Source organism: Capricornis sumatraensis, chromosome 19, assembly GCF_032405125.1.
Source record: "Capricornis sumatraensis isolate serow.1 chromosome 19, serow.2, whole genome shotgun sequence".
Lineage (NCBI taxonomy): Eukaryota > Metazoa > Chordata > Mammalia > Artiodactyla > Bovidae > Capricornis > Capricornis sumatraensis.
Window position 1 is genome coordinate 20468157 of NC_091087.1, and position 576716 is coordinate 21044872.

At 45.8% G+C, this 576716-nt stretch overlaps 1 protein-coding gene and 2 non-coding genes across 3 annotated transcripts; 1 reads left to right on the forward strand and 2 right to left on the reverse strand.

The window, feature by feature from the left end:
* Positions 1–95847: 95847 nt before the first annotated feature.
* On the reverse strand, positions 95848–95921 carry TRNAK-CUU (transfer RNA lysine (anticodon CUU)). Its single transcript has one exon. It is a non-coding gene; the product is annotated as a tRNA-Lys (tRNA).
* Positions 95922–106765: 10844 nt separating this feature from the next.
* Positions 106766–480942, reverse strand: SLCO3A1 (solute carrier organic anion transporter family member 3A1). Its single transcript, XM_068991286.1, has 11 exons — positions 480763–480942; positions 399379–399844; positions 196026–196124; positions 182116–182379; positions 156632–156796; positions 147772–147970; positions 145509–145647; positions 132383–132558; positions 128490–128554; positions 116301–116543; positions 106766–106848 (listed from the first exon to the last, which is right to left on the reverse strand). Exons 1-11 carry the CDS (start codon positions 480940–480942, stop codon positions 106766–106768), a joined length of 2079 nt encoding a protein of 692 aa, XP_068847387.1.
* Positions 304255–304326, forward strand: TRNAC-ACA (transfer RNA cysteine (anticodon ACA)). The gene has a single exon. It is a non-coding gene; the product is annotated as a tRNA-Cys (tRNA).
* Positions 480943–576716: the final 95774 nt, after the last annotated feature.

Sequence of the window (576716 nt, forward strand, 5' to 3'; positions counted from 1 at the left end):
CAGTACTCTTGCCTGGAAAATCCCATGGGCGGAGGAGCCTGCTAGGCTGCAGTCCATGGGGTCACGAAGAGTTGGACACCACTGAGCGACTTCACTTTCACTTTTCACTTTCATGCATTGGAGAAGGAAATGGCAACCCACTCCAGTGTTCATGCCTGGAGAATCCCAGGGATGGGGGAGCCTGGTGGGCTGCCATCTATGGGGTCACAGAGAGTCGGACATGACTGAAGCAACTTAGCAGCAGTAGCAGCAGCAGCATATAAGGTGTCAGCAATTTGCTTTATATATTGAGGTGCTTCTATGTTGTGTGCAAATATATTTACAATTATTATATCATCTTAGACTGATCCCTAGATCATTGTGTAGTGTTCTTTGTCTCTGATAACAGCCTTTATTTTAGAGTCTACTTTTTTCTAATATAAGTATTGCTCTTCCAGGTTTTTTTTTTTTTTTTTTTGGTTTCCATTTGCATAGCATACCTTTTTCCATCCCCTCACTTTGTCTATATATGTCCCTAGATCTGAAGTGAGTCTCTTGTAGACAGCATATATATGGTCTTGTATTTATATCCATTCAGCTAGTCTATGTCTTTTGGTTGGAGCATTTAATCCATTTATATTTAAAGTATTAATAATTACCAGTATTGACATTTTCTTAATTGTTTTGCGTTTGTTTTTGTAAATCTTTAGTCTTATTTTGTTCTGTCTTGATTTGATGACCATACATAGTGTTGAGTTTGGGTTGTTTTTCCTTCTGTGTGTACTTACTGTACTTTTTTGGTTTGATGTTCCCATGAGGTTTTGATATAGCAGTCTATAAGTGTACAAGGTTCTTGTAAGCTCCTGGTCTCTTTCCCACCTAGAGAAGTTCTTTTAGCATTTGTTGTAAATCTGGTTTGGTTGTGATGAATTCTCTTAGCTTTTGCTTATCTGTAAACTTTTGGTCTCTCCACTGAATCTGAATGAGAGCCTTGCTGGGTAGAGTATTCTTGGTTGTAGGTTGGGAAAATCATTTGAGTTCATCCTCCAACCATGACTCCATGGCTAGTTTGGGCACAAGCCCATTGAGCATGCGCTGGGTGGCTGGGAAAATGTTGACTGACATCCACTGTCAGTCTGACTGATAGCTGAGGGCTTGCTCTATAGTGATACCCTCTGGGGGTGGCATTTTTGTAAGAAGTGATTATCTTCTCTGTGTTCATGCTGAGAGATCCATCTGCACATCTTTAGCCCAGGCTTCTTTATCAGTAATTTTCCAATCTTGATCTTTTCAAGTTCTAACCAGTCACCTAGTTGTTAACCACTGCCAATGACTTAATGTCAAGCCTTACTTCTGGTCTTTTCCTTCTTCAGGAGAGGTAGGCAGGAAGAGGTGCTACTCAGTGTCAGCCCAAATGAAGTCATCTCTTTTCTTTCAAGGCCAGCCTCCACCCTGCCCCCTGTGGAACTATGTATCTTCAGATTTATGCATAAACTGTGCTCATATTTTTTCCTCCTCTAACTGATGATTGAAAATTCCCAATGAGGCCATTAGTGTGAGTAGATGGAAAAGCAGGGAAATATTAGGAGGATGTGCCTATTGATGCCATTTACTTGTGCCCTCTGGACTTACTTGACTCTAGTCTCAATTAGACCATTTCCATTTAACAAGGCATTCTGTGTCCGACTCTGTGATTTGGTGAAATCAGATGCCACCCAATTTGCCACGGGCAGCTTTTGTCACCATGCACCATTCGTACACTATTACTGGCACAATGGCCCTTCATCATGTTCTGTGGCGTATTGAATAGTCAAGGTCCATCTGGATAATATTCTGACAAAAGAGCAAGAGAGTTGACAATGTGAAGGCAAATCCATCCTGCTCATCTTTATCAATAGAAATTGGAGAAATAGCCTTGGTCAAGCTGCATTCCTGTGGCCAGTGTGCTGATTTTCTTAGTACATCACCATCTTTGCAACCAAAGTTAAAATTGGTGTCACTGCCTGATTAAGTTTGCAATAACACACAATTATTCTCCACAGCCATCTGGTTTTGTTTTGTTTTGGGGTCTTATTTCTTTGTTGAAGTGTAGCTGATTTATACTGTTGTGCTGATTTCTGCTCTACTGCAAAGTGACTCAGTGGTACACATAAGTACATTCTTTTTCATATTCTTTTCCATTATGGTTTATAATAGGACACTGAATATGGTTCCCTGTACTATACAGTAGGGATTTGTTGTTTGTTCATCCTATATGTACTAGTTCAGTTCAGTTCAGTTGCTCAGTCGTGTCTGACTCTTCGCGACCCCATGAATCGCAGCACGCCAGGCCTCCCTGTCCATCACCAACTCCTGGAGTTCACTCAGACTCACGTCCATCCAGTCAGTGATGCCATCCAGCCATCTCATCCTCTGTCGTCCCCTTCTCCTCCTGCCCCCAATCCCTCTCAGCATCAGAGTCTTTTCCAATGAGTCAACCTTTCGCATGAGGTGGCCAAAGTACTGACTGGAGTTTCAGCTTTAGCATCATTCCTTCCAAAGAAATCCCAGGGTTGATCTCCTTCAGAATGGACTGGTTGGATCTCCTTGCAGTCCAAGGGACTCTCAAGAGTCTTCTCCAACACCACAGTTCAAAAGCATCAATTCTTTGACGCTCAGCCTTCTTCATAGTCCAACTCTCACATCCATACATGACCACAGGAAAAACCATAGCCTTGACTACACAGACCTTAGTCAGCAAAGTAATGTCTCTGCTTTTCAATATGCTATCTAGGTTGTTCATAACTTTTCTTCCAAGGAGTAAGTGTCTTTTAATTTCATGGCTGCAATCACCATCTGCAGTGATTTTGGAACCCCCAAAAATAAAGTCTGACACTGTTTCCCCTGTTTCCCCATCTATTTCCCATGAAGTGATGGGACCAGATGCCATGTTCTTCATTTTCTGAATGTTGAGCTTTAAGCCAACTTTTTCACTCTCCTCTTTCACTTTCATCAAGAGGCTTTTTAGCTCCTCTTCACTTTCTGCCATCAGAGTGGTGTCATCTGCATATCTGAGGTTCTTGATATTTCTCCTGGCAATCTTGATTCCAGCTTGTGTTTCTTCCAGTCCAGCGTTTCTCATGATGTACTCTGCATAGAAGTTAAATAAGCAGAGTGACAATATACAGCCTTGACGTACTCCTTTTCCTATTTGGAGCCAGTCTGTTGTTCCATGTCCAGTTCTAACTGTTGCTTCCTGACCTGCATACAGATTTCTCAAGAGGCAGGTCAGGTGGTCTGGTATTCCCATCTCTCTCAAAATTTTCCACAGTTTATTGTGATCCACACAGTCAAAGGGTTTGGCAAGTCAGTAAAGCAGAAATAGATGTTTTTCTGGAACTCTCTTGCTTTTTCCATGATCCAGTGGATGTTGGCAATTTGATCTCTTCTGCATTATTCATTCTGCTGTTCATTGCCTTTAGTTCAGCTTTTATCTTGGCTAATGAGTTTTCTAATTTTTCTTGGCTGCTTCTTATCATTTTTCGTTCTTTTTTGAGTAATCTGTCAATAGCCTTTCTTAATTCCTTCAATATTTTCATTACCTCCTTTTCAAATGTGGTGTCTGTTAGACTGGATAGATCTGTTTCATTGTTTCTTCAAGGGAATTCTCTTGGCTCTGTAGCTGAGAGTGGGCCTCTCTTTCTTAATTATATTTCTCTTACTCTGTGAGTTTAGGAGAAACGATTATCTACAGTTGTGTTGGAATGCCATCTGGTTTTTTTTTATGAGCCAAATAATTTGTTAAATGGGGCTGTGTTAAGAGTTACCACTTCTGTATATCTTGTCTTTGGACCTCTACATGTTGGAACTGGACAAATAAACCATAATGAATCCCACTAGTCTAATGGAGAGGTGGAGTCAGTCCAAAACTCTATGCATCATCTAATTTACATAAGTCACCACTCTGAACTGCCAGCATGGGCCACTTGTCAATCTCCAGAGCCTGACATTAGTTCAGAGACAGAATCTAATAACCTTTGGAAGGTCTAGGTATTCCTTTTCCTGAATATTTTCTTCCTTCTGGGGAAGGCCTAGAGAAAAATTCATGGCATATACCTGTGGCCACACTGTAGTGTTCTTCCTCAAAGGATAAAAGCTACTCTGGGTTTGTAAACCAGTTTATGACTAGAAAATGTATGTGAGGTTATAGAAACCTGTGATAGTGATTTATATTAGGATTCTGCCCACCAGAACCAGAATGTTCAGTACACCTGATAGGCTGTCCATTTATTTAATTTCTAGGGGATCCATCATCAAATTAGCCATTGTCACAGGCATTGTAGGTTAAAACATTTGCATTTTCACAAAAGACACCATTGGTAATTTTAGAAATTGTGTCCACATTATTTCTAACGGTTGTGTGTTGCCACACGGCCTCTCAGCTACTCCTGGTACCAGTTACTGTATCAGTCCAAGCCTGTCAAGTAGTAGTGGGAACACTCAGAAGGGTGAGTGGGAGAGTTTAAGGAAGGGTCTCTTTGTAGAGATGTGGGTTGTGTTGCAGGAGTCCACAAAGCAAGGTGAAACACCCCAGGATTAGTAAGAGTGGAGAGATGCTCCCTGCATATTCCCTGCCACCCAAAGCTTGAAGGGCAAGAGGAGGGAACATTTTCCAGAAACTGTGGAGTGGGGGCATCTAAGCAAAGCCGTGGTCCTTTATAGAGAAATGCACCTACTGACAAGACAGTAGTGAGGAGGCCAGGAGAGCGGGTGTGCTGAGCTTCTCCCTTCTCCCCCCTCCCCCACCAACACCTCTTTAGCTTTCTTAAAGGTCCCTGCATTGGCTGAACCCATCCAGTCCCTAGATGGCAAGCACGCCCCCTTCCTCACACAGAGCACGTGGTGAAAGGTGGATCCAGGGGCCCAACAGAGTGAAGGCCTGGAAAAGGAGCAGACAACACACACTGGATAAAGTCCAGCACAAATTCAAGAGCCAAACTATAACTATGAAGAAAGGGAAATTCCTTAACTTGAATTGAGTATAGCTAACAGAAAACACATGCAAAGATTACACCTATTTATGAAACATTAGAATTCCCACTTAGAAGTATCAATTTATATAAAGTCTTAAACACACATATGCACATTTATGGGTCAAACTGCCTTCCAGTAGTTTATTCTAAAGTAATAATTATACCCACAAAATTGATAGTTCATTTTTGCTCATGGTATGATTCTTTATTAATGGAAAAAAATCCCAGTACTCCATGTGTTCAGTAATTAGAGATTGATTAAAGTATGGCCGAGCAATACAATGGAATGCTGTCCTAAGAAAGACATTTCTTCTTTCTGTTGTTTTTCAGGCTTAAATTTTATTAGCCTTTTCTGTGCGCCCAACTGTAGATAAGGCACTATCAGTCATTTTCTCAAAGTTCCATTTATTCTTCATTATTCTGCTTGGTTTAACATCAGACATGTGTTTTTCAATTAAAACACTTTAATGAAAGGACTAGTCTTTGAAAGACATCAAGATAGCTCCTGTAGAGTGGACAAAATGATTAAGATGTCCTGTCTCCCAGTAAGGGACTCCCAGCTGAACAGGGCAAAGAAGACACGTGTATTATAGCCCACAATGTGGTAGGCTATGAAAGCATTCCAGGAGCATAAAGGGATAGAGCTTTCTCTTGTCTGAGTTGTGACGAGGTTCCTGCCTTTCATGTCTGTAATGAGGTAGGACTTGACAGGTGGGCATAGCAAAGGATGGAGACAGAGATGGAGACACAGACTGTACTCAAGACTGGTCTGGCACTAGTGCTCCTCAGTGCAATTATGGGTTAAGAGGATTTTATTGACTATCCTGTGATCTCAATCATCATTGTTTCTGTCAAAAGCAAATGCCCTATTTTATTTATACAATGCACTTTCAAGTGAAAATCTCTTCAGAAATCAGAGGTTTAAAAAATCTGAGTGTTTTTGTGAGCACAATTTAAATCTACCAGTAATAATAATGCTGATTTCCCTCAATATCCTGCTCGCTGTTATATTTTGTTGGCTCCTATTTAAGGGGGGGGGGGTGCCTCCTTATTGCGTATGTCAGAGATTTGGTCACAGAATGTGTGTTTCTCCCTGGGACCATCCCCTTGGGGCCAGTGGTTCCTTATCAGCAGTGCGTCAGTTTATTTGGGGTTGATCGTATGTGTTTAACAAGGCATTCAGTTGGAACTCTGTCTCATCATTTGAGTTGTTGACCACTCCTCCTCGTGGAGGGTGTTCCTTCCACCATATGGGATACGGATGTGGAGAGGACTGACAGGACATTTTGGGGCTGGGAGAGGAGGGAGGGTATTCCAAGCTTGTCTGCATGGATGACTATGACAGCTGCTGGCCACAGGCAAGTTAGGATGGAAGGGCAGTAAACACAGATGTGGAAACATGCTGGAATGAAAGGGCCTTCAGCAAAAGCGGTATCGCGGCTCACAAGCGGCTCACGTGGGATACTCTGCACTCTTCTTAGCAGCAGAGGGCTCGGAGGCCACGTGGAATATGCAGAAGTGAAGCGCGTGCTGCTTTCCCACAGCTGTCGCCCTGAATCTGCCAAGCAGAGGCCAGGAGCGTGGCTGCCTTTTGTCTTCAGTCATCCCAGGCTGCTCTGTGGGTGTTCTGGATCCTGACTGTGTCTTTTGACCATGCTGCCTAGGATGTCCCTGGGCTGACCATGTCCCTAGGTCAGCCCTGGGGAGAGTGGCAGTGGTTTTCTGAAATGTGATGAGCAGAGAGGGGAACAAGTATGCAGCTACCAAGGTTGGAAACAGGGCAATTACTCGAGTGAGGTTGGTGTGAGGCCTGCCGGGGGCTCCAGGGTCATGGAGTGCTCCCGGCTCCACGTGTCATGTCACACGAAAGTGTGAATATGTGCTGCCGGTGGTCACAAGTGTCTCTCGTCAACTGTACTCACTCACCACATCCCGTCCTGACCCAGTGTCCCCAGAGACCCCAGCCAGGCAGGATGGAATTCCTGGAGTCAGCAGAAAGCGGGCGCCCTTTAGACCTGACATCCCCTCATCCCAGTGGAACTTTCCGACCTGCCTTCCTTTGGTTCTAACATCTGATTCATTTCATGGGCAACCCAACTGAACTTTTCTCTTTCCCGTGTTTCCCTCCTCCCTGCCGCGGGTCTTTCTATTACCCTGGAATCCAAACCTTATCACTCTCCCAAATGCCGCCTCCTCCACACAACCGTCCATCGCTTTCCCAGCTGGGAGGGATGGCGCCTGTTTCAGTAGCTACATCTCTTCGCTCTTCCTCTGCATGTAGTTTGAATCATAAATTGTGTCATTTGGGTGAACTCCTCTCACCAGTGGACAGACAACTTCCCAAGAGCAAAGTAGTTTCTTTGCACAATGCCTAAGAGAAAATTGTCCCTGACTCTGTGTTCAGGGTACAATAATCTTTTTTTCCTCCTTAAAACATTTTATGCTTGTTGTTCTCTATAGGGCTCCTTTTGTGGATTTTCACAGCTGACTTTAACTCGCCATGTGTTAAAGGGCTCCAGGGCTCAGAGGAATGAAGGAGATGGAAAGAAGGAGCTTATACTAAACATCTGCTTTGAGCTAGGTTCCAATGTGACCTCAGTGTCTCAATCACTTTCCAAGAGAAGCCTAAGCAATCTTACCATTTTGTATATTCATATTCCATAGAACCTATTTTTTATATTGACAGTCTTTGCAACCTTTTAAGCATCCCATTTTATACATTATCTGATGAACAAACATTTGTAGCTATCATGTTGAGGTCACAGCCATCAGCCAAAGGTCCTTGAGCTGAGAGTAGGCAGCTTTAAGGGTCTGGAAGTTGCCTCCCTTCCCTTGGGTTCTACCTTAGTTACCACATGGCCTCCACAGGGCAGGACCCTTCCAGAATAAGAGATAGCTCCAGACATCCCATAGGAACCAGATGCTCTGACAAGAAAGGAGTCCTGGAGAAAAAGAAGCCAATGAAAGGAAGGCAAACAGTCAAACCCAAGAGAATATGACGGGAGGCTGGACATTTTCAAGCTCACTGGATTTACAAGGAAAGGCCCATAACCAATGACACTGGTCCAGTTGTGACCTGGGCTCTGCCTGTCATCAGCTCGCTCCTTCTTCCCCAAGATTAGCAGGTGGGGGGGGGGGGCAGGTAGCTTTGAAGGGTGCTACCAAGACAACATGGCTTACGAAGGCCTTGAAAATCCCTGTCCCTTCCCCTCCCGCATCCTGTTTATTCCCCTAGAACTCTCTTATCCCTTCGCTCTTGTCTTGGCTTGTTCTTCTTTCTAGAAAATTCTTCCCCTTTCTACTCCCCCACTTGCCGTCACCTTTGCCAGGTTAACTTCCCCCTGTGCGTCCCTGCTCAGCTGAGATCCCATTTCTCCAGACAGCGCATTGTTCTTCTGCTCCCCATGTTGACAGCAGGGAGAGCCTTTGCACGTTCCATGAGCCTGCCTCCTTACTTCTGTCTCTGAATCTGCTCCTCCAGCTCGTTGGGAGTGGCTGCTGTCTCATGGATCACTTACCTGTAACCTGGCACGCTGTTTGTATACAGAAGGCCCTCAAGTAGTCATTGAATGAATGGAGTGAATGAACAAATGAATTTCTGAGTCCTCTTGCATACTCTAGGGGGATGGTTTGCCATTATTTGGAACATTATTTGGAGATCGGCATGAACACACTTTAACATCTTGATGGCGCTCACAACATGAAAAAGAGTTAAATTTCCCCAAGTTTACTGGCAAAATTCCTAGGACCTCAGGACTTCGGGTGAATGGACTTTTTGTTTTCCAGTGAGATTCTGCAAAGCGTCACTAGATGGGACCCTGACTGACAGATACGTGGCCCTCCTTGGGCATGTTGATTACAAATAGGATTATTGCTCTCTGCATGCAAGTGCGTCCTGAGCCCCAAATCTGTGGGCACTCGTGGTCACATGAAGTTGGTATGTATATAGCTGATGGTATATATAGAGTTGGTATGTGTGTAGCCCATATAGCTGATGGGTGCAAAGTTGTACTAGCCAACACCTATGAGAGTGAGGCTGCCAGGGACTGGATTCTAGTTTACAGGTTTGGTGACCCCCCCCCCTCCCCTGCTGGATTTTGGTTTACAGGATTCTGCTTTACAGGCATTGTTACCTCCCTTGAGGTCCTAAGAGGTAGGGCATGAGCCTCCGCTGGGTTCTCACCCAAATGAGGAGAGCAGTAAGCTCCCAGCTACATTGCCCCCTTGTGGGAGGCCAGGCTCAGGCATGGGGTGGCCGAGTGAGGCCGGACTCTGCCAGCCAAGTTCTTCAATGGGAGAAGAGGTGTCAAGAGCAAGCTGCTGTTTCATTTTAAGATGGATCCCCCAAATTTCAGGAGCTACTTTGAGAAGTCTCCTGGGCCTATGAACGGCAAAGGTGCTGATGCTCATTTTCTCATATTTTGCATTTGTTTCATTTGAAAACCCCACTGAATACATTTGGCAATTGGAGAACCCCCCACCCCCCTCCCCCATTGCTCTGAGTCCTCATAAAAGCAACACCGCTCATGCATTGACTTCTATTTTTAACAAGTGGGTATTTTAGCATAACTGCAATTAGAGAGGAATAATTTCTTATCTCCCTTTTTACTCCCAATGTTATCAGCATTAAAATAGCATAATTTTAAAAGCCATAATTTTAAAAATGCTTCGTTGTTTCATGATAAACTTAGTGCACACTTATATTAAACAGTGATTAAGGGGAAAAGAGCAAACTTTTAAGAGTCCTACAAACACAAAATGCCTACATTTTGTGGTGTTTTCTTTCAGGTGCTTCTAGGGCATCGAATTTTAAAAATACAGAGGTAATTAAGCTCTAGATGCAATACTGTGTCATTGTTTTCTCTTTTAACCTCAAAAATGTTTGTTGCCGTAATGCAATAATTATCACTTGGTATTCCAAGACATAATTTTTAATGGCTATGTAATGTTCTATCGACTAAACTCTGGGCAGTTGTGGACAATCTGTCATCGTCTGCATAACTACAATGAATATCTCATATTAGGATGATTCCATTATATTGTATACAATTTAAAAATTATGATGATGACTACTATACTTTACATTTGTTCCCCTAATTCTGAGGCATCAGCTCTTTCTCAGGAGATGGGATAACTGCCCTTTGAAATAAACCTGGGCTGGAGTCAGCGGGTGTTACAGCCTTCTTAAATCTGAGGGCCTTTACTCGGAAGGGCTATGGCTGTGGGATCTAATCTGCCAGGCATATATGATTATGTGCCCAGTGGAGACAGCTGCTTCTCTGTAAAGGACAGAGCCTAGCTTATGATTCCACCGGTGACAAAGGGCGGCAGTGGAGACTCAGTGCTGTACTTCTGCCACTATAGAGACTTAATATTCCCCAGCTCAACACTGTGAGGTTAATAAAGCCACGATCCATTTTCAAAATATTTTCAAAACTTTTAGGAGCACACTGGAACATAAATAAATAGAAAATGGTGAGTATATGGACATATCCACCTTGCTAAATCTGAGGATATCTAGTCTTTAATATGCTCACTCACTTGGTCATTTATGCCTGTATTTTTAGGCATTGCACCCTCCTGTGTTTCTTAAACTCCCCCTTTCCATTCAAATCAACGTGCTTATCTCTAAAAGCCAGTAGTCACTTTGTGTAACTGGAAAAGGTCAGTGGCTTAGAAGAGCTACTGCTTCTGGAACTGCAGCCTAGGAAGAAAGGGGTGGCTTTAAGGGGAGTAATCTTTTATTGTCAATTAAATCTGGCAAATAGAGAAATCCCCAAATTCCTCTTTAGTATCGACTCATGAGGGCTTCCCAGGTGGCACTAGTGGTAAAGAACCCGCCTGCTGTTGCTGGTAGACGCGGGTTTGGTCCTTGGGTCAGGAAGATCCCCTAGAGGAGGGCATGGCAACCCACTGCAGTACTCTTGCTGGAGAATCCCATGGACAGGGGAGCCTGGAGGGCTGCAGTCCATGGGGTTGCAAAGAGTCAGACATGACTGAGGCAACTGAGCATGCACACACGATTCCTTTAAGCAATCTCTGTTCTACATTTTAGATTTTAACATGTACATCCTTCAAGTAATCTCTATTGTATGTTGTATGTTTTAACATGTACATTATAATTAAAAATCATGCTGGACTAACATCCTGTTCCCCTGTTCTTATAATATTTAATCTTTGATTTTCCACTTAAGTCTGGAGACCAATAATACTCAAAGCGTGATCCCTGGACAGCAGCATCAGTACCACCTGGGAACTTGTTAAAAAGGCAAATTATGGCACCACCCACATCTACTGACTCAGAAGCTCTGGAGGCGGGGCCTATTCACTTGTGGTTTAACAGCCCTCCAGGTGACCATGAGGCACCCAGCTTGAGAGTGGGTGCGCTAGGCTGTTTTAATAGGTATTTCCAATGTAGTAGACATTCTTCAGACCAGTGGTCCCCGACCTTTTTGGCAACAGGGACTGGTTTTATGGAAGACAGTTTTTCCACGGACCAGGTTAGGATGATGGTTTTAGAATAAGATAAGGAGATTACATTTATTGTGCATTTTATTTCTATTACATCAGCTCTACTTCAGATCATCAATCATTAGGTTCTGGAAGTTGGGGACCCCTGCTTTTAGACCCTTTAACCAAACTGTGGACCTTAGATCAGTGGTATAGGCATAACCTGGGAGCTTACTAGGAAGGGCAGAGCCTCAGATTCTACCCCAGATATGCTGCATGCAAAGTAGCATTTTAAGAGCAATATGAATCACCTGACTCCTGTTAAAATGTGTATTCCAATGAGGTAGGTATGAAGTGATGGGTGAGAGCCTGTCTTACTAGTGAGCTTTAGGTCTTGAGGGTGCTATTGGTTTGTGGACCAGACTGAAAAGGCCCTACTGGGCATTTTTAAATGCCTTTGAAAAGTACCTAATGAGCTTTTCAAAAAATACATATACCAGGTGCTTTATATAAGGATAAGTTATTCATTAGCAATAGCTTCTTTTTGTAGATGAGAAAAAATGAGATCAAGAGAGGTGACTCTACACATGGACATCACCAGATGGCCAACACCGAAATCACATTGATTATATTCTTTGCAGCCGAAGATGGAGAAGCTCTATAGAGTCAGCACAAACAAGACCAGGAGCTGACTGTGGCTCAGATCATAAACTTCTTATTACCAAATTCAGACTTAAAGTGAAGAAAGTGGGGAAAACCACTAGACCATTCAGGTATGACCTAAATGAAATCCCTTAAGATTATACAGAGGAGGTGAGAAATAGATTCAAGGGATTAGATCTGATAGAGTGCCTGAAGAACTATAGATGGAGGTTCATGACATTGTACAGGAGGCAGGGATCAAGACCATCTCCAAGAAAAAGAAAAAATGCAAAAAGGCAAAATGGTTGTCTGAGGAGGCTTTACAAATAGTTGTGAAAAGAAGAGAAGTGAAAGGCAAAGGAGGAAAGGAAAGATATACCCATCTGAATGCAGAGTTCCAAAGAATAGCAAGGAGAGATAAGAAAGCCTTTCTCAGTAATCAGTGCAAAGAAATAGAAGAAAGCGATAGAATGGGAAAGATTAGAGATCTCTTCAAGAAAATTAGAGATACCAAGGGAACATTTCATGCAAAGATGGGCTCAATAAAGGACAGAAATCACATGGACCTAACAGAATCAGAAGATATTAAGAGGTGGCAAGAATACACAGAACTATACAAGAAAGATCTTAATGACCCAGATAATCACGATGGTATGATCACTCACCTAGAGCCAGACATCCTAGAATGTGAAATCAAGTGGGCCTTAGAAAGCATCACTACAAACAAAGCTAGTGGAGGTGATGGAATTCCAGTTGAGCTATTTCAAATCCTGAAAGACGATGCTGTGAAAGTGCTGCACTGAATATGCCAGCAAATTTGGAAAACTCGGCAGTGGCCACAGGACTGGAGAAGGTCAATTTTCATTCCAATCCCAAAGAAAGGCAATGCCAAAGAATACTCAAACTACTGCACAATTGCCCTCATCTTACATGCTAGCCAAATAATGCTCAAAATTCTCTAAGCCAGGCTTCAACAGTATGTGAACTGTGAAATTCCAGATGTTCAAGCTGGTTTTAGAAAAGGCAGAGGAACCAGAGATCAAATTGCCATCTGTTGGATCATCAAAAAAGCAAGAGAGTTCCAGAAAAAAATCTACTTCTGCTTTATTGATTATGCCAAAGCCTTTGACTCTGTGGATTGCAGCAAACTGGAAAATTCTGAAAGAGATGGGAATACCAGACCACCTGACCTGCCTCCTGAGAAATCTGTATGCAGGTCAGGAGGCAAAAGTTAGAACTGGACATGGAACAACAGACTAGTTCCAAATAGGGAAAGGAGTATGTCAAGGCTGTATATAGTCACTCTGCATATTTAACTTCTATGCAGAGTACATCATGAGAAACGCTGGGCTGGAAGAAGCACAAGCTGGAATCAAGATTGCCGGGAGAAATATCAATAACCTCAGATATGCAGATGACACCACCCTTATGGCAGAAAGTAAAGAAGAACTAAAGAGCCTCTTGATGAAAGTGAAAGAGGAGAGTGAAAAAATTGGCTTAAAACTCAACATCCAGAAAACTAAGATCATGGCATCTGGTCCATCACTTCATGGCAGATAGATGGGGAAAAGGTGGAAACAGTGACAGACTTTGTTTTCGGCTCCAAAATCACTGCAGATAGTGACTGCAGCCAGACATTACTTTGCCAACAAAGGTCTGTCTAGTCAAATCTATGGTTTTTCCAGTGGTCATGTATGGATGTGAGAGTTGGACTGTAAAGAAGGCAGAGCACCATAGAATTGATGCTTTTGAACTGTGGTGTTGGAGAAGACTCTTGAGAATCCCTTGGACTGCGAGGAGATCCAACCAGTCCATTCTGAAGGAGATCAGTCCTGAATATTCATTGGAAGGACTAATGGTGAAGTGGAAACTCCAATACTTTGGCCACCTGATGCGAAGAACTGACTCACTGGGAAAGACCCTGATGCTGGTAAAGATGGCAGGCAGGAGGAGATGGGGACAGCAGAGAATGAGATGTTTGGATGGCATCACCAACTCAATGGATATGAACTTGAGTAAACTCCAGGAGTTGGTGAAGGACAGGGAGGCCTGGTGTGCTGCAGTCCATGGGGTCGCAAAGAGTCGGACACGACTAAGTAACTGAACTCCTAACTACTACTAAGAGAGGTGAAGTGACTTGCTCAAGGTTGCATGGCTTGTTCCTGCAGAAGCCAATTAAAAGATGTGTGACTCTTCACCTGCCTCTACTTCATGGTTTTCAGGGTTGAATAACTCTAAACACACTCAGAAGTAGGAATAATCAGGAAGCAAGCACAAATCCAATTCCCTGGTGCTGTCACCTTCTAGTCTGCTAACATAACTAGCATTTGCACCTCTTCCTCTCTTTTTTGACTGGACCGATTTTTATATTGATCATATACTTAAATTATGGCAACACAGGATGTTGTTATTGATGCCTAGGGGTAACACTGGTAACAAATATCATATCTTGTATCATTCCTCCCCAAGACTGAGATGTTTTAGCTCTGTTTTTTTGAGCTTCGGTAACATTTTATCATACAATTACCACTTTTCTTCTTAAACATGTGAATCTTAAAACTATTAGCTGCCTTACGGGACTTCACCTTGACTGTGAAATTTTTCCAGAAGACTACATTTCCAGCCTCACCCAGTGCTAATAGTTTCCCATGTTACGCCCCTCGAGGGGTAACAAATACACTTGAGACTGCTAATGGGCCTGGCATCTCTTGATCTGAGTCAGCTGCTCTGTTTTTATACCCTGGAAGCACAGAGTGTCATTTTCTAAAGCAGGTGAGTGGAGGAAAAGGGAAGGGAATGTGGTTTGAGCTGTTTCTTGGCGTCTCACTTTGGAGGTAGCTTGATACGCATGTTTTTGAAGTCTTCTCTTCACTGTGAACCAGGCTTTGTGCGGAGCCCAGAGTCAGGAATCGTGAACGAGTTGGCAGATGAGCTGGAGGCACAGGCAAAGTCTTCAAAGACCCACCTCATGGCTGCTTTCTGTCCTGCTCTCTCAGCGGACACTCATTTTCTGAAAGGAATAGGTTTCATTCCGCCCTTGTTACTCATGTGTCAGTCAAGCTGCACAAGAATCTGAAGCTATTACCAAGGGAGGGGAAAAGAAAGAAAGCCCCATTGCACTTTTAAATTACATTTCACATTAAACGATCTCATTACTTCCAAAGTAAGATGAAGTACAATATAATTCTAGCAGATGTCTCGGCAGACTCTTTCTTTCCAATAGGGTGTGTTGGCGCTTAGGGGATGATGGATAGGTGGAGGGGAAGAAGCCCAGCTTGCTCCATGTCATCAAGACCTCAGTCAGTACACAGTGATAAACAGATCACCTTACCAACCTCTGAGGCAGGTTGCTGCATTTATCCAGACTGATAGATTCACAAAACAGCTAATTTAAAGATCAGGCTGAAGGGATGCAAAAGAGGATTCTGTCTGGCACACTTAGCATCAAAAGGCCTGTGGCCTGTCTGTGAGATAAGCCCCTTTCTTGGAGCCTACTGCCCAGGGAAGGCGAGTCCTCCTCCAGTGGGCACTGGATACCATGTGGCTGTTCAGATTCCTGTAGTCTGTGCTTTAAAAAGAGGGTCCGTGCGACTTGTGGACATGGAATTCTGTGGTTATTCCTACAGGAATGTGCCTTTCCTAAGAATGGGTAATGACCTCTGCCCTAGCATTATACCATTTAATTACCACTCAACTCAATTTAAAATGGGCTGAGCAAGGCAGAAAGTAACTATTTGCCTTTGTACATTAATTTAGACACTTTGGATTCATCACACTGATTTCAACCAGATAAGGAAGCCACATACTAAAGACCCATTTCAGGGAAGCTGGAAAACTGTCATGTTTCTTTACCCCTTTGATTTATAGTCTTCAAATTCAGCTGGATTATGAGTCACTAGGGCAGTGGTCTTACGTCTTTTTGTTTCTCTGCAGTACACACGCACACACGCACGCATGCATGCACGCACACACACGCTGCCTTATCCCTAGTAAGTTCTCAAGATTAGTTGCTTATTTATTTTAATTATTTTTAGCCGTGCTGGGTCTTTGTTGCTGAGCGTGCACTTTCTCTAGTTGGGGAATCGGGGGGCTACTGTCTAGTTGCGTGGCTTATTGCAGAGCATGGGGTTTAGGGCATGCAGGCGCCAGGAGGTGTGGTTCATGGGCTTAGATGCCCAGGAGCATTTGGAATCTTCCTGGACCAGGGACTGAACCCATGTTCCCTGTTTTGGCAGGTAGACTCTTAACCACCAGACCAGCAGGGAAGTTCAAAATTAATTATTTAAGTCTTCATAGAGAGGTCTGGTCATGTTAAACATTGATTCAACAATCCTCAGTGGCCTCTCATGGTCTAAAGAACAAAGACCTGTCTCCTTAATACACCATCCTAACTCTTTGCTGTTACCTCCATCCAGTTTTTGTCACCTACTCTCTTCCTGTATGAATGAGTCAAACCAAAGGATCAAAGTCCAAAATCCCTGTAATGTTCTCGCATGATCAGTTCAGTTTAGTTGCTCAGTGGTTTCCAGCTCTTTGCGACCCCATGGACTGCAGGACGTCGGGCCTCCCTATCCATCACCAACTCCTGGAGCTTGCTCAAACTCTTGTCCCACAAGTTGGTGATGCCATCCAACCATCCCATTACATTTCCCTCTAAAGAGGATGTTCATTCATCTATCAAAATCCTACTCGCTTTTCAAGGCCCCTTCTGATTGCTGCCTTCTGCCTGAAGCCTTTCCATAACCCCCAAACCAGAGTTCCTGTCCCCTTTACTTGTTTCCTCTGCCCCATGCAGAAGTCAGACTGTGCTGATTTAGCTGTTCTAAAGGTATCAGAGAACCACTTCAGAGTACCTGCTCTGAACATATCAAGAACAAATTTGTGAAAGGAAAGTAGACAAACTGAGTAGGGACGTCTTTCCTGAGTGGAGATGCGAGAGTGGGAGGCATTGATGAGTTCCCAGCCCACTATGCAAAATAGAGGAGGTCTAGAGAGTAGTACGGAGAAGGCAATGAATGGCACCCCACTCCAGTACTCTTGCCTGGAAAATCCCATGGACGGAGGAGCCTGGAGGGCTGCAGTCCATGGGGTCATGAAGAGAAGGACATGACTGAGCGACTTCCCTTTCACTTTTCACTTTCATGCATTGGAGAAGGAAATGGCAACCCACTCCAGTGTTCTTGCCTGGAGAATCCCAGGGACAGGGGAGCCTGGTGGGCTGCCCTTCATTGGGTCACACAGAGTCAGACATGACTGAAGTGACTTAGCAGCAGCAGCAGCAGCAGCAGAGAGAAGTAATCTGGGCCAGGACGGAAACACAGGTCTTACCTGAGGCAGAGAGGATTTCTTCTGGCCCTCTGTGTGAAGGGCCCCTGGAAGCTGCAGGGTACTCAAGAATATAACAAGAGAGTTTATTTTGCTTGTTTTTCAGGTTTCATGAAGTTTATTATGCAAAAGTATAAGTTATGAAACATAATCAAGTAGGCACTGATTAGTCTACTTCCCAACTTCAGAAATAGAGCACTGCAAAATGTATTCCGACCCTCCAATACTCCTCTCCAGTTCCATGTCCCCACCTGCCCCCCCCGCCTCCTCACCCACCCTGTCCCACCCACGAGCGTAACCACTAGTATTCTCAAGTTTTTATCCTTCCACTGCTTTCATTATAATTTTGTCAAAATGGATGTGTTTAAATAGTATCTTTATTTCGTTTTTCTTGTCTTATACTTTCATAAATGGCATCCTACTATTTGCATTCTTCTCTAAATTTTCACTCAAATTATATTTCAAAGATTCATCCAAGTTTATAGCGTAGTTTTTTCCCCAAAGATGTCTTTCTTTTTTAGAAATTTTATATTAGAGAATATTCGATTTATAACATTGTGTTAGTTTCAGGTGTACAGCAAAGTGACTTAGTTATGTATTTACATATGCATACATATTTTCGTGTTATTTTCCCATATAGGTCATTAGAGTATTGAGTGGAGTTCCTCTCTTTATATAGTAGGTCCTTATTAGTTATCTATTTTATATATAGTAGTATGTACGTATCAATCCCAGTATTCCAGTTTATCCCTCCTGCCCCTACCCTTTTGGTGACCATAAATTTGTTTTTGAAGTCTGTCTTTTTCTTTTTTGTGAATAAGTTCACTTGTAGAAACTTTTTTTTTTTTCAGATTCCACATATAAGTGATATCCTACACTTGTCTTTGTCTGATTTCGTTTAGTATGATAATCTCTAGATTCATCCATGCTGGTGGAAATGGCATTATTTCATTCACTTTTATGGCAATAGCAATAAAAACTATCCAAACACGATTTCTAGCAATAGAAACTATCCAAAATGAAGAGAAAAGAACATGAAACATAATGAAGCATCGGTGAGCTGTGGGACAGTGTCAGGTGGCCTAAATGCATGAAGCTCAAATACCAGAAAAGAAGAGAGAGAAAAATATTTGAAGCCATGTGAAGTTTTTTTTCCAAAATTAACAAAGACTAGAAACAGACCAAATAAAGTCCAAGGAGGCCAAACAGAGAAAATACGGAGAAAACCGCACAGCATATTACAATCAGATGTAAAAATGTCAAATATTAGTCATAATATCGTAAAAGGAACCCAGGTAAAAAGCCATTATACACAAATTAACAAATAAGAATAATGAAAGCAACAAGGAAAGCCACAATATAGTGGAGTGACAGTATTTTAAAATATTAAAGAAAAAATACACAAAGAACTCTATAGTATTTCAGACATGAAAACTGAAAATATTCACTGTCAGTAGACCAGCACTCCAAAAATATTAAATAAAATTCTCTGGGCATAAGGAAAATGTTACCAGATGGATATTGTAACTACACAAGTTAAGTGCAGAGGACTGAAAATGGTAAATACACAGAAAGATGCAAAATACTTTTTTCCTAATCTTAAAATTTCTAAAAATTATAATTGACTCTGAAAGAAAATTAGGCTTTCCAAATGGTGCAGTGGTAAGGAATCTGCGTACCAATGCAGGAGACACGAGATATGTGTTCCATCCCTGAGCTGGGGTGATCCCCTTGGAGAAGGAAACAGCAACCCACTTCACTATCCTTGCCTGGACAACCCCATGGACAGAGGAGCTCAGCAGGCTTTACAGTCCACGGGGTGGTGAAGAGTTGGACATGACTGAGCACATACACGCTGATCAGTACATGAAATTTAGAACATTTCAACATCGATCTTTCACGCCCAGCCGGGATGGTATCATTGTCCAGATATTCGGTTTCATCTTGTTCACGTTTTAAACTCCATCAGTGTTTGTTTAGATATCATGTTAACTATTTTCTTTACAGTTCCAACTTTTCATTATGAAAGTACTTAAAAGGCACAGTGGTTGAAAGTACAGCACAAATAGTCGTATATACACACACTTTGTAATAAATTTTATTTTTCTGCTGAACCATCTGAAAGTAAGCCACACACATCATGACAGACTTTATTCTATATAACCACAGTATCATTAGTACACTTGAACAACAACAACAAAAAAACACCAGTAACTATAATCCCATAATATCTAATATTTGGTACATATTCAAAATTCCTCAATTGCTCCCCTAATATCTTAATAGCTTATATTTCCCCCTGACTTTGTTGTTGTTCAGTTACTCTGACTCTTTGTGACCCCATGAACTGCAACATGCCAGGCTTCCCTGTCCTTCATTATCTCCTGGAGTTTGTTCAAACTCACCCCTGAGTTTAATGTCTTAATATAATCAGGTTCACATTATACTTGGTTGTTAAATCTCATCAGCTTAACTTGAAGCTGTCCTTTTGCTTTTATGAATTGACTTTTTAAAATCTACTTGTCTTATAAAATGTCTCATTTTCTGGATTTGCCTGGTGTCTTTTCCTTGGTGTCAGAGATGTTAAATGTAATTATATGATCAAGGTTCAGCCTCATTCTTGAAAGATTTTCTTTTCTTTAGCAGTTACACAATGGAAGATATAATCCCCCTCGCCCGCCTGCACACTTTGAAAACAGCATCTGAATGCTTGCTTGCTCCTTTTGTAGCTGTTGAGGTCTGGCATGTCTCTCTCTCTTTTTTCCTTCTGCCTTTTAAACACTCTGCTTTTGAGAACCTACGGCTGATTTTAAGATCTTCTCCTTCTCTTTAGTGTTTTGCAGTTTGACTGTATTGTGTCTAGGTGTGGAGTTCTGTTTGTTTATCCTACATTTGGTTTCCTGAATCTTATACTTCTTTTCCCTTTTAGGAAATTTAAACTGTTATCCCTTCAAATATTGCCTCTCCATTCTTTGTCTTAGCTTCCTCTGAATTCTCATTCATTGTTTGCTGGGCCTTTTAACTGAGTCTTTCATGCCTTATAATCTCACATTTCCCCAAATGCGGGAGACCTGGGTTCGATCCCTGGGTCGGGAAGATCCCCTGGAGAAGGAAATGGCAACCCACTCCAGTACTGTTGCCTGGAGAATCCCATGGACAGAGGAGCTTGGTGGGCTACAGTCCATGGGGTCGTAGAGAGTCAGATACGACTGAGCGACTATCACAATCAGATGCTTCCTGAAACATTTGAGGGTGAAACCAGTGCAGTTCACCTTTAGATGCTTCAGCAGAAATAGAGGCAGGTAAACTTACATATGCACATACTCGATTTTGGTTTTGTGCTAGTTCCAACCATTCTATAGTTAAAAGTTTTCATGATAAAAAGTTGGAAATATAAAGAATGAGGATGAAATAGGATGCTTTTAAATTTTAAGAAGCAATTTTGAAATAGAATTCATTAAAGAAATATCCAAAAATACTATGCCTGATGTCTAAAAAGCAGTCCCCAAATGTACAGATCAACCTATCAGTTCACAAATAATTTCATCTTACTTTTTTATGCTCTTAAACTTTTTTTTTATAGCACTTTAAAACCTAAATTAAAGTGAAAGTCACTCAGTCGTGTCTGACTGCGCGACCTGTAGCCCACCGAGCTCCACTGTCCATGGGATTCTCCAGGCATTGGAGTGGGTTGCCACTCCCTTCTCCAGAGGATCTTCCTGATCCAGGGCTTGAACCCAATTTTCCTGCATTGCAGGTGGATTCTTTACTGTCTGAGCCACCACACATTATTCTGAGAAATTCCACTTTTTTCAAAACTGCTTATCAATTTTAATAGGCTTTTACTCATTTCTTAATTCTCTTTTGCTTCTTCAGATACCTTTGACATATTTAATTAGACCACATCTGCTAAGTATATAGTTCAATGATAATTCTTTTCCAAAAAGAATCATCAGACATAAGGGGGCAACAGAGGATGAGATGGTTGGATGACATCACTTTTGAGCAACTCTGGGAGATAGTGAAGAACAGGGAAACGTGGTGTACTGCAGTCCAAGGGGTTACAAAGAGTCAGACATGACTGAACAACCAAACAACTACTGATAATTCTAGTATCTGAAGCTTTTATAAACATGGCTTGTCATTGTAGTTTTTCCTTTCTGCTTTCTCTAATCAGGATAATTGTTCATGTGTTTGGTATGTTTTTGTTTGTTTGTTTGGGAACTTATGCTTTGGGAGGATACTTTCTGTAGTCTCTCTGAAACTTGGGTTGCGTTTCTCCAAGCAGGATTTGTTTGTTTCTCCCAGGGACCTGGATTCACTCAGATGCAGGTCAATGTTAAACAAAGGTTAAATAGAACTTCCTTGAGAGGTCTTAAGCCCCAAATGAGTTGTGTGACTTCTGTCTAGGCTAGTTTATGATTATAGACGTTTTAGAAACGCTGTTTTCAAATTTATATTTTATTTTTTACTTTGTAACTGGAACCTGGATTTAGCAAGGTGAGGATCCACGGACACTTTGATAACAATGACCATGCTCACTTCGGATGCCCAGGTGGTGCCGGTGGTAAAGATCACATTTCCTTCCAATGCAGGAAATGTAAGATACAGGTTCAGTCCCTGGGTTGGGAAGATTCCCAGGAGAAGGGAATGGCTACCCACCCCATTATTCTTGCCTGAAGAATTCCAAGGAGAGAGGAGCCTGGTGGGCTTGCAAAGAGTTGGAAATGACTGAGTGACTATCACTTTCATTTTTTATGCTCACTTCTCTCCTTAGCCTCTGCTTTCTTTTCAACTCCTTTTTCAATCTTTACCTCAAGAGATTTCTCTTTATTTTAATAATGGTCCATTCATTTAAAAGTGTGTATGTGTATGCACGTGTTGTGATCAGAGAGTTTCAGGACCGCTGTCATATCACTGGGGATATTAGTGTTCTACTAAGACTTGTGTTATGCTTTGTCCTTGGACCCAGAGTGTGCTCTTATGTTGTTGTTGTTCAGGCACTAAATCATCTCTTGGTCTTTGCAACTCTATGAACTGCATCACACTAGGCTTCACTGTCCTTCACTATTTCCTGGAGTTTGCTCAAACTCATGTCCATTGAGTCCAGTGATGCTGTCTAGCCATCTCATCCTTTGTTGTCTCCTTCTCCTTTGCCTTCAATCTTTCCCAGTTTCAGCATCAGTCCTTCTAATGAATATTCATGGTTGATTTCCTTTAGGATTGACTGGTTTGATCTTCTTACAGTCCAAGAGACTCTCAAGAATCTTCTCTAATACCACAATCTGAAGGCATCAACTCCTCAGTGCTCAGCCTCCTTTATGGTCCAAGTCTCATATCCATACATGACTTCTGGAAAAACCATACTCTTGACTACATAACAAAGTAAGCATACTTTGTCAGTAAAGTGATGTCTCTGCTTTTGAATACACTGTCTAGCTTTGTCATGGCTTGCCTTCCAAGGAACCATCTTTCAATTCATGGCTGCAGTCACTATCCACAGTGATTTTGTAGCCCCCCAAAATAAAGACTCACTGTTTTCATGTTTTCTCCATCCATTTGCCATGAAGTGATGGGACTGGATGCTCTGATCTTAGTTTATTGAATGTTGAGTTTTAAGCCAGCTTTTTCACTCCCTTCTTTCACCTTCATCAAGAGGCTCTTTAGTTCCTCTTCATTTTCTGCCATTAGAGTGGTATCATCTGCATATTTGAAGTTGTTGATATTTCTCCTGGAAATCTTAATTCCATCTTGGGAGTGTTTTAGCCTGGCATTTCACATGATGTGCTCTGCATATAAGGTAACTAAACAGGGTGACAGTAAACAGCCTCGTCGTACTCTTTCCTCAATTTTGAACCAGCCTATTGTCCCATGTCTACTTTTAACTGTTGCTTCTTGACCTACAAGCAGGTTTCTTGGGAGACAGGTAAGGTGGCCTAGTATTTTCATCTCTTTAATAATTTTCCACAGTTTGTTGTGATCCCCACAGTCAAAAGCTTTCATGTAGTAAAGAAGCAAAAGTAGATTTTTTTTTTAATTCCCTTGCTTTCTCTATGATCCAATAAATGTTGCTAATTTGATCTCTGGCTCCTCTGCTTTTTCTGAACCCAGCTTGTACCTCTGGAAGTTCTCAGTTCACAAACTGCTAAAGCCTAACTTGAAGGATTTTGGACATAACCTTACTAGTATGCGAAATGAATGCAATTGTATAGCAGTTTGAACATTCTTTGGCATTGCCTTTCTTTGGGATTGGAATGAATATTGTCCTTTGCCAGTCCTGTGGCCACTACTGAGTTTTCCAAGTTTGCTGACATATTGAGTGCAGCACTTTAATAGCATCACCTTATAGGATTTGAAATAGCTCAGCTGGAATTCCATCACCTCCACTAGCTTTGTTTGTTGTGATGTTTCCTAAGGCCCGCTTGACTTCGCACTCCAGGATGTCTGGCTCTAGGTGAGTGATCACATCATTGTGGTTATCTGGGTCATTAAGATCTTTTTTGTATAGTTCTTCTGTGTATTCCTGTCACCTCTTCTTAATATCTTCTGCTTCTGTTAGGTCCATACCATTTCTGTCCTTTATTGTGCCCATCTTTGCATGAAATGTTCCCTGGCTATCTCTAATTTTCTTGAAGAGATCTCCAGTCTTTCCCATTCTATTGTTTTCCCTTCAGTTCAGTTCAGTTCAGTTGCTCAGTTGTGTCCAACTCTTTGTGACCCCATGAATCGCAGCACGCCAGGCCTCCCTGTCCATCACCAACTGCCGGAGTTCACTCAGACTCACATCCATTGAGTCAGTGATGCCATCCAGCCATCTCTGTCATCCTCTGTCGTCCCCTTCTCCTCCTGCCCCCAATCCCTCCCAGCATCAGAGTCTTTTCCAATGAGTCAACTCTTTGCATGAGGTGGCCAAAGTACTGGAGTTTCAGCTTTAGCATCATTCCTTCTAAAGAAATCCCAGGGCTGATCTCCTTCAGAATGGACTGGTTGGATCTACTTGCAGTCCAAGGGACTCTTACTTCTTTGCATTTAAGAAGGCCTTCATGTCTCTTCTTGCTATTTGTAAAGCCTCCTTGACAACAACTTTGCCTTCTTGCATTTCTTTTTCGTTGGGATGATTTTGGTCACATCCTTCTTCAGGCACTCTGTCTACCATATCTTACTTCTTGAATCTATTTGTCACTTCCCCTGTTTAATCATAAGGGATTTGATTTAGGTGATAGCTGAATGGCCTAGTGGTTTCCCCTACTTTCTTCAGTTTAAGCCTGAATTCTGCATTAAGGAGCTCATGATCTGAGCCACAGTCAGCTCCCAGTCTTGTTTTTGCTGACTGTATAGAGCTTCTTCACCTTTGGATGCAAAGAATATAATCAGTCTGATTTTGGTGTTGACCTTTTGGTGATGCTCACGTGTAGATTTGGCTCTTGTGTTGTTGCCAGAGGGTCTTTGCTACAACGAGTGAGTTCTCTTGACAAAACTGTATTAGCCTTTGCCCTGCTTCATTTTGCACTCCAAGGCCAAACTTGCCTGTTACTCCAGGTACCTCCTGACTACCTACTTCTACATTTGCCTTCCAATCCCGTATGATGAAAAGGACATCTTATTCTGGTGTTAGTTCTAGACAGCCTTGTTGTGGGGAGGTGGCCTGCATAACTCAATGAAGATATGAGCCATGCCATGCAAGGCCACTCAAGATGGATGAATCATTGTGAGTTCTGACCAAATGTAGTCCATGGGAGGAGGGGATGGCAAACCACTCCAGTATTCTAGCTGAGAGAATTCCGTAAGCATTATGTAAAGGCAAAAAGATATTTCACTGGAAGATGAGCCCTCCCATGTCAGAAGGCATCCAATATACTCCTGGAGAAGAGTGGAGGGCAATTATTAATAGCTCCAGAAAGAATGATACAGGCCAAAGCAGAAATGATGCTGTTGTGGATATGTCTGGTGGCAAAAGTAAGATCTGATGCTGTCAAGAACAGTATTGCATAGGAACCTGGAATGTTAGGTCCATGAATCAAGGTAAATTGCATACGGTCAAGCAGAAGATGGCAAGAGTGAACATCAACATCTTAGGAATCAGTGAACTGAAATGGATGGGAAAAGGCAAATTTAATTCAGATGACCGTTGTATCTAGTACTGTGGGCAAGCACACTTTAGAAGCAATAGAGTATCCCTCACAGTCACCAAAAGAGTTCAAAATGCACTACTTGGGTGCAGTCTCAAAAATGACAGAAGGATTTCAGTTCATTTCCAAGGCAAACCATTCAACATCATAGTAATCCAAGTCTATGCCCCAACCACTGAAGTCAAAGAAACTGAAATTGACTGGTTCTGTGAAGGCCTACAATACTTTCTAGAACTAACACCAAAAAAGATGTCCTTTTGTCACAAAGGATTGTGTTCTTATAGGACACACAATTAGAAGTTTTTCTGTGACTATCTCTTTTAATGCAGTGCTGCTGTGCACTAAGATTTTTGCATTGTAATTTAACATATGAATGTTAGCCTAGATAATGGTGCCTTGCGTTTTCAGCATTGCTGTACTTGTCTAATCCCCCAACAAGGAATCAAGTTCCTGGGGACTTGGAATGCATTTCACTCATGACTGTGTTTCCAGTGGTGTGCTGTTAAAACAGGCTCCCTGAATGTAAAATGCCCTAATTTGTAGGTTGCAGGGTAAATACTCTGACCACAGCCAATTTCAAACTACCAGTGGTCTAACAACATGATCAAAAAATTCCAGAAATTTTAAGTATCAGCTCTTGCCAGTTGACAGGACTGATTCCAGCATACTACTGCCACAGCTTTGCACACGCATGTGACACAGAGGATGTTCAACAGATACTTGTTAAAGTGCAAAATGACTTTTTAGTAACTTGTGCAGTGCTAACAATAGTAATTCCTCTCATTTTTCAGATTTTCAAAGTAGCTCCTCAAGCAAAATTGTCTCTCTAAACCTCCTGTCATATTATTTTTCAAGTTCAGCCAATGAAATGACTAAATGCCTTTGTTCTTTAATGTCGTCTGTTAATTTCCTGAAAGTCTATAAGATAAAATGACTAGAATAGGAATGATAGCGTCAACATGATGTGGAAAACAAAGATTGTCACAAGCAAGTTTCAATGTATTTAGTGCCTCTATAGGTAATAAAAAATGAAGAGTTGGCTGCAATACTAAAAGCAAATTTTCTGTGTTGCAAAAATGGAAGAAAAGAAAAACCCCAGGTCAGAGTGAATTCTTCACAAAGTGAGATAATTGGTTTTATGGCTATAATGTGCATAGCATTCCTAACTGATTTAATTGGCCCAGTTAAATTGACTATTGAGTAAAGGTATCCAGTAAATCCCTAAAAGCATGTAAGCTTAGAGAAGGCAGAACTGCTTCCAGCTTTAGTGATAAAAACAGGCTTCATGAAAGAAATAACATTTGAGTTGAGCCTCAAAAGATGTGCAAAATTTATCTGTGCCAAGTTGGGAACAGTTCCAGAAATAGAGGCAACATATAAAAACCATAGCAACTGTCTGCCTTTCTCCAAATTTACATGCATACCTGAGGACTGTAAATGTGGTAACAATTTATACATTCATGTGCATGAAGGTGTCTTAAGGATAGATAACTTCCTCTTAAAAAAGATGGGAAGAATTAAACTGTGAAAATCTCTATTTCTCTTTTTAATTTAGGTTTTACTTTCAAAGGGACCAAGAATTAACTGAATTGGGCCCCTCCACTAGCTGCCCTACCCACAAGTGGACCAATAATAGTCCCAGGCCATGCCCACCAGCAGGCAACACCAATTACAGACTGCCATAGCCCTGCTCAACAGCAGGCGGGCACCGGGACCAGAATCCTGCAGCCCCGTGACCAGTGAACCTGTGACCTGGCCCCTCCCACCAGCAGGCGGGCACCGGGACTGGGGCATCCTGAGTTGTGCATCCAGCTGCATTGGGATCTGACCCAGCCCACCAGTGACTAGCAGCCTCCTTGCTAGTCAGGGTCTGGAAACTAAATTCACAAGAGGCCAGCCATGCCTTTCAGCATCCCTAAGACATTTGGCCCCATCACAACAGGAGCCACATGGCCCCCATAAAGGGCACCCCTAAAGAATATAGCTCTGGTGACCAGAGGAGAGACTGCCACTGTGTCCTATAGAATATCTTGTATATAAGCTCACTTCTCCAAGACTGGGAAACAAACCCGACCTACCTAGTAAATAGGAAAAAAAAAAGAGAATTAGGCCAAATGAGGCAACAGAAGAACCCCAGAACAACGACTAAGTGAGATGGAGACAGGCCATCTACCTGATGAAGAGTTTAGAGCCATGATCCTAGAGATGCTTAAAGAACTGGGGCTCGGAATGAATGAGCACAGTGACAAGTTTAGCAAAGAGAGAGAATGCATAAAGAAGAAACAAACAGAACTAAAGAGTATAATAACAGCAATGAAAATGCACTGGGAGGAATCAACAGGAGATTAGGTAACAGACGAATAAAAAGATGTGATATGTATACTTATTGTGTATGGATACATTCTGGAGAAGGCAATGGCAACCCACTCCCATGTTCTTGCCTGGAGAATCCCAGGGACAGGGGAGCCTGGTGGGCTGCCGTCTATGTGGTCACACAGAGTTGGACATGACTGAAGCGACTTAGCAAGCATGCGTGGATACATTGCCATAGAAACAAATAAGACCTTGCCATTTGTAGAACATGGATGGACCTAGAGTATGTAATGCTAAGTGTAATAAGTCAGACAAAGACAACTGTATGATTTCATTTATGTGCAGAATCTTAAAAAATGGACACAACAAAACAAAAACAGAACAAAAAACTGGCTGCCAGAGGGGAAGAAGGTTGGACAATGAGAAAAATTGGTGGAGATTCGCAAGTACAAATTTCCAGTTACAAAATAAGTCATGGGTGTGAAACATACCGTGAAGGGAATTTATTAAATAATTTTGTAATATCTTTGTGATGGATGAAAACTAGACTTCCTGTGATCATTTTGGAATGTGTAGAAACATTGAATTACTATATTATTATACACCAGGAACTAAATAGTATTGTAGGTCAGTTATACTTCAGTGATGAACAAACACATTCATAGAAAAAGATGAAATTTGTGGTTATTAAAGGTGGGAAGTGGACAGAGGAGAAACTGGATGAAGGAAGTCAGAAATTATAAACTTTCTGTTAAGGTGGGAAGTGGACAGAGGAGAAACTGGATGAAGGAAGTCAGAAATTATAAACTTTCTGTTATAAGATAAATGAGTACTAGGGATGTAGTGCCCAATATTAATTAGTTAGCACTGCTGTATATTATATAAAAGTAAATCCTTAGAGTTCTTTCACAAGGAAACAGTTCTATTTTATTTTGTATCTATATGACATCTTCACTAAGCATATTGTGGTAATCATTTATGATGTAAATCAAATCATGCTATACACCTTAAATTTATACAGTGCTTTATGTCAATTATGCCTCAATTAAAACTGGAAGAAAATACATCCAAAGGTTTTAAGGATGAGGTTTGATAAGATTGATTCCAAAGCTTGCTTAGAACCTTATGGAAGTTTTGTATGTTTTGTTGGGGGAGGGCATTGTTGAAAGTTCAGCAAAGATCTGACAGATGCTGAGTTTTTTGAATGTCTAAGTTTCAGTGTCAAACATTTTGAAAGTCTGTGGTAAAACGATAATAATCTGTCATCCCCGTTGTCTAAAGTCAGAAAATTGGAACTTAAATTCCTTTTTCTCACCTGTCTCCAATCACCAATCTTATTCATCATACCTCGTTAGTGTTTCCCAAATCCGTCCACTGGCCTCCATCTCCTTTTTTCACTGAGTGTAATCTACCAGCTCTCTTTATGCAGAAACCTGTCAGTGCATCTTTTTACTTCTAGCTTGGTTTTTCCTCCTTACCAGCTGTGATTAGTGTCTGCTGCCTATAACATAAGACGCAAATCACAGCAACGAAAACAAAATAATTGTGTGTTTTTCTCTCAAACAAAGAGTTCTGTAGTTAAGCCAACTTCTAGGGCTGGTATTTGAAAAGACCCTGATGCTGGAAAAAACTGAAGGCAGGAGAAGGGGACGACAGAGGATGAGATGGTTGGATGGCATCACCGACTCGATGGACATGAGTTTGAGTAAGCTCCGGGAGTTGGTGATGGACAGGCTGGCCTGGTGTACTGCAGTCCATGGGGTCGCAAAGAGCTGGACACGACTGAGCGACTGAACTGAGGACTAGTTGGCAGAGAACTGACTCTCTGTTTCTGCTTCGCCATTTTCAGCATATGGTTTCCAACCTCAAAGCTACCTTGTGAGGGATGGACATTATCACTTCTGCTATTACATCCGCATTCTAGATAGCAGCAAGGAGGAAGATAGCAAGGGCAAAAGAATTTGCCTTCTAGTCAATCTCCTTTAAAAAGAACAGTTGGGGACCTAGGCAAAGTAATAAGAATAATCAAGGGGACAGTGAAATGACTCATCAGAATTGACTATTTGTCGCTCCAGTTTCCATTGTTTAAAAATAAATTTGATGGAAAACTACAAAGTAAAGATGTGAAACATGTTTTGCATGGCCACCAGAAAATAAATGCATATCATCGATTATCCAAGTAGAATTCAAGTTTAATGATGAGTTATGAGGGCTGCCTGGCAGTCTTTGACCTGAACAAGGCCTGTGGGCTTATCTCTTTACCTGAACATACTTGTCACACATAAATGATAATTTTGCTAATAATGTTAAATAAACCATTGAGATTTCTTATGGAGCATATTATAGAGGCAATACCATTTTTCCTATTAATTTTGATAAATTATGCTGAGTCCAGTCTTTGTTCAAGACTAAGAAGAGCAGCCCTGGGTGTTCTTTGGAAGAAATGATGCCAAAGCTGAAACTCCAGTACTTTGGCTACCTCATGTGAAGAGTTGACTCATTGGAAAAGACTCTGATGCTGGGAGGGGATTGGGGGCAGGAGGAAGAGGGGATGACAGGATGAGACGGCTGGATGGCATCACTGACTCGATGGCCGTGAGTTTGAGTGAACTCCAGGAGTTGGTGATGGACAGGGAGGCCTGGCGTGCTGCGATTCATGGGGTCGCAAAGAGTTGGACATGACTGAGCAACTGAACTGAACTGAAGGAGTCTGTGGAAGGTAGGTTACTGCCACCCTCTGAAATCACAGGCCTGTGTCAGGACAAAGGATGTGAAAGTGGAAGTGTTAGTTGCTCAGTCCTGTCCTACTCTTTGTAGCAGTCCTACATCCAGGACTGTATGTAGCCTGCTAGGCTCCTGTGTCCATGGAATTCTCCAGGCAAGAATTCTGTAGTAGGGAGCCATTTCCTTCTCTAGGGCATCTTCCCAATCCAGGGATTGAAATTGCATCTCCGGCACTACAGGCAGATTCTTTACAGTCTGATCCAAGACTCTTATACTTTCAAAGCAGGGTGTGTGGGTTAGGTCCCTGGTCGGGGAACTAAGAGGCTGCATGGCATGATAAAAAAGAAAAAAAAAAAAACCGTCACATTGGTACTACAAAACTATTCATTTCTCAGTCAATGAGTATGTTTTTAACTTGCTTTATGCCAGACACAGGGCGTGGCTCCGAAACAAGGAATGCCCAGCGCCATTGCATTTCTGAGATATTCAGTTCAGTTCAGTCACTCAGTCGTGTCTGACTCTTTGCGACCCCATGAATCACAGCACGCCAGGCCTCCCTGTCCATCACCATCTCCCAGGGTTTACCCAAACTCATGTCCATCCAGCCATCCCATCCTCTGTCGTCCCCTTCTCCTCCTACCCTCAATCTCTCCCAGCATCAAGGTCTTTTCCAATGAATCAACTCTTCGCATGAGGTGGCCAGAGTATTGGAGTTTCAGCTTCAGCATCAGTCCTTTCAATGAACGCCCAGGATGTTTTCCTTTAGGATAGATTGGTTGGATCTCCTTGCAGTCCAAGGGACTCTCAAGAGTCTTCACCAACACCACAGTTCAAAAGCATCAATTCTTCAGTGCTCAGCTTTCTTCACAGTCCAACTCTCACATCCATACATGACTTGTGGAAAAACCATAGCCTTGACTAGATGGTCCTTTGTTGGTAAAGTAATATCTCTGCTTTTTAATGTGCTATCTAAGTTGGTCATAACTTTCCTTCCAAGGAGTAAGTGTCCTTTAATTTCATGGCTGTAATCACCATCTGCAGTGATTTTAGAGCCCCCCAAAATAAAGTCTGACACTGTTTCCACTGTTTCCCCATTTCCCATGAAGTGATGGGGCCAGATGCCATGATCTTCATTTTCTGAATGTTGAGCTTTAAGCCATCTTTTTCACTTTCCACTTTCACTTTCATCAAGAGGCTTTTTAGCTCCTCTTCACTTTCTGCCATAAGGGTGGTGTCATCTGCATATCTGAGGTTATTGATATTTCTCCCAGCAATCTTGATTCCAGCTTGTGTTTCTTCCAGTCCAGCGTTTCTCATGATGTACTCTGCATAGAAGTTAAATAAGCAGGGTGACAATATACAGCCTTGACATACTCCTTTTCTTATTTGGAACCAGTCTGTTGTCCTATGTCCAGTTCTAACTGTTGCTTCCTGACCTGCATATAGGTTTCTCAAGAGGCAGGTCAGGTGGTCTGGTATTCCCATCTCTTTCAGAATTTTCCACAGTTTATTGTGATCCACACAGTCAAAGGCTTTGGCACAGTCAATAAAGCAGAAGTAGATATTTTTTGGAACTCTCTTGCTTTTTCCATGATCCAGCAAATGTTGGCAATTTGATCTCTGGTTCCTCTGCCTTTTCTAAAACCAGCTTGAACATCTGGAAGTTCATGTTTCATGTACATCTGAAGCCTGGCTTGGAGAATTTTGAGCATTATTTTACTAGCGTATGAGATAAGTGCAATTGTGCAGTAGTTTGAGCATTCTTTGGCATTGCTTTCTTTGGGATTGGAATGAAAATTGACCTTTTCCAGTCCTGTGGCCACTGCTAAGTTTTCCAGATTTGCTGGCATATTGTGAAAAAGTTGGCTTAAAGCTCAACATTCAGAAAATGAAGATCATGGCATCTGGCCTCATCACTTCATGGGAAATAGATGGGGAAACAGTAGAAACAGTGTCAGACTTTATTTTTTGGGGCTCCAAAATCACTGCAGATGGTGACTGCAGCCATGAAATTAAAAGACATTTACTCCTTGGAAGAAAAGTTATGACCAACCTAGATAGCATATTGAAAAGCAGAGACATTACTTTGCTGACTAAGGTCCGTCTAGTCAAGGCTATGGTTTTTCCTGTGGTCATGTATGGATGTGAGAGTTGGACTGTGAAGAAGGCTGAGTGCTGAAGAATTGATGCGTTTGAACTGTGGTGTTGGAGAAGACTCTTGAAGGTCCCTTGGACTGCAAGGAGATCCAACCAGTCCATTCTGAAGGAGATCAACCCTGGGATTTCTTTGGGAGGAATGATGCTAAAGCTGAAGCTCCAGTCCTTTGGCCACCTCATGCGAAGGGTCAACTCATTGGAAAAGACTCTGATGCTGGGAGGGATTGGGGGCAGGAGGAGAAGGGGACGACAGAGGACGAGATCGCTGGAAGGCATCACGGACTCGATGGATGTGAGTCTGAGTGAACTCCGGGAGATGGTGATGAACAGGGAGGCCTGGCGTGCTGCGATTCATGGGGTTGGAAAGAGTCGGACACGACTGAGCCACTGAACTGAACTGAGTGCAGCACTTTCACAGCATCATCTTTCAGGATTTGAAATAGCTCAACTGGAATTCCATCACCTCCACTAGCTTTGTTCATAGTGATGCTTTCTAAGGCCCACCTGACTTAACATTCCAGGATGTCTGGCTCTAGGTGAGTGATCACACCATTGTGATTATCTGGGTCATTAAGATTTTTTTTTGTACAATTCTTCTGTGTATTCTTGCCACATCTTCTTAATATCTTCTGCTTCTGTTAGGTACATACCATTTCTGTCCTTTATCAAGCCCATCTTTGCATGAAATATTCCCTTGGTATCTCTAATTTTCTTGAAAAGATCTCTAGTCTTTCCCATTCTGTTGTTTTCCTCTATTTCTTTGCATTGATCACTGAGGAAGGCTTTCTTATCTCTTCTTGCTATTCTTTGGAACACTGCATTCAGATGCTTATATCTTTCCTTTTCTCCTTTTCTTTCCCCTTCTCTTCTTTTCACAGCTATTTGTAAGGACTCCTCAGACAGCCATTTTGCTTTTTTGCTTTTCTTTTCCCTCGGGATGGTCTTGATCCCTGTCTCCTGTACAATGTCACAAACCTCTGTCCATAATTCATCAGGCACTCTATCAGATATAGTCCCTTAAATCTATTTCTCACTTCCACTGTATAATCATAAGAGATTTGATTTAGGTCATACCTGAAAGGTCTAGCAGTTTTCCCTACTTTATTCAATTTAAGTCTGAATTTGGCAATAAGGAGTTCATGATCTGAGCCATAGTCAGCTCAAGGACTTGTTTTTGCTGACTGTATAGAGCTTCTCCATCTTTGGCTGCAAAGAATATAATCAATCTGATTTCAGTGTTGACCATCTGGTGATGTCCATGTGTAGAGTCTTCTCTTGTGTTGTTGGAAGAGGGTGTTTGCTATGACCAGTGTGTTCTCTTGGCAAAACTCTATTAGTCTTTGCCCTGCTTCATTCCATACTCCAAGGCAAAATTTGCCTGTTACTCCAGGTGTTTCTTGACTTCCTACTTTTGCACTGCAGTCCCCTATAATGAAAAGGACATCTTTTTTGGGTGTTAATTCTAAAAGGTCTTATAGGTCTTCATAGAACCATTCAACTTCAGCTTCTTCAGTGTTACTGGTTGGGGCATAGGCTTGGATTACCATGATATTGAATGGTTTGCCTTGGAAACGAACAGAGATCATTCTATCGTTTTTGAGATTGCATCCAAGTACTGTATTCGGACTCTTTTGTTGACCATGATGGCTACTCCATTTCTTCTAAGGGATTCCTGCCCACAGTAGTAGATATAATGGTCATCTGAGTTAAATTCACCCATTCCTGTCCATTTTAGTTCGCTGATTCCTAGAATGTTGACATTCACTCTTGCCATCTCCTGTTTGACCACTTCCAATTTGCCTTGATTCATGGACCTGACATTCCAGGTTCCTATGCAGTATTGCTCTAAACAGCATCAGACCTTGCTTCTATCACCAGTCACATCCATGACTGGATATTGTTTTTGCTTTGGCTCCATCCCTTCATTCTTTCTGGAGTTATTTCTCCACTGATCTCCAGTAGCATATTGGGCACCTATGAATGTGAGGAGTTCATCTTTCAGTATCCTATCATTTTGCCTTTTCCTACTGTTCATGGGGTTCTCAAGGCAAGAATACTGAAGTGGTTTGCCATTCCCTTCTCTAGTGGACCACATTTTGTCAGACCTCTGCACCATGACTCATCTCTCTTGGGTGGCCCCATGGGCATGGCTTAGTTTCATTGAGTTAGACAAGGCTGTGTCCGTGTGATCAGACTGGCTAGTTTTCTATGATCATGGTTTCAGTGTGTCTGCCCTCTGATGCCCTCTCGTAACACCTACCATCTTACTTGGGTTTCTCTTACCTTGGACGTGGGGGTATCTCTTCATGGCTGCTCCAGCAAAGCGCAGCTGCTGCTCTTTACCTTGGACAAGGTCGCCCCTCCTGTGATATTAGTGAGTTTTTAAATCCCATGTCATTCAATAGTTATAGCTGTTTCTTTTCCTTTTATCTTCTTCAGTAGAAATAACTAAAACTCAAATATTAAATGACTCCGGGGAAGGAACACATAATGCTTCTCCTATTATTGTTAATAATAATTTATAATAATAATTATTAATAATCTTGTTATAGATAATAAACCTAGTTAATATCAATGACCATATACAGTTACAAATTATTTTTTATGAGGGCTTTCAAGATCTGCTGTCTCAGCCACTTTCAAACATGCAGTATAGTATTAGTAACTATAGTTACCATGTTTTATATCCCCATGACATATTTATTTTATAAGTAGAAGTTTGTACTTTACATTCAACATACAAGTGAGATCATATAGTATTTGTCTCTGTCTGACTACCTTCAATTAACAAAATACTCTTGAGGTCCATCAATTTGGTCACAAATATCAGGATTTTCTTTTTTTATGGCTAAACATATTCTAGTATAGATACACCACAGCTTCCTTGTCTTTTGTCTGTGCGTGCTTTTTACTATGTAAGTTTCAGCTGTATAGCACTATCATTCAACATCTGTATACACTACAAAATGATCTCCACCGTAAGTCTAGTTATCATCCATTACTATACAGTTGATTCTAGTCAGTCATTTTGCCCCCCTTCAACCACCTTCCCCTCTGGTAACAATTACGAATCTCATCTTTGTATCTATGACTTTGTTTTTTTCTTTTTTTAAGCTTTCACATATGAGTGAAATCGTGTGGTATTTCTCTTTTTCCATCTGCCTTATTTCACTTATCATAATCCCTCCAAAGTCCATCCACGTTGTTGCAAATGGCAGACTTTCTCTCTTTTTTATTGGCTGAGTAGTATTTATATATATCTGTATCTATTACATCTTTATCCACTTCAGTTCAGTTCAGTTGCTCAGTCGTGTCCGACTCTTTGCGACCCCATGAATCGCAGCACACCAGGCCTCCCTGTCCATCACCAGCTCCCGGAGTTCACTCAGACTCATGTCCATCGAGTCCGTGATGCCATCCAGCCATCTCATCCTCTGTCGTCCCCTTTTCCTCCTGCCCTCAATCCCTCCCAGCGTCAGAGTCTTTTCCAATGAGTCAACTCTTCCAATGAGGTGGCCAAAAGTACTGGAGTTTCAGCTTTAGCATCATTCCTTCCAAAGAACATCCAGGGCTGATCTCCTTCAGAATGGACTGACTGGATCTCCCTGCAGTCCAAGGGACTCTCAAGAGTCTTCTCCAACACCACAGTTCAAATGCATCAATTCTTCAGCACTCAGCCTTCTTCACAGTCCAGCTCTCATATCCATACATGACCGCTGGTTGTTTCTATATCTTGGCTATTGTAAATAACACTACAATGAACATAGAGGTTCATATATCTTTTTGAATTAGTATTTTAGTGGTTTTCGGATAAACACCCAGAAGTAGAACAACTGGGTCATAGGGTAGTCCTACTGTTAATTTTTTGAGAAATCTCCCTACTTCTTTTCAATGGTTACACCAAGTTACATTCCCCTAACAGTGCACAAGGGTTCCATTTTCTCCACACCCTCTCCAACATTTGTTATATCTTGTCTTTTCAGTAGTAGCCACTCCAACAAGTGTGTCCTGATAGCCTTACAGGGTTCTCTTATAAGTATCAAGTTGTTTTCCTCTTGCTGCTTTTAAAATTCTCTGTTTATCCTTAACTTTAACCATTTTAATTATGATGTGTCTTAGTGTTTTTCACTTTGGGATTGTCTTCTTTGGAAATTTCTGGGCTTCCTGGACGTGCATGTCTGCTTCCTACCCCAGATTAGGGATGTTTTCAGTCACTATTTCTTTAAATATTTTTTCCAGTGCATTCTCCCTGCCTTCTGAAACCTCTATAATGTGAATGTTATTATACTTGATGTTTTCCAAAAGGTCCTTTAAGTTTTCTTCACGTAAAAAAAATTTTTTTTTCATTTTGTTCCTTATCAGGGTTTGGGATCAATATAATATTGACCTTAACGAGTCTGGAAGTAATTTTTCCTTTTCTACTTTTTTGAAGCATTTGAGGAAGATTGATATTAATTCATATTTGAATACTTGGTAGAATACAATAGCAAAGTCATCTGGTTCTGGATTATTTTGTTAGGTTTTATATGTGTGTGTGTGTGTTTCAGATTACTTTCCATTTTAGATTATTATAAAACAACTGTGTATTACTGTTATACAGTAAATCTTTGTTGCTTAAATATTTTATATATAATAGTTTGTATCTGTTAATGCCATACTCCTATTTTATCCCTCCCCTGCTCCCATTCCCCCTTTGGAAACTGGAAATTTTTTTCCTATATCTGTGAATCTGTTTCTGTTTTGTATATATATTCACTGTATTATTTTCTAGATTTTATATTATAAATGATAGCATATAATATTTGTCTTTCTCTGCTTGACTTACTTCATTTAGTATGATATTCTCTAGGTCTATCCACATTGCTACAAATGGCAATATTCCATTATTTTTATGGTTGAATAATATTTCATAAATATATATACCTATGTGTGTATGTGTATATATACCCATACATACACACCACATCTTAAACCAGTCATATGCTGATGGGTACTTGGATTATTTTAAAATATTGGCTAATGTAAATAGTCCTGCAGTAGAATTTAGGGTGCATGTATCTTTTTGAATTAAAGTTTTTATCTTTTCCAGATATATGTCCAGGAATCAGATCACATGGTAGCTATACTTTTAGTTGTACTTTTTTAGAGGAAACTCCATACTGTTTTCCACAGTGGTTGCACCAATTTACACTTCTAACAAAATTGTAGGAAGATTTCCATTTCTTCACACCTTCTCCAGCATTTATATTTGGTAGACATTTTGATGATAGCCATTCTAACCAGTGCAAGGTAATCCTCATTGTGGCTTTGATTTGAATTCCTCTAATAATTAGTGATGGATGTTGAGCATCTTTTCTTGTGCCTGTTGGCCATCTGTATGTCTTTTTTGGGAAGAAATGTCTATTTAAGTCTTCTTCCTAGTTTTTTATTGGAGGGTTTTGTTGATTTGTATGAGCTTTCATATATTTTGGATATTAAAACCTTCTCAGTCACATCACTAGCAAATATTCTGTCCCATTCTGTAGGCTGGCTTTTCATTTTGCTAATGGTTTCCTTTGCTGGGTAAAAGCTTTTAAGTTTGATTAGGTCCCATTGTTTATTTTTGCTTTTATTTCTTTTGCTTTGGGAGACTGACCTAAGAAAATATTGCTGCAACTTATATCTGAGAATGTTTTGCTTGTGTTCTCTTTAGGAGTTTTATGGTGTCATGTCTAATATTTGTCTTTGAATAATTGAGAGTCAATTTTTGTATGTCATGTGAGGCAATATTCTACTTTCATTGATTTATGTGTAGTTATCCAGCTTTCCTAATACCACTTGTTGAGGAAACTGTCTTTTCTCCATTGTATATTCTTGCCTACTTAGTCAAAGGTTAATTGGTCATAGGTGTGTGGGTTTATTTCTGGGCTCTCTGTTTTGTCCCATTGATCTATATGTGTGGGTTCTTATCCTAATACCACACTGATTTGATTACTATAGGTTTGTTGTATTGTCTGAAGTCTGGAAGGATTATGCCTCCAGCTTTGTTCTTTTTCTTTAGGATTGATTTGGCAATTTTGGGTTGTTTGTGGTTCCATATAAATTTTAGGATTATTTGTTCTATTTCTGTGGGAAAACATTGTGGGTATTTTGACAGGGGTTGAACTAAATCTGTAGTTAGCTTTGGGTAATATAGACATTTTAACAATATTAATTCCTCCATTCCAAGAGCATGAAATATCTTTCCATCTCTTTAAATCATCTTCAGTTTCTCTTAAAATGTTTTATGCTTTTCAGCATATAGATCTTTTACCACTTTGTTTAAATGTATTCCTATTTTGTTTTTTGATGAAATTTTAAATGGGATTAAAAATTTTTTTTCTTTCTGATATTTCATTGTTTGTATAAATAAATCAACATTTCTATACATTAACCTTGTATCCTGCTACCTCACTAATTCATTTATTTGAATAGTTTTTGTGTGTAGTCTTTAGGGCTTTCTACATAGAGTATCATGTCATCTGTACAAAATGATAATTTTACCTCTTAATTTCCAATTTGGATACTTTTATTTCTTTCTCTTGTCCAGTTTCTGTGGCTATGATTTCTAATACTATGTTAAATAGAAGTGGTGAGAGTGGGCATTCTTGTCTTGTTTTAGGTTTTAGTGGGAAGGCTTTTAGCTCTTCACCATTGAGTATTATATTGGGTGTGAGTTTGTCATAAATGGCTTTTATTGTGTTGTACACTGACTTTGGTGAGAGCTTTTTTTTTTTTTAATCAAGAGTGGCTGTTTAATTTTGTCAAATACTTTTTCTGCATCTGTTGAGATAATTATGATTATGTGATTTTTATATTTGCTTTTGTGAATATGGTGCACCACTTTAGTTTAGATATGGTGAAACATCCTTGCAACCCTGAAATGAATCTGGTGTGATCATGGTGTATGAGCCTTTTTATGTATTGTTGGATTTGATTGGCTAAGACTTTGTTGAGAATTTTTGCCTCTATACTCTTCAAAGATACTGACCTGTAATTTTCTTTTGTGGTGATATCTTTATCTGGTTTTGATATCAGAGTGGTTTCATAGAATGACATTGGAGGTGTGCTCCTCTCCTCCATTCTTTTGGAAGAGTTTGAGAAGGATCAGTGTAAGTTCTTTCCTATGTTTGGTGGAACTCCCCAGTGAACCCAATGAGTTCTGGACTTTTATTTCCAGGGAGTTTTAAGTTACAGGTTCTATTTCACTTCTACTTGATTGGGCCGTTCAAACTATTTCTTCCTTTTTAAATTAAATTTTTATTTTATCTTAGAGTGTAGTTAATTTACGTGTTGAATTACTTCTAGGTATACAGCAAAGAGATTCATTTATATCTATTATTTTTCAGATTCTTTCCCCATATATCTTAATAGAGAATACTGAGTAGAGTTCCCTGTGCTATACTTTAGGTCCTTGTTGGTTACCTGTCTTGTAAATAGTAGTGTGTGTATGCTAATCCCAAGCTCCTGATTTATCTCTCCACCTACCTTTCCCCTTTGGTAACCATAAGTTTGCTGTCAAAGACTGTGGGTCTGTTTTTGTTTTGTAAACAAGTTCATTTGGATCATTTTTAGGTTCACATATAAGCAATGTCTGTTGTTGTTCAGTTAGTAAGTCGTGTCTGACTCTTTGTTACCCTAAAGGATTGCAGTATTCCAGTCTTCCCTGTCCTTCACTATCTCCCAGAATTTGCTGAGATTCATTCATGTCCTTTGAGTCAGTGATGAAATCTAACCATCTTGTCTTCTGCCATCCTCTTCTCCTTTTGCCTTTAATCTTTCCCAGCATCAGGGTCTTTTCCAATGAGTCAACTCTTCGTATTAGGTGGCCAAAGTATTGGAGCGTCAGCATCAGTCCTTTCGATGAATATTCAAGGTTGATTTCATTTTGGATTGACTGGTTTGATCTCCTTGCAGTTCAAAAGACCCCAGCACCACAATTCAAAAGTATCAATTCTTTGGCATTCAGCCTCCTTTCTGGTCCAACTATTACATGCATACAACACTACTGGAAAAACCATAGCTTTAACTTTACAGAACTTTGTTGGCAAAGTGATGTCTCTGCTTCTGAATACACTGTCTACATTTGTCATAGCTTTCCTTTCAAGGAGCAAGCATCTTATAATTTCATGGCTGAAGTCACTGTCCATAGTGATTTTGGAGGCCAAGAAAATAAAATCTGTCACTGATACAACTTTTCCCCCCTTCTATTTGCCATGAAGTGATGAGACTGGATGCCATGGTCTTAGTTTTTTGAGTGTTGACTTTTAAGACATTTTTTTCACTTTCCTCTTTCACCCTTATCAAGAAGCTCTTTGGTTCCTCTTTTCTTTCTGCCTTTAGCGTGCTATCATCTGCATACCTAAGGTTGTTGATATTTCTCCTGGCAATCTTGATTCCAGCTTGTGATTCATCCAGCCTAGCATTCCACATAATGTACTCTGTATATAAGTTAAATAAGCAGGGTAATAATATATAACCTTGTCATATTCCTTTCCCAATTTTGAATCAGTCCACTGTTCCATGTAAGTTTCTAACTGTTGCTTCTTGACCTGCATACAGATTTCTCAGGAGGCAGGTAAGGTGCTCTGGTACTCCTGTCTCTTTAAGAACTTTCCTCAATTTGTTGTGATCCACACAGTCAAAGGCTTTCATGAAGTCAATGAAGCAGAAGTAGATGTTTTTCTGGAATTTCCTTGCTTTCTCTGTGATACAACAATTGTTGCTAATTTTATCTCTGGTTCCTCTGCCTTTTCTAAATTCAGCTTGTACCTCTGGAAGTTCTCAGTTCATGTACTGCTGAAGCATAGCTTGAAGGATTTTGAACATAACCTTACTGGCATGCAAAATGAGCACAATTATATAGTGGTTCGTACATTCGTTGGCACTGCCTTTTGGGATTGGAATGAAAACTGACCTTTTCCAGTCCTGTGGCCACTGCTGAGTTTTCCAAATTTGCTAACATATAGAGTGTAGCACTTTAACAGCATCATCTTTTACGATTTGAAATAGCTCAGCTGGAATTCCATCACTGTCACTAGCTTTGTCTGCCATAGTGCTTCCTAAGGCCTACTTAACTTCACATTCCAGGATGTCTGGCTCTAGGCAAGTGATCACACCATTATGGTTATCCAGGTCATTAAGACTCTTTTTTCTTTGGTATAATTTTTTGTATATTTTTTGTATTCTTTCCACCTCTTCTTAATCTCCTCTGCCTCTGTTAGTTCCTTTCGGTTTCTATCCTTCATCATGTCCATTCTTGCATGAAATGGTCCCTTGATATCTCCAATTTTCTTGAAGAGATTTCTAGTCTTTCCCATTCTATTGCGTTCCTCTACTTCTTTGCACTGTTCATTTAATAAGGCCTTATCTCTCCTTGCTGTTCTCTGAAACTCTGCATTCAGTTGGGTATATCTTTCCCTTTCTCCCTTGCTTTTTGCTTCTCTTCTTTCCTCATATATTTATAAAGCCGCCTCAGACAATCACTTTAACTGCTTGCATTTCTGTTTCTTGAGATGGTTTTGGTCACTGCCTCCGGTACGAAAGCATGAACCTCTGTCCATAGTTCTTCATGCATTCTGTCTGCCAGATCTAATCCTTTGAATCTATTCACCTCCACTGTATAATCATAAAGGAGTTGGTTTAGGTCATCCCTGAACGCCCTCATGGTTTTCTCTACTTACTTCAATTTAAGCCTGAATTTTGCAATAAGGAGCTCATGATCTGAGCCACAGTCAACTTCAGGTCTTGTTTTTGCTGCCTGTATAGACCTTCATCATTTTCAGCTGCAAGTAATATAATCAATCTGATTTCAGTATTGATCATTTGGTGATGTCCATTTGTAGCATTGTCTCATGTTGTTAAAAATAAAAAAAGGTGTTTGCTATGACCAGTGTGTTCTCTTGACCAAACTCTGTTAGCCTTTTCCCTGCTTAATTTTGTACTCCAAGGCCAAACTTGCTTGCTACTCCAGATATCTCTTGACTACCTATTTTGCATTCCAATCCCCTATGATGAAAAGGACATCTTTTTTTTTTTTTTTTTGGTGTTATTTCTAGAATGTGTTGTAGGTCTTTATAGAACCATTCAATTTCACCTTCTTCAGCATCAGTATTTGGGGCATAAACTTGGATTACCCTGATGTTGAGTGGTTTGCCTTGGAAATGAACCAAGACCATTTTGTCAATTTTGAGATTTGCACCCAAGTACTGCATTTCAGATTTTTTGACTATGAGGGCTACTCCATTTCTTCTAAGGGCTTCTTGCCCACCATAGTAGATATAATGGTCATTTGATTTAAATTCGCCCATTCCCATCCACTTTAGTTCACTGATTCCTGCGATATTGATGTTCACTCTTGTCATCTCCTGCTTGTCTCTCCAGTTTGCCTTGATTCATGGACCTAACACTCCAGGTTTCTATGCAATATTGTTCTTACAGCATCAGATTTTACTTTCACCACCAGCCACGTCCACAACTGAGCATCATTTCTGTTTGGCCCAGCCACATCATTCTTTCTGGAGATATTCGTAATTGCCCTCCACTTTGCCAGTAGCATATTGGACACCTTCCAAGCTGAGGGTTCCCCCTTCCGGTATCATATCTTTTTGCCCTATTATACTGTTCATGGGCTTCTTGCAGCAAGAATACTGGAGCAGTTTGCCACTCCCTCCTCCAGTGGACCACGTTTTGTCAGAACTCTTCACTAGGACCCATCCATCTTGGGTGGCCCTGCATGGCATGGCTCATAGCTTCACTGAGTTATGCAGCCCCTTTGCCACAATAAGGCCACACAGGAGATGTAAACAATATCATGTGATATTTCTCTTTTTCTGACTTGTTCCACTTAATATGATAATCCATTCATGTTACTGTAAAGGTTAATATTTCGGCCTTTTCTATAGATGACTAATATTCCATTGTATGTATGTACCACAACTTGCTTATCCATTCATCTGTTGATGGACATCTAGATTGCTTCCATGTCCTAGTTATTGAAAACAGTGCTGCAGTGAACACTGGGGCATATGTCTTTTTCAGTAATTGTTTCTTCAGGGTCTGGGCCCAGTAACAGGATCATTGGGTCATATGGTAGTTTTAATCCTAGTTTTTTAAAGAATCTCCATGCTGTTCTCCATAGTGGCTATTTCAATTTACGTTCCCACCAACAGTGCAAGAGGATTCCCTTTTTTCCACACCTTCCCCAGTATTTATTTTTTGTAGATATTTTGATGGTCATTCTGACCAATGTGAGGTGATATCGCACTGTAGTTTTGATTTGCATTTCTTTAATAATGAATGATGTTGAGTATCTTTTCATGTGTTTATTAGCCATCTGCAAGTTTTCTTTGGAGAAATGTCTGTGTCATATATATATCAATAATTACCTTAAATGTAAATGGGCTAAATGCTCCAACCAAAAGACACGGATTGGCTGAATGATCAGCCAAAGCAGGACTTCTATATATTCTGTCTACAAGAGAGCCACCTCAGACCTAGGGGCACATACAGACTGAAAGTGAGGGGCTGGAAAATGGCATCCCATGCAAATGGAAATCAAAAGAAAGCAGGTGTAGCAATACTCATATCAGTTAAAATAGACTAACAGACCATTACAAGAGACAAAGAAGGACACTACATGATGATCAAGGGGTCAACTGAAGAAGTTATGATTATAAATATATAGGCACCCTGCATAGGAGCACCTCAATACATAAGGCAAATGCCATGTGTGAAGGTCACTCAGTCATGTCCAACTCTGTGACCCCATGGGCTGTACTCCACTAGGCTCTTCTGTCCATGGAATTCTCTAGGCAAGAATACTGGAGTGGGGGGTAACCATTCCCTTCTCCAGGGATCTTCCCAACCCAGGGATTGAACCCAGGTCCCCTGCAGTGTAGGCACAATCTTTACCATCTGAGCCATCAGGAAAGCCCTACAACTATTAAAGAGGAAATCAACAGTAACACAATAATAGTGGGAGATTTTAATACCCCACTCACACCAATGGACAGATCATCTGTGCAGAAAATTATAAGGAAACACAAGCTTTGAATGATAGGCTGGACCAGTTGGACTTAATTGATACTGACAGGGCATTTCATCCAAAGACAGTAGATTTTTTTTTCTCAGGTGCACCTGGGACATTCTCCAGGTTAGATCACATCTTGGGTCACAAATGAAGCCTTGGCAAATTTTAAAAAAATTGAAATTATTTCGAGCATCTTTTCTGACCACAACGCTATAAGATTATACATCAACTATAGGAAAAAGAACTATAAAAAACAGAAAAATGTGGAGGCTACTGTGTTTGTGTCTTTTACATGTTTCTGAATAACCAGCAGGTCACTGAAGAAATAAAAAAGTCAAAATAAACCTGGAAACAAGTGACAATGAAGCATGACAACTCAAAACCTATGGGACGCACTAAAAGCAGTGCTGAGAAGGAAGCTTACTGCAATACAAGCCTACCTTGAGAAACAAGAAAGGCATCGAATAAACAACCTAACTTTCCACCTAAGAGCAACTAGAAAAAGAAGGAAAAACCCTAAGGTAGTAGAAAGTGCTCCTGTATTGAGTGTGTATATATTAACAAGGGTAATATCCTCTTCTTGTATTGATCCCTTTATCACTTGTGGGGCCCTAAATGGGAAACCTTAAAAAAGATGGGTTAGCTTTGCTGTCGGAAACTAAGATGGCGTCTGGCGGAAGAGATAGGGGCGTGGTCTATGTTACAGTTTTTGATTGGCTCTCTTGATTTCCGTGCGCGGACAGCCGGTGATCACCATAGACTCCTGTTATAATGAAGGCGCATGACGATTTGACCTTTAATGAGATTGGTGCAACTATGGCACATGATGATTTGACCTTTAACGTGATTGGTGCAACTATGGCATATTATGATTTGACCTTTAACGTGATTGGTGCAACTGTGGCATATTATCATTTGACCTTTAACGTGATTGGTGCAACTATAGAAAGTCCCTCGCAAAACCCCCCCTGCTTGCCATATAAACCAAGAGTTTGTGACAATAAAGCGGAACTGCTTAGACGGAACCCTTGTCACCTGTGATTGTCTCTCGCTCGCCAAGGGGCTGGGTTGGCCGACAGCAGGCTCACCTCTCCTCGGGATCCCTCGGCTTTGCTGAAGGAAGTTCCACTGCCTCTCTCTTTCTGCAGAGCGCCCCCTGCAATCACTATTCAGTGCCCTTCTTTATCTTTCTTTACGGACTTCTGTAGAATCTATTTTGTTTCAGGCAAGTGCTGCTACCCCCTGCTTTCTTTGTGTTTCTATTCGCATAAAATAACTTTGCCATCCCCTCACTTTCAATGTATGTGTGTCTTTTGCCCTAAAGTGAGTCTTCTATAGGCCGCATACTGGAGGTTTCTTTTTATCCATAAACTACTCTGTACTTTGATCATAAAATTTAGTCCATTAACATTGAATATAAGCATTGATAAGCATGTATTTATTGCCATTTTAATCCTTGTTTTCTAGTAGATTTTGTAGTTTTTTATTCCTTTCTATTTTTTTTTTTCCTCTTGGAGTTTGATGGTTTTCCTTTGTATTATGCTTGAGTTTCTTTTTGTCAATTTACTGTATATTTTTGACTTTCGGTATCCCTGGTTTTCAAGTATGTTAACCCAAAACTGTCTACTTGCTCTAGATGGACAGTCATGTAAGTTCAAGCTGCTCTAAAATGTCTAATTTTTTTATTCCCCTCCCTCACATTCTCTGATTTTGATGTCCTAGATTACATGCTCATGTTTATCCTTTTGGTATTCATAACAGTTACAGATTCTTTTACAAAAATTTAGTTGTTTCTAATCCATATACCAGCTTATGTAAATGATCTTCAATCCTTTTTATATATTTGCCTTTCCTATTGTGATTTTCCCTTTTTTAAAAAATAGATTCTTGCTACTTTTCTATAGAGATGTTTCACTATTTCTTTTAGGTTAGATATAATATTGCGGTATTTTCACTTTTGCTTGTCTAAAAATTCTTTATCTTCCCTTCTATTCTAAATGATGATCTCGTAGAGTATCCTAGGTTGCAGGCCTTTCCCTTTCAGGACTATGTACGTCATGGCACTCCCTCCGGTCCTGCACAGTTTCTGTGGAGAAATCAACTGATAGTCTTGCTGGGGTTCCCTTATAACAGAGTCTTGCTGTCTTTAGAAACCTCTCTAACTTTTGCCATTTTAATTATGCCATGATGTCTTGGTGTGGGTCTGTTTTGGTTTTGTCCTTGCTTGGGCACCCTCTGGGCTTCCTTTCCCTGTATATCTGTCTCCTCCTTTCAGTTGGGGGAGTTTCCAGCCATAGTTTCTTCAAATATGTTTTTGATCCCCATCTCTCTTCTCTTTCTGGAACCCCTGTTATGCATAGGTTGTCATGCTTTACATTAGCCCATAGATCTTGCATGTTGCTTTCATTTTTTTTCCCATTTGTCTGTCTGCTGTTCTGATCGTGTGATTTCCATTATTCTATCTTCCAGAGCACTTATTCATTCTTCTGCATCATTTAATCTGTTATTCATTGCTTTCAGGCTGGTTTTCATTTTGGCAATTGAGCTGTCTAATTCTGATTTATTCCTCTTTATGATTTATAGTTCCTTGTTACAGTGATCTCCATTTCTATCAATAATCTTTCTTAATTCCTTTAGCATTTTTATTACTTCTTTTTGAACTTGGGGTTTAGTTAGATTGGAGAGGTCCGTTTCATTGTTCTTTCAGGGGATTTCTCTTGTTCTTTTAATTGGGAGTAGTTCCTCTGCTTTTTCATTTTATTTATATTTCTCTGTCTCTGAATTTAGGAGAAATATTTATCTACTATGATCTAAGAGCTGGATGTTGGGAGATTTTTGAACACTGATTGGATCTTTTACTAGTAACTGGTCTGTTCAAATTGGTTACTGTTTCTTTGTTGGACTTTTTATTTTGTTCATGCAATATTTTTCTAATTTAATTGTCTCCATGTTCTTGTAGTTCACTAAACTTCTTTTAGAGACTTACTCTGAATGTCTTGTCTGACAGCTCATTGATATCCATTTCTTTATAGTGGATGTATTAGTTTGAAGTTTTATTAGTTTCCTTTGGTGGTATCATGTTTATCTGATTCTTTGTGATCTTTGATGGCTTGCATTGATATGTCTTGCACATTTGAATAAGTGGTCTCCTCTTTCAGACTTTATAGATTTGTTTCAGCAGGTTAATAGCTTTAGCAGAGAGCTCAACTCGGTATCAGATGGTGGTGTCTGTGGGCAGGTGTGTCTTGATGGGTGAAACCACTGTCCATGCTCTCAGGTCAGGATGTGCTGCTGGCTGAGCTCCCTGGTTGGATGGTAGATGGCTGGGCTCTACACTCAAGTGAGGCCACTGGGTGATCTTCCTGGTTTGGCAGTGCTGCTGAATGTATTCTGTGCTCAGGTGATGCCACTAGCTGGGCCCCACCTCTGTTCAGGCAGGGTCTCAGGCTGTGTCCCTATGTTCCGTGGCAGGGTGGTGCCATTGGTTAGATTCCTCAGTTTGTCAGAATTACAAGGTCATGCTCTGCAATTGTTCCTGTTTGAGTGGGGCCTGCCTGGATGGTGTCACTCCATATTGAGGTGGGACTTTAGGCTGGGCTTTGCAATCAGGTAGGCATTAGCTGCGGAGAAGGTGATGGCACCCCACTCCTTGCCTGGAAAATCCCATGGACGGAGGAGCCTGGCAGGCTGCAGTCCATGGGGTTGTGAAGAGTCGGACATGATCGAGCGACTTCCCTTTCACTTTTCACTTTCATGCATTAGAGAAGGAAATGGCACCCCACTCCAGTGTTCTTGCCTGGAGAATCCCAGGGACGGGGAAGCCTGGTGGGCTGCCATCTATGGGGTCACACAGAGTCAGACATGACTGAAGTGACTTAGCAGCAGCAGCAGCAGGCATTAGCTGTGCCCCATTATTGCTAGAGGTTGCTAATTGGGCTCTCTTATCTGGCCAGGCCTTCAGTTGACCCCACAGTTGGGTGAGGCTGGGTATTGTCCTCTGAGGTCATGTGAAACTGCTGTCTAGAGTTCTGGTCAGGAGGGCCCCAGGCTCTGCTGCACAACTGGGCAGGATCACATGCTGGGATCTCTGACAAGCCATAGCTATGTTCCGTAATCGTATGGGTCATCTGTGCTCCATGGCTAGGCATGGCCGTAGGCTTTTCTCTTTGGCTGCTCAGGGCCACTGTTTGGTCTATCCGACTTTGTGGGGCCAGAGGCTGTGCTCAACAGGTTGGACAGGGTAATAAAAGTGAATTCTTCCTGTTTGAAAAGCCTTCAAATTTGAACATGGTCTTTTACCTGACTTAGGACTGGAGATGAACCTTTGGCTTTTCCTGGGCCTTTAGCATGTCAGACTTCCAATTGTACCTACACCATTGGCTCTCCTGGGCCCCCACTTAACTCACCCTGCAGATCTTGTAATTTTTCAGTCTCCATAATTGAGTCAATTCTTAATAATTTCTTTTTGTCCCCCTTTTTCTTCCCCTCTCCTTTACCCCTCTTTCCTTGCCCCTTCTCTCTTCTCTCTTTCCTTGCTGCTGCTGCTAAGTTGCTTCAGTCGTGTCTGACTCTGTGTGACCCCATAGGTGGCAGCCCACCAGGCTTCTCTGTCCATGGATTCTCTAGGCAAGAATACTGAACTGGGTTGCCATTTCCTTCTCCAAGACACTAGCATACCCGTGGCTTGAGAAATCACCGAGAGAGAAATCTCTCTCTCCTTACTTCCACTCTATCTATCTGTCTCCAATTTGCTGTTTCTCTGAAGAACCCTAGCACATCTCATACTATCCAGAAGTCCCTCCAGGTTTCTTGTTCTGTAATGTTTTTCTTTCTTATTTCTAATACTATCATACAATAGATGCTTTCCTTATTTTTGTATTTCCTTGGTCATTCTAATGAGTTTCTAGAAGGGAGGTGAGATAACCACATGCACTCAAATTTCCATTTTGAAACCCAAAGTCTACCAAAGTTTACAAAGCAGCAAGGAAATTTCCTTGTTCTTTAACCTTGTACATTTCTTTTCCTTTTCCATGCTACTACACCTCACTACAACCCCCTAATCCTTTCCTCCTAAATCATGACCCATTTTCTTTCCATTCTCTTTCCTCACAGTCTGTACTCTGGGTATCTAAAAAATACCTCCATTTCTGTGCTTTTTGGTAGTTAAATGCCATCCATATGTGTCCTCAAAGGCTGTCATTTTCCTTTTTATTCCACTCACTGACCCTGTAAATGACATTTGATGCACAAGAGCTGGAACAGTCATTAACTTAAAGTGTTTTTTTTTTTTTTTAAGGAAAAAATCTCTCACTGCTGTAAATCATATAAAGAAGAATTAAAGAAAAAAGGCACCCAGCAGTAAACCCTTTCAACATCCGTACTTGGCCCTGCTAGGGATTGATTGCACAAAAAACAGAGGAGCATTCATTAATGTGACTATGAGCAGGGTTAGCTGAATTACTGAAGGTTCCTGCAACCCTAAGGGAGGCCCCTAGGAGCAACTTTTTTTCTCTTTTCTATAAAGATCATCTTCATCCTTCCTCTGAAATTTCAAAAATCAAGCTTCTATAGATTTCTGGTTTATTCAGTGTAAGCAGTATCCTTTTGGAATCCAACATTAGGGAATGCCTAGCTGAAGCCACATGTCTGCTGGAGTGAGCTGGGTTGCATCTTGGCATTATCAGGAACTGAACAGAGTAGGGAAGGTTTCCCCCAGCCTGGAGCCAGAATACTTAGGTAAATACTCACACTGTATGATGCAACAGGGTGATGGCAATATGATAACCCTATTTCGTGTTGGGTTTTCCTGGTGGCTCAATGGTAAAGAATTTGCCTGCCAATGCAGGAGACATAAGTTCAACCCCTGGGTCAGGAAGATCCCCTGGAGAAGGAAATGGCCACCCATTCCAGTTCTCTTGCCTGGGAAATCCCATGGGCAGAGGAGCCTGGTGGTCTACAATCCATGGGGACACAAAAAATTTGGACATGACTTAACGACTAAACAACAACAACAATTTCCTGTTCAGGTTATTTCAACTTGCAGGACATAATAACATCGGCAAATTAAAGAATCCTAGATAGATTCTCATATGGAAGAGGGCTATCCAACCCTCTCTGTCCATATTTGGGCTATACTAACAAGCCCCATTCAATTTCTAGATTATCTTCCTTGAACCTGCCTCCTACCCCTTTGGAGACCAAGAGGTTGCATAGAGCTCATGAGGTCCTAGAGAATTTCTCAGAAGAGGGATTATATGACAACAAAACTACCATCAAGTCGCAAGGTGACCCCCGCACTAGTGACCCGAGGCATATATAATGTTCCTTTGAGAAGAACTTAAGAGTAGGAATGTACACAGCACGTGGTATCTGCTCAGTTGCAGTGTTATTCCTCGGATGTGCTTAGGCTGCAGAGCTGGATGTAAAATCCAATCGAAGAAATGTCCCCCTACCACCCCTTTACATATTTACAGCCGACATTAAGGCAGGGAATACCTAGTATTCCGTGATACAAACAGACTTCCTGGCCCAGAAAGCAGCCTTGTTACTCAGGTGTTTAGCGAAGGACTCTGAATACAAATGAAACAATTGGCTGTCTTTTTTATGAGCTGACTCAGAGCAGCTGAGCCAACTCACGCCCTATCCATTAGAAAGGGCCACTGCAGCCTGTGGCCATCAGAGAACAAAGGTTTGTCTTCGCTCAGTGTCTCCTGACCTTTGGGACTCATTAAGTTTCCCCATCAGGAAAACAGTAAGACTTTAAATGGAGCTTTCAAAGCTTGCTGACAGTATCTGAGGAGCCACTGTCTGATGGGGAGAGGTCTCAAAACATACGATAAAGCAGGTATCCCAACCGCCAGGATCTAACGCTTGATAAGCTGAAGTGTGGAGCTGATGTAATAATAATAATAGAAATAAAGTGCACAATAAAAGTAATGCACTTGAATCATTCTGAAACCACCACCCCCAACCACAGTCTGTGGAAAAATTGTCTTCCACAAAATTGGTCCCTGGTGCCAAAAGGTTGGGGACTGCTGCTATAAAACACATCACAGGGATCCGAAGGGCTCCCCATCCAAAGGGCATAGAGACCAGGCTAAGCCAGATGGAGAAACCCCAAAGTACAGACTGAGAAAGATCCAGAACTGTAGTCTGCTCCTGAGACAGTGCTCAAATTACTCACTGGGGTTGAGGGTAAGAGATGTTTCCCGTCATGTGTACTTCTCCCAGGGCTACATGCTTATCCACATGACCTCAAAAAAGGAGTCAAGGCTGCTCTGTTCAGGACTGAGATTCTGGTTGGCTCTGGGAAATGTCATTTAGGGTAGCCAGTTGGTTGCTGAACATATCTTGGTCATAGAGGTGCATATCTAAGTCTGGAATGTTCGAATAAACTGATCAAAGTCTCTTTGCCGTCCACATAGAAAAACAAGTCCTGAGATTGGATACACAAATGGTACCATTTACAGATTCAGGGCACATTCCATATACAGTTAGTAATGACAGTCGTCCACAGGAGAAGATGACTGGGTGCTTTTAGGGCATGGTGATGGGTGGACTGGACCTGACTGTAGTGCTTGGGTAGAGAAGAGCATTGCCAGTCCATTAGAGATTGTTTCCAAGATGACTGGGGAATGAGATGGCAAAATCAGAGCATCACTGCTATCCTGATAGGATGGAGAGCGCTGACCTGATGAGCATGGCTAGCTGGAAGAGACAAGAGGGTTAGCAGGGGCTCTGGATTCTGTCAGCCATGCCTGATTTCCTCGGCATTCTCTGGGAAGAGGAGGCATGTTAACCAAATCTGGATCAGATTGAAAACGACAAATTCAGCACCAAAGTTAAGTTTTCACTGTAACGTACTACCTAGGACAGTTAATGTAAGACTATTTAGGAAACTCTGTCTATATAGGCATACACCATTTCCCTTTTCCCTGCTGCCTCTGTATATACCTTTGACTTTCATATGCTTGCTAGTCTGCTTAAATATCTTCCATTGTTTTGCAATTGTGGCCCCTGCTCAATTTCTGTTTTATTTTAGTCCCTATATTCATGAGTCATATATCTTTGTGGATGGCCTCTAATACCTCCCGATATTTGCTCCTTTTGTGTAGTCCCCTTCTACACTGAACCCTTGGCCTCTTTTAAAACAAAATTCAGTGGGAGTGATAGTATATGACTTCACGCTAGGTCAGAAAGTCCTTGTGGCTTCCACCTGACTCCTCCTCAGACTGCTTACTCTAGGTGAAGTCAAAGAATGGAAGCACTGCCGTGAAAAGACCACATAAAAAGGAATTGCGGTATCTGACCATTGTTCAACTTGCGGCCAGATGAGTAAGCTACCTTAGAAGTGGTTTTTCCAGGTTAGTTAAGCCTAACTAACCTGGCTATATCCATGGCCAATATTTGACTGCAGCTTTACCTTGAGCCAGAACCATCCAGATGCTCCTGAATTCCTGACTGCAAGAAATAGTGAGAGATAAAACTAATTATTGTTTTAAGACACGAAGTTTGGAGATGATTTGTAATGTGACTGCTGCTGCTGCTGCTAAGTCACTTCAGTCGTGTCCGACTCTGTGCGACCCCATAGATGGCAGCCCAACAGGCTTCCCCGTCCCTGGGATTCTCCAGGCAAAAACACTGGAGTGGGTTGCCATTTCCTTCTCTAATGCATGAAAGTGAAAAGGGAAAGTGAAGTCGCTCAGTGTGACAATAGTTAACTAACAAGAAAGATGATAAGGGCATGTAGAAAAGGGCTAAGAGCCGAGGTGAAGCATTCCGGGGCAGCAGGACTGAAATCTAAGGGAGGAGCTGGGAATGTGGGCTTGCCTAGATTTCCAAATTGCTATGGACCCGTGACTCCCATGCACCTCCCATTTCCTCCTGTTGGTGGAAAGGCGGTTATCTTATTGGTGAACGGGGGCCACAAAACTGGCCTCTTTGGCTTACAGATGTTTAATTCAAGGGATGTTGTACTTCAGGAACTACATCTGAAGGTTTCCATTCAGACTTAAACACAATTATGATGAGCCTGGCCCTGCTATCATAAGTGAAACCCGTGAGGGATCTTGGGAGAATTTGCATGTATTTTGCATACGGGAGAAATGTAGATACTTTGAGGCTAATGGACAGATGCTGGTGGCTTTAAAATATATCCACAAATTCTCTGACTTCTCCCGCAGAAACTGGAATCTGACTCCCCAACCTTTGGACCTGTCACTTTGAGGTGGCTCACTCAGTCGTGTCTGGACTCTTCGCTTCTAAAGAATAGAATGCAGTGGAAATAACACTGTATGACTTATTAAGCTAAATTAGAAAAGAGGATAGAATTCCCATCTGGCTCTCTCTATACTTTTCCCCTCGACGTCCTTGAAGCCTAGTCACCATGCTGTGAGGACACCCAGGCCACATGGAGAACCCACATGTGTTTTTCTGGGTGGTAACCGTAGCTGAGGTTCTAGTCAACAGCCAGCAGCAGCTTCCAGACACATGAGTGAGGAGCTTCCAGATGATTCCAGCCTCCAACTCTTAGCTCTCACAGCTGATACGAGGTGGAGCAGAAACTGAGCTGTCCCCACAAAGCCCTGCCCACATTGTGCATTTAGAGAAAAACAGATGTCGCCGTTACTGTAAACACTCAGTTTAGGAGTCCTACGTTACAAGGACTGATGCTGAAGCCCCAACACTGGCCACCTGATGTGAAGAGCTGAATCACTGGAAAAGACCCTGATGCTGGGAAAGACTGAAGGTGGGAGGAGAAGGGGACGACAGAGGATGAGATGGTTGGATGGCATCACCGACTCAATGGACATGAGTTTGAGCAAGCTCTGGGAGATGATGAAGGACAGGGGGGCCTGGCAGGCTGCAGTCCATGGGGTTACGAGGAGTCAGACACGACTGAGTGACTGAACAACAGCAACAACTGGGCCAGGGTCCTCTGTCTTTCCTTTCTTGATTTCCTTGTTTTTTCTTTCCTCAGTAGAAACTCGAGACACATTCGGAGACCCACTTTCATTTATTTTCTCCTTTAAGTAGGGTAATATGAGTTTCCCCCTGTGAAAAGAGCAAATACAAAAACATTGCCCACTTGTGAAGAACATGCCTGTATTACCTTGTATTTTGGCATCAAGGGTATACTGTTAGCTATCCGCCTCTGTTGCCCCTTTCTCATATAACCATGTTAACACAGCATCTATCTCAAAGTGGCAATTGCCTTGGTGAGGTGATCCAGTTTATACTTAATCTCAGGGCTATCACCCAACAAGCGTACGTATTTCCAAATCCACTATTTTCTTGATCAGGAATTGGACAGCAATAGCCTTCCCTAACATTGTTAATAAACCCATGCAATTAATTCTTGAGCCAGAGGTTGTATGCTATTTATCTTGCTGCTTATCATGCAACTTTACTCAATAAAACTAATATCCTGTTTTCATGCCTAAGAGCATCTTAATTGTTGAAAGGACTCTCTGCATGCTGATGATAATACTCCTGAAGTGTGACAGCGCTCATATATAACCTACACCTCCTTGCAATCATGGGCCCCCTCAGTACAATGTGCCATATGCTAATTGGCTTTTCAACTGCCTCCATGGCTGCAATAACAGCAATTCTTGTTTCCCTTCTGGGAAAAACTTCTCTTGTTTCTGAAGCAGCATGTGACTGTCCCATTGGCAACACTGGAGGTGATGAATAGGGTCCTTGCCCATCCCACCTCCAGGGAGTGTGACTGGCTCCAGCAGTTGGCCTGGATGGATGAGAGGGTCCTTCCTGTTTTCTTCCTTTTCCTGAGGGCTCAAAAATACTTCCAAATGCAGAGAAACCAGCAGCACTAATTTGAGTACCATACTGTCTCCCTCCATAGCCCTCTCATAGAAGTAAAACCGAGACCCTACAATGCGCTACAAAGTAAAGCATTATTTTAAAATAGTTATTTTTTCGGATAATGCAAGTAGTATCATTCTTAATGGAAAAATGCCAGAAGATTTAGGAAAATTTTTAAATATTCAAAAATAGAACAACAAAATCTAGTCTGGCAATCTTAATGGTTGTATCTCTTTGTAGTCACACAATACTATATATCCATATACAAATAATCCTAAACTTCTTAAAATTATACATATATATTGATGTATATATTGTCAGTATCTTACTACGTACAGTTTTCTGTCCTCTTTTTTAACTTAGCATTGCAGCAGAAGTATTACCCATATCATTCCAAATGCTTCATAAATATTTTTAATGGCTCAGTTGTGTATTAAGTTTGCTTCCAGTGTCCTGGTATTAAAATAATGTCATGATGAACTTCTTTACATGTAAATCTTTGTCTTCATTTTTGATTACTTCCTTAGGATCCATTCAGAGGAGTAAGATTACTGACTTAAAGAGGATGAAAATTTTTATAGCTTATGACATTTACAAATCATGTTCTGGAGGGCTTTAACAAATTGCATTGCCAGCAATAGTTGATGAGAATATATGTCTTACTGAACCCTCACAGATACTGGGTACTGTTACTTTAAAAATCCTTGCCAGTGCTGAATTGCAGAGTAGTATTTCCCTGATATTTTATTTTTCATTTATTTGCTTCACACTGGGCCTGAACTTTCCCCCACTTGTTTATGTGCTATTTGCATTTTGTTTTTTATGATGTGCTTGGCAATATTTTTTTTCTTGTTTCTACTTGTTATAATTTTTGGTTTTCCAATGTGACTGTACCATTTTGCATTCCCAACCACAAAGTGTGAATGCTCCGATTGTTTTACATCCTTGCTGGTGCTTGATATTTTCAATTAAAAAAATATACATATAGACATTCCAAAAGGCATATAGTGGTATTTCACGGTGGTTTAGTTTGCATTTCCCTAATGACTAACGATGTTCAGTAGTTTTTAAGTGTTTATTTCCCATCTGTTTTTGTTGATGTCTTTTGTCCATTTTTATTGGGTTGGTTATTTGCCTATTATTTCGTTTTGCGGCTTTGCCGTTTATTCTGGATGCAGGTTCCTCTGTATGTGACATGCAAATATTTTCTCCCAGTTTGTGTCTTGCATTGTCATTCTCTCAACAGCATGTGTTGCAGAGTGGAAGTTATTTAATGTTGTAGAAATAATGATTTATTGTGTTTTTATTTAATGAGTTATACCTTTGGGGCTGCACCTAAGAACTCTGATACAACATCATAGTGATTATCTCATTTGGTTTTGTCTAGAGATTTTATAGTTGTAAGTTGTACACTTAAATCCATAATTCGAGTCAAGTTTTTAACATGTTTAGTTTTAGAATTTTTTTTCTGCATATGGCCATCTACTTGTTCTAGTGTGATTTGAAAACATCAACCTTTCTCCACTGAGTTGCTTTCTGCCTTTGATTAAAAAAATCAGTTGACCGTATCTGTGAGGCTCTATTCATGGATTCTTTATTCTGTTTCATTGCTCTATGCGGCTTTTTAACACTGCTGTACTCTTGTGATTATTGTGGCCTTAACAGTCTTAAAAACAGGTGGTATAAGTCTTCTGACTTTGTTTTTCAAAATTATTTTGAATATCCTAGTTCTTTTGCCTTTTCTATGTAGGTAACAGATTATTTTTGAAATATTGATCTAAAAATCCTGTTTGGATTTTGATAGTGATGGCATTAAATCTGGGATCAATTTAGGGAGACTCAATATTTTATTTTATTTTATTTTTTTATTATTATTATTTTTTATTAAATTTAAAATCTTTAATTCTTACATGTGTTCCCAAACATGAACCCCCCTCCCACCTCCCTCCCCATAACGTCTCAGTGGGTCATCCCCTTTTAAATGAGCTTCCCAGGTGACTCAGAGGTAAAGAATCCACCTGCTAATGCAAGAGACACGGGAGATGCGGGTTCAATCCCTGGGTCAGGAGGATCTGCTGGAGAAGGAAATGTCCACCCATTCCAGTATTCACGCCTGGAGAATCCCATGGGCAGAGGAGCCTGATGGCCTACAGTGCAGGGGGTGGCAGAGAGTCAGACACAGCTGAGCACATGTGCACACAATGTCTTAAACACTTTTGTTTCTTTAACCCTTGAACACTAGAATGTGTGCTCGGTCGCTTGAGTCATGTCAGACTCTTGGCAACACTATGGACTGTAGCCCACCAGGCTGCTCTGTCCGTGGGATTCTCCAGGCAAAAATACTGGAGTGGGGTGCCATGCCCTCCTCCAGGGGATCTTCCCAACCCAGGGATTGAGCCCATGTCTCCTTCCTTTCCTGCGTTGCAGGTGGATTCTTTACTGCTGAGCCACTGGGGAGGCCCCTGAACATAGTATATCTATTTATTTATATCTTTGATTTCTTTTATTAGTGATCTTTGCTTTCTTTTATTAGTGTTGTGTAGCTTCCCAAACACAAACCTACACATATTTTGTTATACCTAAGTATTTTGTGTATTTTTGTGTAAGTGGTACTTTAATTTTTAAAAGATTGTTTATTACTGGTATATAGAAATACGATTTTTTATTCATCTTGTATCTTGAGACTTGTTAGTTCTAGAAACTTCTTTGTAGATTCTTGAAATTTTTTTATAATTTTGTTGTCTGTGAATACAAACAATTACATTTCTTCCTTTTGAATCTATAGTCCTTCAGTTTCTTTTTCTTGCTTTATTGCACTGAGTAGAAACTCCAGCACAATGTTGGACAGAAGTAATAATAGTGACCATCCTTTCTTTGTTCCTCATCTTAGAGGGGAAGCATAGAATCTTCCACCAGCAAGTATGATGTTTGCTACAGATATTTTGGAGATGTACTTTATCAGGTTGAAGAAGTTCTCTTCTTCTATTACCAGTTTTCTGAGAGATTATTTTACGGTAATAAAAAGTGGATTTTGAAATTTGTCAGTTTTTAAACTTATCTACTGATGTATCATATGATTTTCCTTTTTAGTAATATTAGAACTTAGACTGGTTTTCAGATGTTAAATCCATCTTGTCGTCACAGAGTAAGCTACAATTAATTACAAGGTCTTCTTTTCATATACTGAGGGATTTGATTTGCTGATATTTTGTTGAGTCTTGTGTTTATATTCTTGGGAGATACTGATTTGAAGTTTTAGTCTTTGTATTTTTTGTTGTTTAGTTTTCATGTCAGGATAATGCTGCCTTCATGCAACGCACTGGGACATGGTCTCTGTTTTCTGTAAGACACTGTGTAGTGTTGGTATTTTTTTCCCTTTAAATTTTGGTAAAGTTACTGGTGAAGTAATTTGGGCCTCAAGTTTGTTTTGCTGCAAAGTTTTAAATTACAAATTTATTTTCTATAATAGGTACTATTTAGATTTTTTTTTTTCTGGAATGTTTCGATAGTTTGTGTCCTTCAATAAATTGGTCATTTTCATCCATGCTATCAAATTTGTGAGTATAGAGTTGATCATAGTATTCCTTTATTATCTTTTTACTGCTTGTAGTGTTTGTGGTAACTTTCTTTCAATACTGATGCTGGAAATTTGTGTTTTCCTTCTTTTTATTGTTCAGCGTGGTTAGAGGCTAATTAATTTTATTGATCTTTTCAAAGAATCAGCTTTTGGTTTTGTTGATTTTTCTCTATATTCTAATAATAATTTTATTGATTTGCTCTTTATTATTTTCATCATTCTCCTTGCTTTGTATTTAGCTTATTTTCTGAATGCTTTAGGTTGGAGCTTATATTATTGTTTTTATACTTTTTTAACAAGCATTTTTTGCTATAAATTTTCTATACACATTTATTTAGCTGCATCCTGAAAAATTTGATATGTTGAAATTTTACTTTCAGCTCAAAATATTTCCATTTTTTTTCCTTGAGATTTTCTCTTTTATCTGTGGGCTATTTGAAAGTATATTGTTTTATTTCTAGATATTTGTGAATTTTCCAGATTAATTTTTGCTATTGCCATTCTAATTTAATTTTATTGTTGTTCAGGGAAGATACTTTATACGGTTTTAGTTCTTTAAAATTTTCTAACATTTGATTATTGGCCCAGAATGTGGTCTGTCTTAATGCAGGTTTCATGGGCACATCAAAAATTTGTATATTTCACTGTCTATATTTGGCTGGGATGGTTTCTCCACATCTTTAGGCCAAGATGGTTGATAGTGTTGTATAGTTTTTCTACATCATTGCTAATTTTCTGTCTACTTGTTTTATCAATTACTGAATTGGTTTGTTGAAATCTTCAAGTTCAATTGTGGATTAAAACATGTTTATACTTTTAGAGCTCTATCAATTTTTGCTTTATGAATCTGAAGCTCCTTTGTCAGGTACACATACATTTAGAGTAGATAATTCTTCTTGATGAAATCACACATGTTAGTTTGTGAGAACTCCAGGAACAAAATACCACAGAATGAAAGGCTGAAACAACATTTATTTTCTCATAGTGCTGAGTGTTAGAAGTCTGCGTTCATGATACCGTTAGAGTTGGTTTCTGTAGGAGCCTTTCTTTCTGTCTTATAGATGGCTGCTTTCTTGATGTGTCCGCATATGCACTTTCTCATGTGAGTACCTTGCATTCAGTGTAATTATTACTATAGTTGGATTAACTTTATTATGATTTATTTTCTGTTGGTCCCTTTTGGACTTTGTTCCTCTCTTTCTCCTTTCCTTATTTTGAATTATTGGGATGTTTCTTACTGTTTCACTGTAATTTATCTACCGGTTTTAGGCTATATCGTTGTGCCTTTTGGCCACTGCTGCTGCTGTCGTTGCTGTTACTGCTCTAAGGATTTAATATGCACCCCAAACTTTCAAAATCTACTTCACCATTGCAGGTAAAACGTAGAAGCCTTATAACTAAATACATTTTTTTTTACCCTCTTTTCTTTGTGATATATTTTGCTTTCATGCAATAAAGGAATTTAGAATGGCCTTTTATATCTTCCCAGATTTCTGTTTTAAGCAAACATGGAAAGTTTTGTTCATTATTTCTTCAAATATTATTTTCTGCACAGATCTTTTTCTCTTTCCTTTTGGGGACTCCAATTACATGGATGTTGGACTTTATCATTATCCTATAGGTCCCTCAGATCATGCTTACTTTTTTCTGTTTTTTTTTTCTTTCAGTTTGATTAAGACATGATTGACACACAGTACTGTGTAAGTTTAAGGTAAGCAATCATAATGATTTGACTAACATACATCGTAAAATGATTATCAAATTAAGTTTCTTGAACATTCATCATCTTATATAGACATGAAATTTAAAGAAAAAATTTTCTTTGTGATGAGAAATCTTAAGATTTACTCTCAACAACTTTCATCAATAACATACATCGGTATTAATTATATTTATCACATTGTACATTACATGCCTAGTATTTTTTATCTTATAACCAGAAGTTTGTAGATTTTGACTGCTTTATCCATTTCCTCCTCCTCTCAAACCTACCTGTAGTAAACACAAATCTAATCTCTTTTTTCTGTTGGTTGTTTTAAAAATTTATTCTTTAATTGGAGGAAAGTTGCTTTATAATGTTGTGATGGTTTCTGCTGGTACAACAACACACTCTTTAAGTTTGTTTGTTTTTGACGTATAATTGACACTATCCTAGTTTCAGCTATACAGCATGGTGATGTGATTTGAATACATTTCAAGATGATCACCATGATAAATCTAATCATGATATATCACCATACAAAGATACAAAGATACATAGTTACCGACGACATTCCCCACACTGTGCATTTTATAACTGGAAGTGTGTGTCTCTTAATTCCCCTCGTCTGTTTCTTTCTCCCCCATGCCCAGCCCACAGGCGATCAGCTGTTTATTCAGCATTTCTACTCTACTGTGTTTGGCCATTTGCTTTTTTAGAGTCCAAATACAGGCAAAATAATGCAGTATTTGTCTCTTTCTAACATTTCTACTAGAGCTATACATTCTACGTCCACATCTATGTGGTTGCAAGTGGGAATATTTGATTGTTTTTTATGGATGAGTTTATATAAATATAACTTCTTTATCACATCTTTATCTATTTGTGCTTTGGTGATTGGTACTTAGGTTGCTGTCAAATCTTGGCTACTGTTCAGTTCAGTTCAGTCGCTCAGTCATGTCCGACTCTTTGCGACCCCATGAATCGCAGCAGGCCAGGCCTCCCTGTCCATCACCAACTCCCAGAGTTCACTCAGACTCACATCCAGCGAGTCAGTGATGCCATCCAGCCATCTCATCCTCTGTCGTCCCCTTCTCCTCCTGCCCCCAATCCCTCCCAGCATCAGAGTCTTTTCCAATGAGTCAACCCTTTGCATGAGGTGCCCAAAGTACTGGAGCTTCAGCTTTAGAATCATTCCTTCCAAAGAAATCCCAGGGTTGATCTCCTTCAGAATGGACTGGTTGGATCTCCTTGCAGTCCAAGAGACTCTCAAGAGTCTTCTCCAACACCACAGTTCCAAAGCATCAATTCTTCGGCGCTCAGCCTTCTTCATAGTCCAACTCTCACATCCATACATGACCACAGGAAAAACCATAGCCTTGATTAGACGGACCTTAGTCGGCAAAGTAATGTCTCTGCTTTTGAATATACTATCTAGGTTGGTCATAGCTTTTCTTCCAAGGAGTAAGCGTCTTTTAATTTCATGGCTGCAGTCACCATCTGCAGTGATTTTGGAGCCCCCAAAAATAAAGTCTGACACTGTTTCTACTGTTTCCCCGTCTATTCCCCATGAAGTGATGGGACCAGATGCCATGATCTTCATTTTCTGAATGTTGAGCTTTAAGCCAACTGTTTTGCTCTCCTCTTTCACTTTCTTCAATAGGCTTTTTAGCTCCTGAATTCACTTTCTGCCATAAGGGTGGTGTCATCTGCATATCTGAGGTTATTGCTATTTCTCCTGGCAATCTTGATTCCAGCTTGTGCTTCTTCCAGTCCAGCGTTTCTCGTGATGTACTCTGCATAGAAGTTAAATAAGCATGGTGACAATATACAGCCTTGACGTACTCCTTTTCCTATTTGGAACCAGTCTGTTGTTCCATGTCCAGTTCTAGCTGTTGCTTCCTGACCTGCATACAGATTTCTCAAGAGGCAGGTCAGATGGTCTGGTATTCCCATCTCTCTCAGAATTTTCCACAGTTTATTGTGATCTACACAGTCAAAGGCTTTGGCATAGTCAATAAAGCAGAGATAGATGTTTTTCTGGAACTCTCTTGCTTTTTCCATGATCCAGTGGATGCTGGCAATTTGATCTCTGGTTCCTCTGCCTTTTCTAAAACCAGCTTGAACATCAGGGAGTTCACCGTTCACGTATTGCTGAAGCCTGGCTTAGAGAATTTTGAGCATGACTTTACTAGCGTGTGAGATGAGTGCAATTGTGCGGTAGTCTGAGCATTCTTTGGCATTGCCTTTCTTTGTAATTGAATGAAAACTGACCTTTTCCAGTCCTGTGGCCACTGCTGAGTTTTCCAAATTTGCTGGCATATTGAGTGCAGCACTTTCACAGCATCATCTTTCAGGATTTGAAACAGCTCACTGTAAATAATGCAATAGTGAACATCAGGCTGCACATATCTTTTTGAATTAGTGGTTTCATTTTTTTTATATATATTTTTTCAGGTTTTCACTTTTAGAAAGAGATTTTACTTTTTGGAACAGTTTTAGATTTACAGAAAAATCGAAAAGATAGTAGAGCAAGTTCTCAAATATCTTGCACCCAGTTTTCCATTTAATATCTCACATTAGTATGGCACATTTATTACAATTAATGAACTAATATTGACACATTACTATTAACTAAAGGCCATATTCTCTTTAGATTTCCTTAGTTTTTACCTAAAGAGGTGACATTCCATTTTCATCGCATCATGTCAAGAGAACAAGCTGTCAGCTACTCACTGTTGATGATGATCACCTAACTAAGGTAGTGTCGGGAGGTTCATCTACTGTGAAGTCACTCTCCCATTCCTCCCCCCTTTCCCTGTAGTCTTTGGGGAAAAGCCACTGTGCTCAGCCCATATTAAGCATGGAGAGTTATGCTCCCCCTTCTTAAGAGAGTAGTTTCTACTTAATTACTTAGAATTGTTCAGGGGGGATGCATTTACTTTCCTCTCTTAAAACATTCATTCATTTGCTCTCTCGCATAGAGGGTTATCATTGCCATCTTTCTAAATTCCATATATATGCATTAGTTTACTGTATTGGTGTTTTTCTTTCTGGCTTACTTCACTCTGTATAATCGGCTCCAGTTTCATCCACCTCATTAGAACGGATTCAAATGTATTCTTTTTAATGGCTGAGTAATACTCCATTGTGTATATGTACCACAGCTTTCTTATCCATTCATCTGCTGATGGACATCTAGGTTGCTTCCATGTCCTGACTATTATAAACAGTGCTGTGATGAACGTTGGGGTACATGTGTCTCTTTCAATTCTGGTTTCCTCGGTGTGTATGCCCAGCAGTGGGATTGCTGGGTCGTATGGCAATGAAACTGGAAAAAACTATTTCCAGTTTTTTAAGGAATCTCCACACTATTCTCCATAGTGGCTGTACTAGTTTGCATTCCCACCAACAGTGTAAGAGTGTTCCCTTTTCTCCACACCCTCTCCAGCATTTACTGTTTGTAGACTTTTGGATCACAGCCATTCTGACTGGTGTGAAATGGTACCTCACTGTGGTTTTGATTTGCATTTCTCTGAAAATGAGTGATGTTGAGCATCTTTTCATGTGTTTGTTAGCCATCTGTATATCTTCTTTGGAGAAATGTCTATTTCGTTCTTTGGCCCATTTTTTGATTGGGTCGTTTATTTTTCTGGAATTGAGCTGCAGGAGTCGCTTGTATATTTTTGAGATTAGTTGTTTGTCAGTTGCTTCATTTGCTATTATTTTCTCCCATTCTGAAGGCTGTCTTTTCACCTTGCTTATAGTTTCCTTTGTTGTGCAGAAGCTTTTAAGTTTAATTAGGTCCTGTTTGTTTATTTTTGCTTTTCTTTCCGATATTCTGGGATGTGGGTCATAGAGGATCCTGCTGTGATGTATGTCGGAGAGTGTTTTGCCTATGTTCTTCTCTAGGAGTTTTATAGTTTCTGGTCTTATGTTTAGATCTTTAATCCATTTTGAGTTTATTTTTGTATAAGGTGTTAGAAAGTGTTCTAGTTTCATTCTTTTACCAGTGGTTGACCAGTTTTCCCAGTACCACTTGTTAAAGAGATTGTCTTTTCTCCATTGTATATTCTTGCCTCCTTTGTCAAAGATAAGGTGTCCATATGTGTGTGGATTTATCTCTGGGCTTTCTATTTTGTTCCATTGATCTATATTTCTGTCTTTGTGCCAGTACCATACTGTCTTGATGACTGTGGCAGATGTATAGCACAGTCTTTTGGACTCTGTGGGAGAGGAGAGGGTGGGATGATTTGGGAGAATGACATTGAAACATGTATAATATCATATAAGAAACAAATCGCCAGTCCAGGTTTGATGCAGGATACAGGATGCTCAGGGCTGGTGCACTGGGATGACCCAGAGGGATGGTACGGGGAGGGAGGTTGGAGGGGGGGTTCAGGATGGGGGACACGTGTACACCCGTGGTGGATTCATGTTGATGTATGACAAAACCAATACAATATTGTAAAGTAATTAGCCTCCAATTAAAATAAATAAATTTAAATTAAAAAAAAAACAAAACCTTCATTCACTTCCTTTTATCAGTACGGAATTCTGTTTCTTTCTTTTCTTTTTTTTATTGTATTTTGGGTTATAATTCACTACTGCTTTGTATATTTTATTGTTCACAAAAGTGTTGTCCACTGGGACTTTGTTCCTGTGTCTTTTTAAAAAAGATATTCATTTATTTATCTGGCTGCGGCAGGTCTCAGCTACAGCACTCGGGCTCTGCATTGCATCATGCAGCATCTTTAGTCGTGGCAGATGGACTCTCTAGCTGTGGCACCTGGGCTGCAGAGTGCACGGGCTTCAGTAGTTGCAGCGTTCAGGTGCTCTAGTTGTGATGTGTCTGTGGGCTTAGTTCCTCTGCGACACGTGCAATCTTAGCTCCCCAACCAGGGATTGAACCAGTGTCCCCAGCACTGCAAGGTAGATTCTTAACCACTAGACCACAAGGAAGTCCTGGTTCCTGTGTCTTTTTGACATAGCCCCATTAATGCATGGTTTGAGTACCTCTCATTTTCCAGCACTACAAAATACTCTAACTTCATTATGTATATTTACAGCTCCAGATCTGCAATCAGCCATTTCTTAAAAGAGTCTTGGCCTCTCTTTACTGTAGAATGATATTAGAAACCAAGATCTGGGAAGTATTTGTGGTTGGTGCTTGAGTGCTGTTATTGCCTTGAGGCCTTCTCAGCCAGTAAGGGGAGAATATATATGTGTCTATATTACCTCATGTGTGCATGGAGCCATGTGCGTCCATATTGATTAAACACGAGTTCATATAGCTATCTCCAACTCTAATCCATTACCACGAGGATGTTTCTAGCCCTCCTCCCCTCGATCAGCTCTACATTCCCACTCCAACAGTGAGAAACATGGCTTCCACAATATGCTCTCCACTGCATTACTCAGTTCCAATATATATAAGAACTATCAAAATTAACTGCTACCCACGTAAGAACTGCAGTGCAGGGCTTGTGTGCGGGCCTTGTGCCTTTAGCTTGACAGACTCAGATCATTTCCAGAGCCACTTCGGCCAGCACATTTTATCCTCATCTCCTGTAGTCAAGTTGTCTCATACATTGATGATACATCTTGCCATAGCTTGCCTTCTGTCCTAGGATTCTCCAATCTCCTAAAGACTTTTTAAAATTTAGATATATTAAGGTTCACCTTTGTGCTTTAATGTTTGATGGGTTTTGACAAATGCATAATTTTATGACCAACATTACAATATTATACAGAATATTATCACTACCAAAAAAATTCTTTGAGTCTCATCTATTAAGTCTTCTTTTCCTCAAAAACCCTAGAAACCACAGATGTTTTTGTTTGTGTAGTTTTGCATTTTCCAGAAGGTTGTATAATTTGAATCATATAGTATATATCTTTTTCAGACTGACTTCTTTCACTGAAAAATATGCATTTAAGGTCCATCCATGTTTTTTCATGGCCTGACAGTGCACTTCTATTTTATTGCTGAATAAGTTCTGTTGTATGGATTAACCATAGTCTGTTTAACTATTCACCTATTGAAAGGATAAATCTAGTTTTTGATGATTATAAATAAAACTGGAGTGAACTCCGGGAGTTGGTGATGGACAGGGAGGCCTGGCATGCTGCGATTCATGGGGTCGCAAAGAGTAGGACATGACTGAGTGACTGAACTGAACTGAACTGTAACATTTGTAAGCATATTTTTATGTAGACAAAAATTTTCAGCTACTTTGGGTAGACACCCAGGAGAGTGATTACTAAATCATATGGTGAGTATTTTGCAAAAAACTGCTGTTTTAATTTTCCTTGAATAAATACTCAGCAGTGGAATTGCTGGATCATATAATAGTTCTATTTTTAATTTTTGTTTTTGGTATTTAATTGTAAGTTTATAGACTTTAACTTTAATAGTGGCTATATTTAGTAACTGTCATGCAAAACTCTTGGATTTTCCAGATGGCTCAGACAGTAAAGAATCTGCCTGCAGTGCAGGAGACCTGGGTTCAATCCTTGGATCAGGAAGATCCCCTGCAGAAGGAAATGGCAACCACATCAGTATTCTTGTATGGAAAATCTTATGAACAGAGGAACCTGGTGGGCTACAGTCCATGAGGTAGCAAACAGTCAGACATGACTGAGTGACTAACACTTACTTTCATGCAAAACTCTTATAAATTTAAAAATTGGGCCCCATGAGTTGAGTACAACGAGTCTCTACTGTATCACTGCCTGTTTGCTTTTTCTCTTCTTTGGAATCTGGAGCTTTTCAGCGTTCAGAAAGAATTATTGAGTACTTATGTGTGATAGATGCTGAGGATTCAGTGCTGGAGTCCCTGTTCTATTGTAGTTCACAGTCTTATCGGAAAACAAATAACTGGAGCAGTGAGTTAGAGCAGGTTCCTAAGTGTGTGTTTGTTTTTTAATTATGAGAGAGAAAAATCCTGTTTGGTGTTCAAGTGCATATTTGTCAGTGCATTCTAGGTAGGCCTGGCTCTTTTTGTTGTTTTTCTACAATATTTTGCCTAAAAATTCTTTCTCTTCTTTTGTTTTCTGAAGTATATTTGTACAACATTATATAAGTTAGAGATGTACAGCAGTGATTCACAGTTTTTAAAGATTATACTCCATTTAGAGTTTTTATAAAATATTAGCTATTTTCCTTATATTGTTCACTATGTCATTGTAGCTTATTTATTTTGTACACAGGAGTCTGTACCTCTTAATCCCCTATCCCTAGGTTTCCCCACCTTCCTCTTTCCACTGGTAACTACTAGTCTGTCCTCTCGATCTGCGTATCTCATTCTTTTTTTGTTATATTCACTGGTTTGTTTTATTTTTAAAATTTCACATATCAGTTGTATCATATAGTGTTTGTCCTTCTCTGACTTATTTCATGTAGCATAATGCCCTCCAAATCCATCCCTGCTGATGCAATTGGTAAAATTCCATTCTTTTTTTATGGCTGAGCAGTATTCCATTGTGGTGTACATACACACCATATCTTCTTATCCATTTAGGGCTTTCCTGGTGGCTCAGAGGTTAAAGTCCGCCTCCAGTGCAGGAGACCTGGGTTTGATCCCTGGATCAGGAAGATCCCCTGGAGAAGGAAATGGCAACCCACTCCAGTATTCTTCCCTGGAAAATCCCATGGACAGAGGAGTCTGGTAGGCTACAGTCCACAGGGTCGTAAAGAGTTGGACACGACTGAGTGACTTCACTTTTCACTTTTCTTATCCATTCATCTGTGGATGGACACTTAGATTGTTTCCATACAGCAATGGCACCCCACTCCAGTACTCTGGCCTGGAAAATCCCATGGGTGGAGGAGCCTGGTAGGTTTGCAGTCCATGGGGTCACTAAGAGTCAGACACAACTGAGTGACGTCACTTTCACTGGCAGTTGTAAATAATGCTGCCGTGAACATTGGGGTATATGTAGCTTTTCAAATAGTGTTTTTCTTTTCTTTTTTTTTTTTTCAGATATATGCCTAGGAATGGAATAGTTGGGTTACATAGTAGTTCTGTCTTTCATTTTTGAGAAATCTCCATATTATTTTCCATAGTGGATGAACTAATTTACATTCCTACCAACAGTTTGTATGAGATTTCCCTTTTCACCACATCATCACCAACATTCTTATCTGTGTTCTTTTTAGTGAGAGTCATTCTTATAGGTGTAAAGTGATAGATATTGTAGGTTTAATTTGCATTTCTCTCATGACTGATGCTAAACACCTTTTCATGATCCAAGAAAAATATCACTACAATTTATGTCAAAGGGTGTTGTAAGTTGTCTTCTCAGAGTTTTATGTGTATAGTCTTACATTTAGGTCTTTAATCTCTTTTTGGTATATATTTATGTATAGTATGATAAAATATTCTAATTTAATTCTTTTACAAGTAGCTGTCCAGTTTTCCCAGTGTCACTTTATTGAAGAGACTGTACTTCTCCATTGTATACCCTTGCCTCCTTTTTCATAGATTAATGGGTTCTTATGGGGGCTCTGTTTTCTGTTTCATTGATCTATGTGTGTGTTGTTTTTTTTTAAATGTCAGTACCATACTGTTTTGATGACTGTAGCTTTGTAGTGTTGTCTGAAGTCAAGAAGCGTGATTCCTCCAGCTGTTTTTCTTTCTCAAGATTGTTTTGACTATTTCAGATCTTTTGTGTTTCCACACAAATTTTAAAATTATTTGAGTTTTGTGCAAGATACCGTTGTTGTTTTTTTTATTAGGGATTGAACTGAATATTGATTATCTTGGGTAGTACGGTCATTTTAATAATATTTGCTTTTTCTAACCTAAGAACACAGTATATCTTTCCATGAAAATGAAAGTGAGAGCTGCTCAGTAGTGTCCAGCTCCCTGCCACCCCATGGACTATACAGTCCATGGAATTCTCTAGGCCAGATTACTGGAGTGGGTAGCCTTTTCCTTCTCCAGGGGGTCTTCCCAACCCAGGGATTGAACCCAGGCCTCCCACATTACGGGCAGATTTTTTACCAGCTGAGCCACAAGGGAAGCCCAAGAATACTGGAGTGGGTAGCCCGTCCCTTCTCCAGAGGATGTTTCTGACCCAGGAATTGAAACAGGGTCTCTGGCATTACAGATGGATTCTTTACCAACTGAGTTATCATTTGTCTAATTCTCTTATCCTAGAAGTTTGGTGACATATATTTGTTCAGAAAAGCCTACTTTGTCCTTTCTTTTCCTGTGGTACCCATTGTAATAGTTCTTTCATTTATTACTTTGTTGATTATTTTTTCCTTTGGTTGGTCTAGTCAAAGGTTTATTGACATTATCTTTTCAAAGAAAAATCTGTTGATCTTTTCTGTAGTTTCCCACAGAATAAATTTCTTTTATTTCTGGCCTAAATAAATGAATACATTTCATTTATTTCTGATCTAACTTCATTATTTACTTTCTTCTGCTAACGTTGGGCTCAGTTTGTTGTTCTTTTCTTAGTTCCTTTAGGTGAAGAGTTAGGTTGTTTGAGATCGTTCTTGTTCTTAATGTAAGCCTTTTTGTTTTTTTTTTTGGCTATGAATGTCCCTCTGAGAACTGCTTTTGCTCTATCTCATAAGTTTAGGAATGTTACGTTTTCATTTTTGTTTTTCTCAAGATATGTTTTTTATTTCTCATTTATTCTTTAATCCATTACTTGTTTAGGAGAGTGTTGCTTAATTCCTATGTATTCATGAGTTATCTGGTTTTCCTCCTGTTATTAATTCCCAGTTTTATACCACTGTAGTCAGAGGAGATATTTGGTATGATTTCAATCTTATTGAACATGATAAAATTTGCTTTGTGGCCTAATATATGGTCGATCCTAGAAGAAGACTCCATGTGATTTTGAGAGGAATGTTTATTTTGTTGCTGTTGGGTGTAGCATTGTGATACGTCAGTGCACTTGATCTATAGGGTTGTTCAAGTATACTGTATCTTTATTGATTCTCCCTCTGCACGGATGTGAGAGTTGGACTGTGAGGAAGGCTGAGCGCTGAAGAATTGATGCTTTTGAACTGTGGTGTTGGAGAAGACTCTTGAGAGTCCCTTGGACTGCAAAGAGATCCAACCAGTCCATTCTGAAGGAGATCAACCCTGGGATTTCTTTGGAGGGAATGATGATAAAGCTGAAACCCCAGTACTTTGGCCACCTCATGCGAAGAGTTGACTCATTGGAAAAGACTCTGATGCTGGGAGGGATTGGGGGCAGGAGGAGAAGGGGACGACAGTGGATGAGATGGCTGGATGGCATCATGGACTCGATGGATGTGAGTCTGAGTGAACTCCGGGAGTTGGTGATGGACAGGGAGGCCTGGGGTGCTGCGATTCATGGGGTCGCAAAGAGTCAGACACGACTGAGCGACTGAACTGAACTGAACCATTACTGCATTGCAGAATCTACCTTTGACTATTTACCATTACTAGTAAGTTTTATACTACCTTCTTATATTTTTATTATGTTAACTGGCCTCCTTTTACGTACACTCAAAGATCTTCCTTTAATATTTCTTCTAAGACAGGATTAGTGGTAATGAAATATCTCAGATGTTGTTTGTTTGGAAAAGTCTTTAATCTCTTCTCCATTTCTGAAGAAGAGTTTTGGCAGGATTAGAATTTTTTTTTTTTTTTTTTGCTTATTTTGGCCGTGCCAGGTCTGAGTTACAGATGTGGGATCTTTAGTTGTGGCACGTGGGTTCTAGTTCTGTGACCAGGGATCAAATCAGGTCCTCTATTTTGAGAGTGTGAAGTCTTGGCCACAGGACCATAAGGGAAGTACCAGGCATATAAGTCTTGATTGACATTTTCTTCTTTTTATATTTTGAATATATTACTCCATTCTCTCCTGGCTTGAAGTTTCTTATGGGAGGCGTCCTTAATATAACTTCCCACTTTTTTCCTATTGCTTTCAAATATGACTTTTTGACAATTTAATTATAACGTGTCTCAGTGTAGCCCTATTTGGGGTCCTTTAGACCTCATGGATCTTTATATCCATTTTTCTCTTCAGGTTTGGGAAGTTTTCAGCTATTATTGCTTTCTATATACTTTATGTCCCTTTCTCTTCTGCTTCTGAAATTCCATGATATGGATATCGATTCTTTTAATTATGTCCAATAAGTCTTGTGGGCTTTCTTTATTCTTTTTCTTTTTGTTCCTCTGACTGGATAATTTTAAATGTCCTCATTTCTAGATAGCTGATTCATCTGTATAGTTTAGTCTGATTTTAAAGTTATCAAATTCTTCAGTTTACTTGTATTTTAAAGCTATAGAATGTCTGTTTTCTTTTTTTTTATGGTTTCTATTTCTTTGTTGAGCTTCTCATTTTGTTCATGCATTTCCTCCCTATTTTGTTTAGTTGTTTGTGTGTTCTTATAGTTCAGTACACTTAAGAGAATTATTCTGAATTCTTTTTCTGACAACTTATAAATCTCCACCTCTTTAGGGTCAGTTTTACTTATTCAGTCGCTCAGTCATGTCTGACTCTTTGCAACCCCATGGGCACCAGGCTTCCCTGTCCTCACTATCTCTTGCAGCTTGCTCAAACTCATGTCCATTGAGTTGGTGATGACATCCAACCACCTCATCCTCTGTCATCCCCTTCTGCCTTCAATCTTTCCCAGCATCAGGGTGTTTTCTAATGAGTCAGCACTTTGCATCAGGTGGCCAAAGTATTAGAACTTTAGCATCAGCCCTTCTAATGATTATTCAGGGTTGATTTCCTTAAGGATGGACTGCTTTGATCTCCTTGCTGTCCAAGGGCTCTCAAGAGTCTTCTCCAACACCACAGTTCAAAAGCATCAATTCTTTGACACTCAGTCTTCCTTATGGCCCAACTCTCACATCCACACATGACTACTGAAAAAAAACAAGCTTTGACTAGATGGACCTTTGTTGGCAAGATAATGTCTCTGCTTTTTACTACACTGTCTAGGTTGGTCATAGCTTTTCTTCCAAGGAGCAAGTGTCTTTTAATTTCACGGCTGCAGTCACCATCTGCAGTGATGTTGGAGCCCCAGAAAATAAAACCTGTCAGTGTTTCCATGGTTTCCCCTTCTATTTGCCATGAAGTGATGGGACCAGATACCATGATCCTTGTTTTTTGAATGTTGAGTTTTAAGCCAACTTTTTCACTTTCCTTGTTTACCTTCATCAAGAGGCTCTTTAGTTCCTCTTCACTTTTCTTCCATAAGAGTGGTGTTTAAAAAAAAAAAAGAGTGGTGTTATCTGCATATCTGAGGTTATTGATATTTCTCCTGGTGATCTTGATTCCAGCTTGCGCTTCATCCAATCTGGCATTTCACATGATGTACTCCACATATAAGTTAAATAAGGGTGACAATATACAACCTTGACATACTCCTTTCCCTATTTGGAACCAGTCCATTGTTCCATGTCCGATTTTAACTGTTGCTTCTTGACCTGCATACAGATTTTGCAGGAAGCAGGTAAGGTGGTCTGGTATTCCCATCTCTTGAAGAATTTTCCACAATTTGCTGTGATCCACACAAAGGCTTTAGCGTAGTCAATTTCGGGTCAGTATTGAAGTTTTATTTGTTTCCTTTGTTGGTATCATGTTTATCTGTTTTTGTTTTTTGTTTTTCAGATCCTTGATTTCTTACCTTGGTGTCTGAGCATTTCAGTAAGTAAGCTCCCCTTTGATGCCTTATAGGTTCACTTTGACAAAGATAGTTCTTCACCTGTCAGTTCTGTTTGGGCTTCCAGACAAGTCTGTTGGTAATACCCTTGGGCAGGTGGGGTTTACTATCAGGGTCTATTTTTGGTAAAGGCCACTGCCTGAGCTCTGAAGTTAGATAATTGTGCCACTGGCTGAGAACAGTTAGATAGGACTGCTGGGTTGGTTCCCCGCCCAAGCAAGGGTATAGGATGAACCCAGTAGTTGTCTGAATTCCCTGGTCAGGGTTTCTAGACAGTTGGGACTGGGTTCTATACTCATCTGGGGCAACGAATTGGCTTCCCTGGCCTCATAGGGCAGCATGATGGACCTGCATGGTTTTGTTTGGGGGCTGAATAAGGCAAGACTGTGCACTGAATTTCCTAGCCAGATGAAGCCACTGATTCTGCCCTGCAGTTGGAAAAAGCTACAAACTCTGCATGCTGTTCAATTGTGATTATAAGCAGGGTTGTTGGATAGCTATGCAGTTTTCTGTGTGTTCTGGGTAGGTTCCCTGGTTGGGCAGGCTGAAGGCTGTTTTCAGAATTGGGTGAGGCTATTAATTTGTTTCCCTGCCTTAGCAAAACAGAAGACCCAGCTCAAGTCTGGCAAGGCTTTTTGCTTGTGGTCTTGACTCAAGTTCACCCTTGCCCCAAGTTTCCTGGCCAAATCGGGCCATTGGCTTTGCTCTGTAGATGGTCAGCTCTGCATGCTGTACTGTCTGCTGAAGAATCTCTGGGCTATGCAGCTCTCCAGGTGCTCTGGTCTGCATGTCAGGTTAAATGGGGTTGGGAGGTGCACTCAGCATAGCATGGGGCTATGAATTAGCTTGCCTGCCTGAGCGGAGTCGAGGGGCCAGCTCCAAGAAGGCTCCCAGGTGTTCCTGATCTCAGGTGTTCCCTGTTCTGGAGGGGCAGGGAACTAAATTCAGCAGTAGGTAGAACTACGAATTCGGAGAATGTAATGGCACCCCACTCCAGTACTCTTGCCTGGAAAATCCTATGAATGAAGAAGGAGCCTGGTGGGCTGCAGTCCATGGGGTCGCTAAGAGTCAGACACGACTGAGCGACTTCCCTTTCACTTTTCACTTTCATGCATTGGAGAAGGAAATGGCAACCCACTCCAGTGTTCTTGCCTGGAGAATCCCAGGGACGGGGGAGCTTGGTGGGCTGCCGTCTATGGGGTCGCACAGAGTCGGACACGACTGAAGTGACTTAGCAGCAGTAGCAGAACTACGAATTAGTTCACCTGCCTGGGAAGTGGTAGCCCAGGCTCCCGGGCCAGCAGGGAGCCTAAGGACCTGAGGACACAGGTCAGGTAGACTCACACTCTGCTGAGTTCTCTGGTCAGATCATGCCACTGGTTTGATGCTGTTGATAAGCAGTTGCTGGTTGAGAATTCTGCTTGGGTGCTGCAGGTAGAAATTGCATCTGCCTGGATCTAAGAACTGGTTGTTGCAAGCCCCTTCTCCCTTATCAGTCACAATCAGATTCACAGTGGGCAAGCTTCACAGATTCCCCCACAGTACCTGTGGGATGAGACTGGAGTGGGGACGCCCAAGAAGCACCCCACACTGCTTATAAGATCTCAGTGTTCACCCTGGCTTTCCTTTCCCACTAGAGGAACCAGAGGCTCAAGAGAGACCCCTTGGTGTGTTGCTGCACCAGCCTGGGGGAGAAACAAGCCAGCCATTGTGTAGCTGCTCTTCTTACATGTCTAATGCAGTCTGTTTGATCTCTGTGGTGCCTTGGGTCCTTTGGCACACTTTTGTATTCTAGGATTTTTCTTGGTGGTATCTTGCCCATGAATAGTTGCTAGTTGTTCTCGTGAGGGAGATTTAAGTTAGAAACAACCCATGGTATCTTGGTGGTGGCATTCCTACCACTTAAAACAAATTCTGTTCATCTGTCAATGGACTTTTGAGTTGCCTTTTTTCACCTTTTGGCTAGTGTGAATAATGCTGCTATGAACATGGGTGTACAAATATCTGTTTGAGTCCTGCTTTTACTTCTTTTAAGTGTATTCCCAGAAATGGAATTGCTGGATCATATGATAATTCTATATTTAATTTTTTAAGGTACTGCCATACTATTTTCCATAGTGGCTAAACAATTTTATATTACCACTGCAGTGCACAAGGGTTTCATTTCTAAATCTTTGTCAGTTTTCCATCCATCCTTTCTTTCTATAGTGGCTATCCTAATGGGTGTGAGGTTGTATCTCATTATTGCTTTGATTTTCACTTCCCTAATGATCAGTGTGATATGAATATCTTTTCATGTGCTTTTTAATCATTCATGTATCTTGTTTGCAGGAATGTCTATTCAAGTACTCTGTCCATTTTAAAATTGAGTTTTTTTGTTGATGAGTTGTAGGGGTTCTTTATATATTCTGGATCTTAGCCATTTTTCAGGTATATGATTTGCAAATATTTTCTCCCATTCCTTAGATTGCCTTCTTTATTATGTTCTTCAATGGACAAAGTTTTAAATTTTGATGTAGTTCAATTTATCTGTATTTTCTTTTGTCTGTAATTGATGTCATATTCAAGAAATCTTTGCAACATCTGGTGCCATGAAGATCCGCTCTGTGTTTTCCTCTAAGTTTCAGAGTTTCAGCTCTTATATTTAGCTCTTTGATCCATTTTGAGTTAATTTTATTATATAGTATAAGATAACAGTCCAACTTTATTCTTATACAGGCATATATCCAGTTTTTCCAACATTATTTTTTGGAAAGACTGTCCTTTCCCCGTGAAATGTCTTGACCTTTGTCAAAAATCATTTGACCATATACACAAGTGTTCTTTCTGGGTTGTATATTCTATTGCTTTAGTTTGTGTGGATAGTATTATCATCTGAACAATATTAAGTCTTCCAGTTCATCAACATGAGATGCCCATTTATTTGTGTTCTAAATTTCTATTAGCAACATGCGTTGAGTTTTTATAGCAGCTTTATTCATAATGGTAGAAAACTAGAAATCACCCAGATGTTCTTCAAGAAGATAGTGGATAAACAATCTGTGTTACATTCACACAAAGGAATATTACACAGCAATGAAAAGAATGAACTATTGATATACTCAACAGCCCAGATGAATATTCAGAGGGCTATGCTGAGAAAAGCCAATCTGAATGTTACATATTATATGATTCCATTATACAACTTTCTTGAAATGATAAAAATGGCTTCCCAGGTGGCGCTAGTGGTAAAGAACCTGCCTGCCAATGCAGGAGTCAAAAGAGGTGGGGTTTTATCCCTGGGCCGGCAAGATCCCATGGAGGAGGAAATGGCACCCCACTTCAGTATTCTTGCCCGGAGAATCTCATGGACAGAGGACCCTGGTGGGCTGCCGTCTATGGAGTCGCGAAGAGTCAGACAGGACTGAAGTGACGGCATGCACATGCCGGGAGGGAATGAGAGTGGGAGGGTGGTGAGTGTGTTTATCAAAGATTAGGACGAGTGGTCCTTGCAGTCATGTTCTGTACAGAACATGTTCCATACAGAAATGTTCTGTATGTTGACTGTATCCACATCAGTATCCTGGCTGTGATACTATACTCGAGTTTTGTGAGATGTTATAATTAAGAGAAAGTGGGTAAAGTTTACATGGTATCTCTCTCACAGCTGTACCTGAACTTATAATTATTTCAAAATAAAAAGTCTAATTTAATGGAAAGAAAACAGCATGGAAATGGGCAATATCTTTTAGAAAGATTTCCATGAAATATTGTTAACAATAAAAGGAAATTTAACACTATTTGGGAAATGATTGGCTATAATGATTCACTTCTTACAGTCTCTTGAGAACCAAGGGTTTTGCTTTGCTTGTTTTAATGATGATGAAAGCATTTTTGCTACAGTCCCAACTCTAGGTGTTTTAGGAAAACTTGCTATTAGAAATCAATTGTCACCAAAGATAAGATGAAGCATCTGTCTAGTAGAGAATGTGACTTTTTATCTAAGACATAACCCTGGCAGCATTACTAAATGGCCCTGATCCCATGGAGGCGAGATCCCATGGAGGAGGAAACGATTGAACAGGTGAACAGATTGGCATCTTGCTTGCAGTCTGTACTTAGATGATCCCAGAATGACTTCTTCCTTAAAAGTCGAGCCCTAGGCACTTCCCTTGCTGATCTTAATCCTGGCCCTTCTTGTGTCCGACTCTGCGCAACCCCAGAGATGGCAGCCCACCAGGCTCCCCCGTCCCTGGGATTCTTCAGGCAAGAACACTGGAGTGGGTTGCCATTTCCTTCTCCAGTGCATGAAAGTGAAGTCACTCAGTCATGTCTGACCCTCAGCAATACTCTGGACTGCAGCCCACCAGGCTCCTCTGTCCATGGGGTTTTCCAGGCAAGAGTACTGGAGTGGGGTGCCATTGCCTTCTCCAAAAAAATGTAGACACCCTGAACAAAACAGTTTCTCAGATGTAAAATGGATGAGCAATTCAAAATTGCTGCTAGAGTTCTAATTCTAAGGTTAATAATAATAATAGCTACTGAGCATGGACTTCTGTTTTAACATTAGGCATCTTATCTATTAACTTATTTAGAAGACTGACTCACTCACTCAGTCAGGCATGTCTGACTTTGCAGCCCTATGGATTGTAGCCACAAGCTCTGTCCATGGGATTTTTTAGGCAAAAATACTGGACCGGGGCTGCCATTTCCTCCTCTAGGGGATCTTCCCAACCCAGGGATTGAACCCACGTCTCCAGTGTCTCCTGTCCTGGCAAGGCAGATTCTTTACTTCTGAGCCATCAGGGAAGCCTAATTCCGCCAAAACCTTTTGGGGAACATCTTATTATCATTCTCATTTTACAAATAAGAAAGCTGAGTGTCAGAAAAGCAACAGAGGAGAGTAAGAGGATGAGGAAGCTGGGAAGAGAGTAACAAATCGTCCAAGTTTGCCCAAGACTGAAGGTTCTCCTTAGATGGGGGACTTTTTGCACTAAAACTGGTCAAGTTCCAGGCAAAGTGAGATAAGGGAATTTAGGACTGGTCTCCTAACTCCAGAGTCTGTGTTCCTTTGGCTGTACCACACCACCTCTCAGTTTCTTAGAGACCCCTTAAGGATTGTAACTATTAAAGCAAGCGGGACAAAATGCGTCTTTTCAAGAGGAAGTGGGATCAAGATGCTGCCTGGAAGAACAGGAGAAAGCAGTAGGCAAGGAAACCTATATTTATATTCAGTTTCAAAAATAATTGGTGAACAGAAATAATGGCAGACAAGCAATTAAACTTGAGATATATTAAAATGAGAAAATAAAGGAAAGGAGCATGGAATTTATATATATTTTAAATATCTTTTAGAACTTTTAATAAATAATGTATGCTCCTTAGAAACAAATGCTAATAAATCCAGGAGGATGATTTTCAGTAGGATTTGGGATCAACAGATGCAGAACATTAATCCAGAGATTGGCAGAGTTAATGGCCCCACATGCAAAAGAGCTTGCTGTCTCAGAATTGCAGCTTGCACAGATTTAACCTCCTTCTTTCCATAACCCTGCCTTTTGAATAAGCATTCCTTTGCTGAAAAAGTGTGATGCCTTCCTCGGGGAAGCAGAGTAGCCCATCAGGCAAAATACAGAACGAACAACAGCTTGGAGGATGCCAAACGCAGTGACCGCTGGAGCAGAGTTGGGTAGCAGATGTTGTGTTACCATGGCAACCGGTGGGCGGCTCCAAATGAAGAAGGGACTCAATTTCCAAGGCCTCAGACCTGAGGGAGACTTTAACCCTGCCTTTCTCCAGAGCGCTGTGTCTTTGGACATTTGGGAAGCAAAGGAAGAAATAAAGGAGGGGCTCCCACAGTTTTCTGTCCTCGCTGCTACTGTACTGTTGGCAAGAGAGAAAGACACTTAAAAACGATATGTATCAACCTTAGCCGGGAAACATCTTACCAGCTGTGAATTAATGAGCTGCCTTGCCTCCAGGAGACTTGATAATCCCGCTTCCGGTTGAACTGGTGGCTCCGCCCACAGTCTTCTTTCAGGTTCCTCTGCTCCCTGGGTAAATACTTCCGCAGAATAACTGCTTGCAGACAAAAAGGGCAGCTCACAGGCCGCTTCCCTCCCTGCTCTCTGGCTCTCATGCTCTGCCCTGAAGCACAGGTGCCCACCGGTCCATCAGTGCACACGCCCAGCGTCCATTCAGTGTGACTCACACGCTCACCAGGCTCTCAGCCACCATCACCAAGCGCGACTGTGCACACACCCGCGAAGACACTGCACTGAATGGGGATGTTAAGACGCCCACCTCGAATTGTTCTCCATAACCATTCCACTGCCTCCCTGTGCTCTCAATTCATTTTCCCCAGAAAAACTCCAATTATCTTGTAAATAACAAAGTGATATTGCATTCTCTTTTTTTCATGTCACAAAGTCTTAATTTTTTTTCAAACGTAAACAAAAATTATTTCTTGACATTTTAACCCTATTTCAGCATTTCTTTCTTTTCAGTACACATTGTAAGCATAAAAAAATGATAGTAGTGCTCGCTGGCCTTCCTCAACGTCTAGGAGGCCCTGGAATCTGTATTCCATGCTAGGAAGAGCAAAGGCTCTGTGAGCGGGCAGGATCTGTAGCCTCTATTAACCTCAGCATCTGCTTCTAGGGCAGGGGTCTCCAAAAGCAAATCTAGTATTTTTCATCTCACCCTAAAAAAATCCAATTTCTGTCTTTGTGTTATAGTGTATATAATATGTTAAAGCAATGGTGTATATGTGTGCCTGTAGGTATAAATTTAAATTTAGTAAATGTTTATGGAAGTTGTATCCAGTCATTTTTAAACAGCTTTAAATCCCATATCATACAATTCATCCATTTCAAGTATACAATTCAGTAACTTCTAGTGTGTGTAGTTGTGTACTATCACTAGGATCAATTTTAGAATATTTTCTTTACCCCCAAAAGAAATTCCACTCCCGATAGCTATCACCTCTCCCAATCCTACCCCTCGACATCTGCCCCACCCCCAGGCCCTGACAACCACCCATGTATTTTTTTGTCTCTATAGATCTTCCCAGTCTTGGTATTTTATGTAAACAGAATCATACAGTCAGTACCCTACACGTGTGTGTTCCATCAGCGTCAGACGTGAGTGACACTGCGGCGTGCCCTCCGTCTCCTGTTGCTGATGATCCTTCAGCTCCACCATCTCCTACCTGCTCTCCCTCCTCCATCAGGAACTCTTCTGGCCTGTTCACTCCGTGCCAGCCTCTATACGCCAGCCGTTGTGTGGTACCAATGTACTTTTCAAGGTACCGTACTCTAAGATAAGATTTAAAATGTTTTCTTTATTTTCAGGGTTTTTTCTGTATTATTTTTGTGAAAAGTATAAACCTATTTTAATATAGTACTATATAGACGATTGTGTTCTTTCGGTACCTGGGCTAACTTTATTGGACTTACGAATGCACTCTTGGAGTGGAACTCATTCGTATGTAGGGGACTTACTGTACTGATGTGGCCTTTTGGGTCTGGATCCTTTCAGCACCATGTTTTCAAGGTCTGTTTTAGGATAAAGCAGCATGGATAAGCATATTCCTTTTGACGGCTGTTGTTATCAGTTTCTTAGTTGTGTCTGATTCTTTGTGACCCCATGGACTGCAGCACGCCAGGCTTCCCTGTCCTTCACTATCTCCCTGAGTTTGCTCAAATTCATGTCCATTGAATCGATGATGCCATCCAACCATCTCATCCTCTGTCATCCACTTCTCCTGCCCTCAATCTTTCCCAGCATCAGGGTCTTTTCCAATGAGTCAGCTTTGAATAAGATTCTAATGTGGGTACACCATATCTTATTAATTCACTTCACATTGCTCTTATGGGTAAACAGCCACACTTTGTTGTAGACACCTGATCTGTATAATTTATATACTATAGGCACTATGCATCAGAGATTATATTTAAAATGTTCAGTAACAGCCAGGCACTAACGAACAACCACAGATGTTATAAGTGCTGGAACTGGTTTCTGGAGCTCCAGTTAGTGCCCAGGTATTCTCTTCATTTGCTAAGACCCAGGGTGTGGGGGGCAAGGAATTCAGGGGGCTCGGAGCAGACTGTTTACCAGCTCTCATGGAAGTATTTCAATAAAGCTGACATCTCCCTAGCAGAGCAGCTGTGAGGGTTAAATGAGCCCAGACACAGGTAGGACCTGGGGGTTCTTGTTTGGAACTTGCAGTACTCCACCACATGTAGCGAGCAAAACTGTCAGCCTGAAGTCACTGCTCCTCATTCCCTTCTATCTAGGACTGCTCCCCGTGGCTGAGCAAGTCCCTCTCCTGGAAGCCTACTTTGTTATGCATCTAAAGGGAGTCATAAGGTTGATGGCATGGGCAAGCACATCGCCCTCAGACATCAAAGGGAAAATCTCCTGCCTGCTTCCCATGATCCCTTCCCTGGAGAAAGAGGAGGGCAAACCTGGCTGGAGTCTGAAGGAACAGGCAGGATGGGAGGCCACCGGGATGCAGGAAAGAAAGAAGTTCAAAGAGAATTCTACCTTTTCAGGTCCGTGCTTGCCTTGCATTGGCCTCTGTCCCCAGAGTAGTCCCTGATTTTGTCTAGAGTCTGTGGATCACTTCTCATTTTTGCCGTTAAAATCACAGAATTTAGGAGGAAACTGATAGCCAAGAACTGTCTCAGCTGGAGAGTCAAGAGCAGAGGTTTCCTGATTACGGGCTAAAGCTGCTTGCAATTCACCAGCCCTGTGAAAAAAGTCCGTTTAAGAGGCATTGTCTGAAATGACTTCGGTTCAGTACAACACATGATGAGCTTCGTTGAGTGCCTTCTTCATCTTTAACCATGCCCTGCACTTGTACTCAGGTTATTCTCGTAAAGTGATTTCACATGCCTGGGCTTTCTCAGGCCTCCTTGGAACCATGTACAATTGAAGGCGTTTTAATCAGGATCTTGGTTGCTGGAGGATCTGATTTGAAATGGAATCATACTTAAAGTTAGAAAATAATACTTATGAGAATGGACTCAAAGGACTTAATCTGAAGAAGAGAAAGATGAAGCGGCCCATAGATGATATTTTAGATATACCATATAGCAAAAATTCACTACAAAGGGAACAGAGGGTCACTGCCCACTGTCTCTAGATGGTGGACAAATCAAACATAGCAGGGACCAGAAGGCATAGGAATGAAAGTGTGAGTTTTCATTGGTGGATGACTTAACTTTCCAGGAAGGTTTGTCAAGAGTCTCCTTTGGCTATCTGAATGCACTGACCTGTTCAGTGTTTTCCTGAAAGGAGAGGCAGGGATTGGATATGAAATAGCAGAATTTCCTGCTGAATGGTCTGAGGGAAGTCACAGGGGCTAGGACACAGGTCACCTGCTCTACCCTTCCCATCTCTGTGTCATTAACTGGAATCCTATAAGGTATTGAGCCTCTGTGTGTCTGTGTGTGCCCATGTGTGCACACACACTCAGCTGTGTCCAACTCTTGGTGACCCCATGAGCTGTAGCCTGCCAGGCTCTTCTGTCCATGGGATTTTTCCAGGTAAGAATACTGAGTTGCCACTTCCTACTCCACAGGATCTTCCCAACTCAGGGATCGAACCCGTGTCTCCTGCGTTTCCTGCCTTGGCAGGCAGGTTCTTTACCACTAGTGCCACCTGGGACTCCTCAAAGTGTTCGGAATCACAGGGGCTTTCAACTGCAGGGAGCAGATAACCTGGCTCCAGCTGGCTTCCCCAGTAAGTAGAGGCATCATCTCCCATCAGCGGACGTGGAGAGCTAGGTCACGGTCCTGGCGTGGATGGAGAACCACTCCTCAGTGCCACCCAGGCGCTGGGCTCTTTATCAGTCTGTGCAAGTGTCCTCAGCTTTGCTTTCATCCTCAAACTTTCCTTGCTGGTTGTAAGGTGGAGCCGCTGGGGGTCACACGGACTCTCGTTCATAGAAGAGGGAGAAAACGACCACCTGCTTCCTACTCGTGGCATCAAATCCTTTCCTTTTTACCTGGCTGGATAAGTTAGGTCGCACCCCCCCCCCCCGCCCCCCCAATCTGAGGCCAAAATCGGTCACCAGGGAAATACCACAAGCCAACTGGCTTTTCTGGATCCAAACAAGGGTGGTTAGAAGTTTGGGAGTTAACTGGGATGCCCACCGTATTTCTGTCCCATCAAGACAAAACTTCACACACGATTGCTGCCTGGGTGAGGACCGAGGCTGGGGCCGCTGGCTCTTGCAGTCATCACCTGAGGATGAGGGCATTTCTGAATCCAAACTCTGTCTTCTTTCTACCACCATTTATGTCACATTCTGAAACTTCTATCATTCAAGTAACTCCTTCACAGTTTTTTTTTTTTTTTTTTTGCTACATCAGCACACCATCTGTGATATTCCTTACTACTTTTGTTAAAACAGGCTTGGTTCTTTTTCATAAGTTTGCTGTAAAATGAAGCCAGATAACCATTGGAAATAGGAAACCCATGTCTCTTGTCAAAATTATCAGTTTGTTGTTAAAATACGATAAACAATGTTTATTAATTTTATCTAGACACAGATGCCTGCAAAGGTACTAAGGCAGCTTCTGAAAAAGGAAGATTAGCAAGTGTTTGAAAGTGTCAAAGACACCCCGGCACCCAACAGAGACTCTCTCTATTCTACGCAGATGAATTGAAAGGAATTTGAAAGTAGACCAGCTTTCCCACTCTATGACTCCTGTTATTTAACAACATATCTGTGTATTACATTTTAATAACCAACATGATTACCCAATAATCAAAGTAAATAACCAACTTTATTTCATCATTCTATTTGGGTAGCCCTAGCCCTGTTCGTTTCCAAGGCAAACCATTCAATATCACAGTAATCCAAGTCTATGTCCCAACCAGTAACTCTGAAGAAGCTGAAGTTGAATGATTCTATGAAGACCTACAAGACCTTTTAGAACCAACACCCAAAAAAGATGTCCTTTTCATTACAGGGGACTGGAATGCAAAAGTAGGAAGTCAAGAAACACCTGGAGTAACAGACAAATTTGGCCTTGGAATGTGGAATGAAGCAGGGCAAAGACTAATAGAGTTTTGCCAAGAAAATGCACTGGTCATAGCAAACACCCTCTTCCAACAACACAAGAGAAGACTCTACACATGGACATCACCAGATGGCCAACACTGAAATCAGATTGATTATATTCTTTGCAGCCAAAGATGGAGAAGCTCTATACAGTCAACAAAAACAAGACCAGGAGCTGACTGTGGCTCAGATCATGAACTCCTTATTACCAAATTCAGACTTAAATTGAAGAAAGTAGGGAAAACCGCTAGACCATTCAGGTATGACCTAAATCAAATCCCTTATGATTAAACAGTGGAAGTGAGAAATAGATTTAAGGGCCTAGATCTGATAGATAGAGTGCGTGATGAACTATGGAATGAGGTTCGTGTCATTGTACAGGAGATAGGGATTAAGACCATCGCCATGGAAAAGAAATGCAAAAAAGCAAAATGACTGTCTGGGGAGGCCTTACAAATAGCTGTGAAAAGAAGAGAGGTGAAAAGCAAAGGAGAAAAGGAAACATATAAACATCTGAATGCAGAGTTCCAAAGAATAGCAAGAAGAGATAAGAAAGCCTTCCTCAGCGATCAATGCAAAGAAATAGAGGAAAACAACAGAATGGGAAAGACTAGAGACCTCTTCAAGAAAATTAGAGATACCAAAGGAACATTTCATGCAAAGATGGGCTCGATAAAGGACAGAAATGGTATGGACCTAACAGAAGCAGAAGATATTAAGAAGAGGTAGCAAGAATACACAGAACTATACAAAAAAGATCTTCACGACCCAGATAATCACGATGGTGTGATCACTCATCTAGAGCCAGACATCCTAGAATGTGAAGTCAAGTGGGCCTTCGAAAGCATCACTACGAACAAAGCTAGTGGAGGTGATGGAATTCCAGTTGAGCTGTTTCAAACCCTGAAAGATGATTCTGTGAAAGTGCTGCACTCAATATGCCAGCAAATTTGGAAAACTCAGCAGTGGCCACAGGACTGGAAAAAGTCAGTTTTCATTCCAATCCCAAAGAAAAGCAATGCCAAAGAATGCTCAAACTACTGTACAATTGCACTCATCTCACACACTAGTGAAGTAATGCTCAAATTTCTCCAAGCCAAGCTTCAGTAGTACGTGAACCGTGATTTTCAAGCTGGTTTTAGATAAGGCAGAGGAACCAGAGATCAAATTGCCAGCATCCACTGGATCATGGAAAAAGCAAGAGAGTTCCAGAAAAACATCTATTTCTGCTTTATTGACTATGCAAAAGCCTTTCACTGTGTGGTTCACAATAAACTGTGGAAAATTCTGAGAGAGATGGGAATACCAGACCACCGGACCTGCCTCTTGAGAAACCTATATGCAGATCAGGAAGCAATAGTTAGAACTGGGCATGGAACAACAGACTGGTTCCAAATAGGAAAAGGAGTATGTCAAGGCTGTATATTGTCACCCTGCTTATTTAACTTCTATGCAGAGTACATCATGAGAATTGCTGGAGTGGAAGAAACACAAGCTGGAATCAAGATTGCCGGGAGAAATATCAATAACCTCAGATATGCAGATGACACCACCCTTATGGCAGAAAGTGAAGAGGAACTAAAAAGCCTCTTGATGCAAGTGAAAGAGGAGAGTGAAAAAGTTGGCTTAAAGCTCAACACTCAGAGTATGAAGATCCTGGCATCTGGTCCCATCACTTCATGAGAAATAGATGGAGAAACAGTGGAAACAGTGTCAGACTTTATTTTGGGGGGGCTCCAAAATTACTGCAGATGATGATTGCAGCCATGAAATTAAAAGATGCTTACTCCTTGGAAGAAAAGTTATGACCAACCTGGATCGCATATTCAAAAGCAGAGACATTGCCAACTAAGGTCTGTCTAGTCAAGGCTCTGTTTTTTCCTGTGGTCATGTATGGATGTGAGAGTTGGACTGTGAAGAAGGCTGAGCACCGAAGAATTGATGTTTTTGAACTGTGGTGTTGGAGAAGACTCTTGAGAGTCCCTCGGACTGCAAGGAGATCCAACCAGTCCATTCTGAAGGAGATCAGCCCTGGGATTTCTTTGGAAGGACTGATGCTTAAGCTGAAACTCCAATAATTTGGCCACATCATGTGAAGACTTGTCTCATTGGAAAAGACTCTGATGCTGGGAGGATTGGGGGCAGGAGGAGAAGGGGACGACAGAGGATGAGATGGCTGGATGGCATCACGGACTCGATGGACGTGAGTTTGAGTGAACTCCAGGAGTTAGTGATGGACAGGGAGGCCTGGCGTGCTGTGATTCATGGGGTTGCAAAGAGTTGGACGTGACTGAACTGAACTGAACCCTAACAATAAAGAACCTTCTTGCAATGCGGAAGACTGGGGTTCAATCCCTGAATCAGGAAGATCCCCTGGATAAAGGGATAGCTATCCACTTCTGGAGAATTCCATGGACAGAGGAGCCTGGTGGGCTACAGTCCATGGGGTCTCAAAGACCTGACTGAGTGCTTAACACTTTCACACCTAACTGTATCTCATGTACCACTAGTGACCTGTTCCCTACTATTTGGGAGACAGTCTATCACAGTCTGGGGGCTTGCTTCACCATCTTCATCCCTCCTCTTTAGCACTCAGGTAGTGAGAGCAACTGAGAAGACACTGACCTTGTTTGCTATTATACATACAGGCCTGTTGTCTGATCAGTGATCAGACTACACATGCATTTCTTGAGCTCTTACTGTGATTGTAGAAGGTATTAGGCAGAGCCCCCCACCTCAGTGTATTTAGGACCTAGGTGAGGAGAGAGGATCCAGCAACTGGAATAAAGAAGGGAAAATGGGAGTGGGATTGAAAGAGCAGCCTCTGCTCTTCCCTCCTGTCGCTCAGAGGCTGTCCGAGGTGTCGGGTGCATTTTGGCCCCTGGCTGATGTCCAGGGGATGAGGGACAGAGACCTGCGTTGCTACTTGGCTCCACTGATGGATGATGGAATTTACACCCCGGTGCAGGCAGAGTCGAGAGCCCCACACTGTCTGCTCGTCCTCCCAGCCTCAGAGATGCTGCCTCATCTTCTAAAGAACCCTTTAATGACGAGCATAGCTAGGGGACTTCATGAAACGAGCAACGTGCTCAAGTCAGGGAGTCTGGCCTTTCAGGGGGGATCAGCCAGACCCTGGAAGTGGGCTGTTGCTTCTTCCCTGGGTGAGCCAAGGTCTGGGGTGCCCTCTGTGCCTGGGAGGATGCAGAGAGGCTGTCTGGAAGAGCAGTTTGATTGCAGGCAGGGGAACCCCTTTCAGTGCCCAAGAGTGGGCTCTTGTCTAACACTCCCTCGGCAATGTGTTGTCCAAGGAGAGACACGTGCTGACAGAGCAAGAGGCTTGATTGGAAACAGGCTCCCAGGTGGAGAGCAGGGGAGGAAGGGAACCCAGGAGGGCTGCTCTGCCACGTGGCCAGCAGTCCCAGGTTTTCCTGGGATGGGGTTAGTTTCCTGCTTGTCTCTGGCCCCTCCTTCTGACTCGGGGTCCTTCTTGCTCGTGCGCTCATGGCTTAGCCGAGATGGATTTCAGCAGGACGCATTCTGGCAGGTTGGTAGGACATACGGACTGACCTTTTGACCTTTTCTGAATTCTTTCTCTCGGTAGTGGCTTGTTAGTCCTGTGTTCCTTACCAGGACCTCCTGTAATAAAATAGTTCATGCAGATGGTTACTGTGGTGCCTGGCCAGGGTGGGCAGTTTTGGTCAGTGTTTTCCCCTATCAGTGTCATTTGCTTAGTTTTAGAAGCTTCCATAGGCTGGTCCTTAGCTGGGACTGACTCCTTTATGCCGGCGTTGGTTGGAAATACTATGTTCATGTCCATGGGAAGCTTGCTTTTCAGAGGAGGATGGTGGGATAGGGAAGTGAGTGCCCAATGAATAATGATGAAAATTTCAGGCTGTATCAGAGAGTTCTTCCTGTCTGCCATCCGCAGGGACACGGGTGCCTTTTTACCCTATTGTCATTCATCTTCTAAGGCTTACTGAGAGCTGACCCAGTCATGCTCAGATGCCATGCACACCACCCACTGTGTGGACCCCCCTGAATGCACCCCTGCCTCCTACATGGGGCCATGGCCGTGTTCCCCTCTCTTGTCCCCAATCTGCTGTGTTTACTGCGTTCCCTCTGTCATCAGTTGGATTAATAATCTCTCCCTCTTGTCCCCTGTCAAACACAGCTTTTAAATTATTTGGCAAAACCTGACCAGCTCAAGAGAGGTCTTCTCAGCTCTCTCTTTAGTGTCGTTTATTACCTTACTAGGTAAGGGGTGTGGGAGCTTCTTGCTGACCTGGATTGGGACTTAGGAAGACGTTCTACATCTTTGTGGCTGGCACCTGCCTTGCACCCTGTCCCCAGATCGACTCCCCACCTCCAGTACTGACACCCCCAATAGTGGCTCCCCCCAGTGTGGCAAAAATAGCACAGATTCAGGAGCTAGAGAAGACAGGGGGAGATTCTGGGGAGAGGCAACCGTTCCAAACTTCACATTTCTTATATGTCACATAGATGTAGATGGACATTTCACAACTCAGCTGTACCGTGTGTGTGATTTAATCTTTCTAGAAGAATTTATGTTTTGAGTCCCTATTCTGCATGGTAGAAGAAATGTACTGTCAAAAAAATTGGGATTTCTTATCCTTTCCTCAGCTTTGCATTTATGTTCTGGGGGACTGAGCTAATATTACCATCATTCCAGGGGCCTAATCACTCTTCGATGTCATTTGGGCATCTGCTGAGCTGTCCTCCCCAAGTGGGTCTCGGTTGTCTATCCAGGCAATTTCCAGAGACAGTCTCTTGTCTGGAGGGTCCCTCCATCTGGGGTGTTCTCCTCTCCTCAGCACTTTTGGGAGCACAGGTATCATTCTGTGTTACTGCCTGAGGTTTCCTCCATCCCTCCACCCCTCCAGTGGTATGCTGGTAAATGTTTAACAACCACCTCTGGATGGAAAGTGGTCCTGATTTGTAGTGCTTGCCAACTTTGAGGGTGTAAATACTCCCACTATGGAAGATTTTAAGCTCCCAGTGATTTAACAGCCAGCTCACGAAATTCCTGGAGATGTAGCGCTCAATCCCAGCCAGCTGCAGCATGCCACTATGACACATCTTGTGACCAGGTCTCTGGAGATGAACGGCCTGCCTTCCACAGCACCTGCAGACAAGACAGAAGTCTTCTTGCCCTCATATCCCTGAAATGAATCTGAGTATTTCTACCTGCTTGGCTGCCCAGGGAGAGGATACAGGGCTGCTTTTGCAGGAGCCCCATTGTCCATGCTATCTCATTGCTGCTTTTCTGACTCCATCTGCTTCCAGGCTAGGGCATATTTTTCTAGTTGGTGGGATGGCTTTGAGTTAGAGGTAGTGACTTCTGTTACTCAGTCCAGCTCTTAAGCTTGGGGGACTTCCGTTGCCAAAGGGCCTTGGCTTTTGAAAGGACTCTTTGTTCTCAGTTACTACATCCTTCCACCAAGCAACTTACAAAATAGCCTACCAGATTGAGAGGAGAAAAAAGGACCAAGAGAGAAAAGTAATGACAAAAAGAAAAATTCATTAGTATCTCAATCCTAAATACTCGTTGGAAAGACTGATGCTGAAGCTCCAATACTTTGGCCACTTGATTCAAAGAGCCAGCTCATTGGGAAAAGATGCTGGGAAAGATTGAAGGCAGGAGGAGAAGGGGACAACAGAGGATGAGATGGTTGGATGGCATCACCGTCTCAATGGACATGAGTTTGAGCAAGCTCCAGGAAATAGTGAAGGAGAGGGAAGCTGGGCGTGCTGCAGTCCATGGGGCCGCAAAGAGTAGGACAGGACTTAGCAACTGAATGACAGCGACATCTCAAAAGCACCATTCTGTTGCATCAATATAGTAACACTTCACTACTGGGAGGAGTAAATAAGAAAATATATGGGAAGAGCGTCAGGCTGAGTATGACAGAGAAGAGATTCCACGACCTGGCTTATCCTGCTCTTTTCCCTCCAGCTGAAGGAATCACAGTTTCCTCTGGCTTGTGCTCTGTTGAATCAAGCACGGCTCCTACGAGCACAGCACACCACTGTCCCCTCCTTCACCCTGAAGGTGTGCCACTGTTTGGTGGTCAGAACGGACATTGTGCTTTTCCACTTAGAAGTCAAGAAAGAAACACCCAACTTCACAAAGTATTCACAGCACATACTTTAGCTCAAGGACTGGGAATTCCCTGGTGGTCCAGTGGTTAAGATTTTGCCTTCCAACACAGGGGGATGCCTGATCAGGGAGCCGAGATCCCACATGCCTCGAGGCCAAAAAACCAGGGCATAAACAAAAGAAGCAATATTGTAACAAATTCAGTAAGGACTTTAGAAATGGTCCACATTAAAAAAAAATTAAAAAAATAAAGAAGTTAAGGAGTAAATGACAATGTCATGGAGGGGTTAATATATGTTTAAATTGCTTGAGACTCGATTTCAGCTCTCATTGAATCCTAGAGCGAGAGGCATGTTAGTGAGGCTCACATCCATTTTAAGGGACTGCCGTCTCTTGCTGTGTGTTCTGGTTAACTGTGTTTTTGACCTCAACCTGCCTGCAAGAGGCACATGCCCGAGGGCAGGACTAGCGTAGACTTGTTACTGCTTAGAAAATGGCTGCTGCATTATATTTTTTGATTCCCTGGTTTGACTATGGTTTACCCCCATAAGAAGTACCCACTCAAGAAAAAGAGGGGAAAATGCATGTCTCCTCAACCATATCTAGGTTTATTATTTCTATGGATTCTTGTCTGAATGACCTATACTCATACACTTGCTTGCTCAGGCACATCCAACTCTTTGTGACCCCGTGGACTGTAGCCCACCAAGCTCCTCTGTCCATGGGATTCTCCAGGCAAGAACACTGGAGTGGGTTGCCATTTCCTTCTCCAGGGCATCTTCCCAACCCAGGGATCAAACCCAGGCCTCCTGCATTGCAGGCGGGTTCTTTCCCGTCTGAGCCACCAGAGAAGCCCTCAGTCATGAAGATGCCTTTCAGATTCTACAGGACATGGCTGTCTTTAGAAACAGAAGTAGCCCTTGGAAGCCCACGGGGGCCTTCTTTATCCTAGCATGGGAAAGGAGCGCGATTTCAGTTTATCTCGTCCCTGAAGCATAGACACTCGGTGAGGCTTCTTTTATTCCCAAGGAGATGGTGAGGAAGAAAGGTGGCCAGAGGGAACTGGAGATCATTGGCTGGCAGTGAACTCCACCACGTCAACATTCCTGTAGGATTTCGTGAGTGCCAGCTGACCACAGCCCTCCACAGGTCCTTGGGGAAAACAGCATGGCCAGGTTCCAGCCTGCAGATCAGATCAAATGCAAGGCCAGGATGAGGAAATAACCAAAGGGCCTCTCAGTGCTAACTTCTTTTACTTTCAAGAAAAACGAAGCCAATGTCTTTTCAGCTGTGAGGCATCTGGAGACTGGAATGGGAGAAGGAGGTTTTGTAAGTTTTGCTGCAGATTCAGAGTTTTGAATCTCAATTTCTGTGCCTGGTGGCATAAAAATATGTTGCAAGATTAACAAGCAACATGTTTCTAGCTATTCTCCCCCTTCCATCCCCGCCTTAAGAAAATGTTTAGTTCTTTCCCATTTAAATCAGCCTGTGAAGCGACTATTGCCTTAATAAAGTGTTGGTAGAGCAGAAAAGAGTGAAGAATTTAAAAGTTGGGACTTTTGAGTATCAAAATTCAACTCCGTGGATGATGATGACTGTCAGAAGCAATTTCTCCTCTCTCCCTCTCCACTAAATTAAAACCCTCTGACACAGAAGAGGGAAAGGAGAGAATCAGGGTGGGTGAGACACCGAGATAAGCTCTGGTGTGGGTTCTAAGAAGGTATCCTGAGTTTCTATCAATCATTCACATCGTTATGGAGCCCCTAGGTAGGTTAGTGGAAACAGTATCAGACTTCATTTTTTTGGGCTCCAAAATCACTGCAGATGGTGACTGCAGCCATGAAATTAAAAGACGCTTACTCCTTGGAAGAAAAGTTATGACCAACCTAGATAGCATATTGAAAAGCAGAGACATTACTTTGCCAACAAAGGTCTGTCTAGTCAAGGCTATGGTTTTTCCAGTGGTCATGTATGGATGTGAGAGGTGGACTGTAAAGAAAGCTGAGTGCTGAAGAATTGATGCTTTTGAACTGTGGTGTTGGAGAAGACTCTTGAAAGCCCCTTGGACTGCAAGGAGATCCAACCAGTCCATTCTAAAGGAGATCAATCCTGGGTGTTCTTTGGAGGGAATGATGCTAAAGCTGAAACTCCAGTACTTTGGCCACCTCATTGGAAGAGTTGACTCATTGGAAAAGACTCTGATGCTGGGATGGATTGGGGGCAGGAGGAGAAGGGGACGACCGAGGATGAGATGGCTGGAAGGCATCACCGACTCGATGGATGTGAGTCTGAGTGAACTCCGGGAGATGGTGATGGACAGGGAGGCCTGGCGTGCTGCGATTCATGGGGTCGCAAAGAGTCAGACAAGACTGAGCAACTGAATTGAGGTAGGTTAGAGGATGCTTCAAGAGCAGTTGTGTCTTTCTGCTTGACTGAAGCCTGGGGGATTGGCAAGTGTGTGGAATCCCCTTGAGGCCAGTGTGGAATGGAAAGAAATAGGTTAGAAATGGCTGCTTGGCTTTTCTTTAGGCAGAAACATCCTGGAACAGTCTTAGAGTTTTATTGAGACCCTAGTCTTCGAATCTAGAGTTTCATAGAGCTTCCAGCAATGGTAGACAGCAGCTAAAATTCCTTAGAGCCCTGGAAAAGAGTCTGGAGGTAGCTGAGATAGAGCCAGCCTTGAAGAATCCAGAGATGGGGATATGGGGGATGAAAGATGACCTGATTTCAGTCTCTATACCTTGCAGCAGATTTTTTTTTTTTTCTTGTAGAAGACTAAGAAATGGTGGCTGCAATTTCTTGAAGACTCCAGACTGTATCTTTGCCCAGGGTCCCTTTCCAGCCCTTTGACTTGGGACCTTCTGCTGTAGAGTCTCCACCTCCTAGCCCCTTCACCTTCAGGAGGGGTGTAGTGTGATGTGGGTTTGCACTGTCCGGTTTAGTAGCCACTAGATGCAAGTGACTATTTAAGTTAATTATCAGATTCAAAGTTCAATTCCTCAGTTGCTCTAGCTGCATTTTGAGTGCTCAAAAGCTACATGTGCCAAGTGGCTACTACAATGAACAGCCCAGTGCAGAGCATATCCATCTTTGCTGGAAGTTCTATTGATCAGTGCTGTGGCCTTGCCAGTAATTCTAAGACAGACCACTAGCCACCTTCTGCTTTCCTGATACCCACATACCCATGCACCCACCATGAGTGAGTTGAGTCCAGAGACTCCTGCCTCCAGTTCCTGAGCTGGCGTTTTCCTGGATGTGGCCATATGCAATTACTGGTGGTTCTTTTGCTGACACTTCCTGGCCTCAACACTGCTCTCACCACCAGAGCCCAGAGAGCTGTGAGTGACATGATGGCTTGTGTGGATGTCAGTGGACCCTCCCAGGGGCTGGTTGTCCTGGTCCAACAGGAAGAGGAGGCTTCCCATTCAGAACACAGAGCTTCATCAATTCCCAGAAGCCACCATGCCCATCAGAAGCATCAACTGATGTCAAGTGTCCTAAGACTGGAAAAGGAGAAGCCCGCACCCTCGAGTGGAGACGAAAGCCACGGGTGGGAGTTGGAACTCCAGCTCCACTCATTCTTGGCAGAGGCTTTGAATACCTCCTTCCTTCTCTGAAAAATGAGATAACTATATCTGCCTTCTAAAATTGAGTGTGGGGATAAATGTGAAATAACCTAAGACAATGGCTACCATATAATTGAGCCTCGGTAAATAACAGCTGCTATTTTTACTTCTCAGCTGCCCTCTGGGATAATCTGCCTATTTTTAGGGTAGGGCAGAAAGAGGGAGGAAAAACAGCAGTGGCTCCCTGCTCCACAAGTCTCTCCATCTTGCCATCTGGCATAATGAGAAATCATCCTGCTTAATTTGTGAAAATTACTTCAAGCCTCCGGCTACACCTGGTTTAGTCTGGTGGGTATTAGGCTTTTTTCAGGTGTGGTGGGGCCTTCAAGTGCCTGGAGGGGTGCATTTAAAAGCAATCTCTGGGGTCTACCTTGAGGGTCTTTTAGAGAGGGAATCCCAAATGTCTTTTCAGTAAGAGTTGAATATAGGGTACTGGATACAATGGAATATTACTCAGCCATAAAAAAGAATGAAATAATACTGTTTTCAGCAACGTTGATGGACCTATCGATGATCAGATTAAGTGAAGTAAGTCAGAGAGTGAAAGATAAATATTATATGATATCACATATATTGAATCTAAAAAATAGTACAAATGAACTTATTTACAAAGCAGAAACAGAATCACAGACATAGAAAACAAATTTATGGTTACCAACAGGAAAGGGGGAGGAGGGATAAATTGGGAGAACAGGATTAACAGAGCACACTACTACGTATAAAGCAGATAAACAGCAAGGATTCACTGTGTAGCACAGAGATCTATATTAAATATCTTGTAGTAAACTATAATGGAAAAGAATAAAGAAGAATATCAGTATATACCTATATTTATGTATAACCGAATCACTTTGCTATACACCTGAAACTAACACAATGTTATAAATCAACTATATTTCAATTAAAAAAGAATTATCAGTCCAGAGTGATATATTTAGATGAGGCTAAAAGGAGATGGGAGAATAAGACAGTTTCAGTTCTGGTCTTCCTCGTGTGATCTTAGGAGTGACTTGGTCAGTCAGACCTTGCACCTGGTAATGTTGTCTACATTTTTAGACTACTAGAGAAGTCATTGACTTAATGCATCAAAAACATTTAATGTATTTTTATATGTATAAGAAATTATCTTAAGCACTATCAGGACTAAAGAATTAAATAAGATAGTGTCTGTAAGGACTATATCTCAATAGAGGAATATAATATTTGGAAAGTTTGAAGTTTAGTCACTCAGTCGTGTCCGACTGTTTGTGACCCCATGGACTGTAGCCTACCAGGCTCCTCTGTCCATGGGATTTTCCAGGCAAGAACACTGGAGTGGGTCGCCATCTCCTTCTCCAGAGTATCTTCCCGACCCAGGGATCGAACCTGGGTCTCCCACGTTGTAGGCAGACGCTTTACTGTCTGAGCCACCAGGGAAGTCAAACAAGAATCTCGGGATTGAGGTCAGATCTTAGGGATGGTAAGAACCGATAGCATGTTGGAAAGATGTCTTAAATCGACTGCCCAACGTGGGGCTCGAACCCACGACCCTGGGTTTAAGAGTCCCATGCTCTACCGACTGAGCTAGCATGGACCATGATTAACATAGTGAGTATAAGTGGTGTGAGAACAAAGGATTGTGGGATCTAGCAAGAAGCCGTCACGCCTGGTGAAGGAGTGGGGAAATCAGTGGGTCAGTGGACTCTCCGCTGACTCGCCACTGGACTGGTACCCGAAGCCTCTCCCAGCCCAGCTTTTGCCGGTGAGACCCCACTGGAGGGGCCAACGTGGATTTGAAAGATCTCATCCTGGAGATAACCGGAGTTGGCAAGACATCACACGGGAACTACTATGTGACCTAGATATTGAGCCATTGGCAAAAAGTCAAGCTTAATGAACCAATCACAGGTAGCACTCTGGTTCTCTATAATGTTTGTGCTTGATGTTGAAGGATGGATGAATTTAAACCGAGGGAGGCAGTTATAACAGGATGTCAGGTCAAAGGAATTGAAGCTGAGGGCCCAACCATGTTCTCTGTGCAGGTCATAATGGGGAAAAGATTAGAGATTGGCCAGAAACTTAATTCCTGATCACCAGGGACCTTAAGACCCAAATTCTGCTAGGTCGTGGTGCCTCCTTCTTTTATCTGCCCCACACACCTTTATTTAGGGTAGGTGTTAAGAAGTGTAATTTCTGGATTATGCTATATGAGCATTTAAAATTGTAGTAGACATTGGCAAAAATGTCTTCTGGAATGACCATACCAATTTATACTCCAGCAGCATGTGACCATACCATTTTATACTCCAGCCCATTGCCCTGTACCCTGACACAAAATGTTATCAAAATAAATCTTTATCATCCTGATAGGTAAAGATGATCTTTAATTTTTAAAATATTTTTATTTTCTTAATTGCTAGTGAGTTTGAACGTTTATAGGACATTTGTGTTTCCTCTTTTATGAACTTCCCATTATGTTATTTGCTCTGTTTTCTATGAGATTTACTGGCAACCCCTGAATTTGCATAATTCAGCAGTTCTTGTTGTTTCTCTTTTTTTGTGTCAATATGGAGAGATTCATTTTATGTTCTGACAGTAGCTCTTTGTCATTTATAGATATTTCAAATATTCTAGTCTGTTTAGATTTCATATATGATGTTTTAGATTATAGATACTTTAATTTTGAAATAGTCAAATCTATCAGTCCTTTTATTTACAGATTTTTGCATTTCAAATCTTTTTAGGAAATTCCGAAACCATGAATATGTCTTCCTGTTTTTCCTAAATCTTCATAGTTTTTAAAGATTCTTAACTATGTAGACCATGTAGGATATGTACTCTTCACTGGTGAGAGGCCATGAGTCAGATTCATTTCCAAATTTTCTCCCCAACCCATTAGTTGAATAGTTCAGCATTTCCCAGCAATTTTAAGTCTCTCATTCTAGTGTCTGTCTATAATTGTTCTTGTGTGTCTCCAATCTATTCACCTAGTCTTGTAAAAATGCCATCCCTTTAAAAACACTAGACTTTTATTAACATTGACTTTTTGAGAAGGCTACTCTTTAGATGCTGCAATTTTTAATTTTTATGTTCATAATTACTGTGCCTATTCTTGAGAATTTCCTTTTGAATTTTGTAATCAGTTTAGGAATTTCCATAAAAACTCCTATTGAGCTTTTCTTGGGCATTGTATTGCAATCATTACAGGAAAAATTAATCACATTTTCCAAGTATTTAGTCATCCAATCTTGGAATACAGTAGGATTCTCTATTTTTCAAGTTGTTATCTGTGTCTTTGAAGATAACTTTACAGTTTTTCTTTAAATGATAGGCATTTCTGTTAGGCATTTGAATGAGTTATGTGTGTTGCTCTCATGAATGAGGTAACATCATTATTACTCAGATTTTTATTAAGCCCAAAATAATAAAATGTTTGTAAACAAACTCAGTTGAGTATAGTCTTCTCTGTAGTTATGACTTAGCATTCTGCTCTTTTAGACATTTGAAAGCAGGTAGGATTTTTCTAAGGATTTTTCTAATTCCCAAGCAAGTAGGAATTTTCTATTCATCAAGACTTGAGCAAAAGAACCATGTCTCTACGCACAGTGTGTCCCAGAGAGAAGGCTGTGTAGATTTCTACCATTAAGGGATAATGTATCAGACGCAAATCTGAGCCTACATAGGCAAGAGAAGTGGTGAGCATCAACTTACCACATTACTAATTTATGCACACAACTGTGGTGTTCTAATTGCCTTGATAAGCCATCTATTCACACTAAAAAAGATGACCTTATATTTAAAAAAGGGAAAAGTATACGAATCTTTCTAAAACCAAAAGTTTCAGGTAAATATTTAGAAAGATCATTAAATGTTCTTCCAAGGAGTTGAGGATATTACCGATTTGGTTGTACTTCAGCTGCAGTCTTATCAGTTTAGATAATTTATGAACTTGGTTCGGTCTAAGGGTACATTTCAATGTATCTTGAAATTCTCAAAGCTAACCATGGTCTTGGGCTTCCCTGGTGGCTCAGACAGTAAATAATCCACCTGCAATGCGGGAGACCTGGGTTCGATCCCTGGATTGGGAAGATCCCCTGGAGGAGGGCATGACAACCCACTCCAGTATTCTTGCCTGGAGAATCCCATGGACAGAGGAGCCTGGCAGGCTACAGTCCATAGGGTAGCAAAGAGTCTGACAGGACTGAGTGACTAAGCACCCAACCATGGTCTAGAACCCGAGAGTCATTTTAAAGTGTGCAGTAGATATGGGACATATCTGTTTTTACTTCTGCAATAGCTTTGTGTGAAATTTTCTTTTCCATGTGTGCAAAGGTGAAAGTGAACTGTTCTTCCAGGCCAGTAAAAGCTTGTGATCCTCTCTGGCAGCCATCTTGGAATTCTTAGCAAGATGGTTTTAATTTTCCTCTACAACAGGGTGAAGTGGGCACTCCTGGGAAGATACCTTTCGTCTTCTGGATTTTTCTGGTAGTAAAGTAAAGCTTTATGCCTTTCTTACCTTTACCTCACAGAAGTATTTCAAGCACCTAAGAAATGTAAAATGTAGACTGCTAACACTCATAAATAAAGAGTTGCATATATACTCATGTAACTAACAGATACGAAATATCTGGAGGTTTGGGGAGTGATAAACAGTAGGCAAAGATTTAGAAATATAAACTTAGACCTGTATTCATAAGAACAAGTAGAGTATTTGTTAATCCCAAAAAGGGAAAGGAAAAAATCCTTTGTCATTCAGAATCCATAAATGTAGACCCTACTCATCACTTCTAGCTTGTTATGAAACTGAGAATTAAAGAGTTTGTAAACTCAATTTTTAAAGCTATTTTGAGCCAAACCTGCATTTGACTATTTGATAACTTGGAGAGTTTAAAGACAAAAAATAATTTAAATTTGCAAAGTGATTATTTGGTGTCACATTCTGCCTACTATATAAAATAAAACTCTCAAACATGGAAATGTATTATTCGCTTGAAATACTTGCAGAATTGACTTTACCATGAAATCCTATGTCTTTTATAGATCTCTTGATCTTTGTTTAAGAGTAGGATTGGTGTCTGTGTGGTTTATAAAACCATCTTAGTTGAAGCTTCTCAGAAGTACACGATGTTTATAAGGGTTGAATGCACGCTGATTTTTGGGAAGGAATTAATACATAATTTGAATTCAGAGTACAGGCTTTAAAAAAATATGATCCAGCTTGGAGAAGCATTTCTGAAATACCTCTGGGGAATAAATTTCTTTTATTAATCCAATCAGCCATTGGATGTCATTCTTCCAATTTAATTATGTTTATCTACCAATGAGTGACTCTGCTTCTTAGGCATGTAATTTCAGTGGGTGCAAATGGTGATGGCAAATAATTGTCCTCAGGGAGATAATTGCTCTTGTAATTATTTGCCCATGCAAGTTAGCTCAGTTAAAAATTTAATCTTCTGTCAGGTGACCTGGCAAAGCGAGAAGGTGAGTTTCCCATATCCTCAACTAGAAGAGCCCTCGCATTTCATAGGCATTTTCTGGGTGCCAAGCACAGTGTTAAGTGCTTTATATACATTATTCCACTGAATCCCACCATCTTCCTATGAAGTGGGCTTGATTATCTTCATTTTATTTGTGAGAAACCTACAGTCCTGTAGATGGCAAGTAGAGGAACCTAGCTTCAAACCCAGGCCAACAGGCTGGTATGAAATAAATCCTACTCTACAGGGTGTTTGCAAATAAATGAGGAGGCAGCATTTGTAAAGAATTTAGCCCAGTGCCTAGTACATTGTTATCCTTATCGTCACAACTGTCTTAAGAGATTTTACTTCTGTGCTCACAGCCTGCCTCCTTCCAGAAACCCATTCCAACCGACAGGGCAAAACATTATTGCTGTTTAGTTGTTAAGCCATGTCCAACTCTTTTGTGACCCCATGGATTACATAGCCCACCATGCTCCGCTGTCCATGGGATTTCCCAGACAAGAACACTGGAGTGGGTTGCCATTTCCTTCTCCAGGGGATCTTCCCGACCCAGGGATCAAACCCGTGTCTCCTGCATTGCAGGTGGATTCTTTACTGCTGAGCCATTTGGGGAAGTCTACAAAAACCTCATGCCTGCATCCTAAATGTGAGAGTGCTTCGGACGGCTTTGCACACCCCAAGTCCTTGGGAATTCCTTATCTGGCTGCCCTGGTCCTTAGGGATTCTCTCCTCTCTGAATCCCCATCACTGCCATGTCTCTGTTTCTTAATAATAGGGCCTGGATGTAGAGTATACTGCAAAGGTCTTTTGATTACATGGAGGCTCGTTTTCTTGAGATTGCAGATTTATTGTGTACAAGGCTTTCTTGGATCTCTCCACAGGGTCTTCTAGGGTACACGGCTCTATACCAGACCCCGGATCAATACTCTTTGATTAAGTGTGAAACATGCAAGTCATTAACTACCTGAAGTCTAGGAGGTGCAGAGGGCTCAGGTGCGAGGCAGCTGTTTGCATGAAAAGGTGGGCGACTTCTCTTGAGGACTGTCATACTCGTCGGTGCCACCTGTTGGTTGGCCTTCCTCTTTTGATGATCTTTGCATAATGTGGTGTGGCATGCCAAGAGAGCTCTGGGGGCGTTTCCCTCTTCAGAAAAGCAGGCACTGATAACTCCCTCCTTCCCCGTGCCCCGTCTCTGCTCCTAGTACACAGGGCTGTGGAAGATGGGGAGTGGTTACCATTTTAGAGGGTGAACTGATGTGTCTTAAGAGTGACATTGACACTCTTTGGGGGTTTTCTGCCCCCAAATTCAGGGAATGGAGTCCCCAAAGCAATTGCTGGTGAAATTTGCAGTTATGTTAACAAGGGGAAGCTGACATCTTGCTCCCTGGGGGCATGGGCTAGCCTCCTTGTTCTGCTGCTCTCAGAGCAGGCTGGACCAGAGCACAGGAGTACCCTGGAGTGATGGAGCCAGGGAGGAGGGGGACAAGGACATCCTTCAGAACCAACCGAGATCTGGGAATAGTGGCTCTGTTCCTATCCCATGCCTGAGCTTCGGCTAGTGGGGAAGGTGAGGTTGGGGGCTGTGGGTTTCCTAGGGAGCTGTAGAGCCTAGGGGAGCTCCTGGGATGGGCTGGGTTTCCTGGGGCCTGCCTGCTTCCACACCAGCACTTTTCAGAAGGCGGTTGGGCAGCAGGGATTCCAGTGATGGCAGCAAGCTTAGCCCCGGGCAGTCTGGTAAGCAAACCTCCCTTCTCTCTTCACTTTCACACCATGGTCTGGAGCTGAATTTGGGCAGAGAAGAGGAAGGTGGTGGGGGAGAGAGAGCAGACCAAGCTTCCGCTCCTTCTAGGCCCCCAGAGCTGCAGGTCTGTCTGGTCTGCCCTTGTTGGGGAGGGCTTGAATGGAAGATGTGCCAGGAATTCTCAGATGGCCAGGACCAGCTCTTAAGAAGTGAAGCGAAGCTATTTTAATGAGTAAGAATGACTAAAAAAAATTAAAGAGTTGACTGATTAAGTCATTTCATGAGCAGTATGCAGCGGGAAAGAGGGTTTTCCAAGAAGCAGGGTGGTAGCAAATACTGGTTAATGGAAGTTGGTTCATATTTAAATGGCTGAAGACAAGATTTTTCAGTGAAACTCATCACTTCTTGAGCTCCACCAGGAATGGATGTGGGGCTGTGCCTACATAGTGAATTCTCATGATGTCTCTGCAAGGAGGCTGAAACCTTTCCATCTCAGAGCCACATGGGGCTGAGGTTCAGAGTGGTGACCTGATTTGCTAACCTGTCAAGGTGAGCAAGCAGCTGAGCTGAGCTGCAGACCTGTTGCTTGCTCTTTCCACCAAGCCATCCTGACTTCCTACTGCCCCCAGCTGTACAGTGCCTACTATGTGCAGGGGAACCTCATGGAGTCCTATCCGTACTAACTGAAAATCATGGCCTTGCTTTAAACCTAACATGCGTCAGTTCGAAATATGGAATGGACGGAGGGACACCAGTCATCTCCCCCAGAGCTCATATTCCCAAGAAGTGCAGGATGCCCTGAAGGACAGGGTGGGGCCAAGTCAGACAGAGGGCCTCCAAGGATTTTTTTTAAGAGCCCTGTCCTCACCACATGTCTGAGTTCTCTGTCTCTGCTCCCTGCCTCAGCCAGTTTTTCAGGACTGATCTGCTGATAGCATCTGAAAAAATGATGGGCAATGATATGTTTCTTCAAGGGTCCCATTTACAGAGAAAGTTGCCATTTAAATAAAAGCTTACCTCCAGTGTCCTGCTGAAGACATGCATCTCCTCAATGTTCATAGAAGCACTGTTTATGGTAGCCAAGACATGGAAGCAACCTAAGTGTCTGCCAACAGATGCATGGATAAAGAAGATGTGGGATGTGGCGTGCTCACTTAGTCATGCCTGACTCTCTGTGGCCCCACGGACTGTAGCCTGCCAAGCTCCTCTGCCCACTGACTTTTCCAGACAAGAATATTGGAGCAGGTTGCCATTTCCTCCTCCAAGGAACCTTCCCAACCCAGGGATTAAACTCATGCTCCTTGCATTGGCAGGCAGGTTCTTTACCAGTAGCACCACCTAAGAAGTCTATATATAACATATATATATATATTTCACTATGTGTAGTGGAATATCACTCAGCCATAAAAAAGAAATAATGCCATTTTCAGCAACATGAATGGACTTAGAGATTATTATACCAAGTGAAATAAGCCAGACAAAGACAAATATCGTATGGTATTGCTTATATGTGGAATCTAAAAAGGAAAAAAAAAGATTCAAAGGAAGTTATTTACAAAACAGAAATAAACCTACAGACATAGAAAACAAACTTATGGTTACCAAAGGGGGAAAGGGAGAGGAGGGTTAAGTTAGGTGTTTGGATTAACAGATACACACTAACTATATATGAAACAGATAAACAAGGACCGTTGTATAGCATGGGGAACTGTACTCAATATTTTGTAATAACCTATACGGGAAAAGAGTCTGAAAAATGAGTTTATATATAAGTGAATCACTTTGCCATACACCTGAAACTAACACAGACTTGTATATCAGCTGTACTTCAATAAAAGACAGCTAAAAAAAGACCAGTGTCTCCCTTCATAGCATTGCAATGTAATGTCTGATCATTTGCATTGGAGTTAAAGAATGAGGCAATGATTATTTTAGAAACAACTGAAAGAACAGCCACTTTCTTTGTGAGCTTTTCTTTCTTTTTCTTTTTTAACCCATATTGAGCACTGATTTTACTATGAACATTTAGTTGCCTCCCTGCACAATAATGCCCCAAAGAAATGGAAGAGTTGGAATGGGAGTGAGCTGAGCTTCTGGGGTAAGAAAGAAGCCTGTTGCTAAGCTAAGGGGTGTAAAGCCTGAAGACAGAGGTTCCCACCTCCATTTCACTGGGAAATGGCTCAGTGGCACCTGGAGATTGTGGGCAAGTTCTCAGTGAGAGGAGATGAGAGGGCTCTCACAGGAGAAACTCTCCTTCTGAAGGAAGCTGCTAGCTTCTTCCATGCCATGTTTGAGTCCCTGAGCCTGTGTTTCAGATTGCTGGTCAGATGAACTCAGGCTTTGCTCATCCTCCCTTTGTGTTCCAGGCTGCTTGCTATCTTTGCTTCACCCCTTAATTGCCTTAGGGGGAAGAGGGAAGTGAGACTGTCCATTGAAACACTCTCAAAGATCTGCAAAGCCCGCCTCCAGGGATCTGGTAACTATGTGTTTATGCATTTCATATGTGGGAACGTGAGAACTCAGAAAGGTTAGGATACTTTTTAAAGTGCTTTCTGGAAAGCAAAAGCTTGTCTCTGTCCTCTGCATTAATTATAGACATTTCTCTGCAGAGTTATGGAAACAGTTGTATAGCAGGAGTTCCTGGAATAACAAAGCCTAAAAAAGAAAATCAGGCAGCTCTTTGTGAAGTGGGTGTGCTCGTGGTGGTTCTGAATCTACGTCCAAGGCCACAGAAACAGCTTGCTTTTATTTCAGTTGAGTCAAACACTTAGGTGCGTGACTAACCCTTCCACAGAGACTCAAAGAAGGGTCAAGTCGGATTTTCAGATCTAGATCAAGATGGAACAAATGTGTTTGTGGTTCAAAGCCCGAGTGGCCTGTGATATGACATCGGCAAGAAAACGGCATTTGGATTATCTAAGCTGTCTATTCTTCCTGAGTTGTTTGAACAACCTGTGTGCACAGCTCTCTCATGGACCTGCTTAAATCCTGAAGGATGAATCTCGTGATTCCCCCAATAAGATGTCTTTATGAAGTTCAGATAAAATAGAGGGGAGTGTTAGTTTTCCATAAATTGACCACTTCGATGACGGAAAAGGTAGCAAGAGGAAAGAAATTGCACTGCAGATGAAAAACAAATGTGAAATTTTGGACTGAGAGCATGGATGTCATAAGCAATACCCTCCCCTGCTTCTTTCTTCTGCCTCCGACTGAATATCCAGTGCAAATGAAGCCCAGCTCCCACGAGGAATCACTAACCATGTTTCCAGCTGTTTCAGCATCTTTTTGCATCATGATGGGAAATGTTGAAATTACATTTTCTTGGGATTTTTATGCCAGAGAGAATAAATCATGCTGTTTTGCAAAAGAAAAAGAAAGGAAAAGAAACAATTACATAAATAAGAGGGTCAGGTTGAAAAGAAGTCCTCGAGGCACCAGTGAACCAGGTAATAGGGCCTCAGAGAAGGTCATTCACCCAAGCACATACTTTTCTGAGTCCACAGATTCCAGAGTGAAAGAGCGATGCAGGGCTGAGGGAGGGTGCAGCCTTCAAGGAATACTAGTTTGACAAGCTTTGATTTCAGGTGAGCTCAAATGCAAACAAGGGGGTTATGAGGGCAAGACCCAGGCTAGAAGGGGCCATGAGACCGTGGGTTAGTTATCAGGGTCAGCGCCACACAAGGGTTGGGGCCATCCTGGATCTTTGCTTCGAATGACGGAGGCTGAGCATCAGCTCCTAGAGCTCCTGTCTGGCCAGAGATGTAATGATTGGAGTGAGGACCCTGCTAGGCACATTGGTGGCAGCCATCAACCTGAACGTCCCTAGGAGCTAAGAGTCCTACCAGTGGACTAAAGATGTAGCAGAGAAGGTAGCCAATTAGGAAGTGGCCTCACAAGGACTGGGACGGCAGCTGGAGCTCCATCCATAGGGTGAGGCGTGCAGGAGGATCTCCGGAACTAGAGAAAGAAGAAAGGCAAATGCTATTGGTTGCCTCAGAGGGGTGGGGCTAAAGTCAGAGCCCCAGAGGTTGATGAGTCTGAGGTTGTTTGTTCATCACCCATTCATTCTTTCAAATGTACAATGAGCATCCATCAAATGTCACACACTACCCTAGGCAGTGTACCCTGAGAGGAAGCCATTCGCCACTCTCCCAGGGGTTTACAGACAATGGGAGAACCAGAAAGGAAAACCAGATGGTCAGTCCAGGATTACTGAGTGGATCAATAGGAACCATAGCTGTGTCTTAGAGCATCTAATTCCAGCTAGAGGCTGGGGAGCAATGAGCAAGTACCATTTCTCTGTGGGACACTATACTGCCTTCACATGGGATTTCACTGAAGCCTTACCACAACTGTGTAAAGCAGGTGACAGCATTCCCATTTTACAGATGATGAAACTGAGGCTCAGAGGGGTCAGGTCACTTCCCAAATGCCACACTGGTATGGAGTGCTGGGGTGAAGAGTTGAACCCAGGTCTGTTTTGGCTCCTAAGACTGTGCTTTTGTGAACAATTCAAAGCCCATAAATACAGAACACACACAGCCAGAAACACTCTCTCTAAGAGCCTTTTAGGATTGTTCTACCCAAAGACACAAGAAGAGAAAGATAATAGAGATTACAGCATGAGACCGAGGAAGAATTAAAATAGTGCTTTTAATATAATTTCCAGCAAACGTACAGTAGGTACTTTACATGACATGTTTCTAAACTGCTCATCTGGAAAATATAAGCTGCAAAAATACAGAATACCACACTCAAAATCTACTGAGTATGTGCTTTTCCCCCCCCCTCTGTTCTATGAAACAGGGTAATTTTTACCCCCTCCTATTGAAATCCAGCCTTGGCTGCTTTCAGAAGAACTGTTGGAGCCCCCGGCCAGAGAAACACTTCCAAGAGGGGGTTTTTCTAAAGCATGTCAGCAGGCCACCCCCACAGGAGCCAAAGGAGGGGTGGGCAGAAGAAATTTGCACACCAGGCCAATAGGACTCTCTAGCGATCCAGGAAAATGCCTACTCCAAGGGTTTGGAGGACTCCGGGCCACAGACACCTGCTCAGTCCTCATCACAGGCCTGTGCTTGGGGCCTCCAAGGACCACACACTGGCCGGATGGTCCCCACGGGGACCCTTGGGTTCTCGGACAGGGCAGAGCACGCTAAGTCAGGCCTGCGAGGTCTGTGGGCGGTGGCGGGCTGTTCTCTGCAGGAAGAGGGCCAGGCCCTCAGCTTCTCACAAAGGAGTCTTCTGAAGGTGACTGTGACTCGGGGCAGGTTTTCTCAGTCTCAATGTCTTGGTACTCTGTGCCTAAAGGGGGAGGGGGGAAGAGAGCCAAGAGGAAAAAGAGATCGGTCTTTTCCAGTTTTCCTACTTATACTTTAGGCTTACATAATAGCATCCTGGCTTTCCAGTGGGATGGATAAGAGCAGGAAGTCAATAAAATGCTAGGTTGTGCTCCACATCACCCTAGGGCACCAGATTCCAAGCCCAAAGACCTTTATGTAGGCTGAATCTTTCTGAGAAGCATTTATCTATACGTATCTATGCCAAAGCCCATGCGGATTTTTACTCTATGGGAATGAATAAGACGCAACTCTGTCATTTAACTTCTCTTCATCTTATCTGAGTCACCGGTGGCAGACCTTGTGTTCCAGGACCCTGTCACTGCGATCTCTATTGAAGAGGTGGCTCTGTGCCAGAGAGAACCTCTTGGCATCATAATGTCATGCTTTCTCCACTAGCGTTTGGGGCCAGGTTACTTTCCATTCAGCCACAGAGGGTCACCACCTGCTGAGTGAAAGAATCTCCTTGTCAGAGCGAGGTTTTTAAGCCTCTGCCATGTTTCTGAAATAGATGCTGTGGCTTCACTTAAAAGGCATGGAAAACCCAGCTTAGGCCCTAGCATGACATACAAGCCGTGGAGGTCTCCGTGACCGTGACGTGCAGCCTTCTGGTTCAATGAGAGCTGCAGTGGAACCATGGAGTCCTCACTCATGTCCAGTCTTCTCTAGACTCTGGTACAAAAGATGGAAATGTCTCTCCTTTCTTTGGCAGCTGAGATCTGGCTTATAGAAGAAGCTGTACAGTTTGGAGCATCCTTTCTCAGCTTTCACAAGGTCTGAGTTCTTACATTCCTGGGGGCTCTGTTAGAAGCTGGGGGGCAGGGAGTTGGGGAAGGTGGGATGGATGTGAGGGAGCTGGGGTTGGTTCCTGTGTGCGGAAAGAATCAGATAGAAGACGAGGAGCCGGTCAGCTTTTGCCGACATGGCTCAGAGGGAAAAAGGAAAGAGTGTTTTTAAAGATCTTCAGCATTTACCAAAGGAAAAAGGTGTTTTTTCTTATTTTAGATTTCTGTGCCTATAGACAAACTCTGAAGTTTTCACCTCCAGCTCTTGGCTCACTTCTCTATGAAACTATAGACTTCTGTGGTGGTTTCCAATAGCAGATGCCTTACAGGCCTCATCAGATCTTTCAAAGAAGGCAGATCTGTGTTCTCAGATTGGTGGCTTTTGTAGTACCATGGAAAGAGCACTGGTTCAGGAGTCAGACAGACCTGGCATTGGCCCCTGGTGACTTTCTAACCAGCTGTGTGACCTTGGGAAGCTTTGGTATACCGAGCCTTGGTTTTCTGATCTGTAAAGTGGGAATAATGATACTTACCTCACAAGGAAGTTGTGAGAAAGCTGCTAAGGCCCCTGGCAGGAGGGGGTGTGTGCTTAGTCAGTTGTGCTCAACTCTTGGCGACCCCGCGGACTGTAGCCCACCAGGCTCCTCTGTCCATGGGGATTCTCCAGGCAAGAATACTGGAGTGGGTTGCCATGCCCTCCTCCAGGGGATCTTCCCAACCCAGGGATCGAACCCAGGTCTCCTGCACTGCAGGCAGATAATTTACCATCTGAGCACCAGGGCATGAGGGTAGCAACCTCTTAATAAACATGAACGCCCAGCCCCTTTCCTCAATTAAGAGGCTGGGCTAGAGCACAATTTTTGTGTTAGCTGAGTTTCTCTTATAATGAAATTTCCTATATTACCTACTTCTACATCATTTTATCACCTTTGATTATAAAATTTAACAGTTTTGACAAACCCAGCACCATGAGAGTTACCTTCTATTAGGTTGGCATGAATTTAAGAAGAACATTATTTTCTGCGATTTAATGGGATGGTAAAATCTCAACCTACAGAATGTTAAACCTCCAGAAAGTTTACTATAGTTGTTCCATCTGCTCTTGGTAAGAGAACATAATCACTTTACCTTACAGAAAAAGACTCAGAATTTGTGCTAATCTTCAATTATTGATTGGCCTGAGACATTAATACAAAAATCGAAATGTCTAGAAACTCGGTTCCTAAAAGCCTCATATCTGATCACAGAGCAAGACATAGCTCCAACCAGTGGCCAGCTTCAGTGTCTGATGCCCTGGGCTAGAGTCGAGCTCCTGAAATTGATGCTGAGGACCTCAGGGGTGCCAGGTGGGAAACAGTGTCTGGGGTTTCCCACTGATGCTGATGACCAGCAGTGAGGACTGTCTCCCAGACACCTCAGCACTTTGAAACTGCGTTTCCGAATGCATCAGAGCGGAGGCGTCGCCTGGCTCCTCTTACCTGCCTGCTAACAGCAGAACCACCCATGTGTGTTGCTCACTCGGCTCTGTGATCAAGTCTGGGAATAACAACAAGGAGAATGGATGTCCCCAGAATACATCTGTGTTCTACAATACAACTGATACAACTTGTCTTAGTTGTTAGGGGGAATATGAGAGTGTAGTCCATTTGAGTAAGTCTTCTGAATAGGAAGTTGCTACAGGAGGAAAGGGGTCCCTCATTTCTTGCCCAGTATGGAGGGAGTATCCAAAAAGGCAAAGAACACAAGCTTTGGGTTTGTTGACCTGGGCTGAGTCTCTGCTTTGTGACTTTGAGCCAATTCTGAAAGCTTCCCCAGCCTCATTTTCTTCTCCTGTAAACTAAAGCTTAATAACAGTTTCTGCCTCACAGGACTATGTATATGTGCGTGCATGCTCAGTAACGTCCAACTCTTTGCAATTACAGTCTGTCAGGCTCCTCTGTCCATGGGATTCGTCAGGCAAGACCACTAGAGTAGGTTGCCTTGCCTTCATCCAGGGGATCTTCCTGACCCAGGGTTTGAACTAGCATCTCCTGCATTGGCAAGTGGATTCTTTAACTACTGTATGCTGGTTCATTGTAAGTGCTTGGTAAGTGTTAGCTACTATTATTAAACAGCTTTCTAGTGCCACTGTTCATATTGGTGGGAAGGAGGGAAGAAATCTGAAATACTATTCAGTATCTGGATTCACTCTTCTTTGTCGAGTTCCTACATTGTCCCCTCCCATGCCCACTTCCATCACTTAACAAAAAAGGATGATTACTCTTGTAGAGCTAGGGAGTGAGTGTCAGGGCTGGAAGAGACTGTAGATTGTATAGTTCCAATTCCCCTCATCACACAGGAGAAAGATAATGTTACTTTCATTGTAAACCCTGACAATAATGGGATACTTACCTCATTCTTGGAAAATGGGGTACCTGAATTAGATTGTTCCAATGCATGACTCAGCCCAGGGCACGGCAGCTTCCACTGCTACAGTCCACTGGACTGTATGCCATGCTGCTTCAGACCTCCGTGTTCTCCAGAACAGATTAGCATGCTATAGCCTTCCCTCAGCCACACCCAGAGACTGACTGTCTTTATAAATAAAGGTTTACTGAAGCACGGCCCGCTCATCTGCTTCCACGTTGTCTGGGGCTGCACCCCTGCTCTGACAAAAAAGTGGAGGCCACAGGGATTCTGTAGCCCTCAAAGCCCAAACGCTTGCCAGCTGGCCCTTTATGGAAGGTTTCTGAACTTGCTCTGCTGGTTCTCTCAGCGGAGGGTCTCTTCCCCTGGATCCCTAAGGATCCCCGGGATCCTTAAGTGCTCTTAAGTTCTTGCTTCCCAGAGCACTAGGTCTTCCTGATTCTTAATGCCACTAGGTAGAACTTTCCAGCACCCTAAAAGAGCCCTCTTTGTTCCCAGACATAGATAAATAGACCCTAGCTCTTACAAAGATGAAAAAAAAGTGAAAGTGCAATACCTTAGTCGTGTCTGACTCTTTGCAACCCCATGGGCTGCAGCCCGCCAGGCTCCTCTGTCCATGGAATTCTCCAGGCAAGAATACTGGAGTGGATTGCCATTTCCTTCTCCAGGAGATCTTCCCAACCCAGGGATCGAACCCGGGTCTCTTGCATTGTAGTCAGATTCTTTACTGTCTGAGCCCCCAGGGAGGCCCTATTCTATTGCTTTTGCATTCAGATCTGTTTCTCTTATTAAACTGTGAGTTCTTAGAGGATGGGGCCATGTCTTTTTTTAACCTTTGTACCTGGTTCTGGGCCTGGCACATAGTCAAAATTTTACTGGAGTGAATAAATGTGGTTGGAAAACATCAAGCTCATTTAGTGCTCCCTCAAATGGCATTAATATTACCTGCAAAGGAAAACTGCTACCACATGGATGGTTGCTGAGAAGCAAGAGCTTTGTCTTTATCTGCACCACGGTCAGAGATTGCTCAGGTGCTGGGGCATCCAGGCTTCTCTGAACTCCCCATTTTAGGCTTTTCAATTAATGTCCTCCCTGCCATGATAACTGAGCATTTTGAGGTGAGAGAGAGGCATGGGTGAGGGCTGTATGCAGAGAGTGTAAATTCTCCATGTGATCCTCGGTTTAAAAAAAAAAAAAAGTGAAAGTGCTAATTGCTCAGTCCTATCTGACTGTTTGCGACGACATGGACTGCAGCCGACCAGGCTCCTTTGTCCATGGGATTTCCCAGGCAAAAATGCTAGAGTGGGTTGCTATTTCCTTCTCCAAGGGATCTTTCCAATCCAGGGATCAAACCCAGGTCTGTGGCATTGCAAGAGGATTCTTTTCTGTCTGAGCCACCAGGGAAGCTGAGATCCTAGGTAACAGGCCCCATAACAAGCATCTGAACAGCATCTTCTCTGCATTCTCTGCCAGTTAGAGATTCCTGTTTCACCAGCTTATTCTTGAGCAGCCATAATAGCCCAAGGGAGCTAGGTTGAAAGGCCATCAGTAGGACCGTTTGTTCTCAGAGAATTGCCTTCTCATAGCTATTCAGAACGCAAGGGCTGGAACTGGGTTGGGAGAGGTGGATGAGGAGGAAACAAGGAGGGACGAGCAGAGAGAGGAGGAAAAGGGCTGTAGTCACGCCTCAAACTAATTTCCAGGCCAAACTGAAATTCACTAACACCCTCTCTTGGGAAATGCGTCACCTCTGAGGGCTCTGATCTGGATTCTAACCTGAGGGAAATGCAGATCACAGTTGCAAGGAGGCTGCTGAGAGGCAGTGACGTGTGCTCAGGGGAGCAAGTAAGCCTCTACTCCATGTCCAGTACCTTCTCCTGGACAGGTACTTTCTCCAAACCTCAAAAGAGGCAAGAACAGCACAGGACAGCAAAGATTCTGTCTGTTGGACTGAAAACCTGCTTGTCTGGTTTTCTCCCCTCATCCAAACCAAACCAACCAAACAGTGAAATAGGGAGAACACTACCAAACAGGACAGAAGCTTACCCCGCCCGACGGTATAACCACTGCGTGGACTTCTACAGGTGGGCCTCCATTGCTTCGAGTCACTCAGGAGTGCCTTCCAGACTCCTAAGCAGGGCTTAGAACACAGGCCTGGTGGACTTGACTGGGTGGAGAAGGGAGTGTGGTTTCTTCCCAGGACCTGACCAGTTGGCAGCAAGAAAACCAGCCTTGTAGGCTCACAGGGAGCCAACCACTACTTTTCCTCAGAGGGTGTCTCAGTGAGTGTATATATGTATATTTCCATTTTACACTCTTCTAATAAGCAACCTGCTTTGGAAGTGTGGAAGATAATCCATTAGCAACTATGGCAGAATCTTTCTCCTGAGAAACTTAAGTGGTGCGGCAGTCATCCCAGGGGTTGGCTGGCCATCATGTATGGAACGTTCGTGCAAGTCACCTCAGGAAATCTTGCCACATCTGAGTGAGAGGATGCTCTGGGTCAGTGGTCCCCAACCTTTCGGGCACCGGGGACTGGTTGCGTGGAAGATAGGTTTTCCACAGCTGGGTGAGGGGGGAAGAAGAGGGGAAGGTTTAGGTGGTGATGTGAGTGATGGGGAAAGGCAGATGAAGCTTTGCTTGCTTGCCCACCTGCTGCTCGACCCCTGCTCTGCACCCCAAGAGCTGGGGACCCCTGCTCTAGGTTATTATTGGAGATGAGAAGATGGAATTGGGGATTTGAATGTATAGACACCACATAGCCAAAGTCTACAAACCATCACTCGGCAAAGCTATTCTGCCACAAGGTGATGAAAAAGAAGCAATTTTTATGAATAAGCACGTTCCCTCCTGCTCTGAAGACATTAGGAAGTCTGTCAAAGGATTCCACAGAAGCTCTTTGTTTCCCCTTGTTATTTTGCCTGTTAAGCGCTGCCAGCAAACTCCTTAGGGGACCTGTGAGCAGAAGCCTCTCTGGCTCCTTCGTTAGCTGTGAGGAAAGCCTGCATGCAGTGGCCTCCCGGAGCGCAAGTGTCCCCGGGGTGTCTGGGAGCTTCACTGCGTCCCCTGTGGAGGCGTGAAGGCGGGCTTTTCTCACAGCCCACAGACTCAGCACGGGGAAGACAGCAAACCCAGTCCCCCCAGAGACAGAGACTCATGAAAAATGTGTTCCCTTCATATGCAGGAATAATATGGGTAGAAAGCTTTTTGATCTATATGTAGGAGTGACAAAAATCTGTCACAAGTTGCAGCAAAGAGAGCCTTCCTCCATTCAGCTCTGGGCGCCTTCCACTGCGGTGGTGGAGGGGTCGGCAGCACAAGAGAGAGGACGTCAGCATTCACACTCGAGGCTTAGTCCTTCCCTCACCATTTTTGTTTTCTGAGTCCACTGGAGATTTTCCTAGGAAATCTTTCCATTCAAAATCCTGCTCAAAACCAAACAAAGAAGCCAGGGGCTGGATTGGGCAAGGTATGTACAATGGATCCTTGTGGCACAAAAGAAAAAAACCTAGGCTAGGTTTTCCCGGTTCTGGAGTCCAGGAGACAAAAGTATTAAAGGTGATAACAACACATGTTAGAAGCATCTTACGAGAAGGGACTTTAAATTTTAATTCAATTGTTGATAAAACAGAACCCTGGAATTGTTTTCCTTTGTCATCTTAACATCTTTTTCTCACTCAGCCTAAAATCTTAGGCAAAATAACCAAAAAGGAAAGAGTTTTTAAAAACCTTTTTTAAAAAAAAGAAAAGAGGCCCATGAAACATGAGGTCTTGCAGCCTCGGTGTCTGTGGACTGAGTTTGGAGAGCTACACAATCATTTCCAAGAGGGCAGTGGCCTACTAGCAATACATTTTCAAGACAAAACCAACTCAGCACCTATACAGGATGGAACCACAGCCTCAGGATCCACAGGGTGTACACAGTGTACGAACTGGTTGGAGAATAACCCCATGTTTAACTAGTTAACACGCTGATGAACGTCCCCATTTTCAGGAACAAGGAGGGACTCGAGCACAAGAAGCATCCTGGCCCCAGGTTGCGGCTGATCACGTGGCTTGCACCGCCACACAAGCTTCTCTCGGGCATCCTCACTCCACGCGGCCTTCTCTAGTTTGGGGCTGTCACTCAAACTGCCCCAATTATGGGTTTGTTAAAAATTTGGCACACCACCCACCCCACTCTTTCCTGATTCTCTTCATCTTCTAGATGACCTACAAATATGTGTCTGAGGTAAAAAAAAAAAAAAAAATAGCAACAACCAACCAACCCTTAGAATCTTTCCAGAGCCAGGAGCGGCCAAGATCAAGGACACCGCAACAGCATGAGAGGTGGGTTACCTGGGCCGTGCGTGCGTGCGTGCGTGTGTGTGTGCGAGCACACCTGTGCTCTCACATAAGCCCTGCCCCATCTGCAAATGACTCACCAGGCTGAGTCTGCTGGCTGCAAGAGATTTTCCCTTGATTCTTACCCCAAACAATGGTAGATTCGCTTCTGGCTGTTTGAGGTTCAGCCACTTTCAAAACACACACATACACTCCACAAGGCTTCTTAGTTCAAGACTGACCCTGAAAACATTACTGACATTTTCAGATGGTGGATGTCCAGTAGCTTCCAGGAGCTTGTGGGTCTGTAATCCCAGACACCACAGGCTGTTCAAAGCATGTGCCAGGGAGCTATTCTTTCTCTCCTCTCCCCAGAAGCCCTGCACCCATACACACAACATGCCGCTGAGCGTGTCTCCACCACAGGCGAAAAAGAACTCCTCTTGGCATGTGAAGCAGGCATGTGAAAGGGGTTCCCATGACAGCGATCACTGAATCGTGGGGCATAAGTCGAGAAGGCAAATTTGCAATTCATCATGTCATCTCCTCTTGTCTCAAAGTGATTCTTTTAAAGGCAAGCTGCATATACACTCTTTTTCAAGCATTTTTTTCTTATAACACACTGTATAGTCTCGTTCTCACAGACTATCCGAATGAGGATAAAATGATAATAAAAAATTACAATAGATTAACTGCATCCCTTGAATCACATTATATTTTTGGTGCATTAAAAAAGAAAATTAAAAGCAACCAGCATAATAAATTCGGCCTAGAGGACTGTGTTAGTGACTGAAGGGTTAACACAGATTTGAGAACTAGTTAAAAATAGTATCAGAGGATTATACATACAACAGTTTGAAATTCATATGCATTGCATTTTTTTTTCCCCTTAAAAATGGCAAAATGTTTGGCAAATGTAAGCAAATGACTTGGACTGGGTTGGGTTTCACCGGCTCTGAGCGAAGTCAGTCATAGCCAGGCGAGGCCCACTGCTTCCTGAGGTCATTCTGTGGGGCTGGTGGGGGAGAGGGGCGCCCCCCAATGGGAGGTGCTGTGGGGGAAGGGGAGGTGCTGGCCCCCCATGTCCGGCTCCCCCCCGGGGCCCTCAGTCTTGAGAAATGGAAATGGAGCTGGTGAGAGGTGCCAATTACAGTCTCCAGCACGGATCACCCTTTAGCATCGCTGAGAGAACTCTGGGGCCTTGAGCCACAGGGGTAGACTGGGTGAGTCGTCTACACCGTGGCCCCTATTGCAAAAGTTAGAGAAGCAGGTCTCCACTTCTCCGACTTGGGTGCCCCTCCGCCCCTGTGTGGACGGGCACGGTGGCACAGGGTGTCACTAGTGCTTATCCTGGCAATGTTGTCAACTCGGGTGTTTTTAGTAGATTTTTAGATATATTTTGTTTGTTTTGTATGTGTATGTATATCCAGAAAGGTCCATCCTCCAAGCTGGCCACCAGTGTTCCCTGAATTTGGCAGTGCCTGTTGCTTGCAGCTGTCGGCATCCTGAACAACCATGAGGTGCCTTCAAAAGCAGACTCTGAGCCCCCAGGAGGTCGCATGTCAACCAAGTGATCCCACGCTCTCCTTATTCTGAATCCTGCCTGGCTCTGATTTTGAGAGAAGGACAGAGGTGCTGTGTATACGTGTGTGTGTGAGTCTCTGTGTGTATTGATTCTCTTTTTTTGGGAAACATTTTTTCATTTTTTTTCTTTAGGAAAAATGACCCTTGAAGGACTAATACAGAGTTCAACCCTCCTTCAGTCACTATAAAACAGACTCCATGTTCTCACACCACTCGTGATCTTCGAGGTTATAGATAAATTTTGTCCTATGTGTCTGGTTGGCGGGCACAGGGTCCCTCCCCAGGTTGTCTAGGGTCAGAGTAGAAGCAAAGAACTCACTGGTGCTCAGCCCGCCCTCGTGGTTTTTGATGTATCGTTTATAGTTTTTCCTCAGGCACTGCCACGTGGTGGTGTAGAGCAGGAAGGCAAAGGACTTGAGCGCGATGGCGATGCTGACGTACAGGTATCTGTAGGCCACGTTGTCGTAGAGGGCGCAGGCGCCCTGCTCCCCGCAGAACGTGCTCCAGAACAGGCAGGTGGAGTCGATGCCGGCCCCGAAGATGAGCGGCGGGGGGATGAAGCCTGTCGGGGAAAGGACAGTTAATGTGCGGGCTCTGATGGCTGGTCCACAGGAAAGGACTCCCCATGTGTGTCTGTGTGTGTCTTCCAAAGGAAGGCAGGGTTCGTGGGCCATACTCAGTGGTTCTACAGCACAGTGGGGGGAAGACCCCGTCCGGAGGTCGAACGGCTTGCGTTTGAACCTCACCTCTACCTCTTACTTCACAAACCTCTGCAAGTTATTTAACATGAAATCTTACTTCACGCATCTGTGCCTCCGTTTCCCCATCTGCAAAATGGAGTCCTTCTCAGATCACTGTGCAGACTGACTCACTGAATGCATGGGAAGCATTTAGAACAGTTCCTGGCACAGAGTATGTATGTGATACATACACATGTATGGATGTGAGAGCTGGACGATAAGGAAAGCTGAGTGATGAAGAACGGAGGCTTCTGAACTGTGGTGTTGGAGAAGACTCTTGAGAGCCCCTTGGACTGCAAGGAGATCCAACCAGTCCATCCTAAAGGTAATCAGTCCTGAATATTCATTGGGAGGACTGATGCTGAAGCTGAAACTCCAATATTTTGGTCACCTGATGAGAAGAACTGACTCATTTGAAAAGACCCTGAAGCTGGGAAAGATTGAGCGCAGGAGGAGAAGGGGACGAGAGGATGAGATGGTTGGATGGCATCACTGCCTCAATGGACATGAGTCTGAGTGAGCTCTGGGAGCTGGCGATGGACAGGGAGGACTTGCATGCTGCAGTCCACGGGGTTGCAAAGAGTCGGACATGACTGAGCGACTGAACTGAACTGGCACAGAGTAAACACAAAATAAATGACACGTGGTGACAGATGATATCGTTATCATCATCCACGGAGAGTCTGAGAAGAAAAACAGTCTTCTCTGAAGGGAGACGTTCTTGGTGTCGCTCAAAGAAGTGCAGCCTTGTAGAGAAAATGGTTAAGAGGCACCATGTTGTGTGTACTGTCCTTTTGCACGGGGCTTCTGGGGCTTTGTGTGCTCTCGAGGAGGGGGGTTGGAATCAGAGGGGAACAGGAGGTGACCGAGTACACCATACTTTGCTGCTGCTGTTTTTAGTTGCTCAGTTGTGTCTGACTCTTCTGCAGTTCCACAGACTATAGGCCACCAGGCTCCTCTGTCCATGGGATTTCCCAGGCAAGAACACTGGAGTGGGTTGCTATTTCCTTCTCCAGCGGATCTTCCTGACCTAGGGATCAAACTCGCCTTTCCTGCATTGGCAGGTGGATTCTTGACCACTGAGCCACCAGGAAAGTTCACACTATACCTTGTGTGTGGGTATATATACGTATGTGCACATACCTATACATAAGAAGGCTGTGTTCTGGTACACGTATATATGCACACAGATATATAAATATACATGTGTGTATGGTTTAAAATGGAAAATGTCCACATACACACTGACAGTTTTCCTTCTCCTAGATGTGACCACTGGAGCAGAACACTTTTCATTCTGAGCTGGGAACTAGTTTTTAAAACCTTCACAATAGATCACATTATATCATGAGGTATCCTATCCCAGACCAGTGAAATCAGAATATTGGGTGTGTGGCCTGGTCATTGGCATTGTTAAAATAAAACATTCCCAGGTGATTCTTGCCTCTTAGGGGGAAAATGTTTCATCTGTATTATGGGGAAGCAATTGGACGGGGCATTAACACAAATTAATTGCTTTGGAAAAAATAGCATCCCCAAGGCTAGAATATGATGCCAGTCAACTTCCTTAAGAAGCAGGAATTGATCCCTGGGAGCAGGCGGTGACAATTCCAAGATCCCTCCGCCAAGGTGTCCTGGTATCCTGAGCGTTCTTTCCAGCTCTGGACTGAGGTTCACTTTTGTATTAAGGAAGGTCTGCTGAGAATTTGGGGGCTTCCTCTGTGGCTCAGGGGTAAAGAATCCACCTGCCAATGCAGGAGATGCAAGTTGATCCCTAGGTCGGGAAGATCCCCTGGAGATCACGCCAGTATTCTTGCCTGGGAAATGCCATGGACAGAGGAGCCTGGTGGGCTGCAGTCCATGGGGTCGCAGAGAGTTGGACATGACTGAATGCCTGAGCACGTGCAGAGAATCTGATGAGCATCACCCGTTCATCCAGAAAAACACACCTACCCACAAAACTGCATCCACATTTCAGGGAGCTCATGGACCCCTGAAGTCCATTCATGAGTGCCAGCACAAGGAAGGCTATGTTATATCCATAGCAGGACCTCCTTTGAGGGGCCCTCTGGGAGGGAGAGGCTTAATGAAGGAAATGACACTTCCTTGGGTTTTTTACTAATTGAAGTCTAGTTTTCAAATTTTAAAAATGATTTTTATTGAAGTATAGCTGATTTACAATGTTGTGTTAATTTCAGATGTATAGCACAGTGATTCAATTATACACATATATCTACTCCTTTTCAGATTCTCTTCTATTATATATTATACTGATTATAGTTCCCTATGCTATACGGTAGGTCCTTGTTGCTTATGTATTTTATATATCGTACTGTATGTCTGTTAATTCCAAACTCCTAATTTAGCCACCCCTTTCCCCCTTTGGTAAGCATAAGTTTGTTTCCTGTGTCTGTGAGTCTGTTTCCTCAGTTTAATGACTGGTCAGCGATGGGGTCGGGGGAGGGTTGTGTGATCCTGCCAGTGTCAACAGGTTGGCAGGGTTCCTCCTGGGCCCAGGTGCCTTGGCACTTATCCTTAGCACTCTCCAACTCTGTCACTTATTACCCCCTAAAAGAAACCCCCCCCAAGAAAGAATTTTCATTGAAACAGCATTTAACCTCTCTGGCAGCTTGAGTTTAAAAATGCCAAGTTCAAAATCCCACACAACCTGCTCCCTCTTTGCAGCTCCCAGGTCAGGCTGGTCTTGCCAAGTGGAAACTCGCTTTCCTGGCATTCTCTGCACAGAAGGCTGCTCAGGTGTTCGAGATCTTTGTCACCAACAGTGCGTCCTGTCTCAGTTCCCCAACAGACGACTTTTCTTCATTTAACCGGAAAAGAGCCAACTGGAGGAACTGCCACGGCAAGCACTGACAGACACTAGACACACTCCACGTTACGAAGGTAAAGAAATAGCGACCTGGAGTCCCTGTGGATGGTGGGTGGACCTGGCGATCCACAGGACAAATCTGACCTGTCCTGTGGCCCAACGGGAGAGGTGGAGCCATTCACCTATCCGTCAGAGTTCTACTGGTTGTCATTTGCTCCCAATTCTCCTCCCTCCTTTTCTTCCTACTCATCCATCACCAGGCAATGGGAAGCCAAGACTATTTATTACACCTCTCGTATAAGTTTTGCTGAGGGAAGGAACTGATGGTACTGGGGCTTCTTGTTCCAAATGCACAGATGCCTAAAGATATGCAATCCAAGTTGGGCAAATCAGGTCAAATTTTAAGCACACTGCAGCAAATTTTCAATATAATGGAGCCATTCACCAATACTTGCTTTTAAAAAAATCCCTCTAAAGTGCCAATAAATAACAACTCATTTTTGTACCTGTATCCAACTGAGGATTTTTATATTATGGAATTGTCTTGAAGTAAGGCATATTTCTGTGTGCTAATGATGTCAATTTTATCCTCGTCAAGCTATACTATTGGATGACAAGACCCCGAGGAGTGTCAGAAATAGTCTTCAAACAGAAATCAGAAAGCTAAGTACATAGCAAGGGTTTTCATCTTATACTCAATATTTTGGAGGGCGTTTGTGGTCAGGATGAAAGACCTTCTAACTTGAGCTGAAATGCTGGGGTAAGTCACTTTTCTCTATGTGCCTGTTTCTTGATCTTTCCAATGGAACTACTTTGACCTTACCGGGTCAAGGTGAATACTGGTACAGTGAGTGGAGTGTTATACAAGGCTCTGGTCCCATATGGCCAGAACTTTCCCTCCTTTATTCATCTTGTACAGGGCATCTGGGGGTGACAGTTCAGAATAAACTTTTGATTGAGTGCCTTATGAGTAGAACCTCAAACTTTGTGAGCTTCCTTTAAGATTCCCAGAAACAAACAAACAAAAACAACTCTTTTCTGCCAAGTTCATCTTTTCCTTTTTATTGACTTAAAATGCTTTCCCAAAGAGAAGCTCTAGCTCACAGGTCGAGTTCCAGGTGTGCAGAGAATTTTGAAACAAGGCCCTTGCTGGATCTCTTATTTACAGGCCTTTGCCGTTGTTGAAATTCATCTGGTTAGTGACAGAGGGAGTCCCACTTGATTAATTTTCACAAATGGCCATTCACTGTTACATGTTTATCATTCAGGAGGGGCACAGAAAAGCCCTGTAGCCCCTGAAAGACGCTCGTTCCCCAGATGGCAGTGGGAGGCTTCTATAGAGTGACGACTGGGACAGTAACTGCGTGTGTGCTCAGGTGCTGAGTCGTGTCCCACTCTTTGCGACCCTATGGACTATTATAGTCCACCAAGCTCCTCCATCCATGGGATTTTCCCAGGAATAAATACTGCAGTGGGTTGCCATTTCTATCTCCAGGAGCTCTTCCCAACCCAGTGACAATAATTACTATCAACTGCCCCCTCACCCCTGCACTGCATGGCGTGTTCTCCATACAGCACAATCCCCCCCAACCCCTTTTATTGTACCTATAGAGAAACAGATATGGAGAGGTTGTTTGTCCCAGGCTTGATATTTCAAAATCTCCAATCCAATCATTTCTTTTCTACAAATTTAAAGTTTGTTGATTTGAGGAGAAGATTTTAGAGCTCTTATCAGGGCTTTCCAGGGCCATAGAAAACATATTATTTACCCTTCCACTAAGTTCCTGGGAATAACTGGTTTGTGGAAGCCTGGTTTTGAAGCTTTCAACAGGGGTTCTGATCTTTGCAAAGTTGATATGGTATTTGGGAAAGCCCTTTATGGAGTGGGCACTCAACAAATCTGGTTCCTTTCCTGTTTTTTGGCTTTTCATTTGGATCAATGAAAATTCATCTCCTTTTAAATTCTCATCTCCAGAGAAAGATTTGCAGAACACTCTCCAAGCCAAGATTCAGTGACTAACCCCAACTGGCAGGAACCCTTCACTTCATAAGAATATGACGTTTTTGGAGGATAATCAGATGTTTCCAGAAGGGAGGTCACATGGGTAAGGTGTATGTTAGTACTTACTTCTGTTACAGCCTCAGTTACCTAAGCAAGGAGAAGGCAGGTGATGATAATGATGAAGTATTTCTTAGAAACCGTGTGTTTTAAAGGAATGCGCTTTTCTTCGGTGCCTGCAGGAGCAGTCCTCTCCGCTTTGTTCTCTTTTCTTCCTGTGTTTCCTTGCGGGGAACTCGCAGATTCAGTAGGCATTAATCAAGGTCCCACCACTGGGACACTAGGAACCCACCATATGTTGGGGAGGGTATCCGGAAGCTTAGAGCTGTTACTCGTTATTACAGAGAATATTAAAAGGATTAAATCTTACTTCTCATTATACCCGAGCTCAAATTGCAGCTATATTTCAATGCAAAAATTGCAGCATCGCTTAAGGAAATTGTCTCTGTTTTCCTGAAATCTATTAACAGAGATTAAACCTCCAGGTCTTGTATTTTGGCTACTTAATTCACTCCGTGGGTTGAAAACACCAGGCTTAGTTACACTCTTTGGTCTAAACTTAAAAAATGAGTGAAAAACCTATGGTTAGAAAAATAAATTCACATTCCTTTATGAAACAAAATGGAAGCTACAAATTACTCCTGCATTTACATTTCAAAAGATATCCATTCCTCTCCCAGCTTACCTGCCAAGACTTGAATTCACCATGGGACCTCTATTCAACCTGGAGGAATTACTGTTATGTCCAGCACTAGCTAGAAACGGATGTTGAAAGAATGTTCTCCTCGTAAGATTAATGAGTTTCTCTGTTTCAGTGATGCCAAGAAAGAGACTCTGTTGATACTGTCCAGCATCATCCGCAGATACCTGACATTCACTTTTCTTAAATCCGAGAAGTTGAGAGGAGCTGCTCTATTCTCATTTCACTCCCGGCTGCCTTGTTAAACTCACTGAGGCTCAAGAAGCTTAAATTACTTGCCAAAGGTCTCATGCTCAGTATGGCAGAGTTGGACTCAAACCTGTTGTGCCTGACTGTAGCAGGGTCCATGGCGAATATGGAGTGTCACCTTAGCACTGGTCAGGACATAGATCCTGGGTGGTACAGGTCCTTAAGGTTAGATACATCATTGGTGCTTAGAGAGAAATCGAGTTCTTTCACATCAGTAAGCAAAGGAGGTCACTGTCATCAACAAATGCAGCCACCAGGGATGGTGAGCCCTGAGGGAACTCAGGAAGGAAAGAATACCTGCCATCTAGCTGCCCTCAGACTGCAGCCACTCCCAGTGGTGAGCCCTGAGGGGACTCGGGATGTGAAAATACAGGATACTGGCCCAGATAGCTGAGGTCATATCAAAGGAATGATTTCCATGAGCCAAGACTCTTGTATCTTCCCATACAGAGAAAAGCACTAAATTCCTTAACTTGGGATATCTGGTTTTCTTTAACCTGGCTCCTTCCCTCACTTCCATGGATGAGCTCTCCCAGAGTTACTTGAGATGCTGTCTCCTGGGCTTGAAGTCCTAAAAATTCCCACTGAATAAAACATAACTCTCAACTTTTAGACTGTGAATATTCTTTTAAGCCTACAGGTCCTTTAGGAAGTTAGATGCATTGTTGGTGCTTAGCAAAAGTTTGCTGAATGAATAAATAAATGCAGAGGTGAGTAGGAGTCTCCCCTCACATTCCAGACATTGTATCCTGTGCCCCACTGTCCCACAGCCCCTCCTCTGGAATTTCTGGCAGGCTGGGCCTACTTCTTCCAAAGCACTCATTCAACATGTTCATTTCTCCCGTGTGCCTGCAGAAAGTCAAGACTTCACAATGGGAGCTCAACAAATGTTGGATGAACCACACAAGGAGCTTCTAAGACATACATCTCCTATATTAGTTCACCAAGAACCCAAGACCCAAGGACAATCTGCTCAGGAATGACCCCTGCATACAGAAGTGCACCCTGAGGCTGACATTCCCAGTAATATTTGCCCAGCTTGTTGGTCTGGAAAACCAAGAGCAGGCATTTGTGGAGGAGAGTTCGTGGTAGTGAATCCAGTCAGATTTGGTGTAACATCTGCGGCATGAAACAGACTCCTCAGGAACAAGATCAGACCCTTGAGTGGATGTTATGCCCACACCCAGAGAGAAAAACAGTGACCAGGACATTTTCATAAGGGTGAAAAAGGATGGATTTGATTACATCAGGCGTTCTGCTTTGAGTAAGTCATTCGTTTACTCCGAATTTCCTGACCCTTTATCCAACTCTGTCCTCTTCCACTCAAATTCCACCACTGTCCTGGGTGACTTAAACTTCTCCATGGACATGAGCTCTCAGTCAGGCCTTTCAACAACTCATTCTCAATGTCAAGGCTGTTCCTTTCCTCCCTGGGTTTTGTCATTTCTCAGAACTGCTCCACCACCTCAATCTCAAAGTCAGACAACAAAGCTCTGGCTGCAGATTCCAACTCTTTTTTCATGAATTACTACATCCAGCTCCTGTGCGCCCTTTCTCTCTCCGTTCTTTCTCCCCTCTCCTAGCTTACCTCTTCCTTGTCCAGCTCAGGCACCAGGGGCAGTCACATTAGCCCTACTGTGACCACTAGTCTTAATTTCTTTGCTCCATACGCCTCCTCACCCACCATTGATATCACCAACCACATTACTGCTGCTACTCCAGGGCTCCCATGGGAAGCTCTTGGTGCCAAGGTGACCTGACCCACCGCAGGTCTCTGCCCTTTCTGACAACTCCTTTCTATCAGCATTAAAAACAAGGGAAGATAACCTGCATTCACTTCTGGGTCTTTCCCTCTTTCTTTACACTCCTCACAGCCAAGTATCTACAAAGAGCAGTCTCCCCATCCTTCCCCCACCGCCTCAAGCCCTGACCCACCAATGGTGGTGCATCAAAGGCCTGCACGGTCCAGGATGACAGTCACTGGACACACGCAGCTACGTAAATGAAAATCAACAAAAATAAGGAGAAACCAGTTTACAGAAACCACATTTCAAGTGCTCCACAGCCCCACGTGGCATAGACATGGAGCATTCCCACCACTGCAGGAAGGTCTATTGGATGGTGTTGGTCTATGCCACTCCCAAAAGCTTGCTCCTCATTCTGGTCCTCCTGCTTTAATAAGATCTCTCATGTACCACATGATCGAAACCTTTTATAAGGCACTGTCACTGTGGATTCCTCCTCCTTAGATGCTTCAGTCTGTACACTTCCATTCAGGGACTAAGCCTTGACACTTCTTTCTCTATCCACATCTACCCATCTTGGCAGCCAGCATCCTCAGCATGGTTCTCCAACAGCTCCTCTGTTATACCAGGGGCTTAATATTCAGTACCCACATTCTCTACGTGGCAGGCAGTAGGCCTTGCTAAAAATGCACAGTAGATCTTATCCCCATGTTAGAGTCCATCAACGATTTCATTTGCCTTGGGGATAAAGGTCAACCTTGTCAACAGCGCAGCAACTCTTTCTGATCGTGTCCTTGACAGGCTATCCCCTCTAGCCACAAGGGCTTCCTGCAGCCCCCAAACATGCTTCAGCCTTTGTTCACTTCCAGGCTTTTGCTCCTTTAAGTCCCTTGGTCTAAAGCACTCCTTTTTGCTAGCAAGGTAACTCTTCTGCATTCTTCATGTTTCAGGTTAATATCACATCCTTTCACCCACACTCCCGTCCCCAACCCCAGGTCACGTGGCTCTCCCACATATCCACCCTACACCTCTACTGACTGCATCTCCAGTTTCATCACACTGAACTGTGCTGTCCTTACCATCACCCATTACCCAAGCGGGGCCAAGCACAAAGCTTGACAATGTCTTGAAATTTGATTTCTCGGTTGGCCCTTCATTAACTGTAATGGTGGTTATCTCATTGGGTACTGCAGGAAACGGAATCGGGCCCAGTGCAAAGACTTCTCTGATAAGCCACTTTTAATTAAAAGATGAAACGGTGGCATATCCTTCTAGAGCCACTTTCTAAACTCTGATGTGTGACCCAGTTGGACAATACAATCAATATAGTTGGTCATGACCCACTATTTTAAAAGAATGAAACAGAATAGACAATATCAGAGCACAGCACACACATTAATGGTGAATATTTTTCATGAAATCTTTGCTTCAGTTGTATTTATGCATATGTATGCACTGGGCCACAATATAAAGTTTATTTCTTGCTGTAGATTATAATCACAGAAGTTGAAAAATACTCGTTTAGATAATGTTTGAGCTTTAGAGCAACATACAGTGATCTTAATGGTGTCACATTACACATGCTCTATAATTTTCCATTTCTGTCTTCAAGTGTCTTATAATTTTCATTAACTTTTCGAAAACAACTTGCAAAATTTTTCTTACATTTAGTGTTATCAAAATTATTCTGAAGGTTATTTTTTACTCACTATGTTGAGTCCTCAGCATGTGTTTAGAGGTACAGAGACCTCTGTAGTAATCCTGTAAATGGAGGGCTTTTTGTTTCTCTGGTCAGCTCGTAAAGGAACTCCCTAAGAGCAATGCTGGGCTCAGTTACCTGGGTATGGTCCATGGAGCTCTGAACACATTAGATGCTCAATAAATGTCAGTTTGTTGAGTGAATGTGCATGTAGAATGAAAGTAGTGAAAGTGAGAAAGTCAAAGTCTCTCAGTTGTGTCCGACTCTTTGCGGACCCATGGACTGTACAGTTCATGGACTTCTGCAGGCCAGAATACTGGAGTGGGTGGCCGTTTCCTTCTCTGGGGACCTTCCCAACTCAGGGATCAAACCCAGGTTTCCCCACTGCAGGTGGATTCTTTACCAGCTGAGCCATCAAGGAAGCCTGCACGTGGTATGGTGTCACCATTTTCAGAAGTAAGGGTCTCCAACCTGTTACCTGATAATATACAGTCATCTGTCCACCCACCAAACCAGGGGGGAATGGGGGCATCACCACACACGCATATTCTATCCTCCCAGTGATGAGAGAAAAAACCCCACCATAATTAGCACCCTGTGTAGTTGGCTCTAAAAGCCACTGTGAGTTCTAGGAGCGCCTAAAATGTTTTAGTTTGAATTACAGTTGAACTTGTTTGCACTGGGTATTACTATACCTAGAGCATTTCTATTTTCCATGAACCGGAAATAAGACAAAGATGCCATTTATGATTCTCCATGTATCCCAAGATGTGGATTGACAGTGATTAAGAAGACTCCCAGGTCTTGTCTTGTCATGGACATGGCAAAAGAGATCACAACCTTGACTGGAAGTTATTTGCTACAGGCAGAGCTAGGGCAGATGTCAAGTATTTTCCATTCCCCAGGGAGGACCTTGTCTTATTAATGGATTTAAGGGTGAATATTTTTCTTTCACATAGCAATTATATAGAATATAATCTCATTATGAAAGTAATAAACATATATTTTTTCATTCAAATTTTAAAAATGAATTTATAAAATATCATTTATAGCCTCACTATTCAATTATAATAGCTGATACCATTTTCTTATCTAGCTTTCCAGTATTTTCCCCTATATATATATATCCCTGATAGCTCAGTTGGTAAAGAATCTGCCTGCAATTCAGGAGACCTGGGTTTGATTCCTGGGTCGGGAAGAGCCCCTTGAGACAGTAAAGACTACCCACTCCAGTATTCCAGCCTAGAGAATTCCATGGACTGTATAGTCCATGGGATTGCAAAGAGTTGGACACAACTGAGGGACTTTCATATATACTTTAAAAACATTTGCATATACAATATAGACCTCCTTTCTCCATGGACTGTATAGTCCATGGGATCGCAAAGAGTTGGACATGACTGAGAGACTTTCATATATACTTTAAAAACATTTGCGTATACAATATAGACCTCCTTTCTCCCTCCACTTATCATGTACCCTTTCCAAGTTTATCAATATTTTTCTTTCCAGTTTAAAGGGGTACATAAATCCTACTGAAATTAGAACCCATAATGGATTTAACTAATTCCCTGCTGATGGATGCTTGAATTGTTGCAAATTTTTCACTTTTATGAATATTTTTATAAACATTTCTATAGTTAGTCTTTGTGCTCATTCAGGTTATATAGTATTTGGAATGAGAACTTTTTACTCTGAAGGTATAGGCCATGGTTATCTTCCTTTCCATTTTTATTTATCACTTAATGTCCACTAAGGAAGACCACAGCCTTATCATTTCAAGAAAAAAACATGTCATCCTATCTTGATCTTGGCCTTGACCAAGGGAATTCATAAAGCAGCAGTGTGGTCCACAGGAAGAAGGGTTATCTGACTGACTGGCTTTTCCAGCTTCTCAGCTGGTCCCAGCACTCCAGGAGAACCATGGGCTCTTCCCATCTTAGACTTAATTCCTTCTGTCCATACCAAACTATGGAATATAGGCTTTATAGCATGAAGGTCATATTTGCCTTATCCTAGAAACCCAAGGTATATAAACTAAGTCAGTTTGGAAAAATTTAAAGGATGCAAAGTTTCTATTTGGGAAACATTATGAGAATACCTCTCTCCCCCAGCTGGCAGTCCCATAAATGAAGCATTTCACAAGCTGCTTATTGGTTGCTTAATGAGGGTACCCAGTGACACCATCAAATTCCTTTCTTTTTGGTTCCTCCTTGTGCCAATGAAAATTCAGGGTGGCACGAAGGCACAGTTAATATCAACAAAAACGCTGTGATATCCAGGGAGTGTGCGAGTATAGGTCTAAAACCTGAACGACATTTAGCAGACCTTTCTCTTGTTTACCAAAATTAAACTTCATAAGAAAAAAGACAACTCAAGGGATGATTCCAGTGATATGTACTCACCTGGTCATGACTGCACTGATATATGCACTCACCTGGTTATAAGCATCCGGTTCACTACTGAAGGAATAAAGAAAGAATACGTACCCAACAAACGGAGGAGGAGAAAAAGAACTCCCAGGGCGTAGGATTTGAGTTCAGGGCTGACTGTCCTACATGCGAAGAGATGAAGAGGAAAAAGAGATTCTTATCGCTTCACTTTAATTAACAGACCCCAGAGTCATTTGCTGCTGTCCATCAGAGCCCTTCCTTAGAAAATTATTAATGGTTTTGTTCTTTTGCTTTTTTCACCTTCCCTGCCAAAAGTCTGAAAAATCACTGCAACTGCAGGGACAAGATAAGTTTAGGAATTTAGCAGTGTTTTTTATTAACTAAAACTAGTCATTTGAAGGATGGAATGCAAATTTGTTCCCAAAGTCTTCATTTAAAGGCATTTTGCATTTGCCAGCACAGGGAAACATCTTAAGTTGGTGGGTACATGTATCAGGGGAAATATCAATGGAGACGACAGTTTCCCTTATGCTACTCAGATAGGCCAGAACCATAAACACCTCTGTCATTCTGCATCATTTTGCGAAATCAACTAGCATGGGTTGGTTCCCTAGATGGACCACTTGTGAAATAGTCCATTCATCTATATCCAGCTTTGGTACCTTTTAAACTGGAAAGGTACCTTTATTTGGCCTTTCCAGGTGGCTCAGTGGGAAAGAATCTGCCTGCAGGAGACGTGGGTTTGGTCTCTGGGTCAGGAGGACCCCCTGGAGGAGGAAATGGCAACCTGTCCCAGTATTTTTGCCTGGAGAATCCCATGGACAGAGGGGGCTGGTGGGCCACAGTCCATGGGGTCACAAAGAGTTGGACACAACTGAGCGACTAACATACACACAGCTTTATATAGTCACATGCCTTTGTTTTGAACTGACTCAGTGTCCCTGGCTTTGGTTTACCCACAGCAGTCCCTGAGCACAGTCTTTTCATACATTTTCTAGAACATTCTCACACTGTATGGGATAAGAGTGACAGGAGGGGGGTTTGGAAATGATGCCTGATTCCAAGTAGAGAGGCCCTCACAGCTAGTCACAGATCTCCTCTATTAGGCCTCTTACTCTCGCAACTAGTATTGACTCAATGCTTGTCTTCCTCCTTGAGGCCAAGGACTATTTGCGTCTCATTCATCATCAGTGTGGTGTGTGACACACAGCACATGCTGAGTAATAAAACACAAACAAACAAATGAAGAAAACAAGAGGCAGGGGACTTCCCTAGGGGCTCGGTGGTAAGACTCTGCCTTCCAGTGCAGAAGTCGCAGGATCGAGCCCTGGTCGGGAAACGAAGATCCCACGTGCCATGGAGAGGCTGAGCCTGTGCACTCTGGAGCCCCAGCACCACAACCAGAGTCTGTATGCCACAACGAAAGGTCCCTGATGACACAACTAAAGGTCTGACGCAGCCAAATAAACACTGAAAACAAAGAGCCCAGCGCTGGCCCCTACGTGACTTATTAAATAGCCAGTATCCGCACACCTGTGGATGTCCTGAGCGCTGCTGTTGGCAAGTACGCTTCTGTCTGGAGTAAGAGTGGAAGTGGGCCCACTGCTCTGGGATGGGACAAGGGCTGGTGCCCATAATCTGGGCTGTGGCTCAGACCGTCTGTGCCCTTGTGTCTGCCTAGAACATCTGTGAGGGCACGTACCTCCAGCTGGCCCCAGCAGCATGGAGCTATGAGGTGTACAAGGCCCCACCTAGGTCATTTAGGCCATCTGTTGCTGGTCCACTGAAAGGGAATCACATATTTCCTGAAAATCTCCAAGAGCTGTTTATCAAGCTGAGATTTGGACATGATTCAGGTCTCAGCTGACTTTCTGTATTTGGTCTGCAGCCACAACTACTGAGCTGGGTTTTTGCAGCAGAGTCAAGGGCAGAGAAAAAAGGGGACCAGTCATTGCTAAAGGCTGTAAAGGTAATTTTTCTTGCTTTTTGGTGCCTTTTGTGTGTCAGCTGGTACGATACAACTTCATGGGAATTCCTAGCAACGAAAATAATGCAGCCACCCCAAACCCATGCCTGAGAGATCTGATGGGTTTTGTCCAGTGCATATTATATAATCATCCTCCATATATAATTTAAATTCAATAGTTCATTTCATAAACACTTCTCACATTCTTAAGAATTTTCATTATTCCACTGAGCTGTGGGACTATAATTTAACTCACTATTCCAATTCAGATTTTTCTGCTATTATAGTTAACACTGTAATAAAAATCTGTCTGCATTGAGCTTTTCTTCTTGTATTTTCTTAAGATAAGTGGCAAGGGGTAGGGTTACCTCATAAAAAAAAAACCCAACGTTTTTATGGCTCTTGAACTCATATTTGCCACCTTGCTTTTATGAAAGGATCACTATGTTTCTAATGCCAGCAGAAAGGTGTGACTTTACCTGTTTTGTTACAGCCCTGCTTACAGAACTGGGTGTGAATTTTTTAAAATTACTTTTTCAAATTTAACAAGTATAAAATGGCAATTTGCTATTGTACTATTATTGCTTCTGCACATAAGTACTTTGTATGAATCCTTTTCCTTGTGAATTCTAACCAAGATCAGGAAATGTAGTAGACACAGAGAGGCTGGATAAAGCAGCTGCAAATGTTACATACCAGGGCTTCCCTGGTGGCTCAGTGGTAAAGAATCTGCCTGCCAGTGTAGGAGATATGGGTTCAGTCCCTTGGTCAGGAAGATCTCCCAGGGAAGGAAATGGCAACCTACTTTGGGATTCCTGCCTGGGAAATCCCATGGACAGAGGAGCCTGATATGCTACAGTCCATGGGGTCACAAACGAATTGAACACTTAGTGACTTAAACAACAACAAAACGTATATTTGTACAGGCTGCATCCAAGCATTTCATTCCTGCTTTTATCTCCAGCCCTTGGGGTTGAATTGGTTTGCTTAGCTAACTACATCCCGGTAAGATGGATCTGTCTCTGCTTGGCGCCCCTTCCTCTGTTAAAGATGGTCGCCAGACATGAAGCCTGCTGCTTCTGGGTTTCTCACACAAATCTAGATAACTTTGCAACTGTGTAAGTTACTCAGAAAATTACTCAATAATTCACCTTTGAGACACCTCACCCACCCCCCAGGATAGTTCCCAAGAAACAGGGAAACCCAGAATTATGGCTGACTCTCTCCAACTATCCATCTGTACAAAAGCAGTCACTGCTTGCTTCCACGAGCCACTCAGCACTGCATCACACCTTGTCAATGACCCGTTATATCTTTATAGAGTTTGCACACACATGGTCTCAGCAGGACCCAGCCCACTGCAGGAGGCAGGCAGGACCATTGACATCGCCTCCAGTTCCAGATTCAGAAACAACACTGAGCCCAAGGTCACCTCGAATCAGTGCCCTGAGACAGGAGCCAGACACGGGGCCTCAGCTATTCCCATGCCATTCTCATTTCACTCCCACAGTGTTGCTCTTTGCAAATATCAATGAAAGACTGCAGCACCTTTCAAATTACCTGCAGAGTCTGTTCCTGGTAGGACATGAAAGTGTAGTGTTTTTTCTTGGGCTGTGCTTTCTACTTTTGGCGTGAAAGTTGAAAATGTTAGTCGCTCAGTCATGTCTAATTCTTTGCAACCCCACAGACTATAGCCCGCCAAGCTCCTCTGTCCATGGGGATTCTCCAGGCAAGAATACTAGAGTGGGTTGCCATTCCCTTCTCCAGGGGCTCTTCCCAACCCAGGGATTGAATCCAGATCTCCTGAATTGCAGGCAGATTATTTACTGTCTGAGTGACCGGGGAAGCTTTACTTTTGCTGTGAGGTTTCCATCAAACATAACTGATTCCTACCAGCCTAGGGAAGCTGGCTTGCAAGACTCATACAGTCCCCAGAGTTCTGATTTCTGGGAGAATTGCAGACACAGCAGGGAGGGAGGCGGGGCGGGGCGGCTGGCTCTCTGGTCCCTGGGGCTATGCTTACCTGATGAGGATGATGACCGAAGGCGTCTGAGCCATGGCCCCGATCATGCTACAGACACACATCACACACAGGAAGGTGAGGAAGGCCTCTTGACACCCGGGACTGGGGCATTTTCCAGGAATCACGGTCGCGTTCTCAGGTGGGATGGTCATGAGGCATGCACAGCCAGTGAGATTCTGAAAGGGAAGCAGTCAGCCCTGTTAACTGGGGCTATCTCCCCTCTCCAGATCTAAAGCCATCCATCAGTTGGGTCTGTCACAGCCTGATTATGCATTCTGGAGCATTTCAATAATTAGGCCTGAATCAACGAATTAGCTTTTTTGAAGGAGGCTGTAAAACACATGCTAAATAAAGGAATATTTATGGGGAGGAGAGCTGATTTCCCCATCTCCTGTGTATTTCATTTCTATGCCCCAGAATTCCTCGATAAGCCCACACCGTAGACAAATGTCTTGCCCACCCCCCATACGATTAGAGAGGAAATCGTGCTCCCACAATGTGATAAAACACTGGCAAATTAACAATGTAATCACTTGCCAATTTGTCCTCTCTTTTGTGCAGTTATAATTACACTGAAGTGTATTAAAAGAAGGAAATCAGGTAACCTGCATATGGTTGCTGGTTCACTGCCCACCATGGCACCTGGAACAAAGGATGTGCACTGTCATGCGTGAAGTGGCTGGGCTTGTGGGGCCGTGAGAGGGGGCTGGCTCATGGGAGACTTCTCGAGTGGCTGAGAGAGCAGAGGGTGCAGAGATGCCAGGGAGCTTAGAGCGGATAGTGGGGAGCGAGCTGGAGACCAGCGAGGTACACTTATTAATATATGATCAGAGAGGAGAAAGCCAAGCGGCTGCATTCTGTTTGATCTTTGGGTGGATTCTTGCCCAGCTGCCCCAGCTCCCCAGCACGGTCCTGGCTAATGCTCCAGAGGAGTTTCTGATGGCGAGGGGAGGAGCAAGGGCGTAGGGAAAGACAGCGCTAGCCAACAGCCAAGCCAATTAAGGTTCAATAATAATAGTGCAGAGGTCTTTAATGAATACAAAATGAAAACAATCATAAATGATTCATTGCTTTTCTTTCCAGGGCTGCTTGGCTCTCAGAGCACACGCTGGGGTAAATCCTCCTGAGGGTCAAACAAATCCTCTTTGGTTTTTACGTGCCCCCTTCTCAGCCCCTCTGCCTTTCTTTCCCCGCCAGACTTAGCAGATTGGGGCTCCATCCTGTATGACTGTGCCCCACAAGAAGCTTTCACCTGTGGGAAGTAGGAGGAGACACAGGGTGGGGCTGGACCCCTCTTCCTAAGCCATCTTCCCACAGCAGGGGCTTTTGTATAAATGGCCCCAGTACAGCACCCAGGGGCATCTCCCGTCGTTCTGTGAAAGGTGCTGAGGCTCAGCCCCTCTGTCTCTTTGCATACATCTCTGCCCAGAGAAATCACAGATCTTCTTCAAAACACAGTGCTGACATTTCATTTGGCTGCAAGGCCTCCACAGACACCCCCATCTGAGCTGGCACTTCCCTCCAGGGGGACACACTCAGCCTATGGCAGAGACCCTTGCTATCCTTCTGGAGGAGACCTTAAGCTCCTGGGATAAGAACGTGTCATTTCTGTGGTCTGTCAAGCACGGTCTTACAGCACAGTGCTGAGACGCAGTAGAGGAGACTCAGCAGGAGTTCAGGATGCAAATGGGAACAGATCTTCCTCTACTTCTATCAGGAAACAGGGCTTCTCCCTGAAAGAGCCGCTTCATTGGAAGAGTCCCTGATGCTGGGAAAGACTGAGGGCAGGAGGAGAAGGGGCAACAGAGGATGAGATGGTTGGATGGCATCACCGACTCGATGGACATGAGTTTGAACAAAGTCCAGGAGATAAAGAAGGACAGGGAAGCTTGGTATGCTACAGTCCATGGGGTTGCAAAGAGTCAGACACGATTTACTGACTGAATAACAAGGGCTTCTCCTCAACTCAAATTGAAAATGCCACTTCCCTCTCTTCTGAGGAGAGGAAACTGATCCTTCCTCTCCCCACACCCTGAACGCTGAAGCTAAACTTTTCCAGCTGTTCATGCTCACTGCCTCCACGCTCTCGACTCACTCCAGCCGGCTTAGATTCCTACATGCAGGGATCAGATCAGCGGAGCTCACCAGTGACCTCCACAGACGACCCCTCCATCCACTCTTCTCTCCCTGGAGCCCCTTGAGTGCGTGCCTGCGACCCACCGCCTTTGCGGCTTCCACGGCTCACTCTCTGGTTTCCTTTTTCCCTTTTGCATTTTCCTTGCTGGCACCTGCCCCGTCTCCTACTTGAAAATGCCGGAGCCCCTTGGGGCTCTGGTCCAGATTCTCTTCCCTTCTCGCCCCTGCACTTTTCCCTAGATTGTGTTACATCCATGTGCTTTCTGATGGAACTCCCAGGTGGTGCTAGTGATAAAGAACCTGTCTGCCAGTGCAGGAGAACTTAAGAGGTATGGGTTCAATCCCTGAGCCAGGAAGATCCCCTGGAAGAGGGTATGACAAGCCACTCCAGGATTCTTGCCTGGAGAATCAGAGGAGCCTGGAGGGCTCCAGTCCACAGGGTCACGCAGAGTTGGACACGACTGAGCAACTGAGCGTGCGTGCACATGCTTTCTGATGACTCTCCTAAGTTTCATCTCTAACTCACACCCGTCCCAGACCCTCCTGGGATGCCCCTTCCTAAGCCTCTGAACATGCTGAGACATCAGAACCAACTCCAGGATGAGCGCCCTGTATGGGATTCTGCACTGGCATCTTGGCACTACTCTACTGTCCAGGGCGGGGAACCATCTCCTTAGAATTCCCTTCCCTGCATGATGAGAGCTGGACCAGAGGAAACACAGAAGAGATTTGTAAGCGAGGCAGGGGCTATTACTCTCAGATGGTCAGACATGGGGACAGACAAATGCGGAGGTGCCCAGAAGGAGCCGGTTGGCCCTACCATCCCTGTGTGCACCCACCTTTTTTTCTGACCACCCTGCTGACAACAGAGGCCCTGTGCCCACTTCTACTGACCTGGATGCAGTCTTGCTGACGTCCCTGAGTACCCCCTTCATCTCACTGAGCAGCCCGCTGGGCACAGCTTCTGGGGAATTTCCCATAAGCCTCAGCCTGCCCACCTGAACTGATACTTCTAGGGGTGTGGTGACTTTTCTCCAGTCCTTTATCTCACTTCTTCCAGATCCCAATTCCCCAACTCCACCACACTACATAAGTTCTATTTCCTATACTAAACCCTGTACTTCCAAGACATGTGGGTGCTGTTTTCCTGACTAAACTCTGACAGATATATACACTTCCAGCCCTCATCTCCTTTCCCTCCACTTCTCTTACCTTAGAAATGACAAACTCTATAGAAACGCGATGGTAAATTCTTGACCTCCCCCGTACTCCTACGTCAAAGCCTCCTCGTGACCATAAGGCTAATAAGGACAGAAACCACTCTGGTTTTGATTCCTGACTTATCCATAGCTTGAGAGGACAGTATTGAATGAATGACTCAGTGAATGAATGAATGAACCCTCAAGGTCCGTTCATTTTACCATATCCTAAACAATGGCAACCCCACTCCAGTACTCTTGCCTGGAGAATCCCATGGAGGGAGGAGCCTGGTAGGCTACAGTCCATGGGGTCGCAAAGAGTCGGACACGACTGAGCAACTTCACTTCAAGCAACTAAACAACAAAGACAAAACATCTCTCAAACCCCGCCCTAGTTCAGACCACCCCCATCCTTCTCTCTTTGGTCCCTCCTATAGCCTATGAGGAAAAAGAGATTTGGGGCTGGGGTCCTTAGAACCACGTGGACTCAGAGAGTGCTCAGGTATAAAGAGGAAACAGGCCCATCCATAAGGGGCTGGCTGAGACCCCAGGAACTGAGTTCTGACTCCCGTAGCCTTTAGGACTGTGATGTGATCAGTACCCTCTGAATGAACTGTGTGACTGGTGAACTCTGTTTAGTTTAACGAGTGCTTTGTAATTGGGACCTACACCCAGTCTTAGATTTCTGTTCTGCACCTAGGCTATGGCTCAACTGTATTCCATTCACCATAAGAGGAAACTGCCTGGACCTCCTCTGCTCTGAGATGTGAAAATCCCCTTCTGAAGAGGGGCTTCCCTTGATCGGGCCGTGATCGTGGCCCTACTGGAATGGTACAGAAATAAGATGCCTTTATCTCAGCGACTACCCAGTCCATATGGTCCAGGTGAGGCGAACGTGTCCAGGAAGGCACAATCCTGTGAATGGTGTGAGTGAACGGCGGGGCCAAGCCATCCTGGGATGTGCAGCCAAGGCAAGGGGAGGGGTGAGAGCACAGAGCCAGGGAGAATGGGACAAGAATGGACCCAGGGCAGGCCGGGGTGGCCGGACAGAAATGAGGCACTTGTTGGGCTATAGGCGCTAGGAGAGGCGAGAATGGGTCCATGACCAGTGACGATACTGGCTTGCCCTGGTGCCAAGAAGAGAAGCTGGAAATGGATGTGTGTGCATGCTCAGTCGCTTCATTCCTGTCCGACTCTTTGCGACTCCATGGACTGTGGCCCACCAGGCTCCTCTGTCCATAGGATTCTCCAGGCAAGAAAACTAGAGTGGCTTGCCATGCCCTCCTCCAGAGGATCTGCCTGACCCAGGGATCAAACCCATGTCTCTTGCATTGCAGGTGGATTCTTTACCCACTGGCCACCTGGGAAGCCCCCTGAAAATGGATGGGTCCCTCCCAAAGGACCTAGGCAACTCTGTACTCATTTATTCAGATTAAACCTATTTGAGAGGAGCTGTGAAAGAGGCTGGGGAGGAGGTAAGCACTAGTGATCTGAGTGGGAACTTGGATGGGTTTCCCTCTTGGTTACAAGAGTCAATTCAACAGGATGAACAGAAAACGCAGGTGGTCCCAAGGCCTAGGATACAGGCTGGAACATTCCTAGGACCCTGCCCACAGAGAATCCAAGGGCAAATGTTAAGCTTAAGTCTGATGGCAAGGGATGGAAAGGGTCCTTTATTTGGGCCCAGGTGATACAAGAGACTGCAGATCGATCTACAAACTTCCCTTCAGATGTCCCAGTGTGGTGGAAATAATTATCCCAGGGTGCATAATTGGAAGAGAGGACTTTCCAGCACTGGGGCTTCACCCTACGATCCCAAGCGAGCAGGGAGGACTAGGACAGGCCTTTGCTGGTGTTGACCAGGCACGCAGGTTAACTGAGACCTGCGAGAGCCCGACCACTGGGAAGCCTGACAATGCAGAGACAACCTGGGCAGCACAGACTCAGCGCACATGAGTCGGCGCAAACTCCGGGAGACAGCGAAGGACTGGGAAGCCTGACAATGCAGACAACCTGGGCAGCACGGACTCAGCGCACATGAGTCGGCGCAAACTCCGGGAGACAGCGAAGGACTGGGAAGCCTGAAAATGCAGAGACAACCTGGGCAGCATGGACTCAGTGCACATGAGTCTGAGCAAACTCCGGGAGACAGCGAAGGACTGGGAAGCCTGGCGCGCTGCAGTCCACGGGGTCGCAAAGAGTCGGACACGACTGAGCGACTGAACAGCCGCAACCTGGGCATGAGGGAAGGAGAGGCTCGATGGTGGGGACCTGATTCTCCCCCTGTGTGTACATCAGTCCAGAATGCAGGTGGACCTTGGCAGCTGCCTGCAGACGGTCACGTCCTGCATAAAGCGGCAGCCCCCTGGTGCTGTCCTTGGTGGCCCCCAATATATTTAACTATGAAGAAAGCATATTAGGCTCCAGGAGACGAGTTTACCATCCCTGACCTGGCAAATGTCTGGTTTTCCATCTGCATGGCAAAGGAACGTCTTCCCAGGCTGCCATTCTCTGGGGGAGAAATATGTGAGAGTTGGAGTCTCTGCCTGGTACCGTGCGTGGGGTGGCAGGACCGGGCTTTCCTGCCCTGAGAGATCTCACTGATGACTAGATGGCCCCACTGCGCACAGAGGAGCTGGCCTGACAAGACTGAAAAGCAGTGGTGGTGGACCTGGCGGACAGGGCGGGATTAGCTCGGAAATTCTATGAGAATTTATCCTACAGGCAGACTTGCCCGGGCATAGAATGACATAAGTCCAATTCCAGTCACAACCGTGCCTGCAGGAACTAAAGTTTTCATTCACCTGAATGCCCATCAATAGGGGTTGGTTAGATACCCTCCAGTAGGCTCACACAATGGAAAATTATGCAGCTGTAAAAAAAGGTGTCAGCGTGTTTCTTACACACTAACATGAAAAAACTCCATGATAAACTATTAACAACAAAAAAACCCCACAAGTAACCAGCTACAGTACAAAACAGATAACCAACAAGGACCTCCTGTTCAGCACAGGGAACTAAATATATGTGCACGTTTTCTGTGTACTTTTTCTGTACACTTTACTGAAAATAAACACAACTAGAAATCAACTATACTTCAATTAAAAATAAGCGAATAAGCTATTGAGAAAGTAGCATTGACATATATACATCACCGTGTGTAAACAGATAGCTAGTGAGAACCTGCTGCATGGCACAGGGAGCTCAGCTGGTGCTCTGTGATGCCTGGAGGGTGGGGCGGGGGTGGAAGAGAGGGGGTATATGTGCATATATAACTCATTCACGCTATTGTGCAGCAGAGACTAATGTAACATTGTAAAGCAATTATGCGCCGATTAAAACAGCAAAAATGATGACAAACAGTAAACAAGCTACAGAATAATACCTGGAATATGCATAAAAACCCAGGAGCATACACAAGAAACTAATAATAGTATTTACCTAATGGGCAGAGTCGTGGACTGAGCAGCGGGTGAACAGGAGAGAGTTATGGAGAGGAGGAGTTCCCGCTCCCTCCTGTTTATACTTCCTGGTTCTTGAGCCACACACATGTACCATCTATTTAAAAAAGTTTAAAAACTCCAGAAGAAGAGGAGCGTAGGCACTGAAAATTCTACTCTTGTTCTACATCCAGCCATTAATTTAAATTGAGAAATGTTTCTATTCACATGCAATGATGGGGATAAATAATTACAATAAAGCTGTAGACCATAAAAATAGAAAAATGACTCTCTCGAAGTTAGGATTCATTTTCCCATTGATGGAGGAAATCATTAGCATGCTATTTTGACAGCTCATATTACACGTACAAAATACTCCTCAGTAGTGTTTCTGAAGTATCTGGCAAATAAAGTTGTTTTTGTTTGGGCTTTTTCCCTCTGTATTCAATACTGAGGGATCAATTCTACTAACTGCACAAGTAAAACTAATCTCTAGGTTGAAAATGACATTTCTAAAATGGCAACCCACTCCAGTACTCTTGCCTGGAAAATTCCATGGATGGAGGAGCCTGGTGGACTACAGTCCGTGGGATTGCAAAGAGTCGGACACGACTGAGCAACTTCACTGACTTCACTAAGGGGACAGACAAGGGGGTGATGATGTTCTTTGTATTTCGAGCCTGTGAAAACTTGAATGTTTCTTTCTCAACATCCTGAAATACTGATTTGGTTTTCTTTCTGAGATGTATTCAGTTATCAGGACAAAAGGACTTCACTGGTGGCGCAGTGGTAACGAATCCACCTGCCAACACAGGACATGTTGGTTCGATCCCTGGGTTGGGAAGATCCGGAGGAGGGCATGACAACCCACTCCAGCATTCTTGCCTGGGAAACCCCATGGACAGAGGAGCCTGGCGGGCTACAGTCCATGGGGTCTCAAAGAGTCGAACAGGACTTAGCGACTAAACAGCAACAAGCAGGGACTAATGGCAATTTCTACGAAAGGTAGGACCTGAGTCCTATAGTTCAGAAGGGGGTCAGGGCGAGTGCTGACACGCGCAGCGTCCTGCCCTGCTTCTTCCTGACGTCCCAGGTGGCAGAGGCCTGAGACAGTACGATAGCTGGCACATCTTCCTTTGAATGGTAACACGCTCCCACGTGTCCTAGACTTTCACGGATCTTTTTACGATTCAGCGAAGTTCCTCAGACCTTCTCCTGTCGTTTATTACTGTCTTTTTGCAGCTTAGAATCTCTTTACCTCACTGGCCGAACCCCAGCCAGTATTTCCAGGTGAAGACCTCAGAGCCTGTCACAAAGAGCATCAGCAGCAACCCACGTGCCTCTAGGCAGAGGGGAAATCGAAACACTGCAAGAAGAAACGCACTAGCTTGTTCCCTGGCAGGGTCACTGGCTGAAGGATAATGGCCATGGAAGAAACTCTGCCATGAAAGCGAGACCTCTGTCCACCCTTCGCCCTGGTAGCCTGCAATGGTCTCCTGCCGAGGGGCGGGGAAAGGGCTGCATTTTGGGGAGCACCAGGCTCACTCCCTGCTCCAGCATCCCGAGGGGGAGGTGTGGGCAGAGCCCAAGGGAGGGATGGAGCTGCAGCTCAGAGGGATATCAGGCCCCTCCCGCTAGATTCTCCTCTTCCCTGACTCCGAACCAAAGCTCTGCCCGAGTCACCAGGTTCAAGCCTCCCCGCCATCCTGTGCTCACACTCACGCCATACTCGGGTATGGCATCCTATCCTCCAGGCAAACACCCACGCATTCCCTGTGGATGAAGGCCAGCCCTGAGACACGCCGGCCGTCCTGAACAAGGAACCCCCTGCACGCATCCAAAATGGGGTAGCCACATCCCCTCCCTGCCATAGCACCTACTCGAGCTCTGTTCAAACCTGTGCTCGATAAATCCCTGTGGCCTGGAGCGGGGCACAGATGAGTCGCCTATCCTTAGCCCCCCACAAGCTGCTGTGCCGGACTTGTACTGACTTTGAACATTCCGCTGGTGGCTGACAGAAGCCTTTTTCTAAGTCAATTATTCAGTACATCAGAAGGATACAACTTCCAGCAGTCAATCAGCAGCTCCCAACATGCTTTCTGTTGGAATAATTACTTCTGGGAGTGAAAGGGGCAGAAACAATCTGGACAATATATTCCTGCCAAAGGAAGCTTAGAAAATTAAGTTGCCATCTTTTCCATCACCGCTCCTGGGCACGTGCAATGAGAATTAGAGATTGTATATTAAATGCAATTCTGGAAACTTCCATCGCCAGCACTCAAGGAGAAATGAGATCAGACAACAAAACACAAAACCTCAAACCAGGGCAGGAAGGAAAGTCTGATATCAGGAAACCACTAACACGAACCAGATCTCCTAACAATCAGTGATTTTGTTGGTGATTTATTCACGTCTAATTGAGTTAGGGGGGATTTTCACAAGTCTGGATGGAAGCTGTCAAGTGGGGAGAGATGAGCACAGATGAGGTGTTCGGTATTGAAATCTACAGTGGCCAGCCTACCTGCCTGCCAGTTGTGGTATTAGCACCTGAGTCTCCCTGAGGCACGCTGAGGTTGGCACAGTTTCCAACCAGGCATGCGCAAGCCCAGGGCCTTCATCAGAGCCGTGGCTAACACTGGGAGTGCAAGGGTCCACAGCAGAACCTCATTTCTGGATGTGGGTGCCTAGTGATGGGCAAGTGAGGGAGATGCAGGGAACACGGGCCATCCGGTCTGGTGGAGCGGGGAGAGAGGTGCTGAGGCTTCTGCGGGGAACGGTGTGTGTGTGGGGGGGTGGTCAGAGCAGCCTCGGAAGCAGTGAGGAGGTGCGAGGAGGCTTCTCAGCTGTGGATAAGGATGTGTTAAGGATTGTCAAGGGCTTGGGGGAAGACCTGCCCTGACAAACAGCATGCACAGAGGTCCAGAGGTAAAAGAGAGCTGGGTACGCAGGGGGCGCCCCAAGAAGCCTGAGTGTGTCAGCGGTTCTTCAAGACGGGTGTGGAGTAGGGAGGCTGAGGTTGGAGAGGCAGCAGGGTCAGATCGTGAAGGTACGGGATCCCAGCCGTGGCGCGCACACATGGAGAGCTCCTTTCAGCTGGCGGAAAAGGCAGGCATACTAAAGAGAGAAGTCAGAGGGCTGGGGAAGACAGTGAGACTGCCGTCCGGCAGACCCTGCCTTCCAAAGCCGGCGCCACCACTGTCTATGTGACCTTGGGCAAGGATTCCTCTGTAATCAGGGGATAACACGTTCTTCCAAGGTTGTTGTGAGGATGAGTGCGATAATACACATGGGGCTGAGGGTCCAGGTGACAGAATGGCTGTGCCCACGCTGGGAGAGGACTCCAGTGGATGCAGGTGGAAAAATACGGAAGGGGGAAAGAGGGATGAAGAAACCTCTAGCTTGAGGAAGAGTTTTCGGAGGGAGCGTGCAGACAAGAAGGGGAGAGGAAGAGGGAGTAAACATCCCAGGGATATAACCCACCCTTTGGGCATTTTCTCAAAATATTTGAAAGTATTTTGAAATTGCTTTTTGCTCCTTTTTGCTTGACGGCCTGAGATTCCTCTGACCTGGGACCACGAGTGACCTGTGAAAGGCCCTGTCACCTGGCCCACACAGGCTCTCAGAGGAGCTTGCCAGTGTTGCAAGTTTCAGGGTTGTGGTTATTTTTAGGACTGAACTTTCACAAAAGCCCCTTTCCAGGGTACACATAGCTCTGTGACCCTAAAGCCCTTGTCCACCCACTGGAAGACAAGGCATCCAGAGGCCTGCCTCTGTGGGGAGAGCGTAACTCCCACCCCAGCCCCGGGACTTTCTCATTCTCCGCCTTGTAATTGCAGGGGGTATCACCTCTCTGCATCACCTGCACCCTAGCAGACAATATGAGGCCTCTGGTACTGTGAAGAAGAGGCAGGTGTCTGGGGAATAAACCATGTATGTCCAGAGGGAATCGGAGATGCTTGCCCTCTGTTGATAATTGCATTCCACAGCTTGCTGCTTCAGCAGCCAGAAGCAAACCTGGGCCTGATTAAGCTCTTATTCAATAAGCCTCTCATCCAGGGAAGAACAGGAGACACACATTTTTTAGACCTTTTTTTGGTCAGAGAATGCTCTGGAATAGACTGCTTTGGTCTCAGGACACTAGCCTATACTGAGTCAATGTCATTCTCATCACAGCACAGTAACCAAACTTGATTTATAGTATAGCTTTTAGATATTAAAGAGTTAATGAAATTGTTGTCATGAAAAAGAACAGCTTATACTTTTATTTTAACCATTTTCAAGGTCCCATCTCTTTTTAAAAATTCATTTCTACCCACTTAAGGAAACTGCTTTATCATCTACTTTAAAAAAAATCAGTCCTTGCCCCCTCCACCCGAGGGTGATTTATTTTCTCTGTAGAAAAATGTTAATAACTGGCCAAGGATCTAAATGTTAAATGTAAGGAAAAATGAGGTCTTTGGAAATGAAAACAAATGATACAGTTTTCTTCCTTCAATGAAATAGCTGCTCCCAAAAGACACACAATAAGCAAAGGGGAGAAACAAATGATATCAACTCTAAGTTCCTTGAAAGCAGCCACTCAAGCCTTCTTGTGTTTCTTTCCATCTCGGCATCTCCAGACATTTACAGAACACTTGTGGGCGCCAGGGCTCACTTAGGAAACTCACAGGTCAGGGCAGATGACAAACCCTTTTAACAGATCACCGCAGTGAAACGAGAAAGGTGCCTCCAGGAGAGACAGGTACCAAGACTGCAGAGGCAAGAAGCTCAAAGATAAAGGAGGGCAGGGATAGCTTCACAGAGGAGGGGGCATTTGAGTAGGGTATTGATGGATGAGTAGGAGTTGTCAGACTGGAGGAAGAAGTAGGAAAAGACCCAAGTTGTATGGGGAAAGTGGAATACCCAACCTGAAAGCAAGCACAGCTGAAGAGCATGGCAGAGGACAGACATGTGCTGAAGACAGAAACCCAATTCAGTGCCTAGACGTTATCTTCTAACTGATCAGAAAGGGTCCGGTGCAGTGTTACTTAGGAACTGAACAACTGGCAGTCCAGTGGTTAGGACTCTGTGCTCGCACTGCTGGGCCTGGGTTCAGCCCCTAGTCTGGGAACTAAGATCCTGCCAGCCATTGGCATGGCTGAAAGCAAAGCAAAACAGTGAAATTCATTCCAGGATGCAAGGGTGGCCCAATATTAGGAGACATATTCATACATCATGCTATGGACAGCAAGGAGCCCAAACCATCAACACTAAACATTCACTGGAAGGACTGATGCTGAAGCTCCAATACTTTGACCACCTGATGCGAAGAGCCAACTCATTGGAAAAGACCCTGATGTTGGGAAAGACTGAAGGCCGGAGGAGAAGGGGACGGCAGAGGATGAGATGGTTGGGTAGCAGCATTGACCCAATGGACATGATACGAACACAATCTGGGAGATAGTGAAGGACAGGGAAGCCTGGTGTGCTGCCGTGCATGGGTCCAAAAAGTCAGGCATGACTGAGCAACTGAATGACATGCAATATTACAGAAATCATTCTGGCTGCAATGGAGAAGACAGACCAGCAGGGGCCCATCCTGAGTTGCGAGGCCAGGGAGGCAACTACCACACTGGTCTAAGTGAGAGAGGAGGAGGGCCTGCAGCAGGGCAGGGGGGTGTGGATGCAGAAGGGCAGGTACCAGGTGGGATCAGCAGGACTAGGGGACCAGTCCCATAGCCTCAGGTTTTCATGCAGAGAATGTGGAAGGTTGCATGCAGGTTGAGAGTCAACTGTATAATTCATGTTGAGAAGGAAAAACCCCCAAACAAACACAAGAACAAAAAAGCAAATGGAAAGAAATGATAGTGGCAAGATGGAAAAAGGTGGGAGGCATCTAGCTGAGAAGATAAAGGCAAAGGGATTCGAGTAGAGAAGACGCTGAATTAGTGTTGCATAGTCTCAGGTATGGAAGAGGTCTTCCCTGATAAATGGTTCCGACCTTTCTTTACATACTTCTGTTGATGGGGAACTCATTACCTGTGGTGTCATCCTGTTCCTAGCTTTGAACCATAATCTTTTCCTCTGGCTCCATACAGCTTCCTTTGAATTTTTACTCTCTGTTAAAATTGCTCAGTGACACTTTATGGAGACCTATTTGATTTAGCACGAAGCAGCTGGATGGCCTGGCAGGCCTCCTATCGGAGAATTCTCCACCAGAGCAGGGCAGAGGCTGAGACAATTCACAAGGCAGGGACACAAGCCACAGGACACATGTGGTTGCCCACTCTTGCCCCTGACCTGGGGTTTTAAGCTACTCCGGCTGGCTGTGCTCCCCTGCCCCATCCCATCCCGTCAGAAAATCAGCAATACCGTGCTGTTGCAGCCAGCAAAGCAGGCAGACAGGTAGGTGATGCCGTCTGCCCCACACACTGGAGTGAAGGAATCGGTTTGGCATTCACAGTTTTTATTGCAGGACGAGTAGGGGTCCAGGGCCGAGCCAGGTGTTGAGCTGGAAAAGAGAGGAGAGGTGGAATCCATCAGAGTAAGGCCATCTTCTTCTGGATCCCCATGGACAGCCCCCTGCCCTCTGGGGTCACAGTGGCCACCGTGGCCATGGTACAGGGAAAGGAAGGGTGCTGGTGTTTGGACTGTGCATGGATACACAGAGGATGCCTTGGCCAGTGTGCTTCCTTCCTGCCTGTCTGACCTCGCAGGGTGGCAGACGAGCCTGGCTCTGTCTGACTTAATGTCAGGAGGAAGCCTGGTGGCCTGCTCGGGGGAGACTGGTGTGGAGAGGAACTGGTATCCTGCGGGCCAGCCATGCTGCGGCCCTGATGCTCCAGACTGGACTCCCAGAGGCTCGTGTAGAAGAGGGAACAGCTGTTGGTACTGGACATATAAGGACTCTCCATAATGCCCTCTAAGGACAAGCCTGATTCAGCTTCAGTTCAAAGTCTTAGGATAATAGACAGGAAATAAGATGTCCTGTAAGAGCCAAATTCCTTCCTTTCTTCCCTCCCTTCTCTCCTCCTCCCCCACCCCACATTTAACATGGGTTGGACCCTGCGATTACTAGGTGAGTCTAATGATAGCTTCTTACTGTTTAGGAACTGTTGAAGTCTCTTCTATTTTACAGACTTCCCTGGTGGCTCAGACTGTAAGAATCCACCCACAATGCTGGAGACCTAGGTTTGACCCCTGGGTTGGGAAGCTCTCCTGGAGAAGGAAATGGCAAGCCATTCCAGCATTCTTGCCTGGAGAATCCCCATGAACAGAGGACCTGGAAGGCTGTAATCCTTGGGGTGGCAACGAGTCGGACACAGCTGAGCTACTAACACACACACACACTTCTCTCCTGTATTATAAGCTGAATTTTAAAATAAAACCTATTTTTAATTTTCTATCTTCACCTCATTCCTAAAATCAAACACCAAAAAGAGGCCCTTGAATCCTCTGGGGAGTGAGCGTCTACCTGTCTCCCCAGTGCTCTCCTGGCCGTGCTGGGAGACAGCCTTTAAGTGGAATTCTGTCCTCCCCACCCAGAAGGTTCACACACATCCTTCAACACTGGAAGGAAGATGCGGAGGCATCACCAACTTCCGGGTCAGGGTCTCTAGGGACGAAGCAGGCTCCATTAACCCTAACCTACCCCGGGGAGAGGGTCTTGCTTCCCTGGCAGGCAGGGGATGGTGGGGCAGGCGTGTGTGTGTGTGTGTGTGTGTGTGTGTGTGTGTGTGTGTGTGTGTGTGGGTGTGGGTGTGTGGGTGTGGGTGTGTGGGTGGGTGGGTGTGGGTGTGTGGGTGGGTGGGTGTGGGTGTGGGTGGGTGGATGAGGGTGTGTGTGTGTGTGGATGTGTGTGTGTGTGTGTGTGGGGGTGTGTGTGGGGGTGTGGGTGTGGGTGTGTGTGTGGGGGTGTGGGTGTGGGTGTGGGTGTGGGTGTGTGGGTGTGTGTGTGGGGATGTGGGTGTGGGTGTGGGTGTGTGGGTGTGGGTATGGGTGTGTGGGTGTATGGGTGTGTGTGTGTGGGTGTGTGGGTGTGGGTGTGGGTGTGTGGGTATGGGTGTGGGTGTGTGGGTGTGTGGGAGTATGGGTGTGTGTGTGTGGGTGTGTGGGTGTGGGTGTGTGTGTGTGGGTGTGTGGGTGTTGGGTATGGGTGTGTGGGTGTGGGTGTGTGTGGGTGTGGGTGTGTGGGTGTGGGTGCGTGTGTGGGTGGGTGTGGGTGCGTGGGTGGGTGGGTGTGGGTGTGGGTGGGTGGGTGTGGGTGTGTGTGTGGGTGGGTGGATGAGGGTGTGTGTGTGTGGATGTGTGTGTGTGTGTGTGTGTGTGTGTGTGGGGGGGGGTGGGGGTGTGTGGGTGTATGGGTGTGTGGGTGTGGGTGTGGGGGTGTGGGTGTGTGTGTGGGGGTGTGGGTGTGTGTGTGGGTGTGTGGGTGTGTGTGTGGGTGTGTGTGTGTGGGTGTATGGGTGTGTGTGTGGGTGTGTGTGGGGGGGTGTGGGTGTGGGTGTGTGGGTGTGGGTATGGGTGTGTGGGTGTGGGGGTGTGGGTGTGTGGGTGTGTGTGTGTGTGTGTGTGTGTGGGGGGGGGTGTGTGTGTGTGGGGGTGTGTGTGTGTGTGTGACCTTTCTGAGACTTACGAGTTTCCATAGGGAACAGTAACCCCAGCCACAGGGCCCGTGTCACAGCCCAGGAAGAGGAAGGAGACGTAGCAAGCGGTGGACACCAGGTTGACGAGCATGGCCATCCGAATGGCCCCGAGGGCAGACAGGCTGAGTTTCTTCACCAGGAGACCGCCCAGGAAGATGCCCAGACAGGCACATGGGATCGCAGTCATCCCTGGAGCAGAGCAGAGGGGCAGGAACCGTTAGCCAGGGGAGCAGGGCCAGTCAACGCAGGTGCCACTTCCTCCCCTGTACCCCGACGTCTCTGCTAACAGCCTCATTTCTACCTTCAAGGAGCCCACAGATAATTGGGGGGGGACACAGACACGTACAAACTCACAGTGATGAGGCATGTAAGTCATACACCCTCATGCTAAGCGGGGAACCCTCATGGGAAACAGCCCCAGTTGGTGTGAGAACAACCGACAGACAGGGCAGATGGGCTAAGAAACACACATGCGTGTTAGCAATGTGCCCTCTGTGTGTTTCCCAGGCGGTGTGGGAAAGGGGGCTCAAGATCATTTGGGGATTTTCTCTTCTTCAGGCAAAGAAGGGTCTGGAGGTTGTTTAAACAGAGGCCTCAGAACTCACCAACCTACAGAGAGACAGTGTATTAACCATCCCTGCAACTTCTCAGGAAGTAGCATTGATCAAATCAATACATTTTGTAGCTCCTGGTGAGTAATTGGCATACATTTTTATGCCCCTCCCCAATACCTTCTTAGAAACAGAGCTATCTGCAAGGCAGCAGGACCATAAACCTGCTATTTCTGATTCTCACAGACTCAGGGCATCTTAGGAGGACCAAAGGATCCTAGGAGTTCCAATCTCTTGTTTGGTTTTGTTCTTATTCATTTCATCTAAACTCAGCTTTAAATTACTGCATGTCATTTATCCACCATGTAGACTGTGTATGGCCAATTTTCCAGTGTAGGCTGCCTCTTGCTTGCCAATCAACAGACCCCTAGGTCAATTGACTACATCAATCAGCTGGTATGTGCTACAGGAATGAAAATTAATTTTAATATTTGGGTGAGAAAAGCATAATCAGGGAGGCTGAGCTCTGCAAAGAAAATAGCACAAGTCAGATTTTAAGAAAAACACAGCATTTTGTATTATTTGACGTTCTTGGGTTGTCTGTGCTCGGTTCTTTCTCATCCTGGTACAGACACGATCTTCATGACCTCACCCCTACTTGCCTGTCTCTCCTCCATGCCATAGTGACTCCCCAACCACACCCAATTCTTTTCTCTCCCCCTGGAACAGACCAAATCCATTCAAGCCCCTAGTTTCTGCACTTGCTGATTCATCTTCTATGACATTCTGTTGCTGTTTTAGTTGCTAAGTCATGTCTGACTCCTTGCGACCCTATGGACTGTAGCCCGCCAGGCTCCTCTGTCCATGGGATTCTCCAGGCAACAATACTGGAGTGGGTTGCCATTCCCTTCTCCAAGGGATCTTCCAACCCAGGGATCAAACTTGCGTCCCCTGCATTGGCAGGTGAATTCTTTACCACTGAGCCAGCAGGGGAGCTCCCAGAACATTCTTCCCCTGTGCCTTTACCTGGCTGGGCCCTATCCTCACAGGGAGCCCGGGCCACCCCACCTAGAGCTGTCCAGCAGCCCATCTGAGGTTCCTTAGTGTTTCCTGCCACGTTTTATTGTTTGCATGGCTCTCCTCATTATGTGAAGCTGCCTCGGACATTTCTGGTTTTCTGGTTTCTTGTTGTCTCTCCCCCTCCTAAGATGCAGCTTCCCCAAGGACCGTTCCATCCTGTTCAGCCCTGGTTCCCTTGCCTGGGCACTTGGGAACTATTTTCTGGATGAACGAAAGAGCGAGCAGATTGGATCTGTGTCAGTGAACACCGATGACCACAGCCCACACCCGGAGAGCAGGCTGCGTTCCGTTCCATTTTCCATCAAAGGCGGCAGGGAGCATCCCCTGGTGATGATGGTAACTATGGCAATAACAGGCTTTGGGCACCTTCTCTCCAAGCTATCATCCACCTCCCCTCTCCCTCCCTGATGTGTATGAAGCCTTAGCATGCGGGCGGTTATCAGAACTTCCCCCCAAACTCCATCCTCATTACCTTAACCTATGCAGATTGAGTCCCTTTTATCTTCATGCATAAATCAAGGCCATCAGCCCTTAATCATCTGTGCTGCTCTTTTCGGAACTCTGCCCCATCTACGGATGACTTTGCGGGTGGCCCAGAGACAGCACTGATGGCCTGGGATGACGGCAGGGGACTCCTCCTCGAGGTCTACGGGAGCTACTGATGAAGGCCTCCGGGGCACACGCCTTGCCTTAGGCTTTCGCGGCCTCTCTCTGTCCCCTCAGGGCCCCCTTGTCAGCCCCTCCTGCAGCCAACACTCCAGATGCCATGGGAAGGGCACAGGGAGAGGGCGCATGTCCTCCCTGCCTGGACTGCCAGACAGACGGACAGACCGACAGACAGCCACCAGGCTGCCTCTCCCCGGGCCACGTGCCCTAACAGACAGACTCACTGAGACAGAGACAGATGCAGGAAAGCGAGGTTGATTTTTTCCTTCTGCCCTGAAGACTATTGCTTTGTTGATAGGAAACTCTAGGAATCTGTTCTGAACTAGAACAGAGCCCCAGCTTCGAAGCAAATGTGATCAAAATGTAAGAAGCTGCAGTCAAGCAATCAGGAAGTGAGAAAGAAAGTCTTTGGGTGCTGGAGGGCTAAACCGAAGAGATCGTAGGTGTAATGGAGAAGTTATAACTGTAACTACAGAGACACTATTTTTTTAAGCATACATTTATTTATTTTAATTGGAGGCTAATTACTTTACAATATTGTATCGGTTTTGCCATACATCAACATGAATCTGCCATGGGTGTACACGTGTTCCCCTTCCTGAACCCCCTCCCACCTCCCTCCTGGTACCATCCCTCTGGGTCTACAGAGACACTTTTTACCCTATCTCTGTCAGATGGGTACTAAGGGCTAACTGCATTTTGCTAATATCTCTTGGAAGAAAATACTTATAAAAGAGTGGATGGTAAAGAGTTATTAGTAAGAAAAAGAAAAACATCAGCCTTGTGTGCTCTGGCAGCCCCCAGGGAGAGGAGCTGGGGTCTGGCCACATCCTTGTTGGCAGGGTTTTAATCTTTTTTTTTTAACTTGATAGGTTATGTTCTGTGACATGCACAAGATTAAGGGAACACTGATGACTAGTTGCATCTGTACACACCCCTGTATTAAAACATTTCCAGCAGCCTCAGGGGTTCCCTGCTGTCCTCATTCACCCAAAGTCCAAGAGTAACTATCATTCTGGCCTCTGTTACTTTCATTAATTTTTCCATTAAGAAAGTGTTTATTTTCCTTCTTGGGGCTGCACTGGGCCTCCGCTGCTGCGTGGCCATTCTCCAGCTGCAGAGAGTGGGAGGTGCTCCCTGGCTGTGGTGTGCAGGCTTCTCACTGCAGCGGCTCCCCTGGCAGCAGATCACAGGCTCTGGGTTCATAAGCTTCCCTAGTTGCGGCCCCAGGGCTCTAGAGTGTGGCCTCAGCAGCTGTGGTGCACGGGCTTAACGCTGCTTCACAGCATGAGCAATCTTCCCGGACCAGGGATCAAACCCGGGTCCTCTGCATCTGCAGGTGGATTCTTATCCATTGTACCAACAGGGAAGTCCAACTTTTCCTCTTTCTAACTCTTATTAATATGATTCTTTTGAGTCTGACATCTTTTGACTGTCCCAGATCCATCCACATTGAGGTATATATACAAGCTCTTGCTTTCTTATGCTGTGTGGCAGGCCACTGTATGAATATTCTATAATTTACTCATCCATTCTACTAAGTGATAGATATTTGGATTGTTTCCAGTTTGGGGGTTTATGCATAAGGCTGTTTTAGATACTGTTACCTATGTGTATATATATATTTAGCTGTGAAGTCCTGTCCAACTATTGTGACCCCATGGACTGTAGCCTGCCAGGCTCCTCTGTCCATGAGATTCTACCAGGCAAGAATACTGGAGTGGGTTGCCATTTCCTTCTCCAGGGGATCTTCTCAACCCAGGAATCAAACCCAGGTCTCCTGCATTGAAGGCAGATTCTTTCCCAACTGAGCTATAAGGGAAGCCCTATTGTTACCTAAGCCTATACAAATAAGTGGATCTAAACACTCATTTCTGTTGGATTATGCCCAGAAGTGGAATGCTGGATCCCAGAGTAAGCATATGCTTTCAGCTTTCGTAGGCACTGCCAAAGAACTTTTCTCACCAGCAGCACACGAGCGTTCCAGTGGCTCCACCTTCTCACCAACACTTGGTGCTGTTGGTCTGGTGGACGTGGACGAGCATTTCATTGTTCACATGTGTTTTCCTGGTGAGTCATCTTGGGTCAGTACCCTCACACGGGTTTACTGGCCAGTTTGTGAAGGACACATTAAACGAGAAGATCAGAAAATATCACCTTGCCCATTCCTCTCAGGACATGATCTACTCCTGCTTCAGTCCAGTTCAGTTCAGTCGCTCAGTCGTGTCCGATTCTTTGTGACCCCATGAATCGCAGCACGCCAGGCCTCCCTGTCCATCACCAACTCCCGGAGTTCACTCAGACTCACGTCCATCGAGTCGATGATGCCATCCAGCCATCTCATCCTCTGTCATCCCCTTCTCCTCCTGCCCCCAATCCATCCCAGCATCAGAGTCTTTTCCAATGAGTCAACTCTTCGCATGAGGTGGCCAAAGTATTGGAGTTTCAACTTTAGCATCATTCCTTTCAAAGAACACTCAGGAGTGATCTCCTTTAGAATGGACTGGTTGGATCTTCTTGCAGTCCATGGGACTCTCAAGAGTCTTCTCCAAAACCACAATTCAAAAGCATCAATTCTTCAGCACTCAGCTTTCTTCACAATCCAACTCTCACATACATACATGACAACTGGAAAAACCATAGCCTTGACTAGATGGACATTTGTTGGCAAAGTAATGTCTCTGCTTTTCAACATGCTATCTAGGTTGGTCATAACTTTCCTTCCAAGGAGTAAGCGCCTTTTAATTTCATGGCTGCAATCACCATCTGCGGTGATTTTGGAGCCCAAAAAATAAAGTCTGACACTGTTTCCACTGTTTCTCCATTTATTTCCCATAAAGTGATGGGACTAGATGCCATGATATTTTTTTTCTGAATGGTGAGCTTTAAGCCAACGTCTTCACTCTCCTCTTTCACTTTCATCAAGAGGCTTTGTAGTTCCTCTTCACTTTCTGCCATAAGGGTGGTGTCATCTGCATGTCTGAGGTTATTGATATTTCTCCCGGCAATCTTGATTCCAGCTTGTGCTTCTTCCAGCCCAGCGTTTCTCATGATGTACTCTGCATCAGTTCAGTTCAGTTCAGTTCAGTCACTCAGTCGTGTCTGACTCTTTGCGACCCCATGAATCGCAGCACGCCAGGCCTCCCTGTCCATCACCATCTCCCGGAGTTCACTTAGACTCACGTCCATCAAGTCTGTGATGCCATCCAGCCATCTCATCCTCGGTCATCCCCTTCTCCTCCTGCCCCCAATCCATCCCAGCATCAGAGTCTTTTCCAATGAGTCAACTCTTCGCATGAGGTGGCCAAAGTACTGGAGCTTCAGCTTTAGCATCATTCCTTCCAAAGAACACCCAGGGCTGATCTCCTTCATAGAAGTTAAATAACTAGGATGGCAATATACAGCCTTGACGTATCCTTTTCCTCTTTGGAACCAGTCTGTTGTTCCATGTCCAGTTCTAACTGTTGCTTCCTGACCTGCATATAGGTTTCTCAAGAGGCAGGTCAGGTGGTCTGGTATTCCCATTTATTTCAGAATTTTCCACAGTTTATTGTGATACACACAGTCAAAGGCTTTGGCATAGTCAATAAAGCAGAAATAGATGTTTTTCTGGAACTCTCTTGCTTTTTCCATGATCCAGCGAATGTTGGCAATTTGATCTCTGGTTCCTCGGCCTTTTCTAAAACCAGCTTGAACATCAGAGAGTTCACAGTTCACTCATTGCTGAAGAGTGGCTTGGAGAATTTTGAGCATCACTTTACTAGTGTGTGAGATGAGTGCAATTGTGCGGTAGTTTGAGCATTCTTTGGCATTGCCTTTCTTTAGGATTTGAATGAAGACTGATCTTTTCCAGTCCTGTGGCCACTGAGTTTTCCAAATTTGCTGGCATATTGAGTCCAGCACTTTCACAGCATCATCTTTCAGGATTTGAAATAGCTCCACTGGAATTCCATCACCTCCACTAGCTTTGTTCGTAGTGATGCTTTCTAAGGCCCACTTGTCTTCACATTCCAGGATGTCTGGCTCTAGGTGAGTGATCACACCTTCATGATTATCTTGGTCATGAAGATCTTTTTGTACAGTTCTTCTATGTATTCTTGCCACCTCTTCTTAATATCTTCCGCTTCTGTTAGGTCCATACCATTTCTGTCCTTTATCGGGCCCATCTTTGCATGAAATGTTCCCTTGGTGTCTCTAATTTTCTTGAAGAGATCTCTAGTCTTTCCCATTCTGTTGTTTTCCTCTATTTCTTTGCATTGATCACCGAGGAAGGCTTTCTTATCTCTCCTTGCTATTCTTTGGATTTTCTGCATTCAGATGCTTATATCTTTCCTTTTCTCCTTTGCTTTTTGCTTCTCTTCTTTTCACAGCTATTTGTAAGGTCTCCCAGACAGCCATTTTGCTTTTTCGCATTTCTTTTCCATGGGGATGGTCTTGATCCCTGTCTCCTGTACAATGTCATGATCCTCTGTCCATAGTTCATCAGGCACTGTATCTATCAGATCTAGTCCCTTAAATCTATTTCTCACTTCCTCTGTATAATCATACGGAATTTGATTTAGGTCATACCTGAATGGTCTAGTGGTTTTCCCTACTTTCCAGAAGATAATTCCATGGGGAGGGCATGTTCTCAACTTTCAGACTGGAATGTCACATTCTCAGGGGTCATCCTCATATCTTTCCTTCTGTGTACTTTCTGAAACAGATGAGCTCTTCCATCAAACGCTGTCTACTGCATTCCCTCTCTTTTCCGCACACTACCTCTGCTGGCATTCCCTCTCTTTTCTGTACACTACCTCTGCTGGCATTCCCTCTCTTTTCTGCACATCACCTCTGCTGGCTCTTTCCCCTCTGCTTAGATACCTGCTCAAGTCCTTCCTGCCACAATAGCAACTGTGTCTTAGCAACAGTACCATTACTCCAATCCCTTGATGGCAACACACAGCACCCACTATGTCTCCACTCCTCCTTCCACTGCTAAGCTTGGGAAAGCATCCTGCAGTCACTAGCTATTCTTTGCCTTCTGTGGGCTGCTCCTCACACCACAGCACGGGCTTACCTGCTGCAGCTTCAGGACACAGCCCTGACATCGGCTGAAAGACATCCTGCTTATTGAAGGGACCCAAGGCATGTGAGAAGGCAATGGCACCCCACTCCAGCACTCTCACCTGGAGAATCCCATGGATGGAGGAGTCTGGTGGGCTGCAGTTCATGGGGTCGCTAGGAGTCGGACATGACTGAGCGACTTCACTTTCACTTTTCCTTTCTTGCATTGGAGAAGGAAATGGCAACCCACTCCAGTGTTCTTGCCTGGAGAATCCCAGGGACGGGGGAGCCTGGTGGGCTGCCGTCTGTGGGGTTGCACAGAGTCGGACACGACTGAAGCGACTTAGCAGCAGCAAGGCTTGTGAGGTTGTATCACACGTGGACACTCTCACTGCTGATGGCTTCTTTCTTGGAGTCATCTCTTCCTTGACGCCCCGTGACCCACGAGATTCTTTCAGGAGATGCTTCTATGTCTCTCTATTTCCTCATGGGTGGTGTTTCACTCTTCTATTTCTACACAATATCCTTCTGTAAATTGCACTCCCGTGTCCTCAGTGACCATGCACACACTGATGTGGTCCACACCTCCTTCTCCAGTCCTCAGCCACGCACAGGACATCACGTGGATACATCACGGCCATCTCACACTCAGCAACTTCACGTCTGAACTCACCACCTTCCCTACAGATCTGATTCTTTTCTGCTACTTTCAGCCTTCACAAATGGTACCACCCCCTGTCTGAGCCAGAAACCTGGAAGTCATTCTTGACCCTTCCCTCTGCTTGTGCTGTGAGATCACATTCCCTATCAGGTAAAGGTAATCCTGCTTCTCATGCGTGGAAACTGGTTCTCTTTAGCAGGCCAACTCCAAAGGACTGGAGGCAGATGTCTGTGGTTTACTGTTGAGAAGACTGGTAAGGCCACACTTGAACTTGGGGAGAAGGAGTGTTATGATCCATTTTATATCTGCCATGCGCACAAAAATGGAGGCGAGCAAATGGCTTCTAACCTCTTTATCTGTTGACCATGGGTTTCACGTTGCCGAGAATATTCTTGCTTTTTTACGCTCCTGAGCAAAGCCTATGGGGTTGGCCAAAAAGTTCATTTGGGTTTTTCCATCACATCTTATGGACAGAATGATCTTTTTGGTCAACCCAGTACTAATCTTTCAAGATCCATCTTGATTCCCCTCTTCATTCATCACATCTTCCCCCTAATTCTCCAGTTTACACCAATTTATGGACTTCCTGGCCTGTTACAATGCTTCCTATGCATATTTTATATTTTAGCTCTTTATTATCATGTACTTTAAGCAACTGCTTCAAGCGGGTGAATCTTACTCCAAGAAAATACTCTGTAATTCTTCTGCACACAGACCACATGTATATTCTGCGACAGGAGCAGCACGGTCTGGGCAGTCTGACTGGTCTCAGTCAATGCTTATGGTATTCCAAGCACGGGCAGCCTCCCTATGCAGGGCGGGGGCCGGTGGGTGACACAGACTCACCTAGCAGCTGGTTGGCAGAAGAGGTGGTGAGGTTAAACTGCTGCTCCAGATACTTTCCCAAGAAGGCAGCGAAGCCAGCCACCACTGCAATCTCCATGCAGGCGGCCAGGATGATACAGGTAAACACGGGGTTTGAGAGCAGGTGCTTGGTGACCTTGGGGATCACTGCAGGGAGAGAAGCAGATGACCAAGGTCATAGATACTGCATTCCCAGGCCTTCTGCCCCCGAGGTCCCACTTTGACCCATCCCAGTAAACAGCACCAGGAGTCGGTAAACAGCACCTGGTTGCTCAGGCCGAGGCCTATAACCTGTAAGTCAGCCATAATTGTGAAAATTCTGGCTTCAAAATACATGCTAATAGTTTGTCAACTAAACTGAAAACTACTGAAGCAGGAAAAACCACACAATGTCTTTTTTTTTTTAACAGCACACTGGAAACACTATTTTATAAGCCTTCCAAAAATTTTTATTTCTATCCAACATATAGAAAGAGGCATTTGGGGTTTGTTTCATAAAAGGTAAAAGATAACTTAATTATATATTATAAATGCATTAATTATATCAGTATATCTAAGTTATATACAGATACATTATATTTTATTTTCTTGGGCTCTGAAATCACTGTGGATGATGACTGCAGCCATGAAATGTAAAGAAGGTTGCTCCTTGGAAGAAAAGCTATAACAAACCTAGACAGTATATTAAAAAGCAGAAACATCACTTTGCTGACAAGGTCCATATAGTCAAAGCTATGGTTTTTCTAGTAGTCATGTATGGATGTGAGAGTTGGACCATAAAGAAGGCTGAGTACTGAAGAATTGATGCTTTCTAATTGTGGTCCCGGAGAAGACTCTCGAGAGTCCCTTGGATTGCCAAGAAGTCGATCCAGTTAATTCTAAAGGAAATCAAACCTGAATATTCATTGGAAGAACTGATGCTAAAGCTGGACCTCCAGTACTTTGGCCACCTGATGCTAAGAGCTGACTCGTTGGAAAAGACCCTGATGCTGAGAAAGACTGAAGGCAGGAGGAGAAGGGGATGACAGAGGATGAGATGGTTGGATAGCATCACTGACTCAGTGGACACGAGTTTGAGTAAATTCCAGGAGACAGTGACAAACAGGGAAGTCGGGCGTGTTACAGTCCATGAGGCTGCAGGGGGTTGGACATGACTTAGTGACTGAATGGCAACAAAGTGGATATATCAATATACCTGTGATAAATATTTATAACTGCATGTGCTGAGAAAATGTAATCTTTCTTTTAACTCATTTTATTTTTTTATTTTACATTGGAGTATAGTTGATTTAAAATACTGTGTTAGTTTCAAGTGTACAGCAGCGATTCAATTACACATATACATGTATCTATCCTTTTAAAGACATATTTAATCTTAACAGTTTCAAGAAAAATGCAGTGTATGCATGTGCTTTTCTTAGTCACTCAGTCGTGTCCAGCTCTTTGTGACCCCGTGGACTGTAGTCCCCCAGGCTCCTCTGTCCATGGGATTTCCCAGGCAAGAATGCTGGAGTGGGTTGCTGTTTCCTACTCCAGTGAATATTCCCGACCCAGGAATCGAACCTGAGTCTCTTGCATCTCCTGTGATGGCAGACAGATCCTTTACTACTATGCCACCCGGGAAGCCCAGTGTATGTATATGCATATATATGTGTGTGTGGGGGGGTGTATTTCACATATATGTGTGTGTATGTATGTGTATATATATAATCCAACCTCTATCCTGCCCTTCCTTCTCACAACCATAGGTACCTGGCCAAGCTTCCATGATCTCTCACGTGGGGAAAACCAGGGTCTTCTTTACTATTTTTACCCTTGATCTAATACAGCCCTTCCCTATACAGTAGCCAGCGGGACCAGCTCTAATCATTTTCCTATTCAGAACTCCAGAATGGCCCAAATCCACACGTGGCATGATGGCCCACCGTCTGCCCCTCAGCTGTCTGATCACACTTCTGATCATGTTCCATCCTCGCTCTGGCCCCACCCCAGCTGGACCTGGTCCTCCCCACCCAGGTCTGTGCACTGGGGGGTCTTCCCTCCATTAGGATGCGCTGGTCCCAGATCTTTGCTCCATCTGTTCCTCCTTCCTCTAGTGGTCTTTCCTCATCACTCAAGGCAACCTAGAAGCTGCCCTGGTGCTCAGGGTTCAAATGAGGATTAATGGTAGGCAAAAATACTTTGCGGCTTGTTTACCACTTTAATTACCAATGGAACTGAAGCATGCTTTTGTTGAGCTGGTTCATTTCAATCTTATTGGATTATACTCTGTTTTTTAAGCATGTGGTTTCATGAACCACTAGGATTTCACGTTAATTCTGTGCTTTCACAAGTGAGAGATTTGGTGTTCTTAAAATCCTTTGAAAGTAATCACGTTATTTGGATACTTTCAGCCATTAGAATCCTTGGTACAGGGTCTTTGACCAGATCTCTTCAGCTGTGGAGTGATGACATGTCCTGGCAGTATGCAAGGGAGTCTGGGGATACCAGGACACACCCATCATTTAAATATTTATGCTATTATTTAGATGTACACTTAGTAAAAAAAAAAGTTAAATAAAACTGATAAATCAAGGGTTTGGTCTCATAGCTACAATAACTTAAGATGATGCTAGGTTAAAACAAGTAGGTTTAGGACTTCCCTAGTGGTCCAGTGGTTAAGAATCTCCCTGCCAATGCAGGGGACATGGGCTCAATCCCTGGTCTGGGAAGATCCCACAGACTGTGGAGCAACTAAGCCTGTGTACCGTAACTACTGAGCCCACGCTCCAGAGCCCCTGCTCTGCAAAAAGAGAAGCCATTGCAATGAGAAGCCATGTATCACAATAAAGAGTCGCCCCTGCTCGCCGCAACTAGAAGAAAAATAGATTTACAGTTACTTAAAGAGAAGTCATGTAAATAACGGTACAGCTGGTAAGGAGGTAAGGCAGAAATGTGTAAAAGTGGTATACCAGTGACAAGTTAGGGGACCACTGTTCTCTAATCATAATGATGTGGAGCACTTGCCACATGGTTTACTTGATCCCAACTGTGTGAACAGAAAAAGACAGAGTCCCAGATGAAGCAGGTACCATCCAAGGCTAGGAAAAACCAATCAGGGCCCATGGTCACACAAAATAAGCCAGTGAGCTGAGTCTAGCACTGCTCACCAAGGTGATGAATTAGCCAGCTGTCCTAAAGAGGAGCGCTAATTACACAGGCTCAATCTCATCTCCTAGGAGACAAAACCTCTAAATGGCCCAACTAATTAGAATAAAATAATAATAGAAGATACAAAAGTTTTTAATAATGTTAACAGACATGCTCAATTAATCAAAATGACAGAACAATGGGTCAGAAACTGGCAGATACATACAACTTAAAACTTATCATTTCTGGGAAAGAGACCAAGTTTCAAAAATGAAAATCTATATATGAGACAGGGACTTAAGGAGCCTTTGACATAATGAAAGGAACTTAGTTATTGGAATGGACTGAGCTAAATGTTTGGAGGCTCAGGATCACCATGCACTGAGCAATCCAATTCTATATTCCAGCCAAGAAGCAATCAGACGATAACCGGAGCTGGTGGCCTCAGCGGTTCTGCAGGGGTTTCAGAAAGTGAAGTCACTCAGTCGTGTCCGACTCTTTGTGATCCCATGGACTCCTCCATCCGTGTGCTTCTCCAGGCAAGAATACTGGAGTGGGTTGCCATTTCCTTCTCCAGAGGATCTTCCCAACCCAGGGATTGAACCTGGGTCTCCCACGTTGCAGGCAGATGCTTTACCCTCTGAGAAACTACTAAAACCTTAGGAAGGCAATGCTTGGACTAAAAACATGCATGCACACGCATGCACAAAATAAAAACTTAAAAAGGGTGTTGTTGGTTCAGTTGTGTCCGACTCTTTGCTGCCCCATGGACTTAAAATCACCAGCCTCCCATGCCTATGGAATTTTCCAGGCAAGAATACTGGAGTGGGTTGCCATTTCCTACTCTAGGGTATCTTCCCAACCCAGGGATCAAACCTGCATCTCTTCCATCTCCTGCACTGGCAGGTGGATTCTTTGCCACTAGCATCACCTGGGAAGCCCTTTAAAAAGAGTATGAATAAGAATGAAGATAAGGGAAAACAACTCTGAATCCATGGTATTCATACAGCTACTTTATTCACATACCTACTTTCTTGCAATTGCACAGGCCTTTACGAGTGTGTTTTGTTCACCTTTTACATGATTTCAAACATTTATAATAATCTTTTTTCAAAATGTCATTTTGAATAATTGTCTAGAAGAGGTTACATTTAAAATCTGTGTTTAAATGTTGGAAAATTTCCCTTTGTTAAATCCACATTGTTAAGTATTGTACAACTATTTAGAGCAATGTTGATTGTGTAATGTTTAAAAATGTGCACTGTTCAACAAATATAAAAGATGAATACGCTGGGCATAAACAGAAGGCAACGAGGTAAGTATATGTCTTCATGAACAAAAACCCCTGGGATGTTAAGACTCCATCATCATAAATCACTGCTAACGCGTGAAGGCTGGTTTAACACATTGTGATGGTACAATGCATCTGTGACAAGGGATGGGTTGATTATGTCACGAAGTACCAAGCCTCACAGAGAGTGGTATGGATTACCCGAACAACCACAGTGCTTCCTTGTAATAAATGAATTTGAAAGCCCCCAGCTGTTCATGTTTTGGCAGGTAATAACACTGTGGCTCCATCACTGTAGTCTTTTGGCATTAAGGTATCTAAACTCTGGAAATACTGTTGACAATCAGTAGGCAGGTTGGTGACATTCTAGGAAAACCATCCTTTGCCATATCTTTATTGGAGGCTTCACTTTCCTTGTCACTGTGAAGATTCTTTAGATCTGGGAACTTCCAAAGAAAAAGCACCACAGCCACACTTGTTCACAAATACTGCCATTGAGCTGACACCATCAATATCCAACTGTGTTCTCTGGCTCAAAAATGACACCAATGAGAATTCAAGTTTGATCACATTATCTATTTGTTGTTATTCACTTGCAAAGTCGTGTGCAACTCTTTGTGACTCCATTGACTGCAGTACACCAGGCTTCCTTGTCCTTCACCATCTCCTGGAGCTTGCTCAAACCCATGTCCTTTGAGTCAGCAATGCCATCCAATCATCTCATCCTCTGTCGTCCCCTTCTCCTCCTGCCTTCAATCTTTCCCAGCATCAGGATCTTTTCCAAAGAGTCAGCCCTCCACATCAGGTGGCCAAGGTATTGGAGCTTCAGCATCAGTCCTTCCAGTGAATATTTAAGGACTTATTTCCTTTAGGATTGACTGGTTTGATCTCCTTGCAGTCCAAGGGACTCTAAACGGCCTTCTTCAGCACCACAGTTCTAAAGCATCAATTCTTTGGTGCTCAACCTTCTTTATGATCCAAGTCTCACATCCATACATGACTACTGGAAAGATCACAGCTTTAACTAGACAGATCTTTGTCAGCAAAGTGATGTCTCTGCTTTTTAATACTCGGTCTAGCTTTACTTCCAAGGAGCAAGTGTCTTTTAATTTAGTGGCTGCAGTCACTGTCCACAGTGATTTTGGAGCCCAAGAAAATAAAGTCTATCACTGTTTCCACTGTTTCCCCATCTATTTGCCATGACATGATGGGACCAGATGCCATGATCTTAGTTTTCTGAATGTTGAGTTTTAAGCCAACTTTTTCACAGCCTTCCTATTTTCTTTTTCTTGACCATGGCCATTATGGTTTACCTGGGGACAAGGAGGGCGCTTCTCAACAAAGACAACTCTAGCTAATAGAACACTTTCATACTTCAGCAAGCATTTTAATTATTCCAGAGATAATTCCATTTCAGTAGGAAGGATTTCTTGTCAAGATAGGAGCCTGCCTGCTTTTGTCTTAATATCAAATGACTAATTTTGCCTTGGATTAGATGTGAAAATCATTAAGTTTGAGAATTATCTAACTGGAGGCCCAGGGAAGACTGAGCGGGACGTATTTGCATAAAGGACAATCTTTTTTCCCCTGTCTACCTGACCGACTTGCCTCCAGAAATGACAGCTTCCTCTCGTGTTCGGCTATTTTCCTCTTGGGTTCTTCCTCCCTTTCTGGGCTTTATTGCCACGACCTGTAGTGTTCTCAAAGAAGATTCCCTTTAAAAGGCTCAGTCTACCCTACAGAGCCCCAACTTAAGGGGTATTAATTAGCTTGATCTTAGGGCTATTCCCAGTCTTCCAAGCTTTTTCATGCAAATGGAGTGTTACGCCCACAAAACTTGTAACTTTCCAAGGTGGCAGCTGCTAATGAGGTGGCCTAGACTGGTGAACCAAGGCCACACCAGGCTGCCAAACACCTACAGACTCCTGCAGCCATTTGCCTCCCACCTTCTGAGTTAGCCTCAGAGGTTTGGAGCTGGCGTGGGAAGCAGGTGGGCCTGTATCACGCAGCTTCACAGCTGGGGAAACCTTTTCACCTCTCACCAGGGGCCGAGTGCTGCTACTGGTGGAATGATTCAAAGCTGGGAAGAGTGGCAGGGGAGCCCTCTGCAGGCAAGACAAGTTTTCCACGGCTAGGCTTTGACCCCCTGATGCGAGGAGCCGACTCACTGGAGAAGACCCTGATGCTGGGAAAGACAGAGGGCAAGAGGAGAAAGAGGCGACAGAGGATGAGGACATGGATGTGAATTTGAGCAAACTCTGGGACGTAGTGAAGGACAGCGAAGCCTGGCGTGCTGCAGTCCATGGGGTCACAAAGTATCGGACCCGACTTAGCAGTGGAACAGCAACAAGAACAGGCTTGGGAAGGCAGTCCTGTGGGACAGTAGTCCCTAACTCTTTCGGCACCAGGGACCCGTTTCATGGAAGACAATTTTTCCTGGGGTGGGGGTGGGGGATGGTTTCAGGATGATTCAGGAACATTACACTTTCGTGTGCTTTATTTCTATTATATCAGCTCTACCTCAGATCATCAGGCATTAGATCCTGGAGGTTGGGGACCCCCTACTCTACGGTGGAGTTCCCTAGAAACCTATGGGTCCTGCAGGAGGGAGAAAGGCAGATTTGGAGAAGGCCTGAGGATTCACCCTGGCAGAACATGTCCTGTGTGCCAAGTACCAGTCTAACTGCTTACACGCCCACTTGCATGAGTCTCACGACAAAATTACGTTCCTGGGATGACTGTGTTTTAGTTGCTCAGTTGTGTCCAACTCTGCAACCCCATGGACTGTAGCCACAGGATTCTCAAGGCAAGAATACTGGATTAGGTAGCCATTCCCTCCTCGAAGGGATCTTCCAAACTCAGGGACTGAACCCAGGTTTCCTGCATTGTAGGCAGATTATTTACCATCTGAGCTACCAGGGAAGCCCTCTTGGTAGGATTAAAATCCTCCATTTACAGATGAGAAGACAGTGGTCCCTTGGCTAGGGGAGCAAAGCAGAAACTCAAACCCTGGCACCTGCTGCCACACAGCCTGCTTAGAACCACTGTGCCATTCTGGTCTGGGTTCTGAGAGGTGCTGACGTTGGCCTGAGGTCTAAGCAGGTACTCTGCCTCTGGTAACCAAAGTGTGGCTTAATTATCAGAGTAAAGAATAATAATTATAAAAAATTCCCACTGTGCTTAGGAAAAATGGCCAGATGTGACATGACTAAGGGCTTAGTGCATGTTGTTTAAAAAGAGCAGAAGGAGAAAAGGGATGGACGTGCGTGCTAAGTCACTTCAGTCATGTCCGATTCTTTGTGACCCTATGGACTGTAGCCCGTGGGATTGTCCAGGCAAGAACACTGGATTGGGCTGCAGCCCTCTCCAGGGGATCTTCCTGACACAGGGATTGAACCCACGTCTCTTATGTCTCCTGCATTGGCAGGTGGGTTCTTTACCACTAGTACCACCTGGGGAGCCACAGAAAAGGGAAGGACAGAGGGGTGAAAGAAAGGGAGGGCTGGAGAGCCTACAGAAGAGCCCTGTACCACAGAAAAGGTTTCACTGAATGAGGCTGCATAAAATAATGGCTAAGAACCTGGTCTAAGGAGCGGGGTCACTGGGATTAGAACTCTGGCTTCAAGGCTGAGTAGGTGTGTGACCTGAGTATATCACTCCATCCCATGGATTGCCGCAACCATGAAATGAGACTGCCTGTAAAGCATGTTGCCCAGGGACTTCCCTGGTGGTCCAGGGGCTAAGACTCCACACTCCCAATGCAGGGGGCCTGGGTTCAATTTCTGGTCATGGAACTGGATTCCACATGCCACAACTAGGAGAATTTGCATGCAGCAATTAGATCAAACAGGACACAAGAAAGAAGGAAGATCCTATGTGCTACAACAAATACCTAGAGCAGCCAAAAAACAAAAAAAAAAAACAAAAAAAAACCGGCATGTTACCCAGTGCTTCTAGAATGTAGCTAAGAGTCTGATAGGCTTAATGGCAAGGATTTACTGTATAGCACAAGGAGCTATTTTCAATATCTTGCAACAACTATAACGGAAATGAATAGAAAAAAGAATATAGATACACACATGTATGTGCATAACTGAATCACTGTGTACATCTGAAACAGAATATTGTAAATCAACTATCTGTTGTTGTCATTTAGTTGCTAGGTCATGTCCAACTCTTTTGTGACCCTATGGACTGTAGCTTCCCAGGCTCCTCTGTCCATGGGATTTCCTACACAAGAATACTGGAGTGGGCTGTCATTTCCTTCTCCAGGGGATCTTCTCCACTCAGGGATTGAACCTAAGTCTCCTGCATTGGCAGGCGGATTCTTAACCTCTGAGCCATCAGGTATACTTCATTAAAAAGAGTTTGATAGGAATTAAAACCCACTTAAGTGTTCTTGCCTGGAAAATTCCATGGACGGAGGAACCTGCCAGGCTACAGTCCATGATGTCGCAAAGAGTTGGACACGACTGAGTGACTTCACTTTCACTTTCAATAATAGTTAATATAGTAGAAGTAATTCTTGGCCATATTAGGGAAAGAGCCCTTGCATTGGGAGGCCCTCAGACTCGCTGTTGGAATGTCTGTGATCAGATGTGGTGCATCAACAGAGCGTGGAAGAGACTGGGGAAGGTGAGCAGAGCTCCTGGAGGCCAAGGGCTTTCCAGAAAGATTCCCCTCTTGCAGAGGGCTGTTCAGCAGGTCAGGGGGTCAGGGGGTCAGGGGGCACAAGTCCTTGTCCACTGCTTGTCCTAGCAATTAGAGGTGCCCTGAGGAGTGTTCACTGTGGGGGCTCAGTTATACTACCGTTGACCCTCAAATCTCTCTGCCTTAAGTCTCTCTACTGAAACTGACCTTGACTTTCTCTTTAATAACATTGTTGTCAATACAGCATGGTTAACATTCCCCAAGAGGGGAGACGGGGACAGTCTATGCAACTGCTCAGGAATTATGACAAAGACAGCTGACATCTGCCTGGCAACCAGTGGTGAATGGGCACCGTGGTGAGGTTTCTTTTTAACTCTCACAACTATTACACTAGGGGGTGGTCTTACCATCCTCCTAGACACAAGGAAACCAAGGCTCCCTTGAGAGGCTGAAACCCAATCATCTACATCTCAGAATGCAAAACCAAGAGGTGAAGGAGAGTGGATTTGAACTCAATTCTGCCTGCACTCTGGGACTCATTTTTAAATCTTCAGGTTTCTGGGTGGGGACTCAAGTCAACAGAACAGTATTTTCCTGAAATGTGAGCCACCATGAAATGCTTCCCAACATAGGAGACCCACAAGCAGAAGAGAACAGAGATGAGGGGATCTGGGTGAGATAAACAACAGTACTCAAGTCACGACCAAAAAAAAAATTAAAGAGGATGGAAGAAATAATGGAGATGTGGAAAAACACCATCATGGAGGTGTAAGAACACAGCAAAGGTTGAGTGAATCCTGAGAAAAATGAAGCTTCATGGGGTAGTGTGAATGATCACCAGATGCTGAGCTGGTTCACACATGCCCCGGACAGCCTGTCATCCCAGCGCCACCAGCCCCACCAGATGCCCTGGTATGGGTCCCCCTGTCTTTCCCCCAGGAGGAGCTAGTGCTCTAGGGCTGAACAGAGATGGAGCAGCTCCAACCCCAGAGGTGGGCATCATGCCCGGTAAGAGAAAGTGAAAGTTGCTCAGTCGTGTCCAATTCTTTGTAACCCCATTGTCTATTCAATCTATGGAATTCTCCAGGCCAGAACACTGAAGTGGGTAGCCTTTCCCTTCTCCAGGGGATCTTCTCAAACCAGGGACCAAGCCCAGGTCTCCTGCGTTGCAGGCGGATTCTTTACCAGCTGAGCCAAAGGGAAGCCCAAGAATACTGGAGTGAGTAGCCTATCCCTTCTCCAGCACATCTTCCCGACCAAGGAATTGAACCGGGGTCTTCTGCGTTGCAGGCCCAGTAAAAGCAGATACTTAATACATACAAGGTAGATGAAAGAATCCAGTAAGGAAACAAATGAATTGCATAGCCTTGGAAGGGAACTGTCATAGTCTCTTAAGGAACATTAGCTATAGATACAGGCTGATTTATGGTCACATCATATTCCACAGGTTCATGGGCTGTGAGGGAAGTGGGGATCTTAGTTAACATGGTCATTTCTATCACAGATTCTGGAGGTGCCCAATCCATCCCTTAGGTAGGTAGGGGTGGAAGAAATCCTGGTGGGAGAGGAGGCCCATGGAGCTGATTAGTCTTCTGGAAATGAGCACCTACCATACACTTGGCCCCAGATCGGCAGCCTTGGGCCCCCTGTGGTCTCACCACTACAGAGGATCCATCCCCTAATCTCTGCCCCGGGGACCTTCTAGCACCCTCTCACGGCCAACTTTGAGAGGAGTAACCATCAGGCTTTATCTTCAGTGAGGTAACAGGTGGAGGGTAACACCTCCTTTGTTAGAGAAGGTCGTAGTTTGAGTGAACAAATGAGAAACCATCAGCGCAAACAGCTAGGACATGGAAGCACCGTAAGTGCCCATGGAAAGATGAATGGCTAAAGAAGCTGTGGCACATATACACAATGGAATATTACTCAGCCATAAAAAGGAACACACCTGAGTCAGTTCCAATGAGGCGGATGAGCCTAGGGCCTGTTATACAGAGTGAGGTGAGTCAGAAAGAGAAAAACAGATATCGTATATTAGCATATATATGGAAACTAGACAGATGGCACTGATGAACCTATTTGCAAGGCAGCAATGGAGACGCAGACATAAGGAACAGACTTGTGGACATGGGGTGGGGGGAAGAAGGAGAGGGTGGGATGAATGGAGAGATTACCATGGAAACATATACACTACCATATGTAAAACAGGTAGCCAATGGAAATTTGCTGTATGACTCAAACTAGGACTCTGTGACAACCTAGAGAGGTGGGAGGTGGGAGGGAGGTTCAGAGCAGGGGGACATGTGTGTACCTAATGCTGTTTCATGCTGATGTATGGCAGAGACAAACACAATATTGTAAAGCAATTATCCTTCAGTTAAAAATAAATAAATTATAAAACAAACAAATAAACATCCACATAGGAGATGAGCATCTAAAGTGAAACCCAAGTGTCAGATGGGTATGGATTGGTTAGGGCAACCCAGAGCCCAACAATTCCACTGATTCTTTAGAGATCACTAGCTCCCTACAGCCCCACCAAGGAGGAGCAGTGTGGTTGCCCATTAGCTGGTTTAAAGCAAGAACAAAGAGTCCACAGAGGAATGCTTAGCATCTGCAAGCCTGCAAGTTCCTAACTGGGGCCACCCTAGTCATTTCACAGCATCAGGAGTGTGAAGTCACAAGCGATCTCCACAGGACTGGGAGGTGGAGAAAGGAGATTGGGACACAGCAGGCTCTCATTCAGCCCCAAATATGGCATCTTTTCATGCTGGCTGCAGACAGAAAATGACTACAGAAATCAAGAGTTCTTGGTAAGCAAACAAGACACTTTTATAACTCCATGTTAGCCTTCTCTAGAACCTTCTCTGGAAGCAGGGTGCCCCATCCCAGTGGTGGCCAGGGTGACTTCATTTGGCAGTCCTAAAAACACAACGAGGAACTTCCCTAGCAATTCAGTGGTGAAGACTCTACGCTCCCAATGCAGGGGGCTCAGGTCCAATCCCTCGTTAAGGAAGATCCCACATTCCATGTGGCACAGCAAAACTAACTAACCAAATAAAAATTATGCAGCTCTGAAAAAGAAAGAAAACAACAACAACAAAAGCAATACTAAAACCAAAAAAAAAAAAAAGCCTCCAAAAAATAGAAAATATAAAAACCACTAACCACAGGAGAATTCATTCCTGAGAAGTCTGAACAGAGAAACAGCAGTGTCTAGAAAAGATGATGAAGCCAAACACTCAACCTGACATGTGTACATACCCATCTCTAAACTTACACTTTCTAATGCTACTTCTGGAAGTGCTGGCATTACAGCAGGCCTTCTCAGCGTTTTTACAATGCTGGTGTAAATCTCAAAGAGTCATGTCACAGACTCCCAACCTTATTTCATCAGTAGGTCACCTCCTCCATTTTATCTTATATGCAACTGCCAGGGAAGTTAGCCCATAGTATAGACCCCCTAAGGGATTTCCCTTAGCTCTGACATTTGTTTTTTAACTGGGAGCTCACTTAGAATCTCCTGGGAAGCTTTCAAGATGTTCAGATGCCTGAATCACCTCTCCCACAGCTCTCTTCCCCCACTGTCGACTCAGAGAATCATTATTTGTAGGGATGGGGACCCTGCATATGTGTGTTTCAAGAAAAGTCTACAGCCTTTTTTTCATTCCTAATTTTTTTTTCATTTATTAACTTCTTTTCTGAATACTAGCATTTCATTTATGAGATTTGCATTTTAAAATAAGTTTTATCTGCTTTATTAAAAAAAAAGAAAGCCCACAAGTGACAATGACACAAATCTCTGGTTGGGAAACAAGCGCTCATAAAATAAAGCCTAGTCTCACTAGGAGGGCAATGAGAAGACCCTCAATAATTCATTCATAATTTTACCAAAGACTTACTGGGCAGGTTTGGTTACCAGGAACTCGGCTGGGTGTGGGAGCTGAGACCAGCCTGTCTTCTAGCACGATCTTCTCTAAATCCTGTTCCCCAAACTACGCACATCTCGGGCATCCCAGCCCAGAAGCCCCTCCTCTCCCCTCCATCCATGCGTATCCTGCTCATCCTTCCAGATCAGGTAGAAAAGCTGCATCCTTCACGCACCTGTCTTCGAATCCTTCCTCTGGGGTCCTCACGGCATCCATTTGAACCTCCCATAATCCTCGCCACCTTCTAGCCTGTACTGTGGCAACATTTCACAACTGCCTAAAGAGCTGACCTGAGTAAGAGTGCCGGGATCACAGAAGTCTGAGAAATGTATAAGAAACAAAGTCAGCCAGCTTTCCATACAGCTGGCCTTCTCAGAGCCTTTAACACAGACATAGTCTATGAATCTCCAAGAGCATCACAGCATACAGACAGTTTCCCAACTTATTTACCCATGGAACCACTCCTCCCTGTTAATGTTGCTGAATTGTACTTCTTTGGGCATCGCAGAGGATTCGTGTTCCAAGGAGCCCCTGCTGGGAAATGCTGTCTTTTAGTTATTCCCTCCCTCCCTCCCTTTTTTCCAAAAGCACAAGGGGCATCGACAGTGAACCAGGCATAGTGCCAGGTGCCCTCACGTATGCTCACTTCAGGCACTTTGTTGAAATAACTTGAGATGGGGAGCTGTGGCTGAATAACAGACATAACCCCCAGTGTGTCCTCCATCGAAGACGATACAAACACAGTGACGCCACTGACGCGTCCCCTGGGGACCTGTAAACACAACTCCTGTGGCACGGCTGCATCAGACCCACAGCCTGGCACAGGATTCCAAGAGGCTGGGATGGCAGACAGTTTCCTGGGCCATGAAATCAAGAAAGACTCTAACGGGAAATTCACACAATGGGGGAGCATAGCTTGGAAGACAAATAGCATGATAAAACACACTCAGCCGTTCAGCCTGCGGAACAAGGACTCGCAGATCACCAGGCTCCTCGTAATAACATTACGCCGAAAGGCACAAGCCTCTAATTAGGAAAAATGTGGCAGAAACCGACCGCTGGCTCGCAAATGGTGGAGGCGGCTTGGCAGAGAAGCCGACGCTGGAGGCATGAACCGGGTCCCAGGGTGGGCTAATGGCCTCCCACGGAAGAGTGGGAAGTGCAGAGGTGGGGGCTGGTGACGATGCACTCTGCCCAAACAGCAAGACACCTGCCAGGAGGATGGGCAAGTCAAGACCTGACCCAAAGGCACAGGGCTGGTCAGCGGAGCCGCTGGGCCAGCAGACTCTGATTCAGTGTCAGGAGAAGACTCTCCTCCACACACAGGAAAGCCACCCGGAGCCAGCCGGACACTCAGCCCAGGTGGAGCTCCTGCTCCTGAAGGAAAGTTACAAGGTTCAAAAGAGCCCGGAGTTAAAACTCCCCTCCGGGTACTCCCCACCATTCTATGCAAAACAAAGAACCCTCTCACCTGAAGAAAAAATGGACATTAAGGTTGATTACACCCAGCTCCCAGGCGGAACTCCTCGCCCCAGCCTTTTAAAAGATAACTACTCCGAACAACCCTGGAGAAGAACAGGCCCCCTTAAGATAGTAGCTTTCCACATACATGCCTATATATCCTTATTCTTTTCTTGGGTTAGTGCAGCAGCTCACTAATCTGACTGCCGCCCCTTCTCGCCTCATTAAAGGTGATCTGTTCCTGGAAAGTGCCCGTCTTGTTCTTTTTCCAAACCTTGCCTTCTCTTAACTCCCTTACCCTACAGCTCCACCAGCCAGTGTCTGTGAGTACGTCAAACACAGGCCAAAACCCTGGGAGGGACTGTGGGTGACGATGGCTTTAGGAGAGGCAGCAAACCGTGCTGAGCTGGGCAGTGCCTGTCCAGCCCTCCACGTGTTGTCATTCAGTCACTCAGTCGTGTCTGGCTCTTTGCCATCCCGTGGACTGCAGCACGCCAGCCCTCCCTGTCCCTCACCATCTCCTGGAGTTTGCCCAAGTTCATGTCCATTGAATCAGAGATGTCATCCAACCATCTCATCTGCTGTCTCCCTCTTCTCCTTCTGCCTTCAGTCTTGCCCAGCTTCAGAGCCTTTCCCATCCATGTAACCCATCGTTTATCAGATGGGTATACTGAGCACCAGCCACACATTGGGTTGGCCAAAAAGTCTGTCAGGGTTTTCTGTAACATCTTACGGAAAAACCTGAATGAACTTTTTGGCCAACTGAATACAAGGGCATGGGCAAAGAGATGTGGTCCCTGCCTCACGGAGCTTCTGGGAGCGGTGATAACTCCTACAAAGGTCACTCACTGATTATGACACAGAGAGCAACATGCTGTGGAGGGGGTGCCCTAGGGATGTCAGGAAAATGTCCTTGGGGAAGTGATGTGTGAGCTGATGTCTGAAGATGGGATCAGAATCCCCGAAATGGGAATAGCAAGTGCAAAGTCCTGGGAAGACAGAGGACCAAAAGGAGGCTGGAGAGGTGAGGCTGGTGTGGCGGGAACAGGGCAGCAGGAGTGGGGAGAGCCTGGAGGGCACAGCCTCACGGGGCTGGTGGCGAGGTCAAGGGCTCAGCCTCTGTCTATCGGGATTAGATGCATTGTGAACACATCCTAGGGTGGGTGACAACTTGGAGGGGTCAGGAGAGACTGGAGCGTGAGAGACCACGTGCAGGATGTCTGAGAGATATTTAGGTGCTAAAGTCAACGGAACCTGGTGATGGATGGCATCAGGGGTATGAGTGGGGAGAGGGTTGGGGAAGGTATCAACCCAGGGAGATTTCATTCCCCTAAAAATGAAGGTCCTCTAGAGTCGGGCTCTGCAGTTTCTCCTTTGGAGAGGGAGCAAGTAGACAAGAGCTTCCCTGGTGGCTCAGACGGTAAAGAATCCACCTGCATTGTGGGAGACCTGGGTTGGGGAGATCCCCTGGAGAAGGGAATGGCTACCCGCTCCAGAACTCTGGCCTGGAGAATTCCATAGACTGTATCGTCCATGGGGTCTCAAAGAGTGAGACATAACTGATCAACTTTCACTTCATGACTGAGCCACAGTTTTATTGGACGCTGTTGAAAAGTCACTTAGGACCTGCTGATGCCACTTTTTCTTTAACAGAGGGCCTGTGTATTGTCCAAAGGTGCAACACAATGTTGTGGTCAAGAAGTCGGGCACCCGGACTTCCCTGGTGGTCCAATGGTTAAGAATCTTCCTCGCAATGCAGGGGATGTAGGTTCGATCCCTGGGTGGGGAACTAAGATCTTGCATCTGTTGGATCAACTAAGCCTGCACACCACAATTAGTGAGTCTACATGCCACAACAGAAGATCCCGCATGCCACAACTAATACCTGAGGCAGCCAAGTAAATAAATAAATGATCAATATAAAAATTTTTCTAAGAGAAGATAGGCACTGAGGCCCTCCCACAGCTCCCACAGCCTTTCCTTTCCAACTGCAAGCTTTAATCTCCTTGTCTGTTAAATGGTATCAGTGCACCACTTGGGGCTGGGAGGGACTCTTGTGGGGCTGGGGAGGATTAAATGATAGTGTATGGAAAGCAAACGCTAACTGCTATTGTGTGTATGTGTGTGTGAGTGTGTATGCACGTGCACACTGGCAAGAAAGTGTTCCTTTATTTACTCATTCATTAATTCAACCCCTATCACCTATTAATACGTGTCAGGCAAACTGCTAAGAAAAGATGAGAAGTGAAAGGCAAAGGAGAAAAAGATACACCCATCTGAATGCAGAGTTTCAAAGAATAGCAAAGAGAGATAAGAAAGCCTTCCTAAGTGAACAAGGCAAAGAAATAGAGGCAAACAATAGCATGGGAAAGACTAGACATCTCGTCAAGAAAATTAGAGACACCAAGGGAACATTTCATGCAAAGATGGGCACAATAAAGGACAGAAATGGTATGAACCTAACAGAAGCAGAAGATATTAAGAAGAGGTGGCAAGAAGAACTGCACATAGAAAAACTGTACAAAAAGGTCCTAATGACCCAGATAATTATGATGGTGTGATCACTCACCTAGAGCCAGACGTCTTGGAGTGTGAAGTCAAGTGGGCCTTAGGAACATTATTAGGAGCAAAGCTAGTGGAGGTGATGGAATTCCAGTTGAGCTATTTCAAATCCTAAAAGATGATGCTGTGAAAGTGCTGCACTCAATATGCCAGCAAATTTGGAAAACTCAGCAATGCCCACAGGACTGGAAAAAGCCAGTTTTCATCCCAATCTCAAAGAAAGGCAATGCCAAAGAATGTTCAAATTACTGCACAATTGCACTCATTTCACATGCTAGCCAAGTGATGCTCAAAATCCTTCAAGCTAGGATTCAACAGTATGTGAACCAAGAAATTCCAGATGTTCAAGCTGGATTTAGAAAAGGCAGAGGGACCAGAGATGAAACTGGCAACATCTGCTGGATCATAGGAAAAGCAAGGCAATTCTAGAAAAACATCTACTTCTGCTTCATTGACTACGATAAAGCCTTTGACTGTGTGGATCACAACAAACTGTGGAAAATTCTTAAGGAGATGGGAATACCAGACCACCTTACCTGTCTCCTGAGAAACCTGTATGCAGGTAAAGAAGCAATAGTTAGAACCAGACATGGAACAAAAGACTGGTTCAAAATTGGGAAAGCAGTGGATCAAGGCTGCATATTGTCACCCTGCTTATTTAACTTCTATGCAGAGTACATCATGAGAAACACTGGACTGAATGAAGCTCAAGCTGGAATCAAGATTGCTGGGAGAAATATCAATAACCTCAGATATGCAGATGACACCACTCTTATGGCAGAAAGTAAAGAGGAACTAAGAAGCCTCTTGATGAAAGTAAAAGAGGAGAGTGATAAAGTTGGCTTAAAACTCAATATTCAAAAAACTAAGGTTATGGCATTAAGTCCCATCACTTCATGGCAAATAGATGGGGAAATAATGAAAATAGTGACAGACTATTTTTTGGGTCTCCAAAATCACTGGACGATGACTGCAGCCACGAAATTAAGCTTGTTCCTTGGAAGAAAAGCTATGACAAACTGAGATAGCATATTAAAAAGCAGAAACATCACTTTGCTGACAAAGGTATGTATAGTCAGATATGTTTTTTTCAGTAGTCATGAATGGATGTGAGAGTTGGACCACAAAGAAGGCTGAGTGGCAAAGAATTGATGCTTTTGAACTGTGGTGTTGGAGGAGACTCTTGAGAGTCCCTTGGACTGCAAGGAGATCCAACCAGTCCATTCTGAAGGACATCAGTCTTGAACATTCATTGGAAGGACTGATGCGGAAGCTGAAGCTCCAGTCCTTTGGCCACTTGATGGGAAGGGCTGACTCACTGGAAAAGACCCTGATGCTGGGAAAAACTGAGGGCGGGAGGAGAAGGGGATAACAGAGGATGAGGTGGTTGGATGGCAACACCGACTCGATGGACATGAGTTTGAGCAAGCTCCGGGAGATGCTGAAGGACGGGGAAGCCTGGACAGGGGGAAGAGTGGACACAGCACAAGGGGAGGCATGTGGGGGCTCCTGAGAGGTGACCCAGCAAAATGTGCTGAAGAACAAGATGAGAGATGAGGGGCCTTAGAGCCAGGAAGGAAACGTTATTTGATAGCACAGCTGAGAGGCAAAAACGTGTCTTGGAGGTATAGGCTCCCACTTGGGGGAGATGCTAGAGTTTTATGAGCCCAAGCATTTGTTCGCCAGCTGCCTGCTTTGTGAACTGGCTATGGGACAGTCACCACCAGACAGGGACTTGTGGGCTGTGGAAGAAGTGACTGCTTTTCTACACAGTTCTGGAAAAGATTCTGAGCTTTCCATCTCTCACCTTCTCATAGCAAAACCCAACCGGTGGCCAGCTTTGTAGAAACAGACCTTCAAACCCTGCTTTGAGGGGAGGGATCACAGGTTTGAAGTCCTCTGTCACCGAACAGGAGCTCTGTGTCCTACCAGGGTCCCCAGCCTCTGGGATCTAACACCTGATGACCTGAGGTGGAGTTGATGTAACAATAATAGAAGTAAAGTGCACAATAAATGCAATGTGCTTGAGTCACTGGAAAACTGGTGTCTTCGATGAAACCTGTACCTAGTTCCAAAAAGGTTGGGGACCACTGCTGTTAACCTATAAACAGAGCTAAGTCCTAATATTGGCCTTATGCAGCTTCTGTAAAGTTACATCAGACACCACACGGTAAAACCAAGGGCAGTTGAATGGCATGGCTAAGGGTGCATGATTAGGAAGTGGCTGAGCTGGGTTTAGACCCAGGTGAGGAGCCATATGGCCCTCCCAGAGCAGAAGAGGCTGTGTTTCAGTCCCAGCGGGGAGGGGGATGGTGTGGCTATTCTTATGCCAGCTCTTCTCAGGGACCTTTGCTATATAGAGAGCTTGGCAGGAAACACAGGTTGATGGCTAGACTAGAAACCCTTTAGTAGTAGTCAAGTACGGATGTGAGAGCTAGACCATAAAGAAGGCTGAGTGCTGAGGAACTGATGCTGTTGAACTGTGGTGCTGGAGAAGACTCTTGAGAGTCCCTTGGAGAGCAAGGAGATCAAACCAGTCAATCCTAAAGAAATCAGTTCTGAATATTCATTGGAAGGACTGATGCTGAAGCGCCGATACTTTGGCCACCTGATGTGAAGTGCTGACTCACTGGAAAAGACCCTGAGGCTGGGAAAGATTGAGGGCAGGAGAAGAAGGGAATGACAGAGGATGAGATGGTTGGATGGCATCATCCACTTAACGGATATATGAGTTTGAATAAACTCTGGAAGATAGTGAAGGACAGGGAAGCCTGGAGTGCTGCAGTCCATGGGGTCACAGAAAGCCAGACACAGCTTAGTGACTGAACAACAGCAAGCTCAAATGAAATGAATGAGAAACCGCAGCCTATAGATCCATGTCAGTTCAGTTCAGTTACTCAGTCGTGTTCGACGCTTTGCGACCCCGTGAATCGCAGCACGCCGGGCCTCCCTGTCCATCACCAACTCCCGGAGTTCACTCAGACTCACGTCCATCGAGTCCATGATGCCATCCAGCCATCTCATCCTCTGTCATCCCCTTCTCCTCCTGCCCCCAGTCCCTCCCAGCATCAGACTCTTTTCCAATGAGTCAACTCTTCGCATGAGGTGGCCAAAGTACTAGAGTTTCAGCTTCAGCATCATTCCTCCAAAGAAATCACAGGGTTGATCTCCTTCAGAATGGACTGGTTGGATATCCTTGCAGTCCAAAGCGACTCTCAAGAGTCTTCTCCAACACCACAGTTCAAAAGCATCAATTCTTTGGCGCTCAGCCTTCTTCACAGTCCAACTCTCACATCCATACATGACCACAGGAAAAACCATAGCCTTGACTAGACGGACCTTAGTCGCCAAAGTAATATCTCCGCTTTGGAATATGCTGTCTAGGTTGGTCATAACTTTTCTTCCAAGGAGTAAGCGTCTTTTAATTTCATGGCTGCAGTCACCATCTGCAGTGATTTTGGAGCCCCAAAAAATAAAGTCTGACACTGTTTCCACTGTTTCCCCAACTATTTCCCATGAAGCGATGGGACCAGAGGCCATGATCTTCGTTTTCTGAATGTTGAGCTTTAAGCCAACTTTTTCACTCTCCTCTTTCACTTTCGTCAAGAGGCTTTTTACTTCCTCTCTGCCATAAGGGTGGTGTCATCTGCATATCTGAGGTTATTGATATTTCTCCCAGCAATCTTGATTCCAGCTTGTGCTTCTTCCAGTCCAGTGTTTCTCATGATGTACTCTGCATAGAAGTTAAATAAGCAGGATGACAATATCCAGCCTTGACATATTCCTTTTCCTATTTGAAACCAGTCTGTTGTTCCATGTCCAGTTCTAACTGCTGCTTCCTGACCTGCATACAGGTTTCTCAAGAGGCAGGTCAGGTGGTCTGGTATTCCCATCTCTTTCAGAATTTTCCGCAGTTTATTGTGATCCACACAGTCAAAGGCTTTGGCATAGTCAATAAAGCAGAAATAGATGTTTTTCTGGAACTCTCTTGCTTTTTCCATGATCCAGCAGATGTTGGCAATTTGATCTCTGGTTCCTCTCCCTTTTCTAAAACCAGCTTGAACATCTGGAAGTTCACAGTTCACGTATTGCTGAAGCCTGGCTTGGAGAATTTTGAGCATTACTTTACTAGCATGTGAGATGAGTGCAATTGTATGGTAGTTTGAGCATTCTTTGGCATTGCATTTGAGACTGGCATGAAAACTGACCTTTTCCAGTCCTGTGGCCACTGCTGAGTTTTCCAAATTTGCTGGCATATTGAGTGCAGCACTTTCACAGCATCATCTTTCAGGGTTTGAAACAGCTCAACTGGAATTCCATCACCTCCACTAGCTTTGTTCGTAGTGATGCTTTCGAAGGCCCACTTGACTTCACATTCCAGGATGTCTGGCTCTAGGTGAGTGATCACACCATCGTGATTATCTTGGTAATGAAGATCTTTTTTGTATAGTTCTTCTGTGTATTCTTGCCACGTCTTCTTAACATCTTCTGCTTCTGTTAGGTCCATACCATTTCTGTCCTTTATCAAGCCCATCTTTGCATGAAATGTTCCCTTGGTGTCTCTAATTTTCTTGAAGAGATCTCTAGTCTTTCCCATTCTGTTCTTTTCCTCTATTTCTTTGCATTGATTGCTGAGGAAGGCTTTCTTATCTCTTCTTGCTATTCTTTGGAACACTGCATTCAGATGCTTATATCTTTCCTTTTCTCCTTTGCTTTTCACTTCTCTTTTCACAGCTATTTGTAAGGCCTCCTCAGACAGCCATTTTGCTTTTTTGCATTTCTTTTCCATGGGGATGGTCTTGATCCCTGTCTCCTGTACAATGTCATGAACCTAATTCCATAGTTCATCAGGCACTCTATCAGATCTAGGCCCTTAAATCTATTTCTCACTTCCACCGTATAATCATTAGGGATTTGATTTAGGTCATACCTGAATGGTCTAGTGGTTTTCCCTTATTTTTTCAATTTAAGTCTGAATTTGGCAATAAGGAGGTCATGATCTGAGCCACAGTCAGCTCCTGGTCTTGTTTTTGTTGACTGTATAGAGCTTCTCCATCTTTGGCTGCAAAGAATATAATCAATCTGATTTTGGTGTTGACCATCTGGTGATGTCCATGTGTAGAGTCTTCTCTTGTGTTGTTGGAAGAGGGTGTTTGCTATGACCAGTGTGTTCTCTTGGCAAAACTCTATTCATGTTTGCCCTGCTTCATTCCGTATTCCAAAGCCAAATTTGTCTGTTACTCCAGGTGTTTCTTGACTTCTTACTTTTGCATTCCAGTCCCCTATAATGAAAAGGACATCTTCACCAACATGTGCGACAATGCTCAGCTTATCTGTACTCGGAAGCATGCTGCATGCTGTATGCAGACCAGTTGGGCTTTCCAGGCTGCAAACCAGATTAAAGAGTTTGGGAGTGCCTGGCAGCATCATGTGGTGCTTTTGGTGGAAATGTCCATGTGGTGGAAACACTTCATCTCAGGTGGAAAAAATGAAGGCTCTAAACCACCATGGCCCCGTCTTCATGAGATGGCAAGTGTAAAATTTGTGGATTCCCATAATAGCTCATTCCACTGGACTCTGGCTCCTGGGGATTCTTCTAGATGCACTGCCTTCCTCTCCTGCTGGGACATCCTTTAGGTCCGTTCCTGGATCTGGTGCCACCGGGAGTCACTAATTCTAAATTAAAAACCATTAATTATCGGAGGGGAGCCCACATATACACGGGCTATAACCGTGGAGGCTCTGGTCTGGGAGCCTCCACCCTGTCTGCCCATCTGTGTACTTGCCAGGCCAGCCACAGTATATCCAGCACTCACCCTGCTACTGCTTCAGCTTTGTCCACTGCAGGCCTCCCCTCCTATCATATAAGCTCCAGCATGTACGCTTCCTCACTCACTGCTGTGTCCCTGCTGCTGGTGACTTAGTTGCTAAGTCGTGTCCGACTCTTATGACCCTGTGGACTGAAGTCCCCCAGGCTCCTCTGTCCATGGGATTCTCCAGGCAAGAAGACTGGAGTGGGTTGCCATTTCCTTCTCCAGGAGATCTTCCTGATCTAGGGATTGACCCTGGGTCTCCGGCATTGCAGGCAGATTCTTCACCCACTCCTGTGTCCCTGGAGCTCGGCAGAGTCTCAGAAAATGGTGACTGAACTAACAAATGAGCTAACCAGAGACTGGATCGGAGCCTGAGTGTTCTGAAGCTGTGATATCCTGCAGACGTGGCTCAGGTCTGTCTGGGACGACCCAAGCCCTGCCTTCCTTGCCTGTCTGTTGTATTTCCATAATGCAGGGCTGCCTGGCGCTGTTGGTGTCACCACCTTAGGCCGCCTTGCTGGCTTGCTGGCCTGTCCCTACACTGGATAGTGAGTTCTTTGATGGCACAATTGTATCTTTTTTTAAAAATCTGTGTATCCCCAGAGATGAAAGGCAAGAGATTACAGGTATCGGTCTTACCATGAGAGCCTCAGGAAAGCAAGCCATCCTGGGGTGAGGAAATATTGGGTTGGCCAAAAGGTTTGTTCAGGTTTTGCCATTAAGATGTTACAGGAAAACCCAAAGGAACTGTACTGCCAACCTAATACCTGGACAGGCTGCCACCACATAGGTCCGAGTGTCTGCAAGGCCCTCTCACGCCAGCCCCAGCTGTTGCCATGAATCTGGTCCCTGGGATGCTGTGGCCAGCTGCGCTATCAGGGGGGCAGCAAGTATCACCCTCCAGCCACCTCGGGGCTCCTGAAGGGGACCTGTTTGGGGAGTCTTATTTTATAAAGCACAGACCCCTAAGACTCTAAGCCAAGGCAACCTCAGAAAATACAAAGCAGGTGGCTTTCTCATCTAATAAAAAAATAAACTTACAGTCGATGGCTCAGACGTAAAGAATTTGCCTGTAATGCGAGAAAGATTCAGGTTCTATCCCTGGGTCAGGAAGATCCCCTGGAGAAGGAAATGGCAGCCCATTCCAGTATTCATGCCTGGAGAATTCCATGGACAGAGGAGCATGGTGGGCTTTAGTCCATGGGATCGCAAAGTGTCAGACACGACTGAGCAACGAACGCTCACTTTCTCATCTAACAGTGTGCTCTGATACTTAGAGAGATGTATCTTAAGATCGTCCACAGACAATTCCACATTATGGCTTTGGTAGAAGCTGTCACAGAACATGGAGTCAAACAGGACATTGGGTTCTTAAATTAGGATCTTCTGGGAATTAGCACAGTTCCTTGAATCCCTCCCTGGCTACCAGGTGGTATTCACAGACAGTCTCCACAGGCAGTGCCTGAATTCTCAAGACCAGGCTGTCACCCAGGAACCGTGTTACAACTCCACGCTCGTGGAGATGAAGCGTGGACCGGGTAATAACCACAGGGCCGGTGAAGGGTGGGATGGGGATCTGAGTTCAAGGTCACCTGAGGTTCTTGCCGCCGTTTTCAAGCATCTCCAGAGACAGTGCCCCTCATTAGAGCTCAGTAGAGTCGCTCATCAGACCTCTAAAGCAAGCACTGCGAGCCCAAGGCGGCAACTGCTGACGGCGGGCCAGGCCACATGCCTGGTTCCTGCAAAGAAGTCACTGTCCACTTCTTTCCCACCCCAGCCTCACCGAGAAGGAACGCCCCAGCCTTGCTCCTGCCCGCTTCCCAAATCTAGCACGTTCTTCAGGATACCCAGCAAGAAGGCGTCCTTGAATTAGGGAGCAGTGCACATCTCTCTCAAGTAGGGAGGGGGCAGCTTTGAGGCTCCCCGTCATCACCCTCACCTCTAAGAGGCTGAGCCAAATATAGAAAGCACCAGGGGGTGCCGGGGGGGTACTCCTCATTTTCATTCTGCATCACTGTTTGTGTCTCCTTTGTGAAAAAAAGATGCGCTTCTTTTCCCTCTAAAAACGACAGTGAACGTTTTGCCACGCTCTGAAGTGGGACTTCGTTATCAAGACTTGAGTTAATATTTCCTTCCAGAGGAACATGGCTCTCATCTCTAATGGAGGGGCTGGAGGGCCAGAGAGAATCTAAGGAAATGCACTCTGGATGTGGCTTTTCAAGAGCGCCTGCATCAGGCAAAGAGAACCAGCTTCAAAGCCTTTTCCTGCTTTCATGTGTTTGCAAGTGGCCTGGAAGAGTTCAAAGCGGGGCGCGGGGGGGGGGGGCGGGGGGGGGGCGTGAAACACCCGGCTCCCTCCTTCTCTCCCCACTTTCTTCCTTCTACGGACACTTATATTTATCCTACACCAGGTGCAATGTTAGCCACTGGGCTCTCAGCTGGGAGGATCTCGTCTGCTGCCCCTTCAATAAATGGTAGTCCCTTTGTTTTTGCTTTATAAAGTGCATTTACTTCTCAGGGGTCAGTTAAGCACAGGACCAGGGAAAGCAGATCATGTAAAACCAACGGGATTCTATTTCAAGTCCCCCAGCATCCGGTCCTGAGCGTCCCTCGAGAAGGAGGCGTCCTTACCTCTCAGCTGCTGGAAGCAGGAGGCGCTGCTGTCTGGCTCCAGGGGGTGTCTCAGGACCCCGTTGCTGGGTTTGGGTCTCTCGTATTCTCTTTCGGGGAGCATGGCCTGCTCGCTCTCCAGGGCGGGGTCTGAGTGCGGGGGCAGAGACTGTGGAAACCCGAACATCAAGACGGAAGAGAAGAAGAGTAAGGCACCGCAGAGCAGAAAGCCACCCCACCAGGCTCCGATCCAGCGGGGGTCGTCTGGGGTGATGTCCAGGTTACCTGCAACAACCAGAAACAGCGTGGTTAACAGGAGAGCACCTGGCAGGGCCGGGCACTTGGCTGAGGCTTGCAATCAGCTCTACAGACAGGCCGGGGGCTCAGGAAATGGCCTGGGGTGGGGAAGAGTGGACAATGGGCAAAGCAGCCTGCGGCCTCCTAGCTGGGCTCTGGTTTTCCCCAAGCTGAAGGCTGATCGCATTCCCTCCTTAATTTTCTTGTCTACTTCGTGCTTGTATCTGTCTAAACAAAAACAGTGAGAAGCCAGACACCCCCTGAATTTAGGCTGGCATTGACTGACTTGGCAGAGCTGCCAAGGTCTGCTAACAAAAGTACAGGAGGACAGAAACATTAATCGTTCAAGGGTGTGTTTTTACTATGGATGTTTACACTCACCCCCCCACAAAGCTGCTACCCTGAGATCCCCTTCCACACCCCACTCTCCCAGCCTTAAATTGGTTCACAGATCATACGGGGCAGTGCAGAATAGAAACCAAGAGCCAGGATACCTGAAAAGAAACCCTGGCCACTTTTTGCAGTGCGACTTCAGGTTAGCGATCTGAACTCTCCACGCCTCAGCCGACCGATCTGTAGAATGCTGATTATTATGACGGTACTCACCCTGATCGAGTTCGGAAGATCAAATGAGCCACACCAGACACAAAGTGCTCAGAACAGTGTCTGGCGTGTGCTTAAGCACTTAATTGACGTGAGCTTAATATTCATGGTGAGGGTTCTTTTCCTAAGCTGCGTGCGTGCGTGAGTGTGTGCGTGCGTGCGTGCGTGCGTGTGTTAGTTGCTCAGCCACACCTGACTCTTAGCGACCCCATGGACTAATTCTTCCAGCAAGAATACTGGAGTGGGTAGCCATGTCTTTCTCCAGGGGATCTTCCCAACCGAGGGATCGAACCCACATCTCCTGCATTGCAGGCGGATTCTTAACCATCTGAGCCACCAGGGAAGCTGATGAGGATGAGTTAATTCAAACTTCCGTGATGGCCTGTGGTCTGGGGGCCAGTCCTCTACTGAAAGCTCGGTAGCCAGTGTCTATGCTACCATGTGAGTCTATGAGGCTCCATGTGAGTGTTGTGGCCGTCTAGTACTATGACCTATTTGACTTTCCAGCTGGAGTCAAGAAGATGTACATTTCTGTTGCCCCCTTGGTAGATGTTTTTCCCTTTTTCCACATCTCCCTTGCAGAGCATGGCACTCCCACGTGAGCTACTTAGAGATATCTCTGATGATGATCCCATGCCCCTGGAGCACAGAAGGAAATTCATCTCAGCGATCTGGGACACAGCAAATGAGCTAAGAACTAACGAGGCTGCAGGCCTGGGCAGATGGATGGACGGGCTTGGGAAGAGAAATGACTGCAGTCACCAGATGAGCACTCCCCCATGTCTAAAGTGCTCTTCCTGAAGACTCTTCAGTTATTGGTGATGGAAACGACAGCCGTCATCTGCCGAGGGCTCACTCTGCACCGGGAACAATGTGGAGTGGACTCTTAACTGTTCCAATCAACCCTCCCCACAACCCTATGAGGTAGAGCCTTTTCTTTCTTACTGTCCCTGTTTCACACAGATGGAGAAATCAAGGCTTAGAAAGGCTGGGTGTGGGCTTCCTTGATGGCTCCAAGGTAAAGAATCTGCCTGCCAGTGCAGGAGACAAACTGGATCCCTGGTCTGGTAAGCTCCCACGTGCCACAAAGCAACGAAGCCTGTGTGCCAGAACCACTGAGCTTGTGCTCTAGAGACTGGGAACCACAACTACGGAAGCCCGCGTGCCCTAGAGCCCATGTTTCGCAACAAGAGAAGCCACTGCAATGAGAAGTCCATGCACCACAAATGGAGAGTCGCCCCCACTAGCGGCAACTAGAGAAAAAGCCTGTGCAGCAACAAAGACCCAGCATAGCCAACACCAAATAAATACAGTTATATATATATATATATATATATATATATATATATATATAGGAACAGGAAAGGCTGAGCGCCTTGCCTACATCCACAGAGTTGAAGACCAGAACATAGGCATCCAGATGCCGAGGGCTCTGCTCTCTCCCTCTTGACTGGCAGGCCTTTGTTTTGGGCTCTCTAGAGGGTTCTTAATGGATAATCCCTCTGCTCTGGGCAGCGGGTAAGATGACCAGCTCTTCTGATGGGTGGCAACTTGGCCTTTGGAAAACACTGGTGGTCTCTAACCTGGAGGCCTTGACATCAACCAAGCAGCAATAGCCAGGGCACTTGAATGGACCAGATGCTTTTGTGCAGGTACATGCTGGAGAGGAGAGAGCATACACTCTAGTGGGCCTGGGGCTGAATCTCACTATTTCTACTTACTAGCATGTGATATTAAATCCCACTCTTGTTACTCACAAGCTTGTGAGGCTGGGAAAGTGACTCACTCTCCCTGACTCTCAGTTTCATCATTTGCAGAATAAAGACAACAGATAGCCAAGGACAGTGGTTACCAGGCTGAGAGGCAATGAACCAGCATCTCCTGACACATAGTAGGCTCTTACCTATTGGACCGCTTAATCTTGAACTTGCAGGGATATATTTATGTCAATGGGAATTTTAAGGTACAGATTTTTTTTCATTTAACAACGCATTGTAAGGAGCTCTCAGAATTACCACACACTATATTAATGGTACGTAATATTCTATTTTAGGGATTAAATTTTTAGCTAGTTTCTTAAGTCTTGTATACTGAGGTATTTTTTAATCTTTTTATTAATATCAATACTTCTGAGGAGAGCTTCCTAGTAGCTCAGTCACTGGATATAAACAGTATTTTTTAAATAAATTCCTATATGGAGAAATTTTGCATGGCATTAATGCACAATTTGGGCTTCCCTGGTGGCTCAGTGGTAAATAATCCATCTGCCAATGGAAGAGACGTGGGTTTGATCCTTGGGTGGGGAAGATCCCCTGGTGAAGGAAATGACAACCCTCTCCAGTATTCTTGCCTGGAAATCTCACAGCCGGAGAAGCCTGGTGGGCTACAGTCCACGGGGTCACAAGGAGTTGGACAGAACCTAGGGGCTATACAACAGCAATGCACAATTACATGTCTTCTGATGGCTATTAACAAGCAGGAGTCTCACATACCAGTGTCCATCTCCATTGCTATCGGGGTGTGAAAATGCTTGGTCTTCAAACCCAACAAAAGGTACAGGTTATTTTTTTTTTTAAAGGAGTACAGTGTAGAAAAACAGGGTGATGTTGAAAGCATGTTTATGCAAACAGGAGAAGAGAAAAGGAAGTCACACCACCTTGGAGCTGAGCAAGACTGTTGGCACCAATCCCTGACTGTTTTCCTTCACCTGCTGCCAAGCACTGAATGGAGGCAAAAGATGGGAAAGGGGAAATACAGTATTTCCCTCCTTTGCCTCTGGGCCCTATAGAGCTGCCAGATGTGAGCCAGCAGGGGGAGAGAAAGCCTGGCAGCTGTCTGGGAGAAGGAAATCCAAAGCAGGTGGACAGTCATATTTTAGATAGGGAGTTAGTGACTGCTATATGGGAGAAAAGACTCCTGGGAGAGGGGCGGCCCTGGGGGAGGCGGGTGTTTGTGTGAAAGTGAGGCAATTCGCTCCCTGCGGGCTTGTGTCTGCAGGCAGAAAGCCAGGGTGTGCTCACAGTTCCTGAGACAGGGCTAGCACCCACCTGTGACAGCATCAGCGCACACCAGCCGCTTTGGAAGGGGCCGGTGGGGTGGGTCTGCAGAAGGCAGGGATCTGAAGAACCAGGAAAATCACGGCTGACTATTCTGGGAAGTATTGATTTTTTTTCCCCTCTGTTTCAATTATCCAGTGGACGGTGGCAGGGAGAGAAATAACAGGCTGAGAAGAAACCACTCAGCCTTGGAGCGGGCTGCCCTCAGGACTGGCCGGCCTCATGAGCAGAGCTTCAGCCCGGTTCTGGGGGGCTCTTGCGGAGACAGTGAATGCTTGACACCAGCCTGAGACACATCTTTTCTTTTTCAAATTTGTAAACATTGAAGCCGAGCTGCTTTATGGGCTTGCCAGATGGCGCTAGTGGTGAAGAGCCTGCCTGCCAGTGCAGCAGACATAAGAGACCCGGGTTCGATCCCTGGGTTGGGAAGATCCCCTGGAGGAGGGCATGGCAACCCACTCCAGTAGTCTTGCCTGGAGAATCCCATGGACAGAGGAGCCTGAAGGGCTACAGTCCGCAGGGTCACAATAAGTCAGACCAGACTGAAGGGACTTAGCACGCACACATAGCTGCTTTACAATGATGTGTTAGTTTCTGCTGCACAATGAAGTGGATCAGCCATATGTACACATGTATCCACTCCCTCCCACCCCTCTACCCCTGCCAACCCCTCTAGGTCATCACAGAGCATCGAGCTGGGCTCCCTGTGCTCTAAAGCAGATTCCCACTATAGATCTGTTTCACACAGAATAGTGTGTACAAATCAACGCTAGTCTCTCAGTCTGTCCCACCCTCCCCTTCCCCCAACCCCACGTCCACATGGATGTTCTCTACAGGTATGTCTCTATTCCTGCCCTGAAAATAGGTTCACCTGTATCTGTTTTCTAGATTTCATGGATATACATTACTTTGTGATATTTTTCTCTTTCTGACTTATTTCGCTCTGTATGACAGACTCTAGGTCCACCCACATCTCTGCCGATCATCCAATTTCATTTTTCTGAGGCAATTCCTTACTCTACCTATCTCAACAATGAGTAGTATTTTTAAGAGGCCTCTTGGCCATTGAAACTATCACTCTCTCTGGCCTGGCAATTGTCACAACTCAGCATTATTGAAAGAAAAGCTATGACAAACCGAGATTGCATACTAAAAAGCAGAGACACCACTTTGTCAACAAAGGTCCATATAGTCAAAACTGTGTTTTTTTCCAGTAGTCATGTACAGATGTGAGAGCTGGACCATAAAGGCTGAGCACTGAAGAACTGATGCTTTTGAACTGGGGTGCTGAATAAGACTCTTGAGAGTTCGACTGCAAGGAGATCCAACTAGTCAATTCTAAAGGAAATCAACCCTGAATATCCACAGGAAAGACTGATGTTGAAGCTCCAATACTTTGGTCACCTGATGCAAAGAGCTGACTCATTGGAAAAGACCCTGATGCTGGGAAGGACTGAGGGCAGGAGGAAAAGGGGGTGGCAGAGGATGAGATGGTTGGATGGCATCACCGACTTGATGGACATGAGTTTGATCAAGCTCTGGGAGATGGTTAAGGATGGGGAAGCCTGGTGTACTGCAGTCCATGGGGTCACACAGAGTCGGACATGACTGAGTGACTGAACAATGACAACAAGCATTACTGACGTTGAAGGGGAGTTCTCTACGTGGACTGGCAAAGCATGTGTGGTAACATTACCCCACATCTGCACGTGCGTCTCCTCCTCTGAGAATGAGGATCTCACCTCCCTTCCTGTGGTGTTAGGTGTGGCCAGGGACCACAGAGTTTTTCCAGTCAAATGTGAGCGAGGAGACACATGTCACTTCCATGTGGCAATATATATAAGCTGGTGCATGACTCCTACACTCTTTTTTCCTGCTTGATTGTGAAGCATGTGGAGTTCTCCCAAAGATGATGCCTAAGAAGCTATAATGAACAAAATATTCTTGCTGACCTGACTTGGGTATATAACACAAGCAGGAAATAAGTCTTTAGTATTCTCAAGTCACTGACATCTTGAGGGTGTTTGTTACTGCAGCATAACTCAGCCTACCCTGACTGGTACAAATGGCTTGTGTGCGCACGTGTATGCTAAGTCACTTCAGTCTTGTCCAACTCTTTGCAGCCCCATGGACTGTAGCCCACCAGGCTCCTCTGTCCATGGGATTCTCCAGACAAGAATACAGGAGTGGGTTGCCATGCCCTCCTCCAGGGGATCTTCCCCACCCAGGGATTGAACCCACATCTTAGGCAATAAAAATTCCTAACTTTTAAGAAAAGCGGCCCCAGGTAGGCTTGTATAACAAAGGTATTCTTTTAGGTCCAGGTAGAGGGCAAGGTGTGCAAACCTATTTCTCTTTCTGTCTGGTTCTAATTAGTGTTTTGATTTTAAACATGGCTGCAGTTTCAGCCTTTTGACAAAGGCTGCTCTTAGGAGAATGCTCAGAATACAAGTGAAGAACATCAGTTTGTCTCATTTACTCAGAATGCATCAAATTGCCAATGAATCCAGCACTGTGGATAAAGAAAGATATTGAAAAGGATGGGGATGGAATCTGGGACCTGGGCTGTGCAAATGCCTGGCATCCCCAGGAGACTGTGCGAATACCCTGGCTAAGCTCCCTCCGGTCACTTGCCCGCCCATTGGTCATTTCAGGCACCAAGAAAAAAATGCTGGGAAGGAGCAGGAGGAGCAGGGCGAGCCACACCCGGGTCACCATGAGGCCAGTGCACGTGGGTCTGCTTTTGCACAGCTGTCTGCAGGCTGGTTATTGTTTCTGTCTAGTCGCTCAGTGTTGTCCGACTCTTTTGTGATTCCACAAACTGTAGCCTGCCAGGCTTCTCTGTCCACAGGACTTCCCAGGCAAGAATACTGCAATGGGTTGCCATTTCCTTCTCCAGGTTATCTTCTGACTCGGTGGTCAAAGCCACGTCTCCTGCATCGGCGGGCAGATTCTTTACCACTGAGCCACAGTGGAGCGGCTTGTTAGGATTCCTGACTTATGCAATTCATTGCTCTGACTCTTCTACTCTCGGAATCCAAGGTTGGGAGGGCTTTGTGGTTTCGCTGGGTGAACTGAACAAGCTTTCAGCAGCTGCTTTCCCCTCTGCTGAAGGTCACATAAACATATGGGCTTTGTTGCGATTTCCCTCCAGTTCCAAGGACTGCTACCATTGTTGGTTCAAAAAAAGAACTTCCCAGCAACAAGTTTAAACCAGTTGAAACCTAACTAACTAACCAAGCCACCCATGGGAATACCAAGACTGTGAGAACAGATCAAAGCGAAATGGGAATATTTACTTAGTCTGGGGCCATACTGATGTGTAAGCAATAGTATGGCTCTCTGAGAAGTTTTTCTTTTTTTTTTTCCTTCAGTCCATTTACCTATTTTTCTAACCTATTTTGCAAAACTGTAGCTATGGGACTCAAGAATTCCAAGAGTATCATTACGTTACAGACCGAATTAGAAGCTGGAGGCAGGGAGGAGCTGAGGGTGGAGGGCAGCATGGACTGTTCGGAACCCCAGCTGCCGGGCTAATTAGTCCAACATGAAGGAATCTGGCGGCAGCAGCCAGAATTGGCGGGGTCTTTGCTCGTCAACATTTTTATGAAGCCAGTAGATGAATCTGCCTTTTGGCAGCTGCAGATGCTGTGCAGCTGTGGCAAGGGGGCTTTGGGGGGCCTGAGGCCGTGTTGTACGGCCGTGTTGGCCAAGCCAGGTCATCTCAGCAAAGCCTCTGTTCACAAAAGGGGGCAGCCTTCTAGTTAAACGCCTGGAGATGTTTCAGGGAAGCGAGCTGCCCAACTGCGGTCAGACTGGCCTGAGCTTTGACTCCTAGTATCTATGGAAGTAAGTTCAGTCTCTTTCCCTCGTGACACCTAATTATACTGTGTGTTCACTAACCCCCAGGCACTGTGTCAACTGCTCTGTGAGATTAACTCACGTCATCCACACACAGACCCATGAGCACAAATGTCCCCAGGATCACACAGCCCGTAAGGGGTCCAACTGGGATCTGAGTGGAGGTCTGGTCCCCATGTTTGAACTCAGAACTCCTAATCACTGCAGGAGGCCACCTCATCTGTTAGTGCAGCGGCCTCCAGCCTTTTTGGTACCAGGCACTGGTTTCAGATAAGATGACTTTTTCATGGATCTGGGGGCTGTGAGTGATGGGGAACAGCTATAAATACAGATGGAGCTTACCTCCTGCTGGGTGGCCTGGTATTAATAGGACCACTATCGATCCATGGCCCAGGGGTCAGGGTGTTAATGGGCTGAGATTAGGACCCACCCTCTCGTGGGAATGCTCCGTAGTTCCAATGAGGCGCTCGATGTATGGCTTCAAGGATTAGTGAGTTCACGGCACATCCTATCCTCTCTCTAGGCGTCAGTTTCCTTGTCTATGAAAAGCAAGACTTGGAAGAGAATTATGCCTGAGGTTCTTCCCAGCTCAGGGATGCTGGTATCCCACTCTACTACCAAGTCCTTTTTTCTATGTCTTGCTCTTCACTCATCTCAGTTCTACAAACACATTCCAGAAAGGAACTTCTGCAGGCACCATCATTCCCTCCCCACTAGCCTGGGCAAGGAGGTGTATCGTTAAGGAGAAGGGTCAGACGAGCCACACACACTCCCATGCCGATGACGGGCAGCAGCAACGGCAGAATCCCTGTGTCTGAGTACCTCCAGGGGAGGTACGCAGGGTGTACCTCAGCTCCACAGCTGGTCCCAACAACCACTTGCCTCCCCTGCATGCCCCAGCTTCATCAACACACAGATTCCAATGGACTCCCTCATGTGTCTCGCCTTTTCTGTAAGGTCAAAATTGTGGCTTTTCTAGTAGTCACGTACAAGATGTGAAGTTGGACCATTAAGAAGGCGAGTGCTGAGGAACTGATGTTTTTGAACTGTGGTGCTGGAGAAGACTCTTGAGAGTCCCTTGGACTCCAAGATCCAACCAGTCCATCCTAAGGGAGATCAGTCCTGGGTGTTCACTGGAAGGACTGATGTTGAAGCTGAAACTCCAGTACTTTGGCCATCTGATGTGAAGAGCTGACTCACTGGAAAAGACTCTGATGCTGGGAAAGATTGAGGGCAGGAGGAAAAGGGGACGACAGAGGATGAGATTGTTGGATGACAGTTTGAGTAAACTCCAGGAGATGGTGAAGGACAGGGAAGCCTGGCATGCTGAACTCCACGGGGTCACAAAGAGTTGGACAAGGTTGAGTGACTGAACAACAACAATTCCTCAATTGCTGCCAGATTGCCTGGCGGAAGCCACTGTCTCTTTCCTAGATGCCCCAGAACAAGGGCCTTCCAGAGACCGGCCTTGCCCACCTTACACAATTCGCAGGCTACTGCTCTTCCCAGTCCCTTGCCCAGCTCTCTGCTGGAATTTCAGAAACACATGGCTGTGTGTGTGGCCTGTGCATTCATGAAGACTGCACAGCCCTAAAGAGGTGCTCTTAGTCGGTGAGGAAGACAGGGAAGGGTCATCCTGAGAGGACTGAAAACCTGGTCCTTGAAATACAGCACCGATCCACTCATAGACAGAGTGACAAGTTTCAGGTACAAGAGGGGAAAAACTAACATCTGGGGGCTTCCCAGGTGGTGCTAGTGGTAAAGAACCTGCTGCCAGTGCAGGAGACATAAGAGATGCGAGTTTGGTCCCTAAATAGAGAGGAGCCCTGGAGGAGGGCATGGCAACCTGCTCCAGTACTGCCTGGAGAATCCCAGGGACAGAGGAGCCTGGCGGGCTACGGTCCATGGGGTCGCAGAGTCGGACATAAATGAAGAGACTTAACACACTGCCAACTGTGGGATTCTGAGTGGCTCCTAACAGAATAAATTGCATTCCTGTGCCCTCTGCTGGTAAAGAGCTGCACCAGCCCTCCTGGAGCCTGCAGAAAGGAGGCAGACAAAGAGGGTGACTTACAGGCATCCATCTGTCCCTAGAGTCTCATCAGATCGGAAGTCCGCTGTTACTCATGAGGGGGTGGCGGCCATCAGCAGGATGCTCAGACGGAATGGACACACGCCCGTCCGTCTCAGGCACCGGGGGCTTCAAACTGCCAGTGAGCAGAGGACCACGGATGCCACTGCCTCACCCGGGCCTGAAGGGTGAGGACAGGTGTGGCGCAGAATGGGCGGGGATGACATCCCAGCCTGAGCAAAGGAATGGCTACCCAGCGGACTGCGAGCGGACAGGCGGTGCCCCCTCCAGCCACCCGTGTGCCTCTCGGCCACTCGAGGCTCTGAGGAAAAGATGTTATTTCATTCCCAATAGGAACCTTAGCGAGGGGGCGGGGTCTTAAAGTGGAAACACCCACCCACTTGCTCAGGGATCTGGGTTTTCTATAGATACACTTCTCAGATTGGGTACATCCCTTCCCAGGTGGCGTAAGTAGTAAAGAATCCACCTCCCACGGCAGGAGCCACAGGACACCTGGGTTCGATCCCTGGGTTGGGAAGATCCCCTGGAGGAGGGCATGGAAACCCACTGCAGTGTTCTTGCCTGGAGAATCCCATGGACAGAGGACCCTGGCAGGCTACAATCCATAGGGGTCACAAAGAGTTGGACACAATTGAAGTGACTTAGTATGCCCATACTTCTTTTCTCTAGGAATCAGTTTTCTTGTCTATAAAATGCAAGAGTTGGAAGAGAGTGAAGTCTGAGGTTCTTTCTGGCTCAGGGATGCTGGTATTCCACAAGCCTGGATCCAAGGGAGCCCTGCCAATACGCTGAGGGCAAAACTGGCTGCCTGGATACTTGCCTTCTCATCCCAGGCAGCCTTCCCCATGCTCTGGGAGGTTCCCTCTTCCTTCCCTTCCTTCAAGACTCCTGTCCTGTCCTGCCTTTGGTGCAGGGCAGAAGTGGGCTTTTTGTCCATAGAGGCAAGATGAGAGCTGACTCTCACCTGTGTGGTTTCTCTGACCAGGTCACCCCCTCATCCCACTCGCTAGGAATAGGATCAAAGGGCCAACCCAAAGCTATAAAACTGCAGCGTTCAATCACTTCCTGAACAGACCCAGTGCTCTAAAAGAATAAATAAGGCTGCATTTGATTTTCTTCCCCCTCCGTTTGGAAATTTGTAACATCATTAGTTACAAGTAAATATATCAGTGGAATTAATGGAGTGAATCACAAAGTGACTTGATTGGATTTAAAACCACATAATGTCTTTGGGGTGAATTAGTAAATTTAGCACTGTCGAGAGATGATGAATGGAGAACCGGAGGACTGAGAGTTCTTATTGATCCTGGGAATAGATCAGGATGAGAAGAAGGGGAATGGCTTCCCACACTGTTTTCAAAGAGGAAGGAAACGTGGCTTCTCAGCTCGCTAAGTTGCACGGGAACACAGCACCCTTCTGCAGGCGTGTGGTTGAGTTGTGACCACATATGGTGAGGTCCCAGGCGGTGCTAGTAGTAAAGAATCTCTCTGCCAGTGCAAGAGCTGCAGGAGACATAGGGGGTTCAATCCCAGGGTCGGGAAGTTCCCCTGGAGGGGAAACGGCAACCTGCTCCAGTATTCTTGCCTAGAGAATCCAAGGACAGAGGAGCCTGGCCGGCTCTAGGCCATGGGATCACAGAGAATCAGACAGGACTGAAGCGACTAAGCAACAGTTTGGTGGGCAGTGCTTAAGACACCCTCCGGTGATCCCCACCTCTGGAATTCATGCTCTTGTGGAAGGATTCCTTCTCCCCAGTGTAGACAGAAACAAGTGGCTTGCTGCTAACACACAAAAACGCAGCAGAAGCGACACGGTGTCACTCCCGAGGTGAGGTTCTCAAAAGACTGTGGCTTTGTCTCCCGTGCTCTCGCCCTGTCCTGGGCTGTCTGCTCCCCGGGGGCCGTGCTGAGGTCAGCCCTGCAGAGAGGCCCATGGGAGCAAGCCTCACAGTCGACCTGCCCAGGGCTGCCAACAGCCACTGGGGCTGCTTGGGAGCAGAGCCCCTCCAGGAGCGCTTTCACATGATTTGAGGCCAGCTCACCTCCTTGACTGCAGCCCCATGAGAGACCATGAGCTAGAACCAGCCAGACTGAGGGCAGGAGGAGAAGGGGGTGACAGAGGACGAGATGGCTGGATGGCATCACTGACTCGATGGACATGAGGAGATGGTGAAGGACAGGGAAGCCTTGCGTGCTGCCGTTCATGGGGTCACAAAGAATCGGACACAACTCTGACTGAGCAAAGCTGCTCCTGGGCTCCAGACCCAGAGAAATAAACTGAGATAATAACTCTTGCTTAAAGTCACTAACTTTGGGGTAATCTGCCAAAAAGCAACAGATTAATACACCAGGCAGCTTGCTGGGGCCACTGAAGTGTGAGTAGAAACAATGGATGGCATTTCTGAGGCGGTGCTGGTTTCTTGGCAACTGGGCAGGCAGCAGTCAGATAGGACTTCTGTGAGCCTGGGTCTTGGAGGGACCACCAGGGGCCAGTCTCACCCGCTACTCACCCCAAATACCACTAACCTGCACTAGAAATTCGGTACAGCTGAGAAATAGATTCTGGTTGCATAAAATCACCTTGATTTGGGAATATCCTGTTACCACTGCATAGCCTGGGGCTTCCCTGGTGGTTCAGAATCTATCTGCAATGCGGGAGACCTGGGTTCGATCCCTGGGTCAGGAAAATTCCCTTGGAGAAAGATGTAGCAACCCAAAAATCCCATGGACAGAGGAGCCTGGTGGGTTACAGTTCATGAGGCTGCAAAACAGTCAGACACAATTGAGCAACTAAGCAACGACAACCACATAGGCTAGTCTGCATAGACTAGCATGCTATTCAATCCAGGGCCACAGACTGGTTCTGGTCAGTGGCCTGGTAGGAACTGGGCCGCATGACAGGATGTGAGTGGCTGGCAAGTGAACGAAGCTCCGTCTGTATACACAGTCACTCCTCATCGCTCACACTGCCATCTGAACTCTACCTCCTGTCAGACCAGTGGCAGCATTAGACTCTCATTGGAGCGAGAACTCTACTGTGAACTGCACATGAAAGGGATGGATGTTGGGCGCTCCTTATCAGAATCGTCCTGAAACCATCCACCCCCACCCACTGTGGTCCATGGAAAAACCGTCTTCTACAAAACCAGTCCCTGGCGCCAAAAAGTTTGGCAATTGCTGTGCTAAGGCATCAGGGCGCCCAGAGGAGGCTGAAAAACACACTTAATCTTCCCATGAAGAACACAAGACCATAGGCTTGAAGTATGGTATGTTTCCTTTAGGGCTTCCCAGGCGGTGCTAGTGGTAAAGAGCCCGCCTGCCAGCGCAGGAGATGCAAGAGACACGGGTTCGATCCCTGGGTCAGGAAGAGCCCCTGGAGGAGGGCATGGCCACCCACTGCAGTGTTCTTGCCTGGAGAATCCCACGGACAGAGGAGCCTGGCAGATGACAGTGCATGGGTTGCACAGTCAGACACAACTGAAGCGACTTAGCACATAGCACAGGCTTTTTTTAATCCCACCACAACAGTGTCTTATAGAAACAATTTTCAAAGCTGGTCTCCTTGACCCCATGTGTACACTTGCACTTAGGTGCTCCAGCTTTTAGTTTAAGAAACAGGGTCCTCTTATGGGTTCACGGAGCAACATTCAGTGACTATGTGTGTTTGCCGGGCATTTCCACATTTGTCCCCTCACTTACCTTACAATAGTCCGGAACGCAGATATACGTCCTATTACCCTGAATTTACAGATGAGGAAAATTCAGATTTGAAGAGTAAAATCAACCCCAGGGGGTTATTAAGCCTCTAGGCAGACATGAGCAGAACACAGGCTTGAGTCCAGGCCCTCTGAACCGACACTCACCATCTTCCCTCTAATCTCAAGGGGGCCCACCAGCTAGAGAGGTGGTTGCATTAAAGTTGCTTCTTAGTAGGAAAGTTTTAGAACTCAGAGGGCTGGGGCTCCTTTGTGAAGGGGAAAGGGCTTATGGGTGGGGCTTAGAAATTGAGATAAATTCCTTACTTGTGTCAATGAAGACTGCATCCACATAGATTTTGGTACAGAAAGAGCCCAGGATAAATCCACAGGCTGGTCCAAACACCAGCATCGTGAACAGGATTCCTGAAAGAAGAAAATGAAACCAAGATTAGATTAAAAGCAGAAGACATTCAATGAGCAAAAATGTCAAAACGCTAGAAAGCTGTTTTACACTGATCAGATGAGAGGTTTGATTAGACAAATGATTTCAGAGGAATTAGTCTAAATATCCTAGGCGGGGGAAAGCTACTATTCTAATTTTTGCAAACCCTACTGAAGCACTATCACGCAGGAATTCTATAGCTTCTGTAGGTTGCTCTGAAATATTTCTAGGCCCCCCAGTATACTTTTAGAGGACTCCAGTCCATGTCACATCAGACCAATAAAATATATCCATGTTTATCATGAAATATTGTTTTTCTGCCATAAACATTTTGGGAAGGATTTTTATCATTTTGCTTTCACATTGATTTGGCTTTATGTAATTCACTTAATTTACAGTTGGCAAAGATTTCTCAGCCTTCACTGTGCACACGCAGGAATTCTTATGAAGTGAGAAAAGTTGAAGCCACCAATTATTCTCCAATGTAATGAAATGTTTATGGGCATTAAATTTAGCACATAACGAAGCTGACATAATGGCATGCTTTGAGCACATTTAATTAGACATTTTATTAATTTCAGTTTTGTGGGCCCCTCCCACTCATATTTTTGGAATTGCTCTCTGTTGTTGCTGTAACAGCTGTTCGGGACTCAAGCTCTTTCGTAGGACTTGAGAAGATGGTACCAGGCATGTGCCTAAGCACTGGGTTCACCAAAAAACTCATTCTGGTTTTTCTATAACAGCGTGTGGGAAAACCCCAACAAACTTTCTGGCCCACCTGATATGTATCTAATAGATACAGTATCTGCAATTTTGCACAAAACTTTTGGTTCATTCTGGAAAAAACAATAAGCCCAAACTAAAAAGCCATCATTTGGTTCTCCACTTAACCAAATTTCAACTTGAGCACTGACAGTTCACAAGGCCCTAGGAATAAAAGTAACAGTAAAGAAATGCCTTTTTCTTAGGAAGCTGGTTACCTGTAGGGACAGTCAGTACATGGTCAATTCAACCCAAGAAGACAGCCTGGAGGGTGGAGGCTAACAGGTCTATCTATGTGGGCAAATGAAGAACAGGTAGGAGATGGATTCAACCAGAGGGAATCTGAGCTCATGGAGGGTAATTCTGGTCTGCTCACAGAGTAGACTAACTCAGCCTGAAATCTCCAGAGATGGATCTGTTCAAATACTTATCCACTCAATCAATACTTATTGAGTTCCTTCTTTGCACCAACCAGCCTTCTTAGGGGTGGGGACTCAGTGTTGAAACAAACAATAAAAATCCAAGCCTTCCTGGAGCTCACTGACTTGGAAGGGAGAAGAAAACAAAACTTTAGAAACCAAGGGAATATTACTCAGCCATAAAAAGGAATGGAATGGTGCCTTTTGCAGAGATGTGGATGGACCTAGAGTCTGTTATACAGAACGAAGCAAGTCAGAAAGAGGAAAACAAATACCATACGTTAATGCCTATATGTGAAATCTAAAGAATGCTATAGGCGATAAAGAAATAGAGACACAGACAGAGAACAAACATGCAGATTCCAAGGGGGAAGGTGGGGCGGAATGAACTCAGAGACTGGGATCGACACATATCCACTGTTGATCGAGAAGGAAACGGCAACCCACTCCAGCATTCTTGCCTGGAGAATCCCATGGACAGAGGAGCCTGGGGGCTATAGTCTATGGGGTCACACAGAGTTGGACACAACTGAAGTGACTTAGCACAGCACGGCACACACCATTGATACTATGTATGAAATCAGCAACTAATGAGAGCCTACTGTGTGGCACAGGGAACTTTGCTCAGTGCTCTGTGGTGATATAAATGGGAAGGAAATCTAAAGAGGTGATGTATGTGTACATATGACTGATTCGCTTTGCTGGATAGCAGAAACCAAGGCAACACTGTAAAGCAACTATACTCAAAGGAAAAAGAAACTATAGACAGGAGCTTGACTGATTTCCACATACTTGGCAAAGGAAACCAGGTCTTTTTCACTTTCAGACCAGAACCCAGAATCCCAAAGCAAGTACTTAAAGATGACTTATGACGAATGCTGTTTGATGAAGGAAGGGATGAAAGAGGATGGTTTCCATCACAGGAATGGAATCCTGTGAATTCCACTGAGGAATGAATCCACCCTCAGTGAAATTCTACTCTTAGATTTGGAGCAATCTAGAAGTTCAAGTGTCTCAAGATGGCCACTCCTGTACCCAGCTGGCGACCCTGGTCTCCCAGTTATTCCTGTTTATAGGAATCTGGAGAGCAGGAAAACCTACTTTATTACAACACTGGCTCTGGTTTGTCACAACTTAGGTTGAAATAACTGAACAGAGAAAATTGAGAGAGGTGGGGGTGTTTTTGGAAGGGTCTAAAACGTAGGGATATGCAGATGACACCACCCTTATGGCAGAAAGTGAAGAGGAACTAAAAAGCCTCTTGACGAAAGTGAAAGAGGAGAGTGAAAAAGTTGGCTTAAAGCTCAACACTCAGAAAACGAAGATCATGGCATCTGGTCCCATCACTTCATGGGAAATAGATGAGGAAACAGTGGAAACAGTGTCAGACTTTATTTTGGGGGGCTCCAAAATCACTGCAGATGGTGATTGCAGTGACCAACCTAGATAGCATATTGAAAAGCAGAGAGATTACTTTGCCAACACAGGTCTATCTAGTCAAGGCTATGGTTTTTCCAGTGGTCATGTATGGATGTGAGAGTTGGACTGTGAAGAGAGCTGAGTGCCGAAGAATTGATGCTTTTGACCTGTGGCATTGGCGAAGACTCTTGAGAGTCCCTTGGACTGCAAGGAGATCCAACCAGTCCATTCTGAAGGAGATCAGCCCTGGGATTTCTTTGGAAGGAATGATGCTGAAGCTGAAACTCCAGTACTTTGGCCACCTCATGCAAAGAGTTGACTCACTGGAAAAGACTTTGATGCTGGGAGGGATTGGGGGCAGGAGGAGAAGGGGATGACAGAGGATGAGATGGCTGGACGGCATCACTGACTCGATGGACGTGAGTCTGAGTGAACTCCGGGAGTTGGTGTTGGACAGGGAGACCTGGCGTGCTGGGATTCATGGGGTCGCAAAGAGTCGGACATGACTGAGCAACTGAACTGAACTGAACTGAGAATGTAGGGAATCTTTCAAAGATGGGCGAGAATTAGGAGGACTGTCCTTAGCTGGGCCAAGTTAGGGAGAAGACCGATCTTGGCTCTACTCGGTGGATGGAAGAAAGGGAAGCAGGAAGAGATGCTGAGAAAGATACAGGGTCGAGAGTGTGGACAGGGGGTGTCCGAGGTAAGAGCAGCTCCCATGGGAGACTGAAGGACTTGCTGCTTCAGGGCAAAATCCTGAAGCCAGTTACATCCTTCTGAGCAGCACACAGATGAAGGCAGAGGGGAGCCACCGGTTAGAAGAAGTAAACTGACTACTTGGGCCGTTCCCAAAGAAAGGGACTTGATGACAGGGACATCATTCTCTTGCCCAGAACCACCCCTCTGACTCCCCTTCCATGCTCCTGGCATTTGCTCTGATCTCTAGCACCGCCCCCCCCCACCCCTCCTCACATGATAACATGCTTCTTTTCATGCAAATTAAATACCCCCACAATCAATGTAACAATCACTGCTCCATCCCCCACAGAGTGAACAATAAAAATTATAATCTTGAATAGGTCAAAGGACCCAGTGTTTAGTGTCAACGGAAAGAAACAGCCAATGAGCTTCAGAGCTGGTGTTGAGAGCATATTACCCCGCCTCCACGTGGGGGTAGCGGAGAGTGTGGACTGGCCAGCGTCACGGGAAGCTGGAGACTCCAGGCCCTGGGTGCCCTGTCCTTCCGCAACTTATGACACAAAAGGGGGGCACCCCTCAAGCTCAGGGGCCCACAGGAGCCCTGTGGGGCCCAGACGGGTCAGCCATCCGTTCTGGTAGCTCCGACAGGCAGAGGCCACTGCAACGGAGCCACGTGCCAAGGTGCCCGGTCCATCCGGTTCCTCTAGGGCAGGGCTCGGGTCTCTGAAATGCTGGACTGTGGCTCTCCATTTTAACAGGACAGAACTCTCCCAAAGAAACCCGATAGCATGGCTTCCCTGGTGGCTCAGGGGTAAAGAATCCGTCTGCCAATGCAGGAGACACCGGTTCGATCCCTGATTCCGGAAGATCCTGCATGTCGCGGGGCAACTAAGCCCGTGCGCCACTATTGTGCTCTAGAGCCTGGGAGCCACAGCTACTGAGCACGTGCTCTAGAGCCTGGGCATAGCAGCTGCTGAGCCCGTGTGCCGCAGCTACGGAAGCCCGCACGCCTCAGCAACCACGCTCTGCGTCCGGAGAAGCCACAGCAATGAGAAGCCCGTCGCCGCAGCTAGAGAGCAGCCAGCCCCCACTTGCCACCGGTAGAGAAAAGTCTGCGTAGCAACAAAGACAAATCACGGTCAAAAAATAAAAATAAATAAACTATGAAAAAAAGAAAAGTCATAGAATCTCATCCCAAAACAAGAAGAAAAAAAAAAAAAAGATGTATGACGTGCATTTTTGTACAACGGGCACCCCCTCCTTGTTTGAAATCTTTGGGGACATCTTTAATTTATCTTTTTTATTTTAAACCTTTTATTTCAATTTGGGGTACAGCCAATGAACAAATGATGCTGGGATAGTTGCAGTGAACAGTGAAGGAACTCAGCCGTACACGTACAGCTATCCATGGTCTCTGGGTACATTTTTTAAAACGCAGCTCTTCCTCAGAGATATGCCAAGTGAACCTGTAGCAGCAACAGGTTCCAGAATGTTCTCCAAGGGATGATCCAGTAGTGGGGGTGGCTTCATGCATCAGGAAGCACCCCTTCTGCTGCAGAAATAGCTCAGGGTAACAGCTCAGATCACGCAGCATCAGAGAGCACAGTCCTGGGTCTGCAGAGGGTGCTGTTCCCCTGAGAGCCAGCTGTGATCTTACAGAAAGGCACTTCGGGATGTGCTTCCTCGCTCTCTTGCCGATTCATTCCACCAGGCTGTGATTTTCCTCTAGTTTAACAACCACCCCCCACCCCCTTCCCCCCCCCCAAAAAAAAACCCCACAGCTGTCCTGTTTAAAAAGACAGATGGTCCAGCACTAAAATCCACCCAACATCCCTGTGTTAAATGGTGAGGACCTCCAGGTCCTGGGGTCGCTGTAGGGCGGGTGGGGGTGTAGGTTACTCAGTGGCGCGTTGCTGCCCCCTACTGTCTGCCAGGCTGTATGCGCAGGAGGGGAGCCTGAGAGGCAGAGATCAGAGAAAGCAGAGTGGCCCCCTCCTGTGCTGCCCCCTGAGCCTGCTGCTTTACAAACTTAATCTCCTGTAATCTGTTCAGTGACCCCGATGGGGGAGTCTCCTGGGCCCATTTCACAGCAGAAGGAAAGGTTCAGCACCTCCCTTCCCAACAAAGGAGCCAGGAGGCAGCGCAGTGGGGCCCCACAGCCGTGTTTCTCTCATGCCCTCAGACAGCTCAGGAGACAGCGGGGACCGCCTGGGTGCAGATCCCAGCCCCACCACTCCCTAGCTCTGGGCACCCTGGGAAAGGTCTGTTTCACTTCCTGGTGCCTCAGCTTTCCCCATCTGTAAAATGGGAATGATACCAGGACTATTCCGCAGGGAGGACTTAATGAGCTTGCTCCTATATGTAAAGCTCTGAGAACAGGGTCTGGCACCTAGGAAGAGTCATGAAAGTGTTAAATAGGGGTCCCCTGTGTCTCTTCCTCTATAACGGAGGCCACCACACCTGGGTTCCCAGTCCTCCGCTCTCCTCCCATGCCTCATTTCCTAAAGCCAGTAGCAGGCAAGAGGGGCTGGAGCTGGGGGCAGGCCAGGTCCCAGAGAGGGAAGTGGGAGGCAGCCGTGATCCCAAGCCTCACAAGGGTCCAGACAGACTGGCCGTCCAGAGTCCACCCCATGCTCTTACTGCCCACCCGCCAAGCACATTCTGATGTTAACCTGGCTTCCCAGGGACATGATGACTGAACGAAGGGAGAGGGGATGGGATGACTCCCATGGTGATCAAATTCCGGCAGGCTGCTCTGAGCACAGGCCTTCTGTAAATTAGGGTAGTATACATCTGCAGTTCCCAAACTGTGGGCCAAGGCGCCCCAGGATACAACTGTGAACTCACAGGGGCGCAGCAAAATGTTTTAAGTTTTCGAGGGAAACCCAGTGATATCTGCCATTTGTCAGATACTACTTGTACAACTACTCACCACTACCCGCTCAAGGTAGCTTATGGTTTCAACACTGGATTGAGCTACATTCAACTACATCCTGTCTTTGTGAACTGAGTAGTTGCTGTGATAAACAGCAAACATGGTGTGGAAATCAATGTAGAACAAAGGATATGAGGGTGGCGGAGTCCCACCTGATTCCAAGGCTTAAGAAGCTGTGTAGTTCCCAGCAGGGACACACAGCCTATTAGTGAGTAATCGTGCTTACTTAAAAACAAAATAGATGGGACCTCCCTGGTGGTTCAGCGGCTAGGACTCCACGCTCCCAATGCAGGGGGCTTGGGTTCACTCCCTGGTCAGGGAATGAGATCCCAGATGCCACAACTGAGATCCAACACAGCCAAGTAAATAAATACTTTTAAAATTAAAAAATATATACATATTTTTTCTTTCAAGTAATGTGTCTTATTTTTCCAGACACGTATTCCATTAAGTCGTTTGAAGCGAACAGCTTGATAAGCCACAAAGACTGGGTCTATCTTGCAGACGCAGGGCTCTGTGCAAAATAAAACACTAAGGGTACAATGTAGAAGGAAATGGCTGCCCACTCCAGTATCCTGGCCTGGAGAACTCCACGGACTGTATAGTCCATGGGGTCGCAAAGAGTCGGGCACAACTGAGTGACTTTCACTTCACTTCAAGGGTACAATGAACCAAGAAAGTTGGGAATCTCTGGTGTAAACCTGCCGCCCATGTTGTACAATTTTCTGACTTAGAACCAGTCAGCTCTGGACACTGGGGAAGAAGAGATGAACTGGACAGGATTTGCCCTGGAGCAGCTTGCTGTCTTATTGGAGAGACTTCCAACCATTCGAAACTCCAACTAAAAATCTCAATTTCTCTATTTAAAAAATAATTGTAATATATAGTGGAACTATACATAACTTTGTTCTCTATTTTCCCAGTCTCCCGTAAAAGTGTTATCACATTTTCATAATTTTAAAACTAAAAAAGAAAGAGAAAAATAATACATAATGGAACCTACAGGTGCCAGGCACTGCTCAAGGAGCTGAGATATGGCTGTGGAAAAAACAGAAAAAGTCCCTGATTTTTTTTTGTGGAGTTTGTATTTGGGAAGAAGAAAGGCCATAAACAAATTGACCTACCATATGATGTCGGTGCCGAAGAGGACAGGGCCTAACAGGGCGGAGCTATAGAAAGACCACCCACTGTGCCATGTGCTGTAAATCACAGAGCTCGACATTATGCGTGCTAGCAAGCTGGGGTGAGAGGACTTGCAGGCTAAGGCTTCCATCGTGCAGAGGGCAAAATAAGACTCACCAAAGATGTCCATGTCTTAATCCCTGGAACCTGTTATCATAACTGACCAAAGAGAACAAAGGCTACAGATGGAATTAAGGTCACTAATCAGCTGACTTTAAAACAAAGAGATTATGTTGATTACCCCTGCAGGCCTCTGTAATCACGTTTGTTATTTAGTCGCTAGGTCATGTCCAACACTTTGTGACGCCATGGACTGTTGCCCACCAGACTCCGCAAATGTAATCACCTTTACACGTGGAAGGAGGAAGAAGACAACTCAGAGTCATAGAAGGAGATGAGATCACAGAACCAGAGCTGTGGCATCATGAGAAAGACTTGACTAGTCACTGCTGGCTTTGCAGATGGAAGACAGGGCCTTGAGCCCAAGAATGTGGGTGCCCTCGGGAGCCGGGAAAGGAAAGAAAAGGGGCTCTCCCCTCCAGAACGGATCCTCTAGAAGGAAGGCAGTCCTGCCAACGCCTTCATTTTTAGCTCAGCGAGACCCATAGTGGACTTCTGACCCACAATGTAAGATCATATATGGCTTACCTTAAGCCACTAACTTTTTACAGCAGTGATAAGAAAACAAATGCAATTGTTAAGCAAATGTGAAGATAACCTCAGAGCTTAACACCTGCTAATACACACGTGAACCTCTAAGAACAAGACGTTGCACAAATCTGCTTGCTAATTATGTGACCATGGGACATTTTTGCAGGTCAGTTTTCAGACCTGGCGTTGACTGGGACTCAGTCCCTCCTGCTTTTCCCGGGACAGTGTTCTCCGCGTGTGTCTCTCCCAGCACTGGGGAGGCACCTCCTTCTAGATGCAGTATGCCAAGGGGCCTGACATGACAGTCTCTAGCAAGAGGTCAGGCCAGGCATGCAGAACCAGAAAAATCTGCCAAACCCAAACGGAGACTTCTGTGTATTTGGAATTTCCTGGTCCAGGAAGAATTAATCAACTTTATTATTATTACTGACATATGATATGAATACTAATACTAAAGAACATCTTTTGTGCGTCTGTAGAAAGTGACATGCTGATTCTAAATTGTTCTTAGGAACAATGAGGGCCAAGACCAGCCCAGATACTCTGCAAGAAGAAGAAGAAGAAGGAGAATTGGCAGGACTTGCCCTACTGGCCATTAGGCCTGCTTTTAAAGCTGTAATGATGAGAAGAGAGTGCTGCATAGCAAATATGCAAGTGAAGCAGAAGAGAAAGCCCAGAAACGGGTCCATCCTTGTGTGGACACCCAAATTATGGGAAAGTGTGCACACGAAGGAGCGGGGGAAAGGATGGGTTCTTCCATAAATGGTGCTAAGTAAGCTTGAAATCCTAGGGGGAAAAAATCAGCTGCCCAACGCATGTAAGAATGAGTTCCAGGCAGATCAGAGACCTGTGAGAAAAGCAAAACAATAAAGTTGCTGGAAGATAAAAGACAGAAGTACCGCCACAATGTTGGGGGCAGGGAGAGAGTTCTTAAACCAAACAAAGCACAAACCACTAAAAGAGAAGCGTGACAAACTGGTCTATACTAAAATTAAGAAGGTCATTCCTTAGATTCAGCAAAAGAGCAAGTTAAGAAATCGAAGATGTGGGAAAACATACATGCAACATACATCCTTAAAAACATGTATACGAGGGTAAGACAGCTCACATCAAGACCATATTTAAAAGCTTTTATAAATCAATGAGAACAGGACTAACCAGTTGTAGGGCCTCCCTGGTGGCTCAGCTGTAAAGAATCCGCCTGTCAATGCAGAAGACACGGGTTTGATCCCTGGTCTGGGAAGACCCCGCATGTCAAGGGGCAACCCCACAACTGCTGAGCTTGTGCTCCAGAGCCTGGGAGCTACAACTGCTGAAGCCTGAACCTTCTAGAGCCTGTACTCTGCAACAAGAGAAGCTCCTGCAGTGAGGGGTCCACGCATCACAACTAGAGTAGCCCTGGCTCACGCAGCTAGAGGAAAGCCCGCAGAGCAGTGAAGACCCAGTGCAGCCAAATAAACACAATCATTTTTAAAACTGGGAAAGAAAAAGACAAAGCAGCGGAAAAGGGGGCATGAACCTTAACAGATGCTTCACAGAAGAGGAAACTCAAATGAACAATGGAACATGGCAAGATGCTCAACTTCATTGGAATTCAGGGATGTGTAAATTATAAGCCCAGTGAAATGTCACTAGATTTTCAGCTGACTGAAGAGCCTGACAACACCCAGTGTTGGCAAGGATGTAGGTGACCTGGACTCTTGCACACTGCTGGTAGGAGTGTAAATTAGACAACCATTCTGGCAAAACTTTGGCAGTGTCTATAAAATTAAAGAGGAACTCACCCAATGACCCACAAACCTAATTCCTAGGCGGACGCCCTACAGAAAAGTCTGATATGCAGTAGGAGACACATCCAGGAATGGGCATCCCAATACTGTAAGGTCCTCGAACTAGAAACAACCAGTGCCACCAACAGCACAACAGGGAAACAAGCTGTGACATCTTCATGTAACGGGATTATTATACAGCAAAGAAAGCACATCATCAGTAACACGGATTCCTTTTAAAAGATGCAATTCCAAAAGAACAAAGGCAAGAATACCCGCTGGTGCGACTCCACTTACACAGAATTGAAAACAGCAAAATTAAACCATGGAGAGAGATACAACTAGGAAGTCAAACCGTAAAGGTAAAACAGGGTAATAAATGACAGAGAGGTCGGGATGGTGGTCACTGCTGCCCTGGAGGGAAGGAGGGGGTTATGATGGAGGAGGCAGAGGTGGGGGTGGTGGGGCGGATTCTTAGGCATTGACTTTGAATTTGGTCTATTTTCAGGCTATGTAGATATTTGTTTCACAACAATTTGTTAGGTTGTAATATTTTCTCTGCACAGAAATATGATCGTTACATTTCATATATACACACACACACGTGTGTGTGTACATAAATACCTATAGCAAAATGGCTATTGACTCTTTATCGAGTGCTTATTGTATTGATATGATGCCAGGGACTGGACTATGCGATTTATATCCATTATCTCATCGTTATCTCATGATTGCTTCTAACAAGGCAACGAGGCAGCTGCCTTCACCACAGCTGTATCCGAAAAGGAACTGAGGCTCACAGAGGTTAGGCAACTTGCTCCAGAACGCCTGGCTTCCAGGGGACGGCTGACCCCATGCCCTCTGCAGCACTGGTATCCAGCTAGCTCCAGCACAGGTAACAAAGTTAAAGAGGGAAAACCATACCCAACCCCACACCCTGCCGCTCACAGGTAGCCAGCTGCTACTCACACCTCACACCACTACGAGGATGCGGACAGAAACCATCTGGTTCCGGAAGTGGGTGTGGATTCTAGAGCCAGGCTGGGTGTGAATCCTGGTACCACCACGCGACTGTGGGCAGCCCTGGGCAACGCCCTCGCTCTCTCTGTGTTTTCAAATCTGAAAACAGCAGATGGTAATAAGATGTATTTTACAGCGCCTGTGGGGAGGGGTGAGTGAAGGCAGATGTAAGGGCTCAGTGTGAGCCCGGTCCGGATGCAGCACATCAGGGAGGCTGGTTTCCACGGATGCTCTGTGGCTGTGCTGGGTGGAGAAGAGCCAGCAGACCCCAGGGAAAGGAAAGACGCTGAGGGCACTCCGTTTCCCTGCTCAGTGGGCCCCGAGTCTTCTGCAGCCAGGCCCACTTGAAGGCCTGCTCTCTCCTAGCCCCTGGTGGAGGAGGCCTGTCACTCAGCGACAGCCGCACACGTGGTACCCCGTGAAAGAGAAAATGCTGACTCTCCCCTTTAAGTTTCATCCTTTTCTTTGCTGGAGTGTGACATGGGGACTGGCTTCTGTGCCAAGAGCCCATCAAGACAGGGACACAGGGGCAAAGGCTGTCCCTGAGGAGCAGAAGGCACAAACTCTGTATATTGCTGGAAGCAAAAGCAAAAAAGGCAGTCCAGAAGTCCAGGGGTTTCTCCCAGCACATCCACTCACTCTGTAGTCAGATGCATCCATTAATATCTCTGAGGGTCACGGGGGGAACAGGACAGGGACCATACTTGCCTGGAGGCTGAGTCAGCACGTGACAGGAAAGACAGCATCAGGCTTCAATGTGCCCTGTGTGTCTGTGAGTGCAACACAAACGCTCCCTGTACCTCAGTTTCCAACTCTGTAAAATGCGCTCACGACAACCCCCAGCTTCTTAGGAGCCTTTAAGAAGCAAATGCATTAGCACCCAACAAAGGCTCCAGATAATATCTTTCCTGGAGCATAGATGGTCCTCAAGAAACAGTAACTGTGATGCTCCTTGCTGGTACTTCTGGCAGCAGGACTTCCTTTTCTGCTTTACAGGTTTTACTTTTTTGGTTACTTAGCTAAGAGATGCTTATTTCAAAGGATGTGGACTACACAGAATAATATATAGAAATGTCAGCATTCCCATCTTTCCTTTGGGCATGACTGCATTTGCATTGCATTTCTCCCATGTGTTCTTTGCATTGATAATTAACTAACTTGGCTATGCTGGGTCTTAGATGCAGGACGTGGGGTCTTTCAGTTGCTCCATATGTTTTTGCATTGGTGGGACCGGACAGGTTCATTTGAAAACAGAAACCCTTTTCCTCATCGTACAAGATGCAGACGTTCACTGAAGAATGATCTGAGAATAAAGCCAGGACGGAGAGGCACTGCAACACAGGGGCCACGGACACAGAGAGGCCCAGCTCACTAGCTGTGTGACCTTGGGAAAGTTAATTACCTTCTCTGAGTGGGGTAACGACGGTTGCTACCTTGCAAGGCCGTTCCAAGGTTGAAGTGATGAATGCGTGTCATGACTCTGTGTCACAGTGCCTGGCATACATTAACTGTTTAATAGATTTGAGCTATTATTATTGCAAGGAAGGTGGCACAACTGCCATCTCTCACCACCCAGAGAGAAACTCCCATTCATTTAGATATTCCCTTCTAGTTTGTCCCTATAGAAAAGGTTAATTTTTTAAAGAGTGCTCTACCTGGTGGCTCAGACAGTAAAGCATCTGCCTGCAATGCGGGAGACTTGGGGATCCCTGGATCGGGAAGATCCCCTGGAGAAGGAAATGGCAACCCACTCCAGTACTCTTGCCTGAAAAATCCTGGTGGGCCAGTCCATGGGGTCACAAAGAGTTGGACACGACTGAGCGAGTTCTCTTTCTTTCTAAAAGAATACGTAGCAACCGAGATCGTGGTTAGGGCATTGAACTTGAGATCCAATGGGCTAGTGGCCGTGTGGGTTTGAACCCCACTCTCAGTAGATTCGGGTTTGGGCTTCCCTGGTGGCTCAGACGGTAAAAAATATGCCCGCAATATGGGAGACCTGGGTTCGGTCTCCGGGTGGGGAAGATTCCCTGGAGGAGGGCATGGCAACCCACTCCAGTATTCTTGCCTGGAGAATTCCGTGGACAGAGGAGCCTGGCAGGTAACAGTTCACGGGGTCGTAAAGTCGGACGCGACAGAGTGACTAAGCGCACAAAAGAATATACAACACAGCCTGGAAACAAATGATAAGATTTTCTAAAGAAAATGCTTTAGAAACTTTTTTAACTAAGCTGGGTCTTTGCTGTGGTGTGCAGGCTGCTTTAGCTGTGGGACTCAGGCTCAGTGGCTGAGGCACGTAAGCTTAGCTGCCCTGCAGCACATGGGATCTTAGTTTCCTGACTAGGGATTGAACCCACGTCCCCTGCACTGGAAGATGGATTTAAAACCAACTGATCACCAGGGAAGTCCCAAGAATATACTTTTAAGGAAGAGAATTCTCTATTGCAATAGAACTTAAGGTGCTGGCAAAAGGGAGTTTCAGGAGCCAGGTATTTCTCGGTTGGCTTCATGGCAAGAGTGGAGGAAGAAGCTAATATGATTCAGAGCCGCGATGCCTGGCACCCAAGGCCTGGCTCCCGATCCCTTCCTGGCTGTGAGGAGGGAGGGCACCCTAGGACACTGGTCCTCTCTTCTTAGCAAAGACTGAGACAGCACTGAGCATGCACGGAGGAGTCTGGTGGGCTGCAGTCCACGGGGTCGCAGAGAGTCGGACATGACTGAGCGACTTCACTTTCACTTTTATGCATTGGAGAAGGAAATGACAAGCCGCTCCAGTGTTCTTGCCTGGAGAGTCCCAGGGACGGGGGAGCCTGGTAGGCTGACGTCTACGGGATCGCACAGAGTTGGACATGACTGAAGTGACTTAGCAGCAGCAGCAGCAGGGTGGGGGTGGGGGTTGAGGGGGGAGCTCAGGCTTCTGTGCTTGACAAGGAGAAAGGCCCCTTCAAGGGAAGTCTACAGTTTTCCCTGGAGGGATCCTGAAATTTGCTTGATATGTGCCTGATTTGAGAAAAGACAACCGTCTCTCCAACGGTGTCTCACCAGGCTGGTACACAGTGGTAAGTGCTTTGACCTCTTTTCAAAGGAGAGTGGCCTAATGAATCCTTTGTTTTTGTCTGATTCTGAAAGTACTGCATTCGGATATTTCACTATTGTGTGTGCTCAGTTGCTTAGTTGTATATTAACTGTCTGCAACCCCATGGACTGTAGCCCACCAGGCCCCTCTGTCCATGGGATTTCCCAGGCAAGAATATTGGAGTGGGATGCCATTTCCTTCTCCAGGGGATCTTCCCAACCCAGGGATGGAACCCACGTCTCCAGCACTGGCAGGCGAATTCTTTACCACTGAGCCACCAGGGAAGCTCCATTTCATTATTAGTGTACATAAAATAGATAAGCAACAGAGATTTACTGTATAGCTCAGGAAATTACACCCAGTATCTTGTAATAACCTATAATGGAATATAATCTGAAAAGAAAATCACTATGCTATATACTTGAAAGTAACACAATATTATAAGCCAACCGTACTTTAGTTAAAAAAAAAAAAAGTAATACATTCAGAAAAGGGAATGATTTACTAATATCCTATCATCCTGAGGAAAAAAGGGAAGGAAATCAGCCCTGAATATTCATTGGAAGGACTGATGCTGAAGCTGAAATGCCAATACTTTGGCCACCTGATGTGAAGAACTGACTCATTGAAAAAGACCCTGATGAAAGATTGAAGGCGGGAGAAGGAGACTGCAGAGGATGAGATGGTTGGATGGCATCACCGCCCTGATGGACATGAGTTTGAGCAAGCTCTGGGAGGTGGTGATGGACAGGGAAGCCTGGTGTGCTGCAGTCCGTGGGGTGGCAAAGAGTAGGACATGACTGAGCGACTGGACTGAGCATCCTGAGACAATTGCTGAGTCTTTTCCCTTCTGTGTACTTGAGGTCAAACAAAAATTCTCATGGCCATTTGGTAAGGGACATATTGTGAAACTCTTTTTGCAGATGAGAAAACAGAAGCTCAGAGAGGTTAATCGATTGCCCCAAGGCCACACAGCTAGTACTTGCTGGAGGTGGATTTGAACACGGGCCTCCAGGACCACTTAGGTTCTTAGAGAAAGGACAGACAGGACATCATGGTACAGCAGTGAAGTCTCTGGAATCAGCCAGCCCTAGGCTGGGACCCTGATCACACTTCTTGATTTCCAAATGACTCATTTGCCAGTGCTGAGTCTAGATCAAGAATATCTGTCTATATCTAAAATGGATAACCAACAATGATGTTCTGTGCACAAGAAACTCTACTCAACGTTATGCGGCAACATGGATGGGAGGGGCACTGGGCAGAGAATGGACACACGTGTATGTGTTGCTGCCTGCCTTCACTATTCACCTGAAACTGTCACAGCCTTGTTCATCACCTGTGTGTGTCTGTGTGTCAGTCGCTTTGACTCTTTGTGACCCCATGGACTGCAGCCTGCCAGGCTCCTTTGTCCGTGGCGATTCTCCAGGCAAGAATACTGGAGTAGGTTTCCATGCCCTTCTTCAGGGGATTTTCCAGACCCAGGGACTGAACCCGGGTCTCCTGCATTGCAGGCAGATTCTTTGTAGGTATGAGCCAGCTATACTCCAATACAAAATAAAAAGTTAGGAAAAAAAAAAAAAAAAAGAGTATCTGCCTCACAGAACGGCTGGGGTGGACTGCGACTCTTGCCCACAAGGGGGCAGCACCAGCCCAGAAGAAAGAGTCCTGACCGCGTACACTGACTAGCTCATCCTTGCCCTCTGTGCCCACCTGCCCACCAAACCCTCATCAGAGCACGGCTCCTCTGTGTCTCACCTGCCTCCGTGCCCCCAGTTTATACTAATGTATTCTTCTGTCTTGAAACCTGCAGGCTGTAATTTCCCCCCTAAGAAGGGAACATTCGGCTTCATACGTGCATGAATAAAACATGAATGCATGAACAGGAAGCCCGCAAAACATTCAATACCTATTTATCCGGGGCTGCTGCCAGCAGCTTGACAGCGTGACGTAACCAAACTTGCTTATTTCTGAGGGGGAGGTTGGGGGGGCAGGGAGGGGGGGTGACCACCCCCTAAACAGATTAGGGGCAAGACGCCAAATGCAATTTGTGTCATAGAATTATCCTCATGGCAAAGTTTATAAACCAGACACCAAGCTGCTAAGGCTTCATGGCACATGCCGGAACTTACATGCCCCTCCCCACCCACAGGATCATACCTGTCGCCTCCAAGGCCGGCTAGGTCCCTGGGTCTCAAAGTCAGGCATGTATTGGAGTCACCTGGGAAACTTAAAAAAAAAAAACAAACTAATGCCTCAGTCCTGCCCACTCCCTGCAAGATCTGATGGAGCTGGTCTGGGGTGCAGCCTAGACAGTGGGCTTTTTTCCAAGCTCTCCAAGTGATTCTTTGTGCAGCCAAGTTGAGAAGCTTTGGGCTCTGCTTCTGATGACCTTGTGCAAGGAACCAGCTGGGACCCCAAAACACATGTGGACACGTGGCAGAAGGGAAGGATGTCAACACTAACTGATGTCAGGCCTGCGAGACGGAGGGGCGGCCGGGAGCCGAGCGTGGCTTAGAGCTTGGAGGCAGAACCCAAGTCCCTCTTGTGCAGCCAGCCTGAGCGGTCCTGCATGTCACCACAGCTGTGCCCCCGACTAGAGCACAGGGGTCCCCCAGTCAGTGCCCCCGGGGGCTGACATATCAGAGATGGACATGCTCAGTCCTGCCTGACCCTGTGACCCTCCAGGCTCCTCTGTCCGTGGGGTCCTCCTGGAGAGAACACTGGAGTGGGTGCCATGCCCTCCTCCAGGGGGATCTCCCCGACCCAGGGATCGAGCCTGCCTCTCTTACATCTCCTGCGTTGTCAGGCAGGTTCTTTACCATGTGAGCCACCTGGGAAGCCTGTATCATCAACGGAGCAACCATCAAACCTTCCCGTAGCCTTCTGTGTACACGGCAGGTACCAAGAGGCGCTGCTGGAGCTGGCCGGCTCTCTTCAGGGGGAGGGAGGGCACCCCCGTCCTCCCCCACGTCCCACGAAAACCCCTGGAAAACCCCTGGGGCTCCGAGGGCTGAGACCACACTGGCTGGTGAGATGAGAAGACGTGATGAGCAGGGTGACAGCTAGGAAGCCACAAGCCACACGGGCAGGAAACCCACTCAAATCAACAGCAGGGAGCGCCTTCCTGAAAGGCCCACATCCTGTTTGCGAGCTGACTAGGGTCTTCCCAGAAGGTCTGTCTAGAGATGGTCTGAGCTCACAGGGTGGCTGGGTTCACAGCTTCCTGTCGTCCCTGCTGCTGGAGGCCAGCAGGGGCAGTGGAGCGTGGAGGACCCTGGAGTCCAGTGTCTGCCCTCCCAGCCTCAGCCTGGGCTTCCTGGCAGCAGCAGGAGGCAGGGCTCGAGGCACTCACCCTCTCCCAGCCTTGGCATCTCCAGCTGTAAAACGGGCAGCAACCTGCCTTGCCTACCTCCTGCTATGGGCTGAATTGTGCTCCTGCCCCCATCCTTCAATTCATTTGTTGATGTCCCAACCCCCAGGTCCTTCAGAATGGCGCTGTATTTGCAGACAGGACCTTTAAGGAGGTGGTCAAGCTAAAAAGGGACCTCCAAGGTGGCTCAGTGGTAAAGAATCTGCCTGCCACTGCAGAACACCGGGTTTAACCCCTGGGTCAGGAAGACCCCCCCTGGAGAAGGACAAGGCAACCCACTCCAGTATTCCTTCCTGGAGAATCCCACGGACAGAGAAGCCTGGCAGGCTGTAGTCCACGTGATTGCAAAGAATTGGACACGACTCAGCGACTAACACTTTCACTCTCTGTAGGATGGATCCTGATTCACCACGACTGGTATCCTTAGAAGAAGAGGAAGAGATAACAGGGGGCACACGTGGAGAAAATGTACATGATACCCCGGGAGAAGGCCCCGTCTGCAAGCCGAGGAGAGAGGCCTCAGGAGAAACCAACCTGGAGGACACCGTGATCTTGGGCTTCCATCCTCCAGAACGGTGGGAGAGCCTGTTCCTCTGTGCAGAGATACTGCACGGTGCCTATCATGTAAGTCAGCCGGTCTGTTAAAGCAGTCCTAGTAAGCAACACACCTCCCGAGACGGGTGTGAGGGTCCCACGTGACAGTTCGTGAGAAGGTCCTAGGAAATGCAGAGTGCCATCCAGACGCAGAAGTGCAGCCCCAAACATGAACAAAACCATCCAAGGACGCCCAGGCTTCAGGAGGGAACTGACAAGCAGCCCTCAGTGGGTGTCACGCCCTGGGAAGGGCTGAAAGTGAAAGTGGCTCAGTGGTGTCTGACTCTCTGCGACCCCATGGACTATACAGTCCATGGAATTCTCTAGGCCAGAATACTGGAGTGGGTAACCGTTCCCTTCTCCAGGGGATCTTCCCAGCCCAGGGTTTGAACTCGGGTCTCCGTTATTGCAGGCGGGTTCTTTACCAGGAATTCTTTACTCAGAGCTCTTCCCTGAGCCATCAGGGAAGCTGGTGGGTAGGGCTGGAAGCACAGGTAAAGCCCGCAGGGGGCTCTCTCCTCCTGCCTGTGTGGGACCCTCGTCTTATTTCTCATGTCTGAAACCCGCCCTGTGTCCATGGAAGTATGGGGTTGGCCAAAAAGTTCGTTTCTGTTTTTCTGTATTATCATTCAGAAAAACCCGAATGAACTTTCTGGCTGACCCAAGGTGTTTGCTGAGTGTTGCACCCAAGACCAGCGGTTCTTATGCAGGGCGTGAGCTTCCGTGTGATAGAACCGCAGAAAATCAGATAAGCGTTGCTGAGCATCAAAATCAAGTTATGACAAGTGACGATGATGGGGTGGAGATGGCACAGACACATGGCCAGCTGAAGGCCGGGGACCTGCCTTCCCAGGCGTTTAATCCTCACCATGGCCTTACCAGCAGGGACACTCCAGGAGACAGAGGTACGGAGAGACGAAGTGACTTGCCGACGATTCACAGACAGCAAGCGGGAAGCAGAAATAACCACAGAGACAGAGCGGGGACTTCCCTGGTGGTCCAGTGGTTAAGAACCCACCTTGCAGTGCAGGAGGTGTGGGTTTGATCCCTGGTAGGGGAACTAAGATCCCATATGCCTTGGAGCAACTGAGTTGTGTCCCACAACTAGAGACCCTGCACCCCACAACCAGGGGCCCTGCACCCCACAACCAGAGACCCCACGTACCACAATGAAACATCCCACCCGCTGCAGCTAAGACCCAAAGCAGCCAAATAAATAAATGATTTTAAGAAAAGAACAAAGACAAAGGCTTTAAGAAAATGGGGGAAGGAGGGGAGAGGATGGCCTGGGAGAGAGAGTGGGCACAGGCGGAGAGGGGGTGAGGCCAGGATGAGAGGTGGACACAGCCTCCCCGAGGTCGGGCGGTGGGAACCTGGGCAGCTCCTGGGCCCAGGTGTGTCCTCTAGAGCTGTGTGTCAGGAGGGTGAGCCTGGAGCCCAGACATCCTGCTGCAGAGGGAGAAGGATCAGGGAGTCCAGTGGTGATTCAGAGAGGGCCGAGGGGGAGGGATGAGGATAGGATGAATTAGACGCCACTGAAGGCAAGGGGTCTCTGGTTGAGCACGCATGTGGGGCTTCCCAGGTGGCGCTAGTGGTAAAGAAACTGCCTGTCAATGCAGGGGACTTAAGAGACGTGGGTGCAGTCCCTGGGTCAGAAAGCTCCCCTGGAGGAGGGCATGGCAATGCTCTCCAGTATTCTTAGAGATTTCCATGGACAGAGGAGCCTGGCGGGCGATGGTCCATGGGGTCGCAAGAGTCAGACACACGAGTTAGCAACTGAGCACACACGCATGAGATGCAGGTCGGCCTCCCTCCCTCGGGGGGCTGCATCTTGGACCCCAGCATGAGAAGTGGGTCACCACCCGGTGGACCCGCTGGACTTGACCCCGAGCAGCCTCCCCTGGCCTCCACCAGCTGCTTTTCGAAGAGAAGAGACTTGATGGAGAGCTCCTATCTTGTAACCCAACGGGCACAGCCTGTATCTTCAAAGGACTCTGGAACCTCAGTGAACCTTCTCAGTGGCCTCGGAGTGGCTCCCGGAGGGAGAGGACACTGCGGTGAGGTCACTGAGGCTTGGAGGATCACAGGAACGGGCCCAGGCCCCAGGGAGGCAGCAGGGCCCACAGTTGGAGGTTGGGCCCAGGCCCTGTGGAGCGGGGAGGATAGGAAGCTCCCGTGGGTCAGCTCTCAGACCTCAGTAAGCATTTCCCATCTCATTCACCAAAGTGCTTCGCTGTCCACAGGAGGGGTCCTCATTGGTCTTCACTGCTCAGGAACGGGAAGCTCACTCCATTTTTATGCAGCCACACAGACATCGCTGCTGGTTACGATAATGAGGTAATTCTTCATTAAGCACCTCTTGGGAGTTGGGTGCTCTAGGCCTGGTAAATGATCGAACCCTCGTGATAACTCTGAGACCTGCTTCTTGTCACCTCCAGTTTACAAAGGAAGAAACCAAGGCCCAGAGAAGCTGGGTCACCAGCCTGAGCCCACACAAGCAGAGAGGAGCTGGGGTTCTGTGGGCCCCCAAATCCTGCACTTCCTCCCACCCACCACTGGGCAGGAGGGAAGGGTGGTAGAAAGGGTCACAGGTCATTAAAATCCTTCTAGTTATTCTAAAGGAACTGGTGTGTGCTTGGGGTCCAGAGGGAGAGCCTGGACCCCAGAGGGCCCCCCGGGCTGAGTGTGCGTGTCACACACTCAATATATATATACTGATTATATGTGTCACACGTATATATGAGATACACATTTACTCAGCTTGGGGGCTCTGTGGGGACCCTCAGTTTACCAGTCCTCAGCAAGCGTGCTTTCCACCATCAGGGGAAATGGGGGGTGCTCAAGTATCTTCCCATCACCAGAGGGAGTCAGACACCTGCTCAAACCCTGGACGGATTGGAGGAGAGGGGAGGTGCCTGTGCCGTGCAAGGCAGGACAGTTCCCCACCTGCTCCTGGGAGGGTACCTTCCCTGTCTGTAGGAAGACATGCTGGGGCAAATGACACGGCCATCAGCCCTGCGGCCATCAGCGAAGGTCCTCATGGTGTGTCATCAAGAACACAACTGGGTCCAAAATACCAGGGCAGGGGGAGAGAGGCCTTGGCATAACTGGTTACACCCCGCAATCACAGTGCCTTGAATTCCCCAACCCACACAGTCCGTGCTTGACTCAATCCATCTTCCTAAAGCTTGTTGAATCACACGTTTCCCTTGCTCGAGACGAAGTCAGAGTGCCCTACTTTACAACACAAAGTCCAAATCTGGGATGGCCAGCGCCATGGGCAGGGTCGGGGTGCCAGGCTGTACAAGTCCTCACAGTGCTGGGTGGACTGGCCTCTGAGAGCAGGCTGGGGTCACTGAGGCAGGCGGGGACCTGGCTAGTCCCCCACTGAGTGTCCACTGACAGGTGGGAGAGGTACACGCATCAGCAGTAAGCTTGGTGCCCAAGAAGGCTGGTGAGTGCAGACCCAGGGTAAGCACAGGGTCAGAGGCGGGCCGGGATGGGCTGGCGGAGGCCTCAGGGTGCTGCCCATCAGGTTATCAGTGGATTCGGGCCCACGGAATATGAGTAGGAGGGCCTCCACTTGAGCAAATGCTCAGAAGCCCAGTGGGTATTCATAGATACAAGGCGGAGACAGAAGCTGGGCAGAAATCCCGCCATCAGAACTGAGTCCTGCCGCCACAGGATTGGATTGCACTGCGGCTCTGAAAGGTGCCCCAGAAGAGAGATCTCTCAGATTTCCCACGAGTTCGATCCCTGGTCTGGGAGGATCCCATATGCTTCAGGGCAACTAAGCTACTGCTGAGTCCACTCCCTAGAGCCTGTATGTGGCAACTGCTGAGCCCAGGAGCTGCAGCTAGAGAAGGCCAGTGTGCTCCAGGGCCCATGAGCCACCACTACTGCAGCCTGCGACCCTAGAGCCCGTGCTGTACAACAGGAGAAGTGCACACACTGCAACGAAGGGTAGCTGCCGCTCAATGTGACTAGAGAAAGCCCGAGCCCAGCAGCAAAGACCCAGCACACCCAAAATAAAAATAAATGCTTAAAAAAAGGTAGAGAAATCTCTCCCTTGAGAGGCACGGCTGGGCATTCCGAGGTCCCATCGTGGGCAAGACAGACAGGAGAAAAGGTGACACTGGGGGGACCCAGCGGCTGCACTGTTCGTCTCCAGCCTCACCGCCAACAGTGTCCCGGGGACAGCGGTTCTGCTTAGAGAACAGTGCAAGATGCTTGAGGTGTGAGTGACAGGCCAATTTCACCCCGATTCATCACTAAGGGGGCCTGGCTGCTTGTTGATTTTGAATTTGAATTCCTGGTGGAATTCAAGGGTGGGGTACTCAGCACTGGGTCCACATGTTCTCAGCGAAGAGAGCTATCACCGTCAGAAGTCTGCAGAGCACCCGAGAACAGGCACGCCCCACCAGCTTCATTTCCTCTGTGGTTTCTCGATAGGGTGGGGAGGCTGATTGGATTGGGGGATGTCATCAATACAGGACACGGTGAGGCAAGCACAGACCGGACATAAGTGCTTGCTCGCCGCGCGAGACAGGGAGGCGGCACCATGCTGGGACCCAGAGCTGGCAAAGGCTCTGCGGCTGTCAGAGCAGGTGCCGGGAGTCTTGTGGGGCAGAGGCCAGGAATGCTGTTGAACAGTCTACGATGCACAGGACAGCCCTCACGGCAAAGAACAACGCAGCCTGAACTTTCCTGGTGTGGTGGTTCAGTAGCCCTGCTCTGCAGCAGCCAGGCTGCAGCCCATCTCCCCTCTGCCCACCTCCAACTTATGGAGCAAGCAGACAGGGGTGGTGCGGGGTGGAGGGAAATCATGACCGTTTAACATGGATTGTCATCTAGCACTTAGAAGAGAATAAGGTTGAGGTGTACCCTCAAGTCAGGGAGGGGGCGAAAACCTGGATCACTACAACTCGAGAAGCTTGATTGCCTCTAAGCCATTAGCCACCTGGTCCGCTGGTTCCTGACCACTGCGCCGTGCAGTCGGGTGTGTGTCCATACCCTCTGCCATCCATTTCCATGGGGCAGGGTGTCAAGGGGCCAGGCAAGAACTGACAGGCTAAGTGGTCTCACCCAAGCCCGCGGCTCATTTCCCAGCCTCGGGTTTGGCTCTGAAACCCCCCACAGCGCTCTCTCTACTACACTTCCGGTTTCTAGCCTTGCTCCTTGGTGCCAGGCACTGCCAGGTGGAGGGCAGGGCACAGACTACGGTTGTGACATCCACTCCTCTTCCAGTGTGCCGCGTGGATCTCTATGCAAGGTTTCACGGTGGGCTGAATGACGCCCCCTCGCCCCTACTGAAAGGTATGTCCACATTCCAGACCTGGTGAACACAATTTGGAAAAGGGGTCTTTGCAGATGTAATTAATTAAGGATCTCAAGAAGTAATTAGGGGCTTCCCCGGTAGTACAGTGGGCATGACTGCGCCTGCCAATGCAGGGGACGTGGGTTCAGACCCCGGTCTGGGAAGATCCCACACGCCACGGAGCACCTTAGCCCGTGCACCACCACTACTGAGCCTGTGTGCCTAGAGCCTGTGGTCCAGAACAAGAGCAGCCACCGCGACGAGCAGCCTGAGCGCTGCGATTTCAGTTCAGCACCCACTCAGCGCAACTCGAGAAAGCCCAGAACCACCACAACGGGAAGCCTGAGCATGGTGACTATAGGGTAGCCCCCGTTCAACGCAACCAGAGAAAGCCTGGGCACAGCAACGAAGACCCAGTGCAGCCAACAAAAATATAAATAAATAAAAATTTAAAAAAAGAAGTGATTATCCTGGGTCCCCCAGTGGGCCCTTAAATCCAAGTGTCCTTGTAACACCACAAGACGGAGAGGAGAAGGCCATGTGAAGCCAGAGACTGGAGAGATACAGTCACAAACCACGGGATGCCCAGGGGGACCAGAGGCTAGAAGAAACTAGGAAAGATGCTCTTTCGGGGCTTCTGGAGGGAGCGCGGCACCATGACACCTTGATTTCAGACTTCTGGTCTCCAGAACCAGGAGAAGAGACATTTCTGCTTTTTCCAAGCCACCAAGTTTATGGTAATCTCTTGTGATGGCTCCAGGAAATGAAGATAATTTTCTTTAAAGAAAGAATATTCTGCATGTGTGTGGGGGGACTTCTCTGGCGGTCCAGTGCCCAAGACTGCACTCCCAATGAATGTTCCAGGCTTCGATCCCTGGTCGGGGAACTATACCGCATGCGCTGCAGCTAAACACACAGCATGCTACAACTAACACCCTGCACAGCCACATAAATAAATATAAGTAAGTATTTTTAAAAAGGTGTGTGTGCATGCATGTGTGCTGAATGGTGGCGAGGGCTGAAGCGGGGGGGCTCTGCTTATTGAACGTCTCAGTTCTTTCCCAAAGCCTCCACTTGGCACATCCAGAATCCTCTGAAACCTATTAACTAACTGAGAAGTTACTGGAATCCCTGAGGGAAAGAGCAAAGTTCAAGCGCTGTCTTTGCTACCCAGGCATCTCACGCAGCAGTGCATCTCATAAGGAGGAGGTGACTGGCGCTGTTAATCACACTCTCAGTGACAGGGGGAAGAAAGACGGGCCCCCACTTTCAGGGACCCACTTAGGTTCTAGTACAAGTTACTCGGCAAAAGGAACAAGCGCACGTCACCCCCAGGCCCCCAAATCATGACAGAAACATGTGCTGTGTGACCTGCCTGCAGGGACCACCCTGATGGCCTGTCTGCATGAACTCTGCCATGGAGCAGACCACCAGTGTTGTCAGAGATGGCCTTGCTCGTTTCACAGGTGGAGAGCCCCAGATGTGAAGTGACCTATCCCCAGGTGTTGAAGAATTGGGACCAGAAGAGAGGCCACAGCCCGCCCAAGGCCCCCTTCCCTGTCTCAGCATCCTTCACGCGTACCTCCACTGGTGGGTTAGCGTCATCCACTGGGAAGAGCACTCTGGGCCACTAATCACTCTGTGGACTGGAATGCTGGAGGAAAATGATTCCCAGACAGGTGACGCTTAGCTTCAAAGGAGTCCGTCTCTGACGTGTATTGTTTAAAAGGCTAGAAAGGAAGTGATGATAGCTCTGACTTCATCCATTCCGGAGTACAATTACTCAGCCGGGCATGCAGAGAGCCCACACTGTCCTCTGAACGCCTTCCATCTGCACGGCATCGTGGCAAACGGGAGGAGTCGGTGTTCTCTGGACCGCTTCCCCTGCAGAGCGTGAGCCTCCCCAAGCAGGGAGCCATGCCGCCTGTCTCCTCTACTCCCAGGGCAGGAGCGCGGGGGCTCCGCGGCGCCTCCCTCTTCCCTCCTACTAGTAAGCCCCCACTCCTCAGGGCCCAGCTCATGCCAGCCACCCACGATGGCACTACCAAAGCTCATCTCCTACCCGCACACCCCCACCTGGGAGAAGCCTTCCTTCCATCTGGTCCTAGGATCCCAGGTTGCAGCACCCTCTTCATCCCGACTAGCTTTCTTCTCTCTGATCCTCAGCATCTCTGTGCGCACCCTCAGCCCCAAACATACCAATCTGAAAAACTAACTTTAAAAGATATCCATCTATACTTACAATGGTGGTAAAATTCACATAAAATTGACCATCCTACCCGCTTTGAAGTCTACAGCTTAGAAGGGTTAAGTATATCTACACTGTTGTGTGATCAACCTCCAAGAGTCTTTCTAAAATATTTTCTAGCATTTCCTTGGTGGTCCAGTGGTTAAGCCTCCATGCTCCCAACACAGGGGGTACGGCTTGATTCCTGGTTGGGGAAGTTCCAAATGCCATGGGGTGTGGCCAAAACTAACATTAAAAAAAGTTTTTTCTAGATAATTTGAAAGAATGGAAAATTTCACATTTTAGAAGTAGAGAGTCCCGACTAGAAAAATGAAGGTCCAGACTACCCATTACTAGCCCCGACCTGCATCAGCTCATGGTCCATTTTCTATGTATATTCCACCTATATCTCCTGCCTCTGTGTTAAGTTAGAGCAAACCCCAGACCTCATTTTGTCCATAATTATTTAAAGATCTATCTTTAAAAGATGAAGACAAGACCACAATGCTATCATCAGACTCCTGGCATTTAACACTCACCATAGAAGGCTGTCTAACTTTCAAAGCCCACTCATATACCCAAACGCCTTGATCCTCCAAACAAGGGTTTGAGCTACCATCACGGCCTGTTGCGCTGACCAGGGCATGGTTGCTCATGGTACTCAGAGCCTGTCATTATTGCTGTTTAGTCGCTCAGTTGTGTCTGACTCTTTTGTAACCCCAAGAGGCTTCCCTGATAGCTCAGCTGGTAAAGAATCTGCCTGCAATGCAGGAGACCTGGGTTCAATCTCTGGGCTGGGAAGATCCCCTGGAGAAGGGAAAGGCTACCCACTCCAGTATTCTGGCCTGGAGAATTCCATGGACTGTATAGTCCATGGGGTCGCAAAGAGTCAGACACGACTGCGTGACTTTCACTTTCATTTCAACGACTATAGCCCACCAGGCTCCTCTGTCCATGGGATTTCCTAGGCAAGAACACTGGAGTGGATTGCCATTTCCTTCTCGAGGGGATCTTCCTGACTCAGGGATTGGACCCGTGTCTCCTGCATTGGCAGGCAGACTCTTTACCACTGAGCCACCTGGGAAGCCAGCTCAGAGGCTGAGTGATTCCCCAAGAGCACTGATGTTGAGGCTGAGACTGAGTCAAGGCTCCTCTTCTCTCCCCTTGCCCCTCGCCTCCTTGGGAGGACGACTTGCTTGGAGAAGCCAGCTCTGAATGAGCCTGATGTCCATCCAATGGACGAAAACCCTCATCGTGCTCTGATCGTCCCGTTTTCTCACTTGGTTAGCCTGCCAGTTTGGCCCCTTTAGATATTTCTGCTTTCTTAAGAATAAAAGTGATTACAGGAAGTCATCTAACCTGTTTTACATTTTATTTTTCATCTTTGTGGGGAGAGGCAAGAAAGAAACCAGGAAAACAGATTTATGTTCCCTGGGTGGGTCCTTAGGCACCACCCACAGGGAAGGTTTCCCCAGGGTGTCACTCGGTGACTCATTTACAGTTCTGCCTGAGAGAGCTTTGTGAAGGGGTAGAGCCTTTAGATGAGAAAGAAAGGAGAAAGCAAAAGAATACTCATCGCTCAAAGCCGCCTCCTGGCTTCATCCTGGGATCCCTCTGTTCCTAGGGCCATGAGGACATGTTGACAGGGCTGGAATTTGGTGGAACTGGAACCAGAGTCAGAAGAGCAGAGGGTCCCACAAGCCAGATTTCTACCAACTGCAAGGATGCTTCCCTTGTGCAGCAAATGCAAAGACTGCATTCTTCTTTTCATAAAGACTGAAAGATGTGGCGCTAGTGGTAGAGAACCTGCCTGCCAATGCAGGAGACGCAGGAGACACAGGTTCGATCTCTGAGTTGGGAAGATCCCCTGGAGGAGGGCATGACAACCTGCTCCAGTATTCTTGCCTGTAGAATCCCATGGACAGAGGAGTCTGGTGGGCTACAGTCCAGGGGTTTGCAAAGAGTTGGATATGACTCAAGCGACGTAGCACAGCACTCAGTACTTGTATTAATACAATTTACGCATGGAAGACTATAGGAGGGTGAACCTGGAATCTGACTGGGAAGATCCTTTTTTTTTTAATAACTGGATTTTTAAAAATTTTATTTTCTAAAATAGTCCTAGTGAAGTTGCTCAGTCGTGTCCGACTCTTTGCGACCCCGTGGACTGCAGCCCACCAGGCTCCTTTGTCCATGGGATTCTCCAGGCGAGAATACCAGAGTGGGTTGCCATTTTCTTCTCCAGGATATCTTCCCGACCCAGGGATCGCACCCAGGTCTTCCACATTGCAGGCACTGAGGTATAATTTACATATAATAAACTGCATATAAAGTGCACAATTTGGTAAGTGTTTAATACAGGTATCAGCCATTTCCTTCTCCAGGGGATCTTGCCGACCCAGAGTTCAAACCCGTGGCCCATGCTGCATTCCCTTCATTGCGGGCAGATCCTTTCACTGCTGAGCCACCGGGGAAGCCCAGTAACGCATGTGTACATCTGTGAAGCAATCTGCTCTGGATGTTTGCTGCCAACACAAACCCTTGAAGAAATACCTATATACTGCATGAAGGATGACAGGGGACAACCTTCCACCGATTACCATCAAATTGCAGGTCCCTGGATGCAGAACATTTGATTTCATTCTCATTACTCCCACCGTGGTGCACTGGTGCATTTTGCTTTTGCACCTGGGCTGGTCTACGTAGACCGCAGTTTCTCAGCCTTGGCACTACTGATGTGACTGGGTGAGTAATTCTTGGTTGTGGAGGGCTGTCCTGTGCATCAGACAATGCTGAGCACTTCCTTTCGTGTCCACCTACTATTTAGAGGCCGCCAGGCCTTCCCTGGTGGCTCAGGAAAGACTCTGCCTGCAATGTGGGAGACTCAGGTTTGATCCCTAGGTCTGGAGAAGGGAATGGCTACCCTCTCCAGTATTCTTTTTTTTTTTCCTCTCCTCCTCCATGAAGCCATTCTTTATTCCTCCTATTGAAAGAAAAATCTTTCTATAGATGACTATCCAACTTTACTCCACCACTCACTTACAATATATCCTGTTTATTAAAAGCACTCCTATACTACTTTCTTTTTTTAAAAATGTATCTTTTTTTTAAATTGAAGGATAATTGCTTTACAACCCGAGTATTGCAACCCACTCTAGTATGCTTGCCTGAAGAATTCCATGGACAGAGGAGCCTGGTGGGCTACAGTCCATGGGATTGCAAAGAGGTGACTAACACTTTCGCATTTTTCACTTTTCAGGCTTGACAACCAAAAGTATCTCAAGGTATTGCCAAATGTCCCTGGAGGATAAGAGTGACCTTGAATGAGAACGACCAGTTTAGGGCATGGACTTCTGCGGGCAAGACCCTCTGTCTTATTCCTCCTTACCTCCTTCGAGCCTAGCAAGGTGCCAGCACACAGTATTTAGGAATCGCTAAATATTTGCGGGTCTCCAAGAATCTCCCTGTGATATAGACATGGGATCCAGCCCAGTATAGAGGTAACTGAGACACAGGAGATGCGAGCTTGATCCCTGGGTCAGGAAGACCCCCAGGAGCCCACTCTAGTAGTCTTGTCTGGAAAATCCCATGGACAGAGGAACCTGGTGGGCTACAGTCCAAGGGGTCGCAAAGAGTTGGAGGTGACTGAGCAACTAAGCACCCACGCAGCGGGAGGCCCACAGAGGGTCTGGATCTCCTGGGTCACGTGATGAGTGAGTGACAGCACCACAGCTGCGCTGCTTGCAAATCCTGCAGAGGGGGCAGGACTTGGCACGGAGCTGGAAAGAGGAGCTCCATTTGAGATTCTTCTGCTTTCCAGCTTTGGCCGCCAAAGGAGCGAGGCTGCTCACACCATTTGGGCAGAACACTCCAAGTGCCTGCAGCTGTTAATAATGAGGACTGTGTTTCCAGAGACTTCCTCTGCTCTGGAGCCTCTCTGCTGACCCGGATCAAAGGCACCGGCACTGCGTGGCCCCATCAAGCATGAGAAGAGCAGCGTTTATTTATTTATTTATTTTAATCTGTCTAGTAGCTTAAACCTGAATAGACGATACTGTCTTGAATCAGGTTTGCAATAGGTGATGGCCAGAGGAAGCCTGGCATCCCAGTGCAGTCAGGCAGGACTGCGAATGAATTTAGTTACAGCCTAGAAGTCCTATCCTAATTAGCTTTGGAGTCTGCTTTACTTTTTGAAGAGGAAAATAGAACAGAGTAAACCATCTGATTCGTATTTAAAAGTGGGAGCCAGGTGGGGGCGGGGGCTGGGCTCAAGGGGTTAGTAAATCTCAGATGTGATTCGCTGAGCAGAGAGAGTCTAATTCGTGGCTGCAAGACGACTGCGAAGTTTGAAGTCTGCCTTTCAAGCATGCCAATCAGGAAGCCCACAAATAGCTTCCTGAATCTCTACCCTGACGCTCGGGCATGCCTGCACCCCTTGATGCCCCCAGGCTGGGCAGGCTTAGGAGGCAGCCCGAGCCTGGAGTCACTAGTTTCAACCGGTCAACTGGCTGCAAAGTAAAAAGAGTCTACATCAATCCCACTTCTAGAAAGCGGGTCCCAAATGCTGCACGTGGCCCTCTTGCAGTAAGGCAAGTCTTAACGAGTTATTTAATGACTCAGCTGCTGACATGGACCCTGGGTTAATGCTTTAACTACACGCTAGGCTTGTAAGTTTCCCTACCACCCATGTGTGAGAAGTCTCCCGTATCTGTATTAAGAAAGAAAAACAGAAACCAGCGAATATCACAGTGACATCCCCTGCCAGCTTACCACCCTGAGTCCTCTCACCCTCAAGGGTGCAGGGCATGTGGCCAGGGGCCTGAGTGGTGGGCACGACGGCACTGGCGGGCTGAGTTGAGAGGACCCCACCTCAATCTGTATGCAAACCATACGGGAAGCAGAGGGAGGGGTGGATGAGTTCTGCCCGGGAGCAGAGAGCTGCGAGGGGCTTCCCCACTGGCTCAGCGGTAAAGGAGTGAAGTGAGAGTTGCTCAGTCGTGTCCGACTCTTTGCAACCCCATGGACTATGCAGTCCATGGAATTCTCCAAGCCAGAAGAGTGGAGTGGGTAGCCTTTCCCTTTTCCAGGGGATCTTCCCAACCCAGAGACTGAGCCCAGGTCTCCTGCATTGCAGATGGACCCCTTCCTATAGCCTGGTGTGATCATGGTGACCTAGTCATGATGGGACACCCCATTACTGCACACAGACACACATGCCCAGGGTGCCATCAGCACAACTGATCCTCAGTCCTTTCCGATTTAAGCGCCAGCTTCCTCGCCCCACCACACACAATATTTACATTCATGGTGTGAACAAGCAAAGCAGAGGCTCCTCAGAAATGCATCTGGAGTCTCATCAGGTCCTTAATAGCATCTTTCAATGGTTTGCCCATTCACTGAGATGTTGATTTTGATGTGAATTGAGGAACTCAAGGTTTCCATCCACAGAGAAGAGTAAGGAGCCCTGCTAGGACTCTGGGCAGGTGCCAGGCTGTGCCTGAGTTCCATAGGCACTGTCTCATCTGATCCTCCCCGCAACCTGAAAAGGTAAGCATATCCTTAGGCCCACTTTACAGATAAGGAAACTGAGGCTCAGAGAAGTCAAGCAGCCTGCCCAAAGCCAGACAAACACAGTTAAATAGAAGAACATGGCCTTGAAGCTGCCGCATCATGCACCCCACCGCTGTCCCCCAAGGAACCAGCTATGCCTCCACGGTGTGTTTAAGGTTTGCATCTCAAAGAAGCTGCTTTGTTATTAATAATAACTAGAAAGCTGCTATTTATTGAGCCCTCATTACATCCTAGACTGTTTGTGTGCACCTCTCATTTCATGTCACAACAATGTCAGAGACAGGAGCAAGTATTTTCACCAATTTTGAGAGGAGGGTACTGAGGCTTAGGGCTGGTCACTGGGAAGCCAGGATGGGGACCTGGTCTCTGCCGGTTCTCTCCACTGGCCCATCTCTCCTCTGAAGACCTAGAGAACATCCCATGGCCCTGGACCTCTGGCACAGAACTGACTCCTCTCTGAAATCTAGACTTGGGCTGGCCTTTTCCTTTCCATAGATTCATGAGGTCAACCTGCTGGGGGCTCTTCGCGTCCTCCTGGAGGTTCTGCCCAGCACTGAGGGTGTGGTCCCACCAGGGGTGCTGAGAGTGCCCAACACCTGGGCCTCCCGCAGGCAGAATCAAGGGTGCCTGGTCCTCTCTCTTCCTCGAGTTCCACCTGTGACTGTGGCCGATGAGAAGCTTCTCAGGTTCTGAGCTGCCTTCTTCCTACCTTCCCTGACCAGCCAGGGAAGCTTCCAAACTCTAATGGAGAGCTTCCTCTTTTTAAAACTTTCCAGTCACAGGCTCAACAGGACCAGTAATATAACTTTTTATTCACTTTTAAATAGAAATAGCAAGGGAGTTGTAAACATTTTCATATTAGATTGTGGTGAAGGTTGGACAACTTTGTAAACTGCATGTAAAATGAGTAAATTTTATGGTATGTAAATTGTCCTTCAATAACATTGTTTTAAAAAAGAAATAAGGTTTTAAAAAAAAGCTATAAAGGGGTTTGAGCACACAGATTCTAAGTTACTGCAGGAAGCAGGGGCTATATGGAAAAGGCTGGCCACATATTTGTGGAAACTCAACCAAATGATCAAGCCCACTCCATTTATCTCCTTGTAGAAAAACTGGAATAGAGATGTGAATTCAACCAAATGATTTTATTATTTTTTTTATTGAAGGATAGTTGCCTTACAAAATGTTGCTGTTTTCTGTCAAACCTCAACATGAATCAGCCATAGATACACATATATCCCCTCCCTTTTGAACCTAGCTCCCATCTCCCTCCCCATCCACCCCTCTAGGTTGATAGAGCCCCAGTTTGAGTTTCCTGAGCCATACAGCCAATTCCTGTTGGCTGTCTATTTTACATATGGTAATGGAACTTTCCAAGTTACTCTCTCCATACATCTCACCCTCTCCTCCCCTCTCCCCACGTCCATAAGCCTGTTCTCTTTGTCTGTTTCTCTGTTGCTGCCCTGTAAATAAATTCTTCAGTCCCATTTTTCTAGATTCCATATATATGCCTTAAATACAATACTTATATTTCTCTTTCTGACATACTTCACTCTGTATCATAGGTTCTAGGTTCATCCACCTCATTGGAACTGATTCAAATGTGTTCCTTTTTATGACTAATATTCCATTGTGTATGTGTACCACAACTTCTTTATCCATTCATCTGTCGATGGACATCTAGGTTGCTTCCATGTTCCACGTATTGTAAACAGTGCTGCAATGAACAGTGGGATACATGTGTCTTTTTCAATTTTGGTTTCCTCAGGGTTTGTGCCTAGGAGTGGGATTGCTGGGTCATATGATGGTTTTATTACTAGTTTTTTTAATGAATCCCCATACTGTTTTCCATGGTGGCTGTATATATTTATATTCCCACCAACAGTGCAAGAGTGTTCCTTTTTCTCCACACCCTCTCCAGCATTTATTGTTTATAGACTTTTCAATGATGGCCATTCTGACCGGTGTGAGGTGATACCTCATTGTAGTTTTGATTTGCATTTCTCTAATATGAGTGATGAAGCATCTCTAATAATGAGCAATGTTGAGCATCTTTTCATGTGTTTGTTAGCCATTTGTATGTCTTCTTTGGAGAAATGTCTGTTTATGTCTTTTCCCCACATTGTGATTGGGTTGTTTTTCTGGTATTGAGTTGTATGTGATGCTTATATACTTTGCAAATTAATCCTGTGTCAGTTGTTCCATTTGCTATTATTTTCTCCCATTCTGAGGGCTGTCTGTTCACCTTGCTTATAGTTTCCTTTGCTGTGCAAAAGCTTTTAAGTTTAATCAGGTCCCACTTGTTTACTTTTGTTTTTATTTCCATTACTCTAAGAGGTGGGTCATAGAGGATGTTGCTTTGCTTTATGTCAAATGTTCTGCCTATGTTTTCCTCCGAGTTTTATAGTTTCTGGTCTTACATTTAGGTCTTTAATCCATTTTGAGTTCATCTTTGTGTATGGTGTTAGGAAGCATTCTAATTTCATTCTTTCACATGTAGCTGTTTACATGTAGCATTCTTTTATATGTAGCTGTCCAGTTTCCCCAGCACCATTTATTGAAGAGGCAGTCTTTGCCCCATTGTATATTCTTGCCTCCTTTGTCAAAAATAAGGTACTCATAGATGCCTGGGTTTATTTCTGGGCTTTCTATCTTGTTCCATTGGTCTATATTTCTGTTTTTGTGCCAGTACCATACTGTCTTGATGACCGTAGCTTTGTTGTATAATCTGAAGTCAGGAAGGTTGATTCCTCCAGCTCCATTCTTCTTTCTCAAGACTGCTTTGGTTATTCAGGGTCTTTTGTGTTTCCATGTGAACTGTGAAATTTTTTGTTCTAGTTCTGTGAAAAATGTCATTGGTAATTTGATAAGGATTGCCTTGAATCTGTAGATTGCCTTTGGTTGTATAGTCACTTTCACAATATTGATTCTTCCTACCCAGGAACATGCAATATCTCTCCATCTGTTTATGTCATCTTTGATTTCTTTCATTAGTGTCTTATAGTTTTCTGTGTACAGTTCTTTTGTCTCCTTAGGTAAGTTTATTCCTAGATATTTAATTCTTTTTGTTGCAATGGTAAATGAGATTGATTCCTTAACTTCTCTTTCTGATTTTTCATTGTTAGTATATAGAAATGCAAGTGATTCCTGTGTATTGATTTTATATTTCTGTGTACTGATTTTGACTTTGTGATTTTTTTTTAAGGCTACATTGAGTCTTAGTTGCAGCATGCAGGATCTTTCGTTGTGCTGCACAGGCTCGGTAGTTGTGATGCCCAGGCTTAGTTGCTCCAAGGCATGTGGGATCTTAGTTCCCTGACCAGGGACTGAACCTGCATCCTTTGCACTGCAGGACAGATCGTTAATCACTGAACCATCAAGGAAGTCCCCACCCAACTGACTTTTAAGCTCTGGTGAACAGGGGCAGGGATGGGTAAGATGTTAGAGATCTGAAAGCAGAGTTTAGAATTAGGTGTGTGCCTGGTAGGGCTCATCCACGGGGCTCAGCTACTGAAGGCCAGTTTGTCAGCAGACTGTCGAAGGCAGGACCTGTGGCTTGAACAGCTGCAAGGTCAGCCCAACTGGAGAAATGAACAGGTCTCCAGTCATTAGTAAACTCTGAGTAAACTGATCCCTAAGATTCATTCATCTCATTGATAAAATTTATAAAATTTGATGAAATTAAATGGATTATGTACTTCATAAGATTACCCTAAGGGTAATAAGATATTCCATGGAAAATGCAAAAACTTATAACAATGCTTGGCTGATTAAAAAAAATTTTTTAAATATACCACTTAAAGGAACAAGTCTAGGGACTTCACTGGCATCCATTGATTAAGACTGTATGCTTTCAATGCAGCGGTCATGAGTCCAACCCTTGGTCAGGGAACTAAGATCCTACATGCCACCAGGTGCCAAAGAAACAAAGGAACAAGCCTAGGCACAGCCCTCACCTGGCACCTGGCAGTGAATTACATGATTCAGTCAGTCTTCACAATAACCAAGTGCAAGGGGTCTTACTGTTCCCATTTTACAGACTGGGAAAGAGAGGCTTCCAGCAACGCAGACACTGGCCCACGTCACCCAGTGAACAGGTAGTGGAGCTGGGATTTGAACCTGGGCCTGCCTATTTTGCAGCAGCTGTCACTCCACTACAGCATTACAACCCTGTTCTGAATGGATTTCACCAATAATCCATACACAACAGATAATCCCAATTAGCATCTGTCACATTAACAAGATGCCCTTCTCCACTTATGTCCACACTCTCAGTTGTCCTGGCCACATCCTCAAAATGGGCCCCACTGAAACATCTCCACACATGAGGCTCCCAAAGGGTTAACCTGCCCGCCAGCTTGGCGCTCAGTCTTAAAAGTAGAACCTGAACAAGCCCAGGGGTGCTATTTTTAGCTCTCCATTTTTGTTGTCCTTTTGGGGGAATCTGGTAGCACAGGCTGAACTAACGTTTCCTGTTCTGGTGTTTTCTTCTCACCACCTCCTACCTTGAGAAATGCTGAGCCACCAAAGGGCTGGCCTGGTTATAGGGCTGCCGCTTCTGACTTCTCAAGACCGACCTGCAGGAGGTTGGTAGGAGAGGCCCTGATCGAGGCACCCTCCCAAGGATGCCTGGGGTGGGAGAGAGGCTGAAAGGGAGCCAATGGTTTCCAGACACTGATTTCCAAGGAAAGCCTTAATGAGCCTCTGGAAGAGGGACCACAGGGACAACTCCAATGGCCAGGCTCCAAGCCGTGGGCTGCCACGTGAGCAGGAGCCCGATGGAGTGGCCTGGCTTCTCAGAGCCTGCCTCTGGGCTGTGGTTCTGAACCTCAACGCCCCCACATAACTCCATTACCAGCTTGCTGGCATCTCAGAGCTCATAATTAGACATTCACTCCTTGAGCCAAGTGGTCACCGTGTCGCCAAGCCCTGCCCTTTCCAAGTTCTCTCCAGCACTACCAACAGATCTGCATTCTCCAGGACACAAGTGTGACCACACTAACCCCTTTCAAAACTCACCAGGGATCCTTTGTTGCCTTCGGGATGAAATTCACACCTCCTCACATGGTTCACAAGACATTCCAGTCCCTTCTCTATACACCATACGCCAAGCCTCTGCATCCCTGTGCTTCTCAGATTAACCTAACTTGGATGGGGTCTGGCTGCTCCCCAAGTCACCCTTGTAAAATCCATACAGAACCCAAATGTCACCTCCTCCATAAAGCTGCCCCTGCCCACCCCATTGAGCTTGCAGAATCTTCCTTTGAGCATACTAAATGCTCAGCCCAAGTTTGCTACACTGAATTAACTCAAGGCATCTGCCTTCAATTAAAATATGCAAATTCATCTGGAAAAGGAAGCATTCCTTAGTCACCGGCACTTCTGGTGCCAATGCGCTTGCTGGGTGCTTCCCGGAGTACAGAATCTGATGGCGGAGAGATGACTGAGGGCCAGTTGCTGAGAGAAAGGAGAAGGGCACAAGAGTAGCCCTGGGAAGGCCTTGCCCTCCGCCTGGGATGGATGGAGGAGAGACCTGGGGGTGGTCTGCAACCCCTCTCTTCACCCTCCCTCCAAATCCTGCTGATGGCATGTTTCCAAATCTTATTTTTCATAATGCACGATGGAATGTTATTAATCAAACCACACAAGACTTGCCAAAAAAAAGTCTGCTAAATGACAGAAGTTTGTCTTCTGTGATTTTATTCCTGCTGCATTTCTGCTGAAATTGGAATCCAGGAGCTCACAGTCTGAAGGAAGAGACTGGGGTGGGAACCGATGCTTCTGGAACAAACTGTGCCCTGCGGGAGGAGGTGAGAATTTCTAGGTAACTGTAACCATCTGCAGCAGGGGAGGGAGTGTCCTTCAGTTACAGAAGGAGAACCTGCATCCTGAGAATGTGTGATTGGCCAAGCTCTCTGTCACCCCACCGTGCTGTGTGACCAGCACTCTGTAATGTGACCACCTGGCATAGAGGCCTGGGTGGCTGAGCACTGGTCATGTGCCAGGTGGCACCAGGTGCAGGAGACTGGGCTCCTTTTCCCATCTTGAGAGAAATTCAACCTCAATCTCAGGGCTGACATAAGCGACATTCATCATAATTTTCTATCAAAAAAGTATTTGCATACAGAAAAGAAGAGGATGGACTCAGGAATCACTCTGATGCAGCCAGAGGCTGATGTAAGTTAGTGTCATTTCCTTGGAGGTGTCCAAGGGAGCTGCCACTTGTAGCACACACAGACAGTGCACATGTGGCCCTCTGACCGTGCAGAGACCTCAGAAGCAGCTGAACAGGGCAGCTCCAGGGGACACAGAAGGATTCACACTCATCAGTCCCCTCCAAACAATCCAGGAGAGCTGGACCATATAGAAGGCTGAGCACCAAAGAATTGATGCTTTCGAACTGTGGTGTTGGAGAAGACTCTTGAGAGTCCCTTGGACTGCAAGGAGATCCAACCAGTCCATCCTAAAGGAGATCAACCTTGAATATTCACTGGAAGGACTGATGTTGAAGCTCCTATACTCTGGCCACCTGATGTAAAGGGCCAATTTATTGGAAAAGACTCTGATGCTAGGCAAGATTGAGGGCAGGAGGAGAAGGGGATGACGGAGGATGAGATGGTTGGATGGCATTGCCAGCTCAATGGACATGAGTTTGAGCAAGCTCTGGGAGATAGTGAAGGTCAGGGAAGCCTGGCGTGCTGCCGTCCATGGGGTCGCGAAGAGTCAGACATGGCTTAGCAACTGAACAACAACAAAGAGACTAACCAGAAGGTCAACCTACAATGTGCTGTTTCCATTCACATGTTACCAGTGAAGAAGCAGGACATCAGAGACATGAAGCTACTTCCTGAGGAACACAGGAACTCCTGGTGGAGGCAGGATTTGAACCTAGAAAAGGCTGACTTCAAAAGCAGCTCATTCCACTGCTGTGCCACACAGGAAGCAAGAGACTGCACTTCATGTCTCCTTCATACCTAGCTCAGAGCCTGGATCCCAGGTAAGTGCTTAGGGCAGGGGTCCCCAACCTTTTCAGCACGTGGGACTGGTTTTGTGGAAGATAAGTTTTCCATGGAACAGGAAGGGTGAGGGATGGTTTCAGGATGATTCAAGTGCATTACATTTATTATGCACTTTATTTCTATTATTATAACATCAGCTCCACCTCAGATCATCAGGCATTAGATCCTGGAGGTTGGGACTGCTGGTTTAGGGGACTCTATGAATGAGTGATCAAACGAACTCATGTTTGTAAACGCGAGGTATGTATTAATACTACCATGCGGTATGACCTGCCCCTTACGTAGAATTCCCAGAGCCCTGGTAACCACGGGTCCCCTGAATGCAGTCACCCCCTCCTCCTTCCTCTGTGTAAATGCCCCTCCGGTGCCCAGACGGAAGGAGGAAGGGCCATCAAGAGCCGGGCGCCAGTGTCCTTGCTTATAGCTCCCCCGGGTAGTCGCTGCTCTTGCCCCCCGCTGCCCTTTTAGCAGAAGAGCGAGACAGGGAAAGGTGAGCTTGCTGCCAGAGGGAAGCAAATTGCAGGAAAAGGTCAGGCAGGCAGGGACCCCTTTTTGTGGAATGCTGTGGGATAGAGGCCAGCCCTGAGCCCTTCACAGGGAGAGAGGGAGAGGGCGGGGCCTCCGAGGGACAGGAAGTGGGGGCTGGGGTGACAGTCCTCACCATCAGGCAGAAGCCCCCCTTGGCCGCAAAGGTCACTGCTGAGTCCTGCCCCAGGGCCACAGGTGGCAGGCCTTGTACCGAGGCCACAGAAGCGGAGCCCAGAACCAAGGTCACCTTCGAAGCTGACTGACCGCTTTTGTGCCCAAAGCCCCTGATCACCACTAACCAGCTTCCTAACTCCCAGTTAAGCAAAGACACCTGCTTTAGTGAACACCCTGTAGTGTGCGCATGTGTGTGCCCACGTCACTTCAGTCGTGTCTGATTCTGTGCGACCCCTCGGACTATAGCCCGCCAGGCTCCTCTGTCCATGGGATTCTCCAGGCAAGAATACTGGAGTGGGTTGCCGTGCCCTCCTCCAGGGGATCTTCCCGACCCAGGGACTGAAGCTGCGTCTCTTACATCTCCTGCATTGGCAGGCAGGTTCCTTATCGCTAGTGCCACCTGGGAAGCCCAACAGTGCCCAACCGATCACCTTCCAGCAGGAATTTTCTTTGTCTTGAAGCTATAAAAATGAGCTATTAATTCACAAAAACGGTTGACTCTCCCTGATCGGTCCGGAGGTTGGCCCGCTGCACGCGCAGTGCCCATGTTATCTCTGCTCTTTGTTCTTAATAAACTCCCTCCCTTCTGAAATGCTCTGCGTCTGGAAATTCCTTTCCAACTAGTGCTCGGACTGCCTCGACAGTCATGTGACAGGTCCTGCCAGACTGGGCTCTGGGAGTCATGGATGCTATCCAACCTGTACCCCAGCTTCAGCACAGACAGGCGCCCCCTCCTCAGAAATGCCAGGGAAAGCCAACCCCTATGGATATCATGGGCCAAGGGTGCACCTCTGGGGCTCCCGGGGTGGAGCAGTGGGCTTGGGGGTCTCACTGCTCTTGACCTTGCTCCCTCCTTTGCCTGCGCTATAGCCACATGACCCCACTCAGCCCAGGATGCTAACTTTTTCTTCCTGGGTGAGGTCAGCCACTGGAGGAGGTGCAGGCAGCCCCCCTGGACCACGTCTGGGGTTAGCACAGCTCAGTCAGGGCTGGAGGTGAAGGTGGGTAGCTGGATGCTGGTCCGTAGACTGCCATCTTTTCCCCCTGACTGGTGTCTGGGCTTTTCTGAATAGTTTTCCAAAATGAAAATACTCCCTCCCTACTCCATCCTACAGATGCTAATGATGAATTAGATGATTAAAAATATGCATCTACCATTATTTTTGACAGTGATTTTTTCACTTGAGCAGCCAAGTATTTCCGGAGCTCCCCCTGCTCGCACCCAAATAAGAGCTGCATTTTCAGGCCCTCAGATTCCAGTGCTCTGCTGGGTGACCTCACTGAGTGCCCCCAACTGCCCTCACTCACACTAGGAGATTCTCATGCCATTTAGGGCCTGCTTTTGAGGCACTTCCCTGGTGGCTCAGACGGTAAAGCGTCTGTCTACAATGTGGGAGACCCGGGTTCGATCCCTGGGTTGGGAAGATCCCCTGGGGAAGGAAATGGCAATCCACTCCAGCGCTATTGCCTGGAAAATCCCATGGACAGAGGAGCTTGGTAGGCTACAGTCCATGGGGTTGCAAAGAGTTGGAGCAACTGAACGACTTCACTTCACTTCACTAGTTTGAGGCACAAGGGGTTCACTCACACTCATTCTGCAAGAATTTTGTCACCTGGAAAACTTTCTGGAGCAGAATGAGATGTAAATTGCATGTGTGTGTATGCAAGCATACATGTGTGTGTGCATGAATTGTGCCTGCATGCATGTATATGTGTGTGCAAGCATGTGAGTATATATATGAGTGTGTGCTCATGAATGCATATGAATGTGTATGCATGCATATACATCTATGTGTGTGTGTGTATGTGTATGTGGTGTGTCTGTCTGCCTTGCACAGGTATTTGAAAGCTTGGAGTTAGTGGCTCAGGTCTTCCTTCTGGTTGGATTTCCTTAATGTTTGGAGTTTTCTCATCACTGTAGGTAGGGCCTGTGGGAAGGGCCTGGGCAGCCAAGGCAGTGGACAGCGGTGGAATCTCCAGGGAGGGCCCTGTGTGTGGGGGTGGGGGGCAGCCCATCAGTGCCTCTCTGGATGGCAGCAGGAAGGAGGCTACAGAAGGCTTGCCCAGAGCCTCAGCATCACTCTGCAGCCAAGTCCTGCTCCCCTAAAGGGGATGCCCTCCGTGTGAGCGTGGGCAGTGCTCTCGGGAACAAGCCCATGGGGGCGTCTGCAGGGGTGACCTGGGTTCCGGGAGCCCTCCCTGCCAGGCCCCCCTCTCCCCAGCACTCTGTCCACCTCTCAGCATTGCCATGGTCCCCCTGTAGCTCTGTCCCCACCAAGACGGTCAGCAAGGTAGGGAGCGCACACCCTCCACTGGTTAGCTTTCTTGGTATCTGCCCAGCAGTTCCACCAGCTCTTGGGGTTCTAGAGATTTCCTAGCTAATCTATCACTGCAGAACAATGGAGTGATTCAATCTGGAATGATTCAATGAACAACTGGGTGAAATCTCAGAGTTTCAGGACTACTGGGGGGAGCAGTTATTCATGAACCAGAAGTGATTCAAACGTGAGTGGGGGAGAGCCTTCTGCTGTGCTTTTTCTTCCTCTTTAATCCCTGAGATGGAGCTCAGCTGCACCCTCCTTCTCATTCTGGTCTGTATTCATTTCTGTCTGCTCTCAGTCTGGTAATTTGCAGCCCTGTAACTCTGAGAGGGCTGACAAATGGGCTCAAGCCAATCCACCTTCAAACACACTCCCAGACCCAAGCAAGGTGCAGGGAGAGTCCCAGAAGAACAAGGCTCACTTACTGGGCACCTACTATAAACCAAACCCCAAAGAGGAAATGTTTATTAATTCACAAATGTAGTTAGAAATGGACATGGAAAAACAGACTGGCTCCAAATCAGGAAAGGAGTACATCAAGGCTGTATATTGTCACCCTGCTTATTTAACTTATATGCAGAGTACATCATGAGAAATGCCAGGCTGGATGAAGCACAAGCTGGAATCAAGATGGCCGGGAGAAATATCAATAACCTCAGATATGCAGATGACATCACCCTTATGGCAGAAAGTGAAGAAGAGCTAAAGAGGCTCTTGATGAAAGTGAAAGAGGAGTTAAAAAGGTGTCTTATATCTCAACATTCAGAAAACTAAGATCATGGCATCTAATCCCAGCACTTTATGGTAAATAGATGGGGAAACAGTGGAAACAGTGAGGGACTTCATTTTGGGGGGCTCCAAAATCACTGCAGATGGTGATTGCAGCCATGAAATTAAAAGACGCTTATCCCTTGGAAGAAAAGCTATGACCAACCTAGACAGCTTATTAAAAAGTAGAGACATTACTTTGCTGACAAAGGTCTGTCTAGTCAAAGCTATGGTTTTTCCAGTAGTCATGTATGGATGTGAGAGTTGGACTATAAAGAAAGCTGAGAACCAAGGAATTGATGCTTTTGAACTGTGGTGTTGGAGAAGACTCTTGAGAATCCCTTGGACAGCAAGGATATCCAACCACTCCATCCTAAAGGAAATCAGTCCTGAATATTCATTGGAAGGACTGATTCTGAAGCTGGAACTCCAATACTTTGGTCACCTGATGCGAAGAACTGACTCATGGGAAAAGACCCTGATGCTGGGAAAGATTGAAGGTGGGAGGAGAAGGGGATGACAGAGGATGAGATGGTTGGATGGCATCATTGACTCAATGGACATGAGTCTGAGCAAACTCTTGGAGTTGGTGATGGACAGGGAGGCCTGGCATGCTGCAGTCCATGGAGTTGCAAAGAGTCAGACATGACTGAGTGACTGAACTGAAATGCATTTAAATGAGTAAAATGCGTCCTTGGGTACTGTGGGTACCAAAATGTGCAGACCAGTGCCTGAGGGAACTTAGATCCAATACCTTTTAGAGGCTCCTCTCGGCACGGACTCTGTGCTGCATTAGGCGAGCAGAGTGCTCAGTGCTGGCTGCAGCCAGTAATGGGCCTGCTGAGCTCATGGAGCCCACTGCGTCTGTGCCCCTCCTCCTCACCTGTCAAGGTTCTGGTTTCTAGATCCAGGGACGCCAGCCACCTGGCTTACTGTGGAAAGTGGAGCCCTGGCTCCCTTGTGTGCCATCTGGTCAGGGGCACGGAACCCACAGCAGGCAAGATGCCAATCGCTGCTCACATGCTGTATAACGAGTAAAGTGACAAGCCTGCCCACAGGCCAGGCATGTGTCCTGCCAAGCCCTGGACATGGGTGATGGAGGCAGGGTGACGAAGGTGACATCTCCAAGGAAGCCTGCACACACTCAGAGACAGTGATGTACACCAAGGCTGGGGGAGGGCTTTGGGAGGTCAGGGAGTCCAGCCCCCTGCCTCAGGGCAGCAGGAAGGTTGCACAGGCCTTGCTGCACAACAGGCATCTGCTTCCTGGAAAGCAGATGGACGGCAAACCAGCTCTTTTTAGAAACCTGTTCCAGGGCCGTGGCTTCAGCCTTTCTCTTCTGCTGAAGCTCAGCCCCTGAGAAGGGAGGTGATGTGCTTCATAAGTGAGGCTGGGGCAGAAAGGCTCACCCCCTTCCTCCTGACCCCAAGACCCTCCACTGCTGCCCAGACTGTTGATATACAATACCTGAACACTGATCGAGTGGACTCAGTGTGCTGTCGTGCTGCTGAGCTCAGTCGCTCAGTTGTGTCTGGCTCTTTGCAACCCCATGGACTGTAGCCCACTCGACCCAGGGATCAGACCTGCATCTCCCGCACTGGCGGGTGGATTCTTCTCCCCTGAGCCGCCTGGGAAGCCCTAGTGGGCTGAATAGTGTCTCCCAAGTAGATCTCTTCAAATCCCAACCAGGAACCAGGGAGGCAAAGGTGGCCTTGTTTGGAAACAAGGTCATTGTTGATTTCATTAAGGACCTCAGGCTGAGATCACCCCAGATTGAGGGAGGGCTCTATATCCAATGGGCTTCCCTGGTAACTCAACTGGTAAAGAATCTGCCTGCAGTGTGGAACAGCCAGGTTCAATCCCTGCGTCGGGAAGATCCCCTGGAGTAGGAAATGGCAACTCCTGCAATATTCTTGCCTAGAGAATTCCATGGATGACAGGTGTCTTTATAAGAGAAAGGAGAGGGGGACACAGACCCAGAGGGGAAGGCCATGTGAAGATGGAGGGATGCCAAGTAATGCCAAGGCCTGCAGAACCGCCGGGCTCAGGGGAGCCATGAACAGATACTCTAGCACAACGCCTAGAAATAACTGACCCTGCTGACACCTCCTTTTCAGACTTCAGGTCTCCAGAGCTGTCAGAGAACACATTCCTGTGCTTTTCCATCTCCAAGTTTGTGCTTCTTCATTACAGCAGCTCTAGAAACTCATACCACTGAGGACCTCCACTGTACCTGTCTCTGATGGGGCTTGTGATAACTGTCTCCCAGATGGCAAGCATCCTAAGTGGGCTGAACAGGGGACCACATCTGCCTGTTCTCCTCATCCGTGGAGCCACCCAGTGCAGGAGAGCCACACTCTGAAGGGCATCCAGCAACGTGCCTTCAACGTCATCTGAAGGCCACCCCCAACCCCCCAGAGGGAAGAGACTGCTAACATGGGTTAAGGCATTTATCTCAGCCTTCTGGTTGCATTGAACTCGTTGAGTCAGAGGAGGAAAACTCCAGGAATGAAACCTGATTCCTCTTTAACCCTAAGGCCACATCAGAGCTTCAGATCTACTGATGCTAAAGAGTGGAGAGGGCTCTTGAATTATACCTGCGGGACTTGATCACAGTTTCCCAGTCTGTGGAATAATACCCCCACCTCCCAGGGACCCAGGGACGCTATATGGATCAGGTGTGGGTGTGGGTGTGTGTGTGTGTGGGTGTGTGTGTATTCCTGCTAGTAGGGGAATCCTGGATGGCTCACAACTAGATAGCTCACTCAAAGATGACTGCATTTAATCATAAGTGATGAAGCTCAAGTCCAGCTTGACCCCTTCCCATCTGTATGACTACATACAAGTCACATCCTTTCTCTGGGCCTGAGTTTCCTCAACTACAAGTCTTGGAATAATACTATGTATCTTTCAGAGTTACAGTAAAAATGAGAGATGATAAGTGACATGAGCCTTCAACACGGCCTGGCACACAGTGTTACCTTTACTGTTACACAGGATTATTAACCATTATTAACAGCTGGGATGGAGCTCCAGTTCTGGAATTCTGCTATCAGCTGGGTCAAGGAACCTCTCCATTCTGCAACCCAGGGGCCCCATCTGTCCACTGAAAGGGGGCTAGGAAAGCTCTGAGGACCCATTACAGCCTCTGACAACTAGTGATTCCTATGTAAGACGGCCAAGGAGGTCCTATAGGAAAACTCACACCAAGACACAGCAAATACTTTCGTCAGTCAGCATCTGGATGCTGCTCATTTGCCTTCGTCCCTGCTCTCTGAAGACCAGAGACAGTAAGGTCAAGAAGGAGATGCAGGCTGGGCTCTGCATGCCCTGAGGAGGGGGAGCCCAAGGGAGACTCGTCTCCCTGGGACTCAGGGTCACGTGGATGGAGTTAGGTATATGTCTGCAGAGGCTTTTACCACCTCCAGAGAGACAGGTATATCAGTCCCTGAGAGTCACCTCAATATTCTTCCCCCCAAACTTATTTTTGATTGAAGGAAAATTGCCTCGCAACATTGTGTTGGCCTCTGCCGTCCATCAGCGTGAGTCAGTCATAGGAATACACGTGCCCTGCCCCTCCCATCCCTCTAGGTTGTTACAGAGCCCCGGGTTGAGATCCCTGAGTCACACAGCAAATTCCCATTGGCTGTCTGTTTTACACGTGGTGGTGTATATGCTTCCATGCTAACCTCCCCATTTGTCCCACCCTCTTCCTCCTGCCCCGCCCCACCCTGTCCCGTCCATAAGTCTGCTTTTCAGGTCTGCATCTCCACTGCTGCTCTGCAAATAGGCTCATCAGTACCATCTCTCTAGGTTCCATATATATGCATTAATCTACGATGCTTGGTTTTCTCTTTCTGACTCACTTCACTCTGCACCTCATTAGAACTGACTCCAGTGCGTTCCTTTTATGGCTGAGTAGTATCCCATTGTATACGAGCACCACAGTTTCTTTATCCATTCATCTGATGATCGACACCTAGGTTGCTTCCATCACCTCAATATTCTGATTGAAAATCCACTGTATAGTTTCTTCTCTGAGCATTGCATGTGATGTTTGGTGCCTGCCCATTTCTTAGCTTTGAACATTATTTTCAAGAAAAAGCAAGTAGCTCAAAAGCAATGAGAAAATGGCTATCGTAACCTGTCACCCAGAGCCAGCGTTTCCTGGGTCCCTTTGCTCAGTGTAATGATGCATTGCTTGGATCGCAGGAGGAAACGGATGTGGGATCCACCCTTCCCTCGGCCCGAGCCCTCTCACCTGCAGTCCAGGTAAAGCTGGGCCCAGCACCCCGCTTCCGGCAACAGGAAGCTGAGGACTGACTCACGAGCCGCAGGGCTTCCTGAGGCTGGCACAGCGGAGGAGCCAGCTGGCCACTCTGGTCTCAGTCCCTGAGACCCACCTCAATATTCTAAATGAAAAGTCACCGTATATGTTCTTTTCCAAGCACTACATGCAAGGCTGGTGCCTGCCAACATTCTTAGCTCTAAACAACAGCTCTGAGAAAAGACAAGGGCAGCTGCCAGGCGAGCACTGCCTGCTGGAAGGAGACAGACCAGGAGACAGTTGGATATTTGAGCATGTATTTTTCTGGCCAGAGGGGCAAAGGTGGCATGATGTTCGTCCATCCACAATGAACGAACCGACTGGGTGACATGGTAAAGGGGACTGGAAGGCAAATGCATCTGGAGACGAAAGTGAGAAGGGGCAAAGCTTGTTCTTTCCCTGAACATCCAGGTGATAGAGCTGACCTGAGGGTCATGATGTCCAGGAACCTACAGACCCAGACAACTCTGCTGCCGGTGAGGCTTTCTTAGGCTGACAAGAGGGACACCTTCTCACCAATGGGGGCAGTGGGGAAGATCTGATGGACCCACCGTGTCCCAGCATCAAAGGGAGGGTCGGCTCTAGGTGTTAGGGCAGTGATGGCAAACAGTCTGAAAGGGGGCCTATGGGGAATATGACTAGAGAGAAGACCTCCAACCCTCCAGATAAAGAGTATCGCCACCACCTCACAGGAGGAAAATGGCAACCTGAGTCTATAGTTGAAATGGGAACTCTGAGATCAGCTTAGGGTTGCTAATGGGTGACTTGTTTTGAAGCACAGATACAAAACTGTGGCAGGAACCTCTAAGCAAAGTGTTGGCACTGCTACAGTGCAAAAGGGGCTGAGGTTTAAAAGGGAAAGACCCCAGAAAGGCGTTTTTGGAGTAGGATGAAGTGGCATCTTCGATTTAGAGCAGATGACTCAGCAAGAAAGTGTACTCAACTATGATTTGTATGTTGTTTTTTTTTCTGTTGGGGTAAATATTCTTCAACCCCAAAAGGCTGAACAAGTGTGGTTCTGAGGGAACTGGAATCCAGAAATAAAGAAAAATGAAGGAAAAGACTTCTAAACATGCTTTCCAATGACTTCAAGGCTCTTTGCTTGCTCTGCAAACTGAATGTGAACAAAAGCTCAGAAGCACACAGAGACCATGGGGAAAGAAGTGTAAAAATACCACCGAGAAAATATCACCAAATTGGCACTAGGCAAGTGTTTGGTTTTTAAAGACTGATAGATTCTGGAAATTTCCACATCAGTGGAATCATAGAGGGGATTTAACCAATGGCCTACGGACCTTTAAGGGGAAAATGGCAATAAATATGGTTGAAAATGGATTCCCTGCAAACAAATTGAATCCAACAAACCTCGTTTCCTATCTTCATGAGGTCACTAGATTGTGTAATCTAGCAGAAAGCCAACAGAGAGTGGATCTTATCTGACAATGTCTTTCCTGATGGTCTTGATTGAAGACGGTGAAATGCTGGGGCTTCCCTACCGGTTCAGTGGTTGAGACTCCTTGCTTCAACTGCAGGGGGCATGGGTTCAATCCTTGGTCAGAGAACTAAGATCCTGCATGCCATAGGGCATGGCCATAAGTAAATAAATAAAATATTTTTTAAGAAGATGGTGAAAGGCTGCTTGGAGAGGACCACATGCAGCTCCTGCTGACTGCTGGGCACAGCAAGCCAGAGGGGCTGCAGGAGGCCTCAGTCCTTGCCTTGTCTGCACCGTAGATCTGGTTTGTCACATGGAGGGGGAGGGCATGGAGTGGAATCCAGAAATCCAGACCACAGGAGACTGGAAGGCTGCCAGGATGAAGTGGAATCGAGATGAGGATGACCAGGAGAAGAAAGCTCTTCACTAAAGGAAAAAATAAATGGCTCAAGTACAGAACAGGGAGCTTGGACTGAGGAGAAGTTCCATGAAAAACAAAACCTTGGGTCTCTTTGGCTTGACTAAAAGGTCAGTGCAGTGATATAGATAGTGATGCAGCTTTTAAAAGCATCTTTTAAAAAAGGTATAGAGAGGTGGGTGCAATGGTTGAATTGGGTCAAAAGGTAGCAACTTCCAGTTATAAAATAAATTGAGTCCTGGGATGCAATGTCCAGCATGGTGACTATAGTTAACTAGGAAAGGGAAGTGCTAATCACTCAGTCATGTGCGACTCTTTTTGATCCCATAGACTATAGACCACCAGGCTCATCTGTCCATGGAATTCTCCAGGCAAGAATACTAGTGTGGGTAGCCATTCCCTTCTCCAGGGGATCTCCCTGACCCAGGGATCGAACCTGGGTCTCCTGTATTGCAGGCAGATTGTTTATTGTCTGAGCCCCAGGGAAGCCCTAGTGTTAACTATGCTATACTGAATATTTGCAAATTGCTATAAGAGTAGATCTTAAAAGTTCTCAAAACAAAAGTCTGCAACTGTGTGTGATGATGAGCGTTAAATGTCATTTGCAGTAACGTGGATGGACCTAGAGATTGTCATGCTGAGTGAAGTTAAGTCAGACAGAGAAGGAGAAATATTGTTATGACATCCCTTAGAAATCTAAAAAGAAATGATACAAATGAACTTATTTACAAAACAGAAAGAGACTCACAGACTTGGAGAAGGAGCTTGCAGCTGCCAGGGGCTAAGGATGGGAGGAAGCAATAGCTCAGGAGTTCGGGATGGACATGCACATGCTGCTATATTTAAAACTGATATCCAACAAGGACATACTGCCTAGCACAGGGAACTCTGCTCAGTGTCATGTGGCAGCCTGGATGGGAGGGGGGTTTGGGGGAGATGCATACACGTATATGTATGTCTTGGGGCTTCCCCCGTGGCTCAGCAGTGAAGAATCCACCGGCAAAGCAGGAGATGCAGGAAGCATGGGTTCAGTCCCTGGGTTGGGAAGATCCTCTGGAGGAAGGCATGGCAACCCATTCCATGGAGAGAGGTGCCTGGTGGGCTCAAACAGTCAGACACAACTGAGTGACTGAACATACACATGTATATGGCTGAGTCCCTCTGCTTAGTACCTGAATCTATTACAATATTGTTAACTGGCTATATTCCAATATAAAATAAAACCGTTTTCAATTTTTAAAAGTTTCTATTTTAATACAAGATTAGTCTTATAGTTAGTAGTGCCAGAAGGTAGAGAACTGCTAAAAAAAAAGAAGCCCCAAACCTCACTGGATTAGGGTATGTCAGAAGGACACAGGGGCTGCTGAAAAGAGTACCCAATGGCTAAAGTTAGAACAATTTAAACAATAAAATAGAGGAGCACTGGATTATAACTGAATGTGTGAAATAAATATTCATGAGTCCTCACTGATATAGATCAATAACGGAATTAACAAGTAGAGGACACAACCTCCCATACATAAGAATTCCAAATCATTCTTAGAGTTGTTCCATCCTCAAGGAGGTGGAGCAGAACTCCTGACCCCTCAGCTGTGGGTGGCGTGTGGTGATGTCTTTCGAAAGAGGACGCAGTACAGAGAAGAGGGGAAAAGATTCAACCTGCAGTGGAGAAATCTGACAAGCCCTGCCCTGGCCAGGCGATCAAGGTTGACATCCACAGTGACCGGTCTTGTTGGTAGTGTGTGCTCTTGATAAGGTGGGATGAGAGTGGCACTTGACCTCTGTCTTCCCCCCCAGAACCCATGTCCCCCATCTAATCACAAGGAAAAATAGTGAACAAATCACAAGTGAGAGATGTCCTACAAAATACTTGACCATCAATCCTGACGCTCTCAAGGTCATCAAAAACAAGGACAGTCTGGAGAGTTGTCAGAACCAAGAGGAGCTCAAGGAGACAGGGTAGTTAATGTGATGTAGGGTCCTGTAGAGGATTCTGGGACCTAAAACACAACCTGAACTAAAAACCAAGGACATGGGAACAAAGGGTAGACGTGAGTCCATCATAATGTTTCAGCATTGGTTCATTAATTATGGCAAACGTAATACAGTAAGTCCCACACAAACGAACCTTCAGGTCATGAACTTTCAAAGACACTTGCAGTCCAGCCATGTAAGTTAGCTCATGTGTCTGGCGTACGTTGTCACGCGGCAGCGTGCCCTCCGTCTCCTGTTGCTGACAGCCCTTCGGCTCTACCCTCTCCCACCTCTTCTCCCTCCTCCATCAGGAACTCTTCTGGCCTGTTCACTCCGTGCCGGCCCCTGAGCGCACAGCTGTTGTGCGGTACTACTGTGCTTTTCAAGGTCCTGTACTGTAAGATTAAAACATGTTTTGTTTTTTGGTTTTTTCTGGAGAATCCCATGGAGGGAGGAGCCTGGTAGGCTACAGTCCATGGGATTGCAAAGAGTTGGACACGACTGAGCGACTTCACTTCACTTTACTTGTGTGAGAAATACTATAAGCCGATTACAGTACAGCGCTATATAGCTGATTATGTCACCTGCGTACCTAGTTGTTGGTTGGGTTACCTAGTTAGTTGGGTACCTTTGTTGGATATAGGGACAAACTGGACTTGCGAACGTGTTCTCAGAATAGAACCTGTTGGTATGTCGGGGACTTACTGTACACTATTATAAGACATAAATAAAAAGGGAAAGTGGGTGTGCGATATGTGGGAACTTTCTGTGCTGTCTTCCTAACTTTCCTGCAAATGTAAATCCACTGTAAAATGCAACGTGTACTGGAAAAGAGCAAAACGGGGCTTCGAGAGCCCACCTGTGGAAGCACAGCCCTGAATTTCTTCCCAGGAGCCATGGTTCTGCTTGTTAGACTCTCGAGTGACATCTCTCTCCCCCATCAAACTGGAAGCCCAGGGGTACAAGGCTTTTGTTCATCATCACATCCCAGCTCAGCACCTGACACAGTGCCTAGCACAGAGCTCGTGCTTCACGGATGCTTGTCGAGAGGATGTGACTGGGGGGGCGTGTTAGATTATCTGGACGGCTGCGTCCAGCTGACTGTGGGCACGACTCGGGAGCAGCACTGACCAGTAGAAGAAGAGGAGCCACAGGGCATGGTTTAACTTCTTCTAGTTGCCCCACGAGAAAAGTAAAAGCAAAAGAGGTGGCGCTTATTTTCATATTATATTTAATACTATTGTTGCAACATGTAAAAGATAAAAATTAAAATAAAATGGATTAACATAAACCCAAATGCATCTGATATCTATATACACTTATTCAGGAGATTTTATGTTCTTTTTGTCCCAGTAAGTTTTATTACTCAGCACGTGTTACATGGACGGCATGCCTCAGTTTGGACTTGTCATGCTTCCAAGTGCCCAAAGGCCACGTGCATTGTGGGTTCTGTACTGAAGACATGGTTCTAGAATGCCCGAAAGCAAAACTTGGGGAGCTCAAGGAGCCGGGCTCCACACGAGGGAATGCACTGAGCACTGAATCCTGAGTGAGGCTGGAATAACGGACCGGGGAAAAGGGCCGTCTCACCCAACATGCACCCCAGTGGTCACTGCAGCACTGTCTACAGCAGCCAGGACGTGGGGCAGCCTAGACGCCCACCAGCAGAGGAGTGGGCAAAGAAGACGCAGCCCATATGCACAGTGGAGCATCACTCAGCCACAGCAGTGGGCGAAGCTGTGCCATTTGCAGAGACGCGGATGAACCCAGAGACTCTCATACAGAGGGAAGTAAGCTCATCAAGAGAAAACCACATACCATATATTAATGCACATATGTGGACTCTAGAAATACGGGGACAGATGAACCTACTTGCAAAGCAGAAACAGAGGTCCAGAAACAGCAAACAAGTGTATGGACATCAAGGGAAGGGGAGATGGGATGAACTCGGAGATCAGGGTTGATGCACACACACACACACACACACACACACACACACACACACACACACGCACACGCACGCACACACACACTCTATGTATAGAACAGGTAACTAATGAGAACCTACTGTATAGCTCAGGGAACCTACCCATTGCTATGTCATGGCCTAAATGGGAAGGAAATGCACACAAGAGGGGATATATGTGTACGTATGGCTGATTCGCTTGGCTGTACAGCAGAAACTAATACCACATTGTAAAGCAACTGTATTGTGCTTAGTCGCTCAGTTGTGTCCAACTCTTTGCAGCCCCATGGACTCAGTCCACTGGGCTCCTCTGTCTGTGGGATTCTCCAGGCAAGAATACTGGAATGGGTTGCCATGCCCTCCTCCAAGGGATTTTCCCAGCCCAGGGATCAAACCTAGACTTCCCGCATTGCAGGAGGATTCTTTACCATCGGAGCCGGCACGCAAGCAACTACATACCGGTAAAAACTTTGTTAAAAAGCCATCCTACCTTGGCAGGAGGAGTCCAAGCAGAGGCCAGTGACCCTGGCTGGTGACCCCCGAGCAGGAGCTCTTTTACTGGTTTAGAGTTTAGACTGGCTAAACCACTGAAGTTCCATCCAATTTTAACACTTCTCTGAGTCTAGGATTGATGTTTCAGGAGGCTGCTGCCATGATACTTATTATAACGTTGTGCAATGTCTTATAGAAGGCAACCTGGCACAGCACACATGATCTTGCCTGATTCTTCTCTAGCTCGTCCACATAGGTATTTCTTTTTAAAGACAAGGAAACAGAGGCTCAGAGAGGTTAAGAGGCTGCCTCACAGTCACACAGGTTTGATTCCCTCCCAAGCTGGAGGAGGGGAACAAGGCACAGCCAGCTGGGTGCTATGTCCAAGAAAACTTCTCTCAAAGACCCTCGGCCAATCACACAAGTTGTGAACTCTCTCAGCAACTTGGGGCAGGAAGTGAGTGAGGATACGCTGGTGGCCCCGGTCAGGGACAGTGTGGGGACACTTTGACATGGGGCCACTGCCTTTGCTCTGACTTCAGGGTCCTGGGATACACGGACCAGGACAGGAGAGACCAGCTTGACTCACAGCAGCCGTGTCATTTGCTCTTTAAAGTCACACCCCCGTGAGGTCATCAGCGACTGGAACATCTGCCCAAAATAGCAGTGACATCTGGACGTTACAACAACGACTCATCACTGTGGAATTACTGAGAGCATGTGACCCTCGTCACGTGGCACTTGGTCTGGCTCGAGCCAGCAGGGGAGGGAGGAAGCCTTTGGTGGAAAATGTGTGTGTCTTCCTGGCACAGTCAGTTGGCTGGTTTCACGGAGGCTCCCCCTGCCTGGCTGGTCTCTCCAAGATCGGCATGGCTCTGCCCGCCCCACAAGAGAATGCCAAAGCGGTTGCTCGGGTCCAGACGTGTTCAGAAAACAAGGTCTCAGCAGCCCAGAGCTTTTCCTAGAGTCTCACTTTAAGCTGAAGCTCCTGATCTCAGTGCACTCTCCCTCCCTTGCCAAGCTTGACTCCCAGGGACTCCTGCCTGTTAAAAAAAAACAAAAAACAGCTTCACTTTCTAACTTTGACTGTTTGATTCCATCAAGCAAATTCAAGAGGTCTATGCAACAGCGTCCACTGTGAATGGCGGACACCCTCCACTGCCCGTAAGATGAGGTTCAAGTGTTCTGGCATGAGTTTTCTGCCCCCATCAACACCCATGCCACCTTCTGGTGCAGCTGGGCTACTGACTGGCACACGGCCCAAAAGCTGTGCCCTGAGGCTGACACACTCACTGGCCTCTGGGCCTTTGCTTCTGCCATTCTCTCTCCTGAAATCCCTTCCACCCACTTCATGCCCTGGCAAGTCACCCCACTGCTTCAAGTTCCAGCTCAAACGCCACCTCCTTGCTGTCCCTGAGAGTGACGTGCTTCTTACCAAGTTCTGACTGCTTGCATCTCTATCAAACAAAATAAATGAATATTTATAATTCACTTATAATATGGATTCTGGATATGAATAATTCCAGAAACTACTAAGAAAAAAAACAGGAGAATGTGACAGAGGGCCACGGGGTGGGAGGCAAGGGGGAGGGGTAGTTGGAGAGGTCTGCTCCGAGGAGAAGGGTTTGAGGTGAGCCCTGGGAGATGAGAAGGAGGCAGCTTCCGGGGCCGAGATCCCACGTGGAGGGAAGAGGGAGTGCGAAAACCTGAGGTGGCCACGAACCTGAAGGATTTTAGGAGGGATCATGATAAGCAGGGGCAGAGTGGAAGGACACAGGTCAGGGAGGAAGTCAGATTCTCTTTCACGGTTCAAGATAAACAGCCTGTGTTTCCGCTAAGGGGGGCAGGAAGCTACTGGACCCATTCTGGCAGGCATGAGGACGGTTCTGGCTGCTGAGTGATGGATTACGGGGCGGATGCAGGAGATGGTGGTGGTGACGGTACACTGGACCAACCCGGCAGACAGGCAATGAGAGAGGTGATGGGCTGAGATGCAATCCAGAGACAGCGCTAAGAGCATTCACTGATGGATGAGTTGCAGGGAGTGGAGGCGAGAGATTTCCAGCACTTCCCCACCATACCTGGGGTGAGCTTCTGGGTGGCAGAAGCCCATTTTACGACTCTGGACAGCGCACCATGCCTCCGAGGGTGCTGGCTCTGCGTAATCACAGTGTCCGCAGCAGCAGGCCTTGGCCTGAGCACCCTCCGTGTTTGTTTCTGTCTCCACTGGTGCTCACAGCACACTGCACTGTCATCTTCGCTTTCAAATCAGGCCAGGGGCCAGGCTGAGGGGGTGGCCCACAGTGGTTACACTATCACATGTTCAGAATGCCTACTGAAGGCTGACAACACTAAGAAGTCAGGAGACTTCCCTGGGGGTCCAGTGGCTAAGACTCTGCTCTCCCAGTGCAGAGGTCCCAGGTTCAATCCCTGGTCAGGGAACTAGCTCCCACGTGCCTCAATGAAGAGCTCGCATGCTGTCACTCAAGACGATGCATGTCCAATTAAAGATTCCACATGACACGACTTAAAAAAAAAAACAAAAAACAACCCACATGCTACAACTAAGACCAGGGACAGCCAAATAAATAAAGATTAAAAAAACAATACCGAGAGGGATGGGGCAACATCTCAGAAGCAGAAAGTGCTTATTTGCATGCGATCGTCACAAAGTGTGCTGGTTAGAGATCAGTCACACCGACTTTAACACAGCCCATCACAGGACAAGGAGAGGAGAGCGCCCCTGGAAACAGTCTCAGTGGCACCAAGGCTTTCTGGGTCTTTGGGGGGCTGCTGGGCTCCTTCTGAGCTCTAGGGAATTCTACCCAGATCTGCTGCTCCTTCTGTTCTTAATCTTCCTGTGACCACAAGGCTTGACGAGCAAACCGTGCTCTCGCCCAGGGATGCAAATGTCACTGTACATCACCACGCTGCCACCCAGGCTCCTCCCCTCCTCACTGTGCCGAAATCGCTCTGTGACTATTTTCCCCTGGATGTCTTCATGAATGGCCCCAAATGTCAGTAATCTCTTGGAAATTGGCTACTGCAGCTGTTAATGTCTGGGATGTCCGACCCCTAACAGCCTTCAGATTTGTCATGGGCTATTAACCAGCTAACTCTTCATTAAATGTTGGTGAAGATCAATTTCTTGGGGGTGGGGGGCGTGGGGAGGTGATTCAGCTTCACTTGTTTGCTAAAGACAGATGTGTCTGCTCTCATCAGCCCCTGCGGCTTCACTTTATAGGAGATGGTAGCTTAGGTCCTGGAGGGTAAAACCTTTGCCTTCCAGGTGCTGGGCAGATTGGCCTCTGTTGCCATGGTGATGGTTGGAGCAAGGGGCAGTGACAAGAGCTCAGAGTGTCACGGAGGCCAATCACTTCCTCCCCTCACCTACCCCACCCCTAACACACTCAGCTGATTGGGCCAGAAACAAACCACTCAGCCTGGCTGAACCAATCACATTGTTTCTCCTGGAAATCTTGATTTCCAAAGGGACTAAGGCATCGTAAGGTTGGGGACTTGGCATCTATGCAGAAACCAGGAGGAGAAGTCACCACGTGGAAAGATGCAGGCATAAACACCATCATGGAGCACCGAGTGTAAATTTAGCTCTCAACCTTTCAATTCTACTTCTGTGAGACCCAGTCAAACTTCACTTCCTGTCTGAGCTTCCTGTGAAATATCCCATTGTATCCTTAAAATAAACCCTGCCAGGGAGTTTTCTTTTCCTTGCAACCATACATTCTAAGATAATGGGCTCTGACATCAGAGCAACTTGGATTCAAGGTGTGGTTCTGATACTATATGTAATCTTATCTATTCACATTTAACTCCTCCAGGCCTCAGTTTCCACATCTGTAAAGTGGGGCTAATGCCCCACACCTCATGAGGTTATTGGGGATTAAATCAATCGATGTAGGTAAAACCACCAGCTTCCCTTTGTTGTTCAGTCACTAAGTTGTGTCCAACTCTGCCACCCCATGGAGTGCACCATGCCAGGCTCCCCTGTCCTCCACTATCTCTCGGAGTTTGCTCAAATTCATGTCCATTGAGTCGATGACACTATCTAAACCATCTCATCCTCTGTTGCCCTCTTCTCCTGCCCTCAATCTTTCCCAGCATCAGGATCTTTTCCAATGAGTTGGCTCTTTGCATCAGGTGGCCAAAATGCTGGAGCTTCAGCTTCAGCATCAATCCTTCCAATGGATATTCAGGGTTGACTTCCTTTAGGATTGACTAGTTCATCTCCTTGCAGTCCAAAGGACTCTCAAGAGTCTTCTCCAGCACCACAGTTCAAAAGCATCAATTCTTTGGCACTCAGCTTCCCAATAGTATCTGTTGACCGGCTCTCAGTTTAGGTAGAAGCAGTTACACATGGTGATGTTTGAAGACACTTGTGATGATCACATCTCCCAGGTGGCTACTTACATCTAGAGGCCAGGGATGCCGCTGACATCCTGCAATGCACAGGACAGCCCCATAGCACAGGATTACCCAGCCCCAAATGTCATTGGTGCCAAAGAGTAGAAGCTCTGTCACTAAGCCTGGGTTGTTGTGAACAAGGGCCAGGGACCCGTGGCCACATTTCACACCAGTCACAGCACAGTGAGGGCTTCCCTGGCGGCTCAGAGGGTAAAGAATCTGTCTGCATTGTGGAAGAATCAGATACGATCCCTGGGTTGGGAAGAACCCCTGGAGAAGGAACTGGCCACCCACTCCAGTATGCTTGCCTGGAGAATCCCATGGACAGAGGAACCTGGGGCTGCAGGGTCGCAGAGAGTCGGACACGACTGAGCAACTAACACACACACACAGCACTCTCAAAGCTCCCGCTTGTGAGACCCTCTGTCTTCCCTACGACTCCCCCTCTGCCCCCACCACTCTCCTCCCTTTCTTGGGGGGAAAGAAAGTGCCCTGAGCCGTGCTCTGGTCGGGACTCTCCTTTCTCTGGGAGAAGCCCATGGGGACCAGATAGCAAGCACCTAGGGGTGAGGGCTTCACGCTTACTTGCTCAGGTCTTTGGCTTGAAAAGGAGGAGAGAAAGCACTGGGAGGTCGCACATGGAACCCACCAAGCGTGCTCGCAGCCAACAGGGGAGCCAGGCCATCCGGGGGAGGGGGGCGGGGGCACGGCATGAGCCTGGCCTCCACTTCTCATCAGTCTCAGCCCATGGGACCTAAACGTCTCACACCGGTTCAGCTATGTCTGGGGCTGTTCTTCCAAAGACCCTTAGATGCTCTAGCTCTATGTGGAAGGTCTCATCATTTTCCTGCTGGGTAGATGCATACTTAGGGCCACAGGGAAGTCAACATCGCTGGGGAAGTGGGTGGTGGCTTTATTTTGGGGCCACGCCATGTGGCATGTGGCATCTTAGTTCCCCAAACAGGGATCCAACCCGTGCCCCTGCACTGAAGTGTGATGTCTTAACCACTGGACCACCGGGGAAGTCCAAGGGGGGTGTTTTTAGATATTGGGGTGAAAGGAGAAAAGATGATAGTACTCCGGGTGGTCCTGGCCAGGAGTACTTGGGGTACTTCACAAGGATGGACAGAAGAAGGGAAATGAGTGGCAGGGGGGCACCAGGACTAGGGGCCTTCTGGAACTTCCCCAGGAGAAGAGGCAGGGTGCAGTCCTGTTTCAGAGTCAAATGGGGCGAGGCAAACTTGACTCCATCACAACTGGCTGCCTGTTCCTGGGGCTGATGGAGGAGCAGGATGGCAGAAGCAGTTCCAGACAACACTGAAACAGTGGGTACCAGGGGGTTAGATACGGGGGTTCTGGGGAGGCTTGCAGCAGTTCAGACAGACCTCCCTCAGATTCCACTTAGGGAGAGATCAGGGAAGCAGTTTCTGTGAGAGGGTCCGAGGCTGGCAAGCTGGTGGTCAAGGGCTGTCCACAGGTGAGTGGCTGGGGTCCCTCAGGGGCACAGGTGGGTGGCCGTGGGCCCTTGTCATTCAGCCAGCACACAGCTGTCTTGTGGAGCCCACCCCAGCTCTCAAGATCCCAGTCACTGGGTGTCAAGGTGAGTTCGCCCTCCACCGGCTGCTCAGATGTGGTATCTGCCACACTGCCAGACTTGGGGAGGATTCGGGCATGGGGTGGGGTTGACACTGAGGCAGGAGGGCCTGAAGCTGAGCAGAAAGCCGAAAGCACTGTGGGTTTCAAGTGGTGCATGGAGTGAATGATTTTAATCACATGGGTTTTGCCAACTTAAATAGAAAGGATAACGATGCCTTAGTTAATTGCATGGCCAGCCCTCCAATATCTTTTTAAAGGCTTAAGAGTGTGGTTTTTAAAGTGTGGTCCCCAGCCAGCTGCAACAACATCCCCCTGGGAGTTTGTCCAAAATGCAAACGATCAGGCCCCACCTCAACCCTACAGAATCAGAAGGGAAAGGGGCCCAGTCAGCATCAGGCCTCCAGGTGACTGACAGTGTCAGAACCACTTGCCTAAAGGAAAGAGACCCCCAGCAAATGGGCAACTGAAAGTTGGATTTTAATACTCTGGGAAATGATGGGACTTCTACTTCCCTGGTGATGTGGTGGCTAAGACTCCACATTCCCCATGCAGGGGGCCGGGGTTTGATCCCTGATCAGGGAACTAGGTCCTGCATGCCTTCACTAAAGACCCTGTATGCCACAACAAAGACTGGGTACAGCAAAACAGACAGACAGACAGACAAACAAAACCTGTTATTTATAATGCTGGAGAGCTGGAAGCCAGGACCTTACCTACAGCAGGAGATGAGCTAAATAAATCAACTGCACATCCATAAGATGGGCTACTCTATGGCTTTAAAAAATGCTGTTTAAAGATGTATTAGTGGGATGGGAAAATTCTTGACAATTAGGGAAATAAAATTCTAGGCCGGGGTCATACTCTTCTCATGACTCTGCTCTACCTGGAATCAACACATACGCAGCTGAGGATCTGCAAGGCTCAGCACCGACTCTCCAATGCTAATATGGTTCAGTGGCCACGGTCTACGCTGCATTGGACAAGACAGCTTCTTTCACACATCACTATAGCTACAGATTCTAAGACATGAGCACAGGAGAGCTAAGTCTACATAATAAAGAGAATAAGTCTTTAAAGATCACTTTTCACGTGTCTATCATAAGGCTATTCAATAGAGCTGACGCCCTGACACTGCAGATGCCTGTTAAGCCTCTCGGTGTCTGAATTTATAAGATGAGAAAGTCCCGGCTGGCTCTAATTAGGTCGAAGATTAAGCCTAGAGGTATGCATCAGACATCTAAGAGCATCTTATAATCCAGCTGGGAAATGATGGTAAAATCCATGAGGCCACCCACTGCCTTCATTAAGTCTTAGCGTCTGCCCTCAGATGCGTACTGCTATGCATTCTGAACATCACTGCGGAGGGCACAGCAATGGGGGCTGTGCGTGGGATCAAAGGCTGAGCCTGAATCTCATGATGGGACCTCATCACCAGCTAAGTGGGTGACTTAAGTCAAGTGACTCAAGACCCTGAGGATATCTGCTTTGCAAGGAGGCTGTGAGGCTTGAGGAAGAAAGGAAAAGCAGTCAGCAGAGAGGCTAGCACCCAGTAGTAGCTCAATAAATGCGACTGGCCTCTGCATTATTAAAAACTGCCAAATCATATGACACAGAAACAAATGGCTTGAGTCAGGGGACAAGGATGTTTTTTATTTATAACCGGAGAGCTGGGAGCCAGGACCTGACCTACAGCAGGAGACGGGCTAAATAAATCAAATGCACATCCATATGCTGGGCTATTATATGGCTTTAAAAATTGCGGTTTAAAGATGAATTAGTAGGATGGGAAAGTTCTTGACAATAAGTGAAGAAAGAAAGAGAAAATGTACAAATAGCACACCAATGATGCAAAAATAACCTATGCTTTTATACATGCCTGTGCATTTCATCTTGGAAATGACACGCAAATTATAATCTTAATTTCTGGGTGGTAAAATTTTAAGTTTTTTTTCTTCTCTCCTATATACTTCCCTGTACTTTAAAACACATTTTACAATGAGTACGTGTTATTCTAAGAACTGATTTAAAAAACATTTTTTATAAATCGGGGTACAGTTGGTTTACAATGTTGTATTCCTTTCTGCTGTGCAGTGAAGTGAATCAGCTATATGTCTGCTCAGCATCACTAATTATGAGAAAAATGCAGGTCAAAACTGCAATGAGGTATCACCTCACACCTATCAGAATGGCCACCATCAAAAAATCTACAGAAAATAAATGCTGGAGAAGGTGTGGAGGGAAGGGACATGGGGTGGGGGTGCGGGATGAACTGGAAGAGCTGGTACATTTTGCTTGTTAAGTTTTAGAAACAAGAGGAAGCAGGGTTGGAGGCAAGGCTAGGTGAGTGGCTAGGAGGCAGATGGGTGCAGAGAAGGGGTTCCAGCCAGGGAGGAAGGCGGAGCAGAGGGAAGACAGAGCCGGTGTGGGGGTGCAGCTAGGTACTTGGGGCCCTACCTTCTGCAGCTGAAGAGCCCGCTGGGAGCCCGGGGAGAAACATCTCACTGGACAGACCGAGAGGCTGTTTGGAAAGAAGCTGGAGCATCCGGCAGGCTGCACTGGATGTGACCGCTGACCGAGGAGCCGTGGCAGATTCTCAAGTAGGGGGACAACATGATGTAGACGTTATCTACAATATAATGTGGATACAGCCCCTGAGTTTGGGATGCCCTGAAGCCCTGGGGGTAGAGATGCAGGGAGAGGAGGAGCCGCTGACGGTCCTGGGATGCAGAGGATGGAGACCTGGGGCTGGGAGGCCTCTGGGACTGAAGATCCAGCAGGACCTCCCGTCTGCTCTGGGAAGAAGGGAAGGGCAGGAAGCAGCTAAGGGGCTTCCCCTTTGCTGGCCTGAGAGGCTGAGGGCACGAGCAGCCACGCCGCCCGAGAAACCCACTGAGGAGGGGAAGGATCTGCAGGCCGGTCCAGAGCATGCCTGGAGCGGGGCTTATCTGGTCAGGGGAAGGGATGCGCTCTGGGAGAGGCGGTGACAGGGATCCAGGACACGTCCTCATCCTTCGGGGGTTGGAGGAGGAAGACAGGTGAGAGGGGAGGATGAGGGCAAGGGAGCAGAGGTCCACCAGGGGGAAGGAAGTAGGCTGCCCCACCCCTGGAGCCCAAGAGAGGAGAGCATGGCCTGGAGGAGGGTAATGGTGGTGATGAGACGGGCCGTCACCTTTGACAGGTGGGGCTGAATCTCATCTGAAGAGGCCAAGAATGTGTACCCTGGGCTGCGGAGCCACTGGGTAAGGTTCTGGGAAGGGAAACAGAGACCCAGGCTGAAGCTGAAGGGAGCAGCTGAGTCAGGAGAAAAGTTCCCTTTAAAAGAGAGAGTGGATAAACAACAAGCTCCTACTGGATAGCACAGGGGACTATATCTTCAATATCCTGCAATAAACCATAAGGAAGAGAATATGAGTCTTCTCCAGCACCACACTTCGAAAGCATCAATTCTTTGGCGCTTGGCCTCCTTTACAGTCCAACTCTCACATCCGTACATGATTACTGGAAAACCACAGCTTTGACTGGATGGACCTCTGTCGGCAAAGTAACATCTCTGCTTTTTCATATGCTGTCTAGGTTTGCCATAGCTTTTCTTCCAAGGAGCAAGCATCTTTTAATTTCAGGGCTGCAATCATTGTCTGCAGTGATTTTGGAATCCAAGTAATAAAGTCTGTTGTTGCTTCTATTTTCCCCCCATCTATTTGCCAAGAAGTGACGGGACTTGGGAAGATCCCGTGGAGAAGGGCATGGCAACCCACTCCAGCATTCTTGTCTGGAGAATCTCATGGACAGAAGGGCCTGGCAGGCGGGGTTGCAAAGAGTCAGACACTACTGAAGTGACTTAGCACATACACACAATGGGACTGGATGCCATGATCTTAGTTTTTTGAATGTTGAGTTTTAAGCCAGCTTAAATAAACCATAATGAAAAGAATATGAAAAAGAATGTATGTATCTGTATAACTGAATCACTTGGCTGTACAGCAGTAATTAACACAACACTGTAGTTCAACCATACTTCAATAAAAAATTTAAATACAAAAAAGAGGGGAGGTAGAAGTGATAGAAGTGTGTCTGAAGGCAGAAAGCCCTCATCGGGGATGGCAAACACTACTGAGAGACAGAGGAGGAGAGATAGGGAGGGAGGCCAAGAGTTGCCTAAGCTGCTCTGAGCTTCCCTAGACTGATCCCCAGAACCAGGGTTATAATTTCGACCTCTGCCAATTCTGGGGAAGGACTGAGCTACTACATGTAAAATGCCTGGCACAAGAGACAATGCATAGAAGTGACTGTCATTACATGAAAATAACCAGAGAAGATGCTCAAGAAGGTGGTAGATCCTAAAGTGAACTGGGAACCTGGTGAGATCCTCACGCTGGAAAAGATTGCAGATGAAACTCAGTTCTTTTGTGTATACAGTCCATTTACCACCTGGCATACAAATTGGGTGAATTTGGCTTCCCTGGTGGCTCAGACAGTAAAGAATCTACCAGCCATGTAGGAGACCCAGGTTTGAAACCTGGGTTGGGAAGATCCTCTGGAGAAGGGAATGGCAGCTCACTCCAGTACACGTGCCTGAGAAAAATCTCATGGACAGAGGAGCCTGACAGGCTCCAGCTCATGTGGCTGCAAAGAGTTGGACATGACTGAGTGACTAACACACACAGGTTCAAATCTGAGCATCACTGAACAAAAGGGTAGCTGAGGATGTGTGTGTGTGACACCGAGCTCTTCACTGGGGTTGGACAGGGTGGTCCAAGGATGGATCTTACTCTACTCCTCGTTCTTCTGATCTTCAAAAACTTGGATCTACTCACCACCAAATGAATCAAAAGCTTCTTTCTGAGTTTGGACTCAAAACCAAGTAGTGCCAACACACAATGAATGCATTAAGGATACTGAATATTTGTCAGGAGATGGCTGTCTGGCATCTGTTTGCCTTCATGGCCTGCACTCTGGAGATAAAGAGTATCTACAATCCCATGGGTCTGCTCTTCTAGTCCAAGCTCTTCCTCCCACCATTGGTCCCTGGGCTAAGGCCTTGCTAGGTGCAGAAGGCTGGCTCTCCCCAACGAAAAGGGTCAGGTTGACTGGAATCTATGAAAAGCCAATGCATGCCTTTGGCCAGTGACTAACGTCTTACCCCAAACAATGGGGCCAGTGACCCTCAGCTGATCTGGCAGCCACAGCTGTGATGACTGCACAGAGGCAGGTCACAAGAAATCATACAGCTCACCCAAGATTGAAGAGTTCTGCTTGGCCATCCTGTTTCTAGAATCTCTCCCCTATCTTCTAATCACTCTGTGGCCACCTGAGTCATCCTCCTAAAACATACATCTTAAAACCTGCTGATGACTTCCTGCGGCCAAGATCACCTGAGCCCCTCGGGTGGATGTGCGTCCTCTAACACGACATTGACTTTGCAATTCTCCCTGACCTTGTCCTCTGCTTGCTGGGTTCTCGACGGGCATTGCTCTTTCATCAGCCTACACTTTGGCATCTTGGCACATGCCACCCCCACTGCATGGGACATCTGTCCTTCTCCCTTGCCTGACTGGTGAACTCCTTTCCACCCTCAGAGGCTCAGCTGAAGTCGCACCCTCTCTGTGAGGCCTCCTGTGACCCTCACCTGCAGACCCCCATGGCTCCAGTCCAAGGTCAGCAATCTGTGCTCTCACTGGGCACAGGCAACGTGGGGTTCCCTTCTGAGCTCTTCTGAAGCAGGAAGTGCCTCCTGCCTCTCACAGTGCCTACCACCAGGCTCATGAGTGTTCACCACCAGGCTCATCAGTGTTCCCAGGCACACGAACAACTCATGACCTTAGAGTCTATCCTTGTGTGAACTGGCCTGACGTCTGCGTGCCCCAGTGTTTTCCAGATACCACAGCAAAATAGTCACATCCCATTCTTTAAGTCATCTTCTACTACTGTCTTCAATATTCAACATCTTGCTTTTGAAATTAAGTTTAGGTTCACCAAGTAAAACGATCCCAGGATGTTTTGCACAGCTTCTGCCTGGCATGTTTTTGATACCATGCATGCATGCATGCTATGGTGCTTCAGTCATGTCTGACCCTTTGCAACCATATAGACTGCAACCCACCAGGCTTCTCTGTCCATGGGATTCTCTAGGCAAGAATAATGGAGTGGGTTACCATTCCCTCCTCCAGGGGATCTTCCTGACCCAGGGATCAAGCCCACAACTCTTATGGGATACAGAGGGTCCTCCTGCAACTGGCAGGACAGGAGGGCTGGAGGCACAGCTCCAGGGAGGGCTAAAGGAACCCCAATGGATTTCCCCCAGGGAATTCCACTGAGCTCCCTGGGGCTCAGTGGAGAGAGACCACTTGCCCACTCCCACTGAACCAGTGGGAACTCTGCTCAGACTGAAGCTGAGCCTCATGGCTAATAAATTAATAAACCTCCCCACTCCTGCCTGCCAACCCTCCAATTAAATGATTAGAATGTGTTCAGCATCACTTAGCTAGGAATCTATGGCCCATCAGTTCAGTTCAGTTGCTCAGTCATGTCTGACTCTTTGCGACCCCAAGAATCACAGCACGCCAGGCCTCCCTGTCCATCACCAACTGCCTGAGTCCACTCAGACTCACGTCCATCGAGTCCGTGATGCCATCCAGCCATCTCATCCTCGGTCGTCCCCTTCTTCTCCTGCCCCCAGTCCCTCCCAGCATCAGAGTCTTTTCCAATGAGTCAACTCCGCATGAGGTGGCCAAAGTACTGGAGTTTCAGCTTTAGCATCAGTCCTTCCAAAGAAATCCCAGGGTTGATCTCCTTCAGAATGGACTGGTTGGATCTCCTTGCAGTCCAAGGGACTCTCAAGAGTCTTCTCCAACACCACAGTTCAAAAGCATCAATTCTTTGGTGCTCAGCCTTCTTCACAGTCCAACTCTCACATCCATACATGACCACTGGAAAAACCATAGCCTTGACTACACGGATCTTAGTTGGCAAAGTAATGCTTCTGCTTCTGAATATACTATCTAGATTGCTCATAACCTTTCTTCCAAGGAGTAAGCGTCTTTTAATTTCATGGCTGCAATCACGATCTGCAGTGATTTTGGAGCCCCCCAAAATAAAGTCTGACACTGCTTCCACTGTTTCCCCGTCTATTTCCCATGAAGTGATGGGACCGGATGCCATGATCTTCGTTTACTGAATGTTGAGCTTTAAGCCAACTTTTTCACTCTCCTCTGTCACTTTCATCAAGAGGCTTTTTAGTTCCTCTTCACTTTCTGCCATAAGGGTGGTGTCATCTGCATATCTGAGGTTATTGATATTTCTCCCAGCAATCTTGATTCCAGCTTGAGCTTCTTCCAGTCCAGTGTTTCTCATGATGTACTCTGCATATAAGTTAAATAAGCAGGGTGACAATATACAGCCTTGACGTACTCCTTTTCCTATTTGGAACCAGTCTGTTGTTCCATGTCCAGTTCTAACTTTGCTTCCTGGCCTGCATACAGATTTCTCAAGAGGCAGGTTACGTGGTCTGGTATTCCCATCTCTTTCAGAATTTTCCACAGTTTATTGTGATCCACACAGTGAAAGGTTTTGGGATAGTCAATAAAGCAGAAATAGATGTTTTTCTGGAACTCTCTTGCTTTTTCCATGATCCAGCGGATGTTGGCAGTTTGATCTCTGGTTCCTCTGCCTTTTCTAAAACCAGCTTGGCCCATAGATTTTCTAAAAGATTAAAATTAAATATCTCAACATCATTCCAGTTACCTTCTGTGTTTATACGCTTCAAATTCTTAGTCTCTTTTAGCACCCAAGACACTGCAGCACCGTGGGCTGTTAGGGTTCTGACTTTCAACATTCGGCGTGTGTAAAAAGGATTGCGGGGGGGTGCCTCTGGGTGAGTGTGAGATCCCTTCAGATCCTGAAACTCTGATTCTAATCCCATGTATACAAATACATTCGGAGAAACCTGTCTCCATCTGCATTTAAAATATACGCATCAACTGCTACATTTAAAATGGATAACCAAAAAGGACCTACTGTCTAGCACAGGGAACTCTGCTCAATGTTATGCGGCAGCCTGGATGGGAGGGGAATTTGGGGGAGAATGGATACACGTATATGTATGGCCGAGTCCCTTCGCTGTTCACTGGAAATTATCACGACATTGCTTGTTAATCGGCTATACCCCATTACAAAATCAAAAGTTTCTTTAAAAATAAAATAAAACATATGTGTCCAAAGGAGGCATAGTTCATCCCAGAAGCAAGGAAACCTACCACTGCTTTCTCCTGTTTCCCGAATCTGCATGATTTAGTCTTCTGCTGCATTTTAGCTGATTTCCTGAGTTCTGTCCATTTAGCAACTGAAGTCTGACCTCCAATCCACGGTGCTGGCAACTATTTCCCCCACATCATTTGTGTCTGGCTCCCGGGCTCTGCAGTGCCTGCTGAGCAAGGTGCCCCCCCGGATGAGCACCTGCTGAGTGATGGCAGCTCAGCTGTGTGACACGTACACTGACAGGGCTCAGAGAACCGAGGGCTGCCTGCCTCCTGTGCGTGCAGCTATCTCAGTCGTGTCTGACTCTGTGACCCCACGGACTGCAGCCCGCCAGACTCCTCTGTCCATGGGATTCTCCAGGTAAGAACACTGGAGTGAGCGCCATGCCCTCCCCTAGGGGATCTTCCCGACCCAGGGATTGAACCCATATCTGTTACAACTCCTACACTGGCAAGCAGGTTCTTTACCACTAGCGCCACCTGGGAAGCCCCATGCCTCTGAGGTTAGCTGAAATAAATCTATTTCTCTCTCTTATTCATGGTTGCTATGAAAAAGAGAGAACATGAACATTTGCTAAGTCCCTCTGTGGGTTGGATGTCCCATTCAATTTGATGCTCCCTGTGGCCCCGTGGGATGGGTGTTGCCAAGAGTAAAGCAGACAGTCCCCAGGCCAGCAGAGCCCAGCACAGCATGTGGGGACAAGTCAGGTCACACACCCAAAGGTCTAGGGTTGCACCTGAATCAAGTCTGCTGTCTGTCAAAATGCAGATTCCCAGGCTGTGCTCCAGACTGAGTTGATTTCACCTTCTCAAAGTGGGATCTGGGGACTTCCCTGGCAGTCCAGTGGCTAAGACTCCACACTCCCAATGCAGGGGACCTGGGCTGGATCTCTGGTTGGGGAATTAGATCCCACATGCCACAACTAAGACTTGGCATGGCCAAATAAATAAAAGTAAATAAAAAATAAATTTAAAAAATGAAAGTGGGATCTGGAAACGGGCATTTTTAAATAGCTTCCCCAGACGCTTCTGACGTACACCTTGAGACTCACAGCCAAAGGTGGCGATTCCAGGTTGAGGCCCATGCTGTTCTCCCCACGCCCACCTACCATCTTCAGTGCAGTCACCCTACTCGTCGGGCTCCTTACGACCACGGCACAGGCAATGGTGGGGGTGGGTGGCATGGTCCAGGCACCTCCACGCCCTCGTCAGACATCACTGCGCAAACGGAACACCGTGCGGGGCCATGGGGGAAGGTGGCACCAGGGTCGCTGCGGCCGCGGCTCTCAGGACATGGCAGGTTTGCCGCTCACGGTCCTACCCTGGCTACCCACTGCATAGCCAGATCCCCGGAAGGAGGCCTCCAGGTTAGGAGACTGACTGACTCCTGGACCCCCTGCCTTTAGCACTACTCGGCTCTTTGGAACTTGATGTAGACATGTGCTCACTTGCCCTCTCACCCTGGAATACCTCCTGGTACTACAGACACCCATCAGAAATCAGATCACCAAAACCCACCGGCCTAGCAGGATAACCAACCTGGATGGAACCTGAACTATTCAAAGAATAGTTGACCTGTTTGCTTTCATGAGAAACTCTTTTTTTTTCTTGAGACTATAATTATTATTTTGGCAAAGATTATGGCATGTGGAGATGTAATACCAGTATCAGTGAAGTTGGGTATCAAAACTGCAAACGTCCTTCGAGCTTCTACATCCCCAGGCCCTCTTCCACAGATCACTTTTTCTGTTCGTGGAAGATGACTAATGATCTCTCATATTTGTATAAAACTTCCCCATTTGCCAAGTACTTTTATTCATAGTGCTCATATATGCTCTCCTGGCTAGCTGAGGAGGCTGTTCAGACTGGTATCTTAATCTGCATATTAGAGAGGACCTCAGACCAGAGAGATAGAATAGGGGAGGTTGTTCAGATTGGGGTCTTTATCTGCATTTTAGAGAGGACACTGGACCAGAGACATAAAGCAGCACATCCATGCACCCAGCTCTACCTGTTTGCAGAGAGAAAGCAGCACCTGAACACAGGTCTTCTAGGTCCAGCGCACTTTGCTGTGTCTGATCCTCATGGGAGGCTTACACTCACCTCCAAATAATTTTTGCAGTTAGTAGAGAATGCCTTCAGGTCCCATTACTGCATGTGTGAGGCTAACTACTTTTCGCATTACATGGGACACTAATGGTCCAGGACAGACACTAGTGGTTAAGGACAGACCACCCTATCAGGTGGCGTTAGTGGTAAAGAAACTGCCTGCCAATGCAGGAGACCAGCATTCCATCCCTGGGTTGGGAAGATCCCCTGGAGAAGAAATGGCAAGCCACTCCAATATTCTTCCCTGGAGAATCCTATGGACAGAGGAACCTGGTGGGCTACAGTCTGTGGGGTCGCAAAGAGTCGGATACGACTGAAGCGACTTCGCAGCAGGCACCCTAAAGTTAAACAGAGACCCAGGTGACGGTGTTGAAGTCAAGACAGCTGAAATACTCACCACAAGGCTGCTATGCTGGAAAGTGATGTGGGTGGGAGGGGAATCAAAAACAAAAGCTGAGAGAAAGGAAACCTTGTGCATAAGTAGGTCCCAGGAGCCTGATAATGCTCTAGCAACCGAATGAACTGATGGAACAAGGCAGGGTGAGCGGCTGAGAAGTTCGGGTCTCAGGCTGCGTCTTCCAGGGGATCCTGCAGTCAGTTTCACACCGAATGAGAATGAAGTGACATGATGGCAGGGATTTTGGCAACTCAAAACAGGTGTCATAGCACTGTCAGGACAGCTTCAAATCTGTTAGGAATTTGACTGATGCTAGGGGTGGAGGGGCAAAGCTGGCAAACAGGACCTGTGCAAGTTCTAGGTCTAGTATTCTAGAAACTGACTCCCTACATGTGAACACATGACTTTATTATTGAGATTTTCATCAAAAGAAGCCTGGACTTAGAATTTTTAAAACTCTGGGTTGGCCAGCTAGCTTGACCATTTCTTAAAATTGTCACCATGCACCAGCCTCTGAGACTCTGGGTTTCTGTCTATTCACTAATGAGTTGTTTGCAGGGTCAAATGAATAATGCATGAATTTTAGTGCAAAAAGTCAGGTTGAAAAAAAAAAAAAAAAAAGACAGTTTGGCCATAAAACACATCATTTGGCATAGACATGATTACCAAAACATCAGGTGGGTGAAAATGTCTGTGGATCTTAAAAAGGATGGCTGTAAGCAGTGGATAGGTCACAGAGGGTCAAGGCCCCAAGGCTTACAGGATGCAATCAAGCATCCAGGGCGTGGTGCTGCAGTACAAGCTCCCTGGGTACTGACTTTTTTGGTTCTGTTTACTGCTGTGTCCTCAGCACTCAGAACAGTGGGTGGCCCCTAGAAGGCATTCAGTCACTATTTATTGGGAAAAAGGAACAAATACCTGGAGTTGGTCCCCCAGGGAACAGGGCTTCAAGAAATGTTAACCATAACAGCCGCAGCCTGCCCCCCCTAGACTTGTCTAAGTTCTAATGCTCTGGTGAATGAAGATTGTCATTTCACCAAGAAATCTGGGGGCTTTCTGGCACAGCACAGGATGCGGAGTTGCGATTCCACATAGCCACAAGAGCTAGGGGAAATTTCACATGCTGCCTGATTTCTCCCTTTCAGAGAGAAGATGAGGTCAGGGAGGTGAATTCCTAGTTATGTAACTGTTTACCAGCAAAGCCAGTACTTAGAACCAGGGAGTGGTAACTGAAGCAATGTTCCTTTTTTAATTAAAAAAAAAAAAAAGCAAAACAAAACTTTGGCTTTGCAAGAGGCATATGGCTCCCTATCAAGGTAAGTAAGAAGGCTGGATTACTTAATGTCCCTGAGACTTCCCTGGTGAGCCAGTGGTTAAGAATTCACCTGCCAATGCAGGGGACAATGGGTTTGATCCCTGGTCCAGAAAGACCCCACATGCTATGGGGCAACTAAGCCTGTGCAACACAACTACGGAAGCCTGCATGCCTCAGAATCCATGGTCCACAACCAGGGAAGCCACCGCAATGAGATGCCCCAGCGCCGCAACAAGAGAAAGCCCACACGCAGCAACAAAGACTCAGCACAGCCAAAAACAAACAAATAAATACAATTTTAAAATGGTAATTAATGCCTTTGCCCAGGTGGGACGGACACAGGCCTGTCATTTTCTCAACCCAAGGACAGTTCTCAGGAGCTGAAGCCTCTTAATTCTTGGTGCAATGGAATTTTCAGGGAAAGGAGAAGAAAAACTTGAACAGAATCATTAAAACGTCCCAGGAGGTTTCTCAGATACTAAACAGCCCTTCTTCAACAAAAGGCTGGCAAAAGAAGTGCACAGATGAGATTTCCCGGAACAAACTCTCAGACCAGCTTTAAAAATGAGAGAAAAATGTGCTTCAGGCAAGACCCTTTTGCGGTTTCGTGAAACCCAGCTGGCTAGGACTGTCAGACACGCAGGAGGAATCCAGAAAACAGATGGGCATCTTCCTCTAATTGCAAAATGGCCCGGGGAAGGTTCTGCAGTTGGAGAGTCTCCTGGTGGTGCTGGTCCCAGCCTGGGTGGTGGCCCTGCCCCGTTACACCCGAGGAGATCTCCATTTCAGTGCAGTCCTTGGCCACCCCTGGTGGAATCCACAGTTGGAACAAAGCCCTGCGTAACCATCCGTCCCTGACAACGAGCTCAGCATGGGGACCAGCCTCCAGGATCCCAAAGTGGGATGTCACTGGAAACTCCCGTCCTCTCCCACCATCAGCCCCCACACCCCAAAGGCACTGCTGACAGCAGCAAGCTGTACCCACCACCCCGGGGGGAGGAAGGAAGCAGACCAGAAGCTTTCGTGGGTCAGGAAGGGCCCTTGGATGAGCAGACACTCAGGTTCTCAGGGACCGCTCGTGGATGGATGCGCCTCTGCAAGTGAGGGGTCGCTGGGAGTGAGAACTCACTCCTGGTAGTAATTCCAGGCTGTCCTGGAGTGAGCTTCCTGGGGGCTGGCAGAACCCAGCCCTCTGCCTCCGCCAGGTGCTGGTAGTAACTGCAATCAGGCAGTGGGCAGGCGGGTTCCTGGTTCTCCTGCACAGCACTGCCCTTGACAGAGTCTTCTTAAAATTCACAGTTCTCTGTGTGCATATTTACTTAAGTTTTTATATTTAAACAGATCTGGGTTTCGAGATCCCTTCGGGCCTTACAACAGGGATTGTTACCTAACACGGTTCTGGCAAGAGAAAGAGCAAAGAGTGACATTTCCCTCTGGCAGTGTTTACCTCTGCATCGCTATGGACACGGAGGGAGTTTTATTGGCATCGTTACCGAGTCGGTCTTACTTCTTTATATAGATTCATCAAAGGGCCTCCAGGGACTTTGAAGGTCTCCTGTGTGGCCAGCTTTGGTGTGGGAGTTTAGTGAGCGGCTCTCTCTGGAGCTGTTCCCTTCCTTCAGGATTAACCAGCCCAGCCTGAAAACCCATATTTTCAGTCCAACCTGGGAGCCTATCCTGGATCCTTTGTTCTGTTCTGCCCCTTTAACTTGGACCGTGGACAGGCCACTGATCCTCAGTTCCCGGGCTGTAAAAGGCGGCGACCTCACTGCACTGTGATGGAGAATCAGGGAGAGACTGGATGTAGGCCACATGACACCCCACAGCACATCCGGAAGTGAGAGTTAGGGCCCTGGGCACGAAAGCGGGCGTGTAACTGACCAAGGGAGGCATTCTTTTTCCTGGGTCTTTAACGACAGCTCTGTGTCACCGCTGGAGGGGCCGTGGGAAGGAGGCCTCCTCCGGTCTGAAAATGGAGGAATCCGACGGCCACTGTCACCCTGCCTTGGACAGAGGTGACCCTCTTCCTCCCGGAAGCGCTTCTCCCCGCTGGCTGCAAGGATCCTGCCCATTCCAGCCTCCCCGCTGCTCTCTCTGGTCTGTGGCCCAGGCTGGCCTCCTGTGCCCACTCAGCAAGGGAGTGCTCCAGGCTCCCTTTCTAAGCCACACCCTCTCCCTGGGCCACCTCATCAGGGTTTTAAGTACCATCTCTACACCAGTGATTCCTAAATTGATGGCGGAAAAAAATGGGGAGAACATAACAGTGCTGGGCAGGGCGAGTTTGGGGGTAGATGGAGATTGGGACTCGTTGGCATGGGGACATCAGAGTAAGGACTTCCAGGGAGAGGGGACAAGTCATGAGGTTGTCCGGTGATGAGCATTCCAGACAGGGCATCCAGGGCTCAGGCCTGGGAGCACTCCCGCTTTGCTGGGGCAGCAAAGTGGCCGGCCTGGCTCAGACACACTGAGGGACGGGGAGAAGTGCAGAGTCAGTGGGGACATGGCAATCACAGAGAGTCCTGCCGACTGTTGGCATGATCTTGGCTTTTACACAGAAGGATGGAGAGCCACAGCAGGCCCTGAGCAGAGAGGTGATGGGATCTGATGGCTCCCAGGTACCCAGTTGACAGTGGGCTGTGAAGGTACAAGGAGGAGGGTGGGGGTACTCCGTGCACGGATGCAGAGACCCCTGGGGGCTGGGAGAGGGGGCAGGCCACATAGTGTAAAGGGAACACTGACCAAGTCTCCTGCTAATGTCTTTCTAAAGAGTGGGGGATGGGAGACATCAAGGTGGGGGCCCCTAGTAACAGGATGGGTGCGCCTGCAGGGAAAGCAAGTTTGGGGGCGGGGGTCAGGCACTTCGGTGTGGACTTGCTAAAGTATGAGATGCCTCCAGGACACTTCCCCTGACATCTCAAAGGCAAAATGCTCAGGCATGACTTGTTTTTCTCTCTTGCCTACCCCTCTTTCCCCACCCTGACTTCCTATCACAGCCCACCAGCTACACAGACTTGAAATTGCACAGTAATTGGCATGAATTCCCTGTCCCCCAGAAACCCAATCCAAGCAGACTCCCAGTCTTTCTCACACTGCTGCTGCGATGTTCCTCAAAGCTGTCTCCTCACCGCCTTGCCTCTCTGAGTGGGTCCCAATCCTCCTGATGGCTTGCCAGGAGAATCACATCTGCAGGCCCCACATCTGCAGCGGTTTCCCACTCCAGCTCACTCGGTCACGACAGCCAGAGCTTTTTGCCAAAAACCTAGAGCATCTCTGCTAGTGAACAGCTTCCGTAGTTCACCCATCGCATCCACAGAAAAATCTGAAAACCCATGGCCTTCTCCCAAATCCCTCCCTTCCAGCTTCAACTCTGTTTATGCCCCTTCAACTCACTGCCCCTTTATTTACTCCACGGTGTTGGGAACACAGCACAGACCCGAGACTCTCAACCTCAGCCTTCCAGCCCTCCCTGTGGTTGTTCCCTCCACCAAGGCCATCTCGTGGAAGCCCCCGCTGGCTTTAGGACTCTGGGGTGCTGCATTCTCCAGGAGGACCCCACATGCTGTTGGTGAGACTCAGCTTTTGTCCTCACACCTGACCCCTGCCGCTCCCCCTTTTCTGACCTGGTCACATGTCTGCATGCACCATGATCCTCTGGCTTTGAGGCAATTTTGGATAAAGTTTAACACCAACCCTTTGTTACGGAACCACACCTCCTGGTCCCTCTCTTGGCCAATGATCACTACTGCAGAGACTTAACACAAAACGAAAATTACATGGGCAAGGGCCCAAGGGTGAGAGCAGTCTATCATCACCATCATGATGCCCATGGATCAGCTTGTTGTTCAGTCACTCAGTCGTGTCTGACTCTTTGTGACCCCACGGTCCCTGTCCTTCACTATCTCCCAGAGTGTGCTCAAACTCATGTCCATTGAGTCGGTGATGCCATCCAACCATCTCATCTTCTGTCATCCCCTTCCCCTCCTGCCCTCAATCTTTCCCAGCATCAGGGTCTTTTTCAGTGAGTTGACTCTTGGCATTAGGTAGCCAAAGTATTGGCGCTTCAGCTTCAGCATCAGTCCTTCCAACGCATATTCAGGATTGATTTCCTTTAGGATTGACTGTTCCCTCCACCGAGGCCACCACACCAAAGCCTCCTCTGGCTCTAGAACTCTGGGGTCCTGCATTCTCCAGGAGTACCCCACATGTTCTTGGTGAGACTCAGCTGAAGGTTTGAACTCCTTCAGCACCAAGATCCACGCCCATCCTTTGAGAGGACACAGCTGACTTTCCAGTTATGGCTGCTCCCCTGGGGCACAGAAGTCTTAACCACTCGGCCAGCATCAGATAGACAGCTGGTAAGGGGCAGAACCCAGGGTGAACCTTCTCAGTCTTGCTCCCAAGACTGTATTCTCCTCACAACATTTGACCCCTCCCCAGGAGTGAAAGTGGCAAAGGCACACGGAGGGACCGACCACAGACACACTAGACCTCTATATTCTGCACGATGAAACTGCAAAGCGGGTGAGGGATGCACCTCCTGCCTTTGGAGGTCTTCGGGAGCATGAGGGTTTCTTAGAGCAACTGAGCAGCCAAGGCAGCCCCCTTATTTTGGGTCATGGAAAATGTTTATCATCAGATGGCCGCTTCCAACCAAACAAAACAGGCTCCCCATCCGATCTATGCTGCACGAGTTCTTAAAGGTTAACATAATTAACACTCTTTACAAGCTTTTCAAATTCTTTTTCTACCGCTATTATTTTTCCACTGACTCATCTCTTTGAAAGCACCCCCCCCCCATCGTGTTTAGTTACTTTAATTTTTGTCTCATTCAAGGCTCCATCGATTTCCTTTGTCTTTTTCTTCTTTGCCCCTGGCACTTGTAAATGAGGCCCCAGCAGACCCTGGGAATCCTCCGAGCAGAACCTTGCTTTGAAAGGCTAAAAGATGACGTTCATGAAACGTACCCTATTCCACACGCACTCACTCCAATTAGTCACAAAGCAGGAATTCCATAGGTTGGAACTTCTATTTCAAGTAATCTGATCCCTGAGCAAAGGGTGTTTCTTGTTTCCATGGTACCCTGGTGATACATCTCTGGTGTCCTTGGAACTTGGGCATTGAGGGGTCCCCTGGAGGCACAGGAGAGGCTTAGCTTGGGTTTCAGGAGATGTGAGTTCTCACCCTCCTCTGGCATGACGGTGGTGGCTTACCACATGGTCCTTAACCCTGGCAGAAGCTGTTTCCTATCTGTAAATCCTAGGTCTTAGAAGAGACAGCCTCACAGACCCTGTTAGATCTAAATTTTCCTAAATTTTTTATCCTTGAGGGCAGAGCTCTTCAAAGTTCACACAGGGTTCCCAGGTTGAATCAGCAGTTGAGGTTGCTAAATCTTTTTTTTTTTTTAATTGAAGTAATGTACAATGCTGTCTTAATTTCTAGTGTACAAAGTTATTCAGATTGTTTTCCATTCTTTTTCAGATTCTTTTCCATTATTGGTTATTAAAAGGTATTGAGTACATTTCCCAGTGCTATACAGTAGGTCCTTGTTAAATCATTTTTAAGGGGGATGGTATTGTTGTTGTTCAGTTGCTAAGTTATCTTCAGCTCTTTGAGACTCCATGGACTGCAGGCTCCTCTGTCCTTCTCCGTATCCTGGAGTCTGCTCAAATTCACATGCAATGAGTTGACGATGCTATCTAGCCATCTTACTCTCTGTCGCTGCCTTCTCCTCTTGCCTTCAATCTTTCCCAACATCAGGGAGCTTCAGCTTCAGCATCAGTCCTTCTTCCAGTGAATATTCAGGACTGATTTCCTTTAGGATGGACTGGTTTGATTCCCTTGCAGTCCAAGGGGCTCTCAGCAGTCTTCTCCGGCACCACAATTCCAAAGCACCAATTCTTTGGTGCTAATACTTCTTTATGGTCCAACTCTCACATCCTTACATGGCTACTGGAAAAACTATACCTTTTATATGGACCTTTGTTGGCAAAATGATGTCTCTGCTTTTTCAAATGCTCTCTAGGTTTGTAGCTCAGCTGGTAAAGAATCCGCCTGCAGTTCGATTCTCGGGTCAAGAAGATCCCCTGGAGGAGGGCATGGCAACCCTCTCGAGTATTCTTGGGCTTCCCTGGTGGCTCAGATGGTAAAGAATCTGCCTGCAATGTGGGTGACCTGGGTTTGATCCCTGGGTTGGGAAGATCCCCTGGAGGAGGGCATGGGAACCCACTCCAGTATTCTTGGGCTTTCCTGGGGGCTCAGTCAGTAAAGAATAGGTACATAGCATTGGGGCGAGGGGGTGGAAAAGCCCCACCCATCACCACAACCCCTCCCCTCCCATGGAGAAGCTCCTGCCAGAGAGGCTTTGCTGCTGCTGGTGCTGCTAAGTCGCTTCAGTAGTGTCCGAATCTGTGCGACCCCATAGACGGCAGCCCACTAGGCTCCCCTGTCCCTGGGATTCTCCAGGCAAGAACACTGGAGTGGGTTGCCATTTCCTTCTCCAATGCATGAAAGTGAAAAGTGAAAGTGAAGTTGCTCAGTCGTGCCCAACTCTTATCGACCCCATGGACTGCTTAGAAGGCGAGAAATCCTCCACTGTGGGTTCCCAGGATGAAACTTTGTATTTCACAAAGGTCTTTCCCTCTGGTATTTTTCTAAGAAGAGCCTCCAGGCATAAATCTCAAGGCCAGAGACAGAAAAAAAAAAAAATCCAACTGTGTCTAACATTCGGCTTTTGAAAACCAACTAACCCTTTGGGGCATTTTACAGCATAAAATATACAAAAACCAATCAACAGGAGGATAGTATTTAAATTATTCAAAGGAACATCATTAAAGCAAACTTTGCTATGCGGGTGGGGGCCTGGGCACAGTCTGTGTTTTAGATAAATGCCCAGTTCCTCTGGGACGCCTATTACCAACTGTTACAAAATTATAGCCAAGAACACTTTATTAGAGCAATAATGCACCTTGAGAAGTATGACCGGGTGGGCGCGCTGCAATTCTGAACCGCTCCAGGGAAACTGACCTGTGGCCTTTCGGCTCACAGACTCTTCACTTGAGCCACAACTGTGCCTAATGGAACCGTAGCTCTTTTTACGTTTCATAAGGGCAGATGGAAGAGCTCTATTAAAATGGCATGAAGGCAAGTGAGCAGACCTCAGCTAGAAGAGGGACCCAGCTCCTTGGGGTGGAGGGCATTCACCTTCCCTTTTAACAAAATCCCAGAGAATAATTCATTTACATAGTGTTGGCTCGATTGCATATATGTGGTTGAAGGGGAAAAAAAGATACTGGAAAGAAACAGACATAAAAGGACTTTATCCCTGGGATGCGGGAAAATGAATGATTCTTATTTTCCTTCTTAGCCTTTATTATGTTTTCAAATTGTCAGTGGGGGGGAGGTATGTGTTCCTTTATGAGAAAATATAAACATTTTTCAATAACAAGTAGTCACACAGGTCTTTGCTCAGGCAAATGACCACATTTAAGTACGTAAAGGACTTTCCTAGTGGCTCCAAGGTAAAGAATATACCTGAAATACAGGAGACTAAGATTCGACCCCCGGGTTGGAAGAGCCCCTGGAGAAGGGAATGACTACCCACTCTAGTATTCTTGCCTGGAGAATTCCATGGACGGAGGAGCCTGGTAGGCTATAGTTCATGGGGTTGCAAAGCGTTGGACACGACTGAAGCACCTGAGCATGCAATACAAGCAGGTAAAAGATGCAAAACGGAACATTTGTATAGAACACTTACAAAGCCAGGTATAATCTGTGCTTTGGTCCAATGCAAATATCTTTAATCCCCAAACATAGGGGCCCTGTGGCTCCTGCTCACTGCAGTGGAAGGGCCTGGCTGGAAGGCTAAACAATCCCCAACAGCTGTTCCCACGTCGCCAGAGACAAATCCTAAATTTGGCGTCCTCTGAAAGTGAACACAGCTTCTTTCTTTCTCCTGGGTCAGAGAACTGAGATGGAAATACTTTAGGCTGTCGAGAGTTTTCAAGTAAACATTTTCCTCTTGAAGAAAGCCATCCAGTGATTACAGCATAGCTTTCCCAGAAGGGATGCCATTTACTGCCTCTTCTTTAAGAAATTACTTGGCAGGAGGATGTAATTTAATTATTTACTTAAATGTATGCCCTCTGAGCCTGAAGGAAATGAAGGTTTTGTTTTTTTTTTTTTTTTAATAAGCAATGGACAGTTTGGGGGGTTGTTTTATAGTGGGTCAGGCTTTGAAGTTTAAACACACACATAGGTGGGCACATGCATGCGTGCACGCGCACACACACACATCCCTGAAGCAAGAAGTCCAGATCTTCTAACTGATATGCCAGTAAAAGGCAAAACTCTCATGTCTAGATCCTACAAAAATCCCTGAGAATGCCGAACTTCTGGCATTTTTGCACTTGGCCTGGGAAGAGATGGACAAAGGCCCAGGTGCCGCATGTTCTCGATGAAAATGAGAAGCAGTGATTTCTTTGTGGAATACAAACCACTTAAGGAAAGAAAAAGAAAAAGCCCAAGTCCTGCATTCTCACCTAAAAAATGTATCATCTACTGGAGCTGTTAGAATATTACATTACGTCCAATACCCCAGCCATCTTCCTTCTGGGTTAGAACACTTCCCAATTTTGAGGGCTGGTACTTGTGTCTTTTTCTTTCCTCTTCCCTATTTTTATTTTATTAGAAATGTCCCCAGGGCCTAGAACATTGTCTGGTGCTGTCGGCCGCCAATAAACATTGAGTTGGTCAAAAACTTCGGTCGGGTTTTCCTGTACCATCTAATGGAAAAACTCAAATGAACATTTTGGCCAACCCAGTATTTACTGAATAAACGCATCTGCTGAATGAAGCATGGTGGGAGCAGTCCTGTGAGTGTCAAACAGATAAACGTCTCCATCCCCAGGGCTAGAATTTCGAGGCCAGGTTGAAGAATCAGATTTCCGAGCTACAGCTTTCCCCAGGGGCCAGGGGCCTGGGATCATCTGACTACACCACTCTCTCCTCAGAGACTGAAAGCAAAATTGCTGAGGCTGCCTGCACGCCCGCACTGTTTTCCTCGCCTTCTGGCTCCATCATCACCCGACGTAAGACTGATCAGCTTCCCACACTCGGTGATTCATTTTCTCTTTCCATTGGGCACTCTGGATCAGCCTTTCCTTGGAGGTATCTAGTATCAAAGGCAATGCATCCACAGAATGGACTAGTCTTCTGCCCACTGTTAATCCTTAGCAGAAATACTGGGCAAGATTCTGTTGACTTAAAAAATAATCAAAATCTAAAAATTGAGTTGTTTTATTCGGGGGAAGTTTTTTAGGACTAAGCCCAGGGGACAGCACCTCAAGTAGCTCTGAGAGAATTGCTCCTGGGAGGCCAGGTTGGGGGCAGGGGTGACGGTGCAGGAGTCAGGTTATATGGAAGTTTGCAATAAGGGGCGGGTAGTCTGAGCATCAAAAGATTATTGTTAAGTAAGGAAACCCAGGTCTCTTGAATTAAGAAATTTAGCGCTTTCTATGTCGATGCTTTTGAACTGTGGTGTTGGAGAAGACTCTTGAGAGTCCCTTGGACTGCAAGGAGATCCAACCAGTCCATTCTGAAGCAGATCAAACCTGGGATTTCTTTGGAGGGAATGATGCTGAAGCTGAAACTCCAGTACTCTGGCCATCTCATGCAAAGAGTTGACTCACTGGAGAAGACTCTGATGCTGGGAGGGATTGGGGGCAGGAGAAGAAGGGAACGACCAAGGATGAGATGGCTGGATGGCATCACTGACCTGATGGACATGAGTTTGAGTGAACTCCGGGAGTTGGTGATGGACAGGGAGGCCTGGCGTGCTGCGATTCATGGCGTCGCAAAGAGTCGGACATGACTGAGCAACTGAACTGAACTGATGGCACGATGCACTTTCCAGACCAATGCCAATCCATTAGTGAATGCTTGGAGGGTAAACTGTGTAGCTTCAGCAGTCCCTGAGAGGCAGTGTAGTGTCAAGAGCAGGGGTGGAGGAAGCAGAGAACCCAGGGTAAGACATCACCTCTGCCCTCACAGGCTGTGCAACCTTGGACAAGTTGCTTCATCTCTCTGAGCCTCAAACTGATCATCCACAATACAGGGAAAACAATGACAGTGCCTTCTTTAGACGTGCGACCTGAGGATTCTGGGGGACAAGTGCCATCAAAGGGTCTTAGCCTGCCTCTGACAACTTCTCTCTCAAGAAATCGAAACACAGTACTATTGTTTAACAACTTCATAAGGTTACTAGGGGAACATTTGTTAGACGTCTCCAGGAGACAACATTCTATTTGACATAACAGCAGCCAGATCAAAAATGTAAAGCATTTATTATTTTTTTAAAGCATTTATTTGGCTTTGCTTGTTTTCAGAGCGCTCATGACAATTCCCAGTAATCTATCAACGCGCCCATCTGTTTGCTGATCCACTCCAGACATCTGAGAGCAGTGCTGCCTGCCATTCTGTGTGTATTGTCTGCTTCTAAGATCCATCCTCTGCTTAATAAAACCATGACAACTTTCCCACCCCCTTCTCCTCATTCCTCCTCTTTTTAAAGAACCAGGCAGTGGATCTCTGTGCTCACATCTCCAAATCCTCTAAAAGGAAAAAGAAAACAGGACTCAGAGGGCCCCAAGGAGCCTGTTGCTTTTTTTGTAATCACCATGGACGCCAGTGGCTCTGTGCACCTGCCTGCCCCACCCTGTTCATGTGAAGCTGTTCTCGTCAGTGGGAAAACAAAAATGAAACAGGATCAGGCTAGCTCCATTTTTCTCTCTGCTGGATGTTAAACCTACTGCCTACTTTGGTCATTTCTGTGCCCTTAGAAATGCCTTAAATACTCAGAGGGAGAAGAACCCAGTCAGAGAACCAACCAACAAAGAAAACGTAGCCGGCCCCTCTTCCTCCTCCTTAACCCCATTTTGCAGATGTAAAAACCAAGGCTCTTGTCCACTGGCAAATCAGTGAAATCAATTGGGTCGAGAGGTACACCCGCCCAGGCTATATAGTTCCCCTGCTGGAATGTCCTACTGACAGTAACTCAAGTAACTCACTGAGCACAGAGCCAGAGCCCCTGTCCCCGCAGATGGTGACCAGTGGCAGACACTGGCTTATGTGTAAGCATGGCAGAGAACTACATCAAAGCCTCCTTTGCAGGACATGAGCAGAGCTTCTCAGCAATGCACTGGCTGGGGCAGAAGGACTGAGACATGCAGATGGACAGTGCCAATAACTGATCACGCTAGCCCAATAAAATGCTTTTATGAAGTAATTAGTGGCTCAGAAAATCTCTTAAGTCACTTAGAAACCTCTGTCCCACTCTTTTAAGTCTTTGCTGCTGCTAAAGGGCCCCTGGGAAACTTTAGCTCCTGTGATCAATCACACGGCGTTGGCAACGTGGCTAGCAACCACTCACGGATGGGATCACCAGGACAACCTCCCTCCTCCGGGACTGAGAAGATGATCTCGTCACCCAGGTTAGGGCAACAGGAACAGAAGCCTGTGCGAGGATGGGCAGGGAAAAAGGAGACTGGACAGAGGCCGGAACTATGGCCTTATGTCCCTTTCAGGTGAAACAGGATGAACCTGCCTTGCAGAATTAGGTCACCAACTAGAAACCAAGGATTTACAGGGCCTGGCCCAGTGCCTAGCACTGCTCCCGAACCACCGGTGGCCATTAGTATGCCTGCCAGCCGCAGTGGCATTGCCGTTTATAATTCTCACACATTCAGTGCCTACAAGGCCCCCCCCACCCCGCCCACCACTCTATTCTTCACAAGAACCCTACGAAGTATCATCCGTGGCCTTAAAAAAAGAGCCTAAAATGTAAGTGGGCTTCCCTAGTGGCTCAGACACTAAAGAATCTGCCTGTCAATGCAGGAGACTCCAGTTTGGTCCCTGGGTAGGGAAGATCCCCTGGAGGAGAAAATGGCAACCCTCTCCAATATTCTTGCCTAGAGAACCCCTTGGACAGAGGAGCCTGGTGGGCTACAGTTCATGGGGTCACAAAGAGTTGTACATGACTAAACCCATGCACAAGTACATGCTAACCAGGCATGGTGGGATGCCCTGGGAACCCACCAAGCAGAAGTACCAGGGAACAGACTGACCAGATGATTCACTAGATTGTTCCAAATACTGCACACCAAGCTGAATAGAAAACACATCCTCCCTGCCACCATGGTGAATATAAAGAAAAAGATTTCAGCCCCAAAAGACAGAGCTCAAAAGCCATTCAGGGTAAAGATCAGGGGATAAGATTCCAGCTTTCAGACGATGACTTCCCAATGGAGAAGGGTAAGAACCAACTCCACTTTCAAAGGTGTTTATTCAACATCAGTCTCGCTCTCCTCTACAGCTCTCCTTTCTGAAAGTTCCAGGTTTCTTCTCACATAGATTAACAAAAGATGAGAAAGAAGAAACATTTTTTTTAATGCAGTGAATTTCAATCCCCTCATCTTGACAACAGGATTGGCTTGGCTGTTTGGCACAAATGTGGCCACTGAAGATATAAATGGCTACTGGACTTTTTTTTCTTGTATATTCTGTAAACAACAGTGGATTCCCTTCAAGTTGAGTCTTATCCTTGGGAGGCTGCAGAGAAGCATCAAGAAACCCTTCAGAGGCCTGAGCACACTTACCACCCAAGCCCTCACATCACACTTGAAGAAACCGAGCCCCAAAGGGTTCATCCCGATTCTGTCTCTGATTCTTCCCTGTAGTTGTGGGAACCTGGGCCAGCCACCCACTGGCTCCGAGTTCTATCTCCTATAAAATGAACGGGTTTGCTGAGACAGGGCTTTCCTGGTGGCTCAAATGGTAAAGAATCTGCCTGTAGTGCGGGAGACTCAGGTTTGATCCCTGGGTTGGGAAGATCCCCTGGAGAAGAGAATGGCAACCCACTCCAGTATCCTTGCCTGGAGAATCCCATGGATGGAAGAGCCTGGTGGGCTACAGTCCATGGGGTGGCAAAGAGATGGACACGACTGAATGCTTCACTTTTACTTTCTTTTTGCCAAGATAACCATCTGCTCAGTGAGCCCATGATTTCTGTTTCCAGGAATCAGATCCTCTCTGGCAGCTCTATTCCAGGGTCCACACCCCCAAGTTTCCCTTGAAGGCACGTCAGTACCGCACGGTTCCCACTGCCCAGCATCCTTTCCTTGGCAACCTCCTGGCAATTCTGGAAGTCCCAGTGCCCATGTCATCAGTCATTTCAAAGATATACTCCCTGGTGGACCACGCAGTTAAATCTCCCCCATCCTGTCTCAACTTTTCACGCACTTATTATGCTGCTCATCAAAGCTGCTTTTAACTGTGTATTTGCAGTTCTGGTGGTGCCCCCAAGAGCAAGAGACCCGGTTCAGAGAGAGATGAGCTGGGCAAACCCTCGATGGATGAATTTAGAAACAAAAGAACATTTCATTTCATGTCTTTTCACACAAGCACTTAATAACAAGGCAAAAATGATGCATTTTGACAAAATCACCACTTCAACACGGCATGAGTTTTTTCTTCCATCCCAGAACTCCCCACGCTTTAGAGCAAGTGGGCTAAGGCCACTGATGCTCTTAAGAGTTTTACTGGTAACTATTTACGGGTGACTGTTCCCCTGGGCAAGGCTTCCCTGGTGGCTCAGTGGTAAAGAATCCACCCGCCAATGCAGGAGATGTGGGTTTGAACCCCGGGTTAGGAAGATCCTCTGGAGGAGGAAATGGCAACCTACTCCAGTATTTTTGCCTGAAAAATCCCATGGACAAAGGAGCCTGGCAGGCTACAGTCCATGGGTTTGTAAAGATTCGGACATGACTTAGCAACTAAAACAAGACTTACCCTGGACTGTTACCTTGCCCCGCCCCGCCTCACTCCAGTGCTGCCCTTTTGCAACAACCGCATGCACACACCTTAAAATATTCCGACCTTTAACAGGAGGATGTGGCTTGTTTTTGTTCCCAAACACAATTGGCCTGATCTGCATGCTGAACCTAAGTGGGCAAGAGAAACTACATTCTAGGGGCTAAAAATGATTTTGGGGAAAGAAAGCACCTCTGAATATCCAACTTCCTTTGCTAAAACTCTCACCTTTTTAAAATCAGGGATTTCTCAGGAAAACTTTATTTCCCTTCCCCTTAAGGGCTCATCAGGATTTTATGCCAATGGATGGGGAAGCTTGGCTTCAGACAGGATTTCCTGCCTCATCTCTACACCTTCAGTCGAGTCCCAAAGCAATAAAATGTATTGACTTTGCCTTCCTGCCACTCCCAGCAAACATGAGACCCTCATTACAAATCAGTTTTGGCTTTTGTTTTCTAAAATCCAGGCGTTGCTCTAGTAAATGGCACGGAGTGGCGGGGAAAGGGGACTCGGACACTCTGCCTGCTCCCTCCGACTTCTTTCCTTTCCCTAGGTTCCCAATGCCCCTACTGCCTGCTTCCCTTGGAGTCATCATTAGAGCGAAAAAATGATGTGTCTGCTTCTGCGAGCATCTCTCTGGAGGGGAAACTGCTTCAGGGCAGGGCTGTGTCTCACTCATTTTTGTGGTCTTAATCCTTGGTGCATGTAGGAGTTCATTAACTCTCTGATGAAAGAATGAATGAATGAAGACCACGTCTTTGATGCTACACCATTCAAGGTAAAATACGCCTTTTCGTTGATGTTTAGTTGCCAAGTCATGTCTGTCTTTTTGTGACCCCCACAGACTGTAGCCCACCGAACTCCTCTGTCCATGGGATTTTCCAGGCAAGGATACTGGAGTGGGGTGCCATTTTCCCCTCCAGGGGATCTTCCTGACCCAACGATCGAACTTGAGTCTCCTGCTTTGGCAGGTGGATTCTTTACCACTGAGCCACCTGGAAGCCCACAGTATACCTGGGCCACCCTAAAATGTGAGGATACGACGAGGACAACAGGCACCCCAATCATGGTGACAAACACGTGGCTGTCATTTAAGTGCTTGCTATGTGTCTAGGAAAACCCACATATTATCTCATGTAATCCTCACAAATTATTCTCTGGGGTAGGTGCCCCATTTTTAACATCCCTTGAACAGATAAGGACTATGCTTAGAAAGAATAGGCAATTGAGGTGACATCACACACCAGTGGAGCCAGGATTTTTTTTTTTTTTAACCTGTCATTAAAATCACTTCTCGGGGGAGCTTCCCTGGTGGCTCAGTGGTAAAGAATCTGCCTGCCAATGCAGGAGACATGGGTTTGGTCCCTGATCTGGGAAGATCCCAGCTGCCTCGAGACAGCTAAGCCTGTGCGCCACAACTACTGAGGCAGTGCTCCAGAGCACAGCTCCTGAGCCGCAGCTGCTGAAGTCTGTGCATCCAGAGCCTGCGCTCTGCAACGAGAGAGGCCACCACAGTGGGAAGCCCGCAACTGGAGAGGGCGCCCCCGGCCACAGACAGAGAAAGCCCACCCAGCAATGAATATCCACCACGGCCCAAAGTGAATCAGTCAGTAGAATTAAAAAAAAAAAAAAAAAAAAAAAGGTCACTTCTGGGGACTTCCCTGGCGGTTCAGCGGTTAAGACTACATGCTTCCAATGCAGGGGATTCGAGGGCAATCCCTGCTCGGAGAACTAAGATCCCACATGCCACACAGCACGGCCAAAATTTTTTTTTTTTTTTATCACTTCTGATTATATACGTCGGAAATAATAAAATCATTAAATATGATTCTAGGTGGCTTGAGAGAGGTTATATTTTTGGAAAATGCTGCCCTGTACACGATACTACCTTCTGCATTTGCTAAATTCTCCCCTGTTGATTACAGTGCTAAGGCGGGTAAACAGGTCTCTTTTGAGCACTGATGTCAAAAAGGAGGCAGCTGGGCTTGCGTCCCCAGCCTGTCGGGTCAGTCTTCTCTTCTGGGCCGGGGACGGGGTAGAGCATGAACTGGGCATCTCTCCTTCATCCTGTTGACCCTGCTCTCTTCCTTCATCAATTCTGGCCCCAAAGAACGCAACAGGAGAGCTAATGTGGTCACGGCACAGAGACAACAAAATGAAAATAAAACAACAGCTTTTCAATGCTAGTTAGCCCCCAAAACCTCCAGTGTATTTTTGTTTTTAAACTCTCCCAGGGCAGAGCTCATGCGGGCCAGCCCACGCGGTTTTTGGAATTTAGTATTTCTGTCAAATCACTCTGCTGAGACGGAGTGTTCACTCATGGAGCTGACAGATTTCAACATTGCTTCCAACTGGAACTTTTAGGACATAACAAAGGTATGTACCGGGGTGGGGGGCTGCAGAAGAAATACTGTCTTTTCTATAAATCTACATGGCTGGTAAAAAACTTGACATAATTAAAGAGGAGCTGCTGTACTGGACACACAACAGTCCTCGCCTTGGAGCTGGAGGCATCCTCTTAGGGAAAGGATAATAACTGGGCAGCTGCTCTTTGGGTGGGCTTCCCAGGTGGCTCAGCAGTAAAGAATCTGCCTGCAGTGCAGGAGACCCAGGTTCGACCCCTGAGTGGGGAAGATCCCCTGGAGGAGGAAATTGCAACCCACTCCAGTCTTCTTGTTTGGAGAATCTCATGGACAGAGGAGCGTGGCAGGCTACAGTGCATGGGGTCGCAAAAGTCAGACATGCCTGAGTGAGCACTTGGGCACACATACAGTCCTCACTGCCCCGCCATGAAGGCCACTATGACACACGGAAACCTTAAGCCTGCCCCACAGGGTGCCCGATCAAAGAGCCAGGCAGGGCAGAGCCAGCCCGCGAGCACCAGGAGTGCGTCTTCCCGGACAAGGAGGGCAGGCTCTCCAAGGGCTGCTGATGGGCTGTGTGTGGAGCTGACTCGGGGACTGGAGGCGACCCTCACAGAAAGGGTCAAAGGCCTCTCTTTCCTGCCTGCCCATGATAAGAGGAAGATGCTCTCTCTGACCCCAACCCCTGAATCTCTGCCAACAAACTCTTGACCACCCCTTAAGGCTCAGCTCAAAAGTCTTCCTGCTGCCCCTGAGCCTGTCAGCCTCCAACAGCACACGTGGCCCTTGGGCGGGCTTGGCCATAGAAGTGATTAACCAAGTTGATAAATGAAAAGAAGCGTCTAAGGAAAAGAAAATGGTGGGGAGAGGGTGGGGCCTCACGTTTATTGACCACTGAAGACCTTGATGCCTCCCCGGATCTGACTCTCCCACGAATCTCAGGAAATCATCCCTGTCAGGATCCCAGCTTTGCTGTTCAGCTTCTCAGTCATGTCCGACTCTTCGCGACCCCGTGGACTGCATGCAGCCCCAGGGACAGGCTTCCCTGTCCTTCACCATCTCCCAGAGTTTGTTCAGACTTGTGTCAATTGAGTCGATGGACCCATCCAACCATCTCATCCTCGGTTGCCCCCTTCTCCTCCTGCCCTCAATCTTCCTCAGCATCAGCGTCTTTCCCAGTGAATTGGCTCTTCGTCCCAACTTACAGATGAGTAGACTGAGGTTTGAGTAAGAGGTCAAGTACAGAGCTTACCCAAGGTCACACAGTTGTTAAGTAGCAGAGCCCAGGTTTGAAGGTTTGACTCTCACATCCAGGGATACAGCTTCCATTTATTGAGTTAGATATAATACGCGAAGCTAGCATGCACTCCTAAAAGAAGCAGCCCATAGACGCCCATCCTGTTAGGAACAGCGTCAGCCCTCCTAGGATGCGCACACCTGCAGCCTTGTTAATGACGCACACACCGCTGCTTAAGACGTACAGTTCACAGCAGCGGTTCAGCTGAAGCACTCTAAATATAGCCTCCCAGGAAAAAATGTCCCCACACGGTGCCTTGTCTCCAGGCCGGGCTCAAGAGCGCTCTGGAAGCGACATCAGATGCTGCAGTCACACTGCTGTCACTGAGGGGCGCGTGGGGGGCACCCGACAGCCGCAGGGTCTGAGCGCGTAGGATCAGAGACTTGCGGGCTCAGAGCTGGAGGATGCCGGGGGCACCCCTGCCCTGGGACTCCTTCCCATCGCCTCACCCCTGCCTCACTTTTCCTGACTCACTCTGGGGTCCTTGGCTTACCTGCCAGGGGAAGGTTGATGAAGGGCACTGATTTAAACCCAGCTGTGAAATTTAGAGCCACTGATTCCTGCAGAAGGTGAGGGGCCATGTTGCAAGGTGCTGCCTGCCTGCTGTTGCTCCTGACACCATGAGCAAGGCTTGTGAGGGCAGGGACGGGATGGGAGCCAGGCTGTAAGGGGTGCCGGCCCTGGCTGTGAAGAGCATCCCTGGCCCCCACTCTGAAGCCCCTCCAGGGTACCTCTGGGCCCGAGAGATGTAAGGAATGATGCTGACAGGAGCCCCTTATCTAGCAAATGCAAGCAGCCTGCCCAAGGCCACACAGCTACTTAGCAGCAGAGCTGGTAAAATGGAAGCAATGACCCCCAGTCAACGCCTTCCTGACTACACCCCCACACACACACCCCCTCCCCAGGCCTGGCCTCGCACCTCTCAGCTCTGCCTGTGGGTCTCAGCCCCCCTCAGCCTTGGTCCCTCCCACCTGGCTCTGTGTCGGCCCCTGCACAGCCCTGACCCACACCACCACCCTCTCTGCTCCATCTCTGTGGTCCTCTCCCCTGCATCCCCTTTCTCCTCCCCTTTGGCTTCTCTTCCCATCATCTGCTTAGCTTCCCTCCTTCAAGAAGCTCCCTTCCAGTTTCTCCAAACCTTGCATCGTCTGGGGTCTCTCCCTGGGCTTCAGCTGGTTCATGTGCATCCCAGGCTCACCTAGCCCTCTGGAAGCCTCCAGCCTGGTCTGGTGGAACAAGAACTCAGTTCACCATCCCTTGTGGACTTTCTCCTGACCATCCATCACGAGGAGCTTCATGCATCCCTGGGGCTTGCTTCCCCCTTCTCTCTCCCCTCACGGATTCCTGAGCCAATCCCCCTCTTGCCTTCTCTCACCCTCCCCCACCACCCACGGCCACCACTCTCTCCTTGCCTGTTTCTAAGAAGGCAGTGGCTATTTGGTGCAAGAACCCCCTTTTCAGCCCTCTGCACCCCCAAATATTCACTTGGATCCCATTTCTTCTACTGCCCAGCCTCTAAGAATGCCAATGTCTTTGCCCTTCAAAGGATAAACTGCCTGCTCACGGCATCTTCAGAACACACTTCCTACAGGACTCCTTTCTCTCCAACCTGTTCAACTCATCTTCCTCTGCATCTGGGAACATAATTTGGTCTCACTTTCAGCTTTGCAAATTTAGTGACCCTTCTGCATCCTTTCCTAGGCTAGTCTCAATACCACCCACTCTTTCCCCCCACTATCCTTAAGGTTACTACCACCTCCTTAACCCCCAGCTCCTCTGACTCCATGGAAACAACATACTCAAACATCCTCTAGACCAAGAGTCTCAACCTCTGGGACCTAATGCCTGATGATCTGAGATGGAGCTGATGTAATGATGATGGAAATAAAGTGCACAATAAATGTAATGTGTTTGAATCACTCCAAACCACTGCCTCTCTCTCCTTGTCCTTGGAAAAGCTGTCTTCACAAAACTGGTTCTTGGTGCCAAAAAGGTTGGAGACTGCTGATCTAGACCTCTGAGGTGTCAGTTCTAATAACTAGAAATGGATTTTCATTTCCTCTAATCCCCCAGCAGCAGCTGAAACTGCTCACGCTTGATGTTTTCTTCTTTGGACACTGTCCCTCTTTGCAAATGGCACCTCATTGCTTTGCATGGCTCCCTCTTAACTCTGGATTTTTCCTTTAGCTGCTTCTTATTCTTGCCTGGAGAATCCCATGGACAGAGGGGCCTGGTGGGCTATAGTTGGAGAGTTGGACATGACTGAGGGACTGACACTTTCACTTTTCACTTTCCTTCTTTGGCCCATCACACCTGGTATCGAGTGGCTGTATTCTCTTTCTATACTCTTCAAAGCAAGCAGTCTCTGCTGCAACTATGTGAGATCTATGCCATAGCAGAGATTTTCAGATATACAACCCGGTCTAACCTTTCCTGCCGCTTAACCTCATTTAACTCACCTTGAGATATCAACATTCAGATGCCTGTGGCCACTGTCAATCCACCTGCTCAGAGCTCCTCACTGCTTTCTCCTAATCTCCTCCTCCTCTCTTATGACTGTGACCACTTGCCGCTCAGTCTGCGTGGGCTCTGCCCCCAGTCTCCTCCTCTCTTGCTTTGATAAATCTCTGGAGTCCCTCCCTTCTCCGTTTCTACTCCACTCTCCTCATCCAGACCCTTGCTGATTCATTCTCTGGCCCACGCAGCAGCTCTTCCCATTGGGCTGCTCTCCACCTAGTGCCCCACAGTGTAGCATGCTTGATGCTATTATCACATCCACCTATAAACGCCAGAGTCCCATGGGGTCAGGACCACGTCCTTCCCTTGACCTTCGGAGCCTCTCCACATCACATTCCACAAACCTGCAACATCCAAACGTGGTTTGCTATCTCCCAGCCTTCCGCACCTGGGCCTCTTCCACACTGCGTTCCTGTCTAGAAGGCCCAGCTGAAACTTCAGCCCTTCCTGGAACTATCCCTGCCAGAAATCCTTTCCTGCTGTCCTTCAACCCTCCAACAAGCAAGGGCTTCTCAATTCACTTGGTCATTACTCATGTGCCAACTCATCAGAGTTCTTCCAGTTGCCCTTTGCTTACGTCTTATTTCTCCCAGTAAACTTTCAGCTCCTGCCTTCACGAGGTCTCCTGGCCACTGTTTCAGAAGCCATTTCCACCCAAGGGGCTTCTCTGGTGTCTCAGACAGTAAAGAATCTTCCCACAATACAAGAGACCTGGGTTTGATCCCTGGGTTGGGAAGATCCCTGGAGAAGGAAATGGCAACCCACTCTAGTATTCTTGCCTGGAGAATCCCATGGACAGAGGAGACTGGAGGGCTACAGTCCATAGGGTCACAAAGGATTGAGCGACTAACAATTTCTTTCACTTTCCCCACAAGCTCAGGCCCTCCCTGGCTCATGAGCAGAAGTGGTCAGGCATGCCAGCCTGACCAGCAAGCAGGGACAAGACTTAGTCTTAAAGCTGGAATACAGGAGCAGTGCCCCAATGTCATGGGGCACCCCATTCACCTGCTATCTCACAGAGGAGTAGAATCAAGCAGTAGCTGGCTTCTGCTTCAACTTTCTGCTAGCTTAGCATTCCAGCTCTCCCTCGGGGATGGAAGCTGCCCTGGACCCCAGCCTACTCATGGGATGCGTGCAAGACACCATCTAGTAGCAGGACGTCCACCCAAGCGCTCACCCCCTGGCCTAGCTTCTGCGTGGCCCGGCCCCCGGAGGACGGACCTAGCTTGTCATATGCCACTCCAGATGGCCCTCCACCTGGATCTAGACATTGCTGCTCCCCTGACTTTAAATATTTCCCACTTTCTGAGGCATCTGTCTGCTGTGTCTTCTTAAACACGGAACCGAATCAGAGCGCATCAGGCCTTTGGGGGGGCCTGCCCCCTGGACTGTGAACCTCTTCCCCCCGGAACCTACCCATCAGCCAGGTCTGATTCCTGCACATCAGCTCCTGGCAGCCTGCTCCTCCTCCTCCCCTCTCCATCCTCCCATTGCTGTCCTCCATCAGGCCATGCTGCTGAGTTCCCAGCATGTTTTGGGCCTGGGCCCCGCCCCCCACCCGGATCCCTCTACAAAGAAGGTCAATGTCTGGTAAGTTTCCATTTCCCCCTCTGCCTCCAGCTCAGAGCCCGGCACACTATGCATTCAGTAAGTTTTGCAGATTTCTGAAGGAAGTGTCTGAGGGTGAATGCACCAAAGCAAGCGGATGCTTCCATTCCCAGGATGGAGGAGAGGGCAGGTTGGCTCTCTCCCACTGCTCTTGAACCATGAAGTCTCTTTTTCTTCGGAGAGCTGTTTGCACACCACTTCTAATAGGCCTGGCTGATTTCCTGTTTCCAGGGCCCAGGGCAAATACAGTTCAGTGCCCATAATAGCAATCAATTACGGCTGTAATTGAAACTTCCGGCCTGGAAAGAAACCCTAACCCGAAGGCCTCCAAAGAGAACCAGGTTTCACTCCAGCACCTTCCCCGCTTCTCTGCACCCACGCTTCACATCCGGGCCCAGGTGTTGGCTCACACCCGGGCAGCACTTAGCAGAATTAGTGGGCAGCCGGCTGCCCATACACACAGCCTGGGAACTGCAGGAGCCTGGGGAGAGCTGCCCAACAGCTTCTATGTCCCCTCCTTTTGCTTTGTTGTTATTCAGTCGCTCAGTCGTCTCTGACTCTTTGTGACCCCATGGACTGCAGCACGCCAGGCTTCCCTGTCCCTCACCATCTCTCGGAGCTTGCTCAAACTCATATCCATCGAGTCGGTGATGCCATCCAGCCGTCTCATCCCCTGTCGTCCCCTTCTCCTCCTGCCTTCAGTCTTTCCCAGCATCAGGGTGTTTTCTAATGAGGAGGTAACAAAGGCGCTGACCTTCCTCCATACATGTCTACCCTGGCAGGCTCAAAGGGCAGCGTGCTGAAACTTCTGCCCGGGTGTGGGGGGAGACGAGGAGGCCTCAGCTGGACTCTTGGGAGCAGATATTGAAAACACAGCAGGGGACCCAATGAGGCCTCTCCATCTGTTTCTATTTGGAGGGTGCACCTCCAGCAGGCCTAATCTTTTAGTACAGTATCCACCTCAATCCCGGCCCAGTCTCTGTCATCCACCAGGAAACATTAAGAGCACTATTTTTTTTTTTTTTTTAAATTTTGGCCACACCACATAGCACATGGGGTCTTACTTCCCTGACCAGGAAGTGAACCCACACCCCCTGCACTGGAAGGCAGAATCTTAAGCAGTGGGCCACCAGGGAAGTCCCAGGAAAGCACTATTCTTATGCCATTTGACAAGGTGAGAAATGAAGCCTCAGAGAGGCTCAGCGTCCTGCCCAAGGTCACAGCGCTGTGTGGGGGCAGGTCCAGGAATTAACCCTTGTGTGTCTGAAAAAGTCCAAACCCTCCCCCAACATCCTCCTGCCAAGGGGGATCTTTGAAGATCTTTTCAGATGCCATAATTGTATGATGGGTCCATGTCTTGGTGGGATTTGAAACCAAGACAGACGCTCCAATACTTTGGCCACCTGATGTGAAAAGCTGACTCATTGGAAAAGACCCCAATACTGGGAAAGGTTGAAGGCAGGAGGAGAAGGGGATGACAGAGGATGAGATGGCTGGATGGCATCACCGACTCGATGGACATGAGTTTTAGCAAACTCCAGGAGGTGGTGAAGGACAGGGAAGCCTGGGGTGCTGCAGTTGGTGGGGTTGCAAGGAGTCAGACAGGACTGAGTGACTGAACAACAGCAATGAAGTTTGATTTTAAGTGGCAATTTCTGTCTCACTGGAAATGACCTTTCGCTTATTCTTAATAGTTTAGGTCCTTAGCTGACAAGTACAGTCCCCCTCAGGTGGTGACCTGGGCTTGCCTCACCAGTTAAGGGCTCACTGGAGCATATCAGATCACAGGAACAAAACTCACACCATCCACCATCTGGCCTTTTGCCCCAGTGAGGTCTCTGCCATAGATGGCATTCAGGCTTGGGATCACATCTCACTCTCCCTTCCATCAAGGCAGCAGCCAACATAGCACCTGGCCAAAGTACAGGCCATGCATCTTGGAAATATCAGAGGAGTGAAATACTCATGCTCGCTAGCAGTAGCGTTTGTGTCAGGCAAGATTCACATCCGGGAGTCTCCACATTCCCATCTGTGAAATGGGGACAAGCATACCAAATACTCTGCACTGCCAAGAGAGCTGATGAGTTAAAAATGGGAAACAATTTCAACTTAACGTAGACCCAGAGAATATAAAATGCAGAACCTCATTCTTGTATCCTCAGGAAAACAAAACTGAAGGACTCAGACTGATTTCAAGTAAATGCCTGGCTTACAGAGAAATGATAGTTGCGGAATTTTCTGGACGATCCGCAATCAACCTTGCAATCAACCTTCTTATCAACCTTGGTAAGTCCTGCTGGAGTCATAAACGAGGGATGACCCAGGGCGGGCCAGTCTCATCAAGCAGGCTGAACTGAGTTTCCTTTGTGTGGCGGGACTGGTCTGAGCAGCTTTGGATATTTTCAAGACTGGTTTCTGTTTTCAACTTTAACTGACTCGAACCTGAACTCCCCTGTCTTTATGGTCCCTGCCCATAAACACAACCTGTGTCCCAAAACCTCAGCGACTGGCCTGTGGCTTGCTTCCATTTGCTTGTCCCGAGCTCCAATTCCTCCACAAATCCTGAAGCAGCTCATCTTTTGCGGCTTGCCTCAGTTTAGTCTGAGGTCAACGGTGGAATCTGACACTGGAGTTCACACTCCGTTTGTTCGGAGCCAGGGCCCTTCTGGCCCTCCTCAGGGAGTCTGGAAGAGCTGCTCTCTCCTCTAGCTTGAAGCTCTGTTGGGCAGGAACCCCCTGCACAGAGGCTCCCTCTTTCTCCCCAGCCTGGCAGTCCTCTAGCTTGAAGCTCTGTTGGGCAGGAACCCCCTGCACAGAGGCTCCCTCGTTCTCCCCAGCCTGGCAGGGACATTAGTCCTTCTAGAGGTGTTGCGGTGAACAGGAAAGAAAAAAAGTTTTTTTCCTTTCCTTTTCCTGAGAACAAAGAAGATAAAGAGAACAGTGGGCAGGCCTGAACATTCTTAGCTTTTTTTTTTTTTTTTTAATTTTAACTGCTCTTAACGCTGCATGTCTATAACGAAGTTTGCTTTTCTACCCCATACCTCTGCAGGAGCCACACTTCACACCCATTTTTCTTTGTGTTAGTCGCTCAGTCGTGTCCGACTCTGTGCGACCCCATGGACTGTAACCCACCAGGCTCCCCTCTCCATGGGATTCTCCAGGCAAGAAATCTGGAGTGGGTTGCCATTCCCTTCTCCAGGGGATCCTCCCAACCCAGGGATGGAACCCTGGTCTCCTGCATTGCAGGAAGATTCTTTACCGCCTGAGTCACCAGGGACTCTATGCTAATACATCCCATATCTGGTGTTGACCCTGACAACAGCCTTCCCCTTGCAGTTACGTATCAGAACGAAGGCCACAGAGCCACGAACTGCCAGCCTTGACTACGGGGTTACTGATACAGCCTATGACTGCCTTTGAAACCGTGCAAGAGGAAGAAATCAAGATGCAGACACCTTTGCTCCTCATCGCTGACTCCTGACTGAGACCCCTCATCTTGTATCAGCCCCTGGAATCCTCATGGAGCGGGGAGGGCGCAGTTCTTGAGGCATAAGCCTACTCTGCTTCCCTCTCTGCCAGCCAAGAATTACAGCCACCTTTCTATTTCCTCTCAACTCTGTCTCCGTAATTTTTATTCGGCAGGCAGAGAAAGACAAAATTTTGGCCAGCCATGGAAGCTGAGTTGTCAGAACTGTGGGGCCACAGGTTGTAGGACCCAGAATGGTCCAGCCTCCGCTTACTGTCTGTGACAGCTTTGGGCAATGAGCTGCTACCAGAGTTGTACCTTTAAGTTCGACAAATGCATCTTCTTTCTCATGACGGCTTTCTCCAAAATTCTTCAGGCTTGTATTCATCTGTGATTCTTCTGTACTTTCTCTGACCACCTGGGGCTTCTCTGAATTTGCTTGCACTTCAATCTGGCGGGGCCAAGAGTAGAAACAACTCCACAGCCTGAACTCAGAAGTGTCTCCATCATAGGAGGTCCCTTCTACCTGGATGAGGTCCTTCACTGCAGCCCTAGTCTCGGAACTGAACCGTTTCTAGAGCCAAACAGGTGGTGGCAAGTCCTCTCCCCAAGACCACCAGCATCTTTGGACATAGCTGCCATTTCTTAGGCATTTACTAGGACATAGTTGCCATTTACTAGGCTGAGCATGGAATGAATGACAGGTGGTCCCAAGCTTTAGAGATAATTGATTCCTAGAATAATGGAATGTCCAGGACATGAGGAGCCCTTTGCAGCCATTATTTAAAAAAAAAAAAAAAAAATTTGGCTGTGCCGAGTCTCAGTTGTGGCAAGCAGGATCTTTGATCTTTGTACAATCTCTGATCTTTGTTGTGGCCTGTGAAATCTTTGTTATGGCATGTGGGATCTAGTTTCCTGACCAGGGATCGAACCCAGGCCTCCTGCATTGGAGGAGCCACTGGACCACCAGGGAAGTCCCTAGCTTTCACTTCAGATTTGCTCATTTCACTGCAAGGTAATTGAGGCCTGGAAAGACTAAGCCCTTTTCTGCTCTGTTTATCAAAGTGGCCCCCTCAGTGGTGAGCTGTTTGCTTAGGTGCCAACCACTGCAATCTCAGGTTTGTAAAAGAGAAGGTTAAGGTGCGATGGTATGTGTTAAGAGGCAACAAGGACAGACTCTGGCCCAAAAGCATGCCTGCAAAAAGCATATTATGAAAGGAAAACCACTGAAAGGGATGGGGAGAGGCCAGCAGTTCTGTCGGCTCTGCTCTGAGCATCCTCTCCCCTGGATGGTCTCTGCTCACCAGCCTCCCCCCAGTCCCTACCCATGTGCGTCTGAGGCTGTGGCTCTCACCAGGCTGCAGCTGGAATAACCTGACTCAGAAGCAGCAGCCTCTGAACCTGGGAAAAGCCACCAGGAGGAGCAGCGCACAGCCTGGAAAGTGCCCTGATGCTCAAAACCCCGTGCATGTAACTCGTCCCAGTAGCGTCACTCATGAAGGATGGGGGGTGGCTCTTATTCATCCATTGAACTGCCAGATCCTAAGGTCTGCCTAGGCGACATGGCGACAAGCACAGTGCTAGAGCTGGGGAACAAGGTCCTGCCCTGAGTCGGTGGAGACCCCCGCGGGGAGAGGGGACAATAAACCATCGATGGATAAAGACAGCACGTGTTGACGGGTGTTGAGGGGGGAAGATGCAGGGAGGAGGGTAGAGTTTAACTATGGGGGAAGGGGGTGGGGTGGGGGAGGGCTGCTGTTTTAACCACAGTGAAGCATGTGGTGAGGGCATTCCTGTTATTACCTGGTTAGGCTGAGGTCAGAGAGCTCCTAGCAAGGAGTTACTAGGAATGTGTTTCTTTCTAAAAACTCACTTGTCCAACAAGAGCCACTGCTGTGGTGAATAAACCAGGGCAGCACAGGCAGGCCCTACCACTAAGATGGCATTGGACAGACACTGGAAGTAGGAGAGGAGGCAAGCCATTTGTCTTCGGGCAGAAGGGAGAGAAAATGCAAAGCTCACACGGTTGGACCCTGCTAGGAGCATTCTAAGAAGCGTGAGGAGTCTGGGGGAAATCATAGCAGGATGCGGGACTGGGAGGGTGGCAGGGTCTCCGCTCATCATTAGGACTCTCGTGTTTCTAGGATACTGTATTGGGGTGACTTGATCTGACTTGCGTGTTTGCAGGACCCCCGGGCTGCTGTGCTGGGAACAGTCTGGTTAGGCAGCTACTGAGATGGTCCAAGTGAGACAGAGTGAGTAGGAGCAAGGGGACAGGTATGGGGGCTGGGAAGAGGTAGGGGCCCATCCTGGATGCATCTTCACTACAAAGTTACAGGAATAGCTATTAAAGTCATCAGGGCCTTCTGGGACTGCCCAGGGGGTCTTGTCCCATCATTTACAACTGATTTGAGGCTCAAGGCAGCTAACAGGTCATCATGCAAAGAGATCAGCCCAGCTTCTGAAGTGGAGAAATGACCCTGGCCAAACACTCAATCACCACTCACATCAGCAACAAAGCCTGCGGCGACAAGTTACGTGAAGTTCATTTTGCAGCCAGGGGAGGACAATAGACCATAATGGAAGCAAATGTCTACGCAGAAGCCTAGCAATTATATGTAACTGTATGAGGACTGAGGATTGTACATGAATTCCAATCAATATGCCATTGATGAGTGGTTCCCAACATGCATGCGAACAAGGGAAAAAAAGTTTCCCAGATCACAGTGAAGCTGCGAAACACTGGGTTAAATGGCACTGAGCTGGTTTTTTGGCATAGAACTTTTCAGGACCTTTACCACGTTCATGCGCATCATTAGTTTCCAAAAGCAACCTTTATCAAGCTTATTTGTTGTTTTTGTTTTAATGAAGTCCCTTCCTAGAGAAGTATTATTTGAAACACGTTAGAGCAACACGGGATAGATAGATCAAATCATTTGAGCATCTGCTCTGTACACTAATACCCCATAACTCACAAACGTTTTCTGGGGTCCTGAGCTGAGTGTTGGGGTAACAAAGAGAAGTAAGGACATCAAGCATCAGGTGGTGGTTTTATAGGCTCAGGGGGAACCTCCTCCCTCATCTACCACCTCTCTGCCCCCTAGGCTGCCAGGAGGGGGGGAGGTGGCAAGGAGAGACCAAAGCCTGGAGGAATCCAGCCTGCAGGGTGCCTCTTTTCCACAAGTCACCTTGGTCCTGTATCCCTCTCCACGAGAACAGGAATGTGGAAAAGGCCTCTGTGGAATGCATGTCTCTTTATTCATTCATTCAATATCTTGCCATGCCTTGTAGCATGCAAGATCATAGTTCCCCAACCAGGGATTGAACCCATATCCTCCTGCATTGGGAACATGGAGTTTTTAATCACTGGACAGTCAGGGAAGTCCTTGCACATGTTTTTAAAGCACATTCCTCTTCTCTCATCACTTGCCTACCTGCACTAAGCACATGTAGAATAAGTTTCTGGGGCCATTTTGGCATAGGTCCCTAGCCCTGAATATCCACTGGAATTACTGATGCTGAAGCTCCAATACTTTGACCACCTGATGCGAAGAGCTGACTCATTGGAAAAGACCCTGATGCTGGGAAAGACTGAAGGCAGAAGGAGAGGAGGGCGGCAGATGAGGTGGTAGGATGGTATCAACGACTCAGTGGACATGAGTTTGAGCAAGCTCCTGGAGATGGTGAAGGGCAGAGCCTGGCGTGCTGCAGTCCACGGAATTGCAAAAAGTTGGATACAACTTAGCAAAAGCCTCCAAGTCTTCATTACAGCGCCCAAGGAGCTAACATTAAGGAAACTTTGAGGAGTCTTTTGGGAAGCCTTTCCCTGTACCATCCGTTTGGAGTTCAGAAGATCCCTTTGAAGGAGGTGGGTACTGTTACTCAAACTGGAGAAAAAGAGAGCCCTGTAGACATTCTGAGACCTGCCCCAGATCACACGGCTCATGGCGGCAGAGCCCAACCCACAGCGGGGTCTGGGTCAAAATACGCTCTCTTCCCGATACTCCAGTGCCTGGTTAACTCACTGCACAGCTGCCCAAGAGGCAGAAAGCCCGGCTGGAAACTATATCAAATGGGCCAGCAAGGCCCAGAGACGGAGTAAACTAGAAGAATTTAACTCAGGGCACTGTTCAGAGACCGAGCTGCCTAACCAGACCCCAAAGTGGTAGAAGGATGGAGACGGGGCAGGGCCCAGGGCATCTTGCACACGTTCTCCAAGATGGAACTGTGGGCCCCAACATACAACCCTGACAGAACAGGCTCTTGTTTCTTTCAATTCCAGAGCTGTCTCTCTTGAAAACACTGATGGCGAGACTTAAAGGTTCACAGACTTCCCAACTGTAACTCAGCAGATGGTTCAGTAGAGCACAAAATTTGGGGCAACGGGCAGCCCTTGACTTGCCCTCGGATGATGGTTGGGGTCACTGAGAAGGAAAATAAGTTGGAGCAGAGAAATGTCATGGTATACAAATGTCACTGCAAAAAAAAAAGAGATATCAGAAGGAATACATTTTTCATTCTCCCTACAAATGACTCCATCTATGACATGGTACAAACTCATTTTACACATCAGAAATCCAGAAATCCATAAAATCTCTCCAAATAGAGTCTCTACAGCTACAGCATTTCTCTTTCAGATAGGCAGGGAATTTACTGGCCTTCCTTGACCACAAGTGGTGCTATCCAAAGCAGATTGGTTTTACAAAAATATTCACTTTTAGTTTCAATTTTACACCTGCACTTAGCATATAATGTTCATATTAGCTGTTTTCTATGCATAATAATCACATTTGTCAATTTTCATTGAAAAGTATCATTGAGAAAACAATTGGTACTTATTACAAATGTTACATATGTGTTTCTGTGTGTGTGTATATTATATATATGTGTTTGTGTGTATATATATATATATATATATACTCTTTATGTTCTACCAACTTGAACATAGAATTTTAAACCTAACTCATTATTTTCCTATCAATATTGACTCTCCAAACCTGTCCATTTTAGATCATTTTAATGAACTAGCTTAGAAAGGAGGTCATGGGTCAAAGTATTTAAAATGAAAAATGTTAACTATAGTTTTTTAGCTTACTGTATGTGGTTGGGAAGATCCCCTGGAGGAGGTCATGGCACCCCACTCCAGTACTCTTGCCTGGAGAATTTCAGGCACAGAGAAACTTAGTGGGCTACAGTTCATGGAATTGCAAAGAGTCAGACATGACTGAAGAGACTCGGCACACATGCCCGTGCCACTCAGCTAGGTACTTCATAAATATTACTTTATCATCACAAGCTCATACAAATGAGTCTAGCATCGTGATTTTAAAGAAGAGCAAACTGGAATTCAGAAAGAAAACTTGACTTGCTCTCAGGGCGCTGCACACTCAGGTGGGGAAGCTGGGATGTGAATCCCACTCTGTTCCTCTGGAAAGATGAGCTCCAAGGAGTTCTCTGTTGTTGGGCCAGGGTTCGGCTGGACCCATTTCTAATTCCAAGGCTCCAAAGTGTGTGTGTGTGTGTGTGTGAGCGCACATGCATTTGCAGTAATGGAAAAATCCCTCAAGATTTTGTAAATGAGCCATTTGTGGACCAAGTATGGGGTTGCCCAGTTCGTTCACGAAATGGTATCAGCAATGGGGTGGTCTGGTTCAGTGAGCTGACTTCTTTATCAAAGGCAACCTCTGTGGTCCCGTTGGAGACTGGATGCATGGCCCAGTAGTTCAGGAATGGCAAACCCCTTAACGGCTGTCAATCTGGCTTCTCTCCTAAAGGCACCAACTTCAGGACTTCCTGCTGGCTGAGTGGTTAAGAATCCACCTTACAACACAGGGTCAGGGGTTTGATCTCTGGCCCAGGAACTAAGATCCCACACACTGTGGAGCAACTAACTAAACTTGTGTGCTGCAACTGCTGAGCTCGCACGACAGCCACAGAGTCAGGGCAGCAAAGACCCTGCAACTAAGGCCTGACAGCAAAACAGGCGAATATTTTAAAAATGCACAGCAGCTCATTTTTTTAAATAAAGCCACCGACCTACTTCTTAGAGAGATTCTTTCAAAGATTTAGAAAATAAATAACCTTGCACTCTTTATGAACTAGTACATTGCACACCAGGAGAGCCTGAATCTCCATCATTTGGATAAAATATTCATATTGACCTCAGAATAGCCTTGTTTTATATTTCAGGGCTTATTTTAGTACATTTAACTTGTGATACCTCAAAAATTACAGAACAGGAAAAACTAATGTAGCACCTTCCTTCCCTCCACCCCCCCATCCCCACTCCAATCAGTTCTGATTTTCAGAAGATTCTGCTGACCCCAAGGCTTCCAAAAAATCTGTGAGAGGTTCTTACCACCAATTAAAATAATCCACTTCTCAGATTTCCCCAGTGGCCCAGTGGATAAGAATCTGCCTGCTAAGGCAGAGGACACGGGTTTGATCACTGGTCTGGGAAGATTCCATATGTCGCAAGGCAACTAAGCCTGCAACCACACCCTAGAGCCCACATTTCACAAGAGAAGACAATGTAATGAGAAGCTTGCACAATGCCAACTAGAGAGCAGCCCCGACTCGATGCAACTGGAGAAGGCGCTCGTGTAGCAACGAAGATCCGGCACAACCAAAAATAAAAATTAAACAGATGAAGGTGAAAACGTTAGTCACTCAGTGGTGTCTGACTCTTTCCAACCCCATGGACTGTAGCCTACCAGGCTTCTCTGTCCATGGAATTCTCCAGGCAAGAATACTGGGGTGAGTAGCCATTCCCTTCTCCAGGGGGGTCTTCCCAACCCAGGGATCAAAGTCAGGTCTCCTGCTTTGCAGGCAGATTCTTTATTGTCTGAGCCACCAGGGAAATAAATAAATAATGAAAAAAATAATAATAATCTGCTTTCCTTGCACCTCCCTGAAGAGGTTCTGTGACTCATTCCCAGGCAACCCCCCCACCACAGTCTCCCTATTCAAAACAACGCCCCTTCCTTTGTGTTGGCCTTAAACTACATCTGACACCCTTTCTTCCTCTCTCACATACCTCCTACTTGGGGGCTTCGGGGGCTCAGTGTAAGAGAGGCTCCCCTGGCCTCATATCCCAGCCATGTGCCCTGCATGCTGTCAACTCAAGCTCTGAGTCTCAGCGCTTGAAAGCTGTTGACTTTCTGCTACAGAACAACGCCTACCTAATTAGGGTTTGCATGTTATCCAACCAGCTTTAACATGAACCAGACAGGTCTGAGGGGAAGCAGCAGTCTCTTCCTAATGTTTTGACAGGAATCAGGCCTTTACTTAGAAAAGGCTTCATGGGTAATGACGCTGGCCTGCACATTTCACCACACACACACTTGAGCTCTCCAGGGTATGGCTGGAAAGCGGCTTATTCCATCTATAAACTCTCGGACAACGTGCATGAGTGCTTAATCAGTATGATCTAACACGGAAAGTTACATAACTCGAGGTGACACGATTCCCCAGCTATCATTTAATTGGCCTCTCTGCTCCTTCCTTTAGAGATTACCTCGTCTAAATAAAGGGCCCCATCCTTCTGAAATGGAGATCAAATAAAGGGAGAGACTGCTGAGAGGATAAACGTGGGGGCTCAAAGAGGCATCTTAATTAGCATTTCCTCTAGAGGGGAACTCCATTTCTGGATGTGGTACTTAATGAACACTTAGTCAGTAAAGAGATGAGTGGCTCACCACAGAATTCATCCATCCTGTTTATTAAGTTTACTGCGTTTCGTCTTTTGGGGCTCTGGGACTCATGTTTTGAGTCTTTAGCAACGACTGCAGTCATTTCAAACAAATGGAAAATTGATTTTAGGGTTTTTTTTTTTTTCCAGCTGGATTAAAAAAAAGTCAGTGTACTTTAAAACACTTGCCAGACAGGAGTGTTGGGAGCATGAAAGGCAGAAATATGTCTGATCTGAACAGTAGACAGTTGACAGCAAGAACTCAGAACTGTTTTTCTTTAACAGAAAAGCATCTTTCCTCTTGACCTAACTCAGCAGCTGTACTAAGTCCAGTAAACCTCATTCATGTGTTCCCAGGTGGCGCAGTGGTAAAATATCCACCTGCTAATGCAGGAGACACAAGAGATGGGGGTTTCATCCCCATCTGTAAGATCCCCTGGAGAAGGAAATGGCAACCCACTCCAGTCTTCTTGCCTGGAGAATTCCAGGGACAGAGGAACCTGGTGGACTGCAGTCCATGGGGTCACAAAGAGTCAGGCATGGCTGAGCACGCACGCATGTACTGTGTCTGAAAAGGAAATTGTGTTATCTGGCTTGCGTGGAAGTCTTAGCTCATATCACAGATCTTTAGCTCCTGTCATCTCTTCACTGATCTTGGTACGGCAAGACCACCAAATCTTATAACTAGGATGGGGAGAAGCCCTGCCTTTCCTCCAGATGCAGAAGAAATAGAGGATGGCAACACTCTTATGCAACTCCGATCTCAGGCAGCCTTGCCCTGTAGCAGCTTGAAGCAGGGTTTCACTCCCGTGCAGAGGCTGAAGTCAGGCTGCGGCAGGGAGAGCACGGAATCCTAGCCACTGAAACCAGCGGTCAGTGACAACGCCTTCGCCTGCGGGCTTTGTAGAAATGCATTTCCACAGAGATGGAAAGTGGTGAAACAAGTAAAGTGTTGATTAGGAGGAAAATGGTACGTGTGAATAGACACATACAGGTGAGCTCAGAGAGAGAATCACACCCTCACAGGAGTGTGAATCACTCATACGGGCCACTTCTTCTGGGTCTCCTTTGGCCAGTCATCTTGCTTTGCCTAGCAAGATGGATATGGATAAATCCATATTTGGTTTCTCTCAAGGCCCTACCCTGTATGGGCGCATACCTCGGGCAAGATGGATTCTAGCAAAGATGTCTACCGGTAGGCAGACTCCAGCTACTACAGAGTAGCGCTCTCTCCCGTTTTGACCGCCAAGGAGCCATTCTGTGCTTGTGTAGTCAGGAAGGTCTCCTTGACTTTGAGAAGGAGAAACATGAGGTCTCCTTAGCCCTTTTCTGGGCAGGGCTAAGCTTCTCCTCCTCTTCATCTTGGAGCATCTGTCTACATGGGAAAAACTCTAGCTGTTCAGCCTGGGGCCCATCTATCTCCTGCCTCGGGTCCAGCACAGACCTAATTAACCTCTGAATTGAACATTTTCTCATTGTTGCTTTCTAGGCTTTATAAAAAATACATTAGCAAATGATCCCATCGCATGCCCAAGCATGTCACAGAGCACTCAGCAGCAAACCAGGATGCACTGGGCATTTCCGTTATCACAGTACCAGCCTTCACATACAACACATCGTCTTCAATCTTCACTAGGGCCAATTAACCAGCTTATTTCTCAGGGGACACTTAGAGGAACTGAGGCTCAGAGAGGCTTTCACTGAGCCCCCAGCTCCGTCTGCAGGACATGCAGGAGTGGAATTCAGATTCACCCAGATCTGTTTTTTCTTTTAGGCTGCACTGCGTGGAATGCGGGATCTCAGTTCCCTGACCATGGCCTTGAACGTCTGGAGTTTTAACCACTGGACCACCATGGTTCGTGTTCTTTCCCGCACATGGACAGGCTACCCTTAAACAGGCAAGGGTAACAGAGACACAAGAGGGTTATCCAGCAAGTGAGGCTGGGAACTCCCTCAGGGTTGCCTGGAAACGGGCTAGCTAGTAACTGGCTCCCCAGTGGGCAAGACTGAACCCCAGCTCCACTCTTCACAGGATGGGAGCTCCCCCAAACTTCCAGGTGCAGGGCAGATGGCGTTTCTGAGTATTACTCTAAATGTGTGTGTGCGCGCACATGCACTAAGTCACTTCAGTCATGTCCGACTCTGTGCAACCCTATGAACTATAGCCTGCCAGGATCCTCAGTCCATGGAATTCTCCAGGCAAGAATATTGGAGTGGACTACCATTTCCTCCTCCAGGGGATCTTCCCTGCCCAGGGACTAAACCTGAATCTCTCCTGTTTCCTGCATTGGCAGGCAGGTTCTTTAATACCAGCATCACCTGGAAAGCCGCTCCTTTAAATAGGTAGCACCAAAGCTCAGACAGGTGCTTGAGCCTAATGCGTGTTCCTCCATGCAGGTCACTCTCAGGCTTGCCTTGAAACATGAGGACAACCGGAGGCCGGGCTCTGGGCTATACCCCAGACCCACCACGAGTCCAAACATACCCACACGGGGCCACGCAGGATGTCGTGATGATGGGCCCATGTGCCTGCTCAGGACAGGGACAGGTGGGCCATCAATTTCTGGCTGCTCCCGAACTGACCACACGTGGTCATTCCTGCACTGCCAAACACAAGTCCTGAGCTCTGGGCTAGTGGCAGTTCCAAGCCAGGAGCATTAACACACAGATGGGTTCATTTCCACGTGGGGGTGGTGCTATAGTCGCTCAGTCATGTCTGACTCTGTGCGAACCCACGGACTGTAGCCTGCCAGGCTCCTCTGTCCATGGGATTCACCATGCAAGGATACTGGAGTGGGTTGCCATTTTCTTCTCCAGGAGATCTTCCTGACCCAGGGGTGGAACCTGGGTCTCCTACACTGCAGGTGGATTCTTTACCAACCTGCAAATGACCAACCTGCAGAGTGACCTTGGTGGCTTTCTATTAATTTTTCAAAGACCAATCACATTTTGGAGGCTCCCTTCTCCAAATGAGCAAATCACTCTTTGGAATTTTGTATACTGCTCTCTCCAAATTGCCAGAAGAAAACTGGGCTAGTTACTGAACTAGGCTGTATTTAAAATAAACAGAATGCAAACCTCATGAACTTGGCCTTTAACATGCTGCTCCTTAGTGAGTTGTAGCAAATTAAGGCATCACTGTTTACTTGGGGTCAATAAAGAAATTTCCAACATTTCTGGGCTCAGAACCATGTATCACGCTTTCCATGTTATTTTACCTATTGCCAAATACCACTGCTTTAGGGAAGCACTCAAATCCAAGCCTTGGATGCATCTAGAATCTGATTTTCCCAGAGCATAAAATAAAAGAAAGATGTTTTAACATAAGAAAAATCATCATGGTTCAGCTGGGACTAATGGATTTAACAGGCAAAGGAGAGGACGCTCCTGCGAATGCTTTTGCAGCTGCAGCTGCTTTATATTCCCAAATCAGGGACTTCCCTGGTGATCCAGTGGTTAAGACTTCGCCTTCCAATGCAGGGGGTGCAGGTTTGATCCCTAGCCGGGGAGCTAGCATCCCACATGCCTCACGGCAGAAAAAAGTCAAAACACAGAACAGAAGCAATAATGTAACAAATTCAATAAAGACTTAAAAAAAAACTGGTCCACATAAAAAAATATCTTTTTTTCCCTCCAAATCAAAAGCATCCATCCTCTGCTACAGTCAAGGCTTCCCTGAAAATCGCTTTGGGGAGTTCGTGGCACACAGACAACAGTGACAGCTAATCCAAGGAGCTATGTCTCTAGTCTTTAGTGTTCAGGTTGTCAGAAAGTGGCCCACAATTCATCCAGAGTTCATCCCCGCTCAGGCATCTGAGCTGGGGATGCGCTGGAGCAGAGTTACGGAAACTCTGCCCCCAGGGTGGTCAGCATCAGCACATCACTACTGCATCACCAACTAACACTCCTAAGTGCCTGTTGCAGGGCAGATACACGGATGGCACCTCACACACACACACACTCACTTAATTCTAGAAGTTCTGTGAGACAGACACCAGCATCACCATCCCTCTCATACGGAGGAAGACACAGAGGTGCCAGCAGAGTTGCATGCCCGGAGCCACCCAGCTGGCGGGTGGCAGAGTTTCGACTCACACTCAGGTCGGGCCAGCTCTGCATGCCAGACTCTACTCTACTCCAGCATAACTGTCAACCTCTCCCATGAGTCAGAATCCACTGGAGCTTGTCAAATCTGGTGCTTCCCAAGCCTCTCTACCCTGCTGCCCTAGAGCTTCTCCCAGAAGGGTCCAGGAATCTGCATTCACATGAAGTGCCTGAGGCGGCCCAGGTACCACACTGCGATGCACTCGCCCGTCCAGAGCATTTCAGTTAATATAGATGATCGTCAGGAATCTGAGATAGAGGCTGACAGCTCCAGCTGTGGAGCAGGTGAGAACATGACTCTCACAGGAACCGTGCAGATGGCTGGTCCCCGGACCAGCAGTGCAATGCTAATGGGTGGCACTGCCAGGGGATGCCAACTGCAGCGCCGCTCTGCCAGAGCCAACTAGCAAGGGCTGTGATCTGACGAGGTGCCACCCTCTGGCCCTGTCTCTGTGAATCCCAGGGGACCTGGGGTGCTCACGCTGCTTGTCAGTACTGGGTTTGGTCTTGCTCTCACTCACCAACCCCAGGCCCTTCCCACAAGCTCTGGGATTCCTCATCAGTAGAGCAGAGAAAATAACAGAGCAACTGCTGAAGGAATGATGAGAGGGAAACCTATGACCAACAGTGCTTAATGCTGGCAGGCAGAAGGGCTAGGTGATGCCAAGATCAGTGTAGCTCCCTGGTGGCTCAGATGGTAAAGCGTCTGCCCACAATGCAGGAGACCCAGGTTCGATCCCTGGGTTGGGAAGATCCTCTGGAGAAGGAAATGGCAACCCACTCCAGTACTCTTGCCTGGAAAATTCCATGGACGGAGGAACCTGGTAGGCTACAGTCCATGGGGTTGCAAAGGGTTGGACACGACTGAGCGACTTCACTTAAGATTAATGTATGATGGGCCAGATGACGGAAACTAAGCAAAAGGACTGTATATTCTCTGGAGCCAAGGACATCTATTGATGCTAAACTCTGCAGATGAGACAGGCTGTGTGGAAATTATGTCAGCAAATTGGTGTTCAAGCCTCAAGCACCATGAGTTGAATCCCTATGGAGCATGCATGCATTCATGCATTCACTGAATAAACACTGACGCCACGCCCACACCACGCCAGGCACTGTTCAGGCACAGAGGTGTATCAGGAAACAAGGCGACACAAGGCCCCTTCCCATCAGGAAGTTATACGACATGCAGTGGGGGTGGAAGGATGCAAAGGTGCACACGAAGCATTTCCCACTCTCCAAGTACACGCGATCTGGAGGAAGGCTACCAATGCAATTTAAATGCGGAAAGAGGGATAAACATATCTCATCCCACCTTTAGGACGCACTGTGAGGATAGGCAAGTGTCCCACCCCCTCTTTACAGATTCAAGAACTTACACTCCAGATGTTTCAGTAGCTGTTTCTGTCACAAAGCTGGTTAGTATAGGAAGAGGGGCACGGGAGCGCAGATGGCAGTGCAGAGTCTCTATTTAGTACATGCAATATTCTCAGCATAGGCACCCCTTGCATTCTTACAACCAAAGAGCTTTTTAATTAACCAAGTTCACTTAATTGAAAAAAGGTACACCTTCGGGAAAATTTAATTCAAATGCAAGCAAGATATTCAATAAAAAACTGAGTCTCCTGCCCAGTCCTGACCCTTCCAGAGAGACAATCGCTATTATCAATTTCTGGGAGTAGCTATTCTATGCAGCTCTTCACTTACCAAGTGTGCGTCAAGCACATAAGATTGTTTGAAAGGCATTAACCAGTAAGAAGGGAAACTCTCAGAATGTCAGATAGGGACCAAGAGACTCAAGTTACATGTTAATAAAAAGAGAAAAGGAATTAAATATGTTCACGCTATGCTGCTCCCAATACTTGACTTGAAAGAATTTTAAGACCTGTTACCAGACGCATAAAATGCATCCCTCTGCCCAGACAGTGAGCAAGTGCTTTGTTCACGTTCCTTTGCAGAGTGGCACTGGGCAGAGTGCGTCGGAAGCCTCTCGACTCTTGGTGTCTTGCACCAGGACTGAGGTCTGCAGTGGTGACAGGGCAGTACCTTCTTGGCCTGGGAATGTGCATCCGGGTTAATACTGATGGGAAAACCACAGGTCTGCCCCACGGGTTAAGAATCTCCATGTCCTCACTGGCTTAAGATCCCAAGTCCTAGCAGCTAACGGCTCAAGACTGACTCATCAATTACCCAAGGGCGCTGTGGGATGGTCTCAGAAGTGTGGCCGGAAAAGGGGACACTCTGATGACCCTTATAAGCAGGATAGAGGGGCTATACTGACTGAGTGCCTCTCGGGGTGGAGTGAAGTGCCAACCTGGCTAACAGAAAAGGATTCATGCACCACCCTGGACTCGGACCTTCCCATTTTTAAAGGCAGATAGAAAGAACTCGGTAACCATTGGTTGGAAGGATGGTCAGGTTAGCCAGAAATCCTTCACATGACCAGCTTTTACAATCTAAGAATTTGAACCCTTCTGTTTTGATAAAAAGTACACATGTAAAAACAAATAGCATGTATTAATGCATATATATATATATATAAAATCTAGAAAAATGATACTGATGAAACTATTTGCTGGGCAGAAATAGAAAGGAAGACATAGAGAACAGATCGTGAACACAGCAGGGGAAGGAGTGAGTGGGTGGGACGAATTGAGAGAGTAGTATTGAAATATATACATCACCACGTGTAAAACAGATAGCCAATAGGAAGTTGCTGTATCACACAGGGAGCCCAGCTCAGTGCTCTGTGACAACCTAGAGGGTGGGATGGGGTGGGACGCGGGAGGAAGGTTCAGGAGGGAGGGGAAATGTGTATACCTATGGCTGATTCATGTTGATGTATGGCGGAAACCAACACGAGATTGTAAAGCAGTTATCCTCCAATTAAAAATAAATATATATATTTTAAAGTACATGTTTATGTAGTGGCACTTTATGCAGCCTTGAACCCACCAAGATGTTTCCCTGGAGGTTTACCTGAGATCAAGAGCCTAACCACCATTCATTCAATCCTTCTCACAACAGTTTCTGTCCTTCAGCTCCTAGCATGGGGCTCAATTACTACAAGGACAGGCAGGAAGAACTGGTGCACACAGCAGGCCAGTGGGCCCAGGAGGCTGGGCGGCAAGTACTGGTATCTCCCCACGGAAGTCCGCGCTGGATAAGGAGCAAGTCAAGCCAGGAGGTTCTCATGGACCACCGCAACCAGAGACAGGAATCTACCCTATAGCAGTAACTAGGCAGCATCCTGTGACATTTGCAGGGGTTGAGTCCCACACCCCTCCTCTCCCTGTGGCGCCCCCAGTGTTGGGAAGAGGGTCTACAATGCAAATACAGCCTCTCACCCCTGCAGTCTCTAAAGCATGTTATTGTTGTTGCTTAGTCAGTTGTGTCCGACACTTTGTGACCCCATGGATTGTAGCCTGCCAAGCTCCTCTGTCCATGGAATTTTCCAGGCAAGAATACTGGAGTGGGTAGCCATTCCCTTCTCCAGGGGATCTTCACGACCAAGGGATTGAACCCGAGCCTCTTGCATTGCAAGTGGATTCTTCACCACCTGAGCCACCAGGGAAACTCTGCCTATTCAGAAGGCTCAGGGACAAAGACAGGCTGATCGCCCTTGCTTTAGACTGAATCCCTCAGAAGGAAATAAACAGCTGATATGCAAAGTCATTCACCTGCCCTCAGTTCAGCAGATGACAGGGCATGCCAAGTTGCCAAGGCAACACCAGCTGATCAACAAATACAAGCCTGTACACGTGTGGGCACAGGCAGCCGTCCCGTGCATAACAGCTCCCTGTGAGCAGGGACACGCCCCGAAGCAAGGGACTCATTTCCACATTGCTCCTTTGGGCAGACCCGAAGGGTGCTGATGGCTCTTGCTTCCACAAGGAGTTTGAACATATAAACACAGCACACAGTTACCAAGACACAAGCGAGGTTAAATCTGACAAATGCTGATAATATTTTCTACTACTGCTCTCAGGCCTCTGCTTTTCATTCTATTTTTCTTAAAGAAAACTTGACAGAGTTGAAGCCTCCTGTTTACTTCAGCTCAGTCCAAACCTCTCACCTTTCCTTCCCAGGGAAGACTGCCTTTATGATCTCCTACATGACTTTCCCACGTATAATTTTATAATTTTGGTACTTAATGTTATTCAGTTCAGTTGCTCAGTCGTGTCCGACTCTTTGTGACCCCATGGACTGCAGCACCAGGCTTCCCTAACCCTAACCCTACTATCTCACACATTCTTTTTTATTTTGCACTTTTTAAAAAACTGGAGTAGAGCCGATTAACAATGTTATGACAGTTTCAGGTGAACAAGAAGGGACTCAGCCATACATATACATGTATCCACTCTCCCGCAACCCCCTCTCCCATCCAGGCTGCCACATGACATTGAGCAGAGTTCCCTGTGCTGCACACTACGGTCCTTGTTGGTTATCCACTTTATTTAAAGCAGTGTGTACATGTCCATCCCAAACTCTCTAACTATCCCTTCCCCTTCCCCTCTGGTAACCATAAGTTCTCTAGGTCTGTGAGTCTGTTTCTGTTGTGTAAATAAATTCATTTGTATCATTTCTTTTTAGATTATGCGTATAAGGCATGTCACACAATATTTCTCCTTCTCTCTTACACAAGTGCTATTTTTAAAAATTTACATAAACATAATACTACTTGACTGCAACTTTTCTGACTCAGCAATAAGATATACAGATTTAGCTAACTCATTGAGTTAACTGCTATAGACTAATTCTATATTATACGTACAAAATACTTTATCCATTTCCTAAATGATGCATATTTGATCAGTTTCAGTTTTTAACTCTCATGAGGAACATTATAGCAAACACCGTTACACAAATATATTTCCTCATGTACACATGCTGGATTTCTTCTGGAATCAGTCTGTAGATAGACTTTCTCTGGAGTGTACCTATAAATGTGGAATTGGTTATTTGTAGTAGAAACTGCTACTTACTCTCCAAAGTGACTTTACCAATTTTCATTCCCAGCAGCACTGTATGAAAAACTACTCTTTTTTTTTGGCAGCTCCTGGTATTTTGAGATTTTAACTTTTGCCAGATTTTAAATTCAAAATTTGAGATGTGTGGGATTATATCTCACTGTGTTATTAATTTACATTTCCCTGACTACTGGTGAGTTTTGGTGGTTTAGTCGTTAAGTCACGTCCAAGGACTATAGCCTGCCAGGCTCCTCTGTCCATGGGATTCTCCAGGCAAGGATACTTGAGTGGATGCTATTTCCTTCTCCAGGGGATCTTCCCGACCTAGGAATCGAACCTGGGTCTCCTGCACTGCAGGCAGGTTCTGTACCGACTGAGCTATGAGGGAAGCCTCGTACTGGTGAGTCGGACCATTTTTACTGCTTACTGTCCATTCAGTTTTCCTGCCTCTGATTTCTCCACGCTCTCATTCTGTACCCATTTTTCTATGGCATAACCTTTTACTTACTGATTTGTAGAAATTCTTTACATATTTTGCATATTAATTCCTGACTAATTATGCAGATGACTGTTATAATCATCTCACATGATGCCTTTTAATTCAGTGTATATTATTAAGAAGGTTTTAATTTTAATGTAATCAACTTCTATTTAAAGGTTTGTTCTTTTCTTCCTCAAAGGTCTAAATTTGGGGTTTTGAGTTTTTAGCTGTGCTGAGTCTCCCTTGCTGCGTGGGCTTTTCTCCAGTTGTAAAGAGTGGGGGGTGCTCTCTGCTTGGGGTGCGCAGGCTTCTCATCGGGGTGGCTTCTCCTGTTGCAGAGCAGAGGCTCCAGGGCACGCAGGCTTCAGCAGTTGTGGCACGCGGGCTGAGTAGTTCCGATTCCTAGGCTCTCGAGCACAGGCTCGGGGGCAGGCGGGCTTCAGCAGTTGCGACATGTAGGCTCCGTAGTTCCGATTCCTGGGCTCTCGAGCACAGGCTCAATAGTTGTGGCGTGTGGGCTTAGTTGCTTCTTGGCAGGTGGGATCTTCTCAGATCAGGGATGGACCCTGTGTGGATTCTGTACCGCTGAGCCACCAGGGAAGCCCTCCAGTGGGTTTTTTTTTAAATAATATTGTCCATTATGGTCTTGCTTATTTTTGTCAATTTTTTTCCTAATGTACTTTTTGGCTTTTGTTGCTGGTGTAAATGTTCTTTTAAAACAACAACAAAAACCTTTTCTACTTGGTTTGGGTTAATCTATAGGAACATTATTGAGTTTTGTACACAGATCTTATATCTATCAAACTTCTTGCTAATAGTTTACAGATTCTCCATTTTGACATTGACAATCATATCATCTGCAAATATGGGCAATTTTCTTTGTTCTTTCCTGATTTTACATTCCCATTTTTTCTTGTCTTATTAAGTAGCTAGAACATCCAATGTGATAATGAACGGAAGAAACAAAAGCATCCTGAAATTTTTTCTGAGGTTCCTCAATGAAGTGTCATGCTCACCATAGCTTTTAAGACTTTTTAAAAATCAGAATAAGAAGCTCCCTAACTTGTCCAGATTTTTCTGATTTGTATTTTCTTATTTTGTGTTTTTAATTGTGAATGCATACTATATTATTTGCAAAACATTTTTTCCCACCTATGTTATGTAAAAGATGTACAAGATTTTTAAAGAAAAGCTGTCAGGGTGCATAACTACTTTTCTTATTCAGGGTCAGAAACAGACAAGAAGAGAGTAAACCTCTACGCCCCCAGCCAGGCTGGTCTAAGTATCCAAGGCTGACCTCCCACTAGGTACCTCCATGGATCGCACAGTTCAGCAGCATTTCTCGAGCTGCCTGTTGGAATGCCTCGGGCAATACTGTTTTGATCTGAAATTATCCTTTATTTCCTTTGTGAGGTAGAGGGGTTTCTTATGTGAGCTTTTAACGCCCAACCATTAGCTGTTTATGACACTAGCTCATATATAGTCATCATAAAGAGAAAGGGAACCTCACAAGGAATGAATGAGGTCAGCGTCATGATTCTACTTGGGGAAGTTACATAACTTGTCCAACGTCTCATAAAGTGATGGAACTGGGATGTCATCTGTGTGGCTTCCACGCCCGGCACTTTCCACTGCTTGTGGCACTGTCCCTGAATCTCCAAATATGATGGGTCCTGGGCTTCCCTGGTGGCTCAGACGGTAAGGAATCTGCCTGCAATGCAGGAGACCCCACTTCCATTCCTGGGTCAGGAAGATCTCCTGGAGAAGGGATAGGTTCCCCACTCCAGTATTCTTGCCTGGAGAATCCCATGGACAGAGGAGCCTGGCAGCCTACAGTCCATGGTGTTGCAAACGGTCAGACGTGACTGAGGGGCTAACACTTTCACTCTTCTATACCTGCCAATCCCATACCTCAACCAGCCTCAGTCAGCCGTGTATCGATCGTGTACTATGTTTACAATCTGCTGATGGCTGAGTCTGCAGACGTGGGACCCTGGATCCAGAGGGTCATCCAAGGGACCTGGGGACCTTCAGAATTTAGTATCCATAGGGGGTTCTGGACCCAATTTCCCACAAATACCAGGGATAACTGTACACCCAACAGAACTACCTGTGGCTTCAGAATGCCCAACTCACAGAGCCACCAAAGCCCTTCTCCTCTGTTTCATTTTTGTCTTCCCAACTACTCTGTAATTAGTGGTTGGGGTTCCAAACCGCCCACTCTGCAGAGCACTATGAATAATGTAATTAAGCACAGGAAATGGTTCGCTGTTATTAGTCTGCATCCTAGCAATGAAGGTCAGGGGATGATCAGCAAGTTGATTTCTTCTATGTGGGAATTCAGGGCAGTGTACCAGATGGGAGAGCTGGGGTCACGTGGGCTCAGAGAGCAGGCAGCATCCAGGCCAAGAGCAAAGCTGCAGGGACCAGGGCAGACAGCAGTCAGATGAGCGAGTCTCACTTTAGCAATGGCAAACAGAAAGTGCTGGGTGAGAGACAGCAACTCAGGTGTGCTGATCCCCGCCACCCCCAGCTAGAGGCCTTCCATGCTTTATCTTATTTAACCCTAAAAAAAAAGTCCCCAATAGGAACTGCTATTAGCTTTGCAGTAGAGTGGACAGAGGCTTAGAGAAGGATTTATCGAAGCCACTCCACCCAAACTCCACGCCTCCCCCCACCCCCAATCCTAGGTGAATTCAGCATCCAGTTCCTCCCCATCCTAGATCTTAATCCTGCCCTTCATCAACCACCTGATCTCAGAACTGATTTCCTAAAACTGTTTTGGAAAAACAGCTGGAAAGAAGGTGGTTCCTTTAAAAGGACAATACAACGTACTTGTTGAGAACACGGACTCTGCTCAGACTGCTTAATTCAAATCCTACTTCAGCCTTTTACAAATTTTGTGACTTTGAGCAAGACATCTCTGGGCCTCAGTTTCCACATGGATAAAATGGGTACAGCAACAGTACCTACTTCAAAGGATTGTTATGGGGGTTAAGAGGTTCATATTTGCAAAGGTCTTAAGATAATGCCTGGCAACTGAGACTGGATACAACCAAATAAATAAATAATTTAAAAATTTTAAAAAAGAGACATTAGCCAGGGCTGCAAGTATATGAAGGCTTGACGGTAGCTGCAAGATCTGCTTCCAAGATAGTTCACTCATTATGGCTGGCAAGGGCCCACTGCAGCTAGAAGGAGGCCTCAGTTCTCCGCATAGAAGGGTCCTCCCAACATGTGGCCAGCTTCGCCCCAGAGCAAGTGATGCCAGAAAGCAAGGCAGAAGCAGCAGCATCTTTTATGACCTGGCCTTGTAAGTCACAGGTCATCACTACCCCATCATCACACTGGTTACAGCACCATTCACCATGGGAGGGCATGAATACCAGGAGGCAGGGCTTACTGGAGGCGAACCTAGCAGGCTGCTTACCATAGCACCAGGTCAGCTAAATGAAGAAAGGCCTTGCCTTTTAAGCGTCTGGCATTTGGTGAGATAATCAATGCGCATTTATCAGGAGACCAGATGCAGTCAAGTTCCACTGTTGCTTTCTGTTGTTTTACTATCCACTTTCTAAGCCATTTCCAAGGAAGCAACTATTAGGTCTCAATTTCCACTCGAAATCATTTTCTCTATAAATTAGTTTTCAAATTTTAATCATTCTATAAAAACGTTCAGAGGGGTAACCTCAAACTCGAAGTGCCCTGCAACTTTCTCCTTCACCAAGTGTATCACTATGAAATACTTCCTCTAGAATTCAGAATTCTGCCTGCAATGCAGGAGACCTGGGTTCGATTCCTGGGTTGGGAAGATCCCCTGGAGAAGGAAATGGCAACCCACTCCAGTATTCTTGCCCGGGAAATCCCATGGACAGAGGAGCCTGGCGGGCTACAGTCCATGGGGTCGCAAGAGTCGGACACAACTTAGCAACTAAATCATCACCACAACTCAGAAGGCTCAAAGCCAGCTGAAATTGTTCACCTTGACTGACATGTCTGCACTAATGCAATTGCGGAGACCAGTGTGTGTCCCAAGACAATTGTGGGAAAGGGCCTCCCCACACAAAAGCAGACTACCTGCTTCCTCCTCTTCCCACCAGCGCCATGCACAGGAGATGAGCCAGGCTGAAACCTAGAGGGGGCCCAGGAGAAGGGACAGATGGCGCAAAGATGGGGAAACAGCACCTCTCTGAGGGTCTGGGGTGACTTCAAGGTCCCTGACTCCCGCTTCTTACCAGCTGAGAGAACGTGGGAAAGTCAGATCCATGCCCTGGGTTTAAGACACGGGGACATGCCACAGCAATGGCAGCTGCCCCCACCAACCCCCAGGACGGCCTTTCCAATAGCGTTGTCAGTTCAACCCAGAATGATATTCTTGACTTTGCCACTGCCCTGACTTACCAGAGATGCAACCAAAGGCTCCTGGAAAGCACTGATGGTAAGTGTCTTCTGATGGTGAGTATCGTTTATGTTACTTATGTGTATAAGGTTATTACACGCAAGATAAACAGGTACGGCAGACAGTACTGAGAAACTCATACTGGGACTTCCCTGGTGGTTTCCAAGCACGGGGACTCCAAGCTCCCAATGCAGGAGGCCTGAGTTCACTCCCTGGGCAGGGAACTAGACCCCACATGCCTTAGTAAGAGTTTTCCTGCTGCAACTACAGACCCTGTGGGCCACTCCTGAGACCTGGTGCAAACAAATTACCAAATAAACATTAAAAATAAAGAGACACTGCCAGACTGTCCCTGGTTTTCTCCAGTAGCAAAGGAGCAAAAATGACCAGACCTTGGGCTTTACTAGGAGGACAGAGGCCCGAGGAAAGCACAGTGTGTCCAGAACGTCTCACTCTGTGCCCTGTCACTGTCTTTACTTTTGGAAGATGCCAATGTCTGACCATCATGACCTCTGTATTTGCAGCCTCAGTATATTCTCGAATGCTCCATGGATGGAGACATAAGAAAACCTAAAAAAACATGGAGCTGGGGCTCAGAAAGGGTTCACTAGTGGTCACCATCTTCTCTAGGCCAAAGCTGACAACAGCTGCTGGGCTCTGCTCCCCAACAGGAAACTACAGCGAAAGTAAATATTGAATGGAAATGTTCCTCTTTAGCAGTGAGTCTATTTGCTAAATCTTGATTGAATGACAAAGTCATCACTGAATTCAGAATATTCATCCCCATTTTACACTGACTTCCGTGACACTCACTTTGTTTTAAATTTGCTTAAGGACAAATGCTCACCCTGACATTTCAGAAGGGCAACAGCATTGTAACAATCCAAAGTGTAACCCCACCCTGAAGTGTGAATTCAAACATCAGCTGTGAACTCTTGTGTGACAAGCAGAGCTCTGAGTAGGAAAGTCCTATAAAAAATTCCCATCAGCCAGGCATAAGGGGCCTTTGAAAGTCTGTAACTGATCACTCTGGTGCCACCCAGAATTTTTCCACACAGTTCTTTATGTCATTTTTAGACTCATCATTCTCAAGAGTTCTTCTTCTACTTTGGTTTATCCTAAGATTCAAATTACCTAGCTCTATGCAAGCAAGCATAGATCTAAGCAGTCAATCCTAAAGGAAATCAGTTCTGAATATTCAATGGGAGGACTGATGCTGAAGCTCCAACACTTTGGCCACCTGATGCAAAGAGCTGACTCATTGGAAAAGACCCTGATGCTGGGAAAGACTGGAGGCAGGAGGAGAAGGGGGAAACAGAGGATGAGATGGTTAGATGGCATCAGCCAGTGACTCAATGGACATGAGTTTGAGCAAACTCTGGAAGATGGTGAAGGACAGGGAAGCCTGGTGTGCTAGAGTCTGTGGGGTTGCAAAGAGGCCGACATGACTCAGCGACTGAACAATAACGCAAGCATAATGAATAAACTCTCACCTTATTTTGTATGTATGTAATTAATTCTTGTCCTTCACCACCAGAGCTCTGATGATCAATAGCCAGTAGTCACATGGGGTTCATGCAGTTGAGATGCATCAAAAGTGTAAAGCACACACCAGACTTCAACGACTCAGTGTGCAAAAACAGAATGCAAAGTATCTCACTAGCATTTTGTTTCCTATTGATTCCATGTTGAAATATTTGAGAAATCCTGGGTTAAATTAAACAAATTAAAATGAACTGCTCCTCTTCCTTTTTATTTTTTATAATGTAGCTATCAGACAATTTTAGACCCTACCTTTGGTTTACCAGATAGCGCTAAGCTAAGCTAAGCTAAGCCACTTCAGTCATGTCCGACTCCGTGCAACCCCATAGATGGCAGCCTACCAGGCTCCCCCATCCCTGGGATTCTCCAGGCAAGAACACTGGAGTGGGTTGCCATTTCCTTCTCCAAAGCATGAAAGTGAAAAGTGAAAGTGAAGTTGCTCAGTCGTGTCTGACTCTTTGCGACCCCATGGACTGCAGCCTACTAGGCTCCTCCATCCATGGGATTTTCCAGGCAAGAGTACTGGAGTGGGGTGCCATTGCCTTCTCCGCCAGATAGCACTGGGTATCTCTAAATCAGAGATTGCAAACTGGCAGCTGAGGTTCACAAAGGACTGACAGATACTGAGATATTCAATGTTAGGCCAAAGGGTGCTTTTTTTGGAATTTAAAAAAAATTTATTTTATATTGGAACATACTTGATTTACCATGTTGTGTTAGTTTCAGGTGTACAGCAAAGGGATTCAGTTACACATACACACGTATCTATTCTTTTTCCAATTCTTTTCCCATGTAGGTTACTACGGAATACTGAGCAGAGTTCCTTGTGCTATACAGTAGGCCTTTGTTGGTTATATATTTTAAATACAGCAGTGTGTTCATACAATCCCAAGGATGCTGATGCTTTTAATTTTGAACAACATTATCACTTATAAAATCAGGTGATTCAAAACACAGAAATAGATTCTACATTATCTTTAAAAACAAAGCAATCTGGTAACCCTGAGTCCGGGATTGCACATTCTTAGATGGTAAGGATGGCCAATGGCCAGGGGACTTCCCTGGTGGCTCAGTGATAAAGAATGCATCTGCAATCCAAGAGTCACAGGTGCAATCTCTGAGTCGGGAAGATCCACTGGAGAAGCTGATGGCTACCCACCCCAGTGTTCTTACCTGGAGAATTCCACGGACAGAGGAGGCTGGCGGGCTAGAGTCCGTGGGATCGCAGAGGGCCTGACATGACTGAGTGACTCAACAACAACCACAAGGGTGGACGGGAGCTGCCCTGCTTCAGCCAGGGCACCTGTCCCCTCCAGGTCCTACCGCTCCCTAACACCGAAGTGAATTGTCAGCTGCCATTGTCACCCCACCCCTGCCAGCATCACACACTCAAATTCTCTCCCTGGTTTCTATAGGCACTCGCATTTGAGAGCCCCATTCCAGAGTGGGGTTGGGAGGCACTGCAAGCAAGAGCAAAAGCAGTGGGAAGGGGCTGATCAAGGCATGTCTGCATAAGAGGAAAGATCCAGAAAGAGAGGTGGGTTAAAGCACACGTGTTTAGTTGAGGGATCTTTGTCTTTTTCTCTTCTTTCAAGGCTGACGTCCAAGTGGAGAGGTCCCATTGGCGTTTGTAAATGTGTGAAAGTGAAAGTGAAAATGAAGTCACTCAGTCGTGTCTGACTCTTTGCGACCCCATGGACTGTAGCCTACCAGGCTCCTCTGTCCATGGGATTTTCCAAGCAATAGTACTGGAGTGGATTGCCATTTCCTTCTCCAGGGGATCTTCCTGACCCAGGGATCGAACCCAGGTCTCCCGCATTGTAGACAGATGCTTTACCGTCTGAGCCACCGGGGAAGTACAACTGAATACATGTAGGAAAGAGCCAGAGGTAAGAACGGTGCCTCAGGGACTCCCAGAGGCAGATGAAGTATAACAGGATCCGGAGTTTGAGAAGAATAGGTGAGTCAAGAAGGGGGCACCAGGAAACCAAGTTTGCCATGGGGCTGCTGGCAGGGGACACTAATGTGCCCAGTCCTAGGACAGACAGTGATGATAACCCTGCCATCCTCTTTAAAAAAAATTTTTTTTTAAACCTTTATGTTTTGTATTAGGGTATAGCCAATTAACAATGTTGTGATAGTTTCTGGTAGATAGCAAAGGGTCTCAGCCATACATATACATGTATCCATTCTCCCCCAAACTTCCCTCCCATCCAGGCTTGCACACAACACTGAGCAGAGTCCCCTGTGCTACACGGTAGGTCCTTGTTGGTTATCCATTTTAAACACAGCAGTGTGTACAGCAGTGAACTCCCTAACTGTCCCTTCCCTTCATTCTTTCCCCCGGACATCCTCCTCTTTTAATAATAGCTATCGTTTTATCTCAGGCAATGAATTAGAGAAAAAGACAAAACATAGCCAAGCATTTCACAAAACTCTAGCACACCACAATTTCTTCAAAACAAACTCTGCTTTCCCCTGTCAACACTGTAAATAGTCCCCTGGCCAACGCTTGTCTCTTAAAAAGAAAAAAACAAACACCCCTCACCACCCCTCAACCCCACTTTCCTTCGGCTTAAATCTCTGTCCTCCCCATCCCGTATGATTTTTTAAATTTCCGTATGTGTAGCATAGAAGTGATAAGCACTGTAATTGAAAATACACATAAGAGATCACAGGCGCTCTGATAATGGATTTTAAAATATTCTAGATGATTACAGTTCTGCAGCTACTTTTTTCTAGGTAAATGGTAGAAATTTTCATTCTCGTAATCTTTTTACTGTCTCATCAAATATTTTCCCAAGTGATTATGTTGGAGCTGAGGCTTCAGACACCAGTCCTCTGACTCTCTTGATAACCTATCAACTGTGGCCAAAATATAAAGGAGATTACGGATGCTTATGGATAACGATTTTATAACATTCACTCATACCCCTGGGCTGGTATCAGCAAATTGCTTTCTATTCGCAGATGAATAACACTTTGATTCCTCCATGAAATAATTAATGTCAGCAGAGTTAGATTTGGGCTTGACTGGGATGCAGAGTAATGTAGTGGAAATCTCAGGAATCCTCATTATTATCTTATTTGCACCATGACTCTGCAACTCTTTCCCAAATATCACTTCTTTGAACACTCTGCATTCCATTTATTGGTTGTGATTTCACGCTACTTACTTTCATAGACTGAGAAATCTGGGATGCTTTCACTAAAGCATCTAATTGTGCAGTCCATCAGCTGGGAGAGGGGGGTTACAACACTGAAGAAGCTGGGTCTGATGCCCAGGAAGAGTCTACCAAGTAAGCCGGCAACGTGTGTTACAAAGTGTAATATAACAAGTGCTGCAGCAGGAGTCCACGCGAAGCACATATAAGAAAGAGTCTGGAGGGAGAAAGACAGGAAAACGAGGAGCTTATTCACCAGGTGGCAGCTGCACGGGGGCCACTGTGGAAGAGCAAACCTCCCAGTGGGTTAAGGCAGGAGAGGAGCAATTTATGCAAGGCCATGGGCTTCCCTGCTGGCTCAGACGGTAAAGAATCTGCCTGCAATTCAAGAGACTCACGTTCGACCCCTCGGTCGGGAAGATCCCCTAGAAAAGGGAATGGCTACCTTCCCCAGTATTCTTGCCTGGAAAATTCCATGGATAGACTAGCCTGGAGGGCTACAGTCCATGGGGTCACAAAGAGCCAGACACAAGTGAGCAACCAACACACACAGCTGGATGAACAGCTACACGGTGGGTCTGGTTTCTAGCAGACTTTGCAGAAGGTCAGTGTGTCAGGATTTTAGCTGAAGGGAAGGGCTAGATTACTGAGAGCCTAATTTTAATATCCGTACAGGGAAACACAGATCATCTGAGTGACTCAGTCAAAGACACCAAGGTCAGCCTAAGGCAGTGATGAAAACACGGACAGAAGCTGCTGTGCTTTCCCCTTAGCATTTGTTGCACCCACCATTAGATGGTATCCTACCCTGTTCTGCATAATAGGGTGTGTGGCCCAAGCTTGCATCATCCACGTGAAACTAAAGCACGAGGTACCGTGTGTGTCTAAGTGTTAGTCGCTCAGTCGTATCCGACTCTTCTGCAACCCCATGGACTCTAGCCCACCAGGCTCCTCTGCCCGTGGGATTCTCCAGGCAAGAATACTGGAGTGGGTTGCCATGTCCTCCTCCAAGGGACATTCCCGACCAGGGGATCGAACCCTGGTCTCCGGCATTGCAGGCAGATTCTTCACCATCTGAGCCACCAGGGAAGCTCCGGTGTCTAACAGCAATGTAAAGAAACAGACTAGACTCAGTGTGATTCTGGGACCTGATCACTAGCACCTGGGGACCTATCAGAAATACAGATTTCCAGGCCTCACCCCAGAACTACAAAGTACAAACTCTGGAGGTGGGGACCAGCGATGTGTGTTGTAGTGAGTCCTCCAGGTGACTCTGAATTCACGCACATCTGAAAGCCATCGACACAGACATAAAGGTTCTAGTTATTTTCCTAACTGAGCTCCAAGTTCTCATCTCCTTTTAACTCCTTGTGTAGAACCACCCCATGGAACAAAATGTTTCTATAGTTCACTTGATTTTTAACTTTTTAAGTACTACATTTTCCATGTAAATTTATAAAGTCAGTTTTTTTTTTACTTGTCATTTGGCAGATGATGGCAGACTTCTCATCTGTGTTGTCTATGAAGTGTATATCTCCTTCCCATTGAGACAGGCTGGGACCCTAGGCTGCAGTGCTTGTACCTGGACACACCCCTCCTCCAGCAACAAAATACAAAGCAACTGTATGGGGCTAAAAATAACTGCGTGCATGCTCAGTTGGGGCAAATTCTGGACCCCAAAGATACAAAGAGACAAAAAATCCAACTGCCACTTTTGAAGAGCCTGGAGCTAAAACAGAGTGTCAGGAGCAAAAGATACTGCGAGAGCCCCCTGCACACCACATCACCCAAGGGGTGGGCAAAACACCCTGGACACACCCCTACCCTCACCGCACATAAGGAACTCGTGTAAGTGGGCGGAAGCTCACCCACACTCCCGGAGGGGGCAACCAAAGGAAGCTGTTACCTGTTCTCACTTCCCCCTGCAGGAGCAGGGGCCCCAAGAAAGCCTAGCCTGAATTTCTTGTCTGGCCTCTAGGCAAGAACCCTGGTCGGTAACACCATCAGGCCCCAGAAACCACCCCCCATCTATAAACAAGAAATGACTATTTGTCAGGTCACAGATAACAGCCCAGAAACTGGCTTATGGGCCAAAGCTGATTCACAGCAGGTGTTCTTAAAGGAGTCCTCTTCATGTCTTCCAGCCAAACCTCACATCCCGCTAGCATAGCCAGTGGAACACCTCTAATAGACGCTTTGAATATCTGGTGTGTCTGCTGACTACTTATATCTTCTAAGGCTCAAGATAATTGCTATTTTTTTTTCCTGAGTGCCTTCACAATAAGTCACATGTCAGAGTGTCATTTGAGCCATGTCGACTACTGGCGGTGGCACTATTATTATTACTAGCAACAACCACCAAGCAGGCTTTTCATCAACGACACAAATTCGAAGAGAGCAGGACCTCTGTCTTTTCACCACCGTATCCTCAGAGTCTAGAACAGCCTCCTAGCACCCAGTACATAATGAGCGCTCAGTTAACACAAGCTGAGTGAATGAGGGATTACATTAGCATTTCTAGGAATACAAAAGAAGAACAAGGCAGCTCTGATCTTCTTTGTAAAACACCTACCTGCATGCATAAGGCAAAGACCTAGATGCTGAGCCGCCCCACAGAGGAGTAAGAATGGTCCCTGCTTGCGCCTGGGCGTGGACACACAGGCCTGGACAGCGCTGGGTCTCTCTAGCTGACCACGGCTGCTCGAGTCACCCCCACCCCTTACACTCACCACCTCAGGCATCTACAGGAAAAGTGCAAATGGAGACACACTCATCACATGTCTTAACATTAAATGTTAAACTCACAGACATAGAAAATAGACTCATGGTTGCCAAGGGGAAGCGAGAGGTGAGGGAAGGGTGGATCGGGAGTTTGAGACTAGCTGATGCAATTATATATGTAGAATGAGAAACAACAAGGTCCTACTGTAGAGCACAGGGAACTTTACTCAATGTCTTGTGACAAACCATAATAGAAAAGAACATGGGAAAGATGCATGTACGTGTAACTGAATCTCTCTGCTGTATAGCAAAATTAACACAAGATTGTAAATCGACTATCCATTTTTAAAGGGTTTAAAACAAGCTAATTATTAAGTAAAACATGTTCATAGCCTCATTTTAAATTATACCTTTATAACAACCAACTGTACAGAAGGAACAGCTTCCATCAAATACCATGGGCAGGACAAAAGCAAACTGATTTCACTTTTCACCACAGGGCTGCACTATTTAGCAGGGGAGACGAAGTCTCTGGCGTGACCTGAGGTGCACTACAGGCATGTCTACCCGCCGGATTTCACAACTTAGCACACAAAGCAGTGTAAATATCGTGCCAATAACAGCGGTATGTTGATCACTTGCTGAAATGAAAGTATCTTGGCTATACTGGGTTAAAATACGTTAATTAATTCCGCCTATTTCTCTTTAACCTTTTTTTTTTTTTGGTCACCAAAGAATTAAAGCTACACCTGGGGCCGACATTCTATTTCTGGGGGACTTAACAGTGCCCAGAAGATGCAGCCGAGGAGGCCACAGCAGGATGGGGGAGGAACACTGCCCCCAGCATCCAGCTGCTGCTTACGCTGATGGCTCAGGAAACCCTCAGGATTAAGGCCCACTTTCTGGTCCTTTTTACTGGCGGACTTGGGGACGTTCTTCATCTCCCAGCCAAGGCTCGGCTGCCTGCACGCCATCACCCACCCCCAAGCCCCTACTACCTGGACACCCAGCAAACATAGGGCACAGTAGCTGAGCAGCCCCTACCCACACAGACCCTGCCCACAGGTGCGCCCCGGGCCCATCTCCACTGGCTTTGCCTTCCATGCTCCTCAAGAGACTCTGAACTTGGAAGACAGGACCAAACATGGAATTCTCAGAGCTGGTGATGGGAGAGAGGTGGTGATAGGGGAGAGGTGGTGATGGGGGAGAGGTGGTGATGGGGGAGAGGTGGTGATGGGGGAGAGGTGGTGATGGGGGAGAGGTGGTGATGGGGGAGAGGTGATGGGGGAGAGGTGGTGATGGGGGAGAGGTGGAGATGGGGGAGAGCTGGTGATAGGGAGAGCTTGTGGTGAGCGGAGAACTGGCCCGTGGTCCTGCTGGTCCTCCTCCCACCCTGGGCTCCATTCTCTCTCCATCTCTGGCATGGAGATCCCAGAACCCACAGGTCCAAGCTCCACATACTCACTCCTGCTCCATCCCACCACTGCAGACAGCACCTTCTGGCCACACCTTGGGGGTCACTCTCTGCAGGACATGCAGGCTCTAGAAGTGGTCTGGCGGTCCTTGGCAGAGGGAACTCCAGGGCCCCTTGCAACTAGTACTCTAGGGGGTAACCCTTTCACCCCTCCACCTTCTGAGGCACACTGGAAGGGAGCCGTGTAAAGCCCAGGGCTTAGGGTACCCCTGGTCTGACCAAAGGACTGTGTATCACCAGAAGGGCTCAAGTTAAAAGACAAAAAATGGGGTGCTCTATATATATTTACAGACACACACACAGGAATATACCCAGTCATAAAATAGAATGAAATTTTGCCTTTTGCAGCAACATGGATAGACTTGGAGAGAACTGTGCTAAGTGAAATAAGTCAGACAGAGAAACACATATACTGTACGCTATCACTCACGTGTGGAACCTAGAAAATACAACCAACTAGTGACTATATGTCAGTCATGTCTGACTCTGCGACCCCATGGACTGTAGCCTGCCAGGTTCCTCTGTCCATGGGATTCTCTGAGCAAGAATACCAGAGTGGGTTGCCATGCCCTCCCCTCCAGGGGATCTTCCCGACCCAGGGATCAAACACACCTCTCTTGTGTCTCCTGCACTGGCAGGCGGGTTGTTTACCACTGACTCACGAGGGAAGCTCTAGTGAATATATTCAAAGGGAAGCAGACACAGATGGAGAGAACAAACAAGTGGTCACCAGTGGGGAGGGGTGATGGCGGTGGAGTGGAAGGTGCAAACTATTGGATATACAACAGGCTCAAGGACGGATTGTACAACACAGGGAAAATAGCCAGTATTTTGCAATAACTGTTCATGGAAAGTAACCTTTAAAAATGATATAAAAATTAAAAAACGAAAAAGACAATAATACCAAGGGTTTGTGAAGACATGAAAATGTCTTCCAAGTCTGCTCACTTGGAAATGCAATTGGTCCAACTATGTTGGACAACCTCTGAGTAGAACTATTAAAGATGAAGATACTGATGACCCAGGACTTTCACCCCCAGGTACACATCCAACAGAAACACATGCAGACCAAAACTTAAGCATTATAACGCCTACAGAGGGCAGTAATCATGACAGCCCCTAACTGGTCAACTGTACACACGTCCACCAGGAGCATGGTGGATGAAGCAGATGACGAAACGGGGGTGCCCATCATGCCACGGGGTGCAGGAGAACAAACTCTCTACCCCTACACCCAACAAGGTGAATCTGACAAACGGTGCAGAGCAAAAGAAGCCATACACAACGGATTATGTACAATATCACTTCAGTGGGCTTCCCTGATAGCCCCCTCGGTAAGGAATCCGCCTGCAACGCAGGAGACCCCGGTTCAGTTCCTGAGTCGGGAAGATCCGCTGGAGAAGGGATAAGCTACCCACTCCAGTATTCTTGAGCTTCCCTTGTGGCTCAGCTGGTAAAGAATCTGCCTGCATTGTAGAAGATCTGAGTTTGATCCCTGGGTTGGGAAGATCCCCTGGAGAAGGGAAAGGCTACTCACACCAGTATTCTGGCCTGGAGAATCCCATGGACTATATAGTCCATGGGGTCACAAAGACACGATTGAGTGACTTTCACCTTGGATGACTTGAACAACATGGGGATTGTTGCATACTTAGAGCTGGCCTTCTGTATCCACAGAATCAACCAACCACAGACCATATACCACTGTCGTATTTACTATTGAAAAGTATTCACATGTAAGGTGACCCATGCGATTCAAACCCATGTTGCTGGGTCACCTGAATATAAAACTCAAAGACAGGTAAAGGTTATCCACATTAATAGATATCAGAGGATTGATTACCTTGGGGGAAAGTGGGTGGGTAGCAGCAAGGGAAGCCATGCTGGAAGCTTCTGTATGCTGCATTACCTGATATGGGTGGTGGGAATGTAGTGTGAACATTTTATGAAAATTCATATTAAGGCCTCATATTTCCCTAAGCAAAACTTTTGTCAGACATATTACAAGGTTAAAAGCAATGGCAAAAAAGATCAGCAACAAATGTGAAATCGTGGAGAAAATAATTTGAAATATCGATTTATACTCAAAATCATTTATAATATAATAAACATCACTATTTTCTTCGTGAACTGATAGTATGAAGCCATCAGGATTAGCTAGATGACATTTAAAAATACTGCTTATTTCAGGTCTCCTCTTTTTATGTGTTGGTCTGTTCCATAACTTAACTTTTATGTTAACAAAGTAATACAAGTGCATAATTTATATATAAATAAAGATTATTATTCTTGGCACTTACAGAAACTTTCTGATCAAAGTTTCACTAACCCAAAGCATTCGGACACCCTTATCTAGATGCGTTCACATAAATATACCATCTTATCTCTCAGGAAAAGTGTATCAAGGTAACCAGACTTTGTGAACATTTTGCACTTTTAAAATTATTCATAAATCTCCAATAAGAAGGACAGTTGAATCCTCCAGGGAATCTTCTTTAAATTTTCATTTTTTCTTTACTTGTGGAAACACAGCTGAAGAGAGAGGTTATCAGACAGACCTTTATCTCCCTTTGAAGCTTCAGAAATAGTCTGGAAAGAAGATTTAGGTCTCAGCACTGGGTTCCCACCACTGGCCCTTGAGAAAAGTCAACAAATTGGATAGGCCTGGCAAGCAAGCAAACCTTGATGAAGGCACAGACCCTTCTTTTCAGAGGGTGACGAAACAAGAGCAAACCTGACCCTGCAGCTCCCCGTCTGGATAAACAGAATCCTTGTTTGGTTGGGAGTGGGGCAGAGGTGCAGTGGCTGAGCTGGAAAACCACGTGAGCGGGAACCGAGTCCGCCTCCACCGAGTGTCTCACCTCTTCCCTAGTAACTGTCTTCATTTCCCTCCTTGATTGATGAGCCTAGTTACTATAGACAGATTCATGCTACAACACACGGCAGCATCTAGACCCAAATTAGAGCACTGCTAGGATTCAGGGATGTACCCCTGGTGGAATACCTTGCATCAGGACTTCTACAATCAGAGATCTATACACGTGTTGGGGAATTCCAACTGCCCTCCACCCTGTTTCTGCTCCTATGGCAAATTTCATGTTGATATCAAGCTTCTGTCCATCAACACTATTTTATTGCTTTTGGTCACAAGTATTAAATCTTGATTTTCACTGAGTGAAAAATCAGGCCCCACGGCCTCCCCATGTTGCAGCCAAACAAATGTGCTTTTACTGCCTCGAGAAGGAAATAAATAATTTACTTTTAAAAGTGTGCTGAGCACTGGGGTGAAATTCAGCCTTGTGTTTCTTCCTGATGGATTTTAGCTCTCAGTCCGTCCAGGGGAGTCAATTAAAGATTAAGCTGGAATTAGAGAGAAACCAGCTGGGTTGCCTCAGCTGGACGGCATGCCCATTAGGATCAGACAAAGGATGAGGATGAAGGGCAGGGGCAACCTGAGGATTGCTCTAGAAATAAGCAGCAACTCTCTCCTCTTGCCCAGTGACTCTCAAGGCCATGCTCTGAGAAAAATGTGGGGGAAAAGGTCCCTAGGTCTCGTTATTAAAATTCTTAACCAGGCAATATTCATGGGAGTGTTGTAAAAATGAAATGAAACGCTCAGCACACAGGACCATGCCTGTTCAGTTACCATCGACTGCTACAGCAAGAAGTCAAGTGCATCTTGTAAGCTGTGACTTGTTAAAACGTGACTGCTGCTTCTGATGAGCCTCACCCCTGGCAGCGTGGAATAATTAAGGGGATACATAGAGAGATGGGATCTCCCTGGTGGCTCAGTGGTAAAGAATCGGTCTGCAATGCAGGAGACGTGGGTTCAGTCCCTGGATTGGGAAGATCTGGAGAAAAAGGAAACGGCAACCCACTCCAGGATTCTTGCCTGGGAAATCCCACGGACAGAAGAGCCTGGCAGGCTACACTCCGTGGGGTCGCAGGAGAGTCAGACACGACTGAACGACTAAAGAGCAGCCACAGAGAGAGGGCACTCTCCTGGGGATGGAGCTGTATCTTGCCGCAGTTCCCGTGGACTCAAGCAGGGATACCATTCTGGGAAGGCATGGAGCCATGCAGTTCCTGGGATGTGCAGGTAAGTCACACTCGGATGGGTTCTCGTGCCCCTGCTGGCTGTGGTGTGGGCAGCCTGGGCCTTGGGACTCACTGGGGTGCCTTCACGAATGAGCTGGCTGGTTCTGGGCAAATCCAGGCCGCCCCAGTATTCACAGCACACCTCCTGCAAGACTGGTGGGCAGCACCTGTTCTTCTGCCACACTTGTCCTGTGCCTCCCCCGTTAGCCACCCAAGTCACCTGTGATTCCAGGGCAGAGGTCTTCCTCCCTAAATGCTGTTTTCTCAGATACTCAGGAGAGGGGGCTGGCTGGGGGATGCATGGACCTTCAAGCCCCATCATCTCCTTCACCCAGAAAAGCTCTATTTCGTCGTTTTCCATTTTGGATGTCTGCCTAAGAATTTGTTTGAATAAAGAATTCCCTAGCTAAAAAAAGGGGGAAAAAAAACCAGGTTGGGAATTATTCCTCTGGGTGCAATTAATCTCATGAATTCTTAAAGGAAACTTCAACAGGGCTCTTAAAGTGTAGAAGTTTACTTCCTACAACTATTTCTCATACGGAGACAAGTGAGTGTGTGCGCTCAGTTGTGTTCAACTCTTTGTGACCCCTAGGACTGCAGCCTCCCAGGCTCCTCTGTCCATGGAATTTTCCAGGCAAGAATGCTGGAGGGGGTTGTCATTTCTTCCTCCAGGGAGGAGGACCTTCCCAACCCAGGGATCGAACCCGAGTCTCCTGCATTTCCTGCACTGGCAGGCAGCTTCTTTACCATGGCACCACCAGAGCCCACCCCTCAAATCTGAGGCCAGACTGTGAAGTTAATTCAACAGGTACTCCTGTGCACGGACTAAGCCACTTTAGAGCTGGGGGCCTTGCTCCGATTGCCTAGTGATCTCCTGATGCAAAACAAGAAGCCACGCCACGTTTCCCACCTCAAGGAATGTGTGGTTGGCATGACCCATAGGCGGTCCTTTCCTGGCAACCATCAGCTAACTCTTCCTGTCACAAATTTGGCAGGATCTCCTGAGGCAGCTGCCTAAAGTCGGGAGAGTCTGGCCTGCCAGCTGAAACAGGGTGCCAGGGTTTCATGGCAGGGGCCTGCCCCCTCTGGGGCTGATGTGGGTAACCTGGTTGAGCAGTGCTGTGGTGCAGAGGAACACGCGTGGAACCTGGCACGTCCCAGGCAAACCCGCTCCCCCACAGGCTGATTCTATGAATCGACCTTCAAGCACGCGGTCGTGCTGGAGGCTGGGGAAGGGAGAGCAGTCCACAGAGCTGAGACGCCGGGACAGGAACTGAACGTTTACGCTGATGTCCATATTCATTACGCTGATGTTCATATTCAGCCTGGCATCTGTACCAAGGGTTTTACCAAGAAAGAAGTGAGCGGACTAGGAAAGGGAGGGACCCGCTCCTTTTCACAACAGCTTCTTGGAGAGATTCACGGCCAGGTCTGCCCAGGCAGTTCTGGTTTGGGAATTTTGTTCCGAAGAGTCCAAGGTGAACGATAACGCCTATGATGCCAGGAGGACCTGGCACCTGAGCCGATCCTTGAAGGGCCTGTAGGATGTCCACAGGCAGGAAGTATTCACAGTGGGAATGGCCAGAGCAAAAAGCCACGAGGTAGGAACATGGGCTTGTCTGGGAAAAGCTGAGGAGTAATTTCAATGGGAGCTAAAGGGAATGGGGGGGTGGGGGCGGGGGGCAGGGGGGAGCGAAATGGGAGATGAGAGAATCTGGCACACTCCAAGCGACCTCGCAGGCTGGGTCACACTTTCCTTTGGCTGGTGATGGCATCTGGCGGGGCTTTCTGAGCAGGAGCAGGGGGTTCTGAGGAGAGCTCTGGCACAAAGGGTGCAGGGAGCTGGGAGAGGAAGGTGGGCCTGGCTGATGCAACAGGAACCCGAGGATCCCAGTCACCCCTCCCCAGCCCAGGATGCTACCCTCCCAGGCTGCCTGGGACGAGGAATGCTGGCTGGCTCTCCGGGGAGGGAGGAAACTCGCTCTCACCACTTCCTGGACGGCTCTGGTCCCAGGGCAGGCTATTTTTGGCTCTCCCAGGCCTGTGCTTGACAAGAAAGGCACAGCTGCAGGGCACTTCCACCCCAGGGGGACTCACTGTTCCGTAAGTAGCTTGACATATGGTCTCCCGGCCCCTAGGGCACAAGGAGGGTGGGTAGGTGCTGTCCTTCCTGGAGTCACCGTGTCCTGGGTCTGGGGAAAGTCAGCCAATGGCCTCTGTCCAGCACGCACCAAACACTGGAAGCAGGTGTTCCTGGGGGCTGGGTCTGCTCACGGACCTCAGGACAGGAAGAGACACTCGCTCACACTGTAGTGACTCCAGCCTGCCCTCTGATCACCCGCAGCTGAAACGTGCAAGGGAGAGTGCTCCCAAGGGAGGCAGGAACGCACGAGCCCTGCAGAATGATCCCTGGGCAAGGGGGATTTATAGTCAAGGAGCTGTGTTTTGAAGGGACCCACTGGAAACAAGATAAGAAACTTTGTAAGGATAAGAGCTTAATCCTAGCCTAGAACCCTCCATCACTCTGTTCATTCACTCACCATCTTTCACTTCGATTACTTAAAACTCCCTACTTCCCCAGTCCTCGAGTTCTTGCCTTTCCAACACATCCTCAAAATCGGGGCCCAAGATGCTGGGCTCTTTAATGCCAGAGCTAAGTATTCATCTCCCTTGATCTCTCTGTGCACAGAAGAGTAAAATGAATGTTGAGTGAAAAAGTGAATGGATGAACAAATGAATGAACGAACGTGACTTGGGGGGGGGGGCGCTCCACCTGAGGGTGGTGTCCTCTTCCCACCCCAGCAGTCCCCTGAGAACTGGGAAGGGACATAGAGCTGCAAGTGCACAGTGAAGATGGAGGGGACCCGCGAAGGATGCAAGAACTCTGAAGGCAAACAGGCAGTGCACCCGAAAGAAATGTGCTGGGTCTTCCTTGGCGGTCCAGTGGTAAAGAATCCACCTTCCAGTGCAGAGGACACGAGTTCGATCCCTGATCAAGGGACTAAGATCCTGCATGCCGCGGGGCAACTAAGCCCACGGACCGCAAGTAGAGAGCCCAAGCTTGACCACTACCGAGCCCAAGCGCCACAACAGGAGAGAAGCCCATGTGTGGGGCTGACCTGCTCCACTGACCACAGTGAAGACCCAGCACAAAAAACAGAAGCAATACTGTAACAAATTTTATACAGACTTTTAAAAAATGGCCCACAGCAAAAACAACAACAAAAACATTTAAATAGAATAAAAAACCAAAATGTGCAAATCCAGCCTCTCCACTGAGCCCCTTTTATTTTCAGTGATGCCCCATTTCAGAAGGTGAAACTGAGTTTCACTTCCCCCCAGGAGGATGCCTGCGTTCTTTGTTGCAGAAGTGGAGCTCAGGAGCAGAGGTGAGGCCGACAAATGGGAGCAGAGCTGGTGAAAGTCACCATCCTCACCAGCAGCCTGCACCTCAGTAATAAGGATGATGAAAATGATACATGGGGCCACGTAGTACATACTGGGTGCAAGACATTTTGCTAAGCGCTTATCATGCATTATTCACTGAGTAGTCACAATATGACTAGGAAATAGACACTATTATTATCACTGTTTGGGAAGCAGGTTTAATGAGATTAAATGTCTGGGTCAAGGTCACATAGCTGGTAAGGAAGGGGCAAAGCAGTGATTTAAACCTAGGCTGTGTGACTGCAAATTCACTTCTGTGCACTCTGGGGCCATTAACTTTTTTCCTAGCATGGATAGACGGTCACATGTGTTGGCAAAGAGGTACCAAGAAGGAAGGGGAATATAGATTGAGGGTCTCCTAACTGCCAAGTACCATGCTAGGTGCTTTATGCATGTAAACGAACGTGGTACGAGGCTTAACACCAAGAAATATATTACACTTCTCTTTGCGCAGATGAAGCATCTGTACGTCAGAGGTGAAATTGCGGGTCTGAACTCATAAGTGGTAATTAGCCCAAGTGAGGAACAGGAGAAGAAGGGGACAACAGAGGATGAGATGGTAGGATGGCATCACCGACTTGATGGACATGAGTTTGAGCAAGGTCTGGGAGTTGGTGGTGATGGACAGGGAGGCCTGGTGTGCTTCAGTCTATGGGGTCACAGAGAGTCAGACACAAACAAGCAACTGTACTGAAGAGTACTGAGGCTGGTCATCGATTTAGGGAACCAACGGGAGAGATGGCGTAGAGACAGAGGAGCAGATGGGGTAGTTGAGGGTGGTAGCTTACTGTAAGAACTGAACTAGATTAGAAGTTGGCAAAAAGTTTTCCTGTAAAAGGCCAGAGTCACTAATTTAGGCTCTACTGATAAAAACAGGATTTGGCCTGTGGGCCATAGTTTGCTGGCCCCTGAACTCCTGTTTTCAACAGCAGCTTTCATATTTGAATTCATTCATGATTTGAATGAATCATGACTTGAATTTGTTCTATGAATCTAAAATCATTAGCATATGCTGTCAAAAGGTAAACACCTGGGTAATTATTAAATCTACTCTGGTGGGAAAATTCTAATACATGTACAAATTTTCTAGTGGGAACAGAAAAAGGAGTACTTTCCACTGAGAAGAGAGAGAGAAAAAAAAAAAGGGCACATTCCCATACTCTGAGCCCTGAATACAGAACAGATGCTAAGACTTAAACTGACATCCAAATCCTTTGCTCCTCTTTGGAATATGGACCAGAGCTTAGATGAGTCAGTGGTTTGGGTAATTAAGAACTAAAGATCACTGGCTTTCATTCTAAAGGCCATATGCTCACAGAAAGCTTTTCCCTTGTGCTGATGCCAGGCACTGATGCACAGCTCCATTTTTACTGAAGAATGAGGGAGCTTAGTTCACTGAGGAAAGAAAGAATTAAAGGATTGGAAATATCGACATCAGAAATAATCCGTCTTCATAAGCCATAATGGGAGGACAGGGCTGTGCAGGACTGAGGCTATAATTTATGGGTGAGAAAAACCCTCTGGTAACTGATTTATGGATTTGACTTTGACCAATGACCTCCAGCAGACATCCTTCCTAGCCCTGGTGCATCTGAGAAATCTAAAAATCTCCCCCGAAGTGCTGATGGGAGGAAACCAACTAGAAGCAAAAGGCATGTTGTTTATGTTTATGTAGGAGATTATCCGGTCCAGCATCTGATTCAATAATCAATATTTCCATTTTCAATATGTGAGTCAATAGTCAACATTTACTGAGTGAGGGTCTTTCCTGTGCCTGGTCCCATGCAAGTTCTGAGGAGACAACAGTGAGCAAAACACAAGACGGCCAATGTCCTTGTCCTTGTTGCGTTTAGAGTCCACTGGCGGGGGGATCATTTGGAAGATGTTATTTGGGGGCTTCCGTGGTGGCTCAGTGGTAAAGAACCCATCTACCAATACAGGAGACACGGGTTCTGTCCCTGACCCAGGAACACCCCACATGCCGTGGAGCAGCTACACCTGTGCGCCACAACTACTGAAGCCCGAGTGCTCTAGCGTCCAGGTTCCGCAGCAAGAGACGCCACTGCAAGGGGAAGCCCACACACCAAAGCTAGAGAGCAGGCCCTGCTCGCTGCAACGAGAAACACCCGCGCTGCAACGAAGACCCAGCAAGGCCAACACGAGAAACTCCCGCGCAGCAACGAAGACCAGCACAGCCAACACAAGTGAATACAGTTTTTTAAAGTATTGGTAATATTAAAAACAAGAAAATATATTTTTAACCTCAACCATTAAAAGCATTTCTAGTAAGGTGTGCTTGCAAAGAAAAGATCTGCCTCTGGCCCTTCTTTCTGCGATGTCTTAGGACTCCATTTCCCTGGGGTACATTCCCAACATTTTTTCTTTCCTCTCTAATTAAACCAGAATGTACCGAGCTATTATTTGGTTTACAACCTAATGAAAACCATTTCTAGAGCTGCCAGGAGACGCTTCCTCTCAGTGTCTCACTGACAACAGGAAATGTATCAGGATATCCTTGGACAGACGGTTCACTTCTCGCCACGCACCATGAGGACATGGCTGGTTGGTTACAGGCTTGAAGGTAAAGCAGCATGTTATCTGCATATAAAGGAACAGAGGTCAGGCTGACCTTAGCTTACTCTTCCACCAAAAGACAACAGCTCCATAGTGATAGGAAAAATGACTGTGACAAGTAAGTTTCCTACCTGGGCAATTCATTACTGAGGTCAAAAGAAATACAAAGCCTTCTCTGATACTCAGGAACTCAGATCGGGTTGGCAAAAAAATTGTTCGGGTTCTTCCATAGGACATTATGGATAACCCGAACCAACTTCTTGGCCAATCCAATACATCATCCACATGCTTTTACTGAGAAAACATTTCAAACACATACTCAAGAACTAAAATCAAGAACTCAAGAATGAGAAAGTCCCAGGATACTAGGAAAGGCAAAGAGCAATATCATCTAAAAGGAAAGAATGAAGTATAAATGGCTGCTAAAATTTTGGTTTAAAAATTGAGTGTGAAAGCCAAAAACTGAGCTTGAAGACGTATTTTATGGTAGAAATAATTATGCAGTGAGAACCTGAGTCTATACAGAATCAGAGACTATAGCCTTAGATTATATTAACAATTGGAAATTGGCTGAGGGCTGGCTGAACAACAAAGGAAGAAAGTCAATGAATTTCTAATTTTTTCAATGGGAAGGAAGATCTTACTCCTAGCTTTTTTTCCCTTATCTCTAATGATTAGACAAATACAGGTCTACAATCTAATGAAAAGCATTACTAGGATTAAAAACAATCTTCCAATTCACACCAGTAATTAATAAAGGGAAAGATAAAATATATAAATAAGCAAACACAAAATCCATATAAAAGGAGAGAAATTCAAAAAAAGCCAGAATGCGTTTTAGAGATAAACCATAATCCAAATATATTCTGTTTGACAAAGCATGTAAAATATAAGCCCTAGAAAGTATAAAAATATAAGAATGGACAGAAAAATATCAGGCAACATAAATAGAAAGAACAATATTACAATGAGATATACCGTGTGAGACTTTATTTTTGGGGGCTCCAAAATCACTGCAGATGGTGATTGCAGCCATGAAATTAAAAGACGCTTACTCCTTGGAACGAGAGTTATGACCAACCTAGACAGCATATTCAAAAGCAGAGACATTACTTTGTCAACAAAGGTCCATCTAGTCAAGGCTATGGTTTTTCCAGTGGTCAAGTATGGATGTGAGAGTTGGACTGTGAAGAAAGCTGAGTGCCAAAGAATTGATGCTTTTGAACTGTGGTGTTGGAGAAGAGTCTTGAGAGTCCCTTGGACTGCAAGGAGATCCAACCAGTCCATTCTGAAGGAGATCAGCCCTGGGATTTCTTTGGAAGGAATGATGCTAAAGCTGAAACTCCAGTACTTTGGCCACCTCATGCAAAGAGTTGACTCATTGGAAAAGACTCTGATGCTGGGAGGGGTTGAGAGGCAGGAGGAGAAGGGGACGACCGAGGATGAGATGGCTGGATGGCATCACCGACTTGATGGATGTGAATCTGAGTGAACTCCGGGAGTTGGTGATGGACAGGGAGGCCTGGCATGCTGCGATTCACAGGGTTGCAAAGAGTTGGACACAACTGAGCAACTGAACTGAACTGACATATATAAAATTCAACAATCCCACATCTATGCATTTACCAGAAAGAAATGAAAACACAGAACTGTGGGCAAGTGTTCATAGGAGCATTATTCATAATATTCAAAAATTGAAACAGCCCAATGTCCCTTGAATGGCATATGGATAAACAAATTGATATGTCTATACAATGAAATATTATTCAGCAATAAAAAGGAATCAACTACAGGTAGTGTTCCAACACTGCTGAATCTCAGAAGCATTGAGCTGAATGAAAAAAGTCAGACACAAAAGGCTACATACACAATGGTTCCATTCACAAGACATTCGAGAAAGACAAGTCAATAAGGGTAGTATTCAGACCAGTAGCTGCCAGGGACCAGGAAGGGCAGGAGGGGGTGGTCTGGGAAGAGGGCAGAGACAACTTTCAGCAGTGATGGAACCTCTATACCTGGATTACAAGGGTGCTCACACAACCATACACAATTGTCAAAACTCAGACTGTACACTTGAAAGAGTACATTTTATCGGAGGTAATATCTCAAAAAATCTGACTTTTAAAAAAGAAAAGAAAAATAACAAACAAGGTCATTTCATATAAGATAGATGGTATGAAGAAAGTACCTTGTACTTCAGCGTCTGAAAATTAGCAACAAGGAGACAATTGAAAAGAACAGCGTCGCATGAATGAGCGTAGTACTCCTTTTTCAGTCTTGGATCAATAATTTTTTTTTTCAAAAGAAAAACAGAGAATCATGACTTATCAAAATTACATGTGAATAACTAAAAAGCAAACAATAGCAAACTCTACCAGATGGAAATTAATAGTCTCTACTTACGTGTTTTCTATTTATCACAGTTCTCTCAGATGGTCATTATGCCCAGCTGGCAGGCAAGGAAATTGAGACAGGTAAAGACTAGGCAATATGGCAAAGGCCTCACAGGGAATGGAAAATGGCTCAAAACCAGATCAGCTGACTTACAGTTGCTGGGGCACAGGATGGCGGGGAAGGGATAGTTAGGCATGGCCATGTGCATATACTATATTTAAAGTGGATAACCAACAAGGACCGACTGTACAGTACAGGGAACTCTGCTCAGCGTTAGGTGGCAGCCTGGATAGGAGGGGGAGTTTTTTTCAGTTAAATGAATTGATTTTTAATTGAAGGGTGATTGCTTTACAGTATTGTGTTGTTTTTTGCCAAACATCAGCATGGATCAGCCACAGGGACACCTATGTTCCCTCCGGAGTCAGAAGAATGGGTACATGTGTAGAGCCCCTTTGCTGGGCACCTGAAACTACATTGTGCCCATTCACAGCATTGTTTGTTCATTGGCTATACCTCAATACAAAATAAAATGTTTAAGGAAAAAACACAGGTTAGTTGTCAAGAATGTGACAGTAGCCAATCGTAATAATAGTGGGCTGGCCAAAAAGTTCATTTGGGTTTTACTGTAAGATGGCGTGGAAAACCTGAACAAACTTTTTGGCCAATCAGATACTGTTTGTAAGTCTGTCAACTATTAAATGTAGAGCATAGCATTTCCTTACGTCTCCTCTCATTTCTGTTCTTCCACTGTACAACAAAGAGCAAAACAAATTTTTGTGGAATTTGTTTGTCCGTCTAAGGTTCTGGAGTCTGACTTCAGCCAAATCACATGATCGCATACACCTAAAACCTACACCTTAAATCACATAAATCCAAGACTGTATTCAGCAATGAGTGTAGAGAAATACCACTGCTTGTAAACCACGTCCAAACACACAAAAAGGTAGAATAGAAAGTAAATATGGATATGCCTGCCAATGTTCCTTTGGGTTGCCATTCATAACTGCGCAGTCACCCCTTCCATTTCACCCCTCCCCACTGCTCCTGTGATCCACCAAAGCCCACGGGATACAGGCAACCATCCGGACCTGTGGGCAGAGAGGCCCTATCTCAGACTAGGGGGTCACAAAAGTCTCCCAGGAGAATCTGATGCCAGACCTCACTCTGAGGGATAAATAGGAATTATCCAATAAAGACAATGGAGCCGATGAGGAAGAGTATGATGAGTGGAAGTCTCGAGGGATGATGGCACGTTCTGGAAGCAGATCATATATATGGTTACAGCAATGCTATCCAATAAGGTACCCACTACCCACACAGGACTATTAAAATGTAGCTGGTCCCAACGAAGAGGCACTGAAAGTGTAACTCACACTGGGTCTCAAAAAGTTAGTATCCAAGGACAATTGTGAAATAACTAATGTATCAATTGTGAAATAGCCTTCTGTATCAATCAAGTGTCAAAATGATATTGTAGATATTTTGGATTAAATATAGCATCAAAATTAGTTTCACCTGTTCCTTTTTTTTTTTTTTTACTGTAGCTACTTTACTTTTTAAGGTAGTAGAAACTTTACACTTACAGCTTGCATTTGTGGCTCCCATCATATTTCTTTTTTCTTTCTGGTTCCACCTTACAGCATGAAACATCTTAAGTTCCCTGACCAGAGATTGAACTCAGGCCCTCGGCACTGGGATCTCAGAGACATAATCACTGGACCACCGGGGAAGTCCTTCCCATTATATTTCTACTCTCTGACAGAATGGGACTCAGAGTGGCTAAAGATGATGATAATAGCAGATATCAGATTATTTTGCATCATGATAGTGAATATTCATGGAGTGCTCTGTGTTCTGAGCATGCACCAGGGTTAGCACATCCAATAGTCCCTACAGTTTTTAGAGGCAGGCTCTGCACTCCAGTATTTCCACTTTAAAGGATAAAGAGCTTGAGGCAAAATACTTTTGCTTCCCCATCACACAATAAGGAGCAGAGAGCAGAGATTCAAACTCCTTTTTGGTCCAGAACCTCCCCTCCTAGATGCATAAGATACAGAAGGAGCTTTTGTTGTCTTCCTCAAGGTAATGGAGGCCAGAGAGGATGCTAAGAAGAGCGCCTTGTACCAGAAGCAGCCCAACTTCCCACCTGTAGGGAAACAAGCTGAGCCTGGATCTGGGAGAGCGGAGTCCCAGGGAGCCTGAGGACCCTTCGCCAAGCTACAAAATCCGCCTGAGAGCAGTCCCAAATCAGGACATTACTCCATTCCTACTCTGAAGACACAGCCCAGCACACTTACGTATCAATTATATCTCAATAAAGCTGGAACAATTAAAAAATAAATTAAAAATAAGCTATGCATGGTTAAAACTTAAAAAAAAAAATTTTCTGCCTATGGAATACCTTTGTTTCCAACCACCTTCTCCCCAGGGCAGCCTGGGTCCCTATCCCAATCAGCACACACATGCATCCTTGTAGTCCTAGGCTGTGGACTGCCTGGCCATGCTTTGAGAAATAATACTAACTGAATGATTTTGAATACCTATTCCTTGCAGAGTAAATACCCACCGTTTTTTCAGTCCCTTCTGTACGCAACGCCTGTCTCTGGCATCCTAACAATCACAGAGAGTTGCTGCAAGCCAAACCAGTACCCCGATGTCACAGGCAGAATGTCACACCCACTGTGAGGCTCGAGGAAGCTGCCCAAGATCACACTTCAGCCTAAGGTCCGCCTTCTCCAGGGCGCGAGGTCCTACCGGGCTCTGTCGCAAGCGCTGCTCTCCAGGCTGCTGTATGCCAGGGGAGGCTCTTGCCTGGAGCGCCCCCTGGGTGCTGGGGTGGGAGTGCAAGGAGAGAGTGGGATGGAAAAAAGGAGTGGGAGGAGGGAGCCACGTTTGCAAGGAAGGGTCAAGCTGGACACAGGCCCACAAACACCATCTGGGTTTGCGGGGCGCCCTCCTGGCCTGGGAACCTGCTGCCATGGAAACTGATCATCAGTGAGCATCTGGGCAGAATCTGGCCTTTGAAAACAGTCCACTTGATCAAAAGGGCTCACACCCATGTCTGTGGGTGTGACAGCTGGCTCAGTTCAGAGCTAATCCTGCCGTTTCCCCCGTATCTTCTCCTCCCTATGGACCACAGCTTCCTTGTTTTCTGCCCCTGTGTCCAGGGAGCCAAGAGCAGGGGTTACTAAGTGTGTGAGGCTGGACAGGTTTGGGGAGGGGGTTGGCGTGCAGGATAGAATGTGGATCCTGCCAGCCCCAGGCAAAGGCGTTCAAATTCAATTAAAAACTGCACTTCTGACAGCCAACTGCAGCACATCAGGCTGCCAGTTCTCAAGCTCAGCCTGGGGCTTGACACTCTCTCTCCAAGTTCTTCTCCACTGCCTCCCTTAAACGGTAAAGAGGGCACATGCTAGCGGATGTTAACTGAGGATTTACTTTATTTGCACTAGGCTTCCCTGGTGGCTCAGATGGTAAAGAATCCACCTGGAAAGCAGGAGACATGGGTTTGATCCCTGATTGGGGAGATCCCCTGAAGAAGGAAATGGCAACCCACTCCAGTGTTCTTGCCTGGAGAATCCCATGGACAGAAGAGCCTGGAGGGCTACAGTCCATGGGGTCCTGAAGAGTCCGACATGACTGAATGACTAACACTTTCACTTATTTGTGCTAAGTCATTTCATCTCATTAAAAAAAAAAAAAACCAACAATGATGTATCTACTCATTTTACAGACAAGAAACTGCGACAGAGAGAAATCAAGTGAATGACCCACAGCGCACAGTGAGCAGCCAGAGATGCTGGGTGGGAACCCAGGCAGCCAGACACCCAGGCTCCCATCCTCTGGGAAGGGTATCTAGTGCCCAGCAAGGTATCCAGCTTTTCGATGAAGAAATAGTCTTCTCTTTTGATGCAAAATGGGACACTAGCTTTATCATGACACTTGGAGAGACCTTACACTTGCCCACTGTAGAGAGGCTGGAAGCGGGTCTGCCTTCTTGGAGGGATCCTGCCTCTTCGAGAGAAAGGAAATGCAGGTGGTCAAGAGGCATCTGAAAATATGACCAACATTGCTAATCATCAGGGAAATGCAAATCAAAACCACAGTGAGATACCACCTCAGACTTCTCAGAGAGGCTGTCATCAAAAGAATACAAATAACAAGTGTCGGTAGGGACGTGGAGAAAAGGGAACCTTGCTACTCTGTTGACGGGAATGAAAACTGGTGCAGCCACTGTGGACAGCAGCATGAAGTCTCTCAAAAAACTAGAGTTACTACAGGACCTGGTATTGATATTAACAATTCCACTCCTGGGTTTATTTAAAAAAGCACTAACTCAATAAATGCATGCACCCCGATGTTCACAGCAGCATTATTCACAATTGGCAAGATATGAAGACAACCTATGTGTTCATCGACAGATGGATAAAGAAGGTGCGGTGTATACATATGTGTGTTTGTGTATACACATTATCTATCTATCTATGAAGTGCAGTGCCGTGCTTGGTTGCTCAATCACGGCTGACTCTTTGCGAACCCATGGACTGCAGCCCGCCAGGATTCTCTGTCCATGGGAGTCTCCAGGCAAGAATACTGGAGGGGGTTGCCATGCCCTCCTCCAGGGGATCTTCCCGACCTAGGGATTGAACCCAGGTCTCCTGCACTGCAGGTGGACTCTTTACCACCAGGGAAGCCCAGGAACACTGGAGTGAGTAGCCTCTCCCTTCTGCAGGGTATCTTCCCGACCCAGGAACTGAACTGGGGTCCCCTGCATTGCAGGCGGATTCTTTACCAGCTGAGCTACAAGGGAAGCCCTACATATATGATACATATACACAAAAGAAGCAAATTTTCCCACTTACAGCAAGATAAATGGACTCGGAGGGCATTATGCTAAGTGAAAGAAGTCAGAGAAAGACAAATACTGTATGGGATCTCTTATAAGGGGAATCTAAAAAATGCAACAAACTCTTGAATGTAACAGAAACGGGGCAAACTCACAGATAAACTAGCCATGACAGCGCAGGGAGCAGGAAGCACAAACTACTGGGTGTGAGAGAGCTTCAAGGATGTATTGAACAACCTGCGGAATACAGCCGACATTTTCTAATGGACAGTAAACAAAAAGTAACCTTTAGAAATTGTATTAAAAAATACAAAGTAAAAAAAAAAATTAAAGGTAAATCCCTTGAAACTTCAGCGATCCCTCTTCCAGGGGCACCTGGTTCTCCATGGCCTTGGGTCTATCCATCTGCCCCAGGCTAAGCTGACTTCCCACAGCCAAGTACCCCCCTCTGCCTGGCTGCTTCCACCTTCCAGCATCTTTCTCCCTCTTCCTGGACTCCTCCTCCACCTTCTGGTCCTGACAGTGACTCAGCTGAGACATCCCTCACTCTCCTCAGTCTCCTCTAGGCTAAGACACATGCCCCCAGCTTAGTGCCCCCCTCCCCAACATCGGCAAATACTCCCAGCACAGGAAGGAATTTGCACAATTCATTTTTATTCATGAGTCTGTCTCTGAAAACTTCACCAGCTCCTCCAGGACACACCGCAAATATATACTGCAAATAGGCCTGCAGACACCCAACAAACAAACCTCGCAAACAGTAAGAAGAGTCCAAGAAATAAAAAGTCAATGGTGTCCCCAAACTTGTGTGTGAAAGTGTGAGTCGCTCAGTTGTATCTGACTCTTTGCGACCATATGGGCTGTAGTCTGCCAGGCTCTTCTGTCTAGGGAATTCTCCAGGCAGGAATTCTGGAGTGGCTAGCCACTGCCTGCATTAGGAATCTCCTTGACCCAGGGATCAAACCTGGGTCTCCTGTATTGCAGGCAGTCTTTACTGTCTGAGCCACCAGGGACGTCCCTAAACTTAGGTCAGTCTAAACCCGTGGGACCTTGTTTTCTGGGACCCACTGCTGCCCCTGGACTTGTCCTTAGTGTCAGATCCCAGTGAAGGCCCCAAGCGGTGCCCACACCTGTGGTCATTACAGACAGCAAAAGGCCCCCAGCCTGGCCTCCCAGGTCCGGGGACACTGTCTTTCTCGTCACTGATCTCGTCTGCCACCATGGGACCGCAGGGCTCACAGACAGAGTACGTCTTACTTAATATAGAGAATGTACAAAGAAAAAGTCAACTTTGAGCCAGGAATGATGACAGGTCTGAAGGAAATACTTTTGCTGAAGTTTCCGGATTACAGTCTCTAATCTGTCAACAGAGGAAACGTAACGGGAAACCCCCAGTATAATAAAAACGCTATCCCTCGCGGTCACAACACTGCAGTCTCCCTTTGGCCTATCTGCAGGCACCTCGGGGGTCTCCACACTCGGACCCCAGATATCTGAGCAACACACCTCCTTTAAGAACCTGCTTTCATCTTAATTCAGGTCTTCCCAGCCTTAGCACTAGTGACATTTAGTGCTGAGTAATTCTTGGTTGTGGGCAGCGCTGTGCATCTCAGGATACTGAGCAGCATGCCTGGCCTCCGTCCACTAGATGCCTGTTGCATCCTCCCATCCTCAACAACCTAACATGAATCCAGACATCGCCAAACATCCTCGAAGGGACAAATCATCCCAGACTGAGAACCATGGTCTTAACTCACCGTCGTCCCCTGCGGTCACTCAGGCAACTCCATCTTCCTCAAAGGAACCATTATTTTAGACGTGCATGCTGCGTGCTAAGTCACTCAGCCATGTCCATCTCTTTGCGACCCTTTGGGCTGCAGCCCACCAAGCTCTTCTGTCTATGGGATTCCCCAGGCAAGAACGGGAGTGGGTTGGCATGTCCTACTCTAGGGGATCTTCCTAACTCACGGACTGAACCTAGGTCTCTTACGTCTCCTGCACTGCAGGCGGAATTTTTACTGCTGAGCCACAAGGTAGGCCCTTATTTTATACACTCAGACAAAAATCCTAGCTTCCTCCTGCTGTTCTTCCAGTCACCCACCAATGCCCATTCATTGCATCATTCGTTAACTGAGGCTTGAATCTAATTTTGATCCCTTATTAGCCGTGTCCTCTGACTATTCAGGTAACCTCTGTGCAACTGCTCCGAGTCACCAGAAGGAGATGATCACTGTCAAGTTCAGATGAGATCGAATGCGCAGCACCTGGCCGCAGTAGGCCCGCAGGAACATTTTTGTTCCTGGATATCCATTACCATTTCTTTTCTGGGGACTGAGGGAGCGGAGAGCTGAAAGTCCTCACCCTTCCATCTCAGTCCCCTACCCCAGGGCCCACCCCCTGTGCTTTCCAGGGTTTGTGTGGATGGGGGCACAGTTCATCTCATAGCCGAGACCCGCAGAGGACCAGAGAATAACAGGAAGCGAACTGGGGGCAATGTTAGGATGCTCCCTGGGGCCTCGGTTCTCACCCAGAGTACAGGTCAGTACACAGCATCTTCCTGGGGTCCTGTTCGTAGCAGCTGCCTCCTCTCCATTCCCACCCCTACCCCAGCACCAGACCCACGTGAGCCCACAATCTGTGTCCGAGAGGTTTCTCCACATGACCACAGCCAAATGTTTCCAAATGTGGCACCGCAGATACAAAAGTCTATGTAAAACTCTTGCACGAAGCACTTCATTCAATTCATTCTCAGTACTCATGAATCACGTGATTCTGCTTCATGTAGGTGCTGCAAAGACTGAATTAGTGAACACTGAACCACTGCTCCCAGGGGAACTACATGGTTAGTTAGCACCTGCCAGCCTCTGGAGCCAGCAGTTCCATCAACAGATCCATGTATAACCTTGTTTAGTATGTTTCTGCTTCAGTTCAGTTCAGTTGCTCAGTCGTGTCCAACTCTTTGTGATCCCATGAGCATGCCAGGCTGAAGACACCTTATTTAATATGATCCTGATTCATTAACATTGAACTTGCAGCCCAACATGAGCTCTGTCACTCATGCCTGGACCAAGCTTATCACACACCTCTTTTCCCCATCAGGCACATCACAGTCTTCCCGCACTTAGGGACATTAGACAGCGCTTCAGCACTATGCCCGGGGGTCCTTTCAAAGAGCAAAGTGAAGGTGAAACGTGTTAGTCGCTCGCCATGTCTGACTCTTGGCGACCTCCTGGACTGTGGCCCGCCAGGCTCCTCTGTCCATGGGATTCTCCAGGCAAGAATATATTCAAACAGCAAAATCACCAACAGAAAGGACAGAAATGCAGCAAGAACTAGACCCCAGAAAGGACACTTGTTTACGGTAGCAGAGCCGAAACAAGCAGGCAGAGTATGGCCTCAGGTGACCTTTGCTGGGGATGTGGGGCGGGGGTGGGGGGGCACTTGAACGTTTCGGTGCTCTGGATACGTGACAGATGATCACAAAAGTGTTACAAGGATTGATCCTGAGGTTTCAAATAAAGTACTGAGTAGGTGAGTGTGCAAATATACAATTCGCCAGTAGTGAGACTCTAACATATAAGCCTATAACTACCTAAGGATCTGTACACACACACACACTCCCTGTGTGCCAAACAGCTATCAGCCTCGTCTGCTCTTCTGGCTGGGGGAGGCTGCTGGTTGTGAGAAGGAAGCTTCATGTCTGTGCAGGCATGTCTTGCAAGGCAAGATGCTGCATGGCAGTGGGATCCACGCTCACTAGCTATTTTTGGTCAGGAGAGACCTGGAGGTATGAGGGTGTTGGGGAAAATGGGTCCATTCATTTATTTTTTAAAAAAAGAACCATCTAGCACAGATGATGACTGTAACCATGAAATTAAAAGACATTTGTTCTTTGGAAGGAAAGCTTTGACCAACCTAGACAGCGTATTAAAAAGCAGAGATCATCACTTTGCCAACAAAGGTCAGTCTAGTCAAGGCTATGGTTTTTCCAGTGGTCATGTATGGATGTGAGAGCTGGACCATAAAGAAGACTGAGCTGAAGAATTGATGCTTTTGAACTGTGGTGCTGGAGAAGACACTGGAGAGTCCCTTGGACTGCAAGGAGATCCAACCAGTCCATCCTAAAGGAAATCAACCCTGAATATTTATTGGAAGGACTGATGCTGAAGCTCAAGTACTTTGGCTACCTGATGTGAACAACGACTCATTGGAAAAGACCCTGATGCTGGGAAAGATTGAAGGCAGGAGGAGAAGGCGAGGACAGAGGACAAGATGGTTGGATGGCATCACCGATTTAATGGACATGAGTTTGAACAAGCTCTGGGAGATGGTGAAGGACAGGGAAGCCGGGCGTGCTCCAGTCCATGGGGTCCCAAAGAGTCAGACACAACCGAGTGACTAAACAACAATAAATAAATAAGCTTCACCAGGGCTCCTTCTGGGTCCCTGCGAACCAGTGACAGCTCAGCCCCTACCTTCTTGCTTTCATGTTGCAGGAGTGTCGCAGGGAAGGGTCACAGACCTAGAATTCCACGTCAACCCTGCTGTGCTGGCTGCAGGCACGGGACTGCACGCAGACCTCTCCCTACCCTACAGGCACCTCACACAAGCGATTCCACAGCCTTGCTGGAGCCCCAGCTGCCCAGGCTTGGGGCTAGCTCACCAGCTGTGGATTTCATCACATCTCTCCTTGTTTTAAAAACAGGGCCCAAGACAAGTATGCAAATACCCGGCACTGTGGCCACATTTTAAATCATACACTGAAGTGCAGCTCGGAACAAACCCTACCTCTCTCCTCCACGTGCAGCCACGACATTCCTTATGAATGTTCTGAACAGCCTGGGCAAAGGTGCTATATTTCAATGCCAATGCCTTTCGTGTTTTTTTTTTTTTTTAATGGCCCCAAGACTTTTTTCTTTCCTGATTGGAGTTAAATGCTTTTCCATGTGAGCAAGGCAAGTCTTTTCACCTTTTAGCACTTAGCTGAGAGGGGAAAACGCTACACTACCTCGGTCGCCATGGCAAACGTAATGCTAGGGAGTTCTGGCCCATAAAGCCAGGAAATCGACCACTGCTTCCAGTTCCAATTTCCTTCTAGCCAGCAATCCAAGCGGCTAACTCTGGCCAACTTCCCACCACTCAGGCTGGAACCGAGCCCAGTTTCCACCATCAGGAGGGCCTGGAGAGGGAGCTTGATCCCTTGCATGGGACAACAGAGATATCTCAGGTGAGAACACAGAGGCCAGCCTTGGCAACAGCAGGGACGTTTCTAACATGTCTACCAGAAAAGAAATCATTGAAGGTGAAGGTGAAGTCGCTCAGTCGTGTGTGACTCTTTGCGACCCCGTGGACTGTAACCTACTAGGCTTCTCCGTCCATTTCATGGAAAAGCCCATACTAATTTTTGACTAACCCAATATATATAGGTTGAGGATTACCAAGTCCAAAGCAGATTTTGGTAGTGTTCCTAATTGAAAAAAGAATAATAACTAGAGAGACAGACAAGTGTCAGAAATGGTACTGCATAAGAACAACGAGTTCTACGTGGCCACATACGATGGCCAGATATTCCAAAGCAATCCTCCTCCTCCTCCACTTGTTCATTGCTCATTCATTCATTTAACAAAGATCTACTAATGGCCTGTATGTGCCAGGCAAGTTGACGCACACAACATCCGTTTTTACAATGAAGAAACATGGTTCACTCTTCGGGGTAGAATGGGGAGACAGGCTCATGGGCAACAGACGCCATATCACAAACTGATGATGAAGGATGGCCGTGCCACGTGCATCATTGGGAGGGAGCCCCTGTGTATGTATGTGGGGATAGGGGGGCTCAGAGAAGGCTTCCAAAGCCGGAGACCCTTGAGCTGACTCTACATGAAGCACCGTGGTTTGCCAGATCCACGGGGTGGAGGAAAAAGAAAGAGGTTTCCATGCAGAGGTGTTGGTACGCATGCCAAGCATAAAGGTACCAATACCCAGGGCCACCCTAAGGTGACTAATAGCAGTGCAGTGCCTGTCGTTAGGGCATAAAGATGACGGGCGTGTATGTGCGTAGTACGTGTGCAAGCGTGTAGGTGCTCTGCACACATGTGCACACAGTAGTGGAGGGGTGTCACATGTCTCCATCCCAGCTCCTTCTCACTCCCTGTTTGAACCGGAACTTCCCTGCGTTAGGACCAGACTTTGGTACAATTTGTCCCCATGGTGGTTTGTGGTGCCTTAATCATCTCCCCTAGCGACCAGATGTGATCAGCGAGTGGCACTGTTCTGTTCTAGTGGGACCGCTTTCATGCTGCATAATAAACAAGAGTCCAGAGAGTTCTAGAAGGCCAGTCTATGACTCACACTCTATCTCCAATGATCCCAGCAGAACTCTGCAGAGTTTACTTGAAAGAGAGCTCTCGGGAGGCTAGAAAGCATCATCTGACAGTATCAGCTGAACTCTTTTCCCACTCCTTCCCCTCCATTTCCCAAGAGAGGGGGAGAGAGCCCGGAGCAGGCTGCGGGGCATCCTGCAGACGACTTTCCCAGTCTCTGATCCTGCACTGAAACAGGGTGCACGTGCTTTCCTCCGCAGCCTTTATGATCATTTGCTCTGTCTGAGAAAGTGGACATGCACTGCGTTTTGATGGATGGGCTGCCTGCCTGGGTACTTTCTGAGGCGATGAGGGAGAGGAATTGAGCAAATAGCCAGAATGGAAGCATCTGAACAAATAAGGGAAGAGAAAAGAGGGTAGAGAAGATACGATACAGGCATTGCAAACCCACCTTGCATCTTTGAGGAAGAGGCAAGACAGAGCAGGGGGCAAAGCCTTCTTCTTGGTCCAGCTGCCTGAAGATCTGCCCTTGAGAACTCTTGGCATTGAATCTTGCAGACAATGTAGACAGGAAGAGAGCTCATGCCCACGGGATTTGGGAGACTGCTAAAGCAGTGACCTTGACCTTTATTCCTGCGGTATGTTCGAGTGCCTCTCAGATGGCTGCATTGTTGAAAGTAACCACAGCCCCAAACTGTGCTTTTGATACTTGATATAACAGCTTCCAGGATCTGGATATTTAATATTTGATAGGTAACAGGATCCATCCGGTCCCATCACTTCATGGCAAATACATGGGAAAACAATGTCAGAGTTTATTTTTCTGGGCTCCAAAATCACTGCAGATGGTGATTGCAGCCAAGAAATTAAAAGATGGTTACTCCTTGGAAGGAAAGTCATGAACAACCTAGACAGCATATTGAAAAGCAGAGGCATTACTTTGCTAACAAAGGTCCATCTAGTCAAGGCTATGATTTTTCCAGTGGTCAAGTATCGATGTGAGAGTTGGACTGTAAAGCAACCTGGGCATGGAAGAATTGATGCTTTTGAACTGTGGTGTTGGAGAAGACTCTTGAGAGTCCCTTGCACTGCAAGGAGATCCAACCAGTCCATCCTAAAGGAAATCAATCCTGGGTGTTCATTAGAAGGGCTGATGTTGAAGCTGAAACTCCAATCCTTTGGCCACCTGATGCAAAGAGCTGACTCATTTGAAAAGACCCTGATGCTGGGAAAGATTGAAGGCAGGAGGAGAAGGGGACGACAGAGGATGAGATGGTTGGATGGCACCACCGACTCGATGGACATGGGTTTGGGTGGACTCCAGGAGTTGGTGATGGACAGGGAGGCCTGGCATGCTGCAGTTCATGGGTTTGCAAAGAGTTGGACATGACTGAGCGACTGAACTGAACTGAACAGGATCCAGGAAAATAGGACAGAAAACAGGAGCTGGAAGTCAACAGGACCAGGATCAAATGGTGAGTCCATCTGTAAAATGGGTTTAATTAATTCATTTCACCTGGGGTTATTGGTATGCCGTGGATTCATCCAAGCCTGGAGTATTATTGTATGTCAAGTACTATCTGTCCCCACCTTGTGGCAATGCTTTGGGGTTATGTTCCCATATCAGCTCCTGTGTACAAGAAGGGGAGCGAAAGAGGCAAATAGCATTATTAACCAAAGAAAAGCATAACTAGGGTAGCTATTCTACCATAGGACACCACAGAAGCTTCAAGATGGGATTTGTGAAAGTGAAAGTCACTCAGTCATGTCCAACTCTTTGCGATCCCATGGATTATACAGTCCATGGAATTCTTCAGGCCAGAATACTGGAGTGGGCAGCTTTTCCCTTCTTCAGGGGATCTTCCCAACCCAGGGATCAAACTGGGGTCACCTGCATTGCAGGTGTATTCTTTACCAGCTGAGCTACCAAGGAGTTATTTGTACTTATAGATTAATCTAGACCCCAGTCCACTTCTGTGTAATCAAACTAGAGAACTGCATTCTGTGCTTCCTTAAACCTCCCCGGTATGCTCTGACAATTAAAAAGCTCTTTCATCATGTAGAATTTTTATTTAAAAGAAATATAAATGCAAGAACCATTGCATTTATTTAGACATAGATTCCTATCATCTAATCATGTCTGTGCCTCTTTATAAAGAAAACCATTAGCAATGCAAATGGATTAAGGCATTTCAAAACTAGTTCAGAGAGAACAGCCCTGGTGGTCCGGTGGTTAAGAATCCTCCTGCCAATGCAGGGGACACAGGTTTGATCCCTGGTCTGCCAGGATCCTATATGCCACACAGCAACTAAGCCTGTGCCCCCAGAGCCCGTGGCTCCACACCAAGAGAAGCCACCACAGTGAGAAGTCCAAGCACCCCAAACAGAGAGTCACCCCGACTCATCGCAACTAGAGAAAGCCCACACACAGCAATGAAGACCCAGCACAGCCAAAAATAAATACATAAACAGATATTTAAAAAAAAAAAAACTTCAGAGGCAGCTCTTCTGGATCATTTATGAAGAGTTTTTGGAAGGGGTTGAATGTGTATGTTGTATACTGAATTTGTATGTTGGAATTCGAATTCTCAGCGTTCTCATATTAGGAGATGGGGTCTTTGAGAGGTGACTGGGCCATGAGGGTTAGAACTGTCATCAGTGGGATTCAGTTCAGTTCTGTCACTCAGTCGTGTCTGACTCTTTGCGACCCCATGGACTGCAGCACGCCAGGTCTCCCTGTCCATCACCAACTCCTGGAGCCTACCCTAATTCATGTCCATTGAGTCGGTGACACCATTCAACCATCTCATCCTCTGTCGTCCCCTTCACCTCCCACCTTCAATCTTTCCCAATATCAGGGTCTTTTCCAATGAGTCAGTTCTTCGCATCAGGTGGCCAAAGTATTGGAGTTTCAGCTTCAGCATCAGTCCTTCCAATGAACATTCAAGACTGATTTCCTTTAGGATGGACTGGTTTGATCTTGCAGTCCAAGGGGTTAGTGCTTTATAAAAGAGATCCCAAAGAGCAACCATGTCCCCTCTGCAATGTGAGGCCACGGTGAGCAGACAGCCATCTATAGGAACCAGAAAGCGAGCGCGCACCAGACACCGAATCTGCCAGGGCCTTGATCTTGGACTTCTCAGCCTCTAAAACCGTGAGAAACAAATGTTTGTTGTTTGAGCCACCCAGTCTGTGGTATTTATGTTGTAACAGCCTGAACACACACTATGACAGTTTTAAAGCCATTTATAAAGTGATTTGAAAGCAGAGTTCAAAAACACAAATTATGTCTCATCTCTCTTGCTGTCCAAAAAAAAACAACTTAGAGCTTTTGTCTTCTCCATGACTAAAGCTGCCCTTTGGAAGTAAAATGCCATACAAATGTGATTTGTGGTAGAGCAGCCAAGCTCTTTGCAGAAGCAAGGGTTCACATTTTTTACATTCTGCAAAGTACCACCTTATCACTCAGCCTCGGGTTGAAACCACGTCTTTACATGAGTCCTGCCAACTGCTGGCTCTGAGAAGAGTCAACAAGGCCCAGGCATGGCTTTCTTCCCCTGCTGAGGCATCCTAAAATGCCCAGGCTAATTGGGACCTGGAGAATGCTAATGCTAAGGGACCTATGGAAATAAATGTTCCTAAAATTTGCATTTGAAAAGCACATCACTGCCTACTGTCTTAACACAAACCTGAGTCCACAAAATTCGGGCACTGGACTCAATACGTCATAGCCTGAACTGCTCAGAACTGCAACTCTGTGCCCAGATCCAAGAGGGGGCTTTCTGCCCATGGCAGCGTGGGGACACAGTGATGCCACGTTGTGTTCAGAGGGAAGACTGTCACTGAGAGGTGCGCACGATACAGCAGAGGAAACTCGGTCTTCAGAGTCCTCCTTGGCTTAAACTCTGTGCCATCCACACTCCCCGACTGTGGCCCACTCCATCTGTACTGGTCTCGGTCAGCACCAAGCCTGGACTCCTCTCTCCTCGGCGGCCCAAATCTGTCACGGAGCAGACTGCCCTGACCTCACCGCCACCACAAGCGCGGGCACTGTGCAGCTGGGGCGGCCCCCGTCACTGTCTGGGTCGTTTCTCCACCTGCCTCCACTCAGCCACGTTGCTCCAGATCAGAGCGGCCCATAATCTGCCGGGCAGCAGCACCCTGCAGCCACCAGAGCGAGAGGCACGGGTGCCCTCTGGGTGATTCACCGAGTGAGCCTGGCTAGGGAGAGCCACACTGACTCTCAGCACAGCTGCCCCAAGTGGATGCTGATGGCGGGCAGCTTCGAGCTTCCTGAGAGCCCATTCTGCGCTCCCCTTTGAGCTCCCGCTCCCTTCCACACAGCTGGGGTCTGGGACCATGTCCTCCTCAGGCTGGACCGACGCAGAAGTCTTTGCCTCTCTCTGGCCAGAGGCCTCCAGCAGCCCATTCTGGGAGTGGAAGCCATTTAGAGCAGAGTGTTCACACTCAGGCCTAAGAACTGCCCTGAGGGCATGTGTGCATGCACACACACAGATACACACTCATACAAAGACACACACATACATACACTCACACAGCCATACAAAGACACTCACACAAACATACAAAGACACACTCACACAAACATATACTCACAGACACACACATACATATACTCAAAAGCACAGACATGCAGAAATACACACATACATATGCTCACACACAGACATACATAGACTCACAGAAACACATTCATACAAAGACATACACATACATACACTCACACAGACATACAAAGAAACATTCACACAAACATATACTCACAGACACACACATACATATACTCAAAAACAGACATGCAGAAACACACACATACATATGCTCACACACAGACATACATAGACTCACAGACACACACACTCAGAGATACGCATACATACACACACACAGTCATACACAGACTCACAGAAACACATTCATACAAAGACATACACATACATACACTCACACAGACATACAAAGAAACATTCACACAAACATATACTCACACACACATATACTCAAAAACAGACATGCAGAAACACACATACATATGCTCACACACAGACATACATAGACTCACAGACACACACTCATAGAAAGAGATACGCATACATACACACACACAGTCATACATAGACTCACACAGACACACACACACACCCTCACACAAACATATGCACAGACTCACACAGAAACACATTCATACAAAGACCCACACATACCTACACTCACACAAAGACATACATAGACAGAGTCATACAAAGATATACACATACATATGCTCACAGACATAAAGAGTCACACAGACACACACACTCACAAAGACATCCACATACATATACTCACACACACACAGACTCACACAGAAATACACACAGACACATACCCACACACAGACTCATACACTCACACACAGGTTCCCACAGAAATACACAGACATCCACAAACAGACTCAGACACAGACTCACTCACACATTCACACAAAGACACACACATATATACACTCATACACACAGACATACATAGACTCACACAGCAATACACACAGACATCTACACGCAGACTCAGACACAGACTCACATACACAATCATGCACACTCTCACACACACAGACACACACTTATACACTCACACACAGACTTACACTCACATACAGACTCACACACACACTCACACATGCTCCCGCTAACTCCCCCAGCCCAAGGGCGCCTTCAGACAAGAACCCTGTTTCCCTTGCTGTGTCTCCACAGGGCGCACCCTAAGGAGAGTCTTGGCCACTCCAGTCACAAGGACAGGCCGGTGAGATGGGAAGGAGGCCGCTGGCAAGAGCGGGGAAGCAGGGTGAGGAGAGCTGCGCAGAGCCAGGCATGGGTCATGAAGCGGACACTGAATGAAGGGTGTTGTTAGAGAGCCTGAAGTTGAGGCAGCCGCAGAGGCCCAAATGGGGCTGCTCCTCACGATGGAGGGTGTTTATTTTGACCTGTCAGCTCTAGTTTTAAAAGTCCTTCTTCAGTCCCACGCAGAGTCCGGGAATTCGAGCGGCATCCCAAGCTTCTAACTCACCCTGGGGCATTCACCCACCCATGGGGCTAAGGGTCTCTTTCTGAGGACCCCGAGGGCAAGCCTGGCTTGGGGCCCCAGGCGCAGAGATGGGGGCGGGGGTCCTCACATGCTTTCTCTTCAATCCCCAGGCCGCTCTCCCCCTCCTGTGCTCTGATGCACTGGGCTTAGCAGTCCCCTCTCTCTCAGCCCCACAGCACGTGTGGTCTGTGTGCTGTCGCCAAGGACAAGTCCCCCGGAGCCTCTCGGAGGAGGTTCTGGCTGTGGGTCTCTGGAGAGCCAGCACGGAACAGGTGGGAAAGTCTACAGGCAGGACTTGAGGCCGCGTTAAAACATGCACGGAAAGCAAGCCCAGGATCAGGAACAGGAGGCGGCCCGGGAGCCTCTGGATTCCAGTCCTGACCTCCTCACATCAGCACCTGATGCTCTGTGACCACCAGCACTAGCCAAGTTGATAATCCTGAGTGAGGTTTCTGGCGCCATCACCGGCTTCCTTTTTCTGCCAACTTGTTTTCACAAATGGAAGACACCCTGATTCCCCATCCATACAAGTACCGCCTCCCACAGAAAAGTCACAGCACACACCCCACAGTCAGATCCAGTGGGACCTGGGGTATCTGTTGTTTCTCCTGAGCACAGCACTCAAGAGATCATGGTCACAGGGTACTGCGTCTCCTCCCCTGGACTGCTAAATCCTCTGCAGAGAGACATCTGGGCATAGTAGGGGTGGGGGGAAATGCACGGAACAGCCTGAGGGGACCAGTGGGCCCTGCATCCATCACAGACTCCTAAAGCATCCTGTGGAGGGATTCCTCCGGGTTTACAACCTCCTGCAGCCACTTCCACTGAGTCACCCTCCCTCCCTCCACTGCCGCCCTCCCTGATCACTGCAAGTCTCTTCCACCGCTGTTTTTCCAGGTTTCATTTATTTCCTGTTTTCCATCTCAGGTCACAGGAAATCCTTGCTCCGTAGCTCTTAAAATTTCCACTCCATTCTGTGCATCTCGTGTGCCACTTCCTGCTGAAGACTGTGGCCTTTTCTGAGAATTTCCAAAGGACCTACAGAGGCTCTCTTGGGCTCTGTAAGCCTGGGAGGTGGCTGCCCAGGGACCCAGAAGAGCCAACTCAATTCAGGGCTCAGTCACATCCCAGCTTGTGACCTTGAGTAATTGTCTCCAGTCATCTGACTCTGGTTCCTTCTCCCACATGACGGCATTAACAGTACCTTTGCCCCAAGGGTTTTCATAAAAAGCAAATGCATTCATGCATTCACTCAACACACACTTACTGAGTCCCTCCTGTGTTCCGAGAACCGTGTTAAGTTTTAAAGATGTAACACTGGTTGATGCACTCTCACGGGGCTTGCGTTCTGTTGAGGAACAGCGAGAGACAAAGAAATAGATAATATACAAAGCGAAGATAAGTGCTGTAAAGAAAAAGAAAGCCTGGGAAGGGGGCCAAGAGTGAAGGTGGGAGGTGAGTGGTGGGGGCAGGCTGTTCAGGGAAGACCTTCCCATTGTGGCGACAGAGGAACAGAGTCCTGAGTGACACGGAAGTGCACGTGCAAAGGCCCTGAGGTTTGACCTACACGCAGGAAAACGCACTCAAAAGTGCTCTGGACAGGGGCTTCTCTAGTGGGTCAGTGGTTAAGAATTCACCTTGCAAGGCAGGGGACACTACTTGTTTGATCCCTGATTGTGGAAGACCCCACTTGCCTGCAGGCAGCTAACTGAGCCTGTGAGCCACAACTCCCGAAGCCAGTGTGCCTAGCGCCCATGCTCCTTAGCAAGAGAAGCCGCTGTAAGCAGCAGCCCGCACACTGCAACTAGCCAGTAGCCCTTGTTTGCCGTAACTGGAGAAAGCTCACATGCAGTAACGTAGACCCAGTGCAGCCAAAAAGAAAAACATCAATTCATTCACTCATCTTTAAAAAGGTGCTCTGATCACATGAGACATGGATGATCTCTGGAATCCCACCCACCTTTGACAGATATTTTCAACAAACCCTCCTTTGTGTCCTCAGAGCAGAATGAAAGAGCTGGCATTTTGCACCTCAATTCTCCTTCCCAAGAAGATTGGCTGCTGCTACAGATGCCCTGCAGAGCAAACCTGCACATGCTTTCCTTAGGGCAAAGGAAAAAGCTACCCTGAGTTCAAACCCTGGCACTTGGCAGAGCAGCCCTGAGGCTGCCTTTGTCATCACACCCTCACCAGCAGTCCAAACTTAATGCATCTTCTATAAATGCTTTATGGAATTCTACTGGGGTCGTGGGTAATGCAATTAGGAGATAAAGAAGTTGACTGGAATGAGACGAACTCAAAGATCACGTTTCAGACAAATCCACTTAGAGTCGAGGGTTCTTGGTGCAGGATGGCAAATTTCATCAGAAAAGAGAAGCTCTAGGGAGAAAGGAACACAATCAGTTCTGAGGATGGAGTCAAATAAAGCCACATAGCTGAGCAGAGTAAAACTAGAAGAGACATCAGGTGGGTAACTAGGGGACTTCTCTGTGGTCCAGTGGTTAAGAATTCACCTGCCAATGCAGGGGACTCAGGTTCAAACCCTGGTCAGGGAAATAAGATCCTACAACTAAGCCCAAGCGCCACAACTAGAGAAGACTGAGCTTTAGGACAAAGACCCAGCACAGTCAAAATAAAAATAAACAAACAAATAAGATGTTAACTAGTCTGTACAAAGAAAGGAATCGCAGGTGGCAGCATTAAAGGGATACCCAGCCAACCACACAGAGAGTGGAAACAGTAATAATAAATCAGTCTTATAGCAAAAGAATGCCTGCTGGGATAAGTAACACAGCCCTCTAAAAATACAATCATAATTTGAAACCAATGAGTTCAGGAGCCACTGGGAGATTTGGAACACGGCTCCAGGCATGAATACCCCTCAAAGACAGCATCTGTGAACTGACTTGAAGATGTCCAACCAAAGCTTTCCTCATTCACATGACACTTGTACACAAAAGTTTGCAGCAGCATTATTTGTAACAGTGAAAAGGTGGAAAACATCCAAATGTCCATCAAAGGATGAATGGATCGACCATATGCGATGTACCCCCTTATAAAGAAGTATCTAAAGTAAAAGTAAATAAAGTCCTTGTCCTTAAGGCATTTACATTCGGATGTATATTTTGATGTAACAGGACAGAAACTGAACAAATAAATAACTATAAAAAGCTGAACATAGAAATAACATATATAATAACTGTACTGCTGCTGCTAAGTCGCTTCAGTCGTGTCTGACTCTGTGCAACCCCATAGACGGCAGCCCACCAGGCTCCTCCATCCGTGGGATTCTCCAGGCAAGAACACTGGAGTGGGTTGCCATTTCCTTCTCCAGCGCATGAAAGTGAAAAGTGAAAGGGAAGTCGCTCAGTCGTGTCCAGCGCTCAGCGAACCCATGGACTGCAGCCTACCAGGCTCCTCCGTCCATGGGGTTTTCCAGGCAAGAGTACTGGAGTGGGGTGCCAATGCCTTCTCCATAACTGTGGAGCAAGCCTAAAGCTGACGGTGGTGGGGCAGGGAGTGCAGGCAAGAGAGAAGGGGGGATACTTTATAGAAGGCCACAGGGAGGGCCCAATTGATAAGATGCTATCTGAGCACAGCCCACGGCCAAATGAGGGAGAACCAGGAGGATGTGGGGAGGCAGGCAGAGGGGATGGCAGATGCAAAGGCCCTGGGGTAGGAAAGGCTTGAAGAACTGAGAACTGCAAAGAGGCCAGTGTGGCTGCAGCAGGAGATGGGGCCAGAAAGACAGAAGGGCCCGATCACATGGGGCTCTGCAGGCCTTGGTAAGACCAGCTTTAATTCTGCGGCTTCTATGCGGGTGCACGGGGCACCAGAGGCCTCGTTCACAGATGGAATGGAGCAGATCCACTCTGGATTTTTAGATCTTTCTGTGGGCCGCAGTATCCGAAGTGACTGGGGCAGAAGTCAGGAGACAAGTAGAGAACTACGGAATCATCTGGGGACAGAAGTCACAGAGGCTTGGATAGGAAGGGCACTCAGGTTGACCGTATGGGGCAGAGAGACACCCCCCTATCAAATTTTCCAAGGGTCCTGGGTTGGGTTTTCCTCTCTTTCTCCCCAGGGTCTGGCCTCAGTAGGGAGACAGAAAAATTTTCTGTAAGATGATACAGAAGCCAAGTTCCCTGCTGCCTGTTCAGACAAGGTTAAAGAGCTCTGGATGCCAGGGGCTGTTTCCCATTGCCAGATGAGCCATTTACCCCAAGTTGTTTTCTTTTCATCATTTGTAAAGTGCTTCCCTTTGAAAAATTCCACTTACTCCACTTACAAATAAATATGCCTGCAGATCAGCAGAGCTGGAGGGGAAAACCCCACAAAGCCAGGGCACCCAGGGTGGCCCAGAAGAGGGGGCGTGGTAATGACCAACAGTGGGTTTTTTATCCCCAACACCTGGGGCTCATTTTGCATCAAGAGCCCTGCAGAGAGGCCACCCAGATTCTGAGCAGCTCAGATGTCAGGAGGGCTGGCAGGAAGTCAGAGATAAGGGAATTATCATGGCCAGACTTTTAACTCATTTTCATTCTCCAAAAGCTGGCTCTGATCTCCAAGTACCCCTGGATGGGCTTCCTAACTACCTGCCTGGGAAAGCACTCTCCTCCTCGCTTTTAAATAAGAGCCCCAGCCCAAGCCTTGGAGGTCCCATGCCCCAAGAGGCTTTGGCTTTTGATAGAAGAGTAAAAACACTACCTCCTGATGGCTAGGGACATTATAGTGACAATGTCATTTCAAAACTGCATTCACCAACGACGGGGATGATTTCAGAACCTGTCCAGTCATTACGAACTTGCACCTCTGCCCTGAAGAATGCTGGTAACTACAGCTTCCACACACACCAACAGGTGGCATCATCTATTCGTCTGTTCGTCAGCCCACGTATTCATTTCTTTATTAATGGCAAATGTACAAGGCGTGACACCGAGGCGGGCAGGATAGGAAGACGAAACTCATCTGTCAAACCTCTAATGGGCACCTACTGTGTGGAAGCCTGGGAATGAACACGTGGTTTGAGAGCTGGAAAGAAAATGACGGGTTAAGAGCGGTCAACCTAGTGCAGTGGTTACTAGGACAGACTGGAACCAGACTGCCCGGGTTCAACCCCAGTCCCATCACCTCCTAGCTCTGTGGCCTTATGGTGGTGGCGGTTTAGTCGTTAAGTCGTGCCCGACTCTTGTGACCCCCACGGACTGTAGCCCACCAGGGTCCTCTGTCCATGGGATTTTCCAGGAAGAATACTGGAGTGGATTGCCATTTCCTTCCCCACTGTGGCCTTATGCTACATACTTAATCTCCTGGCCTTGGTTTCCTCACCTGTGAAATGGGGATAATATTAGACCCACTCCACAGGGTTGTGAAACTGTGGCTTAGCCTGTGAAAGTGAGCTGTGATCATTCTTAGGCATGAGCTATAGGAAGAAGCAGAAGTGCGCAAGGCAACTGCGGCATAGTGGGAAAACGTGGGGAAGAAACAACGGAACTGGGCTGTGAGGGCCAGGAACAGCTGATGAGGGTCCACAGGCCGCAGAAGAACGCGGCTCAAGACAAAGGCGAGGAAGGGCGTGGCTGGGAGTTGGGGGCGTGGCCGGGAGTTGCCCCGCCCCGCCAACGTGTAGTAGCCCCGGGCAGGCAACACAAAGGAGGCTGCACTCAGCACCACCCAGAGGTGGTTCAGGCTGGCAATGGACTCCCGCTGGCATCCTCCAGTGGGGAGGCAAGGGGAGGGTTTTTAGGTTGACCTCTCCCCCTCCAATATGCCCCCTTTCTCCCTGAGTCACTGGGCTTCTGACCAAAGGGCCCCTTCCATCCTGATCAAATTCCGACAGGACCACTTTCTCAGCCTGCAGTACTCTCCATCGGCCAACTTCCTCTTCTGCTAGGAGTCTGGATTCACTTCCCTGGGGCAGCCCGCGGGCTCGGCTCATCACCCTCCCTGACAGGCTCATCACAGTCACAGTAGAAATATCTGCTTCTGCAATTCCACACTGAACTCTGAGGCTTCCTTTGTGGCTCAGACAGTAAAGCATCTGCTTGCAATATAGGAGGATCTGGGTTTGATCCCTGGGTTGGGAAGATTCCTCCGGAGAAAGGAATGTCTACCCACTCCAGTATTCTTGCCTGGAGAATTCCACAGACATTTCCACACTGAACTCTAGCCCCCTAGGAACTGCAGTGGGCAGGAATCTCTTACTTGGCTTGATATTCCTCCCCCATAAACACCCCCCCCCCCCATCCTGGTCCCCCAGTGCTTCCCAGGTGGCACAGTTAGTAAAGAGTCCTGCCTGCTGGTGCAGGAGATTTGCAAGAGAGAGGGGTTCAGTCCCTGGGTCAGGAAGATGCCCTGGAGTAGGAAATGGCAACCCACTCCAATATTCTTGCCTGGAAAATTCCATGGACAGAGGAGCTTGGTGAGCTACAGTCCATGGGGACACAAAGAGTTAGACCTGACTGAGCACACAGGCAGCGAGACCTGGCCCTCAGAGAGCACCCCAGACCTGCCCACTTAGTGGGTGGACATATTATATATATATTATACTATACTATTATATAGTATAGTATACTATATATATATATACTATATATAGTATATATACTATATACTATATTATACTATTATTTTATATATATATAGTATAATTCTGAGCCACACTAGGGGCTCAGGGACCAAGCAGAATATGGACCTACATGTATAGCTTATAATCCAACAGGACCCTGAAGTGTGGTCTGGAACTCCTGGTGCTCCCAACACCCTCTTAGGAGGGTCTATGAAGTCAAAACTTCCCAGAGTAATACCTAGAGCTTATTTGCCTTCTTCACTGTCATCCCCTTTTGAGTGTATAGTGGAGGCTTCCACATGATGTCTGAAGACACTATCATGTGATGGCTGATGGATGTGTGCCTATGTGTTCTCAGTTTTAATTTCTCATACAGTCTACATCCAAAGATATAACCCAGGTAAACACAAGCTCACTGGGATTCTCAGTAATTCTGAAAAGTGTTAAGAGTCCTGAGGACAAAAAGTGTGAGACTTGCTTACTGTTGCAATCAATCCACTCGCCCTTCCAACTCCCTATCCCCAGGAAGATGCTGTTTCATGGACCAGTCAGCCTCAGAGATGAGACTGGGTGTTCCAGGGACAGGGGCAGTGCCCCACACAGACTCACCAAGCTGCGCAGGCAGGATGCCGCCACCCCGCCCTGCAGAGCTGGGCACAGGGCGGGGAGTTTCCACTGCCAACCTCCCTGTCCCCATTCCCGATGACAAGCTGAGGCCACCATCTCAGCATACTCCCTGTGGCTCCCATCCACACCCTGCCCTGTGGTTTCATGGGTGCAGGCCCCAGCAGGAACCTCCCTCTCTGTTGGCAACGCCCCAGTCTATCTGACAGATACCGGCTCCTCCCTGTAGACTCCACCTGCTCCCTGGAGGCCCTCACTGAGCCCCTGGGGGAGGACTGACCCCATACCACCTCTGGGATGGGGACCCCATCCCATTCGCCACCTCTGAGTCTCCTTTGCATTCATCTGCCTCCTTGCCTGGGTTTCACAGAAGGAGACAAGCTCCAGAAGGACAGTTTGTCCCTGACTCTTCTCCACAGCCCTGGCAAGGGCCTTCCTGGAGCTCAACAAGTGTTCACTCAATGCATGAAAGAATTAGTGAATGAGTGAGTGACTTATACTTTTTAAGATGACAGTTTATCTGACATGTAGCAACTTTATAAATAGATATCTTCCTTTACAGGGATGGCCTGGGACCTCTTTCTAGGATTACGGAATGTGATCTCTTTCTAGGATTAGATCTCCCTCCAGGTCTTATCTGCAGAATGAGAAATCCCTCTCCCCAGCTGATTCTAGACACAGCCCCCCGCCGCCCATGGCTGACGTCTACCCATTTCTTTGGATTCTTTGATTCCATTTCTCTGTGTGACACTGACCCCCTTTCCCCCTAAATCTGAGACCCTCCCAGCTGCCTCTTCCCTCACCAAGGTGACGGTAACAAGAGAGCTGGCACCTGCCTAGCTGGATTTCACCCCTTCTTCACTGAACCCAGTAATTTGGGAGGAGATCACAGAGGATTAGATTTTGGAGCTGGGGTGGAGCGGTGTGGAGGCAGGAGGAAATGTGCAAATACTTGCCGAGAGGATGCAATCAATAGGTGACAACTATAATTCTTAGTGCGATAATTATACCACGTTTACAGAGCTGTGCAGAGCTGCCCTACTGATCTCAGATAAGTATATTTACTGCATCAGAAATGCAGGTGCAAGCCCAGAGCTGCAGTCCATCCTTCCCCTTCATTGATCTTGAAAATGATATCCACATACTAGAGGCCTGAGTGTGCAAAAGTGCATCTCTCGCTTCTGTGGTTTTGCTTGGCAATTTATTATCCATTTCAGCCTGCCTTACCCAGATCCATTTTTATCCTCGGAAAGTGGCACAGGAAAACCATGCATTTATTTACTCGAATCACTGGTACTTATTTCATGCCAAGCGCTGGGTAAAATGCTAGCGAAACAAAGACGTAATTGTTTGCTGCTAAAGTGTCTGAGCACTAGCCTTTGTGGCGATCAACAGCTCAAAATTCTGGTGAAAGGCACTAGTACAAATGTATGCTTAAGACAACCAGAGAATGAGAGAAAATACTTGCAAAGTATGTATCTGGTCAGGGCCTAGTAAGCAGAAAATATAAAGAACTCTTAATGACTCAGCGATAAAAAGATCACTAACAATTTAAAAACAGGCACAGGATCTGAACAGACATATCTCCAAAGAATATACACAAATGACCAATAAGCACATGAAAATGAAGCTCTACATCATTAGGCATAAGGGTAATGCGAATCAAAACCACTTCACACCACTTCACTAGCATGGCTACAACCAAAAAGATTATAACAAGTGTTTGTAAAGTTGTCAAGAAACTGGAACCTTGGTAGAATTGTACAATGGTGCAATGGCTTTGGAAGAGTGTTTGGCAATTCCTCACAATGCTATACACAATTATATAATCCAGTAGTTCCACTCCTGAGCATATACCCATGAGAACTGAAAATGTATGTTCAGGGACTTTCCTGGTGGCCCAGTAGTTAAGAATCACCTGCCAATGCAGGGGACACGGGTTCGATCTCTGGTCGGGCAACTAAGATCCCACATGGTGCAGGGCAATTAAGCCCATGAGCCGCAAATACAGAGAAAGCCCATGCTCCACAACAAAGACCCAGCGCAGTCAAAATAATAAATAAAAGAAAATTTATGTTCTCCTGAGAAATCTGAATGCAGGTCAAGAAGCAACAGTTAGAAATGGACATAGAACAACAGGCAGGTTCCAAATAGGGAAAGGAGTACGTCAAGGCTGTATATTGTCACCTTGCTTGTTTAACTTATATGTGGACACGACTGAGCGACTGAACTGAACTGAACTCAGTACATCATACAAAATGCTGGGCTGGATGAAGCACAAGCTGGAATCAAGATTGCTGGGAGAAATATCAATAACCTCAGATATGCAGATGACACCACCCTTATGGCAGAAAGTGAAGAAGAACTAAAGAGCCTCTTGATAAAAGTGAAAGAGGAGAGTGAAAAAGTTGGCTTAAAGCTCAACATTCAGAAAACTAAGATCATGGCATCTGGTCCCATCACTTCATGGCAAACAGATGGGGAAACACTGGAAACAGTGACAGACTATTTTGGGGGGCTCCAAAATCACTGCAGATGGTGATTGCAGCCATGAAATTAAAAATGATGCTTGCTCCTTGGAAGAAAAGTTATGAGCAACCTAGACAGCATATTAAAAAGCAGAGACAGTACTTTGCCAACAAAGGTCTGTCTAGTCAAAGCTATGTTTTTTCCAGTGGTCATGTATGGATGTGAGAGTTGGACTATAAAGAAAGCTGAGTACAGAAGAATTGATGCTTTTGAACTGTGGTGCTGGAGAACATCTTGAGATTCCACTGGACTGCAAGGAGATCCAACCAGCCCATCTTAAAGGAAATAAGTCCTGAATATTCACTGGAAGGACTGATGAAGCTGAAATTCCAATGCTTTGGTCACCTGATGTGAAGAACTGACTTATCGGAAAAGACCCTGATGCTGGGAAAGATTGAAGGCAGGAGGAGGAACGGACGACAGAGGATGAGATGGTTGGATGGCATCACTGACTCAATGGACATGAGTTTGAGTAAGCTCTGAGAGTTGGTGATCAACAGGGAAGCTTGGTGTGCCACAGTCCATGGGGTCACAAAGAGTCAGACATGACTGAGTGACTGAAATGAACCTGGAAATTATACATATGTGTTCAGAGCAGCATTGTAGTAGCCAAAAACTAGCAACAATTCAATTATCTATTGACTGATGTATGAAGAACAACATATGTATATCCTTACAAAGGGCCACCACAGGCAGCAGAGAAGAAAGGGAAGAAGAGATACAGGGGGTCCAGGCAACACGGCTCCCCATGGGTAAGAGGCTGAAGGATGCTAACTCGGCCAGTCTCAGCCACACCAAAGCTACAGAAACGCATTCAGGAGAGGTGAGGCCTGTGAGAATCCTCAAGTTTTCACAGAAAGGCCTGCGTACTAATTGGACTTCCAGGTAAAAGACAAGCTGCTCTTGGTCAGGAGGGGCAAGCATCCCTTTCTGCCACCGGGCCTTCTGAAATGGCCAGGCTTGGCAAAGAGGGGGTCTTATCCTCGTGCACCACAAGGAAGGTCCCGGGAGGGGTAAGCATGGCTATTTCTGAAGAGCCAAGCTTCCTGTGCCCTGTCATGCGGCCCTCCACAGCCCCAGCAGAGGTCCAGAGAGGAAATGCATAAGACCAAAGGTCAACGCGCACAGCGTTGCGCCTGGTGTGACATCCGATGGGTTGTCCCACCCCTCAGAGGCCCACCGGCGAGCTTCCTTAGTGCCGCTATCCTGGAGTATGGCACTAGGGAGCGAGCGCCCCACATGGACGCCCACTGGCAGATCCCACCCTGAAGTCACCTGTCATCCCCCGGCTTTGCCATTTCATGGTGACAAGTTCCCATCAACTGCTGAATGTTTCCCAAAGGATGGGTACCAATCCTCCCCTAGAGGAGAGTTTTGACAACTCAGGTCGTTGTCTTTCTCTCCTTGGCCTTTGAGCATTAAAACTAAACTGGGAAAAATGGGTCCTGGTTGCTTACTCTCTTTTTAATGTAAAAAAAAAACCCCTCCATTAGAGACATTCGGGCACGGGGAGGGGCAGGAAACGGTATAATTCTTTTAAGTCCTTTTCCTTAAGTACACTAGGTAGTCACCCTGTACAACAGTTTTGGAGTCTGTATTTCACTTGATCATCCAACATATGCATTTGAATGTAACACTATAGTTTTCAGACTACAATCTTTAATACCTGCAAAATATTCCATCCTTTTCATATATCATACTTGACTGGGCCATTTGACATGTCAGCTCTTTCAATTTTTTTTACTGAAGTATAGCTGACTTACAATGTGTTATTTTCTGCTGCAGGGCAAAGTGATTCGACATCTCAGTTCTTGGCCCTACCGGTGAATTTGTACCTTTGCTTTGTCATCTCAGGCCCATTGGAAAGGTTCTTCGTCAGCAAGAGCCCTTGGGCCCACATAATTTGTCCTCTTTCTCTGTCCACGTAAATGGAGGCCGCTCACTGTCTTTTCATTTTTTTTTTTAAGTTCCTTATATGACCTTTCTCTTGAATAGGTCTACCAGGTAGAAGACACTTTTATCTCCTAAGTTATTATTTTAATGTAACAGAGGAAGCTTCCTCATTAGAGGAAGACACAAGAGGGGGAATGCACAAATTTTGCTATAAAGGCTTGGTTTGCCTCTGGAGACGGCCAGCCGTGCCCAGAAGTTTCCATACATAAACATACATAAGGCTTCTTCCCCTCAGACCTTGGCAGAGATGAATGTGTCTTAGTGCGTCACCAGCACCAATGACTTTCCAGCCTCTCCCATTAGCCATGAATCCCAAAAGGAGTTTGTCCAGCGTGACCTTGAGTGCTCCTCAATGATGCTACTGCGCTGCCCGGAACCAGGGGTATCTGGGAACTACCGGCAGGGATGTAACTGGTCCCGCAGGCTGCCCGGGACTGATACCTCTGGCGAGAATGTAGACTGACCAGCTGTACGACACCAGACAAGCTGCTTCAGTCTGAACGTTGCTGTTCAGTCGCTAAGTCATGTCTGACTCTTTGCGACCCCGTTGACTGTAGCCCGCCAGGCTCCGCTGTCCATGAGATTCTCCAGGCAGGAACACTGGAGTGGGTTGCCATTTCCTTCTGGAGGGGATCAGCCTAACCCAGGGACTGAGCCCATGTCTCCTGCATTGCAAGTGGATTCTTTACCACTGAACCACCAGGGAAGCACCTCTAACTTTACAAAGAAGAAGTTGAATGAGTGATCTCGAAGTCTTCTCAGTTCTTAAATGACAAAAGGCCTGTCCTCATGGGCCAGGGACCCAGGGTGACCCAGGGACCTGCATCTGGAGAAAGAGGTCCACAGTGGACCCGTGACCATGAGTAGCACACAGCACTGCCTGACCCCTGCCTTTCCATCACTGAGGGACATTTACACATTTAAAGAGTATGTCAGATGATTCTCAACCAGGATTATAGGAGAACTAGATGAGGTGTTTCAGGAAGCCAGAAACTCTAGAGTTACCCTGGAGTTTTCTCTTTCTCTCCACAATCTTTCCCTCCTCCTCACCACAATCCATCAGGAACTCCTAACAACTCATCTTCAAAAATCTCTGTCACAGACCCAAAGAAAACGGTGGAAAATTCTGAGAGAGATGGGAATACCAGACCACCTGATCTGCCTCTTGAGAAACTTGTATGCAGATCAGGAAGCAACAGTTAGAACTGGACATGGAACAACAGACTGGTTCCAAATAGGAAAAGGAGTACGCAAGGCTGTATATTGTCACCCTGCTTATTTAACTTATATGCAGAGTACATCATGAGAAATGCTGGGCTGGAAGAAACACAAGCTGGAATCAAGATTGCCAGGAGAAATATCAATAACCTCAGATATGCAGATGACACCACCCTTATGGCAGAAAGTGAAGAGGAACTCAAAAGCCTCTTGATGAAAGTGAAAGTGGAGAGCGAAAAAGTTGGCCTAAAGCTCAACATTCAGAAAAGGAAGATCATGGCATCCGGTCCCATCACTTCATGGGAAATAGATGGGGAAACAGTGGAAACAGTCTCAGACTTTATTTTTCGGGGGCTCCAAAATCACTGCAGATGGTGACTGCAGCCATGAAATTAAAAGACGCTTACTCCTTGGAACGAAAGTTATGACCAACCTAGATAGCGTATTCAATAGCAGAGACATTACTTTGCCGACTAAGGTCTATCTAGTCAAGGCTATGGTTTTTCCAGTGGTCATGTATGGATGTGAGAGTTGGACTGTGAAGAAGGCTGAGCGCCAAAGAATTGATGCTTTTGAAGTGTGGTGTTGGAGAAGACTCCTGAGAGTCCCTTGGACTGCAAGGAGATCCAACTAGTCCATTCTGAAAGGGATCAGTCCTGGGTGGGTGTTCATTGGAAGGACTGATGCTAAAGCTGAAACTCCAGTACTTTGGCCACCTCATGAGAAGAGTTGACTCATTGGAAAAGACTCTGATGCTGGGAGGGATTGGGGACAGGAGGAGAAGGGGACAACCGAGGACGAGATGGCTGGATGGCATCACGGACTCGATGGACGCGAGTCTGAGTGAACTCCAGGAGATGGTGATGAACAGGGAGGCCTGGCGTGCTGTGATTCATGGGGTCGCAAAGAGTAGGACACGACTGAGCAACTGAACTGAACTGAAGTCAGAGGAAGATAAATATCATATGATATCTCTTCTATGTGGAATCTAAAAAAAAAAAAAAGTGATGCAAATGAATTTATTTACAAAATAGAAACAAGACTCATGGACATAGAAAACAAACTTACCGTTACCCACAGGGGAAAAGGGAGCAAGAGGGATAAATTAGGAGTTTGGGGTTAACAGATACACACTACTATAAATAAAATAGGTAAACAAGGATGTGCTGTTTAGCATAAGGAACAATATTCAATATTTTATAAAGACGTATAATAGGAAACACACACACACATATATCCAAATCACTTTCATACACCGGAAACTAACATGACATTGTAAATCAACTATACTACATTAAAAAAAAACCCTCCCAAGTCCATCTGAGTCTATCACTGCCCCCACAGCACAGCCTGGTCACCCAGGCGATGATGACCTTTTACCCCAGCTGCTGCAACAGTCTCCTAATTACTACTGTCACCCGCTCACTCATCAGCGAAACATCAGCAGATCACATCACTCCGACACAAACCCTGAGGATGAAAGCAGCCCTCGAAGGCCTCGCTGTCTCCTGCAGGGCCCTGCCATCCTCTCCCCACCCGCCTCAGTGTCAGCTCATATGCCTCCCGCTCACCCTGCCACGCCAGCTTTATTCCCCTTTCTCATACGCAGTAACAGGGCCTTTGCACACACTCTTCCTGCAGGGCCACTGAGACCCTCCCACGGCGGTCGCCACAGCTTGTGATCACTGTCCACCTACTTACTGATGCATTCAATCACCGTGAGCTCCTCCTTACGAAAACATCAACGCCACGATTCCAGGGCCGTGTGGTTTTGTTCCCAGCACCCAGTCCAAAGCCAACCACATAGAAAATATCGATGCATGAATAAAGAAAGTGCAAAGCCTATGGCAGAATATAAACTGTCCAGATAATTCAATAAGGGCCTGAGTACTTGCTCTTCCCCTCTCCAGGGGATCTTCCCAATCCAGACTCGGGTTCTATCCCTGGGTTGCGAAGATCTCCTGGAGAAGGGAACGGCTACCCACTCCAGTATTCTTGCCTGGAGAATCCCATGGACAGAGGAGCCCTGGTGGGCTATGGTCCAAGAGGTCTCAAAGAATCCAACAGGCCTGAGTGAGTAACATTTTCACTTTCTCTAATAGAAAATATAGGAAAATGGTTAAAATAGGAATGTAGGAAGGAGATTTTTATCATTCACATATTAAAATGAGAATTTAGAAAGTTTCAGGCAAGTGTGATGTTTCTTTGCACACATGTGTGTGTGTACACCTTGTCTCAGGATGGCCATCATCAGTTCTGCTTGGCCGGACAGCTCCCCACCCCTCACACTGCTTCAGAAGTGACTCGAGTGTCCAGATCTCAAGGAGGGCTTCCCTGCAAAGGACACCTCATGGGTAAAGAAGCCGTCGCCAAATCCCCTGCTTCAGATATTCAGATCCCCCAGGACTTCACTGTGTCCTGTCTGCTTGCACAAGGGCCAGGCAGAGGGATAAGGCTCCAAAGGGATCCGGCAGTGAGACAGGCTGGGATCTAACCTCGGGGACCTGCGACGCTGGGCTGCCATGCTTGCACCTGGAAAAACAAAATGGAGCAACAAAACACAAAGAAACTATAAGGGACTAAAAATAAGCACAACTGCGTGCACATGCACTTGGGGCAACTTATGGACAAGATACGAAAAGATCGGAAATCCAAGTGCCCCTTCTAAGGAGCCAGGAGCAAACAGGGTGTTGGGAGCAAAAACGGAGTACTACACCCAGTGCTTTGGCCACCTCATGCGAAGACGCTGATGCTGGGAGGGATTGGGGGCAGGAGGAGAAGGGGACGACAGTGGATGAGATGGCTGGATGGCATCACTGACTCGATGGATGTGAATCTGAGTGAACTCCGGGAGATGGTGATGGACAGGGAGGCCTGGCATGCTGCGATTCATGGGGTTGCAAAGAGTCGGACACGACTGAGCGACTGAACTGAACTGACACACTCCCTCATCAAAGGGTGGGCAAACCCCATGAGCCAGCCCTCTGGCCAGACCCCTGGGCACACCCCTACCCTCACCCCATGTTAGGAACCAGCTCGCCCCCTGCTTGGGGAGGGAGTCGGCAAGGGAACCTGCTACTTGTTTTCACTTCCCCTAGGTGCAGCAGGCGCCCCAAGAAGGCTTTGCCTAAATTTCTTAACTGGCCTCTTATCAATATCTATTGACTCAGGAAGGTCACGAGTAGGTGAGCACCGAAGCCAAAGCCACCCGGAGCCCAGCCCGGCAGCTGCTGTACCGAGAGGAGGGCTCACCAAAAGCCAGGGCAGCCAGCATGCCCAGCACTTCATCTCTTCAGGGGACATCTCTCAAGCCTCCCGGATAATACAGCTCCCCCTTGTTGGCCTTCTTGCTCCGCAGCTCAGAAACCTGGAGCTGCTGAAACCCCGTGGGGCTCACACGGGAATAGAAGAGCCCCAGAGGCCTAAGCCAGCTTTAGAGTCTGAAGAGGGGCCTTTCAGAAGGATACGGAAATCATAACAATAATAGCAATGCTTACGTAGGGCTTCCTAAGTGCCAGCGGCTCTTCTAAGTCAGGTATATCAGGTATATCAACATGGCTTATCAACAACCCTAAGGTGGCATTTTGCGGATGAGGGAAACTGAGGCACAGTAAGGTTGTGCAACATGCCCGAGGCCACTGTGCAGAGAAGTGGGTGGTCAGAGAGGGTGTGCATGTCGCAGATGGTTACACACCCAGGTTTGCACTGAAGAGAACACAATGAATGATGATTTGCAGTGTGAGGCCACAGCCAAGGGCCCACCAAGGGGTGCCCCCACCCAGGATGAGTGATGGTGGGAGAGTGTCCTCAGCCCTTAGGCCTAAAGAGGCAAGCGGAGAGAACCCTGCCATGGGTGCCCAGCCAGAGCTGGCCTAGGAGGGGGAAGGCAGAACCCCCCTAAGGGGGGGTGGGGGTGGAGATAGGATGACACAATCCGAGTCATCTCTTTCTCACTCAGGGCTCTCTATATGTGCGCGCTCAATCTCTCAGTCACGTCCAACTCTTTGCGACCCCATGGACTGTAGCCCGCCAGGCTCCTCTGTCCATGGGATCTCCCAGGCAAGAATCCTGGAGTGGGCTGCCATCTCCTCCTCCATCAGGGCTCTGATGTCCTGCTAAAGCCTCCCAGTGGGCCTCCATTTCATCATCAATCAAGCAGGGGAATCAAGCAGCCGCTACAGAAAACATAAGCTGATACAGAAGACCCAGGTTCGACTCCTGGCTCGGGAAGATGCCCTGGAGAAGGAAGCGGCAACCTATTTTCCCACAAGTATTCTCGCCTGGGAAATCTCACCGGCAGAGGAGCCTGGCAGGCTGCAGTGCGTGGGGGCCACAGAAGAGCCCAACAGGACTTAGTGACTAAATAACACCCCCCTCACACACACGCACGCACACAGACACACACAACCCACAGCAAGCTCTCAGCGTCTTCCCAAGAGAACACTTCAACCTCCTCACCAGGCCAGTGGAACCCGCCTGCTTTCTCCCTGCCCTGGAGCAACTTTGCCCACAGTCGTGCAAGGGAAGGAGGGGTGGGGGGTGAGCCTGCAGAATTAATTTCGCATTGTAGCTGCCTAACGACCTTTAATTGCCTGGCTGTAGGCTTGCACATTAATGCAGGCAAAACCAGCCCTCAGTTTAAAAGCGTTTTCCTCCCACCCTCCACCTCTGCCTCCCTGTCAATAAATCACTCTGGTAAAATGGCAGGATGGCAAAGCCAGAGGCCAGATGTCCAGGGGGCCCTCCGGAGCCGGATGCCTCATTAACATCTAGCAGGCCTGCCCAGATGTTCAGGAGCTGCCGGAGGCAGGGAGGGAGGGGGCCTGGGCCAGTCAGAAAGCGGCAAAAACAAGCCTCAGAGGTGGCAGTCAGGATATTTACCCAGGTCACCCATAGAAAATGAGGTTTACTCAGTACAAAACACTGGCTGGCATGGGGGTGTCTGGGCACAGGAGGCTCTCTGGGTTGCCAAAGGAGACCCTGAGCTTTGAAGAATACCCGCGGGTGCACCAATGCAAACACAGCCAGAAGGCTGAGGAGGCTCACGAGACCATGTGAGTGTGCGTCCAGGCGTCTGCCGGGACGAGAGGCACCAGAGCGATGCTTCTGAATAACCCTGTTGCAATTCCCTGAACCCCGAAAAGTACTCTACGTTCCTGAGGGCTGGAACATGCGCCCCAGGGCCAGACTACTGAGGCTCAAGGCCTGCTGCTGCTACTCTCCAGCTATGTGACTCTGGGCAAGTGACTTGACCTCTCTGTGCTTAAATCAGTGGCCCACGGGAGGGCTCAGTAACACACCAGCGGGAGGGTGGCAAGGCTCTGGGCAGCACCCTGTGGACTGTGGGAGCTGCCTTTACAGCTGGGGAGAGGTCCTGGGCAGAGGTGGATGGAGGAAACAGGAAGGAGGCCTAGGAGGAGCAGGTCCGGGCTAGGACGCTGGAAGGGGGAGAAGGGGTAGAAGCCTGGCATCTTCTCTGGTTCCACCAGCTCACATGTCCGCGTGCAGGTCCCACGAAAGGCTCCTTTCACCAAGGGGTGTGGAGCGGGTGGGAGGATTGCAGCCAGCGTCCGCTGCCTTCCCCAGGCCAGAGAACAACTGGGAAGCAGGAGGGCTGGCCCTCTGCAGAGCTGCGGGGGAGACCGTGTGGCCGGCAGAGCCGGGCAGTGGGGAGTCCCTCTGCAGGGCCACGTTCCCCTCCGCAATGCTCAAGGCACTTTCCGAAAGAGGGCAGGGACCAGGCCAAGGTTTCGCCTAGAGGTGGGAGAGCACCATGGTCTAAGTTTAGGAAACCTCCAGGCCTGCCCTCTTTGCTCAGCTCCTCCAGAGAAGGCGAAAAGCTACCGGTGACCTACCTCTGCTTTCTTTCTCTGCTCTCTCATCTATCCCTCTGTGCCTAACTGTAAGATTGCTAAATTGAAAACGGCAGTCCCTGACCAAATCTAGAACTGCCAACCACTGAGGCTGTGTAGTTAGATTCTGGGGTCTGTGGATGAGAGTGCAAATGCCCGCAACACCACATACTCGCTGGGTGATTGTGGGCAAGTTAATCACTCTGGCCTCAGTTTCCTTACCTGTAACATGGGAACAATACTCCTACTTCTTATGTTTGTCTTAAGGGTTAAATCAGTAAATATACGTCAAACATCTAAAGCACCTTGGCACCAAGAAAGAACTCCTGGAATCATAGAAGAAGCCATCCTGTAACTATGACACAGATACCTAGATACCAAATGTGTTCATTTTCTATTTAAGCTGCAGTGTTGCACATGAGCTGCTGGACTAATTTTCCTCAAATGCCGTATCCTCCCATCACTTTTCAACTAAATGGGTTACCCCATGATTACCAGGAAAGTTGGTAGGAAGAGGACAGGAGGAAAGGAAGGTGACTGAGGCCCTGCTGTTTTTCCTGGCCATCTCCTTGCAATTTATAGACAGTATTTCATTTAAACTTCAGTATTTCATTTAACCTTTGCAAGTCTCATAACACAGATGGTATTCTTCACATTTTAAAGATGAATAAATTTAAGCTCAGAAAGTGGCAGTGGTTTGCACAGGATCAGTGGTGAAACTGACATCTGAATCCAACACCAAAGCCTATTTCTCTTTTAATAATGATAAAAATACTAGGAAGAGGAAGAAGGATAATTATGGTGACAGCTGATTTTCACCAAGTGCTTCCAGGTGACACTCTGAATGCTTCACATGCATTATCCTATTCATCTTTAAAACAGTGGGTTCTATTACTAATTGCACTCCCATTTTACAGAGGTGAAAACTGAGGTCAAGTAACTTACCCAGGACTGCTTATCTTGGAAGTGGAATTGTTCTGATAAGTTACTCACCATCTCAAATTAAAACTTTGCACAATCTATTCTTCCCAAATGCCCCCTTCCCTTCTTCCCTTTCCCCCAGTTTACCAGCTTCCCTCTTCTTAACAATGCAGCTCGGAAATCCCCTTCACTAGGCTCCCTTCACAGAGACCACCTTCCTCCAAGAGCAGGGTACAGTCATAGTTTCTAGCTCCAGCCCTTGTTCCCACAGGGCCAGCACCTAGAGAGTGCTTTCCTTGTGCTCCATGCTCCTAGGAAAGGCAGAGAGATGTCAGTAGAGCAGAGTCCTTATTAATGCCACCTCTAATGAGCCCTCAAGAGCTCATAAGCAGAAAACATACTGTAATGTAAGTGGGGGGTTTCCATTTACATCATCAGCTGGGATGGCAGCAGGTTATTTAGCTACAAAATGCAGCCATACTCTTCTCATGGAGATGAAACCCAGGGGAAACAGACATAAAGGTGTCCCGACTCTCCAGCCCCTTTCCAGGACTGACTTTCCTTCTATGTGGACTCTGAGAGCAAAGTTGGGTCAATATTAATTATCCATACTCAGCAAATGAATGAAAGGCCTTTGGTGTCCCACAATCACAGTGACCTTATTTTAGGGCCACAAATTGGGACACAAAGTGCCCATGAGGGAAACAGAATGGAATGTGGAAACTCGAGAACATCTTGGGGACTGTGGCCAAAGGGGGAAACGCAGCCTCTGTGACATCACAGGGGCTGAAAGGGAGTTAGCGGCCCTCAGCCACCTCTGAGGACAACCCTAGCCTTCACCTCGGAGAAAATGCCTCCTCCTCAACTTGATCTGCAAGGTCTTCTTCATCCCAGCAGGCACGGAAATAGCCTGCACAGTCCTATATCGGCACTACCTACATTCTTCTCTATCTGCAGAAAAGGACACAGAAAGAGGAATAGTGCCAGGAAAAAAGTTCCAAAACTAAGCAGTCATTACAATGTCATCAAACCCCTTGGGGGTTTAAATCCTCCAGCCCAGAGCTGTCTGACAGAACCTGCTGCCATAGAAGAAATGTTCAATAGACTACATGTTCCCAAACAGGAGCCAGGAGCCACATGTGGCTCTTGCATCTTGAAATTCAGATGGTGGGACTTTCCCGTTGGTTCTGAGATTAAGACTTCACACTCCCGATGCAGCAGGCACAGGTTTGATCCCTGGTAGGGGGAACTAAGATCCTTCATGTCACATGGTGTAGCCAAAAAATAAGAAAACAAATCCAGCCAGTGCAACTAAACAGTCGTATCTTTAATTTTAGTTGGCTTGAATTCATTTAAGTAGCTATATGTGGGGACTTCCCAGTGGCTGAGACTCCACACTCCCAATGCAGGGGACCTGGGTTCGATCCCTCATCGGGGAACTAGATCCCACATGCCTCAGCTAAGAGTTCCCAGGTCAACTGTAGGCTCCCACTCGTCACAGCAAAGACTGAAGATCCTGCAGCCAAGACCCAGAATAGCCAAATAAATACACATATTAAAAAATACTTTGAAAAGAAATAAAAACAAAAAGATAAATAGCCATGTGTGGCTAGTGGGTGCCATATTGGACAGTGCAGCTGCAGGTCACATTTAGCAAAAAATCGGCTACAGTGTAAACCTAGAAGCCAGGTAAAAATTGGGAGCTTGGGCTTGTGCGACACTCACCACCTGCTAGGAATGGTGCATTTTCACGTCAGTTCCATGATCATCGCAACACTGCGATTAAGAGAAATGGTATTATTGCTCCCCTTGCACCATGGGGGAAACTGAGTCACGGAGCTCGGGAGCAACAGAGAGCCAGGACGGAGCGCTGGCAGTGTGGTCACTCAGCCACCTGCATCCTGTGCTCAGCGGTTTGCTAAGTAGCAGGGCTTTATCCTCTCCATTCAGACCTGTGAAAACTTTAATAATGAGCTTTATACTCCCAATTAGCATATGTTCCCAAGGCTAATTGTGGTGGGACGTCCCTGAAACAGTTTGAAGGTTCTGAAATAACCCACAGAGGATGGTCAAACAACAGATCCTTCCAAGAAGCATGAAAGATCCTAAAAGGCAGGCTAGGTACGGGCACTGACCGCCGTTCAGTAGCAAGCCCAAGGCACCGTCATGCGAAACACTCCCTTGGCACCATCAGGAAGGGAGTGGCAAGCCCTCTCTCTCTCCCCCATACCAGCAACCCCCAAATCACCCTTCCTTCACCCCTAGACTTGAGACTGAATTAAAATCCAGGAGAGAGGAGGCTAAGGCTTACCCACAGCTCACATATTTGACTTAATAATCTAGCTGGTTGAAGAGATCCCATCCTCATAGCTAATAACAGTGGGCTCATGTGAAGGTAAGGGCTACTGTGCAAGAATGACCTTTGCCCTCACTGGCCTCATCTCTCCCCTGCCCACAGCCCAGGACCTGTTTTTTTTGGTTTGTTTTAATGTTCTCAGGTCTCTGATCCCTCAGTGGATCAGAGTTGATAACCACATTGGCAAAAAGTTCATTACATTACCTTTTCTCCTAACTAATCAGATCACTTCTCTCCCTCAAAGGTGCAAGGCTTAGACCCTCAATATTCCTTAATATAAGCACCTCAATCAGGAGATTCCCCAAGGATGCCAACCTGCTGGAGAGGACCACCCCCCCCTCCCCAAGAGAGCTCTCATTCAAAGCTCAACGTATTACTAGGAAAAGGTGAAGTTATAATCACAGCCTTGGACAGAGCCGTAATGTACAGAATTATAAAAATCGCGGCTGAGAAAAACTTGGCTCAACACTGGAAAGAAGTTAACCAGGAAAAAAGAAATAAAGAAACCTATGATACAGCAATGAAGCTGATCAATGCTTGTCAACCTCATGCCTCTGGCTGGCTTCAAAATGTTATGTTACAAATAAAAGAGAAAAGCCATAGGTCTGCAATGTGGCAAGTGTTGGTAATTCGTTCAGGGCAGCTTTCCAAAGAGATCTCCCTGGGTTCTTGTTTTTACTATAGTGAGAGTCTGATAACTACAAAACCTGGAGTTACTATGTCAGGGAGTATTGGCAGATGTCTTAAAAAGCAGTAGTTTGTCAAAGAAATGGTACAGGGTGCCCATTTGACCATTTGAAAGCCAATAAGACAGGTATGAAGAAATAGCAAGGGGACTTCCCTGTCCAGTGATTAAGAATTTCCCTTGTAATGCCAGGGAAGCAGGTCAGATCCCTGGTCAGGAAACTAGGTTCTCACATGCCAGGGAGCAACTAAGCCTGAGCACCACAATTAGAGAGCCAGCACGCCTCAACTAAGACCCAAGGCAGCCAAAATAAATGAATATTAAAAAACAAGTATTGAAAGAAGCAGCCCTTGATACTCTCTGAGCTCCTGCACAACTTCTGTGTGTGAGATGAAGCCAAGGCCGTTTCTCACCCTGCCATTGTCCAGCAAGCAATCTTGACAAAGGAGAGAACTGCCCCTTCAGACAGAGAACAGGCTTGCTTACTGTCTGCTAGAAAAGCAGTGGATACCTCAAATGCAGTGTTCCTCTCCTGGAACACAACTCCCCGCAGGAACAGACATCCACCTATCCATCACGCCCTCCAAATCACCCCTGCGCCACTGACAAGACAAAAGGAATGGTAACAACATGCAGATTATTGTACCAGGAGTGATAAATGTTTCTCTCTGACTCATGCAGCCTATGTCTTCTGAGCATCCATGAAGTAACAACAGGCCGAGTTTAAGCTTATAACATTATAACATTCAGACATTAATAAAAGCAAATTCTAGACTCAACAAGGAGCTCAAGGCAAAGCAGTGACCATTTGAAAAAGAAAGAAAGAAATCTAGGGACAGGGCACATGGGCAGGCAGACTCTTAATTGCCCAGGGATTATAACTTCCTTACTCATAAAACCCACAAAACCAGACTCAGAATTTTAAAGCAAAGTGTGGTATATGAAAGCAGACACCAGCATTCAAATCTGCCAGACACCAGCTCTGAGACTTTGAACAAGTCATCTAACTCCCCTCCCACGCCTCAGTTTCTTCATCTGTAGAATGGGGACAGCACCAGTACATACTCCAGAGGATGACTATTATGAGAATTATTGAGTGAATTTATGTGAAGCACTTAGAACAGGGCATAACACAGAGGAAGTGCCACAGGGGTATTTGCTATTACCATCAGCTCTCAAAATTCAATGATTCTATGTCTCTATACAATGTTAATTACCCTAATTCTTCATCTAATGCCATATTCCTTTATTTACAACCTATATTGTCAAGGAAAGTCAGGTGGAGGAAAATATATATAATAGCTACCTTTTATTCAAGAAAAGGGAGATATTAATATGTAAGCGCATTTGGTAACCTTTTTAATACAGAAAAATAAAAACTCCAAACAAACAAATAAATGGCTACTATAAAGGTAAGGTACAGATAGCAGTGACGGGTTTAGAAGATAGAATTCTCAGAATATTCCTATTTTGTAGATTTGACTTTGAAATCATGTAGTTTACATAATTATAAAAACTTACATGTTAAGAAGTAATCTATAAAAATCAAAAGCAACATGGGATAAGCTTAACTGCTCACTGAATTAGAGTCCTAACCACACAGAGAGGCACCATTGTTAATGATTTTTAAACATAGGAATATAACTGTATACCCCAAAAGGACATGCTTTAAGGACATAAAGAGCTAGAAAAAAATCTGATTAGTGAAATGTTTATCATCAGTGTTATATTATGATTTGTAAGAAGTATACATGCACATGTGCTCAGCCATGTCCAACTCTTTGTGACCCCATGGACTGTAGCCTGCCAGGCTCCTCTGTCCATGGAAGTCTCCAGGCAAGAACAATGGAATGGGTTGCCATTTCCTCCAGGGGATCTTCCTGACCCAGGGATTGAACCAGTCTCCTGAGTCTCCTGCACTGGCAGGAAGATTCTTCAGCTGTACCACCTGGGAAGGTAGGTGGGTGTGTGTGGGTGTGTTTTTTCTTATATTGGGTTAACCAAAATTTTTGTTTGGGTTTTCTATAAGATGTTACAGAAAAACCCAAAGGAACTTGCTTTTTGGCTAACCCCATATATAGGGCCACAAAGGTGAAAATAGGTGTCTTGTTATTCATAAGCGGAGAAGTCAATGGCAACCCACTCCAGTACTCTTGCCTGGAAAGTCCCATGGACAGAGGAAGGAGCCCTATTCCATCACAATGGGTTTATGTCAATGACTACTCATCCCACCACAGGTGGGGCCAGGAGAACCAACCCTGTGATGTGTGATCAGAAGGTTGAAACTTTCAGTCCCAATTAGAAGGTTAAAACTTGCAATCCCACCCCCTGGTTTCTGGGGCAAAGAGAGGGGCTTGAGGCTGAATCAGTGACACTGGCAAATGATTTAGTCAATTATGACTATGTAATGAAGCCTCCATCAAAGCCCCACAAGACAGCATTTTGGTCCCTTGTTTCAGAGAGCTCCTGAATCTGGGACCCGCAAGACTTCCCTGTGCGGGGCCCCAAGCTCCTCTGTCAGACCTCGTCCTGTGCATCTCTTCACCCGGTTGCTGATGCATAGCCTTTAATGTCCTTGTATAAAACATCAGTAACCTAGTGAGTAAATGGTGGTTCTTGAGCTCTGTGAGCCACTCCAGCAAATGAATCCAACCTAACCATAGGGTCATAGGAACCTATGATTTATATGCTTCAGTTAGAAGCCCAGGTAACAATCTGGGCTTACAAATGACATCTGAAATGGAAAGAGGTTTTGCAGGACTGAGCCCTTTACCTGGGAACCTCATTCTATCTCCAGACAGACAGGGTCAGAGGTGAGTTGATCTTGTGGACACCAGAAAGGCTTGCTGGTGTGGGGAAGCCTCCACAGGAACTACCTTAGAACCAGGGCCAAAAAGTTCCTGCTTTTTCTTATTGCATTACTATCTCAGGGCTTCCCTGGTGGGTCAGAAGGTAAAGAATCTTCCTACAATGCGGGAGACCTGGGTTTGATCCCTAGGTCGGGAAGATCCCCTGGAGAAGGGACTAGCAACCCATTCCAGTATTTTTGTCTGGAGAATTCCAGGACAGAGGAGCCAGGTGGGATACAGTCCATGGGATCTCGAAGAGTCAGACAGGACTGAGCAACTAACACTTTCACTTTCATTTCAGGATAATAAAATAGTGGAAATAAGGCAGTTTCTTTTAATAGAAAATGAAGAAGGAATGGTAGAATTCGAATGTTACTACAATTAAGACCATGGTCAACTCTAGCTGTCAATACCATAGAGGGGACCAGACAGTATGTCTTATAAAGGAAGTACACATCACCACTGAGAAGTATTTTTGGCACCAAAAAAAAAAATTAACCTGAATCTGATCAGCCCTCTAGCTCTAACACAATCAACTGACAAGAAGTGCAAGTAGGAGAGTTCAGAAGAAGGTGTTAAAAAGAACCACCCAAACTGCACAAAACTGTAGGAGAAATGGTACAGTTTCTCTATCTGGCAAGAGGAAAGAGAGCAAAACCTAGAGATAAGCAGATACTTAAGAGACAAGGCAAAAAACCGCAAACCACAGAGCTTTGCGGATCTGATTCAACACTTTTATCCGAGAGGAGTGAAGAAGTTTGGACACTGAGTAGTATCTATTGATATTAAGCAACTGGTTTTAATTCCTAAGGCATGACAATGATATTGTGATTAGGTTTTTAGAGAGTTCTCATCTTTGAGAAATACTAGTTACCCCAAAATGATACATACCTCTGAAAATTTCTGAAACAATACACCTGAAATAATCAAGGAGAGGGGAGACTCGGTGACAGTAGCGATGAAAGAAGAAAGGTCACGTTTTTATAAAGACTGGGCCATCGGCACACAGGTTCAACTCAACTATCCTTTCTCCTTTTGGATATGCCTCTAATTTCCCTTAATAATAAAAAGAAATTGGTTATTCTACAAAATCTCAATTCTGGGGCCAGACACAAACAGTAGACATTATGTCCAAATCTTACCACTCACATATCGAAAGAGATGACTTTGGACAAGGTGCTTTATTCTGTAGCACCTCAGTTTCCTATGCTGTAAAATGGTCATGAAAAGATAAAATGAGGAAACATAAGGGCAATGCTGAGCTCAGGGCCCAGCACAGGGGCCCAGTGGAGCCGCCCACCCCTCACAGCTTTCTAAGTGCTCACCACCGCAGATGGCAAGGTGGGGCGCCTAATCTTCCATCCTGACTTGAAATTAGAAAGTGTGATGCTCACAGATTATTTGCTTGATTATCTCAACAGGAGTGAAATGATTTCTTAAAAGGACACGCCTGGGACTTCCCTGAAGGTCCAGTGGTTAAGACTCCATGCTTCCAATGCAGAGGGTGCAGGTTCGATCCCTGATTCTGGAGCTAAGATCCCTCATGATGCTCAGGCCAGAAGAAAAAGAACATGCTCTGTCTCAGGTGTGATGAATAACAACAATCTCTGCTTTCTCCCCTCACCTACACACTCACAAAGCGAGGGGCTGCCTCTTGGGCTGCCTCCATGATTCACAGGACATCAACACCACTTCCCCAGCTGTAAACACTCCCAAGTTCTGAAACCATTTCTCCCAGACAGCCAGCTCAGACATCGCCTTCCTTTCTGAGCCTGGGCGAGAGGCTTTGCCATGTTATTTTCTTGCCTGGATAGTGCATCACTTCAGGGAACAGCATCTGACACCTCAGACGTGCAGTTTACACACGTTCTTGCTTTAACAAGCTGAACGCTGTTTCTTTTCTCTAACAGCAGCTGTGGTCTGGCCTGTGTTTCTGCAAGGCACTCAGTCACTACTTATGCTTGTAAAATATTCCTGAGCACGTTTGGTCAATGGTTCCCAATCCACATAGACAAATGTGGTGGCTGGTTGCTATTAGCCTGGCGTTTCATTTTGCCTTATCTTCTGAGCTCTTGCTTTATGTGACAGTTGCTGATAGTTTGCTGGGAACATTTTCATTGGAGAGAGAACCATCGGGCTCAAATCCCCACGTTGTCCCCTATTGGACTAGTTATTCAATCTGTGTTGACTGCCTTCCATAAAATATGGACAATGAAATCTAACTCAAAGGATTGTTTTGGAAACCACACCAGATAATATACTAAAGATGTGTGTATAGTTTCTGGCACACGGAAAGTGCATGTAAACCTCTGCCAATGTCACCACGACTTTTACAGGTGGGTGGAGCAGTGGGTCTGACTCCTCCAGGGATCCCCAGTGCCCTGACTGACACATGGCAAGCTCTCCGGGGCTTCCCTGGTGTCTCAGACAGTAACAACCTACCTGCAATGCAGGAGACCCAGGTTCAATCCCGAGCTGGGAAGATCCCCAGGAGAAGATGATGGCTACCCACTCCAGTATTGTTGCTTTGAGAATTCCATGGACAGAGGAACCTGGTGGGCTATAGTCCATGGGGTCGCAAAGAATCGGACACAACCTACCAACTAACACTTTCAAGTTCTCAATCAGTATTTGTTAAATCAATGAGTGAACGAATAAAATGTAGACAATTGAATTTAACCTGCCTCCACTTGTGAAAAAGGGTCAAATTACTTTTAGTATCTCAAAAATTACAGTACTATTATTTAAAACACTTGAACTATATTAATACATACAAGCATATTATTACCCTTCACTGGGCATGTAAGAAATGTCAAATAAATTCCATGCAGATGCCCTGGAACTTTTGTAACAAAGGCTCCAGAAAATTCTCTCCAGATTCCTAAGAACTGCAGAATGTGCTTTGGCGTGGTAGCACCATGGAAAGAATTTGGAGACATACCAGATTGGGAGCAGCAAGACCCATCGGAGGTTGACACAACCGTCTACCTGAGAGGGGCTGAGAACCTGGTCTGGGGCAGGGAATGTAAAGGGAACTGGGAGCCAGACACAAGGGATCTCCAGGAGTCCTGACCAGTAAGAGGTGAAAGTGAAAGTGTTAGTTGCCCTGTCATGCCCGACTCTTTGCGACGCCATGGACTGTAACCCACCAGGCTCCTCTGTCATGGGATTCTCCAGGCAAGAATACTGGAGTGGGTTGCCATTCCCTCCCCCGAGGGGATCTTCCCAACCTAGGGATGGAACCTGGGTCTCCCACACTGAAGGCAGATTCTTTACCGTGTGAGCCACCAGGGAAGACCCCAGTAAGAAGTGTGTGAAACTCACTCAATCATGTCCAACTCTTTTCGATCCCACGGACTTAGCCTGCCAGGCTCCTCTCCGTGGAATTCTCCAGGCCAGAATACTAGAGGGGGTAGGTGTTCTCTTCTCCAGGAGTAAGAGGTGGTGGCTTTTAAATGTGGGGTGCGGGGGATGGAGGAAAGAAGATGGTAGGTCCATGACAAAGCAAACTTGGGAGGAAATGAAGGAGTTGAATTCTGGACTTAAGCTGAGCTTGACACCCAAGTAGATGTCATTCAACAAGCCAGAAATAGGTTGCACACAGATGTTCACAGCAGCATTATTCATAGTAGCCAAGAAGTGGAAGCAGTCCAAACGTTCATCAGGGATGAATGGCTAAGCCAAACGTGGGAATACGCATACAAAGGGATATGATTCAGCCTTTAAAGAGGAAATTATGACACCTGTTACAACATGGATGCACCTTGAGGACATAATACAAAGTGAACAAAGAGACAGAGGCCCTATGATTCCACGTACATGAGCCAACCAAGTCAGTCCCATAAAGACAGAAGCAGAGATTCCACTCACATGCGCCAACCAAGTCAGTCCCATAAAGACAGAAGCAGAGATTCCACTCACATGCGCCAACCAGCAGTCAGTCCCATAAAGACAGAAGCAGTGACTCCACTTACATGAGCCAAGCAACAGTGAGTCCCATAAAGACAGAAGCAATGATTCCACGTACATGAGCCAACCAACAGTCAATCCCATAAAGACAGAAGCAATGATTCCACTTACATGTGCCAACCAACAGTCAGTCCCATAAAGACAGAAGCAATGATTACACTTACATGCGCCAACCAACAGTCAGTCCCATAAAGACAGAAGCAATGAGTCCACGTACATGAGCTAACCAAGTCAGTCCCATAAAGACAGAAACAATGATTCCACGTACATGCGCCAACTAACAGTCAATCCTGTAAAGACAGAAGCAATGATTCCACTTACGTGAGCCAACCAACAGTCAATCTCATAAAGACAGAAGCAATGATTCCACTTACATGAGCTAACCAAGTCAATCCCATAAAGACAGAAGCAGAGATTCCACTCACATGCGCCAACTAGCAGTCAGTCCCATAAAGTCAGAAGCAGTGACTCCACTTACATGAGCCAAGCAACAGTGAGTCCCATAAAGACAGAAGCAATGATTCCACGTACATGAGCCAACCAACAGTCAATCCCATAAAGACAGAAGCAATGATTCCACTTACATGCGCCAACCAACAGTCAGTCCCATAAAGACAGAAGCAATGATTACACTTACATGCGCCAACCAACAGTCAGTCCCATAAAGACAGAAGCAATGAGTCCACGTACATGAGCTAACCAAGTCAGTCCCATAAAGACAGAAACAATGATTCCACGTACATGCACCAACTAACAGTCAATCCCGTAAAGACAGAAGCAATGATTCCACTTACGTGAGCCAACCAACAGTCAATCCCATAAAGACAGAAGCAATGATTTCACTTACATGAGCTAACCAAGTCAATCCCATAAAGACAGAAGCAATGATTCCACTTACATGCTCCAACCAACAGTCAGTCCCATAAAGTCAGAAGCAATGATTCCACTTACATGAGTTAACCAACAGTCAGTCCCATAAAGACAGAAGCAGAGATTCCACTTATATGAGGCAACCAACAGTCAGTCCCATAAAGACAGAAGTAGTAGGGTGGCTGTCAGAGGCTGGGAGCTGTTTAGTGGATACATGGTTTCGGTTTTGCAAGATCACGATCTGATGCAGAATAATGTGAGTATGCTTAACACTACTGAACAGCACATTTGAAAATGGTTACCACTGTAAATTTTATGTTGTGACTTTTTTAGCCACAAATAAATCTTAAAAAAAAAAAAAACCTAGACATATGGATCCAGAGTTACTAACTGGAAGAGTTCACTTGCCCAAATTTCCAACTCTATGCCTGATTGATTTGTAGGTTGAACACTTGGTCACTCACACCTGATTTCTGCCCTCTGAACCCTCTCTCTACTCCCCCAAGTAGACCAGTGAAAAAGGGGTCACTTGTCCACAGGCCACGACCAAGACCTTAGTAAAGTGTGGCTTGACGACCTCACGTCATTGCACTTTGCAGACACTGCATTTTTAGCTATTTACTTACTTGCCTGTGCCGGGTCTTAGCTGCAGCACTCAGGACCTTTTGCTGCATCATGCAAGATCCTTCGCTGTGACACGTGGGCTCTCAAGTTGTGGCTCTCAGGCTCAGTAGCTGTGGCATGTGAGCTCAGTTGCCCCTCAGCGTGTAGGATTTTAGTTCCCCAAACAGGGATTAAACTCCTGTTCCCTGCATTGCAAGGCAGATTCTTAACCACTGGACCACCAGGGAAATTCTGATATCGCAATTTTTACAAATTCACAGCGGCAACCCTGCATCAGGCAAGCCTATCGGAACCATTTTTCCAGCACCATTTGCTCGTGTCTCTGCCGTGTTTGGATAATTCTTGCCAAATTTCAAACCCTTCACAAGCAAAAAGATTACAACTCACTGAAGGCTCAAAGGATGGTTAGGCTTTTTCAGCAATAAAATATTTTTTAATTAAATACACATTGGTTTTTAAAGACATAATGCTACTGAAAACTTAATAATTGAGTACAATATAGTATAGTATAAACAGGAGGGCTTCCCAGGTGGCTCAGTTAAAGAATCCACCTGTCAATGCCAGAAACGTGGGTTTTGACCCCTGGGTCAGGATGTTACCCTGGAGAAGGAAATGGCAACCCATTCCAGTATTCTTGCCTGAAAAATGCCATGGACAGAGGAGCCTGGTGGTCTGGAGGCCACAGCATTGCAAAGAGTCAGACACGACTGAGCGACTGCTCATGCACACGACACATGGAACGGTATAAACACAACGTTTATATGTGTTGGGAACCAATAAAGTCTTATAACTCACTTTATTGCCCTACTTGCCTAATTGCAGTGGCCTGGAACAGAACTTGCAGTCTCTCTGAGGTCTGCCTGTACAGGCAAGAGTGTTCATCTACTTGGACATCAGGTCCCCCAGATTGACTAAAGGAGGGCTCTGTCACCATCTGATCCATCCTGTAACTACTTTATCCTGCTAACGCAGTTCATTTCCATAAATGTTCTATGCTTAAAGTTCTTCCAAACCCCACTGGCCTGAACAACAGTGGAGGTCGATTATTTCCCCAGAAAGAAAGGCCCTTGGGAACTGACCTTCTTTCAACCTGTTGATGTCCACCTACTCTTTTTCTTTCTCCCATGTTCATCTCTGGCCCATGAATTCTTTCTCATTGTACCTTCTCACTAGTTTTGTCCCAGTTACGGTCTACTAGGTTCTAAAATCACTCCCCAGCTTACACAGAAAAGCAAGGCAGTGGAGCCAAGCCTGGGAGTGAAAACAAGTCAAATCCAAGTTGCATAACAGGGGTGAGCGTTCACCAATTAAAGCTGCTAGGTCTCCAGTGTAAACAAAACCGTCTGCGGCGGGTGCTTCTCTCTCTCTACTACAGGGAGATTGTGAAAACAAGTCACGTGGGGTTTCTGGTGGGAAGAAAGCTTTATCTGATGAGAGTTTAAAAAATTCCCATAGGGAAAACCAAGGCCCGAGCGGTCTGTACCCATGAGACCTCCCCTGGCCTGGAAACTCATCACCATTTCATACTTTACTGCTAAAACAACCCACAGCTTTAGGTATTTAGTATAGCAAAAAAAAAAAAAAAGAGAGAGAGAGAAAGAAAAAATTAGGTAGTTAAGCCATTTTTAGCAGCAGAGCAGACTTGGGGTCCTATTTATGCTGGTGGCATATTATACTGTCTATGGACAGGGGAGGGGAGCCTACGGTGGGAAAGATACAGGGCAATGGAGTTGTTTAGTTGCTAAATCATGTCTGACTCTTTGCAGCCTCATGGACTGTAGCCTGCCAGGCTCTTCTGGAACTTTCCGACTAAGCATACTGGAGTGGGTTTCCGTTTCCTTCTCCAGGACAATCTTCCCAACCCAGGGATAGAACCTACATCTCCTGCATTGGCAGGCGAGTTCTTTACCACTGTGCCACCGGGCCTTGCCACCTGCCAGCTGTTCGACCCTGGACAAGTTGCTCAGCCTCCGATTCCTCATCGGTACGCTGAGAATAACAATCCTAGGAGCAAGGGTGACCACGCGCACAGCTCCTGTTTCCCGTTTGACATACAGCAAACAGTCCACAAGTGAGAGCTAGCGTACTGAGCGCCACTGTGGTCACTATCCATACCCGTGGGTGCTTAACACACTTGTCTAAACACACTGACAGCTGCTAGGTGTTCTTGGTGACAACAAGGGGTCCTAAAATTAAACACTTGCTCACAGCCAGTAACAAGGCCGGTATTAAAAATAAAAATAAAACAACAGCACCAGTGTGGGAGACATTTTGTCCTTTACACAGCCCGATGGCTTCTGAATCTTGTCTGTAGTCCCAGAATCACAAAGCATTAATGCTTAACTTACACCAATACAGTTGGTCTGGCTGGATCAAGACAAGATTTTTCCCCCATGATACAAAATGTACAGACTGAGGCCAGGGTAGGGGAAATGGTCTCGATCTAAGAATAAACACCACTGGGTTTCGAAAGGTTCCCAGTGTCCACACACAATTTTAGAATCTATTAGATCCTTGCTGTGTTAATGAGGTCTCTTGCTGGGAATCCAAATTCCCTTTGTAAACTCCATTAACAACCCACGAGGCAGGGGGGCAGCTGGGAATGTGCTTTTATGGTGATAATGCCTTGCCCAGGAAGGAAGGCAGTGGGAAATCGCATCCATTCGCATCACATGCTTAGAACCTTGAAGAGAAAGGGGGAAAAGCATGTTTCCTTGGAGAGAGATTAGGATGAGCTTAACTCCAAGGTCCCCTGTACCCCTCATACTTGAAATAAGAGGCAATGGTAATTGGTAAAAACGGTTAAGGTTTCTCAAATGCAACAACTATCCTAAAAACTCTGGGATAAAATATTACCCACAGAAAGTCTGTCAAGTCTATTTATGTCCTCAGATGATTTTTTTTTTTAATTGAAGTGTAGTTGATTCACAATATGTTAGTTTCAAATGCATAGCACAGTGATTCAGTTTTACATGTATGTGTATTTTTTCCAGATTCTTTTCCCTTAAAGGTTATTATAACATATTGGTATAGTTCCCTGCACTCTACAGTAGGTCCTTGTCGGTTACCTATTTTATATATAGTAAGTGCATCTATGCTCACTGAGCTTCTCCAATGCACAGTGGTAAAGAATCAGATGAGGGGTCGATCACTGGGTCAGGCAGATCCCCTGGAATAGGAAATGGCAACTTCCTCCAGTATCATTGCTGGGGAAATCCCATGGACAGAGGAGCCTGGCAGGCTACAGTCCATAGGGTTGCAAAGTCAGATACTACTGAGCACAAGCAGAGGGATATGTTCTTTACAACCTAATTGATCTCTCCTCTCCCTTTTTCTCTTTGATAACTGTAAACTTCTTTTCTAGGTCTGTGAGGCTCTGCTTTGTAAAAAAGTTCATTTGCATCTTTTTAATTTGGAGAGGGGGAGTCAGCATTCTCAGATGAGTTTTTGGAGACCCCTCACAAATTTTTGCCTGTTTTCCTTTTAATTGCCCCCAAAGAATTTTCCTTAGTAAGAACAGATGGAAAGTTTTGACTTTGAGAGTGCAGATTCCATTAATGATCCAAGTGCATTTTTAAAATGTTTTTGCTTTTAGAGCAAAAAAGGAAAAGTTTTGATTTTTCCTATCTGTGCATCAAACTGGCACAGAAAATTTGCTGAATATTATCCAAAACACCCAGGGTTAGGCTGAAAGAAGGGATGGAAAATTTCAGCCTCCAAAGAATTTATTTTTGGGGGGTTGGAGGGGAAGGAACAGGAGGATGAGGGCCGAGAGGGTGTCTCCAGTACAACTGAGAACACATTCTGACTTTTCACCCACAGTTGCCTAAGTGATGCTCCAAATGCTTCCTGTCGTAAGTACAGTGTCTCCCCAGGGAACACAACAAGTTGAGGACTGCGCAGTGAACCACATTCCAGCCCCCAAATGCCATCCGTCACACCATACAACCTATCACCTCGACTCTCTTGGTTTATCTCATCCCCCGTCTCCGGTCATCAGGGTCTGCTCAACATAAGGACTTTCAGGGGTTTTAACCTTTCTGGGGTCAAAAACCTCTTAGAGAATCCAGTGAAAGGCTCCATGCCAAGAGTGTGTACGTGTATCTCCATACCACCTTAAAAGGTCGTGGACAACTCCCCCTAAAGCACATCCGACAACCTTTAGGGTCAAATAGCCGACTTAGGCAGCATTCAATTTCTCTCGGCATCCTCCAGGCAAATTCACCAAGCGCAATTCTCAAGACTACATGCAAGTTTCTATTAGTGTCCAAAACAGATAATCAAAAAGGACCTTCTGTATAGCACAAGGAACTCTGCTCAATAGTCTATAAAACCCTACAGGAGAAAAGCATTTGGAAAGAGAATAGATACATGTAAATGTACAACTGAATCGGTCTGCTGTGCACCTGAAACTCACACATTAGGGTTTGTTTTTATTGGGGTATAGTTGCTTTACAATGTTGTGTTAGGTTCTGCTGTGCAATGAAGTGAACTGGCTATATGTACACACATATTCCCTCCCTCTCGGACCTTCCTCCCACCCCCTCTACCCATCTTGGTCACCACAGAGCACCGAGCTGAGCTCCCTATAACACAACACGGTTAATCAACTATACTCCAATATAGAATAAAAATTTTTTTAATTAAAAAGCAATTAAAAGTTCTTATGAATGTCCTTGAGCCACCGAAAGCTTTAGAATCTTCAGATTTTATCTGCCACGTGGGCAAAAACAAGCATGTGCCTACACACACACACACACCACACACACACATGGCTTGGCAAAAATAAATGGCAAAGCTGAACTGGGACTGGAACATATTCATTTAGTTTATTCATTCCTGACACTATGAAGTCATTAGAGGAAGTAAGGGTAGCTTTGGCGAGCAGAGCCATGCGCAGCAGCCAGGGTTGGTTATGTTTTTCCGTCCAATAAATAGCACCGCTGAATAAGTTTCATGGGCTCAACACTCTCCTGCCCACATAAGCAATTTGCTATTAAATACTTATTGTTCCTGCACAAAGCCTACCACCAGGTTATTTTTAAATACTTCTACTTTTTTTTTTTTTTCCAGGGGAGTGAGGAGTGGGTAGGGAAAAAGTGGAAGGTGCATACTTGTGGCCTCAGGGTCCCTATCCTGCATCTTATCTTAAATGTCTATGAAATAAAGAGAAGGAGAACTAAACCAGAACCTTGAACCTAACCCATTGATTGGATGTACAGGGTCATGCGTTCATTAGTTCTTTAGAGTAAGAACATTATGAACAGCCAGTGTTTTGATCACCAGCCAGCTGTCTTACATGAGGACTGAAACACCCAACCATGTGGGAAGGTGCTTAGTCAGACCTCAAAAGGACATCAATCCACTCCAACTCTGACCTGCCATGAAATGCCGCGTTAGGCAGGATCCTCTGGAAGAAGAGACGGCAGCTCACTCCAGTATTCTTGCCTGGAGAATCCCATGGACAGAGGAGCCTGGCGGGCTACAGTCCACAGGGTCACAAAGAGTCTGACACAACTGAAGTGACTTAGCACAGGCAGGATCCTGGGGCTTCCCTGGTGGCTCAGTGGTAAAGACCCTGCCTGCAATGCAGGAGACCCCAGTTCAATCTCTGGGTCGGGAAGATCCCCTGGAGGAGGGCACAGCAACTCACTCCTGTATTCTTGCCTAGAAAATCCCATGGACAGAGAAGCCTGGCTGGCTGCAGTCCACAGGGTCGCAAAGAGTTGGACACAACTGAAGCGACTAAGCAGGAGCTCACGTGGGATCCTAGTCCACAACATTTGACTGCAGATGCTGGGAGGGATAACTTATGCGCTCAAGGGCAGTCTCAGGAGAATGCCAGTTGGAATTCAAGCTTCAGACGGGATCCAGGGAGCCCGCGTGCCCTCTCTCATTCCCGGTGGTCTACTTTCCTTTGAGATCAAGTTCAGCTCATGTGAAAACAAAGATGGACATTGGAATCTGTGGGCATAAAGAGGTATTACAGCTCCAGTCCTGGAAGGGAAAGTAAGATCTCTCTCTACCCCCCACCCAGCCCTCCAGTCCATTTTTCTAACCTCATGGTGGACTCTGGTCGTCTCACTCCTGGGGCCAATCACTGCAGACCAGAGTCTTTCTCTGTGTCACGTCTGGCCATGCCTGGACCATCTCTGCTCATCTCTGGCAGTCCATAAGAACCACCTGGGATGGGGAGATCCAGTTTCCCAGTGAAAACAATGAGGTTCTAGACAGACCAAAACAAACATCCACAACACAGACGCTTCTGTGAAGCATTGTAACACTAAAGAATTCTCTAGCGATGAAGAACTCACATCTCACTGAAGAGGAAGGTCATTAACCTATAATCCCAAATCTAACAACGGGAAGGCACAACCCTCTACAGACACCAAACCCTTCATGGTGTTTGCTCTCCCAGAAAGCTTCCTGTAGGTGAAAGGAAAAAAGGAAGTCAAGCCAAGACTATTCTGAGAAAGGGGAAGTAAAAGGTCAGAAGTAAACTAAAGAAAAGAAGACGCATGCTATTCAGGAAAAAACAATGCCTCCAAAACTTTCACTGAAGCGTAATACCTGTGTTACAGTCAAGAAGAAAAATACTAGAAAGGGGTCTGCTGTCAACCACCAAGCACAGTAAGAGGCTGGTGGTAAAGAAGTAATGAACAGGAGACTCAGGTGCTTAAGGAAGGAAAATTCCCTTCTGTGAATCTTCACCGTCCCCAGGAATCTTCTCTAGGTCAGCCTGGGCCCTCTCTGGTCTTCCTTTCTGTCTATCAAACACTACGATGCTGTGTTCCCAAACCCCTGAGCATGGGGCTTCCCCGGTGGTCCAGTGGTTAACGCTTCAAGCTTCCACTGTAACACTCAGCACTTCCACGGGTTCAATTCCTTGTCGGGGAACTGAGATCCAGCATGCTGTATGGCATGGCCAAAAATAATAATAAATTTGAAAAAATAAAATAAAATCCCTGAGCAAAGATGCTTTCACACACAGAATCAACATCCACAAGCCCCAACCAGCCCTATATAGGATTGGTTTCCCAGTGCTCCCTTCAGGGAACCTTCAAGAGGATTCTTCTTCCTCTGTCTACAGCCCTTCCTAGGTGGTGCTAGTGGTAAAGAACCCGCCTGCCAATGCAGCAGACGTAAGAGATTCGGGTTCGATTCCTGGGTCAGGAAGATCCCCTGGTGGAGGGCATTGCAAGCCCCTCCAGTACCCTTGCCTGGGAAATTCCATGGACAGAAGAGCCTGGCGGGCCACAGTCTGGGGGCAGGGGGGTCACAAGAAGTCGGACATGAGTGATCGCACACACGTGCATGCAGCAGACGTGGGAGGGGTCCTCAAGACAAGGGAACCAACACTCACTGTGGCCTGAAGTCTCTTCATGACACCCTATGCCTCCCTCACTTACCTTCTGGAAAGAGCCACAGCAAGGCCAAACAGCTGATTTCCAGCTCCCAGTGAGTCTATCTGAACCAACCTGAGCTCCAGCAAATGTGGATGAGGCTACAGTCACAGAAGTACCCATCACCCAAATGTCTCCCCAACTCATTCCAGATTTTCTAGACTGACAAGAACACTGTGAAGCCATCTCAAATGATGTTGACTGTTCATGAGACACCAAACAGTCTTTCATTGGCAGAAAGCAAGTTTACTTAGAGTATGGTCTTAACGAAGTAAAACTAAATAGGGAAAAAAAAAAAATGGCTGAGGACTTCCCTGGTGGTTCAGTGGTTAAGACTATGCCTTCCAATGGAGGGGAGCCGAGTTCAATCCCTTGTCAGGGAACTGGATCCCACATGCCTCAACTAAGGCCTGGCACAGCCAAACAAATATTATAAAAGATGAAAATATATCTAAACATTGACAATTTCCTATAGGTATCTGCTTAAAAAGTATTTGTTTTCTTATTCTATTTTGTTTTTCCCAATTTTACTGAGACAAGAAAACATTCTTTTAAAAACTGAACAAATATTAAGGAGCAAATTAAGAAGCAATGTGCTGGAACCCAGAAAACCATCAATATATCACATTAGCGCAATGGCCATACTCTGGGGTGCTTCTGACTTAATACAAACCAGATCGCCTGCTGCTTGGGGCAGCTGTAGCACTTTCTGTATTTTGAGATGAGCTACAGGAAGGGGTCTGCAGGCAAAAAAGAGCCCTGTTGATTCAATTCAGGATGGAGGAGGTTGCTTATCTAAGATCTACTAGATGGATGATATCGGGACTGAAAATCAAGATCCAATCACTCTTATCAAAAGACCTGCCCTTGTATTTAAACAAGTCAATCGCTTTTTCCTGCCTCCTGTTTCTACACCTGGAAATGGAGACAATACGACCACAAAGATGAAGAGGGCAGCAGTTACTGGCCTCCACCATGGCATGATACTTAATATCCAAGCAAAGCCTCGCTTGGTAGATTCAAAGCTCATTTTATTGATAAGGAAACAGGCTCAGGTGAACTGAAAATGTGTCCAAAATCCTGGTGGGCAGGTCAGTGGAGGAGCCAGGATTTGAATCTCAAGACCATCAGAGCCCAAACTCGGAGTCTTGCCCAAGGTCACCCAGGCAGGGAGCACAGCAGTGATCCCATGAATCCTAGGGCATGAATTATGAGCAGCTGAGAATGAATGAGAAATATCCACCAGCCCGGGGAATATGGACATGCCAGATAAGAGCCACACACACGTCTCCTAGCAAGTTGCTAAAACACACTAAAAATGGCATGTGACCAGTCACTGGGGAGAAGGAATGGATGGAACCCAGCCAAAACAAATTGACTGGTTTTACAGTGTCATTTATTTACAAAAAAAGAAATTAACAAGGGGAACTTTAATATCAGTGAAGCTGCAAGAATATAACGAGCTGTGCTTGCTCCCACAAGGGATGGCTTTTTAATTATTTTTTCAGATGAACTGCAATCACAGTGTATTTGATCCATACCCGACCCACACTCTTTGGAGAGTTAAAACACATTTTACCCAATGTCAAGTTAAAATAAAAACTCATCAGAGGTAAAATAACTCTGGACTCCCAGGGCTCAGAAGAGAAATTTAGTTCTCTTTGGTTGCTGCCTGATATTAGTGACCTTTGTGCTAAACAAACACTTGGCAGATGAAATCTGAGAATAATTCTCTTTGCATCATTAACTGGAACGTGGAGGGCTCCAGCAAGTTTCAACAGAAGTGGTAAACAAAGAAAATGTGACACATTCGTGTCTAATAGACGTGCCTCCCAGCTGGAGGAACTGCTCTGTGTATTCGGGTACTCTGCAAAGATCCCATTCTTGGGAATGAACAAGCCCTTCACAAAGAATCCATTTCCTCCAGTCAACTCCCACTCTACGTATAGCCTTGTCTCTATCTCTGCGTCTTCCCGTGTGTGTGTGTGTGTGTGTCAAACACTCACACGACTCAGAATGACCTGGTTTCATCTTAATCCCTTTCTGCAATTTTTCCTTTTAGTAAAATTATTTATGTGTTTATTTTTGGCTGCGCTGGGTCTTCGTTCCTCTGCACGGGCTTTCTCTAGTTGTGGCGAGCAGGGGCTACTCTGTAACTGTGTAGGGGCTTCTCATTGCAGTGGCTTCTCCTGTGGCGGAGCATGGGCTCCAGGCATGCACGCTTCCGTATCTGCAGCACTCAGATGGGCTCAGTAATTACGGCTCTCAGGCTCAGCTGCTCTGAGGCATGTGGGATCTTCCCAGACCAGGGATCAAACCCCTGTGCCCTGCACTGGCAGGTGGAGTCTTATCCACTGGACCAGGGGAGCCCCCATTCTGCATCTTTAAAACATCATCATCCACATGTAATAAAACCACACAGAACTATACACAGGCACACACAGAAACACACAAATCACTGTACATAATACTGAAAATCTGAATAAACCCCATGGATTATACTCATGTTCACACCCCTGTTTTGATACTGTACTGCAGTGATGTGAGATGTTATCATGGGGAAACTGGATGGGTATACAGAGAACTTCCATGCATTTTGCAACAGCTTGTGATTCTATAATTGTTACAAAATAAAAAGTTTTTTTAAAAAAACTCCATTCTCAAATAATTCCTTGATTACTGGGAACCAAACAAACAAACACGACACTGAAGTTCTTTATAGAAAAGTTAGGACGAAAGGGGTAGAGGTCTTGTTTGGTTCTAGTCCCCCTGGTTCCTATTATGAATTGAATCACCCCCCCCCCCCCACAGTTCATATGTTGAAGCCTTAACCCCCAGTTACTCAGCATGTGACTCATTTGGAAATAGGGCCTTAAAGAGGGAGCTGAGGTTACATGAGATCATATGGGTGAATCCCACCTCAATCTGACTGGTGATCTTGTAAGGGGAGGAAATTAGGACACACACAGAGACACCAGACATGTGCGCACCCAGGAGGATGACCACATGAAGACCCAGGAGGGGAAGCCGGCATCTGCGGGCCGAGCGAGGTGGCCTCCGGGGGAGCCGGCGCTGACACCGGGGTCTTGGGCTTTCAGCTTCCATAACTGTGAGAAAATAAATCTTCCACTGCTTACGCCAGGGGTCCCCAACCTCCAGGATCTAGTGCTGATGATCTGAGGTAGAACTAATGTAATCATCATATTTCTATAATATTTCTATTTCTTATTTATCATGTTTATATTACTTAACTTATTTATATATTTGTATTTATTATCATTTTATCTATATATTATTCTATCCTAAAGGAAATCAGTCCTGACTATTCATTGGAAGGACTGATGTTGAAGCTGAAACTCCAATACTTTGGCCACCTGATGCGAAGAGCTGACTCACTGGGAAAGACCCTGATGCTGGGAAAGATTGAAGGCAGGAGGAGAAGGGGATGACAGAGGATGAGATGGATGGAGGGCATCACTGACTCAATGGACTTGGGTTTGAGTAAACTCTGGGAGTTGGTGATGGACAGGGAGGCCTGGCGTGCTGCAGTACATGGGGTCGCAAAGAGTTGGACATGACTGAGCGACTGAACTGAACTGATTATTCTATTAACATTTCTATTATTAAAGAACACAATCAGTGTAAGGCATTTGAATCATTTTGAAACCACCCTCCCCCAACTGGGTTGGCAGAAAAATTGTCTTCCACAAAACCGGTCCCTGGTGCTAAAAAAAAAAAAAAAGGTTGGGGACCACTGGTTTAAGCCACTCCGTCTGTGGTGCTACCTTACACAGTCCGGACACGACTGAAGCGACTTAGCAGCAAAGCAATACAGCACCCAAAGCCTGCGTGCCCCATTCACCTGGTCCTGCCCCCGAGTAACAAGCCCTCCAGCCTTGGCGTCAGCCCTCATAAGGAGGGAAACAGCGGCTGAATATAGGAGGAAACCGAAGCAAGTAAGGATCAGAGGTCCTAGCACGGAAGACCCACGTTTTAGGTGCCCTTCCCTGCCCATGCGAGGCTGGCACTCAGCAGCTGCGGGGCGACCAAACATGGACGAGGGGTCGCCACTTCCCAAAGTGGACCCATAGGGCAGACCAGAGCCAGCGCGTGGAACATTGTAAGGAGACGGATTTCCAATACGACGTAAGGGCAATTTCCCAATGGTGATCGTGGTTCCAATGGAATGAACAGCCAAGTGAGAGTACACCATCCACAGTTCTGGAGAGAGGCGAGGGAACACGGAATCCTCCGGCTCTGATCTGCACCCATCGATAGTCAAAGCACCATGAAACAGGGCAAAAGCCCTTCCCGACCCCGGACGTGCACTGTTAGTCAGGACTCCCGTCTCTCTGCTCCCAACTCTCCATTCTGCTTTCGCACCCATTCCCCGTTCCAACTGAATCTCTGCCTTTGGATTTGAGACACCCAGCGCTCTTCTCACCTTTCTGGCACCTCTGATTTTTCCCTAAGAGAGGCTTCAGGCTGTCTTGAGGAATGCCCTCACATGCTCCCGACTCCCTGGAGCATCCCCCAGCCCTCTGTCCCCTGCCCTACCCACCTCAGCCCTGTCCCAGATGTACCAAAACAAACGTCACTCTCAGATCCTGTGCTCAGGCCCATTTATTATCTTAGGCAAGTTACTTAACCTTTCAGAATCACAGTTCACTTGTCAGCTTTGTTTTACAAGAGCAACACTTAAAAAAAAAAAATCCATGTTCAATGATAGAGGGCATTTAATATTATTGTATAGATCCACAAGGGAATATGATGTATACAGAAAGATCATTGAAGAATATTTAATGACACAGGGAAATGTTTAAAAAATATTGAGAGAAATACAGTAGCAAGATATGTTCATGATAAAAACCTCTTCTGTGTGGAGAAAAGCATAACAGTGCAGAAAAGGAGGATTTTATATAAACATAAAGCTAAGAGTAATTATTCTCAAATGATTATTTTTCTACACTTTTCACAGTGAACATGTAATACTTTTCAACTAGAAATAAAGTTATTAAAAAAAAAACAAACAAACAAACCTTACCACTCTCCTTAGGAGCCTTTTCCTTCCCAAAGAGGAAAAAAAACAAGGCACCAACTGATTGACATAGCAACTTAATGAAAGGACCCATTCCACTGGCCTACTTACTGTTGCCAACAATGCAACAGGCTGTGTCTGAACTCGGTGAAGCAGAGTAGCTAAGAAAGCTGAGCTCGTGGAAGGCCAGAACATGGGTGAGTAGTAGGAGCAGCTCCCAGAGGTCGGCTGGTGGACCCCACTCACACCCCCACCCCACACGGTCCCCCCACCACTCTGTTCCATCAGTCCCTCTGGGGAGAGAGAGCGCCACGTGCCACCCTGGGTCCTCCTCCGGCTGGGCCATGAGGCTTGGCTCCACACTGTGTGGTCCTGAGAAGTCTGCCAGCAGAGCGGTGTCCCCGTTCATCGGGCTTTGTCCCCTGGTAATGAGTTCCCCTGGCTCCCTCCCCAGGCTGGGCAGGAGTGGCCGCAGAATCGTGCCAGGCCTAGAAGCCCCTTGTGAATGACCATCAAGGAATCCGGGAGTTTGGCAGTAATTCAGCCTCAAGAGGCTGGAGCAAACAGTCACTTGGGTAGAAACTATCAGCTTGATTCGAGATGGAACGCTTCCCTTTTCCCCTGGCTGTAGGGGTTTAGGTCATAGACGGGGATGTCCTGACGGCACCCAGCTGGTGACTCACGATACAGGTAACCCACTGTAAGTCATCAATGCAGAAGCACACTGCGGCAGAAACATAGGATTTTGTACAACCAAAAAGCTAAGAGGGATTATTCAAGGGGTAGGACTTGTCGCCTGTGGCTGGACCGATGCTGACACCCCTGGGGGAGGAGCAGCTGTGGAACCGCCTGTGCTTCACATGTGCAGGGTTAAAACCCTTTCAATCCCCAGTTCACACTCACGTCAGGCCTGTGATCAGATGCCTGGCCGTGGGCCTCTCAACAGGTCCGCAGGGGCAGAACCAAGAGGCACACAGGCTACTCCACCCCGACGGGTGATGGGCATCCATTGACACCTACCTCCCAGGGCCAGTCCCTTCAGACTGTCCTGCTGCAGGGAGTTAAGACGCCATAATTCATACCTATCCCATTCGGTCGGCTCCCCTAAATACTTCCAAAGCCAAATTAAACAGCTTCAGAAACTAGCTCCCTCTTAACAGGAGATAAACGCTAAAACAGTCCCAAGGTCACAAACATGTTTTATGACTTGTACAGTAAATGATCGGATCAGTTATGCTCTGCGTATGCATGGCCTTCTTAAACTGTTCCTGGAGAATTCCAACCATTCAGGGAACAAAAGGCCACCTACAGAGGCCAATCTGTGCAGAAGCTTGCTCTCTGTTGCTCAAAACACAGACCCAAGAAACCAGCTCACAAGCACTCAGGAAGGCCTGCTCACAACCCTGGACTGTCATGTCTTGGAATCTGGCCAGACGCCACCAAGCTGCCCACACACCACATAGACACACTCCCAACTCTGGGAATGCTAAACTGTCAGAGAAGAAAAGGAGGCCCAGCTAGAAATCTGGTTGAAACATTCCTCCTACTAGAGAGTCACTGTAAATCCCAGAGAAAAAGTCTCAGAACTAGAGAAAGGCTGTGCCTGCTACAGTCAGCCCTATAGCCCAAGCTTCCATCTCTCACAAAACCGAAATGAGTCCATATCCTAAGCTTGACCTATGAACCAGGACCCATCCATACTGGAAAATGCCTGACTCATCAGGGTAATGGAGAAGGCAATGGCACCCCACTCCGGTACTCTTGCCTGGAAAATCCCATGGACAGAGGAGGCTAGTGGGCTGCAGTCCATGGGGTCGCTAACAGTAGGACCCGACTGAGCGACTTCACTTTCACTTTTCACTTTCATGCATCGGAGAAGGAAATGGCAACCCACTCCAGTGTTCTTGCCTGGAGAATCCCAGGGATGGGGGAGCCTGGTGGGCTGCCATCTATGTGGTCACACAGAATCGGACACGACTGAAGCAACTTAGCAGCAGCACCATCAGGGTGAACGACCACAAGAGGACGCTGAGCATGCAAGCTCCAGGCGTGGGCTCCAAGCAGAGGTCATCCACCTCACCTGTGGCTTCAGGAGAGATGCCAGGGAGACATTTTCTATTTGATTTCATCGTGAGACACAAGAGTTCAGCGTTTCGCTCCCCTTTTCCTTCTCTGGGCTCTGATTTATCTACTTGCTGTTACTGCTACCAAAATCTCTCTATCCTGGGGTACCAGAGTGATATCAGTCAAGTCAGAGTCCAGTGGCCTGGCTGGACCTGGGGAAACTGTTTTGGCTACAGGCTGTGGCCCATTCCCTGGCCTGCAGAAGACTCATGCTGGAGGGGTTTTCACTGAAGCCTTAAAAGCATCAAAATGCAAATGATTTCCTTAGACCCCTCTCCCCACTGCGCCCACCTTCAGACACAATTACGGAAACCCCTAAGCACAGGGTGGAGGGGCTAGCCATCAGTCCTTTGCGTTCCACAGGTAGGCTGTGACCAGGCCCACAAGCGCTCCACCCTTTGAGGGGGAGATGCACTCTCTACCTTTCTACTCTAGAGCCTGTTCACAGGGGGTTAAGACGTACGACATATGCATTAGATAGAGTCATCTGCCTCACAGGTAGGACACGAAGTCACCGAGGACAACCAGCATTCAGGGGTAACTGCCTTGAACCCTCCTGTCTCAGAGAGCCTGGGCAGTGTATGGGGGAAACTTGGCAGGTAGGAGGCTTTTTGACCAATTCCGTTCAAGTTCTAGTTTAACCTAAACCTCCATATTGTAATTAACTTTATGCTCCAAGGCACACTGCTTTCGGGAGGCACAGAGCTTCTGCTCCAAGGCACACTGCTTTCGGGAGGCACAGAGTTTCTGCAGGTGTTGGTAATTTATTTCACTTTCTTCCCAAAGCTTAAGCACTCAGTGACTGGGGTCAAATCATAGAAGCTAACAGATGGTGGGAGGCAAAACTAAACTCAGTAAACAAGAAAACGGAGATGCTCGGCAGGCCAGCCCTTGCCCTACAAATGACCATGCGGTAGTGCCCAGAAGAGAAGCAGTGACTGAGAAGCTCGTTTGCTGTAAGTGTAATTCAACCCCTGGATGTTTCTTAACCCCAACGCTGGCAGATGGTTTCCATCCTTCCAGTATAAAATAACAGAAGTCATTGTCGCACAAAACAAATGTTTTCAAAAGTTCACACGTACCTTATTTCTTCCCAAATATCCGGTTCTAGTAAATAACCCCGTTACAGGGGAAAAAAAATAACACACACACACACACAGTTACCAACTTTGAATAATACCAAATGCTGGGCATATGCAATCACTTTTATCTTTGAGCTTCAATAAGACAATGACCAGGAGGTCATTTTGATGATTAATAACAGGGGTTTCTAATGTGTAGACCCCCAAGGATTCCTTGGTGGCAAATACCAGGCCGCCCAAAGTCCAAACACACACACACAAAGGCAGATAAATATATATATTTAAAACTCCCCTCAATCTCCTCCTCCCCCTTCCCAGGCTTGCTGATGCTCACGCACAGCAGAGGTCAAATTCTGCTGCACCCTGGAGTCACCTGCAGAGCTCTTTAAAAAATTACAAGTCCAGGCTGCACCCCAAAGACCCCCAGAATTTTCTGGGGTGTGCAATTCAGGCATCAGCATTTTCCCCAAACACCCCCAGTCTGAGAATGAAAGCTCTGGACGAAACTTAAAGTTCTGGGGCCCAAATTTCCTTCCTCTGTTCACACGCCCTGGCCCTGGTTCCCTACACCGGGAATCGGCCACAAAGGGAACCGCGGCCCCCGGGCGCTGGCGCAACTCCTACCTATGTAGAGCGAGGAGTCCTTCCTCCGCACGTGGTCGTCGATGTAGGAGACGCCCAGGGGCTGCACGGGGGTAGCACCGATGCCCAGGAGCACCTGGGCCCCAATGAGCAACAAGTACATCATGTTGGTGGCGGTCCGGCTGCGGCAGATGAGGTCCGGGTCGGGGCCCTGGTCCCCGCCGGAGCCGTTGGCGGCGCAGACGTCGCGGCCCTCGGCGCCCCAGCGGATCTCGCCCGCCTCGTACTTGTACTGGTGAGTCAGGAACTCGGGCAGCGCCGACAGCAGCGCCCCCAGCGCCATGACGATGCCGCCGCAGCCAATGAGGCGCGGCCGGTGCCCGCGCGCCCCGAAGTAGCTCACGAAAAGGATGAGCGCCAGGTTCCCGATCTCGAAGCTGCTGGCAATCACGCCCACGTCGGCACTCTGCAGGTTGAACCTCCGCTCCAGGGTGGTGAGGACGCTCACCTGTAGGGTGCAGAAGGCAGTCTCAAGGCCCGTGCTGATGGAAAGCCCCCCCCTGGAGGCCCCCTTCCCGCCGCGCAGCGCACCTGCGCATCCTAAACCCTCCCACCGAGCCTGTTGGTTCGCCTTGTTTTGACCACCTGTGCCAAGTGCTTTACACCTTGAGTCCAAAAACCGTTTACTGGGCATGCTCACGGTTCATTCCTGGGGGCTCAGACGGTAAAGAATCTGCCTGCTATGCAGGAGACCTGGGTTCAATCCCTGGGTCGTGAAGATCCCTGGGGGAGGAAACGGCTACCCACTCCAGTATTCTTGCTTGGAGAATTCCATGGACAGAGAAGCCTGGCAGGCTACAGTCCAAGGGGGTGGGGGTGGGGGTCGCAGAGTTGGATACGACTGAGTGACTAACATTAACATTAACCCTAATTAAACAGTTAAAGAATTAACTTTCCCACGGGCAAAGAAGATTTCCTTGGCATGTTTCCATCCTCCAAGATTCTGCCTCTACGCATAAGAACCACCTCCCTGCCCCACAGCCGCCCCGTTTAGGGCTCGTGAAAGTGCAAGTCGCTCAGTCGTGTCGGACTCTTTGTGACCCCATAGACTATAAAGTCCATGGAATTCTCCAGGCCAGAATACTGGAGTGGGTAGCCTTTCCCTTCTCCAGGAGTTTGGTGAAAGTCTTAAAAGGCACATCTTTCACAGACTGTCTCCCAACTACATCCTATCTCTCAAGTCCATGCTGGAGGTATAGGACTCTTGGGCTTTTTACCAGGAGGTAATTAGCAAAGCATATTGAAGGAAATAAAATTACAAAGAGAAAAAAACCTAGGGTAAGCAAAATGGACAAGCCAGATTAGCTCAGTAGGATAATCATTAGCTCTTCACTTCCTTCTGGAAATTTCCAAACACTGGACATTTCTCTCAAGGCCATCAGGTAAATATTTTCCTGACTGTTCTGTGCACTCCAGCTGTATCGAGTTTCCTTGGGTCAAACAGTTTGATGACTTTCCCCACGTTTGCATCCTTGTCTGCGCCTCATTTGTTTAACAAATGTCTACTGAATATCTGCTGTTGGCTTCACAATGCCCAGGACACAAGACAGAAACAGGAGGAGGACAGATCTTGGTGCTCTGTGGCGACCTAAATGGGAAGGGAATCCCAAAAGGGGTATGTGTGATTCACCGGGTACAGCCGAGACTAACAGCGTTGTAAAGCAACTATACGCCAACACAAATAGAAACACAGGAAACAGGAGGGAGGGTTGACCCCTGGCCTCAAGATGCCCCCCTAGCAGGAAGGTAGATGTGCATGCTGGGTACATGCTACATTCATGATGCAAAATCACGTAGGAGGGTGAAGAGGAGATGCATTATTTTAGGGTTCCTTGGAGAGAAAACGCAAATAGCCTCCCTGTCCTGCTGTGTGCCGTTTCCAGCTGGGTAGGAGGACTCCCTGTGATGGGAGCCCTAGCTGGGCAGGGAAGAGCACTCCAGGCAAACACAACGGGGTGAGCGGATGCCGCGTGGCATGACTGCATGGCGGAATGGAACATACGGAGTGGAAAGGTCGGTTGGTAAACAGACTATACGGAGTCTCAGAAGCCGCCCTAGAGGAATCAGACAATCCCAGGCAGTGTGGTGAAAAGAACGCAGAGCCTGGGGCGGGGTCCGCTGGCTGGAATCCCACCTAGGATCTCCTTAATTAGCTTCAGGACTTTGATCAACTTACTTAACCTCTCCAAGCCTTGATTTCTTTGGAACAGGAATAATAATGCCTATCAGGCAGGACAGATGTGAAGATTAGACACAACAGTATGAAAAGTCCATTAGCACAGAGTAGCCTTTCCCTACATGTCCGGAGAGGCAGGGAAGCAGAGGGGTGCAGAACTAAAGCTTGGGGGCCGTCTGTGACTCTCAATCACCTTGGGCAAAGGCACTCCATGCTTTCACTGTCGCATCTGTAAAATGGGGATAAGGATGATGCCTCTGAGAGCTGGTGCCAGGAGTAAACACTTGTATGAGTAAACACTAGGTAAGGGCCATCCGCAAGCATGGTCACCATTTATCCTTGGGGCTACCCAGGTGGCGCTAGTGGTAAAGAACCCACCTGCCAATGCAAGAGGACGCAGGAGATGCAGGTTTGATCCGTGGGTGGGGAAGATCCTCTGGAGGAGGGCATGGCTCCAGTAGTCTTGCCTGGAGAATCCCATGGACAGAGGAGCCTGGCAGGCTATAGTCCATAGGGTCGCAAAGAGTTGGACACGGCTGGAGTGACTTAGTGTGCAGCACGCACATGTTGGGACCAGCAAAGTGCTAAAAACACGAGTGTGACTCCGGTACGGTCAGCATGTGGAGGATGGATTGAATGGGGGCTACAGAAGTAACCCCCGCAGAGAGAGGCTGGGCTATTTGTTATGGAGACAAGGGAGCAGAAAAGGTCAGTACCGTGGCAATGGAAAGGAACAAGGATATCCGAGGCAGATATAACATCTTTAGGGAGATTGGGCTGCCTCTGAGCGCTAAGGAAAGGGAGTAATAGGAGTCAGTGGATCTGGCCTTCCTCCAAACATATAAATATGTGCACAGGTGTCAGCATCCCATATGCACAGCCTCTCTGCAATGTCCACACAAACACACCTGTGCTCATGAACATACCTCCATTCCACCCACATCCAACCTTTGCCGCACCAGGGACTGGTTTTGTGGAAGACAATTTTTCCACGGAAGGGCTGGGGGAATGGCTTCAGGATGATGATTCAAGCACATTACATTTATCATGTGCTTTATTTCTATTACTATTGCGTCAGCTCCACCTCAGATCATCTATCATTAGATTCCAGAGGTTGGGGAGCCCCTGCTCTATTCTATTGACTTTTATTATTGAAAACAAAACAGTAGCCCAGTAATTCCTGTTCGCCTTCTTTCAACCCCACACATTTAAAAAGACTCCTTTAACCCAGGGGTTTCCAATGCTACCTTCAGATTGGATGCACCCAGGAAGCACTTAAACATTTTAGATGCCAGGTCCCTCTGAGTTTCCAAGCCAGGGAGCTGGGATTTTGTTAAAGCCCTCTGGATGCTTCTACCTGGGTTAGCACAGCACTAAGGCAACGACACAAACTACCGCAACCTTTCTGTCAGCCCTGGGCCTGGGGTGTGCTCTGCAGAGCAGGGCCCAGGGCTGTGCAGGTCCCTGTTCATGACCAAGGACTGGACGGCTGTGTCACCCTCCTTCGTCAGCATTCCCATTCTGATTCCTGTTTCTGTTGTCTTTCTACTCAAATCAAGGCCAGCTCACAACTCGTGCAGCCCAAGCTGTAAGTTAGATTGTTTTTCAAGCACCAAGTAGTGGCCATGTTCGAGAAAAGTTTCATGATTCCTGGTCTCATTAAAATGGCTCTCAAATGCTCCCAGAGATCTTGACCAAAGGTCTGGACAAGTGAAAAAGGTTTCATTTAGACCCTTCTTTCCTTTGTAACAGGCTTCCCAGGTGGCTCAGTGGTAAAGAATCCGCCCACCAATGCAAGAGACACAGGTTTGATCCCTAATCTGGAAAGATCCCACGTGCCACAGAGCAACTAAACCTGTGGGCCACGACTACTGAGCCTTGCTCTAGAACCTGGGAGCTGCCATTGCTGAGCCCATGCACCCTAGAACCCGTGCTCTGCAACGAGAAGCCACGGCAGTGAGAAGCCCGGGCACTGCCACTGGAGAGCAGGCCCCACGCATCGCAACTAGAGAAGAAGCCCGCACGGCAACGAAGACCCAGCGCAGCCAAAAATGTGAAAAATTAACTAAAATAATAGAAGGCAGTAACAGAAGCGGACACGTGTGGGCAGCATCTCCTGGGTGGGCCTCGAGCAGGCTGGCGGGTCTGCAGCCTGGTGACCCCCATCTGGGGAGGAGAGGGCAACAGCAGCTGGGAGGAAGGACAGGCAGGCATGAGCAGAAGGTGTATTTCGTTTCTGCCACGAGGCTTCATGACATCCGTCCTGGGGAGCAGATCTGAAATATGACAGCTGCTCCATTCTAGCAGGTGTGCCCCGTCATAAAACATCACACAGGTGTGGACGATAACGATGATATACGGGTGGCAAGGCAGAGGCAAAGAACCTGCTCTTCTAGAGAGCGCGGGGGCCCATGCCTGCAAATCTTGTCCTGCCTCAAACCTGCTCCTTGCAGAGCGACCCACAGGGGAGACATTGGGAGCGGAAACACTGACCGAAACCGCCCACCCTGGCCAGGCACCACAGTGACCCTCTGCATGAGGTACCTTGCGACAGGAGGTCCTGGCAAGGAACACGGGACTAACGAGCCACTACCGAGAGGAAGAATTCCGGAAGGTCCCACACATCCTACCAACCTCCAGGATCCTCCTCATCGGAATCCGTCCTGGCTGAGGGCTGCACGAAGGACCCTGAGTCAGAATGAGGGGCCAGAGACAAGCTGCAAACTAACCCCACCACCATGAAACCCAGACAGGGGGCGCCGCGTGGCAGGACAGTGCTCCTGGGTTCCCTTCCCGTCCTGCTCGCCACCCGGGCACCCCTTCCCAGTAAAGCCTCTTGCTCTGTCAGCACATGTGTCTCCTGGGAGACTTCATTTCCAAGTGCTAGACAAGAGCCCGCTCTCCTGTCCTGGAAGGGGGCGCCCACTCCTGCAAGAAGAGGAGTAGTAGGGTCCTGACCTCCTTGACCCTGTGACCTCTCCAAAGCCTCATGGACACCTCTCTGAATCTAGAGTTAAGCTATACAGATATTCTGAAAAGACACTTTGTGGCCCAATGATGTCAGAGGCCAATGTCTTCACTTATTTAAACCATAGTTTGGAGAAGTTGAACTGTTAAGCGTGCACAAGGTCGTAAACCCACTTGTGGCTCATAGGTGGCCATGAGCAATCCAACAATGAGGAAGGGGCCTGCCAGCGGCAATGGCTGTCTCCACTCAACAGCTAACAGGTCTGATGGCCATGTCTTGATAATTGGAGATGAAGGAAGCTACAGCAGGAAAAGAGGACGTGTCCTCACCCTGCCCGAAGTAGATACAAAGTGATTATTAAAAGAATGCAATATTTATCAGGTTTCCGCTATCCCAGTTCAAAAACAAACAAAAAAATACACTTGAACTTCAGAATATCCTGGAGCACTGGTTAAAAATACAGATTACCAAACCCTGAGATGAGGCCCAGGAGTCTGAGGTTTTATAAAAAACCCTGGGTTGGGCTGGGGGCGGGGGCGGGGAATCTCTGGTGCCCAGCGGGGGGAGGTATGAACACCACTGACACTCCAAGTGTCCCACACACATGAAAGCGAAAGTGTTAGTTGCTTAGTCAAGTCCGACTCTCTGCAACCCCATGGACTGTAGCCTGATGGGCTCCTCCTTCCATGGGGTTCTCCAGGCAAGAATACTGGAGTGGGCTGCCATTTCCTTCTCCAGGGATTTTCCTTCTTCCGACACAGGGATTGAACCTGTGTCTCCCACATTGCAGGCAAATTCTGTTCTTCCCACATACTTACCATCAATCGAGAGCAACAGTTCTCAACCTTCATTGGCAGCAAAATCACCCGGAGGGTATGGGACTGCTGGAACCCAAGCTCAGAGTCTCCTCTGACTCAGAGCATCTGGGATGCGTCTGGGAATTTACATTTCTAACAAGCTCCCAGGTGACGTGGATACTGCTGATCTATGGACCAGACTTTGAGAACCACTGCTCCGCTCGGCTCTCTGTCCTCAATAAGCCTGTCTCCCCTCAAGATTAAAAAGCCTGCTTTTTGTTGCTATTGTTTAGTCTCTAAGTCATGTCCTACTTTTTGCGACCCCATGGACTGCAGCCTGCCAGACTCCTCTGTCCATGGGATTCTCCAGGCAAGAATACTGGAGCGGGTTGCCATTTCCTCCTCTGGGGGATCTTCCCGACCCAGGGAGCGAACCCGCATCTCCTGTTTGGCAGGTGGATTCTTTACCACTGAGCCACCAGGGAAGCCCCCGCTTTTTTTTTTAAAAGAGATGCCATTTGAAAGCCCTCCCTCATTTCTGGCTCACATCCAGTCTCTCCTCCTCCTATGGGAAAGCTGGGTTGCATCTGGGGAGGCTCACCTCTTAGGGAGTCAGAGATGCACACTGCAGCGCAGGGAGCCCAGCCCCAAAGGGAGACCTTCAGCTTCCCATGGACAGAGGAGCCTGGCGGGCTGCAGTCCATGGGGTGGCAAAGTCAGAAATGCCATGAGACAGGAGACCATGGACAGATGGGTCTTTTCTCACCTCTGAAAGGGCCAGGGTTAGCAGGGGGTCACGGAAGAGGCAGCCCAGCTCCCGGAGCAGCAGCTGAAGCCCAGGCTGGCCTGCGTGAGCCCTCCCCCAACCTGTCGGGTTTCTTATTCTGGAGTAGGGGGTGGGGACTAGACTAGAATCATCTGGAAAACACACCAGCACCACCCCTACCCCACCGGGACTGAGATACAATGTGTGAGGCGGGGGCCCAGGCGGGAGTCTGTGCAAGCTCCCAGGTGATGCTAATACACAGGCAGGTGGGGGAGTGTGTGTTGACGCACAGGGCCCAAGTGCAGGGTGCTTACAACCGCGCACCCTGGTCCTGTCGGGGTGGAGCACCGGGGCCTCCAGCTCAAATCTGGCTTTGACAGCACTTGGCCACGTGGATCTTTCTGAGCTGTCTCTGCACCTGTGCAGCAAGGCTAACAATAAGAGCACCATGAGGTCAGGATTCACAGCAGCTGGTACCCACATCCATGGTGCGCATGTGCCGTGTGACTTCCAAATAGAGCCACACAGACAGCCTGCTTGGGGTGGGAAGTACAAGGAATATGACTAAGGCTGAGAAGGAATCCCTGCCCTGTGGGGGTGTAAGACCTGGGGGAGAGGAGAAAGAAAGGGTCCTAACAACACAGCTGGTCTTGCGGGGTCATGCGTTAGAGTGGCAGGAGGCTCAAGGGAATGAGAACACACCTCTGGCTGCAAGTGGAGGAAAACCGATCTGGGACGCAGCAAGAATAAGCTGGATTTTAATACATGGGCAGGGGGTGGGGAGGCACAGTTTTCTGAGAGTGAAGATCAGTGCGGTGGGGGAGGCACTGAGGAGGGGGAGCTCAGGCCAGCCTGGGGGAAAGGGAGCAGGACACCATGGTCCCTCCTCGGCACATCTTCAGCCTGCCTCTCTCTGTAGAAAAGCTTAGCCAAAGAATAAGTTCAATCAGAGAAGTGAGAAAATGCAGAAGCAAAGACGAACAGGCAAAGGAGACCACATAACAATGGCTTAGTCCGTAAGTGGGGATACCCTGGTGGCTCAGATGGTAAAGAATCTGCCTGCAATCCAGGAGACCCAGGTTTGATCCCTGGGTTGGGAAGATCCCCTGGAGAAGGAAAGGCAAAGGCCTTCAGTTCCTCAAGGGCTATAGATAATATTCTGAGCCATATCCTGTGAGCTGTCTAATGGATACTGAAACCCCCGCCACATGGAAGGAGTTAACTACATGATAACCACACTGCAGCTATGACATGAGCTGCCACAATTCCAAGAACTGGCCTCGAGGAAATGAGAACAAGCTGACCCTGGAAATGAAGACTAACTGCACTTAAAACAATCAAGATGATGCTGGTCAGACCACCGATGACCCACTGCCAGATGACTGTCAGAACTGACTGTGCTGTTTCTGCCTCCCTCAGCCTATAAAAAGCCTTTGATTGTTGGTAGGGTGGAGGGGGAAATTGGCCTTTGAACAGGCATCCACCCCCTGCCACTGCCCCAAGTTGCTGGCATCCACAATAAAGCAAACTTTCCTTTCCACCAACCTGGCCTCTTTATCGGCTTTTGAGCGACAAGCAGGTGGACCCCACTTTCAGTTACAAGAGCCCTGTGGGGAGATGAAACAGCCTTGAAGACCAGGCTGAGGTTGATCTGGAGGTCACTGGGGAGCCAAGGGAGGTTCTTGAGCAGGAGGCATCCCTCGGAGACACTATCCTGGTGGCGGGGTGTGGGATGGAGGGAGGAGAAACTGCCCCGGCGGCGATTTCAGCGGTGCTGGAGAGAAGCGAGGCTTCTGCAGGTACACGCTGTCAGCCCACAGAGAAGGGTGCCCGTGTGGGGTGTCTCGGGAGCAAACAGCAGCAGAGCCACAGCTGACAGCCTGGGCCCAGGAAGATGGGGCCCAGGAGGACTTTGGGGAGTCTCCCCAGCTCAGTTTGGAGCCTGTGTGAGGGCTGAGAGAGCTGGGGAGAGCCCACGAGTGCAGAGAAGCTACCCCTGGAAGCCCTTCTACTCCAAGGGCCACGGGACATGACTGTCCAGCACCCCCGCCCCCCGGGGAATGTGAGCTGTACTTGCAAACCACACGCCCAGCAGCGGGGCCCAGCGATGCTGAGAGCAGGCGCAGAAACAGCCTGGCTGTCAGCCTCATGCTAAATGCAGTCAAAGAAAGGCCCCGAGCTCCTGAACAGGGATCAGCACACTTTTTCCATGAAGTGCCAGGTAGTAAATATTTTCAGCATGTGGACCACTCTGTCTCTATAGCGACTCTTCCTGCCATCTGAGTGCCCGAGCAGCGTCCCTGGGCAGTACGTAACTGATGGCCACGACTGCATTCCAAGAAAACTTTATTAATGAAAATAAGCCATGGCTGGACTTGGTCTCAGGCCACAGATTGCCAAAGTCCTGCTGGCTTCTCCACCATCCAGGATGGGAAACTGCCTTATTCCCGCGTCTGGCAATAACAATGCTGGCCATTTATAACAAGTTTGCAAAGTGCTCCTGCTGCTGACATGGAAAAGCCATTCTCAGCACAACTTCAATGCAAGTTTGTTTTCTAAGCCCGTGGATGGAATTTTCAAGCCCATATCAATTGCTTGTCTGATGGGCCAGGATGTGGTCTCGCAGCAAAGGCAGGAAGGGGCCCAACCTCAAAAGCTCAGACAGTGTCTCCCTACGACAAAGCAGCAGCAGCAAGTGCATCAGGGAGGCACGTTGCGTGGTTCTGTTTTTACCTGAACAGCAGCTCCTTGGAGTGAGTCATTGAGGGCACAGGGGAAATAGCACACACAAGGTAGTCACTTGTGAATTCCAGGATCTGAGGTTTGCAGAACCAGGTATCAGAGGACAGCACAACAGTGAGCCCTGGAATTCCCCTGGTGGCAGACAGACTGCCCACCCGCCTCACGGTCAGCCAGGGAAGACAAGCAGTCAATGTTACTTTATTACTTCTCTTTTAATGCTGCCTTTAAAAAAGGTATGTATTTGGCTGTGCCAGGTGTTAGTTGTGGCGCAAGGGATCTGTGATCTTCCTTGCAGCACACAAACCCTTATTTGCATCATGCAGGATCTAGTTCCCTGACTGGGGATTGAACTCGGGCCCCTTGCATTGAGAGTGTGGAGTCTTAGTCACTGGGCCACCAGGGAAGCCCTATGTCACTTTACTTCTGATGGAATGAATTAGCCCCTTTTTGACCACATAATAAATGGGTGTAAATTTACAACAATAAAATTCTTAAAAAAAACAAAACAAAACAAAACAGAATAAGAATTACACAGAGAAACTGTGGTGCAGACATGCCTCTGACCTCCAGCCCAAGCCACAGGCATCAGCATGTTTTGGAAAGGGGTGAGAAGAGGGGTGGATGGAAGACATGAGGGATTTTGAAAGCCGTGCACTAGCCATGCATTTAACACGCCTGCAACTCCCTTTCCTGGTCTGTAACACAGAGGTGATGATTCGTCCTTTGAATCTTGCACATGGCTAAAATGAGAAGGAAACACGCTGTACAACGTGACTGTGACTGCAGTTATGCCTGAGGTTGCGAATGTGCAACACGGCCGTACCTTTCCTGGAAGCAGCATCCGCCACCCCTCTCTGCACCTGGGGCTTAGTAAGAAACCATCACTTCCCTCTGATCACTCTGTCTGAGACCCAGAGTCCTGGATCCTCTTTCCTTAGAAAGACCTCACTCACCTGCGTCTCTAAGACTTCCTGTGTCTTCTGCATTATTCGCATCTTTCTCAGACCGTTTCCCCCTCTAGTCCCTGTTTCTTGCTTTCTCTCTTCTGCTTACCTTCTCTCCTAAAGGGCCCTAAACTACAACAGAGGCATCTTTTTTTTTATTCTTTATATTTAGTGACATCTTATGTTCATTTAATTCTAAGAGAATTAAACGTGTCATATTTTATGATCCTCTTCTTTAAAATAAAAAACAAAAAAAACCCTCTAAATTTGCTTCCTACTTATGAGTCTCACCATTGATTTTTCTCTATAGCTCAGTGGTCCACTGCAGAAAAATGAGGGTTTTCCATCCTTGCTGGGCACAGATAATAGAATTTTCTTTCACTCAGTGACTGAGCTATAAATGTATTATCAGAAATCTTTTGCATCAGTCCTGACTATTATTAATAGTTTAGTACCTTTCACAGGACTTGAGACCATTCTTTGAATTCACAATTTATGTGGTGCCAGGTCTCTTTAGAGAAACTTCAAGAACAATCTAAGTTAAATGATTTCCTCAACAAGAATTACATTCAACAAAAAAGTACAGAGGACCAGTCTTAAGAGATTTCCATTTGACACACTAACAATGTACACACACACACTCCCCAGACAGACCCATGTTCACTGAATCAGACTCACTACATGCCGAGGGCCTGTGCTTAGTGTTAGATGGACTGAAAACCCCAGACTGAGTAGCTGGGCCAGGTTCTAATCTCAGGGCTGCAGATGCCCTTAACCAGCTCATAGTATAATAGACAAGACAACTATGAAGATAGCTATCACAAAGGGCCAATAGAGCTGCTCTCTGCCAGAATAAAGAGAAGCACGGGCAGTACCCAAAGAAGCACTCGAGTTTGTACCCAGTCATGTGGGAGGAATGCGGCCTCCAGGAGGGGAACATTCTGGAATGGGGGGAAGATTTATTACAACCCAAAGAACACTTATTGTTTACTTATCCAGGGATGGTCTTGCAGGCTCTATTGACATAGTGATTATTCATGATGATTATAGATGATGATTCCAGGAGGTTGGTCATATTATTATCCAGTTTTACAGATGAGAAAGCTGAGGCTAGAGAAGACGACTGTCCCACTGATGGCCATGTAGCTGGTGAGCAGAGGGGCCAGGACTGACGCCCAGTCCCACGGACTCCACACTCGAGTGATGGAACACTAGGCTCCCTGCCAGGGGGAGGCACCCCTGACCTCGGTGGAGAAGGCTACCGGGCTCTGTTAGCTAAGCCTGCTGTTTAAAAAAAATGTGGAAGTGAGTGTTAGTCACTGAGTGCTGTCTGACCCTTTGTGACCCCATGGACTGCAGCCTGCCAGGCTCCTCTGTCCATGGGATTCTCCAGGCAAGGATACTGGAGTGGGTAGCCATTCCCTCTTCCAGAGGATCTTCCCCACCCAGGGATCAAACCTGGGTCTCCTGTATTGCAGGCAGATTTTATTTTTTACCATCTGAGCCACCAGGGAAGCCATCTCTGCCACCCCCAGCCTAACGGAATTACTGTTAAAACCTGTGCAGGAAGGGACTTCCCCTGTAGTCTACTGGCTAAGACTTCAGGCTCCCAAAGCAAGGGGCTTAAGTTCGACTCCTGATCAGGGAACTAGATCCTGTATGCCACAACTAAGACTTTGCATGCCGCAACTAAAGATCCCATATGCTGTTACAGAGGTCAAAGAGGCCGAGTGCGACAGCTAAGACTTGGTGTAGCCAAATAAGGAAAATTGTCTAAAAAGCATGTAAAATACATAACCAGTGCGAGTGTGATATATGACACAGGGCACTCAAAGTCGGGGCTCTGTGACGACCTGGAGGGGTGGGGTCGGGAGGGAGGTGGGAGGGGGGTTCAGGAGGGAGGGGATGCATGTACGTCTATAGCCAATTCACACTGATGCATGGCGAAACCATCACAGTACTGTAAAGTGACTATCTCCCAGTTAAAATAAATAAATACGTATTTTTAAAAAGCTATGTAGGAAGGAAAAACATGACGAAGTCATAGAAATTTTAAAAATTCTGGGCTAACAAAGATAGATAGGTTTCTTTACAAAACTATGAGAGATCTTCCAAAGGTAATAGTCATTGTTAATTATCCATTGAGATATATAGTTTCTGAAACTGCTGACTGTGGAGGCCTTTTATCAAATACTGTGGATCCCTTGAGAAAATATATATGTACTTTCAGAAACACTAGGATAAAGCTGATATGAGAAATGGTTTTCATTAAGTACTAGAAAGAGCTGTTTTCCCTAGGAACTAATTTTATCGTTTCCCATTCCCGTCCCCTCAGGCACCTCCAACCAAAGACTATTAAGCAGGAAAGAGCATAGCTGTATTTCCCTTTTTGCTTTGCATGCCAGGAATCTCTTGACTCAAGCCTGCAGCCATGCTACAACAATAACAGTGGGCCACCGGACGCAAAGAGCTGACTCACTGGAAAATGCCCTGATGCTGAGAAAGATTGAGGGTGAGAGAAGGGGCCGACAGAGGATGAGATGGTTGGATGGCATCACTGACTCAGTGGACATGAATTTGAGCAAACTCCAGGAGACAGTGAAGGACAGGGAAGCCTAGCGTACTGCATTCCATGGAGTTGCATTCCACGGAGCTGCAAAGAGTCAGACACGACTGAGTGATGGAACAACAACAATGTGAGAGCTATGCTTAAGCATTTCTTTTTCTGCCGGGTCTCCTGATTTTACTTGTAATCCCACAAGAGTATGCTACACATAAACTGTTTCTACCAGGACTGTGTACAAAGCCATTGCTTATAAATTCCTCAAGAGCAAACCACCAGACAGGTAAGGTTAAGTCCTAAATACCAAGATAATCTACTTCCACCTAATTATATTCTCTCTCAGCAATGAACCACCCAAATAAGCTGATAAGAAAATAATACGGTTGCCAAAGCCTGTGCATCCAGGCGTAAGATAAACAGGGGTCAGAACAAAACACCGCTTGCTCATGTGCATTAAGAAAGCTTCCAGAAGACTCCGATAGGCCAGTTTTGGTGTCAGAGCAATGAAGGAAAGAGGTCATCTTCCCCAGCCTGCTCACACCAGCTCACTGCTCAAATCCAGGTACAGATCCTTCTACTGTCATTTCAGGGCATCTCAGGCACAGCACTTGCCTGGTGGCTCAGGTGGTTAAGAGTCTGTCTAGAATGCAGGAGACCTGGGTTCGATCCCTGGGTCAGGAGATCCCCTGGAGAAGGAAATGGCAATCCACTCCAGTACTCTTGCCTGGAGAATCCCATGGACAGAGGAGCCTGGTAGGCTATAGTCCATGGGGTCGCAAAGAGTCGGACACGACTGAGCGACTTCACTTTCACTTTCAGGCACAGCACACCCTCAGGTTTCACTGGGGAGACATGTTCATGGATGGAGGGAATGACAGACGTTCCTGCCGAAATGGATGTTGAAGATGACCTAGCTACCGCCCCCTGCCCCGCCTCCAACACTTTACTGGGAGGACCCAGGAGACCAGAGTAGAGATGTAGTTAGTCCAGGATCACATGCCTAGAGGAGAAGGGAATGGCAACCCACTCCAGGATTCTTGCCTGGAGAATACCATGGACAAAGGAGCCTGGCCAGCTGGACCCCACAGTCAGTGGGGTTGCAAAGAGGCAGACACAACTGAAGCAACTTAGCACACACCCACACACAGGCCTATAAATGACAACAATGCTTCCTGATGCTCAGCCCATGTCCCCTAGCCCAGGTTAGAAACAAGTACTCGCACCACTTGGCCTCACTCCTCGCTGAGTAAAACAGTCTATGACTTGTTGGATGCAACTTACCCTGTTCAAGGAGATAAAACTGCTGTGCCAACATACAAACTAAGTGCCCAAGGGGCCCCTGTAACTGACTGAGAAGCTAGAGACGTGGACGTAAGTGTGGAGGCGACAACAGCGTCTCTTCCTGCTGGATCTTGATGTGGGAGGTGACTCAGGGCGGAGCTACGAGAGGGGTGCCCACTTGAGCTCCAGCCTCCCCTGCTCAGCGCGGCTCCCTCTGCCAGCCATCCCTCTTTCCCTCCTGAAGGCCCCCCTCCTCCACTCTGCCTCCTTTTCTCTCTCTTTCCCTCCACTGGCTGCGTCTCCGTTCTCTCCCCAAGCTTGCCCAATGCCCATCCATGTCAAAACCCAAACTTAAAATCACCTTCTGGTCACTGCCATTGTTCACCTTTCCTTCCATGCTTGGGGCTTCCCTGGGGGTCCAGTGGCTAAGACCCCGAGCTCCCAATGCAGGGGGCCCAGGTTCCATCCCTAGTCGGGGAACTAGATCCTACGTGCCACAACTAAAGATCCTGTGGGCAGCAGCTAAGACCCAGCACCACCAAAATAAATAAATATTTAGAGAAATACCAAAGAAAGTCTATGTCTGCAGGGTAGATGGCCCTGTTCTTCAGACTCAAGTCAACATGGAGCAGCGGCGCTCTCCAACTCTGCTAGGGCTATGGAAGCTGCTCCTGCTAAAACTTCCCAAGGAGCTCCTACATCTTCAATGGGTGAGCCATTTTCCTGCCCTCATTGTTCGGGCTTTCTCAGGTCACCTCTGAGGGTTCTGGAGTCACTGCTGTATTCTCACGGGAGGGTCTTCACATGCCCCGCCTCCCACGTGCTCATGACCCCCGGTCCCTGCCTGTAGCTTGGGACGGTCACCGCGCCCGGCCTCCGCAGCTCCCAGCACAGAATTCTGCCCCCCTCATCATACAGTGGGCCCCTCTGACCTCTGTCTCTGGGGACATCATCTGCCCGGTCCCAGGCTGCAGAAACCCCCCGGCCCTCCTTGGTCCCTCATCCCGCTGGCCTCTGCTCCTCCTCCTCTCCCTCCCCATCCTCCCACCCCCTCCTCCAGTCCCCGAAGGTCTCAGTCCTCTTGTTCATCCCCTCTTCCTCCCTGACTTCTCCCAAGTGCACTGGCAGGGACTGCTGTGTTCTTTGCTGTCTCACCTCGCTCAGTCCATCCCCAATTAATTCTCCACATAAAACTCTCCAGTGACGCCCACTGCCAACGAGGAAACCCCAAGCTCCCTGTCCTCGCTGCCAGACCTGCAGAGATCCAGCTGCATTCTGCTTCTCCGTCAGCTTCCTGCACAAGCAGGGGTCAGCAAGCCCTGCTCTCACTTTCCTACCCTGGTCTGCAAATGAGCAAATGCCACCCATTCCACACCCAGTCTCTGCAGAAGCCCCTCCTTATCCAACAGCAGGCAGTTCAAATGACACCTCCTCCATGAACATCCCCTGTCTTTACCTTCTCTCTGGCCAACACTGTTTTGGCCTGCCCGGCCGTAGCCCATGAAGAATGAAACTCCTTGAGAGCAAGAGTTCTTTTATCATGTCTGCAGCCCTGCTTCCGAGCACTGAGTGGGGCCCAGGGTGGATAAGCCAGCCACTACATACAGCTGTCCTGCTCAACAGTGACCCACCAAGGTGGTGAGCAGGGACAGAATTCAGTCCGTACCCCACTTGTGCCCACTGGCGGCAACAGTACCAGTTCCCCACAGATGCAATGGCTCTGCACGGGCACACAGCAGCCTGGGTTGGTAAACACACATTGTAAGTTCCCCTGTCCTGCAGTTCCCCAGTGGTGCTCCCCTCTGTGCAAGTACCTAAAGAAGCTGACCAAAGGTGTGTACAGTCAATGCTACGGCTTTTCCAGCAGTCATGTATGGATACGAGGGTTGCACCATAAAGAAGGCTGAGTACCAAAGAACGGATGCTTTTGAACTGTGGTGCTGGAGAAGACCCTTGAGAGTTCCTTGGGCAGCAAGGAGATCGAACCACTCAATCCTAAAGGAAATCAACCCTGAATATTCATTGGAAGGACTGCTGCTAAAGTTCCAATATTTTGGCCACCTGATGCAAAAAGCTGACTCACTGGAAAAGACCGTGATCCTGGGAAAGATGAGAGGACGAGGAGAAGCGGGCAACAGAGCAGGAGGTGGTTGGATGGTGTTGCCGACTCAATGGACGTGCGTTTGAGCAAACTCCGGGAGACAGTGAAGGACGGGGGAGCCTGGGTGCTGCAGTCTGTGGGGTCCCAAAGGGCCAGCGACCAAGTGACTGAACAGCAACAAAAGTAGCAGCTTGGCCAAGCTGTTCTGTCCACCCCTGGAGCCTGATGCAAGGAGATTTCCAAAATGTGGGGACCGCGCTAATTAACTGCTTCGTGCACAAGTGCAGACCTGGTCTCAAACTCAATACAGTACATGGGCAGCACTTGGACATCTCAGGCAGTTCCTGGTGCTGGGAGGAAAAATACCCATGAGCCCAGGACAAAGACTGAACGGCATTTGGCCTCAACAAGGCACAGAGCCATCTGTTCCTCGGGTCCCCCGCACGCTTTCCTCCTCACACCTGTGGTTTCTCTGACAGTTGTCCTCATTTCCTCCACACTTCAAGCATCATTTAATGAAGATGATCTGTGGGTCAGAGGGACGGACTGTGGGCAAGGTACTAGGCCAAGGATATGGGAACTCAAGTCCTAGGTAAGTCCCAACCCTCCCTGAAATAACACAAGCTAACATCTTATAGCACTGTGGTGCAGCAGGCACTGCTCCTATCACTCTCTGTGTATTAATCCACTTCATTCTCACAGTAATCCCATTAGGCAGGTACTATTATTATCCCCACTTTATGGTTAAGGAGGCAGAGGCCCAGAGGTTAAGTAATTTGCCCAAGTTCTTTCAGGTAGAAAGGGTCAGGGCTAATTAAAGCCCAGGAGGTCTGGTGTCAGGGTGCATACCTTTAACTGAGGCAGAACTTTTCTGCCACGTGGTTTTTCCTCTCTAAAAGATGGGAAAAGATAATGGGGTGAGAATAGCCGTGTGAGCAGCTTAACAAAATCCCTTTCCAGCGTGGGATGAATTGAGACAGTAGCACCGACATATGTACACTGGCGTGTGTGGAATAGACAGCTAGTGGGAAGCTGCCGAAAACCTCAGGGAGTCAGCCCGGTGCGCAGTGATGACCCAGAGGGGCAGGATAAGGGGAGGCTGGGAGGGAGGCTCAAGAGAGACGGAATGTAGGTACACATATAGCAATTCACTTTTTGTACAGCAAAAACTAACACCACATTATAAAGCAATTATCCTCCAATTAAACTTCAAAATCCTCTCCTCAAAGAACAATGCTCAAACCAGATGAAATGATCAAAAACAACTGTTTCAAGACTCTAGAAACTGACTAACGCATATAACAAATTGAGAAGCATTTATTCCAGAAGAACTTCTGAACCTCTGGTAAGAACAGTGGGGGTCTGGGTTCCCTCCCTGGCTCCCATGCCCCTCCTGGTGACCGAGGGGTTCTACCAGGTGGACTGGCCTTGCAAACCAGCAGCCGTGTGGTTGGAGGGAGTCCACTGGATTTGCAGTGGATGCGAAAACCCACATCCATGGTGCTGTAAGTAAGAATAACAATCCTAGCAGCAAACGGACAGGGGAGTCCACTTCAGCTACACTGAGGTCCTGATGCTGGCTGGGCCCAGCAACAGACTGGCTGACTAGATAGAAAATTAACGGGAGGGCCAACAATACAGTCCTGCCTGGATAAGCCCCCCACAGATCTTCGGTTGACTGAAAGCCCACACACAAGTGGAGAAGAGGGCAGAGAGGGTCCACCTTCTCTCCTCACTCCTGCCTGTGAGCTTGTGTGCACAGGCAGAGGAGAGGCCAGAGGGCCCAGAGGTAAGTAAAGGCTGGGAAGACGAGAAGCTGCCTTAAGTCTGAATAAAAGTGAAGTGCTTGAGGCATCTGACATGACCAGCCATTGACTATGCAGACACAGGGGTGACTCCTAGGAAGAAAGACTTAAAAATAAAACAAGAATTTAAAACATGAAACACACACATACACACACAAGAATTAAAAACCAAAAACAGAGGCAAGATATCCATGACCGTACACCACGAGAGAGACAGATTCCAAGATTTGGTCATTATGGTCACAGGTAGGTCATTAAACAGCGATAACAAACAAATCTCACTTGGAGAGGGAGGGTGTGCACAGAAAACTGAATCCAGAGTTGCTAGAATATACTATGTAATACATTCAATTTTTCATAAAACATTAAGAGTCATGAAAAAGAAAAAAAAATCCAGGAAAGCATAGTCTTTCCCTTCTCAGGGGAAAAACGTAATCAATAGAAGTTGAGGCAAAGTGGGTCCTCACTGTTGGACATAACAAAGATTCAGAGTACCTAACATAAATGTTTAAAACACTAAACAAACCCATGTTTAAAATTTTAATAACAATATCATAACAATCCAATGAATGGAGAATCTAAATAAAGACACAGTTATTATAACAACAAGAAGAAACAAAATGGAAATTTTGCGGTTGAAAAGCATGACTGAAATTAAAATTTCACTAAAGAGGCTCAATATCAGATGTGAGATGACAGAAGAAATAATCAGTGAACTGGAAGATAAATTAATATAGTATCAATCTGAAGAACTGAGAAGAAAAATGAACAGAAGCTCAGAGACCTATGGGGAACCAGCAAGTATAATGAATATACATATAATGGAAGTCCCATAAGGTAAGAAGAGAGAAAAAGGGCTGAAAAAGTATTTGAAAAAAATAAAGGCTAAAATATCCAAAATTTACTAAAAAAAAAAAAAAAAATTATAGGTTTAAGAAGCTCAACACACCCCATATAGGGCAATAGCAAAGAGATCTATGCCCAGACACATTATAAGTAACACAGTATATAGTAAGTGAACACCTGTTCACTTACTAAAAGGCAAAAAAAACCAACAGATGACCTTCAAAGAAGTAATGAGAAAAAAAAAAAAAACATCACACAGAAGGGATGTTCAATAAGATTACGAGCTGACTTTCCATTGGAAACGAGGTAAGACAGAAAGCAGCGGAACAGCATACTTAAAGAACTTAAAGAAGAAACTGTCAATCACAGATCCCATGACCAACAAAACTATCATTTGAAACTGAAGGCAAAATAAAGGTATTCTGAGATAAACAAGATTGGAAGAATTCATTGCTAGCAGATCTTCCTTGCAAGGAATACTAAAAAGGAATTCCTTCAGGTGGAAAGGAAATTACACCATAGAGTAACGCAAATGTATACACTAAGAAAGAGTATCAGGGAAATTAAATATGTGGGTAAACACAAAAGGCTATCTATTTTTCCTTTTAACTTCTTTAAAAGGTATAGAATTGTGGACTTCTCTGGTGACACAGTGGATGAGAATCCACCCCAATGCAGGGGGCACAGGTTTGATCCCTGGTCCAAGAAGATTTACATGCCACAGAGCAACTAAGCCCGTGGGCCATAACTACTGAGCCTGCGCTCTAGAGTCTGAGAGTTGCAGCTGCTGAGCCCAGGTGGCCACACTGCTGAAGCCCGTGCACCTGGAGTCTGCGTTCTGCTGCAGAGGAGCTGCCCAGAGAGAAGCCCGCACAGCACAAGGAAAAATCGCCTCGCTGGCTGCAGCTAGAGAAAGCCCGATGCACAGCCATGAAGACCTAGCGTGGCCCAAAATAAACAAATAAATAAATAGAAGTGTACAATCTATATGAAGAAAATATGAAAAAAAATGTAAAAAGAGTGCTAGGAGTTTTCTCAAATTTGATGATACTCAAATATTAAATAAATAAATAATAAAAGGTATAGGACACATTAAACAATAAATGTAATGTTTAATTTACAACAAATACAGATGTAATATATGTATGGCAGTGGCACAAATGAAGAGGAAGAAATCGAGCTGTATTGGAGCAAAGCTTCCATATTTTATAGGAATTAAGTCAGTACTAATCTGGAGTAGACTGTGATAACCTAAGATGCATATCGTAGATGCAATTGCTAGGAAAATAACTCAAAACATAAGGAGAGAAGGAATTAAAATAAAACATAACTATTTAACACAGAAGAAGGCAATAAAGAAAGATGAAAGAAACCAAAAAGATATGAGATATAAAACAAGTTACAAAGTGGTAGCTGTTAACCTAATGACATCAAACTAAGACAGCCCCAAAATAAATGAAGCAGAAATTGACAAACAAAAGGAGAAATAAACAATTCGATGATAATAGATACAGACCTTAATATCCCTCTTAATAACTGATAAAACAACTGGAAAGAAAATCAGTGAAGAATAGAGATCTGAACAACACTTTCTACCAAAGCTACACCTTAACAATAAAATGACAGACAACCCAATTTTTAAAACTGGCAATTTAAAAAGACATTCCATCAATACGAATGCCTAATAAGCCTTTGAAAAGATGCTCAACATCTTTAGTTTTTAGGGAAATGCAAATGAAAATCATAAAGTACCACTACTCGCCCACTAGAATGGGTATAATAAAAAATATACAGACAATACGAAGCATTAACAAGGATATGGAGAAACTGGAAACCTCTGTATGACTCTGATAGGAATGAACAGATGAGATGCTTATAGTCACTTTGAAAAACACCTGGGTGGTTTCTTAAAAAGTTGTACATAAATTTACCACACGCATGTAAACTGGTACAGTCACTATAGAGAACAGTATGGAGGTTCTTTAAAAAACTAAAACAGCTCCACTCCTGGGCATATACCCTGAGGAAGCCATAATCCAGACAGATGCAGGCAGCCCTGGTTACAATAGCCACGACATAGAGTCAACTAGACGTCCATCAGCAGAAGACTGGATAAGGAAAACGGGGTACATACATACAATGGAAGACTACTCAGCCACAAACAATAGCAAAACAATGCCATCTGTGCACCCTGGATGGACCTAGAGATTATCAGACTAAGTGAAGACAGAGGAAGACAAATATCATATGAGGTCACTCATATGTGAAATCTAAAAAAAAATGATATACATGAATTTATACACAAAAGAGAAACAGACCCACAGACATAGAAAACAAACTTATGGTTACCGAAGAGAAAAGGTGGGGAAAGGATGAATCAGGAGTTTGGGATTAACATATACACACTACAATACTACGTCCAAGGTCAGGAGTGGTGGCCGAGCAGAGCTACCCTATATCCAAGGTCAGGACTGGAGGCCGAGAGGAGATACCCCACATTCAAGGTCAGGAGGGGCGGATGTGAGGAGATACCCCACGTTCAAGGTAAGGAGCAGCGGCTGCACTTTGCTGGAGCAGCCATGAAGAGATACCCCACGCCCAAGGTAAGAGAAACCCAAGTAAGACAGTAGGTGTTGCAAGAGGCATCAGAGGGCAGACACACTGAAACCATAATCACAGAAAACTAGCCAGTCTGATCACACAGACCGCAGCCTTGTCTAACTCAATGAAACTAAGCCATGCCCGTGGGGCCACTCAAGACAGGCGGGTCATGGTGGAGAGGTCTGACAGAATGTGGTCCACTGGGGAAGGGAATGGTAAACCACTTCAGTATTCTTGTCTTGAGAACCCCATGAACAGTATGAAAAGGCAAAATGATAGGACACTGAAAGATGAACTGCCCAAGTTGGTAGGTGCCCAATATGCTACTGGAGATCAGTGGAGAAATAACTCCAGAAAGAATGAAGGGATGGAGACAAAGCAAAAAACAATACCCAGTTGCAGATGAGACTGGTGATAGAAGCAAGGTCCGATGCTGTAAAGAGCAATATTGCATAGGAACCTGGAATGTTAGGTTCATGAATCAAGGAAAATTGGAATTGGTCAAACAGGAGGACGGCAAGAGTGAATGTCTTGGAATTGGTCAAACAGGAGACGGCAAGAGTGAATGTCGACATTCTAGGAATCAGCGAACTAAAATAGACTGGAATGGGTGAATTTAACTCACATGACCATTATATCTACTACTGAGGGCAGGAATCCCTTAGAGGAAATGGAGTAGCCATCATAGTCAACAAAAGAATCGGAAATGCAGTACTTGGATGCAATCTCAAAAACGACAGAATGATCTCTGTTCATATCCAAGGCAAACCATTCGATATCACAGTAACCCAAGTCCATAAAGTAATGCTGAAGAAGCTGAAGTTGAATGGTTTTATGAAGACCTACAAGACCTTTTAGAACTAATACCCCTCAAAAGATGTCCTTTTCATTCTAGGGGACTGGAATGCAAAAGTAGGAAGTCAAGAAACACCTGGAGTAACAGGCAAATTTGGCCTTGAAGTCCAGAATGAAGCAGGGCAAAGGCTAATAGAGCTTTGCCAAGAGAATGCACTGGTCATAGCAAACACCCTCTTCCAACAACACAGGAGAAGATGCTACACATGGACATCATCAGATGGTCAACACTGGAATCAGATTGATTATATTCTTTGCAGTCAAGATGGGGAAGCTCTATACAGTCAGCAAAACCAAGACCGGGAGTTGACTATGGCTCAGATCATGACCTCCTTATTGCCAAATTCAGACTTAAATTGAAGAAAGTGGGGAAAACCACTAGACCATTCAGGTATGACCTAAATCAAATCCCTTATGATTATACAGTGGAAGTGAGAAATAGATTTAAGGGCCTAGATCTGATAGATAGAGTGCCTGATGAACTGTGGACGGAGATTGATTACACTGTACAAGAGACAGGGATCAAGACCATCCCCCAGAAAAGAAATGCAAAAAAGCAAAATGGCTGTCTGAGGAGGACTTACAAATTGCTATGAAAAGAAGAGAAGCAAAAAGCAAAGGAGAAAAGGAAAGATATACCCATTTGAATGCAGAGTTCCAAAGAATAGCAAGGAGAGATAAGAAGGACTTCCTCAGTGATCAATGCAAAGAAATAGAGGAAAACAATAGAATGGGAAAGACTAGAGATCTCTTCAAGAAAATTAGAGATACCAAGGGAACATTTCATGCAAACATGGGCTCGATAAAGGACAGAAATGGTATGGACATAACAGAAGCAGAAGATATTAAGAAGAGGTGACAAGAATACACAGAAGAACTGTACAAAAAAGATCATGACCAAGATAATCACGATGGTGTGATCACTCATCTAGAGCCAGACATCCTGGAATGTGAAGTCAAGTGGGCCTTAGAAAGCATCACTACGAACAAAGCTAGTGGAGGTGATGGAATTCAGTGGAGCTATTTCAAACCCTAACAGATGATGCTGTGAAAGTGCTGCACTCAATATGCCAGCAAATTTGGAAAACTCAGCAGTGGCCGCAGGACTGGAAAAGGTCAGTTTTCATTCCAATCCTAAAGAAAGGCGATGCCAAAAAATGCTCAAACTACCACACAATTGCACTCATCTCACACTCTAGTAAAGTAATGCTCAAAATTCTCCAAGCCAGGCTTCAGCAATACGTGAACCGTGAACTTCCAGATGTTCAAGCTGGTTTTAGAAAAGGCAGAGGAAACAGAGATCAAATTGCCAACATCCAGTGGAACACTAAAAAAGTAAGAGAGTTCCAGAAGAACATCTATTTCTGCTTTATTGACTATGCCAAAGCCTTTGATTGTGTGGATCACAATAAACTGGAAAATTCTGAAAGAGATGGGAATACCAGACCACCTAACCTGCCTCTTGAGAACCATGTATGCAGGTCAGGAAGCAACAGTTAGAACTGGACATGGAACAACAGACTGGTTCCAAACAGGGAAAGGAGCACATCAAGGCTGTATATCGGCATCCTGCTTATTTAACTTACATGCAGAGTACATCATGAAAAACGCTGGGCTGGAAGAAGCACAAGCTGGAATCAAGATTGCTGAGAGAAATATCAATCACCTCAGATATGCAGATGACACCACCCTTATGGCAGAAAGTGAAGAGGAGCTAAAAAGCCTCTTGATGAAAGTAAAAGAGGAGAGCGAAAAAGTTGGCTTAAAGCTCAACATTCAGAAAACGAAGATCATGGCATCCGGTCCCATCACTTCATGGCAAATACATGGAGAAACAGTGGAAACAGTGTCAGACTTTATTTTCTTGGGCTCCACAATCACTGCAGATGGTGATTGCAGCCATGAAATTAAAAGACGCTTACTGTTTGGAAGGAAAGTAATGACCAACCTAGATAGCATATTCAAAAGCAGAGACATTACTTTGCCAACAAAGGTCCATCTAGTCAAGGCTATGGTTTTTCCAGTGGTCATGGATGGATGTGAGAGTTGGACTATAAAGCAAGCTGAGTGCCGTAGAATTGATGCTTTTGACCTGTGGTGTTGGAGAAGACTCTTGAGAGTCCCTTGGACTGCAAGGAGATCCAACCAGTCCATTCTAAAGGAGATCAGTCTTGGGTGTTCACTGGAAGGACTGATGCTGAAGCTGAAACTCCAGTACTTTGGCCACCTGATGCGAAGAGCTGACGCATTGGAAAAGACCCTGATGCTAGGAAAGATTGAGGGCAGGAAGAGAAGGGGATGACAGAGGATAAGATGGTTGCATGGCATCACCCACCTAATGGTCATGAGTTTGGGTAAACCCAGGAGTCGGTGATGGACAGCGAGGCCTGGTGTGCTGCGGTTCATGGAACGCAAGGAGTCGGACACGACTGAGCGACTGAACTGAACTGAACTACCATACATAAAACAGATAAACAAGAAGGATCTACAATGTAGCACAGGGAACTGTACTCACTGTCTTTTAATAACCTATAAAGGAAAAGAATCTGAAAAAGTATATATAGATATGTACATACATATATATATACATGTATAATTGAATCACTTTGCTGTATCCCTAACACCACATTGTAAATCAACTGTACTTCCATAAAATAAAAATTTACCACATGACCCAGCCATTCCATTTGCAATTTTTCCTAAAAAAAAAAAAAAAAGTCTATGGAAAGATTGCAAATAGCATTATTCATAATAATCCCAAGCTGAAAACAATCCAAATGGTAACCAATGTTTAATGAATAAACGAAATGTGGTATATCCATAAATACAATACTAATCCAATCCAGTTTACCTCTGTTCAGTTCAGTTGCTCAGTTGTGTCTGCCTCTTTGTGACCCCATGAATCACAGCATGCCAGGCCTCCCTGTCCATCACCAACTCCCGGAGTTCACTCAAACTCATGTCCATCGAGTCGGTCATGCCATCCAGCCATCTCATCCTCTGTCGTCCCCTTCTCCTCCTGCCCCCAATCCCTCCCAGCATCAGGGTCTTTTCCAATGAGTCAACTCTTTGCGTGAGGTGGCCAAAGTACTGGAGTTTCAGCTTTAGCATCAGTCCTTCCAATGAACACCCAGGACTGATCTCCTACCTAATAGACACTAAATTATAATTTCAAGGAATAGTGTTTGGCAACAAAATGGAACTACCAAAACATGCTACAACATAAATTAGCTTTGAAAAGGTTATGTTAATTGAAAGAAGCCAGAAGAAAAAGATTATATATTGTACTATTCTATTTACATGGAACATCCAGAAAAGGCCAACCTACAGAGAATGAAAGCAGGTGCCTGGGGCTGGGGATGGGTGAAACCAGACTGCAAATAGCCATGAGCAAGCTTCTCGGAGTGACAGACATGTTTTAAACCTGGACTGTGGGGCTGGTTGCACAATGTTGGAAACCCACTAAAAGATCACTGAATTGTGTCCTTAGAATGGATGGATGTTATGGTATATTAATTATAACTCAATAAAATGGAAAAATAAGACAATGTGTACAAATAACCAAAATGTAAGGCAGAATGTGGTAAGTGCAGTAAGAAAATGGGGGTGGATATGGGGGTTCATGAAAGACTTCCTGCAAGAGAATTCTTTGGAGCTAGGTCTTATAGAACCAGTAGAAGGTTGACAGAACAAGATGAAAGAAAGGGAAATCTGAGTGGAGAGAGCCTTCCTTACAAATTCAAGGAAGTGTAAAGGGCTGGAGTGGGTTTGGTGAACTATGCCATCAAAACTGAGCAGGACCCTGTGGGGCTCCTGTCCACAAAAGGGTTTCCATGTTCCCCATTTCTTGTTTGTAGTCAATAGGCTTCACTCAGCCTTCAAGAGTTTCCCTGGGCTCCAAAGGACAGGTTCAAAGGTGATCTAATCAGGGGAAGGCAGATGATGGGGAGACGAGGAAGTAACAGTCAAGAAACCGCACTGCAGCCTTGTGGCAGGGTCCTGATTCCTCCTCAAGGGATGTTCTGCAGAACTAAAACCCCCACCAGGTGGGAGAAGGTAACTGTACGCTGCCCATAGACATGCAAACCCCAGGCTGGTTGGAACCAGAAGTGCTGACTCCCCCTGACCTTACCAGCAACCCATCAGAAGAATGTCCACAAGCTGATCATGCCCTCTGTAAAACTTTTCACTGCTGCTGCTGCTAAGTCGCTTCAGTCATGTCCGACTCTGTGCGACCCCATAGACGGCAGCCCACCAGGCTCCCCCGTCCCTGGGATTCTCCAGGCAAGAACACTGGAGTGGGTTGCCATTTCCTTCTCCAATGCATGAAAGTGAAAAGTGACAGAGAAGTTGCTCAGTCAGGCCCAACTTCGCGACCCCATGGACTGCAGCCCACCAGGCCCCTCCGTCCATGGGATTTTCCAGGCAAGAGTGCTGGAGTGGGTTGCCGTTGCCTTCTCCGAAAACTTTTCACTAGGATTACTATAAAACTTCTCACCTCCCCCTGCAAGTTGAGACGCACAGCTTTGAGGGCATTAGCCTACTGTGGCCTTCTACCTAGGCCAAAGCAATAAAGCTTCTACCTAGCAAAGCAATAAAGCTATTCTTTTTTTTTAATTGATATTGACCAAAACTCAGTGTCCAAGATTCAATTCAGTACCCATGTACAGAAGCTGAATTAGGCTGTGCCATCGAGTTTGCCAGGCACAGAGGTGAGCAGAGGCGATGAGCAGGAGGCCTATGGAACGGTTCCATTTTTTGGACCTCGGTCAGCTTCCAATCTAAGCTACTTTCTCTCCTCCTTTTAAATTGGTAGTTGTGGAACTTGTGTTGCTGTGACTATTTAACCATCACCCAGGTGATGTCCAGAACACCAGAAGATTCTAAAAGGGTACATTAGGGGTGCTATTTTTAAAACTTGGGCTTGACTTTTCCGTAAAGAGTCATGAACAAATATTCAGCTGGAAATACACTAGCTTTTCCTTCCTTCCAGAACTGCACCTGGCGACGTCTTCTCCCCAAGTGGAGAGCAAGGGGTCTCCTTTTAAGCGATACTGACTGTGAGTAAGGAATAGGAGGCATCAAGAGAAAATTTTAGAGCAGCAATTTTCAACCTTCTTTCATTATTACACAACCAAGAACCTTTTTAGACCTTTCTTCCTAATTGGGCCCACGTGATATTTTGATAGACATACTGTACGTCTGCTTATATGCTGTGTATCCATTTATGGTTTATACAGAAAAAGAACAGTCCAATCTTCGTGCCCCTCCCCCACCCGCAAGATGCAATTTTCCCTCCACTAGGGGTATGGGGTCCCAGAGAGTCAGAAATGACTGAAGCGACTTAGCAGAAGCAGCAGCAGCAGCAGCGGTGGTATTGGGATTTCCAGGTGGCTCAGTGGTAAAGAATCCACCTGCCAAAGGGGGACACCAGAGATGACAGTTTGATCCCTGGGTTGGGAAGATCCTCCAGAGAAGGAAAATGGCAACCCACTCCAGTACTCTTGCCTGGGAAATCCCATGTACAGAGGAATCTGGTGGGCTACCCGTCCATGCGGTCACAAAGAGTTGGACATGACTGAGCGACTAAGCGTGTGCACACACACACAAACACACATGGGTGTTATCACTCTCAGTGAGTATGCATGGGCTGGTGGTCTCATGATGAAGGCATGGAGAAGAAGACCCCAACTCCCTGAGAATAATGCTAAGTGCTTGTGGATCGAAATGTCAGATTCCTTTAGCTCAATTTTTCCAGATCAGTTGGAACTGAGCAAGTGTGTACAGCCTTCTTGGCCCTTTGAGAAGAGACCCAAATGGTTCTGGGGGGCAGAGAATAATACAGCCAGGACTCAAAAGGAGAACAATTATGGAAATGAGATGTTTTTTGTCTCATGAAATCTAGAGTCTGGGAGAGACCTATTGTTTTGGGAAACCACAGAGACCAGCAGGTCTAAGATGGTATTAGAAACGTTATGAAATGTACAAGAAAAGGCATTCTGTGAAGACTGCAATCTCCACTTTCTAGAACAGAGGCATTGCCTCTCCAGTGGAACAATACACGGGGCAGTACATCCATCAGCTGGTAAGAAAGTGGCTGTTGTCTCACTTGAGACCAGAGAGCTGAGAGTATGCTGCTACGTGCACTCTTGACCCAGGGTCAGAGCCCTGTTCTTACACAGGGAGCTGTGTGTGTGATGGATGGTCAGCAGATGCCTCCCCCTGGGACATACGGGAGCCCTGTCATGTTAACTGGGTCACATTATCTGCCTCTGACTTCATGCTTAGAAAATAAGATGTGTTGAAAGAGACACCTGCATGCAAGCCAAGAACACTGGAAACAAACCACGAGCATGTGCTTTCTGCCTCTCATCCCACTCCAGCACAGAAAACTGTGTGTCTAGAGCGAAGACTCGTGCCTTTAGATGCACCTGGCTTTGCCCAGCTGTTTAAAAAGCTCCCACAGCTGACATGTCAACCACTGCAGGATGCCTCGACGGGTAAGAAAACAGAGGAGATGGCCTTGCAGTCGCAGGCGCTGGACATCCAGTTCTGACACTGCCCTGGGCGCCCTGCCGCCAGAGCATGGGCTACAGGGTAGATTCAGCCTGGCACATGGGAACAAAAACATCCACTCAGCCACTGGTATCCAGGGAGACAGGCTTTATCAAGATGACAGTCTCAGCATTTGCATCAGCAGTGAAAACTGCTTGCAACAGAGTCTAAAGAGCCAGGAGGAAAGAAACAGTCCAGCGGAAGACTGTTGATTGTTTATGGTGATCCAAACAATGTAAAGGGGCTTCCCAGGTGGCGCCAGTGGTAAAGAACCTGCCTGCCAATGCAGGAGACATGAGAGATGTGGGTTCGATCCCTGGTTCAGGAAGATCCCCGGGAGAAAGAAATGGCAACCCACTCCAGTATTCTTGCCTGGAGAATCCCATGGACAGAGGAGCCTGGCAGGCTACAGTCCACAGTGTCACAGAGTCAGACACGACTGAGGTTACTTAGAACAGCACAAAGAAAGTAAAACCCAGGATAAAAGATGAGCAGTCACGTCCAACTCCTTAATATGCTTGCTTCATTTTGAAAGCAATAGCTAATACAGACAAACAGTGGCACACAATGTGGTAGAAAGTTATTGTAAATTCTTACAACTTTCCAGTGGCCAAGAAGGCAGGCTTCTATTTTCCAGAGGAGACTAAGGATCAAAACAGTTACCTATTTTTCCTAAGACCATACAGCTAGAAAGTGGCAGAGGCAGGATTTCCACCCAGGACTGTTGGGCTCCTGAGGCTATGATATCTCCTGGCAGAACCACAGCTGGCATCACAGAGACTTCTCTAAAGACAGTTCTGACCATTCTCTTATAAGATACAGCGTATCAGGATGACAGACACCTTCATTCACCATGGGAAGAGTGTCCCTCCAGAAGAAGCAGTGCCATGCACCACTTAAAAAATGTTTATTCATTTATTTTTATTTCGGGGTGCTGGGTCTTTGTTTCTTGGTGCAGGCTTCCTCTGCTCATCGGGCTACTCTTTCTGGTGGAACAGGGGCTCTAGATTCGAGGGCTTCAGCAGTTGCAACACACGGGCTCAACAGTTGCAACTTCTGGGCTCCAGAGCACAGGCTCAGGAGTTGTGGTGTGTGCTTAGTTGCTCCACGGTATGGGGGAATCTTCCAGGACCAGGGATCAAACCCACGTCCCATGCATTGGCAGGCAGATTCCTATCCACTGCCACCAGGAAGGCCCCACTTCTGCCTGGAGTTCTACCCCTGAAGAGTAACTGTGGCCATGCCACATATTTGACTTTTATTTTATTGGCAGATAAGGGTGCTTTGTGATCATCCGGGCCATCACTCTGACTCCCCACCCAGGAAGCAACATGCTGGTTTACAGAGATGTGTGCATGCTCAGTCGCTCAGTCATGTCCAACTCTGTGCGACTCTATAGACTGTAGCCTACCAGGCTCCTCTGTCTATGGGACTCTCCAAGCAAGAATACTGGAGTGGGTTGTCATTCCCTTCTCCAGGGGATCTTTCTGACCCAGGGATTGAACCCGCGTCTCTTATGTCTCCTGCACTGGCAGAAGGGGTCTTTAACACTAGCACCAGCCAGGAAGCCCTTATGCTGGCAACACTTCTACAAACACAGAAAAAGCTGCTGCCGTAATTCTGGGACTCTATTATGAACCAAAGACATTTCATTAAGGACTCTCTCAGACTGTACCTGACCCCTTCTTGTAACCAGCTATCTCTGGGGTAAGCAGTAATTCCAGAAAGAAAAGAGAAATAAACAGGAAAAACAAACACTGGAAATGGGGGCAAACCCACACACAGAGGAAGGGGCTTTACTGAACAGCTTCTTACTCAGAAATAAGAAAGGATATTGATCATTTTGAGTGATGTGAGTTGAGATAGTTCAATGTCCTTCCCCCACCTAGTTAAAAAAAAAAATCTATGTGGGTTCCACAAGGAAGATCTGAATATATTAGAAGTGAAGAACATAATAAAAATGCAAACTACCACGTGATAATGTAATAGCCTATAATGATAAGTGTGACAGCACTCGAGAATTCAAAAAAATCCGATCAAAGAAAGCTGGAGTGGAAGCTTGGTGCAATAACCCTAAATGTTTAGACTGGAGGAATTAGGAAAATAGCTTCACTATCTCACACAATATGAAATGGGACAGATTATTAAGAACCACTACAAGCACCATGAATCAGTGGTATTGGCTGAGGAACCAGATGGCAAGTCATAGTAATTTTCTCCCAGTCATCTAATGTTAGTTTCATTTACAAAAAGCTTCCATATGAAACCCTGCCTCAATAAAACATTCAGTCCTGGCCCCCAGATGATCAATATGGTTGAACTAGTCCCTTCTACAATGGAGTTAAGTACATTCATTTCAAAACAGCCCTAAATCCTGCAGCCTGGTAATAGGTTTCACTTATAGGGATGCTCTTCAGTAAAATGTATCAGATTAAACTTCTTGACACTTCCTTTTCCCTTTCCATTAAGAAACGGATCTGGAGCCGGAGGCATCACTTCGGAGTCAGACTTCCCTCTCAGTTCAAACTGATCATCTCATTGTTAATATCTCCTGCAATCAAGTCTCATGTCTCCCACCCAGACATCACGTTAAAAGCATTGCATTAATAGCACACAACACAAGAGAGTCCCAGGCCTTCTTGCCCACAGGTCATTTTGCTTTAAAGGCTTCTTTTTCATGTAAAATATATCCCTCCTCAAATGTAGTTCTGGAGATTGGATTTGAAAAGCTGCCCCTACACTGCTACAGGCTGTGAAATAATTGTTGAGCAATTTGGTTCCCAAAGGACAAACAAAGGGGCCTGTGGTTCCTCTAAGCACAAAGCAGATTCCTTGGGTCTCTAGAGAGGGCTCACGACCACAAGTCCAAGATGCTCCCGTGGATCTAGAAGAATGGACTCCTGCGTGATTCCCGCGAGAACTTCCCAGGCACCTGCAACCTGCTCCAAAGGCGCACAGGCTCTGGAGGGTCACAGTTTCATGCCCCTGTGTAGCAGGAAGTCAGCCCTCCCTAGGTAAAGCGGGGCTCAAGCACAGGTGGTCCTGGCAGCATGGGGTAGCCTTTTAGAAATGCAAAAGCTCAGGCCAACACTCAGACCAACACAGTCAGGCTCTGCCTTTTAAGAAGGTCCCAGATGATGTGCACTTTAAAGTCAGAGAACATTGCCTCAGGCTGCCTGCTTTATAATCCCCCAACCTACACTTCCTGGCATCACAGTTTCTCAGCAGCCTCCTGAAGGAAGAGGGGAGGAAGGTGAACTTGGAGGGAATACCAGACGCTCAGGCTCCCTGTACAGGTATATGTGGGGTTGCTGTTTGTTGTTGTTCAGTCGCTAAGTCATGTCTCTTTTGCAGCCCCATGGACTGTAGCCTACCAGTCTCCTCCGTCCATGGGATTTCCCAGGCAGGAATACGGGAGTGGGCTGCCATTCCCTTCTTTAGGGGATCTTCCCAACCCAGGGATTAAATCTGGGTCTCCTGCATTGGCAGGTGGATTCTTTACTACTGAGCCACCTGGGAAGCAGGTATATTTGGGGAGAAGGGCATATAAAAACTCTGTGACCTTCAGGATCCAATCCACCCAGCAGTGTGTTCTGTTGGCTCTGCCTGGGTAGATACCTGTCTGTTGACCCTGTCTGTTTACCCAGCCACTGTCAGTGCCCTGGCACTAGTATGCCCTCCCCTGAGCTACCACACACCACCACGCCCCTCCCCATCACCCATGCACAGCATGACAACTGAGATAAGAGACACTGAGTCCAGGAGGCACTGCTCAGGGTGGCCCTACAGCCCCCCACAGCACTTAGAACGAAATCCGAACTCAGGACCCTGGCCCAATGCGGTCCTGAAAAACTCCACTCTCCCCTCCTCTCCAAGCTCACCAGTGCTCACAGTCTTTTGTGTTTGCCATTCCCATCACACTGGCCTTCCTCCTGTTTGGCAAATAGGCCAAGCACAGCCCCAATTTCAAGACCATTTGCTTCTCTCTCTGCTGGAATCCTCTGACCTCAGATCATGACAAGGCTCACTCCTTCTCACCACGCAGGTCTCAGCTCAGGTGTTCCCTTCTGACAGAGGCTTTCCTTAAGCACCACAACTCCCTCCAAGCCAGTCACCATTGCAACACCCTCTTTGTCCTGATTGTACTCAAGCACCTTGTCTGAAGGAGAAGCGGGTGACAGAGGACGAGATGGCTGGATGGCATCATCGGCTCAATGCACGTCAGTTTGAGCAAGCTCCAGGAGATAGTGGAGGACAGGGAAGCCTGGCATGCTGCTGTCCATGGGGTCACAAAGAATCAGACACAACTGAGCAACTGAGCAACAACAACCAGCCCAAATCACCAGAACATCCAACCCTGGTTGATTCACATCAAAGATCATCGTAGATTCATGTATAGTTCTACAAAATCCGACTGAGACAGCTAGTGCAAACTCTTTCCAGTCTTCCCCAGTGATTAAAATAAAAAACAAACAAAAAAAAACAGCGGCCTGTTTATTTGTGCCTTTAATTTATCTCCTCTTCCACTAGTCCACAAATTCTTGGACAGCCAAGATCTCTCTCTCTTTGCTGATTGCCAGCGCCCCAAAGAGTAACTAGCATACAATGGGAGCTTAATATTGACTTCTTGAATTTATTTCTTGATGGTTATGTGGGGCTGGATGAGAAGCACTGGCCTAAGTGTTCTAGTCCTGTGGTTCTCAGTTCTGGCTGCATGTGAATCAGCTGCAGATGTCTGAAAAATGCCAAACACTGAAACACACTCTCTGAACACTACACTGTACAGAGGGCTGTGCTGTCCAACATGGTAGCCAGTAGCCAGGCTCATGTGGCTGGAAGTTTAAACTAAGACTGAATAAAAATGCAGTTCCTCAGTCACAATACCTGCATGTCAAGTACTCATTATCCAAATGTGGCCAGTGGATGTCCTACTGGACAGCATGGAGTTAAGCATGCTCCCATCACATGGAGCTCTACTGGAGAGCAGTGCTCCAGACTGAATATGAATCTAATTTATGACATGGCTCATTGATGTATTGAATGACACTTACTGAGCCCCGATACTGGAGAAGACTCTTGGGAGTCTCTTGGAGAGCAAGGAGATCAAGCCAGTCAATCCTAAAGGAAATCAACCCTGAATATTCATTGGAAGGACCAACGCTAGAGCTGAAGCTCCAAGACTTTGGCCACCTGATGAGAAGAGCTGACTCACTAGAAAAGACCTTGATACTGGGAAAGATTGGAGGCAGGAGGAGAAGGGGACGACAGAGGATGAGATGGTTGGATGGCATCACCAACTCAATGGACATGAGTTTGAGCAAACCTCAGGATTTAGGTGAGGGACAGGGAAGCCTGGCATGCTGCAGTCCATGGGGCTGCAAAGAGTTGGACATGACTGAACAACTAAACCACAACAATTACTAGCAAGATACCATACTAAGTGCTAAAGATAACGGCACTTAAAGATAGTAACAATAATAACAAAAAATATAACCGAAAATACTTTCATAGTGCTTACTGTTACCAGTATTATTCTACAGGCTTTACACAGATACATTCATTTCATTTTCATACTGAACAGTACAGAGAGATTTTTAAAAGTAGCCTATGGTCATATAGCTGGTGAGGAGTCAGATTTGAATCCAGGCCCTGTTGAATGGACTTTGGCGAAGGCACAACTGGAAGAGAGACCACGCACATTTCACAGTGGTGCTATCAGAGCCTTGGGGCTTTGTCGACATCACAGGCAGCGTGGGGCACGGCCAGGTAAGACCTCTGCCTCCGTGTGTAAGCTATTGCCGCCTCATCCTGATTTCAGAGGAATGAGGTCCCAGAAACAAGGTTTAGGGGCACGCCTTTAACACCCTCATGGATAAGGGCTCTCAGCACTCAAACTGCCTTACTCACAGGGAAATCCACCTACTCTGCGCCGAGCCCAGCACAGCTGGCAGAGTGGGATGCTGCGCATGGCCTCTTCAGATACCTCTGGGCTCCGTGAACCTGCAGTCAGCTCTGTTTGGGGGTGCTTTTCTCCAAGAGTCACACAAACCTCTGCTTCCCGTGGCTGAGTGAGAAGGAGGACTTCCCAGGGCTGAAGGAGGCTGGTCCAAGGGGGCAGGGCTGGCTCAGGGCTAGATCCACCAAGCTCACTTTCAGACTATCAGCTACCGAAACACTAAGACCATGGAGAATCCTCACCAATCCTGGTACCTCATTTGTGGAATGGTTGAGACAAGCACTTTGTAGGCAGTTGTAGGCTTTAGAAATTACATCCTGGACTTTCCTGGTGGGCCAGTGCTTAAGAATCATCCGCCAGTGCATGGGACATAGGCTTGATCCCTGGTCTGGGAAGAGTCCACATGCCAAGGAGCAGCTAAGCCTGTGCACCACAGCTACTGAGTCCATGCTCTAGGGCCCAAGCACCACTGCTACTGAGTCCGTGCTCTAGGGCCCAAGCACCACCGCTACTGAGTGCACGCCCTGCGCTACTGAAGCGCTCACGCCCTAGAGCCTGTGCTCCGCAGCAAGAGAAGCCACCACAATGAGAAGCTCAGGCGCCACAACAAGGAGGAGCTCCGCTTCCTCACAAATAGAGAAGCCCTCACACAGCAACAGAGACCGGGTGCAGCCAAAAAGAGGCAAATAAATAAAAAGACATTATACCCTACAAGCATCAAGCAAAGATGGCAGGTAGCTTGTCCTTTCACACTAGGGCACTGTTTAACAGACTTGCCCACAGATGACCTAACTCTCTAGGGCAGGGGTCGGCACTCTGGTTCGTGGGCCAGATCCCGCCCTCCACCTGGTTTTGTAAGTAGTGTTGCTGGAACACAGCCCTTTGTTTAGTCTTCATGATTGCTTTCCTGCTCCCAGGGCAAAGTTGAAGAGTTGGAGAGCACCAGAGACAGGGGGCCTGCAAAGCCTGAAATATTTGCTGTCTAACTCTGCAGATCGGCCAAACCCTGGTATCTAGAGGAATATATCTGGGTCTGATTTTGCTATTGACCATAAATAAGGTCAACAGCAAATATTTTAGGCTTTCAAACTGTGGTTTGAAAGGGGGAGAAAGACCCTTAAGAGTCCCTTGGATGGCAAGATCAAACCAGTCAATCCTCAAGGAAATCAACCCTGAATATTCATTGGAAGGACTGATGCTGAAGCTGAAACTCCAATACTTTGGCCACCTGATGCAAAGAGCTGACCCATCTGAAAAGACCCTGATGCTGGGAAAGATTGAGGGCAGGAGGAGAAGGGGACGACAGAGGATGAGATGGTTGGATGGCATCACTGACTCAATGGTCATGACTTTGAGCAAACTCCAGCAGATAGTGAAGGACAGGGAAGCCTGGCGTGCTGCAGTCCATGGGACTGCAAAGAGCTGGGCGCAACTTAGTCAATGGACAACAACATATATTAAGGGCGTGGACACTGTGAAGCTACTTGTTACCTTGAAGATTTCTGGGCAGAGAGAAAAAGTGAACTAGGACGTCGTCACAACAGAAGCCTCCGCTGGCCCTGTGGGCAGTTCTGAAGACAGGATAAGCCTGGAGAGATGCAAGCAGCGGGTGAGAGATCCGGCCTTTACACCCAGAGATGGATCAGACATGGGGTGCCCAGCAGGCCAGGGGACTTTCCTCAGGCATCCCCTTGATGGGGTTCTGGGCAGGCTGCCCTGAATACACCACACTTAGGCATATTGATTATTTTGAGTTAAAGTTATTTATGGAACAGCTCTGGCAAAAAACAAATATATTCTCTGTCTCTCTAAAGGAAGGATATAAACCTCCCACATGAAAGGCACCCTCCCCATAACAGAAGGGAGAGAGACATCCTTATCATCAGAGATAGGGAATTCAAGGCTGAAAAGGCTGCGTCAACAAGCCCTGTTACTTTTTCGCTACTTTACCACCCCAAGTCCAGATCCCTCTGTCTCGTTAATTCTTCAAAATGTATTGTCTCTTTGTTTAAAAGGTAAAAAAGCTGCCTACCTTAGTCACTTCCTTTTTAAAAGAATAACTGTATTTACTAATTTATTTTTGGCTCTGCTGGGTCTTCACTGCTGCATGGATTTTTCTCTGGTTGAGGTGAGGGGGCTTCTCACTGCGGTGGCCTCTCGTTGGGCGCGCAGGGCCTAGGGCACCCTGGCTCCGTCCCTGAGGCCTGTGGGCTCCGTGACTGCAGCTCCCGGGCGCCAGGTGCGAGAGCTCAGCAGCTGTGGCACCTGGGCTTAGCTGCTCCTCAGCACATGGGACCCTCCTGGACCAGGGATGGAACCCATGTCTCCTGCACTGGCAGGCGGATTCCTATTCGCTGAGCCACCAGGGAAGCCCTTACTTGGTCGCTTCCTGGAGTCTCATATTTTGTGAGCTCCTGTTCGTACAAAGTTAAATCTGCTTTTCTTCCTGTGAACCTGGTTTATGTTAAGGTAATCATTAGACCAACCACCCAGAGGACCTGAAAGAGAAGACGTGGAAACCTTCTCTCCCCTGCACTCTGAGGGGAGCTGACAGAGAGGCTTTTTGTTGGCAGCACTCCCAGAAGCTGGGGTACCTCAGGGCTGATCTGAATGGTACCTCCCCATTCTCTCCACACTTACCTAATCATTCTCTTCTATCCTTTTACTTTTCTCCCCCAAAATGCCTACGAACACCCACTTCCTTCAGTGTTCTCTGTTTACCGATTTACTGGTTCTCTCATTAATGAGTAAGTATATTTGACTCGGGTTCACTCTATAATTACATGAGGGACAAGCTTTTCACTTTTCCACAATTCTTTTTTTGACAGAATGCACACACAGAGCAGCCATTATTATAACATTGTTATAAAAATAAAAATGGAGAAAGAGGTGATTTTAAATGAGTGGGAAGTTCACACCCAGCAAGGCTTTCAGGCCTCCATTCCTCATTCCTGGGAGCCATGCTCATCCATCCAGGACAGAACTGGGGCCTCCATGGGTCAGGACAGCAGAGAGGTCCTTCTCAAAGGTCAGACCTGGGAATCCCTGGTGGTCCGGCAGTTGAAGACTCTGAGCTTCCACTGAGCGGGGAGGAGGTTCGATTCCTGGTCAGGGAACTAAGGTGTCAAATGCTTCCCGGTGCAGCAAAATAAAAAAAGGTAAGCAAGCCCCAGTGGCCAGCTGGAGGGGGAGGAGAAGCTGCCCAGACCAGAGAGTGCTGGAAAATAACCAAAAGAGAAGGGTAACACATCTGCCTTTGGAGCTGGTGCTTGTCAGAGTGTTTATTTGGTTCCCTGCTAAAGGATGGAGGGGGCTTCCCTGGTGGCTCAGAGGTAAAGAAACCGCCTGCCAATGCAGGAGACAGGAGTTTGATCCCTGGGTCGGAAAGATCTGCTGAAGAAAGAAATGGCAACCCACTCCAGTATTCTTGCCTGGAGAGTCCCGTGGACAGAGAAGCCTAGTGGGCTACAGTCCACGGGGTCACAAAGAATCAGACACAACAGCAACTGAACAACAGCGGCAAAGGATGGGGAGCAGACAGGACCTCCTGGGGAGTCTACTTAGTCTCCTGGCTTGAAGAAGTAAAAAGGCAGATATAACATCTTGAACACCTTTGCTTCAAGAGGCACAGTGAGAACCAGAATGGTCCAAGCCACACAGAGAAGAATAAAGTCCTAGGCTGGGCCACCGCCTCCGTGCCTGCTGGAAGGCTGTGGGTACAGGCTAAGTCACTTCAGTCATGTCCAACTCTGTGTGACCCCATGGACTGTGGCCACCAGGCTCCTCTGTCCATGGGATTGTCCAGGCAAGAACACCGGAGCGGATTGCCATTTCCTCTTCCAGGGGATCTTCCTGGCCCAGGGATCAAAGCTGAATCTCCTACATCTCTATACCACTGAGTCACCAGGGAAGCTCATTACTAACATTAATATAGGCAGTTTTTACCTATGGGACAGGATCTGCGTTAACCACTTTTCATAGGTTAATCCTCATACAATCCTGTAAGATTAGTGCTACCACTATTCCATTCTGCAGATAAGGAAACTGAAGTTCCTTATATCTAAGACCACCTGGCATGAAGTGGACTGAAATCCAGGCAATGTGACGACAAAGTCACTCTAAACACCCCTGCTGTCTGCTCAGCACGGATCCCAGTGGTGTCTGTCATCTGTATTAAGAGGAAGACTGCAACTGAAATTGAGGGAACAGGAAGCGAAGAGCAACAGCGAGTGTCTCTAAAGGCCAAAGACACACCCACTGCAGGGGTGATGCCGGAGCAAACGGTGGGCTCAGGAGGTGTGCCCTGAGCCACGCCCCGCCCAGACGACATGGCCCTGCCCCGCCCAGACGACACGGCCAGCCCCCTCTCTGAGCCAGAAGAACTTGGGAGCTTCACCAGAAAGGACTGACTTACCATTCCTGACTTCCTGCCAGGCCTGCACTTTGCAGCAGCCAGAGGGCGGGCAGTATTCTAGAATCTTTTAATGAGGCAACCAAACCAAACCACAAACAAGGGCGTAATTAAAGCTCTTTTACTTTTGTTTAAAAGTATCCGAAACCGGCCAAGCACAGATCCCTGCAGACAGTGGTAAAGACAGCAAAGCTGCATGTCTGGAAGTTGATTTGGCCTTGTCTTCTCTCAGCTGGAATCCTACGAGCAAAGGGGAAGAGAGCTCATTACCTATGGAGGGCACACAGTGTGCCTGGGCAAGGTGCTCTCCACAAAGATCCCATCATTAAATCCTGGCATGAACTGTGTGGCATAGGTATTATTAAATTCAATATCAAGATACCGAGGAGTGACTTCCCTGCTGGTCTAGCAGCTAGGACTCCACGCTCTCAATGTAGAGGGTTTGGGTTCAATCCCTGGTCAGGGAACTAGATCCCACATGCCGTGATTAAGAGTTCACATGTTGCAACTCACGGTTTTCCTGCCACAACTAAGAGATCACGCACGCTGTAACTGAAGATCCCACGTGCCACCTGCAACTAAGACCCAGCATGGCCAAATACATTTTAAAAATAAATAAAATATGTCTTAAAGAAGATACAGGAGGAGAGATTCAGAGAGGTTCGGGAATCTGTCCAGAGCACACAGTCAGCACAGCAGAGTGATCTTGTAAACCTCAGCGGTCACATCCAGCCTGGGTTCATTGAACAGCGGGGCTACTTCAAACATCTTTCATCATAAAGACAATCAGAAGACAGAGAGAGGGCCGCAGGCCCTTCAAAGTTCCTTGGATTGAAATCTGTCTTGTTTGTACTGACACCAAGAGGCAAATCACCTCTGCAGTGCAGCCCAGCAACTTCAGACCCAGCTGGGCTCTGAACGGCCGAAGCTGCCAAGCCCGCCCGGGATGCCCAGATGAGAACAGGCATTGTTTGGTACCAGCTGCTGTGGGGCCCCCTGTCCACACAGGCGGTACCATGGCACTCGATGGGGTGGGTACTGGCGAGGGGTACAGGCTTGGCGGCTGCAGTGTCTCAGCCAGAGGGCTGAGGGGATCTTAAAAAGCTCTAGGGTTGCAGCTGGGAGAATTGAGTGGGCTGGGGTGCCTGGACAGCCCTACCACAGTCAGGAAAGGGCTGGAGCCATCCTGCACAAACTTGGGCCAACTCTGGGAGACGGTGATGGATAGGGAAACCTGGCATGCTGCAGCCTATGGGGTGGCAAGCCAGTGGGACACGACCAGAGGACTGAACAACAACATCCTGCACTCACAGGAAGAAGGTCCAGGGAAGGAAGAGGGGAAACGATGACAGTATTCTACATGAGAAAAGGAAAATATTGACGAGCAAAGCCAAGAATCATCAGTCTATTCACATGTTCTGTATCAACTCTGCAACTGAAGGCATTTCTAATACCCACATCCACGATCCAGAGCTAAGGAATAGATGCTTGGCAGTGACAATGATGCACGCCTGCTGTTCACGCACCTTGGTCTCCCCGAGCTTTCTCACAAAAGGCCATAAAAGCCAGCTCAGATTCCACTGGGAGAGTGAGTCTTGGCCACCACACGGATGCATGCAGGAAATTAACTCCCACTCCCTCTCCCCGTCAATTGGATTGTCTGTGGTAAGCAGAATCCTTTGACCTCCAAGCTTTGGGTTCTGAATGATAATGTATCAATTGTGAGATTAGAAATGGAGGCTGTAGGTACTTGTCAGCACCTGCCACCCTGCAGGAGCTCATTAAACACCTATTATCCCTCATCTTCAGGGCTTTCAAAGAGAATCAACAAACGGCCATCACATCACACCCTAACTCTTGTCTGGAGTTACCCTGGACCACTCAAACTGATGGAGTCAGCGTGAGGTCCTGAGAAGAAAGCCGTAAAGATCAGGACACTGAATGCGTCCCTGCACTGAGGTGACTTAGCAGTCAGCAAGCCCAGAAACAGGGTCAGCTGATAGAAACAGCCCTGATGCCAGCAGCCTGGCTTTTACATCTCTCTTTGGACGGGCAAAGCATAAAGAGGCAAGTCACCAGGTCCAAGTTCATACTCACCCAGGGCCCCAGGCAGGAAGTGCTAGGAGGACTTCACATACTCGCCCTCCTTCCAAGGTCTCATACTAAGCATCACTAGAAGACCATGGTTCTGGGCCCAGCTGTCCAGCACAGAAGGGGTCCCTTTTCCTGTAACATGAGTTCAGACCACGGATGCTGAAAGGAAGAGGCACCTTCCCGGCTACTACCAGAGGCGTCAGAGCCAGGGCCGCGTGGAGAAGGGCACTCTGCCCTTGAGTGTCCTCTGTCTCCTAACAGGAGCTTCTGAAGCTCCTGACCTCTGAGCTCACCCTCAGACTGAGCACGGCAATGGTAGAAAAGACACAGCCAGGGCACCTCCCTAGTGGTCCATGGCTAAGAGTCTGCACTCCCAACGCGGGGGTCCAGGTTCGATCCCTGGTCACAGGCATCAACTACAAGTTGGCATGCTGCAACTCAGACCCACCAGCACAGCCAAGGAAGCAAATAAATATCTAAGAAATCAATAAATACACAGTGGGATCTGCAGCTGGCCAGTGATGTAGGGAGGGGCAAAGAAGGCCACCACCTCAGCTCCATGTGGACCATCTGAGCCGCTGCTCAGAGCAGGGGGAGACTCAACCCCCCTGAGCCGATGGCAGCATCAGCCCCTTCCTTCCTGGGCCCCACATGAGATGTATAGGCTTTTTCCGACTGAATGAGCAGGAACCAGATAGCCCACATGACTGTACGTTTCCTCAGGAATCCTTCCTGATGCCCGGGGGAAGGACCTCTGACTCTATACTAGAAAGCAGGTGAGTTTGCTAGGAGGTCTCCAGCCATGGAACCCAAGCCACTGGGATGGGCCCTGATGAGCCAAATCTCAGTGCAGCCCTGTTTCCTCAGCTCTCAAAGGCTAATGGTAGTCTGAGAATTAAATGAGATAACAGATGAAAAATACTCAGCACAGGGCCTGGCATGGAGCAGGCATTCCCAAAATGTTCACTTTGAACCAACGATTCTGATGATTTCAAAAAGGAAATGTCAAAATTAGAACTGGAATTTAATTATTCAGACTTCCTAGAAAGGATGCAAATTTGAAAACCACTCAAACTCTATTTAATATGAGAAAATGAACGTTTCATAATAATTTCCAATTTTAGTGATTCACAGGATCTCTGCTGAAGACATTAATAAGGTTTTGTTATTTTAAAACACTTTATTATTTAGAAGGAAAGGCTCAGGAGTCAGAATCCTGCTTTGGTGCCTAGTGCTGCCACATTCAAGCTGTATGACACTGAGAAAGTTTTCTAATCTCTCAGGACCTCATAGTCAGCTATGAAATAAGGACAACAGTTATGCTATTTCAGAGGGTTTCAAGAAGATTAAAGAGATTGAAGCATATCAAAACCCTAAAACAGTGTTAGACACTGTCGCAATTCCTACCATTCTTTTCTTAAAATGTAGCTTATTGAAGTATAGTTGATTCACAGCGTTGTGTTAATTACTGCTGTACAGCAAAGTGATTCAGTTATACATACGTTCTTATTCATGTTGTTTTCTCACAGGACTCTGAATACAGTTCCCTGCGCTATACAGTAGGACCTTGCTGTTCCCCTGCCTATATGTAACACTCCGTCTGTAATCTCTAACTCCCCACCCCTCCTTCCCCCCACAGCCCCACTTTGGAAACTGTAAGTCTGTGTCTGTGAGCTTGTTTCATAGGTAAGTTCATCAGGGCCATATTCTGGATTCCATATATAAGTGATATCACATGGTATTTGTCTTCTTCTTTCCGAGTTCCTTCACTTAAGATGGCATGCTGCTGCAAGCGGCATCCTTTCATTCCTTTTTTACGGCTGAGTAATACTCCATTGCCACATGCTCCGTGTCTTCTTTATCCATTTGTCTGTCGATGGACATGTAGGTTGCCTCCATTTCTCGGCTATTGTAAACAATACTGTGGTGAACACTGGGGTACATGAATCCTTTCAAGTTATAGTTTTGTCCAGCTATATTCCCAGAAGTGGGGTTGCTGTATCATACGGCAGTTCTATTTTTAGTTTTCTGAGGACCCTCCATACTGTTCTCCGTAGTGGCTGCACCAATACATTCCCACCAACAGTGAAGGAGGTTCCCTTTTCTCCACACCATCTCGAGCATTTGTTACTTGTAGATTCTTTTTTTCAATGATGGCCATTCTAACTGGTTTAAGATGGTACCTCACTGTAGCTTTGATTTGCTTTTCTCTAATTATGCTTATCATTCTTTGGACCACTATTTGGTCATTCACGTGACTTTATATGATGATATGGTGACCAAACTTTCCACTCTGTGCAGAATTTCTGTAAGTGTATTAACTGGAGGATTAAATGGACAATAAATAAAAAGCATTTAGCACAGTTCATGCCACATGGTGTAGAATCACATGGCTGCAACATGATGTGTGAAGATGCTGCACTCAGAGATAAGACAAATACGATTCTGTTTGGAAAATATTTGGAACCAAAATTTCTACACACAAATCAGCCAAGCACATGAAATAATTAATTAGAAGAGTATGAATAATGTACGGAAGGACTGCCTTAGTACTTAAGAAACATAAATCACAACTTGGAATTTATAGCCAACAGCAATTTGAAGGCTACATAATGACATAAAATAATTGCAAATAACTGCAAACAGAAATCCCTGTGGAAATGACGGCTATGTGTAAGGAGATGCAAGGAATGTTAAACATGTGGCAGATTCTAAATTTCCCAGCAAAGGGACTTTTCTAGTGGTCCAGTAGTTAGGACTCTGCATTTCCACTGTACAAAAATGTTATTTATTATTAAAATTATCTCCCTAGTCAGGGGAGTAATGCTGCATGGTCTGGGGAAAAAAAAAAAAAATTCTGAAAGAAATATCCCAACAAAGCCAAAGCCTGGTGGTCCCATATCATCCACGAGTTCCAGTATTAGAGCAAGAAGGCCAGGCAGACACTACATGGTTCTGACCCCGAACAGGCATGTCTATCACTGAGAAGCCTAGGGTTTCTGACATTCCCTCTGGTCCCTCAGTTGATGGAGTGAAAAAGCAAACCAGAAAGAGAGAATTCCAGAGTCTCAGAACCAAGTTTCTCTTTTTATTCTCAAGACGAGCAGATGTCTCAAAGCAAACAACCCAGGCACTTGGTGAAGGTGAAAGCCAGCCCATTTATTGCTAGCTGTTAAAAAAGAAAAAAGAAAGAAAAAGTGGAGAGTGTGGAGGAAAGAGGGAGTTATTTTATTATCCACTGCCCTCACAGCATCTTGGCAACCTGAAGATCAAGATAAGCTGATAGAGAGGTCTGTAATGTGAACAGTTGGAGCCCCTGGCTCTTTCCCAAGACCTTGCTGCTTGGCAGTTTACAGCAGCAGGCGCCAGTCCCGGCCACACCATGACTGGCAGCCCATCTACCATTCCTTGACTCGCCAGGCATGGTGAGTACAGCCCAACCAACTTCTTTTTTTTTTTTTTCTTCCGTTAAGACAGTAAAAGTGGTGATTCATGGTACACATGTTACATTCAGCCACAACTGAGAACAGAACTAGCTCAGAATGCCACAGCTTCAGGGCAAAGGACCCAAAGGAGCTGCTCTGATAATGAGCAAGGCGGGTCTCGAGGGTTGGGGCAACCAGAATGGGCATATACGTTCCAGATCCACTGTGACAAGTTCTAGACAGCAGGCGTGCCGTCCAACAATCTGTACCAGTGTTCCTCGCCTCTGGCCAGTCCTAGTCCCTTGTTCCTGCCTCTGTGGCCTCCACGGTTTACACGTTTGCTTGGATCTCTGCCTCATCTTTCCTTTGTGTTTCAGCCTGTGCGTTCATTTCTTCCTCTACTTCACTCTCAAGGCACGGAGGTGGTTTCTCAGAAGATGATGCTCAGACCAACAGCCCAACTGACTTCAAGAATAAGATGGTATTGCAGCTCATTGGGATACCAGTTGCCACCTAATTGCAAAGAAAACTCCAGTTCTTTCTAGTCCATAACTGACTGGCTTTGATGGGATTATACTTTTTGAACATGTTCTGTAAAACCAGAGCGGGGCTGAAAAGTCATGTACGGTGGCTGTGGGAGTGGAGGGTGGAAACCCCGCCATCCATCCCTTATTAGTTAAATTTCACTTCTGCCTTCTTGATTATTCATTCATTCATTTAGCAAATATTTGCTAAACACCACCACATGCTCAACCCTGAGGTGGGAGCTGAGAACACAAAGATAAGCAAATACTCGGCTTCAACAATACATTATTTAGAGAGTGTGATTGGTTTATCCTCAGTTCCACTCAGCAGAGGCACGTCCTGAACTTGTGCTTGAGAAGGGAGGTGTGACCTTCCAGTCCTCCCACTAAGCACTTGTCCTCATGTGCCCTCTGTTAATACACGCATCTCTCTGATGCTAAGTGTGATTGCGGGCTAAGCATTTTTCACACCACGCAACCCCTACACGCACTCCTCACCTTCTAGATAGCTGAGGAGCATTCCTGGGTAATCAATCCTCCACCACACACAAGCTTGGTGTCCCAGGCTGCTTGAGAACCAAACTCCCCAGCAAGAGGCAACTGTACTTCAAGGCACGAATCTTAAGGGGTTTGTGTTATAATGGGGTCAGTGGCAAAGCAGGCATCAGGATAAGGCATCTCGTACCTGACCTGGCGAGAAGTGGTAGGGGGGTGATGGAAGGGAGGGGCAGGGTTACCCCACTCAAGCATGATATCCCAGGTTAGTATTAGAAGATGAGGGCCAGGTTTCCAGGCAAAGAAATCACAGCGCTTGGCACTTCCACGGCAGTCCAGCGGTTAAGACCCCACCTTGCAGGGCTTCTTTGGTGGTTCAGCGGTAAAGAACCTGCCTGCCAACGCAGGAGACACGGTCCAATCCCTGATCTGGGAAGATCCCACGTGCCACGGAGCGACTAAGCCTGTGTGCCACAGCCACTGAGCTGGCATTTGCTGCCGCTGCCGAAGGCTATGCACCTGGAGCCCGGGGCCCGCAGCAAGAGAAGCCAGCACACCGAGGCTCGACAGCTGCCCCTGTTCAACAAAGCTAGAGAAAGCCTGCACACAGCCACAAAGATGTGGCACAACCAGATTAATAAGATTTTAAAAAAAGGAGAGAGCGAGACTTTGCCTTCCCATGCAGGGGGTTCCATCCCCGGTCAGGGAACTAAGATCCCACATGCCTCAGGGCCAAAAACAAAAAAATAAAACAGAAGCAATATTATAACAAATTCAATAAAGTCTTTAAAAATGGTCCGCATTAAAAAAAAAAAATCATGAAAGAAATCATGGCGCTTATGCTATGAAAACCATCTCCTGACATTTGGGCTAAAGGCCAAAGGCAACGTCTGTTTCCCTGTGGGCCATTTCTACACGCTGCTTATTTCCCAGGGGGCTTGCTCCCACTGCTCAGTTCACAAAGTCAGAGAGCTGACACTCTGACCGACAGTCGTTGATATTAAAAGCTTCCAATACGCCAGGTTTCTCTGAGTGGCTTTCAAACCTTCAATCCCAGTGTTAAAAATCCATCCTTTCTTTAGGTCAATAGCTTAAACTTTCAGAGGACAAGGGGAGACCCCGCTGGTTGCATAAAATACAGGGTAAATAAAAAGTCTTTAAATAAGTAAAGCAATGTCAGATCTCTGGGTTTGTTATTCGGGCTGCTTCCCATGAATCTCAATACAGAAACACGAGCATATGGCTGATACTCCAAGGATGATTTTGGTGTTTAAATTCCGTCATGTGGCCCCAATCCTGGGGCATAGTTTGGAAAAGGCCAAGTGGAACACTTCCCAGATGAAAATCAATCAATGAGACCAAGAAAACAATTTCCTCTGTGACCTGTCTCAGAACAAGAATTTAGGTTTTCATCTTCCCCACAGAGGGATCAGGGGACCAAGCAGGCTGAGTAGTTGGTATTACAGTTTCTTTGATCAGAAAAAATACCTGTTTCCATCAATGCTGGGAGAGGGATGCAGATACTTAAGCGCAGGTCTTACAGCATCGGTTGCTTCTGCTTCCCTCTACAGGGGAAACAATTATTAATATAAGAATATCAAGCTCCCCAACACATGGCCTGGCCAGCCCGCTCTGCGGGGTCTCCATAGCCTCTCTCTAGTGCATTCCTTCCTTCTATGCTATGCTAAGTTGCTTCAGTCATGTCCGACTCTTCTCAACTCCAGGGTCTGTAGCCTGCCAGGCTCCTCTGTCCACGGGATTCTCCAGGCAAGAATACTGGAGTGGGTTGCCATGTGCTCCCCTAGGAGATCTTCCTGACCCAGGGACTGAACTCCCTTATGTTTCCTGCATTGGCAGGCAGGTTCTTTACCACTAGCACCCCCTGAGAAGCCCCTTCCTTCCTTTATTAATAAATAATCTGGGCCTTATGCTCCAATACTTTGGCTACTTGATGCAAAGAGCTGACTCACTGGAAAAGACCCTGATGCTGGGAAAGACTGAGTATAGAAGGAGAAGGGGATGACAGAGGATGAGATGGTTGGATGGCATCACTGACTCAAGGGACATGAGTTTGAGCAAACTCCAGGAGATAGTGAAGGACAGGGAAGCCTAGAATTCTGCAGCCTATGTGGTTGCAAAGAGTCAGACACGACTTAATGACTGAAAAATTCTCTAGAGAGACCCTTAGGAAAGTCCTGGATACCTTAAAAACACTCACTGATTCTGTGCTATTAGGACCCCCCAAAGCCCTCTCTTAAGGATTTCAGTTTAAAAAGATAAACAATAAACACAGCCCAGTGTCCATCAAGGAGTGAATGCTTAAACTAACGGTGGTCCATTCATACCATGGAATGTCACTCAGAACTTAAAATCCATGGATTGTTGATACAAGCAACAACTTGGATAGATCTCCAGGGATTTATGCTGAGTGAAAAAAAGCTAATGGTATATAGATTCTATTTACATAACAGTCTGAAATGACAACATTCCCTAGATGAAGAATGGATTATAGTCGGCCCTTCATATCTGTGGGCTTTGCATCCATGGATACGAAGGGCTGACTATACCATGCCAACTTGAGCATCCACAAGGGGTCCTGGAATCAATCACCCTCACATACTGTGCGACGGCTGTAGGGGTGGCCTGGGATTAGAGATTAGGGGAGGTGTGGCTTTACAAGGGTAGCAGGAGGGACCCGTAAGGTGGGACTGGTCTGTACCTAGACTGTGGTGGTGGTCACAGGACTCTACCCATGAGATAAAACTGCAAAGACTAAATTCGCACACACATACACACGAGTGCATGTAAAACCAGAAAAGCCAGCAGGTGAACTACATCCACGTCAACTTCTGACCGGTTATCTGGCGGCTCAGTGGTAAAGAATCCACCTGCCAAGCAGGAGACCCTGGTTTGATCCCTGAATTGCGAAGATCCCCTGGAGAAGGAAATGGCAACCCATTCCAGTATCCTTGCCTGGCAAAGTCCATGGACAGAGGAGCCTGGTAGACTACAGTCCATGGGGTTGACACGACTCAGTGTCTAAAGAAAAGAGTCGGACATGACTGAGAGACTAAACAACAATTATTATGCACTATGTTCCACTGGGCATATTTTTGTATTATTTCTGTATTAGTTATGTTAATTAAAAATAACCCATATTAATTTCTGTATTATTTCTGTATTTGTACCTTTCTGCATTATTTCTTATATATGCCAGTGAATGTGCAACTGGCTCAAAATTAAAAGTGAACAAAAGGATGCTCAGGTCAAAGGAGAGCACAGTTCAGCCTCATTCAGACACGCTGCAGAGCCCTGAGCGCTTAAAGGGCCGCAGGTGCCCTCCTTGGCACCACCTCTGCCATCACACACAGCTTCTGAGACCACTGGCACCTCTTTATGGATCTTGCAAAAATTCAGCTGCACATCAGAATTAATCAACCAACACCTGGAACGTGAGTTTCACTTAGAAAGATAAAGACTTATCACAGTATTTTTATGAAAAAAATGGACCATGGCTTACATGAACCATATCTATAGTGGGAACTCAAGGCATCTTTTTTGTAACCATGGGCCCTGGGCAGTTGGAAATGATATGAAACCCTTGACCTTCCTATTTCTTTCCTTTGTATTTTTCTTCTTTAATTTTCAAGCATATTTTTGTGTGCAACCTAAATATCACACAAATGCAGCCTTTAGTTACATGGACACACATCATATTAGCTCTAAGTGCATAAGCACACTATCCTCTCAAACATACTCCTAATCTTCCCCAAGTGTGGAATAAATTTCAAACCATTAAATAAAATGATTTGATACTGTCCATGCAGATGTTACAAACCCTCACCCCCTCCAATGACGTCACTGTTTCCATGGTAACTAATGTACTTCCAAGTAGAAAATGCAGATGATGGCTTTAACAGGGGAGAGGGGGGAGGCAGACAAAATAAACGATACAAACCAAACATGTCACAGTGTATGCGGTGATGCTGGATGCACCTGCATTATGGGCTGCCAGTCAGGGACAAGCAATAAATGCTTTATGAGAACTGTTATGCTAACAGTCTATATAACAATGACCTATCAAACTACACAGTTGCCTTCAGAAGCATGGCTGCCTCATTCAACACACACAGGTAAATGTGTGGTGAAGGTGGGAAAGGGGATGAATTAGGAGGTCGGGACTAACATATAGACACAAAACATGGTAATCACCAAGGGCCTACTGCAGAGCATGGGGAACTCTACTCAATATTCTTGTTACAACCTATACTGGAAAAGAATCTAGACTAGAATAGATATATGTACATGTATGACTGAGTCACGTTGCTGTGCACCTTAAAGTAACACAGCACTGTAAATTATAAAGTGAAGTCACTCAGTCGTGTCTGACTCTTTGCGACCCCAAAGACTATAGCCTACCAGGCTCCTCTGTCCATGGGATTTTCCAGGCAATAGTACTGGAGTGGATTGCCATTTCCTTCTCCAACTGTAAATTATATCCCAATATAAAATAAAAATTAAAAAATTTAAAATTTACCAAAAACAAGTGAGTGTTCAGTAGCACAGATACAACATGAGCTGAGTTTCAAATCAGAGTCACATACTTTGTTTTACAGTTATGCTGTTATTATGTCTGAGAATAGCTATTTCAGAAATATTTGATTGCCAGGAAGAATGTAACTGCTTACAAGAAAGAAGTGAAGAAAACTGATAGGAGAAAAGCCTCTATTCTTAGTTCCAACACGTAAGAAAAAGGGATAACATCTCCAGGAAACGCAACATTGTTTTAGCATAACGCCCTTTTGGTGAAGCGTGGGTACTTCTTTCAGTTGCTGTCCGTATCTCATTATTCGGATGTTGGTGAATGAAGACTTTTCTGGACGTGAAAATCCATGCTCTCAGTTGTAGGGAAGGCAGCGAGGAGGTGACAATTCTGGATGGTTTGACATAACACTGGAGTCTGCTTTTAAAACATACGAGAATGTTTGATCTGCCCCTGTCAAAATGTCACTCTTAACACCTGACACTGAAAATAATTAACAGAAGCTTCCAGAGGTTCCATTGCGTATCCTGTCCCTGCACTGCGGGAGCCTGAGCTGAGAAGACCGTGTGACGACTGCCTGACCTACAGATGCCCAAGGAGCCATTAATACTCGCTTCTGCCGCTGCCTTTGGCCACCACTGAGGACCAGGAATGCATCTGGTGTCGTGGAGCCAATTTAATGCCCAAACCCACACCCTGCTTAAGATCTCACAAGAGGACGGCTTTACTTCTGGGATCCTAGCTCTTGCCCCATTTTGTCAGCTGGTGCTCTGTGTTTCAGTAAAGCTGCAGATAGAAGTCTTTCCCCAGGACAATATCTGTGTGGACCTGCCATCTAGTGCACCAAGGATGGGGCAGGTGACCTGTGCACCACCCCTCCACACACACACACGTTTGGTTTCGTGCTCAGGGCAGACTACAGGTCTCCCGTGGTTTTGAGACCCCCCCGTGAGCTACTCTCTTCCTAAAACACCTCTTTCCATAGACACCCCCTCACCACCCTTTTTTGGGGGGTGGTGCACTGGATTTTAGTTCTAAATTATGGTATGTGGGATCTAGCTCCCTGGCCAGGGGTGGCCTGAACTGGCCCCCTGAATTGCAAGTGTGCAGTTCTTAACTGCTGGACCACCAGGGAAGTCCCTTCACAGATGACTTTTTGGAAAACTAAACTTTTTTTTTTTTTTGCCTAGGAGATTGAGTCTAGAATTCAAGGCCTTCCTTTACTTCACTGTGACCTCCATCCAATGGCACCATCTTCCTTCCCCTTCTCCACAGTGGGCCACTGCCAGAGCCACAGCCCTCTTCTCAGACATCACCCTCCTCTCCTAAGTGCATGCCTTCTCCCTGCACCGATGATCCCACTTCTTCTGTGGGGTCCACTTCAATGTTCTGCTCCTGCCCATCTCCACAGAGGGGTCTTTACATCCAGCCGTCCATACTCACTCACTCTTCCAAGAATCTCGGCCTTTGTTGCTGTTCTGATGTGATTTACAAACGTTTGCAGGAAAGTACCACAACGTAAGCTCCTTTGGAGTAGAGATTTCTGTGTGTTTTGATAATGGCTGGCAAAAGGGCCTGGCAAATCACAGAAGCTCAATAAATAGATCTTGAATTTCTATGGTAGCATCACAGAACACAAAGCTTAAATATTTTAAGGGCAAGAGAGAGAAGAGAGTAGGACTGTACATAAAAATTAAAAATATATACAAAAATGGGACTTCCCTGGAGGTCCAGTCGTTAAGACTTCACCTTCCAGTGCAGGAGGTATGGGTTCAATCCCTGGTTGGGGAACTAAACCAAAAACCAAGACATAAAACAGAAGCAGTATTGCAATAGGTTCAATAAAGATTTTTAAAATGGTCCAAATAAAAAAAAATCTTTAAAAAATATATACACAGAGAACTGCCATCATCATTTGCAGGGGCTTCATGCCAAATTAACTGAAACATTAAATACTTATTTAAGCAGTGAGGCCACAGCAGAAAATAAAAGGGAAGAAATTCTTTCCCATCAGAATTTAATGCCTCAGGTCAATAAAAACTATTTTAAAGACCAGGAAATAAATCAAATGATACAAGCCACAACTAATAGAAAATGACTTTGGGAAAGTGGTCTGTTTCAGTCCAAATGCAGAAGAAAGTGATGGAATGGGATTTCTCACTCCACGGAGTTGAACTGGTTCCATCTGTGTCAAACAGCAGGACCCCAAACATACTGGCAAAAGTAAAATATCTATAATTCGCTGTTAGTGTTCATAACCAGGAATATGAGTAGAAGGAAGGCCTGGGATACAGCAACTCCTGCCACACAGACCACATCCACACGAGGTGGCCAGCCCAGGGGAGCTCAATGTTGCGGCCTGCAGGGCCACGTGGGAGACACCGTGCAAAACACATCAGGCCAATTCGACGGAAAGGCCAGGTCAAATCTCAGCTCAGTCCAGGAACGTCTCCAGGTTGGGGCCTTCAGAATACCTGCGACTACACGTGTCCTCTGTTTGCGGGAGGTCAGCCTAAGATGGGCAGAAAGGCCCGTCCAGAGGCCAGAGCCAGCCCTACGGTCTGAGTCCGGAAGCCTGGGGCCACTGGGAAAGGCCAAGTCAGGAGAGAAAGCTGAAGGCGGAGGTTCAGTAGGAGGCAGCATCGCATCTGAGGAGCTGGGACCCCCCCTATGAGTCCACAACTCTAAGGACTATTTATGCTTTGTAGGTTGGAGACAGACGGGCCCCTGGGCTGGACAGGTGGTGTTTGTCAAGTGGAGTGAAACTGAAGCTTTCCTCTCACCCAGACACTCCATGGACAAAGCTGGTGGCAGAAGCTTAGCTCTGCTGACGTGAAGAGATAAGATGACCACCCCTGAGGTCAAGGAAGTCTTTCCTGTCTGCACATGCGCAGGAAGGCTCCTTGGGGGTCAGAAAGGGAGAGAGTGCCAACCCTTAACAACGTGTGGACGTGCACTGGCAGACCTACAGTGGGATCCACCTACAGTGGTGGGATCCACCTTAGCAAGAAGTTGTGCACCCATGTTGGGGAGGGTCCTAGGACCAGTCAGGTGTGAAGAAAGAAACAAGGAAATTGGCCAAAGGTACTTGGTCAAAGAGGTAAACAAGACCCGGAAGGACTGTCCTAAATGAGGGGTTCAAATCCCCTCTTCACTGTGCTCCTCGTCATTATGAAGGACACCCATACGCTTGCTCTCTGGATGTGTATTTCCACCCTGCTTCTGACTTATGACACCATACCCAAACCCTCTCTCTGGTTTTTGTCTCCTGGAAACACTCTTGCCTTCAGTCGGAGGGTAAGAGCCAGGGCCACTTTGCGTCTAGCCTCCAGACACTGGTGGTCTAGTAGTTCGGATTCCTGGTTTTCATCCAGGCAACCCAGGCTCAGTATCGATTCCTGGGCAGGGAACTAAGCTCTCTCTTAGTGGTCCTCAGGACCGCTCACTGCCGCCTCTGCAAGATCACTTTCAGAGCAGAGATTGGCAAGTGTACCCTGGAGGAGACCAGACGGTACACAGTTAAGGTGCTTCCGCCCACGTGGTCTCTGTCACAACCACCCCTGCTGCTGGATCACAAATGGAGCTGAAGACAAGGACCTGGACACGAACCCATGTGTTTATGTTCCCAAAACACGGCACTCACAAAGCTGTCTGCAGGCTGGATCTGGCTCACGGGCCACAGTTTGCAGACCCTGCTCAAGAGCCTTCTGCACAATTCAGCTCCTGATTTTCAGCCATCCCTCCCCCATGGTACTGACCATAAACCCTCAGGGCAAAAAGGGCCGACAACTGTCTTCAGGGACCCATGGAAGGGGTGACAGTGAGAATGAGGCCGAGATTCATTAAGCACGTGTGCCAACCACTGTACTCAGCCTTTCACATCTGATGGGTCCATTCACGCCCACAAGAACCCCTTGAGCTGGGAACTTTTATTCTCTCCAAGTTACAGATGAGGACACTGAGGTCTGGAGGCTGAAAAACCAACCCAGAGTCATGCCTGAAGTCTGGAGCTGGGGTTAGACTCCAGGAATCTATAACCTGGGAGACAGGGCCCACATCATGCCAGTCAGCCCTGGGCGAAAGGCCGTGACCACCGTAAGAGGAAAGCAGGAGCAGCAGAGGCCTGAGAAGTGCCTTCATAGCAGAGGGGCGACCAGGTCCCCACACTGAGTTATACACGGGGACAACAGCGAAGGCTAAATAGGATAGCGTATGCCAAGCATCGGGCACATAGCAGACACTCAACAAACAGGAGAGGTTATTTTTACCAATAAAGCGGCTCTCCACATGCAACTAGTGGTAAAGAACCCACCTGCCAATACTGGAGACATAAAGACACACGGGTTCAGTCCTGGGGTCAGGAAGGTCCCCTGGAGGAGGGCATGGCAACCCACTCCAGTAATCTTGCCTGGAGAATCCCACGGACAGAGGAGCCTGGCAGGATGCAGTCCATGGGGTCAGAAAGAGTCGGACACAATTGAAGCAACTCGGCAAGCACGCAGAAGATACCAGCTTCAAGAGAATGAACACACCTTCCACTTGGAGGTCTGGCTGTCACTACCCGTCTCGACCCAGCAGTCAACCTTAGCACCAGGAATAGGGGACAACCAGGCATTTTATTTTATTAATATTGTAGATGTCACTTTTATTTTTATTTATTTTTTTTGGATGTGTTGACAAGCAGGATTTTAGTACCCCCACCAGGGACTGAACCAGTGGTCCCTGCAGTAGAAGCATGGAGCCTTAACCACTGGACCACCAGGGACATCCAACCAGACATTTTAATATGAAGCACTTAAAAGAGTGGGGCTTCCCAGGTGGCACTAGTGGTAAAGAACCCTCCTGCTAATGTAGGAGATGTAACAGACATGGGTTCAATCCCTAGGTTGGGAAGATCCCTTGGAGGAGCAAATGGCAATCCATTCTAGTATTCTTGCCCGGGAAATCCCAAGGACAGAGGAGCCTGATGGGCTACAGTCCATAGGGTCACAAAGAGTGACACACGACTGAAGCAACTTAGCATGCATTTAGAAGAGTGCCTTACCAGTGACCTAACGTAAACAAAATGTAAATCTAGTCAAGAAAAACCCTAGTGTTCAATGAGAGGACAAGTTAGATCAAACCAAAAGGAATAACTAGACAAATTCTGAATGGAGAACATTCTGTAGAAGGTTCCTACCTCTGCAAAGAGTCGAAAACCTCTTTAAAAGTCGACATCAGTAGCAAAAAGTGGGGGGATTATGCTAGATTACAAGAGAGTGGTAGGCTTATGTCGATTGCAACATTATTCACAATAGCTAAAATGTGTAAGCAACCTAAGCGTCTGCCAACAGATGAACGGACAAGCAATATTTACAATGGAAGCAATATTTACAGTACATATTTACAATGGAAGATTATTTCAGCTTTTAAAAGGAAGGAAAGGGCTTCCTTGGTGGTCCAGTGGTTACAAAGCTGCCTCGCAATGCAGGGGACACAGGTTCAACTGCTGGTTCAGGAAGATTCCACATGCCGCTGGTCAGCTATGCCCATGCATACTGAAGCCCGCGTGCCAAGGGCCCACGCTCAGTAACAGAGAAGCCACCAGGATGAGAAGGCCGTGCACCACGACGAACAGCACCCCCACTTACCCAAGCAGAGAAAGCCTGAGTGTAGCAAGTAAGACCCAGCAGTCAAAAATAATAAACACACCTTTAAAAAAAAAAAAAGAAGAAGGAGGAGATTCTAAAGTACAGTTCACAGTACGTGAAGGGAAATAATTCACAGGCAAAAGAATAAACACTGTATAATTCCATTTACATGGGCTATCTAGAGTATTCAAATCAGAGAGACAGAAAGCAGAACAGTAGTTGCCAGGAGCTAGGAGAAGGGGATAGAGAGTTATTGTTTAATGGGCTCAGAGCTTCAGTTTTTCAAGATGCAAAGAGTTCTGGAGATGGATAATGGTGATGGTTACACAACAACATACATGTACTTCATGTCGCTGAACTGTACACCTACGAATATTAAAGATGGTAAGTTCCATGTTACATGTATTTTATCACAGTAAAAAGAACTGGAAAAAAAGAGACGGAAAGTCCTATAACAAAAGAAATGCAAGATCTTTAATCGGTTTGTGGCTGTTTAGAAAAGAGACAGAGAGTTCTAGAGATGGAGCTAGAGTTGGAGCTAGCGATGCCCAGTGGAGGTATTTTGGCAGCACTTGGAGAAATTTGATAATGTAGCAGGCATGAGTTGAAATGAGGGGATATTATCAGGAGTGATAATAAGGTTGTGGTTTCACGGTAAATGAACCTCATGGAGAAGCATAATAAAGTACTAAGGTGTGACGTATCTTCATTTCTATAGTTATAAGTGGTTAAAAAATACACATTCATATACTTGCAAGTGTATATATGTTGTTGTTTAGTCACTAAGTCACGTCCAACGCTCTGCTATCCCGTGGACTGCAGAACACCAGGCTTCCCTGTCCTTCACTATCTCCCAGAGTTTGCTCAAACTCATGTCCATTGAGTTGGTGATGCCATCCAACCATCTCGTCCTCTGTCCTCTGTGTGTATATATGAAGCAAATATGCCAAATGTTAATAATTGTTCAGTCCTAGGTGGTCAATACGCGGGTGTGTTCACTGTACTATGAATTCTAATTTTGTTTCATTTGAGAATTTACAATATAGAATTAAAAATGAATGTGGGGTAAAAAATGCCCACCTATCTCCCAGGGTTATATAAGGCTTAAATGACATAAACCATGACAACAGTTTGTAACCCATTAAACATTCCACACCAGTAAGACGGTGGCATTGTATTCATTTTTGGCGTCGATAATAAAACCGAGACCTATGGTAAATAAATGGTTCCCCAACCAGGCCTCTTTCAATAAATATAAATCTATTCTCAGTAAGTCCGGTGAAACACTTTTTGAATAAGGTACACGTAATTTTGTACTAAGGTTTTGAAAAATGTCTATCTGATGAAGAAGTGAACATTAATTAGAGTGTCTGTTCCCACTGGCACGGAGCAGTCTGTAATTTTGTGGGGGTTGTTACGGCAGAGTTATTACATAATGGCCCTTGTTTGTGAGTGGCTGGCTGTTCAGAGAATGCAGTCAAGGGCTGAGCACGCAGGTAGCAACATGCTGGGAGCAGGGACCCTGTGACCGGCTGGGAACAGACAACAGCTCATTTCCAAAAGCTCGCCTCACCTGTAAAGGCCACCGTGCACTCACGGGAAGGAGGACACAGCTAACACAGTTCTCTGGTCTAATGAAGTCATGCTCAACCTTCGTGACCTTTTTCTGCAGTTAAACAATTAAAAAAAAAAAAAGAACAGCCATGTTCTCTCACAAGGAGTAATGTGTTACAGTGATAGGAAAACATCAAACCTACTTAAGCACTCGATTCAGCTGCAGTTTCTTGAGGTGTCATCTGAGAAAAGAGAAGGGATTTCAGAGCAAATGAAAACCGAGGGACCCAGGATCAAACACCCCTTCTGTCCATGTGGGCCAGTCATTCAAATTCCCTGAGTCCTAGTATTCTTGGTTGTTAAATAGAAATAACAGTATTTATCGCACCAGGTGTCATGAGAGTCAAATTCAACCATGTACACACTTCCTGACGCATGTAAGACTCTCAAAAATGTCTGTTCCCCTCCCCTCAGTGACCATCCCCTCTAATCTCCTTATTCCATTTCACTGTGAAAAGTAAAATAGGTAAGACTTGAGAGGGACTTTTCTGGTGGTCCAGTGGCTAAGACTCTGCACTGCCAATACAGAGGACGCAGGTTTGATCCCTGGCTGGGGAACTAGGTCTCGCATGCTGCAACTAAGATAGCAGATCCATTGAGCCACAACTAGAGCCGGCCTGAATGCAGGTCAGGAAGCAACAGTTAAAACTGGATATGGAACAACAGACTGGTTCCAAATCAGGAAAGGAGTACGTCAAGTCTATATATTGTCACCCTGCTTATTTAACTTATATGCAGAGTACATCATGCAAAATGCCAGGATGGATGAAGCACAAGCTGGAATCAAGATTTCCAGGAGAAATATCAATAACCTAAGATATGCAAATGATACCACCTTACTGCAGAAAGCGAAGAGGAACTAAAGAGCCTCTTGATGAAAGTGAGAGAGAAGAGTGAAAAAGCTGGCTTAAAACTCAACATTCAAAAAACAAAGATCATGGCATCCTGTCCCAACACTCCAGGGCAAATAGATGCGGAAACAATGAAAACAGTGACAGACTTTATTTTCTTGGGCTCCAAAGTCACTGCAGTTGGTGACTGCAGCCATGAAATTAAAAAATGCTTGCTCTTTAGAAGAAAAAAGCAGAGACGTGACTTTACTGACTAAGGTCCGTCTAGTCAAAGCTATGGTTTTTCCAGTAGTCATATATGGATGTGAGAATTGGACCATAAAGAATATGGATGCTTTTGAACTGTGTGTTGGAGAAGACTCTTGAAAGTCCCTTGGACTGAAAGGAGATCAAACTAGTCAATCCTAAAGGAAATCAGTGCTGAATATTCATTGGAAGGACTGATGCTGAAGCTGAAGCTCTAATAATTTGGCCATCTGATGTGAAGAACTGACTCACTGGAAAAGATTCTGATGCTGGGAAGGATTGAAGGAAGGAGGAGAAGGGGACAAGAGGGGATGAGACGGTTGGATGGCATCACTGACTCTATGTACATGAGTTTGAGCAAGCTCTGGGAGTTGGTGATGGACAGGGAAGCCTGGCATGCTACAGTCCATGGGGTTGCAAATAATTGAACATGACTGAGTGACTGAACTGAACGAAAGTATTTTTACTTTATTAATAAGTAAAATAAAGTCATGAGAAATCTGAATTTATATCAGCAAAACAAAGCTGTAAAGAACCCATCATACAGAAATAAGGGGATGAAATAGAACAAAACACAGTGGATCAGTGGTAAAGAATCCACCTGCAATGTAAGAGACACAGGTTCAATCCCTGGGTGGGAAAGATCCCCTGGAGAAGGGAATGGCACTCAGTCCAGTATTCTCGCCTGGAAAATCCCGTGGACAGAGGATCCTGGTGAGTGGGGCTACAAAAGAGTCAGACATGATGGAGCAAGTAAACCACCACCACATTCAACCTTTGAAAATGATACTTCTCCATTAAAACGGTACAAACTTCCATATAAAATCTCACTTTTTTGAAACTTAACCAAAAAAAAGGGGGGGGGGAGGAGGAAGAGATCAGAAATAAAATAATTACCAGTCAAGAAACAAATAAGAGAATGAACCCACCCCAGTGTCATAAAACCAAATACTGCCTCCCAAGAAAAGTGAAGAAAATTTCTAAGAGCAGAACAGGCTCGTAAGTCTGTATCCACCACCCTCGGGAAAATGAGCCAGTGAATAATGTCCGAGAGCTGTCATTAGGAGATGGCAATGGCACCCCACTGCAGGACTCTTGCCTGGAAAATCCCATGGACGGAGGAGCCTGGGTGGCTGCACAGTCGGACATGACTGAAGTGACTTAGCAGTAGCAGCTGTCATTAATATCGCATATCTGGAGAAAAGCACCCTGATAGGTATCCGTGTATTCCTCTTTTCTCACTGGGAAAAGTGAAAGCATCCACACGGGAGGAAAGGCTGAGGAGGAGCTGTGAGCCATGCGGCTGCTTATCCCTGCAGGAAGGGAGGGAAGGCTCCAGGAGCGAAAGCCAGGCCACAGAATACCGCCCATGGATACTCAGGGTGAGCCCCCACACAGGAAGACGGAGCCCACTTAAAGGACCTTTGAAAGATCCCCGGAACAAGAGCCACCAAGCCCACATCTTCTGGCCAGAGCTAGTCTGCACCCTGTGCGCCACCTGCTACAGCTCAGCTCATCCTGGGGGCTCGGAGTCTTCCGGCCACAGAAAGCATCAGCAGAAACAACAGCCTTCAGACTCTGACTGGGTGGTCAGGGGGAAGCAAAGAGAAGCTTCAGATGGAGAAATTACCCACACCCAGAACAACAAAGATCTGGGCAGACTCACTCCGGCAAGAACTAAGTGGGAAAAAAGCCAACAAAAAAGCATGGCAGCTGTAAACACAGACTCCTGAAGGAAAGGGAAAAATGAAACACTGAATCAAAGACAAAGCAGTCACGGGACTTTCCTAGTGGTCCAGTGGTTGAGACGTCACCTTCCAGTGCAGGGCTGCGGGATCCACCCCCGGTGGGAAAGCTAAGATCCCACGTGCCTCAGGGCCAAAACACCAAAACACAAATGATATTGAACCTAATTCAATAAAGACTTTCAAAATGATCCACCTTTAAAAAAAAAAAAACTTAAAGTATTCAGCCTAAAAGAAAACATAACCCAAGAAGAGGGTCCCCCTTAAAGGATCTTTGAAACATAAAAACTTTATGTGACTATGAGTTCAATAAACTGAAAAGTCAAAGCAATATTAACAAACACGAACAAAGAGGAACGAGATTGTAGAGCTAAAGAAAGATTAAAATAAACACTAGAGATCAATATATAAAATAAAATCTGTATAGAACAAAGGAAAGGTGCCTTCGAACCAATGTACTGACTAGAGGGAAGCGAGACATCAACACAGTAAATATAGGCCTAAAATCAGAGATTAAAATAATCAAAGGAAAACAAATAACTAAGGTGTTCAAAGACAATCCAACACAGATAACTGGCATGGTTATAGCAGGGAACTCACCATGCAGAACCAAGAAAGTACAAAAGGCAGCAAAAGAAAAGTGCCCTGAAATTAATAAAGAATGGACTCTGTTAACTGAATGAAAACATCAAGTTCCAGAAACGTATAGCACATGTTATGCACCAGTAACATATACAGTGACTAAGTTATATGTCCAGGATTAAAAAAGAATTGCCCAAGCACCTCATCTGTAAGCAAACAATCTATGAAGGAGAAAAGCTTAGACTGGCCATGGACTCCTCTACAGCAGCGTTCAAGGGCAGAAAACAGTGGCCTCTATCCAGTTTTAACTCAATCTTCTGTTAGTTTCTTAAAATTGTGTTTATTTGTTTCTGGTTGCCCCGGGTCTCCATTGCAGTCCAGGCTTCTCTCTAATTGCAGCGAGTGAGCCTCCTCTCTAGTTGTGGTGCTGGGGCTTCCCCTCGTGGTGGGCTCCCTTGTTCTGGAGCGTGGACTCCGGGGTATGCAGGCGTCAGCAGTGCGTGGGCTCAGCAGTTTGGCGGTACGTGGACTTAGCTGTGGCTCTCAGGCTTAGTCACTCCACAGCATGTGGAATCTTCCCGGATCAGGGACCAAACCCGCGATGCCTGCATTGGCAGGAGGATACTTTACCACTGAACCACCGCGGAAGCCCTGCATCTTCTATTAAACTTGACTGAAATTAAACTTTTCATTTTAAGAACACATATCTTATTAAGTACATCCAGCCAGCCCGCCATTTCTCCACGTAAGCACAGAACAACTCTGCAATGGTATGCTGCTGCTAATTATAAGGGAAAGCATCATCACTCAGTTGTGACTGACTGCAACCCCACAGACTGTAGCCCACCAGGCTCCTCTGTCCATGGGATTCTCCAGGCAAGCATACTGGAGTGCGTTGCCAGGCTTTCCTCCAGGGGGGTCTTCCCAATCCAGGGATCAAACCTGGGTCTCCCACCTTGTAGGCGGACTCACTCTAAACTCCTCCTAGAAGTCATACCTTGATCCGTGCTAGAGGAAGCTCTCTACCTTCAGAAGTCACTGAGAAAAAAACCACCTGTTCTTCCAACTTCCTCACTCAGTCCTCCCCAAAGGGGGCTGGAGTGACCTACCAAATCAGTAAGGCTGAGAAAGAAACCTAGCACGCTTTCCCATTCTCTTCCTCTCCTCTATGAATAGTCCTCAGGACAGACACATTCTTTGCTCCTGCGGGAGCCAAGCTGAGTGGGTTTGCCCCTGCGGGGACACACAGCTTGTCACTCTGACTTGAAACAAAGTAGCAAGGAGCGTGAATCTGTCCATAAACTAAATTTTCCAGCCCCAACTCCAAATGTTTCCATATAAATTCCAAGATGCTACTTTTATACTCCTGTAGTTGATGTTAGGTCTGCCACCTAATTGATTCTTAATTGGTGAAAAAAGGAAGTAGAAAGGTGATTATCACTCTCAAACCCTGACATCCATCATGATTATTTCTGAATGGTAGGATTTGGAGTTCCCTAAGTAAAGAGGAACTAAAAAGCCTCTTGATGAAAGTGAAAGAGGAGAGTGAAAAAGTTGGCTTAAAGCTCAACATTCAGAAAACTAAGATCATGGCATCTGGTCCCATCACTTCATGGCAAATAGATGGGGAAACAGTGGAAACAGTGTCAGACTTTATTTTTGGGGGCTCCAAAATCACTGCAGATGGTGACAGCAGCCATGAAATTAAAAGACGCTTACTTCTTGGAAGAAAAGTTATGACCAACCTAGATAGCATATTCAAAAGCAGAGATTTTACTTTGCCAATAAAGGTTCGTCTAGTCAAGGCTATGGTTTTTCCAGTGGTCACGCATGGATGTGAGAGTTGGACTGTGAAGAAGGCTGAGCACCGAAGAATTGATGCTTTGGAACTGTGGTGTTGGAGAAGACTCTTGAGAGTCCCTTGGTCTGCAAGGAGATCCAACCAGTCCATCCTAAAGGAGATCAGTCCTGGGTGTTCATTGGAAGGACAGATGCTGAGGCTGAAACTCCAGTACTTTGGCCACTTCATGCGAAGAGTTGACTCATTGGAAAAGACTCTGATGCTGGGAGGGATTGGGGGCAGGAGGAGAAGGGGACGACAGAGGATAAGATGGCTGGATGGCATCACCGACTCGATGGACATGAGTTTGAGTGAACTCTGGGAGTTGGTGGACAGGGAGGCCTGGCATGCTGTGATTCATGGGGTCACAAAGAGTCGGACACAACTGAGCAACTGAACTGAACTGAAACTATCTTTATTCAAAGTTTTCTTCATTTTAAAATTCTTCATAATGAACATATATTATTTTTACAAAAACAGGAAGGTCATTTTTCTTTCTTATTCTCTTACAAAAAATTTTTTGGTCCAGTTATGTTGAGATATAATTGACATACAACTGAGTTTAAGTGTAAAGCGCACATAGTGATTTGACTTATATATGTCGTGAAATGATGACCACAATAAGTTTAGTGAACATTCATCTTCTCATACAGATAAAAATGAAAGAAATAGGAGAAAAACATTTCTTTCCTTGTGATGAAAACTCTTAGGATTTCGTCTCCTAACAGCCGTCGTGTAACAGACAGCAGTGTTAATTACATTTATCATGTTGTGCAAAACATCCCTACTACTCATTCAACATAACTGGAAGTTTGAGTAATTTGACTATTTTCACCCATTTCTCCCTCCCACATCCCTGCCTCTGGTAGCCACAAATCTGATCTCCTTTTCTATGAGTTTGTTTTTAACGTATAATTGACCTACAACCCTAGGTAACCTCCCAGTGTACAAGGTAGTGATTTGATGTTCTTTCTATACATTTCAAAATGACCATCTTGATAAGTCTAGTTACCATAAGGTCATTTTCCTTTAAAACCAGGACTCCAGAAAAGAACATCTAATGTAACAGAAAGCGGTCACAATGGTTTAGGGGAAAGAGCAGGTTCCAAACAGAATGTGTAATGTGATATGATTTTATTATAAAAATAATTAACAAGAGCAACATACTGCAGAGAAGTGCTGGCTAGGCACTTTGAATAGATTACCTCATTTGGTAGCCTCACGCTCATCTGAAGTAGGTATATTCACTATCACATCCTCAAAGCCATGGAATAATGTGGGTGGGTAGACCCAGGGAGACTGAAAGTTCACCCAGCAAAAAGTCAACAGTGCGACTCCAGGTCACAGCATCACGGATGACGTTTGCTTCTTCACTTTGTAATGCATCTATAATTACTTGTATTTTCCAAAATTTTAACACACACATTCCTCACGTAATAAATAAGACAATAAGGTCTTTGTGTTAAGAAAAAAAAAAAAAAGCCACCAGCATGAACTTGAAGTTCAAGTTAATGGTAAAGCCAAGCAATGTGGCCACACAGGGCTTCGAGACATCTCAGCCCATGCTGGAATCAGCCGTGTGGGGCAACAGGTGTGAGTCCACAGGGCAGGGAGGTATTCCAGCCAGACTCCACACACCCTCCACAGCAGCCTTTGAAGCTGAAGGGCAAATATGCTCAGTAAATCCACCAGCCTCCTAGTCCCCACGCCATGAGGCCTCATCCCACTAACCAGCCCTGTTCCTAGGATATCTTCTCTCTGGACTCTCCCAGGTCCTAACTCCTGGGATCTGTGAATGTGACTTTATTAGGAAACAAAGTCTTAGCAGATGTAATGATGACTGTTCCAAGGACGAGTGCCCCCCCAACCCGCCCCAGCCCCACTCTGCCCCAGCAGCTTGCCAAGTTCTTCTCAAGGAGAGCAGGAGGGGAAGTTTGAATGGCCTCCATCCAATTTTTAAACTGAAAACCACACGCCCACTTTTTGCTTGGAGACGCTTCCTGTGTGTGAACACAGTTTGTTCTGTTACCAGCTTTAAAGTTATCCAGAACTGATATATCCAAGGCCAAGCTAAAGTGTGTGTTTTTTTTTTTTTTAAAGTCCAATAGGAGAGGACCTATTCTAATGCTGGCTCATCTTGCAGAAATCTCATTTGGAGATAACTCAAGAGAGAGGATGAAGACAGAGGTGTCATTGTGTGTGGATGGCAAGGTCCCCCTGACCACAGTGCTCTGGGACCCGGGGCAGCCTTCTGCCCCTCAGCTCCATCATGCAACACAGCCATGCCTGCTCCTAGCCCCATCTGAGGATGTGGCCCCCTTCCACACGCTCAAAGTCTCACTTCTAGCAGTATTTTCGGGCACTACTTCAAAGTGGGGTGGGGGGAGGACAGAAGACGGCCGAGAGAGGCACCAGCAGCCCCCACACTGCTTGCTGGAGCTGAGGCTCCCTGGTGCCAGCCCTGGCACGCTCCAGGATGCGGCCGTGGCCCCGTTCCCAGCCTGCCTCTGCTCCAGGGGGGGCTCCCCAGCTCCACCCCACATCCAAGGGCTCTCTCTAGCCAGACTCTTTCAACACTAACCCTGACTGCTCATTCCCTTAGATCTACCCTGAACAAAGTCAAGCAAATTACTCTCCATCTGCAACCATAACCATTTGCCTCATCCTCTCAAATCCATCTCCATCACCACCTCCCCCCGACACCAGCACTTTGCTGCTATGGTCAGAGATCATACCACCCGGGTGAACACACCCGGACTAGCTCCAAGGCTCCGAGAGGGTTGACCCCACTGCCTGGCCTGGGACCTAACACAGTCTAATGAATGAGTAATTAATGAAAACATTATAAAAACAGGCCATCTCCCCCACTGAAATGTATCAACACCATGAGGGCCAAGAACATGCCTTACTCAGCTCTATATTGCTTACAGCACTTAAGGAAGTTGTCCAGGTTAATTAGTTTGGCAGAGACCAAGCTGAAGTCTTTACAAGGAGCGTGTGCTGGGAAATTCCGAGAATCATGCAGCTCCCACGTCCACCCAGAAACCACGGAGATGAATGAGGTGAGAAGGCAGATGTCTGGTCCTCACGGAACACGGACCCGGCCAAATCTCAGACTGGCTGGCACAGCCCTAAAGTGTCTGTCAACCTCACCGAATCAGACTGGGCTTCAGGGAGGAGATGGGGACTGTTGCACATTTTATCAGTTGTGAATATGTCCCAAGTATAAGAGACAGGGGACATGGGCTGCTCACAAACACACCCCCACACAACATCCATATACATATGATGCTCACTCGCATGTATTTCTAGGCTTTTTAAAACACACATTGCCCTTCATCAAAGGATGTGATTATCTAATGCAATCTCTGCATCCAGTTACACCCAGAATACAGAAAGGACGTGTTCAAAGCTACTCAATAATCCAACAGGTCCACTCCCACAAGCCACACCAGCCCCTCACAGAGAGAAACATGGTTATCTTCTTATAGAGAGCAAGCAAGGAATTGTCGCAGGGCAGCATTTCCTCTAAGACAGAGCTTCCCAGTTAGATAAACTCTCCGACCAATATCCCATAATCTTCTTACCCACTCCTAAACTCTAAAAAGGGCAGACTTTGTCCTTTTCTTTTTTTTCCTTTGTACCTTTAGACTATTTTCAGGTCCTTTGCTCTTTTTCTTTCCTGGCATAATGGGTCGAGTGTGTGCGTATGTGTGTGTGTGTGTGTGTGTGTGTGTGTGCGCGCGCATGTGTGCCTGTGTACATGTGTGTGTGCGCGCGCGTGCGTGTGTGTGTATGTGCACGTGCCCACACTCAGTCACTCAGTCATGTCTACCTCTTTGTGACCCCATGGACTGTTGCCCACCAGGCTCCTCTGTCCATGAAATTTTCCAGGCAAGAGTGCTAGAGTGGGTTGCCATTTCTTCCTCCAGCGGATCTTCCCAACCCAGGGATTGAACCTGTGCCTCTCGCATCTCCTACACTGGCAGGCAGATTCTTTACTACTAAGCCACTTGGGAAGCACTAATGGGTTGGATGCGCTTCCCCCCCCCCGCCCCCTGCCCCCCGCAAAAGACATGGTGAAGACCTAACTCCTGGGATCTGTGAATGTGACCTTATTAGGAAACAAAGTCTTAAGAGGTGTAATTAAGGTCAGATGCGGTATTAGGGTAAGGTCCTCATCCACTACCACCTTATAAGAGGGGGAGAGGGATGCACAGAGGAGAAATGCCATGTGACCTCAGAGTCATACATTAGTGGGTACAGCTGCAAGCTAAGAGACACAAGGGCCACCTCCAGAAGCAGAAGCGAGGAAGAAGCAAGAGAGGATTCTTCCCAGCATCTCAGAGGAAGGGCAGTCCTGCTTTCATCTTGGTTTCAGACTTCTGGCCCCCAGGACTGTCAGAAAAGAAACCTGTTGCTTGAAGCCACTCAATTTGTGATGACTTGTTCCGGCTGTCCCAGGAGACTACTTACCTCACCTGGTTCCTTCCTCAGAAACACCCACAGAAATACACTTATATTCATCCACCTTCCCACCTCTAAGTCCAGCTCCCCACCCAAGGATAACTGTCAAGGTTACCTTCTCTTTAATACGCATCACATCTTTCTACATCTAAGGGAGAAAATATTACCTGATGGGGGTCTAACATCTGAGATGCCCAAAATGTTTAAGAATGACCCTACTTCCCTATGAACCCCATGGAAGAAAATAAAGACAAAGAAATAAACACAAAGAGCCCACTCCCACTGAGATCACATATAATAGAGCTCAGGACGGGTCCCGGACAGCAACAATCACCACGCAGTCTGTGGTGAAGGATGGGATTGGATTGTTAGGGCCTGTCGAAGGGAAGGACTCACTGCCTCGACCCCTGAACAAGGACGGTGGGAAGCCAGCAGAGGGGAGCTGGGTGAAGCTGTGAATGGTGCCCGTGGCATAAGCCTGGCACAGAGTCCCACTCCGCAGTGATCCGGGTTTGGACTCCCAGGAGCACGCCCTCACAGGGGTCTCACGGAGCCGACTGTGACATCTTGCCAGGCTGCCAAAGCCTGGTTCTGTTGGGGTCAGGGGCCAGTGTGGGGAGGTCAGAATAAAAATGAAGGAGTGAGCAGGAGGCGACAGAGCTGAGCTGACCACCGTGACCCTCACTGGTCTCAGCCGGCACAGAGAGACAGGCAACGGCGAAGGTGACAGGCCTCAGCAAGAACTCTCAGCTTTCTTAAAGCAAAGGACCTGAAATGTTTTACTTGCCGCATGGAATTGCTTCCCTGATGGCTTGGGGCGCCAGGACCCTGGGGTTATTTTTAATTGGCTGCATTGGTACTATTATTCTTAAATGACAAAAACATTCCCCAAGGAAATCCAAAGTGTCAGAAGACAGATAAATATAAATGCATATATTTTTATCTATTCACTAGATTAAGGATAGGTAGTGTTTCCTATCAGGAAGCAATTCTATTTAAAAGAAAAAAAGAAGGGATGCTTTAAAAGGCAGTGAGAGAAATGAGTGTTTTCCACCCCCAGCATTCACCAAAACATTATTTTTAATTATACATGTTTCTAATCATAATGTTCCAAAATAGAACTTGTCCTGTTTACCTGCTCACGCCGGCTGGCTACTGTTGGCAGCTCTGGAGCACATTTAGGTAAGTGACTTACTTCTGGGCCCTGATTCTGCTGAAGATGCAAGTAATTCACAAACATAGCACTTTCCACACAGACGTAAGATCGGGGCTCCCACGCAGGCCAAGGCCAACCTCAGGACACAGGCCCGTTAGACCATCAACCCACCTGTGCATCTCACAAGTTCCACGGGCTACCTTTGGACTGAGCCCAAGGGCTGCTGGCTCCATGCGCCGCTATGAGTCCAGCGGCAGCAAGGCAGACCTCCCCAGCTGCAGCCAGCAAAGCTGCAGAACTGCTCGAGGACTTCTTGATCTATTCATATGCATTTCCACCACACTGGCAAAGGTAAAGAGAAAGTGTTAGTTGCTCAGTCCTGTCCTTTGTGACCCCATGAATGGTAGCCCGCCAGGCTCACTCCATCCATGGGATTCTCCGGTCAAGAATACTGGAGTGGGTTGCCATTCCCTTCTTCAAGGGATTTTCCCAACCCATGAACTGAACCTGGGTCTCCTCCATTGCAAGCATTGTATCACCTGAGCCACCAGGGAAGTCCCGACGAAGGTAAAGGGAAGGCACTAATTTATCTTTTTGTTGTTGTTTGTTTCCAAAAGAGATCCTCCTGCAGTCTGGCTGAAAAACCTGTTGTTGGTACATTAAGCCTTGCAACCAACACAGTTTTTACCAGCACTGGGGAGGCCACCCAACGCACCACATTGTGAGTCTTGCCTTAAATTTTTTGCAAGGGAGCTCTGTTTGAGGCTCTTCTGTAGCTATTTCAACTGGTCTTGTTCCCTTTACGTCTTTTTCTTTCCAGTATTCACCACAGCCACAAAATAACCTCCTTGGCTACAACTCAGGGGACTGGGAATCTGAAATTGACCCTGGAGCGTGCTGTGCTATGTACCCACCTCGCGTATGGCTCCCAGAAGAGGATGATGTCATGAGCCACACTGAAACACAGGCCAATTATAGCAAACAAGACAAAGTCCACCCCACGTGCCATCAACATCCCAAGTGCCAAGATGGCAGTGCTTCAAGAAATGAAATGACCGAAGATAAAGCCCACTCCAGGCAACAGCGATCATCCCGCATGTTCTGCTGAATGGCATGAGCCATCTCTGAGGCCAACCTTGATGGACATCCACCTCCTGCAACGTTAAGCACTTGGTGACCACAGACCTAGGTTAAGCCTTTGCAGCCCTGGAGAGAAAGGGGGGTGCTGGTGCTGAAGCAGGGCGCCGACTGCCTGGGGGCAGAGCTCTCAGCGCCCCTGTGGGTCTACTTCAAACAATTCTCTGACCCAAAAAGTCAACCGAGAGCTGAACTAATCAACACCATTCTTTATTATACAGGCTGCATCACAATAATTGAATCTTACATAATAAAAACAGGTGCGTCCGTGCTGCTTTGAGATTTTTATCTTCATTAAGGTAAGGGAATTCTCAAACATGAGATTTCAGGTACAGTACTTTCAAGCTTACATAATCAGTTAGAGGGCGGCTTTCCAATTTCAACTTGGTTATATTCAAGGTGGTAATTTCTCATTCCAATCAGCTGAGAATGGAGACTCGCAGCCAGAAGGGGGGAGGGGGCCAACAATTAGAAACAGCCTGCCTATTTTACATGAGCCTTTTCCAAAGGTGCGGGGAAAGACAATACCATTGGCAGGAACACTTTACAATAGTCTTTAATTGAAAAACATCATTGGCCACTGCTTTCCCTCCCCAACCTTGCAAGTGTAGAAATGGAGGTGAAAAGACTCATTTCTACCTTTCTCCAGTTCCTGTGGCTGTGTGAACAGAGATGCAGGAAGGAACTGGCTATTCTGTTCTGTATCATTTCATTACAGCCCCCAGGACTGTCTGTCGAAAGCCTGCTCAGCTTCCATTTCTGCTAACACTACACAGCTTTAGGTGGCTCAGAAGTGACAGCCACACAGGCTTTGTGGTTTCAAGGGTTACCTGGACAGCCAAGTTCATTATCCAGAGACCTGTCCCAAAGGGCAAGCCGCCAGACGAATTAGAATCTGCATGCAGTACAGAACTCCCACAGGGAGCGTGGATGGATAGAGACATGAACAGAGAGGCACACTTCGGGCTTTTGAATGGCCCTTGCTACTGCCCACAGCTTGGACCTTCTGCCACATCCTTGTGAAGAGAGTGCCACACCACTGTCTCCTTGGATAGGCCTGAGGCCACAGCCAGTTCGTGGCAAAGATTCCAACCAAAGCTGACCTGGAAGTAAGACTCTCTCCTTATAGAAGTGCCCTCTTTGACTGTGTTACCTGTAACTTAAGATGCCAGGTGGGATAAGACATCCCCAAAAGGAGGAGGTGCTGAAGAGCCATTGTCAGGGTATTTATAGCGGAAATCATCATGACGGCAAAGGGAAGAATGGGCCCACACCTCCCCGCTGCCCCTGCTTCAAACAGCAGGGCCCACAGCAACCTATGTTGCCTCTTGCCATCAAGTATTTCCAACGAGTGTGGACTGGAAGGGATAAATGAGAAAATTCTAATGTCCAACTCTCATAACTTAGCCAGTGAAATAACTCTTTCCTGTTTGGAGAGGAATATCCAGTCATTTAAGAAGTGGCTGGGTTACCATGATCTCTACTAAACAGCAAGCAACTAAACAGTCTGTCAGAAAGGGCTTCCCTTTTCAGAAGGGCTTGACTCAAGTCACTAAGAAGAACTGAAAGAAGCTGGGAAGAGTCGATGACAGAGAGTCTGCCCACATCCAATGGGCCACGGGCCACTTCCGCTCTGCATGTTGTGGCGAAACCCCCGGAAAGAAGTCTCTTGTGCTCTGTGCTCACTCACTCCACAACTGTGGCTGCAGAGAGTTTAGTATCTTAGAAAACTGAGAGGTTCCTTCCTCAGGGAGCCACCAGGTTTTGGGGCTCATGGGTCCTCAGAGTGTGTGTTCTTGTGACGCCTGTGGCATTTGAAGGTGAACCTAAGAACTCACCTAAAATAAACATGGCAATTGGCTGGACTGAGAAGGGCCCAGTTCAGGCCCTGTCCTTCCCAAGGACCGGACTGACCTGGCTGGGGGAGAGAAGATTCAAAACCACTGACGGGAGGAGAGTGGCGCCAGGTGGTAAGTACCCTGCTGTGTGACCCCCACAAGCTGCAGGCCCTGATGGACGTGTCCACCAAACGGGCATCAAGACTGTCAGAATCTCCTTCGCTCTGCTTCCGAGAAACCAAAAAGGACCACAATCAGGGAACGGCCCTCAACTGTGTCTGCTGAGCCCTGCTGATACCAAGCAGGGTCCTGCGGGGCTCCTGGCCTTTCTGTGTCCCCCATCCCTTTGATTACAGGAAACAACCTTCACGCAGCCTCCATGACCTTGCCTGAGTTCCAAAGGGCAGATTCAAGCAGTTGTTAATGAGGGAAGGAAGGGGATGTGAGACCCAGGAGAAACAGTCAAGAGAAGCCTTAGGGCAAGATTCTGATTCCTCATCAAGGCATACACACAACCATATCTTTGAGCTATTCTACAGAGCCTGAAACCCCCTCCAATGGGAGAAATTAACAATTAATGATGGTAGGCTGCACCAGCATGCAGACCCCGGACCAGTTGGACCGGAAGGTTGATGATACTGACTCCTAACCACCAATTCATTAGAAGAATGTCTATGAGTGGATCACACCCTCTTTGAGCAACTGCTGTAAAACTTCTGTCTTCCCCAAGTTGGGACACATGGTTGTGAAAGCATTAGCCCACTGCTGCCCCCTTGGCTCAGCAAACTATAAAGCTATTCTCTTTTACTTCACCCAACACTCCATCTCCGAGATTTGATTCAGCCCCAGTGTGCAGAGAAGCTGAGCTTCTGGCATCACTGCTTAGAACTGTAAAAGGACTAAGGTGAAGGCAGTGGGTGCTAAGTGGGACCTGAGCCCTTCCCTGCAACCAGGGCTGAGCTCTGAGGCTGCACATCTTGAACAAGGCTGCCTGGAGGGTAGCATATGTCCACAACATATGTGCCCCTGTCCACCTCCCAACACTCCAGGAAGCCTTAATGTGGCTACTTTTCATCCAGAGAAACAGATCTCCAATTAAGGAAATAATTGGAGAAGACTCTTGAGAGTCCCTTGGTCTGCAAGGAGATCCAACTAGTCCATTCTGAAGATCAGCCCTGGGATTTCTTTGGAAGGAATGATGCTAAAGCTGAGACTCCAGTACTTTGGCCACCTCATGCGAAGAGTTGACTCATTGGAAAAGACTCTGATGATGGGAGGGATTGGGGGCAGGAGGAGAAGGGGACGACCGAGGATGAGATGGCTGGATGGCATCACTGACTCGATGGACGTGAGTCTGAGTGAACTCCGGGAGTTGGTGATGGACAGGGAGGCCTGGCGTGCTGCAATTCATGGAGTCGCAAAGAGTCAGACACAACTGAGCGAGTGAACTGAACTGAGCACACAACAGCCCACACCCTCAGGTACCTGGAAGGGATGTCTGCTGTGTCAAGGTCAGCGAGTAGGGCTATGCCATTATTGGTAAAGCAGCTACTGAACACTGCACCCTACAAGAAGCACTCTGTCATGTGTCCCTGAATTTCAATCTCTCAACCATCTGTAAGATAGGCTCTCTCAGTATCCCATTTTTCAGATAAGAATACTGAGGCTCAGAGAAGTCAAGTCACTGGGAGCAAGTAAGGAAGAGGTCCAGGTTCAAACCTACGTCTTTTTGACTCTAAGTCCGATGTTCTCTTCCCTGCCTCTCAGCTGCCTACAAACCTAGAAGACCTACCCAATTTTCTCTACCCTGTGGCCACAAACCAGAGCAAAGATCCTCAGGGCCTCCCATAGAGAAGCACCTGTCCTCCCGGCTGGCCACGTGCCGTCCCTTCTCTGTTCACTTCAAAGTACCCACTGACTGTAAATGGCCGGCAGAACCATTATAGTGGATTCCTCTTCCACGTGACTAATAATTTTTATAGCATCTGTAACATGAAACGCTGAAGCGGAGTCTCTAACACGTTGGCCACCTGATGTGAAAAGCCAACTCATTAGACAAGACCCTGATGCTGGGAAAGATTGAGGGTAGGAGGAGAAGGGGGTGGCAGAGGATGAGATGGTTGGATGGTATCACCAACTCAAGGGACATGAGTTTGAGCAAACTCCGGGAGATAGTTAAGGACAGGGAAGCCCGGTGTGCTGCAGTCCATGGGGTCGCAAAGAATCGGACATGACTTAGCAACTGAACAACAAGATGAAATGGATTGTTATACTTATAATAAGGGAATGAACAGAAATAGCAATTTATTTACTAGTACTTATCTCTTGCTTTTAAAAACTTTTCACCTCCCAGACAAAATGCACAGCAAAACAGGAAATGATTTGAATGTATGATACACTAAACCAAACCAGAAGTTTGACCAAAATAATTTTATTTCTCATTGGTTGGGGCTACATAGTTCTTATGTAAATATGTATAACCATATTATATTAATAATAATAATAGCTAGTATTTACTGACTATTTGGGATTTCCTTGTGGCTCAGAGGGTAAAGAGTCTGCCCACAATGCGTGAGACCTGAGTTCGACCCCTGGGTCGGGAAGATCCCCTGGAGAAGAAAACAGCAACCCACTCCAGTATTGTTGCCTGGAAAACCATATGGATGGAGGAGCCTGGTGGGCTACAGTCCATAGGGTCGAAAAGAGTCGGACACAGCTGAGTGAATTCACTTTCAGTTTTCATGACTTTTCACCACATGTTTGTGTTCAGAGTGCTTTATGTATGCTGACTGAGTTAATACTCACAGAAACACTATGAGTTTTAAAATAAAACATCAGTGCACAGAGAGATGAAGTGATCAACCCCAGCTCACAGAGCTGGCAAGAGGAGAACAGGAATGAATCCTGAGTTTTCAGATGCTCAACCAGTAAGTCACAGCTGTCATGAGTGCTTGCTGTTCTCCACCTGAGAATTTTAACCATTTAACTTAGAGTTTGTATCATTGAGCAATACTGTTTCTCACAGAAACACCTGAGCACTCAGATCACGTCAAATACAAGCGTCTTAGAACCTCATCAATTCACTTACTCTGTGAAGCAAAGTCACCGATGACACTGTGTCCTGTGTATCATCTGTTTTGCAGACTTAGTGAAACAGAAAGCAAAACTAAACTGAAAGAACAAGGATGCCATCTTCCTGGCCTACAGATTACCAAAGGCATTTCAGAGAGGGAGCAAAATACACGTGACTTGTCTTCAGGGGAGACTCAGTTCTAAATCTACCTGGGCTCCATATAATCAAAATTACCACCAAAATGTCCCTGCATGTGCCCCCAAAATACCGTATGTGGTGGATGTAACCCTGTATAAGAACATGTGTATAAATGGGTAATGCACACAAACGCACAGGATATGGTGGCTTAGACAGTGCAGAATCAGCCTGCAGTGAGGGAGCCCTCGGTTCCATCCCTGGGTTGGGAAGATTCCCTAGAGGAGGAATTGGGAACCCACTCCAGTATTCCTGCCTGGAGAATTCGATACACAGAGGATCCTGACGGGCTACAGTCCATGGGGTTGCAAAGAGTCAGACACAACTGAGTGACTAAGCACACAGTACCTCAAACTCCGGGCTTCCCTGGTAGCTCAGTCAGAAGAACCTGCCCGCTAATGCAGGAGACACAGGAGAGGCATGTTCGACCCCTGATCTGGGAAGAAGCCCTGGAGAAGGAAACGGGAACCCACTCCAGTCTTCTTGCCTGGGCAATCCCATGGACAGAGGAGCCTGGTGGGCTACAGCCCATGGAGTCACAAAGAGCTGGATGTGACTCAGTGGCTAAACAACAACTACAAAATCCAGGTGAGCAGAAGTGATGAGAAGACACAACAATGGGCATTTTGCCTCTGCTTCATAGGAACATGGTGGGTCCATGATGTGAGCAGTTAAATCTGTGCAAGTGAAATGCGTCTGCAGATTTGGAAGTAAGGTGCTAGAGAAAGGCCACTCTGTTTAGAGTGGAATTCTCCATGGCAACAGAGGCTCCCCACCTTGTACACACTCATCTGCCCACAGTCACCTGGCAGGCCCAGCCCCCTGTAATCCAAGGACCACGGGCAGCTCAGCATGAGTCCCTGTGGCTCTCACAGCCTCTGCAGGAGGCCTGGCACAGACCCTGAAACCAATGCCAATCTCTGCTCTCTCTCTCTTTCTAACCAGCCAACAACATTCACAGAATTTTTTTTTTTCTTTTTTTTTCCAGGCCTACTTATATAGGGAAGGCAGCTGTAACCTCATCATTTTGGGGACATTACACTTACTCATGCCTGGCCAGTCTGCTAAGTGAACTCCGTCCCTGGACAAGACAGCACCACCAAGTTTGCTTTCATAAGAAGAGCAAGAGAAAGTCACAGAGAGACTCTTGCCCAGGTGGCCTTGGCACAAGAGGAAACTTACGCAGTTTCAGTATGACAACGTTCAGGCAGCCAGCAAAAAGGTGAATTTAAATGCTGAGAAATTGATCAGCAAGGCAGGGCCGCTGCAGAGAGGCCTCTGGGTTGCCCTCTTTGGAAGGTACCTAAAACTGAAGTGCAGAGAGTTACCCAATTCAGGAAACAGCTCTTGGTCCCTTCACAACTAATTCCGTTTCTTCGATTGCTAAACACACAAGAGGAAACCCCCACGGAAACTGAGGTATATATGCAAAGGTGGTTGAAAGGAATTGTCAGAAACATTTTTTCCCCTTACGTGATTATTAGCTAAACATTTTCAACCAAGCTGTAAGGAAAAAAAAAAAAAATCAGGGTAATTTTTTTTTCTTCTTACCTGGGGCTATATAGTAATTATGCAAATGGAAGGGAATTTGTCACTTTGAGTAACCAAAAGTGTGTAAAATAATTTGATTAAGGAAACTACAGTTGCCTTAGTCATCATACTAATTTGACAAGGACTTTAAAAATTGTCTCTCAGCTGTCTGCTTCTGGGTTAGATATGCAAAAAAAAAAAAAAAATCTTCACAATGATGCTTTAGAAATAAAAAAAATATATATATAGAACAAATCCGGCTGCTTCACCTTGTAAGCTCACTGAATGCTCTCAGGCCTCAGAAAAAGGTGACCAAAGGCAGTGAGATGGAACCCTGTTCACACAGTCATCCGTCTCTTTCTGTTGTCACCAAAACCTCAGACTTCGTTTTTGCATAACTCTAAACACAGAGAAGCAAGTCAGGCAACAGAGGAGGAGATGGTTGGATGGCACCACTCACTCAATGGACATGAGTTTGAGCAAACTCTGGGAGACAGTGAAGGACAGGGAAGCCTGGCGTGCTGTAGTCCATGAGGTCACAAAGAGTAGGACATGACTTAGCAACTGAACAACAAGTCAGAGAAATACTATATGATATCCCTTATATGTGGAATCTAAGAAAAAAAAATCAACTTATTCACAAAACAGAGACTCACAGTCAAAGGAAACAAAGTTATGATAACCAAAGGGGGAAGCAGGGTAAATTCGGAAGTTGGGATTAACAGACACACGCTGCTGTATAACAAAATAGAGAACAGGGAGAAACCACTGTGCAGCATAGGGAACCATACTCAGCATTTTGTAATAACTTGTAACAGAAAAAAATCTGAAAAAATATATATATACATAGGAAAACTGAATCACTGTGCTGTCCTCCGGAAACTATACTTCAATAAAAAATAAACTATTTATTTTAACAACTATAAAAGCTAGATTATACTTCAATAAAAATCAAGTATACTTCAATAAAAAATAAACTATTTAAAAATTTTTATTTTGGCCTTGTTTCATGGCATTTGGGATCTTCCCCATCGAGGGATCAAACCTGACTCCTGCAGTGGAAGCACAGAGTCCTAAGCCCCAGACTGCCAAGGAAGATCCTACATTATTTTAATAACAAGCTGCAAAAAAAAAAAAAAAAAAACCAAGGACATCCTCCATCCTCACCCCTGGTTCACAAGAACCTCCTGTGTGCCCCACCCAGAGACTAAATTGGCCTTTTTAGGTTTTCATCCTGAAGAAATTCAAATACATTTGTAATTGAATCTCATCCATAAAAGCCCAGAGGTGTCCGAGCTTTTAATTTCCTGCACACATCCTTATCAACTCCAGTCCTCAGTCATTTGAGAACACACATCAACCTCTGTAGGCAGGGCTACCCTTGGTGAACGGCTTGGACTATCCCAGTGGGTCTCCACCAAACTCCATCAAGTGTACACAATACACCTTTCTCTCCATGCAGTTTCCACAGGCCTGTGTCTTCTCCAAACAGCCCAAGACTTAAACAGATGTTACATCCTTGCAAGTAGGTCAGTGCAGACTGGAGCCACCCGAAGCAAAGACCCAAGGAGAGGAAAATTAAATTGCATTCTCTCTTCTGCACACAGTGATGTTCAAATGGAATGGGTCCCCTCTTCTTGCTGCTAAGTCATGTCAGTCGTGTCCGACTCTGTGTGAAAATTTCCTAGCCAGTCAGGTGGTTTAGTTGACTACCAGAGACCATCCCTGTGACTGCTGGCTTATGTGCAGCATGATTTCCAGTTAAACGCTGGCAAGGGTAAGAGATTTCAGAATCCACAGCTGGCCTGGGTTGCACCGGAGTCACCTTATCTACATCATGATCACCATCAAGTCTAGGCATCAGGGTCTCAGCCCTTCTGCACTGCCCCAGGAGACCCGATCCCCGGGGCCAAAAGTTGCCTGTCCCCTGCCTTGCTTAACAATGGGCGGTTTTCTCCCATGCAGGTCTACCTTGAGCATGTGCAGGTTCTTAAGGGAAAACAGACACAGATACACACACACACACAGAGTCCAGCTTTTCAAAGTTGCTTCTCAAATCACAGGTGACTTCCTGCTTCATTTCTACAGCTTCAGCAAAGACACTAGGTCATCTGTCTTTTCAGAAAGGAAAGGGAGAAGTGAAATGAAGCCTCCAAATATTAAAAAAAAAAAAGGCACCTGGGAAGATGAAATAATATGGTAGTAAACGTCATAGTAAATGACATGGACTTGGAAATCAAATAGGAAATAATATAGGCAGAGAATCTGCCATTACCCTTCTCTTCCCGAAAGAAAGCAGGGCCCCCAGGTGTGCCCTTCACCGGTATCTGAAAATGTTTCCTCAGAGGGACAGGCTGATTGACAGTGTAAAGATCCTAGAGAACATACACCTTGCACGTGGACCCTGTGTGCATGATCACCTATTGCACGTGGACCCCATGGGTGTGACTGCCTACAAACACAGGTTCTCAGGTTTCCTAAGAAAGCCTTTCTAGCAAATCTTCTACAATGTTTCCTTCTCAAATTAGCCATGAAGAAGTCTCACATCACTGAGGGTACCACAAGCTTTTAATTCTACCTTCCAAATAGCAGATGAAGAAGAAAATTAGGAGCAGCCAGAAAGAGCAAAAGCCATCGCAATCCAATTCATGGCAAGCAAACTATTAGTCTTCATGAGGTTCATGTGGCAACGGAGAGCCACGATCAGCCGAGCAAGGTGGAGTCCCAAGCAACTGATGCCTCCACTCTTAGTAATCAAAATGAATCCAATTTCCTAAGCCACTCCTTTCCTGGGCCTCCATCTGCTTTCTGCCAGTCACCTGTTGACTCCAGTTAGCCTCAGCCCAGGCTGGAAATGCCGAGAGGCCCCCAGCGGGTGGACTCAATTCCTCACCAATTCTGGGATCACAGTCAACTTCCTGTCTCCCAGCGCCAGCCCTGCCACTAGTTATCCACCAGTCCTCTGCTTTCTAACTTCGTAAAGGGGCTTAGGCCACTCATTTGATCGAAGCCCAGCTTCATTTCTTTCCAAAAGCCTTAAACCATTGCAAGCTAAAACTAGGCCCATGCCATTATCATTTGTGGTGTGAAAAGTTCTTTTGATATTTTTTTTTCCCCTAGATGTAAAATAATTTATAAATGGTGAGCTTCCAGATCTGTGTCCACAAATTCCCAAACCCATAACACTCTGTATACTTCAAAAAATTCAGCTTTTGCCAACATTAGACACTATTATATGGAACATGAATAATCCACTCTATTTAGCAAAACTGGTTTGAGGCAAACTGTTAAAAACTGGAGGCAGCTGCTGATAAACACAGCCCCGGTTTAGGTATCACATACTTTGCATATGCTGTAATACAGAACTACAGGTATTTTTATTACTGTGCATTTGCGTCTTAGTAACATACGTCTCTATTTTAACAGTTAAACTCCTCCAAGGACACTCTGATATACTAACACGCTCCCCCCACACCCCAAGACAGGGTCCCTCCCTAATTCCAAAACTGCAAAGGCCGCAGGTACTGTCTGCAACTATGTGCTCGAACTACAAGTGCATTTTGTAAAACAAAAATCTAAACGGAAAAGAAAATGTGCTTTTGGCTACAGGGCTTACCAGCAGCATACATGTGATGGATGCAGGCAGGAACTGGGATCTAAACGCCTCTCATCTGACACAGAGCAAAGAAAATGCATTTGACTTTCAGAAGCCCTGCTAAGTCTGCCACCCCAGGAACCGAGCTGAGTTTGAACAGCCCTCTCTTGTAACCACATCACTGACTTTACCCCACACCAGAGAGCTAGCCTGCTTGTACTTTCCTCTGACAGCAAGCCCCAAGTCTTAGGAGACTGTTGAGGAATGGTACAGGGAAACCAGCTACTGGCCCTCATTAACTGCACCCCAAAGGCCAGGGATTAATGGGACCATCGTGCAAAGCATGGCTGTATCTGGGGATGTGGCGCTTCAACAGCCAAAACCTTGTCCAGTTCTGTCTCCATCAAACTTGCTCACTAACACTCAAAGTCTATGACATTTGATTTCAGGTCAATAGTCAAGAAACGCCTTAACACTATACACTCTGAAAAATCCCGTTTAGTCAAGACAATACTCGGCTCTGGAAGTGCATTCTCTGAAACCCAAGTTGGGACCACCTGCGCGGGGGCAGGAGACAGCGGGTAAAGCAGGTATTTGCCAGTGCTGAGTCATTACAAGCTGTTTCCTCTGATATGTTATGCACCCCTGGCTATTTGAACATGAATACCCCCTTTCAGAAGGCAGATGGAATCCGTGTACAATGCGCACCACGGCGCAACACCTCCTTATACAGGACGGAGACCACGGTGGGGAATTCAGGTCTACGAGTGGGCGGCAGAACTACACAAACTCACAGCTGCTCTCCAGGTCCTGTAACTTTATCCCAGACGCTGAGAGATGGCTAATGGGATACGAAGTGAGAGCATTCCCCCTGCAGCCCCAGCTCGGACCAGCGCCCCACACTTGGGCGCCTTTTCCTCTAAATTGTTAAATCCCTCCGTAATTGGCGGATGGAGAAAGCACCGGGAGAAATGATGCATAATGGACTTGTTCTCCAGGCGGCTAGGATGGGGAGTAGAGGACGCGAGATGCTAACGGGCTTTTCTTTCCATGTGCAGGTCACCTGAACGCCGCGATGCCTTCCCCTCCAGGGGTGCTCCAGAACTCACCCTCTGGCTGTTTTTAGTGGGAGTAGGGGAGAGGTATGGTTTCACGCCCACCTGCCCGCTGCCTCTCTTCCCCGAGTCCCCCCAAGCTCCTGCCGGCATCCACGGTCCCGCCGGCTCCCTGCTCGCCCAGCAGCCCGGGCCGGCAGCTCCCCCGGCGGCCGCCTCTGCACCACTCGCCAACCTCGTTGCCGGGCGGAGGTCATGCCCGCCTGCCCCCTGGCGCCCGGGCTGCCCCCTCCTCCTGCCAGCCGGGCACCTGGGAGCCGAGCTGGGGAAGGGGCCCGTGGCGGACTTGGCACGGGAGACTCACCAGGTAGGCGCCCACCGTGCCCTGCGCCAGCATCAGGGCACACTCGGACACCAGGAAGATCTTGATGTTGGAGAAGCAGGACACCTTCTTTTTCTTCTTCTTGTTCCTCTGCGCTTCGTCCCCCTGCAGCTCGCCGCTCCGGCCGCCGCCCGACGAGCCGCCCGGCTTCTTCGCCTGCATCCTTTCCCCGCCGCCGCCGCTGCCGCCGCTTTCCCGCTTGCGCTGGGTGTCGGGGCCGCTGCCGGGCGGGGGTGCGCGCGGCGAGGCTGCGTGCTGTCCCCGCCCCGGGCCCACGGCGGCCGCCCCCGTCCTGCCGGGGCTGGAGAGGTGGAAGGCACAGCTCCTCGCAGCCGCCGCCGCGCTCGCCCCCTGCCTCCTCCTCTCCTCCTCCTCCGCCCTCCCTTCGCCTCCTCCTCCGGCTCGGGCTGTGCCAATCACAGGGGCTCCTCTCGCCGCCCGCCGCCGCCGCCGCCTCGCCGCCCGCGGACGCCCGCCGCTGCCATCGCCCGCTGGCTGGGGCCCGCGGGCCGCGCCTGCCCTCGTCTCCCCCTCTTCTAACGCGAGGCCCCGGCCTCGATCGCCGCTGCGCGCGCCCGCCGCGCCGCTCCGCGCCACCCGTGCGCCCCGGGGGAAGGCGTGAAGATACCGGCCTGGGGGCGCAGAGCGCGGCCCCCCAGCCGAGGCTTGGGAGGGCCCGGGTGGCCCGAAGCACGCGGGAGAGGGGGAGCCCTTGCGGAGTCAGGGAGCTGGTGCTCCGGATGGCACGAAGGCCGTGCCCGGCCCCTAGAAGGCGCTGCGGAGCGCGGGGCGCCGCCGCGGACACTGGGCGGTACTGCAAGGGGAAGTCCCGGCGCCGAGGTCGCGTGCGGAGGCTCCCCCGCGGGGCGGGGACCTAGAGCTCCGACCTCGGGGCACTTAGGAGGGGAGGAGCGGTTTCTAGGAAGAGGGAGAAGACCGCGTACCTAGGAAAGGGTTGACGCTTTCCCCTACCAACTCCGCCCGCCCGGCTGTTTCTGGGGACAGATGTTGTGCTCTGGGCCGCGGGGATGCGCCGGAGGTCAGAGCCGCTGAGGCTTCCGCAGCCTGCTGGCCTCTGCTCCTGCTCTCCTAGGCCACTGAGTGTGCTCAAAGGTCCCAGACCTAAAGGAGAGAAAAGAAAGGAAGCGCAGCGAGGGAGAAGTTCCATTAACCCATCCGGAGCCGTGCGGTTCATCCATCGCCCCCAGCCAAGGGGTCTAGGCGGCTGCAGGGTCGCAGCGACCCCAGCAGAGGGCCTTGTGCAGCACGCCTGCGTGCCTGGAGCCCATCCTGAAGAACGACGTGGCCACGCGGCTAAAGGCTGCGGGAAGCTATTAGCCACAGGCCTGCCTTGGTCCCCACCCCTTCCCTAGCTTTGTGGCCGGGCCCCTTCCTTGCCTTGGCCTGAATGTTTGCCCACCCCCCCCAACCCCCACCCCCCGCAGCCACTCTTTTTAATCATTACCAGGAGTTTGGGCCACAGGGCACTACCAACAGGATCTGCTTGTCCCCAGATGGCTTTTGGAAGCTCAGTGAAGCCTGGAAAGGACTGGACACTCCTGGTACTTGAGGCACTCAGCATCTTACACTTGGTCCACTGGGGGGCTTAACCAATCATTTGAAAAACCTCTCCTTAATAACTGTGGAAAATTCTGAAAGAGATGGGAATACTAGACCACCTGACTTGCCTCTTGAGAAACTTGTATGCAGGTCAGGAAGCAACAGTTAGAACTGGACATGGAACAACAGACTGGTTCCAAATAGGAAAAGGAGTACATCAAGGCTGTATATTGTCACCCTGCTTATTTAACTTCTATGCAGAGTACATCATGAGAAACGCTGGACTGGAAGAAGCACAAGCTGGAATCAAGATTGCCGGGAGAAATATCAATAACCTCAGATATGCAGATGACACCACCCTTATGGCAGAAAGTGAAGAACTAAAAAGCCTCTTGATGAAAGTGAAAGAGGAGAGTGAAAAAGTTGGCTTAAAGCTCAACATTCAGAAAACTAAGATCATGGCATCTGGTCCCATTACTACATGGCAAATAGACAGGGGAAACAATGGAAACAGTGACAGACTTTATTTTGAGGGGCTCCAAAATCACTGCAGATGGTGACTGCAGCCATGAAATTAAAAGACACTTACTCCTTGAAAGGAAAAGTTATGACCAACCTAGATAGCATATTCAAAAGCAGAGACATTACTCTGTCAACAAAGGTCCATCTAGTCAAGGCTATGGTTTTTCCAGTGGTCATGTATGGATGTGAGAGTTGGATTATAAAGAAAGCTGAGTGTCAAAGAATTGATGCTTTTGAACTGTGGTGTTGGAGAAGCCTCTTGAGAGTCCCTTGGACTGCAAGGAGATCCAACCAGTCCATTCTGAAGGAGATCAGCCCTGGGTGTTCATTGGAAGAACTGATGTTGAAGCTGAAACTCCAATACTTTGGACACCTGATGGGAAGAGCTGGCTCATTGGAAAAGACCCTAATGCTGGCAAAGAGTGAGGGCAGGAGGAGAAGGGGATTACAGAAGATGAGATGGTTGGATGGTATCACTGACTTGATGGACATGAGTTTGAGTAAACTCCGGGAGTTGGTGATGGACAGGGAGGCCTGGCATGCTGCGGTTCATGGGGTCGCAAAGAGTCATACACGACTGAGCAACTGAACTGAACTGAATAACTGTGTTTAAGAAAAAGACCCACTCTTCTAGGCTGCTAGGTACCAAAGCAGGCTTAAATCTGAAACTGAATCATAATTAACACATATAATTTCTACTTACTCCCAAAGAACTTGAGTGAGAAGGAATGGTGTAATGGTGGGGGGTGTTGCCTTGCAATACCTTTTAAATATAAACTGATGCTTCCTGCTGTGGGCCCAGACATGATCTCACCTAGGCTTGGTGTCCCTTTCGGATTCTCCCCTCCCCTTGTCTGGGCGGTCTCCTCTCTGAATTGGTTCTCACCACAGAGGTCTTTTTCCATTGCCCCTGACCCCTGTCATTATCAGTATCCCATTCCCCAAGAAACTATCACCTTCCTTGAGACTCTCCCTTTCTCACTACATCCTCCCCTCACTCAGAGCCAAGTTTTCCATGGGTCACTCCTCGCACACTCTCAGCCTGCTCCTTCACTCTGGCATCATGACAGCACCTCATCACTTTTTCCCAAGAAGACCCTTGATGAGCTCGCCCCCTTCCCTGCCTTCCAGAATGTGAGCTACAAAGCTAAGACCCTTTACTTGCTTCTGAACAGAGAGACCTTGTCACTATTGAACTAGCTTTTAAAGTGCAGTCTAGTCCTCGAGTCTTATTTACATACTTTGCGATAACAAGAGCTAATGTCTGTTGTGTGCTGACTCTGGCCAAGCATGGTTGTTCTAAGTGCTTCACCCACATTTACAGTTGAAGCCACTCGACAACCCCCTAAACTAGATACTATTACTAGCTCTGTTTTACAAATAACAGGCCCAGAAACGTTAACTACATGTACCAATGTCACAAGTATCCCATAAGTGGCAGGACCAGCATTTGAAACCAATGTGTCTGCTCTCACAGCCCCAGTTTGGAACTCCTTATATATTGTTTATCACCCAGTGGTCTGTTTCTTGGGGAGGGTGGGGCTCATATTGTTGCTATTTTATAAATGGAAACTCAGAGATGTAGAGTGACCAGCCCAGTGTCACACAAAAGGGACAGGACTTGTGCCCAAGTGCAGCTCTCTGTCGATACTACATTGCCTCCGGTACAGTCCAGAAGGGCTTCCCTGGTGGCTCAGTGGTAAAGAATCTGGTAGCCAGTGCAGGAGATGTGGGTTCAATCCCTGAGTCGGGAAAATCCCCTGGAGAAGGAAATGGCAACCCACTCTAGTATTCTTGCCTGGGAAATCCTGTGGACCGGGAAAGCCTTGCAGGCTGCAGCCCATGGGGTGGGCACGACTGAGCGACTATAACAACAATGAGAACATGCCAAAAGAGGGAAGGCTATTTTTCATTTTTGACCATTTATTTTACATAAAACTTAACTGTCTGTAGAAAAATCAAACACTTTTGCTGTCAGAGAAAGGATTCTGGAGTAGGGCTGTAGATTCCTTCTACAATTAATGGTAAGCTGCCATGAAAATAATTCAATGCCTACAGTCTTAAGAATAATCAAAAGCAGCCTGAAGGCAATCAGGCATTATGAGGCTGAAAGCTCAGCTTCTCTGCACACCATTGCTGAATCGAATCTCGGAAACCAAGTTTTGGGTGAAGTGGTAGTTTTTGGCTTTATTACCTTGCCAAGCAAAAGGGGCCACAGTAGGCTAACACCCTCAACCATGTATCCCAGCTTGGGGAAGGGAGTGAGAAGTTTTATAATAACTGCTCCAAGAGGGTGTGATCTGTTTGTGGACATTCTTCTGATGGGTTGGTGGTCAGGTAAACAGGAGTCCGCCTCGTCAACCCTCAGGTCTAACTGGTCTGGGGTCTACAGACTTGTTGGCAGCATACCGTCATTAATCATTAACTTTTCCCACCTGGAGGGGATTTCAGCACCTGCAGAATGAAAGTGAAAGTGTTGTTGCTCAGTCATGTCCAACTCTTTGCCACCCCATGGGCTGCAGCCTGCCAGACTCCTCTGTCCATAGGATTCTCCAAGCAGGAATACTGGAGTAGGTACCCATTTCCTTCTCCGGGGCATCTTCCCTATCCAGGGATCAAACCCAGGTCTCCTACATTGCAGCCAGATTATTTACTATCTGAGCCATCAGGGAAGCCCAGAATAGCTCAAAGATGTTGTTCTGTGTATCCCTTGAAGGGGAAACAGGATCTTACCCCAAGGCTGCTCTTGACTTTCTCCCTGGTCTTGCATCCCCTCCCTTCCCTGATTAACAACTGCTTGAATCTCTCCCTTGGAACTCAGAGAATCTCTTGGTGGCTGAATGAAAGCTGTTTCCTGTAATCAAAGAAATGGGGGACACAGAAAGTCTTTGTGCCCGGGAGCCCCACAGGCCCTGCACAGTATCAGTTAGCCCCACAACAGTCAGAAAGAAGGAAGTTTGTTCAAACTCATGTTCATTGAATCAGTGATGCTATACAACCATCTCATCCTCTGCCACCCCCTTCTCCTCCTGCCTTCTATATTTCCCAGCATCAGGGTCGGCTCTTCGCATTGAGTGGCCATAGTATAGGAGCTTCAGCCTAGTCCTTCCAGTGAATATTCAGGGTAACTGTCTTCATATCTGTAGAGCACATGTTGATAGAGTGCTCTGAGGTCCTGTGTCTCACTCAGCTCTCACGGTGTGGAGAGCAGATCTTTATTAACCCCATTTTACTCATGGAAAGAAAGCAGCAAGTGACTTTGGGAGCTCATGGCTAGCTAGTGGCAGGAATTAAAAGCTGTACTTCCCACCCTAAATTGGGGGAGCACCGAGGAGGAGGGGGAATGAGATTAAGAAAAAATTTAAGCTTCCTATGATCTGGGGTGACCCCTCCAACCAGCTTCTGAAGTGGACAGCTGACCATCGTGTCATGAGCAAAACATTAAACACCATCCACCAACTGGGCGACCTTGACTGTGGCCTTGGAGGAATGATGCAGCCACCATTTCTAGGCTGGAGCCTTTTTCATTTATCTGCCCCGCTAGTGGTGGACGATGGATTTAGAACCGGTCACCGTGAATGGGGCTTTCCAGGTTGCTCAGTGATAAAGAACCTGCCTGCCAATGTAGGAGACACAGGAGGCTTGCATTTAATCCCTGGGTTAGGAAGATCCCCTGGAGGAGGAAATGGCAACCTGCTCCAGTATTCCTGCCTGGGAAATCCCATGGACAGAGGAGCCTGGTGGGCTACGGTCCATGGGGTCTCAAAGAGTCAGACCACAGAAAGACAGCTGACCACACATGCGTGCAGTATGAATGTGAATGACTGTAGAACCCTTGGGATTATTTTAGCCTCTCAACTCCTTCCTGGGACTAGGTGATTTTTCTTTTTTTTTTTTAATTTTTGGCCATGCTCCATGGCATGTGGAATGTTAGTTCCTCAATCAGGGATTGAACCCAAGCCCCCTGGATGTGAAGCACAGAGTCATAACCACTGGATCACCAGGGAAAAGTCTGACTTTTCAGAGTTAGATAAAAATCTTCTAGCTGAGGCTCTGATTCCATGAGCCCTTACTTTGCTGTTAGAAGTATTCCAAACATTGAGATGCTGCCATGTACTCTGGAAATCTGACCCAGGGGAAGCATAAAGAAGATTGAGTGACATGGGAAAATAAATTGACTTTTTATTCCTAAAATATTAAGAAGCTGCATGTATATGCTTAGTGATTTGAACTTAGAGAGCTTTTCTCTCCTGCTTTAAAAAGCACCATCAATTCATTCCTGTAGGAGAGAAGTGGGTTAACTTGATGGGCATGGAAAAAAAAAATGACAATATCTTCCACTGTTACTGGACTGTGGCAAGATTTCACAGCAAGCAGCCTCAATGTAATTCAACACAATGAGAAACTGTTGTTCAAGTAATTCACATGAACTGTCTTTTGCCAACTTCAATTTTGTTCACAAGCAAATACAAAGTTGAAAAATAAATGCAAAGAATGATTTCTGATTGTCACTGGAATGGAAAATAGATGCTCAGATACTCACCCTATGGATGGATTTTTCTTTTCTTTTTCTGAAAATACACCAATCATGTATTGTGTCAACCAAGGATAGAATTGGGGCTGGGCCAACTTCTTTGGCCTGAAAGTAATATTTGGGCTGAGTTGAAGCTTATTTCTCCTCCTTCAGGGTTTTTCTCTCCCCACCTCCACTTTCCAATTAGCCTTATCCATATGCCTTTCTACCATATAGCCTGTGTTTGCTGCTTTCTATACCCATAGCTCTGTATTTTTAATTATATGTGTTAATTTGAATATATCTTAAACTCAACTAAGAAGTAAAAAGGATAAGCATTAATGTGGATGCAATTTAAAAAACAAATCCAAGTGGAGAATAGGTATGAGAAAATATGGTTTTTAGAAATGTTATATTTATGGAAAATGAGTTTTGTGATAAAGGAGAAGAAATAAAAGCAAACATCTACCAGTATTAGTGTATCTAGGAAGCTCACCATTTGCTACCTTCTACTGATATTTCTGGGGCTTCCCTGGTGGCTCAGATGGTAAAGAGTCTGCCTGCAATGTAGGAGACCTGGGTTCCATCTCTAGGTTGTGAAGATCCCTTAGAGAAGGGAATGGCTACCCACTCCAGTATTCTTGCCTGGAGAATCCCATGGACAGAGGAGCCTGTCAGGCCCCAGTCTGTGGGGTTTCAAAGAGTGGGACACAACTGAGCGACTTTCACTTTCATTGATATTTCTATATAGTCAAAGCAATGGTTTTTCCAATAGTCATGTACACATGTGAGAATGGGACCATAAAGAAAGTCGAACACCCAAGAATTGATGCTTTTGAATTGTGGTGCTGGAGAAGACTCTTGAGATTCCCTTGGGCTGCAAGGAGATCAAACCAGTCCATCCTAAAGGAAATCAATCCTGAGTATTCATTGGAAGGATTGATGCTGAAGCTGAAGCTCCAATATTTTGGTCACTGGATGTGAAGAGCCAACTCCCTGGAAAAGACCCCAATGTTGGGAAGATTGAGAGCAGAAAAAGAGGACAGCAGAGAATGAGATGATAGCATCTCAGACTCCATGGACATGAATTTGAGCAAACTCTGGGAGATACTGAAGGACAAGGGAGCCTTGCATGCTGCAGTCCATGGGCTCACAGAGAGTCGAATACGACTTGGTAACTGGATACAACAACAAATTGATATTTCTGTAAATAAAATTTATGCAAATAAACCATTAGCTTCTTAAGGGTGGAGAGAGTATCTTACTTTGGAAATAAAGGAAATTTTCTTGCTCAGGGTCTAACAGACCTCCTGCCAAGAACCTTGATATTTTTGACTAGAACAGGAAAATAACGCAGAAGGGGTCCAGGTTTCTAGACAACTTCCTTCCAGGTACTCTCCCCAGGGACCCACTTCTCCAGCCCACCAGGGCACATCCTTCTTGCAACAGGAAGTGCCCCCCTCAGCCCCTTTCACTGACACCACGCTTTTACTTTTCTTTCTCAGAAAAGGAGTATCTCAGCTCTGCTCCTCATCTCTGAACAATGCATGCCAATCTTTGTAGCATTATTCTAAGGATGGGTACTGACAGCAACTGTAGGCAAATGAAATCAGCCAGCACTGAGAATGTCTGCAAGGCATCACAGCATCTCCAGCCAAGGAAGCTGGAGACTCAGAGGTTAATATCATGGCAAGAGTCTCACAGGTTCTAAGTTTGGTAGAAAGTGGCCACAGCTGCCCGCCTTCCTAAGGGGTGGTGGGCTCTAAGCCTGTGTACTCTTGGCAGGCACAGCGCAATGCAATGCATTAACTCTCGGACTGATCTAAGTGATAAAGGGTTCCAAGGAGAGGATAGACTAAGACCCTGAAAGGGAATCCACAAGGTTCAGGTGCCCCTGAGCCCTAAATGGAGAGTGTGAAATTAGATACAGATGAGAATATATAGAGAAATTATAAACAGATGCGAGGAGGAGCACCCCACCTTAGGTTAGGGTCCTCCCCACAGCCCACCTTCCTTACTAAAGCCTGTCTAGCTCCTGCAGGCCATTCTCCTCCACTGTGGAGTGACAGGTGAGAGGGCCTCAGGTGGGATACACTGAACAAGAAGGCAGTCTCTGCCTGTCACTGGCTGATTGGTTGCCCTCCTCTTCAAATTTATATGTTGATGTCCGAAGCCCCTCATTACACAAAACGTGACCCTATTTGAAGGCAGGGCCATTAGACAGGTAATTAAGGCACAGTGAAGTCATATAGGCGGGTCCAAATCCAACAGGACTAGTGTCTTTATAAGAAAAGGAGCTAAGGACACAGAAAGCATGGAGCAACAGGATCTGCCAGTCAAGAGAGAGGCCTCAGAGGAAAGGAAGCCTGCAGACACCTTGATCTCAGACTTCCAGCCTCCAGACCTGGAAGGAAATAAATTTCTGTTGTTATGCCCCCCGCCCTCAGTCTCTGATATTTTGTTATGGCTGCCCTAGCAAGCTAAAAAAATACCTTAACTCTCTCCCCATCCCTGGGCTCTCACCCTGTAATCTGGCCAGAATTAACTAATTGTGGTTCCTTGGGCTCACCATGCTTTCTCCTCCTCCTTTTGCACCTGCTCTTTCCTTGCCCTTACCGCCCCTTTCTTCATCTCACACCGACTAGTACCTTAAGATGCCCCGAAAGTGCAACCTCCTCCAGGAAGCCCTTAAGATTACCCTCTCCCTACTACCCTGCCAACTCCCCCATTGCCTCACTACTGCCTACATCCTATGCCAGCCTCTGCTCTAGCATTTATCCCACTGCTGAGGACACTCACCGCCCTCCTCCCTCTCCAGACTCTGATCAGTGCCTTTCATCTCCATAGTTCTGCCCCCAGAAGAGCCAGGACCCATGTGGTCAGTAAGTAGTACTGGGAAGAGAACAAACGGGTGAAAACAGAAGAAAAAGTCACCCTGCCCCGCTAGATGGTTCAGATTCTAAAGGAATTTGGAAAGGAGGCTGACAGATAAGATTTGGATTCACATAAACCTAAAGTTGTGGGATTGAAATCTGATTTGGAAGATCAGAATTGAAATTGCAGAAAACCCAAACAAATGATACAGAATCAAGCTCTAGAAGGTTTCTATCAATGTAGAGAAAAGAAACAGAAAAAACAAGATGAGAGAAAAGATGGGTAATTCAGTTGATCAAAGTAAATAAAGACTTAATATATGGATAAGAAGGACCCCCTTGAGGAAGATATAACTAAAATGATGTTGCTGCAACACTGAAGAAAAATAATGATGGAAGAAAACTTTTCAAGCTGAGAAAAGAAGTTGAATGTACAATTTAAAATAGCATACCATTTCCAGGCAAAATTAATGAAGAAAGATGCACAATTTGATATAATCTAGCAAATTTCTTTGAATATGAAGGTTTTTTAAAAAAGTCTTCAACTATCTAGACACAACATTAAACTCACTCATCACCAAATGAAAACAGGCTGATTTGAGGATGCATCACAGGACTGATGCCAGATGATAATGGAGCAAAGACACTAAGAGAAAACGGTTATAACTCAAGCTAAGATGTTAATCTTCAAAGAAAACAAAAAAGACATTCTCAGTTATTCTAATTAGGAGTTCAAAAAAGATACCCCATACCCTTTTTTTGAAAAATTTACAAAGATAGGTTCAAATGGAACAAATATTACTTAAGGACAAAACAAAATCGAGAATATCAAAAGTGGATTCAAAAACATTTTAATAGTCCAAGCCAAATGTATAGAATTAAGTTTTTAAAAAATGCTGTATATAGAATATTGGTACAGATGGAAAGTTTTTGTTGTAGTTACTTCTTAAAATAACTAAAAATAAAACTAATAATAAATAGGTTTATAATCCCAAATGATATTGGCAATGAATGTGGGAAAGAAGGTTATGTGGAGAATTAGAAGGGTACTAAATTCCTCATCTTATACAGGAATGAATTAAGTTATTATATTATTCATGAATTTGATAATTAGAGAACCTATACATTAAACTGTGATTTTGAAAAACCAAAGTAGAAGAATTCAAAAGAATATATACTTATAAAAATAGGGAAAATAAAAACCAAGAAAAATTGTAATTTGGGAAGAAAATGGAATAACCCAGTGGTTCAAATCATGGGCTTGAGGCAGGAAAACCTGGTTTCTGAAAATGGTTCTCCAATTTACTAATGCTGGTCCTGAAAATTTACTCACCTACTCAGAGCCTCTTTTTTTCTATCTTTAAAATTGGAATAAAATACATATTTCACAGGGTAGTTGTGGGGTTAATAGGAAATCTTTGTCTAAAGAAATTTATCAAGAAATTCCTTACCAAACTAGGAATAAAACTACCATATGACTCAGCAATCCCACTACTGGGCATATACCCTGAGAAAGTCACACTTCTAAAGACACACGAACCCCGTTCACTGCAGCACTGTTTACAATAGCCAGGAGATGGAAGCAACCTCGATGTCCATCAGCAGACGAATGGACAAGGAAGACGTGGTACACACACACACAACGGAGTATTACTCAGTCATAAAAGGAATGCATTTGAGTCAGTTGTAGTGAGGGGGATGAACCTAGAGCCTGTTATACAGAGTGAAATAAGTCAGAAAGAGAAAAATATCACGTGTTAACACGTATATATGGAATCTAGAAAAATAGTCCTGATGTACCTATTTACAGAGAAGAAACGGAGATGCAGACCTAACAGTCTGGTGGACACAGCGGGGGAAGGAGAGGGCTGGACAAGGCAGGAGAGTAGCTCTGACGCATATACACTCTCAGGCGTAATAGACACTCTCATGCCTAATAGACACTCTCAGTGTAAAGCAGATAGCCGGAAGTTGCGGTTTAACATACGGAGTCCAGCCTGATGCTCTGTGACGACCTAGCGGGGTGGAATAGGGGCAGGACGGAGGCTCAGGAGGGAGGGGAGATATATAATTTATGACTGATTCTCCGGAGAAGGCAATGGCAACCCACTCCAGTACTCTTGCCTGGAAAATCCCGTGGACGAAGGAGCCTAGTAGGCTGCAGTCCATGGGGTCGCTAAGAGTCGGGCACGACTGAGCGACTTCACTTTCACTTTTCACTTTCTTACATTGGAGAAGGAAATGGCAACCCACTCCAGTGTTCTTGCCTGGAGAATCCCAGGGACGGGGGAGCCTGGTGGGCTGCCATCTATGGGGTTGCACAGAGTCGGACACGACTGAAGCGACTTAGCAGCAGTAGCATCAGCATTACTGATTCTCGATGTACAGCAGAGATTCCCCACAATGTTATAAAGCAATTCTCCTCCAATAATAAAAAGAGAACAATGTTCGCATTTGATACGAGGTAGATATTTTTAACAAGTTAATAAAGAATTTTGTTCCATTTGACGTTTTTAATTAGCAGTAGATATTGAATTTTATCAAATGCCTTTTTGCTCTCAGTGTTAGTCAAGTGGGCTAACTGCAGTAACAAATGATCCTCAAAATGTTAATAGGTTATATATACAAAGTAGGTAACTAATGAGGACCTATTTATAGCATAGGGAACTCTACTCAGTACTCTTTAATGGTCTGTATGGGAAGAGAATCTAAAAAACAGTGGATATATGTATATTCATAGCTGATTCACTTTACTGTATGCCTGAAACAAATACAACATTGTATTATAAATCAACTGTACTCCAATACAAAATGTTTTAAAAAAAGAAAAAAATTAATCAAATACTTAGCCTAAGCATGAGTTGCTGCCACCTGGGCCAGCAGAGACTGGATCACCCTGAGTTGGGATGGTGCCGAGATGCTGAGCAGGTTTCTGGGCCCACACTCCTGGGAGCTGCCTGGAAGTTGGATTCCCACTATAGGCATGTGAGATGCAGTGAGCACTGTGGGGTTGGCATGAGGCACTGCCTGGCAACTGATTCTGGACTGGGTGCCGTACATCAACAGCAAGTTTAAGAAGAAAATCTAATTATACTGACCCCCAGCTCAGGCCTCTCTGGTATCTGATGGTGCTGCCTCCTTCCATCTGCCTCTGCAATAATCCATGCTCTTGGGATGGACCTTGAGGTTAAAAAAAAAGAAATTGAGTTGTTGTTCATCAGTATTAACATGGTTTTTGTTTTCGTTTTCACTTACAGTAAAGGACTGAGAATGCTTGAGTCTCCCCAGTGTTCCTCCTCAGCAAAACTCTCCTAGCCCTGTTTTCTGATCCCACTCCTCACTTCAGTCTTGATCTTTTAACCTTCTTTGATTTGGCTCTTGTTCTAGGTTTCCAATCAGTTGCACAGACGTGACATCTAGAATGGTCCTTTGCAAAATGAACTTGCCCATGACCACGTGTGAGTTTGTCTTTGTTTTCAGGTCTGTAGCTGTTTCTCATGTCACCGTTTAGATTCAGTTCCCTGAAACCCTGCCTGAGTAAAACCCCCAGATATCCCAAGTGGTTATCCAGGATGAGTTAACGGAGACGTATAACAACAAATTTAAATGATTTAACCTCTTTTATTAAAATATTGGGGGCTTCCCTGGTGACTCAGTGGTAAAGAATCTGCTTGCAATGCAGGAGACCTGAGTTTGATCCCTGGATTGGAAAGATCGCCTGGAGGAGGGGATGACAACCCACTCCAGTATTCTAGCCTGGAGAATCCCAAGGACAGAGAAGCCTGTTGGGCTACAGTCCATAGGATTGTCCAGAGTCGGACACAAATGAAGTGAAGACTTCAAGACTGGGTTAAGAAAAATCCAACTGTGACTTAATAATAAGAAACATATCCAAAATGGAAGGAAACAGATAGGTTAAATTTTTTTACATGAATAAAGATTTACTAGTGAAATAGAAACAAAGTAAAAATAGAGGTAGTATTATAAAATTTATACAAGAATGGATACAAGGCCAAATAATACCAAAAGAGTCAAAGAGTACATAAAAATGTGCATCCTTCAGTGAAGATATCAAAGAATATATAGTTTATGCAACAGATAAAGTAAAGATGCATAAGAGAAAATGGACAGAACGCAATTATTTCACGTGAGCCCTTTACAGAATGACTAGCCTTTGAAAAAACAAGTAGACAAAGTATATACATTTCAAAGGATTTGTACTATAAATAATTAAAATATATTGAAGACAAAACCAAGGAAAACAGAATGAAAAATTTTCTAAAGATAAGCATAGAGAATTGAACAAATTTTTAAAAATAGAAATAGTAAAGTTGAAACACAAATTCAAGAACTGCTTTTTCTTTTAACACAACTTGCGAACACATGAAAAGTAAACAGAAAAAACAAAATATAAAAGTAGAAACGAAACAAAAATAAAAACAGGAAGATTTTAATAAGTGTGAAAATATTATTTTAAAATACTATGCTAATCAATTTGATAAAATGAATTAAATGATTATTTTGTGGCAAATTTTACCCAGCTCTAAGGCCTCTGAAGATATCTCACTGTCTGCAAATTTCACTAGTGATAACTTTCAGACTTTTACAAAGACAGATAATTTCATATTATATAATTTTTCCAAATATAAAAACAAAAAAGAATATAAAGATTCATTTTATGAAGTCAGTATAGCACTAATACAAAACAGACAAAAATGGCACAAAAGAACAATAAATACTATCACGATTTTGTAATGACAATATTTAGGTTAAATACTCAATGACATGATGAAAACCAAAAAATAAGCAATGTTATCTTTCCTAATGACATAGTGATTCTAAAGTTCATTCATAGGAATAACAAGTAAAAAATTAAGAATATATTAAAAGAGGAAAACTGGGCACTTAGGTTAAGGACGCTTGTCTAACTAGGAATTAAAACATATTGCAAGCAACATCAAACAAAGCAGTATGGCAGTAGTTTGAGAATTGACAGGCTGATAAAATAGAGCAATCAGCCTTAAAATAGACTCTAGTATATATTCCAGCTTAGTAAAGAAAGCACAACAAAAAATGGGAGAGGTTATTCATCAAATAGTTGAGAAAATTTGACTAACTCAAATAATAGCCTCACCATACAGTAGCCCCAAACACAACTGAAACAGATGGATTAAAGAACTATACATAAACAAAGATATAAGTAAACAATTATCAGATTTTTGGAGAGGGAAAAACATTCTAAGTATAAGAGCAATGGAAGTAAGTACAAAAGAAAAGCTACATAGATTTTGCCATTACACAATTAGAACTCCTCTATGTCAAGGAACATCGTTCACAATAATAAAATCACAACTTGGGAAAAGTAATTTAGCAACAGGGCAGAGGATAATATCATTAAAACAAAAGAAATAAAGAAAAGGAACAAAAAGAAAATATAAAACAAAATATCATTAAAACAAAAAATCACAGAAATTTTAAAGAAATACAAAATCTAATAAATATGTAAAAACTTTCACACTCATAACTAATCAAATGCTAATTAAAACAATATCTGAATTTTACTCAATCCACTAAACTGGCAAAACATTTTTTTTTTAAGTTTTCTGTGCTGGTAAAAGTTTGACAGAAATTTCCATAATAAATAGCTGGCAGAGGTAAGAATTTGTATTAGTACAAAACTCTTTGGTGATATCTACCTAGGTACTCAAGCTTCCCAGGTGGCTCAGTGGTAAAGAATCCACCTGCCAAACCAGGAGATGCAGGTTTGATCTCGGGGTTGGGAAGATCCCCTGGAGAAGGAAACAGCATCCCATTCCAGTATTCTTGCCTGAGAAATCCCATGGACAGAGGCGCCTGGCAGGTTACAGTCCATAGGATCGCAGAAGAGCTGGACACGATTTAGTGACTAAACAACACAAGAACCTAGGTGCTCAAATTGGTCCCTTCCGCTGGCTCAGTAAGCCCCTTCCAATGAACGTAACTTAAGAAAAGAGAAACACAAACAGACATAGAAATACAATGCTTTACTTTTTAATATGTATTGAATAATAAGAGATGCAGGTTTGATCCCTGGGTGGGGAAGATCCCCCTAGAGTAGGAAGTGACACCCCACTCCAGTATTCTTGCCTGGGAAATTCCATGGGCAAAGGAGCCTGGTGGGCTACAGCCCATGGGGCCTCAAAGAGTCGGACATGACTGAACAACTGAACACATACATACACTGAATAATTATTTATAGTACTGAAAAATTGTATGTGTTCGTTAACAGGTGACTGGCCAGCCACTTAAAAGTTATCCTTCATGAAACACTATAAGTAGGAGGGGAGTTTAGGGGAGAATGGATACATATATATGTATGGCTGAGTCTCTTCTGTCCACTTGAAACTATCACAAAATTGTTATCAGCTATACGCTAATATAAACTAACTTTTAAAGTTAAAAAAAATTTATAAGAAGGCAGAAATACTGCACACAGAGCACTATAACCATGGTACCTGTCCCAGTATGTATTTAGGGATACTGGAAGAGTTATCAATGTCAAGGGCTAGCCTAGCATTGAGCCTTGCTCATAAATGGCAGATTTTACATTCATATATATTCTGAGTTACCATTTTAAAACATAAACATGCATTAGGATTGTAATTTAAAAGAAAATTTACCTATATTTTTAAAAAAGTATATATTATATTTCTCAATCCAAATTACCCTGTTTAATGGGTAACCTCCAGCAAACTGACGTTTCTTATGCACTCCGTTCTAGATCAAAGGCATACAATGAAACCCAGGCTGCTGCTAAAACCAGGCTCCATCCTGCCAAAATTCTTTTGAATAAGAGATCATATATTAAGTCCTTTTATTGTTCTCTGCTGTCTAGCTCTTGTCTCACTAAGCAAGCATTCTTTCATTCCCTTTTCCAGAGCCCCCTTCCAAAGTGTAAAGGTGAGAGGGTATATATATTTGGCCCAGCTCACAAGGTGGTGTGGCCCCTACTCCCCACCCAACCCAAGGATGTTGCCAGGACACACGCTTGTGGAGCTCTGCATCTTTTGAACAGAGAGATCAGAAAAGTCTGGATTCACCAGTCAAGGAGGATCCTCCTCGTGAAAAATGTAAGAAAACCTGGATTTCTCGAAGGAAGTATAGTAACCAGATTGAGACAGAGAAAAGAGTGCTTCTGTCCTTTCAATGCTGTCATTGAGGAGACTATGCAGAGACCACAGGTTTCTACCTGTAGTAAAATGTGTTGGACGTCAATGGCTAGAAATTGCAGGGAGATACAGAAGTGGTGAGGAACTATGGACAAAGAGAAAAGTGGTGTCCTTCAACAGAGAAGAGGCTTCGCGATGAGTGAAGTCAAGCCTTTCTTCAAATAGCAGAAAATTCACAGGCCACCATCCAGGGGCAAGAAACACTTAGGTTTATTCTCAGGGGCGGAGGCATCATCTGGGATGAGGTTGGAAATCAGTGAGCTAAGGGCCACAAGGTACGGAAACCAAATGCTCAGAGTCCCAGACTGTCAGCGTGACGCAAAGACAAGCACAAAAACCAATACTGTGGCTGGAGCTATGAAAGACACAGGGTTCAAGCAGAGGTCACTGGCTGCAGCAATATATTAGGAAGTCTTAGAGGCTATCGATAAATCCTCATGATATGAATCAAGTTCAGTGGCTTAATTATGTTAATGATATTAGAAAAAAAAGGCAATGTGAACTCGGGGTGTTAAACAGCAGTATTTTTCCTTCTAGAAGGGTCTCAACAGCAGTGTCAGTTGGTTCACTGCTTATTTTCACATGAACGTTCTAAATGCCCAGATTTGGATTTCTGATATTTCAGTGGATGAAACTAGCACTCCTGGTGTGTGTACACACACACACACACACACACACACACACACACACAGAGTGGAATGGACCTGAAATACCACGTGTTACCAGAAAGCAGAGATGGAAGGGACGGTGCTAAAGAGACAAAAGAGCTAGCTTAGAGGTCTCCCACTGGCCAAATTGAAACTTGAACGTCAAAAGGGGTTTAATAATTGTGATTACTTGAAATATGATGAATTTGAGCAAGGCTATAATTTCATAATGATATTAAGAAGAAATTAATATAAAGTACACTAAAGGAAGTTAGGATGAACATAGAAGTTTGGCTATAAATGGATCGATTTTTTAATTAATTTTAATGAAAAGAGGTTAATATAAATCAGTATTTTATTTCTTCTGTTAACTCTATTTGCCTTTAAAATAGAGATATGGGGCAGTCCTAAGATGGTGGCAGAATAGGACAGAGAGACCACTTTCTCCCCCACAAATTCATCAAAAGAACATTTCAACGCTGAGTAAATTCCACAAAACAACTTCTGAATGCCGGCAGAGGACATCAGGCACCCAAGAAAAGCAGCTCATTGTCTTTGAAAAGAGATAGGAAAAAATATAAAAGACAAAAAAAAGAGACAAAGAGGTAGGGAGGGAGCTCCGACCCGGGAAGGGAGTCTTAAAAAGAGAGAAGTTTCCAAACACCAGGAAACACTTACTGCCAAGTCTGTGGCGAGCCTTGGAAGCACAGAGGGCAACATGACAGGCAGGATAAATAAATAAATAATTACACCCCACAGATTAGGAGCCCAATGGTAACTCCCCCAGCGGAGAAGCAGTGCAGACACCTGCATCCGCCACTAGCAAGCGGGGGCTGGGCAGGGAGGCCTGGGCTGCATTGCTTTATAAGGATCAGCCCGAATGCCCTGAGTGTAATCAGAGCGAGCTAACTTGGGCTAGCAAACCAGACTGTGGGACAGCTACCACGCGAAAAGCTCTAACATAAGACACCGCCAGGACTACACACAGAACAAAGGATGGAACAGAATTAGTGGGCTGCAGACTATCCCCCCCTGGTGACAGGCAGCCAGAGCCAGAAGGGCCGGAAGGGGGCAATCGCAGCCCCAGAGAGACATTAGCTACCAAACTGCAAACAGGCTTCTTTACTAAGACTTCTTGGAGATCTGGACAGTCATCATTCGTCTGAGAAGGTGCGCCAGTTGTACACCCAGAAAACTGAGCAGCAGGGATGGGAGAGGCAATAAGTCGCAGCGACCGTGCTCACCAAACACCTGAGCTTCTCGGACCTGGGAAAGGCACAAGACGCAGGCCCAACTGACTCTGCGCCTCTGAGGACTACCTGAGAGCCGAGCCTGAGCGGCTTAGACCTGGGAGGCGCATGCAGCCCAGGGCCGGCCTCAGAAGGTTCCCGGCGGAGCAACCTAGAGCCTGAGCTGTGTGCGCCGTGAGCGGGGGCAGGCTCAGCATGGCTGAGACACTGTGAGCACACGCCAGTGTTATTTGTCTGCAGCGTCCCTCCCTCCCCACAGCGCGACTGAACAAGTGAGCCTAAAAAAAGTGTCCACCACCGCCCCCCTTGTGTCAGGGCGGAAAACTGATACTGAAGAGACCAGCAAACAAAAGAAGCTAAATCAGAGGGAACTGCCTTGGAAGTGACAGGTGCAATAGATTAAAACCCTGTCGTTAGTACTGACTACATAGGAAGGGGCCTAGATCTTGAGAAATATAAGCCGGACCAAGGAACTATCCAAAAATGAACTGACCCCACACTGCCCACAACAACACCAGAGAAAGTCCTAGATATATCTCTACTATTTTTATGATCATTCTTTTTTTTCTTCTTCTTTTCTTTTTTTTTAAACTTAAAAACAAAATTTAAGTCCTCTATTACTCCTTTAATTTTCATTTTTATAACCTATTACTTTAAAAAGACCCTATTTTAAAAGCAAACCATGTATATATATTTTAATAATTCTTGTGACTTTGTTTTTTTTTTTTTTCTCTTCTTCTTCTTTTCTTTAATATTGTATTTTTGAAAATCCAACTTCTATTCTAGATTTTTAATCTTTGCTTTTTGGTATTTGTTATCAATTTTGAACCTTCAAAAACCCAATCTTCAGTACCCATTTTTACTTGAGAGCAAGATTACTGGCTTGTCTGCTCTCTCCTCCTTTGGACTGTCTTTTTTCTCCACCAAGTCGCCTCTGTCTCCTCCCTCCCCCTTCCGTCCTCTACCCAACTCTGTGAATCTCTGTGTGTTCCAGATGGTGGAGAACACTTAGGGAACTGATTACTGGCTGGATCTGTCTCCCTCCTTTTCATTTCCCTCTTTTATCCTCCTGGCCACCTCTGTCTCCTTCCTCCCTCTTCTCTTCCCTGTATAACTCTGTGAACATCTCTGAGCAGTCCAGACTGTGGAGCGCACATAAGGAAGCAATTACTGGCTAGCTTGCTCTCTCCTCATTTGATTCCACCTCATCTCATTCAGGTCACCTCTAACTCCCTCCTCCCTCTTCTTTTCTCCATGTAACTCTGTGAACTTCTCTGGGTGTCCCTCAATGTGGAGAAACCTTTCATCTTTAACCTAGATGTTTTATCAATGGTGCAGCATAGAAGGAGAAGTCTTGAGACTACTGTAAAAATAAGACTGAAAACCAGAAGCTGGAGGCTTAAGTCCAAATCCTGAGAACATCAGAGAACTCCTGACTCCAGGGAACATTAATTGATAGGAGCTCATCAAATGCCTCTATAACTCCACTAAAACCAAGCACCACCCAAGGGCCAACAAGTTCCAGAGCAAGACATACCACACAAATTCTCCAAAAACACAGGAACACAGCCCTGAGCTTCAGTATACAGGCTGCCCAAAGTTACTCTAAAACCATTGACATTTCATAACTCATTACTGGACACTTCATGGCACTCTAGAGAGAAGAAATCCAGCTCCACCCACCAGAACACTGACACAAGCTTCCATAACCAAGAAACCTTGACAAGCCACCTGTACAAACCCACCCATAGCGAGGAAACTCCATAATAAAGAGAACTCCACAAACTTCCAGAATACAGAAAGGCCACCCCAAACACAGCAATATAAACAAGATGAAGAGACAGAGGAATACCCAGCAGGTAAAGGAACAGGATAAATGCCCACCAAACCAAACCAAAGAGGAAGAGATAGGGAATCTACATGATAAAGAATTCCAAATAATGATAGTGAAAATGATCCAAAATCTTGAAATCAAAATGGAATCACAGATAAATAGCCTAGAGACAAGGACTGAGAAGATGCAAGAAAGGTTCAACAAGGACCTAGAAGAAATAAAAGAGTCAATATATAATGAATAATGCAATAAATGAGATAAAAAACACTCTGGAGGCAACAAACAGTAGAATAACGGAGGCAGAAGATAGGATTAGTGAAGTAGAAGATAGAATAGTAGAAATAAGTGAATCAGAGAGGAAAAAAGAAAAATGAATTAAAAGAAATGAGGACAATCTCAGAGACCTCCAGGACAATATGAAACGCTCCAACACTCGAATTATAGGAGTCCCAGAAGAAGAAGACAAAAAGAAAGACCATGAGAAAAATCCTTGAGGAGATAATAGTTGAAAAGTTCCCTAAAATGGGGATGGAAATAATCACCCAAGTCCAAGAAACCCAGAGAGTCCCAAACAGGATAAACCCAAGGCAAAACACCCCAAGACACATATTAATCAAATTAACAGAGATCAAACACAAAGAACAAATATTAAAAGCAGCAAGGGAAAAACAACAAATAACACACAAGGGGATTCCCATAAGGATAACAGCTGATCTTTCAATAGAAACTCTTCAGGCCAGGAGGGAATGGCAAAACATACTTAAAGTGATGAAAGACAATAACCTACAGCCCAGATTACTGTACCCAGCAAGGGTCTCATTCAAATATGAAAGAGAAATCAAAAGCTTTACAGACAAGCAAAAGCTGAGAGAATTCAGCACCACCAAACCACCTCTCCAACAAATGCTAAAGGATATTCTCTAGACAGGAAACACAAAAAGGGTGTATAAACCAGAACCCAAAACAATAAAGTAAATGGCAACGGGATTATACTTATCAATAATTACTTTAAACGTAAATGGGTTGAACGCCCCAACCAAAAGACAAAGACTGGCTGAATGGATACAAAAACAGGACCCCTATATATGTTGTCTACAAGAGACTCACCTCAAAACAAGGGACACATACAGACTGAAAGTGAAGGGCTGGAAAAAGATATTCCATGCAAATAGAGACCAAAAGAAAGCAGGAGTAGCAATACTTTTATCCAATAAAATAGACTTTAAAACAAAGGCTGTGAAAAGAGACAAAGAAGGACACTACATAATGATCAAAGGATCAATCCAAGAAGAAGATATAATAATTATAAATATATATGCACCCAACATAGGAGCACTGCAATATGTAAGACAAATGCTAACAAGTATGAAAGGGGAAATTAACAGTAACACAATAATAGTGGGAGACTTTAATACTCTACTCACACCTATAGACAGATCAACTAAACAGAAAATTAACAAAGAAACACAAACTATAAATGATACAATAGACCAGTTAGACCTAATTGATATCTATAGGACATTTCACCCCAAAACAATGAATTTCACCTTTTTCTCAAGTGCTCACGGAAGCTTCTCCAGGATAGATCACATCCTGGGCCATAAATCTAGCCTTGGTAAATTCAAAAAATTGAAATCATTCCAAGCATCTTTTCTGACCATAATATAGTAAGATTAGATCTCAATTACAGGAGAAAAACTATTAAAAATTCCAACATATGGAGGCTGAACAACACGCTTCTGAATAACCAACAAATCACAGAAGAAATAAAAAAAGAAATCAAAATATGCATAGAAACGAATGAAAATGAAAATACAACAACCCCAAACCTGTGGGACACTATAAAAGCAGTGCTAAGGGGAAAGTTCATAGCAATACAGGCATACTTTAAGAAACAAGAAAAAAGTCAAATAAATAACCTAACTCTACACCTAAACCAACTAGAAAAGGAAGAAATGGAGAACCCCAGGGTTAGAAGAAGGAAAGAAATCTTAAAAATTAGGGCAGAAATAAATGCAAAAGAAACAAAAGAGACCATAGCAAAAATCAACAAAGCCAAAAGCATTTCTTTGAAAGGATAAATAAAATTGAGAAACCATTAACCAGACTCATCAAGAAACAAAGGGAGAAAAATCAAATCAATAAAATTAGTAATGAAAATGGAGAGATCACAACAGACAACACAGAAATACAAAGGATCATAAGAGACTACTATCAGCAATTATATGCCAATAAAATGGACAATGTGGACGAAATGGACAAACTCTTAGAAAAGTACAACTTTCCAAAACTGAACCAGGAAGAAATAGAAAATCTTAACAGACCCATCACAAGCACAGAAATTGAAACTGTAATCAGAAATCTTCCAGCAAACAAAAGCCCAGGTCCAGATGGCTTCACAGGTGAATTCTACCAAAAATTTAGAGAAGAGCTAACACCTATCCTACTCACACTCTTCTAGAAAATTGCAGAGGAAGGTAAACTTCCAAACTCATTCTATGAGGCCACCATCACCCTAATACCAAAACCTGACAAAGATGCCACACAAAAAAAACTACAGGCCAATATCACTGATGAACATAAATGCAAAAATCCTTAACAAAATTCTAGTAATCAGAATCCAACAACACATTAAAAAGATCATACACCGTGACCAAGTGGGCTTTATCCCAGGGATGCAAGGATTCTTCAATATCTGCAAATCAATCAATGTAATTCACCACATTAACAAATTGAAGAATAAAAGCCATATGATTATCTCAATAGATGCAGAGAAAGCCTTTGACAAAATTCAACATCCATTTATGATAAAAACTCTCCAGGAAGCAGGAATAGAAGGAACATACCTCAACATAATAAAAGCTATATATGACAAACCCACAGCAAACATTATCCTCAATGGTGAAAAATTGAAAGCATTTCCCCTAAAGTCAGGAACAAGACAAGGGTGCCCACTTTCACCACTACTATTCAACATAGTTCTGGAAGTTTTGGCCACAGCAATCAGAGCAGAAAAAGAAATAAATGGAATCAAAATTGAGAAAGAGGAAATAAAACTCTCACTGTTTGCAGATGACATGATCCTCTACATAGAAAACCCTAAAGACTCCACCAGAAAATTACTAGAGCTAATCAATGAATATAGTAAAGATGCAGGATATAAAATCAACACACAGAAATCCCTTGCATTCCTATACACTAATAATGAGAAAGTAGAAAAAGAAATTAAGGAAACAATCCCATTCATCACTGCAATGAAAAGAATAAAATACTGAGGAATATATCTACCTAAAGAAACTAAAGACCTATATATAGAAAACTATAAAACACTGATGAAAGAAATCAAAGAGGACACTAATAGATGGAGAAATATACCATGTTCATGGATCGGTAGAATCAATATAGTGAAAATGAGTATACTACCCAAAGCAATCTACAGATTCAATGCAATCCCTATCAAGCTACCAGCGGTATTTTTCACAGAGCTAGAACAAATAATATCACAATTTGTATGGAAATACAAAAAACCTCAAATAGCCAAAACAATCTTGAGAAAGAAGAATGGAACTGGAGGAATCAACCTGCCTGACTTCAGGCTCTACTACAAAGCCACAGTCATCAAGACAGTATGGTACTGGCACAAAGACAGAAATGTAGACCAATGGAACAAAATAGAAAGCCCAGAGATAAATCCACACACCTATGGACACCTTATCTTCGACTAAGGAGGCAAGAATATACAATGGAGTAAAGACAATCTCTTTAACAAGTGGTGCTGGGAAAACTGGTCAACCACTTGTAAAAGAATGAAACTAGAACACTTTCTAACACCATACACAAAAATAAACTCAAAATGGATTAAAGATCTAAACGTAAGACCAGAAGCTATAAAACTCCTAGAGGAGAACATAGGCAAAACACTCTCCAACATACATCACAGCAGGATCCTCTATGACCCACCTCCCAGAATACTGGAAATAAAAGCAAAAATAAACAAATGGGATCTAATTAAAATTAAAAGCTTCTGCACAACAAAGGAAACTATAAGTAAGATAAAAAGACAGCCTTCAGAATGGGAGAAAATAATAGCAAATGAAGCAACTGACAAACAACTAATCTCAAAAATATACAAGCAACTTATGCAGCTCAATTCCAGAAAAATAAACGACCCAATCAAAAAATGGGCCAAAGAACTAAATAGACATTTCTCCAAAGAAGACATATGGATGGCTAACAAACGCATGAATAAATGCTCAACATCACTCATTATCAGAGAAATGCAAATCAAAACCACAATGAGGTACCATTTCACACCAGTCAGAATGGCTGTGATCCAAAAGTCTACCAGCAATAAATGCTGGAGAGGGTGTGGAGAAAAGGGAACCCTCCTATACTGTTGGTGGGAATGCAAACTAGTACAGCCACTATGGAGAACAGTGTGGAGATTCCTTAAAAAAAGTGGAAATAGAACTGCCTTATGACCCAGCAATCCCACTGCTGGGCATACACACCAAGGAAACCAGAATTGAAAGAGACATGTGTACCCCAATGTTCATCACAGCACTGTTTATAATAGCCAGGACATGGAAGCAACCTAGATGTCCATCAGCAGATGAATGGATAAGAAAGCTGTGGTACATATACACAATGGAGTATTACTCAGCCATTAAAAAGAATACACTTGAATCAGTTCTAATGAAGTGGATGAAACTGGAGCCTATTATACAGCGTGAAGTAAGCCAGAAAGAAAAACACCAATACAGTATACTAACGCATATATATGGAATTTAGAAAGATGGTAGTGATAACCCTTTATACGAGACAGCAAAAGAGACACAGATGTGTAGAATAATCTTTTGGACTCTGTGGGAGAGGGAGAGGGTGGGATGATTTGGGAGAATGGCATTGAAACATGTATAATATCATATAAGAAATGAATCGCCAGTTAGGTTCAATGCAGGATACAGGATGCTTGGGGCTGGTGCACTGGGATGACCCAGAGAGATGGTATGGGGAGGGAGGTGGGAGGGGGGTTCAGGATTGGGAACATGTGTACACCCGTGGTGGATTCATGTTGATGTATAGCAAAACCAATACAGTATTGTAAAGTAAAATAAAGTAAAATAAAAAATAAAATAAAACAGATATAAACTTAATATCTATCTGTATAAGTAGGGAAGGAGAAATACAAGGAACTGCGAGTTACCAAATCACCTTGGGAAAACATACAGAACCAAGATGGGGAGGGACTAGGCACTGTACTCACACACAGTAACTCTGCAGAAAGGAGCTTCAAACTGTTTCAGGATGACTCGAAAAGGCCAAGTGTCTGAAAAACAGCACTCATTGCACAGCCTTAATACTACCTTTCCTGAGAGAGAAAAATCCTAGAGGCCTCTATGAACTACAAGACACTAGTATGGCATCTATGTATGTGAGAGTTGGACTGTGAAGAAGGCTGAGCGCTGAAGAATAGATGATTTTGAACTGTGGTGTTGAAGAAGACTCTTGGGAGTTCCTTGGACTGCAAGGAGATCCAACCAGTCCATCCTAAAGGAGATCAGTCCTGGGATTTCTTTGGAAGGAATGATGCTAAAGCTGAAACTCCAGTACTTTGGCCACCTCATGAGAAGAGTTGATTCATTGGAAAAGACTCTGATGCTGGGAGGGATTGGGGGCAGGAGGAGAAGGGGATCACAGAGGATGAGATGGCTGGATGGCATCACTGACTCGATGGACGTGAGTCTGAGTGAACTCCGGGAGTTGGTGATGGACAGGGAGGCCTGGCGTGCTGCGATTCATGGGGTCTCAAAGAGTTGGACACGGCTGAGCGACTAAGCTGAACTGAACTGATGGCATCTATACACTGTAAATAATGCTGAGAGAGCAGGTTATCACAATAATAGGACAAAGAGTTATGTCATGCTGGCCAAGAAAGATGTCAGCATTTAGTGGGGAAATTGCAGGGTACTACAAACTAAAATCTGCAATAAAAGAAAAAAACTATGAACTTAATTTTTTTTCTTCATTGATGTTAAAAGAGAATATTATCTCAAGATGGAAGTTTCGGCCTGATGTCCATGGCTTTGTTTCGAACATGCTTGGTGAAAAAACCTGGGTTTATGCCGTAACCAAGAATCAGCTGATTAATGGGATCCTATAAACAGGCTGCCCAAACTATTCATTTTCTCTTTGGTTTGGGTAAGAATACTATAACCTTGAGAAAGTTTTTAATTAAGAATTGCTATAATTTTAGGAAGTACAAAAGTGTTATTAAAATAATAAAGAGAAGACTTCCCTGGTGGTCCAGTGGTTAAGATGTTTCCTTCCAATGTGTGGGGTGCAGGTTTGATCCCTGGTCAGGGAGGTAAGATCCCACATGCCTCCTGTCCAAAAAACCTAAAACACAAAGCAGAAGTAATATTGTAACAAGTTTAATAAAGACTTTAAAAATGGTGAACAATAAAAAGTTTCTGAAAAAATAATAAAGAAGTACAGAGAACAAAGAAGTGGTCACCAGTACAGATAGAAATTAGTGGGGAGGGGCAAGATAGAGGCATAGAATTAAGATGTACAAAGTGAGTGCATGCTAAGTTGCTTTAGTCATGTCCAATCCTTTGTGACCCCATGGACTGTAGCCCACTAGGATCCTCTGTCCATGGGATTCTCTAGGCAAAAATACTGGAGTGGGTTGCCATGCTCTCCTCCAGGGGATCTTCCCAACCCAGGAACTGAACCCACTGAACCTCCAGGGAAGCCCATACAAAGTACTATGTATAAAATAAATGAACTAAAAGGACATAAAGTACAGTGAATATAGCCACTGCTTTATAACTTCAAATGGTGGATAATCTACAAAAATACAGATCCACTATGTTATACACCTGAAACTAATATTGTAAATCAATAAAATAAAATATAAAGTAAAATAGAGAATGAAACAAGATGACATTCTAGGAATAGATTTAGGGATAAGTATAGTAACTTTTTCAGTAATAGTAATATGTCTGACTTCTTTCAAACATTCAAAAAATGTCAACTAAAACAGAGAGTGAAAGGAATGTTCACTAAAAAAGTGTCACAACAAGGAGTTTTTTTTTTTAATTTATGGATCTTGCAATGTCAGTTTCTATTGCAGCTGGGGGAGCAGAGGCCAGATTCTAATTGGTTAAGGAGTAAATAAAACAGGATTGGGGCTTGGGTAAGGCAAGTGAGGCATTTGCCTAGTTGGCTGAAGACTTGTCAGAATTTTGATCTTTTAGGTGGTTCAGGTGCTTTGTTCCACTAAGCCTGCAATTAACAGTTGAAGTTGAGAGTTAACTACTTCAAGCCCTCCTTCCTTCTCCTCAAAACAAGTGCAAATGTAAGTGGGGAGTGGGATGCAAAGCAATAAGTAATCAAAAGTAATAATATTTTAAAGTGAAAGTGAAGTTGCTCAGTCGTGTCTGACTCTTTGCAACCCCATGGACTGTAGTCTACCACACTCCTCTGTCCATGGAATTTTCCAGGCAAGGGTACTGGAGTGGGTTGCCATTTCTTTCTCCAGAGGATCTTCCTGATCCAGGGATTGAACCCAGGTCTCCCGTATTGTAGGCAGACACTTTTACCGTCTGAGCCACCAGGGAAGTTAAGGCAGTAGTTTATTTTCAACACACAAAAATCTATTGTATTTCTGTATTTTAGAAATACCCATGGCAGATTCATGTTGATGCATGGCAAAACCAATACAGTATTGTAAAGTAAAATTTAAAAAAAAGTAATAAATTTTAAAAAAAGAAAATAAAAGAAATACACATTTGGAAAATAGTCTTAAAATACCATTCAAAGTATATACTCAAGAACATTGAAAGCAAGAATTCAAACAGGTGTTTGTACATCCATGTTCATAGCAGCACCATTCACACAATAGCCAAAAAGTGGAAGAAACCCAAGTATCCATTCCACAGATAAATGAATAGGACTTCCTAGGTGGCACAGTAGTAAAGAATCCACCTGCCAGTGCAGGAGACACAGGAGATGCAGGTTCAATCCTCGGGTCGGGAAGATCTCTTGGAGGAAGAAATGGCCACCCACACCAGTATTCTTGCCTGGGAAATCCCATGGACCGAGGAACCTGGTGGGCTACAGTTCATGGGGTCGCAAAGAGTCAGACACGACTAAAAGCAACTTAGCATGTAAACACGATAAATGAAATAGGATTCATGCATACAATATAATACCGTGGGTGTGTGCTAAGTCACTTCTGTCATGTCTGACTCTTTGTGACCCCATGGCCTGTAGTGCGCCAGGCTCCTGTCCATGGGATTCTCCAGGCAAGAACACTGGAGTGGGTTGTTATGCCCTCCTCCAGGGGATCATCCTGACCTAGGGATCAAACTCTTGTCTCATACCTCCCGAACTGGCAGGCAAGTTCTTTACCATTAGTGCTACCTGGGAAGCACACTCAGTCCTAAAAAAGGAAGGGAATTCTGACATGTGTTACAACGTGGATGAACCTTAAAGACATCATGCTAAGAGAAATACGCCAGTCACAAAAGGACAAATATTGTGCCATTCCTCTTAGGGAGGCCTGGCTTGCTGTGATTCATGGGGTTGCAAAGAGTCGGACACGACTGAGTGACTGAACTGAACTGAACTGAGAGGACTAGGTGGATAAGGTATTTTCAAATAATCATAATTAGTGCAAATTTAGGAGGAGCCATATTTCAACATTTTAAATACTAACAGGGTAGAAATTAAGAGAATTGTGGACAGTAGGTGCATACAAAGGGCTCTTTTTCTGAAGTTGTGTGCAAGGAGAGAGTTTTTGCTCAGAGGAAATCCAGAGCTCACCAAGAAAAGATGGCTTGGGGGTTGGTTCAAGATGTAAAACAGATAGCCAGTGGGAGTTCAAGGTGCGACAAAGGGAACCCAAAGTCAGGACTCTATGACAACCAGAGGGATGGGATGGAGAGGGAGGTGGGAGGGGGCTTCAAGAGGGAGGAGATGTGTGGCAAAACCATCACAATACTGTAAAGTACTTATCCTCTAATTAAAAATATATGCATATATTATTAAATAAAAAGATGCAAGAACCTGGAGCATATTCATATGCTAAAGTGGGGGGACCAAGCCCTTTCCCTCCTCCTCGGGCTGTGTAATTACAGGGAGGTAAAGGAATTGCGGCACTACAGATTGAGATAGGGTACACGCCAATTCTTCCCACGTGCATGGTATTGGGGTGTGGGAAAGAAGGGAAGGGCTGTCAGGGGGAGTGGGTGTCCCACCTCAAAGCAGCAAGCAATTCTGTCATCTTAGGTAATGCACTTTTTTTTTTTATCCTTTGTTATAGACTGTGGCAATGAGATCCACCCCTCCAAATATCATCACAGACCCATCTCCACCCCATCCCAATCATGTAAGACTACAGAGAATGTCTGCCCCAGGCTCACTTTTCTTTTCCCTTAGCTCCTTGGGCTTACTTTTGTGGTTCAGACGGTAAAGAATCTGCCTGCAATACAGGAGACCCAGGTTTGACCCCTGGGTCAGAAAGATTCCTCTGGAGACGGGAATGGCTGCCCACTCCAGTATTCTTGCCTGGAGAATTTCACAGACAGAGCAGCTTGGTGGGCTACAGCCCATGGGATCAAGAGAGTCAGAGATAACTGAGCGACTAACACTGGCTCCTTTTATATTGCCAGGACAGCCCTGGGGGTGGGGTGAGGAGCCCTACACCTCGTTATTGAAAGTGCATTTTGGGGCCCAGTAGCAGTTGGCGCCACCTGGGAGGTCAGTAGGAATGCAGACACTCAAGCTCCATCTAATTGAGAAACCCAACTTTTACCTCCTCTGGTCTCTACCTTGCTGAGCATTAGAGACACCTGGGGTCTTTAACAAATGATAACACCTGGTTTTCACCCGCAGATTCTGATTCAATGAGCCATCCTCACCTCCACACCCCCAACATGCCCTGGGTGTCAGAAGTTTTAGAAACTCTTGTGGTTCTAATGCGTAGTAATGCAGCAAAATTTGAGAACCACTGCTCTACACCTCCTGTGGCTCCACCTTCTAGGCCTGTTTTCCTCAGAGTCTGTGTGCCATTTCTAGGCAGCAAGAGGAAAAGGGAAAGGACTGTTTTTTTATGGGTATATATATATGTATATTTTAATATTTATTTACTTCACTGCATCAGGTCTTAGTTGCAGCATGTGGGGTGCATGGACTCTAGTTGTGGCAAGCGGTCTTAGTTGCTCTGAAGAATGTGGGATCTTAGTTCCCCAACCAGGAATTAAACACGTAACTCCTGCATGGCAAGGCAGATTCTCAACCACGAGACCACCAGGAAGCCCCTAGGAAAGAATTTCTTCTACTTTTGACCAGGATTGTAGGCAGGCAAGATTGAAGGACTTTCTTTCCACGGCCTGTGCATTTAGCTCGTCTATAGGGAAGCCCATCCGTGACCTGGTGAGTGTATTAGTGGTGGTTCTGTGATGTCTGCAGGGCTGGGCTCCTGGAGCCCACTCCTGCACACTGAAGTGGGGACTCTCCTTAGGGTGTTGTGCATCACATGCTCAGTCTCAATGTGTCCACCTCCCTGTGACCCCATGGACTGTAGCCTGCCAGGCTTCTCTGTCCATGGGATTTCCCCTGCAACAATGCTGGAGTGGATTTCCATTTCCTCCTCCAGGGGATCTTCCCATTCTAGGGATCGAACCACATCTCTTGCATCTCCTGCATTGGCAGGTGGATTCTTTACCACTAAGCCATCTGGAAAGCAGTATTAGGGTGTGACTCACCATTTGAAATTCAGATGAGCCTTCCAGTTTGGAACAGCCCTTTGTGTACTGGGCCATAACTCTATCTTTTATTTTCAAACCTCAAAGTTTAGTTTTGAAATAAATGGTTTATTTCGCCACATAAGCCTACAGTTCCCCCTCCCCCACCCCCAGGTGAAAGCGATAGATTTAAACTTAATCAACTGTTCTGGGACTTTATTGGTGTCAGCTAGTTGGCTGTTTTCTCTGAGAGTGCTTCAGAGCTTCAACAGCTGAATATTTGCCTTGCTTTTGATCTTTGAGGTAGTCCAGCTGCTTTGTTCCACTAAGCCTGAAATTAACAGATGAAGTCAGGATTTAACTACTTTGAGGCCTCCTTTCTTTTTATCAAACCAAATGCAATTATTTGATCTAATAATCAATAATATAAACTTTAAAGTCAAAAGGAAGATTAGAAGGGTGGAAGAGAAGTTAAAAGAAGGTTCAGAGGAAAAAAAAAAAGATTCAGATACAGAGCACAACAAACAGTTTCAATGAGAGATTTGGAGAATAAAACATGCTAGTACGTAGAACAGCACTGACCATCTCGTAGGATTTTTGTTTAATTTAAAGATAGATCTTATTCTCTGGTGGTTTTACTCATGCAAACTGCATATAAAAGAAAACAGTAATAGTTTGTATAACATCACAAATATAAGGACTCAAGCTGCTAGGGTTTCAGGGTGACAGCCTGAAAGTCAAAATGCAATTGGTGTTTATGCACTCATAATTTTTATTTCCCGAGTACAGACTGATTTACAATGAAAGTTTTGCTAACCTTGGTAATAAGCTCATTAAACGTTTACAGACTTCTTACATCTACGTAGTTTTATTTTGCAGTTGCAAGAATTCCTGTTACCGATGAACTTTAACTTGCATAAATAATAAAATGAAAGAAAAATGCACAGTTAATTACTGCTTGAATGAATAAATGAATGATCCATTAATCTCTCGTCACTGCTCTTTATCAAAGCCAAAGCTCTTCTCAGAATGAAATAATGACAGTAGTAGGAAGCAGGGGAAGAGAGGAAAGGGAGATTTATTCTTTTGGACTAGAATGATCAACCTGGGGTCTAAATGAGAGAAAATAAGGGTCTCAGCTGGTGAGAATTTCCCTACCTCTCCCACCCAATATGGGGTTTGGCTGCAGGTGGGGGAAATTGCCATCTCAAATCTCATTCCTGGGGACTGCCTCTCCTATTTCTATTTGAGAATGGCAGATAAGTGAGAAAGAGGCAACTCACCACAACTCTCTGAACTCCTGGAATAGAAGGTGCCTTGCTCCTGTGAGCAAAAGAGACTCCATGAGCTCTACATTCTAGCGTAGCAAATGCAAGCTGACATTTAATATCTGCTTGTCACCCAACCCAGACAGAGGAGGGAAAATGCTGAACACCCTCCTAGGAACTCACATGAGTATTTTGGTCATTTAAGAGAAGAGCACTTGCTCAAAAAAAAAAAGAATCGTGCCTTTCATCACATGAACTATACTGTAACTAGGCACTTCTTCAATGTAGTAAACCATTTACTTCTATCAAGAAGCTCTTATAGCAGAACTCTGGAAATATAAGTGATCTCTTTGTCTAGTTGTAACTGTTCAGTTGCTATATTATGTCTGATTCTTTGTGACTCTGTGGAATGTAGCACACCAGGCTTCCCTGTCCTTCACTATCTCCTGGAGTTTGTTCCAGGTCACATACATTGAGTCAGTGATGCTGTCTAACCATCTCATCCTCTGCTGCCCACTTCTCTTGCCCTCAGTCTTTCTCAGCATCAGGGTCTTTTCCAGTGAGTTGGCTCTTTGCATCAGGTGGCCAAAGTATTGGAGCTTCAGCTTCAGCATCAGTCCATCCAATGAATATTTAGGGTTGATTTCCTATAGAATTTACTGGTTTGGTCTCCTTGCAGTCCAAAGGATTCTCAAGAGTCTTATCCAGCACCACAATTTGAAAGAATTTTGTCTAATCTTACAACAAACCGGGAATTCAGATCCAGTTTTGAGAAGGCCCAGTTAAAGCAGAGATATCCTCAGGTCCTGTTTGCTGTAGTTACACATGTGAAAAAAATATCAGTTGTGCTTTTTATGATCACTTTCATGAAATCCCAGGAAACACCTTTAGAGCAGTTCTGGGATGAGTGTGGACTTTGGCACTGAACTGAAGAGTATGGTCTGAGAGGAAGGGCACCTTCCATACACCACATGGAAAGCATTCATCCATGCTGCTGCTGCTGCTGCTGCTAAGTCGCTTCAGTCGTGTCCGACTCTGTGTGATCCCATATACAGCAGCCCACCAGGCTCCCCCGTCCCTGGGATTCTCCAGGCAAGAACACTGGAGTGGGTTGCCATTTCCTTCTCCAATGCATGAAAGTGAAGTCGCTCAGTCATGTCTGACTCTTCACGACCCCGTGGACTGCAGCCTTCCAGGCTCCTCTGTCCATGGGATTTTCCAGCCAAGAGTACTGGAGTGGGGTGCCATTGCCTTCTCTGATTCATCCATGAGCCTGTTACAAATCATCATTTATTCTCCAATGTCATAGGCTGTTCACCTTGTCTGGAACGCTTGGCCCCCAGAGATGAGGCCCTTCTAAACAAGCAGCAAGTGGGAATGGCTTTAATACTTCCCCATCAAAAGGCATATGTAATGGTGGTAATATATCTTGTTAGAGATTCCCATGTCAATTCACAAGGCATTTAGCATAGCAATAGGGCCCCAAATCAAATACAGATTGAGGAAATAATGGGTGATATTATAATCAGAGGGCATAACCCCATTTACTTTTAAAAATATGATTTTAAAAGTAATTTATAATCAAGAATTCATCATATTTCTATTTCAGATTTCAAGAGAAACTGATTCACTGTAATGATATTCTTTTCCTTTGAATATAAACCTGTTGGAGGTAGCACATTAAAGGAATTTGAAACTAACTCTGGCTTCCTCATCTAAGAGGACATTGCACAGGCTGATCCTCTGTCTGGAAAGGTCAACTCCTGGGTCGTTTGTCCTATCTTCCAGACTTCAGTTTATTTTATGAGCTCAATTATGCACGTGCATCTGCTGCATTGCTCAGTCGTGTGCAGCTCTTTGCAACACTATGGACTGGAGCCCGTCAAGCTCCTCGGTCCGTGGGATTTTCCAGGCAAGAATACTGGAGTGGGTTGCCATGCCCTCCTCCAGGGGATCTTCCTGATCCAGGGATCAAACCTGAGTCCCTTATGTCTCCTACATTGGTAGGTGGGTTCTTTATCGCTAGCACCACCTGGGAAGCCCATGAACTCAATTAGGCACTCCCCCAAATTCGCTTGTTGAGGTCCTAACCCTCAGGACCTCAGAATCTGACTGTATTTGGAGATAGCATCTTTAAAGAGGTAGTTAAGGTTAAATGAGGTCATTCGGGTGGCCCTAATTCAATTGCACTTGTGCCCTTAAAAAAATAGATCAGGACAGAGATGTACATACAGGGCACACCACGTGAAGACACATGAGAATTCGACTATCTGCAAGACAAGGAAAGGTGATTTCAGAAAAAGTCAATCTTGCTAACAACTACTCTTGGATATCCAGACTCCAAAACTCTGAGAAAATACATTTCTGCAGTTTAAGCCATCCAGTCTGTGCTACTTGTACTGCAAACTTAGAAAACTCATACAGTTGACATATCCCCTATTTGTAGGGCCCTACTCTTGCCTGGAAAATTCCATGGGTGGAGGAGCCTGGTAAGCTGCAGTCCATGGGGTTGCTAAGAGTCGTACACAGCTGAGCGACTTCACTTTCACTTTTCACTTTCATGCATTGGAGAAGGAAATGGCAACGCACTCCAGCGTTCTTACCTGGAGAATCCCAGGCACGGGGGAGCCTAGTGGGCTGCCGTCTATGGGGTCGCACAGAGTCGGACACGACTGAAGCGACTTAGTAGCAGCAGCAGCAGTCTAAATTAGTCTAATTATGCTTCCTTGTGTCCCTTCTGTCTTCTTTTTCATAATTTTTATCACAATTTAAAACCATTGCATTTTATAGAACCAAAAATGCCCCTGAGTGTAAAATGCACAATTACTGTATCTACCTCTGAGAAAATTGGATAAAAAACCCAAATACTCAAGGTAGAGAATTTAGCATGGGACTCCATATACAAAGTTGGCTCACCAGTGTAAGGGCACATCAGAAACAAACCCAGCCCAGAGAAAGGGACAGCAAGGAAACTCCACCTTAGTCCTGGTGGGAAGAAGAAGCAACTCTCTCCTCGATTTTGTGTCAGGAGGTGATCATCATGCCGGTGTCTGGTCTGAAGTCCAACTGCAAGTGTGGTCCAGAGAAGCCCAATCAGGGGATATGGTGTATTTTTAAATTTTTAAATTATTTACTTTGTATTGGAGTACAGTTGCTTTACAATGTTGTATTAGTTTCTGCTGTATAGCAAAGTGAATGAGCAATACATTATACATATATTCTCTCTTTTTTGAATTTCCTTCCTATTTAGGTCACCACAGAGCACTGAGTAGAGTTCCCTGTGCCACAAAGCAGGTTCTCACTAGTTATCTGTTTTATACATAGCAGTGTATATATGTCAATTCCAGCCTCCCAGTTCATCCCACCCCGTGCCCCTCCTAGTCTCCATCCATTTGTTCTCGACATCTGAGTCTCTATTTCTGCCTTGCAGATAAGTTCATCTGTACCAGAGTAATGCAGATAAAAATAAGTAAACGGGGCCTAGTTAAACCTAAAAGGTTTTGCACAGCAAAGGAAACAATAAACAAGACAAAAAGACAACCATCAGAATGGGAACATATTTGCAAATGAACCAATTGATAAGGGATTAATTGCCAAAAAATACAAACTGCTCATGCAGCTCAATATCAAAACAACAAACAACCCAATCAATAAAAGAAAAAATGGGCAGAAGACCTAAATGGACATTTCTCCAAGGAAGATGTACATGTGGCCAGCAAACACGTGAAAAGATGCTCAACATCACTAATTTTAGAGAATGCAAATCAAAACTACAGTGGTGTATCAGAATGGCCATCTGATGATGGTCAGAATGGTCATCATCAAAAAATCTATAAACGATAAGTACTGGAGAGGGTGTGGAGAAGAAGGAACCCTCTTACATCGTTGGAGGGAATGTAAATTGATGTAGCCACTATGAAGAACAGTATGGAGGGTCCCTGGAAAACTAAGAACAGAACTACCACGTGACCCATCAATCCCACCCCTGGGCATATACCCAGGAGTGTATTTTAATGGAGGATGTACTTTAAAAGAGGTTTCATGTTGGGAGTAGCCCTGGGTGAAAGAAACGAATGCAAATACTCTCTGGAAGAACTTGGCTCCCTTCCAGGCTGTCTTGATGGTAAGACACGTTCATCATTTAGTGAGACTTTATGTTAGATATGCTGTTATGTTGAAAAGAAAATAGCTGCTTCTTGAGATAAATGAGATATGGTATGATTTGATTGCATGGATATTTGCTTAGTGTCTGAGGTCCATAAATCACATTGGCATCTGTTTGCTCCCACCTTTAGCTCCTTCTCCCAGCAGTACTGATATATAGTGGGGATCTGATAAAGAGGAATTAAATGAATGAGTAAAGCAAAATCTTCTTGTGTTTTACCCACTGAAATTTTGACTTTTTTAAAAAATTCCAGTTCTATTGGACTGACCGATGAATTGATGCTTTTGAACTGTGGTGTTGGAAAAGACTCTTAAGAGTGACTGGGACTGCAAGGTGATCAAACCAGTCACTTCTAAAGGAAATCAACCCTGAATATTCATTGGAAGGACTGATGCTGAAGCTGAGACTCCAATACTTTGGCCACCTGATGCAAAGAACTGACTCATTGGAAAAGACCCTGATGCTGGGAAAGATTGAATGCAGGAGGAGAAGGGGACGACAGAGGATAAGATGGTTGGATGGCATCACTGACTCAATGGACATGAGTTTGTGTAAGCTCCAAGAGTTGGTGATGATGGACAGGGAAGCCTGTCATGCTGCAGTCTATGGGTCGCAGAGTCAGACATGACTGAGCGACTGAACTGAAGTGACTGGATTGACCAAAAGGTTCATTCGAGTTTTGCCATAAGATATTATAGAAAAACTTGAATGAACCTTATGGTCAAGTCAATATTTCCATTTACTTACATGTGTTGAAGGAGTTTTTAATGCAGTCAGGAACACTGGACTTGGAAACTGGGAAACTTAGATTTTGGTCTTAACCTCTGTGTTGATTAGCCCTTAGATGTTGGGTAAAGGCCTTAAACTTTCTGGGCAACTTTTAACCTCTCTGTAAAATCATTGCCTTATATCCTGTAATCTCCACAGTCTTTGCAATTCTAATAGAATATTCTCCAGTGGGAAGAAGAGGAGAACCATGAAACACACGATTGGGAGAGATTCACCAGTATTATTATCCTCTGACCTCTCCTGGTGTGACCAGGTGGGCTGTTGACATGATGCTGAGAACTTGCTCATGGATGAAATTCTCCCATGACTCTCTTCCTCTTCACTAACCCCTTATTACCCAAAGATGACTCTCTTGGTGATTGCTTCAAGTATTTTCCTGCAGTGATGTAAGTAGCAGTGGATTGTGGATAAAGGGTAAGAAACAGAGCCTGGGAAAAATAAAACATGAATGGAAGAATTAGGCATCTGTCATGGATAAGAGAAACTCCAAGAGTTTGAAAGAAGGCAGAGACAATTACTGAGATCAAGGCAAATTATGTGTGAGAAGTAAGGTAGATTTACAAGAAATAGGCCAATATAAACCCTGAAGCTTTGAGGCATGCAGAAGACAATTTACAGACAATCGGGAACAAGGGGTTCTCAGGAGCTGAGGTGAGAGACAAAGCAAGGAGAATGCAAGGCTTCCCAGGTGGCTCAGTGGTACAGAATTCACCTGCCAATTCCTACTGTGCATGACACACAGGTTCAATCCCTGGGTCGGGAAGATCCCCTGTAGGAGGGCATGGCAACATGTTCCAGTATTCTTGCCTGGAAAACCCCATGGTCAGTGGAGCCTGGTGGGCTACCGTCCATGGGGTTGCAAAGAATCAGACACAACTGAAGCAACTTAGCATGCCTGCACATATTGAATGCAATTTTTAAAATAAATATGAAATAAATACGATTTATTCTTTTTGATCGAGCAGTTTGTCTTGTTTTAATTTATTCGGCTGTACCGGGTCCTAGTTGTGGCACTCACAATCATTGTTGCAGCATGCAGGATCCAGTTCCCTGGCCCAGGATTGAACCCAGGCCCCCTGCACTGGGAGCATGGAGTCGTAACCACTGGACCACCAGGGAAGTCCCTGTGTGATTTAATCTTCCTAGTAAGTGAAGCAGCAATTTCTTACACAATCCCCGGGAAAACAGAGAGGTCTATGCTACCTACCTCTGGACAAGGGAAGGCATGTGTAGAACAAGTCCCAGAGAAGAGGAAGAAGGGAGTGTCTGCCATCTGCCCCATCGGGCCATGGGAAGGCAAAAAAGAAGAGCGTGGGGACACGAGAAGGAAGACCTGGGGCACCAAGTCCTTGCTCCAGGTTGAAGAAAAGGCAGCACCTCATGAAACACCTGGCCAGCCAGCCACTCTTCCTGGCTTCATTAATATTCAAACCTTGTGGTTTTTTCTGCATATTTAATTTTATCTGCTTGTGAAATTTTATTATATGTGTTTGTATCCTCTAGCAATCTCTAAGGAATGAAGACCAATACACATTAATTATGTGAAAGCCAAAAAAAAAAAAAAAAAAAGGAAAAGCAACCACTGTCTAGGCTCAGTCCAGATAATAATGAGGTCTTCAATATTAGGCAAAACTGAAGGTTTTTAGGGGTTTATTTGGGAAATTTAGGAAGTACAGTGGAATCCTAGCTTTTTAATTTTTCCCCTGAGAAATAGTGTGTGTGTGTGTGTGTGTGTGTGTGTGTGTGTGTGTGTGTGTGTGTGTGTTACAGGAATGGCAGGCATAGAGTTGGTGCTAAGGGTGCTTTTAATATTGCATGTAATTAAAATACACAATTGTATATTCCTTATAGGTTTTCAAGGAATCAGAACATATCATTCATATAATACACCCACATAGACACACAGGTACCCATGTACACACCATATGTCAGTTTTAAGAGATTTAGAATGCAAATTCACTTAATAAAATATGGTGAATATAATTTTAATCTTTGATGATTCAGGAGCTATTTTTGGCTCCTTATGCCTCTGGGTTTATTACTATGAACATAAATTATTGTGCCATTCTTCACAGCCTAGGTTGCTTGCATTTTTTTCTGATTATTTTATTGTGAATGGATGGGAGCCTTCCATTGTACTTTCACAGTTAGGCAGAACTAGTCATGAATGTGCAGGTCATTTTGGGGTATGATTGGGCCACGTAAAGAAAAACAATAAAACTTGTCTTAAGATGGAAATGTATGTGAAAGCTTTGCTAGTTATGCCTCTGGGGTGATTGGTTTCCCACAGCAAACAAAACCCCAAGGAGACAGAGTTCATATTTACTTCAGGAGATAAGAGAAACTTTTAGTGAGGAGGTCACATCTGAGCTTGGCTTTGAGGGGTTAACCCATTAGCTAATGGAGCCCAGAGGGGATTCTGAGAGGAAGTCTTAGTGGGAACAGAGGGGTGGAAGTGGCTTGGAGGTGAGTCCCCAGCTACTCATAGTTGGGTCTGGGAGGCAACACCATCAATATCCCTGACCTTTGTGAGAAATACAGAGTCTCAGGCCCTCCCCCCTCCAGAATCAATCTACATTTTGATTGATGATTCACGTGCATATTAAGTTTTAAGATGTACTTGTATAGAATGTTGCTTATATTATTTGTAAATATGGCTAAAAATTGGATCCAATTATGAAGGGCCTTGATACTACGCCGAGAAACATTGACTTTCTGTGATAGGTTATATGTTCCATTGACAGCTAAGCAGACACTGGTGGGTAGTGTTAGTTGCTCAGATGTCCAGCTCTTTGCAATCCTGTGGACTGTAGCCTGCCAGCCTCCTCTGTCTATGGAATTCTCTAGGCAAGAATACTAGGGTGGGCAGCCATTCCCTTCTCCAGGCGATCTTCGCAACCCAGGGATCAAACCCGGGGCTCCCGTGTTGCAAGCAAATTCTTTACCATCTGAGCCACCTGATGTGCAGACTGAACAGCAGTTCAGCGGGGTCCATGCTGAGCCCTCTGCGGGACAGCCTCACAACTCCGCTCATGTGTCAACTTCCTCCAACCTGAAGTCTGGGGAGGGAGGCCGCGGTAGCAGCCAGGTGGGTAGGGCATCCTTGGGGGCCTGGACCAGCTAGGTGGGTAGGAAGTCCTTGTGGGACTGAGTCAGTGGCTATTTACCAACTGCCCATGTGCAAATAATATTGATTTGGCCAAAAAGTTCATTGAGGTTTTTCTGTAACATTGTATGGAAAAACCAAAAAACTTTTGGTCAACCCAATACTTTGGGAATATTACTCTGGTTTCTCTGTTTTAGATGCATATTATTAAGGAGAGGTAGAAGGTAGGAGAAAATAAGTAAAAGGGTTTATGACTAAGTAAAAGAGTCAGTACTTTGGCCGCCTGATGCGAAGAGCTGACCCCCTGGCAAAGACCCTGATGCTGGGGAAAATTGAGGGTAGGAGGAGAAGGGGGCGGCAGTGGATAAGATGATTAGATGGCATCACCAGCTCAGTGGTCGTAAGTTTGAGCAAACTCCAGGAGATAGTGAAGGACAGGGCAGCCTGGCATGCTATAGTCCATGGGGTTGCAGAGAGTTGTGCATGACTTAGTGACTGAACAACAACAAAGACTCAACTCTTTTGTTTGGGACACAATAGAGAGAAAGGAGCAAGGATAAAGATAGATGAGAAACTGCAGAGGCAAACCGAAAGAACCCCAAAGTTTGGTTCATTTTTCTATAACGTACCCAGCATTGTGCTAGGCCTTAGAGTATCAAGACAAAACACATTCTTCCCATAAAGCAGCGCAAAACTAGGGACGGAAGCAGCCACACCACAAACAGGTTCTGGGTGGCACAGTGGAATTTTCAGGGAGTGGAAGATCCTTATCTGGCTGAGCCCCTGTAAATGGAGGAGTGGAGGGCTGGAGACTTGAAGAGAAGCCTGTTCACATCACTGGAGAATGAAGTTTCTAAGTGGACTAATAGGGGACCAGGCTGTAAGAACAGGCAGGAGCATGACTCAAAGGACCTGTCTATGTAACAGTAGAGAAATCCTACTTTATCCCAGAGGCCATGGGCAAACGTTGAAGGATGCTAAACAGGAGAATAATATGGAGAGAATTGGATTTTCAATAAATAACTCTGCCAGCAATGAAGATGCTGAATTAAAGGGAAGCAGTACAATTTGCAGAGAAATCAACAGACGAGAGACATTTGAGAAAAGAGCAGTCAACTGTGTTAGAAACCATGAAAAAAAAAAATCAAATTTACTAAGAGCTGGGCGGAGAGTTGGTGGGGGTGGGACCCATTGTCTTGTTGGTGAAGAGGTTATTGATATCCTCTGAGAAGATAATTCAGTGGATAACAGGTGTATACCAAAGAGCTGAGGTGTGTCGCGGGAACAGGGAGCACCTGTGAGTATTTGCAGCTGGCAGGCTATGCAGCCCCATGGGGCGAGAAGAGATCAAAGACATTGTATCTACCAAGTTCTCTGTGGGAACAGGGGTTTATGCTGTTCATTTTTTTCCAGGATGGTGTTATATAGGTATCTGCTAGTTGCCAAATGCGTGGGGATCTACATAAATGGATGAATGAAATGTTTTGAGTCATTTTGCTTTAATTTGGAGTAGCCTCACCTTTCAGTTGCAACATTTTAGTATAGTTTCTAATGAAACTAGGACCATTTGGCCGAACAGGCTTTCTCATTCAGACCTTGGGTAATAACAGTGAATGAAAAAAAGTGAGAGGGAAAGTGTCAGTTGCTCAGTCGTGTCAGAATCTTTGCAACCCTGTGGACTGTAGCCCGCCAGTTTCTTCTGCCCATGGGCTTCTCCAGACAAGAATCCTGGAGCAGGCAGCCATTCCCTCCTCCAGGGGATCTTCCTGATCTCGGGATCGAACCTGAGTCTCTCAGATTGCAGGCAGATTCTTTACCATCTGAGCCCCCAAGGAAGCCCCAGCAGCAAATGAAACCCAATCGATTTGACCAGTATCACGGCCCTTCTTGTCAGTACTGTCCAGCGATGCCTAAAATGAGTGTTCAGTGCACAACTTTCCTCTCAAAACACAGTTAGTTCAGCTGGGCTTCAGTTTTAAAAGCCTCTGAAAGGCTTATTTGCTCTACACGAAGAGAGCATGAATGCATGTTGGCGCTGAGTGACAGTGTCATACACGTCTGTGTGTGTAGTCAATGCATGGTCTTTATTGACAGAGAGAAAACCAACATTTGTAGAGCATGTGCCAAGCACTGGTTACTGGGTTAGTGACCTTCATTTCTACAACAAACCCAGGAGGTGGTTATTTTCACTCTCAGGCCAAACAGAAGGACAGGGGCTGGCACAGATGGCTCACTCGGTGTCCCTGGGCTCCTAGCGACAGGATGCAGATTCGGGGCTGCCTGACGCCAAGAACTGGGCTTTCTCTCCCTCACCACACCACCGCTTGAGAAAGTAAGATGTAGGAACTCTTGTAATTATTATGTGTGATCTCATGGACTGTAGCCTGCCATGCTGCTCTGTCCATGGGATTTCCCAGGCAAGAATACTGGAGTGGGCAACCATTCCTTTCTCCAGGGGATCTTCCCGACCCAGGGATCCAACCTGGGTCTCCTGCACTATAGGTGGGTTCTTTACCAGTCTGAGCCACCAGGGAAGCCCAATTATGCCAATTATGATAGGAATGAAAATGTTAAGTAACATGAATGGAAAAAGGACACGTGAAACGGAAGAAATGTGGGAAGTCTGAGGGTCTCTGGGGTGGCCTCTGAGCTGTTACAGGTCTGCCTTGTGGGATGGGGCTACTTCAGTGTCTTTCGGAAGAGATCTCAGACATGGATGAAGCCAAAAGCTTTGGAAAAAAGCTCTTCAAACATCTCCTCTTCAAACAGGAGATGTATGATGTAGATTAGGGAAATTTTTGTAAGGTAAAAATGGCAGATTTTGCCCTGTGTTGGGTTTGCAAAACACACCAACTCTAACTCCTGGAATTATCATTACTAGTTCAAGTTTAGCCATCTGACTGTGAGTTCGGGGATTTTAGCTTCCCTGGTGGCTCAGACGGTAAAGCATCTGCCTGCAAAGCAGGAGACTTGGGTTTGATCCCTGGTTTGGGAAGATCCCCTTGAGAAGGAAATGGCAACCCACTCCAGTATTCCTGCCTGGAAAATCCATGGTTGGAGGAGACTAATATGTTGCAGTCCATGGGGTCGCAAAGAGTTGGCCATGACTAAACGACTTCACTTTCTGGGGGAATTTTGATCTTTAGAAGCCTGTAAGCTTCCTCTGAGTTCCCACTCTGCCATCTGTGATAAAACCAATGGTGGCCATTTATTCAGTGCTTACTATAGCTGGGTCTATGCTCTTCACATTTATATGCTTCCTGTTCATTACAACTGTCCTGTGAGGTAGGTACTTTAATCCCTACTAGCACATGTGGATAGTGGAACTTAGAAAAGTGAGAAAATTTGCTTCAGTGTACACAGAAAGCGAAAAACTGTGGTTTGGACTTAAATCCGTGCTGATTGCAAGGGCGAGTTCTCAGAGCCACCATGCTCTGCCGCCTTTTATGCATCTGTTTTTCTTCTGATTGTTCACTTCGCTGAGTTTCTCGTTGGGCTTTGAAGCACTTGAGGGCAGAACTGATTCATCTTTGGACACTTGGAAGATAAGTCAGTGTCTGACACATGGTAGGTGCCGAGGAAACACTGGGAAGAAGGAAAGGATGGATGGAGGGAAGAAGGGGAGGACTAACTATTAATATTCCATGTCTATCCTAGTCTTTTCCATATGTAAACATACATTTTCTCTATATATATTTAATGTAAAAGTATCATAATAGTTACACTATTTCTCACTTGAGGTGTACAGCGAGCTTCTTTCTGTGTCATTATGTAGTCTTCTAAAAATTATTCTGACATTTAAACAAATAATGTTTTTCCCTGTTTCCCTCTTTTCCCACCAGAAAAATAAGTTGCTTATTGGGAAATTTTCAAAATACATTGCCTTTGTAAGACTTCTAGATATGAGTTGGACTTCCCTGGTGGCTCAGAAGGTAAAGAATTTGCCTGCAATGCAGGAGAAAGGAGTTCAGTCCCTGGGTTGGGAAGATGCCCTGGAGAAGGGTATGGCTACCCCCTCCAGTATTCTTGCCTGGAGAATCCCACGGACAGTGGAGCCTGGTGGGCTACAATCGCAAACAATCAGACATGGCTGAACAACTAATACTTTCACTTTCACTAAGATTCTCTCATGGGTTATACATGCCTCTAGAACTCTATTCAAAATTTAATTTTCACAAAAAAATTAGCCATCTTAAAGGTAGGACTAGATATGCTTATAAGACCAAAGTTTGGAAAGGTTATTTCCAAACTTAAAAATCTCAGAGCCACAGCATTTTATGAAATGAAGCAAAAGGCCCCCAAAACAGCACAAAATGAAACTCTCAAGCTCTACATAAATTGCATTGGTACTGCAGATTTTTATGTTCTAAAGGAAAAACTAGGTTACCACAAAGACACTGTGTATTTAGACAGGAACATGTTTGGCTGGTGTTCTCTGCATGTTGATTGCTGGTTGGATTTACCAGGTTAATCTCTTTCATCCTTGTTTTCAACAACTCAACAACTTTTTCCATCAAGGCTTAGTGAGGGGCCAGGAATGCAATTTAGGGATTTGGATCCTTAGAATTTAATCCCCGAGGTGCATTGTGTTTGGAGAATTCAGGTAGTCTTGTGGATCTTGCCTTGAGTTTGGGCATTTGGTTTCTGTGGTTCTGAACCAGCCTGGTCCTCGCTGCCAGTACTGGAGATTGGACGTGTATGAAGCCATCTTGAGAGAGGGAGTCTCTGCTGAGAGAGACAGTGGCTTGTCCCTCTCTGCAGTGCAGGTCCTGCCCATCTTGCTCTGGAAGCAGACCTGGCTCTTCCCATCCTAACCAACTGAACCTGTTCTCATGCTTTCTTGCCGGAGCTGATGGCAGTTACAACTCCATGGGACCTTTGGCACATGTTGGCTGGGTCACTGGCGTTCTAAGGAGAGGAAGGGAAAGAACAAGTCTCTAGCTGACAGCAAAGCAAGTGCAGAAACACAACTCAGTATGGCTGGACCCTCAGTCTAGGGAATGCCCCTGTGACCCTCAGGTCCTGGAGTCACAGGGATGCCAGCATCTACTTGCATCATCTTGCTAAGCCTTGGACTGCTTGTCTGTAAAACAGGCATGAAAAACACACTTTATAGAATAGCTGTGAGAATTAAATGACAAAGCATGTGTAGAGTGAATAACACAATACCAGTCACGTGACTAAGGTCTTACCAATCACTGAGTCAACAAACAGATACTGAATACTGACTAAGGGCCAGTGCACAGCAGGGAGACAAGCAGATGCGGTTCCTTTCTCTAAGGAGATTATGTTCCAGTAAACTCAACAATGTGAGTAATGTTTTGTTGCTATTATTATATGGTATATTAGTTATCTATTTCTATATAACAAATCATCTCAAAATATAGACACTTAAAATAGCAAATCTTTATTTTCTTCATTTCTATGGGTCAAGAATTGGGGGGCAGATTAGTTAGGTGATTCTGGTTCAGAACCACTCGAGATCTGGTTGGTGCTACAGGGATCAGAGGGCTTCCCTGGTGGGCCAGTGGTGAAGACTCTACTTGTAATGCAGGAGTCACAGGAGATTCAGGTTTGATCCTTGGGTTGGGAAGATCCCCTGGAGGAGGTCATGGCAACCCACTCCAATATCCTTGTCTGGAGAATCCCATAGACAGAAGAGCTTGCTGAGCTACAGTCCATAAGGTCACAAAGAGTTGACACAACTGAAGTGAATTAGCACGCACAGGGATCAGAAAGCTTGACTAATACTGGAGAATTCAGTTCCAAGATGGTGCAGTCACATGGCTATTGGCAGGAAGCATCCAACCATCCATCCCCTACACATGGGCCTTTTCACAGGGTCTGATGGATCATCACAACATGGCAGCTGGCTTTCCCCAGAGTGAGTATTCCAAGAAAGAGAGGAAGGAAAAAGCTGTCATATCTTTTATGTCTGCCACCATATTCTATTTGTTAAAAATGAGTCAAGAAGTCTAGCCACACTCAAGATTAGGTCCCACCTTTTGGAAGGAGGAATTTGGAAGTACTTGTGGATGTATTCGAAATATACATATTACCATGTGTAAAACAGATAGCTAGTGGGAAGCAGAGCCTCATAGGCTGCAGTCCATGGGGTCGCACAGAGTCAGACATGACTGAGCGACTTCCCTTTCACTTTTCACCTTCATGCATTGGAGAAGGAAATGGCAACCCACTCCAGTGTTCTTGTCTGGAGAGTCCCAGGGACGGGGGAGCCTGGTGGGCTTCTGTCTATGGGGTCGCACAGAGTCGGACACGACTGGCGCAACTCAGCAGCAGCTGCAGCAGTGGGAAGCAGCTATAGAGCACAGGGAGCCCAGCTTGGTGCTCTGTGACGACCTGGAGAGGTGGCTGGGGAGGTGGGTGGGAGGCTCAAGAGGGAAGGGATATATGTACACTTAGGGCTGATTCGTGTTGTTGAATGGCAGAAACAAACACAACATTGTAAATAACTGTCCTCCAACTATTAATAAAAGTAAGTTAAAAAAAAAAAACACCCCATAAAATACAGGAGAGAGATCAGAGAAGAGAGTGGAGCTATTGCTAGAAGTCAGCTCAGAAGGGTCCAGGATGGCTGTTTCCAGCTGGAAGCAACAAAGAGTATCTTGACATTTTGGTAGGAAACAATATGCTTTCCTGGTTGCTCAGATGGTAAAGCGTCTGCCTGCAATGCAGGAGACCTGGGTTTGATCCCTGGGTCAGGAAGATCCCCTGTTTCCAGGAAATGGCAACCCACTCCAGTACTCTTGCCTAGAAAATTCCAGGGATGCCTGGTAGGCTACAGTCCATGGGGTCACAAAGAGTTGGACACAACTGAGCAACCTCACTGGTTCACTGGGGAGTGCAGTTTCCCAGATGCCCAGCAAGGAACCAGCTGCTGACTGATTAATATGTGAACATCAGATATGTGAACAGAGCATATTGAGATCATGGAATGGCCTTACCTGAGTTCTCTGTGCTGTTCAAAGTCCAAAAGAAGGAAAGACCTGTTTTCTAGAATGTTCCTGCTTTTACTTACATTTCTACTTCTTTTAAGACCTGTTAGGAGAGCCTCATCCTTTCTGAAGTTCAGAGAACTAGACTTAAGACTTTCACTTTTTTATCTATAAAGAAACCTCTTCAGGTTTGAAAACTTCTTAATATTCATAAAGCCAGAACAGTATGTTCAGTCACCATAAGGAAGCACAGAATTTCTGGTTTTACTAGAAATGGCTGAAAACCATGGATACTCAAGTCCTTTCTCTTATGACACAGTTTTGTGTCAGAGATGATGAACACATGCTCACTTCAATAACAGGAGTGAAACCAACCTTTGCCTCATTTATTTATTTCTTCTAGGAACCCTGAGCACTGAAGCTTTTGAAATACAATGGTGGAGAAGACTCTTGAGAATCCCTTGGACAGGAGGAAGATCAAACCAGTGAATCCTAAAAGAAATCAACCCTGAATATTCACTGTAAGGACTGATGCTGAAACTCCAATACTTTGGCCACATGATGTGAAGAGCCAACTCATTGGAAAAAACCCCGAATCTGGGAAAGATTGAGGGCAGGAGGAGAAGGGGGCAAGAGAGGATGAGATGATTGGATGGCATCATTGACTCAATGGACATGAATTTTAACAAACTCTGGGAGATAGTGAAGGACAGGGAAGCCTGGCTTGCTGCAGTCTGTGGGGTTGTAAGAGTTGGACATGACTGAGGGACTAAACGGCAACAAACTCTTGTATAGCTCAAAGGGCCTGGGATCCTTTAACACAGAGAGAACATTCCCCACACATCATTCAGAACAACTTAAAATGCCGGAAATCAGTAGTTACCCATTGCTGAGTTTGATTCTTATGAGTGTTTAGTTTTACTAACCACCATCCTGGGTGAGTAGGCACTTTAAAATCTGTTGGTTTGTAGACAAAGCAAATAAAACTCATCTGTTTATAACTGTTTTGAGAATGAGAATTGGTGTAAGATTTCCACTGGCAAAATGTTTTAGAAGCCAGGTTGGGCCCTCTGTGGCTTTTCATGGACTATTTGTTGCCAAAGACAGTTCACCTTATGATGAGCTGGGCCAATACCCTCAAGAAGAAAAAGCATGAACACCATCCCCTTCTTTCTTCTGTTTCCTCCCCTCTCCATAGGTGGGTGTTTACTTGACCTCATTTCCACTGGCTAAATAAGGAAGAGAATTTATACCTAATTTAGTAGCTCAATGAGGTTCCACTGCTCTTCAGAGAACGACAAACTTCCTCTTTTTCATCCATGGAACTCTGCATGTCCTGCCCTGTCTCCCCTCCATTCTTACCCTTGATCTCTCTGTTTTAATCACATTGGCTTTCTCTTAGTCCCTCATGGTTCCTACCATCTTCTGCCACAGGACCTTTGCACACACTGTTCCCTCTGCCCATAATGACTTTCGCCTCTCAGTTCTCCAGGCACATCAAGGACGCATTTCCCAAGCTCCCTGACTAGGTCAAATCCCTCTTTAAAGGCTCTGCAAGTGCCACGTAATTCTAGTCTTGGGTTTGCTGCTATTCTAACACGTGTTGGTGTGTACAATGAATTTCTTTCTATTCATCTTCCTTGGTAGATGAAAGTTTTGGACTATACCCTACGTGCCTACAAGGGCTGTGCTTGCCCAACTTCAAGAAGGAAGAGAGGGCCCAGAGTCAGCAACAGAGATATCAGTGGTCTAACTGATGGGTAAGCTTACACCTCTGAAGCAGAGTCCTGGAGGGGCACCCCATTGTGCAGGTTACGGTGGCAGGATACGGTGGCAGTCTTCGCTCTCAGAGGGGAAGGGGAAGTTAACAATTGTAGGGGAATTGACGTCAGGTGGGCTATTATTCACCAGGGAAATCAGTAGCGGGACATGCCCCTCACTGCTCCGTTGATAAGAACAATCACTGGCTGGGGCTTGGGGCAAGTACGAAGGAAGGTCAGTCAGGTGAGTAGGGCAGAAGTGAAGCAGGCACTGGTCAAGCAGGGGATATGCAGAGAGCAACAGAGCAAGAGGACAACCATCTTGAGTGGCCTGATCGTACAGAAGGTTAGACTGTATCTGTTTTTAATCACCTTGGCACCTAGGTTCTTGGCAGTGTCTGGGACGTCACAGGGGCTGACTCACTATTTATTGAAGGCACCAGGGTTTGACCTCTTCCATCATTGTTTTCTAACTGGAAATTTTGGCATATTACTTAACTCTGTCCTCTTCAAATGGAGTTGGTAATATATCTTGAGGTTGTCATAAACGTTAAATGAAGTAATTAATGTAAAAACACTTAAACTTAATACTGAACATATACCAGACACATACCGGAAGATAAATGGTAGAATATTTATGTTAATCTTCAGCCATCACATATATCCTCAAAAGAAGAAAACAGATTTCTTAAAAGTCAATATTGAGCACAGTGCAGGAAAAGCTTGAAGATGGTCTGCCTGTCTCCATCCCCAGAGAGGGTTCCAGCAGGCTCCCTGATGTGTGAGTTAAACTTGATGCCTGCTCCACAGGCCAGCACTTTAATATTAGCAGATGAGCCTTTTTCACTTTAAATCTGGAGCTTTTATATGAACGTGTGCTAAGTTGTTTCAGTCGTGTCTGACTCTTTGTGACCCCATGGACTCTAGCCCACCAGGCTCCTCTGTCCATGGAATCTTCCAGGTAAGAATATTGGAGCGGGTTGCCATGCCCTCCTCCAGGGGCTCTTCCCCACCCAGGGGTCAAACCTGCATCTCCTGCACTGACAGGTGCGTTCTTTACCACCAGCGTCACCCGGGAAGCCCTTATATGTATCTGGCACGCTCATTTTCGTGGTTGTCACCCAAGGGACACCTCTTGATCACCTGGCTCTGGAGGTCAGAAGAGTTTGTGTTCTTGGTCCTGTGTGCCTGTAATATTTAGGGTCACCCAGAAAGCAGCTCGTGGGCTTCCCAGGCAGTGCAGTGGTAAAGGATCTGCCTATTAATGCAGGAGACGCTAGAGATGTGGGTTCAATCCCTGAATAGGGAAGATCCCCTGGAGCAGGAAATGGCAACTGGCTCCAATATTCTTGCCTGGAGAATTCCATGGACAGAGAAGCCTGGTGGGCTACAGTCCATAGGGTTGCTAAGAGCTGAACGTGACTGAGGGACTGAGCATGCACGCATGCACGGAAGAAGCTCATACCCCTGTACACTATCCTGAATTTTGTGACCGCCACCAGGGACACCTCTATATCACCTTGCTCTTGTGGCCAGGGGGCCTTATGCTCATGGGTCCCAGAGGACATAAGCAATGGAAAAAGAGTTTTTAAATGGTCACCACCCGCAGGGCACAGCAAGAGGCAACAGACCCAGAGGCCTGGTCTGTCTGTGAAGGAGGCTTATTAACTAATCATTATGACTATGGCCTGAGGGGCAGGTTTCTAATTAAACACACATCCAGGAATCTAGGTGCCGACTGTAATCCTTTCCAGAGGACTTGAAGGATGGGTACTATCTTCACAGCCACTCTCCTGGAGGGGAGCTTTACATGCATCTGGCCCTGTGGTTTTTATGTCTGGTGCCCCAGGTTTTGTGACTGCTGCCCTGGGGATACCCCTTGATCACCTAGCTCTTGTGGGCAGAGAGGCTTCGTTCCTGATTCCTGTGAGACTGTGGCAGTTGGAGAGATGGTTCTCGGCAGGCTACCGTCCCCAGAGCATGGCATAGACAGTGTACTGAGCCACAGCCCAGGCCCCTAGTCTTTCTGTGAAGGGGCCTCTTTGCTTGTCCTAGCACTCTGGGCTGGGGGAAGGCTTCACGTCTGGCACATGTCTAGCGGATTATGGAGTTTCTCTCAAGGAATGCAGGCTGTGGATGCCCTCTCGGTGTTCTCCCTCTGTCTTGATCCAGCTCACCAGCATCTTCCAGAAAGGAGCGTATACATTAGTCTGGAGCCCTGATATTTGTGACTTCTGCCCAGGGGACAGCTCCAGATTGCCTGGCTCTGGTGGCCCATGGGGCTTATGCTTGTGGTCTCACAGATCTGTATATAACTGCATACTTTTAAAAACTGCTGCCTGAAAGTCTGGCTTCTAGTACCTGAATCTAGATGTTGAGATCTACCCCTTTGGGATACTGGCAGGTTTTGGCACATGTTCAACTACTGGAAGCTACTGAAAGTATAATAGGCTGCTTGGACAAGTAGTCACAGGAAAGTATAATAGGCTGCTTGCACAGATTCGAGAAACAACCAAGAGCTGGGGCAGCGTTGAATAGCAAGGTTCATCTCCTATACAAGATCAGTCCTTCAGGCCTAGAGGAAATGATTGTTTTATATACTGTGAAGAAATCAACACAGAGAGTCAAGCAGAATGAAGAAACAGGGAGGCACGTCCTGCATGAATGAATAAGAAATGGAGATAACTAATTTACCTGATGAAGAGTTTAAGAAATAGTCATAAAGATTCTCACTGAACTGTAGAGAAAAATGAATGAGCACAGTGAGGACTTCAGCAGAGAATGGAAGTATACAAATAGAAATCACAAGCTGAATAATACAGTAACTGAGTTGAAAAATACACTTAAGTTTCAACAACAGACTAGATGAAGCAGAAGAAAGGATCTTCTGTCACTTGAAGACAAGGCAGTGGAACTCACCCAATCAAAGCAGCAAAAAGAAAGACAAATGGAAACAAGTGACGATAGCGTAGGGGTGTGTGTGTGTGTGTGTGTGTGTGTGTGTGTGTGTTAGTTGCTTAGTTGTGTCCCACTCTTTGTGACCCCATGGATTGTAGCCCACCAGGCTCCTCTGTCCATGGGATTCTCTAGGCAAGAATACTGGAGTGGGTTGCCAGTTCCTTCTCTAGGGAAGGGATTTATGCTGCTAAGTCGCTTCAGTTGTGTCCAACTCTGTGCGACCCCAAGAATACTGGAGTAGGTTGCCATTTCTTTCTCCAATGCATGAAAGTGAAAAGTGAAAGTGAAGTCACTTAGTCGTGTCCGACCCTCAGCGACCCCATGGACTGCAGCCTCTGCAGCCAGGTTCCTCTGTCCATGGGATTTTCCAGGCAAGAGTACTGGAGTGGGGTGCCATTGCCTTCTCCAAAGGGATTTATGACAGAACACCAAATAAACTAACATTTGCATTTTATGAGTCCAAGAAGAAGAAAGAGAAAGAGGCAGAAATCTTCTTTGAAGAAATAATGGCTGAAAACTTCCCTAACCTGGGATAGGAAACAAACACTTGGATCTATGGAGCCCAGAGAGTTTCAAAAAATATAAATTCAAAGAGTCCCACAGGAAGGCACACAGTCAAATGTCAAAAGTTAAAAACAAGGAGAAAATTGTAAAAGCATCAAGAGAAAAGCAACTTGCTCTGTACAAGGTTACCCCCATAAGACAATCAGGAGACTTTTTAAGCAGGAGATTTTCAGGCCAGAACAATATGCTCAAAATATGTGTGGGTAGGCTACTGGTGGCTCAGTGGTAAAGAATCTGCCTGACAATGCAGGAGACATGGGTTCGATCCCTGGTCTGAGCTGATCCCACATGTGCGCCACCACTACTGGGCCTGTGCCCCAGGGTGTGGGAGCTGCAGCCGCTGCAGCTGGCACACCTAGAGCCCGTGCTCTGCAACAAGAGGAAGCACCACAGCGAGCAGGCCATGCCCGGAGGGTGGAGAGCAGCCCCCACTCACCGCAACCAGAGAAAAGCCACACAGCAGCAAAGACCCGCCACAGCCAAAATTGACCAAATAAAAACACCTGAGACAAACGAAAACGGAATGTCACACACCAAAATTTATGTACTGCAGCCAAAATTACCAAATAAAAACACCTGAGACAAATGAAAACGGAAATGTCACGTACCAAAATTTACGTAATGCAGCAAAAATTTTCGGAGAGGGAGGTTCATAATGATAAATGCCTACTTCAAGAAACAAGAAAATTTTCTAATGAATAACCTAACTTTATACTTGAAGGGACTAGAAAAATAAAAACAAATGAAGCCCAAAGTTAGTAGGTGGAAGGAGATAGCAAATGTAGAGTAGAAATAAATAAAATAGAGAGAGGGAAAAAAAAACAAAAACAAAGCAAAACAAAAATCTAGAAAGATCAATGAAATTAAGAGCTGGTTCTCTAAAACAACAAAACTGATGCAACTTTAGACACACTGAAAAAATAAAGGAAGAGAATTAGAAGCAAATAACATCAGAAATGGAAGAGAAGATATTTCAGCTGATGCCAGAGAAATATAAAAGATCATGAGACTACTGTGAATAGTTATATGCCAGTAAATTGGACAACTCAGAAGAAATAGATAAATTCCTAGATGCATACAGTCTACCAAAACTGAATAACAATAAAATAGAAAATCTAAACAAACCAACTACTTGTAAGAAGATTGAATCAGTAATCAAAAACTTTCCAACAAACCAAAGTCCAGGACCAGACTGCTTCACTGGTGAACTCTACTGAACATTCAAGGAAGAATTGTTACCAATTCTTCTCAAACTAGAAACTCTCCAAAACTCAAACTCTTCAAAGAGAAAAGGTAGAAACTATTCTAAACTCATTTAATGAGGGCAGCATCAAAGTGGAGTGAAAGTCGTTCAGTCAAGTCTGACTTTTTGCGACCCCATGGTCTATACAGTCCATGGAATTCTCCAGCCCCCTCATGCAAAAACCAAAAAAGAATGCCACAAGAAAAGAAAATTACAGGCCAATATCTCTAAAAGATTCTTGCAAAATTCCTTAACAAAATATTAGCATGCCAAATCCAACAACGGCTTGTACACCACAATTAAATGGGGTTTATTCCACAGATGTAAGGATGGTTCAATATCTGCAAATTAGTCAATGTGATATACCACATTAAAAAGTAAAACATTAAATAAAAGTATTAAAACTAATAAACACTTGCAACAAAATTGAAGAGTACAAAATCAATATGTAAAAATCTGTTGTGTTTCTCTATACTAACAAGAAACTATCAAAAAGAAAAATTAAGTAAGCAATCTGGTTTATAATTGCATCAAAAATAATAAAATACGAGGAATAAATTTAACTAAGGAAGTGAAAGGCATGCATAATGAAAATGATAAGACATTAATGAAATAAATTGAAGATACAAATAAATGGAAAGATAGTCTGTTTTCATAGACTGGCAGAATTAACACTGTTAAAATGTCCATATTTTCCAAAACAATACACATATTTGATGCAATCCCTACCAAAATTCCAATGGCATTTTTCATGGGAATAGAACAAACAATCCTAAAATTTGTATGGAGCCACAAAAGACCACAAATAGCCAAACCAATCTCGAGGAAGAATAAAGTTAAAGACATCATGCTCCATGATTTCAAACTATATTACAAAGCTGTAGCCTGACATAGAAACAGGCACATAGATCAATGGAACAAATAGCCCAAAAATAAACCCATGTATATATAGCCAACTAATTTATGATGAAGAAAGCAAAAGTATACAATGAAGAAAGGACAGTCTCTTTAATAAATGAATAAATGATGTTGAGTAAACTGGATAGCCATATGCAAAAAAAAAAGAAACTACTATCTTACACCATAAGCAAAACTTCACTCAAAATGTAATAAAGACTTGGTGATAACTTTTTAATCCAACACCAAAAAAAATAAATAAAGCAAAAATAAACAAATGGAACTTTGTTGTTGTTCAGTTACTAAGTCATGTCCGACTCTTTGTAATCCCGTGGACTGCAGCACGCCAGGGTTCCCTGTTCTTCACCATCTCCCAGAGTTTGCTTAAATTCAAGTCCATTGTGTAAGTGGTGCTATCTAGACATCTCATCCTCTGTCATCGTCTTCTCATTTTGCTGTCAATCTTTCCCAGCATCTTTTACAGTAAATTGGCTCTTTGTATCCGGTGGCCAAAGTATTGAACTTCAGTATAGTCCCTCCAATGAATATTCAGGGTTGATTTCCTTTAGAATTGACTGGTTTGATCTCCTTGCTGTCCAAGGGACTCTTGAGAGTCTTTCTCTAGCACCACAGTTTGAAAGGATCAGTTCTTCGGTGCTCAGCCTTCTTTATGGTCCAGCTCTCACATCCATATATGACTACTGGAAAAACCATAGCTTTGACTAGATGGACCTTTGTTAGCAAAGTGGTGCCTTTCCTTTTAAACACACTGTCTAGGTTTGTCATAGCTTTCCTTCCAAGGAGCAAACGTCTTTTAGTTTCATGGCTGCAGTCACTGTCCTCGGTGATTTTGGAGCCGAAGAAAATAAAATCTGTCACTGCTTCGACTATTGCTCCTTCTTTTTGCCATAAAGTGAAGTGAAGTAAAGTGGGACTACATCAAACTAAAATCTTGTGCACAGCTCAGGAAACCATAATCAAAATGAAAAGGCAACCTTCTGATTGAGAGAAAATATTTGCAAGTCAAATATCTGATGAGGGGCTAATATCCAAATTATATAAAGAACTCGTAAAACTCGACAGCAAAATAAACAAACCAACCAAACAATCTAGTTAGGAAATGGGCAGAAGATCTGAATGGATATTTTCCCAAGGAAGATCTATAGATGGCCAACAGGTACAAGCAAAGGGGTTCAACATCATTAATCATCAAGGAAAGGCAAATCAAAACCACAAAGAGATATCACCTCATACCTGTTAAAATGGCTATTATCAAAAGGACAAGAAGTAAGTGTTGGCAAAAATGCGGAAAAAAGGAAAGCCCTGTGTTCTGTCAGTGGAAATGTAAATTTGTGCAGCCACTATGGGAAATAGTATGGAGGTTCTGGAAGAAAAATTAAAAATAGAACTACCATATGATCTAGCAATTCCACTCCTGAGTATTTATCTGAAAAAAAAAAAAAAAACCAAAACACTAATTTGAAAAGATATATGCACCCCCATCTCATTGCCACATTACTTAGAAGAGACAAGATGTGGAAACAACCAAGATGTCCACTGATGGATGAATGGATAGAGAACTGGTATATATACACAATGAAATGTTCAGTTCAGTTTAGTTCAGTCGCTCAGTCGTGTCCGACTCTTTGCGACCCCATGAATTGCAGCATGCCAGGCCTCTGTGTCTATCACCAACTCCTGGAGTTCACTCAAACTCACGTCCATCGAGTCCGTGATGCCATCTAGCCATCTCATCCTTTGTCATCCCTTTCTCCTCCTGCCCCCAATCCCTCCCAGCATCAAAGTCTTTCCCAATGAGTCAACTCTTCACATGAGGTGGCCAAAGTACTGGAGTTCCAGCTTTAGCATCATTCCTTCCAAAGAACACCCAGGACTTTAGAATGGACTGGTTGGATCTCCTTGCAGTCCAAGGGACTCTCAAGAGTCTTCTCCAGCACCAAAGTTCAAAAGCATAAATTCATCGGCGCTCAGCTTTCTTCACAGCCCAACTCTCACATCCATACATGACCACAGGAAAAACCACAGCCTTGACTAGACAGACCTTTGTTGGCAAAGTAATGTCTCTGCTCTTGAATATGCTATCTAGGTTGGTCATAACTTTCCTTCCAAGGAGTGTCTTTTAATTTCATGGCTGTAATCACCATTTGAAGTGATTTTGGAGCCCCTCAAAATAAAGTCTGACACTGTTTCCACTGTTTCCCCATCTATTTCCCATGAAGTGATGGGACCAGATGCCATGATCTTCGTTTTCTGAATGTTGAGCTTTATGCCAACTTTTTCATTCTCCTCTTTCACTTTCATCAAGAGGCTTTTTAGTTCCTCTTCACTTTCTGCCATAAGGGTTGTGTCATCTGCATATCTGAGGTTATTGATACTTCTCCCAGCAATCTTGATTCTAGCTTGTGCTCCTTCCAGCCCAGCATTTCTCATGATGTACTCTGCATATTAGTTAAATAAGCAGGGTGACAATATACAGCCTTGACGTACTCCTTTTCCTATTTGGAACCAGTCTGTTGTTCCATGTCCAGTTCTAACTGTTGCTTCCTGACCTACATATAGGTTTCTCAAGAGGCTGGTCAGGTGGTCTGGTGTTATTCAGTCATAAAAATGGATGAAAGCTAGCCATTTGTAACAAAATGGTTGGACCTCAAGGGCATTATGCTGAGTAAAATAAATCAGAGAAAGACATACACTGCACCACCTTTCACAAGGAAGGTCAAAAACAAAAACCCCAAACTCAAACAAAACAAACAAGCCCATAGCTACAGAGGACTGGCTGTTGGATGTCAGGAGTAGGGTGTGGTGGAGGGTGGGAGAAGAGGGTTAACTGATGTGTATGTATATGTTTAGTTTAAATAAATAGGAAAAAAAAAAAAAAGATCAGCAGGTCTGCCATTAATTAATTCTATGAGATTCCCTAACGTGTCCGGCAGGCCAAATTTCCCTATGGCCTTTGTTCTCACTGTTGTTTAGAAGTCAAGAATTAAGTTAAACTGAAGAAGTCTAACTTGTTTTTGGTCATCATATTGTATTATCACTGTTATAAAATAACATAAAATGTTAAGAAAAATCAAGCACAGTTGGAGTTTTCCATAACTTACTTCTTCTTTAAGTTATACCTGGGGAGAAAAGCAAACAAAAGAGGCAAAGTGTTTCTTCTATTAAAATACAAAATCTCCTTAATTTGGAATTCATTTGGCTGAGCACCTCTCGGTGGGGACCTCTGGGAGATGGTTTGGAATGTAGCTTGATCTGTTTCTTCTCCAATCAGTTGCAGCTATTAATGACTCCATAACATCAAGGCATTTAGACCAAAGAAATGTTAATATGACTTTTAATACACTCTGGACCAATGCTTTTCCATTTTACAGATGAGGAAATGGAGAAAGAGAAGGGTTTAGTGTCTTTCCCAAGGTCAGTGGTTAATGAAAGTTCATTCTTAATTTCGGCAATGAGGACATGACTTTCCTAAGCCCAAAATTCACTTATAAGTGAATAAATTAAGAAGCTAGTAACTTTCTTTTGTTCGTTTGTTTTAGGCTTTTATACCTTTTCCTTCTTATCAGAGCCTCCTCCCTCATTTTTTTCCCCCAAGGTCCTTTCTTCTCTCATATTTGCACCTGAACAAATGCTGTACTGTGAACACTCCATCCAAAGAACTCAATTTAGATCTGTGGCTGAGGATGGGATTCCATTGTTTGTGTTTCATCTCATGTTCACAGAAGCCCAGCCCTAGCAGAGGAGAGAGAAAAACAGTATCTCCATAGACGGATGGTATCTAGCTCTCATCAGACAGGCTGCATCCTGGGCCTGAGGAAATAAGAGGAGCTCCAAAGCCCACCCACTGGTGGAGAGTGTTGACCTCACCCTCTACATTTAAATGAGACTCACTCATTCACACAGCACATAACTTGAGGCCAATGTAGACAGGCTACAGACATTCTAGTTTTGACATCATACCGCCTAGGGACAACTTCACTCACATTCAGATCCTTGGTTTTGTCTACTGTTTTCTGAAACTTTTATTATTCTTTGGACTTGCTAACTGAGTTTGGTATCCTCAGGTTCGTCTTCAGCTCTGAAGATGATAATGAAGATAAAATAATAATTCATATTTATCACATACCTACCATGTGCCAAACCATTATATTGTAATTATACTGTTTGCAATCTATAATAATCCTTTGACCGCCTAACCTGCCTCTTGAGAAATCTGTATGCAGGTCAGGAAGTAACAGTTAGAACTGGACATGGAACAACAGACTGGTTCCAAGTAGGAAAAGGAGTACGTCAAGGCTGTATATTGTCACCCTGCTTATTTAACTTCTATGCAGAGTACATCATGAGAAACGCTGGATTGGAAGAAACACAAGCTGGAATCAAGATTGCCGGGAGAAGTATCAATAACCTCAGATATGCAGATGACACCACCCTTATGGCAGAGAGTGAAGAGGAGCTAAAAAGCCTCTTGATGAAAGTGAAAGAGGAGAGTGGGAAAGTTGGCTTAAAGCTCAACATTCAGAAAACAAAGATCATGGCATCTGGTCCCATCACTTCACGGGAAATAGATGGGGAAACAGTAGAAACAGTGTCAGACTTTATTTTTTGGGGCTCCAAAATCACTGCAGATGGTGACTGCAGCCATGAAATTAAAAGACGCTTACTCCTTGGAAGAAAAGTTATGAGCAACATAGATAGTATATTCAAAAGCAGAGACATTACTTTGCTGACTAAGTTCCGCCTAGTCAAGGCTATGGTTTTTCCTGTGGTCATGTATGGATGTGAGAGTTGGACTGTGAAGAAGGCTGAGCGCCGAAGAATTGATGCGTTTGAAATGTGGTGTTGGAGGAGACTCTTGAAGGTCCCTTGGACTGCAAAGAGATCCAAACAGTCCATTCTGAAGGAGATCAGCCCTGGGATTTCTTTGGAAGGAATGATGCTAAAGCTGAAGCTCCAGTACTCTGGCCACCTCATGCGAAGAGCTGACTCGTTGGAAAAGTCCCTGATGCTGGGAGGGATTGGGGGCAGGAGGAGAAGGGGACGACAAAGGATGAGATGGCTGGATGGCATCACAGACTCGATGGACGTGAGTCTGAGTGAACTCTGGGAGATGGTGATGGACAGGGAGGCCTGGCGTGCTGCGATTCATGGGGTCACAAAGAGCTGGACATGACTGAGTGACTGAACTGAACTGAACTGAACTGAATAATCCTTTATGATATTCAGTTTGCAGACAAGGAAACTAAAAGTCATAGCTATGAAATAATCTCAAGGCCACACAACTTGTAAGGGACCATGTTGGAATTTGTACTTAGGCCTTTATGCACCTAAGCTTAGGCCTTCCTACCAGATTACATTCTTTCTCTGAGGACCTTGTATTAGGCACATCATTGCTCTTGTTCTCTTCTAGGTTTCCTTGAGAAAGTATTTCCTTTTAGCTTCTACTCTCAAAAGCCAAACCCTAGATATTGTCCTCACTGGGACCATGCCAGTCCCTAGTAAAACAAGGTTATAGAAATCTCTTTAATTCTGCCAGATATTGATAATACTGTTTCACTATTGAGTCTAAGTTCTTCCATACCTGGCGATTACGGGCAAATGATAGAATAAGGTAAGATGCAGGAGGAAGGAGCTGCTAGGAAAGTGATACAGCAGGACTGTAGGGCATGGGAAGGGTAGAGAGACAAAATAGTATTCAGTAGCCTGTCAAAGGGGCTTCCCAGGTAGTGCTAGTGGTAAAGGACCCACCTGTCAATGCAGGAAATGTAAGAGACATAGGTTTGATCCCTGAGTCTGGAAAAACCCCTGGAGGAGGGCATGGCAACCCACTCCAGTGATTTTGCCTGGAGAATCCCACAGACAGAGGAGCGTGGCAGGCTACAGTCCATAAGGTTGCAAAGAGTTGGACATGACTGAAGCCACTTAGCAGTAGCAGCAGGCCATGAAAGACTTTTTTTTTTTTTAATGGCACAATAACCCACTAAACTGTGAGACCCATTTGTAATGGGACCTCATCCAAGGGTGCATTTATTTATTTAATCATAGTCCCTCTTCTACCCCACTGCCACAAGGCCCTTGGGCATTCCTAGCACTAAGGATGTATAGTTTTATTTCATAATTGACTGGTCCCAGAAGGCCTAAATGCTTCCTCAGGAACCAGACCATTGGAAGAGGCATAAAGACTAAAACGTTTGTGGTTATTTTAATGCCTCTACTGAGTGGACTGACCAAGACCCTGAAGATCTTTGGTGGTGGCACTTAAAGCAATAAATCACATGCAAAGATAATGTTAGATTTCAGCGTCTTTAGCTTAGAGCCATTTTCACCAAGCGCAATCCAATGGTGGTCTCAAAATAGCTATTGTCTTTTAATGCCTCCATGTGGATACCAGCCACATCTTTTCCAAGCCATGAGGCACTCTCAGTCTTTCTCTGTCTCTCTCTCATACACACGAACACAAAATATTGGCTGTTTTCATCTTAGATAATGTCTTCCTGGGACACAGAAATGAGACCAAGATGATCTCTGTGTCTTGACCTGGTTACATTGATAAATAGTGTAGCAAGAATGGGCTTCCCAGTTGGCACCAGTGGTAAAGAACCTGCCTGCCAATGCAGGAGACAGAAGCGATGTGGGTTCGATTCCTGGGTTGGGAAGATTCCCTGGAGGAAGGCATGGCAACCCACTCTAGTAACCTTGCCTGGAGAATCCCAAGGACAGAGGAGTCTGATGAGCTACAGTCCATGGGGTCACTAAGAGTTGGACATGACTGAAGTGACTTAGCATGCGTGCAAGTAGCAAAGATGACTCAACGTTGACCCACTATTCCCTAGGAGCATCCTGTCAAGCCAAAGCAGACGACTGCAATGGACCCTTTTGATCCTTGACCACTATGTAGTCAGTTTAGACCACTGCAGTATGTCTATGGAAAGGAAATGGAAGCCTCTTTTGATCTGGACAAGGCCTGCAATAGCCTTCATTCCCCTCTGGCCATAAAGAAGCCCATGTTGTGTCTGTTCTGAATTAACAGCATGTGGAAGAAGTGATTCTGACGGTGATGGAGCCTTAGATTGCTAATATAATTGCTGCTTTCCAATAGGCTTTTATAATTGCCGCTTTTCAATAGGCTTTTAGGGACATGAGACTCATACCAGTAGCAAAAGCCAGAGTTACTGCTCAGATGTGGTCTTTCCATTGCTTCTTAACTGTATTTCTTTCCCATAATAATAACAAAATTGTACAAGCAATCCACATTTGGGTGGATTTCATCACGTAGTCCTTGACTTTTATTTAATAATGACTAAAAATATTCTGTAAGCTTGCTTTCTCTGAAGTTAATATCTTGTCAGCTATATATTATTTTTTAACTTAAAAATATATATATATATATATCCTTGATGTGCAGTTTTCCAGCCTCATTTCCTGCTTACTCTCACCTTTCATTCATTGGCAACCCTAGATTGTTTTATTATCTCTCTTCTGTGTGATACCCTTTCCCCATTTTATGAATCTGGACACATTTTCTCAACTCTCTCCTGACTTTCTCCATGAATTATTTCACCAGGAAATGCCTAATGTTCCTTCAAAACCCAATTAGGCACAAAGAGAGCTGTAGCGGTGACAAAGGGAACTCTCAGTTTCAACAACAGGTAGAAACCACAGGAGGAAAGATTCTCAACTAACTTCTCAGCTGTCTCTTCATTTATGCCTGCTGCTGAAATAACAGCTCAACGAATATTTAACTTATAAAAATTAAAAAATTCAGACACCACCTTCTTTGAGAAGCTCTGCTGCTGCTGCTGCTAAGTCGCTCAGTCGTTCCAACTCTGTGCAACACCATAGATGGCAGCCCACCAGGCTCCCCTATCCCTGGGATTCTCCAGGCAAGAACACTGGAGTGGTTGCCATTTCCTTCTCCAATGCATGGAAGTGAAAAGTGAAAGTGAAATCACTCAGTCGTGTCTGACTCTTAGCGACCCCATGGACTGCAGTCCACCAGGCTCCTCTGTCCATGGGATTTTCCAGGCAAGAGTACTGGAGTGGGGAGGTCTCTTTCAAATGCCAGAAAGTGAAAGCATTAGTCGCTCGGTTGCTTCCCACGCTTTGCAGCCCACCAGGCTCCTCTGTCTGTGGGATTCCCAGGCAAGAATACTGGAGTGGCTTGCTATTTCCGAGCATACACAAATGTGGACCCAAGAAAGCTTAATATTGAAAGAGTGTGGGCTAAAATACAGAGAGTGTTATGGCCACCACGGCATGTAGCGTTTTTGTAAACAAGAAATGAACCTTAGTTCTCAGTCTGAAGAGATTTGGGGCAAAGGCATTGAGAAAACCTAATGGGGCCAGAGGGAGCATTTTTAAACCACGGTGTTCTAAATTCCCCAGTTCCATGCCCACTTGGTTTCTAACATATGCTAATATGTGCACCGTATAGTCCATAGCTGCTTCTACAGCCCTGACCTGGGCTTCTAGCAGCTGGAGGGGTAACTGTGTCCCACACTTAAACTGAGTGATAAACACACTGCCAGAGGCCATTCTGGGGACAGTCTTCCATACCTGCAGAAAGTACAAAACTAAATCAAATAAATATAAACAGAATCATCTTGGGTAGCCCAGAGGCTGATCTCTGCACAGTGCTAACATCCAAAGGACGTAAAATTGGACTTAAAAGAGCCTTGAAAACTAATGCAAGTATTTGGAGATCTTCTGAGGAGGCAGAGATGAGGGAAAATATCACAGAATACACTGAATCGTAATATTCTTAAACCTCAAAACCTTACTAAATTCAACCCATTAGTAAAATGAATTCCTCCAAATGCATGTACTTGTTTACAGTTCCTTAAATAACCTGCATAAATAACCTGCATATCCAGACCAGAAACAAGTATCTAACCAACAAGAGGGAGAAAATTTAAGGAGTGATGCTGGCCTCAGGGTATTTGGGTGGCTGTACACCACAAGACTGACATTTCCAGAGCAGTCTGTTTGCTACCCTGTATGATGCAGGATGTCTAACAAGCACATTTTATATTTATGTCATCGTGATCTTATATTAGGGGACTTTAGCTTGGGAAAAGATAGCTTTTAGGAAAAACAGGCCTTTTCATGTTACTATCCCCCTCTTCTCACTAAAGAAATGACTCTATAATAGATTTTTAAAAATATCTTTTCCAATGGCATTAAATTGTACTTCTTAAGAGGGGGAAGAAAAAGAACAAAGAGCCATGTCTCATTTTGCTCTCTTCAGTACTAAAATTCTGCTTACCTTATCAGTGGCTGTGCAATTGAATGTCATTCAGCTAACAGACTTCTTTTTTCAAATTTTAGATTTGCACATCAGTTTAAGCAAACACACTTATTACCACTGACAATAATACTTGATGATGAGACCATGTTGTAACTTTACATTTTAAAGTTGATTTTTAAAGAAACAATGGCTAAATAGGCATTCTTCTCTATCTTTATGGTATGCCCTTCATAATTTTCAAATGTGTCTTTGAAATAAAAATAGATTAATGTCTGTGTTTCAGGCATTCAGTGTTATCTTGACGTTAAATGGATGGCGGGTTCTGTGATACACATTCAGTGAGACAGATGGATGGAATACCCGCCGGAGAAGGTCATCTGGGTTGATGATTGTGGGGGTCAGGTCAGCCTGAACAGTTCCACCCTAGCCCTAGAGTATGTTGCCAAAATGTGGTGTTGTGAAGCCAGCGGAAAGAAGCCAGGGTAGTAACAGAGAAAGGTAAGCAACTAGGATGAACAGGGAAGTGCATATGCTCAGTCATGCCCAACGCTTTGCAACCCCACAGACTGTAACCTGCCAGGCTCCTCTGTTCATGGGATTTCCCAGGCAAGAATAGTGGAGTGGGTTGCCATTTACTACTCCATAACAGGGAAGGGAGGCTGACTACTGAGGTTGGTGGCCAGGAGAGGCAGAGATACACAGGGTGAATGTGAGGTTAGCATCCAGGGTTAGCAACTCCGAACTTTGCCCAAGAGAGAAGTGATCAGAACTTTTGATTGATATCAGTGTTGCAGTGGTGGACGTGAAGAGCAGAAGGTGGCAATTGTCCCCCTCTACCAATGCACTGTGTGACAGAAACTGTCAATTAGGCACCAACATCTCTTCTCCCCTTCTTGCTAAGTATAAACATCTAAACATTAGTTGAAAACTTGAATACCAGGAATCAAAGACTACATTTCTTGGACTCCCTTGCAGCTAGATGCTACTGTGACTGTGTTCTATTGGGATGTGAACAACAATGGAAGTGCCTGAAAACAGTGAAGTCTTGCTCTTCTTCTATAACTTTCTCTTCGGAATGGTGATATGATGGCCAGAATGCAGCACCCATCTTAGGCCACACATTGAAAGGTTCCCCTGAAAGCAGAAATATAAGGCGGAACAGTGCAGCTCAGGACTGCTTAAATTTTCATGAGAAGGAAGCATATTTCTTTTGTGTTCTTCATGGCCCTGTTATTTTGTTATTTCAGTTGCTTGTAGTCAATGTTATATAATACAAGTAGAGAGGAAGTAAAGAATGACATATTCTCTCTTCTTGGTTTTCATTCTTTCTTCTCAAAGAGTAAGGTTGTGAAAGCATCATGGGAAACCCTGGACTGACTTGGAGAGTAAAGGGATGAACAAGAAGGAGTTTGCAGACTTATTGATTATTCCTGACATCTCAATTTGCATTGTAACGGCCCACGATACTAAAAGACCATCAGATTCAACAAAAAGATGAACTTAAAAAAATGTTTGTTTATTTTTGGCTATGTTGGGTCTTAATTGTGGAATGTATTGTAGTGTACAGGCTTAGCTGCCCTATGGCATGTGGGATCTTAGTTCCCAACCAGGGATTAACCCTGTGTCCTTTGCATGGGAAGGTAGATTCTTAACCACTGGACTGCCAGGAAAGTTTCCAGAAAGGTAAGCTTATCCTGACATTTCAAAGGCCACCTCAATCCTTGGATGTACTTCAAAGAACACAGACATTTTCTCCAGATTTCCTTTACCTTTCCTCAAATCTACAGGGGAAGTAGAGTATAGTAGGGTCAGCAGTTGACAAAGGATAGCCCACAAACCAAATCTAACACACCACCTGTTTTTGTATAGCTGGAGACAAAAACAGTTTTTATATTTTTAAATGCTAAAAAAAAGCTAAAAAGAAGACGATTTTGTGGCACGTGAAATGATATAAGATTGTATTCTTGAGTCAGTAGTGAAATTTTGCTAGCGTATAACATGCTCATGGGTTTACTTACCTGTTGGTAATTTTCACAATCCATCAGCAGAGTTGAGAAGTCAGGCTAGAGACTGTATGGCCTACAAACCTAGAAGATTTACTCTCTGCCCCTTTATTGAAAAAAATTGCCAACCCCTTGGAGTTGGTAAAAGCAGCAGATTTGGTTTAAATCCTGGCTCTATCGCTGACTAGCTGAGTTGAACTTGGACACACCTTTTAACCTCTCTTATCTTCAGTGTCCTTCTGTGTAAAACTTGGATAATAATACCTTTCTTGATAGAGTCTAGGGGGAATAAAGTGAGATAAATGCTTGGGAGATTGCCTAGCTTGAAGTATGCACTTAAATATGATGTGTGTGCTCAGTCACTCAAGCATGTCCGACTCTTTGTGACCCCATGGATTGCAGCCTCCCAGGCTCCTCTGTCCATGGGATTTCCCAAGTAAGAATACCCGAGGGGGTTGCCATTTCCTCCTCCAGGGGATCTTCCTGACCCAGGAGTCGAACCCATGTCTCTTGTGTCTCCTGCATTGGGAGGCAGATTCTTCACCACTGCACCAACTGAGAAGCCCTTTAAATATGATAGTTACTGTTATCTCAGATTCCCTATGCCTAGAAAGCTGAAGTCTTCTAAGATGACAATCTTTCTCTATGCACACTGGATTTCTTTTTTCCAGATATAAATCTGAGTAGCTAATGTTGATTGCTGATTAAATCAATGGCACTAGAGTGTAACCCATATACATGTGCCTCCAAGGGTGTTTTTAAATTTCAACAAGGGGGACTTATCTGGCAGTCTAGTGATTAAGGCTTCACCTTCTGATGCAGGGATGCAGGTTCCATTCATGGCTGGGGAGCTACGATCCCACAAGCCTCGTGGCCAAAATACCAAAATATAAAGCAGAAGCAATATTGTAACAAATTCAATAAAGACTTTTAAATGGTCTACATAAAAAAAAAAAAAACTTAAAAAAAATTTCAACAAGAGCTCTTGACCCAAGTAGGTCTCCATTTGATAAACTGTACTGATGATACATCTGTTGGACTGCTGGTTCTTGTATATTTCTGGATTATTCTGAAAACTATAACTGCACTGGTCCTCTGGAACACATGTGGAGCTTGCGCCCCTCTTTTGTAGTGCCTAAATAAACTGCTGACATTGTACGTTCAGTGAGTGCTTATTAGGCTTCTACTATCTCAGTGAGAGGTACTATGCTAGGTTCCAAAGATAACCTGTAAAAGTGACAGTCACGGTCCCTGCTTTCATGGAGCTCCCCGTCCATAGGAGATCACAGGTAAAACTGAAGACAACCTATAGAAGTGACAGTCACGGTCCCTGCTTTCATGGAGCTCACTGTCCATAGGAGATCACAGGTAAAACTGAAAAGTGACAGTCACGGTCCCTGCTTTCATGGAGCTCACTGTCCATAGGAAATCACAGGTAGAACTGAAGACAACCTGTAAAAGTGACAGTCACGGTCCCTGTTTTCATGGAGCTCCCTGTCCATAGGAAGTCACAGGTAGAACTGAAGCTGCTTACCTCTAATTGGGACTTGAACCCCCATGGCTGGGACTTGAACCTGGCTAAAACCTACAGTCTTCCAACTGAGATCACACATGTGGTTTCAGGACCTAACGAAGCTCAGGCTCTTGTCTCATTGCAGAAAGAGTCCAATGAGAGACAAAGCAATTGGTAAGAAATGGATTTACGTAGAGAGAAACACATTCCACAGAGTGTGGGCCATCTCAGAAGGCAAGAGCAGCCTTGAAATGTGGTGTGGTTAGCTTTCACGGGCTGAGTAATTTCATAGGCTAATGAGTGGGAAATTACTCAGCCCATAAAAGCTAAGAGGAGCCTGGCAGGCTACAGTCCCTGGGGTGGCAGAGTTGGACATAACTGAGCAGATAACACTTTCACTTTGGGCTTCCCTGATGGCCCAAGCAGTAAAGCATCCACCTGCAATGCAGGAGATGTAGGTTTAATCCCTGGGTTGGGAAGATCCCCTGGAGAAGGAAATGGCAACCCGCTCCAGCATTCTTGCCTGGAAAACCCCATGGACAGAGGAGTCTGGCAGGGCTACAGTCCACAGGCTCACAAAAGAGCTGGACACAACTGAGCAGTCATGCATGGTGAGGGGGAGGATTATTCCAGCAATCTGGGGGAAGAAGCAGAGATTTCCAGGAATCAGGCCACTGCCCACTTTTTGACCTTTATGGTCGCTCTTGGAAACTGTCATGGTACCTGAGGATGTGTCCTAGCTTGCTGATGTGTTACAGTCAGTGTATACTGAGGCTCGAGGCCTAGTGGATGTCGACTCATCAGTCATTTGGATCTATTTGGTTCTAATTAGCTTATGCCATGTCTGTGGGCTATGTCTTTATTTTAAATGCTGTGCCCTACCCCCTCATGTTTCAAAACCTTTAGGGGAGAAAAAACTAAAGTTTATGGTCAGTTAGATGATTAATGAATGACTTAGGTGGAATATTGTTCATCACTGATCTGAAAAGAAGTGTAAGAAGTCCTGATTGATATATATCTTTGTATTCTTCTGTTATTTCTACTAGATCACCTGTGACAATCACAGAAAATGTGTGCGTATGTGTGCATATATGCTCAGTCATGTCCAACTCTTTGCGACCTCATGGACTGTAGCCCACAAGGCTTCTCTATTCTTGGGATTTCTCCAGCAAGAATACTGGAGTGGGTTGCTATTTCCTCCTCCAGGGGATCTTCTGGACCCAGTGATTGAACCCGTGCCTTCTGTGTTGGCAGACAGGTTCTTCAGCACTGTGCCACCTGAGAAGCCTTCATAGGATAGCAAGTCTTACGAAATTGTCTTTCCTCTAAAGATTGTTCTTAGCTAAGTTATAAGAATGTTCCCGTGTGGTCACATAAGGAAAAACTTTAAAGCAATGATATAATAATCTTACTGAATTGTAGGAAATACAAGCTCTTGATAAGAAATTCTACTCTTCATTTAAGTTAACAAAGCTTTACTGGAAGCAAGCCATCTGATGGGAGTGTTTTCCTTCAGGTCTTTGAACTTGGTCTTCCCATGGAAGAGAACACCTTTGCATTGTACTATTTGGATTCTCAGTCTCACAAAAACCAAACAACACACCAAAGTGGCTTTATCATACCTTTGTGCATCAAATTCAAGGTGGTTAAATAATTGCATTTTAAAATCGTTAAAATATATTAAATTTCATTCCTATTTGTGGTAGTCAGATGAGAATTTTTTTTAACACACCCACCTGGAAATTTTTTAACAATTCTTTTTTCTTTTCTTTTTCTTTTTGAAATACAAATAATCAAAATAGCTGGAATTCCATTATAATATCATAAACTTCAGAACAAATGAAGAAGACTCTTGAAAGGCACAATCAAAAAAAATATTTAAGAGGATGTTTTTATACTATGTGCTATGTCTCTTTCTAGTAGGATCTTTTCCCATTGTATGCCTGAGAAATCCTAGCCTCCTTCAGAACTCAGATAAAACATTACCTCCTCTACAAAACCTTCCTGTGTATGAAGTTGTGTCTGGCTCTTTGCGACTCCATGAACTTCAGCAGGCCAGTCTTCCCTGTCCTTCTTCACTATCTCCCAGAGCTTGCTCAAACTCATGTCCATTGTGTCGGGGATGCCATCCAAGCATCTCATCCTCTTGTCCCCTTCTCCCCCTGCCTTCAATCCTTCCCAGCATCAGGGTCTTTTCCAATGAGTGAGGTCTTTGCATGAGGTGGCCAAAGTATTGGAGTTTCAGTATCAACTCTTCCAATGAATATTCAGGGTTGATTTCCTTTAGGAGAAACTGCTATTCCTCAAAGGTATATATATATATACCTTTATATATACATACATACATACATATATATATATATATATATATATATATATAATTTATCTTTGGATCTTCTGCATCTGAAGCATTGCCCAACACTTAGGAGGGCTCTGTAAGTATTGGATAAAGAAGTTAATAAGGAAAAGGCCTGTTAGGAAATCAACACTAAATAGAGTCTGCCCCGGGTTCCCCTTGTCAAGATAAAGGTCTGGCTTTCCAAGCTGCTCCTTAGTTGAGAACAAGGCTCCAGATTCCCTCTCTCACATCCACCAAAAATTAAATCTTTGACTTGTATGATTTAATTCTAACTTCTGCTTTCTACACATCATTCTACTCATCAAAGTCTCCCATTGGTATTTGCCATCCAGACAGTATTTTCAAAATTTCTCAGTGGGTAATAATCTTACTGCCCTTCATCCTTCCCTCCCCTATCCATTTTCTTTACTTTTAGTGGTTTTTGCCTTTTTATACTTTCTTACTTTAGTGGGGTTTTGGATATGAAAGAAGACCACACAAAAATGCTCTGTATGCCCATATAAATGAGAAACTCTTGATTCCCGAAAAGATAAATGGAAGACAGAAAGATTGGGATTCCTCTTCTCACAGTATTTCACTTAAGAATAATCTTTTGTGCAATATTTGCAATTCATGTGATGCAGCACTTTTTAAAAATCGATATAAATGTCATGTTGTTAATAGAGATTCAGTGCCCACATAAAGGAGATGGGGGTGAACTCAGTCCATTTAATTCTCTGCCAGTCAGAGCTCACCCGGCTAAAGTGTTCCATTCAAAAGGCATGTATCCAAATGCAAACAGCCAGGATGAAAAAGCCTAGGAATAATGCCATATAATGAAAAGCTGAAGAGATGATATGGTGTTAGAAAACATGAATTAGTCCAGGACAAGCTTTTTCTGTTTGAGGAGTAAGCATGCAACTTGGGAAAAAATTTGGACTTTGAAATCTAATGAACTTTTTTTTAAATAGTTATTTTCATTTATTGATTTGACTGCACCAGGTCTTAGCTGTGGCATGTGGGACCTAGTTCCCTGACCAGGGATCAAACCCAGGCCCCCTGCATTGTGAACACAGAGTCTTAGCCACTGAACCACCAGGCAAGTCCTTCCAATGAACTATGTTTTAAACTTGCTGCTGTAAGGACCCATCCCCTTATTATAAATTGAGGAAAGAAAACCTTTCATTCCAGGATTATCTTGGGTGTCACAGGAGATCAATCAGCCTTGTGCTAGATCGGCTCTGATATAATTCAGTACCTGGGTATAGATATGTTACCTACTTTAATTTTGATCAAAACTGAGTAAGGCAAGCCCTGTTCCTCCTGATTTACATATGAGGAAAACAATGCTTACAGAAGTTAAGGGACTTGCCCATCTTTGTAAGTGGCATTCAACGTAGAGAGGAAAAAAAAGAAGAAAGAAAGAAATTGGAATCGCTCAGTTGTGTCCAACTCTTTGCGACCCATGGACTGTAACCTATCAGGCTTCTCCTTCCATGGGATTTTTCCAGCCAATAGTACTGGAGTGGGCTGCCATGCCTTCTCCAGGGGATCTTCCCAACCCAGGAATCGAACCCCGGCCTCCCACATTGTAGACAGACGCTTTATCATCTGAGCCACCAGGGAAGTCCCATGTAGAGAGGAGGCCCTCAAAAAAAAAAAAAAAATCCATTATTAGCACACGAATGAAGAAGGCATTTTATTCTAGGTTGCTCCAGAAACCATCACAAGCCTTTCAGCATGAGAAAATTATCAGCTTAAGGAAAAGTCTTATTACATTTTAGAGCTGTCTAGCAGTAAAACAGTTTTCTTAAAAACCCAGAAACTTCCTTGTCCCTTGATTTGTTCACACTGGGGCTGGCAAAAGAGTTTCCAAGAATCTAGAACTGAGATTTCTTCACTGTGTGGAAGGCAAGACTCCAAGACATGTAACTGTCTCCAGCTGCTGACAGTTATTTCATCCAGACACCTGTTACCCAAAAAATGCACGCCCTGACATCTATGTCATTCTCCATTCCCTCATCCAGTGGCATCTTCCTTCATAGCAGTGTGTCTCTACATGTGGCAATACATATTATTTCTCTATTTGTTACACTGTGTTTCCTGCCATCCAGAGCAGAAAGAAAGCTTCATGAGGCCAGGGCCTGGGTCCTATCCCCTGCTGAATCCCCAGAGCAGGGGCTAGCCCTCATAGACACTGGGGAATATTTGTTGAAGGAATGAATAATGAATGCCCAAACCATAGTGGAAAAGAATATAAAAAGAAAGAGTGTATACACATGTATGAGGAGGGTGCAGCAACCCACCCCAGTATTCTTGCCTGGAGAATCCCATGGACTATAGTCCGTGAGGATGCAAAGAGTCAGACACGACTGAGCGACTAATCACAGCACATACATATGTATAACTGAATCACTTTGCTGTACAGCAGAAGTTAATACATTGTAAATCAATTAAACATTAGGTAAAAAAATGACTACCCCACTTATATCCTCAAACTCATGAATGGATTTAGAAACACAGCCACTCTCTTACTTGTTCTTTCCCCGGAAATCCTTCATCCTGCCATGATACCATCGCCCTCCCACAGACACAGTTTGGATGACTCAGCGTTCCCATGAGGAAGGGTTCCTTTGCCATTTTATGAAAGCCCTGAGCTCGACTGCTGGTAACATGGCCAAATCCTGTGCAGGGTGCTCTAGCCATTTAGCAGTCCATTTGCCATTGCTATGAACATATGGAAATCCCTTATGTGTCAGCCTGCATGTGACAGAGACTCTTCTCATCCAGTGTCCCATTCCAAGGACCACAGTGCTGAAGAAGGAAAAGAGGTGGTTCCTTCTCTTTGAGAGAGAAATGGCAAATGAGAAGAAATAAATAAAAATCCACTATTGGGAGCACTGCATCCCACCCCTGATGTATCCTTCTGTGAAGAGCGACATCTGTTAGAGAGAAGTGTCCAGCCTTTCTCCTCCCTTGGCTTATTTATCTCTGGAAGAAGAGAGTGGCATTTCTGAGTGGGAAAAGCCCATTTAGGAGAAGGAACAAACCATTCCTTCTTCTTCTCTTGGAAAATGGCAGCTGAGAGGAACCTGTGCTCTAGCTTGTTCTTTGCCAAATGGTCCGCTTAGCAGCCATGGCTCTGCTCCTGTGGGAAGACTTGATGTTTCCTAACACTGTCTGAACTTGTGTGGATTGATTAACTGGGGTGCAGCTTTGAGCCAACTCATTATAACTGCACATCTAAACTATATCTTCCAGTTGAGTCTTTTTTTTTTTACTTTATTTTACTTTATAATACTGTATTGGTTTTGCCATACATCATCATGAGTCTGCCACGGGTGTACACGTTCCCAATCCTGAACTCCCCTCCCATCTCCCTCCCTGTACTATTTCTCTGGGTCATCCCAGTGCACCAGCCCCAAGCATCCTGTATCCTGCATCAAACCTAGACTGGCGATTCGTTTCTTATATGATATTATACATGTTTCAATGCCATTCTCCCAAATCATCCCACCCTTTCCCTCTCCCACAGAGTCCAAAAGACTGTTCTATACATCTGTGTCTCTTTTGCTGTCTCGCATACAGGGTTATCATTACCATCTTTCTAAATTCCATATATATGTATTAGTATACTGTATTGGTGTTTTTCTTTCTGGCTTACTTCACTCTGTATAATAGGCTCCAGTTTCATCCACCTCATTAGAACTGATTCAAGTGTATTCTTTTTATGGCTGAGTATTACTCCATTGTGTATATGTACCACAGCTTTCTTATCCATTCATCTGCTGATGGACATCTAGGTTGCTTCCATGTCCTGGCTATTATAAACAGTGCTGTGATGAACATTGGGGTACATGTGTCTCTTTCATTTCTGGTTTCCTCGGTGTGTATGCCCAGCAGTGGGATTGCTGGGTCATAAGGCAGTTCTATTTCCAGTTTTTTAAGGAATCTCCACACTGTTCTCCATAGTGCCTGTACTAGTTTGCATTCCCACCAACAGTATAAGAGGGTTCCCTTTTCTCCACACCCTCTCCAGCATTTATTGCTTGTAGACTTTTGGATCACAGCCATTCTGACTGGTGTGAAATAGTACCTCATTGTGGTTTTGATTTGCATTTCTCTAATAATGAGTGATGTTGAGCATCTTTTCATGTGTTTGTTAGCCATCCGTATGTCTTCTTTGGAGAAATGTCTATTTAGTTCTTTGGCCCATTTTTTGATTGGGTCGTTTATTTTTCTGGAATTGAGCTGCAGGAGTTGCTTGTATATTTTTGAGATTAGTTGTTTGTCAGTTGCTTCATTTGCTATTATTTTCTCCCATTCTGAAGGCTGTCTTTTCATCTTGCTTATAGGTTCCTTTGTTGTACAGAAGCTTTTAATTTTAATTAGATCCCATTTGCTTATTTTTGCTTTTATTTCCAGTATTCTGGGAGGTGGGTCATAGAGGATCCTGCTGTGATGTATGTTGGAGAGTGTTTTGCCTATGTTCTCCTCTAGGAGTTTTATAGTTTCTGGTCTTATGTTAAGATCTTTAATCCATTTTGAGTTTATTTTTGTGTATGGTGTTAGAAAGTGATCTAGTTTCATTCTTTTACAAGTGGTTGACCAGTTTTCCCAGCACCACTTGTTAAAGAGATTGTCTTTAGTCCATTGTATATTCTTGCCTCCTTTGTCAAAGATCAGGTGTCCATAGGTGTGTGGATTTATCTCTGGGCTTTCTATTTTGTTCCATTGATCTAGTCCAGTTGAGTCTTAATCAGTAATAAAGCACCTGTTGTAACTTCATTTCTCTGACTGCATTTTGTCTCTCTTTCAACTGGTTCTAAACTTGAATGAGAAGAAGGGACACAGCTTATTAATCCCTTTGTATCATAATAAAACTGAGAAGGACCATAATACAATTAAAGAACTCTCTCTCACCCAGATAAAATGGGATAAGAAGAGTTAAGCTTTCTTAGATTTTTCTCCTAGGTCTAAGACAGTGATGGTTCCCCATATCTTTTTGTCTCTTTGTGTATTTAAGTGGAGATTTATTGAAAATAGGGTACCAAAGACTTGAGGGCATCTCCTGGGAGCTAAATTAAAAAATTCCAATGATAGGTAAAAACTTTTCTCTTCCAAGGAAGTTAGAAATCACTGTTCCCTCCATTGCCAAATGTGGTTTGAGAATGCCCATGGCCCACCTTGAACTCCTCATATGAATCTCCTGGAACCTGCAGCATACGGCCAGTAACTCAATATTTTCTCCAGGTCTCCACTTCTATGTCTGCCTCTCCTCAACAGGCTGTGAGAGGATGAGTCCTGTTACAATCAGCCTAGTCGTTTTGCTTTTTTGATCAGATCTCAAAGATGAGCTAAATTCTAGTGGAATCTAACTCTGGTTCACAATCTTGCATAACATTTTGACTTTTGCTCAACTCTCAGAACGCGGACGATGATGGTGGTTCCACACGACAACCTTATTCCTACATCAAACGTGGTCAGGGTGAGGACACGGAGAGCAGCTCTCCATCCTTACCTTGCAGCTTGACTTCCAGGCTCTTCCAACATCCTTGTCCTCTGGAACCTGGGAGACTTGGTAAACACAAATTAACTTGCTGGAATTCATCTGCCTCTTGTCTCTCCCTGTTTACCTAAGTCTGGAGCTCCTGATCATTTCCTTCTGTTACAAACTTACTACTTTTGTTAACCACTCTTTCCTCCTATGTTACTAATAGAACCACAATAATAGAGGTCTAGGTGGAATCTATAGATAGATAATCAATTATTCCTGCCCCATAAGGGTAGGAATAATGGCATCATTGAGAATAATGGGATTAGTAAGGGGTGGAGAATAAAATTCAGTAAGCTGTATCCTTGTAAAGTGTGCTATTTTATTTTTCACTTCAATCACTAACATTTCTTGATCATTTGTTTTTAAGGCCATGAACAGGCAGTTGCAAACAGGACTGAGCTGTACACCAGGAAGAATGGAGACCTTTACAGAGGTAAAGGAAGAAATTCAGTGATTAGACACATGCTAAAGGCTCTTTTTCTTTTTTTTAAGATATACCAAAGGTCCTTACAAAAGGTGTATATATATGCAGTCCATGGGTTTGGGAAGAGTTGGACATGACTTGGCAACTGAACAACAACATATACAAGGTGAATATTTCTTAATCACTGATTTGACCCCAGATAGAAAGATAAAGATGGGGGTCTTGACAACACTCACACAAAGAGCAGGCCAGGCACCATGGCTGGAGGCACAGCTAGTTCTCCAAAATGGATTTGCTCATGTGTTGCCTCAGGACCTGGGTGCCAGGCCACGCCCTTTATATACATTGCCAAGTGTAATCTTCACAACCCTTCTGTGAAGTAGGTGTTTGCTTCTCCAAACAGGGGAAGAAGTGGAAGCAAAAAGAGGGCAAAATAACTCACAAGGTCAAAGGGTTTGTGAGCCCAGAGGCTGGACTTGAATGAGCTCTGTCATCTCTAAGGCCAGAAGTTTCATCCCAGACCTTTAATTGATCCCCCTACTTTGTAGGGTTCTCTCTATCATCTTCTCTAAAACTGAAATACATTAAAAATATAACAGTGTCATTTAAAGACATACTGCATGTTGACTTGATACATTTGTGTGAAGTGAAGTGAAGTGAAGTGAAGTGAAGTCACTCAGTCGTGTCCCAACTCTTTGCAACCCCGTGAACTGTAGCCTACCAGGCTTCTCCATCCATGGGATTCTCCAGGCAAGAAAACTGGAGTGGGTGATCATTTCCTTCTCCAGAGGATCTTCCCGACCCAGGGATTGAACCTGGGTCTCCCGCATTGGAGGCAAAAGCTTTAACCTCTGAGCCACTTGTGTGCTGTAATAAAATTGCCACTGTATCTTTACTTAGCACCTCTATCACATCACATAATTATCATTTCTTTCATTTTGGTGGCAATGAGTAAGACCTAGTAAAATATGCTGATTAGACTATAGTATCATTGTCTGTATTCACTATACCGTGCATTAAGAACTCCAGAACTTGTCGACTAGTTGGAAGTTTGTGCCCTTAGACAACATCTTTGATTCATTCACTCAACCACTAGTGATTCCTTGTCCCCTCTAGTGGCTTAGCTGGTAAAGAGTCCACCTGTAATGCAGGAAATCTGGGTTCAGTCCCTGGGTTGGGAAGATCTCCTGGAGAAAGGAACAGCTACCCACTCCAGTATTCTGGCCTGGAGAATTCAGTTTGTACCTTTAGACAATTCCTTTGATCCTTTCAATCAACCACTACTGATTCTTTGCCCCCTAGAAGGGACAAGGACACTGCCTAGTGTCCCACAGGAGCAGGTCTGTCAGCAAGCTCTGGTGGGGGGACTGGGACCACCGTGGGGGTGCTGTCTGCTGGCCCTGCTAGGTGGTGGCACACAAACACATTCTCATGATGTATTATTGTTCCTGGAAGACAATCCAGGAAGGGCCAAGGGTGCTTTTCTTCCTTGGAAACCCCTTCTCCATGCAAAAAAAAAAAAAGAATCTGAGTAGGTAGGGATCAAGATGGTAACAAGGCACCAGTAACAAGTCTATGTGGAGGCTCACAGCAAGTTGGTGAATATTAGAAAACACCACGTCTTATCCTACCTCCCTAAGACCCCAGCTAAGACACTTCACATGCCCGGCTCCCTGCAAGTGAGGCATCCATGCTTGCCTGCAGCAAGGAGGTGGTGAGACTTCATGACAGTGCTATCTTGCTTTATGAAAACTCATCATACAAAACTGGGTAATTAGCTTTATAAAAATATTCTGCTTACTTAAATAGTCAGTGAAGGTCATATAGAGCATGGACTTCTCTGATGGCACAGTGTATAAAAATCCGTCTGCCAAGGTGGGGGACACGGGTTCAATCCCTGGTCCGGGAAGATTCCACATGCCTTGGGTCAACTGGGTCTGTGTGCCACAACTACTGAGCCTGTGTGCTGCAACTGCTGAAGCCCATGTGCCTAGAACTCCATGCTCCGCTGCAAGAGAAGCCACCCCAGTGAGAAAGCCAGGTACAACAACCGTGAGCAGGCCCTGCTCACTGCAACTAGAGAAAGCCTGTGCACAACAGTGAAGGCCCAGTGCAGCCAAACACTAATTAATTAATTTAAAAGATCATATAGAGCATGAATTGGGTTATGGAAATTCAGTTAGGCTCAAACTTGAGACTAAAACATGAAACATAAAATAAAAGATAGATCCACTTTTATCCATTGAATTGGAAGCTGGTGGTGAGAGAGCAGGACATAAGCATAAGATTTTGGAAATAATTTGCAGCCAAGGTGCAAAGACTGAAATACATGTCTGATTACTCTCCTGTGCATGGGCTTGCTGAGGTTTCTAAATCTGCCTTGGCATCCTCTCCTGGCCAAGGACACTGACATTTTCACCCCTTGCCATTTCACCCTCTAAAATCTGGGGCAGCCAGCAACACTATCCATGTTTGGGCCTGGGGAGACACAAGCCCCAGCCAAAGGGCACCGCTGGGTTATCGCATCAGGCCGTCTCAGATAGCTGCTTAGTTTTTAAAAATCCACACTTAACCCTTGGGTCCCAGGTCTGCACTGGTTCAGAGCAAGGGCACAGAGGGACAATCTGAGCTGTTTGTGTGGCTGCTACTTCGTGAGGATCAGATGGACAGATCACACCATGCCCCACACCAGTCATACCCTCTCAGCAGGAATTTATTCTGGGCTCTGTTTCACAGATACTAACACTCGCCACTTGGTTTGGGGACTGGAAATAGCACACACCCTTTTTAGAACCTACACATGGCTCCCAAGAAACTCACCTCGAATAAAAACCCTGAGCCCTATTTGGAAGACTTTCCCATGTCAGATCCTCAACCTGCTTATCCATCCAGACAAGCTGTTCTAGCTCTTGATTTCTGCATTTATGTCCCAAGACCTAGAGAACACTGCCAATCTCGCCTTTGAAATTAACCTTTCCTCCCTCCACCATCCTACCAGGAGTTGACCATCACAAGGACAATGACAACATCTATCTATTTTTACTTATGCTTATATCTCCAGGGTGTAGCCCACTGCTTGAATCATGCCTCCTGCACCATCGTATGTTAAGACAAACTAAAGCCACCGTAATTAAAGCAGTGTGAGACCAAGGCACAAATAAACAGATTATTAGGACAGAAGAGAGAGCCCAGGAACAAACTGAAGGATATGCAAAAATGTAGTGTTGTAATCTGTTCTTTTTACAGATACTTACTGGGCAAGTGCACACATCATGCTTGACAGTGGGAACATTTGGTGAATAAGCCAGATATGTTCCTGGCCCTAATGAAGCTACCAGTGGGTCATAGGAAAGGCAGACTTGAAATGGATAGTTTCATTTGTAATAAGTACTCAAAAGTGATGGATTTTATGCTCCCATCTCAGGAACTTTAAAGTCATTGCTCCCTCCATGTGGAATTCTCCTTCTCTCTTTACCCTAAGATACTGGCACGGCTATTCCTCCACTTAATTCAGATCTCTACTGAATGTCACCTCCTTCTATGAAAAGAAGGAAGAGCCTTTTATGACCCCCCCTTTCCTGAACATCAGTTGCTCATCACCCTCTAAACATTGACCCACTTCATTTGTAATTTTTTGATTACACTTATATATCTAATAGTATGCTATATATTGGTATGTTTTGTAATGGCTTTTTGTTTGTTTGTTCCTGCTCCTTGAATGAAAGCTCCCTAAGAATACAAGCATTGCTCACTTTTGTATTCCCAGGCCCTGGAACAGTGCTTACCAGGTGGTAGGGACTGATCAAATATATAGTGAGTGAATAAGCATGAGCTTAATGAGGAAGAGTCTTTCCAGTCCGCAGAAAAAGCACACATAAATCAATATAGGATTTGGGGATAATTTTCTGAATACCCTACACATAAATGCTAGATAGTTTGCTTAGTAAATTTATTGGTGATGCGTATATGAAAAAAAGGAAGACAACAGGTTGCACAGGTATAGCCAGACAGCTTATCACAAAGTGATTGCCACGTAAGCGCCACTCTGGAGTAGAAAGAGATCCACAGCTCAACAGAGGCACCACACAAGATCCTGCCAGTTATAGTGACCAAAGCATTCAAGTCTGTTTGAGATTAACCCAGTTTAAACACTGAATACCCTGACTGAGGTCTCAGCCGCAGGTAAATCAGGTCAGTTGGTGGCTGTATTGTCAGTTCCCACCATGCCGTTCTACCAGTCTCCCCTCTCCTAATTTCTAACACCATACACTAGCCTCATCTGTATTTGAGCTTCATGTAAGTGAAATAAAGCAGGTTCTTTTGCTTATTCTTTTTATAAGATTTATTCATATCTTTCATGTAGAAGGAACTCATTCATCTCATTGCTGTAAAACATTCCACTTATTTATTCCTTCTTCTACGGATGGCTATTTTGGCTATTATCAATAAAGTCATCGTGAGTATTCTTAATCGTGTCTACTGGTGAACCTGTGTGTTCATTTCTGTTGGGCACATCTATCTGTTCCTAGGAGAGGAAGTGCTGAACCACAGAGTATAAATACGTTCAGCCTCAGCAGGTAATGCTGTGTAGTTTTCTGGAGAAGCTGCACTAATACATGTGCATTCTACCAGGAAAGCATGAAGATTTCAGTTTCTCTACAACTGACCATTTTGATATGGTCAATCCTTTCAATTTTACCTGTTCTAGTGATTATTATATGGTTTTAATAGTGACTGTTCGAATCTTTTTTTCTGATTTTCAATATATTTTTTCTTTTTTTTCTATCAATATTTTCTTTATTCTTATATTCTCTTTGGGTTCTGGCTGAGTCTTTTGTTCGTGATATAGATTAAAATATATTCTCCAAATGTGGTTTGTAATTCCATTCTCTCAAAAAGTGGCCAATGTATCTGTTTTCCTTTATAAATGGTGTCTATACTCTCCTGTTTGAGAAATCTTTGCTAAATTAAATAGTCCTAAAGATACTCTTCTGCACCTTCACCAGTCCATTTAAACCTGAGCTGTGTATGTGGGTTGAGGTAAGACTCATGTTTTGGTTTACCGTGTTTTATTTTTTCATATAAACCTCAAGTTGATCCAGCATCATTACTGTCAACAATATCCTCTTTTAATTCTGTCATAAGGCAAGTGTGTTTTATGTATAATTCTATGGGCTTTTACTCTGTTTCACTGGCCTACTTGTCTGTTCTTGCACTAATTAATATATTAATTACAATGTCTTTATAACCAGTTTTGACATCAGTTGGTGTAAATATTTCAAGTGTATTCTGGCTACCTTTGGTGTTTGGCATTTCCACATGAAATTCAAAATTCAGATTCTTAGTTCCCAAAAATAAACCTCCTGGTATTAAAATCAACCTGGAAAAATCAACAAATTTGCAACACTGTCTCTTCTAATCCATGAAACAGGATATAGTCTTAGGATATAGTCTTAACACTTATTTAGGTTTCATCTGTATTCTTTTAATATTGTTCTTCTGCATTGTAAAAGCCTTGCACATTGTTTATTTTTAGGCATTAGGACTTTTGGGATACTATCCTACATGGTATTATTTGTTTAATTCATTTGTAAAAATTGTTGGATGCTGGACAATGGGAATAAATTTATTTTTTCATATTAATTTTTATCTAATCACCTTACTAAATTTATTTACTAATTCTAATGATTTATATATTTTTAAAAAACTTTTCTTTGTGTAAAACCATGTTGTCTGTGACAACTTTATTTTATTCCTTTTTAATCCATTATGTTTATTTTGTAGTAATATACTGCAGAGGTCACAGCCTTCAATACAATATTAAACAGGAATGGAGAGGGCAGAGTCATTTTCTTCATCCTAATTGTTGATAATAACTGTAATAATTGATCATTAAATATGATGTTTGTTTTTGGTGTGTTGTAGATACTCTGTCAGATAAGGAGGCTCCTTTTTATAGTTAGTTTGCTAAAAGATTATTCTTTAAATAACAAATCAGGGTTGAATTTTGTCGAATATTTTTTCTTCATCTATTGAGAAAATTATTTGGTTTTTATTTCTTCTATTAATAGGATGAATTGAATCAATTGATTTTGGAATTTTAAACCAATATTTATTCTTTGAATAAGTTTAAAATTGATCCTAATGTAGTACTTTAAATAAATTTAGCAAGGAAAGTTTTTTTTTTTTAATATACCCTTGATCTCTGTGTGAAACAATAGTTTTTTGAGAAAGATGTACCTGTAATTTTCATTTCTTATAATGTATTGCCAGTATGGGGAATCAAAATTACACTGACCTCTTAGTATTAATTACAAAGTATTCACTCTGTTCTCTGAAAGGTCTTATATAAGACTGTTGTGGTCTTTCCTTTAATATTTGTAACTATTCTTCAGTGGAAACATCTGGCCTTGGAGTTTGCTTTGGAAGGTTCCACATGTTTTGCTGGTCAAGAATTGAAGCAAGATGCAGGAAAAAAAGCTCCTGTCTGTTCTGTGATGCGTGAGAAAAAATACATTCATCATTTACATCCAGAATTTTAGAAGTATGTTTCTCACTGAAGATAATCTGCTGCTACTGCTGCTAAGTTGCAGCAGTCGTGTCTGACTCTGTGCGACCCCACAGACGGCAGCCCAACAGGCTCCCCCGTCCCTGGGATTCTCCAGGCAAGGATGCTGGAGTGGGTTGCCATTTCCTTCTAGTCAATCTGTATTCAAGTCGTCTGGCCTTGGAATATTTTTGTCTGTAAGAAGTTTCTTTTTAACTCTGTATAGAGTTCAAATAACAGTCTCAATCTTTGATTTCATGATTTTTTCCACTTTTCTGAGGTTATTCTCAATTATCTCTTCAACTATAGCATCTGTTCCAATTTTTAATCATTTCCTTCTGGTATATGAATTATCCAGATATTACAAATATTAGATCTTCTTAATGTATCTTAGGTCTAATATAAACGTTTATACACTTTGGTGCTTTTTTCTCTACATAAGTTGATCTGAATATTTTCTATTGACCTATCTTACAGTTCACTAATCCTCTTTTCTACTGTGTCTAATCTGCTCATCTACTAATTGACTTAATTAGTCCTTAATTTTTATACTTTCATTAGTCTCTTTTCAAAATGAAATTATCAAGTTTGTCATCTTTTCTGTTTTCTCTCTTGATTTTTAGTTTTTAGTCACTTTTCTTAACTCCTAGAACACATGATCACTTCTTTATTGAGAGTCAAATATTATGTATGGGAAATTATCAAGATCATATGAGGCTCTGGCTGACATTCCACAAAGAGTTTATTTTTTCTTTCTGGTAGGCAGCATTGAGTCAGATCTCTTCAATCCAGTTTGTGACTGAGCAGTTTGAAGACTGGTTTCAGTTTTTAGGATGGATAGTCTCTTTCCAGTTCATTAGCGCTCTGGTGTGCTTACCAGGGTTCCATCTATTCGGTGAGCTCTGACCTTGAATTTCTGCCTTCCCGGCTCTCTGAGATCACCAGCACCTCTGCTCAGCCTCTCAGCCTCTTAGACACAACTTATACTCTACCTCTAGTCTCCTGGGCCTGAGCTGCTTCAGGATAGTAATGCCTCAGGGGGAAGCATGTCCAGAATGTCTGGCTCACACTGAAGTGCTTCTCTGCTGCTTTCTTCTTTTAAGGATGATTCTCTGTTTCTCATGGTGATCATTTATTTTTTTAAAATTATTTCTTTATCAAGATATAATTAACACTTAACATTATATTAATTTCAGGTGTACAGCATAATTCAATATCTGTATATACTGTGAAATGGTCACAATATGCCTAGTTAATATCTGTCACCATACATAGTCACATTTTTTTTTCATGTGATGAGAACTTTTATGATTTATTTTCCTAGCAACATTCAAATAGCAATGCAGTATTATTAACTCTAGTCACCATGAAGTGAAGTTGCTCAGTTGTGTCTGACTCTGCAACCCCATGGACTGTATAGCCTACCACGCTCCTCTGTCCATGGGATTTTCCAGCCAAGAGTACTGGAGTGGGTTGCCATTTCCTCCATGCTGTACATTATATCCCCATGACCTTTGTCCTGAACTACTGGCTCTGATTCTGTATTTATATACATTATTGCTCTTGTTGGCTTCAGATCTTTGCATTCATTCTCCAACTTTGAGCCCCATCTCATCTTTCAGCCCTGGGGTTTGTGTCTGTTTTTCCCAGTGAAGACCATGCTCCTCTCCTTAATTAAAACTTCTATTTGATTCTCTTCCTTCTTATACTGCCTCAGCCCAGCAGGAATTGTGATGAGCAGAACAGATGGGATGACACGGAATCATGAAGACGGATGGTTTGGCAGGCATATTTAGTGTCCTAAACATTGTCGTTAATAAGGACCCAGCTTCTTTTCTATATTTTCCATCATAGTTTTTCACTATTTCACTTTTTGTTCTCCACCCAACCCCACTACAGTACTTCCTTCCAATGGGGCTCAGAAGACCATCTGAAGCCCATCCCACGTCATCTTTCTACCTTATCTGCATGCGGCTTTGCTTCTTCTATATCATTATCATGTGCTCAAGGGTCCATAACAGGATAACCACGTCCAATCTACATGACTTCTGCTCTACTAGCCAGATTCTAAACATTTTTCCTTCTTACCTCATTGTATGGATCTCAGGAATATAGAATTTTCATGGAATTTTACTCTTTAGCACTATACCTGTGTCTTCAACTTATTGACTAGAACTTGTTCTAAATCCACAAGATTAAAATATCATATTTTTACAATATATCATAAAGAATATTTATAAGAAAATTAACCATATAATTTTATTTTTAAGACCTTCTAATGTTAAATTATGTACTTAACTTTTAACCCAGTAAATATCCTTCAGTTCAGTTTAGTCATTTAGTTATGTCCAACTCTTTACGACCCCATGAACTGCAGCACGCCAGGCCTCCCTGTCCATCACCAACTCCTGGAGTTCACTTGACTCACATCCATCGAGTCAGTGATGCCATCCAGCCATCTCATCCTCGGTCGTCCCCTTCTCCTCCTGCCCCCAATCCCTCCTAGCATCAGAGTCTTTTCCAATGAGTCAACTCTTCACATGAGGTAGCCAAAGTACTGGAATTTCAGCTTTAGCATCAGTCCTTCCAATGAACACCCAGGACTGATCCCCTTCAGAATGGACTGGTTGGATCTCCTTGCAGTCCAAGGGACTCTCAAGAGTCTTCTCTAACACCACAGTTCAAAAGCATCAATTCTTCGGCACTCAGCCTTCTTCACAGTCCAACTCTCACATCCATACATGACCACAGGAAAAACCATAGCCTTGACTAGACGGACCTTCATTGGAAAAGTAATGTCTCTGCTTTTCAATATGCTGTCTAGGTTGGTCATTAACTTTTCTTCCAAGGAGTTAGCATCTTTTAATTTCAGGGCTTCAGTCACCATCTACAGTGATTTTCGAGCCCCCAAAAATAAAGTCTGACACTATTTCCACTGTTTCCCCATCTATTTTCCATGAAGTGATGGGACTGGATGCCATGATCTTCGTTTTATGAATGTTGAGCTTTAAGTCAACTTTTTCACTCTCCTCTTTCACTTTCATCAAGAGGCTTTTTAGTTCCTCTTCACTTTCTGCCATAAGGGTGATTTCATCTGCATATCTGAGGTTCTTGATACCTCTCCTGGCAATCTTGATTCCAGCTTGTGCTCCTTCCAGCCCAGTGTTTCTCATGATGTACTCTGCATATGAGTTAAATAAACAGGGTGACAATATACAGCCTTGACATACTCCTTTTCCTATTTGGAACCAGTCTGTTGCTCCATGTCCAGTTCTAACTGTTGCTTCCTGACCTGCATATAGGTTTCTCAAGAGGCAGGTTACGTGGTCTGGTATTCCCATCTCTTTCAGAATTTTCCACAGTTTATTGTGATCTACACAGTCAAAGGCTTTGGCATAGTCAAGAAAGCAGAAACAGATGTTTTTCTGGAACTCTCTTGCTTTTTCGATGATCCAGCGGATATTGGCAATTTGATCTCTGGTTCCTCTGCCTTTTCTAAAACCAACTTGAACATCTGGAAGTTAATGGTTCACGTATTGCTGAAGCCTGGCTTGGAGAATTTTGAGCATTACTTTACTATCCTTATTCCAGTATAATAAATTCCCTTCAGTTAATACTACCCATTAGAAAGGGCAATGACTTTGAAAGGATATATTTCAAAAGCCAAATCTGTCATTGTTTTTCCAGTTGAAGAATGTTGCTATGCTACTGTTGTGTGCTGCATTCCTCTAAACCAGGGGTTGGCAGACTACTGCCTATGGGCCAAATGTAGCTCTCCTCTTGTATTTGTAGGGACCAGTGAACCAGGAATGATTTTCACCTTTTTAAATGATTACATTTGAAATGCTTCTATAGGTCTTTGCTTTTGCCTCTGGGCTTGCAAACCTAAACCATTTATTATCTGGTCCTTTATGAAAGAGCTTTCTGACCCCTTGGTGAGCTCATAATAAACCCTATGCCTTTAAGGCACTAAGTAAGGTGGCAACAGAGGTCAAAATCACTGGTTCTCTTGAGTGGAGCTGAAGGACAATAGGTTGTTTGTGTCGAAAGCCACCAGGCTCTGCTCTGCTCATTATTATATTTTTTAAATTATAGCTTGGACACTTCTTCTTAAAATACTTATTTATTTACTTGGTTGCATGAGATCTTAGTTGTGGCATATGGGATCTTTAATTGTGGCATATGAGATCTAGTTCCCTGACCAGGCATGAAACCTGGGCCCCCTGCATTGGGAACTCAGAGTCTTAGCCACCAGGGAAGTCCCTCTGCTCACTTTGAAATAAAGACATCATGACTTTCTGGAGGATGAAACTAAAAGATCATGTAGATTGCCAAAAAGCAGCTTTGGGTAAGAATGTGTCCTTCTCCAGAGACATCATTGCAATTTCCTTCCTTCTAGTCAAAGACTCGACTAATGCTGGGAAAGACTGAGGGCAGGAGGATGAGATGGTTGGATGGCATCACCGACTCAATGGAAGTGAGTTTGAGCAAACTCTGGGAGTTGGTGAAGGACAGGGAAGCCTGGTGTGCTGCAGTCTAAGCAGTCACAAAGAGTTCAACACAACTTAGCAACTGAACAACAACTGAAAATGGAAGTGCCTATTCCAGTGCACAATTGTTTTGATTTCCATAGTTAATACTCTTCCAATCTTGTTTCTCCAGGCTGGGGCTGCGGGGGAAGGAGGAGAACTGGGAAGGCATGAGATGAGACATTTTGGAATCCAGTCTTTGGTTTTGCAGGCTCCGGAACATGACTCTTTTTATCACTCAAGTCTGATCAGGCTCTTGGGCAATGACTCACACTAATTCAATTCACGACCAGATGCCAGGTTGCTGATTTGCACTGGGAGGAGTACTTGTCATGAGACACAGGGCTGGCTATTTCTGCTGCTGGAAGAACTCTCTCTCTCTGGGAGAGTGGATTGATACAGGAGGCCAAACTGAGGTTGTCAGCAAGCTCTGCAAGGTCTTAGAGACCCAGGAGGTTTTTAAGGTTATCTGCATTACAGTCTCATAGTCCTTTAGCATGTTTTTGCCAAAAAAACTTCAGTTCATCTAGACCAGGGGTCAGCAGACTATGGCTGGTGGGTTGGTCACCTGTTTTTGTAAATGAGTTTTACTGAAACACAGCCATTCTCATTCATTTATGCATGGTCTGTGACTGTCTTCTGCAACAAAAACTCTATGGCCTACAAAGCCTAAAACATTTATTATCAAGCCCTTCAGAGTTGTTGTTCAGTTGCTCAATTGTGTCTGACCCCATGGACTGCTCTTTACAGACCAGATAGTAAACCTACACTACTAATCTAATCTAATCTACTAATTTGCACTAGTGTTTCTCAAGCTGTAATTTTGACCTATCGGTATTTTAAAAGTCATTTTAAAGATTTATGATCAGCATTTTATTTCAAGTAGAACTACAACAATGGGACATATCAGAGTCCATGTTATTTTCAAGGTAAGTATTACACTGTGAAATGTTTGTTTTTGATTGCTGTAATGGTTAATTTCAGGTGTCAACCTGATGGCCCAAGAGTTGCTCAGATGTCTGTGAGAGTGTTTCTGGAAGAGATTAGCATTTGAACTGTGGACTTTGTAAAGCAGATTCAGTTCAGTTCAGTTGCTCAGTTGTGTCTGACTCTTTGAGACTCCCTGGACAGTAGCACACCAGGCTTCCCTGTCCATCACTAACTCCCAGATTAGTGATGAAACTCATGCTCTTCGAGTCAGTGATACCATCCAATCATCTCATCCTCTGTTGTCCCCTTCTTCTGCCTTCAATCTTTCCCACCATCAGGGTCTTTTCTAACAAGTCAGCTCTTCTCATCAGGTGGCCAAAGTATTGGAGTTTCAGCTTCAGCATCAGTCCTTCCAATGAATATTCAGGACTGATTTCCTTTAGGATGGACTGGTTTGATTAAATGTGATTAATTAATGCACATTTAATTTAATGTGCATTAATTTTTTAAAATACCATCCTTGTAGAGAAGGGGGACAAAAAGAAGCAAATGTAGAAAAATATGGGAAACCTATTGAAAATGTATTCATTTCCCCAGTACCCCTTGCTGTCCAAGGGACTCTCAAGAGTCTTCTCCAACACCACAGTTCAAAAGCATAATTTCTTCAGTGCTAATCTTTCTTTGTGGTCCAACTCTCACATCCGTACATGACTACGGGAAAAACCATAGCTTTGACTATTCGGACCTTTGTCAGCAAAGTAATGTCTCTGCTTTTTAATATGCTGTCTAGGTTGGTCATAGCTTTTCTTCCAAGTAGCAATCATCTTTTAATTTCATGGCTTCAGTCACTATCTGCAGTGATTTTGAAGCTCAAAAAAATAAAGTCTGTCACTGTTTCCCAATCTATTTGCCATGAAGTGATGGGACCAGATGCCATGATCTTAGTTTACTGAATGTTGAGTTTTAAGCCAACTTTTTCACTCTCCTCTTTCACTTTCATCAAGAGGCTCTTTAGCTCTTCTTCACTTTCTGCCATAAGGATAAAGCAGATCGCCCTCCTCCAAAGTAGGAGAGCATCATTCACTCTGTTGGTGCCCTGGATAGAACAAAAAGGTAGAGAAAATCTGAATTCAGCCTCTGACTGACTGAGTTGTGGCATCAGTCTTTGCCCTTGGTGTTCCTAGTTTATGGGCCTTCAGACTCCGACTATACTCTGCACCCCCAGCTTCCTGGAGGGCTTCCTGGGTGGTGCTAATGGCAAAGAACACACCTGCCAATGCAGGAGACAAAAGAGACGTGGATTCGATCCCTGGGTCATGAAGATCCTCTGGAGAAGGGAATAGCTACCCACTCTAGCATTCTTGCCTGGAGAATTCCATGGGCAGAGGTGCCTGACAGACTGTGGTCTATAGGGTGGCACAGAGTTGGACACGACTGAAACAACTTAGCTTGCATGCATGCCGGCTTCCTGGGATTTTTTTACAGTTGATAGAGAGCAGATCATAAGACGTTTCAGCCACCATAATTACATGAGCCAATGTTTTACTAAATCTCTCTGTATACCTAGTGGTCTTGTTTCTCTGGAAAATTAATACACATGCACATATACAGATATGTGTATATGTATCCTGGCTCCTACTGTAAAATGACTTTTCTTATTGATGGTCATGTTAAATGAAGTTTCAAAAACACTGACCTAAAAAAAAAAAAAAATTCCTGTATTCTTAGACAATTTTGAGAAACACTGAAGAACTCTTAAGTTTCAGATTTTCCTTTTGACTTTCATTATTATTTATAATTTATAATAATAATATTGTATGGTACATCATTTTTAAGTGTCTTTCACACAGATCCCCACAAATTTTCACAGCAAACTGCTGAACAAGGAACTATTCCCCTTCATAGAGTTGAGAAAACCACGGTCCCCCGTTTAGCTGTCTTGGTCAAGGCCACAGTTCTTTTGTTTTGGCCACAGTGCATGGCAAGTGGGATCTTAGTTCCCCAACCACGGATTGAATTTGTGCCTCGACTTTGGGAGCACACAGTCTTAACCAGTGGACCACCAGGGAAGTTCCAAGGCCACCCTTCTTAAAGCTGAAGTTTGTTTTGAAACCCCTGTCTTCTGAGTCATCATCCAGGGCTTTTCCAACCATGAACTGTCTTTTTAGAGTCTAAGAAACTCCTTCCTGTCTGATAATCCCTCTTAAAAGGCTTTAGGATTTTCAGGATTATCTCCTTTACATTCTCTTTTATGCTGATAGCTTTGGGATAAAGTGCTCTAGAGATGCCTCTTGCCAAAACCATCCCTGTAACTCTCAGCAAGGCCAGGACATGACAGCTTCACGGTGTTTCTCACCCTCCTCTATGGAGGACTTACAAGGGTAAGGATCTTCCACTGCCAACCTGGCAAAGTTGACTGCTTCAAAATTGGGAAAGGAGTATGTCAAGGCTGTATGTTGTCACTCTGCCTATCTAACTTACATGCAGAATGAAGTAACAGTCGCTCAGTTGCGTCGGACTCTTTGTGACCCATGGACTGTAGCCTGCCAGGCTCCTCTGTCTAGCGGATTTACCAGGCAAGAATGCTAGAATGAGCTGCCATTTCTTTCTACAGAGGATCTTCCTGACCCAGGGATCAAACCCAGGTCTTGTGCATTGCAGGAGGATTCTTTACCATCTGAACCACCAGAGAAAAGTGAATCATGCAAAATGCCAGACTGGATGAATTACAAGCTGGAATCAAGATTGCCAGGAGAAATATCAACAACCTCAGATATGCAGATGATACCACTCTAGTGGCACAAAGTGAGGAGGAACTAAAGAGCTTCTTGATGAAGGTGAAAGAGGAGAGTGAAGAAGCTGGCTTAAAACTCAACATTCATAAAACTAACGTCATGGCATCTGGTCCCATGACTTCAGAGCAAATAGATGGGGAAACAATGGAAGCAGTGATAGACTTTCTTTCTGTGGGCTCCAAAATCCCTGCACACGGTGACTGCAGCCATGAAATTAAAAGACGCTTGCCCCATGGAAGAAAAGCTATGACAAATCTAGACAGCATATTAAAAAGCAAAGACATTACTTGGCTGACAAAGGTCTGTATAGTCAAAGCTATGGTTTTTCCAGTAGTCATGTATAGATGTGAGAGTAGGACTATAAAGCTATAAAGAAGGCTGAGAGCTGGAGAATTGATGGTTTCAAATTGTGCTGCTGGAGAGGACACTTATGAGTCCCTTGGACAGAAAGGAGATCAAATCAGTCAGCCCTAAAGGAAATAAACCCTAAATATTCACTGGAAGGACTGATGGTGAAGCTGAAGCTCCAAGACTTTGGCCACTTGATGTGAAGAGCTGACTGATTGGGAAAGACCCTGATGCTGGGAAAGAGTGAAGGCGGGAGGAGAAGGGGATGAGACAGTTGGATGGGATCACCAACTCAATAGACATGAGTTTGAGCAAATGCCAGGAGATGGTGAACGACAGGGAAGCCTGGCATGCTGCAGCCCATGACGTTGCAAAAAGTTGGACACGACTTAAGAGACTGAATAAGAAGAAGGATCTGGCAAGACTGGGAATGCAGAGTGACATGGACCCACCCACTTGGTCTCTACCCTTCCCCACCTTTCCCAGGGGTGAATGAAATTAATTTTAAACTGTCAGATAGGGAGGGGCCAATGTTTCTTCATGCATTGGGAGCTGGGTAACATCATTTGGGAGGTTTGTCTTTGGCACTGGAAAATGCCTTCTACCTTGACATTGGAGAATTAAGAGACCTTGAGGAAGAGTAGTGGGAGACAGAAGTGAGCTCCAGGTGTCACCCCTGACATTGAGAGCTTGCCCTGCACTGAAAGCTTTTACCCAGATGAGCTCAGTTCAGCTCCCACATCTCTATGTGACAATGAAGTTTGAGATAAGCTGGTGATCTGTGCAAAGCCACAGAGATGGCAGTGGCAGAACTGGGCCTCAAATTTAGGCAATTTGACTCCTGAGCCCATGTTTTTAATCACTGTAGGTACTGACACCCTGCCACCCCCCGACTACCCCCTCTCTGCTTTTTTTTTTTTCAGTTTTGTCTGTGACATAGGTCATATGGGATCTTAGTTTCCTGACCAGAGATCGCACACATGCCGCCTATATTGGAAGCACAGAGTCCTAACCACTGGATTACAAGGGAAGTCCTACTCTCCCTTTTTGAATGAAGGGAGTATAAAAGCTCTTGAGATCGTCTCCTCCTAGGCTGTGCAGCATAACCCGCCAGATAGGAAAGCAGGGCCTGGGTGAAGCCTACTTTGGGGTCAGTGCACATTTGACCTGATCCTCCTTTGGGCTGTTAAGTGTCTGGACTTGATCACAAAAGATGAAAGGCACCAAGGGCAGCAGGGAACTCTTAACATTTGCTGAAGATGGCTAGACAAATAAAAGACTAACAGCATGGGGATAAAGTTCCCCCTCCAGTTTCGGGAAAACGGGCAGGAGGGTTAAAATCTTGCTGGTAGTCACTTTGATACTCAAAGGGAAGATAACTGTCTTGAAGATGATGGTGTAAAGTTGACTTTCTTCCCCTGCTCCTTTCTTCCTGTAAATCTTAGGAAATAAAGAAGGGAGTGAGAGCTAAAAACAGCCCATCACTGGGACCCACCTTCTGCAAGGCCACTGAAGGGTGTTGGGAGCATGGGGATATTCCAGGAGCCCTGAATTCTGAGGTTCTTCCCAGGCAGGGCCAGTGGTTGCTGAGATAGCAGGAGTGGTAGGAGTTGCCTCCATGTCCCTTTAAGAGACACAGCTAAAGACATTTTCTGAAAATCCTTCCAGTCCTGGGGGGAGGTTACTGGTTAATAACAATGAGGCCTGATCCTCCAGGAATTGATTTTATTTTTAAAATTTAATTGCATTAAATTAATGTTATGTGAGTATAGCTGCTTTACAGTGTTGTATTAGTGTCTGCTGCTGCTAAGTCACTTCAGTCGTGTCCGACTCTGTGCAACCCCGTAGACAGCAGCCCACCAGGCTCCTCTGTCCCTGGGATTCTCCAGGCAGGAATACTGGAGTGGGTTGCCATTTCCTTCTCCAATGCATGCATGCATGCTAAGTCACTTCAGACATGTCCGACTCTGTGGGACCCTATGGACAGCAGCCCACCAGGCTCCTCTGTCCACAGGATTCTCTAGGCAAGAATACTGGAGTGGGTTGCCACGTCCTTCTCCATGTATTAGTGTCTGCTGTACCGGAAAATGAATCAGACATGCATATACATATATCCCCTCCCTTTTGGGCTTCCTTCCCATTCAGGTCACCACAGAGCACTGACTAGAGTTCCCTGTGCTATACAATAGGCTCTCATTTTATACATAGTATTAATAATTTATGTATGTCAATCCCAAACTCCCAATTCCTCCTGCTCCTCCTGCTTTTCCCCCTTGGTGTTTTTGTTCCCTGTCTGTGTCTCTTAGGCATTTATTTTAGATGCTGAAGCTTCCTTGTCTAATTTCCAGTGAGTACTGTAAATGGGAAGGTGGTGGGCAGAGTACAGCCAGTCAAAGGCTGTGATGTCAGTAGTCACTGGTTTTGAAGGACTGGGTCATTACATAAGCTAAGTTGGGGTTGATGACATGTTGAGGAGGAAATCCATGTAGGCCTGGTGAGTGGGCGGGTTTCTAATCAGCAGATTAGCACATCCTAGAGACTGATGTGAGGTCTCTAACCAAATCCCCAGGAGTTATGGAAAAGGGAGGAGGAAAGGAAAAAGAAAGGTACCAAACTGTAACCCCTGTCAGGGAGGAGAGAGGGGAAGGGAGAGGAGACACAAGAGAACAGTCATGAACTGGCGGCTACAAAGTACTGTCTCAGGGTCTGAGAAATTTTTCAGAGTAGCTCAACCTCTCAGGTACTTGTATATTAATTAGGTAAGGTGCTCATTTACAAGCCTTCTAGTTCCTTCTGGGGACACCTATGCTACAGTTTATTTTGAGCTCCCACACTCCAAAATAAGGTCAGGGAAGAGATAACAAAGTGTGCAGGAGAGGAAACAATTTCCCCTACCCTCTTAGATTCTGCAACTTGCATCTGCAAATTAAACTGAAAAACAGATGAACCGAACAAAAGGCATGTGCATTTTACTTGATGCTAATGTCGACATGTACACAAGGAGTTCATAGAAAAGAAATGAAGTTCCAAAGAGGCAGTTAGACTCAGAGGTTTATATACCATTTTAACAAAGGGTGATAAATTATGAAGACATGACTTAACAAAGAAAAGGTGTTTGGGCTTCTAGGAGTGGTAAACTATGAGAAGATAAATATTTGAGCGGGGAGGGAAGGGTTGCTCATTGGAAGAAAAGCTATGGCCATCCCAGACAGCATATTAAAAAGCAGAGACATTACTTTGCTGAGCAAGATCTGAATAGTCAAAGCTATGGTTTTTCCAGTAGTCATGTATGGATGTAAGAGTTGGACTATAAAGAAAGCTGAGTGCTGAAGAATTGATGTTTTTCAACTGTGGTGTTGCAGAAGACTCTTGAGAGTCCCTTGGACTGCAAGGAGATCCAACCAGTCCATCCTAAAAGAAATCAGTCCTGAATATTCATTGGAGGACTGATGCTGAGGCTGAAACTCCAATACTTTGGCCATCTGATGTGAAGAACTGACTCACTGGAAAAGACTCTGATGCTAAAGATTGAAAGCAGAAGAAGGGGATGACAGAGGATGAGATGGTTGGATGGCACCACTGACTCAAAAGACATGCGTTTCAGCATGCTCTGGGAATTGGTGATGGACAGGGAAGCCTGGCATGTTGCAGTCCATGGGGTCGCAAAGAGTTGGATACAACTGAGCGACTAAACTGAACCGAACTGAACTGAACTAGGGGAAAGTAGGAGTTATTTAGTAAGCTTCTGTTTGTGCTTGACACATCCCAGAACTATCTCTGCTCATAAAGATTATTCTTGGGATGTCCCTGGTGCTCCAGTGGTTAAGATTCTGCCTTGCAATGCAGGGGACATGGGTTTGATCCCTGGTCTCAGAATTAAGATTACCACATGACGCGGGGCAATTAAGCCTATGTGCCACAACTACAGAGCCCGCAAGCTGCAACAAGAGATCTGGTCTGATGTAGTGAAGACCCCATGTGCTGCAGATGCTTTGCCATCTGAGCCACCAGGGAAGCACAAAAAGGAAAGATATGCCCATTTGAATGCAGAGTTCCAAAGAATAGCAAGGAGAGATAGGAAAGCCTTCCTCAGCGATCAATGTAAAGAAATAGAGGAAAACAATAGAATGGGAAAGACTAGAAGTCTCGTCAAGAAAATTAGAGATACCAAGGGAACATTTCATGCAAAGATGGGCTCAATAAAGGACAGAAATCGCATGGACCTAACATAAGCAGAAGATATTAAGAAGAGGTGGCAAGAATACACGGAACTGTACAGAAAAGATCTTCATGACCCATATAATCATGATGGTGTGATCATTCAACTAGAGCCAGACATCCTGGAATGTGAAGTCAAGTGGGCCTTAGGAAGCATCACTATGAACAAAGCTAGTGGAGGTGATAGAATTCCAGTTGAGCTATTTCAAATCCTAAAAGATGATGCTATGAAAGTGCTGCACTCAATATGCCAGCAAATTTGGAAAACTCAGCAGTGGCCACAGGACTGGAAAAGGTCCTCAAACTACTGCACAATTGCACTCATCTCACACGCTAGTAAAGTAATGCTCAAAATTCCCCAAGCTGGGCTTCAGCAATATGTGAACCGTGAACTTCCAGACGTTCAAGCTGAAAGGCAGAGGAATGAGAGATCAAATTGCCAACATCTGCTGGATCATGGAAAAAGCAAGAGAGATCCAGAAAAACATCTATTTCTGCTTTATTGACTATGCCAAAGCCTTTAACTGTGTGGATCACAATAAACTGTGGAAAATTCTGAAAGAGATGGGAAAACCAGACCACCTGACCTGCCTCTTGAG

Bases quoted from the DNA above. Each gene is read 5' to 3' on its own strand.
- SLCO3A1 (XM_068991286.1), bottom strand. From the start codon at position 480,942: ATGCAGGCGAAGAAGCCGGGCGGCTCGTCGGGCGGCGGCCGGAGCGGC. The intron at 182,380-196,025 runs GTAAGGAATTTA...TGGTTGTTGCAG, and splicing joins TGCAGTCTTCATTGACACAA to GTAACCTGGACATCACCCCA. The intron at 116,544-128,489 runs GTACGTATTCTT...TTTCCCCGACAG, and splicing joins TCTCCTCCTCCGTTTGTTGG to GCTTCATCCCCCCGCCGCTC.